General features: G+C 37.6%; 1 protein-coding gene, 1 non-coding gene and 4 pseudogenes across 5 annotated transcripts; 3 read left to right on the top strand and 3 right to left on the bottom strand.

The window, feature by feature from the left end:
- On the top strand, window positions 2,335-33,119 carry Vom2r-ps67 (vomeronasal 2 receptor, pseudogene 67; annotated as a pseudogene).
- Vmn2r116l-ps27 (vomeronasal 2, receptor 116 like, pseudogene 27) lies at window positions 96,239-120,537 on the top strand (annotated as a pseudogene).
- A 12,063-nt stretch (window positions 120,538-132,600) lies between these two features.
- Window positions 132,601-132,797, bottom strand: LOC120100443 (U2 spliceosomal RNA). Its single transcript, XR_005500196.1, has one exon. It is a non-coding gene; the product is annotated as a U2 spliceosomal RNA (small nuclear RNA).
- A 37,660-nt stretch (window positions 132,798-170,457) lies between these two features.
- On the bottom strand, window positions 170,458-293,376 carry Brcc3-ps2 (BRCA1/BRCA2-containing complex, subunit 3, pseudogene 2; annotated as a pseudogene).
- An 11,639-nt stretch (window positions 293,377-305,015) lies between these two features.
- On the bottom strand, window positions 305,016-305,755 carry Rps4x-ps10 (ribosomal protein S4, X-linked, pseudogene 10; annotated as a pseudogene).
- A 3,117-nt stretch (window positions 305,756-308,872) lies between these two features.
- Nox4 (NADPH oxidase 4) lies at window positions 308,873-486,617 on the top strand. Of its 4 annotated transcripts, XM_008759643.4 has the most exons (20): window positions 308,873-309,131; window positions 309,695-309,790; window positions 342,850-342,960; window positions 344,535-344,619; window positions 356,839-356,936; window positions 358,704-358,731; window positions 373,796-373,868; window positions 378,421-378,501; window positions 382,967-383,183; window positions 385,080-385,244; window positions 385,380-385,442; window positions 387,537-387,624; window positions 392,111-392,157; window positions 399,260-399,320; window positions 446,039-446,120; window positions 465,520-465,639; window positions 467,709-467,817; window positions 470,065-470,133; window positions 472,004-472,104; window positions 484,658-486,617. In XM_008759643.4, the coding sequence occupies exons 1-20, from the start codon at window positions 309,075-309,077 to the stop codon at window positions 484,776-484,778; spliced, it is 1,872 nt and encodes a 623-aa protein (XP_008757865.1). In that variant the 5' UTR covers window positions 308,873-309,074; the 3' UTR covers window positions 484,779-486,617.
- The last annotated feature ends 32,987 nt before the right edge of the window (window positions 486,618-519,604 follow it).

The following is a 519,604-nucleotide window of genomic DNA, read 5'->3' on the forward strand; positions in this document are numbered from 1 at the left end:
CCATTCTGATCACCCTGTACAAAACTTAAGTCCAAGAGGATCAAGGACTTCCACATCAAACCAGACACACTCAAACTAATAGAAGAAAAACTAGGGAAGCATCTGGAACACATGGGCACTGGAGAAAATTTCCTGAACAGAACACCAATGGCTTATGCTCTAAGATCAAGAATCGACAAATGGGATCTCATAAACCTGCAAAGCTTCTATAAGGCAAAGGACACTGCTGTTAGGACAAAAAGGCAACCAACAGATTGGGAAAAGATCTTTACCAATCCTACAACAGATAGAGGCCTTATATCCAAAATGTACAAAGAACTCACAAAGTTAGTTTCCAGAGAGATATAAATAACCCTATTAAAAATGGGGTACAAAGATAAACAGTGATTTCACAGCTGACGAATATCAAATGGCTGAAAGGATTCTAAAGAAATATTCAAAATGCTTCGTCATTAGGGAAATGCAAATTAAAACATCATTGAGATTCCACCACACACCAGTCAGAATGGCCAGTATCAAAACTCAGGTGACAACCCATGCTGTCAAGGATCTGGAGAAAGAGAAACACTCCTCCACTGTTGATGGGATTGCAAACTGGTAAAACCTCTCTGGAAAACAGTAGGAATGTTCCTCAGAAATTTTACATTGCATTATCTAAGGATCCAGCTAAACCCCTGATGGGTATATACCCAAAATATGCTCCAACATACAACAAAGACACGTGCTCCACTATGTTAATAGCAGCCTTATTTATAATAGCCAGAAGCTGGAAACTACACAGATGCCCTTCAACAAAGGAATGGATACAGAAAATTTGGTACATCTACACAATGGGGTACAACTCAGCTATTCATAGGCAAATGTAATGAACTAGAAAATATCATCCAGAATGAGGTAACCCAATCACAGAAAAGCACACGTGGTATGGACTCATTGATAAGTGGATATTAGGCCAAATGCTTGATTTGCCCAATATGCACAGATCACAGGAAACAAAATAAGGATGACCAAAATGCACATGCTTCACTACTTTAAAAGAGGAACAAAAATATCCATAGGAGGAAATAGGGAGGAAAAGTTTAGAGCAGAGATTGAAGGAATGGCCAATCAGAGCCTGTCCCACATCTGGCCCATATATATAGCTACCAACACTAGATAAGATGGATGAAGCTAAGATGTGCAGGCTGACAGGAACTGCATATCAATCTTTCCTGAGAGACACAGCCAGAACATGTCAAATAGAGGGGAATGCCAGCAGCAAACCACTGAACTTAGAATGGGACCCCTGTTGGAGGAATTAGAGAAAGGACTGAATGAGCTGAAGGGGCTTGCAACCTGATAAGCACAACAATGCCAACCAATTAGAGGTTCCATGGACTAAACCACTACGCAATGTCTATACATGGACTGACCCTGGGCTCCAACTGCATAGGTAGCATTGAATAGCCTTGTTGGGGCATCAGTGGAATGGTACACCCTTGGTCCTGCCAAGGTTGGACCCCAGTGTGGGGGTTGTTTTTGGGGGGCAGTAATGGAGGTAGGATGAGGAAGGGAGCATCCATGTAGAATGGGAGGTTGAGAGGTTAGGGGTCTGATGGCCAGGAAACCAAGAAAGAGAATAACATTTCATATGTAAATAAGAAATTACCAATTTAATAAAAATGGAAGAAAAAAAGAAAAAACTTATGAATAACATTAATTCCAAATTATGTATTTTCCATGACTCCCTTCTAATATAATTCAATTGAAAACAAATGCAAGAAACAACAATCAGACAGAAAGTAATCATATGACATTAATGTCTCCAAGTTTTGAAGATGCATAAAGATATTGCTTAATTTCCTTAATATTTTTATTACTGAGGTAAAATGGGTTCAGTTGAATTCACTAAAATAATTCCTAATAAAACTCAGTGAAGTAACCTATGTAATGAAAGTGAACTATTGAAAGTGAGTTCAGAAAACTGGTTTGATGAACTAGGCTCATGTGAAAATATTCCCAAAAGGAACTGTGTCTGAAAACTTTATGTCTACTTACATGAATATAATCATAATGGATAGATAGAATGATAATCATGACCAAAATTATTACTCCTATTTATCACCCGGCCACAGGATCTCAGATGCAGAGCCCCAGGCCAGAGAGTGGTTCAGAGTCCTCTTGGGGCAGACAGTTGACTTCAAAGTAAAATGCTGAGAAAAGTACCTGTGTTCTTTATTAGAAACTACAGTAATAAAAGGTGACACCTTTATGTGTGCCTGACAATTCAATATGGGAGATTCTGCCCACCTAATGGTTCATGCTGCGTTTTGCTCAGGCACCTATCTTGAGGACATGGCAAAGATATTCTTTTTGATTGTTGTCTTCTTGCTTCTGAAGCTTTCCTTTCTTTTTTGCCATTTGAGTGACCCCAGGTGCTTTTGGAGAATAAAAGACAAAGAAAATTATCAAGGAGATAAAGATATTGATTGTTTCTTTTCCATTTATACCGAGCATGGTTATGTGAAGAATGATTACTTCAGTGGGAATCTAGACAAGCAGTAAGTGCATCTTTCATTTATTCATAAATGCACACAAAGCAATCCAGGAACACTGAGTGATAGATAAGAACCTCTGTGATAAGATCCTCTGGCTCTCCTCCTCTAGGACAAAACTAAAAATTTTGTCATGTTACATAGTTGGGCATTTTCCTAATTATGGTGGTTTTATGCTGTTGCTTGTTTATTATCATGTGTAAATCACAATACAGTTAGATGATGAATGAATGAATCACATCATCATCCTTGCTCTTAGAGAGATTCTGATTATGACAATTTCCATCTTAAGGTTTCATGTGATGCTATTGTATAGAGCCTTCTTTGTGGCTAAGTGTCTGAGACATCTAGGGGTTAGGTTAGTTGGGACTGACTGTCTTCTATGGGGTTGTCTTCCTGCTCAGTTTCTTTCAGCCTTTCCCTAAATAAACCACTGGGACCCTAGAATTCAGTAAAATGGTTGGATATAAGTTTCTGCATTTGTCTCAGTCAACTCTTTGTTCAGCCTCTCAGAGGACAGGCATACTAGGCTCCTGTCCTGTAGCATTATTAATAGTGTCAGTTCTTGTGGCTTCCCTTGAGATGGATCCCAATTTGGGCAGGTCACCTCACCTCCTTTTCCTCAATCTCTTCTCGATTTTTGTAACTTCAATTCTTTTAGAAAAATTCCTGGGTCAGGATTTTTGACTATGGGATGGCAACCCCATCTGTCCATCCCATACCTTGTCTTTATACTGGAGGTGCACTCCACAAATTCTTTCCACCCACTGTTGGACATTTCTTCTAAGGACCCTGTATATTGCTTTTACTGTGTTTAGGTAAGGGCCTTGAATACGTGATCTCTTCAATATTTTTAACATGAAGAGGTATTGTGTTTTGTCAAATACCTTATCAGCATCTGAGATGATCATACCAATTTTTGAATTTGTTCTTATGGTGGACATTGCTAATGAATTTTCTTATACTGATCATTCCTTAAATCCCTGATGCTTTTTAAATTAACTCTCTTATAGTTCTAATAAGTGTTAGGCTTTCATCAAATGACAGCTATTTTTTTCTTTTCATGAAGAGGTACAGAGTAATCATAATAACTCAGAAAATGATTCAACTGACTATCTTTGAACAATTCATAAGTATTTTCCTATTTTTACCCACAGGTACTCAACTTTGTGTTACTTTGTTTTTTATAAGTGTATTACCTATTTGAGGATAGCATAGATTCATTATCTCTTTCAATCCCTTTGAATATTTCTTTTGGATTTATGCATTCCCCAATGCTACTATGTGCAATCTTAAAAAAAAATCTGGTCTAATTTGCACTGCAGATATACTCTAATATTTATATAACTACAGTTTAAGGTTTACTCATTCTTTCCAAATCAGCCTTTTTTTTTCATTCAGCATCTATTCATTGCCTATGTTATTCCATGTATTAATCATATTCTATGAATAATAGATGTGAAGTGTGTTATTTCTCATATGTGTTTATAGTGCATTTATATGGAATAAGATACTAATTTGTTAACAGAGCCTTCAAGTTTGAAAATTTAGAATGTCACTTCACTTTCATACCTAGGAGTAAAAGACAGGAAACACTCATCATTTATACTCTAGACTTTCCACAGATTAAAAAAAGTCCCACAACTAATAAGTAGACAATGAAGCAGCATACTAGAAAAAATGACATTGTTAAAGTGTATGATATGAAAAATTTAAATATATATTGCATTATAGCTAACTTAATTTAGATAGTTCTCTATTCAATGTAGGTTTTGCAGATATATAATGTATGATCCATGCATTCAAAATGTTAATGATATATATATATATATGTGTGTGTGTGTGTGTGTGTGTGTGTGTGTGTTGTGCATCTGTGTATCTGTGTGTATGTGTGTTTCTAATATCACAGTCAAGCTTAAAATACTGAGAAGATTGCTTTGAGAATCCTGAATGCTGTATCCTCAACTCTTATTTTTTTATCACCTCATACCTACCCTATTCCCCAAATCAATATTCTGTTACATACTTCTAAGTTTAATTTTAATATAATCGAGATTATATGCTTTGTGTCCTATTAATCATTTTTACTAAGCATTTTATTTTCCAAATCCATCTAAATTTACAGCATAAGTCAAATTTATGTTACCTTCATTGTTTATATAAAGTATATTTTAGTAAAATATACTGAAATTGTAAATTACCTACCCCAGCTCCTAAATGATTATTTACTAATTACCTTCCATATGGACCCACATCATTGCCTTCACCCATTAAAAGCTTGTCATATAAACAATAGTAATTAAATAGGATAAAACAAAACTTTCAGATAATGTATTCATTTAAACAAACTGAAAAGGAGCTCCTGCAAAAACAATAAAATATGTATGAGAAACACTTATACAAAAATAGAAATATGCATCTTTACAAACAAGAATCCCATAAAAATAAAAGTGCTGAAGCTGTAACATAAATGTAAAATCTGTACACTTCAAAAGTTAACCTCCTAAAAAGTATAATTAGAAAGAATTTCCAAAATGTCACTGAGTTTACTTGTGTTTTTCTTATACTTGATATTCAGTATTCCCTTGAAACTGTTTCACCAGTGAGTTTTGTATCACCAGTGGGGATACAAATTTTGTGTTGAGATTTCTTCACTATTATAGACATGGATGTGTTTTTAGCCTTCCCCATGAAGACCTAAGTTGGACCAGTACCATTACTCAAGATGGTTTCCTTATTCTAGTGCAGTTTTCTTGAATTTATTATCAAAAATATTTAAGTGTCCAAAGGGATGTGTTTATCTCTAGGTTTTCAGTTAAATAATACTGATCATCTCCCAACCACATCTGGCTAATTTTATTAATAGAGGTGTGAAGTACCAAGTGAGGTTAGAAACAGTCCTATCACTTATTTCATTATTTTGGATTATTTTAGCTACTCATTTTTTTAAAAAAATTCTAAATTGTAGTTTGTAAGCAAAAGTCAATGTTATTTGATACATTAAACCTCCATACATCAGCAATTGAAATGGATTAACTGGAATACTCAACTTACAAAGTTCATAACACTTTCTAGTACAGAATGGCAATTACCTTAAAAGGTATGACCCAATTTCAGGTATTTCTGAATGAAAGAAAAAAGCTCAGAGGGGTTGGGGATTTAGCTCAGTGTTAGAGTGCTAGCCTAGCAAGTGCAAGGCCCTGGGTTTGGTCCCCAGCTCCGAAAAAAAGAAAAAAAACGAAAAAAAAAAACTCAGGAAATAAGGGAATTAAACTACAAAAATATTCAAAATTTCTTATTTTTAATATTAAAAATAAGAAATGATACAGAACATAAATCTGTTAAGTCAATTCAATACAAGCTTCAGAGCTGCAAGTTATATGCAATTACATAAGTATTTACTGTAGTCACAAAGTGTTACAGAAAATTCAAAAAACTCCTGTACAACACATTGAATGACATATAATTTTTAAAGAAGATTATCAAACCGTTTAAAATGTATCAAAGCAGATAGATCACGTTAAAACATATTTAATAAAGGACAGTTGTTAAGTGAACATATTAGAAATAGAACATATCTGAACAAATTTAAACCAATAGAAACCAAGGCCTGTTATGTGATTGTCAATGATTGTAGAGAAAGAATAAATTAGTAAAACTGATGGGTACATCTGAAGTCAGAGAAATTCAATCCTCAAAGGGAAAAGTTGTAGTTATAACCAACTTTATATGACTCATTTTTGTACAGCCTCAAATAGAAAATGAAAAGACATGAACTGTACGGAATAAAGAAAAGGGTGTATGAGTTATTCTGGTATTTGCATCAACTATGAATTCTTTAGATTTTGCAATTGTGGACACAGACAAATTTGGCAACCTATACGTCAATCCTTTATGAGGGTCATGAAATAACTTAGTGCTTCAGTAAAGAAGTATAACACTCTAGATATCCGATAATTCTCACTTCTTTTCCACACATGTTTGGTGGTAGAATGACAAGGTAAAGGCATGGGTATATTCAATGTTGGCTAAGAAATCTTTTCTTATTCATGAATGAAACATAGATATTTTACCGTGTTCAAGAAGAACAATATGGAACTGTTGAAAATTACAAAATTAGGGAACTATGTAAATACAAAATTCATATTTTAAAAAGTTTATTAGATATTCAAAAGAAAAAATAGTGCCTAATTTCAGAATATTGTTAAAGATGAATTCAAAAGAAGAAGGCAACAGAAAAGTCTTTCAAGGCTAGTATATTTTACTTTGTTTTTAATTTATTTTTCGTGGGTATTTTATGTATTTACATTTCAAATAGTTCCTCCTTTCCCCCACTCCCATACCCCTCTACCCATCATCCAGCTCCTATGAGAATGCTTTCACTCCCACCCACCTCTAACCAAATCAAAACACTGATATTTTCCTGCACTGGGGAAATGAGCCTTCACAAGTCTAAGGCCTTCTCCTCCCATTGATACCAGCCTCTGCTAGATATTTGACTGGAGCTATCGGTCCCTTCATTGGTTGGTGGATTAGTCCCTGAAAGCTCTGATGGATCAGGTTGGTTGATATTGATGTTCTTTCTACTGGATTGCTAAACCCTTATGCTACTTAAGTCCTTTTACTAATTCCTCCATAGGGGTCCTAGTGCTCAGTCCAATGCTTAGCTGCAAACATTGTCATTTGTATCAGTAAAGCTCTGGCAGAGACTCTTAGGAGAAATCCCAATCACGCTCCTGTCAACAAACACTTTTTGGCATCAGCAATATTGACTATGTTTGGTGGCTGCATATGGGATGGATCCCTAGGTGGAGGAGTCTCTGGATGACCTTTTCTTCAGTGCATGCTCCACTCTTTGTCCCAGACTTCCTTTGATAAGAGTTTTGTTCTCCCTTGTAAGAAGGACTGAATCATCCACATTTTGTTCTTCCTTCTTCTATAGCTTTCATATGATTTGTGAAGTATTTCTGAGGTATTCCATGCTTTTGGGCTAATATTCACTTAGTGCATACCATATGTGTTCTTTTGTGACTGGATTACCTCACTCAGGAAGATATTTTCAAGTTCTATCCATTTGCAAAAGTTTCAAGTAGTCATTCTTTTTAATGCATGAATTACTATTGTGTAAACGTACCATATTTTCTGTATCCCTTTCATTGTCAAAGGACATCTGGATTCTTTCATGCTTCTGGCGATTATAAATAAGGATGCTATGAACATAGCAGAGCATGTGTCCTTGTTATATGTTAGAGCATCTTGTGGGTGTATAACCATGAGTGATATAGCTGGGTCCTCAGATAGTACTATGTCCAATTCTCCGAGGCACCTCCAGACTGATCACACCAACATTGGAAGAATGTTCTTCTTTCTCCAAATCCTCATCAGTATCTTTTTTCACCTTAGTTTTTATCTTAGTCATTCTGTCTGGTATGTGGTGGAATATCAGGTTTGTTTTGATAGCATTTCCCTGATTCTCTGGTGGAACTTTTGTAGTCATTTAAGTTACTATCCTATCATCTGCAAAAAGTGATAGTTTTGATTCTTCCTTTACAATTTTTACCACTTTGACTTTTTTTGTTATCTAATTGCACTGACTAGGACTTCAAATACTAGGGCTTTAATAGAATAGGTAGGGAGAGAGTGGGTAGCCTTGTCCAGTCCCTAATTTTAGTGAGATTGCTTCAAATTTCTCTCCCCTTAGTTTGATGTTGGCTTCTGATTTGCTGGATATTGCTTTAACTCTATTTTGGTATGAGCCTGATGAATTCCTGATCTTTCCAAGAGTTTTCACATGAAAGTGTGCTGTATTTTGTCAAATGCTTTCTAAGCATCTGCTTAAATGATCGTGTGCTTTTTGTCTTTGACTTTGTTTATGTAGGGGATTCCATTGTTGCTTTTTCTTTTTTTTCCCAGGGCAATAGGTTTATTAATGCATTTTATTTTCTTCATGTATTCTCTCAAATTACAAGAATGGATAGCATTAGATTGTGGCCATTAGGCTAAGACTTTAGACTGGATTCAAGCTGATGAGTAAGAACTCATCCCCAAAACTTAGAAAGAATCATTAATTTCAAAATAACTTACTGAAAACAATATACTTATATGCTATGATGTGAATGTAAAGTATGAGCAATATAATTAGTTGAATATCTGACAGGATGTGACCTGTCAAGTTGCTTTTTCATATAGTGAACAATGCTTGCATTGCTGGGATGAAGCCTACTTGATCATGGTCAATGATCATTTTGATGTGGTCTTAGATTCAATTTGCAAGTATTTTATTGAGTATTTTTTGCATTGATATTCATAAGAGAAATTAGTCTGAAGTTCTTTCGTCTTTGAGTCTTTTGGTGGTTTGGTATAAATGGAATTGTGGTTTCAATGAACAAATTAGGTAGTGTTCTTTCTGTTTCTATTTTGTGGAATTGTTTGAAGAGTATAGATATTAGGTCTTCATGAAGTCTGATAGAATTCTGTAGTAAACCCATCTTTTCCTGGACTCCTTTTGGTTGAGTGATTTTTAATAACTGCTGCTATTTCTTTAAAATTTATGGGACTGTTTATATGGTTGAATCTGATCCTGATTTAATTTTGGTACCTTGTATCTGTCTAGAAAATTGTCTCTATCTACCAGATTTTCCAGTTTTATTGAATATAGAGTTTTGAAGTAGGATTTGATGATTTTTTGAATTTCCTCAGATTCTGTTTTTATGTCTCTCTTTCATTTCTGATTTTGTTAATTTGGATACTCCCTCTGTGCTCTCTGGTTAGGCTTTTTAAGGTTTTATCTATGTTGTTGATTTTCTCAAAGAAAAAGCTCCTAGTTTTTTTGATTCTCTGTATAATTTTTTTGTTTGTTCCTACTTGGTTGGTTTCATCCCTGATTTTGATTATTTCCTGCCTACTGCTCCTCTTGGGTGTATTTGCTTCTTTTCCCTAGAGCATTCAGGTGTGCTGTCAAGCTGTTAGTGTATGCTGTCTCTAGCTTTTTGTGGAGGCACTCAGAGCTATGAGTTTTCCTATTAGCACTGTTTTCATAGTATCCCATAAGTTTAGTTATTCTCTATCTTAATTTTCATTGAATTCTAAAAAGTTAATAATTTCTTTCTGTATTTTAACCTTGACAAAGTTGTCATTGAGGAGATCATTTTTCAGCTTCCATTTGTACGTCTGTTTTCTGGGTTTTCGTATGTTTGTTTGTTTGTTTGTTTGTTTGTTTGTTTGGGCCTACCTTAGTCCATTGTGATCTAATAGAATGCAAAGGTTTGTTTAAATCTTCTCATATCTGTTGAGGCCTCATTTGTGACCAAATGTATGGTCAGTTTTGGAGAAGTTACCATGAGGTAGTGAGAAAAAGTTATATTCTTTTGTTTTAGGATAAAATGTTCTACAGATAATATAGTTAAACCAATTTGATTCATAACTCCTTTTAGTTTTTCTGTGTCTCTGTTTATTTTCTGTTTCAATGATTTGTCCATCTGAGAGTGTGGTGTTGAAGTCTCCCACTATTATTGTGTGAGGAGAATTGTTGCTTTGAACTTTAATAAAGTTTCATGTATAAATGTGTGTTCTCTTGTATTTGAAGCATAGATGTTCAGAATTTAGAGTTCATCTTGGTATATTTTTCTTTTGATGTGTATGAACTGTCCTTCCTTATCTTTTTTTATAGCTTTTGCTTGAAAGTCAATTTTGCTTGACATTAAAATGGCTCCTCCAGCTAATTTCTTTGAAACATTTTTTTTTTTATCTTTTGGAAATTTTTTTCCAGCTTTTTACTCTTAAGTAGTTTCTGTTTTTGCCACTGAAGTGTGTTTCCTATGTGCAGCAAAATGCTGTGTCTTCTTTACATATTCAGTCTCTTAGTCCATGTCACTTTATTTAGGAATTGAGTCCATTGGTATTAAGATATATTAAGGAATAGTAATTGCTGCTTCTGATTATTTCTTTTGTTAGTGGTGGAATTATGTTTGTGTGTCTCTCTTCTTCCTTTGGTGTCATTCCAAAAGAATGACTTTCTTGCATTTTAAAGGTGTATTTTCTCTCCTTGTGTTGGAATTTTCCATCTTTTATCTTTCTAGCACTGGACTTGTGTAACAATATTGTGCAAATTTGGTTTTGCCATAAAATATATTCATTTGTCTATCTATGGTAATTAACAGTTTTGCTGGGTATAGTAGCCTGGGCTGGCATTTCTATTCTCTTAGGGTCTGTACGACATCTGCCCACAGAATACTGATATGATTCTGATAGTCAGCCTTTAAATGTTACCTGATCTTTTCCCCTTATTGCTTTTAATATTCTTTCTTTGTTTTGTGCATTTGGTGTTTGACTCTTATGTGAGAGGAGGAAATTTTTTCTGGTCCAATCTGTTAGTGTTCTGTAGGCTTCATCTATGCTCATGAGCATCCCTTTAGGATAGGGAAGTTTTCTTCAATAAGATGGGTCAAGATATTCACTGCCCCTTTATTTGAGAATCTTCATTCTCTTCTATAATACTGTTTTGTTTGGTCTTCTCATTGTTTCCTGGATTTCCTGAAACCTTTGGGTAAGGAGCTTTTTTTGCTTTTTGCATTTTCCTTAATCTTAATGGTATCTTTCCTTGTCTTAATGGTATCTTTTACCCCCAAAATTCTTTCTTCAATCTCTTATATTCTATTTGTGATGTTTGCATCTATGATGCCTGATCTCTTTCCAAGTTTTACTTACTCCAGGGTTGTCTCCCTTTATGATTTCTTTATTGTTTCTATTTCTCCTTTTACATCAGGTATGGTTTTGTTTAATTCTGTCTCCATTTTGTTTCTGTTTTCCTGTAATTTTTTAAGATTTTTTTTCCTCTTTAAGGACTTCTACTTGTTTACCTGTGGTCTCCTGTATTTTTTAAGGCAATTATTTATGTACTTCTTAAAACTCTCTTTCATCATCGTGAAATGTGATTTTAAATGCAAATCCTGCTGTTCAAGTGTGTTATAATATCCAGTATTTTCTGTGATGGGAGAACTGGATACTGATGATGCCAAGTCATCTCGGTTTCTGTTGGTTAGGTCCCTGAGCTTGCCTCTTGTCATCTGGTACCTCTTGGTTTGTCTAACTTGAGCTTGCTCCTCCTCTTGGCCTATGTGCCTGTGAGCCTGAGTGTTAGGAGTGTGAATTTCCTGGGAGAAAACCTCTCTGCAGGCGTGTTTTGGGTTTCTAGGGCTGTGAAACACCCTTTACCCTGGGCAAAGATTGAAATTTTCCTATCCCTTGCTGCTCTTTGATTCTTGTGCCCATCATGCTCCAGTAAGGTTTCTCTTTGGGTAGAGTGAAGGGATAGTGGAGTCCAATCTATTAAGAGTGGGAGCACATCTGGCAGACCAACTCTCTCCATGCTGGTTATGGGTCTGAAGAGGTGTGAGACAGTTTTATCTTTGGGCGCAAAGGAGACTGAATGGGTCCTATCCCAGGCGGTCCTGAGGTTCCCATGCCCCATGTGCTCCAGGTGGGTCTTTCTTTGGATAGTAAGAGGAGATAAAATAGGGTCCTACCTGTGGGCTTAGGAGTGAGAGTGCTCCTGGAGCCCATCTCTCTGAGGGCAAATTTTTGGTTCAGTGGTCTGTGGGACAACCTTAGCTCTGGGTGCAGAAGGACTGCTTGTATATTTTAGATGGAAGACTCAAAAACAGATGTAATATAGTTCAATTCATCAAATAAAAAAAAACTTTAAGATTGTGAAACTATTTTACAGGTCTCACAAGAAGGAACTGTGTCAACATATGAATGTGTCATAAATAAATCGATAAAATCTTTGCTTAAACCACATTGTGTTTTATCTATGATTATCTTAATTAGAACACATACCCTACATGATTTTCTCTTCTATTTTCAGAATGAAATGTAGGACCATCCACTTGATTTCCTCAGTTCCATTTGTCATTAAATAAATCAATAGGGACATTCATATTTTACTCAACAATTCCCTACTAGTTAAGATTGATAACAATGTACAAAGAGTTTGGTCCTTGAAAAAAAGAAAAGAAATTTTTTCCTAATTACTACTGTAAAAATCATAAAATATATTTAATTGTACTTACAGGCCATATATGAATAACACCTATTCTTAACCCTGGATCACACATAAATATTTCAATGTTTTCAAGAAAATAAAATGGAATTTTGAAAATTGATGAATCCTATAAACATAAAATTCATCTTTAAAAACTTTATTAATAAATGAGAAGAAAAAGCCATAGTGTCTTATTTCAGAACAGAGTTGAAGAACATGTTAAAAGAAGGAGAAAACAGAAAACTCTGTAAATGCTTAATATATTTTCATATATTAGACAAAAGAATACAAAACTGAAATAATGAAGTTCAAATCATGAAATTAAAAAAATCTTTGAGATTATTATATTATTTTTCAGTTCTCACATCCTAATATATCACAATAAAAAACTGCGTCAACTTAAAATGGGCCATAAAAATACAATAATCTTTGCTTAACCCACATTTACTTTAATTTATGATTATCATAATTAGAACCCATATCCCCCATGATTGGTGTGCTCTGTTTTTAGGGTGACACGTAAGACCATCCATTTGATTTCCTCTGTTTATTTTGCCATTGAAGAAATCAATAGGAACATTCATATTTTACCCAACATTTCCCTGCTAGTTAAGACTGAATGTAACCTATTTGCGGATAATGTGGACACAGTTCGGTCCTTGAAAAAAAAGGAAATTATTCCTAATTACTACTGTAAACATCAGAGAAGATATTTAATTGTACTCACGGGACCTCCATGGTTAACATCTTACAAACTTGGACCATTCCTGTTCTTCTCCAGAACTCCAGAGGTAAGTCACATAATGTTACTTTTAATAAGGTATTATCTTACTGTATTCTGAGATTCTGAATACAAATGCTGAAAAAAAGGCAGGGAATTTTTCTATTCTGATCTATTAAACATAAAAGTTAGACATTTTATTTGGCAAACACAGCAATTTTATAACAAATGAGCAGCAGATACAACATAATGTGAAATGTTTTACCAGAAGACTTAGTTTACCTATATTTGAATAGGAATTCACAAGAAGTTGGATATGATTTTAATAATAAGAGAAAGAATTCACACTTTCTCACACTTCTAGCATGTACCCTAACACATTAGGTCTTAGATTGAGCTCTATGCATTCCATTTTCTTCATAGTGATACTTATGGTCAATTTCTTTCAGCTTTACTGTGGTTATTTTCATTTCCGAGCTGACCAGGAACAGTTTCCTCATCTCTACCAGATGTCACCCAAGGACACATCTCTCCCACTAGCCATGGTGTCCCTTGCAGTTCACTTCAGATGGAATTGGGTAGGAGTGATCATTACAGATGATGACCAAGGAATTCAATTCCTTTCGGAATTGAGAACAGGAGTAGAAAAAAGCACTGTCTGTGTAGCATTTGTCACTATTACCACAGATGATCGGATGTTATACTTTAAAATGATTCATAAATATTATCACCAAATCATCACGTCATCAGCAAAAGTTGTGATCGTCTATGGGGATAAAGAATCGCTTATACAATATAACTTCATGCTATGGAAATCTAAAAACGTTCAGAGACTCTGGGTCAGTGTGTCACAATTTGATATGATCACAATGATAGGAGAGTTCATGCTTCACTCCTTGCATGGGAGTATTATTTTTTCACATCAGCACTCTGAGATGTCTGGTTTTAAAAAATTTATTCAGACAGTGAACCCTTCTAACTATAGTAATGATATTTCCTTTGCTAAACTGTGGTGGACTTTCTTTAAATGTTCTTTGCCACCACCTAATTGTACAACACTGAAGAACTGTCCAAGCAAAATTCTATCTAAATGGTTTTTTGTATCACCACTTGGAATGTCCATGAGTGATATATGTTACAACTTATACAATGCTGTGTATGCTGTGGCCCACTCACTTCATGAGATGCTTCTGCAACATGTAGAAATATACTCAGACAATGATGGAAAGGTAGTAGAATTTAACTCCTGGAAGGTAATAATTCTTAACACTGCATGGCATATGTATCATACAGATAGCATTCATAAACAGAATTCTAAAGTAAAATAAATCTAAGTAAATAACCTTTACCCTAATTACACATATTTCTGGACTCAATCGCCACAAAATAGGCATATCATTTTAGTGTCAAAACTTATGTGATAGCCAACAATGTCACCCAAGTCTGCATTTTACAATTGTAGTCATAAAATTTTCATCTGACATTTCAATCATATATGCATCGTAACTTTATCATTTGAAATTTCTTTCTCATGAAATTAGTAAATGAAGTTAAGACAATTACTTGAGTTTTATTTGGTAAAATATATTCTAATGTATGTAATAAATACATCTCAAGTAATTTAAAATACATTTTTATATTTTGAACATTTGAGTATTTAGTTTTCCTATCTTAGGCTCAAATAATATTACTGCCAGAAGAAATGGACAATTTATTACTGCTCTCCAAACATAAAATTTATGTGTGCATGAGAGCATCAAATACAGTTAAAAATTGTATTTTTAAAGCATAGTGAAACTGTAAATGAATATAGAAGATACTTTGCTTTTTTAGTACTAAATTCTTCTGATAAAGGTTGATTTGGGGAGTGGATAATGGATATAAATAAAATTACATACCTTATAATTTCTGTATTAATATGTAAGCATAGTTGAAACTAAAATGACAAATATGTTTCAGATATTCTCTTTACTGAAGACCATACAATTTGTAAATCCTGCTGGAGACCTTGTGAACATGAACCAGAATATAAAACTGGGCACGGAGTATGACATTTTCTATGTCATGGATTTTAGAAAACAGGAAGGACTTAAAATGAAAATAGGAAGATTTTCTGGTCATTTTCCAAATGATCAACAACTGTTTATGTCTGATGAAATGATAGAGTGGGCAACAGATATCAAGCAGGTAATTTGGTCATGCTCTCATGCATTTGTTTCATAAGATAAAAATCAAAATATGTTCATAAATGTTTTATCAGTAAAAAACAAAACAATGTAATTTTACTTAATAACATGATACTTGTGTGTAGAAGGAGGTATTTTAGCAGGCTTTCTCTTGTGAATTGCTACAGCATTTGACACATATGTTAAACTGTTTATTTCTATAATGTATTCGATTTTCTTCAGACTCTAGTCTCCATATGTAGTGTGCCTTGCAGACCAGGACTCAGAAAATACTTTCAGGAGGGAAAGGCTGTCTGCTGTTTTGATTGTTACCCCTGCCCAGAAAACGAAATTTCCAACATGACAGGTAAGGGTATGTATAAACCTCTAGTGCATTGGGGCCCCTAGATATGGTCGCACACAACCAGGGCACAGGGGGTGCAGAGCAAAGGCAGAGGAAAGTGCACGTAGTTGCAATCTTTATTAATCCTTATATAAATATCAATATGCATTACTACAATTTCCATTTTGGCAAGATACCATGAGATCATTAATCGCACGATAGGAGGAACAACTGAGGCAAGACTAAACAAAGAAATATGACTAAACAAAAGTTTCTTCTCAAAATATTCACATACCAAATCACACTTATTATTATAAAAGTTTGCTCGCCATAACCAAGAGAGCATGAGAACCGCTTCCACAGAAACAGGACATAGCAGAACATAGTTTTAGGTCCAGTGAGAAAAACATTTTCTTCTCAAGGACGGCATTCCAGCCCTTACTTGCACCTGTCACGAGTCCTTACTTGACCCTTCCTGGGAGCTGTATCTCTATGCCTCCACAGTTCCTTCTTTTTTCTTTTGTTTTAAAAGTAACATTTTCCATAGCATAGCTAAATGTCCTGGAGGGATTTAAACATGTAAAAATAAAGCAACATGATACATAATGCACATAATATTATGGCAAAACAAGCTCCTCCTAAGCTATAGAAAATAATTTGAAGCCAAGCCTTGGGATCTAATCCTGTCAACTGATCAGTCAATAATTTAGTTATTTCTTCAGGGTTGTATCTTCTATCTGTTTACCAAAAGATGTATGAAAATCATATTTCAAGGCATTAATTATCTTTGTAGCACTTTCATTACCTTCTAAATAGGCTTGAATTAACTTCCAATCATGTTCTGTATCATTATTCATATATTCAGTAAAACAAAAAATAGTAGAATTCTAGCCACATATTTTTTTACTCCATCTTTATTAGATTGAGCATTTCTTATTTACATTTGAATTGTAACTCCCTTTCCCGGTTTCCAGGCCAACAGCCCGCCAACCCCTCCAACTCCCCTTGTATATGGGTGTTCCCCTCCCCATCCTCCCCCTATTAACACCTTCCCCCCATTATTGCCCTCTCCCCAACAATCACGTTCACTGGGGGTTCAGTCTTGGTAGGACCAAGGGCTTCCCCTTCCACTGGTGCTCTTACTAGTCTATTCATTGCTACCTATGCAGTTGACCCAGGGTCAGTCCATGTATAGTCTTTAGGTAGTGGCTTAGTCCCTGGAAGCTCTGGTTAGTTGGCATTGTTGTTCATATGGGGTCTCAAGACCCTTCAAGCTATTTCAGTCCTTTCTCTGATTCCTTCAACGGGGGTCCCGTTTTCAGTTTATGGCTTTGTTGCTGGCATTCACCTATGTATTTGCCATATTCTGGCTGTATCTCTCAGTAGAGATCCCCATCCGATACTTGTCAGCTTGCACTTCTTTGCTTCATCCATCTTATCTAGTTCATTGGCTGTATATGTATGGGCCTCATGTGGGGCATGCTCTGAATGGGCATTCGTTCAGCCTCTGTTCAAAACTTTGCCTCCTTATTCCATCCCAAGGCTATTCTTGTTCCTTTTTTTTATCTTTATTAACTTGAGTATTTCTTATTTACATTTCGATTGTTATTCCCTTTCCTAGTTTCTGGGCCAACATCCCCCTAATCCCTCCCCCTCCCCTTCTATATTGCTGTTCCCGTCCCCATCCTCCCCCCATTAATGCCCTCCCCTTAACAATCATGTTCATTGAGGGGTTCAGTCATGGCAGGACCAAGGTCTTCCCCTTCCACTGGTGCTCTCACTAGGCTATTCATTGTTATCTATGAGGTTGGAGCCCAGGGTCAGTCCACGCATTGTCTTTGGATAGTGGCTTAGTCCCTGGAAGCTCTGGTTGGTTGGCATTGTTGTTCATATGGGGTTTTGAGCCCCTTCAAGCTCTTCCAATCCTTTCTCTGATTCATTCAACGGGGGTCCCGTTCTCAGTTCAGTGGTTTGCTGCTGGCATTCGCCTATGTATTTGCTGTATTCTGGCTGTGTCTCTCAGGAGAGATCTACATCCGGTTCCTGTTGGCCTGCAGTTCTTTCCTTCATCCATCTTATCTAATTGGGTGGCTGTATAATTATGGGCCACATGTGGGGCAGGCTCTGAATGGGTGTTCCTTCTGCCTCTGTTTTAAACTTTGCTTCCCTCTTCCCTCCCAAGAGTATTCTTGTTCCCCTCTTAAAGAGGAAGTGAAGCATTCGCATTTTGGTCATCCCTCTTGAGTTTGATGTGTTCTGTGCATCTAGGGCAATTCAAGAATTTGAGCTAATAGCCACTTATCAATGAGTGCATACCATATGTGTTTTTCTGTGATTGGGTTACCTCACTCAGGATGATATTTTCTAGTTCCATCCATTTGCCTATGAATTTCATAAAGTCATTGTTTTTGATAGCTGATAAATATTCCATTGTGTAGATGTACCACATTTTCTGTATCCATTCCTCTGTTGAAGGGCACCTGGGTTCTTTCCAGCTTCTGGTTATTATAAATAAGGCTTCTATGAACATAGTGGAGCACGTGTCTTTGTTATATGTTGGGGCATCTTTTGGGTATATGCCCAATCACATATTAAATCCACATGTTTTTCTAAGATCTTTCGACCCAACTGTTCTACTGTTTGTTTTAAAACTTCTATTTGATGTTGAAGAATGTAGTATCAATTCTAGTTTTTTCTTTCCATAACTCATGTGAATCTTTATGCCAGTTTTCAAAAAATGCTTTGTCTGAATAGATGTTTTTAATGCCATACTGGAAACTACTGCCAAAATAGTGACAGTAATAAGGCTCAAAATAGTAGCTACAGTGACTCCAACCATTCTTATACTTCTCTTCACCAGATTATTAAAAAATTAAATAATCACATGACCTTGAGACCAGAGACATCACAAATTAACAGGTTTACATAAATATAATTTTTGCTAAATAATTATAATAGAATCTTGATTCATATTAAACTGAATAGATGAATTAATACATGAATACAAACTACAATTAATATAAGCAAATCCATTGGTAAAATTAAATCTACCTTTTAAAAACAAATATGGCTTAGGAGTACAAGTAGTAACTTTTTCTTTCTTAAATGTGGTAAAATTATACTGAGAAGCAAATTGAGCAGTCCCAGTAAAGCTTCCATTAGTAAACATAACTTCTTTTAATGCAGCAGCAGTCTTCCACAAATGAGTTTGAAGCACAGTAGGATCTTCCATAGAGGCCAGTCGATTATCAGCAATGCCACAATTACCCCATTCCATCAGCAAGGATCCATTAAGGTGTTCCTTCTCCCTCTGCTCATCCTGGTAACTTTAGACAAATCACAAGTGGTAACATTCCATTCTGAACACATATTAATACATTGACCATGAGGACCCAAATTTATTTGTTTGTCTTGAATAATTTTTCCAAACGTGCCAAGGCAATTCTTCCAAATGAATGGGCAATATTTTAAGCCTATATAAGTAAATTGATCACAAATAGGATATACTGACTCACTAACAAATGCAATGTTATTCCAATTTTGTTTTATAGACCAAGCTGTAAATGACTGCAAATGAGTCCTAGAGCCTGTAAACTTTTTTCCTGGTAATAGCCAATTTTGTTTGATAGCCCATTTGGAGGCATGGTCTCTGTATTAAACATAAAGACATCTTTGAGCCAGCATACATAAAATTATACAAAGCTCCATCATGCTTATTCAACAAAGTCAAATTTTTCCAAGGGGATGAAAAAGTGTTTGGAGTGGTGTATACCACCACAACTGTTTCCCCACAAGTAGCAGGGTCAAATAAAGGTGGATTAGGAATATAAGTCCAATAACTCACATTGGCCTCAGCAGAAGATACTGTGAGTGAAGAACACATTGTTAAAAGAAAATGCTCATCAGTAAAGGACTTTCCCGTACAAGACATTTTTTGTCCTTCAGTGGTTAATCACTTCACCTGACCCCATATAGGCAATGGGGTTGACACTGTACGTATCCTCCTCTGTTGTCGTTTATCAACCTTAAGGGCAGCCATGGCCCCAGTAACGGAGGACACCTCCTTCATCTCTGAAGGACTTCTATCAGGAGAAAATATAGCTGGTTTAATTGGATTCAAGCAGGGGTAGGGTGCAGTTCTTATCAGTTGGTGCTTGGATCCATCTCCCAGATAAACAGAGTTGTCTACGATCCTGTAACGAGACAAAACTGTATCCCTACCTAAATACAGTAATGTCCCTTTCTGCCATTCAGCATTTCGGACAGTTTTTATCCATATTGGCTATCCCATGCCTTCATGGGGAAATTCAATAAAGTGTCTATCTGCTCTTGATAAAATTTCACCTTGTGGTAAATTAAGAAAATTAATAACAAATAATGCTTTTGCCAATATAGCTCTGGATTAGTCTGCAAACTCCATTCAGGCTGTGTAAGGTCATCTCTTTTCCTCTTTTTTAATTTTATACTTTGTTGTTTCAGGGTATGGTGTACTCTTTCAACAAAAGCTTGTCCTTGTGAATTGTACTCTATACCAGTAATATGAACAATATGATATTGTTGACAAAATTGTTTAAATTTATATGAAATATATGTTGGTAAATTATCAGTATTAATTTTAAAGGGCAGTCCCATAACAGCAAAAGTTTCCAATAGATGCTGTATAACACGAGCAGTACATTCTCCCAGCAATGACGTACCCCATACAAATTTTGAAAAAGTATCTATGCTTACATGTATATATGAAAGGTGACTAAACTCAGAAACATGGGTTGCATCCATTTGCCATAATTCATTAGGTCTCATTCCTCTGGGATTAGTGCCAGATGGAATACATCTTATATGTAAAGGCTTACAAATAGGACAATTAGCAATAATATGTTTTACTTGAGAATAGGGAATCATATTTTATATGTAAATATCCTGCATTGGCATGATTATGACTATGTTCTTCTGGGGTAGCAAATGCCACTAATTGATCTACCGTATGATTGCCAAATGTTAAATGTCCTGACAATTTTGAATGTGATCTAATATGTCCAATAAATATTCTAGAGTTTCATAATAACATTAGTCCTTTAATATGTGAAAATAACATATTAAATATTGGCTTAGATGTAGAAATAACAGCAGGAACAATATTCTGTACTACTCTTACAACATAAGTTGAATCAGCTATAATATTTACATCATAAGTAAAATCCTACAATATATTAATTACTGCTAATAATTCATTTTGTTGTACTGACCCAAAAGAAGATTCTTGTACCCAAAATTTATCTTTGGTGTAATAAGCAGTCTTGGTTTTAGAGCCATCAGTAAACAAAGTAACAGCAGATGGGAATGGATCAATTGAAATTAGTGTATTTAACAACAATATTTTGATTTCTAAAGCCATCCCACAATTTACTATGGGGAAAATGAAATTCAATATTTCCAGTGTAAGAAATCATGCCTAATTGAAAAACTTCAGATATCTGCATTAAATATTCCACTTTATCTTTATTGATGGGAACAAAATAGCAGCACAATCATATCCGCACAATGTAACAGGTATTTGTCTGCGTTGTTGAACAATTAAAGCAATTTGTTCTTCATAAGTTGTTAATGTTTTATTAAATTTATGTTTAGTATATACCCATTTTAAAGGCAACTCATCTTTAGCTAAAACACCTGTAGGATATTGAAAAGCATTTAAAATATATTTTAATAACTCTACCTGGATCAATAAGTGCCAAAATAATGCATCTTTCCATTTTCAGGAAAGATATCCGTGCATGCCTTCACATAAGAATTAATATCTCCAGTCTACTTTCTAGGTAATAATGCTCTCTTACAGTCTTCAAAGCATTCTTAAAAGCAGGCATTTTCAGGAGTTGTCCTCTAGCTTCCTCTCCTACCACTATTCTTTCCAATATGAATATCATTATAAATAAAAACTTAATGTATGTTTCATATAAAGTTACTGCCTTTTAAAACCGACCAAATATCATCCTACATAATAAGTCTGTTGGGCCACACATTGAACTAATTCTGGCCTAATTATAGGAAAAGAAAAAGCAGGTAATTCATCATCATCAACATCTGAATCTTCTTTTTTCCCATCTTTATTAACTTGGGTATTTCTTATTTACATTTCAATTGTTATTCCATTTCCCTGTTTCTGAATGAACGTCCCACTAAGCCCTCCATTCCCCTTCTATATGGGTGTTCCCCACCCAAGCCTCCCCAAATTAATGCCCTCCCCCCCAACAATCTCATTCACTGGGGGTTCAGTCATGGCAGAACCAAGGGCTTCCCCTTCCACTGGTGCTCTTACTAGGTTATTCATTGCTACATATGCAGTAGGAGTCCAGGGTCAGTCCATGTATAGTCTTTGGGTAGTGACTTAGTCCCTGGAAGCTCTGGTTGGTTGGCATTGTTATTCATATGGGGTCTAGAGCCCCTTCAAGCTTTTCCAGTCCTTTCTCTGATTCCTTCAATGGGGGTCCCATTCTCAGTTCAGTGGGTTGCTGCTGGCATTCGCCTATGTATTTGCTGTATTGTGGCTTTGTCTCTCAGGAGAGATCTATACCCAGTTCCTGACGGCATGCACTTCTTTGCTTCATCCATCTTATCTAATTGGGTGGCTTTATATGTATGGGCCACTTTTTGTTCTAGAGCTTTTAGGTGTGCCATCAAGTCGTTGATATATGCTCTTTCCTGTTTCTTTCTGCAGGCACTCAGAGCTATGAGTTTTCCTCTTAGCACAACTTTCATTGTGTTCAATAAGTTTGGGTATGTTGTACTTTTATTTTCATTAAATTCTGAGAAGTCTTTAATTTCTTTATTTCTTCCTTGACCAGGTTAACATTGAGTAGAGCATTGTCCAACTTCCATGTATATGTGGATGTTCTTCTCTTATTGTTATTGAAGACCAGCTTCGCCCATGGTGGTCTGATAGGATGAATGGGATTATTTCTATCTTTCTGTGTCTGTTGAGGCCTGTTTTATGACCAATTATATGGTCAATTTTGGAGAAAGTACCATGACGTGGTGAGAAGAAGGTATATCCTTTTATTTTAGGATAGAATGTTCTACAAATATCTGTTAAGTCTATTTGGTTTATGACTTCTCTTAGTCTGTCTATGTCTCTGTTTAATTTCTGTTTCCGTGATCTGCCCATTGATGAGAGTGGGGTGTTGAAATCTCCTACTATTATTGTGTGAGGTGCAATGTGTGCTTTGAGTTTAGTAAGGTTTCTTTTATGTATGTATGTGCCCTTGTATTTGGAACATAGGTATTTAGGACTGAGAGTGCATCTTGGTGGATTTTTCCTTTGATGAATATGAAGTAGTCCTTCCTTATCTTTTTTGATGACTTTTGGTTGAAAATAGATTTTATTCAATAGTAGAATGGCTACTCCAGCTTTCTTTTTCAGACCATTTGCTTGGAAAGTTGATTTCCAGCCTTTTACTCTGAGGTAGTGTCTGTCTTTGTTCCTGAGGTGTGTTTCCCATAGGCTGCAAAATGTTGGGTCCTCATTACTTATCCAGTTTGTTAATCTGTGTTTTTTATTGGGGAATTGAGTCCATTGATGTTGAGAGATATTAAGGAATACTGATTTTTGCTTCCTATTATATTCATGTTTGGATGTGAGATTATGTTTGTGCTTGTCTTCTCTTTGTTTTGTTGCAAAACAATTAGTTTCTTGCTTTGTCTAGTGTGTAGCTTTCCTCCTTGTGTTGGGCTTTACCATTTATTATCCTTTGTAGGGCTGGATTTCTAGAAAGATACTGTGTAAATTTGGTTTTGTCATGGAATATCTTGGTTTCTCCATCTATGTCAATGAGAGATTTGCTGAATTCAGTAACCTGGGCTGGCATTTGAGTTCTCTTAGGGAATGTATGACATCTGTCCAGGATCTTCTGACTTTCACAGTCTCTGGTGAGAAGCCTAGTGTAATTCTGATAGGTCTGCCTTTATATGTTACTTGAACTTTTTCCCTTACTGCTTTTAATATTCTTTGTTTTTTGCATTTGCTGTTTTGACTATTATGCGACGGGAGGAGTTTGTTTCTGGTCCAATCTATTTGGAGTTCTATAGGCTTCTTGTATGTTTATGGGCATCTCTTTCTGTGGGTTAGGGAATTTTTTTCTATGACTTTGTTAAAGATATTTACTGGTCATTTGAGTTGGGAGTCTGCAATCTCTTCTATAACTATTATCCTTAGGTTGATCTTCTCATTGTGTCCTGTATTTCCTGTATGTTGTGGGTCAGTATTTTTTCCATTTTCCATTATCTTTGACAGTTGTGTAGATGATATCTATGGAATCTTCTGCTCCTGATATTCTCTCTTCTATCTCTTGCATTCTGTTGCTGATGCTTGTATCTATGGCTCCTTGTTTCTTCCTTTGGTTTTCTATATCTAGGGTTGTCTCACTTTGTGCTTTCTTTATTGCTTCTATTTCCATTTTTAATTTCTTCACCTGTTTGATTGTGTTTTCCTCTAATTCTTTCAGGGATTTTTGCATTTCCTCTCTATAGGCTTCTGCTTGTTTATTTGTGTTTTCCTGCATTTCTCTAGTGGAGTTCTTTATGTCTTTCTTGAAGTCCTCCATCATCATGACCAAATGTGCTTTAAAATCAAGTTCTTGCTTTTCTGGTGTGTTTGGATATTCAGTGTTTGCTTTGGTGGGAGAATTGGGCTCCGATGATGCCATGTAGTCTTGGTTTCTGTTGCTTGGTTTCCTGCACTTGCCTCTTGTCATCTCGTTGTTTCTGGTGTTACCGTGTTCTGCTATTACTGACAGTGGTCAGACCATCCTATAGGCCTGTGTGTCAGGAGTGCTGTAGACCTGTTGTCCTGTTCTCTTTCAGCCAGTTATGGGAACAGAGTGTTCTGCTTTCAGGAATGTAGTCCTTCCTGTCTACTGGTCTTCAGGTGTTCCTGTGGACATGTGTACTGAGTCCACCAGGAAGGTCACTTGGAGCAGAAAAGTTGGTTTACCTCTGGTCTCAGGCCTTGAGTCACTTCTCAAATCCCAGTTTCAGCTCTTTGTGAGGGCAGCAAACAGAAGGGCCTGCCCCACCTTTCCCCTGGGCCCCTATGCCCATGGGACCCAGATGGTGCTAGGCATTTTCCTCTAGCATCAGAAATGAGGGCAGAGAGTAGTCTCCTCTGGCTTACCAGGTGTGTCTGCCCCTCTGAAGGTCAAGCTCTCCCTCCCACGGGATTTGGGTTCAGGGAACTGTTTGACTGGGTTCCTTCAGATCTGGGCATTGTCTGGACCGCAGAGATGAGTGCCCCTATCTTCCTGTTCCCAGAGGCCCTATAAAATTTCCTATTGGGCCAGGGATGTGGGCAGGGGTGGGCAGTACTAGTGGTCGCTCCTGCCCTGCCGTCTCAGGAATGACCAACTGTCTGGGCAGTGAGCTCTCCTTCTCATGGGGTTTGGGAATAGGGCACTATGGGCCAGGATCAGCGAGTCAACATCTGAATCTTCTCATTAACATGTCATCCTCAGGAAATGATGTAGAAAAACTATTTCAGGCAGTAGTGCATATGGCAAAACTTTTACTTTTGTTTTTGTCTTAGAGAAGCTGTAGCTCCTTGTTTGGTATTTGTTATCATCCTGTCTTCATTCATGGCCTTGAACACAGTAAATATAACAGCCCACAAAGACCAGAAACTAACTGGAACCATTTTTCCCTGCCTGAAAGCCTTTTCCACATTAACTTTAACTTTATATCTCTCATATGCACATAGTTTTCATAAATCCGTAGTCGAAAGGAAAAGATAAATACAATTTTCAACAGTAATGCTGAGACTAGAAATAATATACTCTCTGTCTCTAGGACTGTATTTTTGCTTCATAATTCTAGAAGCAATGAAACAATATTTCTTCAGAGTTCTAAATTTTATGCTTTTCTTTTAGTGGTATTCTTCCAATTTATTAAAGATAGAGATACTTTTTATCTTTTGCTTTGTTAGTACCTACTGAGTTTTAAAACAATCACTACAAGTTAATTGATGTTATACTACGCTTTAGGTATAAGCTTTTGAATTGTGCTGTGATAAATCAATAGTACCATTGACAGTTTGTATTTTCAATTTTCATCTGGTAAACAGACGAATTTGGAGTCCAACATATGGCACTATGAATGACAGATTTTAAAAAAAGATTTGTATCTAATATGCAGAGAGATACCACAATTAAATAGGTATTGGCATCAATGGTCAAAATGATTTTTCAAAATAGTAGTTTATTAGGAAGTTGAAGAATAGCATTAACTGCTGTTGCAGGGGATATAAATAGTCAAGCAAATAATTAAATGTTAAAGAGCCAAGCAAGTATATAAATAGTTCCATATGATTTGCATTTGAGGATTATGAAGATGAAGTATTTATTTGAAAATTTACAATAACATTTTAATCATATTTCACTAAAAAACCAAGAGACTACAGTAAAAAGTGAAAACACGTAGAGTAAGATATAGAAGAGAAATTAATAAAAATTATTGATTCAAATGACATTATAGCACATGTATAAAAATAAAATAATATTCAAATTCATTGAATTTTGTGTTGGTTGAAAACAGGACATTAAATAAATTTTATTAAATTTGCCATGTCCTATACATTTTTTTTATTGTGCATAGAGTCTCCTCTCGTATATTACTCCAGACATGTTTCGAATCCCTCTACACTTCTTGGCTTACCATACATCCCTCTGTCTCAGAACCATTCCCCTTCTATTTTATGTTCAGGAAAGTGTGGGCCTCCAAAAGAAGATAGTCAAACAGGAAAAAAGAAGATAAGTCAAGACAAGGGTCATCATCAAGGACGGACAAGGCAACCCAATAGGAGAAAATGAGTTTCAAGGCTCAGTAAACTCTCAGAGATATACCTGCTCCCACTGTTAAGAGTTCCACAGAAACTCAAGCTAACAGATAGACCATGTATAGAGAGCACCTGGCGCAGACCTACTCAGGCTTCCTCCTAGATGCTTTAATTTTGGGTCTTTCCTGTGAGAGTCCTGCCTAGTTGAAATGGTAGAATATGAAATTGTGGGATGTGTTCTGCATTCCCTCTGTATTTCTGACTTTTTCCTACCCTCTTCTTCTGAAGGAGGGACATGATGAAGATGTCTAATTTAGTCATGAAACACAAGAAGGATGACCAAAATGCGAATGCTTCACTCCTTCTTTAAAAGGGGAACAAGTATACCCTTGGCAGGGAATAGCGAGGCAAAGTTTAGAACAGAGGCAGAAGGAACACCCATTCAGAGCCTGCCCCACATGTGGCCCATACATATACAGCCACGAAAGTAGATAAGATGGATAAGCAAAGAAATGCAGGCCAAGAGGAACCAGATGTAGATTTCTCCTGAGAGACACAGCCAGAATACAGCAAATACATAGGCGAATGCCAGCAGCAAACCACTGAACTGAGAATAGGACCCCCGTTGAAGGAATCAGAGAAAGGACTGGAAGAGCTTGAAGGGGCTCAAGACCCCTTATGAACAACAATGCCAACCAACCAGAACTTCTAGGGACTAAGCCACTACCCAAAGACTATACACGTGGACTGACCCTGGGCTCCAACCTCATAGGTAACAATGAATAGCCTAGTAAGAGCATCAGTGGAAGGGGAAGCCCTTGGTCCTGCCAAGACTGAACCCCCAGTGAAGGAGATTGTTGTGGGGAGGGTGGTAATGGGGGAAGGATGGGGAGGGGAAGCCCAAAATGAAGGGGAGGGGGAGAGGTTAGAGGGATGTTGGCCAGGAAACCTGGAAGGGGAATAACAATCGAAATGTAAATAAGAAACACCCAAGTTAATAAAGATGGGGGAAAAGAAAGAAAGAAAGAAAGAAAGAAAGAAAGAAAGAAAGAAAGAAAGAAAGAAAGAAATAGGGCCAGGCTGTGATGGTGCAAACCTTTAAAGTCACCACTCTGGAGGCTGGTGAACCTGAGTTCCAGACCAGTGTGGTCTAGGATGAGTTCCAGGATAGCTGGGGCTACATACAGAAACCCTGTCTCAATGCCGCCCCCATTCCCCACCAAAAGCCATAGTCTTTCAGCTGTGTTAGCTTCAAATTTAGGGAGTGGCAAACTTCACAATTTATTCACATGTAGGCATTCTATTAATCTTTTTTTGAAACAATAAAAATAAGTATTAAGCCTGCAAATTGTTGGGTGCGGCTACTACTAGCTTTATCAGCAAAGTTCCTACTTTCAAATCTTAATTCTCAATTTGATGATATTAGTATGGAGTCATCATGAAAGACATTTAGTGCCCTACAAGTTAGTTACACAATGTCCTCTCCCTTTCGTCTCTTCCCTTCCTCTTCTCTCCTCCCCCCTTCTGCTCTCCACTTCTCCTCTCCTGGAGGAAGTATGCCTTCAACAAACACATTACAGAGAAATACACGTTCAGTTTTGGAAACACTAAATCTACACTACTATTATTAAACTAAGTTACAGGTAGACAGATTGAAGCAAAGTTCTAAAACCCAATAAGGATACAACAGGAAACAATACTTTGTACATTTTTAAAGCAGTAAAAAACATTTTTTAAAATTGCATCATTTCTCCCTTAACTTTCCTCACTTCAAACACCCCGATTCATTACCCCTCCTTGCCCTCTTTCAAATTCATGTCCACTTTTTCCTTTGTTATTACATGCATATGTGTGTGTGTGCACATATATGTAGCAGTAGTTAATTAATCCTCCGTAATTACCCAGAGGCAGCAGCACAAGTCCCTCACTACCTGCTCCAACACGGGTATTTGTAAACAATTTGTAAATGACTGGTTAACTCCCAACAGATAAAATAAATGGAAGATTTCTTTGTGCAGTGCAATTATGGGATTTCCCTACCAAGTAAATAGACTTTTAGCATATCAGCAGAGACAAAGAATCAGTTATAATGCAGAAAAACAGAAATAAGTGGAGACGTATACTCACTAATATATCTTGACCAACATGCTGTTTTCCTTTTTCTTTATGGGGTCCTAAAACCAATTTTCCAGTAGAAAAAAAATGTTGTATGCAATGTTTTATAAACTTTCAAACCATGTTGCTCAACAAAAAAGTGGTATGTATCTCGTGGTCTTATAAGATCTAGGGGAAAATAATAATACGCAAACAAAACAATCACAAACTAGACATGTTTAGTGGCCTGTAACTTAGCATTTAGGAAACTGAGGTAGAAGAACTGCAAACTGTAAGTCCACCTGAGCTACACACAGGAACCCCTAATGCAATAGGAGAACTCAATGACACAGACGTGTTACTACTGTACACTGTCTGTTCTAATAGTCTATATATTAACACACAGGCAAGGTGAAGATCACTGGCTCTGGAACTTGAAGGCCAAAGGTCACATTCGGCCTGGACTAAAAGCTCTGTGATTCTTGACTATTTAATCTCTGTCTCTAAGCCTTAATTTCCTTCTTTTAAATGGTATTAAATCGATTCTGAGAACATCGAAGAGTTTATGCCTGGGGAAGGAAGAGTGACTGGTGTAAGCTAAGCACTGTAGTATTTCCCTTCCCTTAACACTAACGCTACAATTGTATTGGGGACACAATAGCGAGCTCTAGGTCTCTACAAAGCCTAACATGATCCAAATAAAAATGTGTCACCACAAAAAAAAAAGAATTCTGTTAGAATTTTCACGAGAATTGCATAATTGCAATGACTCAATAGGTTTCTTTTCTCAACATGGACTATTTTACAATTACTCCTACCAATGAATGAGCTTGGGAAATCTTCCCATTTTGGATATTTTCATCCATTTTTTTCAACTTTGAGAATACTTTTATGACCTGATCCCTTACATGTAAAACTGGCATTAAAATTGAAATGTATCACTAAATTCAGAGGAATTAATTTGTCACCAATAAGTTTCTTTTTTCTTTTGTGATTTTTGTTTACTGCATTACTTTTAGAAAAGAACAAATATTTATAATACAATAAGAATTACAGTACACTTAAACTATTCCTTAAAAATGATATATTAAAAATTCAACATCACTTATTCTTTTTTTCATTTTTACTAAATTGGGTATTTCATATTTACATTTGAAATGTTAATCCCTTTCCCTTGTTTCCTGTACATCAGTCCCCTAATCCTTCCTGCCTTTCTTCTTTAAGGATATTCCCCTCCCCATTTACCCACCGCCTCCCAGCAGTCTCCTACCCTGGGTGTCCAACCTTGGCAGAACCCAAGGCTTCCCCTTCCATTGGTGCCCCCAAAAGGTTATTCACTGCTACATATACAGTTGGAGCCCAGGATCAATCTATGTATAATCTTTGAGTAGTGGTTTAGTCCCTGGAAGCTCTGGTTGGTTGGCATTGTTGTTCTTACGGTGTTGCAAGCCTGTTTAGCTGTTTCAGTCTTTCTCTCATTCCTCCAATGGGGTTCCAGTTCTCAGTTGAGTCCTGTTTTCACCTCTGTATTTTAAATGTTCTGATTGTGTCTCTCAGGAGAGAGCTATATCGGGTTCCTGCAAGCATGCATGTCTTAGCTTCATCCATCTTATCTAGTTTGGATGGCTATATGTACATGGGCCACATATGGAGCAGACTCTGAATGGCCATTCTTTCAGTCTCTTCTCCAACCTTTGACTCTCTATCCCCTCCTATGGATATTTTTGTTTCCCTTTTAAAGAAAAAGGGAAGCATCTGCATTTTGGTCAGCCTTCTTGAGTTTCATGTGGTCTGTGCATTGCATCTTGGGTAATTCGAGCATTTGGGCTAATATCCACTTATCAATGAGGGCATACCATGTATGTTTATCTGTGATTGGGTTACCTCTTTAATCTATAGATTGCTTTTGGTTAGATGGCCATTTTTTTCTATGTTAATCCTAATATCGTATGAGCATAGGTGATCATTTCACCTTCAGAGGTCTGCCTCGGTTTTTCTCAGTAGTCAGAAGTTCTCATTGTACTGATATTTTTTGGGAAAGAGTTAGGCCAAGATATTTTGTATTATTTTTGGCTATCATAAAGGGTGAGATTTCCTTAATTTCTTTCTCAGACCGACGTTTGTATAAAGAAGGTTTCTGATTTGCTTGAGTTAATTTTTTATCTTGCCTCTTTGCTGAAGTTGTTCATCAACTGTTAGAGTTTTCTGATGAAATTTTGAGGGTCAATTATATGTAACAATATAGTTCAGATACCACTGTTTAGAAAAATCAAAAAGGAAATACAAAATGAACACAAATGTACATCTTTCAATGCAGAGACTCAGTACTTGAAAAGTGTATCACTATTCATTTTGATCTATTAGCTTAATTTGATTTTAAAAACTGAATAAACTTTTGTGTAATCTGTATGTATAAAAGTTGATGGAATCTCAAAAACCTCCACCTACTACAATCGGACAAGATTATTTTCGAGGCATTTTCCCATTTTCCATTATTTACTGCATGGTATTTTTTAGTTATTATAGAAATAGGAGTACTGCATATGAAATCTTACATAAGTAAGTAAAATTGGCAGATACCATGCCCTACCACAATTCACACATTGAATAATGAAACTGAATGTAATATTTTGAGAAATAGAAAAGTTAGGTGATTATTTTTCATGCTGTCTCTTCCTCCCTTGACATTTTCAGTCCTTTTTTATGATATACTTATTTTGAAGACTATAGTATGAGTATATTGTTTCTTTCCCTATCTTTCCTAAAAATAATCCATAAGACTCCTCATAAGTCTTTTTCGAATTTATGGAATTTTTATTAATTGCCCTTACACATACATACACAAACACACATACACATATGCACAAACACACACAATAATTGATATTTGTTTCTCAGGGGAAGACAATTTTACTCACTCTTTTATATTCCCTCATTATCTGTAAATATCTCAGATAGAAATTTACATGATGTGCCTTCTGTTCCCAATGTGTCATGATTTTGGTTTTGGTTTCTATCAGCTCAGGCTTAAGAAGCCGCTTATGGTGAAATATTTATGGGTACTATTTATGATCATTCTAAAAATTATACACTCATATAAAACTCTCTGCGCCACTAGCTCTTACACTTTTCAAACCATGTCTTTTGCAATTTTCTAGCCTTAATTAATATTGTAGATATATCCATTGGGCTGAATCCCAGAACTTTAAATTTTTATTGACTATGATTCTCTCTAACAATGTACTTTCAAATATAAGTATTCATAATGAATGGTAAAGATGATAATTGTTCGTATTGGTAAGAACAAATGTTTAGAAAAGAGTTTGAGATTAAATTGATAATTAGTATCCTATTTTATAAAGTTCCCATACCTATGACTGCGTCTAACAAAAGATGTAATTCTAAATGAATTAAGATTTTCTAAAGCATAAGTTTAGTGTACCTTGTGATTATTCTAGAAAAATTAAAACTGATACTTCCCTTTTTATACTAGACATGGATGATTGTGTGAAGTGTCCAGAGGATAAGTATGCCAACACAGATAAAACTAACTGTCTCAAAAAAGTTGTGACCTTTCTGGATTATGAAGACCCCTTGGGAATGACTCTGGCTGGTTTGGCTCTGTGGTTCTCTGCTCTTACAGCTATTGTACTCTGTGTCTTCTTGAAACACCGAGACAATCCCATAGTAAAAGCCAATAATGAAACTCTCAGCTATGTCCTGCTCATCTCCCTCATATTTTGTTTTATCTGTTCATTGCTGTACATTGGTCATCCTAGTATGGCCAGATGCATCCTGCAGCAGACCACATTTGCCATCGTTTTCAGTGTTGCTGCTTCTACTGTCTTGGCCAAGACAATTACTGTAGTTCTAGCATTTAAGATCACTCTTCCAGGAAGAAGACTCAGGTGGCTGCTGCTTTCAGGGGCACCTAATTACATCATTCCCATATGCACTATGATCCAAATGATTCTCTGTGGAATCTGGCTAGGAATTTCTCCTCCATTTGTTGATGCTGATCTACACATGGTACATGGACATATCATTATTGTTTGCAACAAAGGTTCAGTGATTGCTTTCTACTCTGTCCTAGGATACATGGGCTCACTTGCTCTATCAAGTTTCACTGTAGCTTTCTTAGCCAGGAATCTGCCTGACACATTCAATGAAGCCAAGCTCCTGACATTCAGCATGTTGGTATTCTGCAGTGTCTGGATCACCTTCCTCCCTGTCTACCACAGTACCAAAGGCAAGGCTATGGTTGTGGTGGAGGTCTTCTGTATCTTGACCTCCAGTGCAGGGTTGCTTCTTTGTATATTTGTCCCAAAGTGCTACATTATTCTGTTGAGACCACAAATAAATTCTTTTCATAATTTTAGTAAAATGCGTGCTAAAGCTACAAGTATCAACTGAATGTACCTCTTTAGTACACAAAACATAGACACATGTCCACCATACTGCTTTCTATGTACTATATCACCTTTTGAGTTTCTACTATTTAAAGAGGTATAAAACAAGCTATACCATAAAGATCTAATATATGAACTGGACATCATTCTATTGGATCAAACTTTGTAATAAAGCTTTTAACATTAAATCTACTGATATTTGAAAATTTTTACTTTGCTGTGCAAATTATTTCATTTGAATTCTATTTTCCAATAAAAATTGAGTATTATTTTTAGATTTCAAGAAAAAATATTATCATGTGGATTGGATATATAGATAGCATTTGAATACCTATGTATTGATCAAGTACTGCAAAGAAATCTATAAGATATAATTAAATAATATTCTATGTGGAGTGGCATTCCAGGAATTGATATGATAAGAATAACAAGATAAGATCAAAGGAGGATGCATAAATTTCATTCAGACTAGGAGAACGTTTAGAGCAATAAACTGCTATTGAGCCTGGATAACAGAATAACCCAGGCAGAAAGAAAACATTTTCCATAAGCAAATATACATAAATTCACATAAATTCACATAAATTCACATATATAGATACACACAGGCATATTTGTACATTGCTATTACCTTCGGTGGGGTTTCTCTTCATACATTGTTACATTTACATACATACACAAACATCCATAACTACATGTGCATTTGGAGCAAATTATTAAGCAAGATGGAAGAAAGAACTCACTCTTTGGAAGTTTGTGCTCCAAAATTCATTCCATAGAGAAAGAAAAATCTTGTACATACTTAATGCTAAATGAATTAAATACAGGTTTGTAATAAGAAAGCTTTGCTCCTTTTAAAAAACTAACACTGCGTGGTTATTAAGAATGGATACAGAAAATGTGGTATATCTACACAATGGAATATTTATCAGCTATCAAAAACAATGACTTTATGAAATTCGTAGGCAAATGGTTGGAACTGGAAAATATCATCCTGAGTGAGGTAACCCAATCACAGAAAAACACACACGATATGCACTCATTGATAAGTGGCTGTTAGCCCAAATGCCTGAATTACCCTAGATGCCTAGAACACATGAAACTCAAGACAGATGATCAAAATGTGAATGCTTCACTCCTTCTTTAAAAGGAGAACAAGAATACCCTTGGCAGGGAATGGAGAGGCAAAGATTAAAACAGACACAGAAGGAACACCCATTCAGAGCCTGCCCCACATGTGGCCCATACATATACAGCCACCCTATTAGACAAGATGGATGAAGCAAAGAAGTGCAGGCAGACAGGAGCCGGATGTAGATCGCTCCTGAGAGACACAGCCAGAATACAGCAAATACAGAGGTGAATGCCAGCAGCAAACCACTGAGCTGAGAACAGGACCCCCGTTGAAGGAATCAGAGAAAGAACTGGAAGAGCTTGAAGGGGCTCGAGACCCCATATGAACAACAATGCCAAGCAACCAGAGCTTCCAGGGACTAAGCCACTACCTAAAGACTATTCATGGACTGACCCTGGACTCTGAGTATCCTAGTAAGATCACCAGTGTAAGGGGAAGCCCTGGGTCCTACTAAGACTGAACCCCCAGTGAACGTGTTTGTTGGGGGGAGGGCGGCAATGGGGGGAGGATGGGGAGGGGAACACCCATAAATAAGGGGAGAGGGAGGGGTTAGGGGGATGTTTGCCCGGAAACCGGGAAAGGGAATAACACTCGAAATGTAAATAAGAAATACTCAAGTTAATAAAAAAAAAAAGAAGAAGAAGAAGAAGAAAGAAAGAAAGAAAGAAAGAAAGAAAGAAAGAAAGAAAGAAAGAAAAGAAAAGACCTGTTCTATCCCATGGTAAAGGTAAACCTGAATATCAGAAAGGAAACTAATAGTAGTCCTAGTGTAAAAGAGCTTAATAATCAATGGTGTATTTTTAGGAATTCTTAAAGAATCACCATAAAGAATTGCCAAGTCATCTATTTTTCTATATAGCAGTAATACAAGACAATATATCTTCACAGATCTGTAGAGAGCTGACCTAAAGGGTGGGAAAATACCTAGGGATTGTCATACATGCTTAATAATATCAAGAATAAGGATATTAATGGTAGGAGTATTTCCTCAACTGATTTTCACCTGGGCCTTGACAAAGGGAGCAAGTCTGTATGGCATTATTAAAACCTGAGGCAGATCATCTCAGGAACATCATCTGTTTGTTATTAGCTTGTCCTATAATGGCTCCTGAAAATGGTTTTAACATCTAGTTCAGGCATAAAAGGAAGAGGAGTAATACCTTTTGTAATTTGTACTGTTTCAGGGTCTCCCCTTGTCAACAGGTTAAAGGAAGGTAAGAAACTCCTAGCACTGAGAGGTATATTCTATAAAGTTATTATGGCTTCACAAATTGTCCTTTTTCACTATGTGGCCTAACTGGTGAAATTATTTTTAGGGGTTGGGGATTTAGCTCAGTGGTAGAGCAGTTGCTTAGCAAGCACAAGGCCCTGGGGTCAGTCCCCAGCTCTGGGAAAAAAAAGAATTTTTTATGTTTGTTTACATTTGCATAAAAAACTTAAGTATCTAAATATAAATTACTTGTGTTCTCCTGTCCTTTAGGTTTATAATTACTGAAGAGAAACTAAAACATTATTCTAGACCTCTAGTACTTTAGGTTATGTAATTATATAAGTATATATATAGGAGGGACCAGTAGTTTCAACATTGTCTATTGCAAATATAAAAAGTATAGTGCCCTTATCAAGAGAGTTTTCATAACTGATATAGTCTAGTTCATCAAGTAGTGAGTATTAATTTTTCATAAAAAAGAAAATCAATTATCTTCACCTTAATTTAGAGGTAGAGTAAGATGAACTATTCCATGCAGAGTGACACGGGTTGTTAGAAGACACAGGTTTTTTTAATTCCAGAATGAATTTGCAAATTGCTCTTTCAAACGATATGAATATAAGAGTTGGAATTTTGATGTGGAATTAATTGAATCTGTGGATTGCTTCTGGCAAGATGACCATTTTTACAATATTAAAGGTGCCAACCCATGAGCATGGGAAATCTTTCCATCTCCTGAGATATTCATTTTCTTTCTTCAGATACTTGAAGTTCTTGTCATAGAGATCTTTCACTTGCTTGGTTAAATTCACAGCAAGGTATTTTAAATTATTTGTGGCTATTGTGAAGGATGTCATGGATTAATTTCTTTCTGAGCCTGTCTATCCTTGGAGTCGATGAAGGCTCCTGATTTGTTTGAGTTAATTTTATATCCTGACATATTGCTGAAGTGGTTTATCATATTGCTGGTGAAATTTTTGTGTCACTTAAGTATACTCACACATCACCAGCAAATGGTGATATTTTGACTTCTTCGTTTCCAATGTGTATTCCTTTGAAGTCCTTTTGTTGCGTGATTGTTCTGGCTAGGATTTTGAGTACTATATTCAAAAAGTAGGGAGAAAGTGGACACTCTTGTCTCATTCCTGATTGTAGTGAAATTGCTTCAAGTTTCTCTCAATTTAGTTTGATGTTAGCTACTGGTTTGCCATATATTGCTTTTACTAATGTTTAGATATGGGCCTGATGAATTCCTGTCTTTCCAAGACTTTTAACATAAAGGGGTGTTGAATTTTATGGAATGCTTTCTCAACATCTAATGAGATGATCATGTGTTTTTTACTTCGAGTTTTTAAATAGAGTATTACGTTGATGAATTTCCATACATTGAACAAATTCTACATCCCTACTTGATCATGATGGATTATTTTGATGTGTTCTTGGATTCCATTTGTGAGAATTTTATTAAGTATTTTTACATGGATATTCATAAGAGAAATTTGTCTGAACATCTCTTCCTTTATTAGATCATTTGGTGGTTTAGGTATAAGCATAATTGTTGCTTCATAAAAGGAATTAAGTAGTGTTTCTTCTGTTTCTATTTTGTGGGACAGTTTGGTCAATATTGGAATTAGGTGTACTATGAAGTTCTGATAGAATTTTGTACTAAATTCATTTAAGCCTAGGCTTTTTTGTTTGTTTGTTTGTTTGCTTTGGTTGGGAGACTTTTAAACTGCTTCTATTTCTGTAGGAGTTATGGGATGGTTTAGATGGTTTAATTGATCCTGATTTAACTTTTGTACTTTATATTTGTCTAGAAAATTGTCCATTTCATACAAATTTTTCAGTTTTGTTGAGTATAGGCTTTGGTAGTTGAGCCTGATGATTTTTTGAATTTCCTCAGATGCTGTTGTTATGTTTCCCTATTCATTTCTGGTTTTGTTAATTTCGATAACGACTCTGTGACCTCTGGTTACTCTGGCTAAGGGTTTATCTATCTTGTCAATTTTCTAAAAGAACCAGCTCCTGGTTTTTGTTGATTCTTTATATAGTTCTTACTGTTTCTACTTCACTGATTTCAGCCCTTAGTTTGAATATTTCCTGCTGTCTATGCCTCTTGGGTAGTTTTGCTTCCCTATATTCTAGTGCTTTCAGGTGTGCTGTCAAGTGTTTAATGTATGCTCTTTCCTGTTTCTTTTTGGAGGCAATCAGAGCTGTGAGTTTTCCACATGAAACTTTCTGTCTCATAATTTTTATTATCTTGTGCCTTCATTTTCATTAAATTCTAAAACTTCTTTCATTTCTTTATTTATTTCTTCCTTAACCAAGTTATTATTGAGTAGAGCATGTTCAGCTTCCATGTGTATGAGGACTTTCAGTAGTTCTTGTCATTATTGAATACCAATATTAATCCATAGTGATCTGATATGATGCATGGGATTATTTCAATCTTCTATCTTTTAAGGCCTATTTGCAATTGATTATATGGTTAATTTTTGAGAAGGTAGCATGTGGTGCTGATAAGATGGTATACTTTTTTTTGTTTTAGTATGAAATGTTGTACAGACATCTGTTAAATCCATTTGGTTTATAATCCATTTAGTTTCTATGTGTCTCTGTTAATTTCTGTTTCCATCATCTGTCGGTTGATGAGAGTTGGGTGGTGAAGTCTCCTACTGATATTGTGTGAGTTGCAGTATGTTCTTTGAACTTTAGTAAGGTTTCTTTTATGAATGTGGGTGACCTTTCATTTAGAGCACATTTACTAAGTATTGAGGTTTCATCTTGGTGTATTTTTCCTACGATGAATATGAAGTGTCCTTCCTTAATGATTTGGATAACTTTTGGTTGAAAGTTGATTTTCTTCGATATTAGAATGGTTGCTCCGGCCTGATTCTTGGGACCATATTTTTGCAAAATTATTTTGCAGGCTTTTATTCTGAATTCTGTCTTTGTGACTGATGTGTGTTTTTGGTATGCAGAAAAATCCACGGTCCTCTTACTGTATCCTGTTACTCTATTTCTTTTGTTAGTGATTGAGTCCATTGATGTTGAGAGATATTAGGGACCAATGACTATTGTTTCCTGTTATTTTTGTTGCTAGATGTGGAATTATGTTTGTGTGGCTATATTCTTTTTGGTCAGTTATAATTAGATGACTTTCTTGCTCTTTCTCGGCTATAGTTTCCCTCCTATTTTTTTTTGAAATGGAAACTATTAAGGCCTCATATTATGGTTCAGTCATTGAATGATCAAAGGTCAAATATGAGGACTTCATGTATGGAATGCAGATTCACTAAATATATAGTAAAACATAATTTCAGCAAACCTAACATAAATGACTAATTTCAGCATGTGCATGAAAATGTATGTGAACACACCAAACGGATATAGGTGGGAAATTTTTTGGACAAAATGAAGATGAATCCAGTAACATGGAACCTTATTGAGCATACATATGTGCAAAGAATATCTGAGTTTATTTCTTCATTCAGGTAAATTTCAGACAAGTAAGGACCTTGGAAATACAAGAAAACCAAACAGCTATTATGTTACCAAAACAACATACACTTAAAAATACTCAAAATTTCTGAAATAATGTGCATCACCCAAGGAGCTCCAACACATATCTAGCAAGCTTTTATATATTATTGTCTGACTTCTAATATGATTATTAAGAGAGAGAAATGCGTGACCTAAAGGGTAGAGAATAAGAAACTACAGAGTATTTGAGAATGAAGGGATCATATTTAAAACATCTTTCTCAGGGCATAAGGATTGATTGCCATAATTTGAACAGAGAGAATAAAAGTGAGAGAAAAGGTAGGTGACTAGAAGGAAACATCAAGTTCTGAAGAGAGCAGAGCAGGTACAGACTTCAAGGGACTGAGGTAGTAAACACACCTTGTAAGCAAAAGAGATATTCCATAAAAATATGCAGATGAGAGATGGACACACAATTTCCCCCCTGGTATTGGTGAATGGAAATTTAGCTTCTAAAATAAATAATTTTTTAAAAAATATGTAAGCCCATACCATGAAAAGTTTACCATAATTCTTTAGAAGATCATTCCATAACAATTTAGCAGCAAAAAACTCTTGAAGGGTTTAAAAGACAAAGAGCACACAGTTGGATGGATAGTGAATGTAGGAATAATAGAATTAGAGAATGATGTGATTCTCATCAAAATGACTGTTAAATTGAAGACTATAAAAGAAATAAAAAGATGAATATGCAAATGGTTTTAGCACATGACATTCTTTTTTTTTTATTAACTTGAGTATTTCTTATATACATTTCGAGTGTTATTCCCTTTCCCGGTTTCCGGGCAAACATCCCCCTCCCCCCTCCCCTTCCTTATGGGTGTTCCCCTCCCAACCCTCCCCCCATTGCCGCCCTCCCCCCATAGACTAGTTCACTGGGGGTTCAGTCTTAGCAGGACCCAGGGCTTCCCCTTACACTGGTGCTCTTACTAGGATATTCATTGCTACCTATGAGGTCAGAGTCCAGGGTCAGTCCATGTATAGTCTTTACGTAGTGGCTTAGTCCCTGGAAGCTCTGGTTGCTTAGCATTGTTGTACTTTTGGGGTCTCGAGCCCCTTCAAGCTCTTCCAGTTCTTCCTCTGATTCCTTCAATAGGGGACCTATTCTCAGTTCAGTGGTTTGCTGCTGGGATTCGCCCCTGTATTTGCTGTATTCTGGCTGTGTCTCTCAGGAGAGATCTATATCCGGCTCCTGTCGGTCTGCACTTCTTTGCTTCATCAATCTTGTCTAATTGGGTGGCTGTATATGTATGGGCCACATGTGGGGCAGCTCTGAATGGGTGTTCCTTCAGTCTCTGTTTTAATCCTTGCCTCTCCCTTCCCTGCCAAGGGTATTCTTTTTCCTCATTTAAAGAAGGAGTGAAGCATTCACATTTTGATCATCCGTCTTGAGTTTCGTTTGTTCTAGGGATCTAGGGTAATTCAAGCATTTGGAATAATAGCCACTTATCAATGAGTGCATACCATGTATGTCTTTCTGTGATTGGGTTAGCTCACTCAGGATGATATTTTCCAGTTCCAACCATTTGCCTACGAATTTCATAAACTCGTTGTTTTTGATAGCTGAGTAATATTCCATTGTGTAGATGTACCACATTTTCTGTATCCATTCCTCTGTTGAAGGGCATCTGGGTTCTTTCCATTTTCTGGCTATTATAAATAAGGCTGCGATGAACATAGTGGAGCACGTGTCTCTTTTATATGTTGAGGCATCTTTTGGCTATATGCCCAAGAGAGGTATAGCTGGATCCTCAGGCAGTTCAATGTCCAATTTTCTGAGGAACCTCCAGACTGATTTCCAGAATGGTTTTACCAGTCTGCAATCCCACCAACAATGGAGGAGTGTTCCTCTTTCTCCACATCCTCGCCAGCATCTGCTGTCACCTGAGTTTTTGATCTTAGCCATTCTCACTGGTGTGAGGTGAAATCTCAGGGTCGTTTTGATTTGCATTTCCCTTATGACTAAAGATGTTGAACATTTCTTTAGGTGTTTCTCAGCCATTCGGGATTCCTCAGCTGTAAATTCTTTGTTTAACTCTGAACCCCATTTTTTAATAGGGTTATTTGTTTCCCTGCGGTCTAACTTCTTGAGTTCTTTGTATATTTTGGATATAAGGCCTCTATCTGTTGTAGGATTGGTAAAGATCTTTTCCCAATCTGTTGGTTGCCGTTTTGTCCTAACCACAGTGTCCTTTGCCTTACAGAAGCTTTGCAGTTTTAAGAGATCCCATTTGTCGATTCTTGATCTTAGAGCATAAGCCATTGGTGTTTTGTTCAGGAAATTTTTTCCAGTGCCCATGTGTTCCAGATGCTTCCCTAGTTTTTCTTCTATTAGTTTGAGTGTGTCTGGTTTGATGTGGAGGTCCTTGATCCACTTGGACTTAAGCTTTGTACAGGGTGATAAGCATGGATCGATCTGCATTCTTCTACATGTTGCCCTCCAGTTGAACCAGCACCATTTGCTGAAAATGCTATCTTTTTTCCATTGGATGGTTTTGGCTCCTTTGTCAAAAATCAAGTGACCATAGGTGTGTGGGTTCATTTCTGAGTCTTCAATTCTATTCCATTGGTCTATCTGTCTGTCTCTGTACCAATACCATGCAGTTTTTATCACTATTGCTCTGTAATACTGCTTGAGTTCAGGGATAGTGATTCCCCCTGAAGTCCTTTTATTGTTGAGGATAGCTTTAGCTATCCTGGGTTTTTTGTTATTCCAGATGAATTTGCAAATTGTTCTGTCTAACTCTTTGAAGAATTGGATTGGTATTTTGATGGGGATTGCATTGAATCTGTAGATTGCTTTTGGTAAAATGGCCATTTTTACTATATTAATCCTGCCAATCCATGAGCATGGGAGATCTTTCCATCTTCTGAGGTCTTCTTCAATTTCTTTCCTCAGTGCCTTGAAGTTCTTATTGTACAGATCTTTTACTTGCTTGGTTAAAGTCATACCGAGGTACTTTATATTATTTGGGTCTATTATGAAGGGTGTCGTTTCCCTAATTTCTTTCTTGGCTTGTTTCTCTTTTGTATAGAGGAAGGCAACTGATTTATTTGAGTTAATTTTATACCCAGCCACTTTGCTGAAGTTGTTTATCAGCTTTAGTAGTTCTCTGGTGGAACTTTTGGGATCACTTAAATATACTATCATGTCATCTGCAAATAGTGATATTTTGACCTCTTCTTTTCCGATCTGTATCCCCTTGATCTCCTTTTGTTGTCTGATTGCTCTGGCTAGAACTTCAAGAACTATATTGAATAAGTAGGGAGAGAGTGGGCAGCCTTGTCTAGTCCCTGATTTTAGTGGGATTGCTTCAAGTTTCTCTCCATTTAGTTTAATGTTAGCAACTGGTTTGCTGTATATGGCTTTTACTATGTTTATGTATGGGCCTTGAATTCCTATTCTTTCCAGGACTTTTATCATGAAGGGGTGTTGAATTTTGTCAAATGCTTTCTCAGCATCTAATGAAATGATCATGTTGTTCTGTTCTTTCAGTTTGTTTATATAATGGATCACGTTGATGGTTTTCCGTATATTAAACCATCCCTGCATGCCTGGGATGAAGCCTACTTGATCATGGTGGATGATTGTTTTGATGTGCTCTTGAATTCGGTTTGCCAGAATTTTATTGAATATTTTTGCATCGATATTCATAAGGGAAATTGGTCTGAAGTTCTCTTTCTTTGTTGTGTCTTTGTGTGGTTTAGGTATAAGAGTAATTGTGGCTTCGTAGAAGGAATTTGGTAGGGCTCCATCTGTTTCAATTTTGTGGAATAGTTTGGATAATATTGGTATGAGGTCTTCTATGAAGGTTTGATAGAATTCTGCACTAAACCCGTCTGGACCTGGGCTCTTTTTGGTTGGGAGACCTTTAATGACTGCTTCTATTTCCTTAGGAGTTATGGGGTTGTTTAACTGGTTTATCTGTTCCTAATTTAACTTCGATACCTGGTATCTGTCTAGGAAATTGTACATTTCCTGAAGATTTTCAAGTTTTGTTGAATATAGGTTTTTATAGTAAGATCTGATGATTTTTTGAATTTCCTCCGAATCTGTAGTTATGTCTCCCTTTTCATTTCTGATTTTGTTAATTTGGACGCACTCTCTGTGTCCTCTCGTTAGTCTGGCTAAGGGTTTATCTATCTTGTTGATTTTCTCAAAGAACCAACTTTTGGTTCTGTTGATTCTTTCTATGGTCCTTTTTGTTTCTACTTGGTTGATTTCAGCTCTGAGTTTGATTATTTCCTGCCTTCTACTCCTCCTGGGTGTATTTGCTTCTTTTTGTTCTAGAGCTTTTAGGTGTGCTGTCAAGCTGCTGACATATGCTCTTTCCTGTTTCTTTCTGCAGGCACTCAGCGCTATGAGTTTTCCTCTTAGCACAGCTTTCATTGTGTCCCATAAGTTTGAGTATGTTGTATCTTCATTTTCATTAAATTCTAAAAAGTTTTTAATTTCTTTCTTTATTTCTTCCTTGACCAGGTTATCATTGAGTAGAGCATTGTTCAATTTCCACGTATATGTGGGCATTCTTCCCTTATTGTTATTGAAGACCAGTTTTAGGCCGTGGTGTTCCGATAGCACGCATGGGATTATTTCTATCTTTCTGTACCTGTTGAGGCCCGTTTTTTGACCAATTATATGGTCAATTTTGGAGAAAGTACCATGAGGAGCTGAGAAGAAGGTATATCCTTTTGCTTTAGGATAGAATGTTCTATAAATATCCGTTAAGTCCATTTGGCTCATGACTTCTCTTAGTCTGTCGACATCACTGTTTAATTTCTGTTTCCATGATCTGTCCATTGATGAGAGTGGGGTGTTGAAATCTCCCACTATTATTGTGTGAGGTGCAATGTGTGTTTTGAGCTTTAGTAAGGTTTCTTTTACGTAAGCACATGACATTCTTGCCCATACAGTATAATTCAAAAATGGCAACATAAACTAAATCAACTGAAGGGCAATAAACATATATTTTTGAAAACGTATTCTTACAAATCATATTAATAATAAACATGATAACTGAGCTATATGCTCAGCTACATACAATGAGGTTATGTTCTGTCTTGTATGATAAACTTTGAATATTTTCCTTTACAGAGATAATTTGTGCTATGTAATATCTCTGTATATCCATCAGAAAAAATATCCATAAAGGAAATCACTAGAGAAGTTGACTATCAAAGAATGGAACTGACTTTAAGTTGTAAATCAAATTGAAAATAATCCAAGACACCTGTACATTGTAATGACACATTAGTATGGAAATCACTCTTCTATGTTAATATAATGAATTTTTATTTATTCACAATTCAGATGTTATTCCTTTCCTGATTTCCCATCCATAAACAACCCTGTCCCTTTCCCCACCCCCCTTCTTCTATGAGGGTATTTATTCCTCCACCTATTTACTCACCCCTTCCAGCCTCCCAATCCTGACATTCCCCTCCACTGGTGGGTTGAGCCTTAGCAGGACCAAGTGCTTCTCCTCCCTTTGGTTCATTACAAGTCCATCCTCTGATCTTCTGCTACATACCCAGCTAGAACCAAAGGTCTATTAATGTGTAATTTGTTTTAGCTGTTTCCCAAGTGTTTGCATTGTGGAGGAAAACATAGTAAACTTATAACACTTTTATTTGGAGGGTATTTTTACTTTGCAATACTCCTGAGAAATGCAAGAATGCATTGGCTTTAGCTCTAAATAAAACACAACAAATCTTATGGTACAGTTGGAAATTTCTCACATTTAGATACCTTCCTATAAATCAACACAATGTAACAATTTTAAGTGATTAAATCATAAGTTTACATACAAAGACTTGCAAATCATCATAAATGTCAGCATTACAATGATCATCATGTTCCTGTAGGAGAATATTGAATAAATAGTACTGAACTAATATTTACAGAGGAGATATTTTATTGCTAGAAAATGTCTTAAATGCTTTGATGTATGCAAATTTCTTTAATTTGGATGGTGACTTACTCCTTCAGACCTCTGGTTGTCATGTAATGTTCTTATGAGGTTAGAAACCCCTTCAGCTTCTTCAATTATTCCTCTAAATCCCCATTGGAGTTCTCATTTATATGGTTAGCTACAAGCATCAACCTTTATTTTTTTTCATTTCCTGGGAGAGCCTTGGAGGCTGAATATCACAACTAAGATTAATATACCTAGGAGTCACTTAAAACCATTCATATTATACTCTATGCATTCAGCTTGATAGTTAACCTAACTTTTGATGAACAATGTAATAAATAATTTGCTTGCCTTGGACTTCAAAGATAATCAGCTATTGTTAAAACCTTATGAATACAAAGAGCAGAAAGTCAGCTGACAAAAGCAACTACATGGCTCAGAGCAGAGGTAAGGTCAAATTTCCTGCTCAAAGTGGCCAGCCTGGTGGACTCAAGACACACAAAGGCAGAAGTCCCCTGGGACAGGGCACTTCCAGTTTCTGCCTGTGCCTGGAACTTCTCTGATCAATGCCCATAGCTCCATGCTCCCAAAACCCATGGGAGAAAATGCTAAACACTCAGAAGTGCAGGTAATCCTGAGACTGCAGGACAGGACTGACTTCCACTTCGGCCGACCATTGCACACATCCCTGGCCCAAGAGGAAACTGTATAGTGCCTCTGGAAAAAGGAATATAGGAGCAGTCAAGCTGCAGGAGCCCCGTGGTTCAGATAGACACCAGATCTGAACTGAACTAGTCAAACAGCTCCTTGCACCAAAATACCATGGGGATTAGGGTGGAGACATAGATGCTCAGAAGTGGAGACACTTCTGAGAAACCAATGGAGAATAATATCTGCCCATATATCCAATTCAAAAGGAAAACACCTTGTGCCTTCTTTGCTCCCTGCATAAAGGGACCTAGGAGAAGTAGGGTCAGGACCCTTCAAGTTGGTGCACTCACAGAGAGATGAAAGCCAGCCACAAGGTGCGACTACTCACCTAAGACCAGAATAAACAGGTCCAATAACTGGCTGAAAGAAAACAGGAAAACAGGTCTACAGGAGTGCTAACACACAGGCCCATAAGAGGGTCAAGCCAACATCAGAAACAGCAACACCACAGACAACCTGATGGCGAGAGGCAAGCGCAGGAATGCAAGAAACAGAAACCAAGAATACTTGGCATCAACAGAGTCCAACTCTCCCACCAAAGCAAACACTGAATATACAAACACACCGGAAAAGCAAGATCTTGATTTTAAATCACATTTGATCATGATGATGGAGGACTTCAAGAAACACATAAAGAATTCCCTTTGAGTAATGCAGGAAATCATAAGTAAACAAGTATAAGTCTATAGAGAGGAATCACAAAAATCCCTGAAAGAATTAAAGGATAACACAATCAAACAGGTGAAGAAATTAAAAATGGAAATAGGAACAATAAAGAAAGGACAAAGGGAGACAACCCTGGATATAGAAAACCAAAGGAAGAGAAAAGGAGCCGTAGATACAAACATCACCAACAGAATGAAAGAGATAGAAGAGAGAATCTCAGGAGCAAAAGACTTCATAGAAATTATCGACACAACTGTTAAAGATAATGAAAAATGGAAAAAAGCTACTGGTACAAAACATACAGGAAATTAAGGACACAATGAGAAGATCAAACCTAAGGATAATACGTATAGAAGAGAGTGAAGACTCTCAGCTCAAAGGACCAGTAAATATCTTCAAAAAATTCATAGAAGAAAACTTCCTGAATATAAAGAAAGAGATGCCCTTAAACATACAAGAAGCCTATAGAACTCCAAGTAGATTGAACCAGAAAGAAACTCCTTCCATCACGTGATAGTGAAAACACCAAATGCACAAAACAAAGAAAGAATATTGAGAGCAGCAAGGGAAAAAGGTCAAGTAACATATAAAGGCAGACCTGGCAGAATTACACCAGATTTCTCACCAGAGACTGAAAGTCAGAAGATCTTGGACAGATGTCGTACATACTGTATGAGAACATAAATCACAGCACAGGTTACTGTACCCAGCAAAAATCTCAATTAACATAGATGGAGAAACCAAGATATTCCATGACAAAACCAAATTTACACAATATTTTTCTACAAATCCAGCCCTACAAAGGATAATAAATGGTAAAGCCCAACATAAGGAGGCAAGCTGTAGCCTAGAAAAAGCAAGAAACTAATCATCTTGGCAACAAAACAAAGAGAAGAAAAGGACACAAACATAATTTCACATCCAAATATGAATATAACAGGAACTAACAATCACTATTATTTAATATCTTTCAACACCAATGGACTCAGTCCCCAATGAAAAGATACAGATTAACAAACTTGATATGCAATGAGGACCCTGCATTCTGGTGGCTAAAGGAAACACACCTCACAGACAAAGACAGACAATAACTCAGGAAAACAACTTTCCAAGCAAATGGTCTGAAGAAGCAAGCTGGAGTAGCCATTCTAATATCGAATAAAAGCAATTTTCAACCAAAAGTCATTAAAAAATATGAGGAAGGACACTTCATATTCATCAAAGGAAAAATCTACCAAGATGAACTCTCAATCCTAAATATCTATGCTCCAAACACAAGGGCACCTACATACAAAAAAGAAACCTTACTAAAGCTCAAAGCACATATTGTACCTCACACAGTAATAGTAGGAGATTTAAACACCCCACTCTCATGAATGGACAGATCATGGAAACAGAAATTAAACAAAGACACAGACAGACTAAGAGAATACATGAACCAAATGGACTTAACAGATATTTATAGAACATTCTATCCTAAAACAAAAGGATATACCTTGTTCTCATCACCTCATGGTACTTTCTCCAAAATTGACCATATAATCAGAAATAAAACAGGCCTCAACAGATACAAAAAGATAGAAATCAGCCCGTACGTCCTATCAAACCACCACGGGTAAATCTGGTCTTCAATAACAATAAGGGAAGAATGCCCACATATACATGAACATTGAACAATGCACTACTCAGTGATAACCTGGATAAGGAAGAAATAAAGAAATTAAAGACTTCTTAGAATTTAATGAAAATGAAGGTACAACACACCCAAACTTATGGAATACAATGAAAGCTGTGCTAAGAGGAAAACTAATAGCTCTGAGTGCCTACAGAATGAAACAGGAGAGAGCATATATCAGCAGCTTGACAGCACACCTACAAGCTCTAGAACAAAAAGAAGCAAATACACCCAGGAGGAGTAGAAGGCAGGAAATAATCAAACTCAGAGCTGAGGTCAACAAAATAGAAACAAAAAAGAGTATAAAAAGAATCAACAGAACCAAAAGCTGGATCTTTGAGAAAATTAACAAGATAGATAAACCCTTAGCAAGACTAAAAGTAAGGCACAGAGACTGACTGTGTCCAAATTAACAAAATCAGAAATGAAAAGGGACACATAACTACAGAATCAGAGGAAATTCAAAAATCATCAGATCCTACTACAAAAGCCTATATTAAACAAAACTTGAAAATCTGCAGGAAATGGACAATTTCCTAGACAGATACCGGATACCAAAATTAAATCAGGAACAGATAAAGCATTTAAACAATCCCATAACTCCTAAAGAAATAGAAGCAATCATTAAAAGTCTCCCAACCAAGAACCCAGGTCCAGCGGGTTTCATGCAGAATTCTATCAGATTTCACAGAAGACCTCCTACCAATACTATCCAAACTATTCCACAAAATTGTAACAGATAGAGCGCTACTGAATTCATTCCATGAAGCCACAATTACTCTTATACCTAAACCAAACAAAAACCCAACAAAGAAAGAGAATTTCTGACCAATATCCCTTATGAATATCGACACAAAAATACTCAATAAAATTCTTGCAAACGGAATCCAAGAGTACATCAAAACAATCATCCATCATGATCAAGTAGGCTTCATGCCAGGCATGAAGGAATGGTTTAATATATGGAAAACCATCAACATAATCCACTATATAAACAAACTGAAATATAAAAACCACATGATCATTTCATTAGATGCTGAGGAAGCATTTGACAATAATCAACAACCCTTCACGATAAAAGTCCTGGAAAGAATAGGAATTTAAGGCCCCAACCTAAACATAGTAAAAGCCATATACAGCAAACCAGTAGCAAATATTAATCTAAATGGAGAAAAAATTGAAGCAATCCCATTAAAATCAGGAAATAAGTAAGGTTGCCTACTCTCTCCCTACTTACTCAATATAGTTGTTGATGTTCTAGCCAGAGCAATCAAACAACAAGGAGATCAAAAGGATACAGTTTGGAAAAGAGCAAATCAAAATATCAGTATTTGCAGATGATATGAGAGCATATTTCATTGATCATAAAAGTTCCACCAGAGAAATACTAAGCCTGATAATCACCTTCAGCAATGTGTCTAGGTATATAATTAAATCAAATAAATCAGTAGCTTTCCTCCACACAAAAGAGAAACAAGCCAAGAAAGAAATCAGAGAAATGACAGCCTTCATAATAGTCACAAATAATATAAAATACCTCGGTATAACTCTAACCACTCAAGTGAAAGATCTGTATGATAAGATCTTCAACCTTCTGAAGAAAGAAATTGAAGAAGAACTCAGAAGATGGAAAGATCTCCCATGCTCATGGATTGGCAGGATGAATACAGTAAAAATGGCCATTTTGCCAAAAACGATCTACAGATTCAATGCAATCCCCATCAAAATACCAATCCAATTCTTCAGAGAGTTAGACAGAACAATTTGCAAATTCATCTGGAATAACAAAAAACCCAGGATAGCTAAAACTATCCTCAACAAAAAAAGGACTTCCATGGGAATCACTATCCCTGAACTCAAGTAGTATTACAGAGCAATAGTGATTAAAACTACATGGTATTGGTACAGAGACAGACAAACAGACCAGTGGAATAGAACTGAAGACTCAGTAATCCATTGGAAAAAAGATAGCATTTTCAACAAATGGTGATGGTTTAACTGGAGGTCAGCATGTAGAAGAATGCAAATCGATCCATGCTTATCACCCTGTACAAAGCTTATGTCCAAATGAATCAAGGACCTCCACATCAAACCAGATACACTCAAACTAATAGAAGAAAAATTGGGAAAGATTCTCAAACACCAGTGGAGAAAATTTCCTAATCAAAACACCAATAGCTTATGCTCTAAGATCAAGAATTAACAAATGGGATCTCATAAAACTGCAAAGCTTCTATAAGAACAAGTGTCCTAACACTGTTGTTAGGACAAAACAGCAACCAACAAATTGGGAAAAGATCTTTACCAATCCTACAACTCATAGAGGGCTTATATCCAAAATATACAAAGAACTCAAAAAGACTGCAGGGAGAAAAATAACCCTATTAAAAATGGGGTTGAAATCTAAACAAAGAATTCAGAGAGGAGGAATGCTGAATGGCTGAGAAAAACCTAAAGAAATGTTCAACATGTTTAGTCATAAGGGAAATGCAAATCAAAATAACCCTGAGATTCCACCTCTCACCAGTCAGAATGGCTAAGATCAAAAGCTCATATGACAGCAGATGCTGGCGAGGATGTGGAGAAAGAGGAACATGCCTCCATTGCTGGTGGGATTGCAGACTGGCACAACCATTCTGGAAATCAGTCTGGAGGTTCCTAAGAAAATTGGACATTGAACTACCTGAGGACCCAGCTATACCTCTCTTGGGCATATACCCAAAAGATGCCCCAGCATATAACAAAGACACATGCTCCACTATATTCATAGCAGTTTTATTTATAATAGCCAGAAGCTGGAAAGAACCCAGATGAACTTCAACAGAGGAATGGATACAGAAAATGTGGTACATATACTCAATGGAATACTAATCAGCTATCAAAGCAATGACTTTATGAAATTCATAGGCAAATGAATGGAATTGGGAAATATGATCCTGTGTGGGGTAACCCATTCACAGAAAATCCCCATGGGTCTGTTAATGTGTATATTTTTTGAGCTGTTTCCCTAGTGTTTGCATTGTGAAGGAAAACAGGCAATTTATATCATTTTTATTTGGAGGGTAGTTTCGGTTTGCAATGCTCCTGACAAATGCAAGGGTGCATTGGCCTTAGGTCCATATAAAACACAATCAAATCTTATCGTACAGTTGGAAATTTCTCACATTTAGACACCTTCTTAAAAAATCAACACACTGCAACAACTTTAAGTGATTAAATCTTAATAAGTTAAGACATAAAGACTTGCAAATCATCACCAATGTCAACATAACAATGATCATCATTTTCCTATAGGAGTATATAGAATAAATAGTACCAAACTAATATTTACAGAAGAGAAATTTTTGTTGCTAGAAAGTTCTTTAAATGATTTGATATATGAAAATTTCTTTAATTTGGATGGTGGTTTGCTCCTTCAGATCTCTGGTTGGTAGGTAATGTTCTTATGAGGTTGGAAACTCCTTCAACTCCTTCAATCCTTCCTCCAACTCCTCCAATGGGGACCCTCTTCTTATTTATATGGTTGGCTGTGAGCATCCACCTCTACTTTTTTTCTTGTTCTGGAAGAGCCTCTTGGGAGACTGAATATCACAACTAAGATTAATACACCTAGAAGTCACTTAAAACCATGCATATTATACTCTATGCATTCATCTTGATAGTTAACTTATGATAAACAATGTAATAAATAATTTGCTTGCCTTGGACTTCAAAAATAATCAGCTATTGTTAAAACCTTATGAATACAGAGAGCTGAAAGCCAGGCGCCAAGAGCATCTACATGCCTGAAAGCAGAGGTAAGGTCAACTTTCCTCTTCCAAGTGTCCTGCCTGATGTACTCAAAGCACACAAATACAGAATTCCCATGGGACTGGGCACTTCCAGTTTCTGACTGTGACTGGAACTTTTCTGATCCCTGCCCACAGCTCCCTGCTCCCAAATACTGTGCGAGAGACAGAGAGGTGAACACACAGAAGTGCGGGCAATCCCAAGACTGCAGGGCAGGGCAGATTGCCTCTTCTGCCCACCATTGACCACATCCCTGGCCCGAGAGGAAACTGCATAGTGCCTCTGGAAAAAGGAATATAGGAGCAGTCAAGCCGCAGGAGCCAAGTAGTCAGGATCTGCACCCAGATCTTAACTGAACCAGTCAAACAGCTCCTTGTACCCATATACCATAGGGGTTGTGGGGAGACCTAGACCCTCAGAAGTTCAGTACTCCTGAGAAACCAAAGGAGAATAATCTCTGCCTACATTCCTAACTCAGAAGGAAAACACCTTGCGCCTTCTTAGCCCTGTGTACACAGGGACCTAGGAGAAGTAGGGGCAGGACCATTCTAACTGCTGCACTCACAGAGAGATGAAAGCCAGCCACAAGGTGTGACTACTCGTCTGAATGCAGAATGCACTTGTCCCATAACTTGCTTAAAGAAAACAGGAAAACAGGTATACAGGCATGCTGACACAAAGGCCCACAGAAGGTTCAAGCAAACATCAGAAACAGCAACACCAGAGAAAACCTGATTTTGAGAGGCAAGCACAGAAACCCAAGCAACTGGAACCATGACTACTTAATATCATCAGAGCTTAGTTCTCCCATCAAAGCAAACACTGGATATCCAAACACACTGTGAAAAAAAGATCTAGATTTAAAATCACATTTTATGATGATGATGGAGGACTTTAAGAACATCAGAATTAACTCCGTTAAGGAAATACAGGCAACACAAGCAAACAGTTAGAAACCATGAAAGAGGAAACAAAAAAAAATCCCTTAAAGAACTACATGAAAACACAATTAGACAGGAGAAGGAAATAAACAAAACTGTCCAGGAGTTAAAAATGGAAATAGAATCAATAAAGAAAGCACAAAAGGAGACAACCTTGGGGATAGAAAACCTAGGAAAGACATCAGGAGTCATAGATGTGAGCATCACAAACAGGGTACAAGAGATAGAAGAGAGAATCTCAGGAGCAGAAGATACCACAGAAATCATCAAGACAACTGTCAAAGATAATGTAAAACGGAAAAAGTTCCTAGCTTAAAATACAGGAAATCCAGTACACAGTGAGAACTTCAAACCTAATGTAATAGGTATAGAAGAGAGTGAAGTCTCCCAACTTAAAGAGCCAGTAAGTATCTTTAAAAAAGTTATAGAAGAAAACTGTCCTAACCTAAAGAGAGTGATGCCCATAAATATGAAAGAAGCCTACAGAACTCCAAATAGATTGGACAAGAAAAGAAATTCTTCCCATCAGATAATAGTCAAAACACCAAATGCATAAAACAAAGAAAGAATATTAAATGCAGTAAGGGAGAGGGTCAAGTAACATATAAAGGCAGACATGTCAGAATTACACCAGACTTCTACCCAGAGATTATGAAAGCCAGAAGATCCTGGAGAGATGTCATATAGACATTAAGACAACACAAATGCCAGCCCAGGCTACTATATCCAGCAAAACTATCAATTAACTTTGAGGGAGAACAAGATATTCCATTACAAAACCAAATTTATACAATATCTTTCTACAAACCCAGCCCTACAAAGAATAATAAATGGAAAAGCCCAATACAAGGAGAGAAACTACACCCTAGAAAAAGGAAGAAAGTAATCTTTTTGCATAAAAACCAAAAGGAGAGTAGCACACAAACATAATGCCACCTCTAAATATGGAAAAAACAGGAAGCAACATTCACTATAGCTTTATATCTCTCAACATCAATGGACTCAATTCCCCAATAAAAAGACACAGATTAACAGACTGATTACAAAAAGAGGAAACAGAATTTTGCTTCCTACAGGAAACACACCTCAGAGACAAAAACAGATACTACCTCAGAGTAAAAGACTGGAAAACCACTTTCCAATCAAAGGAACCCAAGAAGCAAGCTGGAGTAGCCATTCTAATATCGAATAAAATCGACTTTCAAACAAGAGTCATCAAAAAAGTTAGGGAAATAACCTTCATATTCATCAAAGGAAAAATCCACCAAGAAGAACTCTCAATCCTAAATATCTATGTTCCAAATACAAGGGCACCTACATTGATAAAAGATACTATATTAAAGATCAAAGCACACATTGCACCTCAGAAAATAATAGTAGGAGATTTTAACACCCCATCTCATCATTGGACAAATCATGGAAATAGAAATTAAACAGAGACATAAAGAGACTAACAGAAGTTATGAACCATATGGACTTAACAGATATTTATAGAACATTTCATACTAAAAACAAACAACAAAAAAAGATATACCTTCTTCTCACCACCTCTTGGTACCAACTCCAAAATTGACCATATAATCAGGCACAAAATAGACCTCAACACATACAGAAAGATAGAAAAAATCCACTGCATTTTACCAGATCACCAAGGACTAAGACTGGTTTTCAATAACAACAATATGGAAAGAACACCCCCACATATATGGAAGTTGAACAATGCACTGTTCATTGATAACTTGGAAAATGAAGAAATAAAAAAATTAATTAAAGACTTCTTACAGTTTAATGAAAATTAAAGTACATCATACCCAAACTTATGGGACACAAAGAAAGTTGTTCTAATAAGACAACTCATAGCTCTGAGTGCCTGCAGAAAGAAACAAGAGAGAGCACGCATGAGTAGCTTGACAGCACACATGAATGCTCTAGAAAAAAGAAGCAAATACCCCCAAGAGGAGCAGAAGGCAGGAAATAATCAAATTCAGGAATGAAATCAAACATGTAGGAACAAACATACAAAAAATTATACAGAGAATCAGGAGCTTTTTTTTTTTAGAAAATCAACAAGATAGATAAAACCTTAACCAGGCTAACCAGAGAGCAGAGAGAGAGAGAGAGAGAGAGAGAGAGAGAGAGAGAGAGAGAGAGAGAGAGAGAGAGAGAGAGTATCCAAATTAACAAAATCAGAAATGAAAAGGGAGACATAACAACAGAATCTGAAGAAGTTAAAAATCATCAGATCTGACTTAAAAAGCCTATATTCAAGAAAACACGATTGTCTGGAGGAAATGAACAATTTTCTAGACAATAATCGTAGTTAAATCTGGAACAGAAAAAAAACATTTTAATAGGTCAGTAAAGCCTAAAGAAATAGAAGCAGTCATTAAAAGTCTCCCAACCAAAAAGAGGTAAGGACCAGATGAGTTTAGTAAAGAATCTATCAGAACTTCATAGAAGACCTCATTCCAATACTGTCCAAACTATTCCACAATATTAAAACAGACAGAGCACTACCAAATTCCTTCTATGAAGCCACAAATACTCTTATACCTAAACCACACAAAGAACCAAAAAATAAAAAAACTTCAGATCAATTTCCCTTATGAATGTTGACGCAAATATACTCAATAAAATTCTTGTGAATTGAATCCAAGAGCAAATCAAAATGATCATCCATCATGATCAAGTAGGCTTCATCCCAGGTATGAGAAGAGGGTTCAATATATGGAAAACCATCAACATAATCCACTATATAACCAAACTCAAAGAAAAAAAACACTCGATGATTTTTATTAGATGCAGAAGAAGCACTTGACAAAATTCAATGAACCTTCAGGATAAAAGTCCTGGAATGAACAGGAATTCAAGGCCCACACGTAAACATAGAAAAAGCCATATACATTAAACCAGTAGTTAACATTAAACTAAATGCAGAATAACTCGAAGCAATCCAACCTAAATCAGGGACTAGACATGTCTCCCCACTGTATCCATACTTATATAATATAGTTCTCAAAGTCCTAGCCAGAACAATCAGACAAAAAAGTAGGTCAAAAGGATAAAATTGGAAAGGAAGAGGTCAAAATATCACTATTTGCAGATGATATGATAGTATATTTAAGTGACCCAAAAGTTCCAAAACAGACCTACTAAGCCTGATAAACAATGTCAGCAAAGTGGCTGGGTATAAAATTAACTCAAACAAATCACGAGCCTTCCTCTAGACAAAAGTTAAACAGACTGAGAAAGAAACTATGGAAACAACACCCTTCATAATAGTCCCAAATAATATAAAATACTTTGGTGTAACTTTAAACAAGCAAGTAAAAGTTCTGTATGATAGAACTTCAAGTCATCAAAAAAAGAAATGGAATAAGATCTTAGAAGATGGAAAGATCTCCAATGCTCATGGATTGGCAGGATTAATATAGTAAAAATGGCCATTATACCAAAAGCTATCTACAGAATCAATGCAATCCCCATCAAAATTCCAATCCAATTCTTCACAGAGTAAAAACAAAAAATTTGCAAATCATCTGGAATAACAAGAAACCCAGGAGAGCTGAAATAATTCTCAACAATAAAAAAACTTCTGGGGGAAATCACCATTCCTGTCCTCAAGCAGTATTACAGAGCAATAGGGATAAAAACATTTATGGTATTGGTTCAGAGACAGTCGGGTTGTCCAGTGGAAAAGAGTTGAAGACCCAGAAATGAACCCACACACATATGCTCACTTCATTTTTCACAAAGGAGCCAAAACCATTAAATGGAAAAGAGATAGCATTTTCAACAAATGGTACTGGCTCAACTAGAGTCAGCATGTAGAGGAATGGAAATCAAACCATTCTTATCACCCTGTACAAAGCTTAAGTCCAAGTGGATCAAGGACCTCCACATCAAACCAGATGCATTCAAACTAATAAAAACTGGGGAAGATTTGCGATCACATGGGCACTGGAGAAAATTTCCTGATCAGAACACCAATGGCTTATGCTTTAAAATCAAGAATCGACAAGTGTGATCTTATAAAGCTACAAAACATATATATATATATATATATATATATATATATATATACATATATAGTCCTTTCCTAAGAGAACACAGCCAGAACTTTTTAAATACAGAGGGGAATGTCAGCAGCATACCACTGAACTGAGCATGGGAACCCTATTGGAGTACTTAGAGAAAGGACTGAATGAGCTGAAAGTGCCTGCAACCCCATAAGAACAACAATGCCAACAAATTGGAGCTTCCAGGGACTAAACCACTATCCACAGTCTATACATGCACTGACCCTGGACTCCAACTGCATAAGTAGCCGTGAATAGTCTTGTTGGGGCACCAGTGGAATGGCATGCCTTGGTCCTGCCAAGGTTGGACCCCCAGTGTAGGGATATGTTGGGGGTCGGTAATGGAGATTGGATGGGGAGGGGAATATCCATATAGAAGGGGAGGTGGAGAAGTTAGGAGGCTGATGGTCAGGAAACCAAGAACGGGAATAACATATAAAATGTAAATAAGAATTACCCAACTTAATAAAAATGGAAGTAAAAAAAGAAAAAAAATTGAATAACATTAATTCCAAATTATGTATTTTCCACGACTCTCTTCTAATATAATTCAATTCAATATAAATGCCAGAAGCAATAATGAGACAGAAAGTAATCGTATGACATTAATTCTACAAGTGTTGAAGATGAATAAAGATATTAAAGATATTGCTTACTTTCCTTAATCTTTTTATTACTGAGGTAAAATGGGTTCAGTTTAATTCATTAAAATAATTCCTTGTAAAACTCAGTGAAGTAACCTATGTAATGAAAGTGAATTATTGCAAATGAGTTCAGAAAACTGGTTTGATGAACTAGGCTTGTGTGAAAATATTCCCAAAAGGAATTGTGTCTAGAAACTTTAGGTCTACTTACATGAATGTAATCACAATGGATACATAGAATGATAATTATGACCAAAATTATTACCCCTATTTATCACCCGGCCACAGGATCTCAGATGCAGAGCCCCAGGCCAGAGAGTGCTTCAGAGTCCTCCTGGGGCAGACAGTTGACTTCAAAGTAAAATGCTGAGAAAAGTACCTGTGTTCTTTATTAGAAACTACAGTAATAAAAGGTGACACCTTTATGTGTGCCTGACAAATCGAAATGGGAGATTCTGCCCACCTAATGGTTCATGCTGCATTTTGCTCAAGCACATATCTTGATGACATGGCAAAGATATTCTTTTTGATTGTTGTCTTCTTGCTTCTGAAGGTTTCCTTTCTTTTTTGCCATTTGAGTGACCCCGGGTGCTTTTGGAGAATAAAAGATGAAGAAAATTATCAAGGAGATAAAGATATTGATTGTTTCTTTTCCATTTATACCGAGCATGGTTATGTGAAGAATGATTACTTCAGTGGGAATCTAGACAAGCAGTAAGTGCATTTTTCATTTATGCATAAATACACACAAAGCAATCCAGGAACACTGAGTGATAGATAAGAACCTCTGTGATAAGATCCTCTGGCTCTCCTCCTCTAGGACAAAACTAAAAATTTTGTCATGTTACATAGTTGGGCATTTTCCTTATTATGGTGGTTTTATGCTGTTGCTTGTTTATTACCATGTGTAAATCACAATACAGTTAGATGATGAATGAATGAATCACATCATCATCCTTGCTCTTAGAGATTCTGATTATGACAATTTCCATCTTAAGGTTTCATGTGATGCTATTGTATAGTGCCTTCTTTGTGGCTAAGTGTCTGAGACGTCTAGGGGTTAGGTTAGTTGGGACTGACTGTCTTCTATGGGGTTGTCTTCCTGCTCAGTTTGTTTCAGCCTTTCCCTAATTAAACCACTGGGACCCTAGAATTCAGTAAAATGGTTGGATGTAAGTTTCTACATTTGTCTCAATCAGCTCTTTGTCCAGCCTCTCAGAGGACAGACATACTAGACTCCTGTCTGTAAGTACACCATAGCATTAGTAATAGTGTCAGGCTTTGTAGCCTCCCTTGAGATGGATCCCAATTTGGGAAAGTCACCTCACCTCCTTATCCTCAATCTTTTCTCGATTTTTGTCACTGCAATTCTTTTAATAAAATTTCTGGGTCGGGGTTTTTGACTGTGGCATCGCAACCCCATCTGTCCATCTTATGCCCTGTCTTTATACTGTAGGTAGACTCAACAAATTCTTACTTCCCACTGTTGGACATTTCTTCTAAGGACCCTGTATATTGCTTTTATTGTGTTTAGGTAAGGGCCTTGGATACATGATCTCTTCAATATTTTTTTTATTAACTTGAGTATTTCTTATATACATTTCGAATATTATTCCCTTTCCCGGTTTCCGGGCAAACATCCCCTTCCCCCCTCCCCTTCCTTATGGGTGTTCCCCTCCCAACCCTCCCCCCATTGCCGCCCTCCCCCCATAGACTAGTTCACTGGGGGTTCAGTCTTAGCAGGACCCAGGGCTTCCCCTTCCACTGGTGCTCTTACTAGGATATTCATTGCTACCTATGGGGTCAGAGTCCAGGGTCAGTCCATGTATAGTCTTTAGGTAGTGGCTTAGTCCCTGGAAGCTCTGGTTGCTTGGCATTGTTGTACTTTTGGGGTCTCGAGCCCCTTCAAGCTCTTCCAGTTCTTTCTCTGATTCCTTCAACAGGGGACCTATTCTCAGTTCAGTGGTTTGCTGCTGGCATTCGCCTCTGTATTTGCTGTATTCTGGCTGTGTCTCTCAGGAGCAATCTACATCCAGCTCCTGTCGGTCTGCATTAATTTGCTTCATCTATCTTGTCTAATTGGGTGGCTGTATACGTATGGGCCACATGTGGGGCAGGCTCTGAATGGGTGTTCCTTCAGTCTCTGTTTTAATCTTTGCCTCTCCCTTCCCTGCCAAGGGTAATCTTTTTCCTCATTTAAAGAAGGAGTGAAGCATTCACATTTTGATCATCCGTCTTGAGTTTCGTTTGTTCTAGGGATCTAGGGTAATTCAAGCATTTGGGCTAATAGCCACTTATCAATGAGTGCATACCATGTATGTCTTTCTGTGATTCGGTTAGCTCACTCAGGATGATATTTTCCAGGTCCAACCATTTGCCTACGAATTTCATAAACTCGTTGTTTTTGATAGCTGAGTAATATACCATTGTGTAGATGTACCACATTTTCTGTATCCATTCCTCTGTTGAAGGGCATCTGGGTTCTTTCCATTTTCTGGCTATTATAAATAAGGCTGCGATGAACATAGTGGAGCACGTGTCTCTTTTATATGTTGAGGCATCTTTTGGCTATATGCCCAAGAGAGGTATAGCTGGATCCTCAGGCAGTTCAATGTACAATTTTCTGAGGAACCTCCAGACTGATTTCCAGAATGATTTTACCAGTCTGCAATCCCACCAACAATGGAGGAGTGTTCCTCTTTCCCCACATCCTCGCCAGCATCTGCTGTCACCTGAGTTTTTGATCTTAGCCATTCTCACTGGTGTGAGGTGAAATCTCAGGGTTGTTTTGATTTGCATTTCCCTTATGATTAAAGATGTTGAACATTTCTTTAGGTGTTTCTCAGCCATTCGGCATTCCTCAGCTGTGAATTCTTTGTTTAACTCTGAACCCCATTTTTTAATAGGGTTATTTGTTTCCCTGCGGTCTAACTTCTTGAGTTCTTTGTATATTTTGAAGATAAGGCCTCTATCTGTTGTAGGATTGGTAAAGATCTTTTCCCAATCTGTTGGTTGCCGTTTTGTCCTAACCACAGTGTCCTTTGCCTTACAGAAGCTTTGCAGTTTTATGAGATCCCATTTGTCGATTCTTGATCTTAGAGCATAAGCCATTGGTGTTTTGTTCAGGAAATTTTTTCCAGTGCCTATGTGTTCCAGATGCTTCCCTAGTTTTTCTTCTATTAGTTTGAGTGTGTCTGGTTTGATGTGGAGGTCCTTGATCCACTTGGACTTAAGCTTTGTACAGGGTGATAAGCATGGATCGATCTGCATTCTTCTACATGTTGCCCTCCAGTTGAACCAGCACCATTTGCTGAAAATGCTATCTTTTTTCCATTGGATGGTTTTGGCTCCTTTGTCAAAAATCAAGTGACAATAGGTGTGTGGGTTCATTTCTGGGTCTTCAATTCTATTCCATTGGTCTATCTGTCTGTCTCTGTACCAATACCATGCAGTTTTTAGCACTATTGCTCTGTAATACTGCTTGAGTTCAGGGATAGTGATTCCCCCTGAAGTCCTTTTATTGTTGAGGATAGCTTTAGCTATCCTGAGTTTTTTGTTATTCCAGATGAATTTGCAAATTGTTCTGTCTACCTCTTTGAAGAATTGGATTGGTATTTTGATGGGGATTGCATTGAATCTGTAGATTGCTTTTGGTAAAATGGCCATTTTTACTATATTAATCCTGCCAATCCATGAGCATGGGAGATCTTTCCATCTTCTGAGGTCTTCTTCAATTTCTTTCCTCAGTGTCTTGAAGTTCTTATTGTACAGATCTTTTACTTGCTTGGTTAAAGTCACACCGAGGTACTTTATATTATTTGGGTCTATTATGAAGGGTGTCGTTTCCCTAATTTCTTTCTCGGCTTGTTTCTCTTTTGTATAGAGGAAGGCAACTGATTTATTTGAGTTAATTTTATACCCAGCCACTTTGCTGAAGTTGTTTATCAGCTTTAGTAGTTCTCTGGTGGAACTTTTGGGATCACTTAAATATACTATCATGTCATCTGCAAATAGTGATATTTTGACCTCTTCTTTTCCGATCTGTATCCCCTTGATCTCCTTTTGTTGTCTGATTGCTCTGGCTAGAACTTCAAGAACTATATTGAATAAGTAGGGAGAGAGTGGGCAGCCTTGTCTAGTCCCTGATTTTAGTGGGATTGCTTCAAGTTTCTCTCCATTTAGTTTAATGTTAGCAACTGGTTTGCTGTATATGGCTTTTACTATGTTTATGTATGGGCCTTGAATTCCTATTCTTTCCAGGACTTTTATCATGAAGGGGTGTTGAATTTTGTCAAATGCTTTCTCAGCATCTAATGAAATGATCATGTGGTTCTGTTCTTTCAGTTTGTTTATATAATGGATCACGTTGATGTTTTTCCGTATATTAAACCATCCCTGCATGCCTGGGATGAAGCCTACTTGATCATGGTGGATGATTGTTTTGATGTGCTCTTGAATTCGGTTTGCCAGAATTATATTGAGTATTTTTGCATCGATATTCATAAGGGAAATTGGTCTGAAGTTCTCTTTCTTTGTTGTGTCTTTGTGTGGTTTAGGTATAAGAGTAATTGTGTCTTCGTAGAAGGAATTCGGTAGGACTCCATCTATTTCAGTTTTGTGGAATAGTTTGGATAATATTGGTATGAGGTCTTCTATGAAGGTTTGATAGAATTCTGCACTAAACCCGTCTGGACCTGGGCTCTTTTTGATTCGGAGACCTTTAATGACTGCTTCTATTTCCTTAGGAGTTATGGGGTTGTTTAACTGGTTTATCTGTTCCTGATTTAACTTCGATACCTGGTATCTGTCTAGGAAATTGTCCATTTCCTGAAGATTTTCAAATTTTGTTGAATATAGGTTTTTATAGTAAGATCTGATGATTTTTTGAATTTCCTCTGAATCTCTAGTTATGTCTCCCTTTTCATTTCTGATTTTGTTAATTTGGACCCACTCTCTGTGTCCTCTCGTTAGTCTGGCTAAGGGTTTATCTATCTTGTTGATTTTCTCAAAGAACAAACTTTTGGTTCTGTTGATTCTTTCTATGGTCCTTTTTGTTTCTACTTGGTTGATTTTAGCTCTGAGTTTGATTATTTCCTGCCTTCTACTCCTCCTGGGTGTATTTGCTTTTTTTTGTTCTAGAGCTTTTAGGTGTGCTGTCAAGCTGCTGACATATGCTCTTTCCTGTTTCTTTCTGCAGGCACTCAGCGCTATGAGTTTCCTCTTAGCACAGCTTTCATTGTGTCCCATAAGTTTGGGTATGTTGTATCTTCATTTTCATTAAATTCTAAAAAGTTTTTAATTTCTTTCTTTATTTCTTCCTTGACCAGGTTATCATTGAGTAGAGCATTGTTCAATATTCACGTATATGTGGGCAATCTTCCCTTATTGTTATTGAAGACCAGTTTTAGGCCGTGGCGGTCTGATAGCACGCATGGGATTATTTCTATCTTTGTGTACCTGTTGAGGCCCGTTTTTTGACCAATTATATGGTCAATTTTGGAGAAAGTACCATGAGGAGCTGAGAAGAAGGTATATCCTTTTGCTTTAGGATAGAATGTTCTATAAATATCCGTTAAGTCCATTTGGCTCATGACTTCTCTTAGTCTGTCGACATCACTGTTTAATTTCTGTTTCCATGATCTGTCCATTGATGAGAGTGGGGTGTTGAAATCTCCCACTATTATTGTGTGAGGTGCAATGTGTGTTTTGAGCTTTAGTAAGGTTTCTTTTACGTATGTAGGTGCCCTTGTATTTAGGGCAGAGATATTTAGGATTGAGAGTTCATCTTGGTGGATTTTTCCTTTCATGAATATGAAGTGTCCTTCCTTATCTTTCTTGATGACTTTTAGGTGGAAATTGATTTTATTTGATATTAGAATGGCTACTCCAGCTTGCTTCTTCTGACCGTTTGCTTGGAAAGTTGTTTTCCAGCCTTTCACTCTGAGGTAGTGTCTGTCTTTGTCTCTGAGGTGTGTTTCCTGTAGGCAGCAGAATGCAGGGTCCTCGTTGCATATCCAGTTTGTTAATCTATGTCTTTTTATTGGGGAGTTGAGGCCATTGATATTGAGAGATATTAAGGAATAGTGATTATTGTTTCCCTTTATATTCATATTTGGATGTGAGGTTATGTTTGTGTGCTTTCATTCTCTTTGTTTTGTTGCCAAGACGATTAGTTTCTTGCTTCTTCTAGGGTATAGCTTGCCTCCTTATGTTGGGCTTTACCATTTATTATCCTTTGTAGTGCTGGATTTGTAGAAAGATATTGTGTAAATTTGGTTTTGTCATGGAATATCTTGGATTCTCCATCAATGTTAATTGAGAGTTTTGCTGGATACAGTAACCTGGGCTGGCATTTGTGTTCTCCTAGGGTCTGTATAACATCAGTCCAGGATCTTCTGGCCTTCATAGTTTCTGGCGAGAAGTCGGGTGTGATTCTGATAGGTCTCCCTTTATATGTTACTTGACCTTTTTCCCTTACTGCTTTTAATATTCTTTCTTTATTTTGTGCGTTTGGTGTTTTGACAATTATGTGACGGGAGGTGTTTCTTTTCTGGTCCAATCTATTTGGAGTTCTGTAGGCTTCTTGTGTGCCTATGGGTATCTCTTTTTTTAGGTTAGGGAAGTTTTCTTCTATGATTTTGTTGAAGATATTTACTGGTCCTTTGAGCTGGGAGTCTTCACTCTCTTCTATACCTATTATCCTTAGGTTTGATCTTCTCATTGAGTCCTGGATTTCCTGTATGTTTTGGACCAGTAGCTTTTTCCGCTTTACATTATCTTTGACAGTTGAGTCAATGATTTCTATGGAATCTTCTGCTCCTGAGATTCTCTCTTCCATCTCTTGTATTCTGTTGGTGAAGCTTGTATCTACAGCTCCTTGTCTCTTCTTTTGGTTTTCTATATCCAGGGTTGTTTCCATGTGTTCTTTCTTTATTGCTTCTATTTCCATTTTTAATTCCTTCAACTGTTTGATTGTGTTTTCCTGGAATTCTTTCAGGGATTTTTGTGTCTCCTCTCTATGTGCTTCTACTTGTTTATTTATGTTTTCCTGGAATTCTTTCAGGGATTTTTGTGTCTCCTCTCTATGGGCTTCTACTTGTTTATTTATGTTTTCCTGGAATTCTTTCAGGGATTTTTGCGATTCCTCTCTGTAGGCTTCTACTTGTTTATTAATGTTTTCCTGTGTTTCCCTAAGTGTGTTCATGTCTTTCTTGAAGTCCTCCAGCCTCATGATCAAATATGATTTTGAAACTAGATCTTGCTTTTCTGGTGTGTTTGGATATTCCAAGTTTGTTTTTTTGGGAGAATTGGGCTCCGATGATGGCATGTGTCTTGGTTTCTGTTGCTTGGGTTCCTGCGCTTGCCTCTCGCCATCAGATTATCTCTAGTCTTACTTTGTTCTGCTATTTCTGACAGTGGCTAGACTGTCCTATAAGCCTGTGTGTCAGGAGTGCTGTAGACCTGTTTTCCTCTCTTTCAGTCAGTTATGGGGACAGAGTGTTCTGCTTTCAGGCGTGTAGTTTTTCCTCTCTACAGGTCTTCAGCTGTTCCTGTGGGCCTGTGTCTTGAGTTCACCAGGCAGCTTTCTTGCAGCAGAAAATTTGGTCTTACCTGTGGTCCCGAGGCTCAGGTTCGCTCGTGGGGTGCTGCCCAGGGGCTCTCTGCAGCAGCAGCAACCAGGAAGACCTGTGCCGCCCCTTCCGGGAGCTTCAGTGCACCAGGGTTCCAGATGGTCTTTGGCTTTTTCCTCTGGCGTCCGAGATGTGTGTGCAGGGAGCAGTCTCTTCTGGTTTCCCAGGCTTGTCTGCCTCTCTGAAGGTTTAGCTCTCCCTCCCACGGGATTTGGGTGCAGAGAACTGTTTATCCGGTCTGTTTCCTTCAGGGTCCAGAGGTGCTCTGGCAGGGGTCCTGCCGCTCCTGGGCCCTCCCCCACGGGAGCCCAGAGGCCTTATACAGTTTCCTCTTGGGCCAGGGATGTGGGCAGGGGTGAGCAGTGTTGGTGGTCTCTTCTGCTCTGCAGCCTCAGGAGTGCCCACCTTACCAGGCGGTTGGGTCTCTCTCTCACCGGGTCTGGGACTGTAATTTCTTTCTGAGCCCATTTATCATTTGTTTAATGGAGGGCCATATTTTTTGTTAATTTTATATCTAGCCACTTTGATGAAGATGTTCATCAGTTATAAGAGTTCTATGGTAGAACCTTTGAGGTAATTTATGTATAATATCATAGCACCCACAAATGGAAATTCTTTCACTTCTTCCTTTCCATTTTGTATGTACTTAATCTCTTTTAGTTGTCCTTTTTCACTGCTTAGAAAGTTATGCACTGTATTGCATAGATAGGAAGACAATGGTCGGCTATATATTGCCTCTCATTTTAGTAAAATTGCTGTAAATTTCTCTTCATTTAATTTTGTGGGGAGCAGGTGTGGTGGCAGTCCCAAGATGGTGCCTGGAACTGCAGCTAAGTCTCATGACTAGCATCTGATTTCCTCACACACCTGAAACTAGCCACGTCCATTGTGAGAGCTGCTCAGGCACACCATGATGCAAGATCAGGCTATGTGATGTGGACCTATGAACTGAGATTACGCAATCTGGACTGAGGAGGCAGAGTTGAGGAAGGATAAAAGGGAGTGTGCTTAGGGGATGATAGGGAGAGAGAAGAAAAGAAAAAAAAATTCCTGTTGCATGCTGTAAGGTTCCTGAATAAACTGCTTTGAGAAGAACACTGTGGTGTCGCTCCTTTGTGTGGGTCGGAGACAGAAGCGACAAGTGGTGGCCTGTACGAGGAACCTTCTCCTTTGTTCAGAATTCATCGCGGTCAGGGCAGCTAGCTGGTAAGTTCCCAGGTAAGTGGGATGAGAAAAGCTCTCGGATTTAGACTATAAGGTTCCTGGTTTTGGGACAAGTCAAAAACCTCTTGGATTGAGACTATAAATTTCCCGGTTTTGGAACAAGTCGCACCAAGCACAATGGGGAACTCAACCTCAGCTCAGACAGTTCGCCAAGCCCTCAAGAATTTGTTAAAAGTGAAAGGAGGGCTGGGGATTTAGCTCAGTGGTAGAGCGCTTACCTAGGAAGCGCAAGGCCCTGGGTTCGGTCCCCAGCTCCAAAAAAAAAGAGCCAAAAAAAAAAAAAAAGTGAAAGGAATTGGGCTAAAGAAAGAAATAGTAGAGAATTTTTTAAAAGCAGTGGACCAGGTAGCTCCATGGTTTCTGGTGACAGGACATCTTATGATGCCCAGTTGGAAAAAATTAGGGAAGGATTTGAGATTTGCCAAGGAGCAGGGGGTTTTACCAAAAGGAGTGCTGCCAGTGTGGAAATTAGAGAAAAATTGCATAGGGGATGAGGAAAGGTGTGGCACAGAGCTCCAAAAGGGAAATGATGAGCTAAATCAAGTTAGGGAGGAACGTTCTCAAAAATTAGAGACCGAAGGAAATTCTAGCGAGGGGGAAAATGTGAGAAGATGATCTGGAAAACATTGCTGACAGCTTAGAGAAAGTGAAACTAAAGGTAGAACCGTGGGCTCTGGGGCTGCCTCATCAGCCTCCGTACGCTCCGAGTGGGGCAGAGGGACTTAGCTTACACCTGGGAATCTGGAGAGTTTTTGCATTACTGCAGCCATTGTTACTGTTACAGCAGTTTCTGCCGCCACAGCCATTGCTGCGGCCATATCCCTTACCTCCGTAGTACAGACTGAGGCAGCTGTAAGTAATCTATCCACAGGTGTTGCAGAAGCTTTAGATGTTCAGGGTAATATTAATAGTCAGTTGAAAGTGGGAATTTTGCTGCTGTATCAAAGGGTCGATTTGCTCCAGCAACAAGCAGATATTATGATGGAGTTAATGCAATTGGGTTGTGAGTGGAAATATTCAGGACTGTATGTCACCTCCATACCATTTGTGAATGTCAATAGTGCTGCTCAGATATCCCGTAATATATCTCAGTATCTTACAGGAATTTGGTCTCAACACTTTGATGGACTAGTTCATGAATTGAGACTAGTTCAGGAATTGAGACAATCCATCATCTATATCAACTCCACTCGAGTGGACAGTCACTGTGGAAGTGGTGGGAAAGGGGAAGTTTAAAGGTGTCGGCCAGAGCTACTGGATCGCAAAGTCTGCTGCAGCACGAAGAGCCCTCCGCAGCCTCAAAGCTAACCAGCCTCTGGTCCTAACAGCTGAAGCTTCTGTGGCAAGGCAGTGGACCAGAACCATAGCAGCACACCACAAAGGATGATTCAAGCTGACACAGAGCATGTCCTTAGCTAGAGGACTGGCTGATTAGATTGCCACCGTTGCCTCATGGCTGAAAGAATGGGCTGGACTTGCTGGACTTGCCCTATGCCTGATTCTTACTAGCATCCTGGCCTTTTGGAGCATGTGCTGTATACAGTTTCATCAGCACAGAACTCAAGCCTTAATGATACAGGCTTTTGCAGCGGTGGAGATGGGACAGTCTCCTCAAGTGTGGCTTGGCTTGCTAGAGAAGTAGTCAATGGCAGGTAAGATTCCCTGGGCATGTCACCAACCTAAGACAGGGATCAAACCTAAGCTGTTTGTCTCCAGATGACGGGTAAGGAGCATTGATGCAGGGGGGCAACCTAAGACAGGCATTCTCTCTGCCAAAAACATAAAGAAGGGGGAGATGTGGGCAGCGGGTGTGGCAGCAGTCTCAAGATGGTACCCGGGACTGCAGCTAAGTCTCATGACTAGCACCTGACTTCCTCACACACCTGAAACTAGCCACATCCATTGTGAGAGCTGCTCAGGCACACCATGATGCAAGATCAGGCCTTGTGACATGGACCTATGAACTGAGATTATGCAGTCTGGACTGAGGAGGCAGAGTTGAGGGAGGATATAAGAGAGTGTGCTTAGGGGATGAGGGGGAGATAGAAGAAAAGAAAAGAAAGAGTCCTGCTTGCATGCTATAAGGTTCCTGAATAAACTGCTTTGAGAAGAACGCTGTAGTGTCACTCCTTTCTGTTGGTCGGAGACAGAAGCAACATAATTTGATATTGGATATTGGCTTGTGTGTTGCACTTATTCTTAGACATGTAGATTATTTCACTGTTCTCTCTAATACTTTTTTATTGGATGCTTTCTTTATATTTCAGATTTTATTCCCTGTTCCGGCTTCTCATCCATAAACCCTATGTCACACCCCTCTTCTCCTATGAGGTATTCCCACATCCAACCACCCACCACTTCCCACTGCCCTGCCCTGACATTCTCCTACACTGTGGGAGTCCAGCCTTCGTGGGACCAAAGGCTTCTCCTATTGGTGGATAACAAGGCCATCCTATGGTACATATGCAGCTGGAGTCATGTGTCTGTCCATATATATGCTTTCAATGGAGGTTTAGTCCCTAGGAGCTCTGGTTGAGTGGTATTGTTGTTCTTATGGTGTTGCAAACCCTTTTAGCTTCTTCAATTCTTTCTCTAAGCCCTCTAATGAGGACTCTATTCTCAGTTCAATGGTTAGCTGTCAGCATTTGCCTCTGTATTTGTCATTCTCAGGCACAGTTCCTCAGAAGACAGCTATATCAGGCTTCTTTCTCTGTAATACCTTTAACATGCCAAAGTCTTTTTTTTCTATTTTGTAATTTTTTACACTTCTAACTTAATCATCCTCCCAGTCTACCCTCTAACTGTTTCATATCCCATAGAAACTCCCTAATCTCTATAACAATGTCCCAATCCCTCAAGGCTCCACCCCACCAGACCTCTCTACTCCCTGGAGACTCAAGTCTCTTCTCTGACTGAGCCCAAACCCAGCAGCCCTCTGCTTTATATGTGTTGGAGACATCATATCAGTGGGTATACACAGCCAGGTTGGTGACACCATGTCTGAGAGATCTTGGAGAGTCCAGTTTAGTTGGCATTGCTGGACTTCTAATAGGATTACTCTCCTCCATTACTTGTTTCAGCTCTTCCCTAATTCAATCACAAGAGTCACCAGCTTCTCGAGATTGTTTGTGAGTAAATATATGCATCTGGTCTTTCCATTACTTGTTGGGTCTTTCAAAAGCAGTCATGACAGGCCCCTTTGTATGAGCACACCATAGTATACATAATAGTGGCAGGTCTTGGAGCTTCCCCTTGAACTGGATCCCAATTTGGGCCTTTTTCTTGACCTCCTATTTCTAAGGCTTTTCTCCATTATTTTCTCTGCAGTTCTTTCAGACAGGAACAATTCTGAGTCAGTGTTTTTGACTGTGGGATAGCAACCACATCCCTCCTCTTGATGCCCTGTGTTTCTACTGGAGGTGGATGCTACAAGTTTCCTCTCCCCACTGTAGGGCATTCATTCTGAATGTCTATCGCTAAAATGCAGTGGCTCCCACATTTGTGAAAGAAACATGCTAACGCTTAAATTACACACTGAAAAGCAGGCATTGATAGTGGGAGACTGTAATACCCCACACTAACCAATGAAAAGTAATCCAGAAAAATAGAGTAATAAAAAACTAACAAATATTGAGTGAAATGGAACTAAAACATATCTATAGAATGTTTCACACATTGATTTAAGTGCTTTTTGGGAATTTGAGAAGCCTTAGATGAGAATTCTCTGTTTCTGTCTATAACACATTTTTAATTGGGTAATTTGATTTTCTGGAGGCTAATTTCTTGAGTGGTTTGTATATTTTGGATATTAGCATTGTATCAGATGTAGAGTTACTGACAATATTCTCCCAATGCGTGCATTGCCATTTTATCTTATTGAGAGTGTTCTTTAACTTCCAGAAGTTTTTCATTTCCATTTGTCAATTGTTAATCTTACAGCCTGAGCCATTGGTGATATGTTCAAGAAATATTCCCCAGAAACTATGTATCTGGTTTTATGTAGAGGTCCTTGATCAAGGTGAACATGAGCTTCGAACAAGGTGATAATTCAGATCAAATTGCATTCTATTGCATGCAGACAATCAGCTAAACCAAGAATTTACTGAAGATGATTTCTTTTTTCCATTGTATGATTTTTGGTTCTTTGTCAAAGATCAAGGGTCTAAAGGTGTGTGAGTTTATTTCTTGGAACTTAAATCAATTCCATTGATTGATTTTTCTCTCTCTGTACTAATCAGTACCTTGCAGGTTTTTGTTTGTTTGTTTGTTTTTAAGTTTGGTTTTTTTTATTTCTTCTTTTTCTTTTTATTAAATTGAACATATTTCTTTATTTACATTTTAAATGTTATTCCCTTTTCCAGGACCATGTCCATAATCCCACAATCCTCTGCCTCTCCTTCTTCTATAAGGGTGTATCAATAACCACCACCTCCAACATTCCCTTGCACTGGGCGTCCAATCTTGGCAAAACCAAGGGACTTTCCTTCCACTGGTGCCCAACAAGACCATCCTCTTCTACATTTGCAGTTAGAGCCATGGATCACTCCATGTGTAGTCTTTGGGTAGTGGTTTAATCCCTGGAAGCTCTGATTGGTTGGGATTGTTGATCTTATGGGGTTGCAAACCCCTTCAGCGCTTTCAACTTTTCTCTAATATTTCTAATAGGGGTTCTATTCTCAGTTTAGTCATTTTCTGCTAGCATTAGCCTCTGTATTAGACATGCTCTGACTGTGTCTCTTAGGAAAGATCTATATCCGGTTCCTGCCAGCATGCACTTATTAGCTTCATCAATCTTATCTAGTTTTTCATGGTTGTATATATGTGGGCCACATGTGTGGCAGGCTCTAATGGCTGTTCCTTCAGTCTCTGTTCTAACCTTTGCCTCCATATCCCCTTCTATAGATATTATTTTTCTCCATTTTAAGGAGTAAACCATCCACATTTTGATCATATTTGTTCTTGAGCTTCATTTGGTCTTTGGATTGCATCGTGTGTAATTCAAGCTTTTGGGCAAATTCCACTTATCAGTAAGTGCATACCATGTGTATTTTTTCTTTAATTGGGTTACTGCACTCAGGATGGTATTTTCTAGTTCATTCCATTTGCCTATGAATTTCATGAAGTCATTGTTTTTGATATGTGAGTAATACTCCACTGTGTAGATGTACCCCATTTTCTGAATCCATTCCTCTGTTGAAGGACATCTGGATTCTTCCAATATCTGGCTATTATAAAGAAGGCATCTATGAACGTAATAGAGCATATGTCTTTGTTGTATGTTGGAGCATCTTTTGGGTATATGCCAAGGAGAGGTATAGCTGGGTCCTCAGTGAGTGGAATATCCAATTTTCTGAGGAACTTCCAGATTGATTTCCAGAGATGATGTATCAGTTTTCAATCCCACCAACAGTGGAGGAGTGTTCCTCTTTCTCCACATCACTATTGTTCATTAATACAGCTTGTGGTCATAGATAGTGATTTCTCCAGAAGTTCTTTTATTGTATGAGAATTGTATTTAATATTCCATTTTGTTGTTGTTGTTGTTGTTGTTGTTATTGTTTCTGTTGTTCTTCTCCTCCTCATCCTCCTCGTCCTCCTCATCTTCCTTGTCCTCCTTGTCCTCCTCTTCTTCCTCTTCCTCCTTCACCTCCTTCTTGTTCCATAAAAAGTTATGATTGCTCTTCCCATCTCTGTAAAGAATTGAGTTGAAGTTGTGATTAGGATTACAATGAATCTGTCAGAAGATTGCTTTTTGTAAGACATATGATGAACTTAAATAAATATACAACATGCTCAATCGTCAGAGAATTTCAAACTCAAGTGACACTGAGATTCCACCTTGCACAAATCATAATGGCTAATACCAGAAACATAGGCAACAGCCAATGCTACAGAGAATGTGGAAAAAGATGAACCATCCTGCATTCCATGTGGGATTGCTAACTGGTACAACCATTGTAGAAGTGAATCTGAAGTTTCCTCTGAAAATTGGAAATAGATCTACCTGAAGACTCAGCTATAACATTTCTGGATATAAACCCCAAAAAATATTGGACATGTACCATATCACAAGAACACATACTGTACTTTGTTCATAGCAGCCTTATTTCTAATAGCCGGAAGCTGGAAACAACACAAATGCTTCTCATCTGAAGAATGAATACAGAAAATGTGGTTTGCTTATACAACAGAATACAGAATACCCATAATAAACCCCACACACCCTAAAGTGTTATACAAGAAGGAAGTCTCAAGTGAAGATGATTTAATCTGACTTAGAAGTGGGAACAGCATAATCACAGGGGACAGAAAAGGGGAACAATATTGTAAGAAGAGGGCAGAGGAAGGGGAAAAGGAACAGGATCAGGTATGGAGAAGTCATAAGAGAAGCCAGATGACCAAGAGAATGAATGGAAACATTTGGCTGTAGGTGTTTGTGAGACAGACTGTAGAAAGTCTCAGAGACCTGGGATGAAAGAGGATCCCAAGATTCCTTGCAGATGAACCTATCCAATGTGAGTTGATAGAAACAGAAAAGATTGCCCCAGTAGTTAGACAGGGTCCCCACTGAAGAAATGGGGGCAACAATCTAACTTTAAAATTTTGTGGCCCTATTCCTATGTTCCTATTTAAATATAATACAGGAAAAAAGTGGAGCATATACTGAATGAAAGGGCCAGTAGTAACTGTCCCAACATGAGATCCATTCCATCAGTAGGCATCAATCGCTGACACTACTACTGATACTATTTTGTGCATGCAGACAGGAGCTTAGCATGGCTGTCCTCTGAGAGGTTCTACTACTGTCGACTGAAACTAATGCAGATATTTACATCCCATCTACCACAGGACTGAGGTCAGGCCCCACATGAAAGAGTTAGGGGAATGTTCAAAGAATATGAAGGCTATGGCAACCCCATAGGAAGACCTAATCCCTGGGAAGTTCCCTGAATCTAAACCATGAAGCAAAGAGCATACCTTGGCTGGTCCAAGGACCCAAATACATATATAGGAGATGGATATTTATCTGGATTTACTGGAAGAAAATGTGCCAATTCTTGTAGAGCCTTTATGCCCCAGAGAGGGAGATGCATGGAGCTGGGGAGCACCCTCTTTGAGGTGAAGGCAATTGAGTCAGGGTAAAGATCTCTGGGAGGGGCAAATGGAAAGTGGAACATTTGGCATGTCTATTAATAAAATATAATGAAAATTGGTTTTCTATAATAGATATATGAAAGACTATCATGACATTTCTCAATGAATACTACATTGTGAATCTTGGGTAGTATCTTATCGTAATTAATAAACCAGAAGAAAATAGGCATTATGAATTTTCATATATTGAATTAGAATACTGAAAGTCACATTTTCAACATTTCTATAATTTTGGTGGTATTTTTCATGTTATCACTTCTTTCTTTTACATTACTAATGATTTTTTTTGCTTCTTTTATTTTTGAGATCATTATACACTGGCATTATTTTTCATTACCACATTCTTCCTCCAAAATCTCCCAACCATCTTTTTTTGCTCTCTTATTAGTTGGGCCTCTCATAGGACAGCCATTCTAGGCTCCTGTCTATAAACACACCATAGCATCAATAATATTGTCAGGTCTTGGAACCTCCTCTTGAGATAGATCCAAATTTGAGCCGGTCACTGAATCACCTTTCCCACAGGCTCTTCTCCATATGTGTTCCTGCATTTCTTTTAGAGAGAAACATTTCTGGTTAAGAGTTTTTGACTGTAGGATAGCAACCCTAATTCTACATTGGATTCAATGTCTTTTTTTCATTCTTGATGTTTTATTTTTATTTTGTATTGGATTTTTTTTACTTACATTTCAAATGTTATATACCCTTTCCTGATTTCCCCTCTGCAGTGTCCCTATCCCTTCCTCCATTCCCCTGCCTCTATTAAAGGGTTCCCCCACCCACTCACTCACTCACTTACTCCCATCTCTCCACCTTGGTTTTCCCCTACATTGGGGACAATGACCCTTCACAGGGCCAAGGGCCTCTCCTCCCATTGATGCTGAGAAGGCCATACTTTGCTACATATGTGGCTAGAACCATGGTTCCCTCCATGTGTACTCTTAGTTGATGTTAGACACTACAATTCCCTCTACACAATGTGGGACATTTCATCCAATGACTTTGTATATTGCTTTAATTATGTTTAGGTATGGAACTTGAATTTTTGATCTCCCCAATACTTTTAATATAAAGGGATATTGAATTTTGTCAAATGTTTTTTCAACCCCTAACACGGTGATCACACTTTTGTGTTTGAATGTAATATTCTATAAATATCTGTTGGGATCATTTGGTTTTTTTTTTTTTGTTAATCAGCAACAGCATTTCTCAGCTTAATTTGTCTGCATGAGCTATTCATTAGTAGAGAGGGGTATGGAAGTATCCCACTATCATTGTGTGAGTTTCTCTATGATATTTTAGCTGAAGTAGTGTTTCTATTACAAAAGTGGATGTTCCTGTATTTAATGGGCAGATGGTAAAACCTGAAATTTCAGCTTTTTTGGTGTGATGAATTTTTCATCTCATAAATGTGAAGTGTCCTGGCCCACGTCTAGTTTTTTTGTAAGTCTATTTTTTTAGATAACATTAGATGCATACACCATTTGCATGGAATGTATTTTTGAACCCTTTGCTCTGAGGTAATTTTTCTTCTTGATATTGAACTGTGTGTGTTGTAGGCAGAAGAGGATGGTTCCTTATTTGACATGCAACCCAATAATCTGTGTCATCGAATAGTAGAATTGAGGCCATTGCATTGTAATTGAAAGGTATCAGTGCTACCTTTCAATTTCAACAGTGACCACAGATTTTAAATTTCTATAATTTTCATCTTTTTGTTTATGGTGATAGTGCTTTGGGTCGTGTGTGTGTGTCTGTGTTTTCCTTTTTTTTCCTTTTCTCCATCTTTATTAAATTAGTTATTTCGTATTTACATTTCAATTGTTATTACCTTTCCCGGTTTCCAAGTAAACATCACCCTAACCCCTTCCCATCCCCTTCTATATGGGTGTTCCCCTCCTTATCCTCCTCCCCTTACCATCCTTCCCCCAAAGCCTGTTCACTGGGGGTTCAGTCTTGCAGGACCAAGGGCTTCCCCTTCCACTGATGCTCTTAATAGGCTATTCATTGCTACCAATGCAGTTGGAGCCCAGGGTCAGTCCATGTATAGTCTTTGGGTAGTAGCTTAGTCCCTGGAAGCTCTGGTTGGTTGACATTGTTGTTCATATGGGGTATTGAGCCCCTTCAAGCTCTTTCAGTCATTTCTCTGATTCCTTCAATGGGTGTCCCATTCTCAGTTCAGTGGTTTGCTGCTGGCATTCGCCTATGTATTTTCATATTCTGTCTGTGTCTCTCAGGAGAGGTCTATATCCGGTTCCTGTCAGCCTGCACTTCTTTGCTTCATCCACCTTATCTAGTTTGGTGGCTGTATTTTGGTTTTGCTTGTGTGAGGTTAGTTTTGCTGAAATTTTTTATGTCTGTTTGTTAACAGCATTAATGTGTTTTTATTCTAGCATCTTCTGTGTGACAGAATTTCTAAATTGATATTGTTGAAATTTGAATTTACTCTAAAATATATTGATTTCTTCATCCAGAATATATAGCGAGCATTCCTATGAGGACATTTCCAGCAGAGTCTCTTGGAGTTGTTTCTGTCGCCATAGGAAATGAGTCAGAGAGGGGAAAGAATGAGTCAGGTGATGGTCAAGTGAATTTAACAAATCTGTGTCAGTAGCAATCAGGCAATTTCTATGACCCTGACTAAGATTCAAACATGTATTTCTTATATTGCCAGAGTTACAAATTGAGTCAAAATGAGAAGATACAAACAGAACAGATTAAATTCTCATTAAGATTCCGATAATTCAAATTTAAGTAGTCTAAACAATGTCTTCTCCAAAGCAAACACATTCAATATCAGACCACCAACTGTTATGTTGGCAATATTTGCAGTTTGAAAGCACTCAAGAAAAACAGGCAATATACAAACAAGTCTTTTACGAGAAGCAAACAATACTATCTAACTTAATATATGTCTTATCATCTATACTATAAACAAGAAAAGTGTAGTTTACATAATCTATCTAATTTACTGAATTTTCTTCCTTTACAAATGTACCCTGTACGACACTCTAAGAAATCTTAAATCTGTACCGTAATTTTCTGGTCAATCACATTTTTTTTCACTTTTCCCTTTGTGTGCTGCTCCAATTCTGGTCTTTGAGTTTGCTCATAGAGAGATTCTTCACAAAGATATTGGTACTTATGACCCATCTACTTATGTGCTTATCTGTGCTTAATGATATCTAAGATATAAGGTTGTTTTCCAAATAGTGGCATGATAAAAGTCATTTTGGATTTTCCTGAAACTATTTAGACATATTATATCTCCATCAGAAAAAGAAATGAAATGAATTATAATGCAGTAAGTCTCCAACAATACAACAGGACAAAAAACAAAATACAGAATTTGGAATAGAAAGAAAGTATTTATTGCAATCTCCTCAGATGTGCAGCAATTGTGTCAGGAAACTGTGCTTGCCTCATGACTCTCACCATTTCCAGGCGATATGGCTATGCCAAGGGTTATTGCAATTTTCCTGGGTAGAATAATATGGACTGGAATCTTTAGTCTTATAGAGTCTGTAGTACAGCCATGCAAGACACCTGGCATTCAAAACTCCTTTGAGAAATGTAGTCATAATATTTTTATATAGCATGAAAACTTATCTTTATGTTATCCAAATGCTGATTTCTCTACCCTCATATCTAATTAGAACCTCTACATGGCATTGTAATACTTATGTCAAGAATCTCCTGTCTCAAGGAGAAAGAAATGAGGTATGGCCACACAGATCCATAGAATATGACTTTTAAGGTTGTTTCATTATTAAAATATCATTTTTTAAAATATAACAGTATTACTCCTGGAAATACCTTAAATTCACTTCTAATATGATGAGCAATGAATGACATGGATTTGGAGATGACTTTAGTTATAGCAAGCTAGACATTGTGCAAATAAAAATACCCTAACTGTAGATGGAATGCTGTCCAAAATAGACAAAATATGAATGTAGGCAAAGTATTTTTCTCCATAATTCCTGTTTCAGAAATATGTCTAAAAGATATACTGGGCCAGAAAGTTGAAGATAGATGCTCTAACAATAGAAAGATATTTCACTGGAAATATTGATTCAAACATCTATGTCTTTCACTTCAGTAATTTCCATGCTTCTTGACTACACATCTTGCATAGTGAAATAATTATTCTTTCTCAGGTCCCTTGTGGGTTTCAAGAATAGATAATTACAATCTCATAATTAATCTTTAAGTTGTTCAGGATTTAACAAGTTTTGTTAAGGTCTAGATGATGCATTTAAGACTAAGAAATGTTTTATGTTAGTAATAAAAGTTATGATATAAAATGATTTTAATGACAAACTCCAAACTCCTCAAGATAGGATTGATAATATCATATATATATGTATATATATTATTCATAATTGTAATGATTGTATATAAATTCTTATTATGAAAAAGGAAGCATCATCAGGACAAAAAGAGGAAAGTGGAGGCATAATGTATTTATGTACTATATAAATTTATCCTTGAATGATTACAATTCTAATTTTTCTGCCCTCATATATTGTCTCTATCAGGATATTGCATTCTAATACTCCATTTAAGAATATCTTGTCTCAGATATGTATAAACATGCTTTCTATATATTCTGTAACTTATCAAAGAAAGCTGATCACACAATCGCTGGGCAGAAGAGATAGTAGGGTGAAACTGACCAGTGAAGGAAAACAGAGAAGGGAAGGTGGCTTAGAGTATGGATCTAAGATTAAGGGGTGAAATAGAAGGTTATGGAAACACATTTCAATCCCAAAATAAAACAGTGACAAATTTCAAGTATCTTGAGATTTGGGGTGGGAGGTAGCCAGATTAGTTTAGAGGATCAAGGGAAACTAATCAGGTACTGCTCTTAATGCTTTGGAAACCTCATTCCTCCATTTGATTACCTGTCTTTCTACTGGAGGTAGATTGTAGATCTTCCCTTCAACATTGTTAAATATTTTATTCCAGGATCCTGTATACTGCTTTTATTATGTTCATTTTGGGCCTTGAATTCCTTATCTCTCCAATGCTTTTAACAGGAAGAGGTATTGTATTTTTCATTTTATCAAATGTTTTTTCAACATCTAACAAGATGACATTTGTATAACTATGATATTCCATATAAATAAGAAAAATTTTAAAATATGTATAATTATATATATATATATCAGGTTATATATTCTAGTATATTCTTACATAATATTTACATATATGTATAATACAAATTTAGGTATCTAGATACAGATTATTTGCCTTGTTATTCTCTTTTGATCTGTAATTAATTAAGAGAGAAGCTAAAACATTTTCCTAGATGGCTATCACCTTGGGTTATATAATTATATAAGTCCCGACATAGGAGGAACTGGTAATTTCAACAAAGTCTATTGCAAATATAAAATGTCTAGTGCCCTTATCAAGGGCATTTTCATAACTTATATGTTTTGCTTCATCAAGGAGTGAGTATTCATTTTTCAAAAAAGAAAGAGAATCAAATATCCTCACCTTAACTTCCAGGTACATTAAGATGCTATATACCTTGAAGAGTAGCACAGGCTTTTAGAAGACATTATTTAGGGAAGTTCGTTTTCCCTGAAGATTTCTTTCTTCACCTGTTTAATTGTGCTTTCATGTACTAATTTAAGGAATATATTCATTCTTTAAAGGCTTTATCATCTTTAAAGGATTGGATTTAAGGACTTTTCTTGTGTTTCACATGTGTTAGAATATTCAAGACTTGGTGCAGTAGGATTGCAGTGCTCTAAATGTGTCTTATTGCACTTGTTTTGCTGACAGTTCTTTAGAGGGCCTTTAGCCATCTTAATGGCATTGATCCCTGGATGTCCTTGTTTTGTAGGTATTGGAAGGGACTTAGCTTCAGTGGTCCTTGTTTTGATTATTATGTTTGGCTGTATGGTTCCAGAGCATCATACCTAAATGATTTTGGATCCACAGGTATGGTTCTTTTAGAAGGGCTGATGACAGTGGCTAGAGGCATGGCATGAGAAAGGAGGTCTTCCTGTGCAAGCAGACTAGCCAGTGCTGCTTGTCATGCCCCAAATGACTTAGCAATGAGGGAAGATAAGTTTGGGAAGGGAAGTTAATCTTTGTAGTTCAGGATTCATGGGTCTTATGAAGACAGGCAGAGATGTTCTTGGGGGAGATTGGAGTTCCAAAGGAGATAACAGAATGCTCAGGGGGAAAGCCTACTGTTCTTATTGTATATAATTTGATGCATGAAAGTTAATGATTTTTCTTTTTATTGATTCTTTGTGAGTTTGACATCATGCAACCGTCACATTCATTTACCTATTCCTGCCTTTCTGCCCTTTATACTTGCAATGTCCCTCTGCAAACATAACACAAATAAACAAAGAACTTCAACAATACTAACAACAATAAAAGCATAAGAAACATATCATCATGAAAGGTGTATTACCTCATAGTGTGTCCCAAAGGATATCCCTTTCTCCACACATCTTTCCCTTACAAATGTTTAATACAATGAGTCAACAGTCTGGCCTTCGAATTCTGGTTTTTGTGAAACTACCAAAATGAATATTGACAAGGGCTACTTCATTTCATTGACATCCTGGAGCCCTGGATCAGCAAGACTGTAGCAGATCCGAAATCTTCTGTTGTTCTCAATACTTGATTTTCTCTGGACTTTGGAGTAGTAATATGATAATTGCAGTTCCAAGTACTAGCATGGTCTGTGATAGAACACAGGGCTATTGCTAGTTTTGTGGGGCAAGTTGTGGAGAAAAGGGGAGAAGGTTTTGCTGGAGACAGCTAGGGGGGCTATCAAGAAACATTTGTTTTTATGAATAGGGTCTTGCTTGGAGTTCAGTGTGCCCTCTGATAGAGTAGAATATTTCAACCAGAAGAGAGAGCCATTGCATATGAAACTAAGGAAGATGGTGCTGTTGGGAGAAACTTGGAAGATTTTGACCAATTGTTGGTGATCTCTGGACAGATATTTCTCGGTTATGAATATAGCCATTGCCTCAGCAAAGCAGAGGACATTTAATAGATTTCAGGTTCGCAAGATGAAGATGAAGAGAATATGTGATGATGAGAATAGCTTGGTAGGCTCCAAAATTAATAATATTTTTTATAAAATTTTATAATAGTGTCAAAAATTGCTAGTCCTATCACACTTCATTTAAAATATTTCCTCCATGTGTTGTGTATGCACATCTAACTTTTAGTATTTACAATGTAATGAACTCATGTTTGATATAATTTTTCTCATGTACCCTATTTTAGAATCTAACAACACATGAATCACTTCAGATGAGTGTACAATTTAGGGCAAAACTTGTGATTAGTTGTTTTTTTTCCCTCTATCTTTATTAAATTGGGAATTTCTTATTTACATTTCAATTGTTATTACCTTTCCCAGTTTCCAGGCCAATATCCCCCTAATACCTCCCCTGCCCCTTTTATATTGGTGTTCCCCTTCTCAGGCTCCCCCCATTACCGCCCTCCCCCCAACAATCATGTTCACTGGGGGTTCAGTCTTGCAGGACCAAGGCCTTCCCCTTCCACTGGTGCTCTTACGAGGCTTTCCATTGCTACCTATGCAGTTGGAGCTCAGGGTCAGTCCATTGGGCAAGATTTGGAGAAAAGGGGAGATGTTGGTCTGGAAACCGGGAAGGGGAATAACAATCAAAATGTAAATAAGAAATACTCAAGTTAATAAAGATAAAAAAATTGGGTACAGAGCTAAACAAAGAATTCGCACCAGAGGAATATGTATTGCTGAGAAGTACCTAAAGAAATGTTCAACATTTTTAGTCATCAGGGAAATTCAAATCAAAACAACCATAAGATTCCACCTCATACTAGTCAGAATGGCTAAAATCAAAAAGTCAGATGTCAACAGTTGCTGGTGAGGATGTGGAAAAAGAGGAACACTACTTCATAATTAGTGAAATTTTATTTTGGTACAACCACTGCCGTAATCAGTCACGAGGTTCCTCAGAAAATTGGGCATAGTACTACTTGAGGACCAAGAAATAACGACTCTTGGGCATACACCCAAATGATGCTCCAACATATAACAAAAAGGCATGTCCCTTATGTTCATAGCAGACGTATATATAATAGCCAGAAGCAGGGAAGAACCCAGATGTCCTTTAACAGAGGAATGGATACAGAAAATATAGTATATCTACTCAATGGAATATTACTCAGCTACCAAAAACAAGGAGTTCATGAAATTAATACGCAAATGGATAGAACTAGAAAATAACATCCTGAGTGAGGTAACCCAAACTCTCTCTCTCTCTCTCTCTCTCTCTCTCTCTCTCTCTCTCTCTCTCTCTCTCTCACACACACACACACACACACACACACACACATACACTCACACACACTCACGCACTCACACACACACAAACACACACCCCACACTGATACACACACATAAATATACACATACACTCATACACATACACTCACTCACACACACACACACACATACACACACACACACACACACACACACACACACACACACACAAATGTTATGCACTCCCTGGTAAATTGGTATTAGCTCAAAAGTTCAAATTACCCTAGAAACAATCCACAGAAACAGGACACTTGAAATTCAAGAATTCAAAGAGAGGGTGCTTCAGTCCTTCCTAAAAAGGGGAACAATAATATTCACAGGAAGAAATATGGAAACAAAGTTTGGAGCAGAACTTGAAGAAATGGCCATTCAGAGTCTGCCCCAACTAGGGATCCAGCACACATACATACAGACACCAAACTCAGATAATATTGCTGAGGTCAAGAAGTTCATGCTGACAGAAGCTTGATATAGCTACCTCCTGAGAAGCTCTGCCAGAGCATGACAAATACAGAGGCAAATGCTCACAGCAAACTGTTGAATTGAGAAGGGGTTTACCATTGGAGGAGTTAGAGAAGGATTGAAGGAACTGAAGGGGCTTAGAAACCCATAAAATTAAAAATACCAACCAGAGCTCCCAGGGACTAAACCACTACCCAAAGTGGATAGTCCCATGACTCAGCTCCATATGTAAGAGAAGATGGCCTTGTTGGGTACCAATGGGAGGAGAAGTCTTTGTTCCTGCCAAGGCTGGACCTCCCAGTTTAGTGGAATGTCAGGGTGGGAATGCAGTAAAGTATACATGGTTGGGTGGAGGAACACTATCATAGAAGGGGGAGGGCCTATGGGATAGGAATTTATGGACTGAAATCCAGAAAAGGGGATATCATTTGAAATGTAAATAAAAAAATCCAATAAAAAGGAAGGAAAAACAATGGGTTAAAGAAGCAATTCTTTTATAATCTCAAAATAAGAATTATTAAAATATATTTACTAAATCTTGAAAATTCAAATATTATTTTTATCATAATCCTATATTTTCATCTTTCTTCAATTGCTGCTGCCTTTGCATGCCTATAGATCTTTATATTATTTCTTTTAAACAATCAAGTTGTATCAATGTTACTCTATATACTTTATTCTAGTAACCTTGACACAAGAATATGTTTAAAGAAACTGAATATTCATGAAGTTATTGTTAAAAATGATTCTCAGCCATGAGTGGCTTTGTGTTTTATTCAAACTACAAGCTGTATTTTGTTTGGATTCTTCTGGAAAAGGTCTTGTGTGTAGCTGTCACACCACCTTGAGTTCATAGATATAACAGTCCAATTTCAGTGTAGAAATCTATGTCTGCCTTTATCGACTATCTGATATTATTTCATGATGATCACTGAGCCTTCTGCAGCAGTGTGATATTTAGGAGGCCAATTGGATATGAGTACTCACAAGAATTTTATTTGTTGCTCCATGACTGATTTTGAGTATATGTAATCTTAGCTATCACTGAAAAAGGAAATACAATTTCTAACAAATTTATAAGATTTCTGAAATTGCACATATGTATCTTTATGCTTTTGTGTCAAGTCTTTTATAGGATGAGATATCTCCCCAACCCCAAAGAATATTTTTACAGAAAAAGATTTTTCTAGGGATTTTAAATCTATGCAAGGTATATAGGCAATCATAATTGAGTTGGCAGAAACCTAAATAAAACTATGCAGAACTCTCTACATTAATGGTTCAATATGTTTAAAGAGATGACAGGGATTGTTCATTAAGTTTATATTTTTTTCCTCCATCTTTATTAAATTGTGGATTCCTTATTTAAATTTCAATTGTAATTCCCTTTCCTAGTTTCCAGACCAACATCCCCCTAACCCCCTCCCTTCCCTTGTATATGGGTGCTCCCCTGCCCATCCTTCCCCCATTACCACCCTTCCCTAATTTCTTTCTCCGCTTGTTTCTCTTTTCTGTAGAGAAAGGCTACTTATTTATTTGAGTTAATTTTATACTCAGCCACTTTTCTGAAGGTGTTTATCAGGTTTAGTAGTTCTCTGGTGGAACTTTTTGGATCACTTAAACATAAAATCATATTGTCTGCAAATAGTGATGTTTTGACTTCTTCCTATCCAATCTGTATCCCTTTGATCTCCTTCTGTTGTCTGATTGTTCTGGCTAGGACTTCTAGAACTATATTGAATAAGTAGGGAGAGAATGGGCAGCCTTGTCTATTCCCTGATTTTAGTGGGATTACTTCACGTTTCTCTCCATTTAGTTTAATATTAGCTACTGGTTTGCTGTATATGTTTTTTATTATGCTTAGGTATGGACCATGAATTCCCGTTCATTCCAGGACTTTTATCATGAAGTGGTGTTGAATTTTGTCAAATGCTGTCTCATCATCTAAGGAAATGCTCATGTGGTTTTTATCTTTAAGGTTGTTTATATAGTGGATTATGTTGATGGTTTTCTGTATATTAAACCATACCTGCATCCCTGGAATGAAGCCTACTTGATCAGAATAGATGATTGTTTTGATGTGCTCATGGATTCAGTTTGCAAGAATTTTATTGAGTATCTTTGCATCGATATTCATAAGAGAAATTGGTCTGAAGTTATCTTTCTTTATTGGATCTTTGTGTGGTTTAGGTATAAGAGTAATTATGGCTTCATAGAAGGAATTCAGTAGTGCTCCATCTCTTTCAATTTTGTGGAATAGTTTAAAGAGTATTGGTATGAAGTCTTCTATGAAAGTCTGATAGAATTCTGTACTGAACCCGTCTGAACCTGGGCTCTTTTTGTTTGGGAGACCTTTAATGACTGCTTCTATTTCTTTAAGAGTTATGGGGTTGGATAAATGGTTTATTTGTTCCTCATTTAACTTCAGTACCTGTTATCTCTCTAGGAAATTGTCCATTTCCTGCAGATTTTCAAGTTTTGTTGAATGTAGTCTTTTGTAGTAGGATCTGATGATTTTTTTAATTTCCTCTGGCTCTGTTGTTATGTCTTCCTTTGCATTTCTGAATTTGTTATTTTGGACACACTCTCTGTGTCCTCTGGTTAGTCTGGCTAAGGATTTATCTATCTTGTTGATTTTCTCAAAGAACCAGCTTTTGGTTCTGTTGATTCCTTGTATAGTCCTTTTTGTTTCTACTTGGTTGATTTCACCTCTGAGTTTTATTATTTACTGACTACTACTCCTCCTGGGTGTGCTTGCTTCTTTTTCTTCTAGAGATTTTAGGTGTGCTGTCAAGCTGCTGATATATGCTCTCTCCTTTTTCTTTCTGCAGGCACTCAGAGCCATGAGTTTTCCTCTTAGCACAGCTTTCATTGTGTCCCATAAGTTTGGGGATGTTGTAATTTCATTTTCATTAAATTCTAAGAAGTCTTTAATTTCTTTATTTCTTCCTTGTCCAGGTTATCATTGAGGACAGAATTGTTCAACTTCCATGTATATGTGGGCATTCTTTTCTTTTTGTTATTGAAGACCACCTTTAACCCATGATGGGTTGATAGGACACATTGGATTATTTCTATCTTTCTGTATCCATTGAGGCCTGTTTTATGGCCGATTATTTGGTCAATTATGAAGAAAGTACCTTGGGATGGTGTGAAGAAGGTATATCCTTTTGTTTTAGAATAGAATGTTCTATAAATATCTGTTAAATCCATTTGGCTCATAACTTCTCTTAGTCTGTATATGTCTTTGTTTAATTTCTGTTTCCATGATCTGTCCATTGATGAGAATTGGGTGTTGAAATCTCCTACTATTATTGTGTGAGGTGCAATGTGTGTTTTGAGCTTTAGTAAGGTTTCTTTTACGTATGTAGGTGCCCTTGTATTTGGGGCATAGATATTTAGGATTGAGAGTTCATCTTTGTGGATTTTAATTTGATGAATATGCATTGTCCTTCCTTATCTTTTTTGATGATTTTGGTTGAAAATCGATTTTATTCGATTTTAGAATGGGTACTCCATTTGCTTCTTCAGACCATTTGCTTGGAACGCTGTTTTCCAGCCTTTTACAATGAGGTAGTGTCTCTCTTTGTCTCTGAGGTGTGTTTCCTGTAGGCAGAAATATGTCAGGTCCTCATTGCGTATCCAGTTTGTTAATCTCTGTCTTTTTATTGGGGAGTTGAGACCATTGATGTTTAGTGATATTAAGGAATAGTGATTGTTCCTTTCTGTTATATTCATGTTTGTATGTGAGATTATGTTTGTGTGTTTGTCTTCTCTTTATTTTCTTGCAGAATGATTAGTTTCTTGCTTTTTGTAGGCTGTAGCATACCTTCTTGTGTTGGACTTTACCATTTATTATCCTTTGTAGAGCTGAATTTGTAGAAAGATATTGTGTAAATTTGGTTTTATCATGGAATATCTTGTTTTCTCCATCTATGTTAATTGAGAGTTTTGCAGGATACAGTAACCTGGGCTGGCATTTGTGTTCTCTTAGGGTCTGTTTGACATCTGTCCAGGATCTTCTGGCTTTCATAGTCTCTTGTGAGAAGTCTGGTGTGATTCTGATAGGTCTGCCTTTATATGTTACTTGACCTTTTTCCCTTACTGCTTTTAGTACTCTTTCTTTATTTTGTGCAGTTGGTGTTTTGATTATTATGTGATGGGAGGTGTTTCTTTTCTGGTCCAATCTATTTGGAGTTCTGTAGGCTTCTTGTATGTTTATGGGCATCTCTTTCTTTAGATTAGGGAAATTTTCTTCTATGATTTTGTTAAAGATATTTACTAGTCGTTTGAGTTGGGAGTCTTCACTCTCTTCTATACATATTATCCTTAGTTTTGATCTTCTCATTGAGTCCTGGATTTCCTGTATGTTTTGAACCAGTATCTTTTTCCTTTTTACATTATCTTTAACAGTTGTGTCGATGATTTCTATGGAATCTTCTGCTCCTTAGATTCTCTCTTCTATCTCTTTCATTCTGTTGGTGATGGTTGTGTCTACAGTTCCTTGTCACTTCCTTTGGTTTTCTATATCCAGGGTTCTCTCCCTTTGTGCTTTCTTTATTGCTCCTATTTCCATTTTTAATTCCTTTACCTGTTTGCTTGTGTTTTCCTGTAATTATTTCAGGGATTTTTGCATTTCCTCTCTATAGGCTTCTGCTTGTTTATTTGTGTTTTCCTGCATTTCTCTAAGGGAGTTTTTTTATGTCTTCCTTGAAGTCCTCCATCACCATGATCAAATGTGATTTAAAATATAGATCTTGCTTTTCTGTTGTGTTTGGGTATTCAGTGTTTGCTTTTGTGGGAGAATTGGCTCCAATGATGCCATGTAGTCTTGGTTTCTGTTGCTTGGGTTACTGTGCTTGCCTCTTGCTATCACATTGTCTCTGATGTTACCTTATCCTGCTGTTTCCGATGGTGGCTAGACCATCCTCTAGGCCTGTGTGTCAGGAGTGCTGTAGACCTGTTTTCCGGTTCTCTTTCAGCCAGTTTTGGGAGCAGAGTGTTCTGATTTCAGGTGTGTGGCTATTCCTGTCTACTGGTTTTCAGTTGTTCCTGTGGGCATGTGTCCTGAGTCTACCAGGCAGGTCACTTGGAGAATAAAAGTTGGTCTTACCTCTGGTCTCAGGCCTGGAGTCGCTTCTCAGAGCTGGGTTTCTGCCCATCTCAGGCCTGCCCTGCCTTTGCTCTGGACCCTTTGCATAGGGGGCCCAGATGGCACTTGACATTTTCCTCTAGAGTCAGAAATGTGAGCAGAGACTAGTCTCCGCAGACTTTCCAGGCATGGCTGCCCCTATGAAGGTCTAGCTCTCCCTCCCACAGGATTTGGGTGAAGGGAGCTGTTTGACTGGGACCCTTCAGATCTGGATGGTGTCTAGACCACAGCATTGAGTGCCCCTATCTTCTTGTTCTCAAAGGCCCTATACAGTTTCCTCTTGGTACTGGGATGTGGGCAAGAGTGGGCAATACTTGTGGTCTCTCCTGCCCTCCAATCTCAGCAGTGCCCATCTGTCTGGGTGATGCACTCTCTCCCACAGGGTTTGGAAGCAGACAGCTGAGGATGGAAATCAGAGAGATTCAGGCCCCAGATAGAAACCAGAAGCGCCTCGTTAAGTTTATTTTAGACTTATCATAGTAAAAATCATAACCAATCTCTGAGCACAGCATTCTTTCAAGTGTTGTTTTAAATTTAAAATACCTCAGCATATCTACTGAAACAGAATTCTCCCCTCACTATTTGCATGGCTCTAGGCTTAAATATTAAAATTAATTTCTTAAACAAAAAGGAAACTTTTAGGATCTCAGAAAATACATGTGCTAAAGGGGAGAGATTTGGAAACTACACAGTACTTGAGAATGAGGAGACCATATTTTATACATGTTCCCCAGGGCATAAGGAATTATTGCAGTAGTTTTAACAGACTTAATGTAAGTGCACAAAGTTGTAGAAGACCAGAAGAAAAAAACGTTCTGAATAAAGTGGAGCAGTTTCCAACACTCAAGGACTGAGGTAGCAAAGAGGAAAACTTGTAAGCCCAAGAGAGATTACATCCAAATTTAATATAAGAGATGAACACAAAATTGTCGCACTGGTATTGGTGAATGAGAGTTTTAGCTCCTGAAAGAGAAAAAGAATTTCTTTTAAACAAGAGCCCATTTACTTTGATACTGGCTGTTGGTTTATAGGAAATTGATTTTAGGTATGGGCCTTGAATTCCTGATTTCTAAAATACTTTTAACGTTAAGGCATGTTGCATTTTGTTGTATACTTTTTCAGCATGTAAGCAGATGATCATGTTATTTTTTCTTTTAGTTTGTTTATATAGTGGTTTATGTTAATGATTTTTTGGATATTGACGAAAACTTGCATCTCTGGAATCTACTTGGTCATGAAAAATGATGGTTTTGATGTGTTCTTTGATTCTATTTGCAAGAATTTTATTGAATTTTTTGCATCAATGTTCATAAGCGAAATTAGTCTGATCTGTTTTTTTTTTTGATTCCTTGTGTGGTTCACATATCAGAGTAATTGTGGGTTCATAGAATGAATTAGGATTTGTTCTATTTCTATTCTCATTTTTGATGTAATCCCGCTAAAATCAGGGACAAGTCAAGAATACATACTCTCCCATACCTATTCCACATAGTACTCAAAGTTCTAGCTAGAACAATAAGAAAATAAAAAAAATCAGGGGGATACAAATAGGAAAATTAGAAATAAATGTATCCCTATTTGCAGATGATAAGATAGCATACATAAGTGACCCCAAAAATTATCTCAGAAAAATTCTACACTGATAAACATCTTCAGCATAGTGGCTAGATATAAAATCAACTCAAAAAAATGAGTAGCATTCCCTTATACAAATGATACACAAGCTGGGAAACAAATTAGGGAAACAACTCCCTTGGCAATAGCCACTAATAATATAAAATATCTTGGAGTAACTCTAACCAAATATGTAAAAATTTGTATGACAACAATTTCAAGTTTCTCAAGAAAGAAATCAACGTTCTCAGAAAGTAGAAATATCTCCCATGCTCATGGATTGGCAGAAATAAGATAATAAAAGTGGCTATACTACCAAAAGCAATCTGTGGATTCAGTGCAATCCCCATCAAAATCCCAACAATTCTTCAAAAACTTGGAAAGAGCGATTCTCAAATTTATCTGGAAAAGCAAAAAACCCAGAATAGCAAAAACAATTCTTAACAATAAAAGAACTTACCATACTATAAAGCAATCGTGATAACAACTCCATGGTATTGATGCAGAGACAGATGCACTGAGCAGTGGAATAGCATTGAAGATCCAGAAAAAAACAACACACATTTATGGACACTTGATATTTGGAAAAGAAGTCAAAAATACACAATGGAAAAAGAAAGCATCTTCAATAAATTGTGCTGGTCTAACTGACGGTTTGTATGTAGAAAAATGAAAATAGATCCACATTTGTCACCTTGCACAAAGTTCAAGTCCAAGTGAACATGGACATCAACATAAAAGCATATACAATGAATCTAATAGAAGAGAAAGTGGGAAAGAGCCTTGAAGTCATTGACACTAGAGGAAATTTCCTAAATGGAATTCAAATGTCTCATGTTCTAAAATCAAGAAATGATAATTGGGATTACATGAACCTGGAAACCTTTTGTAAGGCAAAGGACATAGTCAATAGAACAAATCTGCAAACTACAAATTGGGAAAAAGTCTTCGCCAACACCAAATCTGATAGAGAGCTAATATCAAAAGAAGAAAAAATATGCATGTATATATGTATATATACATACACACACACACACACACACACATATATATATATATATATATATATATATATATATATATATATATATATATATATATATATCAAGCAGCTAACTACCAAAAAAAAAAAAAAAGCAACAACCCAACTAAACAGAGAATTCACAACAGAGGAATCATGAATGGCTGAGAGGCACTTAAAGAAATGTACAAAGTCTTAGAGGTCTGGGAAATGCAAATCAAAATGACCATAATATTCCACTTTATACAAATCAGAATGGTTAAGATCAAAACCTCAGGTGACATCACATGTTGGTAAAGATGTGGAAAAAGAGAAATACTCTTCCATGTTAGTGGGATTGCAAACTGATACAACCATGTGGGACCATGAAAGGAAGCCTGGTTCTTGGTTGAGCTAACTACAGGAACCCTGGTGACTCTGAAGAGAGAGTAGGCATTTCTTCTGACTTCTGGGAATCTGGAGATAACTCAGAAAATTGGAAATAGACCCCTGAGATCTCTCAGACGTTAGACTATGAACCAGGTAGCATACATCAGCTGATATGAGGCCCCCAAAACATATACAGGAGAGGACTGCCAGGTCTAGACTCTGTCACAAAAGGTACACCTGTCAAGACACTGGAGACCTCAGGAAGTAGGAATGTCTGGTCAGGTGGGGGTTAGGGAGAGGGGATATCCTCATTGAGACAGGGGTGGGAGGAGTTATGGGATGTGAAACAGTCAGAGGGTGGGCTGGGAGGGAGATAAAATCTAGACTGTAAAAATGAAGAAAATATTATATTAAATAGGGAGAAGTGAACAGCCTTGTCTAGTCCCTAATTTTAGTACTATAGCTTCAAGTTCCTCTCCATTTAGTTTGATGTTGGCTACTCATTTGCTGTATATTGCTTAAACTATGTTTAGGTGTGGACCTTGAATTTCTGATCTCTCCAAGACTGTTAACATGAAAGGGTATTGAATTTTGTCAAATATTTTTTGGTAACTACTGACATGATCATGTGTTTTTGTTTTTATTGAATTTGTTTAAGGAGTGAATTACTTTAATGGGTTTCCTTGTATTGTCCCACCCCTGTATCCCTGGGAAGGCTACTTGATCATGATGAATGATCATTTTAATGTGTTCTTGGACTCTGATTGCAAAAATTTTATTTTGTTTGCGTCAATATTCATAAGGAAATTGCTCTGAAGTTCTCTTGTTTGGGTCTTTGTGTGGCTTCATAGAATGAATCCGGTAGTGTTCCTTTTGTAGAATAATTTGAAGAGTATTGGTATTAGATCTTGTTTGAAAGGCTGATGGAATTCTGGTCCTGGTCAATTTTTGGTTTGGAGACTTTAAATAACTGCTTCTATTTCTATAGGAGTTATGGAACTGTTTAAATGGTTTACTGATCCTGATTAAACTTCGGTACCTGGTATCTGTCTAGAAAATTTTCCCTTTCATCCAGATTATCCAGTTATGTAGTGTATAGGCTTCTATAGTAGGGTTTGATTTTTTTTAATTTTCTTAGGTTCTGTTGTTATGTCTCCCTTTTTATTTCTGATTTTGCTAATTTGGATACTGTCACTGTTCCTCCTAGTTAGTATTGCTGAGAGTTTATCTATCTTGTTGATGTTCTCAACGAACCAGCTCCTGATTTTGTTGATTCTTTATATAGATCACTTTGTTTCTACTTGGTTGATTTCAGCCCTGCATTTACTACTACTGTCTACTCCTCTTGGGTATATTTGCCTCCTTTTGTTCTAGAGGTTTCAGGTGTGCTGTCATGCTGCTAGTATATGCTCACTCCCGTTTCTTTTTGGAGGCATCCAAAGCTATGAGTTTTCCTTTTAGCACTGCTTTCATTGCGTCCCATAATTTTTGTATGTGTACCTTCATTTCCATTAAATTCTAAAAAGTCTTTAATTTCTTTATTCCTTCCATGACCAAGTTATCATTGAGTACAGCATGGTTCAGCTTCCATGTGTATGTGGACTTTCTTTTATTTTTGGTGTTATTGAAGACCAGCCTTAATTCCCGGTGGTCTGAAAGGATGCATGGGATAATTTCAATCTTCTTCTATCTGTTTAGGCCCATTTTGTGACCAGTTTTATGGTCAATTTTGGAGAAGTTACCACGAGATTCTGAGAAGGTATATTCTTTTTTTATGATGAAATGTTCAATAGATATCTGTTATATCCATTTGGTTCATAACTTTTGTTAGTTTCACTATGTCTCTGTTTAGTTTCTGTATTCCATGATGTGTCCATTGATGAGAGTGGGGCACTGAAGACTCCCTCTAATATTGTAGGAGATGCAATGTGTGTGCTTTGAATTTTAGTAAAGTTTCCTTTATGAATATGTGTGTCCTTGCATTTATTTGGAGCATAAGTGTTCAGAATTGAGAGTTCATCTTTGATGAGGATGAAGTATTATTCCTTATCCTTTTTGATAACTTTTGCTTGAAAATTTATTTTATTTGATATTAGAATGTTTACTCCAGCTTGTTTCTTGGGACCATTTGCTTGGATATTTTTTTCAAGCCTTTAACTCTGAAGTAATGTCTGACCTCACTGAGGTGTGTTTCCTGTTTGCAGCAGAATCCTGGGATCTGTTTACATATATAACTTTTTGCTTTTATTGGGGAATTAAGCACATTGATGTTAAGAGAAATTAAGAAATAGTGATGCTTCCTATGATTCTGTTGTTAGAGCTGGAATTATGTTTGTGTGGCTATCTTCTTTTGAGTTAATTAAAAGAACATTCCTTTCTTGCATTTTCTAGGGTACAGTTTTCCTCCCTGTGTTAGATTATGCCATCTGTTATTCTAAGTCTGGATTTGGATAAAGATAATTTGCAAATTTGGTTTTGTCATGGAATATCTTGGTTTCTCCATCCATTTTAATTGATACTTTTACTGGGTATAGTATTCTGGGCTAGCATTTTAGTTCTTTTAGGGTCTGTATGTCATATGCCCAGGATCACCTGGCTTTCATAGTCTCTGTTGAGAAGTATGGTATAATTCTGGTAGATCTACCTTTATATGTTACTTCACTTTTCCCACTAGTGTTTTATTATTCTTTCTTTGTTTTGTGCACTTGGTGTTTTGTCTATTATCTGATGGGAAGAATGTCTTTTCAAGTCCAATCTATTTGAAGTTCCGTAAGCTTCTTATACATCTATGAAATCAATTAGTTTAGATTAGGAAATTTTTCTTTTATAATTTTTTGATGATATTTACTGGCACGTTAATATGGGAATCCTTGCTTTCATCTATACAGTTATCCTTAGGTTTGATATTTTCATTGTGTTCTGGATTTCATGTATGTTTTGGGTTAGGAGGCTGTTGCATATTGCATTTTCTTTGACTGTTGTGTCAATGTTTTCTATGATATATCCTGCCCTTGAGATTCTCTTTTCTATCTATTGATACTTGCATTTATGACTCCTGATCTCTTTCCCAGGTTTTCTATCTCCAGAGTTGTCTCCCTTTCTGATTTGTTTATTGTGTCTATTTCCATTTTTAGATCCTGGATGATTTGTTTAATTGCTTCTCCTCTTTGGTTGTATTTCCTTGTAATTCTTTAAGGGATTTTTGTGTTTCCTCTTTAAGGGCTTCTACCTGTTTACCTGTGTTTTCCTGTATTTCTTAAAAGGAATTATTTATGTCTTTCAAGTTCTCAAACATCAGCATGAGATGTGATTCTAAACCCTAATCTTGATTTTCTGGTGTTTTGTGGTATTCAAGTATTGCTTTGGTTGGGAGAATTGGGTTCTGAGGAGGACAAGTGGCCTTGGTTTCTGTTGCTTAGGTGCTTATACTTGCCTCTTGCCATTTGGTTATCTCTAGTATAAACTGCTCTGGTATGTCTCTAACTGTGGCTTTCCCGGGTTCTAAACCTGTGAGTCAGCACTCTTGGAAGACAAGCACTTTCAGGGCAGATTTATGTATGGAGAACTGTGGCACAAGTTGAGCTCCAGAAATTCTAGCTATAATAATTATACAACTAATGGAGGGCAAAGGGATATAAATTGGAAAGGAGGAAATTAAAATATCACTATTTGGAGATTATATGATAGTATAATTAAACGACCCCTAAAATTCCGGGTCCTATGTTTAATTTACTGAGAAATCTCCAGATTGATTTCCGAAGTGGTTGTAGCAGATTGCAATCCCACCAACAATGGAACAATGTTCCTCTTTCTCCACATCTGTGCAAGCATCACCTGTTACCTGAAATTTTAATCTTAGCCATTCTGACTGGTATGAGGAGGAGTCTCTGGGTTGTTTCGATTTGCAATTCCCTGATGGCTAAGATTGCTGAATATTTCTTTAGGTGCTTCTCAGACATACCAGTTTGCTCAATTGAGAATTATCTGTTTAGCTCTCTTCCTCATTTTAATAGGGTAATTTGGTTCTGCAGTATCCAACTTGCTTGCTTGAATTTCCCTTGTAATCAGCTTTGTTAACGACTTATGAATAATACTAATTCCTAATTTTGTATTCTTCCATGACACTGATCAAATATAATCCAATTCTTATTCATAAATGCAAGAAAAAAGAATCAAAGAGAACGTAGCTATATAAAATTAATGTCCCAATGATATTGTTGTTCTACCTATCAGATTTCAAACTCCTTCCGCTCCTTCTGTCTTTTCTCTTTTTCCCCCATTGGATTCTCCATGCTCAGTCAGATGAACACGTGCAAGCATCCTCATCTGTATCAGTAAGGCTCTGGCAGAGCCTCTCAAGACACATCCATATCAGGCTCCTGTCAGCAAGCACTTCTTGGCGTCAGCAATAGTGACAGGGTTTAGTGGATGTATCTGCCAGCTGGGCAGTCTCCGGATGTCCTTCCTTTCAGTCTCAGATCTTCTCTTTATTCCTGTATTTCATTTAGACAATAGCAACTCTAGATTTAAATTTTGAGAACGGTGGATGGTTTCATTCCCCAACTGGGGGCCTTCCTAATCTCTGGATATGGTCTCAACAAGTTCTCCCTCCCCTTGCTTGGGCATTTCAGCTGCTTTCATCTCTGTTGGGTCCTGTGAGGCTCTTGCTTTCTTAACATCTGGGACTTTCTGGATGCCACTGCCAGTTCTCCATCCCCAATTGATGCACACCTTTGCTCAACTTCCAGAACCTCGGTACAATTCCTCCATCTCAGGGAAGAATACCTGATTCTTCCCCACTTTCTACCCTCCCTCCACCTCCGTTACTTCCAGATCCTTCTCTCATTCTCTAGCTCCTGGGGAACATTTTGTTCCCACTTCTAAGAAGGACTGAAACATACACATTTTGGTTTCCCTTCTTCTTGAGATCCATGTTGTCTGTGAATGTATCTTGGCTATGCTGAGGTTTTGGGCTAATATCTATTTATCAATAAGTGCATACCATGTGTTTTCTTTTGCAACTTGGTTACTTCACTGAGAATGTTATTTTATAATTCCATCTTCTTGTCTAAGAATTTCATTATGTTATTGTTTTTAATATCAGTCTAGTACTCCATTGTTTAAATGTATCACAATTTCTGTATCCATTCCATTGTTGAAGGACATCTGGAATTTTTCCAACTTCTGGCTATTATAAAATTAGGCTGCTATGAAAATAGTGGGGCATGTGTCCTTGTTATATAATACTTTAAATGTGAGTACATAAAATATCCAACAAAAATTAAATTAAATTAAATTAATATCTACAGTGTTGAAGGTGCATAAACATATTTCTTAGTTTTATTAATCATATTATTATTGAAGTCAACTTGGTTCAGTAGTATTCATTGACATAATTCCTTATTAAATTCATTGCAATCACCTATATAATTAAAGTGAACTATTGCAAATGATTTCAGAAACTGGTTTGATGAGCTAGGCTTATGAAAGAAATATTCCCAAAAGGAATCATGTCTGGAATTTTTAGGTCTACTTACATGAATGGCAGAGAAGGATAATCATGACAAAAATTATTGCCCCTATTTTTCACCTGGACATAGGATCTCAGATGCAGAGCCCCAGGCCAGACAGTGCTTCAGAATCCTCCAGGGGCAAAATGTGAATTGAAAAGTAAATGCTGTAAGAAGTATATGTGTTCATTAATAGTACCTACAATGATAAAAAATGACACCTGGCAGTGTTCATGAAAATTTGATATGTGAGATTCTCCCTTCCGGACTCTTCATGCTGCATTCTGTTCAGGCATGTATTTTGGTGATATGGTAAAGATGATCTCTTTCATTGTTCTTTTCTTGATTCTAAATCTTTCCTCTCTTTTATGCCATTTGAGTGATCCCAGGTGCTTTTGGAGAATAAAAGACAAAGAAAATTATCTAGGAGATAAAGAAGCTGATTGTTTCTTTTCCATTTATACAAAGCATGGTTATGTGAAGAATAATGATTTCAGTGAGAATATAGACAAGCAGTAAGTGCATCTTTCTATTATACTTAAATGCATACTAAGCATTCCAGAGATGCTGAGTGATAAATAATATTCTCTCTTCCTTCTGGCTGTCCTTCTCTAGGATATAACAAAAATTCATTGTATGTTTCATTGCTGGTCATTTTCTTAATTTTGGTGGTTTTATGGTGAAATTTGTCATTTTTTAATCACAATTTGGTTAGATGCTGAATTAATGAATCACACTATTGACTTTGCTCTTAGATTCTCTTTAAAAAACAATTTCCATCTTATGTTTCCATGAGATCCTACTGTATACTGCCCGGTTTGTGGCAAAGTTTCTGAGACATCTAGGAGTCCAGGTAGTTGAGAATAAGTGTCTTCCTACGGTGTTGCCATCCTTTGCTTCTTCCAGTCTTTCCCTAGTTCAACTACAGGGGTTCCCGAACTCAGTCAAATGATTGGGTGTAAGTATCTTCAGCAGACTCATTCAAATGACTTTTTGGCCTCTCAGACGGCATCCATATAGACTCGTGTCTGTAAGCACACTGTAGGATCAGTAATAGTCTCAGGCATTAGAGCTTTCCTTGAGATGGATCCTAATTTAGACAAGTCATTGGACTTCTTTTTCCTCAACCTTTCTTTATTTTGTCACTGGAATTCTTTTAGAAATATTTCTGAGTCAGAGTTTTTGACTCTGGGATGCATCCATGTGATGCCCTGCCTTTCTGTCTACCCACTCTTGGATATTTCATCTAAGCATGCTGTATTTTACTTTGTTATGTTTCAGTATGGTCCTTGAATTCATGATCTCTTTAAAACTTTTAACAAGCAGAGGTATTTTATCTTGTCATATAATGTTTTCTGCACCTGCCTAGGATACTTTTTCAATTAACTCTCCTAAAGTACTAATAAGTATAAGACATGTATCATATGACAGTAATATTTTTCTTTCGAGATACAACTACAGAGTGATAACTCAGAGAATAATTCAAATGGCAGTCTTTAAACCATGCAGAAATATTTTCCTATTTTCACCCACAAGTTCTTTACCATGTATTACCTTTTTTTAGAAAAGAATATTTCCTATTTGAAGATAGTATAGAAATCATTACCATCTTGTTTAATCCCTTCCAATAATTCTTCCAGATTTATGCTTTCTTTCACATTACTATGTGCAACCTTTTAAAAATCCCATCAAGTATAATTTGTACTGGAGATATTCTCTTATATTGGCCTTACATTACATGACAGTCAACTATTAATAGGACACAGTTTTAAAGATTTACTGATTCTTTCTCATTCATCATTTTTCCTCATTTGACATCTATACATTATCTATAAGTAATGTATTAATCATATTCTATTCATAAATATGGAGTGTGTTGTTTCTCACATGTGTATATAGTGAGTTTATATGAAATAAGAAACTAATGACTAAATAGAGCCTTCGCATTTGAAAATTCAGAATGTCACTTCACATTCATGCTTAGAAGTAGGAGGCATTGTGGTGTATTGAAAGTGAACTATCTTTATACAGATTAAAAAAAAATCCAAAAATTGATAAAAAGACACTCATCAAGCAGATGAGAAAATGTGGCATCATTAATGATGGCAGAATGAAACCAACAATAATTTTAAAATATAAAGCATTAATAGTGTATATAAAAACCACTGATGATAAAATAATTTTACAGTAAAAGGTTAATGTAAATTAAAATATATGATTTGAAAAAACTTAAACACAAATTTTATTATAGCTATATTAATTTAGATAGTCATTTCTTTCAACTTAGGTTTTATAAATATATAATTTATTATCCATGTGTTTAAATTGTGTATTCAAAATATATAGATATGTGTGTGTCCAACGCCACAGTCAAGTTTAAATGACGTATTCTATTTCATTGGGAATCCTGAATGCTGTATCCTCAATTCTTATCTTTACATCACCATATACCTACCCTACCCTGAAATCTACTATTTGTTCCATACTTGTACATTTGAATTTTTAATATAATTGAGATTATATGCTTTATAAACTATTTTGCTTTTTTACTAAGCATACTATTTTCCAAGTCCATCTAAATTTATAGCATAAATCAAATTTATGTTCTTTCAATGTTTATATAAAATACATTTTAGTACAATATACACAATTGTGTATTTTATTCTCTCAACTCCTGTAAGATAATTTACTAATTACCTACCTATGCACCCACGTCATTACCTTCCCTCATTAAAAACTTGTCATATAAAGAATAGTATTAAAATAGCATAAAACAAAAAATTCAAATTATAAAAACTTCCAAAAAACAGAAAAGGAGTCCCTGCAAAATCAAATAAAAGGCATGGGTAACACACCTATTTACAAATAGGAAAACAGACATATGTATCTTTACACTCAAGAAGCACATAAAAAGAAAAGTTTGAAAGCTGTAACATAAACACACAAGGACTGTAAACTTCAACCTTCACTCTCCTGAAAAAATATGATACACAGAATTTCCAATGTGTCACTGCATTTATTTTATGTTTTTTTTCACATTCTTGGCATTCAGTATTAACTTCAAACTATCACCTGTGAATTTTTGTATCCCCAGTGGAGATACAAAGTTTACTCTTGAGATTTCTTCACTATTATAGACATGGGTTTATTTTTAATTCTTCACCATGAAACAATACAGTTGGGCCAGCACCATTATTCAAGACAATTTCATTCTTCTAATACAGTTTTCTGGACTTAAATATCAAAAAATATATCAAGTGTCCAAAGAGGTGTATTTATTTCTAGGTTTTCAGTTACATTCTATTGATCAACACCCACCCCGTTTTGGCCAATTTTATTAATAGAGTTATGTAGTACAAAGTGAAATCAGAACTGGTGATACTCCTACTAATTATTTCTTTATTTAGGATTGTTTAATTTTTAAAAAAATTCTAAAGGGAAGTTTGTAAAAAAAAAGTCTATATTATTTGCCATATTAACCTTCATACTTCAGCAACTGAAGTGAATTAATTAAAGAACTCAATTTTCAAATTGCATATCCGTCTCAATTAGATAATGATAATCACCATAGAAAGTATGGCACAATTTCAGATATTTCTGAATGAAGGGAAAATTCTAAGAAATAAGGGAACAAATTAGGAAAAAGATGATTAAAAATAAGGAAAAGTAAATAATAGAGAACATAAAACCATGAAGTCAATAAATGCCAGCTTTAGAGCCACAGTTTACGTACAGTTAAATAAATATTTACGTTAGTCACATAGTATTACAGAAAATACAGATGAGACAAAAGCAAAAAAGCTCATGTACTACACACTGAAATGATATGTAATTGTTAAATAAGATTATGAAAACTTACAAGAATATATCAAAATATATATGCAGTTAAAATATATTGAAAGAAGAGAAAAAGTGAACATATTAGAAACAGAATATATCAGGAAAATATTTACCTAATTAAACCCAAGGCCAGGTATGAAATAGCCAGTGATTGTAGAGAAAGAATGAATTAGTACAACATAAGGGTACATGTGAAGCAAGAGGAGCTCAATCCAAACAGTGAAATGCTATAGTTATAACGAATTTATATTGCTCAATTTTGTACAGCCTCAAATAGAACAACAACAACAAAAAAAAAAAAACAGACATAACTATGTGGAATGAAGAATAGTATCAGAATTATTACAGTATTTGCATTATTATAAATTCTTTAGACTTTTTTGATTGTTGATACAGACACATCTGGCTACTTTTGCATTACATTAGGAATGTTCATGACAATTTTTAGTGCTGATACTGAAAAGATATATAACATTCTAGATAGCAGATAATTCTCACTTTTTTCCCCATGTATGTTCACTATTAGAATTACAAGATGAAGGCATGGTCAGATTCAATTTTGGTTTAGAAATATTTTCTTATTCATGGATGACACATAGATATTTAACTGGGTATAAGAAAATAAGATGGAACTCTAGACAATTTCTTTTTTTTTAATTGTGTAAATTTTTTTATTAACTTGAGTATTTCTTATTTACATTTCGAGTGTTATTCCCTTTCCCAGTTTCCGGGCAAACATCCCCCTAATCCCTCCCCCTCCCCTTCTTTATGGGGGTTCCCCTCCCCATCCTCCCCCCATTGCCGCCCTCCCCCCAACAATCACATTCACTGGGGGTTCAGTCTTAGCAGGACCCAGGGCTTCCCCTTCCACTGGTGCTCTTACTAGGATATTCATTGCTACCTATGAGGTCAGAGTCCAGGGTCAGTCCATGTATAGTCTTTAGGTAGTGGCTTAGTCCCTGGAAGCTCTGGTTGCTTGGTATTGTTGTACATATGGAGTCTCGAGCTTTTCAAAAATTATTGAATCCTGTTAATATAAAATTAATATTTTAAAATTATTATTAAAATATCAAAAAAGCACACAGTATCTTATTTCAGAACACAGTTGAAGAAGAGATCAAAAGAAGAATATAACAAAATTTTTAAATATATATTAATATAATATATATATTAGGAAAACAATATATATGTTATATTGTTTTATATAATATAATATATATTAGGAATATAATATATATATTAGGAATATAATATAATATAATATATATTAGGAAAACAGTTCAAAACAAGTAATAAATTTCAATTCATCAAATTAAAAAAAAATAAGATTTTTAAATTGTTTTGCAGGTTTTGCATCCTAATACAGCAAATAAGGAACTGTGTCAATATATGAATAGGTCATAAAAATAAAAATCTTTGCTTAACCCACATTTATTTTTGTTCATGATTATCATAATTAGAACCCAGATCCCCCATGATTGGTGTGCTCTGTTCTCAGGGTGACAAGTAAGACTATCCACTTGATTTCCTCCATTTATTTTGCCATCGAAGAAATCAATAGGAACATTCATATTTTACCTAACATTTCCCTACTAGTTAAGATTGAATGTAACCTAATTGTGGATAATCTGAAAAGAGGTTGGTCCTTGAAAAAAAAAGGAAATTATTCCTAATTACTACTGTGAACATCAGAGAAGATATTTAATTGTACTTACGGGACCTCTGTGGATAACATCTTACAAACTTGGACCATTCCTGTTCTTCTCCAGAACTCCAGAGGTAAGTTAAGGAGGGATACATTTAATTAAATATTATTTTACCACAGTATTAGTTTCTGACTACCAAGGCTGACTAAAAGAATTTATTTATATCTACTCTAATCTATCAAACATAGAAGTTAGATCATTTCTTTGGCAAACACAACTTTAAGAAAATGGGCAGAAAATATAACACAATGTGAAACAATTTACCAGATAATTTAGTTTATTTGTACTTGTAAAGCAATAAACAAGAAGTTGCATATGATTTTAATAAGAAAATGAAGAGTTCCCACTTTCTCACACTTCTACCATGTGCTCTAGAATGGGCCCTATTCCATCCTCTTTACATTTTGTTTGTGATCAATATCTTTCAGCTCTACTGTGGTTATTTTCATCTCCTTTTGAGTGTTCAGGAACAGTTTCCTCATCGCTACCAGATGTCACCCAAGGACACATCTCTCCCACTAGCCATTGTGTCCCTTGCAGTTCACTTCAGATGGAATTGTGTGGGAGTGATCGTTACAGATGATGACCAAGCAATTCAATTCCTTTCTGAACTGAGAGCAGAAATGCAAAGAAAAACCGTCTGCTTAGAATTTGTCACAATTATCACATATAATCGGTTGTTATACCTTAAAATGTTTCATAAATATTATCACCAAATCATACTGTCATCATCAACAGTTGTGATCGTCTATGGGGATAAAGGATCTCCTGTACAATTTAATTTTCATTCTATGGAAATCTAAAAACGTTCAGAGACTCTGGGTCAGTGTGTCACAATTTGATATGATCACAATGATAGGAGAGTTCATGCTTCACTCCTTGCATGGGGCTCTTATTTTTTCACATCAGCACTCTGAGATGTCTGGTTTTAAACAATTTATGCAGACAGTGAATACTTCTAACTATAGCAATGATATTTCTTTTGCTAAACTGTGGTGGACTTTCTTTAAATGTTCTTTGCCACCACCTAATTGTACAACATTGAAGAATTGTCCAAGCAAAATCCTATCTAATTGGTTTTTTGTGCCACCACTTGGAATGTCTGTGTGTGAAACAGGCTACAACTTATACAATGCCGTGTATGCTGTCGCCCACACTCTTCATGAGATGCTTCTGCAACAAGTAGACACAAGCTCAGACAATGATGAAAAAGTAGTGGAATTTAGCTCCTGGAAGGTAATAATTCTGACACTGCATAGTATATATATCCTAGAGATGGCATTCATAAAGAGAATCATAAAGTCAAAATCCATGTAAAGAAAATCCTTGTAACTTGTATTCATTTTTTTCTTACTCTACAACTGTGGAAATGGCATATCTCATTAGTGTCATAATGTATGTGAGAGCCAACTATGGCACCCAAGTCATGAATTCATACTCTTAGTCATAAAATTTTATCTAATATTCAATGATATATGCTTCTCACAAATTTATCATTGAATTTTTTTCATGGAATTAGTAAATAAAATTAAGAAAATGACTTGAATTTTATTTGACTAAAAATTTCTAATTAATGTAATAAATACATCTCAAATAATTTCAAGTACTGTTTCCATATTTTGAACAATTGAGTGTATAGTTTACATATGTTATGGTAAAAATAACATTTTTGAGAGAAAAAAATGTTAATTTATCACTACTTTCCAAACATAAAATTCATGTGTGCATGTATTATGGCATCAAATCCAGTGAGAAAACAGTATTTGTAAAACATAGTGAAACTTTAAATGTATATGGACTTTATTTTTACTTTTCTGAATACTTCTCATAAAGGTGGATTTAGGAGTAGATAATGGATATGATGTTATACTTTCTGTCCTAATATGTATAGTTGAAACTAAAATGATAAATGCATTTTAGATGTTCTCTGTACTGAAGACCATACAATTTGTAAATCCTGCTGGAGACCTTGTGAACATGAACCAGAATAGAAAACTAGATACAGTGTATGACATTTTCTATATCATGGATTTTCTAAAACAGGAAGGATTTAAAATGAAAATAGGAAGATTTTCTGATCATTTTCCAAATGGCCAACAACTATTTATGTCTGATGAAATGATAGAGTGGGCTACAGATATCAAGCAGGTAATTTAGTTTTAATTTTATTGTTTTACAATAAGCAAAACTGCTTATAATATTGTCTATTTTGTTACACAATAAAATTTTTATCAATTCCTCTTTTTTTATTTTTTGGATATTATATGAATTTACATTTTAAATGTTATCCCCTTTCCACACCTCTCCCATTACTTCTTCCCTATCCCCATGCTTCTATGGGGATGCTTCCACTCTCCTCCACCCACTCCCACCTCAATACACTGGCATTTCCCTACATTTGGAAAAAGAGTCCTCACAAGACAAAGGGCTTTTCCTCCTATTGATCCTGGACAATGTTCTCCTCTGCAAAATATGTGGTGAGAGTCATGGGTCCCTTCATGTGTATCATTGGTTGTTGGTTTAGTCCCTGGGAGCACTGGTGGGCTCTATTTGGTTGATGTTGCTGTTTTTCCTATGGGATTGCAATCAACTTCAGCTACTTCAGTCTTTTCTTTAACTCCTCCATTGGGATTACCTTATTCAGTCCAATGGTTAGCTGCATGCATTCTAAACTGTATCAGCAGGGCTCTGTCAGAACCTCTCAGGAGACACCCATTTGTGCCTCCTGTCACTAAGCACTTCTTGGCATCAGCCATAATGACTGGGTTTGGTGGCTATATAGTGAATGAATCCCCAGGTGGGCAGTCTGTGGATGTCTTTGTATTCAGTCCCTACTCCACTCTATCTGCTTTGGGGTGATTATATGTCTAACCTCTGATTTCTGTGTTTGTCTTAGTTGAATGGGAGTTTTATTCTTTGTTTTATATTCTCTCTGGATGAGTGTGTGTGTTGAGTTTAGCCTGCTTTCCTGGTCAGCTTATGTGTTGTGTTCATGGGCAAGGCTTGACAGTGTTTGACGTTAAATTGGCAGCCAAGTGTGATGGTCTTTGAGATCCACAGAGGAATGGACAAGACTGAAATAAAGCTTGCTGAGGTTTTGTCATTTACTCTCTATTGTAATACTCAGAATTTATAATTCCCTGTGACCCAACACCAATTTATTGCTGATTGAGAAATAGATAATAGCTGGGTAGAAGAGACATGTGTAGTATTTAGATTTTCTAGGTTTGGGGTCAGAGAAAGGAAGAAAAGAAAATGTACAAGAGGAAGAAGGATATCTGAAATGGGATAGGTAATCCATAACAATATGACTTGAAATCTAGCCAATTTGACTTAAGAGTGTCCTGGATGAAACAGAGTAAATTGTAGGCAATAATTCAGAGATATAGATAGAAAAATAGATTCTTATACCATGAACAGTAACCAGCTACACAGATCTTGTGCTGATTTAAGGCTTATTGAAAATATAAAGTCTCTGTGTGTTTTTATCCAAGAATTCAGTAATATAAGGTGGGTTAGAAAACCCAGCCTTGAAATTAAGTACTTTTTACAACAGTAGCTGCCCTTGTAATTCTGATGCAAGACTATGGGAGACCCTGAGAATGTGTCAGAAATAATAGACAGGAACAGTCTACAGACAGCTGATCTTATGTTCTGTCATGTGTGTCCTGTTGAAAATAGGGGTTGTCATTCTTAAAGGTTTAAACTACAACATTTTTATAATACTTGATTATTTGTTGTCAGCTTCTCAGTCCCACTTGCCACAGTTCCTCATCTCATTCATCCACCCCCTTGCCTCCTAGGTATGACCCCAGACATCCCTGACATGTCCCTTCCCTGGGAACGCAAGTCTCTAGAGGACTAACTGCATGTTCTCTCACTGAGACCAGAACAGGCAGACTTATGCTATACATATGCCAGGGCCCTCTGAATGGCTTGTGTATGCTGCTAGTTCTTTTCTCAGTCTCTCTGACCTCCCTGAGGTCTCAGATAGTTGAGTCTGCTGGTCTTCCTATGGTGTCACTCTCCCTTAGAGGTTCTTCAATTCTTCCTTTAATTCAAACATACCAGGTCCTAATTCAGTCCAATATTTGCATATAAGTGACTGCCTGTGTTTCAGTCAGCAGCTGATAGAACCTCTCAAAAGACAGGCATGTCCGGTTCCTGTGTATAAGCACATAATTTCGTCAGTAATATAATGAGGGCTTGGTAACCCCATCCACCATGAGATGGATCCCATAGGGGTTGGTCATTGAACTGTCTTTACTTCACTCTCTTCTCCATTTTTTTTCTGCAGTACTTTTAGACAAGAATAATTCTGGGTCAGAAATTTTTACTGTAGGTTAGTAACTGTGTGCATACTTTTGAGGCCCTATCTATCTACTGAAGGTGGTCTCTCTGAATTCCCTCCCCGGTATTGGGAATTTTTGCTAAGGTGGACCCCAAAGAGCTCTGAGAGTCTCTCGCCTTCCAGGTCTCTAGTAGAGAGTCCTCCAGCCATGCCCCATAGGGTGCTTAGCTCCTTTCATATTGTTTGGAATGTGGGCTTCTCTCCTGCATACCCTATCTGATCCTGTTCACCCTTTAACCTTCAACTCCCCATTCCCACCAATTTCCCTCTCCAACTCTGATTCCCATGATTATTTCCTTCACCCTTCTTAATAAAATGGAATCATCCTGACTTGGACCTTTCTGCTTGTTGCACTTCTAAGCTCCGTAGGTTGCTTCCAAGGTATGTTGTACTTTTTGGCTAATATCCACTTATAAGTGAGTACATAACACATGTATTTTTTTCTATTTTACTTCACTAAGAATGATATTTTTTTTAGTTCCATGCATTTGTCTGCAAAATTCATGATGTCCTCAGTTTTAATAGCTAACAAGTATTCTATTGTGTAAATGAGACTCATTTTCTGTATCCATTAGTCCTTTGAGGAACATGTGGGTTGTTTGCAGCTCCTGGCTATTACAAATAAGACTGCTATGAACATTGTGGAGCACATTTCCTTGTGGTATGGTGTGGCATATTTTGGGTGTATGCCCAAGTGTGGTTTATCTGAGTCTTCAGGTAGTACTATTTCCAATTTTCTGTGGAACCACTAGATTGTTTTCCAGAGTGGTTGTACAAGTTTAGAATTCTACCAGCAATGGAAGAAGATTCTGATTTCTATACATTCTTGCCAACATGGAATGTCAGATTTTTCTTCCTAGCCATTCTGATTGGTTGAGGTAGAATCTCAGGATGAGGTTCATTTTTATTTGCATTTCTCTGATGACTAAGTACTCCTTCTAGGCCATTCAAGATTCTTCTGTTGTGGAACCTTTGTTTAGCTCTGTACTCCATTTTTAATTGAGTTATTTGATTCTTTGGAGGTTAGCTCCTTGAGTTCTTTATATTTTTGGATATTAGTCCTCTGTCAGATGGAGGGTTAGTGAAGATTTTTTTTCCAATAAGTGGGATGCCAATTTTTCCTATTGATGGTGTCTTTTGCCTTACTGAAGATTTTCAGTTTCATGAGGTCCCATTTATAAATGAACATAGAGTCTCTTGATCATAGAGCCTGAGCTGTTTGTGTTCTCTTCGGGAAATTTCCCCCTGTGCCAATGAGTTCAAGGCTCTTTCTAACTTTCTCATCTATTAGATTTAGTATATCTGGTTTAGGTTAAGGTCCTTGATATACTTTGACTCAAACTTTATGCAAGCTGATTAATATGGATCTATTTTGATTCTCTTAAATATAGACCATCAATTTGAACAGAACCATTTAATAAATGTGCTTCTCTTTTTCAATGTATTTTTTCACTTCTTTGTCAAAGATCAAGTGTCTATAGGTGTATAGGTTTACTTCTGAGTTTTCAATTTTATTCCATTGATCAGCCTGTCTGTCTCTGAACTAATACTAGGCAGTTTTATCACTATTACTCTGTAGCACACCCTGAGGTCAGGGGTGGTGATTTCCCCCAGATGTTCTTTTATGGTTCAGCATTATTTTTGCTGTCCTTTTCTTTTTCCATATGAAGTTGAAATTCTCTCCATGTTTGTGAAGAACTGTGTTAGAATTTCCAAACAGATTCCATTGCTCTTGTTAAGGAGGCCATTTTTACTATGTAAATCCTACAAATGCCTGAGTATAGAAGACGTTTACATCTTTAAGGACTTCTTCAATTTCTTTTTTTAGTTATTTGAATTTCTTGTCGTAGATCTATTTCACTTGTTTGGTAAGAGTTACATAAAAATATTTTATACCATTTGTGGCTATTTTGAAGAGTGTGCTGTTTTCTTAATTTCTTTCTAAGGATATTTTTCATTTGTATAAATGAAGGCTACTCATTTGCTGAGTTAATTTTATGTCTGACTACTTTGCTGATGTTGTTCATCAGCTGTAGGAGTTCTTTGGTGTAATTTTGGCGTCACTTATGTATACTATCATATCATTTGAAAATAGTGATACCATGAGTTCTTTTTTTTCCAACATAGAGAGGTTTAATGAGAGAAGAGGAGAGAAGAGGAAAGGCAGGCCATGAGCACATGGAGGGAAGGGGAGGAGGGGAAAGAAGGGACAGGGACAGAGGGGAAGAGAGCACAGAAGCAAGAGCAATGGTGGTCTTATTGCCCTAGCCAGAAATTTAAGTACTATGTTAAAAAATATTAAATAAAGTAGGCATATAACTTGATTATTTTTAAGTGAGTAAAATGTTAGAGTATTTGAATATTGCTATTCACCTATTGAGATAGCATTGTTAAGGAAAATCAAAAGGAAAATAAAAATGAATCCAAATGTAAATCTTTCAATGATGAGACTTCATACTCAAAAAGGAACACAATTTTTTAATTTGACCTATTATCTTAATTTGATTAACAAATCTGAATATACTATTGTGTAAACTACAAATATACGAGAAGAAGGAATCTCAAAAACCTCCAACTACTACAATCTGTCAAGATTATTTTTGAGGCATTAACCCTTACTTACAACATGGTATTATTTAATAAATACTACAGCCTTGGGAGTAATACATAGCCAAATCTTACATATACACAGTAAAACTGGCATATACTGTGCCCGACCACAACTCACACATTGAATCACAAAACTGAAGGTGATATTTTTGACAAGTAGAAAATGTGGACGAGAAAGAAATTAGGGAAACAACACCCTTCATGATAGTCCCAAATAATATAAAGTACCTCGGTGTGACTTTAACCAAGCAGGTAAAAGATCGGTACAATAAGAACTTCAAGCCTCTGAAGAAAGAAATTGAAGAAGACCTCAGAAGATGGAAAGATCTCCCATGCTCATGGATTGGCAGGATTAATATAGTAAAAATGGCCATTTTCCCAAAAGCGATCTACAGATTCAATGCAATCCCCATCAAAATAACAATCCAGTTCTTCAAAGAGTTAGACAGAACAATTTGCAAATTCATCTGGAATAACAAAAAACCCAGGATAGCTAAAACTATCCTCAACAATAAAAGGACTTCGGGGGGAATCACTATCCCTGAACTCAAGCAGTATTACAGAGCAAGAGTGATTAAAAACTGCAAGGTATTGGTACAGAGACAGACAGATAGACCAATGGAATAATATTGAAGACCCAGAAATGAACCCACACACCTATGGTCACTTGATTTTTGACAAAGGAGCCAAAACCATCCAATGGAAAAAAGATAGCATTTTCAGCAAATGGTGCTGGATCAACTGGAGGTCAAAATGTAGAAGAATGCAGATCGATCCATGCTTATCACCCTTTACAAAGCTTAAGCCCAAGTGGATCAAGGACCTCCACATCAAACCAGATACACTCAAACTAATAGAAAAACATTGGGGAAGGAACTCGAACAGATGGGCACTGGAGAAAATTTCCTGAACAAGACACCAATGGCTTATGCTCTAAGATCAAGAATCAGCAATTGGAAGTCCCACACCCGCGGATCCCGGCCCGCAGCAGCTCTCTGCCCCCAGACCCTGTGAGAGAGAGACCCAACCGCCTGGTCAGGTGGGCACTCCTGAGGCTGCAGAGCGGAAGAGACCACCAACACTGCTCACCACTGCCCACATCCCTGGCCAAAGAGGAAACTGAATAAGGCCTCTGGGCTCCCGTGGGGGAGGGCCCAGGAGCGGCAGGACCCCTGGGCCTGAGACACCACCAGAACCAGAAGGAAACAGACCGGATAAACAGTTCTCTGCACCCAAATCCCGTGGGAGGGAGAGCTGAACCTTCAGAGAGGCAGACAAGCCTGGGAAACCAGAAGAGACTGCTCTCTGCACACACATCTCGGACGCCAGAGGAAAAAGCCAAAGACCATCTGGAACCTTGGTGCACTGAAGCTCCCGGAAGGGGCGGCACAGGTCTTCCTGGTTGCTGCCGCTGCAGAGAGCCCCTGGGCAGCACCCCACGAGCGAACTTGAGCCCCGGGACCACAGGTAAGACCAACTTTTCTGCTGCAAGAAAGCTGCCTAGTGAGCTTGGGACACATGGAAGCAGAATTCCTGTAGAACCGGGCACGTTCTGTGTTTACTGGAAGTCCCACACCCGCGGATCCTGGCCCGCAGCAGCTCTCTGCCCCCAGACCCTGTGAGAGAAAGACCCAACCGCCTGGTCAGGTGGGCACTCCTGAGGCTGCAGAGCGGAAGAGACCACCAACACTGCTCACCCCTGCCCACATCCCTGGCCCAAGAGGAAACTGTATAAGGCCTCTGGGCTCCCGTGGGGGAGGGCCCAGGAGCGGCAGGACCCCTGCGCCTGAGACACCACCAGAACCAGAAGGAAAAAGACCAGATAAACAGTTCTCTGCCCCCAAATCCCGTGGGAGGGAGAGCTGAACCTTCAGAGAGGCAGACAAGCCTGGGAAACCAGAAGAGACTGCTCTCTGCACACACATCTCGGACGCCAGAGGAAAAAGCCAAAGACCATCTGGAACCCTGGTGCACTGAAGCTCTCTGAAACGGCGGCACAGGTCTTCCTGGTTGCTGCCGCTGCAGAGAGCCCGTGAGCAGCACCCCACGAGCGAACTTGAGCCTTGGGACCACAGGTAAGACCAACTTTTCTGCTGCAAGAAAGCTGCCTGGTGAACTCAAGACACAGGCCCACAGGAACAGCTGAAGACCTGTAGAGAGGAAAAAGCACACGCTGGAAAGCAGAACACTCTGTCCCCATAACTGACTGAAAGAGAGGAAAACAGGTCTAGAGCACTCCTGACACACAGGCTTATAGGACAGTCTAGCCACTGTCAGAAATAGCAGAACAAAGTAACACTAGAGATAATCTGATGGCGAGAGGCAAGCTCAGGAACCCAAGCAACAGAAACCAAGACTACATGGCACCATAGGAGCCCAATTCTCCCATCAAAACAAACATGGAATATCCAAATACACCAGAAAAGCAAGATCTAGTTCCAAAATCATTTTTGATCAGGATGCTGGAGGACTTCAAGAAAGACGTGAAGAACTCCCTTAGAGAACAAGTAGAAGCCTACAGAGAGGAATCGCAAAAATACCTGAAAGAATCGCAAAAATCCCTGAAAGAATTCCAGGAAAACATAAATAAACAAGTAGAAGCCCATAGAGAGGAGACACAAAAATCCCTGAAAGAATTCCAGGAAAACATAAATAAACAAGTAGAAGCCCATAGAGAGGAGACACAAAAATCCCTGAAAGAATTCCAGGAAAACACAATCAAACAGTTGAAGGAATAAAAAATGGAAATAGAAGCAATCAAGAAAGAACATATGGAAACAACCCTGGATATAGAAAACCAAAAGAAGAGACAAGGACTGTAGATACAAGCTTCACCAACAGAATACAAGAGATGGAAGAGAGAATCTCAGGAGCAGAAGATTCCATAGAAATCATTGACTCAACTGTCAAAGATAATGTAAAGCAGAAAAATCTACTGGTCCAAAACATACAGGAAATCCAGGACTCAATGAGAAGATCAAAGCTAACGATAATAGGTATAGAAGAGAGTGAAGACTCCCAGCTCAAAGGACCAGTAAATATCTTCAACAAAATCATAGAAGAAAACTTCCCTAACCTAAAAAAAGAGATACCCATAGACATACAAGAAGCCTACAGAACTCCAAATAGATTGGACCAGAAAAGAAACACCTCCCGTCACATAATTGTCAAAACACCAAACACACAAAATAAAGAAAGAATATTAAAAGCAGTAAGGGAAAAAGGTCAAGTAACATATAAAGGCAGACCTATCAGAATCACACCAGACTTCTCGCCAGAAACTATGAAGGCCAGAAGATCCTGGACTGATGTCATACAGACCCTAAGAGAACACAAATGCCAGCCCAGGTTACTGTATCCAGCAAAACTCTCAATTAACATAGATGGAGAAACCAAGATATTCCATGACAAAACCAAATTTACACAATATCTTTCTACAAATCCAGCATACAAAGGATAATAAATGGTAAAGCCCAACATAAGGAGGCAAGCTATACCCTAGAAGAAGCAAGAAACTAATAGTCTTGGCAACAAAACAAAGAGAATGAAAGCACACAAACATAACCTCACATCCAAATATGAATATAATGGGAAGCAATAATCACTATTCCTTAATATCTCTCAATATCAATGGCCTCAACTCCCCAATAAAAAGAAATAGATTAACAAACTGGATACGCAACGAGGACCCTGCATTCTGCTGCCTACAAGAAACACACCTCAGAGACAAAGACAGACACTATCTCAGAGTGAAAGGCTGGAAAACAACTTTCCAAGCAAATGGTCAGAAGAAGCAAGCTGGAGTAGCCATTCTAATATCAAATAAAATCAATTTCCAACTAAAAGTCATCAAAAAAGATAAGGAAGGACACTTCATATTCATCAAAGGAAAAATCCACCGAGATGAACTCTCAATCCTAAATATCAATGCCCCAATTACAAGGCCACCTACATACGTAAAAGAAACCTTACTAAAGCTCAAAACACACATTGCACCTCACACAATAATAGTGGGAGATTTCAACACCCCACTCTCATCAATGGACAGATCATGGAAACAGAAATTAAACAGTGATGTCGACAGACTAAGAGAAGTCATGAGCCAAATGGACTTAACGGATATTTATAGAACATTCTATCCTAAAGCAAAGGATATACCTTCTTCTCAGCTCCTCATGGTACTTTCTCCAAAATTGACCATATAATTGGTCAAAAAACGGGCCTCAACAGGTACAGAAAGATAGAAATAATCCCATGCGTGCTATCGGACCACCACGGCCTAAAACTGGTCTTCAATAACAATAAGGGAAGAATGCCCACATATTCGTGGAAATTGAACAATGCTCTACTCAATGATAACCTGGTCAAGGAAGAAATAAAGAAAGAAATTAAAAACTTTTTAGAATTTAATGAAAATGAAGATACAACATACCCAAACTTATGGGACACAATGAAAGCTGTGCTAAGAGGAAAACTCATAGCGCTGAGTGCCTGCAGAAAGAAACAGGAAAGAGCTTATGTCAGCAGCTTGACAGCACACCTAAAAGCTCTAGAACAAAAAGAAGCAAATACACCCAGGAGGAGTAGAAGGCAGGAAATAATCAAACTCAGAGCTGAAATCAACCAAGTAGAAACAAAAAGGACCATAGAAAGAATCAACAGAACCAAAAGTTGGTTCTTTGAGAAAATCAACAAGATAGATAAACCCTTAGCCAGACTAACGAGAGGACAGAGAGAGTGCGTCCAAATTAACAAAATCAGAAATGAAAAGGGAGACATAACAACAGATTCAGAGGAAATTCAAAAAATCTTCAGATCTTACTATAAAAACCTATATTCAACAAAACTTGAAAATCTTCAGGAAATGGACAATTTCCTAGAGAGATACCAGGTATCGAAGTTAAATCAGGAACAGATAAACCAGTTAAACAACCCCATAACTCCTAAGGAAATAGAAGCAGTCATTAAAGGTCTCCCAACCAAAAAGAGCCCAGGTCCAGACGGGTTTAGTGCAGAATTCTATCAAACCTTCATAGAAGACCTCATACCAATATTATCCAAACTATTCCACAAAATTGAAACAGATGGAGCACTACCGAATTCCTTCTACGAAGCCCCAATTACTCTTATACCTAAACCACACAAAGACCCAACAAAAAAAGAGAACTTCAGATCAATTTCCCTTATGAATATCGACGCAAAAATACTCAATAAAATTCTGGCAAACCGAAACCAAGAGCACATCAAAACAATCATCCACCATGATCAAGTAGGCTTCATCCCAGGCATGCAGGGATGGTTTAATATAAGGAAAACCATCAACGTGATCCATTATATAAACAAACTGAAAGAACAGAACCACATGATCATTTCATTAGATGCTGAGAAAGCATTTGACAAAATTCAACACCCCTTCTTGATAAAAGTCCTGGAAAGAATAGGAATTCAAGGCCCATACCTAAACATAGTAAAAGCCATATACAGCAAACCAGTTGCTAACCTTAAACTAAATGGAGAGAAACTTGAAGCAATCCAACTAAAATCAGGGACTAGACAAGGCTGCCCACTCTCTCCCTACTTATTCAATATAGTTCTTGAAGTTCTAGCCAGAGCAATCAGACAACAAAAGGAGATCAAGGGGATACAGATCGGAAGAGAAGAAGTCAAAATATCACTATTTGCAGATGACATGATAGTATATTTAAGTGATCCCAAAAGTTCCACCAGAGAACTACTAAAGCTGATAAACAATTTCAGGAAAGTGGCTGGGTATAAAATAAACTCAAATAAATCAGTTGCCTTCCTCTATACAAAAGAGAAACAAGCCGAGAAAGAAATTAGAGAAACGACACCCTTCATAATAGACCCAAATAATATAAAGTATCTCGGTGTGACTTTAACCAAGCAAGTAAAAGATCTGTACAATAAGAACTCCAAGACACTGAGGAAAGAAATTGAAGAAGACCTCAGAGGATGGAAAGATCTCCCATGCTCATGGATTGGCAGGATTAATATAGTAAAAATGGCCATTTTACCAAAAGCGATCTACAGATTCAATGCAATCCCCATCAAAATACCAATCCAATTCTTCAAAGAGTTAGACAGAACAATTTGCAAATTCATCTGGAATAACAAAAAACCCAGGATAGCTAAAGCTATCCTCAACAATAAAAGGACTTCAGGGGGAATCACTATCCCTGAACTCAAGCAGTATTACAGAGCAATAGTGATAAAAACTGCAAGGTATTGGTACAGAGACAGACAGATAGACCAATGGAATAGAATTGAAGACCCAGAAATGAACCCACACACTTATGGTCACTTGATTTTTGACAAAGGAGCCAAAACCATCCAATGGAAAAAAGATAGCATTTTCAGCAAATGGTGCTGGTTCAACTGGTAGGCAACAAGTAGAAGAATGCAGATCGATCCATGCTTATCACCCTGTACAAAGCTTAAGTCCAAGTGGATCAAGGACCTCCACATCAAAGCAGACACACTCAAACTAATAGAAGAAAAACTAGGGAAGCATCTGGAACACATGGGCACTGGAAAAAATTTCCTGAACAAAACACCAATGGCTTATGCTCTAAGATCAAGAATCGACAAATGGGATCTCATAAAACTGCAAAGCTTCTGTAAGGCAAAGGACACAGTGGTTAGGACAAAATGGCAATCAACAGATTGGGAAAAGATCTTTACCAATCCTACAACAGATAGAGGCCTTATATCCAAAATATACAAAGAACTCAAGAAGTTAAACCGCAGGGAAACAAATAACCCTATTAAAAAATGGGGTTCAGAGCTAAACAAAGAATTCACAGCTGAGGAATGCCGAATGGCTGAGAAACACCTAAAGAAATGTTCAACATCCTTAGTCATAAGGGAAATGCAAATCAAAACAACCCTGAGATTTCACCTCACACCAGTGAGAATGGCTAAGATCAAAAACTCAGGTGACAGCAGATGCTGGCGAGGATGTGGAGAAAGAGGAACACTCCTCCATTGTTGGTGGGATTGCAGACTGGTAAAACCATTCTGGAAATCAGTCTGGAGGTTCCTCAGAAAATTGGACATTGAACTGCCTGAGGATCCAGCTATACCTCTCTTTGGCATATACCCAAAAGATGCCTCAACATATAAAAGAGACACGTGCTCCACTATGTTCATCGCAGCCTTATTTATAATAGCCAGAAGCTGGAAATAACCCAGATGCCCTTCAACAGAGGAATGGATACAGAAAATGTGGTACATCTACACAATGGAATATTACTCAGCTATCAAAAACAACGAGTTTATGAAATTCGTAGTCAAATGGTTGGAACTGGAAAATATCATCCTGAGTGAGCTAACCCAATCACAGAAAGACATACATGGTATGCACTCATTGATAAGTGGCTTTTAGCCCAAATGCTTGAATTACCCTAGATCCCTAGAACAAACGAAACTCAAGATGGATGATCAAAATGTGAATGCTTCACTCCTTCTTTAAATGAGGAAAAAGAATACCCTTGGCAGGGAAGGGAGAGGCAAAGATTAAAACAGAGACTGAAGGAACACCCATTCGGAGCCTGCCCCACATGTGGCCCATACATATACAGCCATCCAATTAGACAAGATGGATGAAGCAAAGAAGTGCAGGCCGACAGGAGCCGGATGTAGATCGCTCCTGAGAGACACAGCCAGAATTCAGCAAATACAGAGGTGAATGCCAGCAGGAAACCACTGAACTGAAAATAGGTCCCCCGTTGAAGGAATCAGAGAAAGAACTGGAAGAGCTTGAAGGGGCTCGAGACCCCAAAAGTACAACAATGTCAAGCAACCAGAGCTTCCAGGGACTAAGCCACTACCTAAATACTATACATGGACTGACCCTGGACTCTGACCCCATAGGTAGCAATGAATATCCTAGTAAGAGCACCAGTGGAAGGGGAAGCCCTGGGTCCTGCTAAGACTGAACCCCCAATGAACTAGACTATGGGGGGAGGTCGGCAATGGGGGGAGGGTTGGGAGGGGAACACCCATAAGGAAGGGGAGGGGGGAGTGGGATGTTTGCCCGGAAACCAGGAAAGGGAATAACACTTGAAATGTATATAAGAAATACTCAAGTTAATAAAAAAAAAAAAAGAATCAGCAATTGGGATCTCATAAAACTGCAAAGCTTCTGTAAGGCAAAAGACTGTGTTTAGGACAAAATGGCAACCAACAGATTGGGAAAAGATCTTTACCAATCCTACAACAGATAGAGGCCTTATATCCAAAATATACAAAGAACTCAAGAAGTTAGACCACAGGGAGACAAATAACCCTATTAAAAATGGGGTTCAGAGCTGAACCAAAATTCACAGCTGAGGAATGTCAAATGGCTGAGAAACACCTAAAGAAATGTTCAACATCTTTAGTCATAAGGGAAATGCAAATCAAAGCAACCCTGAGATTTCACCTCACACCAGTGAGAATGGCTAAGATCAAAAACTCAGGTGACAGAAAATGCTGGCGAGGATGTGGAGAAAGAGGAACACTCCCCCATTGTTGGTGGGATTACAGACAGGTACAACCATTCTGGAAATAAGTCAGGAGGTCCTTCAGAAAATGGGACATTGAACTACCTGAGGACCCAGCTATACCTCTCTTGGGCATATACCCAAAAGATGCCACAACATATAAAAAAGACACATGCTCCACTATGTTCATTGCAGCCTTATTATTAATAGCCAGAAGCTGGAAATAACCCAGATGCCCTTCAACAGAGGAATGGATACAGAAAATGTGGTACATCTACACAATGGAATATTACTCAGCTATCAAAAACAATGACTTTATGAAATTCAGAGGCAAATGGAGGGAACTGGAAAATATCATCCTGAGTGAGGTAACCCAATCACAGAAAAACACACATGGTATGCACTCATTGATTAGTGGCTATTAGCCCAAATGCTTGAGTTATCCTAGATGCACAGAACACATGAAACTCAAGACAGATGATCAAAATACGAATGCTTCACTCCTTCTTTAAAACGTGAACAAGAAAACCCTTGGCAGGGATTAGGGAGGCAAAGATTAAAACAGAGGCAGAGGGAACACCCATTCAGAACCTGCCCCACATGTGGCCCATACATATACAGCCACCCAATTAGACAAGATGGATGAAGCAAAGAAGTACAGGCCGACAGGAACCGGATATAGGTCTCTCCTGAGAGACACAGCCAGAATACAGCAAATACATAGGTGAATGCCAGCATCAAACCACTGAACTGAGAATGGGACCCCCATTGAATAATCAGAGAAAGGACTGGAAGAACTGGAAAGGGCTTGAGACCCCATGTGAACAGCATTACCAACCAACCAGAATTTCTAGGGACTAAGCCACTACCCAAAGACTATACACGGACTGACTCTGGACTATAACCTCTTATGTAGCAATGAATAGCCTAGTAAGAGCACCAGTGGAAGGGGAAGCCCTTGTATCTGCTAAGACTGAACCCCCAGTGAATGTGATTGTTGGGAGGAGGGTGGTAATGGGGAAGGATGCGGAGGGGAACCCCCATAGAGAAGGGGAGGGGGAGGGGTTAGGGGGATGTTGACCCGGAAACTGAGATAGGGAATAACATTCGAAATGTAAATAAAAAATACTCAAGTTAATAAAGAAAAAACAGAAAAAAAAAGAAAATGTGAGTGATGATTTTTCTTGTTGTCTCTTCCTCTCTTGATATTATCAGTGCTTTTTAATGAAATATTTATTTTGGAGATTATAATATGATTTTATTGGATTACATTGTTTCCCTGTTTTTTCTATAAAAAAAAAAAAAAAAAAAAAACTTCCAAAGACCATTACTTACTCTTTTTGAAACTGATGGCATTTTTACAAAGTGGTCTTACACTTGCGCACATACACACACACATACACACACACACACACACACACACACACACACACACCAGACACTGACACACATATACATACTACACACACACCACACATACAGCAGACACAGACACACATATACACACTACACACACATATCTGCACGTGTGTGTGTGTGTGTGTGTGTGTGTGTGTGTGTGTACAAACCAATCATTCTGAATACTATTACTTGCATTTTTATGGGGAAGATCATTTTCTAATCAAATTATAATTAATTGCTGTAAGCTTCTCAGGTGAATACAATTTTACTCACTCTCCATATTCTTTTGTTATCTATAATTCTTTAAGATAGAATTTTGCATAGTGTTTCTTTGGTTTCCCAGGGTGTCATATTTTTTGTTTTTGTTTTTGGTCAGTCCAGGGTTATGAAGTCCTTTTTGGTGAGATGTTTATGGGTGTTACTTGTGACTTTCCTAGAAAATATACACTTATATAAAACTCTCTTTTCCTCTACCTCTCACACTTTCAGCCCTTTCTTTTGCAATTTTGTAGTTTTAACTGAGCAATTGATTTTGTAGATGCATGCATTAGACTGGACTGCCAAACTCCTAATTTTTACTGTTTATAGTTTTTCCTAACAATATCTGTCTCTTTCAAATGTAAGTTTCTAATAAATGGCAAAGACTATAAATATTTGTGTGTATAAGAAGTATATTTAAGGGGTTGGGGATTTAGCTCAGTGGTAGAGCGCTTGCCTAGCAAATGCAAGGCCCTGGGTTCGGTCCCCAGCTCCGAAAAAAAGAAAAAGAAAAAAAAAAGAAGTATATTTAAAACAGAGTTGGGGACTATAACAGTTTAGTAAAATTTGGCTTTAGCCATTTTCCAAGACATGGAGTGGTACAATTTATATGCCCAAATATCTACTAGAGACCACATGTATGATCACACATTTGCTAATACATGACATATTTCCTTTTAAGTGCTTCTTTGCATATACAAAATTATAAGTGAAAAACATCAGACTATATGAGTGATAAAACTAAGGCATATAATTGTGGAAACATAAACACTGTAGTTTTGCTTTAGAAAAATACAATAAGCATCTCGAGTTTATTATATAATTACAAACAAAGGCCTCAATAAAGATTAGGATCATTGGAAATTAGTACACCATCTTATAAAAATCCCATATTTAAGTCTGAATCTAACACAAGATCTTAGTCTAAGTTATTTTCTAAATCATAAGTTTATTGTATCTTGTGATTATTCAAGAAAAAATAAATCTGATAATACATCCATTCCTATAATAGACATGGATCAATGTGTGAAGTGTCCAGAGGATGAGTATGCCAACACAGATCAGACTAACTGCCTCAAAAAAGTTGTGACCTTTCTGGCTTATGAAGACATCATGGGAATGATTCTGGCTGGTTTGGCTCTCTGCTTTTCTGTTCTTACAGCTATTGTACTCTGTGTCTTCTTGAAACACCGAGACACTCCCATAGTCAAGGCTAATAATGAAACTCTAAGCTATGTCCTACTCATTTCCCTCATATTTTGTTTTATCTGTTCCTTGCTCTACATTGGTCATCCTAGTATTGCAAGCTGCATCCTGCAGCAGACAACATTTGCCATTGTGTTCACTGTGGCTGCCTCTACTGTCTTGGCAAAGACAATTACTGTAGTCCTAGCATTTAAGATCACTGTTCCAGGAAGAAGACTGAGGTGGCTGCTGCTTTCAGGGGCACCTAATTACATTATTCTCATGTGCACCATGATCCAAATGAGTCTCTGTGGAATCTGGCTGGGAATGTCTCCTCCATTTGTTGATGCTGATCTACACATGCTACATGGACACATCATCATCATTTGCAACAAAGGTTCAGTGATTGCCTTTTACTGTGTCCTGGGATACATGGGCTCACTTGCTCTATCAAGTTTCACTGTAGCTTTCTTGGCCAGGAATCTGCCTGACACATTCAATGAAGCCAAGCTCCTGACATTAAGCATGCTGGTGTTCTGCAGTGTCTGGATCACCTTCCTCCCTGTCTACCATAGCACTAAGGGCAAAGCTATGGTTGCTGTGGAGGTCTTCTGTATTTTGTCCTCCAGTGCAGGGATGCTTCTTTGCATATTTGTCCCAAAGTGCTACATTATTTTGTTGAGACCACAAATAAATTCTTTTCATGAGTTTAAGAAAATACATGTGAAAGCAAAAAGTATCAATTGTGTTTAACTGCTTATTTAGTACACCAAACATATCCAGAAGCTCAACATACTGCTTTCTATTTATTATATTCTTATGTGGGTTGCTACCCTTTAAAAATGTAGAAAACAAGCTGGACAATAAAGGTGCAACATATGACCTGGATATCAGTCTATTGGATGAAATGATGCAATCAGGAACTTTTATACTTTTGATGCTGGTATATTTTAACCATTGAAACATCTGATATATGAAAATTGTTATTTTGCTGTAGAAATATTATATTTGGTACATGTATTCCAGTACAAATTATATGTTATTTTTAGATTCCAGAAAAAATATTGCCATGTAAATTATATGTATAAAATGTATATTTTTGCAATATAAATAACATTTAATAACAAACCTTATATATTGATCTGGAACTGCAAAAAAATTCACAAAACATAATTAAATAATTTTCTATGTGATGTGGTATCCTACCACTAAAGATGATAAGAATAACAAGGAAAGTTCAAAGGAGGATGCTTGAATCTCATTCAGAAAAAAAGTAGAATGACTATTAAATGTGGGGAGTGGGAGGAAATTGGGTGGGAGAGGGAACGGGGTAGGGATCATGGGGGTCAGGTGTAGGGACAGCTAAGGAAATAGAGCCAGGTCAGTAAACCGAAAATTGCCATTAGTAGTGAAAGGAGGCATCTCAATGATGGGTAAGAGACCCAGATTTGGGGATGCTCCAAAGAATCTAGGAGGGAGATTTTAACTGAGAGTTCCAGCATAGAGTGATTGAAAGCCTAAAATGACCACCTGCTGTAGACAATCAGGATTCCCAGTAGACACCAAATTCAAAACCTTCTTTCCATAATTTGACCTACAGACCAAATCAAGAGCACAGAAAATGATTGATCAGAGAATGAGGAAATAAATAACCAATGACTGGGCCCACACATCCCATGGACAAGAAGAAATCCATGAATCTACTTAAGCTACTCCATTAATCTTGCAGTCAGGAACCTAGCATAATTATCCTCTGAGATGCTTCAGTCGGTGACTAAAAGAAACAGATGCAGAGAACTATAGCTAAAATTCTACATAGCTCAGTGTATTTCCTGAGAGAATTGTGGGTAGGATTGAGAGACCCAAGTGGGTCATATCAAACAACCTGGACCATTGGGACATCCAATGACTACACATGGTATGGACCTAAGCTGCCTATACAAATGTAGCAGAAGTGGTACTTGGAATTCATGTAAGTCTACAAACTCCTGGAGAAGGGGCTGTCCCTGACTGTTACCTGCCTGTGCAACCTGATCTAATGATTGGGTGCATTTTTGACCTCAGTAAAAGAAGGTGTACCTAGTCCTGATGTGATTTAATATCTCAATATGAGTTAGCACCTGAAGCAGGGGCAGGGGCAAGGGCAGAGGGAGGGGGAATGCTCCTCTTCTCATAAAAGAATTGGAAGGTAGAAAATGTGGAAGAGCCATGTGAGGTGAATAATCAAAGTGGAAACTATGAGAAGGATGTAAATTAATTAAATATAATAATGTAAAAAAGAATGATTCACCTGAACTTTTATATTCATGGAGAAAATTATGAAAATTAAAATTGAAGCAAAGAAGGAAAACTCAATAAACAACAATCCTGAACCTAAAAACAGATATCATAGAATTAAGTGCTTATTTTCTTTAAAATCTTTTAATATCAAAATAATATATTGCTTACTTGAAAGTTCTTTTAAAAAGAATAATACTGTTGTGAGATTACTATTTCATTTTTTAATATGAAGACCTCCTAAAATGAAGATATTTTTTGGCTTGTACCATAATGCTGTAGAAATCCTCAAGGTTAAGGATGTAAAAAGAACATATAATAAAACATTGTGTTAGTACCATATGCCTTTCAGGAATTATGTGTATATCTAAGACATAGGTTTCTATAAAACTTAGTCATAAAAACTTATTTATATGATAACAGAAGTCAATTGAGAAATATAAGATGGTTTATTGTACTAAGAATAACAGACTAGGTGATCCAACATACATAGAACAGCTAAAGAAGTCCCTTCACCATCAAGGCTTAGGAAAAGTCTTGATATAGGAGGCAGAAGAAATTAAGGGCGAGTGACTAAGGAAAGCTGTGAAAAGCTATCTTCATAATGTGATGTTGGACTTGAAGTTCTGACTACTAAACAAAATCTACACAAAATTAAAAAGGTAAAAATTCTAGCATACAGTCAGAAGACTGTTTTTAGGACCCCTCAGTATATTATAAGTTATATGTTGTAAATAATGTCTGTGGAAGGAAAACTTATTCTTTCTGAGTATGTTGTTTAGGGTGGGATCCTCCTAGTAAATGACCCTAAACCTATGCACAGTTTGACATCACTATTTGAACAAAGTGAGTTACCAAAAACCAAAGCCAAGAGGTTTGGAAAATGATGAGTTGAAATATGGCCAAAAGCTTTATGCAAATCTAGATGTGTTACATTAATTAAGTTTAAAATATTAAAAAAGAAACAAGTTTAAAATATTGTCTAAGCTATTTTTCTTTCATCAATATTTTAAAGGTGATTATTTTCAGATTCTTCATTGCAAATCTTCTTCACTACAAGGCTCCTTACATTTCAGATTTTTTATTTGTTTTTTGTTTGAGTGGAAAGTTTTATCTCAAATTACACTGTTATATTATACTCCACCCCCTTCCTCTGTTTCTCATACTTTCTCCCTCCCCTTCTTCAATTTCCCCTGAGCAATGGAGGGAATATTTTTAGATGTCCATGGTTAAGAAATAGGCCATCATGACCCAGTAACAAACATTTGATTTCATGGGCTTCATCATTCTTTATGAGTTGAGGCTTGAAATAACTACCACTGAGGTATAGATATAAGCAGTTTCACGGGCATATCATAAACTAGCAAAACTATCACAGTAGCTCCCATAGTCACAGGCTCTTGCTCTGCCTTAGACGAACAGACCCAAAACTCCCTTTTGGTAGATGGGTCTTAAATTTTATTTTACGAGTGTTGATCTTATCCATGTTAACTGGCCAACTATTATACAAGCTGGAAAAGGTTGCCTATTATATTTACAGTTTATCACGCAGGCTTATTCAAGCAAGAATGTGGGAAATAAGTTCCCAGCAGCATTCATGCATCTCCCTGCCTCCTGCTGTCAAGGTAAACATGATAGTTTTCAGTCTAGTCACAGCTTAATTTCCTCAAGTCTTACAAAGTATGTAATTGCAAGGTATGTAGGTATATGGTTTCCTTTGTTTTTGATTCTCCTGAGGGAAGGGAGGGGAAAGGACATTGGTGGAGGGTAAGATTTTTGTTTTGGAGATGTTTAGGGTTATAAAATAATAACTATATGTTCCCTTTTCTAAATCTAAGTTCCCTTGCTAATATATCTGACCTGCCTTCTGTGATTCTCTGAGGAAAGAAATATAGTCTCTGGCATTTAGTACCTCATCCTAAAACAGCAGGAGATTAAATAAAGGATTAATTGCTAGAGCCTTTTTTTTTGCCCTAATGTCTCTTGTTTGTCAATATAGGAGTAATTTTGTAGTAATAAACCTCTATTAGGCCAGCATAAGAGAACAACCCTCTTGAAAGGAAAATTTTACATAAAAGCCTATATAGATTCATTCACGAATCTTTATACATTTCTACTTATACCAGTTGGGTTAAGTTTTAAAATGAGCTCTAATCCTTATTGCATAAAGAAAAAGCTTCTACCTTTTAATGATAAATGAATTAAACCCAAGTTTGTAATAAGAACTCTTTGCCCATTTTAATAAGACTAATTCTAGTTTGTTGTTAAGAAAAGACCTGTTCTTTCCAATGGTAAGGAAAAGCCTGCTTGTTCCTTCTGCTCTCTTTGCAGCTTCTTTTTTTCTATTTTCCCTCTACATTCTACATATTATTCTCTTTGCTTTCTATGTTGCGTTATACTTTCTATGTTATTGAGCTCTGCATTAACGTTCTAATCTTGTTTTTTCTCCTACACTGGTGTCATAATAATGCTCTTACTCCCAATGCCCTCTTTTTAGCTATTGTGGTGCGTTTAGTTCTAAGTTTTTTACAAGTTTGGATCTGCGAGCAAAAGTTCTCATGTCCTGACTAAAAAAAATTATCTTCAGTTCTGTTATAAAAAATTCTGTTCAGATCTGTCTAAAAAGTTCTCACATCAGTAGTGATACTTCTCTTTGTCCTCAACACTTATACATCTTTCAGGATACATGATAACATGGTAAAAGTTTCATCACACTGTATAAGGCCTCTGGGAACAGGAAGACAGGAGCACTCAAGAGGCAGGTCCCCTGCAGTCCAGACACCGCCCAGACCTAAAGGGACAACAGCTCCCTGCACCCAAATCACATGAGAGGGAGAGCTAAACCTTCAGAGGGGCAGACACGCCTGGGAAGCCAGAAGATACTACACTTTACCCACATTTCTGACTCTAGAAAAAAACACCTAATGCCATCTGGGACCCCTGTGCACAGGGACCCAAGAAAAGACAGAGCAGTCCCTTCTGGTTGCTGCCCTCACGGAGAGCCAAAACAAAGGACCCAGGAGCAACTTCAGGCATGGGACCAGAGGTAAGACCAACCTTTCTGCTCCAAGTGACCTGCCTGGTGGACTCAGGACACACAGAGGCAAAATCCCTCCAGGACCGGACTCTTCCGATTTTTAGCTGGAGCCCAAACCTCGCTGTTCCCGGCCCACAGCTCCCTGCTCCCAAATCCTGTGGGTGAGAGAGCTCACCAACCATACAGGTGGGCACTCCTGAGACTGTAGCGTGGGAGAGACCACCAATACAGCCCACCCTTGCCCACATCCCTGGCCCAAGAGGAAACTGTATAGGGCCTCTGGGAACAGGAAGATAGGGGTGCTCAAGGGGCAGGTTCCCTGTGGTCCAGATACCACCCAGATCTGAAGGGACCTGGTTAACAGCTCCCTGCACCCAAAACCCGTGGGAGGGAGAGTTAAACCTTCAGTAGGTCAGACATGCATGGGAAGCCAGAAGAGACTGCACTCTGCCCAAAATTCTGACACGAGTGGAAAACACCAAGTGCTATCTGGACCCCCTGTGCACAGAGACCCAAGAAAAGGTGGGGCAGGCCCTTCTGGTTGCTGTCCTCACAGAGAGCTGAAACATAGACCCCAAGTAATTACTTCAGGCCTGAGACCAGAAGTAAGACCAAATTTCTGCTCCAAGTGACCTACCTGGTAGACTCAGGACACAAGACCACAGGAACAGCTGAAGACAAACAGACAGGAAAGACTACAAGCCTGAAATTGGCTGAAAGAAAACAGGAAAAGAGGTCTACAGCACTCCTGACACACAGGCCTGTAAGACGGTGTAGCCACTGTCAGAAATAGCAGAACAAGGTAACACCAGAGATAACCTGATGGCAAGAGACAAGCACAGGAATCCAAGCAACTGAAACCAAGATTACATGACATCACTGGAGCCCAATTCTCCCAACAAAGCAAACATTGAATATCAAAACACACCAGAAAAGCAAGATCTAGATTTTAAATCATATTTGGTCCTGATGATGGGGGACTTCAAGAAAGACATAAAGAACTCCCTTAGCGAAACAGAGGAAAATATAAATAAACAAGTAGAAGCCTATAGAGAGGAATCACAAAAATCCCTAAAGAATTACGTGAAAACACAATCAAACAGGTGAAGGAATTAAATATGTAAATAGAAGCAATAAAGAAAGAACACAGGGAAACAACCCTGGATATAGAAAACCAAAGGAAGAGACAAGGAGCCGTATATACAAGCATAACCAATAGAATACAAGAGAGAGAAGAGAGAATCTCAGGAGCAGAAGACTCCATAGAAATTATCAACACAACTATTAAAGATAATGTAAAGCGAAAAAAGCTACTACTCCAAAATATACAGGAAATTCAGTACAAAATGAGAAGATCAAACCTAAGGATAATAGGTATGGAAGAGAGTGAAGACTCCCAGCTCAAAGGAACAGTAATTATCTTCAACAAAATCATAGAAAAAAACCTCCATAACCTAAAGAAAGAGATGCCCATAAATATAAAAGAAGCCTACAGAACTCCAAAAATATTGGATCAGAAAAGAAACTCCTTCTGACACATAATAGTCTAAACACCAAATGCACAAAACAAAGAAAGAATATTAAAAGCAGTAAGGGAAAAAGGTCAAGTAACATATAAAGGAAGACCTATCAGAATTACACCAGACTTGTCACCAGAGACTATGAAAGCCAGGAGATCCTGGAAAGATGTCATACAGACCCTAAGAGAACACAAATGCCACCCCAGGTTACTGTATCCAGCAAAACTCTCAATTAACATAGATGAAGAAACCAAGATATTCCACGACAAAACCAAATTTACACAATATCTTTCTACAAATCCTGCCCTACAAAGGATAATAAATGATAAAGCCCAACATAAGGAAGCAACCTACACCCTAGAATAAGCAAGAAACTAATTGTCTTGCAACAAAACAAAGATAAAACAAGCACACAAACATAAGCTCACATCCAAAATGAATGTAACAGGAAGCAACAATCCCTATTCCTTAATATCTCTCAATATCAATGGACTCAATTCCCCAATCAAAAGACACAGATTAACAAACTGGATACGCAATGAGGACCCTGCATTCAGATGCCTACAGGAAACACACCTAAGAGAAAAAGACAGACAGTGCCTCAGAGTGAGAGACTGGAAAACAACTTTTCTGCCATGCCCAACCTCGACCAACAAGGAAGACACGACCAGAGGAGATCTTCTTCAAGCAGTTTTACTCAGGAACCTTGATACAATCTTCTGACCCCGGGGAACCCCCGCAGCACACTTAAATAGCTAGTGCTGGCCAATCCTAGCAAGCCACGTGGGTCTTGCAGATAGGCTGTCACTATGCAGAAGCTAGCAGGCAAGGCAGGCATAGCCAAATAAGGACTTGTTTACTACAAGGAGCGCTCACCGTTGGGAGGGTGGAAGGTGGAAACCAGCGCCATCTTTGAGGCGCAGTATGTCACAGCTCCCTACAGTTCCCCCTTTTTGTTTAATTAATCAAGCAGGCAAAGGCACCGCTGAGTGTGGCAACCCCCGCCCCCCGTCTTAGGATCATCCCTTCATTAAACCCGTCTCAGGACACCTTGTCGCCCACAAGGTTCCATGCCTTAGGTAGAAGGGAAGTTGCTAGTCACTGGGCAGGGTCATTCACACATACTCAGGGGCGAGGTGCAACTAGGTCTTCTGAATGACCATAAGCCAGGCTTGAGGGGACTGTCCTGCTTCAATGGCTGCAAATGCCTGTACCACCATAGCCACGTGCCACCTCTGAACAAACCTCATTCTACAGAGACACCACAGGCTCACTAGGGAAACTAGCAGCAAGAGTCCAGCTAGGGCTCCCATACCTGCCCACTCCCTCAGATGATTCATAGTAGCAGCAATCCAAAATGACAATCCCATAGCCACTCTAGCATCCACACGTGTGGAGTTCATGGTTACGATGGCTACACGTAGCTGATCCATTAAGAAATCGAATTCTCCCATCCAATTACCTAAAACATAACTTGACAAATGTTTGGACAAATTAGAGGAGTGGGATTAAAGGTCATGATGTATCGGCATGAGTCTCAGGAACACCGATAGTATCCCCCACCGGGGCTCCATTTGGACCAGCATTTGGGTCACACCAAGAAGTGTCAGCAACAGCAGGATCTTCATTCTTGTTGCACCTCCTGATCAGTCTTTCAGGGACCCATAATGGATCTTGCCAGTCCTGAGGAAACACACAAACAGACCTTCTTGCCCATGCCAACACGGGATCTGGCCCATGCCATAAGCCAGTGATCACATCTTTCCATTTCACATAACCTTTCAACGTGCCCGCCCGACACTGATGTCGGTCAGTGGCAGAAAGGCCATCATCATCCAAAATTAAAAAATTAAGAGTAAAAAGGGCTAAGGATATCTGTTCCTTAGGAGATCTGTCATGGCCTATTCCCCCTTTTTGTTTAATTACACATTCCTTTAATGTATGATGAGCTCGCTCAACAATACCTTGACCTTGGGGATTATAAGGTAGGCCATGGCTCAACTGCACATCCATCTGTTTACAAAAGGATTTGAAAGACTGGGCAGTGTATGCTGGACCATTATCAGTTTTTAAGTGTTGAGGCTTTCCCCAAGCAGCCCAGGCTTCTAGGCAGTGTCCAATAACATTGCATGCTTTTTCTCCATGCATAGGGATAGCATGAATGACACCTGAACAAGTATCCACAGAAACATGAATGTATTTTAGAGTCCCAAATCCAGATGTGTGAGTTACATCCATTTGCCAAAACTTTAGAGGCAGTAAGCCCCTGGGATTAACCCCTACACTAGGAGAGTGATGGAAAGTGATACACTGTTGACATCCTAAAACTATCTGTCGAGCATCTGCTCAAGACAGATGAAACTTCTGCTGTAAGGTTTTAGTAGGCACATGAAATTGTTGATGAAACTGTCGGGCTTGATCCAATGATGAGCTTAAGAAGATAAACTCCATTCGGGTACATCTATCCACAAGATCATTTCCCTCACTGAGAGGATCAGGCAAACCTGTATGAGCTCTAATATGTTGGACAAAAACTTGTGACCTCTTTTCCAGATCAATTCCTGAAGTTCCCTCAGCAGCTAGCATACCGTACTGCTAATTTTAATAGGGCCAGCCACTTCTAATATCTTAACTGCATTAACAACATATGATGAATCAGAGAGCAAATTAAAGGCAAAAGAACAATTTTTAAACACTTCCAGCACAATTTTGAGTTCAATTACTTGTGGAGAGCCAGGTTAATATTGACACAAAATTGGCTCTTGATGGTCAACCATATAGGCTCCACAGCCATTTTTGGATCCATCTGTAAAAATGTTTGGCGCCCCCTGTATAGGAACACTGGAGGTAACCTTAGGAAAGATCACGGGATGTTCCTTAAAGAAGGATAGCAAAGGGTGTTTTGTATAATGATTATCTATCTCTCCATGGAATCCACAGCGTAATATAGCCCAATCATCCACAGTACCACATAAGATCTTTATCTGCTGACCTTTATAGGGCACTATGGTCGAGGTTGTGGAAACACCAAAAAATTGTATGCACTGTTGGATCCCATTCAGGGCTAATCCTGCAAAGGCTGTAGGATAATACTCTACTGATCTAGCTGGAGAAGCTCTGGGATAAACCCAAAGCAGAGGGCCATCTTGCCACAACAATCCTGTGAGCTGCATGTAGGTGACTAGAATGCATAGCACAATGTCTGTACCCTCCTTCCATCAATGTAAACTGGAGCTTTGTAATCTTTTTTCAACCTTCTTTAAAGCTTCCCTTGCTTCATCAGTCAATTGTCTAGGAGAATCCAAGGCCGAATCTCCAACCAAAGTATTATACAATGGTTTTAATTCATAATTTGGTAATTTTAAATAACATCTGACCCAATTAATATCTCCTAGTAATTTTTGAAAATCATTAAGAGTCTTAAGATTATCTTTCCTCAATTCAACCTTCTGGGGGATAATGGTATAAAGACTTACTTTTGCTCCTAAATAATTTACAAGATTGCCCTTTTGTACCTTTTCCGGGGCAATAATCAATTCCCCTACCTTCTAGCAATTTAACTAAATTTCCATAGGAATAGCAATTGATATGTAAATAAGAAATACCCAAGTCAATAAAGATGGAGGGGAAAAAAAAAGAATCAACAGAAGTAGAAGTTGATTCTTCCTTAGCTGTAGAGGGTACAGAAACAGTATCCAAATTAGCTAAATCAGAAATGAAAAGAGAGACATAAGAACAGGAAAGGGAGAAAATTTTAAAAATTTTCAGATTCTACTAAAAATGCATTAGTTACCAAAACTGGACAATCTAGAGGAAATTGATGATTTTCTAGACAGATATAAGATAACAAAATTAAATCATGATCAGATAAACAAAATAGAAACAGTAGGAACACTACCTAATTAATTCTATGAAGCCACTTCTATGCTGATACCTAAACCACAAGAATCTGCCAAAAGGGAACTTCAGACCATGTTCCCTTATGAAAAATGATATTTAATAAAAAATATTTAATAAAATTCTAGCAAATCAAATGAAAGAGAGCAGGGAGGCAGGAGTGCATATGTGGGTGTGGGAGCACCCTCATAGAAGCAGGGAGAGGGAGGAATGGATAGAGGGTTTCTGGAGTGGAAACTGGAGAAGGGGCTAACACTTGAAATGTAAAAAAAAAAATAACACCGAATTTAAAGAAAACATAATCTGTCACTATATTCTGAAAAGCCTTTGACAAAATATAACAGCCTTTCATGGTAAAAAGTCTTGGAAACATCAGAAATGCAAGGCATATACCTAAAAATAAAATAGATACAAACTGGAAAGTAAGGAGTCAAGATATCACTATTTGAGGGGGATATGATCGTATACAAAAAGGACCCCCAAAATTCCACCAGAGAACTTCAGTTGATAAACAACATCAATGAAGTGCCTGGATATAAAATTAACTCATAAAAATTTTATCCTTCTCCTGTGTAAAAGATATTAATGGAAAAAGTGTCTTCACCATAGTCACAAATTTTATAATAAAATATGTTGGTGTGACTCTAACCAAGTAAGTGAAGGATCTTTATGACAAGAATGTCAAGTCTCTCAAGAAAAGAGAGAGATACAGAGACAGAGAGAGACAGAGAGAGAGATACAGAGAGAGAGAGAGAGAGAGAGAGAGAGAGAGAAGACCTCAGAAGATGAAAAGGTCTCCCATCCTCATTGATTGGTAGGTTTAACATAGAAAAAATGATCATCTTACCAAAAGCAATCTACAGATTCAATGCAATTCCCATCAAAATTCCAACACATCACTTCACAAAGATAGAAAGAGAAATTCTCAAACTCATAGGGAATAACAAATAACACAGGATAGCAAAAATAATTCTCAACAATAAAGGAACTTCTGGGGAAATCACCATTCTTGACTTCAATCCTCAATCTATACTTTAGAGCAATAGAGATAAAAACCTCATGATACTGGTACAGAGACAAGACAGGTAGATAAATGCAGTAGAACTGAAGACCCAAAAGCAAACACACACACACACACACACACACACACACACACACACACACACACACACACACACCCCTATGGTCACCTGATCTTTGACAAAAAAACATAGCTAAAACCACCAGGGTTGGGGGAAAGACAGCATTTTCAACAAATTGGCAGTTGACATGTATGTAGAAGAATGCAAATTAAACCATTCTTATCTCCTTGTACAAAATTCAAGTCCAAGTGGATTAAGGACCGCCACATAAAACTTGATACACTGAATCTAATGGAAGAAAAAAGCAGGGAAGGCACTTCAGCAGAGTGGAAATTTTCCTGAACAGAACTTGCAATGGCTCGGAATCTAAGATCAACAATTTACAAATGGGATCTAAAAAAATTGAAAAGCTTATTTAAGGCAAGGGACATTCCCAATAGGACAAAACAGCAACCCACAGATTGGGAAAAGATCTTTAACAATCCTATATCTGATAGAAGGCTAATATCCAAAATACACAAAGGGCTCCAGAAATTAGACCCTACAGAATCAAATAACCCTATTAAAAATGGGTTATGGAGCTAAACAAAGAATTTTCAAGTGAGGAATCTTGAAGAGCCAAGTAGCGCATAAAGAAAGCCTTCCACTACTCAAAGGACAAACAGGCTAAGAAAGAAATTGGGGGAATGACACCCTTCACAATAGTCACCAATAATATAAAATACCTCTGTGTCACTCTACTGAAGCAAGTAAAAGATCTGTATGACAAGAACTTCAAGTTTCTGAAGAACGAAATTGAAGAAGGTCTAAGAAGGTGGATAGATCTCACATGTTCATGGATTGGCAGGACTAATATTGTGAAAATGGCCATCTTGCCAAATGCAGTGTTGAGATTCAATGCAATTCCCATCAAAATTCCAATTCAATTCTTCATAGAGTTAGAAAAAGCAACTTGCAAATTCATTTAGAATAACAAAATTCACAGGATAGCGAAAACTATCTTCAATGATAAAAGAACTTCTGAGGAATCAGCATCCCTAACTTCAAACTATATTGCAGAGCAATGGAATAGATTTGATGACCCAGAATTCAACCCACACACTTATGGTCACTTGATCTTTGGCAAAGGAACTAAAACCATCTAGTAGAAAAAGATAGCATTTTCTACACTTGATCTTAGCCAAAAGGCCGAGAAGCGATGATAGCATTTTCAACAAATGGTGTTGGTTCAACTGGCAGTCACTATGTAGAAGAATGCAAATCGATCCATTCTTACTGCCCTATACAAGCTCAAGTCCAACTGAATCAAGAACCTCCACATCAAACCAGATACACTCAAACTAATAGATGCAAATATGGGGAAGAGACTCAAACACATGGGCACTGGGGAAATTTTCCTGAACAGAACACCAATGGTTTATGCTCTAATATCAAGAATTGACAAATGGGACTTCATAAAATTACAAAGCTTCTGTAAGGCAAAGGACACTGTCATTTGGACAAAACAGCAAGCAACAGATTGGAAAAAGATCTTTATGAATCATACACCTGACAGAGGATTACTATCTGATATACACAAATAAATCAAGAAGTTAGACTCCAGAGAATCAAATAACCCTATTTAAAATTGAGTTACAGAGCTAAACAAAGAATTCTCAACCGGAAAATATCAAATGGCTAAGAAGCACCTAAAGAAATGTTCAACATCCTTAGTCATCAGGGAAAAGCAAATCAATACAACCCTGAAATTCTACCTCATACCAGTTAGAATGGCTAAAATAAAAAACTCAGGTGACAACAGATGCTGGCCAGGCTGTGGAGAAAGAGGAACACTCCTCCATTGTTGGTCACACTGCAAGCTGGTACAACCACTCTGAAAATCAGTCTGGAGGTTCCTCAGAAAATTGGTCATAATACTACCTTAGGACCCAGCTATAGCATTCCTGGCATACATGCAAAAGATTCTAACAAGAACACATGCTCTACTATGTTCATACCAGCCTTATTTATAATAGCCAGAAGCTGGAAAGAACACAGATGTCCCTCAATAGAGGGATGGATATAAAAATGTGTTACATGTACACAATGGAGTACTACTCGACTACTAAAAACAATGACTTCATGAAATTCATATGGGTGGAACTAGAAAATATCATCCTGAGTGAGGTACCCTAATCACAAAAAGACACACATGGCATGCACTCACTGAAAAGTGGATATTAGCCCAGAAGCATGAATTACCCAAGATACAATCCACAGATCACATGATGCTCAAGAAGGATGACCAAAATGCAGATGCTTCAGCAGTCCTTCTTAAAGGGGAGAACAAAAATATTCATAGGAGGAAATACAGAGGCAAAGTTTGGAGCAAAGACTGAAGAAAAGTCATCCACAGACCACCCCACCTAGGGATGGAGCCCATAAACATTGATTCACTAAACCCAGACAATACTGTTGATGCCAAGAACTGCAATCTGACAGGAGCCTGATATAGCTATCTCCTGAGAGACTCCGCCAGAGCATGACAAATACAGAGGCAGATATTCGCAGTCAACCACTGAACTGAGAACGGGATCCCCAATGAAGGCATTAGAGAAAGGATTGAAGGAGCTGACAGGGTTTGCAACTCCAAAAGAACAACGATACCAACCACCAGAGCTCCCAGGAACTAAGCCACTACGCAAAGTGTACACATGGACAGACCCATGGCTCCAGCTGCATATGTAGCATAGGTTGGCCTTGCTGGGTATCAGTGGGAGGAAAAGCCCTTGATCCTGCAAAGGCTTGATGTCCTATTGTTGGCGAATGTCAGGGTGGAGAGGCAGGAAGAAGTTGGTGGGTGGATAGGGGAAGACTCATAGAAGCAGGGTAAGGCAGGATGAGCTAAGTTGTTCATGGACAGGAAACTGGAAAAGGGGATAATGTTTGAAATGTAAATATATATGTATATATATATATATATATATATATATATATATATATGTGGAAAAAGAAATGCAGAGAATTGCAAATCAAAATGACCCTGAAATTCTGCCTCATATCTATCGGAATGACTAAGATCAAAAACCCAGATGATAGCAAATCTTGGGAAGGATGTGGAAAAAGAGAAACATTCCTTTATTGCTGGTGGGATTGCAAGTTAGTACAGTCACTTTGGAAACTAGTCTGTCAGTTCCTCAGAAAATTGGAAATATTACTACCTGAAAACACAGTTATACCATGTGGGATGATGTCATTATGCAGGTAAAAGCAGGTACAAGATAGAACAAAGCCTGTCATTGGATGAGAAGAAAAGATGGGCGGGAGAAAAGTTTGAAGGAGACTGGAGGAAACTGGGAGAAGAAGCCGCCGAGAGAACATAGAGATGGATGTTAAGATATATGAAATACTCAAGTTAATAAAAAAATTAAAACTATGTTTAGGGTCAGACTTGGTGATCCACATTTGTAATCCCAGCACTAGAAAAGCTGAGGTAAGGAAAAAAAAAGATTCTACTCTGTACCTTTACAGGTTGTTATGAATGTTCTTAAGGGATGGATGTGTTGAAGGTGCTTTATGTTTAGATGGGCAATTATATCTTATCAATTAGATCAGAGGTTATTGTGTTGTGTGTTCTTTACTGTAGTGATTTAAGTTTAAGAGAGTGTGCGGCAGCTAGAGACAATGGGCCACCACGGTACAGGACCTAGTGGGGGTAAAAGACAGAATTTATTATAATTCTAAAACAACAATACCATTCCTGGACACATACCCAAAAGATACTCAAGCGTATAACAAGGACACATGCTCCACTATGTTTATAGCAACTTATTTATAGCAGCTGGAAACAACACTGGTGTCCCTCAAAGAAAAATGGATGCAGAAGGTGTGGTACATTTACACAATGACATACTATTTGGCTATTAAAAACAATGAATTCATGATAAACACAGGCAAATTGATGGAAATAGAAATTATCATCCTGAGTGAGGTGACCCAGACACAAAAGAACTCATATGTTATATACTCACAGAAAAATGGATATTGACCCAAAAGCTCAGAATACACATTATAGAACTCACAGACAATATTAAGCTTAAGAAGAAAGTAGACCAAAGTATGGATGCTTTAATAGTACTTTCCAGGGTGAACAAAATTGTTACAGGAGGTAGAGGGAGGGGTGTACTTGGGAGGGAGACAGGAGAGACAAGGAAAAAGGTGGGCCAGGATCTGTTATGGGAAGAGACAGGAAAGAGGTATAATGGTACAAATAATTAAATAGAAATATGTAGCAGTGGGGTATGGGGAACTTGGGGTAGCCTCTCGAAAGTCCCAGATGGCAGGGTATCAAAAGGTCCCAGGACTCTTCAGGGATGACATTAGCTGAAATAGCCAACAAAGTGAAGATAGAACCTCTCTCCTCCAGTTTAGATCACCTCCATTTAAGGGACAGGGCCACCCATCCATCTCAGAATGTTTTACCCAGAATTGTTCCTCTCTAAAAGAAATTCAGGAACAAAAATCAAGCACCAGAGATGGAAGAAAAGGCCACCCAGGACCTGTCCCACCTAGGATTCTATCCCAGACACCAAACCCTGACACTAGTACTGATGCCAAGAAGGGCTTACTGATAGGAGCCTAGTGTAGCTGTCCCTGAGAGACTCTGCCAGAACGTGACCAATAGAGATGCAGACACATCCAATCATTGCACTGAGCCTGAACACCCCAATGAAAGAGTTAGGGGGAGGACTAAAGGAGCTGAAGAGAATTGCAACCCTATATGAAGAACAACAATATTAGCCAACAGGAAAACCTGAATTTCCAAGGACTAAACCACCAACCAAAAACTATACATATGGAGGGACCCGTGGCTTCAGCTTCATACGTAGCAGTGGATGTCTTATGTGGAACCAGTGGCAGGAGAGGCCCTTCGTCCTTTGGAGGCGTGATGCCCAGTATTGGGGGATGCTAGGGCAGTGAAGCAGGAGTGTGTGGGTGGGGTGCAAAGGGGAAGGGGAATGGGGTGGAGAGTTTGCAGATAGAAAACTGGGAAGGGGAAAACATTTAAAATGTAAATAAAATAATCGATAAAAATAGATAGGAGAGGCATTTTTTTCATTTTTTTCTTTTTTTCTTTATTAACTTGAGTATTTCTTATTTACATTTCTATTGTTATTCCCTTTCCCGGTTTCCAAGCCAACATCCCCCTAACCCCTCCCCCTCCCCTTCTACATGAGTGTTCCCCTCCCCATCCTCCCCCCATTACCGCCCTATAGGTCAAAAATATTTCTCATTTTTGTTTTCCCTTTCATTCAGATTTATGCCCAGTGGCTCCCTTAGCCTGTATTTACAAGGTTTTGTCTTCTCAGTAACCTAGCTGACTTCTTAACCAGCTAGCATCTCTTCCTAAGCATATTTTTCACATATTTTAATTGTCATCCTGATAATGTAGTTTTAAAGTTTCTTCTAATAAATGCATTTTCCCAGGCATACCGTGAAATTCTGAATAAAGGTACCATAGTTCTCCTGTGGCTATAACTTTTTCTATCACATGGTAGACTCTCATAAATCTTTGTTGACTTGATACTGTGATTAAAGCTCAGAGTGCCAATTATTCAAAGGTTATTAAAATAAAGGAAATTACTATCAAACAATATCTTGCATGTTGTATGTAATATATATTAAAATATTATTAAATCCCCTTCCTGTTCTACATTAATTTTGGTGCAGAAATTTTCACATATACAAGTGTATAAGAATGTATTACTTCAGGCAAAGTTTGGAGTAAAGACTGAGGAATGGCCACTCAGAGCCTGCCCCACATGTGGCTCATATATATATATATATATATATATATATATATATATATATATATATATATATATATATACAGCCACCAAAACTAGATAAGATTGATGAAGCTAAGAAGCACATGCTGACAGGAACCAGATATAGATCTCTCCTGAGAGACACAGCCAGAGTATGTCAAATACAGAGGCGAATGCTATCAGCAAACCACTGAACTGAGAATGGGACCCCCGTTGGAGGAATTAGAGAAAGAATTGAAAAGGATGAAGGTGCTTGCAACCCCATAAGAACAACAATGCCAACAAACCAGAGCTACCAGGGACTAAACCACTATCCAAAGACTTTACGTGGACTGACCCAAGGCTTAAACTTTATATGTAGCAGAGGATGGCCTTGTTGGGCACCAATAGAAGGAGAAGCCTTTGGTCCTGCCAAGGTTGGACCCCCAGTGTAAGAAAATGGGGGAGGTGGGTGGGGAGGGGGGATGGATGAGGAGAGGAAAACCCTTATGGAATAAGGGGAGGGGGAGGGGTTAGAGGGCTTATGGACAGGAAACCAGGAAAGGGAATAACATTTGAAATGTAAATAGTAAAATATCCAATAAAAAAGTATTACTTCATATATTTTGTATTACCTGATGAAGACACTAGATGGCAATAGGAGACTATGGACAGTAGTGTTCCTTCTGTAAACAGGAAGGAAAGAAAGACCTGATATTAAAACATAGAGCCAAACTTTTTTCCTTGTAATCTAAAGATGGGTAAATGTAGCCCCTTATTTTAGGGTGCATTTTGTAGGAAATTTTGTAGTACTTTATTTTAGGTGGACAGTGTATGAAAAAAACACTGGAATTAGAATTAAAACTTGTGAGTTTTAGCTCCAGTTCTGCCATTTTCTAATTCTGTTCTATTTCTTCACCCTTCTGAACTTAGCATATCATGCAAAGGATGGCAGCACTCTATTTCTGTCTTCTCTAATAGTCTCCTCATAATGGTAGAAATGGTGACAACCTTCCCACAGAACTTAAACATCTTCTGTTCTTACATCTGGTGGCTCTGGTTCATTCACATGGTAAATAAGAAATCATTGCCAGATTCTGCCATTCAGGAGTGATGAGCTTAAGTGGACTCTAGGAGGATTTTCAGGAACCCATTGCACCCTGTTTTATTGTGAAAACTGACACACCCTTTCATTCTGATTGACCTTGAAACTGTAAAACCTTTTTGTGCTTTCTCATACTCCATAAATTGGTGGACACATTGCAAAAACAAAATAACAAAACAAACAACAAACAAAAAACATTTTCATTTACTGAATATGCCAATTAAAAAATTATTAACTTCCTTAGTTTTTATTTTTTTTTAATAAATACATTGAACATTAAGCAAAATTTCTTTGTCATATAAGCAACTGTCATTTAGGGTTTCAGTCTCATTGGGAAGTGAATTATTTATATCTGATATTTATGAGTATATAATCTGAATATTCTTTAAAAAAACTCAATCATCTACACTTCGAACCCAGCCACCTACCTAAAATATCCTCAACTTAATATTTTATTCATGTTTCTCCCAGCAGCCTGCAATCACAGTGTACTTGTAGTAGACTTAGATGTTTGTATGAATATTTCATTGATCCTTCTGGGCATATTTATGTAGGTTGATATCATTATGCAGGGGAAGGCAGGTACAGGATAGAACGAGGCCTGTCATTGGATGAGAAGGAAGGTAGGCAAGAGAAAAGTTTAGAGAAGGAGGGCACTGGAGGAGAGGCGAGAGCAGCCAAGAGAATATGGAGGCAGATGTTAAGATTTCTCTCTGCATATTTACAGGTTTTTATAAATATTCTTAACGGATGGATATGTACAAGATTTTGTGTGTCTAGATGGACAAACTATATCTTATCTAGGTGAGAAATTGTATCTTATCAACTGGATCAGAAGTTATTGTGTTGTATGTTCTTTTGTGTGTCAATTTAATTGAGTTCAAGGGTGTGTGTGGTGGCTGGACACACTAACCCACTACAGAATTGGGATGTGTATGTCTGGCATGGTGGCAACCTGACTTGGGAACTAGATGGGTAGAGAGATTGTTGCCAAGCTCAGAGAGCAGCCATTAGTTGCCATGTGGTCCTATGGTGTTGGCTATAATGTGGAATAAAAGAAACTTTTTAAAATTTTACTGCAATTTTAAGCATATTTATGCTTCAGTTCTTTACTTATGAGGTGTAGAGTTCCTTTTAAGTGGGGCTACTTTCACTCTTAGCAATTTGTGTGTGTGTGTGTGTGTGTGTGTGTGTGTGTGTGTGTGATTATTTTTCTCAAGGTTAAACTATAGGGCAATTATGGTTCACAATAACTCATTATTTAAAACCTTTATTATGCCAATACAAAAATGATATAGGCCAACATCATAAATATTTATGTAATAGTTCATTTATGAATTATATTCTGAGCATTTTTAGTGATTCTATAACTCTGACACTGAGACCACAAATAGCATGGAATATGCATAAAGGTACTGTAAACCTCCTTCTACAACAAACCTTATATAACAACCAGTGTGGTACAGTGTGTACAATATTCAATGGAAGAGTAGTCTAGAAGCAAGCTAAGCTGAACAGAGTTTGTATGACCCTTATATTGGATATGATAGCAAAAGATTAGGCAGATGGTTTGAATGGAAATATGAGAGACTTCTCTAGACAAAGGGTTTCATAGAGGTAAAGGAAAAGAAGGCTTTAAAGTATTTTAAAAAGTACTGGAAAACAGTCTATGGTTGATAATTGTGTGAGAGAGCTGGTTTGCTAGGAAGTAAGGAGGAAATAATATTAATCTATTGATTTCTCTAAAATTTGCCAATCATTTCACTTGATTCTGTTTTTTCCATGTATTTGGCTTTATTTGGTATTGAGTTCCAGTATCTCTTAGAGTATTTTGTAAGCCATGCAAATTATATAAATTATTCATTATCTATAATCTGTGACACATCATTGGTTTTTATATGACAGATTTTATATTCTGTAATACTGTGTTGCCTAGGCCATGCCTATTCCCCAAGGTCATTTTTGTATTTAGCAGCCAAATTAAATTTTTATATGGAAGAATGGAAGGAGGCAAACAATAATAAAAACATGAAGGCACAAGAAACAATTCTATCTTGTATATTTTTGTCTTATCTAGATCATGCCATTCCCAAAGGTTATGTTTGTGTTTGGCAACCAAATAAATTTTTATATGGAAAAACAGAAAAAGACAAAAAATGGATGGGAAACAGAGAGGAAGAAGAAACAAGTAGAAACACTGTGATCATTGTGTAAGGTAAACTTAGAAATGCTTGAGTATCTTTTTGGTTTAATTTTGTCTTTTGAGACAGTATTGCTATATACGCCTAGAAGTAATGATCCCCTTGCCACACATATGTTTGTTTCGGTAATATCTTTATGACACCATGCCCAAGGTTATCTGGGCAGTCTAAATTGGATGAAAATTTTAGAATAATTGCCATTTTCCTGAAGAAAAAATAACCTCCTATGCACATAAAATAAAATTCTTTAGCATATATGTGTGTGCACCCATGGTTTTCTTTATATGTGAAATATATGTATGATATGTATTTTCTGAAATGGATTTTCTGCTTTAATATAATAGTATGTGTACATATATACACACAGAGAATACTATATGCATGATATAAATTACTTTATGTGGTATGTAAAGGTAAAAAAACTTGCATAATAAATTTCTTACTGAGTATTTAATGTGAAAATCTGAAAATGTATGGCTTATGTAAAATATGGTCACATTACTTAGAAACTATAAATAATTTAACAGTTATACAGGGTCTTCATTGCCTCGCTCTCTCTGCCAAACAGCTTTTGCATTCAATTAAGGTTCTCTTGACGGGAAGCTTCAGAAATAACAACTGCCAAATATACATTTGTTATTCTGAAGAGGCAAAATGACAGTCAGGGTAAGTAAATGACCATGGATACAAGTTTGGCCACTTGGTGGCAGCAGAAGTGACCTTGAATAAAAATGCTTGTTTGTATCCAAGCTATTGGTTCTTTGTTAGCTAAATGAAGATGATAATAATCTGTTCTCTCTGTCGATGTAAAAAACAGGAGAATAAATTTGACTAAATTACATAGAATCTAAAGAGATTCATGCTTGACACATAAAAAGTCTTCTGTAAACAACTGTCATTGTTATGTCTAGAGAACTGAGTGAAAGACAATATGTCAATAGTTAGAAATAGTACGGTCTAGTACTTATTCCTGTATTTTCTTGCTCTGTGATCCGGGTCACATACATTTTTCTACTGACTCAAGAGAATTATATCTACTACATATACTATACTTGACAGGTGACATGTGTGTGCACACAAGCACATGTGTGACTGCTTACACACACACTCACAGAATCATAGAAACATATTTTCTCATAATCTTTAAAGGAAAACACCAAGTTACAGGCCCTTGAAGTTAGATATGTGTGCCTTGTTTTACCTGACACTACAACTGATGTTACTTGGATGATTTTAGTACTTTGAAAACAACATAAAATAGCAGTGTTCAAAGTACACTTTATGGGCTTAGGGAACATAAGCTTGAGAATCTAAGTGGAACCTTAGTCATTCTCGTGGCTTCTTACTGCGTGTCATATTCTTAAAGTTCAAGTAGGTTATCGTGGTTTTCATAAAATTCCAGACCAGTGGAATGCAAAGGCTCTTTGGCAGAAAGAGAAAGGCAATAAAGATCCTGTATAATTGCTTAGGCAATTATAGTTTCTAAAATTGCAATGTGACTATATTTTACACAAACTATATATTTTAAGTTTAATTTTCATAGACAACATTCAAGAAGAAATGTATTAGGCAAATATTACATCATATATTTTGTATTACTTGGAATAGTCAACCAGCTTACTCACTAGCCATAGAATATAAAAGGGACTAACAATAATCCAGTTTTCTTTGATTCTGGCTTTTGCTGTTATATAGGATATATAATCAATATTTCAATTTATGAACATCAAATCTTCCTTTTAATATAAACCTTCTAAACCATAGGGTTTTCAGAGAACACAGGGATAAGTTTAGAAATGTTGCAGAGTTTTAGAATACTTGCTTAGCATGTGCATAATACTATGTCTAAACCCCATTGTCAAGTCAATACTTTTTAAAAATTTTTATTAGATAAATCTCTTTACTTACATTTCAAATGGTATTCCTTTTCCCGGTTTACTGTCCATAAGCCCCCATCCCCACCCCCTTCTCCATATGTGTGTTCCCCCATACACCCTCAGTACTCCCACCCCGACATTCCTGAGCACTGGGCGTCCAACCTTGGCAGAACCAAAGCTTCCCCTTCCACTGTTGCCCCACGAAGGTTATTCTCTGCTACATATGCAGTTGTAGTCCTGGGTCAATCCATGTGTAGTCTTTCAGTAGTGGCTTAGTTCCTGGAAGCAAACATTTCATTAGATGCTGAGAAAGCATTTGACAAAATTCAGCACCCCTTCATGATAAACATCCTCGAAAGATCAGGAATTTAAGGCCCATATCTAAACCTAGTATAAGCAATATAGAGCAAACCAGTAGCTAACTTCAAACTAAATAGAGAGAAACTTGAAGCAATCTCACTAAAATCAGGGACTAGACAAGACTGCCCACTCTCTCCCTACTTATTCAATCTAGTACTCCAAATCCTGGCCAGAGCAATCAGAAAATGAAAGGAGTTCAAAGGGATACAAATTGGAATGGATGAAATCAAAATATCACTATTTGCAGATGATATGATAGTATACTTAAGTGACCCCAAAAGTTCCACCAGAGAACTACTTAACCTGATAAACAACTTCAGCAAAGTGCCGCGGTATAAAATTAACTCAAACAAATCAGTAGCCTTCCTCTACTCAAAGGATAAACAGGATGAGAAAGAAATTAGGAAAATGACACCCTACACAATAGTCCCAAATAATATAAAATATCTAGGTGTGACTTTAACCAAGCAAGTGAACGATCTGTATGACAAGAACTTCAAGTCTCTGAAGAAAGAAATTGAGGAAGATCTCAGAAGATGGAAAGATCTCCCATGCTCATGGACTGGCAGGATTATAAATATAGTAAAAACGGCCATTTTGCCAAAAGCAATCTACAGATTCAATGCAATCCCCATCAAAATTCCTACTCAATTCTTTATAGAGATGAAAAGACCAATTTGCAAATTCGTTTAGAATAACAAAAAACTCAGGATAGCAAAAACTATACTCAACAATAAAAGAAATTCTGGGGGAAATCATCATTCCTGATTTCAAGCAGTATTAAAGAGCAATAATCATAAAAACTGTATGGTTTTGTTACAGAGACAGGCAGATAGATCAGTGGAACAGAATTGAAGACCCAGAAATGAACCCACACACCTGTGGTCACTTGACCTTTGACAAAGGAGGTAAAACCATCCAATGGAAGAAACATAGCATTTTCAACAAAAGGTGCTGCTTCAACTTGAGGTCAGAATGTAGAAGAATGCAAATTGATCCATTTTTAATACCATGTACAAAGCTTAAGTCCAAGTGGATCAAGGACCTCCACATCAAACGAGATACACTCAAACTAATAGAAGTAAAAGTGGGAATGAGTCATAAACACATGGGCACTGGGGAAAATTTCCTGAACAAAACATCAATGGCTTATGCTTTAGGATCAGGAATCGACAAATAGGACCTCATAATACTGCAAAGCTTCTGTAAGGCAACGGACACTGTCATTAGGACAAAATGGCAACCAACAGATTGGGAAAAGATCTTTACCAATCCTACAACTGATAAAGGATTAATATACAAAATATACAAAGAACTCAAGAAGTTAGACTCCAGAGCGTCAAATAACCCCATTAAAAATGGGGTACAATGCAGAGAGCCCGTGGGCAGCACCCCGCGAGCAAACTTGAGCCTCGGGACCACAGGTAAGACCAACTTGTCTGCTGCAAGAGAGCTGCCTGGTGAGATCGGGACACACAGAGGCAGAGTTCATCTAGGGCACGTCCTGTGTTTGCCGGAGGTCCCACGCTCGTGGATCCCAGCTGGCAGCAGCTCTCTGCTCCCAGACCCCTTGGGAAAGAGGCCTCACCGCCTGGTCAGGTGGGCACTCCTGAGGCTGCAGAGCGGAAGACATCACCAACACTGCCCACCCCTGCCCACATCCCTGGCCCAAGAGGAAACTGTATAAGGCCTCTGGGCTCCCATGGGGGAGGGCCCAGGAGCGGCTGGAACCCTGCCTGAGACACCGCCAGAACCTGAAGGAAACAGACCAGATAAACAGTTCTCTGCACCCAAATCCCGTGGGAGGGAGAGCTAAACCCTCAGAGAGGCAGACAAGCCTGGGAAACCAGAAGAGACAGCTCCCTGCACACACATCTCGGACGCCAGAGGAAAAAGCCAAAGACCATCTGGAACCCTGGTGCACTGAAGCCCCCGGAAGGGGCGGCACAGGTCTTCCTGGTTGCTGCCGCTGCAGAGAGCCCGTGAGCAGCACCCCACGAGCGAACTTGAGCCTTGGGACCACAGGTAAGACCAACTTTTCTGCTGCAAGAAAGCTGCCTGGTGAACTCAAGACACAGGCCCACAGGAACAGCTGAAGACCTGTAGAGAGGAAAAAGCACACGCTGGAAAGCAGAACACTCTGTCCCCATAACTGACTGAAAGAGAGGAAAACAGGTCTACAGCACTCCTGACACACAGGCTTATAGGACAGTCTAGACACTGTCAGAAATAGCAGAACAAAGTAACACTAGAGATAATCTGATGGCGAGAGGCAAGCGCAGGAACCCAAGCAACAGAAACCAAGACTACATGGCATCATCGGAGCCCAATTCTCCCACCAAAACAAACTTGGAATATCCAAACACACCAGAAAAGCAAGATCTAGTTTCAAAATCATATTTGATCATGATGCTGTAGGACTTCAAGAAAGACGTGAAGAACTCCCTTATGGAAACACAGGAAAACATTAATAAACAAGTAGAAGCCTACAGAGAGGAATCACAAAAATCCCTGAAAGAATTCCAGGAAAACACAATCAAACAGTTGAAGGAATTAAAAATGGAAATAGAAGCAATCAAGAAAGAACACATGGAAACAACCCTGGATATAGAAAACCAAAAGAAGAGACAAGGAGCTGTAGATACAAGCTTCACCAACAGAATACAAGAGATGGAAGAGAGAATCTCAGGAGCAGAAGATTCCATAGAAATCATTGACTCAACTGTCAAAGATAATGTAAAGCGGAAAAAGCTACTGGTACAAAACATACAGGAAATCCAGGACTCAATGAGAAGATCAAACCTAAGGATAATAGGTATAGAAGAGAGTGAAGACTCCCAGCTCAAAGGACCAGTAAATATCTTCAACAAAATCATAGAAGAAAACTTCCCTAACCTAAAAAAAGAGATACCCATAGGCATACAAGAAGCCTACAGAACTCCAAATAGATTGGACCAGAAAAGGAACACATCCCGTCACAAAATAGTCAAAACACCAAACGCACAAAATAAAGAAAGAATATTAAAAGCAGTCAGGGAAAAAGGTCAAGTAACATATAAAGGCAGACCTATCAGAATCACACCAGACTTCTCGCCAGAAACTATGAAGGCCAGAAGATCCTGGACTGATGTCATACAGACCCTAAGAGAACACAAATGCCAGCCCAGGTTACTGTATCCTGGAAAACTCTCAATTAACATTGATGGAGAAACCAAGATATTCCATGACAAAACCAAATTTACACAATATCTTTCTAAAAATCCAGCACTACAAAGGATAATAAATGGTAAAGCCCAACATAAGGAGGCAAGCTATACCCTAGAAGAAGCAAGAAACTAATCGTCTTGGCAACAAAACAAAGAGAATGAAAGCACACAAACATAACCTCACATCCAAATATGAAGATAACAGGAAGCAATAATCACTATTCCTTAATATCTCTCAACATCAATGGCCTCAACTCCCCAATAGAAAGACATAGATTAACAAACTGGATACGCAACGAGGACCCTGCATTCTGCTGCCTACAGGAAACACACCTCAGAGACAAAGACAGACATTACCTCAGAGTGAAAGGCTGGAAAACAATTTTCCAAGCAAATGGTCAGAAGAAGCAAGCTGGAGTAACCATTCTAATATCAAATAAAATCAATTTCCAACTAAAAGTCATCAAAAAAGATAAGGAAGGACACTTCATATTCATCAAAGGAAAAATCCACCAAGATGAACTCTCAATCCTAAATATCTATGCCCCAAATACAAGGGCACCTACATATGTAAAAGAAACCTTACTAAAGCTCAAAACACACATTGCACCTCACACAATAATAGTGGGAGATTTCAACACCCCACTCTCATCAATGGACAGATCATGGAAACAGAAATTAAACAGAGATGTAGACAGACTAAGAGAAGTCATGAGTCAAATGGACTTAACGGATATTTATAGAACATTCTATCCTAAAGCAAAAGGATATACCTTCTTCTCAGCTCCTCATGGTACTTTCTCCAAAATTGACCATATAATTGGTCAAAAAACGGGCCTCAACAGGTACAGAAAGATAGCAATAATCCCATGTGTGCTATCGGACCACCACGGCCTAAAATTGGTCTTCAATAACAATCAAGGAAGAATGCCCACATATACTTGGAAATTGAACAATGCTCTACTCAATGATAACCTGGTCAAGGAAGAAATAAAGAAAGAAATTAAAAACTTTTTAGAATTTAATGAAAATGAAGGTACAACATACCCAAACTTATGGGACACAATGAAAGCTGTGCTAAGAGGAAAACTCATAGCGCTGAGTGCCTGCAGAAAGAAATAGGAAAGAGCATATGTCAGCAGCTTGACAGCACACCTAAAAGCTCTAGAACAAAAAGAAGCAAATACACCCAGGAGGAGTAGAAGGCAGGAAATAATCAAACTCAGAGCTGAAATCAACCAAGTAGAAACAAAAAGGACCATAGAAAGAATCAACAGAACCAAAAGTTGGTTCTTTGAGAAAATCAACAAGATAGATAAACACTTAGCCAGACTAATGAGAGGACCCAGAGAGTGCGTCCAAATTAACAAAATCAGAAATGAAAAGGGAGACATAACAACAGATTCAGAGGAAATTCAAAAAATCATCAGATCTTACTATAAAAACCTATATTCAACAAAACTTGAAAATCTTCAGGAAATGGACAATTTCCTAGACAGATACCAGGTACCGAAGTTAAATCAGGAACAGATAAACCAGTTAAACAACCCCATAACTCCTAAGGAAATAGAAGCAGTCATTAAAGGTCTCCCAACCAAAAAGAACCCAGGTCCAGACGGGTTTAGTGCAGAATTCTATCAAACCTTCATAGAAGACCTCATACCAATATTATCCAAACTATTCCACAAAATTGAAACAGATGGATCACTACCGAATAGCTTCTGCGAAGCCACAATTACTCTTATACCTAAACCACACAAAGACACAACAAAGAAAGAGAACTTCAGACCAATTTCCCTTATGAATATCGACGCAAAAATACTCAACAAAATTCTGGCAAACCGAATCCAAGAGCACATCAAAACAATCATCCACCATGACCAAGTAGGCTTCGTCCCAGGCATGCAGGGATGGTTTAATATACGGAAAACCATCAACGTGATCCATTATATAAACAAACTGAAAGAACAAAACCACATGATCATTTCATTAGACGCTGAGAAAGCATTTGACAAAATTCAACACCCCTTCATGATAAAAGTCCTGGAAAGAATAGGAATTCAAGGCCCATACCTGAACATAGTAAAAGCCATATACAGCAAACCAGTTGCTAACATTAAACTAAATGGAGAGAAACTTGAAGCAATCCCACTAAAATCAGGGACTAGACAAGGCTGCCCACTCTCTCCCTACTTATTCAATATAGTTCTTGAAATTCTAGCCAGAGCAATCAGACAACAAAAGGAGGTCAAGGGGATACAGATCGGAAAAGAAGAAGTCAAAATATCACTATTTGCAGATGATATGATAGTATATTTAAGTGATCCCAAAAGTTCCACCAGAGAACTACTAAAGCTGATAGACAACTTCAGCAAAGTGGCTGGGTATAAAATTAACTCAAATAAATAAGTTGCCTTCCTCTATACAAAAGAGACACAAGCCGATAAAGAAATTAGGGAAACGACACCCTTCATAATAGACCTAAATAATATAAAGTACCTCGGTGTGACTTTAACAAAGCAAGTAAAAGATCTGTACAATAAGAACTTCAAGACACTGAGGAAGGAAATTGAAGAAGACCTCAGAAGATGGAAAGATCTCCCATGCTCATGTATTGGCAGGATTAATATAGTAAAAATGGCCATTTTACCAAAAGCAATCTACAGATTCAATGCAATCCCCATCAAAATACCAATCCAATTCTTCAAAGAGTTAGACAGAACAATTTGCAAATTCATCTGGAATAACAAAAAACCCAGGATAGCTAAAGCTATCCTCAACAATAAAAGACTTCAGGGGGAATCACTGTCCCTGAAATCAAGCAGTATTACAGAGCAATAGTGATAAAAACTGCATGGTATTGGTACAGAGACAGACAGATAGACCAATGGAATAGAATTGAAGACCCAGAAATGAACCCACACACCTATGGTCACTTGATTTTTGACAAAGGAGCCAAAACCATCCAATGGAAAAAAGATAGCATTTTCAGCAAATGGTGCTGGTTCAACTGGAGGTCAACATGTAGAAGAATGCAGATCGATCCATGCTTATCACCCTGTACAAAGCTTAAGTCCAAGTGGATCAAGGACCTCCACATCAAACCAGACACACTCAAACTAATAGAAGAAAAACTAGGGAAGCATCTGGAACACATAGGCACTGGAAAAAATTTCCTAAACAAAACACCAATGGCTTACGCTCTAAGATCAAGAATCGAAAAATGGGATCTCATAAAACTGCAAAGCTTCTGTAAGGCAAAGGACACTGTGGTTAGGACAAAAAGGCAACCAACAGATTGGGAAAAGATCTTTACCAATCCTACAACAGATAGAGGCCTTATATCCAAAATATACAAAGAACTCAAGAAGTTAGACCGCAGGGAAACAAATAACCCTATTAAAAATGGGGTTCAGAGCTAAACAAAGAATTCACAGCTGAGGCATGCCAAATGGCTGAGAAACACCTAAAGAAATGTTCAACATCTTTAGTCATAAGGGAAATGCAAATCAAAACAACCCTGAGATTTCACCTCACACCAGTGAGAATGGCTATGATCAAAAACTCAGGGGACAACAGATGCTGGCGAGGATGTGGAGAAAGAGGAACACTCCTCCATTGTTGGTGGGATTGCAAACTGGTACAACCATTCTGGAAATCAGTCTGGAGGATCCTCAGAAAATTGGACATTGAAGTGCCTGAGGATCCAGCTATACCTCTCTTGGGCATATACCCAAAAGATGCCCCAACATATAAAAGAGACACGTGCTCCACTGTGTTCATTGCAGCCTTATTTATAATAGCCAGAAGCTGGAAAGAACCCAGATGCCCTTCAACAGAGGAATGGATACAGAAAATGTGGTACATCTACACAATGGAATATTACTCAGCTATCAAAAACAACAACTTTATGAAATTCGTAGGCAAATGTTTGGAACTGGAAAACATCATCCTGAGTGAGCTAACCCAATCACAGAAAGACATTCATGGTATGCACTCATTGATAAGTGGCTATTAGCCCAAATGCTTGAATTACCCTAGATGCCTAGAACAAATGAAACTCAAGACAGATGATCAAAATTTGAATGCTTCACTCCTTCTTTAAAAGGGGAACAAGAATACCATTGGCAGGGAAGAGAGAGGCAAAGATTAAAACAGAGACTGAAGGAACACCCATTCAGAGCCTGCCCCACATGTGGCCCATACATATACAGCCACCCAATTAGACAAGATGGATGAAGCAAAGAAGTGCAGACTGACAGGAGCTGGATGTAGTTCGCTCCTGAGAGACACAGCCAGAATACAGCAAATACAGAGGCGAATGCCAGCAGCAAACCACTGAACTGAGAATAGGACCCCCGTTGAAGGTATCAGAGAAAGAACTGGAAGAATTTGAAGGGGCTCGAGACCCCATATGTACAACAATGCTAAGCAACCAGAGCTTCCAGGGACTAAGCCACTACCTAAAGACTATACATGGACTGACCCTTGACTCTGACCTCATAGGTAGCAATGAATATCCCAGTAAGAGCACCAGTGGAAGGAGAAGCCCTGGGTCCTGCTAAGACTGAACCCCCAGTGAACTAGACTGGTGGGGGGAGGGCGGCAATGGGGGGAGGGTCGGGAGGGGAACACCCATAAGGAAGGGGAGGGGGGAGGGGGATGTTTGCCCGGATACCGGGAAAGGGAATAACACTCGAAATGTATATAAGAAATACTCGTTAATAATAAAAAAAAAACAAAAAAATGGGGTACAAGCTAGTCAATACTCTTTTCTAAAGTTATTTATTTTTTGATATTTATAATATGACTATATCATATCTACTTTACCTTTCTTCTCTCTATATCGTCTCAAACATTTTTCCTTGATGTCTATCACATCCCTAACCTTTTAAAAATTGATTTTTGTTAATATACATACTTTTTGAAATCACTTTTTCTTTATTTCATGAATTTCATTTATGTACACAATGAAACATGATCACATTCACTTCCCATTTCTTTCCTGCATCTCCTGAAATTACCTACAGCATGGCCTCCTCTCAGTTTTATATCTTTTTGTGTTTTATAATCTACTCAGTCTAATTAATGAATATGTATCACTGGGAAATATATCAGTGATCATACATACAAAAATGATACTCATAGCTACTATGGACAATCAATAGCTCCTGAGTAAGTGTGTGCCCTGAAGAACGCCATTGTTCTGGATATTCATGATAGAATTTTGACTGTGTTGATCTTATGCAAGTCTCTTACAGGTAACCTCAGCTGCTGTGAGCTCATATGTGAAATAATTATCTCAACTGTAGAAATCGGTATTTCATAACCCTTCATTTCATCATCTGGGTCTTTCATTCTTTCTGCCTCATATTTCAAAAATTTTTCTTGAGGCTTAAATCCAATACTCTCTTTTGGCTGTAAAAATTAAAGCCTAGATGTCTCAGAGATTTAAAGAAACTCTCATGACACTATGGAAATAGTGTTAATTATGATTATCTGTGCTCTTAAATGTAGATCAAAATCCTGAAGGTAGAACCATCCATTTTATTTTGGTTTTATCTATGCTATTTAAATAGAATATAAAGTTAATTAATTAGATAATTATCATGTTTATATTATATATTGTTACATATTAACTTCAATTGTTTATGAAATCATTCGATCACAGATTATGTAATGTTGCCGTACTTTTCACTTAATTTTTATTCAGAAATTCATGTGTCGAACTATATATTGAAATTCAAAGACATTATAATATTGTTATTATTTGGGAATTTTATACACATTTATATGTAGAGTAGTTTTAATCCAGCAATATGGCTTTTGGCAAGGAATCACACCAAACTCCTAAGTGATCTCACACGGATGACACACTTTAATCCCTTTGGCTGAAATACAGACATGCCCTCAGTACATACCTTTAATCCCAAACAATAAACAAAAAGTTAGTTTGTAGACAGAAGCAGCCACTTTTTACAGTAATGTTTAATTGAGTGGCAACCAAAGTAATGAAGAAGAGAAAGATTTGACACAATAAGTCAGAAATAAGATATACCAACACTCACAAGAACAGGAAAGATAGACTGGCTAAGTGTAGGAAAGATAGACTGGTTAAGTGCAGCTCAGAGTAAGTAGGGAATATAGGGCTGTTTAGTGAGTTAAGAATACATGCATTCAGGCACAGCAATGGAGTGCATGCAGTTAAGCTCACTGAGTGCACTGAAGGTAAGTTTGTGCAGTTCTTGGAGTTCAGTTTAATGTAGTTCAGTTGAGTTCAGTTCCATTTGGTTAGGTGAGTTCAGTCAGTGGAGTAGAGTTGAGTATGTTTGAGCTCATTTCAGAAGCAGTTTTTACCTGGACAGTTTTATAGAGACAGGTTGTAGAGAAAACAAGCTAGACACAGGAAATGAAAGAGCCAGAGAATTAGACGGGACAGAAGATTAGATCAAAATGTCAGAGTTAATTTGAGGCCAAGAAGAGCGAGTCAAGGAGGCCAAGAAAAGACAGTTTGAATCAGTTAGCTTGGAAAGGAATTTTAGACAGAATATCTAAGTTGATCCAACCAGCCAAAGTTCAGAAAAAATTAGGAAGGGTGAGCTTATTCAGCAATAAACTTCTAAGATGGTAATTACTTCAAGCAAATAAAAGTTCCACTTTACCTTAGGGATTTAATACTATAAACAGACACCATGTCCAAGGCAACTCTTAGAAGAACAACATGTAATGGGGGCTGGCTTACAAGTTCAGAGGATTGGTCAAAACATTATCATCAAAACAGGAGCATGACAGCTCCCAGGCAAGCATGACACAGGACAAACTAAGAGTTCAACATCTTGTTCCTAAAGCAAATAGAAGACTAGGCAGCTAGTACAAGGGTCATAAAGTCCAAACCCAGAGTGAAACAATCCCTCCAACAAAGCTATATGTACTCCAACAAGGCCAGACTCCCTAACAGCACCACTTCCTAGGCCAACTGTATTCAACCCACCACACATAAATAGGCTTGCAATGTGTTTTGACCAAATCTATTTTTATTCTCTCCCCTCCTATGCATCTTCTATCCACCTCACATCACTATTCCCTTCCATTTTCATACCTTTCACACCACAATAAATCCACTAAATGTTGTGTATGTATGCCATTTCTTTTGTGTATAGAAACCTTCTACTGAAACATGGGTGGCTTTTAAAGGGCTAGATCCCTGAAGAAATCTGACTTTCCTCTTTCAGCAAGCATCAACTGCCAATAGCCCCTCAGCTAGGCCTTGAGCTATATGATTGCCTGTCCCCTTCATGCTGAAACTTTTGTCTAGATTGATCTTATGTAATCTTGTCCATTCGGTCACAATGTTAGTTTATTTGTAAAATTTTCTTGTTGTGTCAGTGGGGTCCCACATACCCCCAAATATTAGAGGATATTGTTCTTGGTTACTCTGCAGTACTCCATTCAGACAGTAAAACATTACTGCTGAAAACACTGCGTAGTGCTGCAGGGTGATGAACTGTGAGAGAAAGCCTGGTAAGATGGAACTCAAGGCTGGAAGCTCAGAAAATTCTGAAGGGACAGTAGGAGCTTAGCCTGTTCCAGGCACCAGACCCCTGTCACATAGCTGCAGTCCCCTCATAGAGAGATTTGAGGCCATCAATCACATAAAGGCAACACCCCAAGTCCATCCACATGTAGATGAGGCATCCCTAACATCTCAGACAAAGACAATAGTAAAAGAGTCACAGTCAAGTAGGCTCAAAACAGAGTTCTCCATGCCAATGAGGTGCCTGGAGACACAGAGAGCATGGTCAGTAATGTTGTGGAATTAACTCCTACTTTATGGTTGAATTTAAGACTGTCTACATCATTGACCTCATGACTGGCACCATTGACAGGACCGACAACCCAAAGCTATGTAGTGATAGGTCTAGAACCTACTGTTGTTATTGTGTTAAAGGAAAAGCAACTCCCAAATATATAATGCCATACCCATTAATTAATAGAATTGCCACTCCTAATCAAAGAAGCTTGTTTTTTGCAATAGATGGCAATTAACACAGAGACCCATAACTGTTCTACCTGAAGAGGACAAGAGACAGTGAAATTCTCAACCTGAAATGGAGCATCTACGTCATACTCCTATCCACAGGGCTGAGGGATCACCACCAAAGACAGAGCAAAAAGGTTGTAAGAGCTAGGGGTGTTGAATAACTACCTGGAAGTAGTATTTTCTTGATGCAAAGGCTTATGAGGTTTATTAATTGTTCATGATAGGAGATGTTAGGATTTAAATGTGGATTTTTCTTACTCCAAGCTTATTCTAGAATATCAAAATATTTGCTTAGTAATGACAAACTAGAAAAATTGAAAGTCAGCTTTATAATCTTTTCTTTGTTGAGAAGCAGCATTGGTGATTTTTCTTCTCTTCTGTTAGACTAGATAGTATATAAATTTTCTGATTTTGAATTCCAGGCTTTAATTTGCAACATTTGTGATCCTTCAAGTTTGACAGCTGGATATTACAATCAGGAGGGTCAGGTTCCTTAAAGGATTTAGCACTGTCTAGGTTGCCCATACTCATAAAGACAACATTCACTGGACCCAGTAGGTTATAAGGGAAAAGTTAGAGGGGATATAAGAAGTTAGTGTGATCAAATACATTATATACATGTATAAAATTTTTAAAAATAGATTTTAACAATCCACAGTCAGTGTGTGGCAGCATCAGGACCAGAAATGTGGTCATTTTTAACTTCCTGTCAGAATTGCTATGCTACTGTTGCATCTGATTCCCTTAATAATGTAGTAGTTGATAATTTATTTCCACTTTAACTTTGGTATAATCCCACAGTGGGTTGCATGATTAAGTTCAGAAGAAAAAATTATTCATGATCAAGGTTTTAGACTGCCCTTTAAATTTTTTATTTCCTTATTATTTTCAAATTGAACGAAGTACAGCATTTGGCACATTGCTCATTCATTATGTTATTGATACTGCATGTTCTTTCCAAAATATTTGTTGTATTACATGCAAAATGACTCACTACAGAAAATCACAAGAAAACTTTCTTGTCCTATTGCAATCAAATTTACATATAGGAGAAACATGTGTATCTGATCACATTATGGATCCAAAACTGGCTAGTGAAACTCTGAGATCTTCTCTTTATTCTCAGTAACAAAAGTGACAATAATTGACCTAAAAATATTCAATTTATACTTGTTTCAGCAAAGCTCAATCCTTTGTATTAGCATTATGAGTTGAGTTGGAAAACATACACCGGATGATTTTTAGATTTAAATTGTCGACAGCTGAGAATTGTTTGGGAAAAACTCAAGGAAGAATCTATTTCTTCATAGGCATCAGCCAGGACAAGAAGGAAAAGCTAAAAGAAATGGAACCATAAGTCAGATTTGTCTTCAGAAAAGAAGGTTGAAGAATTACAGTACAGCTCTCAGGAGACAAAGCTCAGGTGAAGCTCTGGGCAGGAACAGTCATGCTGGGCATGGGTATCAAATGCTTCAACAGAGGAGAGTATTTCAAGAAAAATTATTCTGACTTGTTCTGACTGTACTTGTTCTTTGAAATTCTATGTCCTTCTGGATTCTTTGTGTATCGTTAAGTAGTAAACAGGTAGTTCAGGCTTCAGTCTTTTGTCATGGGAATGGCAATCCCCTTTGAAGTTGTAATATGTCATAGTACAATTGGTACAGGTGGAAAAAGTGTACCCGAGTTGGAAAATAAACACAGTGAAACTCTGTACTGCCTTAGGAAGACAGTCTGAAGACACTTTGTGAAATCTTACACAGTGAACTGTAACAGAAGATAAACACATAATCACTTTAATATAAGGAATAATTGCTTCCATAATTAAATTACTACTGTATAATTTATTGTAGCATATATCAGGAACAACTTCTTTTATATTAATAGGTTCTTTACTATCTTCCCTTTATTCAAATCATCTCCTTCCTTCAACACTAAGCTTTTCTCCATGAAGTGTTTTGTTGATGATACCAATGGTAATTAATTAGTCTCCTTTACCAGATCCATGGGACAAGTTTTACTTGCTGATGGTTTACTCTGCAAACTAGAGAGGTATTTAACTTTCTCTCATAACACAATTCGGTAAACTTTTATGATAGGTAGAATAAAAGCTCTCAAAGATATCTAAACTAATACCTAAATCTCCCAGAACTTCTGCTGTAGATTCACAGACATTCAAAAGAGTAGAATTATAGTACTCTTCAGAGCTACTATTGATGAAAGTCCTGATGTGTGTGCCATCCAAGAGAGTATACTTTGTCAAGGGAGCAATGAGCCCACACATATCAGATGAGGCTATTGCTGAGTTTATTCTGCAAAGCCTTTTCTCCTTGATGTGTGCTGCTTCACATCAAGTTAGGAACCCAATAGAATTTTTTGAAAGAAAACAATTTTTATACTTTAATTTTGTAATTACAAATAAACCATAAACTCTGTAAAAATCAAAAAGATCTCATGGAATGATCTGATGCATGTACACACTGTTTAATGTTTAAATCAGAGTAAGATGTTCCTAATAAACATCTTGCAAAGTGCCTCTAGACTCTACTTACCAAGGAGCACAAATGATGGTCATTTACAAATAGTTTGGTTGCTATATCTAAATGATAGGTGAAGTTTATTTTATCTAGCATTAAATAGATAATAGTTTACTTAGCATAAACTTTCAAAATATGAAGGATTATTTGAACCATGTTTCATGTACCTTTTTATACTTAAAAGTGTGTATTACAAACTTTATAAATTTTATATTTGGTTGGCAACTTAGAAGTATAGTTTATAGCATAAAATATATAATATGAAGTGACAACATTCTTGTATAATGTATGTAAAGTGTGTAATATTTAAATCAGTTTAAATATATCTATCCTTATGTTTATGATGAAGGATTATGTATCATGAATGACAGGGACAGAACAAGATGAGTATACATAACAAACTACATCAACTGTATGATTAATGAGAATATATTGGAAATTGTGTCATCCCTTTTCTTAATATTGCTCCTAATCTGCATGTCTGCACCTGTGCTGCCACTGGCTGGCTCTATGAATGAGTCAGCTGCTGAACTGAGTGCAGAGTGTGCTGACCTCCAGGAGAGGTCTTTGGTTGCCCACATTAAAATCACTGAACCTGTCTTTCTGGTCCATACTCATTATTATCAGATCTCCACTCTCCTGGTCTTCTGGTGCTTGTCCTATGATCTCTGTACCTCATGCATTCCAGGAATTTACTGGCTACTTGGTAGCTAGCCACCTGCTATTTTCCAGTGACCTTACATGCTCTCAAAATGTGCCATCCCTGAGAAAAACAGTCTCAGTCAAGAATCAAGAGAGGTTAGATAACAGCTTCCCCTGATCTCTTACCTGTAATCCTCTTCCTTATTATTTTCCTGGTTTCTGAGGCAGAGTACCCTTCAATTTTCTTCAAAATTTAGAGTTGCACTTTGAGTTCTGTTCAGACAGAGTTACTTTATTAGATAGGGTTTTGCCTGGTATACTACAGCTCAGTAGTACATTTTAATATATTCATTTAATATGGATGTTTCTTTTTACCTGCATTATTGCTATTTCATGCCACAACAATTAGGCTACGAATTGGAAGAACATTCTAAAACTCTCAGACTGTAGTCCAGCATTGGAACAGTGGATTGGCTGAATCACTGAAGAAGTATTGATAATGTATATGTTATTGATGCAATGAAGAGCAGTTAGTATGAGCAGGATGTAGAACACTCAGCCTTTAAGAACAGGTTAATGCCTAAATCCTCAGCTTCCAATCGTGTAGGCAGATATTTTTTGTCTTGGAACCAACACATCCCATAATAAGTTGTTTTACAACATACATGCAATATATGAGGAAGTCTAACTACCTGCTAGATTTCTAATGTCTTATAATATACCCCTACATTAGGTATGTTTTCATGAGCAAAATTATTTTCTCTGTATTTTTAATGTCCAAGCTTGGTTAGCACTATATATCACCATGAAAGCATCCTTAAAGCCTCTCTATGTTTCCCAGCTGACTAAAAGTTCTATTGTTTTTTATTTTCTTTGGAAGGTTCACTCTGTATGTGTGGATGTGTGTGCATATGTGTATATATACCTATATAGTCACCCAAGCACAAATAAATCCAGAGATAATGTTCTGAATCCTGCTTTACCCATCAGTAAAATAACTGTGATTCAGTGCCTGCTATGATTTGTTCATTATTTTTCACTTCGAGCACAATCTCTAGGCTCATTAAGTCGTTTTCTTTAACTGTCTGCCACTTACTACATGCAAGCTGTACTTTACCACAAGTCTCACCTGCTGTTAGCCCATTTCCCAATAAAGATCCTATGAAGGGGTTTCAAATACCATATATAAATTGAGTCCGTTTTCTTCACTGCCTCAATGAAATTCTGTCCCTTATGCTCTAATTTTTTTTCTGAAACAGATCTCTGTACTTAGATATGCAAGGAATCATGTTTACTGCTCCTGAGTACACATAGTGATATGGTAGAGTCCCAAGGATGCCAAATTGATATTCACTACTGTCCTCAAAGTTGGTAATTTGAAAAGGGGCTGTTTTTCTGCATGGTGATATAGATACTTCCCTTTTCCCTATGTTATTTGAATTTGATTCCATCTAAATATAAACATTTATGTTTGTATCTCATTATATTGCAGAGTACTTAGTGAACCAGTTTGTTCAGGTTTCTAGTCATACTGCCCATTTCTCTTACAACACAGAAAAAATGGGAACCTATTATGATAGTTTATATATGCTTGGCCCAGGAAGTTGCACTATTAGAAGGTATGGTCCTATTGGAATAGGTGTGTAACTGTGTCTGTGGGCTTTATGACCTTCTGATCCTAGCTGTCTGGCAGCCAGTATTCTGCAAGCAGGCTTCAGATGAAGATGTAAAACTCTCAGCTCCTTCACTGTTCCTGCCTAGATATGACTGTGTTCCCACCTTGATGATAATGAGCTCTGAACCTGTAAGCCATACCCATTTAAATGTTGTCCTTATAAGACTTGCCTTAGCCATGGTATCTGTTCACAGCAGTAAAATCCTAACTAAGAAGAAGTTGGTACCAGGGAGTGGAGTACTGCTGTGATAGGTCTGACCATGCTTTTGTTTAGAAGAATTTTGGATTTGCGGACTTTGGATTTGAAAAACAAGTTTTAAGTGGGGTTCAAGGAACCACCCTAGTAGAAATTTGGAAGACTTTGTATCTGAGAGTAAATTGAACTGGGCAGCCATGGTCCGAGAGGTTTCAGAGGGAAGAACTTCAATATGTGGTTTAGAGGCTGTTTTTGTCGTATATTGGTAAAGAATATGGTTGACCTTTGCCTTTGTCTGAAGAATCTGCCTGGGACTAAGGTGAAGAGATGCAGATTAATTGCTTTGACAAAGGAAGTCTCTGAAATGCCCTTCATAGACTTTTCTTTCCGGTTAAGTCTCATGAACAGCATTTTGAATAGCATAGCAAACATAGACAGGAAAAATATAAAATATATGGTTTGAGTATTAAAGTGGCACCAAGAAGTGAAACAGAGCTGTGTTCTAGGAGATAGCAGATTAAGGGGTTGGTACTGAGAGACAACTTCCTACCCAGGTAAATTTGGATCCAGGCAAGGTGGTACACACATTTAATCCCAGGGAATAAAGCCAAGCAGATCACTGAATTCAAGGCCAGCCTGAGACAGAGCAAATTCTACATGAAGAAAAACTCACATAGAGTTTTACACCTTTAATCTCAAAAGACAGGCATGAATGGAGCTCGCTGAGTTCAAGGTCAATCTACAAAGCAAGATTGAGGACAGACAGGCTTAGACAGTGAAGGAGTTGGAAAACAGAAAGCTAGAAGAAAGATAATAGGGAAAGGGCCCATGTTATAGCTCCTGCAAACAGCAGAACTCAGCACCTTTAGCAATGTGGCTCTTTGGAGTGAAAAATAGAAGGGACTATTGTGACAATTGGTGCTGGATAACTGGAGCTAAGAAATTAGTAGTGATTAATAAAAGACCAACGTTACTGAGGCGGTGTCTTCCATGAAGTATTTTCTGAGAGCATAATAAAGTTGTCCTCCAGAGATAGCCAAGATTGTACCTCATGCTGCAACTATACTTGGTAATGTTTAAGAGTCACCCAGGTGGTACTTATTTTGAAGCATGATGAGGTCATGAAAAACAGCTGAGGTTTGGCACTATAAGCCTCAACAGAAACAAGAAGATTGAAATAATTCCATGAATCTTATCAAATCACCAAGAACTAAGGCTAGACTTCAATAGCAACAAAAACAACAGAAAACCCACATAACCATGGAAAGTGAAAAACTCTCTGCTCAATGGTAACTCGACGATCAAAGAAAGAAAGAAGAAAGAAAGAAAGAAAGAAAGAAAGAAAGAAAGAGCAAATGAAAGAAAGAAAGAGCAAAAGAAAGAGCGAATGAACAAAAGAAAGAACGAACGAGAGAGAGAGAGAGAGAGAGAGAGAGAGAGAGAGAGAGAGAAATAAAGACAGACAGAAAGAAAGTAAATACATTCAAGAATTCAATGAAAATAAAGACAGAATACCCAAACTTCTGGGACATGATGAAAGCAGTGCTAAGAGGAGAATTCAGAGCAATAAGTGCCCTGGTAAAGAAACTGGAGAGATCCTACACTAGCAATTTCACAGCACACGAGAAAGCCCTAGAACAAAAGGAAGAAAACACACCCAAGAGGAGTAGACAGCAGGAAATAATCAAAATAAAGTCAGAAAGCAATCAATTAGAAACTAAGAGAATGATAAAAGCATCAATAAAACTACAAGCTTATGCTTTGAGAAAACTACCAAGCTAGATAAACCCCTAGACAAACTAAAGGGCACAGAGACAGTATCCAAATTATCAAAATCAGAAACCAAAAGGGAAACATAATAACAGAACCTGGGGAAATTTAGAAAAAAATCATCAGATCTTACTACACGGCCTTTACTCAACAAAACTGGATGGGTGTTTAGACAGATAACACATGCCAAAATTAAATCAAGAGGAAGTAAACTGTCTAAACAATCCCATGTGCCTGAAGAAAATTGAGAAATTTAACAATTTATTAAAATCACTCAGAAAAAAAAAAAGCTGGGACCAGATAGCTTTAGTACAGAAATCTACTACACCTTCAAAGAAGAGCTAATACCAACATTGCTCAAATGATTCCATACAATAGAAACAGAAGGAACACTACCTAATTCATTCTATAAAGCCACAGTTTCTTTTATTCACACTCTCAACAACGAAAGAGAATTTCAGGCCAATTTTGCTTATGAGCATTGATGCAAAGTACTCAATAAAATTGTATCAAATCTAATCCAAGAACACATCAAAACCACGATTCACCATTATCAAGTAGGTTTCATTCCAGGGATGCAGAGATAGTTCAATATACAAAAATCCATTAATGTAATCCTCTATATAAACGAAATCAAATTAAAAAATCACATGGTAATCTCATTGGATACTGAGAAAGTCTTTGACAAAATACAACAGCCCTTCATGTTAAAGGTATTAGAGAGATCAGGAATTCAAAGCCCTTACCTAAAAATAATGAAAGCAATATACAGCAAACCATCAGCCAATATCAACTTAAATGGAGAAATTCTTGAAGCAATCCCACTAAAATCAGAGACAAGACAAGGCTGCCCACTTTCCCCATATCTATTCAATATAGTACTTGAAGTTCTAGCTAGAGCAATAAGGCAACAGTAGGATATCAAAGGGATTCAAATTGGAAAAGAACTTAAGGTATCACTAAGTGTAGAAGATATGATAGAATAGATAAACTACCACAAAAATTTTACCAAAGAACTCCATTTTTTTCAAAATTATAAAAGTTTATTGACAATTTATTGGAAGACAACAATAAATATTTTATATGTAAATTTTACATTTCTGATTTGAGAAAAAAAATTCCTGCTTGAAATAGCAGAAATTGCACAATGCTAAGGCACTATAAATCATATGTTGGTATATATAAGATATCAATAGAGAATGAACTAGCCTAAGCATAGAAACTAGGCATTTGACAAGAGCATACAGTTTTTTTATTCTACTCTATGTCTGTATATTAATATTCATAGCTCTAGATTGGACATGTTTCCAAGAGGATGTCATCTCTACTGGACCTTCAAACCTCATACATAAAATACTTGTCCTAACAAAAACACTCTAAGGTACAGCTCAGTGACAGAACATTCTTCTGAAATGCATGAAGGTTCATTCATAAGCACTAGCGGAACAAACAACAAAAAATCAACAACAACAACAACAACAACAACAATGAAAACAAAACAAAATATTCCCAGATTCCCATTGTCCAATTCACCTTGGTTTGACAGGTATCTCATTATGAGGAAGTACATTTATATTCATAGAAAACTAATTACAGAAAAATGGAAGACTAAGTGAAGAATAGCTGAGCTATTCAAGCCAAGATATTTTAATTTCTATTTTTTCTTTTTTCTTTTTCTTTTTTTTATTAGATATATTTCTTTACTTATATTTCAGACGTTATTCCCCTTTCCGGTTTCCTGTCCATAAGCCCCCATTCCCTTCCCTCCCTCTCCCCCATTTATTCCCCCTATAAATCCCCCTTATACCCCCTCACATTCCCCTGCACTGGGGGTGCAACCTTGGCAGGACCAAGGTCTTCTATAGCTGATGAACTACTTCAGCCATGTCTCTGTGTATAAAATTAACTCAAACAAATCCATGCCCTTTGTTTATACAAATGATAGGCTGAGAAAAAGATTAGGGAAACAACAGCCTTCACAATAGCCCCAAATAGTATAAAATATCTTGGTGTACCTCTTACGAAGCAAGTGAAAGATCTGTAAGATAAGAACTTCACATCACTGAGAAAATAAGTCTAAGAAGACTTCAAATGATGGAAAGAGCTACCATGCACATGGATAGGTAGGAATAACATAGTAAAAATGGCTATCTTACCAAATGCAGTCTATAGATTCAATGCCGATGAGAAACTCCAACAAAATTGTTCCCAATCATGGAAAGAGCAATTCTTAACTTCACATAGAAAACAAATAAACAGGAGAGCCGGAACTATACATAACAATAAAAAAACTTTAGGAGGAAATCACCATCCCTGTCTTCAAGCTGTACTGCAGAGCAATACTGATAAAAACTGCAAGGTATAAGTAAAGAGATAGAAAGATCAATTAATGGAATAGAATCAAGGACCCAGAAATAAGTCCATACAGTTATGAACACTCGATCATAGACAAAAAAGCCAAAAACATTACAATGGAAAAAAGAAAGCACCTTTAATAAATGGTGCTGGTCTAACTGGTGATCTGTATAGAAAAATACAAAAATAGATTCATATTTATCACCTTGCACAAAAGTGAAGTCCAAGTGGATCAAGAACCACAACATAAAACCAGATACACTGAATTGAATTGAAGAGAAAGTGGAAAGAACTTTGAACTCATTGGCACAGGGGAAAATTTCCTTAACAGAATTCCAATGGTTCAGACTTTAAGATGAAATGGGACCTCATGAAATAGAAAAGCTTCTGGAAGGCAAACCATGCAGTCACCAATGACCAATAGGACCAATCAGCAACCTATAGATTGGAGAAAAAATATCTTCACTAACCTCACATCTATTAGATGGCTAATATCCATAATACATAAAGAATTCAAGAAGTTAACCCTCAGAAACAAAAAAAAAGTCAAAAATAGGGCAAGGAACTAAATAGAGGATTTACAACAGAGAAATCTCAAAGGGATGAGAAGCACTTAATGTTCAAAGTCCTTAGTGATCAGACCAAAGCAAATTAAAATAACCCAGAGATTTCACCTCACACCAATCAGAATGGCTAAGATCAAATACTCAGGTGACAGCACATGCTGGTAAGGATGTTGAGGAAAACTCCTCCATTGCTGGTGGAATTGAAAACTGGTACAACCACTCTGAAAATCAATCTGGAGGTTCCTCAGAAAATTGAAAATGGACCTACCTGAAGATCCAGCTATACCACTCTTGGGTGTATAGTCAAAAGATTCCCCACCATGCCACAGAAGCACGTGTTCCACTATGTTCACAGTGGCCTTATTTGTGATAGCCAGAAGCTAGAAACAACCCAGGTGTCCCACAATGGAAGAATGGATACAGTTAATGTACTGCATTTACACAGTGGAGTACTACTCAACTATTTAGAATGAGGACATCATGAGATTTGCAGGTAAATGGATGAAAATAAGAAAATATCATCCTGAGTGAGGTAACAGACTCAAAAGGATATACATGGTATGTATTCACTAATATGGGGATATAAGTCAAAAAGTACAAAACACCTAGGATAAAACCCACAGAACTTAAAATTTATCTGCAGAAAGGCCAAGTGAGGAGGTTTCAACTCCACTTAGAAAGAGGAAGGAAATAATCATGGGAGGCAGAGGGAGAGAGGAACCTGGGTAAGAGAGGGAAGGGGAAAGGGAAAAGAGGAAAAGGATCAGGTATTAGTGGAGGGAGAGGAGACATAAGAGCCAGCAGAATGAATGCGAATATGAGGCTGAGTATTTGATCTTAGCCAAATATAATTTATTACTTAGGGAGAAAAAAATTCCTACCTACATAGTAATTAAGGAACTGTTTCTCTCTTATTTGACTTTTGTAATTAAAGTTGAGGATGTGTTGTTCATAGACAGGCTTCCTTGGGGATGTTTTTATAGGAGTGATTATAAACTGTAAATTGATTCCCTATGTTTCGCTAGGAAATGAGAGAATTCCTTATTAATAAAAGTGTTAACTTTATTTATTTTCTTTCTTATCTTTTTAGAGCAGTATTAATAAATTTTATTTCTCAGTACACTGGGGTAAAAAGAATAGTTTTCCTCAATTGTTAATAATTGATTCCATCATATCCCAGTATCGTCATGGTACCTTCCTGAGATTTGATGGAAAACATGCCAGTATTTGTAGTCTCTCTCACACCATTGCTGTGAAACATCCTGATAAATTATGAGTCAATTACTCAGAATGCCAGATGTTCATGGCAGTAATTCTGATATGAAAATAGTCTGGTGTATTACTGAAATGGAAACTACTGTTTATCTATAGGCACCTGGTGTTGTTGTCTCAGGTGTTTCCTCAGCAGTTCCTTGGATGGGTTTAGTAAAATAATAACAACCTTGTCTTTGGAATATCCACTGCAAATAGAAAATTATTTTCTTCTTTCCCTCTGTTTTCAGAAATGCTTGATACACAGCAGCAAGGTCACTCAGAAAAGACAAGATAACTTAGAAATGACAATTTACAAAACAATACTGTGGTTTACATATAAATTACTATAATGAGTGATGGCATACAAACTGATATGAGTGTTGATGTGTTCAAATGCCAGAAGAATTCCATACAGCGTAAGTAGTCTAACATGGATTCTGCCTGATGTGTTTCCAGAGAAGATTGCAAATAAACTGGTTTCATTTTATTCTGAACTTATATGTCTCAGAAAGAAGACTAGTGGCTCATCCAGTGAAGCCTTATTTATCTGTTATGACCAAATGCTGCACAGACCACACTTACTGCTTTACTAATTTGGAATCAGTTCTCTCCCAGATTCTAGAAATAAAACTCTTGCCAGCATGCTTGTGTGGCAATTGTTTTTATCAATCAATCTCCCTGGAGAATTGTCATAATTGTATTAAGTGAGAAGGGAAGATCCATTTGCTGCAGATGGCACAATTCTATGAATGGAATCCTGGAATATATCAAAAGAAAAACAAGCTGAACAGAATCATACGCACACCACTCTGTTCGTAGCTGTGGGTACAGTTTGAACAGCTACTTCAAGCTCCTATTGCCTTCACTCCTGTGGGAAAACCCAGCTAAATGAGGTTGAAGCCCAGTATAACCAGATAGCCTCTGATCTTGGCACAAAGTGAGCGACTCCCTTGTTAGCAGGTTTTCTCCTTCACTGACATTGTCTGGTTCTAAATCCCCACACTCCCTTCTATCTGAGGAAAATCATGTAAATTCTCCATGTAAATAAAGTATCTAGATAGGCCTCAGGTTTTCAACCAATGAGCTTATTTTCCTGGGCATTTCTTCTTGAAAAAAGGTATTTAATCCCTGGTTCACTCTGAGTCAGGTGTACACTCTCACATTTGCCATCAAATAAAACACTTAGAATAAGCAAGGACAGCATAAATCTAGGAGAGAAGGCCTTCTCTCCTCCTTACTCTGGTCACTCACTGGGAACCAAACCAGGATCTAACTCACTCCTGGGCTCTGCTTTCCTCTTAATGCGTTCTGCATGGATACCCTGACAGGAAGTGTAACTGAGGGATCTTGTTCCCCAACTCGCAGCAGTACACAGAAGAGTAGGAACCACAGCAATTTTCCAAGATTCCAAAATTTCCCACAGGGAAAAACATTAACAACCCCATTACATACTGTGTTCTGCCTCTCCTGAGGACATGCAGGTAGCAGTCATCTTAAGCACCCCAGAGGCGAGGCAGACACACAGCCTGACATCCTCCACCACCGTGGCCTGCACCATAAGCTTTAAGCAATAATAAATCTTTCTCCTTTAAGTTGCTTTTGTTACATCAACAGACAAAAGTTAAAGATACTTTGGTAAATGTTGTGCAGTCTCTTCAAAGAGTTCAATGAACTAAGTGTGGGTAGAAGACAGATCCATTATAATATGTATGGTTGTACAGATGAATAAGTCTCATTACTTCTTTCTAACCATTCATAGGGGGTTGGGGATTTAGCTCAGTGTTAGAGCACTTGCCTAGCAAGCGCAAGGCCCTGGGTTCGTTCCTCAGCTCAAAAAAAAAAAAAAAAAAAAAAAAAAAAAAAAAGACAAAATGAATCTAACCATTCATAGAATCATGGTGCATGATGGTTCCTCCTCCTCCTCCTCCTCCTCCTCCTCCTCCTCCTCCTCCTTCTTCTTCCTCTCCTTCTCCTTCTCCTCCTCTTCCTCCTCCTCCTCCTCCTCACCCTCCTCCTCCTCCTCACCCTCCTCCTCGTTCTCTTTCACCTTAAGTAATTACAATTAGCAAAAATAGTCATCTCTTCCTATTACGTAAAGGTCAGGTATCTGGGAAAAGGCAAAAACAATGTAATTATTTTTAGGTAAACACCCTTATATCTACCTTGGAAATACCAAAGTCAGGAGGTGTTCAAACCATTTTATTCTTGTGTAGACTCTGGATTTACAGAATCTATAATATAGAGCTACACAATACTGTTCAGTATAGTATCCATGTGTGCGCAATCAACAAGCTCTGATCTCTAGATATATAAAATCATATTACCAAAATTAGATGAAACCATTGTGAAGAAGATGACAATGTACAAAATTCTGAACAAAGATCCATGAGGCTAACACGTTTGATCCAAATTAACAGGCTTTTGTTGTGGATGACTTCTTTTACCCATAGAGATATGAGTATATGGACTATATGAATGTTAGATTTCTTTAATCTGAAACTATTTGATGTCATAAACATTACAAAATGGGTAAAATATTGACCTTAAAGGTTTTTTCATATACCTTTTCCCACTCTTAAGCTGGTTTTCTTTTTCTCCTCTTCATTATTTTTGTCTTTAATGTATCCCTGTTGTCCTCATTTGCCCTGGTTGGTTATATTAAGCCTGTAATCAAAAGACAAACATCGTTTTCACACATGTGATTTTGTTTCCTGCGTTGAAACCAAAACAATAAGAATGAAACTTTTTTGGTGCTTTCTGTTGTGATAAAGTTTATTATGAGAACACATACTGAAATAAAACCTCAATGGTTCATATACAATTCTAATTTTTAGAAGAACATTTCTTTTGTATATCTCCTGGTCCAAGATAATCCTGTTCATATGAAATAGAACATTCTGTTGGTAAAAGACTACATTTGTAACCATTTGAATGGTATCACAGTTTTGTTTTGTTTGCTTGTTTTTTCTTGGTTTGGTTTGGTTTGGTTTGGTTTGGTTTGGTTTGGTTTGGTCTGGTTTAGTTTGGTTTGGTTTGGTTTTGTCTCTCTATGTAGTCTTACCTGTGCTGAAACACTGTGTAGACCTGACTGGCCTTGAACTCAGAGATCTGCCTGACTATACCCCCAAAATTAAAGGTAAGCATCACCATGCCTAGCCTTGTTTTCTGTTTTTGTGTTTTATTTATTTTTTACTAGATATGTTATTTATTTATATTTCAAATGTTCTCCCCTTTCCAAGTTTCCCCTCTGGAAACCCCCTATCCCATCTTCCCTCCCCCTGCTTCTATTGAGAGTGCTACCCTACCCACCCTGGCATTTCCCTACACTGAGGCATTGAGGCTTCCCAGGACCAAGGGCCTCTCCTCGCATTGATGCCAGATAATGCCATCCTCTGCTACATATGTGCCTGGAGCCATAGGTCCCTCCATGTGTGCTCTTTGGTTGGTGGTTTAGGTCCTAGGAGCTCTCAGGCTCTAGATGGTTGATATTGTTGTTCTTCCTATGGGTTGGGAGAATAAAACTTTTTAACAGCTGAAAGTTACCAGGACAAATCATATTTGATGTTTCCAGGACCTCTCTGAGAGAATCTCTCACTCATTCAGGGACTATATTTGGTATTGTTAAGTACATCTATATAGAAATTTTCTGCTTTTCATATAATAGAAAGTCAGTCTTCTAAAATACCAGCTTTTAATTTGCACATTTCTGATTTCAAGATGCCAGTCAGAAACTGTACCTTTTAAGGAGCATGGAACAGTCAGTTGTAGCAATTCTTCAACTGGGCGCACAACAAAGAAATTGACTAACTTAAATTCAACATCCTTAGAAGTTATAGTATGTATTTAACTTCCTAATTTCAACAATTACATAATGTAAAGGATATTTTGTAGTCTCCATTTTCACAGTTGTAAGAAATTGGAATAGCCATTCACCCGCTGCTTCTCCTCCTACCTTCATTAGATCAGAGGCTCCTAAACCATACAGTTTAGCTTCCATTCCCCCACAAATCTTCCTTGACTGTCGAGCCCTTGAACCAAATAAAGCTGGCATGAGCAGCTTGCTGTCCTAGGGAGACCTCCATTCTCCTACTATCTCTCCTCCCACCTTCATCAGACCTGAGGCCCCTAAACCATAGAGACCCCCAGGCCTGAAAAATACAATACAAGGATATCAATTCGAAGCCTGACACACCAGAACCATCAAGGTTCAACCTCTTCCCAATACTTTCTTAAACAAGAACATCCAGAGACCACACCATCAAGATGATTAAATGCTCTCAAAAGAAGATAACAAAAGCCAGGTCAATATGATGCCTCCAAAGTAGAGCTATACCACTACAGCATGTCCTGGATCTACTAACACAATAAGAAAATGACCTATAATCCACTCTTATTAAGATAATAGAACCCTAGAAATAGGAAGTGAATAACTCCCATAAAGAAATAAAGGAAAATACAATCAAACAGATAGAGATCTTTAAAGAAGAAATAAATATATCCCTCAAAGACGTACAGAAAAATACATTTAAATGGGTGAAGGAAATAAATAAAACTGTATAAGACCTGAAAGTCAAAATAGAAACTATAAAGAAAACACAAACTCAGGAAATCCTGGAGATGTAAAACTTAGTGACGAGAATGGGAACAACAGATGTAACCATCACCAACAGAGTACAGGAAATAGAAAAGAGAATGTCAGACATTAGAAGATACAATAGAAGAAATTGATACATAAGTTAAAGAAAATGTTAAATGTTAAAAACTCCAAAATGAACAATCCAAGAAATCTGGGAAACCATAAAAAATTTTTTACCTAAGAATAATTGGAATAGAAGAAGGTCTCTGCTCCAAGGCCAAGAAAATATTCTCAACAAAATCACTCAAGCTTTGAGTTGAATATTAAGTACTTAACTCCTAAATTCTTTTTCTTGAATAATCTTTTCTAAGTTTTCCATATTAAATTTAAATCCATGATACATTTGGAGGTACTTTTAGGATAGATTTTGTTGGCTTGGGGAGGTTCAATTTGTTGAAAAGACTGTCTTTTCTTCCTTGAATCACATTTGTACTTTTTCAAAATTAGTTAAGCATATAGGTTTATTTCTGAATTTTCATTCCTGTTGCATTGAATCATAGTATCATAGTATCTTCATTACTGTAACTTTATAATAAATCTTGAAGTTACATAATATAGGCCTTCCAACTTTATCCTTTGCAAAATTGATTTTTGTTTAGTAAATTGTACATGAGGTATTTTCACCTGCCCACAAATTTTTTTGTTGTTCTCCTGCTTTATTTTAGGGAAGATAGCTCCTCCATAAGCCCTTCCTTTTCTTGTTGCAACTCCTGTCAATGCTGCTGGTTTTGCTCCATTCTGTCCTCCAACCACTACAGTAGAGGTCCACTAACTGCTGACAACTGATTACACAAATTTTTGGTAAATATTGAGCTATTATGGATCTTGGTCACTGAGTCCAGACGTGTAAGGCTGCAAATCCTTCTATATGCATCCTGTTCTTTCTAACACAGGATCTTTGACAGCTCTACTGCAAATTCAAGGCATACTTTCGCAATATTGATCTGAAATACAATATGAATTGAGATTTCAAGTCTCTCATACTCTGAGCTTTTGGCGGCTTGTATGAATTGGAAGCAAGTACAGAGTACCCAGCCAGTCTTTGTGTTTTTGTCTTTCATGAAACAGGAAAAAAATAAGCCCTACAAAGCCTCGATCCATTATTTGGTGCATGGCTTATGTACAAACATCAACATGTGAAGTCAAAACAGATATATGAGTGTGGGAATGATACTAGCCAACAACTCTCATGGAATGACCTGTTAGTTGAGCCAACCTTTCTGCCTCTGTTGAGGCTCAGACAGCTGCTCTGGAGAAATTTTACACAGTGCTTTCTCTTGTTAGAATGCTGCAAGATGATGACAGAATGGATATGAACAACAGAACGGATATGAACAATTCTAATAGAATTTTACATTCAACTCAAAAGCACAATTTCACAAGAAATCAAAGTACATATTGGACTTCATCAAAATTGAAACTTTCTATCTTCAAAAAAGTTAAGAGGAAACCACATGATATCTGACTAGTGAAAATATATGCTTAAAACTCAAAAATAAACAATACCAGTAGAAAATGAAAAGAGACATAAACATTGTCACTACAGAGGATATAATTATGGGAATATATATTAATGTCATGGACTGGTATATACTTATTAAGATTGCTATAGAAAAAAGTAGTGAGAATACCAAATACTGCTGAGGATGCAAACTAGATTTCTTGTACACCAGTGACAGGAATGTAAAAATCTGGGTAGAAGATTTTGGGAAACGTTTTAAGTTGAATATTCAATGACATGACCCACCCAGTCACGCTGTCTTGGTACAGAACATTTTTACAAAATTTTTCATGACAGTTTTAGCTGTGATAGCTGCAAATTAGAAACAAGCCAAATTTTTGACAGTGAGTAAATAACTAAACCCATTCTTATAATGGAATACTATATGTAGTAGTATGCTAATATGATGAAATGGGCTATTATAGTAAATGAAAAAATGCTAGTCCTAAAAAAACACTTATTGTATGGTTGCATTTCTAGAGCATTTTTTTTTATTTTTTATTTGCTCCATCTTTACTAAATTGGTTATTTCTTATTTACATCTCAATTGTTATTTCCTTTCCCAGTTTCCAAGCAAACAACCGCCTAACCCCTCCCCACCCTTCTATATGGGTGTTCCCCTCCCCATCCTCCTCTCCTTACCACCCTCCCCCAAAAATCCAGCTCACTGGGGGGTTCAGTCTTGGCAGGACCAAGGGCTTCCCCTTCCAGTGGTGCCCTTACTAGGCTGTTCATTGCTACCTATGCAATTGGAGCCCAGGGTCAGTCCATGTATAGTCTTTGGGTAATGGCTTAGTCCCTGGAAGCTTTGGTTGGCTGGCATTGTTGTTCATATTGGGTTTCAAGCCCCTTAAAGCTCTTTCAGACCTTTCTCTGATTCCTTCAAAGGGAGTCCCGGTCTCAGTTCAGTGGTTTGCTGCTGGCATTCGCCTACGAATTTGCCTTATTCTGGCTGGGTCTCTCAGGAGAGATCTACATCCGGTTCCTGTCAGCCTGCACTTCTTTGCTTTATCCATCTTATCTAGTTTGGTGGTAGTATATGTATGGGCCACTGTGGAGCAGGCTCTGAATGGGCATTCCTTCAGCCTCTGTTCTAAACTTTGCCTCCCTGTTCCCTCCCAAGGGTATTATTGTTCCCCTTTTAAAGAAGGAGTGAAGCATTTGCATTTTGGTCATCCTTCTTAAGTTTCACATGTTATGTGCATTTAGGGTAATTCGAGCATTTGGGCTAATATCCACTTATCAATGATACATACCATGTGTGTTTTCTGTGATTGGGTTACCTCACTCGGGATGATATTTTCCAGTTCCATTCACTTGCCTATGAATTTCATAAAGTCATGGTTTTTGATAGCGGAGTAATATTCCATTGTGCAGATGTACCACATTTTCTGTATCCATTCATCTGTTGAAGGGCATCTGGGTGCTTTCCGGCTTCTGACTATTACAAAAAGGCTGCTATGGACATAGTGGAGCATGTGTCTTTCTTATATGTTGGAGCAACTTTTGGGTATATATGACAAAGAGAGGTGTATAGCTGGGTCCACAGGTAGTTCAATGTCCAATTCTCTGAGGAACCTCCAGACTGATTTCCAGAAAAGTTGTACCAGTCTGCAATCCCACCAACAATGGAGGAGTGTTCTTCTTTTTCCACATCCTCTCTAGCATCTGTTGTCCCTGGAGTTTTTGATTTTATCCATTCTAACATGTGTGATGTGGAATCTCAGGGTTGTTTTGATTTGCATTTCCCTTATGACTAAAGATGTTGAACATTTCTTTAGGTGCTTCTCAGCCACTCAGCATTCCTCAGCTGTGAATTCTTAGTTTAGCTCTGAACCCTATTTTTAATAGGGTACTTTGTCTCCTTGCCGTCTAACTTCGTGAGTTCTTTGTATATTTTGGATATAAGCCCTCTATCAGTTGTAGGATTGGTAAAGATCTTTTCCCAATCTATTGGTTACTGTTTTGTCCTAACAATAGTGTCCTTTGCCTTATAGAAGCTTTGTAGTCTTATGAGATCCCATTTGTCGATTCTTGATCTTAGAGCATAAGCCATTGGTGTTTTGTTCAGGAAATTTTCTCCAGTACCCATGTGTTCAAGAAATTTCCACCTTTTCCTTCCAATAGTTTGAGTGTATCTGGTTGGATGTGGATGTCCTTGATCCACTTTGACTTAAGCTTTATACAGGGTGATAAGAATGGATCGATCTGCATTCTTCTACATGCTGACCTCCAGTTGAACCAGCACCATTGGTAAAAATGCTATCTTTTTTCCATTGGATGGTTTTGGCTCCTTTGTCAAAAATAAAGTGACCATAGGTGTGTGGGTTCACTTCTGGGTCTTCATTTCTATTCCACTGCTCTGTCTGCCTGTCCCTGTACTAATACCATACAGTTTTTACTACTATTACTAGGTAATACTGCTTGAGATCAGGGATAGTAATTCCTCTGGAAGTCCTTTTATTGTTGAGGATAGTTTTAGCTATCCTGGGTTTATTGTTATTCCAGATGAATTTGCAAATTGTTCTGTCTAATTCTCTGAAGAATTGGATTAGAATTTTGATGGGGATTGCATTGAATCTGTAGATCGCTTTTGGTAAAATGGCCATTTTTACTATATCAATCCTGCCAATCAATGAGCAAGGGAGATCTTTCCATCTTCTGAGATTTTATTCAATTTCTTTCTTCAGAGTCTTGAAGTTCTTATCATACAGATCTTTCACTTGCTTTATTAAAGACACACCGAGATATTTTATATTATTTAGGACTATTATGAAGGGTGCCGTTTCCCTAATTTCTTTCTCGGCTTGTTTATCTTTTGTGTAGAGGAAGGCTACTAATTTATTTGAGTTAATTTTATACCCAGCTACTTTGTTGAAGATGTTTATCAGTTTTATTAGTTCTCTGGTGGAACTTTTGGGAACACTTAAATACACTATCATATCCTCTGCAACTAGTGATATTTTGACTTCATTCTTTCCAATCTCTATCCCTTTGATCTCCTTTTGTCATCTGATTTGTCTGGCTAGGACTCCAAGAGCTATATTGAATAAGTAGGGAGAGAGTGGGCAATCTTGACTAGTCCCTGATTTTAGTTGAGATTGCTTCAAGTTTCTCTCGATTTAGTTTAATATTAGCTACTGGTTTGCTGCATATGGCTTTTACTATGTTTAGGTATGGGACTTGAATTCCTATTCTTTCCAGGACTTTTCTCATGAAGTGTTGTTGAATTTTGTCAAACACATTTAATGAAATGATCATGTGGTTTTTATCTTTCAGTTTGTTATATTACGTTGATGGTTTTCCATATATTAAGCCATTTCTACATCCCTGGGACGAAGCCTTCTTGATCATGATGGATGATTGTTTTGAGGTGCTCTTGGATTCAGTTTGCAAGAATTTTTTTGAGTATTTTTGCATCGATATTCACACGGGAAATTGGTCTGAAGTTCTCTTTCTTTGTTGGGTCTTTGCATGGTTTAGGTATAAGAGTAATTGCGGCTTCATAGAAAGAATTTGGTAGCGCTCCATCTGTTTCAATTTTGGAAAATAGTTTAGATAGTATTGGTATGAGGTCTTCTATGAAGGTCTGATAGAATTCTGCAATGAACCCATCTGGACCTGGGTCTTCTTGGTTGGGAGAACTTTTATTACTGCTTCTCTTTCTTTAGGAGTTATGGGGTTGTTGCAATGGTTTATCTGTTCCTGATTTAACTTTGGTACCTGGTATCAATCTAGGAAATTTTGCATTTCCTCCAGACTTTCAAGTTTTGTTGAATAAAGGCCTTTGTAATAGGATCTGATATTTTTCGAATTTCCTCTGAATCTATAGTTATGTCTCCCTTTTCATTTCTGATTTTGTTAATTGGTACACACTCTGTGTCCTCTGGTTAGTCTGGCTAAGGGTTTATCTATATTGTTGATTTTCTCAAAGAAAGAAATTTGATTCTGTTGATTCTTTGTATGTTTTTTTTCCTCTCACTTGGTTGATTTCAGCTCTGAGTTTGATTATTTCCTGCCTTCTACTCCTCCTGACTGTATTTGCTGCTTTTTGTTCTAGAGCTTTTACATGTGCTCTCAAGCTGCTGATATATATTCTCTCCTGTTTCTTTCTGCAGGCACTCAGAGCTATGAGTTTTCCTCTTAGCACAGCTTTCATTGGGTCGCACAAGTTTGGGTTTTTTTTACCTTCATTTTCATTAAATCTAAGAAGTCTTTAATTTCTTTCTCTATTTCTTCCTTGACCGGGTTATCACTGAGTAGAGCATTGTTCAACTTCCATGCATATGTGGGCGTTCTTCCCTTATTGTTATTGAAGACCAGCTTTAGCCCGTGGTGGTCTGATAGGATGCATGGGATTATTTCTATCTTTCTGTATCTGTTGAGGCCTATTTTATGACAGATTATATGGTCAATTTTGGAGAAAGTACCATGAGGTGGTGAGAAGTAGGTATATCCTTTTGTTTTAGGATAGAATGTTCTATAAATATCTGTTAAATCCATTTGGTTCATGACTTCTCTTAGTCTGTCTATGTCTCTGTTTAATTTCTGTTTCCATGATCTGTTCATTGATGAAAGTGGGGTGTTGAAATAGTGTACTATTGGGACTGGGGATTTGGCTCAGTGGCAGAGCGCTTGCCTAGGAAGCGCAAGGCCCTGGGTTCGGTCCCCAGCTCCGAAAAAAAGAACCAAAAAAAAAAAAAAAAGAAAGAAATAGTGTACTATTATTGCGTGAGGTGCAATGTGTGCTTTGAGCTTTAGTAAGGTTTCTTTTATGTATGTAGGTGCCCTTATATTTGGAGCATAGATATTTAGGGTTGAGAGTTCATCTTGGTGGATTTTTTCTTTGATGAATATGAATATCCTTCTTTATCTTTTTTGATGACTTTTGGTTGAAAATCGATTTTATTCGATATTAGAATGCCTACTCGAGCTTGCTTCTTTGGACCATTGGCTTGGAATTTTTTTTTCAGCGTTTAACTCTGAGGTAGTGTCTGTCTTTGTCTCTGAGGTGTGTTTCCTGTAGGCAGCAGAATGCAGAGTCCTCATTGCGTATCCAGTTTGTTAATCTGTGTCTTTTATTGGGGAATTGAGTCCATTGATGTTGAGAGATATTAAGGAATAGTGTTTGTTGCTTCCTGTTATATTCATATTTGGATGTGAGATTATGTTTGTTTGCTTGTCTTCTCTTTGTTTTGTTGCAAGACTTGCTTTTTCTAGGGTGTAGCTTGCCTTCTTATGTTGGACTTTACCATTTATTATCCTTTGTAGGGCTGGATTTGTAGAAAGATATTGTATATTGTGAATGAGCCATATGTAGTGCCACATGCCTGCAATCTCAGTGCTCAGGAGTCTGAGGCAGGAAAATTACAGTTAGAGCCATTCTGAGGTATATAGTTCCCACTCATTTTGGCTACAGTATGAGACATTGCTTCAGAAAAAAAGGACAGAGAGGGTAAGTGATAAAAAAGAAAGCATAGGGGTGGGGATAAAATGATTTGAATATTCTTATAGGTCAATTATGAACACAAGTCTGTACTTCACTTTCTTGAGTAAAATGATATTATAATAGATGATCATCAAGTGTACTTTTAGCTCACTGTTCATACTTTAAAATGTTGATCATCAGAAAGAACAGTGCTGGGCTGAAGAGATGGCTCAGTGGCTAAGAGCACTAACTGCTCTTCCAGAGGTCCTGAGTTCAATTTCCAGCAACCACGTGGTGGCTTACAACTATCTGTAATGAGATCTGATGCCCTATTCTGGTATGTCTGAAGACAGCAACATTGTATTCACATACATAAAATACATAAATCTTTTAAAAGAGAAAAAAATCATAAAAGATAACTTTTCCAACCTAAAGAGATGCCTCTAAACACACATGTATCTTGCCGAACATCAATTTAGACTAGACAAAAAAGAAAATCCTCCTGGCACATAATAAACAAAACACACAATCTACACAAGAAAGAATATTAAAAGTGGCAAGGGAACATGGCCAGCTAACAGGCAAAGGCAGACCTACCAGAATTACACCCAACTTCTCAACATTGACTATAAAAGCTAGAACAGCCTAGACATATATATTGCAATCTATAAAAACACAACAGGTGTTAATCTAGACTACTATTTCAAGCAAAACTCTCAATCATGGTACAGGTAGAAAAAAAGATATTTCAAGACAAATTCAATGTCAAACCATATCTACCTACAAATCCAGCTTTACAAAAAATATCTTAAAAGAAAACTCCAATGCAAGGAGGATAACTACATCCAAAAAACACAGAAAATAAGTAATTCCTTTGCAATATAAACAAGGAAATCACCCAAACTAACAACACCTTCATCAAAGTAATGAGAAATAGCAATCACTGGTCACTAATATTTCTCAACATCAATAAATCCAATTCCCCAAAAAAAGACAGCCTAACAGAATGATACAAAACAGCATCCATCATTCTGTTGCATACAGGAAACACACCTCAGCGATAAAGATAAACAGTACCTCAGAGTAAAGATCTGGAAATAAAGTATTTCAAGCAAAATGACCCATTGAAGCAAACTGGAGTAGGCATCCTAATATATAATAAACTCAACTTTCAATCAAAAATTAGCCAAAGTCAACAGGAAAGGTCATTTCATAATTATCAAAAGAAAGATCCACCAAGATGATATCTCAATTCTGAACATCTATGCCCCAAACACAATGACACCCTTATTTGAAAAAAAAAAAAGCTAAAGCTTAAATCATGCATCAACACCAGCATATTAGTAATGGGAGACTTCAACCCCCTTAGCTTCACCAACTGATAAGACATCCAGAAAAAAAAAACTAAACAGAGAAATAATGAAACAGACATTATGAATCAAATGGACCTAACGAATAGACATCTATAAAATATTTCACCCTAACCCAACATGATACGTCATCTTCTCAGTACCTCATAAATTCTTCTCCAAAACTGACCATATAGTCAGTCATAAAGCAAGTCTTAACAGGTTCAAGAAATTTGAAATATCTGCATTTATGTTATCAACCACTATGGGTTAAAGCTGGCCTTCAACAACAGAAATACCAGAAAACATACACACTTACAGAATTGAACAAGTCTACTCAATGATCTCTGCGTAAAATAAAAATAAATAAATAAATAAATAAATAAATGAAAGACTTCACAGAATTCAGTGAAGATGAGGGCTCAATATACACAAATTTATGGAACACAGTGAAAGAAGTGCTAAGAGGAAAGTTCACAGCACTATGTGCCTTCAAAAAGAAATAGAAAAGTTCTCATACAAGCACTCCAGAAGTAATCATGAAATACTACATAGCTATTAAGAATAAAGAAAGCAGGAGTTTTGCAGGCAAATGGATGGAACTAGAAAATGCCATCCTGAGTGAGGTAACTCAGACCCAAAAGGATAATCATGGTATGTACAAACTAATAAGTGGATATTAGCCAAAAATGAACAGAATACCCAGGATATAATCCACAGAACTCAAGAAGGCTAACAAGCCAAAGCGCCCAAGTAAGACTATCTCGGTTCCACTTGGGAGGGAGAAAAAAGCAATCACAGGAGAAGGGAGGGGTGAGGGACATGGGTGAGAAAGGGTACAGGGAGGATAAGAGAGGAACAAGATCAGGTATTGGGGAGGTGGGAGGAACAAGACTGAGGACCAGCAGAAAGAAGACAACCTTCAGAGGTTGGGAGGTGGGGGACCCTCTGGAGTATGCCAGAGACATGGGAGGTGAGAGACTGTTAGGACTCAAAGGAATGAACCTTGAATGAGATACCCTACAGTGGGAAAAAGGAGCTTGTAGAGTCCACCTCCAGGAAAAAGACAGGGCACCAAGTGGGCTTGCTATCCCATGGTCAAAAACTCTGACTCAGAATTTTTCCTGTCAGAAAGAACTGCAGGGACAAAAATGGGAATGAGCCTGAGGAAAAGGACAGTGACAGTCCCAAGTTAAGATCCAGCTCAGGTGGAGGACCCAAGGCCTGGCACAATTACTGATGCTATGGTGTGCTTACAAATAGGGTCCTATCATAACTGACCCCTGAAAGGCCCAACAAGCAGTTGAAAGACTCAGATGCAAATACTTACACTGAACCAATGGGCAGAGGCATGTCACCCCTGTGTCTGAATTATGGAAAGACTGGAGGAGGTTGAGGAGGAGGGCGACCCTATAGAAAGACCAGCAGTCTCAACTAACGTGAACCCCAGAGACCTCTCAGACACTAAGCCACCATCAGACAGCATTTACCAAAAGATATGAGGCCCCCAATGAATATACAGCAGAGGACTACTGGATCTGCCCTCAATCAGAGAGGATGCACCTCACCCTCAGGAGACTTGGAGACCCTGGAAGGTGATGCTTGTGTGGGGTAGGTGAGGACATCCACTTGGAGAAGGGGAAAAGGAGGAGTGGGATGTGGAACAATTGAAGGATGGACCAGGAGGGAGATAAAGTCTGGACTGTAAAAAGGGTTAAAAAATGAAAAAAAAAATCAAACACACAAACAAAAAGTACACCTGAAAGCTCTAAGGTAGGCAAGCACACAAAAAAGGAGTAGAAGGAAGGAAATAAAGTCATGACTGAAATCAATCACTTAGAAACACGGTAAACAATATAAAGAATCAACAAAACCAAGAGCTAGTTCTTTGAGAAAATTAATATAAACAAACCCTTAGCCAAACTGAAAGGCAGATAGACAGCATCCAAATTAACAAGATCAGTAATGAAAAGGGAAACATAACAACTGACACTGAAGAAATTCAAAGAATCATTAGGTCTTAGTTCAAAAGAGGGTACTAAACAAAATTGGAAAACCTTTAAGAGATAGATGATTTTCTACACAGATAGCATTTAACAAAGTTAAATGAAGAATTCGTCAACAATTTCAACAGCACCACAATGCCTAAAGAAACAAGCAGTCATTAAACGTCTACACTCAGAAAAAGCCAAGAGACAGATGGTTTTCAAAGGAAAGCTAATACCAATACTCCTCAAACTATTCCACAAAAGAGAAAGAGAATACTGGAAAACTCATTCTATGAGGCCACAGTCACCCTGATATCTAAACTACCCAAAGCCTCAAAAAAGAAAGCAAACTTCAGACCAAAATCTCTTAAGAACATTGACACAAAAATACTGAATAAAATACTCACAAATAGAATCCAGGGAAACATCAAAGACATCATCTTTCAAGATAAGTAAACTTCATCCAGGGATGCAGAGATGGTTCAACGTATGAAAATCCATCAATGTAATCTGCCATAAAAACAAATTGAAAGAAAAGAATCACATGCTAATCTCATTAGATGTTGAAAAAAGTTCAATAAATTGTAACACTCATACATCTAAAATGTATTAGATAAATCAGTAATCCAGTTTACATACATAAACTTAAAGCAATATATAACAAGACAATAGCCAACATCAAACTAAATGGAGAGAACATAATGCATTTCCACTAAAATCAGGAACAAGACAAGACAGCCCACTCTCTCCCTATCTATTCAATGTAGTACTCAAACTCCTAGCCAGAGCAATTAGGCAACCAAAGGAGGTCAAAGAAATACAAATTGGAAAGGGAGAAGTCAAAATATCACTATTTGCAGATGATATAATAGTATACTTAAATGACAACAAAAGTTTCAACAAAGAACTCCTGAACCTGACTAACAATTTAGCAAAGTGGCTGGATACAAAATAAACTCAAAGAAATCATAGCTCTCCTTTTTACAAATCATAAGTGGGCAAAAAAAGAAATTAGGGAAACAACACCCATTATAATAGCCATGAATAATTTGAAATATCTTGGTGTAACTCTAACCACACAATTGAAAGATCTGCATGACAAGTGGTTCAGGCCCTGAAAAAAAAATTGAAGATAATATCAGATGGTGGAAATATCTCCTGTGCTTGTGAGTAGGAAGGACTGGCATAGTAAAAATGGCCATCATATGAAAAATAACCTGCAGATTGAATGTGATCTCTGTCAAAATTTCAGCACAATTTTTAATTGAATTTTAAAGAAAAATTCTCAACTTCATATGGGAAAAATTCCTAGATACTCAAAACAATTCTGAACAATAAAAGAATTTCAGGAGGAATCACTGTCCGTCATCTCCAGCTGTCCAAAAGGACAATTGTGATAATTCTCCCAAACAAAAAGAGCCCAGGTCCAGATGGGTTCAGTAAAGAATTCTATCAGAACTTCATTAAAGACCTCATACCAATACTATCCAAACTATTCCATGAAATTGAAACAGATGGAGCGCTATCGAATTCCTTCTATGAAGCCACAATTACTCTTATACCTAAACCACACAAAGACACAACAAAGAAAGAGAACTTCAGACCAATTTCCCTTATGAATATCGACACAAAAATACTCAATAAAAATCTTGCAATCTGAATCCAAGAACACATCAAAACAATCATCCATCATGATCAAGTAGGCTTATTCCAAAGTATGCAGGGATGATTTAATATACGGAAAACCATCAATGTAATCAACTATATAAACAAACTGAAAGATAAAAACCACATGATCACTTCATTAGATGCTAAGAAAGCATTTGATGAAATTCAACACCCCTTCATGATAAAAGTCATGAAAAGAACAGGAATTAAAGGCCCATACCAAAGCATAGTAAAAGTCATATACAGCAAACCAGTCGCTAACATTAAAATAGAGAGGAACTTGAAGCAATCCCACTAAAATCAGGGATTAGACAAGGCTGCCCACTCTCTCGCTACTTATTCAATACAGTTCTCAAAGTACTAACCAGAGCAATCAGACAACAAAAGGAGATCAAATGGATACAGATTGGAAAGGAAGAAGTCAAAATATCACTAGTTGCAGATAATATGATAGTATATTTAAGTGATCCCAAAAGTTCCACCAGAGAACTACTAAACCTAATAAACAACTTCAGCAAAGTGGCTGGGTATAAAATTAACTCAAATAAATCAGTAGCCTTCCTCCACACAAAAGAGAAACAAGCTGAGAAAGAAATTAGGGAAACAACACCCTTCATAATAGTCCCAAATAATATAAAATACCTCGGTGTGATTTTAACCAAGCAAGAGAATGATCTGTATGATAAGAACTTCAAACCTCTGAAGAAAGAAATTGAAAAAAATCTCAGAAGATGGATATATCTGCCATGCACATGAATTGGCAGGATTAATATAGTAAAAATGGACATTTTACCAGAAGCGATCTACAGATTCAATGTAATCCCCATCAAAATTCCAATACAATTCTTCCTGGAGTTAGAATAATTTGCAAGTTAATCTGGAATAACAAAAAGCCAAGGATAGCTAAAACTATCCTCAACAATAAAAGGACTTCCAGAGGAATCACTATCCCTGACCTCAAGCTGTGAAACAGAGCAATACTGATAAAAACTATATGGTATTGGTACAGAGACAGGCAGATATACCAGTGGAATAGAATTGAAGACCCAGAAATGAACCCACACACCTATGGGCACTTGATTTTTGACAAAGGAGCCAAAACCATCCAATGGAAAAAAGAGCATTTTCAGCAAATGGTGCTGGTTCAACAGGAGTTCAGCATGTAGGAGAATGTAGATCAATCCATTCTTATCACCCTGTTCAAAGTTTAAGTCCAAGTGGGTCAAGGACCTCCACATCAAACCAGATACACTCAAACTAAAAAAAGGAAAAGTGGGGAAGCAATTCGAACACATGGGCACTGGAGAAAATTTCCTGAACAAAACACCAATGGCTTATGCTCTAAGATCAAGAATAGACAAATGTGATCTCATAAAACTGCAAAGCTTCTGTAAGGCAAAGGACACTGTGGTTAGGACAAAACGGCAACCAACAGATTGGGAAAAGATCTTTACCAATCCTTCAACTGATAGAGGGCTTATATCCAAAATATCCAAAGAACTCACGATGTTAGACTGCAAGGAGACAAATAAACCTATTAAAAATGGGGTTCGGAGCTAAACTAAGAATTCACAGCTGAGGAATGCTGAATGGCTGAGAAGCATCTAAAGAAATGTTCAACATCTTTAGTCATAAGGAAAATGCAAATCAAAGCAACCCTGATATTCTACCTCACTACAGTGAGAATAGATAAGATCAAAAACTCAAGTGACAGCAAATGCTGTCTAGGATGTGGAGAAAGAGGAACCATCCTCCACTGTTGGTGGGATTGGAGATTGGTACAAACATTCTGGAAATCAGTCTGGAGGTTCCTCAGAAAATTGGACATTGAACTACCTGAGGACCCAGCTATAACCACTCTTGGTCATATACCAAAAGATGCCCCAACATATAACAAAGACACATGCTCCATTTATGTATCCATTCCTCTGTTGAAGGGATCTGGGTGCTTTCCAGAATCTGACTATGTTTATAGCAGCCTTATTTATAATAGTCAGATTCTGGAAAGCACCCAGATCCCTTCAACAGAGGAATGGATACATAAATGTGATACATCTACACAATGGAATATTACTCAGCTATCAAACAATGACGTTGTGAAATTGATAGGCAAGTGGATGGAACTGGAAAATATCATCCTGAGTGAAGTAACCCAATCACAGAAAAACACACATGGTATGTATCATTGATAAGTGGATATTAGCCCAAATGCTCGAATTACCCAAGATGCACAGAACACATGAAACTCAAGAAGGAAGACCAAAATGCGGACATTTCACTCCTTCTTTAAAAGGGGAACAAGAATACTCTTGGGAGGGGATAGGGAGGCATAGTTTATAACAGAGGCTGAAGGAACGCCCATTCAGAGCCTTCCCCACATGTGGCTCATACATATACTACCACCAAAATAGATAAAATGGATGAAGCAAAGAAGTGCAGGCTAACAGATACCGCATGTAGATCTCTCCTGACAGACACAGCCAGAATATAGCAAATACATAGGCGAATGTCAGCAGCAAACCACTGAACTGAGAACGGGACCCCCGTTGAAGGAATCAGAGAAAGGACTGAAAGAGCTAAAGGGGATTGAGACCACATATGAACAACGATGCCAACCAACCAGAGCTTCCAGGGACTAAGCCAGTACCCAAAGACTATACTTGAATTGATCCTGGGCTCCAACCTCATAGGTAGCAATGAATAGCCTTAGTAAGGGCACCAGTGGAAGGGGAAGCCCTTGGTCCTGCCAAGGCTGGACCCCCAGTGAACCAGATTCTTCAGGGGAGGGCAGTAATGGGGGGAGGATGGGAAGGGGAACACCCATATAGAAGGGAAGGGTAAGGAGTTAAGGGGATGTTGGCATGGAAACCGGGAAAGGGAATAACAACTGAAATGTAAATACTCAATACCCAATTTAAAAAAGATGGAAAAATATTTCACAGCATTTGTACAGAAATAGACACACTGATCAATGTAATCTAATCAAGGACACAGAAAATAAAACCACTCACCTAGGAACACTTGATTTTTGACACATAGGCTGGGCTTAGGACTCCAATACATATGTAGCAGATGTGCAGCTTGGTCGTCATGTCAGTCCAAAACCATACAATGGAAAAATGAAAATGTCTACAATAAATATTGCTAGACTTATTGGATGCAGTAGATGTAACAAGTAGAAAAATGAAAATAGATCCATATTAATCACCCTGCACAAAACTCAATTCCAAGTTGATCAAGGACCTCCATATTAAACCTGATATATCTAATGTCAAAGAAGAGAAAGTAGGAAATACCCTTGAAAGCACTTGCATGGGACACAATTTCCTGAACAGAACACAATGGCTCAAGCTCTAATATCAATTCTTGATAAATAGGACCTCATGAAACTGAAAAGCTTCTGTAAGGCAAAGGAAATTATTAATAGAATAAACCTGCAGTGCACAAATTAGGAAAAGATTATCACCAACCCTACATCTGACAAAGGACTAATATCCCAAATTTAACAAAGAACTCAAGAAGTTACACAACAACTTTAATAACCCAATTTAAAAAATGGGGTACAGAACTAAACAGAGACTTCTCAACAGAGGAATACTGGATTGCCAAGAAGCATTTAAAGACATGTTTAAAGTTTTTAGTCATCTGAGAAATGCAAATCAAAACAACTCAGAGGTTCCATCTCATACCCAACAGAATGGCTAAGATAAAAAACCTCAAGAGATAGAACATTCTGGCAAGGAGGTGGAACAAAGGGAATTCTTTTTCTTTGCTGGTGGGAGTCTAAACTTTAACAACAACTTTGGAAATTAATTTGGAGTTTTCTTAGAAAAGCAAAAACGGTTACACCTCAATACTTCTGGGCATATACCCAAAAGATGTTCTGACATCACACAAAGGCAATAGCTCAACTATGTTCATATCAGCTTTATTCTTCCATAATAGCCAGAAACTGGAACCAAGCTAGATATCCCTTAACTGAAGAATGGATAAAGATAATGTGGTACATCTGCACAATGGAATACTATTGAGCTACTAAAAACAAAGGCATCATGAATTTTGCAGGCAAATGGATAGAACTTGAGAATATCATCCTGAGTTAGTTAAACCCATCCCAGAAGGACATGCATGGTACATACTCACTTATACTTGGATATTAGCCATAAACTGCAGATATCAGGCTACATTCTACAAAAACCAAAGAAGCTAAAGAAGGAAAGCCCAAGGCAGGAAGCTTGATCTCACTTAGAAGAGGTTATAAAACAGTCATAAGAGGCAAATGGAGAGAGAAAACTAGGAGATAAATGGGGAGAGGAAGGAAATGGTCAGGAGGCATTAGGATCAGGTGTGTGGAAGGACAGGAAAGATGGCTAGAAGGCCATGAAAATGAATGAAAATCTGTAACTGACATGTGGGAGGAGGTGAGGCATATATTTAGGATGAGTCAGAGACCTGGATAAGGGGGGTACCCAAGAAACAATGGAGGTGACCTTAGCTGTGAACTCACTATATTTGGAGATATAGAACCTGAAGAGGTTACCTCCTATAGACAGGTAATAACCCCAGTGGAGCAATAAAAACACCAACCCACCCACAAAAATTACAACCTGAAATTTATTCTGCTGCAAGAAATGCAGGTACAGAGAATGGAACAGAGACTGAGGGAATGACCAATCAAAAACTGGCCCAACTTGAGACCCATCCAATGGGCAAGCACTAATCCCTAACACTATTAATGATGCTTTGTTATGTTTGCAGACAGGAGTGTGTTGTCCTCTGAGAGACTTCACCAAACAACTGACTCAGATACAGACACTCACAACAAAACAGTGGATGGATCTTGGAGACTCTGTTGGAGAAAGAATTTGTGAGCCCCAAAGGGGACAGAAACTTGACAGGAACACCAAAAGTCAACTAATCTGGAACCATTGGCCTCTCAAGATCTGAACCACCAACAACAAGAAAAAAAATGCATGGGCTGGACCTAGGACCCCAATACATATGTAGCAAATGTGCAGCTTGTTCTTCATGTAGATCCCAAACACCTGGAGTGGGGGCTGTCCCAAATGTTGTTGCCTGTACATGGGATATGTTCTTTTAGCTGTGCTTCCTTTTCTGGCCTCAGTGGGAGAGGAAACACCTAGCCTTAAAGAGACTTGAAGTGCTAGGGTGAGGGGATACCCAGAGAAAACCTTCACCCAAACAGAGGAAAAGGGGAGGGCTGATGGGGAGGGATTGTAGGAGGGAGTGACCAGGAAGGAGAGGTGAGCAGGATGTAAAATGAATAATAAAAAAATGAAATTAAAAAAATAGAAAACTCGTTCTGTAGCAAACATCTGGTAAATTTTAGATTTTTTCCTGAGGAAGCTATCACTGAGTGTTTGCAAACAACCATTTTAAAGAAGCAGTGATGTAATGTGGAAAAAAAGTATACTTCAAAAGACAGCACCTGAGTAATTGACACAATCCAGATGTGAAATGTATGATTTTGAAAAACAAAGGAGAGATTACTAGGAGATGAAATGTGTTTAGAAAGCTTCATGGATATGAGAGATCACCAGATATAACCCTGTGTCACAGATGTCTGTACCCAAATCCCACCCAGGGGTGCTGTCACACGTAAACCACCGCTATTGCTCCAATAGCTGGCAAGATGCAAAACATCCAGGCAATCCAGGAAACATCCAGGACCAAACCTAAACATTTTAGTTATAGAAGAGAGCAAAAATTTCCAAGTCAAAGGGCCAATACGTATCTTCTATTAAATAATAAAATAAAACTTTGCTAACCTAAAGAAAGAGGTTTTGATAAATATACAAGAAGCCTGTAGAACCCCAAATAGATTGGACAAGAAAAGAAATTTCTCCTGTCAGGGAATAATCAAAACAACAAATACACAAAACAAAGAAAGAATATTAAAAGCAGTAAGGGTAAAAGGTCAAGTAACATATACAGGTAGACCCATCAATATTATACGAGACATTTAAACAGAGACTATAAAAGCCAGAAGATCCTGGCCAGATGTCACACTGACACTAGGAGAACACAAAGTTTGGAGAAGAGACTAAAGAAAAGACCATCCAGAGACTGCCTGCCTGGGAATCCATCCCATATACAGACACAACCCAGACACTATATTGGATGCCAAGAAATACATGCTGATAGGAACCTGATATAGCTGTCTCCTGAGAGGCTCTGCCAGAGCCTGACAAATACAAATGTGGATGCTTGTAACTAACCATTGGACTGAGCACAGGGACCCCAATGGAGAAGTAAGGAAAAGGACTGAAAGAGCTAAAGAGGTTTGCAACCCCATAGGAAGAACAACATCAACTAACAGGATACGCTGAGCTCCCAGAGACTAAACACCAACCAATGAGTATACATGGAGGGATCCATGGCCCAAGCTTCCCATGAAGCAGAGGATGGTCTTATATGCCATCAGTGGAAGAAGAGGCCCTTGATGCCTCAGTGTAGGGGGAATATCAGGGGTTGAGGTGGGAGTGGGTGATTGGCTCAGGGAGCACTCTCATAGAAGCAGGGGGAGGAGGGATGGGATAGGGGGCTTTTGGAGGGAAAACCGGGAAAAGGGATAACATTTGAAATGGAAATAAATAAAATATCCAATAAAAAAAGAAAAGAAATGATAGATCACATTGAGCCTTGAAATAAGCAATTGCCATATCAGAACATTTTTGGAACTGAGAAATTACACAGGACAGAGGTAAAAATGTGATCTTGGAATAAGGAACTATCAGGAACATTAATGTGAATGACCAAATTATCACAGCAAGTCTCAGTGGTTACAGAGAATATGACTGTTTGAAAATAGTAAATGAACTAATAATGAGTTAATAACTATTAGCATTAAGAATGGTAAAAAGTATAATTTGTATACATACTATCTTTCAATTCCAAGAAAGTCTTAGCATGAGTTCATTATAGCAGATTTCACTGGTCACTGCATATGGAATTGAGAATCACATCATAAAGCAGAAATAAATAGCAGAATGGCCTGGAAGCATAGCAACACTAAGAAAATAATGTATTCTTTTGTGAGTTAATATTTTTACTCCAAATTTCTTTTATTTGGTCTTTGGAGATGTAACAATTAATATACTGTATCAAGAAGAAAAGAAAAAATAATATTTGTGGAAAGGAAGGAGGAAATTGATATTTTTAATTTTTTTTTTATATTTTAAAAAATTTTTCTTCCATTTTTATTAAATTGGGTATTTCTTATTTACATTTCAAATATTACTACCTTTTCTGGTTTCCAGTCCATCAGCCCCCTAACCCTTCCCTCTCCCCTCCTATATTGGTATTCCCCTCCCCATCTACCCACGCATTACATCCCCCCCAACAATTCCATACACTGGGGGTCCAGCCTTGGCAGGACCAAGGCCTTCCCCTTCCACTGGTGGCCCAAGAAGGCTATTCACTGCTACATATGCAGTTGGAGTCCTGGGTCAGTCCATGTATAGTCTTTGAGTAGTGGCTTAGTCCCTGGAAGCTCTCATTGGTTGGCATTGTTGTTCTTATGAGGTCTCAAGCCCCTTCAGCTCAGAAATTGGTATTTTTAAAGTACCTGAGGTAAGTCAGAGATGACAAAGTACTTGTTAATTGACAGATTTTTTTTAAACTTAATATTTACTCCAAGTTACGCTGATGTTTAGAAATACTTATCCCAAAGTAATAAAGTCATTAGAAGACCAAATTTTATTTCATATAAATATCATAAGTCCATGCTTTGTAAAACAAACAAAAACAATTTCTTATGAGAAAGCATTATATAAATAATAAATAAATAATATATTCTCTGATTAATATTAATATTTCAGTTTGTACTTCCTTATAGTCTAACATCCTGAATTTATTGGCCTAAAATAACTTTGATTTATCTTCCATTTTCATAATATTGGATTCACTGGGAACAGTTTTATAGTTATTTTGCTATATTGTATCAGATGTTAGCTAGGTATGTAGTCTTTGGGCTTTATCATTCAAACAATTCCTTCACATGAGTGCAGTTGAGTCCAGTTTCTGTCGTGCATCTTAGAAAGTGCTCATAAGAAGTCTCTCTCAAATTCCCATGTGGCATCATTATCAAAAGAAGACATGATTAAGTCATGGAATAAGGATCATGTTTATTTCACCTCCATTACCGTGCAATAATTTCAAGTAAGAATGTTTTACTTAATCCTCCTCTGCTTAAGACTGCATCCTACACAGGGTAAAAAGCTGTCTCACGCTGACCTGTCACAGGGAGGTGCAGTGCTGAAGAAGCAGGTTCACGCTATTAATTAGTTATTCATTGCATGATTGCACAGGAGCCTTATGACCCATCCAGACTTAGAATGGCACAATCATCAGTATTTCCATCTTTTCAAAATAGGAAACGCTTTTAGTCTAAAGTCCATGATTTCTGGACTATATTTCAGGATGCTGCTTTTCTGTTATAATTTTTTGGAAGCCACATTAAAAAAAATCTAATTATAATCCAAACAGTTTGTTTTCCTCTATGTTGACCATAAAGTGGCACTTATTATTCAATTTATATTTTTATCTTTGCTGTGATTATAAGTTTATTTGAAGAAGAAAAATAAAGCAGAGAGAATTTAAATTACTGTAGAAAAATGGAAATTTTTTTCTAAACATGAAATTTGATTTTTAGCCAAGTAAAGTAAAAGTATTTCATCAATACTGAGAAAATAATACTTATCATGTAAATTCATAACATAGGAGTAGAAGCACAATAGAAGAATATCAGAAACTCTCAGGAAAAGAGGTTGTGTAATAAACCTCAGGTCTTGTACCGTGTTGAGAAAAAAAATGAAGCTGCTAGTGGTTTTATTTCAGTATCTAATACTATCATGAGCACAGTGAAAATGTAGCCATCTGTTCTAGAGAGCCTTCAAACTCTAAAAATAATAAAAACCCCTTTACTCTGCATTTCTTCTGTTATGCCCTGGATACTTTTTCCTCCCTGATAAATCTCAGTATTTCCTTTAAGATCCAGATTCAGTATTGCTTAATTTAATAAGTATTTATATTAGCTGGTAACTCCCTGTTTGTTGCTATCCTATTAGCTTATACCTTTCTTTATTGTATATCACATAGTTGTGTCAAGATGCCATAAAGAAGCACCATCAAAATTATCCTTGAATAATCAGTGGCATTCTATTGCATACTGTATATTAGGATGTAACAACTCTGTATTCACTCTGATAACATTAATGCAAATTTAATTCATTCACATTCATGTCTCAACTGAAGATGATAATATTTACCCATTGGATTGTTTTCAGGATGAACATTATACAATGTCCCTGGATTAGTGTAATACCTGATAATAAACAGCCAATAAATTCTACCTCTTCCTATTATAGAGATTAAACTAAATAGAAAAAAAGTACAGATCAATAAAACATAGGGCTTTGAGAAAAATTAAGCCAAAGAAATAAAAGCTCAGCTAATTTAATGGAAATTTTGATAGAACAAAAGGAATGTGAGAATCCTAAGAAAGGAAACTTGTAATAAGAGAGTGGAATTCTGTTTATAGACTGTCGTCTGCTCTATTAGGTGCTGGAGAGCAATGTGGTCTGTCAAACATATCCAAGTTATGAACCCACCAAGTGTGTTAGGTAGAGAAAGTGGATCAGAAGTAAAGATAATCAAAATTGATGTTAATAAGGAATTATTAAATAGGACACTATAGAATTGTTTCAGTCAGACTTTAAATGATTGGCATGGATATTTCAGACCTCAAGTAAGCTGAATTTTAAGAGTAAGGGTGTAAATTAATCAATAGATTCTTCAAAATTATGCTCAGGAATGACCAGAATGTTGATTAAGTGTACTGGGTTAATGTAGGATAAGTGTGTTGTATATAAGAATTGAGGAGTAGTTAAATGGAATGTTATCTACTTTCTGGATGAAATTTTTGCTGTTATGAAAAAAGTGGGAGAGTGAGTAACTTTTATTCTAGAGCAGGGTTTGAAAACCTTGGCTCTGAAATGTTACAGCCTTGTTTGTAAATGAAGGTTTACAATTAAAACACATCTATAATTATTCATTAATATTATCTACTTCTGCATCTGTGCTTCGCTGGCACAGGTGATTGATTGCATCAGAGTGCATGGCTAATGTATTCTCCCATTTAGTCGCCAAGAACTATGTAACTGTATGGTGTTAAAAGAGAATATTCTGGAAATAATTTACCACAGATAATGGGTTTCAGAAATAAAGATGAACATAGAAGTATAAGAAATCAGGAAAAATAGGTTTCAGCAATGAAAGTGTACCAGAAGGTGCTGAAGGGAAGAAGCATGTCTTGGGGAAATAATTTCTAAACATTCTACCCAAGACCCAAGGGATTTTATGGCCTAAAGCTACATGAATAAACCCTCCATGTCAGATTCTATTACAGCCAGTGTAGGTGGAGTCTCAGATAATGCAAGAGATGTGAAAATGCAGTATTCAACTAGACAGCAATGAGGAATCTCTAATTAGAAAGAGAAGCCTCAAGCCCTCCAGGCATAGACAGAGGTCATTCAACCAGAAAGATCTTCACAATTGCTCTACTACGTCACAAGGATTAGTATACTACAAGGCAACTGAGTATGTGTGGAACCACATTGATTAAACACAAGCTCCTACTTCATCCTTCACTACAGTCTACATGGATTCTAGGTGGATTCTGCATATTTCTCTCTTTATACTTATGCACATGCTTACTCATATCCACACGGTGACCCACAACTAGAGGTAACTCTAGTTACAGGTGAGCCAACCCAATTCCATCTTCTGGCTTCATTATACATCAGACAAGTCCATAGTTTGCAATCATTCATGCAGACAGATATATACCCACATACACACTGAATTCAAAAATAAGTAAGAATTCTAAATATTTAAATATATAGACATAGAATAATATTTATGTAACTTAATATATCATATATATTTTATATGTTATTCCTTTCTTCACAATAAGAGGTTCCTACAGACTGCTTACAATTTTCTATTGTTGATGACATTCAAATATTATAAGCATTTTTTGGATTACATTGTCAAAATTAAGCATGATATTATCTGTACCACACATGTATTTGTTTATTTACCACATCACATAGGTCTGTCATTATATTTTAGTAGTAATTAATTATGTGGCAAAGTAAAATCTAAAAGTAGTCAATTAAATTATGATCTGAGATTGATAAAAGTCCATCAAATTTTTATATAAACAACCCAGAATATTTCAAGAAAAAAATTAAACCTGGAAGTAAAAATGCTCCAAGTACCTTAAAATGATGTATAAAGATTCCCACTTAATTTTTCCTTGGGAGTCTATAGAATTATAGAAGAGAAAATGCCATTAAAGTGTGATGACACATGATTAAAATAATTCTTTTTAAATGCTGATGGGAGCCAGCCAGGGAAGATCACACAAAGAAAGGAAAATGCTCATTTTAAAAACAAAACGGAGATGACCACTAATAGAAGAAATGGTACTTGGTTTGCATCATTGCTTCCATAATGACATTTTAAAGTGCATCAGAAGATGAAAGGTCACCTTCAGTTTTCACTGTTTTGACTGTCATTTAGACTAGGTGTAGATTGAGTCATATACTGACAAGAGGTCTCTACACATCAGTACTTGATTATACATCTTTTTTTACTTGAGACACTGTTCTGCACAAATCATAATAACAGGTTGTCCTATGCAAAGACACAGGATTGGTAAGAGATATACAATAGAGGTAACTAGCAACAAGAGGAGAAAGCAACAGCAGAGACACCACAGAGGCAGTGGTGATGGAGAAGTATCATTGCTGCCTAAAGGGAAAGTATTCTCTATGGAATAAAAATGGTATTTATTAATGGAGATGTAGCCCAGCATTGGAGTGCTTGCCTATTCTTTTTGAGGCCCTAAACTCAAATCTGTATAATCAAATTTCGTATAGTCTCCTAGAATCAATTGAAAGGTACTATATTGACACTAAATTTTATAAAAAGTACTCTTTTAAGAAATCATTAGGATAAATATTTTGTAGTAAGTAATTGGTAATTATAAGATTGCCAAGAAGTTAACTAAAAGTCCTGGAAGCAGTAAGAATCTTACTTAGTATATTATATAATACTTTTCAGTGAGGAAGAGGAATTGGCTTAGCTAATGTTTTATTTTTGAAGGTTAAGATCGCTGTTTTTATGCCATTCAGAACGAAATCTGCTCCTGACATCAAAGTCTCTTCCAGCATTGGCAGTCTGTTAGTTAATAACCACTAGGAATGTTATAAAGAGCTTGTGCAGCACAGAAGAAAAGATTTTTATCAGATGTCAGCCTGGCTACATCAGAAACCTTCTAAAACAACCATGTTTAAAATTTGGCTCACATATAGATTTTTGATAATTTTTTTCAAATTTGTAAAAGGATTACTCTGGCTGCCAATAATCAGAAAAAGAGAACTATTATTTTGCTGACATGAAGCATTTTTTTGTATTTAAAAGTTAGAGGATGCTTGAATATTATATTCAGTAAATATTTTATGTTAATCGTATATGGGTATAATTTGTAGTTGGCTGTGGCTGAACATTTTCCTACATATAAGAAAAAATTCTCAGTGTATAACCTGACAGGTGGTAAGAGAAATGCTAGTTCAAACCACAGCCTGAAGTGCCCAGGGAGGCATCCAAGCAATGGGGCTAGAAACAAATTTTAAAGGTAAACACATTCAAAATCCTAGGTCATAAACTTGAGAGAGACACCCATTGCTGAGCACCTACCAGCTTGTACATGCTTGCTGAATTTCATGCTTGAACTTCAATTCTCAACATCAAACTTGGAGAAAAACAAGCCACAGTCTCAGAGGAGCTCATACCAGGCACATGGAACAAACGCTGGAGAGAACAAAACAAAACCCAAAAAAAACAAACAAACAAACAAACAAACAAATCACTCCAAAGATCCAGTTGTCATGTAATAATGTATAGAGAACAGGAATGTAATTTTAAGTTAAAAATAATGAGAATGTGAAGAACAGAGAAACCCATTCACATTGCATTGAAGATACATATTGCTGCAGACACTGTGAAAATAGTACTGGGATTCATCAAAGCCTTAGAAGATAATGATGACCATTTAGTCCAGAGAACCCACTACAGTCTGACTGACCATCACTATTGAATAAAGAAATTGTGCTGTAGGAGTACAACAGAACATTAGCAATGTGGCTAAAATGAGAGGGCATGAAGCTAAAGAACCTAATTCAGACACAAAAGGACAGACACTGCAGGACCCTACCTCTGTGCTTGATTATTGTTTTGCTTTGCTTTGTTTTGGGAGGTTTTGGAGGGGGGGGTTGAGGTTTTTTTTTGTTTGTTGTTTTTGTTTTGTTTTGCTTGGCTTTGTTTTTATTTTTTGTTTTGTTTTCTTCTTTATTTGAAGTATCTCAGGCAGGCCTCTTACTCCCAATCACTATCTAGCCCAGTTTGGCTTTGAACTTCTGATTCTTTTGTCTCTACATTGTTTCCATGCAACTTACTAGAGTTCTCCATTATATTCTAGGATTGCAGTGACAAAGCTCTATAGATTGGATGTTTGTTTGTTTATTTTTGTGATTCTTAAGCATGATATATTCAAATATTGGGCCTCAAACGTCTAAGAAAATACTTTTCATTAATTATATTTATTTATTTGAGACAGAGTCTCACTTTGCTTCAAATCCTCATCTTAAAGTCCTGGGCTAACCTTGTTCCTGCCTAGGCTGGAAGCACTAGTGTCAGTACAGAGAGGCAGGAAGGGGTGTGTGGTCGGGTGGGGGAACATCCTCATACAAGAAGTGGGAGGGGAAGAGGATAAGGTCTATGGACAGGAAACTGGGAAAAGGGATAACATTTGAGATGTAAATTTAAAAAATCCAATAAAAATATAAAAAAGAATTAAAATCCTCACTGGGCCACCAACCAGGCTGTATATACCTGCTGATATAAGGCCCTCAACACATGTACAGCAGAGGACTGCTGGGTTTGGACTCAGAGACGATAAACCTAACCCTCAAGAGACTGAAGACTCTAGGGAGTGGGGAGGTCTGGTATGGTGGGAGTGGGGGATGGGGACACCCTCATGGAGATGGGGGGGGAGGTATGGGATGTGGAATAGTCAGAGGGTGGACCAGGAAGGGGATAAAATCTGAACAGTTAAAAACAGATAAAATAAATAAATAATAAAAAAAATTCCTGGACTAAAGTGGTCTCCTGCCCCATCCACCCAAACAGCCTGGACTACAGGCATATAGCACATTTGACATGATAATTTTATTTTAAATTACATTTATGTAACTTTTAATTACATAGAAATAGATTTGACAAATATACTCAAATTTTAAAGTTTTTATTTAAAATTATTAAAAATGACAATATAACAATGTTAGAACTTTTCATTTTATTGAAAATAGACTACATTCTCATACAATATTTCCTGATTATAGTTTCCCCTCCTTATACTCTTCCCAGTTCCTCCACACTTCCTCCTTCTCCAGATCCACTCTTCTTAATCTCATTAGAAAGGAAATAGCAATCAAACATAACAAAATAAAATGAGATGGAGAAACTATCATATTGAAGTTGGACAGAGCAACCCAATAGTAGAAAAGGAGTCCCAGAGTCAGGCAATAGTCAGAGACACACCATTCTCACAGTTGGGAATCCCATAAAAACTCTAAGCTCATAGCTATAATATATATGCAGAAGACCTGGTATAGACTCAGATAGGCCTTGCTAATTCAGACTTTGTGACCTGGCATGCACATTGCTTAGATCTCCTACTGTCCTCCATCTCCCTTGGCTGTTAATTTTTTTCTCATTCCTCTTCCATGGGTTTCTCTGAACTCCTAGGGGAGGGATGTGATTGAGACCCCTCATTTAAACCTTCTACCTAATGTCCAGTTGTGGATCTCTGCATCTGTTTGTATACGCTGCCAGAGGAAATCTCTGAGATGATGAATGGGTACAGATACTTTTTACTGTTTTACCCTAGATTTCCGGGCTAATCTCTGGTTCTCAGTTACCAAAGTAGTGTCAGACATTATTCCCTCTTGTGGAATCGGTCTAAGTCAAATCAAACATTGTTTGGCCATCCCCACATGTTCTCTGACACCATTGTTCTAGCTTATTTTTCAAGCAGGAGAGGTTGTAGATCAAGATGTTTAATGGCTGAGGTGGTGTTCACATTTCTCTTTAAGTAACCTACAGAAAACCTTCTCCCATCAAAAGGATTAGAACAGATGGGCGAAGGCTCCATATATGTATAAGTTCAACTTCTCTATTGAATATTCTGTCCTGGGTATTGTACTAGGCAATAGGGCTTCGTTGTTGGTTTACAGAGATCAACCCTTTGCAATAACAACAGGTTGTCTGGGAATTCCCATGGGACTCCCCTTGGCCAACAACTCAATTTTCCTGCTACTGGAAGTCTTATATGGTGACAAGAGATGGCCAGTTGAGACTCCCCCATTACCAGGAGACCTAAACAGGATAATTTTCATACATTCTAGGAAGATTCCAAGCACTAAGTTTCAACACCACCACTAAGTTCTCTCGAATTCCAGCCATGTCTTCCCCAACCCATACCTCTATCATTCCAACCCATATCCCTCAATACCATCATCACCTGCCCCCAGTCTGTCTTAAAAATCCCCTTTTCAGGGAGATCTATGTAACCGACACACACACACACACACACACACACACACACATACACACACACACATACACACACCCCTCCACTTTTTTATTTACCTCTAAGACTATAGATTATAGCTTGGCTATCATTTTCTTGAAGGCTAATATCCACTTAGAGGTGAATGCATAATAAGATTATTTTCTGGGTCTGTGTTAGCTCACAGTGGATGATCTTAATTTAGCTCTGTCCATTTGTAAACAAATTTATGATGTCATTTTTCATTTTATATTACTGAGTAATATTCTACTGTATAAATAGACCATATTTCCTTTATCTCTTCTTCTGTTGAGGTTGTTTCTAGTTTCTGGATAATATGAGTAAAACCACAGTCAGCATAGTTGAGTAAGTGTCTTTGTGGTTTAATGGAACATTCTTTGGGTATATGCCCCAGAGTGATATAGTTGGATCTTGAAGTAGGTCATCACAACTTTCAAAGGAACCACTATATTGATTTCCATACTGGCTGTATAATTTTGCATTTCCACCAGTAGAAGAGCTGTCCCCCTGATCGACAGCTTTCCAGCATGCTCTGTCAATTGCGGTCTTGATCTTAGCCATTCTGACAGGTACTAGATGGCATCTCAAAGTAGTTTTTGATTTGCATTTTCCTGATGCCTAAGGATGTTGTACATTTCTTTAAGAGTTTCCTAGCAATTTCTAAATGTCCTTCAGGCAGCCTACCTGTTTTTCTGGCAGGCATGGCCTGTGGGCTAGTAGGGAGTGCCTGCTGGAATCAGGGACGGGGATAAAGCTATGAAGTTGAAGGAGGGAGGTTAGGAGATGACAGACTATGAAGGCTACAGGATGTGTGGGCTTGGGGGAAGGAAGCTCGTTTTCTGTTGATGTCCTGGGGATAAGACTTAAGGATTGAATTTGGTGAGGTGATCAGAATTATGAGGTTCCTTAATTAGTTTTTCTGTTCAGTTTGTTTCCTTGTTCTGCTTAGGTAGTATATTCCCTGTGAATGTTTGCTGGTAGTGGAGCCTGAGATAAAGGAATGAGTTAGAAAAAGAAAGGATGGTGGAGGATGGGTCAGATAAGAAAGAAAGATCACAGTGGTTTTCCTGTTACAGAGCTGGGAATGAGGTGGAGGGTCTGTGTCTTAGGAGCAAAAGAAGAGGTGTAGGTTGATCTTGAGCCTATTTGTTGCCATTAAAGGAGTTCGGAACTTTTTGAATCCCAACATTTCTTCATTACTATTCTTATCTCAAAAATATCCTATGTACTCTGCTGTTCTCCTTCAATACATGGCCTTGCTTTCCAATTGCTATAGCGTGTGTGTGTGTGTGTGTGTGGATAGATAGATAGATAGATAGATAGATAGATAGATAGATAGATAGATAGATAGATAGATGATAGATAATAGATAAATATGTACATATGTATATCGAAATATAAACATAAACTTTGAGCCATTGTAATGTTACTTGTATGTATGTGTCCATTTGGCAGTAGACAGCCCATGCAGACTCATAGTCATAGGGACTAGAAGTCCAGTTTCTTCAATATCTACCCACCCATTCTCCACTGAATGAATAATATTTGGCCTTATTTTGCCTAGTCTCCATAGGACAAATCCCCATCTTTAATTGACATAACAATTCTCTCTTCTACTTTGAACTGAAATTTTTAAACTCTTGGAAATTTGACCCAACTCTCAAAAAGTTATCCTTTCAAAATTTCCATTATGTATTTGTAATTCTTTTTTATCTAAAGTACCATTTTTTTCATGTTGGTCATCAAACCATTGAAACCTACCTCTAATTCTATCCTCATGGAATTACTTAAGTCTTCAAAGGCAACTAATTTCACTTTCACTTGGACTGACATAATTCCATGTTTCATACTTATTCCTTGAGAATGTTGTACATACATTAGATTTGTACTCAAATTATCTTCATCCAACCCCTCCTTCTAAACCTTTACCTCCCAGGCATTTAGAAAAGAAACGAGATATCTGCTTGCTTTGTGTGACACTGTGCCTTTGTTAGGGCCAGTGTATAGTAAAACATTAAAAAAGAAATAATACCATAAGTATCTCAATATAACACAATGCCCTAAAGAATGTAAATTACCATGTTCCCATTGAGGATTTTATAAAGGTATTTTGCCCTAAAATAACATGCATGCACTTATCAGCTAACCAACTAAAATAATCTGTTGTTCTAATTTAGCTATCATTGAATATTTAAATCACATATTTCTTCAAATAGTAAAATAATTAAGAATAGTGTATTTTCTTTCTTGTGAGATGAAAACATGCATTCAGACTCTTACTTGAAAGTCCACTATCAAGATCATGCTCTTTCCCAGAGTTTGTTTATACTCCTTGGTGATATTTATCTAAGCTAGTGTCAACTTTCCTGCAATTTAAGTAAATTTTAATTATATAATTCTGTGGGAATTTTATTTTAAATACTACAGTTCATTTGCCTATCTTTTAAGAAGTCATTTATCTGACTTGTAAATATTTATTCACAGAACCAGTAACAAAAGAAATTGCTAGGCCTTCTAATTAATAGTTTCATTTTTAAGATTAGATTTTCACATAATAAGTCAGACTTTTTATGTACCCATGACTTACATATGACTACAAATAGACTCACCTGACAGTGAAGATTAACAATTAAAAGTCTACCTCTTATGAACTTGATTCATCTCTTTTAACCATAATATTTTATTCCTGGTCTTCAAATGCTCATGTCAAGGTCACAATGCAAAGTTCATGCAGTTTATAAATAAGAATCTCCAAAATCTTAACAATTATTTTTTTTTGAAATGGCCAAATTCCAGTGACACTTATGAGACTCAAGTTAAAGTTCTTTTTTTGTTTGCTTAGGTGTTTTTTCCCTCAATTAATTTATTTATTTACCTTACATCCGGATAGCAGCTTCTGTTTTCTCCTCTCTTTTCAGTCCCTCCCTCTCACCTTCCTTTACCCCATGCCTCCCTCCCTTTTTCTTCAGAAAAGGGGAGACTGCCCATGGATATCATTCCACCTTGGCCTATCAAGTTAAAGTAAGACTAGGGATATCGTCTCCTTTAGAGGCTAGAAAAGGCAGCACAATTAGGGGAAAGAGATCCAAATGAAGGTATCAGAGTCAGAGACAGCCCTTGCTTCTGCTGTTAGGAGTTCCATATGAAGGTCAAGCTGCACATCTGTTACATATGTGTAGGTCTATCTCATGCATGTTCTCTGGTTGGTGGTTCAGCCTCTGTGAACTCCTATGGACCCAAGTTAGTTGATTCTTCAAATTTTCTCGTGGTACATTGACTTCTCCAGCTCTTTCAATCCTTCCTACCCTTCTTCCACAAGATTCCCACAGCTTAGCCTAATGTTTGGCTATGGATTTCTACATCTGTTTCACCAGCTGTTGGCTGAACCCTCTAAGACAACAGCTATGCTAGTCTCCTGTCTTCAAGTAGAGTAGAATATCACTAATATATGCTCTGTCTCATAGCAAAGGTCTCAAGTTGTACCAGTCATTGATTTGGAATTTCCTCAATTTCCACTCCAACTTTATTTCTGCACATCTTCTAGGCAGAACAAATTGTGAGTCTAAGATTTAGTGGCTGGGTTGATTTCCCCATTCCTCCATTGGAAATCTTGCCTAGTTATAGAAGGCAGTGGTTTTAGTTTGTGTATCCCCTATGCTAGAAATCTTAGCTAGGGTTACCCTCATAGATTCCTAGGAGTTTCTCATTGTTTCAGGTTCTAGCTCATCCCAGAAATGCCCCTCTACCACTGATTCCAGTTCTCTCTACCAGTTCTCTCCTCCTATGTCCTACCCCACTTGATGCTTCCTGTTGCCCTTCTCACCCCATCCCCATCCCTATCCCTCCTGATCATCCCAGAAATCTATTTTGTCTCACCTCCTCAATAACATTCAATCATGTGCGTTTGAGCCCTTCTTGTTACTTAGATCCTTTAGATCTGTGGATTATAGATAACACGGTTATCCTTTACTTTATGGCTAATATCCACTTATGAGTACATACCATTTTTGTCTTTTTTGGTCTGGATTAACTAACTCAGGACAATATTTTCTAGTTCTATCTATTAGGTTGCAAATTTCACAATGTCATTTTTTAATAGCTGTGTAATATCCCATCCTATAAATGTACAACATTTTCTTTATCCATTCTTCAGTTGAGTGACATCTAGGTCATTTCCAGTTTCTAACTATTATGACCAAAGCTGCTATGAACATAGTTGGGCAAGTGTCCCTGTTGTATGTTGAAACATCTTTTAGCTGGATTTTGAGGCAAAACTGTTCCCAATGTTCTGAGAACCACGATTGTTTCACACAGTGATTGCACAAGTTTGCATTCCCACCAGCAATGGAGGAGTGTGCTTCTTACTTCACTTTCTTGCCAGCATGAGCTGTAGCTTGTGTAGTTGACGTTAGGCATTCTGACAGGTATAATACAGAATTGTTTGATTTGCATTTCACTGATGATGAAAGACAATGAGCATTTCTTTAAGGGCTTCTCTTCCATGGAGGTACTCTGTAGAGAATTCTCTGCTTAGATACTACCCCATTTTTAACTGTGATATTTGGGTTGCTGATGTCTAACATCTTGAGTTTTCTTTATATCCTGGATATCAGTCAGACATAGGGTTGGTAAAGATCTTTTCCCATTTTGTAGATTGCCATTTTGTCCTATTAACTGTGTCCTTTACCTTACAGGAGCCGGAATCTGACTGTGACATCTGTTACCCCATTGATCACCATGGTTGATTAAATTAATCAGACTGACCAGGCTGGTATCTTCTTCCTTCCTCACCTCTCTTTGTGTGTCCCACCTAAATCGCCATTCTCAGTGGAAGAGCATGGCATTCTCAAAATAAAAGTGTCTGGCCTTCGGTCAAGGAAATACAAGTTTAGCACTCCCTTGATTAAACATAAAAACAAGATCTCAAGATAAAATTAACTGTGCATCTGTGAAGTGGTGGCAAAAGACATTGATCCCAGACTCAGGAGGCAGAGGAAGGCAGATCTCTGTGAATTTAAGGTCTCCTGATCTTCAGAGCTAGGGCTACACAAAGAAACCTTATCCCCAAAAAGTGAAACAAAACAAAAATCTTAATTTTGATCTTCTATAAAAAATTAATAAGTCCAAAGCAAGACTGAATCCCAGCAGGAGAAACACTAAATCCTGTATTTACAGTCTGGCTATCCATTATCTGCAGAAGTTGGTGGTATTCTCTGGACTCAAATAACCGTGTTTAAACCTTCTTTTCTGCTGTCTGTGGTAAATATAGTATCTGTCTCAAGCTGGTTCCACTCAACAGATATCTCACAGTCCTGACATCACCCTTGGACAACATTCCAATCGCTTGTAGGCCTCACCTTGACAGCTTATACAATGGCCTGTCAGGCTGTTCTTACAGAAAGCACAAACCTGCTTGTCTTTGCCAGCTTCCAAGAACCTGGAACCAAGTCTCTATGACCTTGTAACTCTTACATTTTACATACATGTGAAAACAGAATCATGGACATGACACTAGAAATAATCCTTCCAAGTTCATAGTTCAGTCCTCATTTTCTACAACTATAGCGCTCTTTATGTGGCATGACAGTTGGCAGGCTAAATCTTGAAACAATTTTCAATGTTGTTTCCTAGTAGGGAACTTCTTCAGTGATACTTTTGATTTAGCTCTCTTGGTTCAAATAAATGTTTATTTTCACAAATTGAAGTTGTTAAAGGATGGGTTTAATTCACTGTGCACTCGACTTATGTTCCCACTAGGGAGCGTGATGCATCTATTTATTGGCAGTAATTACCCTAACAGTTCCTTCACTGTACTTGCCCTTCAGTCAGTTTTAAACTTACAGCTCTGTCCTTGATAAACTACATAGTCTGCATATATCTTTAACACACACACATGTATGTGTGTGTGTGCACAGGCATGCATACACACAAATGTGCGCATGCGTGCGTGCGCGCGCGCGCACACACACACACACACACACACACACACACAATTTCTTTCACTGTGAATATGTCTCAGAGCAATGAGAAATAACCTTTACACAGACTGATAACATTTGTCTGTACCAACTATTTTTCTTATGGCTTAACAAAATAACAGACAAAAATACATAAAGAAGTATTTATTTTGCTTTGCAGTTTCAGAGGTTAATATCTACTCTAGCTTGGAAGGCATAGTGCTGGGAACATGGGATGATGGCTCATTCTGTACTCACACTCCAATGGCAGAGAGTAAAATGAATGGTCATTTGGCTTCTTCTTCTTCTCCCTTTATATGCATTCTGGGCCAAAATCCATGGGATGGTGCTACCCACATTGTTCAGATGGCTAATCTTTCCTGTTCAGTTAATCTTCTCCAGTAATAGCTTCATGGCTTCACAGACATACCCCCAAAAGATAGCCCCAAGGTCATTTAAAATCAGTCAAGTAGATCAAAGAATCCATCTTTGAGATTGTTTGAAGATTTGGGGTCTTAACTACATAATCAGAAGTCTGATTCTCTTACCTTATTTATAATTTACAACTTGCATGAACACACATATCACAAAACTTCTGTCTGTTAGTTTATCTATTTTGGTGCTGTAGAAAATATTAATGGTAGAATATTGTAACTATACTTATTAATAATCATTCAGATAATTAATTTTAAAAATGAGAAAATGTGTAACATATAAAGAAATGCTATTAGGTTATCAAGCTTTGAAAAAAATCTATATTACAAAGTTATCTTACCTCTAGTTGTCCAAAGAAAATGTTGTAAAATGAAGATATTAAAGTCTTATCCAGCAAAGCTGTATAATTTGATAGACTTTCATTAAAATTATATTTTAAGCCATTTGCCTCAGAAACAGGCAATTTTATGGTTATAAAATTACACATACTTTTCTTAGGTGATTATATAATCCTTAGTAAAGTAAGATTTTCTGCAATGTTTTAAATATTCTATTAATAATTAAATTCATGTGTATTTGAGTTAATTCATAAATAATTTCATTTAAGTACTACTAAAGAGATTATGAGCTAATTAAAGAAGATCAGGCAAGTATAATGGCATCTTGAGAGCCAATTTTGTTCTACTGCATGAAAAAATTCATCTCTGCAGTTGTAATAAGCTGAATTTGAATTCCAGCAGGATGATTAACTAGCTATATAAATTTTGCAATTGATTTAATCCTTCTAGCTCTCAATTTCCTATGTAAAACTGAGATAATTCTTATCTTTATAGGCTATGTTATGAACTGTGAGAGATACTTTCAAAGGTCTAAATTCGCAATAAAAGATTAATAGTTACTCTTTCTTGGATTCTTTAATTCTTTGCTAAGCCCTTTCCAAACAAGCAACAAAATATGTGAACAGCTTAAGAAAATTGGTTCATATCTTACATTTTAAAAATCAAATTTCCCTGGGCATTCTGTGACTTAATCTTCTATATCTAAACACAGCTTATGCATCATGCCTAGAAATACAATAAAAATATATTACCAAACTAAAAACTTATGCTGATATTATTAAAATTGTAAGTATTTGGAGGATTATGCATGAATAAAATTAGTAATAAATCTTGTGTCATATTTTGCCATTGACTAAGCTCTTTAATGAAAAGCTTTTGAAGCAGACAGAGATATATTAATAACATACTACACATTTTAAAAATTGATACATATTATCTTGTGGAAAACCAGGTGGATGAAATGCATTTCGCAAAAGGTAATTATTGGTTTATCTTCCCAAAACTGAACAAGTGGGCAGAAAGAAAGGGTTATATTTAAACATTGGCTATCCATAGGCTAAATGCTGTGGGAGCTAGAAGGTCCATTAATGTGAATTTCCTTTGGATTATTTTTGTAAAGTCATCAGCTTTGACAAAGAACAGTTAGTGGATTGTCATAGGGATTCAATATTTTATAATACTTGAATTTTAAAGTGACAATGAGTATTGATAAAAGTAAAAGAAGGGGAAATTAAGTCAAGGGATTGGATATTTAGAAGAAGAAAAAAACAAAAAAGAAGATATAAAGGGAAGTTGAAAGATAGAAAGGGGAAGGGCAGCAGAAAGAAGGCAAGAGAGGGGAGAGAGAAAAGGAAAGGAGGGGAGGGAAGGAAGTAGCAAACAGATTGGAAAAGAGGAAGTGCAGTAAGGAATGACAGTTGTCCCCACCATCATCTTACTCTTGAATACAGAGATTTTGATTTCTGTGTGCTGGAAAACAGCTCCATGCCTACTCCCTGTAAAAGGTAATAAAATTAAGTTTTGTAGTATACATAGCAATCAAAATTAGGAGGGGGAGAGGTTAGGGAGATGTTTGCCTGAAAACTGGGAACATTTGAAATGTAAATAAGAAATACCCAATTTAATAAAGATGGAGAAAAAAATTACTCAACCCTTAAGTGAGTCATAACCTGCAATTGTGCTGAATTTCTTTCAATTTTAAAGAGATGTACTTTTTGAATTTTAGTTTTCATTTCATCCTCTCTTTAATCAAAGGAAAAAGAACTGGTTGCTTCCAATAAAACAAATATTCAGATATATGGTCTAAATGATTGATACTATGATAAAGAACTAAAATTATTTCTGCCTGGTCTTGACTTAATATGAAATTTAAGTTATAATAATATAAATTCTTACTAAAAATAATAGAAATTGAATTTCAACTCGATTAAAGAAACTAAATTTTCATATTTTGCTAGGCAAACCTTTAATGAATCCTTCATATACCAATGATGTCTTAAATTATTCGGACACAGTCATTAAAACATCTGTGGTATTCAGTACAATTTCTAAGTCCATAGACTTCTAAAGTAGCATATTTGTTTAAATATTTTTGTAAGATGTTTGAGCATGTGACTGATTTATTTAATAATATCCTAAAATAAAAAACTCAGGCAACAGCAGATACTGGCTAGGATGTGGAGAAAGAGTAACACTCCTCCATTGTTGGTGGGATTGCAGACTGGTACAACCATTCAGGAATTCAGTCTGGAGGTTCCTCAGAAAATTGGACATTGCACTACCTGAGGACCCAGCTATACCTATCTTGGGCATATACCCAAAAGATGCCACAACATATAAAAAAGACACGTGCTCCACTATGTTCATAGCTTATTTATAATAGCCAAAAGCTGGAAAGAACCCAAATGCCCTTCAACAGAGCAATGGATACAGAAAATGTGGTACATCTACACAATGTAATACTACTCTGCTATCAAAAACAATGACGTTGTGAAATTCATAGGCAAATGGATGGAACTGGAAAATACCATCCTGAGTGGGGTAACACAAACACAGAAAAACACAAATGGTATGCACTCATTGATAAGTGGATATTAGCCCAAATGCTCGACTTACCCTAGATGCACAGAACATGTGAAACTCAAGAAGGATGACCAAAATTTGAAGGCTTCACTCCTTCTTTAAAAGAGGAACAAGAATATCCTTGGGAGGGAATAGGGAGGCAAGGTTTAGAACAGAGACTGAACAAAGCCCAATGGGAGCTTGCCTCACATGTGACCCATACATATACAGACACCAAACTAGATAAGATGGATGAAGCAAAGAAGTTCAGGCTGACAGGAACTGGATGTAGATCTCTCCTGAGAGACACAGCCAGAATATGGCAAATACTTAGGCAAAGGCTGAGAATGGGACCCCCGTTGAAGGAATCAGAAAAAGGACTGAAAGAGCTAGAAGGAGCTTGAGAGCCCATATAAACAACAATGCCAACCAACCAGAGCTTCCAGGGACTAAGCCACTAGACAATGACTATACATGGACTGACCCTGGGCTCCAACCTCATAGGTAGCAATGAATAGACCAGTTAGGGCACCAGTGGAAAGGGAAGCCCTTGGTCCTGCCAAGACTGAAACTCCAGTGAATGGGATTGTTGGGGAGGAGGGTGGTAATGGGGTGAGGATGGGTCAGGGAACCCATATAGAAGGGGAAGGGGAGGAGTTAGGGGGATGTTTGCCTGGAAACTAGCAAAGGTAATAACAATTGAAATGTAAATAAGAAATACCAAATTTAGTAAAGATGGAAAAAAAATAATATCCACTTCTTACATACTAATGACATATATTCTTATATTGCATGAAAAGTAAAAGAATACTTAGAGTGCTCATTTAATTGATACAGAAACTTGTAAACAAAAAGTATATATAAATTCAATTTTTTAATATTATGATAATTATAAATTTCATATATTGAAAGAAGAGAAAAAGTGAACATATTAGAAACAGAATATATCAGGAAAATATTTACCAAATGAAACCCAAGGCCAGGTATGAGATAGCCAGTGATTGTAGAGAAAGAATGAATTAGTACAACATAAGGGTACATGTAAAGCAAGAGAAGCTCAATTCAAACAGGGAAATGCTGTAGTTATAACGAATCTTATATTGCTCAATTTTGTACAGCCTCAATAGAAAAAAAAACAGACATAACTATGTGGAGTGAAAAATAGTGTCAGAATTATTATGGTATTTGCATTATCTATGAATTCTTTAGACTTTTTTGATTGTTGACACAGACAAATTTGGCTACTTTCTCATTACATTAGGAATGCTCATGACAATTTTTAGTGCTGATACTGAAAAGATATATAACATTTTAGAGAGCAGATAATTCTCACTTTTTTCCCATATATGTTCAGAATTAGAATTACAATATGAGTTTTTAGCTGAATTCCCAACCTCACTGATCCCTGCCCACAGCTCACTGCTCCCAAATCCCGTAGGAAAGAGAGCTCACTGCCCAGACAGGTAGGCACTCCTGAGACTGCAGAGCAGAAGAGACCACCAATACTGCCCACCCCTGCCCACATCCCTGATGCAAGAGGAAACTGTACATGGCCTCTGAGAACCGGAAGATATGGGCACTGGAGCTGCAGGTCCCCTGCACTCCAAACACCGCCCGGACCTGAAGGGACCGGATCAACAGTTCTCTGCACCACAATCCCATGGGAGGGAGAGCTAAAACTTCAGAAGGGTAGACACACCTGGGAAGTCAGAAGAGACTACACTCTGCCCACATTTATGACTCCGGAGGAAAACACCTAACGCCATCTGGGACCCCAGTGCACGGGGCTCCCTGAAAAGGTGGCAAAGGCCCTCCTGGTTGCTGCCCTCACACAGAGATCAAAAGCAACACCCCATGAGCAAACTTGAGCCACGGGACCACCGGTAAGACTAATTTTCTGCTCTAAGTGACGTGCCTAGTGAACTCAGGACACAGGCCCACAAGAACAGATGAAGAGCAGTAGACAGGAAAAACTACACACCCGAAAGCAGAACACTCTGTTCCCATAACTGGCTGAAAGAAAACAGGAAAACATGTCTACAGCACTCCTGACACACAGGCCTATAGGACACTCTAGCCACTGTCAGAAATAGCAGAACAAAGTAACACCAGAGATAATCTGATAGCGAGAGGCAAGCACAGGAACCCAAGCAACAGAAAAATAGACTAACATAGACATAGATTAACAAACTGGATATGCAATGAGGACCCTGCATTCTGCTGCCTACAGGAAACACACCTCAGAGATAAAGACAGACACTACCTCAGAGTGAAAGGCTGGAAAAAAAATTTCCAAGCAGATGGTCAGAAGAAGCAAGCAGGAGTAGTCTTTCTAAAAACAAATAGAATGGATTTTCAACTAAAAGTAATCAAAAAAGATAAGGAAGGATACTTCATATTCATCAAAGGAAAAATCCACCAAGATGAACTTTCAATCCTAAATATCTATGCCCCAAATACAAGGGCACCTACATACATAAAAGAAACCTTACTAAAGCTCAAAACACACATTGCACCTCACACAATAATAGTAGGAGATTTCAAAATCTCACTCTCATCAATGGGCAGGTCATGGAAACAGAAATTAAACAGAGACTTAGACAGACTAAGAGAAGTCATGAACCAAATGGAATTAACAGATATTTATAGAACATTCTATCCTAAAGCAAAAGGATATACATTCTTCTCAGCACCTCCTGGTACTTTCTCTAAAACTGACCATGTAATTTGTCATAAAACAGACCTCAACAGATACAGAAAGATAGAAATAAACATATTCGTCCTATCAGATCACCATGGGATAAAGCTGGTCTTCAGTAACAATAAGGGAAGAACACCCACATATACATGGAAGTTAACAATGCTCTACTCAATGATAACCTAGTCAAGGAAGAAATAAAGAAATTAAGAACTTTTTAGAATTTAATGAAAATGAAGGTACAACATACCCAAACTTATGGGACACAATGAAAGCTGTGCTAAGAGGAAAACTCATAGCTCTGAGTGCCTGCAGAAAGAAACAGGAGAGAGAATATGTCAGCAGGTTGACAGCACACCTAAAAGCTCTAGAACAACGAAAAAAAAGAAGAAAAAAAAGCAAATAGACCCAAGAGGAGTAGAAGGCAGGAAATAATCAAACTCAGAGCGGAAATCAACCAAGTAGAAACAAAAAGGATCATACCAAGAATCAACAGAACCAAACATTGGTTCTTTGAGAAAATCAACAAGATAGATAAACCCATAGCCAGACTAATGAGAGGACACAGAGAGTGTGTACAAATTAACAAAATCAGAAATGAAAAGGGAGACATAACTACAGAATCAGGGGAAATTCAAAAAATCATAAGATCCTACTACAAGAGCCTATATTCAACAAAACTTGAAAATCTGCAGGAAATGGACAATTACCTAGACATATACCAGGCACCGAAGTTAAATCAGGAATAGATAAAACAGTTAAACAACCCCATAACTCCTAACAAAATAGAAGCAGTCATTAAAGGTCTCCCAACCAAAAAGAGTCTAGGTCCAGAGGGGTTTAGTGCAGCATTCTATCAAACCTTCATAGAAGACCTCATACCAATACTATCCAAACTATTCCACAAAATTGAAACAGATGGATCACTACCGAATTCCTTCTATGAAGCCACAATTACTCTTATACCTAAAACACACAAAGACCCAACAAAGAAAGAGAACTTCAGACCAATTTACGTTATGAATATCGACGCAAAAATACTCAATAAAATTCTGGCAAACCGAATCCAAGAGCACATCAAAACAATCATCCACCATGATCAAGTAGGCTTCATCCCAGGCATGCAGGGATGGTTTAATATACGGAAAACCATCAACGTGATCCATTATATAAACAAACTGAAAGAACAAATCCACATGATCATTTCATTAGATGCTGAGAAAGCATTTGACAAAATTCAACACCCCTTCATGATAAAAGTCCTGGAAAGAATAGGAATTCAAGGCCCATACCTAAACAGAGTAAAAGCCATTTACAGCAAACGAGTTGCTAACATTAAACTAAATGGAGAGAAACTTGAAGCAATCCCACTAAAATCAGGGACTAGACGAGACTGCCCACTCTCTCCCTACTTATTCAATATAGTTCTTGAAGTTCTAGCCAGAGCAATCAGACAACAAAAGGAGGTCAAGGGGATACAGATCAGAAAAGAAGAAGTCAAAATATCACTCTTTGCAGATGACATGATAGTTTTTTTAAGTGATCCATAAAGTGCCACCAGAGAAGTACTAAAGATGATAAACAACTGCAGCAAAGTGGCTGGGTATAAAATTAACTCAAATAAATCAGTAGCTTTCCTCTACACTAAGAGAAACAAGCCGAGAAAGAAATTAGGGAAACGACACCCTTCATAATAGACCCAAATAATATAAAGTACCTCGGTGTGACTTTAACCAAGCAAGTAAAATATTTGTACAATAAGAACTTCAAGCCTCTGAAGAAAGGAATTGAAGAAGACTTCGGAAGATGGAAAGATATCCCTTGCTCATGGATTGGCAGGATTAATATAGTAAAAATGGCCATTTTACCAAAAGCGATCTACAGATTCAATGCAATCCCCATCAAAATACCAATCGAATTCTTCAAAGAGTTAGACAGAACAATTTGCAAATTAATCTGGAATAACAAAAACCCAGGATAGCTAAAACTATCCTCAACAATAAAAAGACTTCAGGGGGAATCACTATCCCTGAACTCAAGCAGTATTACAGAGCAATAGTGATAAAAACTGCATGGTATTCGTACAGAGACAGACAGATAGACCAATGGAACAGAATTGAAGACCCAGAAATGAACCCACAGACCGATGGGCACTTGATTTTTGACAAAGGAGCCAAAACCATCCAATTGAAAAAAGATAGCATTTTCAGCAAATGGTGCTGGTTCAACTGGAGGGCAACATGCAGAAGAATGCAGATCGATCCATGCCTATCACCCTGTACAAAGCTTAAGTCCAAGTGGATCAAGGACCTCCACATCAAACCAGACACACTCAAACTAATAGAAGAAAAACTAAGGAAGCATCTGGAACACATGGGCACTGGAAAAAATTTCCTGAAGAAAACACCAATGGCTTATGCTCTAAGATCAAGAATCGACAAATGGGATCTCATAAAACTGCAAAGCTTCTGTAAGGCAAAGGACACTGTGGTTAGGACAAAACGGCAACCAACAGATTGGGAAAAGATCTTTACCAATCCTACAACAGATAGAGGCCTTATATCCAAAATATACAAAGAACTCAAGAAGTTAGACCGCAAGCAGACAAATAACCCTTTTAAAATTGGGGTTCAGAGCTAAACAAAGAATTCACAGCTGCAGAATGCCGAATGGCTGAGAAACACCTACAGAAATGTTCAACATCTTTAGTCATAAGGGAAATGCAAATCAAAACAACCCTGAGATTTCACCTCACACCAGTGAGAATGGCTAAGATCAATAACTCAGGTGACAGCAGATGCTGGTGTGGATGCGGAGAAAGAGGAACACTCCTCCATTGTTGGTGGGATTGCAGACTGGGAAAACCATTCTGGAAATCAGTCTGGAGGTTCCTCAGAAAATTGGACATTGAACTGCCTGAGGATACAGCTATACCTCTCTTGGTCATATACCCAAAAGATGACTCAACATATAAAAAAGACACGTGCTCCACTATGTTCATCGCAGCCTTATTTATAATAGCCAGAAAATGGAAAGAACCCAGATGCCCTTCAACAGAGGAATGGATACAGAAAATGTGGTACATTTACACAATGGAATATTACTCAGCTATCAAAAACAACGGCTTTATGAAATTCGTAGGCAAATGTTTGGAACTGAAAAATATCATCCTGAGTGAGCTAACCCAATCACAGAAAGACATACATGGTATGCACTCATTGATAAGTGGCTATTAGTCCAAATGCTTGAATTACCCTAGATGCCTAGAACAAATGAAAGTCAAGACGAATGATCAAAATGTGAATGCTTCACTCCTTCTTTAAAAGGGGAACAAGAATAGCCTTGGCAGGTAAGAGAGAGGCAAAGATTAACACAGAGTCTGAAGGAACACCCATTCAGAGCCTGCCCCACATGTGGCCCGTACATATACAGCCACCCAATTAGACAAGATGGATGAAGCAAAGAAGTGCAGACCGTCAGGAGCCGGATGTAGATCGCTCCTGAAAGACAGAGCCAGAATACAGCAAATACAGAGGTGAATGCCAGCAGCAAACCACTGAACTGAGAATAGGACCCCTGTTGAAGGAATCACAGAAAGAAGTGGAAGAGCTTGAAGGGGCTTGAGACCCCATATGTACAACAATGCCAAGCAACCAGAGCTTCCAGGGATTAAGCCACTACCTAAAGACTATACATGGACTGACCCTGGACTCTGACGTCATAGGTAGCAATTAATATCCTAGTAAGAGCACCAGTGGAAGGGGAAGCCCTGGATCCTGCTAAGACTGAACCCCCAGTGAACTAGACTGTTGGGGGGAGGGCGGCTATGGGAGGGTTGGGAGGGGACCACCTATAAGGAAGGGGAGGGAGGAGGGGGATGTTTGCCCGGACACCGGGAAAGGGAGTAACACTAGAAATGTATATAAGAAATACTCAAATTAATAAAAAAAATAAAAAAAAATACTCAATAACATTCTGGCAAACCAAATCCAAGAGCACATCAAAACAATCATCCATCATGATCAAGTAGGCTTCATCCCAGGCATACAGGGATTGTTTAATATATGGAAAACCATCAATATGATCCATTATATAAACAAACTGAAAGAACAAAACCACATGATCATTTCATTATATGCTGAGAAAGCATTTCTCAAAATTCAACACCCCTTCATGGTAAAAGTCCTGGAAAGAATAGGAATTCAAGGCCCATACCTAAACATAGTAAAAGCCATATACAGCAAACCAGTTGCTAACATTAAACTAAATGGAGAGAAACTTGAAGCAATCCCACTAAAATCAGGGACTAGTCAAGGCAGCCCACTCTCTCCCTACTTATTCAATATAGTTCTTGATGTTCTAGCCAGAGTAATCAGACAAAAAAAGGGAGCTCAAGGGATTCAGATTGGAAAAGAAGAAGCCAAAATATCACTATTTACAGATGATATGATATATATTTAAGTGATACGAAAAGTTCCACCAGAACACTACTAAAGCTGATGAACAACTTCAGCAAAGTGGCTGGGTATAAAATTAACTCAAATAAATCAGTAGCCTTCCTCTACACAAAAGAAAAACAAGCCGAGAAAGAAATTAGGGAAACAACACCCTTCATAATAGACCCAAATAATATAAAGTATCGCAGTGTGACTTTAACCAAGCAAGTAAAAGATTTGTACAATAAGAACTTCAAGCCTCTGAAGAAAGGAATTGAAGAAGACTTCGGAAGATGGAAAGATCTCCCACGCTCATGGATTGGCAGGATTAATATAGTAAAAATGGCCATTTTACCAAAAGCGATCTACAGATTCAATGCAATCCCCATCAAAATACCAATCCAATTCTTCAAAGAGTTAGACAGAGCAATTTACAAATTCATCTGGAATAACAAAAAATCCAGGATAGCTAAAACTATCCTCAACAATAAAAAGACTTCAGGGGGAATCACTATCCCTGAACTCAAGCAGTATTACAGAGCAATAGTGATAAAAACTGCATGGTATTCGTACAGAGACAGACAGATAGACCAATGGAACAGAATTGAAGACCCAGAAATGAACCCACACACCTATGGTCACTTGATTTTTGACAAAGGAGCCAAAACCATCCAATGGAAAAAAGATAGCATTTTCAGCAAATGGTGCTGGCTCAACTGGAGGGCAACATGTAGAAGAATGCAGATCGATCCATGCCTATCACCCTGTACAAAGCTTAAGTCCAAGTGGATCAAGGACCTCCACATCAAACCAGACACACTCAAACTAATAGAAGAAAAACTAAGGAAGCATCTGGAACACATGGGCACTGGAAAAAATTTCCTGAAGAAAACACCAGTGGCTTATGCTCTAAGATCAAGAATCGACAAATGGGATCTCATAAAACTGCAAAGCTTCTGTAAGGCAAAGGACACTGTGGTTAGGACAAAACGGCAACCAACAGATTGGGAAAAGATCTTTACCAATCCTACAACAGATAGAGGCCTTATATCCAAAATATACAAAGAACTCAAGAAGTTAGACCGCAGGGAGACAAATAACCCTTTTAAAATTGCGGTTCAGAGCTAAACAAAGAATTCACAGCTGCAGAATGCCGAATGGCTGAGAAACACCTACAGAAATGTTCAATATCTTTAGTCATAAGGGAAATCAAAACAACCCTGAGATTTCGCCTCACACCAGTGAGAATGGCTAAGATCAAAAATTCAGGTGACAGCAAATGCTGGCGAGGATGTGGAGAAAGAGGAACACTCCTCCATGCTTGGTGGGATTGCAGACTGGTACAACCATTCTGGAAATCATTCTGGAGTTTCCTCAGAAATTTCGACATTGAACTACCTGAGGACCCTGCTATACCACTCTTGGTCATATACCCAAAAGATGACTCAACATATAAAAGAGACACATGATCCAGTATGTTCATAGCAGCCTTATTCATAATAGCCAGAAGCTGCAAAGAACCCAGATGCCCTTCAACAGAGGAATGGATACAGAAAATGTGGTACATCTACACAATTGAATATTACTCAGCTATCAAAAACAATGACTTTATGAAATTCATAGGGAAATGGATGGAACTGGAAAATATCATCCTGAGTAAGGTAACCCAATCACAGAAAAATACACATGGTATGTACTCATTGATAAGTGGCTATTAGTCCAAATGCTTGAATTGTCCTAGATGCACAGAACACATCAAACTCAAGACAGATAATCAAAATGAGAATGTTTCACTCCTTCTTTGAAAAGGGAAGAAGAATACCCTTGGCAAGGAATAGGGAGGCAAAGATTAAAACAGAGGCTGAAGGAACACCCATTCAGAGCCTGTCCCACATGTGGCCCATACATATACAGACACCCGATTAGACAAGGTGGATGAAGCAAAGTAGTGCAGGCTGACAGGAACTGGATGTAGATCTCTCCTGAGAGACACAGCCAGAATATGGCAAATACATAGGTGAATGCCAGTGGCAAACCACGGAATGGGACCCCCATTGAAGGAATCAGAGAAAGGACTGAAAGAGCTTAAAGGGGCTTGAGACCCCATATGAACAACAATGCCAATCAACAAGAGCTTCCAGGGTCTAAGCCACTACCCAAAGACTATACATGGACTGACCCTGGGCTCCAACCTCATAGGTAGCAATGAGTAGCCTAGTAAGGGCACCAGTGGAAGGGGAAGCCCTTGTTCCTGCTAATACTGAACCCCCAGTGGACGTGATTGTTGGGGGGAGGGTGGTAATGGGGGAAGGAGGGGGATGGGAACACCCATATAGAAGGGGAGGGGAGTTAGGGGGATGTTGGCCTGGAATGTGGGAAAGGGAATAACAATCGAAATGTAAATAAGAAATACTAAGTTAATAAAGAAAAAAAAGAAATACTCAATTTAATAAAGATGGGGGAAAAAAGAAAATATCATCCTGAGTGAGGTAACCCAATCACAAAAGATCATACATGATATGCACTCACATATAAGTGGATTTTAGCCCAAAAGCCTAGAATACCCAAGATACAATCCACAGACCGCATGAAGTTCATGAAGCAGAAAAAAGTGTGGATGCTTCAGTCCTTCTTAGAAGGGGGAACCAAAATACTCACAGGGGCAAATATGGAGACAAAGTCTAGAGCAGAGACTGAAGGAAAAGTCATCCAGAGACTTTCCCACCTGGGAGATGTATCCTATTTACAAACACCAAACCTTCTTGCAGATGCCAAGAAGTGCATATGGACAGGAGATTGATATAGCTGTCTCCTAAAAGACTCTGTCAGAGCCAAACAAATAGAGCAGATGCTCACACCCAACCATTGACCTGAGAATGGGGTTCCCAGTGGAGGAGTTAGAGAAAGGACTGAAGTAGCTGAAGGCATTTGCAACCCCATAAGAAGAACAATATCAACCAAGAAACCCCCCCCAGAACTTCCATGGACTAAACTGCCATCCCAAGAGTACACAGGGATGAACCTATGGCTCCACCATCATATGTAGCAGAGGATGGCCTTATCACCATCAATGGGAAGAGAGACTCTTGGTTCTGTCTAGGCTTGATACCCAGTGTAGAGCAATGTCAGGGAGGGAAGGTAGGAGGGAGTGGGTGGTTGATGAAAGAAACACCGTCATAGAAGCAGGGTGAGGGGGATGGGATAATGGGTTTCTGGAAGGGAAAGTGGGAAGGAGAATAACATTTTAAAATGTAAATAAAAAATTATCCAATAAAGGAAAAAGAGGTTTTGGAAAAAAAGGGGGGCATGATATAGTTGTAGAGACAGAGTCATAAAACAGTAAATAAAAGATGAAGGGTTCACAAAATTTGCACACAATTATGTCATAAGCTTAGAATGGGAGGTGTAGGCTACTCTGTTATAGGTACAAAAAGGCTTCTGAAGAAATATTAGACATAGATTCTTGACAAAGTTTGAGTACATTATAATGAATTATGTAAGATTTCTTAAGCATCTTAGCTCACAGTACATGTCATAAATAAACAGGTCTATATGGAATGAAACAAGCATATTTCAGTAGCTACATAGAAAAGAGAGACCGAAACAATACAAAAAACTGGTTAGAGTAAAGGGAATAATCTGAAAACTCCAATGTTTAGAACATAATAAATTTCTTAAAAGTAGAATTCATTGAGCTTCTCTGAAGACCATCCTCTACTTGGTCTTCCATTATCCACTGCTACTCGTGTCAGGAAAGCATCTTTCCCTATAGGCTTTGGGCACACAAGCAATATCCCTTCCAATAGCTTGCCTTTTGCAGAATTTAGATAATTTGCAACTATCAATTTTTACTAAATATTAAGCACTGGCCTATTAATCCAACATACATGTGGGCCTTTGAGTCATATTCAAAGTTATGTGTTGAATTGGGAGGTCTTTATTACCACAAAAATACCTAATCAAACAAAACACCCTGAGATTCTTTTACCTTTCCAATCATTTCCACATGAAAGTTTCAGTGGAAACTCATGAAAACAAATGAAAAATTACACATGAAAGATGAGGAAGCAACGGAGGAGTTCTATCGGCAGAACACTAATATAATTTTTCTTGGCACTTGTCATGATTTCAGTTGGATAGATGAAATCCAGACAGTCTATCCTGTTCTGCTGGAACACGGAGATCCATCACAAGTACTGTACAGATCTGAGTATTCCATTTGCTTCCACCTATTGACATCAGTCATGTGAACAAATTATGGATATCCATGACAGTGTAGACAGCAATGGGAACAAAATGAGTTTGAAGAAAGTGAATAATTAATGAAGCTAATTTCAGGATTCAAATGTGAGCCTATTAAAGGTATAGTGTCTGGTACTGATAGTGGCATGAAATGGAGAAGAGAGGAAAGTAGAGATGAGGAAAGGGAAAGGCAGGAGAGGAGAAAGGAGAAGGAAGGAAAAGACAGAAGCAAATTCTGAGGTCTTTTGAGCAGTTGAGTCTTGATCACAGTTCAAAATCCAGCTGTTATGGAGTGATCAAGTCTTGGTTAACTTATAAGACTTTGTCTCAAAACAGAAAATAAAAGAGAGGATTGAGATATGGCTCAAATCTAGAATATTTGTCCATGTTGTGCCAGGTACGGGAATCAATTTCTAGAAATGAAAAAAGAACGGTGGACAGGAATCAAGAATAATTGGGACAAGAAAAAAGGAAGAAGAGGAAAAGGGGGAAGTGATATGAATAAAGGGGCAACAAAGGACTTCACTGGAACTTACTAAAATAGTACATTCTTTAATAAGTGATGTGTAGGAAAAATAAGAAGACTGTGGTAGCTGTTCTTATGCCAGTAACTTGATTTTATCATTGAGAGTTAGCTTCTAAGTCCTCTCCATTGGTTATAACAATTTTATATTTCACTTCATCTCTGAACATGCATGTGTAACATAGGCTAAATCTCCCTACAATTTCAATTTTTCCTTCATTCATTCTGAGGTCCTTAAATTCCGTATCTGCTTTCTTATCTTCAAGGATTTTTTTCTCAAAAATTCTTATTTAGGATGGTCCTTCTTTACCCCATGTTATAAAGCTAATCATTCATTTAACCTATAGTAAAACTATTCAGCATGTAGAAAATGATTATAACAACATCTTAACTAGTGCTGTGTCTATAACGGATATTATTCTAGTATTTGCAGAGTTTGTAATAACCCAGCTCAACCACTCCAATTGCTGTTTTGTGAAACGAAACAAATGCTCTTCACCCTAGAATATTTGGATTTGTTTCCTCTGACAGAGATGGTTTCCGTTCAGATATTTTTGTGAGGCTCTCACTTTTCCTCTCCAAATTACCTTGTTCCTAACCACCCTGAGGAAATTGACAAAAACACCCTGCTAACCCTCCTGCCCCTCACACCTGTTCTGATTTTCTCTATTGTATTTGCTGTTGCCTGTTATTCCATGTTTTTAATTGTTTCTGGTCAGTGTCTTCCAGTAACTTTCAAGTTCTATGAAAGCAAGGACATTATCTTTGATATTGTGTACCTCCAGAAACCATGACAGTGGCAGGTAGCACATGACAGGTGAGAAGGTATTTACTGGGAGAATGAATGAGTGGTTTTACTGTGAAGTATACAACAAAGATCTCTATATCCTTTGAACTAAGGTGTGGAGGAATCAAAATGCTTAATAGTGTTGAGTAACAATATGCTTTGCATAACATCAACAGTAATCATTATCACTATGTTTGGTTGCATTTTATGGTGCTTTGACATATAGACTTATTCTAGTTTTCTATCTTAATTAGCATTATGGACAGTTACTTACATAGATTACTCTGTCATGCTGCAAGCTAACAGGTAGAGAAATTCTTTCTGACAAGATAATAATGATCATAATGTCAGTTTTGATCAATTTACTCAGAATGGCACTCAATTTGCTATGTATCCATTCATTTCTTTCATTCTTTATGAAATGAAGCATCTTTTCATCCTCTTGAGTTAGTTAAAAATTATTGTTATAAATTATATATTCACAATGCATAATCCTTTCTAAAAATACTCATAAGCAAGGAAAAATATAAAGATGGTGGTATGCCTCCTAGAGTTGATGTGTTAAGGAAGAAGAGAAGGAAAAAGGGAGAAAGATGAAGGGAGCAGCAGGCAGAGAAAGCATCAATAGTAGAGATCTAGTTTCATGAACCCTATAAGGCATATTAGTTTTTCGATTGTCTATCAGAGCCATGAGATCACAGAAATTGAGTCTTGGTCATTTAGTCTACTAAATCACACATGAATCATACCCAGGTCTTTGTCTAAATAATGCATTTCACAGGAAGATGTCAGTCAGTGGATTGGTGCCCATGCTAGTTCCTAACTGAACCCCTAGGGTATAGGGCCTCATTTTCTCAGGAACACAATGATACCTGAACAGATTGAGAACTTCACTGTGGGACTGCTGATACTGGTTTAATAGAACAAGCCCATCATCAGTTCACACCAGAACTAGCACATATCAATGCATTAGAGTAAATTTAAATTTTTTTCAGAAATAACTGGTAAATGCAGCAATTATTTTAAAATTAAAGTAAATTATATAAATTTTGATTAATTAAATGTAACATAAAGGACATACATTCTCAAGCCTGTATCATTTCTTGCTGAATATATTATATTTGCCTATTATATGTCTAACTTTTAAACTTTTTCTTCTGTCATTTGAAAAACAGGAAAGAAAAGAAAAAATTATTTTCATGATGGTCCCAAAATCCAAGTGACATCACTTTAGCAGTTTGAAATAGAACACAATAGAAATATTTATAACAAAGATCAGCTGCCATTAAAAATCAGGCCATATTTTTCCCTAAAGGAAACCAGCTGTTAAATATGTACCAGACAGAAGTATTTACCTCCTGCACTTCAATTATATCTCATTTTTATTTAATTTTTTATTAATCATTCTATTCACTTTTATTTCAAATAATATCCCCCTTCCTGGTTATTCCTCCACCAACTCCCCCATTCCCCTTTGCCTCTATGAGGGTGCTCCTCCACCCACGCACCCACTCCAGCCTCACCACTCTAGAGTCTTCTTACACTGGGGCATCAAACTTCCATAGGACCAAGGGCCTCCATTCCCACTGACGTCAGATAAGGCCATCCTCTGCTACATATGTACCTGGAGCCATGGATTTCTCCACATATACTCTTTGGTTAGTGGTTTGGGCTCTGGAAACTATGGGTAGTCCAGTTACTTGATATTGTTCTTCCTTTGGGGTTGCAATCCCTTTGTGCCCCTTTAGTCCTTCCCCTAACTCTTCCACTGTGAGCTCAGCCTGATGGTTGTTTGTGAGTATCTGCATCTGTATTGGTCAGATACTGGGAGAACTTCTCAGAGAACTGCAATACCAGATTCCTGCCAGCAAGCACTTCTTGGCAACAGCGACAGTGTCGGCCTTAGTGTCTACAAATGGGATGGATCCCTAGGTGAAGTGGTCTCTGTATGGCCTATCCTTTAGTCTCTGTTTCATTTTTTCATCCCTGTCTTTCCTTTGGACAGGAACAATTCTGTGTTGAAAATTTAGGAATGGGTAGGTGTCCTCATCCTTCAACTGGAGTCCTGGCCTATGTACTGGAGGTGGTCTCTACAGGTTCTATAACCTATTTGTTTCGTATTTCAGCTAAAGTCATTCATCTTAAGTCCTCAGAGACTCTTGCTGCCTTGGCATCTGAGACTTTCTAGTGGCCACCCCCAGTTCCTCAACCCCCATTGATACATATTCTATTCAATATCTGGACCCTCTGTACTTCTCTTCTGTCCCTTCAATACCTGATCCTGCACTACTTTTAACTTTCTCTTTCTCTCTCCTTCCCACATCCTTTCCCTCCTCTACTTCATGTGATTATTTTCCTCCCCTTTCTATGTAGGATTGAAGCATCCATACTTTGGTCTTCCTTCTTCTTAAGCTCCATATGGTTTTTGGGTGGTATCATGGGTATTCTGAGCTTTTGGGCTAATATTCACTTATCAGTGAATACATATCATATGTATTCTTTTATGTATGTATCACCACATTCAGGATGATATTGTCTAGTTCCATCCACTTGCATGTAAATTTCATGAAGTCATTATTTTTAATAGCTGAGTAGTATTCCACTGTATAAATGTACCACATTTTCTGTATCCATATTTCTGTTGAAGAATATCTGGTTTGTTTCTAGCTCCTGACTATTATAAATAAGGCTACTATAAAAGTAGTAGGGCATATGTCCTTGTTATATGTCAAAGCATCGTGTGGGCATATAACCATGAGTGGTATAGCTGGGTCCTCAGGTAGTACTATGTCCAATTTTCCCAGGAACATCCAGACTGATTTCCAGAATGGTTGTACCAGCTTGCAATCATACCAAAAATGGAGGAGTGTTCCTATTTCTCCACATCCTTGCCAGCATCTGCTGTCACCTGAGTTTTTGATCTTAACCATTTTGACTGGTGTGAGGTGGAATCTCAGGATTGCTTTGATTTGCATTTCCCTGATGACTAAGGACTGTGAACATTGCTTTAAGTGCTTCTCTGCCATTCGATATTCCTCAGTTGAGAATTCTTTCTTTAGCTCTTTACACCATTTTTTGGTTATTTTACACATTTACATTTCATAAGTTATCCCCTCTCCAGGTTACCCCTCTGGAACCCCCCTATCCAATCCTCCTCCCCCTGCTTCTTTGAGGGTGCTTCCCACCCACCCACCCACTCACATATCACTGTCCTGGCATTCCCCTACACTGGGGAATCAAACCTTCACAGGACCAAGGACCTTGCCTCACCTTGATGGCAGATAATGCCATCCTTTGCTACATATGTGGCTAGAGCCATGGATCCCTACAGGTGTACTTTTTGATTGATGGTAAGTCCCTGGGAGATCAGGGGTCTGGTTGGATACAGAAAATGTGCTACATTTGCACAATAGATTACTACTCAGCTATTAAAAACAATGGCATTGTGAAATTCTTATGCAAATTTGTGGAATTAAAAAATATCATTCTGAATAAGGTAACCCAATCACAAAAGAACACATAGGGTATGCACTCACTGATAAGTGAATATTAGCCCCAAAGCTCAAACTACTCAAGATATAATTCACACAGTATATTAAGCTCAAGAAAAGGGAAGACCATCAGTTCTTAGAAGAGGGAACAAAATACTCACAGGAGGTACAGTATAGGAGAGATTTGGAAGGAAGAGAGGAGGAGGCAAAAGCAGGAGCAGGAGGGTGGGGAGGAGGACCAGGTATGGGATGAGACAAGGATGATATGCAGAGAGACAGGAATTTGAACACAGGTGTATAGCAATGGATGGTGGAGAACTAGGAGTAGGCAACAGCAAGTCCCAGATGCCAGGAAAGCAAGAGGCTCACAGGACCCAACAGTGGGTGATCAGATTAGCTGAAATGCCCAACAAAGGGGAGGGAGGCCCCAGGTAGGGGTACTGGGCCACCCACTCATCTCCAAATTTTCAAACCAGAATGGGCCCTGTCTAAAGGAAATACAGGAACAAAGTATGGACCAGAGACTGAAGGAAAGTCCATACAGAGACTGCCGCACCCCACCAAACCCAGTCACTATTTCTGATGCCAAGAAGTACTTGCTGCCAGGAGCCTGTAAAAGCTGTCTCTTGAGAGTCTATGCCAGAGCTTGACCAATACAGAGTTGGATGCTCACAGATAACCATTAGACTTAGCACGGAGACTCCATTGAAGGAGTTAGAGAAAGGCGTGAAGGAGTGTGTCTGATTTTATGTGGAGTTCCTTGGACTTGATCTTTGTACAAGGAAATAAGGGATCAATTGCAGTCTTCTACTTGCTGACTGTCAGTTGAACAAGGATCATTTGTTAAAAACGCTGTCTTTTTTCCTTTGGACTGTTTTAGCTCCTAGGTCAAAGATCAAGTGACCATGTGGGTCTTGTACCCCATTTTTATAGGGTTATTTGATTTTTTGGAGTTTAACTTCTTGAGTTCTTTGTATATTTCAGATATTAGCTATCCATGGGATGTAGGGTTGGTAAAAAATCTTTGCCTAATCTATAGTTTGCTGCTTTGTCCTATTGACAGTTTCCTTTGCCTTACAGATGCTTTTCAATTTTATGAGGTTCCATTTGTCAATTGTTGATCTTAGGGCATGAGGCACTGGTATTCTCTTCATGAAAATTTCCCCTGTGACAATGTGTTATAGGCTCTTTTCCACTTCCTCTTCTATTAGATTCAATGTATCTGGTTTTATATGAAGGTCCTTGGTCCACCTGGAATTGATTTTTTTGTACAAGGAGACAAGAATCCACTCACTTGCATTTTTCTACATGCTGACTACCAGTTGAACCAGAGCCATTTGTGCATCATAAAAACCATTTAAACATTCCCATAGCTCCTAATAGAAATAGTCATTAGAAATGCCCCAACCAAAAAATGAATCAGGGCCATATAGTTTTACTGCAGAATTCTATAAGATCTTCAACAAAGACTTAATTCCAATACTTCTCAAACTATTCCACAGAATAGAAACAGAAGAAATACTATCCAATTCTTTCTATGAAGTCAAAATTATGCTAATACCTCAATTGCACAAAGTTCCAACAAAGAAATAGAACTTCAGACCAATTTCCTTTATGAATATCAGTCGAAAATAGTCATTTTATTTCGTAAGGGCAATATTCCACAGTGAAGATCATTATTCTTTTTTTCTGATTCCATTTTGTCCCTTGTAGGTCTGATACTGTGATTATGTAGTTATTTATTTAATTGCAGTTATTTCTCTTGTTTTTTTATTTTGTAACTATTATTTAATTTCTACCTTCTCTTTCCTCTAAATCCTCCTCATATACAGCTCCTGCATGCTTTCATATTGGTGACCTCTTTTTTCATTAACTATTGGGTGTGTGTGTGTGTGTGTGTGTGTGTGTGTGTGTGTGTGTGTGTAAATATATCAATTTATACAAAGAATTTCTGAGAGACTCTTTAGGGACAATTTCGTAAAGAGCTGCATGGGGTGAATATGGGCTAAGCAAGAACATTAAAATAAAAAAAAAATGCCTTCTCAAAAATATTACCCTGCCGGCCCGCAGCAGCTCTCTGCTCCCAGACCCGGTGAGAGAGACCCAACCGCCTGGTCAGGTGGGCACTCCTGAGGCTGCAGAGCAGAAGAGACCACCAACACTGCTCACCCCTGCCCACATCCCTGGCCCAAGAGGAAACTGTATAAGGCCTCTGGGCTCCCGTGGGGGAGGGCCCAGGAGCGGCAGGACACCTGCCTGAGACACCACCGGAACCTGAAAGAAACAGACCGGATAAACAGTTCTCTGCACCCAAATCCCGTGGGAGGGAGAGCTAAACCTTCAGAGAGGCAGACAAGCCTGGGAAACCAGAAGAGACTGCTCCCTGCACACACATCTCGGACGCCAGAGGAAAAAGCCAAAGACCATCTGGAACCCTGGTGCACTGAAGCTCCCGGAAGGGGCGGCACAGGTCTTCCTGGATGCTGCCGCTGCAGAGAGCCCGTGGGCAGCACCCCACGAGCGAACCTGAGCCTCGGGACCACAGGTAAGACCAAATTTTCTGCTGCAAGAAAGCTGCCTGGTGAACTCAAGACACAGGCCCACAGGAACAGCTGAGACATGTAGAGAGGAAAAAATACACGCCCGAAAGCAGAACACACTGTCCCCATAATTGACTGAAAGAGAGGAAAACAGGTCTACAGCACTCCTGACACACAGGCTTATAGGACAGTCTAGCCACTGTCAGAAATAGCAGAACAAAGTAACACTAGAGATAATCTGATGGCGAGAGGCAAGCGCAGGAACCCAAGCAACAGAAACCAAGACTACATGCCATCATCGGAGCCCAATTCTCCCACCAAAACAAACATGGAATATCCAAACACACCAGAAAAGCAAGATCTAGTTTCAAAATCATATTTGATCATGATGCTGGAGGACTTCAAGAAAGACATGAACACACTTAGGGAAACACAGGAAAACATTAATAAACAAGTAGAAGCCTACAGAGAGGAACCGCAAAAATCCCTGAAAGAATTCCAGGAAAACACAATCAAACAGTTGAAGGAATTAAAAATGGAAAAAGAAGCAATCAAGAAAGAACACATGGAAACAACCCTGGATATAGAAAACCAAAAGAAGAGACAAGGAGCTGTAGATACAAGCTTCACCAACAGAATACAAGAGATGGAAGAGAGAATCTCAGGAGCAGAAGATTCCATAGAAATCATTGACTCAACTCTCAAAGATAATGTAAAGCGGAAAAAGCTACTGGTCCAAAACATACAGGAAATCCAGGACTCAATGAGAAGATCAAACCTAAGGATAATAGGTATAGAAGAGAGTGAAGACTCCCAGCTCAAAGGACCAGTAAATATCTTCAACAAAATCATAGAAGAAAACTTCCCTAACCTAAAAAAAGAGATACCCATAGACATACAAGAAGCTTACAGAACTCCAAATAGATTGGACCAGAAAAGAAACACCTCCCGTCACATAATTGTCAAAACACCAAACGCACAAAATAAAGAAAGAATATTAAAAGCAGTAAGGGAAAAAGGTCAAGTAACATATAAAGGGAGACCTATCAGAATCACACCAGACTTCTCGCCAGAAACTATGAAGGCCAGAAGATCCTGGACTGATGTCATACAGACACTAAAAGAACACAAATGCCAGGAAAGGTTACTGTATCCAGCAAAACTCTCAATTAACATTGATGGAGAAACCAAGATATTCCATGACAAAACCAAATTCACACAATATCTTTCTACAAATCCAGCACTACAAAGGATAATAAATGGTAAAGCCCAACATAAGGAGGCAAGCTATACCCTAGAAGAAGCAAGAAACTAATCGTCTTGGCAACAAAACAAAGAGAATGAAAGCACACAAACATAACCTCACATCCAAATATGAATATAAAGGGAAACAATAATCACTATTCCTTAATATCTCTCAATATCAATGGCCTCAACTCCCCAATAAAAAGACATAGATTAACAAACTGGATACGCAACGAGGACCCAGCATTCTGCTGCCTATAGGAAACACACCTCAGAGACAAAGACAGACACTACCTCAGAGTGAAAGGCTGGAAAACAACTTTCCAAGCAAATGGTCAGAAGAAGCAAGCTGGAGTAGCCATTCTAATATCAAATAAAATCAATTTCCAACTAAAACTCATCAAAAAAGATAAGGAAGGACACTTCATATTCATCAAAGGAAAAATCCACCAAGATGAACTCTCAATCCTAAATATCTATGCCCCAAATACAAGGGCACCTACATATGTAACAGAAACCTTACTAAAGCTCAAAACACACATTGCACCTCACACAATAATAGTGGGAGATTTCAACACCCCACTCTCATCAATGGACAGATCATGGAAACAGAAATTAAACAGTGATGTCGACAGACTAAGAGAAGTCATGAGCCAAATGGACTTAACGGATATTCATAGAACATTCTATCCTAAAGCAAAAGGATATACCTTCTTCTCAGCTCCTCATGGTACTTTCTCCAAAATTGACCATATAATTGGTCAAAAAACGGGCCTCATCAGGTACAGAAAGATAGAAATAATCCCATGCGTGCTATCGGACCACCACGGCCTAAAACTGTTCTTCAATAACAAGAAGGGAAGAATGCCCACATATACGTGGAAATTGAACAATGCTCTACTCAATGATAACCTGGTCAAGGAAGAAATAAAGAAAGAAATTAAAAACTTTTTAGAATTTAATGAAAATGAAGATACAACATACTCAAACTTATGGGACACAATGAAAGCTGTGCTAAGAGGAAAACTCATAGCGCTGAGTGCCTGCAGAAAGAAACAGGAAAGAGCATATGTCAGCAGCTTGACAGCACACCTAAAAGCTCTAGAACAAAAAGAAGCAAATACACCCAGGAGGAGCAGAAGGCAGGAAATAATCAAACTCAGAGCTGAAATCAACCAAGTAGAAACAAAAAGGACCATAGAAAGAATCAACAGAACCAAAAGTTGGTTCTTTGAGAAAATCAACAAGATAGATAAACCCTTAGCCAGACTAACGAGAGGACACAGAGAGTGCGTCCAAATTAACAAAATCAGAAATGAAAAGGGAGACATAACTACAGATTCAGAGGAAATTCAAAAAATCATCAGATCTTACTATAAAAACCTATATTCAACAAAATTTGAAAATCTTCAGGAAATGGACAATTTCCTAGACAGATACCAGGTATCGAACTTAAATCAGGAACAGATAAACCAGTTAAACAACCCCATAACTCCTAAGGAAATAGAAGCAGTCATGAAAGGTCTCCCAACCAAAAAGAGTCCAGGTCCAGACGGGTTTAGTGCAGAATTCTATCAAACCTTCATAGAAGACCTCATACCAATATTATCCAAACTATTCCACAAAATTGAAACAGATGGAGCCCTACCGAATTCCTTCTACGAAGCCACAATTACTCTTATACCTAAACCACACAAAGAAACAACAAAGAAAGAGAACTTCAGACCAATTTCCCTTATGAATATCGACGCAAAAATACTCAATAAAATTCTGGCAAACCGAATTCAAGAGCACATCAAAACAATCATCCACCATGATCAAGTAGGCTTCATCCCAGGCATGCAGGGATGGTTTAATATACGGAAAACCATCAACGTGATCCATTATATAAACAAACTGAAAGAACAGAACCACATGATCATTTCATTAGATGCTGAGAAAGCATTTGACAAAATTCAACACCCCTTCATGATAAAAGTCCTGGAAAGAATAGGAATTCAAGGCCCATACCTAAACAGAGTAAAAGCCATATGCAGCAAACCAGTTGCTAACATTAAATAATGGAGAGAAACTTGAAGCAATCCCACTAAAATCAGGGACTAGACAAGGCTGCCCACTCTCTCCTACTTATTCAATATAGTTCTTGAAGTTCTAGCCAGAGCAATCAGACAACAAAAGGAGATCAAGGGGATACAGATCGGAAAAGAAGAGGTCAAAATATCACTATTTGCAGATGACATGATAGTATATTTAAGTGATCCCAAAAGTTCCACCAGAGAACTACTAAAGCTGATAAACAACTTCAGCAAAGTGGCTGGGTATAAAATTAACTCAAATAAATCAGTTGCCTTCCTCTATACAAAAGAGAAACAAGCCGAGAAAAAATTAGGGAAACGACACCCTTCATAATAGACCCAAATAATATAAAGTACCTCGGTGTGACTTTAACCAAGCAAGTAAAAGATCTGTACAATAAGAACTTCAAGACACTGAGGAAAGAAATTGAAGAAGACCTCAGAAGATGGAAAGATCTCCCATGCTCATGGATTGGCAGGATTAATATAGTAAAAATGGCCATTTTACCAAAAGCAATCTACAGATTCAATGCAATCCCCATCAAAATACCAATCCAATTCTTCAAAGAGTTAGACAGAACAATTTGCAAATTCATCTGGAATAACAAAAAACCCAGGATAGCTAAAGCTATCCTCAACAATAAAAGAACTTCAGGGGGAATCACTATCCCTGAACTCAAGCAGTATTACAGAGCAATAGTGATAAAAACTGCATGGTATTGGTACAGAGACAGACAGATAGACCAATGGAATAGAATTGAAGACCCAGAAATGAACCCACACACCTATGGTCACTTGATTTTTGACAAAGGAGCCAAAACCATCCAATGGAAAAAAGATAGCATTTTCAGCAAATGGTGCTGGTTCAACTGGAGGGCAACATGTAGAAGAATGCAGATCGATCCATGCTTATCACCCTGTACAAAGCTTAAGTCCAAGTGGATCAAGGACCTCCACATCAAACCAGACACACTCAAACTAATAGAAGAAAAACTAGGGAAGCATCTGGAACACATGGGCACTGGAAAAAATTTCCTGAAGAAAACACCAGTGGCTTATGCTCTAAGATCAAGAATCGACAAATGGGATCTCATAAAACTGCAAAGCTTCTGTAAGGCAAAGGACACTGTGGTTAGGACAAAACGGCAACCAACAGATTGGGAAAAGATCTTTACCAATCCTACAACAGATAGAGGCCTTATATCCAAAATATACAAAGAACTCAAGAAGTTAGACCGCAGGGAAACAAATAACCCTATTAAAAAATGTGGTTCAGAGCTAAACAAAGAATTCACAGCTGAGGAATGCCGAATGGCTGAGAAACACCTAAAGAAATGTTCAACATCTTTAGTCATAAGGGAAATGCAAATCAAAACAACCCTGAGATTTCACCTCACACCAGTGCGATTGGCTAAGATCAAAAACTCTGGTGACAGCAGATGCTGGCGAGGATGTGGAGAAAGAGGAACACTCCTCCATTGTTGGTGGGATTGCAGACTGGTAAAACCATTCTGGAAATCAGTCTGGAGGTTCCTCAGAAAATTGGACATTGAACTGCCTGAGGATCCAGCTATACCTCTCTTGGGCATACACCCAAAAGATGCCTCAACATATAAAAGAGACATGTGCTCCACTATGTTCATCGCAGCCTTATATATAATAGCCAGAAAATGGAAAGAACCCAGATGCCCTTCAAGAGAGGAATGGATACAGAAAATGTGGGACATCTACACAATGGAATATTACTCAGCTATCAAAAACAACGAGTTTATGAAGTTCGTAGGCAAATGGTTGGAACTGGAAAATATCATCCTGAGTGAGCTAACCCAATCACAGAAAGACATACATGGTATGCACTCATTGATAAGTGGCTATTAGCCCAAATGCTTGAATTACCCTAGATCCCTAGAACAAACGAAACTCAAGACGGATGATCAAAATGTGAATGCTTCACTCCTTCTTTAAATGAGGAAAAAGAATACCCTTGGCAGGGAAGGGAGAGGCAAAGATTAAAACAGAGACTGAAGGAACACCCATTCAGAGCCTGCCCCACATGTGGCCCATACATATACAGCCACCCAATTAGACAAGATGGATGAAGCAAAGAAGTGCAGACCGACAGGAGCCGGATGTAGATTGCTCCTGAGAGACACAGCCAGAATACAGCAAATACAGAGGCGAATGCCAGCAGCAAACCACTGAACTGAGAATAGGTCCCCTATTGAAGGAATCAGAGAAAGAACTGGAAGAGCTTGAAGGGGCTCGAGACCCCAAAAGTACAACAATGCCAAGCAACCAGAGCTTCCAGGGACTAAGCCACTACCTAAAGACTATACATGGACTGACCCTGGACTCTGACCCCATAGGTAGCAATGAATATCCTAGTAAGAGCACCAGTGGAAGGGGAAGCCCTGGGTCCTGCTAAGACTGAACCCCCAGTGAACTAGTCTATGGGGGGAGGGCGGCAATGGGGGGAGGGTTGGGAGGGGAACACCCATAAGGAAGGGGAGGGGGGAGGGGGATGTTTGCCCGGAAACCGGGAAAGGGAATAACACTCGAAATGTATATAAGAAATACTCAAGTTAATAAAAAAAAATAAAAGAAATAATAAAGAAGAAAAAAAAAGGAAAAAAATATTACCCTGACTTGATGTACAGTACAATAAAAACTATTTGTTATGGGATAGAGGAAGTAGGCATTATTGATGGCTTCCAGGCTACAAATAATTATCTCTATGTGGGCAGTAACACCTGTAGTAAGAACACATTTATTCCAACATGAGATTTAGTTACCAAAGATTCAGACTTAGAATGGACAATGCAATACAAAGCAAAGAGTGAGGTTTTGAAAACTGATATAATGAGTGGTGGCAATTAACCACAAATTAATCCACTAGCCTTCACTGTCCACCCAAACTCTCCACAATTTGGTTTCCTTAATCTCTTAAATATGAGCATCTATATAAAATTGATCAGGTTGATATGGCTGTCACTAATCTTTAGGGAAGGTTTCTTAATGATTTTTTAAATTATTATATAAAGTTGTACAATGATATTTTCATGCAAATACATAGTACACAGAATATATTGAGCATAAATTTCCCAGTCTCCATCTATTCTCTCTCCCACTTTATTCCCTAGGAGCTTTGGCCCTACTTTCAAGTTATCTGCTCATAAATGATTTTATGTATCTAAAAAGTTAAGGCCTATCAAATGGCAGAAATCATATTTCCTTTCTTTAACTGACTTAATTTGCTTAATAGGTTATGTCCTTACATTGGAAACTTTTGTCAACTAGTAACATTCACTCACTTCTACCTAATGTATTCCTTGTACCTAAGGAACAACTGGACAGAAATTTTTTTAAAAAATAATGTTTCCATTCAGAGAATGAAGAATTGTCGCTTATGGCTACACACTTAGGCTATAAGATTACTTACTTCCAGGACTTGGAGTGTTGGCTCAGTCATGAAAAGCAATGGCTGCCCTTTCAAAGAATCAGCTTTGATTTCCAGCAGACACTGTAACTCCAGTTTCAGGGAATTGGACACCCTCTCCTATCTTCTACAGACACTAGGTAAGAATAAAAGTGGTGTTCAGACATGCATGTAAACAATGTCCAAACTTATAACACAAATAAAATAAAATAAACTTAGTTCCAAATACAGAGAGCAAGATCCATGACTAGTTTGGATGCTAGCACTGAGGAAAAGAATAAATAGAATTTACATTAAATCCCTGAAACCTTTCTGAAACAGAACCTACCAGAAATGTCAGTTTCAGAAATTTAAACTCTACATTCTTTAGCTTTCCCCTATCTTTCCCAGGCCATGTGAAGTAGAATTCCCTTGAGTTTAGAAAAGATAAGGTCAATTGTTTCACCCTCAAGTCTTTTTGCTTTTATTCCTAATTTACAGAATTGAGATCTTACCCTGCTTTCATTGGCCATTCCCCCATGAATGCTGTTACTCCATTGGGACAGAATGAAACCACTATCACAATTTTGAGTCAAAATTGAAACAAGCTTTATGTAAATACTAGCCAGGATGATAGACTCTGGTCAGGCCCATTCTGGGAATGTCAGAAAATAGTTAGGAGTCACATTTTTCAAAGGCTTATTTATAAAGTCACACCCACAAAGATATGTTTCCCACTAGGTCCAATCAAGGGCAACCATATATCCTGACATACTTCCTGCCTGCATACTTCGCACTACATCCAATCACGGGGAAAGCATACATCCTGATGTATTTGCTGCTCCCATCTACATGTGATCAAGCATATTTGGTACAGTTGAGTCAAACAAATTTTCTAAGGAAGCAAAAGCACATGTGCTTTGTTATCTCCCATAAACAATAGCCTCCATCATCTCAGGAGGTATCTATCCTTGCGTAAGGAGTTCACAAGTAAGAGGCATTTTTGTTTTATGGATCCCTAGGCACAGTAATTAAAACATAAGACATAATTTTGGCTCTCACACTCCTACACAAGAGTTGTAGTTTCCTTTCAGCGTTTTTACTGGATACTGAGAAAGAGTTTTGGAAACATAAAATGTCTCTCCAACTTTTTAAGGGTCAATCAACCTGGTCAGTCTCAAAAATATACAAGACAGAGAGGGTGTGGGACTCAGTCATACAGACACACAGACAGACAGAGAGGGAGAGGGAGAGGGAGAGAGGGAGAGGGAGAGGGAGAGGGAGAGGGAGAGGGAGAGAGAGAGAGAGAGAGAGAGAGAGAGAGAGAGAGAGAGAGAGAGGTTGAGTTTCTTGTACCTTTCAAATTATGTATCTGGCAGTTGCTTATGTAGATTTGACAGAAGGAAAGCAAAGGATCAGAGAACATGATAAGTATTTATTGGATATGATTTATTTCTCAGTAATGTGCCAGTGATGTGGCAGGAATTGAAAACAAGAAGTCTTCCAGGAGAGATTTTTTAGAGATGTAATTAATTGACCTGGCTTGCATTTTCTCTTTCCCAGAGAAGCAGTTGTCAGCTAAGTGCTTCCAGCACAGCCCTGGCAGTAATTATTATTCAAGTTCATTCTGCAGAGTCATCTTCACTTAAGAATTCTACCATTCACCACTAAAAACATTCATGGGCAACACTTTCCTTTACTCACATATCCTGGCAAAATTAAGAAGAAAATGTAGCTGGCAATTATGTTAGATGTTTATTTTCAGAAATAAATTTCCTCCTTTTAGTCATATTGGGCTTAGGGTTCTTTTTCAATTCCATCTTTGTTAGTGACATGAAAAGCTGTTATGTTAAATGTTCCAGCATAAGCAAGTCATTATTCCATAGTGAACTATAGAGAGCTCCTGGTTGTCATGGCAATGTGACTGCACATATGAAGTCAGTATTGTGGACATCACATTTTCGTTAAAATGCCATGCACATTTGCATGAACTCTTGCCCAGACCATTTTGGCTGCGGTTGCTCTTATCTGTCACATTCCATCCCTATGCACGCGGATTTCCTATTGTGAGTACAGTTTGCCAGAGTTCACTGCAACTATTATTGATCTGTCTCAGGTTGATGTTGAACAGCATTCAAAGGTAACATATAAAATAGAGAGCTACGTAATTAACCCTGCCAATTATTCTCAATTTGAAGTGAGGTAACCCTCCCACAACCTCTCACAGGTAATTTGATTTGTGTTTATTTCCCTCCAAAAATAACTTCCCCCTAGATTTTTAATGTTTCATTGCTCCTGAAAACCCTGGCTTTGGGCGAAGTAAGTATATGAGGACCCGAGTTTATATACCCATCACCTTGTTCTACACACTTGTAATCCAAGTCCCAAGGTTGAAGGGCCAAGCCCTGGTGTCCAAACTGCCCAGTCAGTCAGTCATGTCCAGGCTTACTGAAACACCTTGTCTCAAAAAATTGCACTGAAATATGAAAATGTTCGCTTATGGTTTACATTCACAATTTCACACAGACATTCCCAAGTACAAGAATATGTACACACATATACACGTAAAAGATATGGAGTCTAAGTTTTCCATACTTTCCTTTTGTTCCCTTTGACTTAACAGTATGCTTATTTTCACTGATCTGTTTGAGTTTTTTGTTTGAGCCAGTTGATAGAAATACATGTATTTAAGCTTGGTGGCTCTCACAGAACACAGGCATAAAGGTAGAGAATTGTCAAATTGAAGACTTGGATATGTAGCAAGACTCTCAATATTTTTCATCATGAATATATCATGTCATAGAGTGGAAGACTCAAGGATTCATTGGTTAAAATATGTCTTGAATGACTACCTTGTTCTTGACCAAGTGGCATAAATTATCTTTACAAAGCATTGTTATGCATTATTTATTTGTTGACTCTTCTATATTGTAAATTATATTATCTTATTTTTGTTTCCATGTCACTGCATAAACATTTTTTTCTTTGATTTAAGAAATTAACTAAATGAACCAAGCACTAGTAACTCTCTCAGCATTTAATATGTAGGTTATAATGTCATGGACTCTGTCAACATATGTAGGAATTTTTGTTGACTAAAAGAAGGTATGGATAAGATCATGATGAAGACAGAGAGAGAGAGAGAGAGAGAGATGGAGACAAAGATGGAGACAGAGACAGACAGAGAAACACAGAGACAGACAGAGAGACTCCAGGATCAATTACTAGTTGTGCACACACAGTGCCTCACTGGACCTTTGCATATGGCTCTGATGCTCATCTTTAGTCTTAGTGTGTCTTTTCCATCACAAATTTCATCTGAACATCTGCAGGATGCACATCTCTCAAAATTCTATCCAAGGCCACTTTTTTATGAAGTCTTTTATGCAAGTGATAGAAAATACAATGGTAATAAACAACAATAAAGTACTTTTTATACAAATGTGGAGGTAAATTCCAAGAGAAATGTACAAAATGGAAATATCCACCTCTTTGGAAAAGTCTAAAGGTTAGGAAGTATTAGTTAAGCTGAAAAATCATAATTTACTACTGTAGACCATGTATTATATATTACCTGTTTATGTTTATTTCTTTTTTATTATTTACTTATTTATATCCCAAATGCTGCCCCTTCCCAGTCCCACCTACACAGAGCCTCTCCTCTCCATCTCCCTTCCTCTTCTGAGAGATATCCCCAGATCTTGGCACACCAAGTTTCTGTCAGATTAGGCACATACTCTAACAGTAAGGCCAAACACTGCAGCCATGAAAACTAACCTGCCTGTCTGCTACACATATATCACAGCCCTCATTTCAGCCCATGTATGTTCTCTGGTAGGTGGCTCAGATACTGAGAGCTACCAGGGAGCGAGGTTGTTAATTCTTTTCATATTCCTATGCAGTTTCCACCTACTTCTAGGCTTTCAGTCCTTCCCCCAACTGTTCCATAATTGTTCCCCGTCTCCATCTGTTTAGCTATGGGTTTCTGCATCTGTTTTAGTCTGCTACTTGGTAGAACCTCTCAGAAGACAGTTATGTTAGAATCCTGTCTGCAAGCATAACAGAGTATCATTGATAATATCAGAGATTGGTGCTTGTTCATGGGATAAGTTTCTATTTGGGTCAGTTTTTCATTGGTCCACCCTTTAGTCTCTACTCAAATTCTGCATTTCTTTTAGTCAGGAAAAAAATTTAGGTTGCAAGTTTGGTGGGTGGGTTGGTTTCTTAACCCCCAATGGGGTTCCTGCCTGGATACAGGAGAGAGGATTTTCAAATTATATGTTCACACTGTTAGTCATTTTGGCTAAGGTCACCCCCACTGACTCTGGGAAGCCATCCTTATCCCAGGTCTCTGGGACTTCCTAGAAATTATCACTGCCCCACCCTCAGGAGCTGCAGGTTTCTGCTAATTCGCCTTGCCCTCTGAACCTCTCTGCCCTCTCTTCCCTTACCTGATCCTGCCTCTCCATTCTCCTCTCCTTCCATCTCATACACAGTTCCCTCATTCCCTCCGCCTCCTATGACTAATGTATTTCCCAAGTAAATGAGATTCAATCATCCTTGCTTGGTCTTTCCTTCTTTTATAACTTCTTTGGTTCTGTCAAAGTATTCTTTACTTTATTTGGCTAATATCCACTTATCAGTGGGTACATGCCATGCATGTCCTTTGTCTCGGTGACTTCATTCAGGATATCTTCTAATTCTATTCATTTGCATGCAAAATTCATGATATCCTTGTTTTTAATAGCTGAATAGTATTCCGTTTTGTAAGTGAACTGCATTTTCTGTATCTATTTTTCAATTGAAGGAATTCTGATTTGTTCCCAGTTTCTGGCTATTATTAATAAAGCTTCTATGAGCACAGAGGAGCATGTGTCCATGTGGTATGGTGAAGCATGTTTTCGATGTATGTCCAGGAGTTGTATAGCTGGTTCTTCAGGTATAACTATTTCCAATTTCCCAAAGAACCATCAAATTGATTCCCAGAACAGTTATACCTATTTGCAATACTACCAGCAATGGAAGAGTGTTCCTCTTGCTACACATCCTTGCCAGAATCTGCTGTCACTAGAGATTTTGATCTTAGCCATTCTGATTAGTATAAGGTGGAATCTCAGGGTCATTTTGCTTTGCATTTCACTGATGACTAAGGATGTTGAGCATTTCTTTAAGCGGTTCTCAGTCTTTCGAGATTCCACTGTTGAGAATTCTCTATTGAGCTATGTACCTCCTTTTTAATTGAGTTGTTAGATTTGTTATATTTTAACTCCTTGAGTTCTTTATATACTTTAGATATAGGCCCCCTGTCAGAGGTAGGTTTAACAAGGATATTTTCCCAATCTGTAGGCTGCTCTTTATTTTTTTTAATTAAAAAAAATTTCTTTTACATTCGAGATTTTATTCCCGTCCTGGTCCACCTTCCAGCTATAGCATACCCCATACCTCTTCCTACCAGCACCCCCATCGCCATAAGGATGTCCCCAACCCTGTTCTGTTAACAGTGTCCTTTACAGAAGATTTTCACTTTCATGGTGTCCCGTTTATTAATCGTTGATCTTAATGCCTATGGTATTGGTGTTTGGTTCAGGAAGGAGTCTTCTATATAAATATGTTCAAAGCAATTTCTCGTTTTCTCTTCTCTTAGGCTTAGTATATAGTATTTTATGTTGATCTAGGACCTTGATACAAATGAACTTGAGTTTTGTGCAGGGTGATAAAAGCAGATCGATTTTCCATTTTTCTGCATGTTGAGCTAGCATCATTTATTGAAGATGCTTTCTTATGGTTTTGGCTTCTTTGGTGAAAATCATAGGTGTCAATGGGTGCGTGGGTTTACTTTAGGTTTTTTGATTCTATTCCATTGATCAAGCTGTCTGTTTCTGAACCAATAAAAGCAGGTTTTATCACTATTTATTTTAAGTACAGCTTCAAGGGCATGTTTGACGGATAATTCCTACTGAGGTCCTTTTATTTTAGGATTGTTTGGCTAACCTTGTGTTGTTTTTTTGTTTTGTTGGTTGGTTTGGTTTGGTAATTGTTTTTCCATATGAAGTTAAGAATTGCTCCTTCAAGTTCTGAAAAAAATGTGTTGGAATTTTTATGGCAATTTCATTAAATCTGTATATTGCAGTTGTCAAAATTGTCATTTTCACTGGCCCATTCATGAGTGTGGGAAATCTTTCCATCTTCTGATATCTTCTTCAATTTCTTTCTTCAAGAACTTGAAGTTCTTTTCATACAGATCTTTAATATGGTTGCATATATATTATTTGTTGCTACTGTAAATGGTATTGTTTCACTAATTTCTTTCTCGGCCTATTTATCACAATGTTTATAATGGGCTATTCCCTTTTGGCTATAACAAATAAGAGAATTTTTGTTTCTATCTTTGCAATCTTCTGTTGGTATGTCCAATTTATAAGCCTGCATGTTTCCCGGGATAACTATGAATGCATTTCAGCCCACTTGTTTAATTATAAGATCAAGCTGTGATATAAAAATTTAACAGCCCTGCTTGAAGGACTCCCTGCCTTATCAATCTCCATTTTCATTGAAGTGTTCATTACATGCAAACTTTTTGTTTCTTTCTCTGGTGTATTTTTTGAAAGTATCTAAGATAGACATTTTTATCTTCAATATTTCTTGTAACTTACTGATATAATTATCCTAGTAAAAATAGTTTAGTTTGTAATTTGGTTCTCTTGCTCAGATTAAAATTGTAGAGTAGAACCCTGTGTTGCATAGGCAGCATGGAATAGAAGTAACAGGCTATTGGCATGTTTTGCTCTCAGGTAAAATAGGTTAGAATCTATTTATTTGAGATGAAAACCAAGCAGGATGATTATAAAATTTCTTACTGCTATTTTAATTTTAACTGAAAGGATGACTTTGGTACATTACCTTCTGACTTGTTGGCATTGGTTCAGAATTGAAATCAGTACTATAAATATGTAAGTCGATAATTTCACTGCCTTAGTGATGAACATTCAGCAGTAAACACTTGGTAGAAAAAGTGTATCCTACTAGTTGAAGTTCTTTCTGTTAGCATAATCATTAGTATTTTGTCTTAGTCAAGGTGGTATTTCTTTCCAACTGCTCCAAGTAAGTTTGACGACATATTTGGATTGTTTCCAATAAAGACAGAATTAAGTCAAATGACTAAAGTTAAAAACATTTGAATAGTTACTAAATACTCTATATTTGCTCTAGGAAATGGAAGAATACAAATAGATATAAACAGGGCATTGTACTTTCTATTCAATTGATAATACAAATGGTAAATCAATTTAGTGGGCCTATCTTGGCTCCCCAGAGAATCTGCCAGAGCCTGACAAATAGAGAGGTCCATAGTTGCAGCCAACCATTGGTCTGATAACAGGATTTCCAATGGAGGAGTTAGAGAAAGAATTGAGGTATCTGAGGGGATTTGCAAGCCATAGGAAGAACAACAATATCAAACAACCAGACACCGCAGAGCTCCCAGGGACTAAACCACCAAAGAGTACACATGGAGCAACCCATGGCTCCAGCCACATATGTAGCAGAAGATGGACCTTGTCAGGCATCAGTGGGAGAAGAGACCCTTGGTCCTGTGAAGTCTTGATGCCCCAGTGTAGGGGAATGCCAAGATGGGGTGGTGGGATAGAGTGGGTGGGTGGGGGATCACCTTGGAGGCAGGGGGTGGGAATATAGGATGGGGGTTCTGGAGGGGAAACTGGAGAAAAGGATAGCATTTGAAATGTAAATAAAGAGAATATCTAGGAAAAAAAGAAAGACTAGTTAAGACATCTCAGGCCAATAAACAGAAAGTCCAAAACTAAAATGAATTGTATGTTTTACAGTTGTTGGCACGTGATGTTTCATAGAACAACAAATACTATAGGTTATTTCCAATGATCTTGCTTCCTTCACATATAAGCTTGATGGTAAGAACCAACTGGTAAATAGAACACAAACCTAGCCATATAACATGGAAAAATAAAGCTAAAATGTAGAGAAAAGAAGATCCTGGAAACTTCATCTCTACTGCCTAAGCTTTCAGAGTGCTTAAATGGACTACATACACTAATAAAGTACAAATTAAACATAAGACTTACCCACCTGTAAACCCTGTGAGCTACAAAATGATATACCTGGTAAGATACACCCATTGGTGCAATAGTTGCAAGAATGTTATGAAAGTATACAACTACTTTCTGATTGTATTTAAGGCCCTCTACACATGATGAAACTCATGCCTGGCATCTTTGTAGGACCAAGAACTTCTGACCAGAGAGCCTTTAGGTTCTATATAAGGACCTATTACTTCTGAATAATCTTCTAAATGATCACTGTAATCCTAATAGTAAATATAATCCTAATGGGGTTGGACATATGTCTTAACAGGGAAGAGCACTAGTTCTGGTAGAAAACCCACATTTTGTTCCAACCACCAACATGGTGACTCACAACCATCTGTGACTCTAATTTCAGGGAGAACCCTTTTTTAAACTCAGAGGATGCCAGGTACAAATATGATACATTTACATATGTACATATACCTTCATACATATATACTTATATACATGCATGCCTACATGCAGAAATCACATTCATACACATAAAATAACACCTAACAAAATCAGTATCATTATTTTTAAACCTAGCCTTACTGGTTATCATTATTACCCATAAAATAAAAGTGCATCTCTCAGTCTTCATCATGAAGACTAAAAGTATGTTGTTGTTAACATAGAGAACCACAGTGGGTAAAGATGCTGATAATAAGAGACTGAGGAATTCTCAGACCTAAATGAGGCAAATGAGGTGTCTATATCAGTCTCTCATGCTCAGAACTCATAAATTATTGATAATACTGAAAGATTATCAGAGACAAAGGTAATGGACGAATGCAAAAAAACTGTTTTATGAACTCAAGATGGTAGTTTAATATACAGACTCACAATAATTGTGACAGCATGCAGAAGACCTGTGAAAGTTTAAGCCTGATAAAATATAGCATGGAGAAGGAAAATGGGGATAAAGTAATAAATACCCTTATCTGAGGAGCTATTGGCAATTAATAGCTGCTGGCAAAATTAAAGTCAGTGATCTTTAAGGTTATAACCTCTGTAGGTAGTTCACAATCCAGTGGATGGCCACACCTCTATTGATTGGTCACACATCCATCATCTGGGCAGCACAAGTTAAAGTTAATTAAAGTTGCTGTGTTTAAGTTAGGTAAGAGGTACACAGAGTTGGGTAGACAGGCAATTGAGTCAATCCTAGAAGTTGGGAGATGGGAAAATATGATTAAAATACATTATAAAAAATTCTCAATCAATTAATGCAAAAGACCTGTGACAGTCTGAGTGTCAGACAATAAGACAATCATCGTCAAGGACAATGAAAAGAATAAAGTTAAACTTCAGACAATTCACAGGAACTTAGTAGCATTTTCTCCAAAGGTTAAATCAAAATGAAATACTAATGACCAGTGTGTGTTTTCATTTCACAGCATATCTGTGATGGTCAGAGAACATCATACAGAAGTCATGTTTTCCTTCTACCATCACCATGTGGGCCCCAAACTGTTTTCAGGGTCAGTGACAAACACCTTTACCAGTTAACTCATCTGTCTGGCCTATTATTCAGCATTTTAATAAGAAAGGTGTGGAAGAAAAATGTAGACAGCATCAACATAGAAAAGGTGGTAATTATATTAAGTAGTTACAGTGATAGTGTGTATGTGTGTCTTTTTGTAAAAAAAAGCAGTAAAGTAGCAAGTAAAATACTTTTGCTATGGATTGGGTTAAAAACATATATGCTTTAAGAATGCATGCAAGTGTTTCACATAAGCCTATTACAAAGCATAAGAACAAGATTCATCACCAAATCAGGAGATGATAATCTGAGGAAGAACTGATTAATGCTATAAGAGAGCAAAAATGAAGTGTGAGTGAGTGGTATTGGTTGTAGAAACCTTTAACTTGTAAAACAAAACAAAACAAAAACAAAAACAAAAAACCAAAGGGGAACTACAAAGCATAGATTTGGCACAGCACTATTTATCATTATATGAATAAAAAGAATAATAAGAATAGTGCATTATTATTAATTATATCAATACAGTAACATTACTTCATGATGTCTTGTTATTAATAACTTTTATAAAACTAATCATCAAAAGAAATTCAGACAATTTCTAAGTAGAAATTGCAATCAAGAATAAAAGTGTGGCTTCAACTCTTTCTCATCTCTGTAGAAGGTAAAATAGATACATTTACATTTTATTATTCTTATTTTTTCTAATTAAAAAATTTTAAACAAGGTTAAGTATTTCCTCCATAGAAGTAACATAAATACATTTATATTTATTTTACTTATCTTTTTCCTAATTGGAAGATAATTAGTAAGTTTGGGGCACTTGAAAATTCAAGGAGATTTTTTTTCACCTGTCAGGCGGAAAAAGGCCCTTTGATTTTGTTGGCAGGGTACATCTGGAGATAAGTTTTATGGCTTCTCCAGCTGGTGTCTGCAGATTGCAACCACAGCAGTGACTTCCAATCTGCAGTTCAAAGTGACAGATTGCATCTTACCCACTTTTGCATAAAACACCAGATTTTAGTGAAGGTTCTTAAAGTTTTCAAATGACTATCACCAAGTATGTACTAGGGAGTGTGGGAAAGGAAAATAGGAAGATGTGGACGGGTGGACAGAGAAATCCAATGCCCTCCTGAGAGGGAAGGCCTCCCTTCTTAGCCCTCCCATCAGTCTACTCCCTTACTGCCTGACCCATGGTTTCTGGTCTTCCTTATGTGCTTTAGCCCTAAGTTTCTATTTAATGTTATATGTCTCAATTCCTAGGTCACTCCATGTTATTATAACAAAGAGCTGCACACTGTGTGGCTAAAAAAAAAGAATAAAAATTTACTCCTCACTGTTCTGGAAACTATAACTGTAAGATCAGGGTGCTGGCAAGATTGTAAGGACTGTTTCCAAATGCTGTGTCCTCATATGGCCTGAAGACATAGTTTGCTTCTAAATCTTTTCTAAGGATAGCCATCCCCATCATGGAGGTTCAAACCTTACCGCTTAATTTCCTCCACAATTCTCTACTTTGAAATATCATTGAATTGAGATTAGTGCTCCAATACCTCAGTGTGAGGTAGAGATAAACTCTTGGTATAACTTTTTATTTTCCTAATTTTCTCTGTAATTATTCCACTTTTCCTACAGAAAATAAACACTAATTCTCTCCCTCTTTTATTTTTTACAAACGATCAACATTAGAGGTTCACTTTAATAAAATTATTCTTTTTGTTGAATGTTTTCTTTATTTACATCGCAAATGTTACCTTCTTTCCAGTTTCCCCTTCAGAATCCCTTCATCCCATCAGCCAACCCCCTGCCTCCATGAAGGTACTCACCAACCAAAACACCCAATTCCTCATGCCTTCCAGCCCTGGCATTTCCCTACATTGGGGTATTGAGCCTCCACAGGACCAGAGGCCTCTCCTGCAATTGATGCCCTGCAAGGCCTATCCTCTGCTACATATGCTTCTGGAGCCCTTGGTACTCTTTTGTTGCTGGTTTAGTCCGTGGGGTGTCTAGTTGGTTGATATAGTTCTTCCTATGAGGTTGAAAACACCCTCAGCTAACTCAGTCCTTTAACTACTCCATTGGGGAACACTTTCTCAATCCAACGGTTGGCTGCGAGCATTTGCCTCTGTATTTGTCAGGCTCTGGCAGAGCCTCTAAGAAGACAGCTATATCAGGCTCCTTTCAGCAAGGACTTCTACCCAATAGTGACTGGATTTTGGGGACTGCATATGGGATGGTTCCCCATATCTGGCAGTATCTGGATGGCTTTTCCTTCATTCTCTGCTTCACACTTTGTCTCCATATTTCTTCCTGTGAATATTTTGTTCCCTGTTGTAAGAAGTACTGAAGCATTCACCCTTTTGTCTTTCTTCTTAGTGAGCTTCATATGGTCTGTAATTGTATCTTGGGAATTCTGAACTTTTGGGCTAATATCCACTTATCAGTGAGTACATATCATACGTGTTCTTTTGTGATTGGGTTAACTCACTCAGAATGATATTACCGAATTCCATCTATTTGCCTATGAGTTTCATGTTTTTAATAGCTGTAAAGGTATGATATTTTCTGTATCCATTCCTCTGTTGACAGACATCAGAGTTATTTCCAGCTTCTGGCTATTATAAATAAGGTTGCTATTAACATAGTGAAGTACGTGTCCTCATTATATATTGAAGAATCTTTTGGGTATATGCCCAGGAGTGGTACAGTTGGGTCATCAGATAATACTATGTCCAATTTTCTGAAGAACCATCAGACTTTTCTCCAGGGTGTTTTTACCACCTTGCAATCCCACTAAAATTGGAAGAGTGTTTCTCTTTCTCCACATCCTTGCCAGCCAGCATCTGTTTTCACCTGAGTTTTTCTTTTTTTTTTTTTTTTCTTTTTCGGAGCTGGGGACCGAACCCAGGGCCTTGCGATTGCTAGGCAAGTGCTCTACCGCTGAGCTAAATCCCCAACCCTCACCTGAGTTTTTGATCTTAGCCATTATGATTGGTATAAGGTAGAATCGCAAGGTTGTTTAGATTTACATTTCACTGATCACTAAAGATATTTAATATTTCCTTAGGCTCTTACCAGCTATTCCATATTCCTCAGTTGAGAATTCTTCGTTTAGCTCTCTACCCCATTTTTAATAGGGTTATTTGATTCTCTGGAGTCTAATTTCTTGAGTTCTTTGTTTATATTGTATATAAGCCCTCTATCAGATGTAGGATTGATAAGGACATTGAATATCCAAACATACCAGAAAACCAAGATCTAGATTTAAAAGCACATTTGATCATGATGATGGAGGACTTTAAGAAAGATATAAATAACTCCCTTAGGGAAATGCAGGAAAACACAAATAAATAAGCAGATGCCTATAAAGAGGAAATGCAAAAATCTCTGAAAGAATTACAGGAAATCACAATCAAACAGTTGAAGGAATTGAAAATGGAAATAGAAGCAATAAAGAAAGCACAAAGGAAGACAACCCTGGATATAGAAAACCAAAGGAAGAGACAAGGAGCCACAGATACAAGCATCACAAACAGAATACAAGAGATAGAAGAGAGAATCTCAGGGGCAGAAGATTCCATAGAAATCATTGACACAACTTTCAAAGATAATGCAAAACGGAAAAAGATACTGGCCCAAAATATACAGGAAATCCGGGACACAAAGAGAAGATCAAACATAAGGGTAATAGGTATAGAAGAGAGTAAAGACTCCCAATTCAAAGGACCAGTAAATATCTTCAAAAAAATCATAGAATAAAACTTCCCTAACCTAAAGAAAGAGATACCCATAAAAATACAAGACGCCTACAGAACTACACATAGATTGGACCAGAAAAGAAACTCCCCCCACCACATAATAGTCAAAACCCCAAATGCACAAAACAAAGAAAGAATATTAAAAGCAGTAAGGGAAAAAGGTCAAGTAACATATAAAGGCAGACCTATCAGAATTGCACCAAACTTCTCAACAGAGACTATGAAAGCCAGAAGATCCTCGATGTCATACAGACCTTAAGAGAACACAAATTCCAGCCCAGGTTACTTATTCAGCAAAGCTCTCAATTAACATAGATCGAGAAACCAAGATATTCCATGACAAAACCAAATTTACACAATATCTTTCTACAAACCCAGTCCTAAAAGGGATAATAAATGATAAACCCCAACACGAGGAGGCAAGATGCACCCTAGAAAAAGCAAGAAACTAATCATTTTGCAACAAAGAGAAGACAAGCACGAACATAATCTCACATCTAAACACGAATATAACAGGAAGCAACAATCACTATTCCTTAATATCTCTCAACATCAGTGGACTCAATTCCCCAATAAAAAGACACAGATTAACGAACAGGATACACAATGAGGACCCAACATTTTGCTGCCTGAAGGAAACACACCTCAGAGACGAAGACAGACACTACCTCAGAGGAAAAGGCTGGGAAACAACTTCCCAAGCAAATAGTCTGAAGAAGCTAGCTAGAGTAGCCATTCTAATATCAAATAAAATTAATTTTCAACCAAAAGTCATAAAAAAGATAAGGAAGGACATTTCATATTCATCTAAGAAAAATCCACCAAGATGAACTCTCAATCCTAAATGTATATGCTACAAATTCAAGGGCACCTACATACATAAAAGAAACCGTACTGAAGCTCAAAGCACACATTGCACCTCACACAATAATAGTAGGATATTTCAACCCTCCACTCTCATCGATGGACAGATCATGGAACAGAAATTAAACTGAGAAATACACACACTAAGAGAAGTCATGAACCAAATGAATTTAACAGATATTTATAGAACATTTTATCCTAAAACCAAAGAATATACCTTCTTCTCACCACCTGATGGTACTTTCTCCAAAACTGACCATATAATCAGTCATAAAAAAGGCCTCAACAGATACAGAAAGATAGAAATAATCCCATGCATCCTATCAGATGACCACATAAAAAAGCTGGTCTTCAATAAGACTAAGGAAAGAATGTCCACATATGCATGGAAGTTGAATAATGCTCTACTCAATGATAACCTTGTCAAGGAAGAAATAAAGAAAGAAATTAAAAACTTCTTAGAATTTAATGAAAGTGAAGGTACAACATACCCAAACTTATGGGACACAATGAAAGCTGTGCTAAGAGGAAAACTCATAGCTCTGGGTGCCTGCAGAAAGAAACAGGAGAGAGTATATATCAGCAGGTTGACAGCACAACTAAAAGCTCTAGAACAAAAAGAAGCAAGCACACCCAGGAGAAAAAGAAGGTAAGAAATAATCAAACTCAGAGCTGAAATCAACCGAGTAGAAACTAAAAGGACTATACAAAGAATCAACAGAACCATAAGCTGGTTCTTTGAGAAGATCAACAAGATAGAGAAACCCTAACCAGACTAACCAGAGGACACAGAGAGTGTGTCCAAATTAACAAAATCAGAAATGAAAAGGGAGAGATAACAACAGAGCCAGAGGAAGTTACAAAAATCATCAGATCCTACTACAAAAGCCTATATTCAATAAAACTTGAAAATCTGGAGGAAATGGACAGTTTCCTAGAAAGATACCAGATACCCAGGTTAAATCAGGAACAAGTACACCATTTAAACAACCCCATAACTCCTAAAGAAATAGAAGCAGTCATTAAAGGCTCCAAACCAAAAAGAGCCTAGGTACAGATGGGTTCAGTGCAGAATTCTATAAGACATTCATAGATGACCTCATACCAATACTATCCAAACTATTACACAAAATTGAAACATATGGAGCACTCCCGAATTCCTTCTATGAAGCCCCAATTACTCTTATACCTAAACCACACAAAGACTCAACAAAGAAAGAGAAATTCAGACCAATTTCCCTTATGAATATCGACACAAAAATATTCAATAAAATTCTAGCAAACTGAATCCAAGAGCACATCAAAACAATCATCCATCATGATCAAGTAGGCTTCATTCCAGGGATGAATGGATGGTTTAATATACGGAAAACCATCAATGTAATCTACCACGTAAACAAACTGAAAGATAAAAGCCATATGATCATTTCATTAAATGCTGAGAAAGCATCTGACAAAATTCAACACCCTCCATGATAAAAGTCCTGGAAAGTACAGGAATTCAAGTCCCATACCTAAACATTGTAAAGCCATATACAGGAAAGCAGTAGGTAATATTAAACTAAATGGAGAGAAACTTGAAGCAATCCCACTAAAATCAGGGACTAGACAAGGCTGCCCACTCTCTCCCTACTTGTTCAATATAGTTCTCGAAATCCTAGCCAAAGCAATCAGACAACAAAAGGAGATCAAAGGGATACAGATTGGAAAGGAAATAGTCAAAATATCACTATTTGCAGATGATATGATTGTATATATAAGTGATCCCAAAAGTTCCACTAGAGAACTACTAAACCTGATAAACACCTTCAGCAAAGTGGCTGGGTATAAAATTAACTCAAATAAGTCAGTAGCCTTCCTTTACACAAAAGAGAAACAAGCTGAGAAAGAAATTAAGGAAACGACACCCTTCAAAATAGTGCCAAATGATATAAAATACCTCGGTGCGACTTTAACCAAGCAAGTGAAAGATCTGTATGATAAGAATTTCAAGCCTCTGAAGAAAGAAAGTGAAGAAGATCTCAGAAGATGGAAAGATCTCCCATACTCATGGATTGGCAGGATTAATATACTAAAAATGGCCATTTTACCAAAAGCAATCTACAGATACAATGAAATCCCCATCAAAATTCCAACCCAATTCATCATAGAGTTAGACAGAACAATTTGCAAATTTTATCTGGAATAACGAAAAACCCAGGATACCTAAAACTATCCTCAACAATAAAAGGACTTCTGGGGGAATCACTATCCCTGAACTCAAGCAGTATTACAGAGCAATAGTGATTAAAACAGCATGGTATTAGTACAGAGACAGACAGACCAGTGGAATAGAATTGAAGACCCAGAAATGAACCCACACACCTATGGTCACTTGATTTTTGACAAAGGAACCAAAACCAGCCAATGAAAAAATTATAGCACTTTCAGTAAATGGTGCTGGTTCAAGTGGAGGTCACCATGTAGAAGAATGCAGATCGATCCATGCTTATCACCCTGTACAAAGCTTAAGTCCAAGTGGATCAAGGACTTCCACATCAAACCAGATACACTCACACTAATAGAAGAAAAACTAGGGCAGCATCTCGAACACATGGGCACTGGAAAAAATTTCCTGAACAAAACACCAATGGCTTATTCCCTAAGATCAAGAATCAACAAATGGGATTTCAGAAAACTACAAAGCTTCTGTAAGGCAAAGGACACTGTTGTTAGGACAAATTGGCAACCAACAGATTCGGAAAAGACCTTTACCAATCCTACAACTGATAGAGGGCTTATATCCAAAATATACAAAGAACTCAAGGAGTTAGACTGCAGGGAGACAAATAACCCTATCAAAAATGGGGTTCAGAGCTAAACAAGGAATTCACAGCTGACGAATGCCGAATGGCTGAGAAACACCTAAAGAAATGTTCAACATCTTTAGTCCTAAGGGAAATGCAAATCAAAACAACGCTGAGATTCCACCTCACACCAGTCTGAATAGCTAAGTTCAAAAACTCAGATGGCAACAGATGCTGGCAAGGATGTGGAGAAAGAGAAACACTCCTCCATTGTTGGTGGGATTGCAGACTGGTACAACCATTCTGGAAATCAGACTGGAGATTCCTCAGATAATTGGACATTGACCTACCTGAGGACCCAGCTATACCTCTCTTGGGTATATACCCAAAAGATGCCCCAACATATAACAAAGACACATGCTCCACTATGTTCACAGCAGCATATTTATAATAGCCAGAAGCTGGAAAGAACACAGATGCCCTTCAACAGAGGAATGGATACAGAAAATGTGGTGTATCTACACAATGGAATACTACTCAACTATCCAAAACAATGACTTTATGAAATTCATAGGCAAATGGAGGGAACTGGAAAATATCATCCTGAGTGAGGTAACCCAATCACAGCAAAACATACATGGTATGCTCTCATTGATAAGTGGCTATTAGCCCAAATGCTCGAATTACCTAGATGTACAGAACACATGAAACTCAAGAAGGATGACCAAAATGGGAATGCTTCACTTCTTATTTAAAGGGGCACAAGAATACCCTTGGGAGGAAATAGGGAGGCAGAAGGAACACCCATTCACAGCCTGCCCCACATGCGGCCCATACATACACAACCACCAAACTAGATAAAATCGATGAAGCAAATAAGTGCAGGCTGACAGGAACCAGATGTAGATCTCTCCTGAGAGACACAGCCAGAATACAGCAATTACATAGCCAAATGTCAGCAGAAACCACTGAACTGAGAACGGGACCCCCATTGAAGGAATCAGGGAAAGGACTGGAAGAGCTTGAAGGGGCTCGAGATCCCATATGAACAACAATGCCAACCAACCAGAGTTTCCAGGGACTAAGCCACTATCCAAAGACTATACATGGACTGACCCTGAGCTCCAACCGCATAGGTAACAATGAATAGCCTAGTAAGAGCACCAGTGGAAGGGAAGCCCTTGTTCCTGTCAAGACTAAAGCTACAGTGAACGTGATTGTTGAGGGGAGGGCGGTAATGGGGGGAGGATGGGGAGGGGAACACCCATATAGAAGGGGGTAAGGGTTAGGAGGATGTTGATCTGGAAACTGGGAAATGGAATAACACTCGAAATGTAAATAAGAAACCCAAGTTAATAAAGACGGAGGGGAGAGAGAGAGAGAGAGAGAGAGAGAGAGAGAGAGAGAGAGAGAGAGAGAGAGAGAGAGAGAGAGAGAGAGAGAGAGAGAGGGAGAAGAAAGTCAGATAGAATTCTGCACTACACACATCTTGTTCTGGGCCTTTTGGTTATTGTTGTTAGGAGACTTTTAATGACTGCTTCTATTTCTTTAAGGGTTATGAGATGTTTTAGATGGATTATCTGATCTTGATTTAACTTTGGTACCTGTTGTCTGTCTACGAAATTTTCCATTTCCTCCAGGTTTTCCAGTTTTGTTGAGAATAGGCTTTTATTGTAGGATCTGAAAGTTTTTTAAATTTCCTCAGTTTCTCTTGTTATGCCTCTCTTTTCATTTCTGATTTTGTGAATTTGTATACTAGCTCTATGTCCTCTGGTTAGTCTTGCTATGGGTTTATCTAGCTTGTTGATTTTGTCAAAGAACCAGCTCCTGGTTTTTTTGATTTATTGTGTAGTTCTTTTTGTTTCTACTTGGTTGATTTCAGCACTGAGTTTGACTATTTCCTGCAGTCTATTCCTCTTGTGTGTATTTGCTTCTTTTTCTTCTAGAGCTTTCATGTGTGCTGATAAGCTGATGTTGTATATGCTCTACAGTTTATTTTTGGAGGCACTCAGAGCTATGAGTTTTCCTCTTAGCATTGCTTTCATTGTATTCCATAAGTTTGGTATGTTTTGCCTTCATTTTCATTAAATTATGGAAGTCTTTAATTTCTTTACTTCTTCCTTGACCAAGTCATCACTGAGTAGAGCTTTGTTCAACTTCTGTATGTATGTGGGCTTTCTATTGTTTTGTTGTTATTAAAGACCAGTCTTAGTCCATGGTGGTCTGATAGGATGCATAGGATTATTTCAATCTTCTTGTATCTGTGGAGGCCTGTTTTTTGCCCAATTATATGGTCAATTCTGGAGAAGGCACCATGAGGTGCTGAGAAAGTACATTCTTTTGTTTTAGGATGAAATTTTCAATAGATATCTGTTAAATCCACTTGGCTCATAACTTCTGCTAGTTTCTCTGTGTCTCTGTTTAGTTTCTGTTCCTATGATCTGTCCATTGATGAGAGTGAAGTGTTGAAGTATCCTACTGTTATTGTATGAAGTTCTGTGTCTGCTTTAAGCTTTAGCAAAGCTTCTTTTATGAATGTGGATTCCCTTGCATTTGGAGAATAGATGTTCAGAATTGAAACTTTATCTTGGTAGATGTTTCCTTTGATGAGTATAAAGTGTCTTTCCTTGTCCTTTTTGATAAGTTTTGATTGAAAGTTGGTTTTATTTGATATTATAATGGCTACTCCAGCTTGTTTCTTGGGATCATTTGCTTGGAAAATTATTTTTCCAGGCTTTTACTCTGAGGTAGTGTCTGCCTTTGACACTGAATTAAGTTTCTTTAGTGCAGCAAAGTCATGGGTTCTGTTTACATATCCAGTCAGTTAGTATCTCTTCTTATTGGGGAATTGAGTCCATTGATGTTAAGAGATATTAACAAAAAGTGATTGTTGCTTTCTGTTATTTTTGTTATTACAGGTGGCTATTTTCTTTTGTCCTTGTTGAAAGAAGATTACTTTTTTGCTGTTTCTAGGGTGAAGTCCTCCTTGTGTTGGAGTTTTCCATCTATTATCCTTTGTTGGGCTGGGTTTGTGTGAAGATATTGTATATATTTGCTTTTGTCATGAAATATCTAGGTTTCTCCATCTATGGTAATTGAGATTTTGCTGGATATAGTGGCCAGGATTGGTGTTTGTGTTCTCTTAGGGTCTGCATGACATCTGCCCATGATCTTCTGGCTTTCATAGTCTCTGGTAAGAAATCTGGTGTTATTCTGATAGGTGTTCCTTTATATGTTACTTGACCTTTTCCCCTTACTGCTTTTAATATTCTTTCTTTTTTTATGTGCATTTGGTGTTTTGATTATTATGTGACAAAAGGAGTTTCTTTTCTGCTCCAGTCTGGAGTTCTGTAGGCTTCTTGTGTGTTAATGGGCACTTTTTTCTTTAGGTTAGGGAAGTTTTCTATAATTTTGCTGAAGATATTTACTGGCCCTTTAAGTTGGGAATCTTTCCTCTCTTCTATATGTATTATCTTTGTGTTTGATCTTCTCATTTTTATCCTGAATTTCCTGGATCTTTTGTGTTAGGAGTTTTTTGCATTCTACATTTTAATTGACTGTTGTGTTAATGATTTCTATGGTATCTTCTGCACCTGAGAGTTTTCTATCTCTTGTATTCTGTTTGTGATGCTTGCATCTATGACTCTTGATCTCTTTCTTAGGTATTCTATCTCCAAGGATGTCTCCACTTGTGATTTCTTTATTGTTTCTATTTCCATTTTTAGATACTGGATGGTTTTGTTCAATGCCTTCACTGGTTTGGTTGGCTTTCCCTGTAATCATTTAAGGGATATTTGTGTTTCATCTGTTTTTTTTTTTATGTGGGGCAGGCTCTGAATGGGTGTTCATTCAGTCTCTGTTTTAATCTTTGCCTCTCTCTTCCTTGCCAAGGGTATTCTTGTTCCCCCTATAGAGAGGAGTGAAGCATTCACATTTTGATCTACCGTCTTGAGTTTCATTTGTTCTAGGCATCTAGGGTAATTCAAGCATTTGGGCTAATAGCCACTTATCAGTGAGTGCATACCATGTATGTCTTTCTGTGATTGGGTTAGCTCACTCAGGACGATATTTGTCAGTTCTAACCATTTGCCTACGAATTTCATAAAGCCGTTGTTTTTGATAGCTGAGTAATATTCCATTGTGTAGATGTACCACATTTTCTGTATCCATTCCTCTGTTGAAGGACATCTGGGTTCTTTCCAGCTTCTGGCTATTATAAATAAGGCTGCGATGAACATAATGGAGCACGTGTCTTTTTTATATGTTGGGGCATCTTTTGGGTATATGCACAAGAGAGGTATAGCTAGATCCTCAGGCAGTTCAATGTCCAATTTTCTGAGGAACCTCCAGACTGATTTCCAGAATGGTCGTACCAGTCTGCAATCCCACCAACAATGGAGGAGTGTTCCTCTTTCTCCACATCCTCACCAGCACCTGCTGTCACCTGAGTTTTTCATCTTAGCCATTCTCACTGGTGTGAGGTGAAATCTCAGGGTTGTTTTGATTTGCATTTCCCTTATCACTAAAGATGTTGAACATTTCTTTAGGTATTTCTCAGCCATTCAGCATTCTTCAGCTGTGAATTCTTTGTTTAGCACTGAACCCCAATTTTTAATAGGGTTATTTGTCTCCCTGCAGTCTAACTTCTTGAGTTCTTTGTATATTTTGGATATAAGGCCTCTATCTGTTGTAGGATTGGTAAAGATCTTTCCCAATCTGTTCGTTGCCGATTTGTCCTAACCACAGTGTCCTTTGCCTTACAGAAGCTTTGCAGTTTTATGAGATCCCATTTGTCGATTCTTGATCTTAGAGCATAAGCCATTGGTGTTTTGTTCAGGAAATTTTATCCAGTGCCCATGTGTTCCAGATGCTTCCCTAGTTTTTCTTCTATTAGTTTGAGTGTGTCTGGTTTGATGTGGAGGTCCTTGATCCACTTGGACTTAAGCTTTGTACAGGGTGATAAGCATGGATCAATCTGCATTCTTCTACATGTTGACCTCCAGTTGAACCAGCACCATTTGCTGAAAATGCTATCTTTTTTCCATTGGATGGTTTTGGCTCCTTTGTCAAAAATCAAGTGACCATAGGTGTGTGGGTTCATTTCTGGGTCTTCAATTCTATTCCATTGGTCTATCTGTCTGTCTCTGTACCAATACCATGCAGTTTTTATCACTATTGCTCTGTAATACTGCTTGAGTTCAGGGATAGTGATTCTCCCTGAAGTCCTTTTATTGTTGAGGATAGTTTAAGCTATCCTGGGTTTTTTGTTATTCCAGATGAATTTGCAAATTGTTCTGTCTAACTCTTTGAAGAATTGGATTGGTATTTTGATGGGGATTGCATTGAATCTGTAGATCGCTTTTGGTAAAATGGCCATTTTTACTATATTAATCCTGCCAATCCATGAGCATGGGAGATCTTTCCATCTTCTGAGGTCTTCTTCAATTTCTTTCTTCAGTGTCTTGAAGTTCTTATTGTACAGATCTTTTACTTGCTTGGGTAAAGTCACACCGAGGTACTTTATATTATTTGGGTCTATTATGAAGGGTGTCGTTTCCCTAATTTCTTTCTCGACTTGTTTCTCTTTTGTGTAGAGGAAGGCTACTGATTTATTTGAGTTAATTTTATACCCAGCCACTTTGCTGAAGTTGTTTATCAGCTTTAGTAGTTCTCTAGTGGAACTTTTGGGATCACTTAAATAAACTATCATATACTCTGCAAATAGTGATATTTTGACTTCTTCTTTTCTGATCTGTATCCCCTTGATCTCCTTTTGTTGTCTGATTGCTCTGGCTAGAACTTCAAGAACTATATTGAATAAGTAGGGAGAGAGTGGGCAGCCTTGTCTAGTCCCTGATTTTAGTGGGATTGCTTCAAGTTTCTCTCCATTTAGTTTAATGTTAGCAACTGGTTTGCTTTATATGGCTTTTACTATGTTTAGGTATGGGCCTTGAATTCCTATTCTTTCCAGGTCTTTTATCATGAAGGGGTGTTGAATTTTGTCAAATGCTTTCTCAGCATCTAATGAAATGATCATGTGGTTTTGTTCTTTCAGTTTGTTTATATAATGGATCACGTTGATGGTTTTCCGTATATTAAACCATCCCTGCATGCCTGGGATGAAGCCTACTTGATCGTGGTGGATGATTGTTTTGATGTGCTCTTGGATTCGGTTTGCCAGAATTTTATTGAGTATTTTTGCATCGATATTCATAATGGAAATTGGTCTGAAGTTCTCTTTCTTTGTTGGGTCTTTGTGTGGTTTAGGTATAAGAGTAATTGTGGCTTCATAGAAGGAATTCAGGAGGGATCCATCTGTTTCAATTTTGTGGAATAGTTTGGATAATATTGGTATGAGGTCTTCTATGAAGGTTTGATAGAATTCTGCACTAAACCCGTCTGGACTTGGGCTCTTTTTGGTTGGGAGACCTTTAATGACTGCTTCTATTTCCTTAGGAGTTATGGGGTTGTTTAACTGGTTTATCTGTTCCTAATTTAACTTCGGTTCCTGGTATCTGTCTAGGAAATTTTCCATTTCCTGTAGATTTTCAAGTTTTGTTGAATATAGGCTTTGATAGTAAGGTCTGATGATGTTTTGAATTTCCTCTGAATCTGTAGTTATGTCTCCCATTTCATTTCTGATTTTGTTAATTTGGACACACTCTCTTGGTCCTCTCGTTAGTCTGGCTAAGGGTTTATCTATCTTGTTGATTTTCTCAAAGAACCAACTTTTGGTTCTGTTGATTCTTTCTATGGTCCTTTTTGTTTCTACTTGGTTGATTTCAGCTCTGAGTTTGATTATTTCCTGCCTTCTACTCCTCCTGGGTGTATTTGCTTCTTTTTGCTCTAGAGCTTTTAGGTGTGCTGTCAAGCTGCTGACATATGCTCTTTCCTGTTTCTTTCTGCAGGCACTCAGCGTTATGAGTTTTCCTCTTAGCACAGCTTTCATTGTGTCCCATAAGTTTGGGTATGTTGTACCTTCATTTTCATTAAATTCTAAAAAGTCTTTACTTTCTTTCTTTATTTCTTCCTTGACTAGGTTATCATTCAGTAGAGCATTGTTCAATTTCCACTTATATGTGGGCATTCTTCCCTTATTTTTATTGAAGACCAGTTTTAGGCCGTGGTGGTCTGATAGCACGCATGTTATTATTTTTATCTTTCTGTACCTGTTGAGGCCCGTTTTTTGACCCACTGTATGGTCAATTTTGGAGAATGTACCATGAGGAGCTGAGAAGAAGGTATATCCTTTTGCTTTAGGATAGAATGTTCTATGAATATCCGTTAAGTCCATTTGGCTCATGACTTCTCTTAGTCTGACTACGTCTCTGTTTAATTTCTGTTTCCATGATCTGTCCATTGATGAGAGTGGGGTGTTGAAATCTCCTATTATTTTGTGAGGTGCAATGTGTGTTTTGAGCTTTAGTAAGGTTTCTCTTACGTATGTAGGTGCCCTTGTATTTGGGGCATAGATATTTATGATTGAGAGTTCATCTTGGTGGATTTTTCCTTTGATGAATATGAAGTGTCCTTCCTTATCTTTTTTGATGACTTTTAACTGAAAATTGATTTTCTTTGATATTAGAATGTCTACTCCAGCTTGCTTCTTCTGACCATTTGCTTGGAAAGTTGTTTTCCAGCCTTTCACTTTGAGGTAGTGTCTGTCTTTGTCTCTGAGGTGTGTTTCCTGTAGGCAGCAGATTGCAGGGTCCTCGTTGCGTATCCAGTTTGTTAATCTAGGTCTTTTTATTGGGGAGTTGAGGCCATTGATATTGAGAGATATTAAGGAATAGTGATTATTGCTTCCTGTTATATTTATATTTGGATGTGAGGTTATGTTTGTGTGCTTTTCTTCTCTTTGTTTTGTTGCCAAGGTGATTAGTTTCTTGCTTCTTCTAGGGTATAGCTTGCCTCCTTATGTTGGGCTTTACCCTTTATTATCCTTTGTAGTGCTGGATTTGTAGAAAGATATTGTGTAAATTTGGTTTTGTCATGGAATATCTTGGTTTCTCCATCTAAGTTAATTGAGAGTTTTGCAGGATACATTAACCTGGGCTGGCATTTGTGTTCTCTTAGGGTCTGTATGACATCTGTCCAGGATCTTCTGGCCTTCATAGTTTCTGGCGAAAAGTCTGGTGTGATTCTGATAGGTCTGCCTTTATATGTTTCTTGACCTCTTTCCCTTACTACTTTTAATATTCTTTCTTTATTTTGTGCGTTTGGTGTTTTGACTATTATGTGACGGGAGGTGTTTCTTTTCTGGTCCAATCTATTTGGAGTTCTGTAGGTTTCTTGTATGCTGATGGGTATCTCTTTTTTTAGGTTAGGGAATTTTCTTCTATGATTTTGTTGAAGATATTTACTGGTCCTTTGAGCTGGGAGTCTTCACTCTCTTCTATACCTATTAACCTTAGGTTTGATCTTCTCATTGAGTCCTGGATTTCCTGTATGTTTTGGACCAGTAGCTTTTTCCGCTTTACATTATCTTTGACAGTTGAGTCAATGATTTCTATGGAATCTTCTGCTCCCGAGATTCTCTCTTCCATCTCTTGTATTCTGTTGTTGAAGCTTGTATCTACAGCTCCTTGTCTCTTCTTTTGGTTTTCTATATCCAGGGTTGTTTCTATGTGTTCTTTCTTGACTGCTTCTATTTCCATTTTTAATTCCTTCAACTGTTTGATTGTGTTTTCCTGGAATTCTTTCAGGGATTTTTACGATTCCTCTCTGTAGGCTTCTACTTGTTTATCAATGTTTTCCTGTGCTTCTCTAAGGTAGTTCTTCACGTCTTTCTTTTAGTCCTCCAGCATCATGATCAAATATGATTTTGAAACTAGATCTTGCTTTTCTGGTGTGTTTGGATATTCCATGTTTATTTTGGTGGGAGAATAGGGCTCCGATGATGCCATATAGTCTTGGTTTCTGTTGCTTGGGTTCCTGTGCTTGCCTCTCGCCATCAGATTATCTCTAGTGTTATTTTGTTCTGCTATTTCTCACAGTGTCTAAACTGTCCTATAAGCCTGTGTGTCAGGAGTGCTGTAGACCTGTTTTCCTGTTTTCTTTCAGCCAGTTATGGGGACAGAGTGTTCTGCTTTCGGGTGTGTAGTTTTTCTTCTCTACAGGTCTTCAGCTGTTCCTGTGGGCCTGTGTCTTGAGTTCACCAGGCAGGTCACTTGCAGCAGAAAAGTTGGTCTTACCTGTGGTCCCGAGGCTCAAGTTTGCTCGCGGGGTGCTGCCCACGTGCTCTCTGTGGCGGCAGCAACCAGGAAGATCTGCCCTGCCCTTTCCGGGAGCTTCCGTGCACCAGGGTTCCAGATGGCGTTTGGTGTTTTCCTCTGGCGTCCGAGATGTGTGTGCAGAGTGCAGTCTCTTCTGGTTTCCCAGGCGTGTCTGCCTCTCTGAAGGTTTAGCTCTCCCTCCCACAGGATTTGGGTGCAGAGAACTGTTTATCCGGTCTGTTTCCTTCAGGTTCCGGAGGTGTCTCAGGCGCAGGGGTCCTGCCGCTCCTAGGCCCTCCCCCACGGGAACCCAGAGGCCTTATCCAGTTTCCTCTTGGGCCAGGGATGTGGGCAGGGGTGGGCAGTGTTGGTGGTCTCCTCCGCTCTGCAGCCTCAGGAGTGCCCACCTGGCCAGGCGGTGAGGTCTCTCTCCCACTGAGTTTCGTGTTTCATCTTTAAGGGCTTCTACCTGTTTACCTGTTTTCTCCTTTATTTCTTTAAGGGAATTATTTATGTCCTTCCTAATGTCCTCTAACATCATCATGAGATGTGATTTTAAATTGAAATCTTGCATTTCTGGTGTGATAGGATATCGAGGACTTGCTGTAGTGGGAATATTCATTTCTGATGGTGCCAAGTAGCCTTGGTTTCTATTGCTTATGTTCTTTAGCTTGTCTGTGGCCATCTGGTTATCTCTAGTCTTACGTTCCCTTGTTGTCTCTGACTGTAGCCTGTCCCTGTAATCTTGGTTGTGTCAGAACTCCTCTGAGTCCAGCTGTCTCCGTGATCCTATGATTCTGGGATCCTGTCATCCTGAGATGCTGGTTGTGTCTGATCTCCTGGGACTGGAGCTTCCTCTATTATCCTGTGATCCTGTAATCTTTGATATGTCAGAGTACCTTTGAGTCTGGATGTGTTAGAGCACCTAACCAGGCTTTCCCTGTGTCTTGTGGTACTTGGTCTGGAGCCAGTGCCCATGGTCTGCTCAGGACACTGGTTCATATTAGAAAGAACCTGTGCCCCTAGCTGGGCTGGCACTCCTGTATCCCTGGATCCTGGGGAACACAGTTACTCATGGTGTTGGTGTGGGTATTCGGGCAGATGTTGTGGCCTCTCCTGAGATCCTGGGTGTTACAGAGCACCTGGAAATCTGCCTCCATCTGGGTGTTTTAGAAGTGGGTGCAGAGCCAGTGTCCCCAAGTCTACTTGGGCACTCATTCAAACTGGAAGGAACCCATGCCACTGGCTGGGGGTGGGTTCCTCAGTCCCTGTATCTGGGGTCCCAGTTACTTCGGGTAGGGTTCCTGTGTCCCTAGATCCAGAGGTCCCAGCTACTTCGGGTGTTTGGGTGGGTGTTGGGGTACATGTTATGGCCTCCTCACCTCTGATCCTGATCATGTTAGAGCATCTGGGAGTAAGGATTCTTCGGAGTGTTGTAGGAGTGGGTGTGGAGTCAGCACACAAGGTCTGCTCAGGGTACTGGTTCAGATTGGAAGGTCATAAAATTATTCTTGCTCCTCAATGGAATCCATGCCTCTATCTACAAGTCCATCTAGTATGGAATGAATTTAGTAAGAATGTACCTCAGGTTCTCCACCCTACAGATGAAGGTTTGTGGAGAAATACTGAACAGCTTATGTGACATGCTCTATCTAAATTATACCTCACATGATTATCAACCATAGTTAGGGGGATTTACACAATGTATAAAACTGCTGCAGTAAAATTTTAAAAAGCTTTCTTTTAACTCACACTAGTGCTGGCACTGTTGTGCCACATGACATCTGTTAGATATTTTCATCTCAGTCAACAAACCTTCTCATCCGCTAAACTCCATCCCATATCGCACTGTTGATGGCTACTTTCTAAGCCTGGCAATAATCTCTCTACCAATCTAGTTCCCATGGCAGGTTGCCACCATGCCAGACATATACATCCCAATTCTATGGCCTCCCAGTATGTCCAGCCATCACACACTCTCTTAAACTCAATAAAATTGACACATGAAAGAACATACAACACATTAACCTCTGATCCAATTGATAAGATATAATTTGTTCATCTAGATATACAAAGCCCTGTACACATCTATCCCTTAAGATTAATAATAGCAATCTGTAGATGTGCAGAGAGAAATCTTAACATCCACTGCCATGTTCTCTCTCTGCTGCTCCTCAGTCTCCTCCTCCTCTAAAACTTTTCTCCCACCCATACTTTCTTCTGGTCCTGTGACAGGCCCTGTTCTATCCTGTACCTGCCTTAACCTGCATAATGACATCATCCTACATAAAGCCATCTCTATTATCAGTTAATGTAGAACTTTTTTCATGGGTTCTCTATAGAGTTTGTTTGATTTTTTTTAGTTGTTTTAGTTGTTTTTATTTTTAGTTGTTTTAAGTTGCTTAACTGATCTCTATTTGTGATCAAGTCCAGCAACCATGATCATAGACAACATGCCTTCTTATCACTTAAGATGTGTGTTAATCATATGAAGATCATATTGAAATGCAGATTCTAATTCAATAGTGATATTTGACATTGTGTTAGCAGATATGTGCAGATATGAATTTTATTGTCCAGTGACCATATTTCAAATACCAAAACCTAGCTAGAACAGTGAACATTAACCTGATAAATATGATAAGTAGATCATCTAATTTATTGTCATATGCAAGGGAGTGCTGACTAATCAAACCAAATCCAGAAGATGCTATATTCAACAAGTACATGTTGAAAGAGAAATAACATATATATCAGGAAATTTACTTCTTTTGATTAGTACAAAATTCAATTAACTAAAGTAATAGTATTCATTGAATCTTTGTGGTTCTTTGACATTGTGATTTTGTACATGTTTTATGGATACAAAACTGATGACATTGAAAGATTTCTGAACTAAGAAACTCTCAGATTCTGATCATAGATCTGGAACCATACTAGATTATGCTTTCTAGTGTTTCCCTCATTTTAAATCATCCTAAAAGTAGAGTAAAGCTTCAAAGCCCATCTGAACATTATGTTTTAAATATGACGAAGAGCCATCTGGAAACATAAGGTTAAAACAATATGCAAAAGTGAGAAGACAAGCAAACTAGAGTATGGTAAATCTGACCACCAATTGAGTAAGATCAATTTTAGTGGATATTTAGGGAAAGGTTGAGAGATGACACTGTAAGATGGAGAAGTGCCTCATTAATGATATTGAATATATATTAAATGTTTATTCCATTGTATTACTTAAACATCATAACAAATCCAAAACCTATAGATACTAATAAGAATTCCAAATGAACTAGTTTAGAAACTATGAGAAATTTGAAAGATTAACAATGTGACTTAGTTTGTAGACCTAGCAAATGATAGAGCATCTCTGTGCAGAGTCTTCTCCTCTCCAAGACACAAACTTGAGTAAAGACTCAAAGACAATTTTAAGGACATGAAGAAAAATTATACCTGTAACACAAAGTATAGCAAGCATGGCAAGATCAAATGTCTCAAGACACCTAGTAGTACTCTTCCTGTGAATCACTGTAATTTCATATACTTTCTGATAGCATATATAAACTAGGAGTGTGTCACTGCTACGTTTAACACATTGAAAGTAATAGACTTGGGCTTTTACCAAATGAGTATTAAGGTGACATCCAGGTTATGTTAAAGTCATATTGTAAGTGTTTGATAAATCTTATCGTGAAGAGAGCATATTTCTTTGCCTAGATGGAAGCGAGAGAGGTTAGAGACTATGATGTTAATCTATAATTGTAAATTCACAAGACTGGTTTTATAAAGCCTTTGGAAAAGTGGAGCTGTTATACTGGCAAAATCTGACCCTCAGTTTTCATCATGGTAATGAAGTAATGAGAAAAGATGAACTGAAAGTGATAAAAAGCTTTTACAAACTGTTACTATCCAAATATGTTCCTTGATTAAGCCATTTCAAGTTGAAGAGATATAGTAGTGACATATCTGCAGATTTAGTGTGAAAAAAATTTGTTGTGTATCTATTTTGTCCATTGCTGAGACTTAAACACAATCCTTATACAGGCCATACTTTAGTTATATTTCCAGACTCAAATTTCTCTATTATTAATATTTGAAGTTATTAAAAGCTTACTATAGGCAGTTTATTCAAAATCATTGTAAATTTCTTCATATAATTTATTTCTTAAATAATGTGTTGAACATATATTGTGTTACTCTACAGGTTTTATTTTTCTATTTCTTTGAGAGGGTTTATCCTATGTTGCCAAAACTAGCCTTAAATCCCAAAGATTAAGGAATCACACTCTTGAATAGTTTGAATTATAGACACTTATTCTTTCACTTTGCCAGAAATATTGCTTTAAAATTTCTGAAATGATAGTTTCCAAGGATTCTTATTTGAGTTACAAAACTGGAAACTTTCACAAATTAAAATCTGAAAAGGTAATGTTTTAGTGCTATCACTGAAATATTGACTAATTTAAATGCAGAGTAGAATCTTTCAAATATTTCTACTGGGCAGAAACAAGCCTCATTTCCATAACCATGGTTAAAACAGGAAGACATGTTCAGGAATGAACACCTTGTATCTGATGAGTTGACCTTTCAATGAAAAACCATCAGAAGCAGTACTTGTTCTGAGGTGACTGTCAAGTTATATGCAGAGAGAAATAGAACAAAAGTCAAGATTGTTTGAGCTGCACACTACCCTTGTTACAGATCAAGACTGCAAGAGAACAGCTTGCTAGTCAATTTAACTATATTCAGGAACCTTGCAAAACAAATCTTTCTCAAAAGTTACTGAACATTTTTTATTGGTCAGTTACTTGGGTTCATACATTTTTTTTATTTTTATTGGATATTTTTTATTTACATTTCCCCCCTATCCCATGCCCCTCCCCTTCTTCTATAAGGGTGTTCCCATCCCCAGCTACCCCACCCCCTAGCTGCCTTCCCTGACTTTCCCCTACACTGTGGGGGCCAACCTTGGGAGAACCAAGAACTTCTCCTTCCATTGGTGCCCAACAATGAAAGTCTTCATCTGCTACATATGCTGTTGGAACCATGGGTCAATCCATGTATAGTCTTTGGGTAGTGGTTTAGTCCCTGGGAGATCTGATTGGTTGGCATTGCTGTTCTTATGGGTTTGCAAGCCCCTCTAACTCTTTCAATCCTTTCTCTAATTCCTCCATCGGAGGTCCCGTTCTCAGTTCAGTGATTTGCTGCTAGGATTTACCTCAGTATTTGACATGCTCTGGCCGTGTCTCTCAGGAGACATCTATGTCTGATTTCTGTCAGCATGCATAGCTTCTTCATCAATCTTATCTAGTATTGGTGGATATATATATATATATGTATATATATATATATATATATATATATATATATATATATATATATATGCCACATGTGCCCCTTTTAAGAAGGAGTGAAGCATTCACTCTTTTGTCATCCTTCTTGAGCTTCATGTGGTCTGTGGATTGTATCTTGTGTGATTCAAGCTTTTGGGCTACCATCCACTTATCAGTCAGTGCATACCATGTGTGTTTTTCTGTTATTGGGTTACCTCACACAGGATGATATCTTTCTAGTTCAATCCATTTGCCTATGAAAATAAACATTTCAAGTGTATAATTCTTGGGATTTTTGGTGCATGTGGCAATTGAGTAGTCCTCTGAATGGCTTTTATGTCAACTTGTTAGAAGCTTAAGTCAGTAAAAGCCTTCTGAACTCACAAAAATAAAAAAATTAATTGAAAATCAAAACACTGTGAGGTCATTTCTGGTAGTGACAAGCTTTGGTGCATTGTATATCTCCCTGTAATTCGTCCTCTAAACACCATCCAGTGACACCTGAAACATCTCACTTCAGAATCTTCACTATTGTATGTCATGAGTTGCACTGATTTTATTTCACCAACACTCCTGCTCTCATAGACTGAGAATAGTTCCATTACAGAGCATAAAGACATTCAATGTTTTGACCATTATTCCTCAGCATTTATTAAATTATTATATATTTAAACTATACTTTTGGACTTTTTAAAGAATTATTCTACTTCTATAAGTGTGTGTGTGTGTGTGTGTGTGTGTGTGTGTGTGTGTGCACGCTTCTTATGTGCAAGTGCCAACAGAGGTCAGAATACGAGACTGGATCCTTTGGAGTTGGAATTACAGAAATATATGAGACAATTCAAATGAATATTTAATTTTTAAAATTTCTATTCAGTGTTTAAGAGAAGTGTCTGCTCTTAACAATGACCCAAGTTCAGTTCTCAGCAATAAGAAGGCAGATCAAAACCACCATTATTATTCAAGAGAACCCAACATCTCCTTAGTACTCATTCAGGTTACTCTATTCATATAGTGATGATAAATTTGCTTAGTCACACAAATATACACATAAATAAGTAAATAAATTAACCTTGACAAATTGCAAACTTAGTTACAAAATAAATTAGTTGAAAATTACTGACTTAATTTCATTAAAGAGAAAGAGAGCACAGAGGAGTGAATCAAAGTTTTGAAGAAAGAAATGTAATAATAATCTCAAAGAATGGATGGAGCACCCAACCTACTCAAAACTTTAACCCAGAATTTTTCCTCTCTAAAGGAAATATGGGGTCAAAGAGTGGAGCAGAGACTGAAGGAAAGGCCATCAAGAAGAAGGAAGACCAAAATGTGGATGGTTCAGTCCTTCTTAGAAGGAGAAAGAAAACACTCACACTCATGGGAGGAAATACAGGAACAAAGGGTGGAATAGGGACTGAAGGAAAGGCCTTCAAGGACTGCCCCACCTAGGGATCCATCCTATATGCAGCCACCAAACCCAGTCACTATTGATGGTTCTAAGAAGTGCTTGCTGACAGGAGCTTTATATGGATGTCTCCTGAGAGGCTCCACCAGATGAGGATACTTGCAGCTTACGATCAGACTCAGCACAGGGACCCCAATGGAGGAGTTACAGAAAGGACTGAAGGAGCTGAAGGCGTTTTCAACCCCATAAGACAAAAACAATATTAACCAACCAGAACCCCGAAAGCTCCCATGGACTAAACCACCAACTAAAGAGTACACATGGAGGGACTTATGGCTCCAGCCACAGAAGTAGCCAAGGATGGTATTGAGTGGCATCAATAAGGGAAGCCCTTGGTCCTATGAAGGCTTGATACCCCAGTGTAGGGGAATACCAGGGTGGTAAGGAGGGAGGGGTAGGTAGGAGGGGGAGCATCCTCATAGAAGCAGAAGGAGAGGGAATGGGGAAAGGGGATAACATTTGAAATGTAAATATTTAAAATATCCAATAAAATGTTAAAAAGAAAATTGTATTAAATGAATTTTTATTTGATTGGAAATTTCTGAAAAGATTCTATATATATTTCTTCCATTTTGTACTATATACATATTTATGCAAAGTGTATAACAATTTAAAATTGCAATAGAGACTCAGTCTTTCATTCAGCTATGGTACTTTTATTCCTAGTTCATTTCATTCCAAATGACAGCATCCTCCTTTGAGGACTTCAAGAAAGACGTGAAGAACTCCCTTAGAGAAACACAGGAAAACATTAATAAACAAGTAGAAGCCTACAGAGAGGAATCACAAAAATCCCTGAAAGAATTACAGGAAAACACAATCAAACAGTTGAAGGAATTAAAAATGGAAATAGAAGCAATCAAGAAAGAACACATGGAAACAACACTGGATATAGAAAACCTAAAGAAGAGACAAGGAGCTGTAGATACGAGCTACACCAACAGAATACAAGAGATGGAAGAGAGAATTTCAGGAGCAGAAGATTCCATAGAAATCATTGACTCAACTGTCAAAGATAATGTAAAGCAGAAAAAGCTACTGGTCCAAAACATACAGGAAATCCAGGACTCAACGAGAAGATCAAACCTAAGAATAATAGTATAGAAGAGAGTGAAGACTCCCAGCTCAAAGGACCAGTAAATATCTTCAACAAAATCATAGAAGAAAACTTCCCTAACCTAAAAAAAAAGAGATACACATAGGCATACAAGAAGCCTACAGAACTCCAAATAGATTGGACCAGAAAAGAAACACCTCCCGTCACATAATAGTCAAAACACCAAACGCACAAAATAAAGAAAGAATATTAAAAGCAGTAAGGGAAAAAGGTCAAGTAACATTTAAAGGCAGACCTATCAGAATCACACCAGACTTTTCGCCAGAAACTATGAAGGCCAGAAGATCCTGGACAGATGTCATACAGACCCTAAGAGAACACAAATGCCAGCCCAGGTTACTGTATCCAGCAAAACTCTCAATTAACATAAATAGAGAAACCAAGATATTCCATGACAAAACCAAAATTATGCAATATCTTTATACAAATCCAGCACTGCAAAGGATAATAAATGGTAAAGCCCAACATAAGGAGGCAAGCTATACCCTAGAAGAAGCAAGAAACTAATCATCTTGGCAACAAAACAAAGAGAAGAAAAGCACACAAACATAACCTCATATCCAAATATGAATATAACAGGAAGCAATGATCACTATTCCTTAATATCTCTCAAAATCAATGGCCTCAACTCCCCAATAAAAACACCTAGATTAACAAACTGGATACGCAACGAGGACCCTGCATTCTGCTGCCTACAGGAAACACACCTCAGAGACAAAGACAGACACTACCTCAGAGTGAAAGGCTGGAAAACAGCTTTCCAAGCAAATGGTCAAAAGAAGCAAGCTGGAGTAGCCATTCTAATATCAAATAAAATCAATTTCCAACTAAAAGTCATCAAAAAAGATAAGGAAGGACACTTCATATTCATCAAAGGAAAAATCCACCAAGATGAACTCTCAATCTTAAATATCTATGCCACAAATACAAGGGCACCTACATACGTAAAAGAAACCTTACTAAAGCTCAAAACACACATTGCACCTCACACAATAATAGTAGGAGACTTCAACACCCCACTCTCAGCAATGGACAGATCATGGAAACAGAAATTAAACAGAGACGTAGACAGACTAAGAGAAGTCATGAGCCAAATGGACTTAACAGATATTTATAGAACATTCTATCCTAAAGCAAAAGGATATACCTTCTTCTCAGCTCCTCATGGTACTTTCTCCAAAATTGACCATATAATTGGTCAAAAAACGGGCCTCAACAGGTACAGAAAGATAGAAATAATCCGATGCGTGCTATCGGACCACCACAGCGTAAAACTGGTCTTCAATAACAATAAGGGAAGAATGCCCACATATACGTGGAAATTGAACAATGCTCTACTAAATGATCACCTGGTCAAAGAAGAAATAAAGAAAGAAAGTAAAGACTTTTTAGAATTTAATGAAAATGAAGGTACAACATACCCAAACTTATGGGACACAATGAAAGCTGTGCTAAGAGGAAAACTCATAGCGCTGAGTGCCTGCAGAAAGAAACAGGAAAGAGCATATGTCAGCAGCTTGACAGCACATCTAAAATCTCTAGAACAAAAAGAAGCAAATACACCCAGGAGGAGTATAAGGCAGGAAATAATCAAACTCAGAGCTGAAATCAACCAGGTAGAAACAAAAAGGACCATAGAAAGAACAAAACAATCATCGACCATGATCAAGTAGGCTTCATCCCAGGCATGCAGGGATGGTTTAATATACGGAAAACCATCAACGTGATCCATTATATAAACAAACTGAAAGAACAAAACCACATGATCATTTCATTAGATGCTGAGAAAGCATTTGACAAAATTCAACACCCCTTCATGATAAAAGTCCTGGAAAGAATAGGAATTCAAGGCCCATACCTAAACAGAGTAAAAGCCATATGCAGCAAACCAGTTGCTAACATTAAATAATGGAGAGAAACTTGAAGCAATCCCACTAAAATCAGGGACTAGACAAGGCTGCCCACTCTCTCCCTACTTATTCAATATAGTTCTTGAAGTTCTAGCCAGAGCAATCAGACAACAAAAGGAGGTCAAGGGGATACAGATCGGAAAAGAAGAAGTCAAAATATCACTATTTGCAGATGATATGATAGTATATTTAAGTGATCCAAAAAGTTCCACCAGAGAACTACTAAAGCTGATAAACAACTTCAGCAAAGTGGCTGGGTATAAAATTAACTCAAATAAATTAGTAGCCTTCCTCTACACAAAAGAGAAACAAGTCGAGAAAGAAATTAGGGAAATGACACCCTTCATAATAGACCCAAATAATATAAGTACCTCGGTGTGATTTTAAGAAAGCAAGTAAAAGATCTGTACAATAAGAACTTCAAGACACTGAAGAAAGAAATTGAAGAAGACCTCAGAAGATGGAAAGATCTCCCATGCTCATGGATTGGCAGGATTAATATAGTAAAATTGGCCATTTTACCAAAAGCGATCTACAGATTCAATGCAATCCCCATCAAAATACCAATCCAATTCTTCAAAGAGTTAGACAGAACAATTTGCAAATTCATCTGGAATAACAAAAAACCCAGGATAGCTAAAACTATCCTCAACAATAAAAGGACTTCAGGGGGAATCACTATCCCTGAACTCAAGCAGTATTACAGAGCAATAGTGATAAAAACTGCATGGTATTGGTACAGATACAGACAGACCAGTGGAATAGAATTGAAGAGCCAGAAATGAACCCACATACCTATGGTCACTTGATTTTTGACAAAGGAGCCAAATCCATCAAATGGAAAAAAGATAGCATTTTCAGCAAATGGTGCTGGTTCAACTGGAGGTCAACATGTAGAAGAATGCAGATCGATCCATGCTTATCACCCTGTACAAAGCTTAAGTCCAAGTGGATCACGGACCTCCACATCAAACCAGATACACTCAAACTAATAGAAGAAAAACTAGGGAAGCATCTGGAACACATGGGCACTGGAAAAAATTTCCTGAACAAAACACCAATGGCTTATGCTCTAAGATCAAGAATCGACAAATGGGATCTCATAAAACTCCAAAGCATCTGTAAGGCAATGGACACTGTGGTTAGGACAAAACGGCAACGAACAGATTGGGAAAAGATCTTTACCAATCCTACAACAGATAGAGGCCTTATATCCAAAATATACTAAGAGCTCAAGAAGTTAGACCGCAGGTAGACAAATAACCTTATAAAAATGGGGTTCAGAGGTAAACAAAGAATTCACAGCTGAAGAATGCCGAATGGCTGAGAAACACCTAAAGAAATGTTCAACATCTTTAGTGATAAGGGAAATGCAAATCAAAACAACCCTGAGATTTCACCTCACACTAGTGAGAATGGCTAAGATCAAAAACTCAGGGGACAGCAGATGCTGGAGAGCATGCGGAGAAAGAGGAACTCTGCTCCATTGTTGGTGGGATTGCAGACTGGTACAACCATTCTGGAAATCAGTCTGGAGGTTCCTCAGAAAATTGGACATTGAACTGCCTGAGGATCCAGCTATACCTCTCTTGGGAATATACCCAAAAGATGCCCCAACATATAAAAAAGACACGTGCTCCACTATGTTCATTGCAGCCTTATTTATAATAGCCAGAGGCTGGAAAGAACCCGGATGCCCTTCAACAGACGAATGGATACAGAAAAGTGGTACATCTACACAAAGGAATATTACTCAGCTATCAAAAACAATGACTTTATGAAATTCGTTGGCAAATGGTCGGAACTGGAAAAATATCATCCTGAGTGAGGTAACCCAATCACAGAAAAACACACATGGTATCCACTCATTGATAAGTGGCTATTAGCCCAAATGCTTGAATTACCCTAGATGCCTAGAACAAATGAAACTCAAGACGGATGATCAAAATGTGAATGCTTCACTCCTTCTTTAAAAGGGGAACAAGAATACCCTTGGCAGGGAATATAGAGGCAAAGATTAAAACAGACACAGAAGGAACACCCATTCAGAGCCTGCCCCACATGTGGCCCATACATATACAGCCATCCAATTAGACAAGATGGATGAAGCAAAGAAGTGCAGGCTGACAGGAGCTGGATATAGATCGCTCCTGAGAGACACAGCCAGAATACAGCAAACACAGAGGCAAATGCCAGCATCAAACCACTGAACTAGCTTGAAGGGGCTCGAGACCCCATATGTACAACAACGCCAAGCAACCAGAGCTTCCAGGGACTAAGCCACTACCTAAAGACTATACATGGACTGACCCTGGACTCTGACCTCATAGGTAGCAATGAATATCCTAGTAAGAGCACCAGTGGATGGGGAAGCCCTGGGTCCTGCTAAGACTGAACCCCCAGTGAACTAGATTGTTGGGGGGAGGGCAGCAATGGGGGGAGGATGGGGAGGGGAGCACCCATAAAGAATGGGAGGGGGAGGGGGATGTTTGCCCATAAACCGGGAAAGGGAATAACACTTGAAATATATATAAGAAATACTCAAGTTAATAAAAAAAAAAGAAGGTAATGATGAGTCTATAACTAAAGGCAAAAGGCAAGCACTCAGCTTCCTATTGGGAAACAGTAATGATACTCAAAAGTAGGCATATAGTTTAGGTTAGTGATTTCTTTAAAAAGACTCTCATAATTGTTATTATAATTTCGTTATAACAGTAAGTTACATACATTTGTGTGTGTGTGTGTATGTGTGTGTGTTTGTGTGTGTGTGTGTGTGTTTGTGTGTGTGTTCTTATAATTAACTCCTAATATGTGAGTTGGAATAAAGACCTTTGAAGAAAGGGCAGGTAAACTTGAAGGAAAATCTACAGAGACATCTTGGTAAAATGCTTACTGCACTAGCCCGAGAATCATCCTTAGCATTGTTGTAATAAGAAGACATGGTAGGACTGGACTCACATAAACAGATAGAACCCTGGGCCGCAGATCTCAGAGACAGACACTTTCACAAAAATTACAGGTGGACAGCTACTGGAGAACCACATTCAAGTTTGAGCCCTGGGCTACACACACACACACACACACACACACCTCAAGGGAAACTGAGAATAAATATCACTTGTTGTCTGCAGTACTTGTGCTATAAGTTCATTGCTATGGAGATTTCAAGGCTGGGACAAGAGTTCCAACAAAACTTTTCCTGGAACTTGAGATAAAGAGCTAGCTTTGGAAAAGCCTGCTGTTACACATCTTTAATCAAAACATTTTGGACATTGAGGAAGAAAAATCACGAGTTCTAAGCCAATTTGAGCTAAATAGTGAGCTCTAGTCCAGGTTGTTTCAATCAAAGTAGTAAGAATGAAGGAAGGAGAGAAGGAGAGAGAAGAGAGAGGGATGAAAGGAGGAAAAGAGGAAGGTTCTAAGCAGAGTGTAAGAACCAGAGGTGATGAAAGTGTGTAAAGAAATACTGTCATTCAGTCACAAAAGGACTCATGCTCACATGAGACCATAGAAACCATAACAGGATTTACAAGTCCTACATAAGCTCAAACCAGACAGTACCATAATTGGGGGCGTGGGGTGGGAAGAGATAGTGACATATGCTCTCTTCTCTGATCAAGAAATTGCATGCAATGTATACGTATGGCAAAGACAAAATGAAATTCCTCCAATGCTGTTGCTCTGGGTGTATTACACACTTCAGGACATGCTTCGTATCCATCAGTAGTTGACTGCGACAAAATAAACTCAATGGTACTTCATAAACACTTTGATTAATTTTGCTTTGTTTTGGCTTTTTGGTATTGTTGATCTTTAGAATGTTTATTTTGATTTCTGTTTGAACAGATTATTTTGTTTTACTGTATGTGCGTTTCTTGTTTTATCTTTTATTTTTTGTTTTCATAGTTTGTTTGAAGGAGAGATAAGTGTTGACTAGGTAGAGAACAGTGGAGGATTTTTGAAGAACTGGGGTGGGGAAACAATCTAATACAGTATATGAAAAATTGTTTTCAGTAAAAATGCAAAATAATAAAGCATATGTACTGGCTAGTATTTTCTTTGTCAACTTGACACAAGCTACAGTCATCAAAGTAGGGTGCTTCAACTAAGAAAATGCTTCTATTATATCCAGCTTTAAGACATTTTCTTAATTAGTAGTTGATGAGAGAGGGCCCAACCCACTGTAGGTGATGTCATCTATAGGTTCTTGGTTCCTGATTCTATAACAAAGCAAGCTGAGCATGTCTGATGAGCAAGCCAGTACAATCAGCAGCATTCTTTTAGAGCCTCTCAATCAGCTCCTTCCTCCTGGTTCTTGCCCTGCTTTACTTCCTGCCTAATTTCCATTGATGGTTAATTGTGATGTGGAAGTGTATGAGTGTTAGCTTAATATACCCTTTCCTCCCCTAGTTGCTTTGCTCATAGTGTTTCGGCACAGTAATAGAACCCTAAGAGAGTATCTCAAAAAAAAAAAAAAAAAAGAGGAAAGAAAGAAAGAAAGAAAGAAAGAAAGAAAGAAAGAAAGAAAGAAAGAAAGAAAGAAAGAAAGTTTGCTCAGCATGGAGATGAAGATTAAGTAATTGTTGCAAATTCTGAAATTCTGAAGAAAATAGACACAGTTGTTTTAAAATGTCCCAGTTCATGGAAACCATGCTGAGCAAACAAATGAGGCAGATTTGGGAAGGTTTTCTGCAAGTTTCAGGAAACTAAGAGTTGGTTGCTTTTGTCTTCATGACTTTCAGCTGGAAATCAGGCTGAGTTCATGCCAAGTTACATGGTAAACTTGTAAACAAAACCAGCAGAGGAGCTGGAGGAAAAGAAGAAACGTATGCCAAGTATTGTTACAGCTAGGCTTTGGTTTTAAATAGGATGAGAAAGAGAAAACAGACGTTCTAAAAGTACATAGTTTGTTTAGGGAGTCACACAAAGGAACGTGGTTTTAGTAGAGATTTGAGTCAGAGATAATGATAAACACAATGTATGAAAAAAATAACCTGTATGCAACAGATTCCTCCATGTCATATGTATCTGTAGTCAGTGTTAGAAACATGAACCAGGTATGAGTATAGCAGAAAATGGAACAGAATTTTACAGACCCCAGGATATATGAGTTTGTTTGACAGAATTGCAAAACTCTGTAGTGTAGATAAACATCAGGTGGGTAATAGGATTATATAGAACAAAAATAGTTTTACCTTTGTAGGTATTATTAGTAGATAAGCCTTAGGAGTGTGTTAGGCATTTCTTGTTACTTTGATGAATTACCTGACAAAAGAAATTTAGGGATAGTGGAATTTATTTTGGCTTAAAGGGAAGATATATAGTCCATCTTACCATGGGATAATAGTTGCTCTTATGATGATGCTTACATAAGTTAAATCAAGATCAGGTAAGCATTTAAATATTCCTACAATCCCCAAGGAAACAGAAGCAGTCATTAGAAGACCCCCTCACCAAAAGAAGTCCAGGGCCAGATGGTTTACACACCAAACTCTAACAGACTTCAAAGAGAAAACAGAAGGAACATTGCCAAACTCACTCTATCAGGTCAGTCACCCTAATACCTAAACTACACAAAAACTCAACAAAGAAAGAGAATTTCAGACCAATTTCCATTATAAATATTGATACAAAAATATTCAACAAAATACTCACAAACTGAATCCAAGAGAAAAATCAGTAGCACTCCTTTATATAAATGATAAATGGGCCAAGATCAAAATCTCAAGTAACAGCACAAACTGCCTAGGATGTGGAGCAAGGGGGAACTCTCCTGCATTGCTAGTGAGAGTGCAAGCTGGTATAAGCACTCTGGAAAACAATTTGGCAGTTTCTCAGTAAACACAGAAGAGTTCTACCTCAAGAACTAGGTATACTATTCCTGGGCATATCCCCCCAATATATCCCACTATACCACACTTTCTCAGCTTGTTCATCTCACTGTTATTCATTATAGCCAGAAACTGGAAACAACCTAGATGTCCCTCAACTGAAGAATGAAAAAAGAAAATATGGTACATCTACACAATGGACTACTATTCCAGTATTAAAAACAAAGACATCATGAATTTTGCAGGCAAATGGAGGGAACTTGAGACTATCATTCTGAGTAAGGTAATCCAGACTCAAAAAGGCATGCATGTAAGTACTCACTTACAAGAGGATATTAGCTATGAAATACAGGATACCTACCCAATACTCCACAGATCCAAAGAAACTAAACAACAAGGAAGGCCCAAGTGAGTATGCTTGAATCTCACTTAGAAGGAGGAATAAAATAATTGCAGGTGGTGGCTAGAGGAAGGGAACTGTGTGAGAGAGGGGTTAAGAAGGAGAATATGGGGTGTATCAGGTGTGGGGAGAGATGGGGTAGATGGATAGATGGCCATGAGAGTGCATGGAAATATGCAGCTGTTGAGGTGAGGGTGGGGGACATGCCAGAGATCTGGGATAAGTGATATCCACAAGAATCAATGGGGGTGACCTTAGCTGAGACTCACAGTAGTGGGCATACAGAACCTAAATAGGCTACCTACTATAGCAAGGCAGGAAACCCAGTGCAGCAATAGGAATGACAACCCTCCTCAAAACTTTTAATGCTAAACTTGTACAACCTACAAGACAGGCAAGGTCAGTGGGTGGAGCTGAGTCTTCGGGAATGGCCAAGCGATAACTTGCCCACTAGAATCCCGTCTCACGGGAAAACATCAGTCTCCAACACTATTAATGATACTCTTATGTTTGCAGACAGGAGCCTACCTAGCCTGGCTGTCCTCTGAGAGGCTCTACCTAGCAACTGACTCAGAGAGATGGAGAGAACCACAGCCAAACATTGGATGGAGCTTAGGAACTCTTAGGGAAGAGTTGGGGAAAGGATTGAGGGTCCTAAAGGGGATAAAATCTCCACAGGAAGACCAACAGAGTCAACTAACCTGGACAAATGGGTGCTCTCTGAGACTGAACCACAAATCAACGAGCATACATGGACTAGACTTCATATATATATATATATATATATATATATATATATATATATATATATATATATGGATGGAACTAGTAAAGGAAAACAGATAGGAAGGGAGATGTGGGTGGTTATGATAAGCTATTCCCCTAACATTTGCTAATTTTTTTGTCTGGTTCCTTAGATGGGGATGTGGAAAAAGATTGCATCCCCATTCCTTAGTGGCTTAGCTGATGCTGTTCTTTGGCCAGGAGTAAAAATTATATGTTCTTTTGTTTCCCTTCCCATAGAATGTATTTATACAGGTTCAATGATGACTCAATAAGTAAAAGAGTTGACAACCTGAGCTTCACCTCTAGGACATATATTGAAGAAAGATATATCTGAATCCCACGATTTGTCCTTTAACTTCTACATGCCCACACACAAAGTAAGCAAATACAATGTTGTGGGACATAAGACTATGCCAGAAAGTTTGGGAAGGTAGAGCAGGTCAAGGCCTGGAGACTCGGTGGGCACAGACCTGAGGCTTAGGTGACTCCCAGATACCTGCCAGATTCCTGACTTGGAACATGTATCATATTTCCCACATAAAAGAGACATGACCATAGTCACATAGTGCCAAAACAGAGTTCTTCATGCTAATGAGGTACCTAGAGGTCTGGAGGGCTTAGCCAGTAAGTTTTTTTTCCCTGACATTCCTCACTACAAAAGGTATTTAATCTCTGGCCCACCTTCAGAAGTGTGGTATAGATTCACACATATATTTTCCATAATAACAATAAACTCTTTGGAACCTTGATCTGATTCTTTTAACCATGTGGGGAGCCATGAAGGAGGCCTACATCTACAGAGACGCAGCCTCGTCTCCCATAGACGGCCTCTCTGTGCTCCCAGCTACAACTACCACCAAGCCTGCCTCAGCCAAGCTAAGTACAATCCCTGCTGGGACAAGCCAGAGCTCTCCCCGCCATCCCACTCACCCACCCGGGCTAGACACTGTACCCAGTCTGTGAGCCCTGACTCGGTTCTTGGCTCTTCTGTAACTACCAGCTACACCTGGAGTTACAAGAGTCTGAGAACCCCATGGCCCCAGACTCATTGCAGGCCTGGATACCTTCAAACGAGCTCCAGCTTTCCATGTCTCAGACTGTGTTTTCCCACCCCACAGTGATGTCTCTGCTCTTCCCTACAGCCCAGCACCTACCCTGGTGGTGACATGGGATAAGCACAGTCAAACTCTCACATTCTGCATCCCCATGCCCAGTGGTGGAGTGGGTTCAGGACAACAAATCTACACAATGTAATTATAAAAAAATTATGTAGTTATGTCTTTGATAAAGAAAAAATATAAGAAAAAATTTTAAAAGTTTATTCCAAATCTACTAAGGTAAGAAATTTTTGTAATGAATTCTAAGTTACTATTCAATTTACAAAACTACCCTGTGAATTCAATGTATTCAAACTGGAAACGAGTTATAACCCAGTATCTTACTTAATGAATTATCTCTCAGAATTGACAGTATTCCTGTGTACAAACACATATTATGGGATCAAGCTCCTGCATAAATTATAGAAACTGACCAAACCAAAACAATAGAAAAGGCCCATGAGGAAAAACCAGAACCGGCCAGCTTTTGAAACTTCAACATTCACCTTAATTCAATCTCCAAAAAATTCCAGGAAGCCCTGCAAGCTGTGAGAGTATTTAAGCGAAGGGAATTTGAAAGACCTTAGACACTCCAAGATGATCCCCATTTCTAACAGTATTCTGAGTAACTCAGGAAGTTGCACTAAGTGATAGAGATAAGGGCCTGGTAAGGATCTTCAGAGAATCCAGAATCCAGGCCACCAAGATGGAGTAAATACCAAACAGGATCCTATGAGTAGGAGTGTGGCTGTTGATGAACCATGCTACCTGTGATGTGTGTTTCTGAGAGAGAATGGCTGTAAACTAGAAGACAGGGAAGGTAGAGAAGAAAACAAGAACAAAAGTGAAAAAGCAAGGCTGTGAATTGTGAGATTCCAGGTAGAGAGGGAAAAAAATATAAAAAGTCTGTAGTCATTCAAGCTTTATTTTCAATGCAAGACTTTATGTCTGTAATCATTTGGAGTTCATTACTAGCATGCAAGTTATGTCTCCCACCAAAAGAGCTTTATTTTAGTCAGCTCAAATTTTCATTCATTTCTCAGCTCCCTACACTAATGGATAAAGATGCCTAGACAATGAGAACATAGCCCACACTTCTGCAGTCCTCTCATCTCCCAAGATCAATGGGTAAGGGATCTTTAGACCAAAGCTTTCAGCCCAAACTTCTGAAGTCACCTCATAGCCCCTGATGCTACAGATAAGGGGTGTAAGGGTCCTGAGCCTACTGGCCACAGTTCCACAATTGCCCTAGCTCCAGACACTGACAGTTCCACAGACCATCAGCCACTAAATCTTACTTCTACTCAACTAATGTCAGTTTTATAAGTCCAAGTCCAGAAAGAAGTAAACACAACACAAAAAAATCCAAGAATATATTATTCCTCCAAAACATAGCCACGTGATAATGACTCCAACCAGAATGTCTTAAAAGAATTTCCAGATCAAAAAATATCAAAGGAATGATTGTAATTATGTTTAAACAACTCAAAATGATCAGCCCAAATGACGAAAAGAGGATTCAATGAAAACATAAATTGTTAAAGGCTAATCTGAAATGATAACAAAAGTGAAAAACTCAATAAGTAAAAAAAAAATTCAGTGGAAAGCCTCACAAAAAGAATGTACCATATGAAAAACAGAATAAATGATGAAATCCAAAGTAGAAGAGATGGATCACTCACTGAAGGTCATTACTAAATTCAAAAAAATCCATGGATGTAACATATAATAGCTTTGGAATACCTAAATGGGACATCTATATTAAACATCACCTCTATCTAACATGGATCATGGAATAGCATGGGAAAAGAGGCAAAAATAATAGAAGAGAGTTAGGATGAAGCAGAATACTACAAAATATTGTCTTCTGACCATGACATCGTTATAGCTCACAGTAATTCACAGCATCTGTAGATATGTGCATAGGATCTACACAATGTCAAGCCAACTTAGATCCCAGACTAGACACGGTAAGGGCTCTCCAGGCCATACTGAGGAACCTAGTAGGCAGGTGAGAGTTGGTGAGAGAATGAGAATTATTCCTTTCAAGAAAATGACTGCTGGTAGGTTTTCTGCTTTAGTGAATGGCCCCACATCCACGCACATGTAAGAATCACTAACTGAAAATCATATACATACATGAATGTCTGTGTATATAATATATATATATGTATACATATATATATATATGAAATACATAGATTAGTGGGGGATATGTGGAGGAATTAAGGTTAAAATGTGGCAATTGTAATCATATTTCATCATATAGGTATGAAATTTTCAAAACAAAAAATTAGCAAAAGAAAAGGTCTTTATTTAAACTGCACCAAGACATCCAGACTACAGCTAGGAATCTACCTAAACATTTGCCTCTCAAATCAGCTAATAAATACGTTCAGCACACAAAAACTAACACTAAACAAAGGAAAAACCAAACAAAACAAGGCTTAGGCTAGCAAGAGGGTTTGAGGGTAAGGGAGCTTGCTACACAAGCATGAGGATGTCAATTAGAATATCTGGGGCCCATAAAAATATTCTGAGATGTGTGAAGATATGAGGATCACTGAGGATTGTTGTCTGCCAGGCTAGCAGAAAATTCTTTTAGAGATTCTACCAAAAAAAGAATAAAGAAGAAATTGATAAAGATACCTAACATCTTCCTTTGGCCTTTGTATGTATTCATGATCACACAAACACAAACACACATAAATTCACATATAATGCAGAAACACACACACACACACACACACACACACCATAATAATGAAAAAAGAACAAGGTCTTTGAGTGTGTCCACAGCAGAAGCTACACTGCTTAATATTCTGAAAAGTTCTTCATCTTTATTCTAACCACAGAGATATGCCATGGTGAGTGAGAATGTCCCCTACACCACTGGGGAAGTGTGAAAGCATTCAAACAAATGAGAGACTGTGAATAAGGAATACGGTCAAATTGGAATTAGCCTGTTATGAGAAGTCCCTTCTCTTTGACTACCCAATAGAGTTGGGCAACTGCAAAAGATGCAGGTACCCTGAGGTAACATGACTATTATAAGGGTTTCTATACTAGAGAAAGTATGTGCATGGTAGGGAGGTAGATTGAGAAGGAGTCGAGGTGATCCAGATAGATTCAGCCTGTATGCCGATGATACATGACTAAATTATTTTTTTTATTTCAAAATGAGAAATTTTTATTTGAAAATTTCATACATGTACTCAATATATCTATACCATATCCACTCTTATTCCCTTAATCCAAAGGCCCAAATAATCTCCCTCCCAACTTCATGACGCCCCTTTATTTTTTTTTTTATTAACTTGAGTATTTCTTATTTACATTTCGAGTGTTATTCCCTTTCCCGGTTTACGGGCCAACATCTCCCTAACCCCTCCCCCTCCCCTTCTTTATGGGTGTTCCCCTCCCCTTCCTCCCCCCATTGCCGCCCTCCCCCCAACAATCACATTCACTGGGGGTTCAGTCTTAGTAGGACCCAGGGCTTCCCCTTACACTGGTGATCTTACTAGGATATTCAATGCTACCTATGAGGTCAGAGTCCAGCGTCAGTCCATGTATAATCTTTAGGTAGTGGCTTAGTCCCTGGAAGCTCTGGTTGCTTGGCATTGTTGTTCATATGGGGTCTCGAGCCCCTTCAAGCTTTCCAGTTCTTTCTCTGATTCCTTCAACGGGGGTCCTGTTCTCAGTTCAGTGGTTTGCTGCTGGCATTTGCCTCTGTATTTGCTGTATTCTGGCAGTGTCTCTCAGGAGAGATCTACATCCAGCTCCTGTCGGCCTGCACTTCTTTGCTTCATCCATCTTGTCTAATTGGGTGGCTGTATATGTATGGGCCACATGTGGGGTAGGCTCTGAATGGGTGTTCCTCCTGTCTCTGTTTTAATCTTTGCCTCTCTATTCCCTGCCAAGGGTATTCTTGTTCCCCTTTTAAAGAAGGAGTGAAGCATTCACATTTTGATCATCCGTCTTGAGTTTCATTTGTTCTAGGCATCTAGGGTAATTCAAGCATTTGGGCTAATAGCCACTTATCAATGAGTGCATACCATGTGTGTTTTTCTGTGATTGGGTTACCTCAGTCAGGATGATATTTTCCAGTTCCAACTATTTGCCTATGAATTTCATAAAGTCATTGTTTTTGATAGCTGAGTAATATTCCATTGTGTAGATGTACCACATTTTCTGTATCCATTCGTCTGTTGAAGGGCATCTGGGTTCTTTCCAGCTTCTGGCTATTATAAATAAGGCTGCTATGAACATAGTGGAGCATGTGTCTTTGTTATATGTTGGGGCATCTTTTGGGTATATGCCCAAGAGAGGTATAGCTTGGTCCTCAGGTAGTTCAATATCCAATTTTCTGAGGAACCTCCAGACTGATTTCCAGAATGGTTGTACCAGTCTGCAATCCCACCAACAATGGAGGAGTGTTCCTCTTTCTCCACATCCTCGCCAGCATTTGCTGTCCCCTGAGTTTTTGATCTTAGCCATTCTCACTGGTGTGAGGTGAAAACTCAGGGTTGTTTTGATTTGCATTTCCCTTATGACTAAAGATGTTGAACATTTCTTTAGGTGTTTCACATGACTGAATTATAAGACTTGGTTTCTGTAGCAACTAGAACTTTCAGGTATATCATCTTAGTCTACTACAGGCAGACATAAAGACAGGGCTCTACTTCAAGTTCATTAAAATAATTCACATTTGCTGTTAATGGTAAGGAAATCTCTCAAATCATAATAGCCTTACCTAAAATAGATTTAAATTTTATATCTCACTCACAATAGCCTCAGACATATCTAATTGTTTTCCAAGCAGGTTATTCCAAATAGTAGTTCATGAAATGTGACCTTAGAAATTTTATTTTAAATTATACTCCAAGTTAAAGGATCATATCTTATGCTGTCTTCGAACTTAGATTTTTGCCGGGGATGGTGGTGTACTCTTTAATCCCAGCACCCAGAAGGTAATGCCAGGCAGATCCTTCAGTCCTTGGCTACAGAGTGAGTTCCAGGACAGTCAGGGGTCACACACACACACACACACACACACACACACACACACACACACACACACACAGAGAGAGAGAGAGAGAGAGAGAGAGAGAGAGAGAGAGGCCTTAAAATAGTGTCTCAAAAACAGAAAATACACAAAAATTTCTACCAGTTATTCCACCTATTCTGTTTTGACAGACAATTGCTAGATTTATATCACCAAAACATGAATCGTTCTCAAAGGGACTACTCTAGTGTATACTTATGGTAGTCAAATGCTTGAGCAAAAAGACAAGTGTTTAAAAAAAGAGGGAGAAAGAATAGACAAAAAGGTGAATAAAACTTTTATATGGAAAACTAAAGTATTGAAATGTATACCACTTGTTCTTAGTAGCAATCAAACAGTGAAGTCTAAACTGTGGCGAGAAAGCCAAACTGTAACATACTGTCTGTCTATGTGTCAGATTGCATTCAGAATAAACATCTGTATGCTGAGAAACTTCCATCTAAAAGAAAAGAAAGTGGAGAAACTGAGCAGGAAAATCAGGATAAGGAGGAGGGTAATAATTATAAGTAACTAACCAAGGTCTCTTAGGCAGGTACATTCCAGGATTTGAATGCATACCTGTTAGAGACAAATCATCTGTTGCTTTTGAGATGTACTTACCTACAATTTCTGGCTTCTTAAAATCACTGTTGCCTAAAAAAGAAGTCACAGAATGTGGATTAACTTGAATATGTAGGTAAACACTGTATATATTTAAAGTTCTCATGGAGAGTAATTCTGAGTTAGAAGTCTCCATTTATAAAAAAAAAAGGCACAATTCCCTTGAAATCAACTATTCTATGAGGTCAGCAAAATTTTGTTTGTTTATCCTTTTGATGAATATCAACTCTGGCATCTTTGATGCTAGGATTCTTCTTTGCACATAGAGAAAGCCAGCTGGAGCTAACAAGCAAGCTGAAGCAAAACAGGATAGTATATTATAAAGAAACAAGAGAGTGCCGTGAGTTCAGCAGAGAAAATGTATTTGAGTCCTTAGAAGACCGAAAGTAGTTTCTGAGACGAGAAATTGTAGCAAACTTAGACAGAAACCTCTTCTCAGGACACATTTCCTTTCCGTTACTACCCAATCCACAGTGTTATCCCAATAACCATTTGTTATTTCTTTCAAATAGCCACAGAAATGACTACAGAGGTTTGTGATTTGCCCATAGTTCTACTAATCAATGCCACAAAAGGAAAGAAATGGTACAATTTAGCTAATAAACTGAACCTTGTTCTGGAAACCGAAAAAAATTTACAACCACATAGCTGTTACGGTCATATGAGTTATTCACATGCTCTTTATGTCTACTGTATAATGAAGTATTTAATGTTGTGTCACATATGAGCATTTCACCCTGGATCTTTTAGTATGAAGCAAACATAATTACAACACCTATTAACCTGTGAAAAACAATTCAAATAAACCTCAAAACATCAGACTTGCAGAAGAAATGAACTACTCAGTGAGAGGTGTAGATGTTGTAGAGGGATGGAGTTTGTTTAAGCTGATTCATAGGTCTATATGAACTAAGGGGTTCTGCAAGGTACCTATCCTACTGACAATACCTGAACTTGGTAGCTGAAAGTAGCATGAAATTTGGAGTCAACCAGATCTCTGTTTAGTTATGTCTTATCAACCATGTGGCTTTACTGAGATTATTTCACACGAACGTGAAGTAGTTAGATTCATTATTTCTATTTGTAGTACGATAAGGCTCGACAATATCCTGCAGAACCAGTGTATTATGTATGACACATACGGGTATCTCCAACTCTTACTTTCCCTATTTCTTTGATACTTATGTGTTCTCTCAGGGCACAGAATGCTCTAGTCAAAATGCAGCACTAACTAATTTCAAAAGCCTGTGAACAGAGAGCTATTAACTAGACATTTCTTCACAAGGACCAGTTGTTTTGTACATTGTATCCAGTTTGATAAATATCTCTGATTTATTTACTGAGAAAAGAAAGTTTTCCAGTGTGTCATTGAACAACCAAAAACATTCTCTTTCTGAGACAGAATTTTTGAGTTTATCTACTTCTTGTGACCACGTGTTCTCTTATATTTTTAAGTGATGAGTGGTTGATTTTTTCTCTCTTGTTCTTTGGATAATTTCTTCAAGAATCAGTTGAGTGTATGAGCATTTCAGGATACAAGCTGGAATTAAAATCAAATGAAGGATTCACATACCCTATTTGTAAATTTTAGTGGTGTCCTGGCATTTACAATCTGCTTTAAGGTTTTCACCCCCTTTCATGTCTATTGTTTGGTTGGTTAGTGGGCATGGCATAACTGCACCAGTAGATCTGTCATCTTGTTCTCATCTGCACATCCTCCTGTACCCACACTCTATTTTTAGACAACTTTATTACTACTGCAAATGAAATGCTTTTAAATTCTCTGCTTCTGTCCTAACAATGTCTCATCATGGCTATATTAGAAATAAACATATTTTAAAAAAATAAATGAAAAGGAAAAAGCCTTGACATGACATCATGAGTCATGGAATTTCCAAAGAGGCCACTGAATTCATTTTCTGTCGGCCTCCTACTAATGGATATGCAGACGACCGTACAGAATACTTTGCCTCCCTAGTGAGACTCCCTGGATGAAAACTAAATTTTCACTTTTAAATAGTTATTAATTAGAGATAGCGTCTGGGTTGTGGAATGGGGCGTGTGCACTCTTCTTTCAGCTCTAAGAACCCATCTGACACAGATCAATGCAGACTGTGTGTATGCTGTCTCACTATTTTAGTTCAAAGGTGTATCTGTTCTGTTGTGTTTAGATGGTCTTGCTTTGTGTCTTCCATCCCCTTTGGTTGTTATACTCTTTTGCCTCCTCTTCCTCAGGGTTCCTTGAGCCCTGAGGGAAGAAAAGTGATGAAATAATCCTTTGAAATCTGAGTTTTGCAAGGTCTCTCACTCTCTGCATTTTGTCTGACTTTGGTCTCTGTATTTTTTTTTCTTTTTTTCGGAGCTGGGGACCGAACCCATGTCCTTGCACTTGCTAGGCAAGCGCTCTACCACTGAGCTAAATCCCCAACCCCTTGTATTTTTTTTTTCTATCTGCTGCAGGAGGAAGTCTCTCTGATGATGGCTGAATAAGGCACTGATCTATGGGTATAGTTGTCACTGATTGTCATTTTAATTCTGCATTCCTTTAGCAGTAAGGTAATGTTTGGTGTACATATAGATCTCTTGGCTATGTAATCTCGGACTGTTGGTCACCCAAACAATGTCAGGTAAGGTTCCATTTTGCAGGCTTTGCTTTCATTCATATTAGGTGTTGGCTCTCTCTCACAAGCATGGTGCCAACATGGTACTGGTACAATGCAGTCGGAACTCCTTTGTAGAGTAAAGGGTCTGTAGTTAAGTTGTTGTTCACTTTTGTTCTTGGCTAGCATGATAAATCCCTCATAGCATGATTAATCCAAACTTAAAATTTTGCTCCGATTTTAGGAAATATATAGGCTTTATGCAGTTAATCGGTATTTCACTTTGTTAAAAAAAATCCTATCATAAAACAATATGAACTTCATTTTTTCCAAATGATACGCTTATTTGGACAGAATTTTTACCCTACATTATTCAGTCTCTTAACACATCAGTATGTAATCACTCAGAACACAAACAGCACTTTTTGATTTTAAGCTCTTTTGGTGCTCTTGCTTTTTCAGCTGACCGCTTTGCTTATATTTGGAAAAATCGAGTCATAAACAAATTCTTAATTTCTAAAATATGTCACTATAAAGTCTTAGTGGGTTTTTGTATAACAGAACTTTTACTGGGGGGACACAACACACACATATACTCATCCTAGGTAGAGAACCCACAATACACCAAAACACAGATGCTACCAAAGTCGTTGGGCGAACAAATGAATTTCATTAGAATCACTTACTGGAATTTGGATGAGAGGTTACTTATAGGAGCAGAAATGACTCAGAGACATCACAGAAACCTACCTCAGCATGGGTGACAGTTCACAAAGCTAGGAACTTAGAGTACATTGCACAGTCTGCAGGCAGCTCAAGAGATTCTAAAGAGTCCATTCCAGGTGCCTCAATGAGTCAACGTCTTCCAGTCAATGGAATGTTTCCACTTCTTTTGGCAGCTGGTCTGATCTCAGGGTCTTATTTGAAGCTTGGATTGTCTGGGAATCTTCACTGCAGCTCAGCTTCCTTACATCTGAACAGATCTATTTGATTTGGCAGGTAGGGAACTAGTAAATCTGGTCATTTTCAGGGACATCCTAAAGCTATTTTAAGTTGTTTACCTTTTTGCTTAGGGAGCTTCCTGCCGGATAGAATGTATTGATCTCAGAGGAAGCCTTTCCACAACATGCCGAGATACATGTATTATTATTTTAAGTGAAATTTGCAGTCAAACTTTCCACGGAATACAGGAAGTTAAGATGACTCACAGATGAAATTCTTCCCATGGGCATGGAAACATGCATGGCTACACATGACCTTTCAAAGACTTTCAGGAGTACTCCCAAAGATTCCAATTAGATAAGTTACTTATTACCAAGCACTAATTAAGAAAATGCCTACAGTCAGATGTTATGGAAGGATTTTCTCAGTTGAGATTTCCTCCTTTCAGAGAATTCTGCCCCATATCACATTGATATAAAACTATCCAGCACAATAGTCAAACCTAAAGAAGCATAGACTAAAATGGTAATTGCCAGGAATATAAAGTTTGAGGTGGGGGTTGGGGATTTAGCTCAGTGGTAGAGCGCTTGCCTAGGAAGCGCAAGGCCCTGGGTTCGGTCCCCAGCTCCGAAAAAAAGAACCAAAAAAATAAATAAATAAATAAATAAAGTTTGAGGTGAGGAAATTTTAATTTATTGATAAATTGATAGAAAGTTTGTTATATTATATGAGTAAGTCATAGAGATGTATGAAAAATACAATAATAAATTACTATATTATGATCTTAATATGCCTTATGAGCACTTTTTTAAAACAAAACAAAAGAACAGAAAAAACCCTTGGGTATGATGAATATCTATTACTTAATTGTGACATTTTATGAGTTCCACATGTGTTAATGAGTTCATCAAATTGTATATATTAGATATATGTAGTTTTATGTATCAGCAATATACCAGTAAATTTGGTAAAAGATTTAAGTGTTGATTTATTCAAAGGGATATAATAGAATGCAATAAATTTACATGATATGAATCCAATTTATTTTAAATTTCTCTGTTGAAGCCATCAGCAATGTAAATACAATAATATAATAATGGTATTTGTAATATCCAAACAGAGGAGACTGATGATCTTCATGAGAAGTGTCTTCTTTCATTATGTTTGTGATGTAGAAATTCTTTTGGTCTGAAGAGCAATTGGGCTTGTTCAGAAAAAAACATGAGCTGTGAGTGGACCATATGGAAAATCTGAAGTTTCTTTCCTTTAATTTTATTTTGCTTAGATGAATGACAGCTTTTGAAAATCAAAATTTTAGAAATTCATTCAAGTAGTCCTGAGCCCTTAACTATGGCTTAATGAAGCATTTATAAAAGTTTTCTACTTTGGTTTTAGGTAGTGTCTATATTCAGTGTAGAGAGAGAACCTGGGATATCTTCTGATACATAGGCACTTGTGTTCAGAACTTATCTCTGACACTACACAGTTTGTTAGCAACTAGGCAGTGGGAAAAATTCCAGCCTTCAATAATGATCCTGGCTTATAAAATTTCCAACAGTAAAAAATAAACATCTCAGTACTACCCACAAATGTGTGCAATCTATGAAAGTTGATCTTAACAGGCTTGGTGGTACAAATGATACAGGCTTGCAGCCTTAGCATCCTAGAGGCTGAAGTAGGAGGATGAGGAATTTGAAGTAAGCCTCCATTACATTGTAAGTTCTTGTCCCAGCTCTCTTTCTCTACTTAAAAGTCTGTTTCACAGAAGCAGAAAGTAGAAAACTGGCTGACAGGAAAGGAGGCAAATGAATAAAATGGTGGGAGAGAGGACAGACACTCAGTGAAAGGATACCAAGTTTCATCTGGACTAGAGTTCACTTTGGATGATGACCTTAGAAAAAACACACGGATGGCTTCAAATTTCTGAAAGGCCTGGTGTGTGTGTGTGTGTGTGTGTGTGTGTGTGTGTGTGTGTGTGTGTGTGTGTGTGTGTATGTGTGTTTCAAGGAGTCACACACATGTAGATAAGTAATGTACCCCTTAAACTTGATACACTTTTAATTTCTGATACATAGGCACTTGTGTTCAGAACTTATCTCTGAACATGATACACTTTTAATTTTCTTCCCTCAAAAGTATGACAACTTGATGAGGTGATGGGTATATTATCAAGCTTGATTCCATCTTTATAAAAAATGTCACACACATAAAATAAACATATGCAGTTACTATTAAAAGCTACATGATGAGCAAAGGAATACAGCAGCATAGTTATATATAACAGGGCACAAGTCATTGCACTTTTAAGTGGCGTGGTATCTAAAATATCATAAATGCCTGGGACTGGGCAAAGCTGCAGCAGAAGAACTTTGTTAAATTTAGGAAGATGTAATCTTCAGTTTTCACAGAAGCCCCTGTGTTAGCTTTGGAAAGGACAAAGTTCCACCCTGGAATAGTCTGTTACAAACTGGCAGTTTCTGGATCAAAGTCAATATTTCTCAAGTGATATGCATATGGTGAAAGAAAGCTGGGAACATATTGCCTTTAAAATTGAAAAATACTCTTTTATCAGAAAAATCACAAGTATTTTATGTTGATAGGTAAAAAGATCTGTCACCTTTTTATTTTCTTAGATTTTTTTCTTAAAAAGTTGATGTTCTTTAGAAAGTATAATCACTATACACAAGTATGTTGTCTGATTCATTACAAAATTGTGTGCACTTGCTCGTAATCAAAATATTGCCTTTCAGCAGGGTATACTATCACACTGCTAATGTCAGAACTCAGAAGGCTGAATCAGGATCTATGAATTTGAGCAACTGAAGGAAATGAGTGCCCCCTTTCACCCAGTGTCTCTGTCTCTCTCTGTCTCTCTGTCTCTCTCTCTCTCTCGCTGTGTGTGTGTTTGTATGTGTGTGTCTCTCTGTGTGTGTGTGTGTGTGTGTGTGTGTGTGTGTGTGTGTGTGTGTGTGTGTGTCTGTGTATTGAATTTGGCATCTGCAATATCTGCAACCAACAGGTATGGAGGCCTCCTGGAGGAAGTCACCTGTGTTGCAGTAAAGAATGCATAGGGAATGCCTTGGGATGGTAGAAATGGAATTGGAATATATAGAGATCTCATATCTGGTCCAGAATCCTTCAAATAGGCAGTACTGGATTCCTATGATATTGTTGTGTTCATTGTAAGTCGTACAAGCAAATAATCTCTAACAAGTCCTGTTGAAATAAGAGAAAAACCCTTTCCCCAACACAATGATTTTTAGAATTTTATTCCAAGGCTAACATATTCTTAAGGTGTGTAAGTCGATTTAATTTTTAAAATCCAGCATGTGTTAGTAGTCGTGTTGCCTGTCTCATGGACGTTTAAGAATTTTAAAATCAATAATGCATCACTTATCCCACATGTTTAGAGTAGCTGATAAAGGAAAACGTATGTAACCTGTGTGTAGAAGCCTGGAGCGGTCTAGTTAAGTGGCAAAATTTTGGGGGGAGTGGTGGTGTTTCTTGGTAACCTTTTAAAATTACATTTTCATTGTTTTGCCTTCTAAAAATCATGGTTATGCTCTATGTCTTTACTCCTAAAGGAACTCTATTGTAATATTACCTTTGAAAACCCTTTTTAAAACCCTAGAAACTTTATAAATTAAAGCTCTGAAATTGATTTTGTGTCCATGGAGGAAATATGTTTAGACATTGTTAACTATGAGGATGTGCATATGTGGTTATTAGAAAACTCCATGTGTTATAGAAAGATAACATGATGGCAATATATAATATTTTTAGAATAACCAGTAATAGTTTTATCTATGCAAAATAAACTGGACTACAATAAATGGTCTTACCTCTATTACATTAATAGAATACTAAATAATAAAAACAAAATAAAACAGGGAAAGACACATCTCCCTATTAATTGTTGAACTGATTTCTTATCAAAAGGTTGTATGAGATAAGTTGGTAGGTAAAAAAGAAATTACTAAAATGACTTTCACCTACTTTGCTAGCTTTAATGTGTTTACTGGAAAATATACAATTATATATAGTTTACATCTTATTTCTATTAAATGACACTAATTAAAAACACAGATCTTTAATTAGATTGATTGGTATCAAAAGCAGCCCATTTATGACAACACACACTAAATTTCTCAAGAGCAATAAAAAGTAAATTAGAGTTTTGGCAGTCTTTAACAATCACAATTCCGTATTTTTATTAGTTTAATAATTATAGATTACATTCAAAGAAAAGGTAAACATGTGAACTACTTGGTTCATTTTACATGAACCTTAGTAATTTTAGTTCCAAAGGGTAAAACGTTAGTTTTATATTAACCAAAGCATCGTGATCAAATTAACTTGAATACTATTCAGTCTTTTTTAAAATGATTTTGTGCTAAAGGTATGAACATTCTCTAATTTGACTGCAAATCCTGAAAGGGGGGGGGGGGTTCCTCTGTCCAGAAAACTGGATGTAAATAAATTTAGTGCAATGTAAAACATCGAGACTTGTTGCTCTCTTGCTCTAAAAGGAGCTACAATAATATTTTTAAATCATTGATGTTTAGCCTTTCTAATGTTGTTAACTTTTAAAAATTTGAAAAGTAGTACAAAGTCTCCCAATTGTGTTTTTGTAATGTGAAAATAAAGTACCTTTTAGTAGTAAAGGCATAGAGTATAACCATAATTTTTTATTATTCATTTCATTTGTTTATATTTGAAATGATATCCCCCTACCCAGTTACCCCACCACCGACCCTCCCACCCCATCCCACCTCTCTCCCCTCTCCTTTGCCTCTATGAGGGTACTTCTCTACCTACCCACACACTCCTGCTCACTGCTCTAGCATTCCCCTATGGTGAGGCATCAAGCTTCCACAGTAACAAGGGTCTCCCCTTTCATTGACATCAAGTAAGTCACATCCTCTGAGGCATATGTATCTGTAACCATGGCTTCCTCCATGTATACTCTTTGGTTGGTGATTTAATCACCATCAACTCTGGGGATTCCAGTTAGTTGATATTGTTCATCTCATGGGTTTGCAAACCCCTTCAGCTCTGTCAATTCCTCTTCTAGCTCTTCTATTAGAGTCCCTGGGCTCAGTCTGATGGTTGTCTATAAGCATCTGCATTTGTATTGGTCAGGTGCTGGTAGAACCTCTCAGGGAACAGCTATACCAGACTCCTGTTAGCAACACAACCAACCATTTTAGGAGGCAAAACACTCAAAATACAACTGAGTTCTGGATCCTCAATGATCCATAATTTCTTTTCCACCAGAGCCAATTTTCTTTTAGCCTCAGCTGAATTTTTTCTTTGATTATTTAAGTCCAAATCACCTCATAAGGTTTAAGATAAAGTTTTTCTCTTTGAATGGTTAATCCCATAATGAACTGTAGTCAGTTAGTCAATATTTTCCATGAAAGGAAAATTGACAATAAGTTATTTCTGTTTTTTAGGGGGAAAAATTAAAATTCAAAAACAGCAAAAAAACAAACACAAAAAAGAAAGTTAGAAAGAAAACAAAGGAAGAAGAAAAAAAATCTAAGTTTTATCTAAGTTTTGGGTGAGGACCAGCTGCATTGTTCTAAGTTATATCATCTTTAACAGCAAAACTCTCACCATCATTCTTATTCAGTTTTTGCTGCCCTGTGATGGTTACCCTTAGCTGATAAGCTGCTGAGCAGCAAGAATGAGTAGTCTGTCTACAGAGTTTAATTTGGCAGATCTTTTCCACACCAGTGCCATGCGTGCCTGGCCTAGGTATGAGCCTATATTGTTCTTGTCAGCCACCAGCTTCAGCCATTTCTTTGACTCTTCGTTTTGCATATTATGGTGCCTCTGCTATGCAGAAGAACCCAGAGAAACCTAGCAGTGCAAGACTGCTTTGCAAAAGCTCCTCCTCCCTCTGAGTCAGGACCTTTTGACCTCATTCTCACAGGGCCTGGTAGGTGGGAGAGAAGGGAGCAGCTTCTTTGGAGAAGTGGCATAACTCTTTTTTGCTTTGTTTAACCCCTGAAAAGTATTCTGAAAAGGGACAGAAAGGCCCAAAGCCAGCAGAGGCACTTCTAACTATAACACTCTGCTACCTCGGCTGCTTTCTGAGGCCCAGAGGAAAACACTTTAAAGTGGCTATCTGAGTTTGGGGGATCCAGCCCCAATGGAGAAGGGTGACATTAATTATAAATGCCTAGAAATCTAGACTTCTGGTGGAGCCATGAATAGAGGGTAGAGCTAGCCTGGAGATTTATTGGCATTTTTCTGCTTTGAGCTGGGGGAGGAAACCAAGGAGCCATGTTGCATTTCCAGTTTTCTTAAAAGGTTCTTGAAGAGTGCAACTTTCATGGTAGGAAAAACAACTTGGCCTGGCAGTCAGTCCACTTTTGTAGTGCAGGGTGATTGGGCAAGGGGTGAGAAAGCAGATGCTGCTGACGTTCATGTGACTTTTTGGTTAGTTACATTATGTGGTAGTTTGATTATGTTTGGCCCAGGAAGTGGCACTATTTGGAGATGTAGCCTTCTTAGAGTAGGTGTGGCTTTTAAGTGTGTCACTGTGGGCTTTAAGACCTTTCTGCTAGCTGCCTAGAAGCCAGTCTTCTTTCTTCCTTTGGATGAAGATGTAGAACTCTCAGCTCCTTTAGTACCATGTCTGCCTGGAAGCTATCATGCTCCTGCCCTGATAATAATAGACAGGACCTCTGAACCTGTTAGCAAGCCCCAATTAAATGCTGTCCTTTATAAGAGTTGCCTTGGTCATGGTGTCTCTTCACAGAAGTAAAACCCTAACTAAGACAGGAGATATTTAAAGGGCCCATATTTCCTAATCTGAGGGTATTTATTTATTTACTCATTTATTTATCTATTTTAATCTGATGAGGTATTTCAATGATAGAAAAGAAAAAGAAATGTTCCATCCAATGAAGAACTTCCTGCAGTCTTAGGACTGTCAGGGAATTCTGCAATGACCCCAAGATGTCAGCCTGCCTGCAGATTTAAGAGTTCCAGCAACTACTCTTAAGTGGTAGTTACCGGAGGCTGCATAATCATCTTTCTTCCTTCCTTCCTTCCTTCCTTTCTTTCTTTCTTTCTTTCTTTCTTTCTTTCTTTCTTTCTTTCTTCCTTCCTTCCTTCCTTCCTTCCTTCCTTCCTCCCTCCCTCTCCCTCCCTCCCTCCCTCCCTCCCTCCCTCCCTTCTTTCCTTTCTTCCTTTCTTTCTTTTAAGAAAACAAAAGGTAGTTAGGGCTGTTAGTGTTCAGGCAGAGGTTTAGTTATCTCCTGCCAACACCAGAGATCACCCTAGCCAGAAGGCTTCCATTATCTTTCCAACCTATCTGAAACTGAAACAATGGCATAAACTGAAAGCAAAGGAGGGAAAGATAGGCTCCCAGCCCTCAGAATGTGGACACTGAAGGTCCTTTGGGCTGATGCCAACTACTGGGGAGCACTCACCCATCCCTGCTCTTCCAGAAGTTCTGTTGATTCCCTGTGTCAGCTGCCAACAGTTTTGCTTGTGCCCTTGGGGTATCCAGGAACCCATTCACACTGGGGCAGGGCTGGATGGAATGAAGCTTATCTAGGCAGAAAGATTTGGAATGAAGTTTATCTGGGCAGAAAGATTTGCACAATCTCAGATGACTTGAGTGCCTTCTCCAAGAGGTTTTCAGTGGAAGCAGCTTTCCTTTATTGGGGATAACAGGGCTATATTGACCTTGAGAAGTGGATGGGGGATTCAGGGTGATTGTGCATTTATTTGCTAACACCAAGGTTCTGGCACTAGCATAAAGAAAAATTCTAAGGTGCTTACTGGACATGTTCTTATAGGGAAAGAGGAAGTTAAACCTGTAACTTGACCACCCGGCTTCATGACTACCTCAGGGGCTGTAGAGATAGGGAACTTTCATGGTTTGAATATGATTGGCCCAGGGAGTAGCACTATTTGGAAGTGTGGCCTTGTTGAAATAGGTGTGTCACTATGTCACATGCACCAGAGCATATAGGCCTTGAGCAAGGATGCAAAAATCCTAACTCCTGCCATTTCAGTAGAAGATTTTCAGGGTTTGGACACATCTTGACCTCATTCTTGCTCTCGATCGGGTTCCCCAAGCATGGACTCCCTGGTTCTGGCTCCCACATTAGCCTAACACAGTGAGAATTTTCAAAGCCTAGGCTAATCTTTCTGGCTTAGACAGAGAGCCAAGGGTGGAATCTCATGGTACCCTTTCCATACCTTTCTATTACACTATGGTATAATTTCCTTGAAGCAGTCCACAGATTCCAAGAAAACAATCCTGAAGTTGTTTCTTGGTTAAGTTCTCTCCACATTCCCATGATTGCTATTATCAACATTATGTATATTTATTTACCTTCAAGGTCATGTACAATTTGTAAGGTCTCATAGTATCTGTACATAGACAATGTTTATTCTCAGGTAGAGTAACATCAGAACAGGTCACTTGTGTAAAACTGGAGACACTGAAATACTATATTTCCTCCAAAGTTTGTAGTTGTGTGCCTTTAGGCCGAGTATTGAATCTCATTAAATGTAAAATATCCTACCAATCTGTGTGATGGATATATTGTCTCTGCAGATGTGGTGCAAGAGGTAGTATAGGTTCTTTTGCAAGTACTCCTAGAAGTTATTTTGAAGCCTTGAAAAGATCTTGTGTACTCTCCACTATAATGTCATATTTGTTTCACAAATATTACTCATTTGCCTTGTATATAGTTATTGGAGGAGTCTGAAATTTTTCCACATCTAATGCAATCTAAGGCAAACCCAGCATGAGACAGAAGGATTTGTCATATCTGTCATCCCAGAAAATTGCTGCCCATCAAGGACTTTTACAAATGGTTCTTGGAAAGCAGAAAGTTGGGAGTCCCAGACTAACCTCCGACAGTGTTTCATATTGCCCTTTTTTCTTAGGAAGCCAACTTTTATTCCAGATGGAGTTTTTAAATAATTGTTGTAATGTTTTACAGACACTATTATACTGGTAATCAAGATATATTGTTTCCTTTTTGCTTCCATTGTCATCTACTCATGCAATTCTGTTGGGAAAAAAGTAATTAGATTTGTTAAGAATAATTTGTTCTTTACCAATATAGTCTGCTTATTGTGTCTGATTCCACCTTTCTTAAGGAACAAAATGATGGCATCATCAATTAAAATAAAATGAAATCCAGTAAGTCCTCAGTGACACTGTGATCTCAAGTAGAGCTGAGAGGATCTTCATTTATTTTTGAGATTATAATTAAAACACTTTTTGTTTTTCCTAAATCCTCTCATATAACACTCCTTCCTCTTTTTCAAATTATAGCCTTTTAGATAGCTTCCAACTCTCCCACTTCCTTTCAGACCCTTCCCAGCCCAATGTCCCACCTCAATCTCAAATTGATGGTCTGCTTTTTACTCTTCCTTGGTCTTTCTGTGTGGGACACTGTGGTATAGAAATCCTCTGACATTCTACACAATGGTTCTAGTAACAATCCATATTTGGTTGTTTCAGGAGCTTGGCAATTAGATCAGTCTTCAGATCCCAGTTTTTCACAGTTTAAAATGTAGTTAATAGTTTCTAAGTTAAAAGCCCCATGAATAATTCTACCCCCAGGCTCTATTTTATAACCCACAACTCTGCCTGTTTTCCCAGAGGCCACACAAGCACCAGGGATGCCAGACAGGAGCCTAGCATAACCTTTATCAGAAAGGTTTCACCCAGCAATTGATGTAAGCAAATGAAAAGATCCAGAGCTAAGCATTAGATGGAGATTGGGGAATCCCCTGGAAGAAGGGGAGAAAGGATGGTAGGAGCCAGGGGGGGTCAAGGACATCACAATAAAACATGCGGAGTTAGTTAAACTAGGCCCATAGGGTCCCACAGAGACTAAACCTACAACCAGGGAGTATGCATGGGACTGACCTATGTCCTCTTCACATATGTAACATTTCTGCAGTTTTGTCTTTCTAGGTGTCTTTTGTGTTCCCTAACAGCAGGAACAGATTGTCTCTGACACTTTTTCTTGTCTGAACCTTTCTCATTACTATGTCACCTCTTCTAGTGTCAATTGGAGAAGATGCCCCCAGTCTTATTGCAACTTGGTATGCCAAGGTTGGTTCATCTCTATGGGAGGTCTCTACTTTCCTGAGAAGAAAGGAAGAAAGAGTGGTTGGGGGTTGCAAGGCAGGTAGTAGAGAAGTGCTTAGAGAAGAGGAGGGAGGAGAAAGTAAAGTCGGGATGCTAAGTTAATTAATTAATGAAAAAAGAAAATCCCTGTGAACATTAGACATATACAAGGAGAAGAAACTCACACCATCCTTTCAAGACTGTCTTCTCAAAGATGTGACCCTAGGGAATCCAATAATTCAGAGCATGTCATTAGTCAAATGGCTATGTCTTATCTCAGTGACGACAATCTGGCTCAGTCCTGAGAACATTACTAATTCTGTAGTTGGCTTGACTTGAATATTTTGTAGAATATTTATTTTTCTCGACATGAAAAATCTTAGAGAAGCTAAGAAATCTTTTTTTTCACAGAGACTGATGAGTAAAATTCCCATCAAACACATTAGCAAAATCTACTTTGAACAGAATGTTCACTTCTGAACTCTCTTGTCTGTCCAGGAATTAGCTGAAGAGCAATACTTACCTAAAAGCTACCACTCACTTACTTGACCAGTCATATCTCCTATACAGACATGCCTGTTTTGGGACTTTTTAACAGGCCATTTCTAAGTCTATTTGTTCAACATGATGACAGTTTAGGATATATAACCTATAAGACAGCAGAATACCAAGGTACTTTCAAATAAAGTATCATGATAGTCAGGAAAATGTCAATGTGCTCCCCAATAGTTTTGGCATTATGTTATTTTCCCATCAACTTGAGCTTCTAGAATGAATAGAGTCTAAAAAGCAGAGTCTTTAGAATCAAAATAAATCTCCCTACATAAACTGCAAAGACAAAAACAACGTTAGAATTTGTTTAGCAGAGAATGATTAACTATTTGGACTTTACTTCCTATCTGTTTTCATGTTTTGACCTTTGAATTAAACTGTGATTTTTCTGAAAATTCATTTTTTCTTAAAGACATATCACTGCTTTCCTTGGGAATGAAACCATGCCCTCAAGAAACATCTCTATCAAATGCGAGTTAATGTTTTCTACACAAATAATAGTGCTGGCATTTTGCAATCTGAGATAAAAGTTGTAAGTGAAAAAATGGCTATAAGTAAACAGAATACATAGAAAACAAGAAATATTTCAAGTGGCATGACCTCATCCATTTTTGCATAGTACTGTCAGCTGCTACTGAGGCTACACCTTCACCAATGGCCTTCCCTTGCCTCTCATTATGCCAAGCCTCCATGACCCCTTTATACCTTCAAAACCAATACCACCTTGGTGATTTTTATGTATTAAGAAATCCAGCTGTGGCAGAAGGTACAACCTTGACTGTTTCTGGAACACAGCTTCTTTGTGATCTCAGAAAAACACTTCCCAGAAGATTTCACCTCAATAATGCTGTTCTTTTCTTAACCACCACTGATTTCTTAGCTCAAGCTAAGCAGTATCGATTGTCTCAGTAGTCCCTTCTATTCTTGACTTTAAAGCCAGATCTACATGGCCAAAGTTGCCTAGTTCTGCTGTTTGCTGGGGCTGGAACATGGTCCCCCTGCCCTATTATATTATCATCAGTTTCTGTTTTCCAACTCCTTCAATGCCTAAGTTTGGCTCTCCTGGAATTAACTCTGTAGATTGACCTTGAACTCAGAGATCTGCAAGGTTCTGTCTCCTGAACCTTAGGATTAAAGGTGTATACCACTACACCCACACTTAAGCTTTTCTTCACCTAAAACGGGCCTTGAACTCAGATCTGCTTGTTTTTGTCTCCTGGAATTAAAGGTGTATACAGTCATATCTGTGCCAAAGCTTTTCAAGGCCACTATTGCTCAATATCCAGACAAAAAGCCTGTGTTTTCCAGACTCAAGATCTGAATCTCAAGTGTGCCCTCCATTTCTGGATTGTAGCTCATTTTAGATTAAAAGTTTTAATGAAACAATAACCAGGTCATAATAATGCTTCTTTAATTGCAAAATTATATATTTACCTTGGTAGGATCTTGCTTAATTCCATTTAATATCTTTGAACACAGGATTTAAGTTCATTCCACATCCTAGGACTCCTTTAATCTTTGAACCATACATTTTATATTTTTCCTTTCTATGCTTGTACTTTTCATTAAAGTGCTCTTCATAATAGTGGAGTTTAGTAACCACATAACATAAGTTATACCAAGCTCTTTTGAGATTTCCTTTGTCAAAACAATACAAATTTCTTTACCTTAGCCTTAGGCAGATTTTTCAGACAATCACAAACAGCAAAACAAAACAAACAAAAAATAAAACAACAACAACAACAACAACAACAAAAAACAAAAACTCACACCACATTCTTCACCAAAATATCACAAAATCAGTCTCTAGGCCACATATTAAAAGTCTTCTCTGAAACCTCTTGAGCTAGGTCCCCACAGTTCAAAAGCACTCAGGGACACAGTCTACCATGTTTCTAACTAGCAAGCTCCATTAAGTCCCATTTAAAACATTCCACTGCTTTGCTGGTTTACAAAGTCCCAGAAAACACATTCCTCAAAGAAAAGCATAGTCAGACCTATTATAGCAATACCCTACTACCAGTTCCAACTTCTATCTTAGGGTTTTACTACTGTGAAAAGACACCATGACCAAGGCAACTCTTATAAAGGACAGCATTTAATTGGGGCTGGCTTACAGGTTCACTTCATTAGTATCAAGGTGGAAGTATGGCAGTGTCCAGGAAGGCATGATGTAGGAGATGCTGAGCGTTCTACATCTCATTATAGAGGCAGCAGGAGTAGACTGGCTCTCATATGGCTAGGAGGAGGGTCACCAAGCCCACCCCCCCATAGTGACACATTTCCTACAACAAGGATATTCCAAAAGGGTCACACTTCCTGATAGTGCCACTCCCTGGGCCAAACATACTCAAAGCACTGCCCTTGTACTTTATGTTATTCTGTTGAATATCTTGGGCACCATTTTGAAAGTTAATTCATGAGTAATGGTGAAAGACCCCCGGAGTTGGGAGACCCTCACTCAAGTCTCGGGATGACGCGATCCCCCAAGAACTCAAACAAGATGGTCCTTGTCGTAATCACATGAGGTTAATCGATAGCAACCAGTGCACTGGGGTCGAGACTCATATCCCAGGCAGGGGCAGTGGAGTTCGACCCCGAGAGGCTGGGAGAAGAGGTATTTAAAGGGAGAAACCACAGCCCGAGGGGACAGGGATGGCGTCATTGGTAAGTGTGTAGAATACCAGTGAAAAATTCACAAAGAAAAACTCTCTGTTTTCAAGATTGTTTCCTAGGAGAAGCTGTCTCCTGCTTCTCAGATTGTTTAACTTCATGATCTGCTAGTTCCTAGGAGAAGTTGCTTCCTGTTTCTCAAGATTGTTCTCTAAGATTTATGGTCAGCTAGTTTCTGGGAGAAAGCTGTTGAGCTGGCCAATGTAATTACCCATTCTATGGACCTAGGAGAGGCTTCTTGGAACATAGAATTCTGGGGCCTAACCTCATTTTTTTTTTCCTGCTCTAAACTTTGTGTCTAGGGCGGCAACTTTAAAACTTTTACCTTTCAATGGTACCTATATCCATAGCTGTATCATTATCAAGCCATAGTTTTATCATGTTTCTGGTATCCATTAAAATATATACATGGATTGCCAACAGTGTGCCTACTGTGTAGCACTCCTATTGGCCATACTTCTTTTTTTTTTTTTTTTACACTCCAGATTTTGTTCCCCTCCCAGGTCCAACCGTTCCACTTTCCATACCTCCCCACACCCTCACCCCACCAGACCTCTAAACTTCCTGAGACCTCCAGTCTTTTGAGGGTTTTGTGCATCTTCTCTGACTGAACCCAGACCCAGGAGTCCTCTGCCTTGTATGAGTTGGGGGACTCATCTCAGCTGGTGAACACTGCCTGGATGGAAATCCAGTGTCTGAGAGATCTCAGGGGTCTCGGTTAATTAGACTGCTGGTCCTCCTGCAACATTCTCCTCCTACTCAGCTTCCCCCATCTTTTCCTTAATTCAACCAGAGTGGGTTTTGTACTTAGAATCACCCAGCTTCAGGATCTGCTTGATAGTTTCCCAGCATTATACCTCTGCTTGGTAGGTTCTTAACATTTCTGTAGTTCTAAGTCTGAGGCAGGAAGATCACAGAATCTGACATTTTAAAGTAATGTTTATGTATATTTCACTAGATCTTACAAATGGTGGCCAGTGGCTTTCGGGTAATTCCATATGTTTGAAAGACTTTCTGATAATGGTGGGATTGCATTAAATCTGTAGATTGCTTTCAGTAAGATGGCCATTATTTCTATATTAATCCTGCCAATCCATGAGCATAGGAGATTTTTTCAGTTTTTGAGATCTTTTTCGATTTCTTTCTTTGGAGACTTGAAGTTCTTGTCATACAGAACTAACTTACTGGGTTAGAGTCACACCTATGTATTTTTATATTATTTGTGACTATTGTTAAGGGTGTTGTTTCCAGAATTTCTTTCTCAACCTGTTTATCCTTTGAGTAGAAGAAGGCTACTGATATGTTTGACTTAATCTTATATCCACTTTTCTGTAGTCATTTATCAGGTTTACTAGATCTCTGGTGGAATTTTTGGGTCACTTAAACATACTATTATATCATCTGCAAATAGTGATATTTTAACTTCTTCCTTTCCTATTTGTGTCCCTTTGACCTCCTTTTGTTGTCTAATTGCTATGGCTAGGACTTACAATACTATATTGAATAGATAGGGAGAGAGTGGGCAGCCATGTCTAATCCCTGATTTTCGTGGGATTGCTTCAAGTTTCTCTCCATTTAGTTTAGTGTTAGCTACTGGTTTGCTGTATATGGCTTTTACTATGTTTAGGTATGGGTCTTGGATTCCTGATCTTTACTAGACTTTTCACATGAAGGGGTCTTGAATTTTGTCAAGTGCTTTCTCAGCATCTAATGAGATGATCATTTTTTTTCTTAGAGTTTGTTTATATAGCAGATTACTTTGATGGATTTCTATATACTGAACCATCCTGCATCTCTGGGATGAAGCCTACTTGATCATGATGGATGATCATTTGATGTGTTCTTGGACTCAGTTTGCAAGATTTTATTGAGTATTTTTGCATAGACATCCATAAGAGAAATTGGTCTGAAGTTCTCTTTCTTTGTTTGGTCTTTGTGTGGTTTAGGTATAAGCATAATTTGGCTTCATAGAAAGAATTGGATAGTACTCAGTCTGTTTCTATTTTGTGGAATAGTTTGGACAGTATTAGTATGAGGTCATCTATGAAGGTCTGATAGAATTTGACATTAAACCCATCTGATCCTGGCTTCTATTGGTTGGGAGAATTTTATTTCTTTAGGAAATAGTTTTATTTCTTTAGGAGTTATTGGACAGTTTAGATGGTTTATCTGATTCTGATTTAACTTTGGTACCTGGTATCTGTCTAGAAAATTGTCCATTTCCTCTAGATTTTCCAGTTTTGTTGAGTATAGGTTTTTGTAGTAGGATCTGATGATTTTATTTTTTAATTTCTTCACTTTCTGTTGTGTCTCCCTTTTCTTTTCAGATTTTGTTAATTGAATACTGTCTCTGTGCCCTCTGGTTAGTCTGGTTAAGGGTTTATTTATTCTGTTGATTTTCTCAAAGAACCAGATCCTTGTTTTAACAAAACTATTCATTGTATAGTTCTTTTTGCTTCTACTTGGCTGATTTCAGTCCTAAGTTTGATTATTTCCTGTTGTCTACTCCTCTTGGGTGTATTTGCTTCTTTTTGTTCTTGAGTTTTTGTTCTTTGTTCTGCTTATGTATGCTCTTTCCAGTTTCTTTTTAGAGGCACTCTAAACTATGATTTTTTTTTCCTCTTAGCACTGCTTTTATTGTGTCCCATAAGTTTGGGTATGCTGTGTCTTCATTTTCATTAAATTCTAAAAAGTCTTTAATATCTTCCTTTATTTCTCCTTGACCAAGTTATCATAGAGTGTTGTTCAGCTTCCATGCATATGTGGTATTTGTATTAATGTCATTTTGTTGTTATTGAAGAACAGCCTTAGTCTGTGGTGATCTGATAGGATACATGGCATTATTTCTATCATCTTGTATCTGTTGAGACCTATTTTGAGACTGATTATATGGTCAGTTTTTGAGAAGGTACCATGAGGTGCTGAGAAGTTAGATTCTCTTATGATGAAATATTCTATAGCTATCTGTTAAATCCATTTGGTTCATATCTTCTGTTAGTTTCACTGTGTCTCTGTTTAGTCTCTGTTTCCATGATCTGTCCATTGATAAGAGTGCGGTGTTGAAGTCTCCAGCTATTATCGTGTGAGGTACAATTCGTGCTTTGTGCTTTAGTAAGCTTTCTTTATGAATGTGTGTACCCTTGCATTTAGAGCATAGATATTCAGAATTGAGTATTTATTGTGGTGGATTTTTCCTTGGAGTTGTAGGAAGTGTCCTTCTTTATCTTTTTTGACAACTTTCGTTTGAAAGTCGATTTCATTCAGTATTAGAATAGCTACATCAGCATTTTTCTTGGGACCATTTGCTTAAAAAATTTTTCCCAGCCTTTTATTCTGAGAAAGTGGCTGTGTTTGTCATTGAGGTGTGCTTCCTATATGTACCAAAATGTTGGGTCCCATTTGCCATCCAATTTGTTAGTCTATGTCTTTTTATTGAGGAATTGAGTCTATTGATATTGAGAGATATTAGAAACCAATGATTGTTGATTCTTATCATTTTTGTTGTTAAGGGTGAAATTATGTTTGTGTAGTTATATTTTTTTCTGTTTGTTTCAAGAAGACTACTTTCTTGCTTTTTCTATGGTGTAGTTTTCTTCCTTGTGTTAGAGTTTTCCATCTATTATCCTTTAGAGAGTTGGATTTTTAGAAAGATATTGTTTAAATTTAGTTTTCTCATGGACTATCTTTGTTTCACCTACTGTGATAATTGAGAGATTTCCTGGATATAGTAGCCTGGGCTGGCATTTGTGTTCTCTTAGGGTCTGTATGTCATCTGGCCAGGATCTTCTAGCTTTCATTGTTGAGAAGTCTTGTGTAATTCTGATAGGTTTGCCTTTATATGTTACTTGACCGTTTTCCCTTACTGCTTTTAATATTCTTTCTTTCTTTTGTGCATTTAGTGTTTTGACTATTATGTGACAAGAAGAATTTCTTTTCTGGTCCCATCTATTGGGAGTTCTATAGGCTTCTTGTATGTTTATGGACATCTCTTTCTTTAGGTTAAGGAAGTTTTCTTCTCTAATTTTGTTGAAGATATTTACTGGCCTTTTAAGTTGTGAATATTTGCTCTCTTCTATACCTATGATCCTTAGGTTTGATCTTCTCATTGTGTCCTGGATTTCCTGGATGTTTTGAGTTAGGACCTTTTTGCATTTTGCATTTTCTTTGATGGTTGTGCCAATGTTTTCTATAGTATCTTCTGCTCCTCAGATTCTCTCTTTTATCTCTTTTATTCTTTTGGTGATGCTTGCATCTGTGACTCCTGATATCTTTCCTAGGTTTTCTATCTTCAGGGATGTCTCCTTTTGTAATTTCTTTATTGTTTCTATTTTTATTTTTAGATTCTGTATGGTTTTGTTCAACTCCTTCATCTTTTTGCTTGTGTTTTTCTGTAATTCTTTAAGGGATTTTTGTGTTTTTTCTTTAAGGGTTTCTACCTGTATACCTGTGTTATCCTTTATTTCTTTGAGGGAGTTCTTTATGTCCTTCTTAAAGTCCTCTAACATGGTCATGAGATGTAATTTTAAATCAGAATCTTCCTTTTCAGGTGTGTTGGTTTATCCAGGACTTGCTGTGGTAGGATAATTTGGTTCTGATGCTGCCAAGTGGCCTTTGTTCCTGTTGCTTAGATTCTTGCACTTGCTTCTTGAGATCTGGTTATCTCTGGTGTTAGCTGGTCTTGCTGTTTCTGATAGTGGCTTTACCTTTCTGTAAGCTTGTGAGTTAGTACTCCTGGGAGATCAGCTCTCTCCTGGCATATTTTGGTACCAAGAGCCTGTGGTACAGGCTCAGTTCTGGGCACACATGGAAAATCAAGGATTCTGTCCCAGATTAATCCTAGGTTCCTATGTCCTGAAGTCTCAGGTCAGATTCCTCTTGGTCCAGGTATTTGTACAGAAGTGGTAGTCTCACCTGTGCTCTTAGTTATATCAGAACTCCTGGGAGACCAGCTCTCTTCCGGAGGGATCTGAGTACACAGGGCTGTGGCACACGGTCAGCTCTGGTTTCAGAGGGAAACCAGAAGGATCCTTTTTAAAAAAATTATATGTGTCTATGAATTCCAGAAGTTTGGACAAGTCTTTTGTAAAAATCAATTGTAAACAAAACTATATTATTCAGTTTTAGTCAAGAAATTTTGATTGGATAATTACTTTTCCTGGAATTCTTAACTTGCCCTCACATTGTAGGACTTGTTTTTCAGCATAGTGTCTGGTCCTCTAGGGTATGAGAACTTCTCCAACATCTCTGGTTCCTTGAGGAGCAGCCCTAGCCATGTGAGTGCACAGAACACATTCCTGAGAGGCTTAGTCATATGGTGGTCTGCACTTGTTTTTGTATAGAAATGACAGTGAGTCACTGTCTGGAATGTGTCCCCACTCTTCACACGGGAAGCCTCTAGGGAACTTTTCACTGGTTTTCTGATGGGCATTCTTCCTCCAAAAGGGTTCTGGGGACAAGGTAAAGTTTCCTGCTCCTTTACTCTGTCAGTTCAAAGGTTGTGAATTTTCTGTCAGTTAAACAGTACCTAGCTTGGTCTTTTCTATGTTTTCCCTTTTTTGTTTCTTGGAATAAATATCTTCCTTTTGAGCTTAAATACTATTGTATCTTGGCAATAAGACCTTTACTAGCAAAAACAGTAAAGTACATATTATTGCCTGCTGTTAATCATATTTCTAATATTTAATGTATTGAGTCTTAAAAGAAATTCTATTTAGAGGTACTATACTATCCCTTAAAGTGGATTTCTTTAAATGTAAAAATCTAAGGCTGACATTTTTAGTCCAAAAAAATAAAATGAAAAATGAAATGAAATGTAAAAGAGAAAATTAACATCAATTAATTTAAGTACAATGTGAACTAAGTAATGGTCATCCCTAAGTAATGGACATGATATCCTTAGAGACTATGAATGCTATTTTGTAAAGAAAAAATGCTTTAGTAGGTATGACTAAAGTAAGGATGTTTTTGTTTGTTTGTTTGGTTTCATCATGTTGTTTAATCTACCACATTGCATAGAAAGGCTTGTATACAAATACAAATACTTGAATACAAATACTTTTCTAGCAAGTATCCTAAAGACCACTTCACCCACTGCTGTTTGGCCTCTAGCTCTTTTCTCTTTCTTCAGCAATGGTGAGGCAGATTTCTTTTGGGGGGGGGAGAGATCCATGATTTGTTGCTGTTGACAATAATAAAATTGTTGGAAAGCTGAGTGGGAAAACTGTTGTTATTGGCATCTTTCACATGAACCACACCCAAAAGCTTCTCTCTGTTAATGATCATACCATTCATTCCCAGGTTACCACCTCCAGTCTCCATACACAGAATTCCAGTTGATGAAGTCTGTTATGTCGCCAGTCTCCAAACCAATCTGTCATTCCCCTTGATGAGAGTAGAAGGGTAGTAAATTGTATAAGCATGATGGGTCACTTGATCTGGGATTCCTTTTGTGCCAACAAAAATCTTTCTCTTTTCCCAACTTGTACTTGGCCTTCTTAGGTATAATATGATGAATAGAAAGCCACCCTTGGTGTCAGATCAGACAGAAGTTCTCTCCAGTCTTGTCAATGCTGGTGATATCCATAAACCCAGAATAGTAGATTATATTGGTCCTGACTTTTCCATCAGTCTTAGTGAAGAACTCCATGCAAATCTTTATATGCTTCATCTTCAGTAAAGGCATACTTAGGTCTGTTCCTTAGGAAAATGAACAGAGGCTGAAATTCCATCAGCTTGTGATAACCTGTGTATGTACAAAAGCAATAAACGTACCAGTCAATTTCTCGAACATCCAATTTTCTGGAGCTGCTATACTCTTCAGATGTTTCTTGGAATCATGAGCCATTGCTGCAATAGGAATGAAAAGGCACCCCTAAATTAAGGATCTTGACATGAACTGAGCCCTAGCCACAATCACAGAGTATCTTTAGGGGACAAAAAATGATAGCAGAAAGATTGGAGAGTAAGATGACCATGGAGCCACAGACAAAGGCTAGGTACAAACAAGTCAAAGACTACTTTTAGCTACCAGAATGACAAGGAGCAGTTCTCCTCTTGGCACCTCAATTGAGGGTCCTGTCACCATCTCAGTCTTGACTGGGTAGCACTGACTACAGGCCTCTGGCCTTCAGGTGTGTTAGAAAACATATTCTGATTGTTTGAAATGGAGCATTTGGTAGTGACTTGTAATGGCAGCAGGAAATGAATGCAAGTGTCCACTCATCACACATGCCTCTTGTAACATGTAAGATAGGTGATAACCACTTGGAGGTATATTTCCCTATTCATTCTTGAGTGATTGCTGATTACCAAGATGAACAAAACCTTTTCTTCCTTAACTAGGAAGTTAAGCTTGAGGATATGTATTTTAAGAGAGACACAGCTGAACATATGATATGAATATCATGAATCTTGCATTCCTTGGATTAAATCGTTTGTTGAGTAAACATTTCATATGTCCATTGACTATGCCAAGATTTATGCAAACACCTGTATTAAAACTAAACACGACAGGGTGTTTATTTTTTTACAAAGCCTAGTTTATTAGGAGAAATAAACACATGCCCGAATAAATCTAATCATGTGGAAAATGCAATAATGATCTTGCAAACAGGGCATTGTGTATCCCAAAGGTCACATGACTAGATGAGTCTGTGTGTTTTAGAGAGCATGCTGTTTAGTGAATGCTTCGTGCCTCTCTGCTTAGACAGAAATGAGTATAGTAAGGATGGATAAATAAAAAATATTCCCCATTTATTTCCTTCCCACTGAGGACATTGGACGATGGCTTCTGTGTTAATCAAGGAGGATATAATAAATCAAGAACATTTATTAAGCCAGGTTTGCTGGATATACCTGTAACACCAACATTTAGGAAGCTGAGACAGGAAGATTGCAACAAATTACAGTCCTGCCAGAGCCACATAGTGTCTGCTACTTGTGGGTTGGATCCCCAGGTGGGGCAGTCTCTGGATGGCCTTTCCTTCATTCTCTGCTCTGCTCTTCGTCCCTGTGTTTTCTCTAGACAAGAGCAATTATGGATTAAAATTTTAGATATGGGTGTGTGGCCCCATCCCTCACCTGGGGGGCCATGCCTAACCGTTAGATATGGTCTCAACAGGTTCTTCCTCCCCTTTGTGGGGTATTTCAACTAATGTCATCCCTGTGGGGTCCTGGGAGGCTCTTGCTTTCCTGGCATCTGGAACTTTCTGGAAGCTATGCTCAGTTCCCATCCCCCGTTGACACACACCTCTGTTCAATTTCCTGACCCTTCCATTCCTTGCCAAAACCTCTCTCTCTGTTTTCCCAGGGGATACTTTCTCTCTTTTCTTTGCAGGGGTCTTTGCAGGTTCAGGCTCTAGGTTTGGAGGAGCAAACCTCTCAGAGGCAAATGTCCTGCCCAACTTTCACTTGGGAGCCTTGTCTCCTGAAGCATTCCCTGTAGCCTCTCTTTTTGGGCAAGGCAATGGAAAGGAAGATTAAGGGTTCAGTTTGAGGATGCAGTGATCTCTGGCTATGGATATTCAGTGTTGACACTCCTGGGGGTTTCCATGTATGACTTTCCTGGTTTACACATAACAAGTATGGTTAGGTATAAATAAGGTCTATTAACTGGCAATAAAATCTTAGTATTACTTACACATAATATGTAGACAGCTATACTTTGTGAAGTGTTCTTGATTCACTCATGCTTGAGAAAGATAACACATTGAAATGAGAGGACAGAAAGAAATGTGTGCGGCAGTCAACTAGGATATGATATAGATTAGTTCCAGTTTTTCAAACTGAAGACTGAAATCATATACAATTTCTTAAATTAACTTAGATAAGGACATTGCATGAAGTTAGTACAGCATGATTTATTAAATTTTAGTTCCATTAATTAAACTGTTAGTTCCATTGCCATGGTGATTAAATTTATTTCATTTTATAAGAAAAATCTTGGATGTCACGAGATTAGGTTAAGCATATCAACTGCTTTTTTTGTTACCTATTACATACATTAATAAAGTCACTAACATCGATTAAGTTCTGCTACAGACATTAGTTCATACGATTACCTGTTTAATTAATTAACTATGCCCATTGCACACCCCTCACCTTTAATGGACTTCTGGTACAAGTTTAAGAAATTTTAACGAGTTCACTTTGCAATTAGCAGCATAAAGTGCACATTCCTAGAGGGAAGTGCACATTCCTAGGAGCTTCAAAAACTCTGGAAAAGGACATCATTGTTAACTTTTTGTCTGCCTGGTTTGTTTGCAGCAAAATAAAGAAAGTTTTCTCTTAAGACAGGATCAGGTGGGGCAGCTGATAGAGAAGCTGGAAGTAAACACTGGCTGTGAGGTGGTACTTGTTTGTAGACAGAGGACTGGAGGGTTAGGGGATGGGGGGGCTAAGACACAAAAGGCTACTTCCGGCTCAAATTTCTTTTACCAAGTTTCTTTCAGGTGAACTCACCCTTCCTTCCTTCCTTCCTTCCTTCCTTCCTTCCTTCCTTCCTTCCTTCCTTCCTTCCTTCCTTCCTTCCTTCCTTTCCTTCCTTCCTTCCTTCCTTCTTTCCTTCCTTCCTTCTTTCTTTCCTTTTTCCTTCCTTCCTTCCTTTCTTCCTTCCTTCCTTCCTTCCTTTCCTTCCTTTCCTTCCTTCCTTCTTCTTTTTTTGTTTTTGTTTTTGTTTTTTGTGTTTTTTTTTTTTGGTGGCGGAGGGGGCGGAGGGGTGTGTGTGTGGTGGTGGTGGCTAACCATTCTAAAGGAAGTATGGTGTGTGCGCCCCGGGATGCAAAGAGCGTCCCCCTCTTCCGATTCTCATCCTCACATCTGGGGGTTGTCTGCAGCTGGGCAGGCCCGGTTGGAGGCTGCAGGGGACGCCTCCACCTTCCCACCCGGGACATCCTGAACGGCGGCCACAACAACAGGCTCGCGCGAGACAAAGGGGCTGGCGCGGGGCGGCGCGCAGGGCCAGGGGGCGTGGGGAGGCAAGGGAGCAGCTCGGTGGGAGCCAGGGCGGAGATCTCCTGCCTGGCCTCTAGACTCGGCCCAGCCTTTGACCCTCGGTCCCCCGCCACTGCTCTGCTGGCGGCTACCCGGGAACCGGTGCCCCGGCCACAGCTCGCTCCTTTCCGTCCCAAGCACCGAGCGGAGCGCAGCACCCCCGCGCCGGCGGTATGGCGCTGTCCTGGAGGAGCTGGCTGGCCAACGAAGGGGTTAAACACCTCTGTCTGGTAGGATGTGGGCCTGGCGGTCTGTCTGTCTGTGCTGCAGCGAGTTTGATTCATTCTCAGAACGTGCGCTGGTGGGATGAGAGGATTGGAAGTTTGGGGGGTTTGTTTCGGACTTTCTCACCTAACCATAACTTTATGCATTCCTCGAAATATCTTCCTACTCAACGCAAGAGAACTTGACTACAGATTGCTGATGAGCGGGTGTGGAGGAAAGGGGAGCTAAGGCAGCTTTTCAAACACTCACTTCCTATGCTCTTCCAATTGCTTCCTTTTATTGGGCATCTCATAAGCCATGGTGATACCACTAATTTCTTAATCTCAATTTGCACTGGAGCTGGGGAAGTAAGGTATCAGTAACTCATTAAGTGATCTATTTACCACCAACTTTTATTTCAGTGCAGGGTCTTGGTGAGGCCAGGTGAGTGGGTTTTCCACTGATTGAGCATGCTTTCTGTAAATGCTGAGGTTGCACATACAGAGCTGAGTTTTGTGAGTGGCTTCTATCAGATGATTATGTTTCTTTTGTAATTTTTGTTTTCTCTCTCTTTCTTTCACTGGTCTAGCTTGTTTGGCTGTCCCTAAATGTCCTGCTTTTCTGGAAAACCTTCCTGCTGTACAACCAAGGGCCAGAATACTACTACATCCACCAGATGTTGGGCGTAAGTGAATATGGGATGACCTGACGGAGTGGGTTTAAGGCAACCGACTGCTACAGAACTTTGTCAGTACACCCATTTCTCATAGTAATATTTGCTTCAAACTTAACAAACGTGTGTTTCTCTCAACAGTTTGGATCTTTAAGGACCAAGGGTAGCATTTGCTAAAGTGAGCTAAATGAACCTGTCACACCTGGCTATTAGTGCCTGAGGTTTTTTTTTTTTTTTTTTTTTTTTTTTTTGCAAGCTGCACCAGAGAGCCCTGAAGAATTTGCTTCTCCCAGAGGACCAGCTGATGACAGGCTGTTAGTCTACACTTATCAAGGCTCTCCGCCTTCCCACAAGTCTGTCCAGAGGATGTCAGCACTGGTTTTCTTTTAGTGACAGTTCTCACAAAGTGAGCTGTTATTTATTTCTGAGTAGTCTTGGCTGGTTGCCATAGCTTATTGGCTGGGTCTGGTTCTGGTCTGAGGACAGTATCGAACAAAGTCTGCCCTGGTTTATTTCATGTTGATATTTCTCTTCGTTCTGTTTTTCATCTTATCTTCTAATTCTATGTCCACCTCACTAGATCCTGTAAGTGTCAGGGTACTCCAGTACTTTGTACAAGGAGACTGAATTCTGCTAAGCAACCACAGAAAGTATAAAATGTGTTATACAATCTTAGGACACCCGAGCAAGCACATTTATCATAACTGGAGAGGAAAACACATTCTAAAGAGGACACTTATTGCTTTGTTTTTTCATAAATTTGTAACTATTTAAAATCACTTCAGCTGAATTCAGTGAAACTAGCTTCAGTTTCATGGTTGAAATACATAGGTTTATCTTTTAGGCTTAATACTCTGCGTAGTGATTAGGACATATCAAATCTGCAGTAAGCTGCAGCTGAATTAATTGTTTTAAAACAGATTACTGTGTTTAAGCTCTTGGTTCTTTTTAACATTTAATACCACTAATTTTAACTAATGGGATCAGAAACATTGTTTTAGAAAAGAAAAGAGACCCCCTTACTGAAGATTCTGGAATTAACATATTTGTCTCTTTTGTCCATCCAACTTTTGTCTAGTTATTTAGGACTATTCTTCAAATTGCTTTCTAAATAGACCCAGAGAATAAAATATTTACTATTTTTCAAGTGCCTTACACTCTGATGCAAAACAGCAACAAAACCACACAAGCATGCAAAACCAATCAAATAATTGTAGTTTAATAAACAAATAAAGAAAAATTTCTCTGAGTTACCTAGCTCTAAATTCTCTTTCCTGAAAACTCAGTCTCAAAGTAAATTAATAAGTTAGAAGTTTCTTAATATGAGGTTCATTTTACTTAATACATAACTCGCCAAACAACTCGTAAAAATCACTTGAGAATTACCCTGGCAGAATTTGTTCTGGATCAAGGTGCTTGTGTTACTACTATACAAATCTAAGAATTGTGTAAAAGCCCATAACTCAGCTTTGGAGTTTGACTCTTAACGTAAGAGAGACATTTCTTTTTTAAAGCAAGCTAAGCTATTTATGTTAGACTCCAACAAGGTAGTTTTTAAGTACTTGGATGCTGTGTAACTTGCCGACAGATAAGATTAAGCTGGTGTGCACTGGCCAGTACACAGAGGAACAGACATCGTCAGACCAGTTCTAAAGACATTTTAAAATGTGCCCCATGTTCCTACCTTCATTCTGCATTAGTGCTTTTGATCAAATGACGCTACAAAACAGAGAAGTCCAAGAACTGTGGATGCATGCATGGCAGGGACTGGTTATGTGAATGAAAGGCTCAGCTGGGTGATGTGGAGAAAAGCAACAACAGGCAGACTGATGAAGAGAGGCCACTATACCTTAGCTTTCTTGCACACTCGTGACTAATGACAGTGAGTGGACCAACATTTCAGCCAGACTCCTTGAAAAAAGGAGTGGCCTTTCTTGTCACTTCTCACTTTCTGAAGATTACTTGTTATGAGTTCTGTAGTATTAACTTACCTAAGTCTTTGCAATAGATATTTCAGTCTAAATATTGGTGTTTAATGGACAAAGCCTTCCATCCTTAGCTTTACTATTGACTTTGTAAAGGAGGATTTAATGTGGTTTTTGTTGACAGTCATCCCCAGATTATCTTTCTAGTCTTAATAAGGATTGTGTTAAGGTTTCTCAGGGAGTGAATTTACAGTTTGTTCTCCATAACAAGTATGGCACAATGATGAGATATAATTAATTTTAAAATATACGTTTTGGTCTCCATGTTTTCTATCTTTTGCCTATCACTTGTTTAATAACCTTAAAGCTGTTCAGATTGAACAGTTTCACCATGACAGGGATGTAGAAACGATGAGGGCTACACAGATATTGTGATGTTTTAAGTCACTTTCAGGTAAACTTTAGATTAAAAGACAATAGCAACAACAATATCGTGGGATTCCTAGAAGTCAATTTACTTTACTGTAAAACACAAATGGAAGGTGGAAGATGATACTTGCCCCACAAATATGAGGAGGTCCTGAGTTCAAATGCCCAGCAGGCACATAAAAAGTAGGGAATGACCATGAGCTCCTATAACTTCATTGCTGTGGGAGGCAGAGACAGTGGGACTTGGGACTTGGTGTTAGTCTAGCTCCAGGCCAGTGAGAGACCCTGATTCAAGGGAGTGAGAGTGATAGAGCCAGACACTAGGTGTCTTCTGGTATCTCCATCCATGTATGAGCTCATGTACTCAAACACAAGTGTATGTACATACCACACTCAGGGGCATACATATATACATATACCGAAAAGGGGGGGAAGCACGAAAGGAAATAATACATTTGTTCTGCAAACATTTTGATAATAGCATTAAGTACTCATATTGCTGTCATTGATGTATGAGATGTAATAACCTAGTTTTCTGGTACTCGCAAGCTGGAAGGAGCCACTGAGTGTGTCTTAATCCCAGAAAGATGTAGCTATCCGGAGGGATTACTTATTAGTCATTGTTTGAAATCCCTACTTTATATTCAAGCCAATTATCTATGGAAGATATACAGAGTATGCCGGGCATTTTACACATTGCTTCAGCTTCGACCTAGTTTTCAAAAGCTCTATGCTAGCCCATCTCAGGTATGTAACCTGTTGGTTAACATCCTCCTCATCAGTGTTGCTCAATAAAAATATGGTGCAAGACAAAGTAAAAAGCTACATTAAATTCATTAAAAAATACCTTTAGCCAAATAAATGTGAAGTGCCATTCTTTTGATATGTAGCCATGATAAAACAAACAAACAAACAAAAAAACCCCCCAAAAAACAAAGTGATATTTGACAGTTTGTCATACAAACTAATTGTAATTCAGTATGCTACACTCATTTACATTATAAGATTCTGTTCACTCAGTAAAATGCTGTTAGACATAGTATTGAGATTTTTATGACGCTTACAGCTAGAAAGCTGATTCACATACCTAAATGCTCTACACATACGTAAAGTTTGTCTGATAACACAAATCAATGTCAGCTTTTACATTTAAATGTTAAGAGTCAGGTGCCTGTGGCATTTGTCGATTTTTCCTGGTGGTCTCAGCTATTTAAGGAACTGTATTAGGTGGATTGCTTGAACTCTAGTAGCATGAAAATAGGACCCTGCTTCAAGAATTTAAAAAAGAAATTTAAGTAATAAGCAAAAATCCAAAAGTTCAGTCTCTTGGTAATCCTAGACACAGTTCATTCATCACATCACCAGGTATGGCACGTAGCTCGTTTTGGGCATTTCAAGTAAGGGCCTTGGAGATAGAATATTCTTGTCTTGATAGCCAGGTAACCTTAGCATTCAACCAGTCAATCGATGAGCTCACTTATATATGCCTCTGTGACCAGTGAAATGGCTCATCAGGAAAGGAGGTCAAGGTACTGCTACCAAACCGGATAAACTGAGTCAGTTCCCAGGACTCAAATGCTGGAAGGAGTGAACTTACTTTCCCAAGTTATCTTTTAATCTACACACACACACACACACACACACACACACACACACACACACACACACACACGATAAATGTTAATGAAAAAAGCAGGACAAAAACTTCAACTAGATCTGAACTTCGGTGGCCTTGTAGTTACTTTCCACTGGACATTGAATGGGAAGGTGTGGAATGTAATCATTGAACTGGACCATAAAACAAACAAACAACAAACAAACAAACAAACAGAAACTAAACCAAAACAAGAAACCTTGGAGTTCTGCTTCATGATCTGAATTTGTTGGTGGGAACTTATTAGAACTTTGGGAAAACTAATTTTCAACACTGGAATATTTGTTTTTATTGCCAGATGGGTATTTTTTTAGAGGTTGAAAATCTTTTGACAACAGAGAAAATTATATCTGACACACTGGAAGGTTAAGAAAAGGTGAGATTAATTTGTTTTGATAGAGTTCTTATGATTGTTAGTCTCTGGACAGGTCTGATACAGACAGAGGCAGCATGGTCACGGCTGTTTATGCTCAAGTTAATGTGCTAATCAGATCCTGTACTCCTCAGGAGATGTTTAATTGTGACATGCTGTGTGGCTTGGAATCTTAACATGGGTCAAGGGAAAACAAAGTATGGGTGAAAGCCAAGATAAACATTGAAACAAACTAATACGTAAAATCCCCTTTACCCATTTCCCATTGGAACTTTTTAAATAAAGGATTCTGTGGAATATTAAAGATGAAATCTGTTTCCATTTATTTGTTTTAAGGAAGGTGAAATGTGGTTACTCATTTTTCAACATTAATGATTACCAATGTGTTGTGAGCCGCCTTGAGAAAATTAGTTTTCTATTTTCTATGGATAAAAAGTCATTGTTTGCAGTGTTAGAATTCACAAACACAATTTGACCCAATTTTTGTTTGTGTGTGTGTGTGTGTGTGTGTGTGTGTGTAAGGAGTGAACTTACTTTCCCAAGTTATCTTTTAATCTACACACACACACACACACACACACACACACACACACACACACACACACACCTCAAAGGTTTTGAAAGGTCAAAAAGGTCTGCACACGTATCTCCATGCTATGGTCCTTGTCTAATACACCTGAGCTCTGGCCTCTATCACCTGCAAAAGATGCTATTTAATTGGCATAAATATTTTAATGTGAGCCAAGCATATATCTTTTAGTAATAGATCAAGTTGTCTTGGTCTTCTACCTTATTTTCTGTATAATTTTCATGTAAAGTATTGTTCTCTTGCTGCCATGATGGGAACTTATATTTTCTCCTTTTCCTTTTCTCATATGTATATATATGTATGTGTATATATATTGTATATGCTATATATATGCGGCAGTGATGTTGTTTTTCTGTTCCTTTGGGAAGTCAAGATTTTCACATTGTTGAAAAAAGTTGTGAGTCTTTGAATGCTTTTTAAATTTCTACTGATATACAAGCAAGGCATTTCTAAAGAGCACCTCCTGATTCCTAGGGCTATAACAGCATTTACAGAAGCGGGTATCTGCCTGCTCCTGGTGGAGTGGTATTCAGATGAATTGCTGTGGGATTTCAAGTCAGTTTTACTTCACAGCTTTGATTCTGCTGAGGCAGAATATACTTTCTTTGAATTTCAAAGAGTGCTTAATAATTAACTTTTCCTTTTTATTGTACGAAATATAAAAGTCAGTGTCTAGACTTAGCCACGCATGGATTGAGCTTTTAAGTCACAGATACTTTCAGCCAAGTGTTTTTGTTGATGTTGAAGTGGGAAAACCTCGTTATTGACGACTGAGGTCATACAATGCAATCCTATATTATATTACATTAAAAACAATCACATATTCTTTATCTGGTCATACTAGGTAGCAAAGGCATATATTTTTAGAATTGGGAGTTTTCATTTTTTTCTTTTTGTGAGGCTGAATGGCTTCAGACAGTTACTGTGTAGCACAGACACAGACTGGCTATAACCAGGTATCCTTCCTCTGAGTACAATGATTACAGCTCTGTACAGTGGTCTAGTGTGCATTTGCATACCTTTTTGTAGATTTCCTCTTTTACTTTCCAAAAGAGAAAATTAAGGTTCACGTGGTCCGTTTACTATTGCTCATTGAATCAATGGCCCTATCACAATTTACTCTATTGAGTCTCAGGCCAATCTTATCCTCCTGGAATGAATAGCTCTTTATTAATTGGACTCTTGAGATGACAAAACAGGTAATGGCTATACAAACCAGGTGACTGGAACACATGCAAAGGATGAATCCCTGATTCCATGTTGTGGCACATTCCCTTCTCTCTCTCTCTCTCTCTCTCTCTCTCTCTCACACACACACACACACACACACACACACACACACACACACACACACACACACGTACATAAACCCAATATTGATAGACAGAATTAAAGGAAAATAACACATTAAAGTTCACAGTGTTATGGATCAGTACCTTTTCATTTTATATGAAAGGATACTTGAAGACAGATGACGATGTAAGAAGTTAAGGAAGTTTAGTGACTTGCCTTCAGGGTGAAATATATTTTCAGCATCGTGATTATTTTTGATTCCTCTTACACTGCTAAAGAAGCATGAGGTATTTTACTTAAATTTTCTAATTCCTCATAGCATTAATTTAGGGCTCACCAGCTTCTTTTTGATATATCAACTGCATCATTCCCTTTTATAAATATACAAAGTGGCAATAAATTGTAAGCTGAGATGGATCTTAGCCTTTTATCAAATCTGCTTTTTTCATTTTGCTACAGAAATAGTAATATCTATAACACTGCATAATTGAAGATGAGGCATCTACACCATAACTACATTATAGCTTTGTATCGATTAACATTTAAATTAAATCATGAATTAGAGGTTTTCAGTTTTTGTTTTGAAGCCAAGAAACCGAGTTCTAGAGACTCTTTAACTTGCTAGTCATGCTGTCAGACTGTAACCGTGTTCCTCACAGCTGAACTTTTATACTTCTGTTTTGTTTGCTGACAAATATAAACTGACTATATTTATTTTTCCAAAATATCATTTTGAAATATGTATGTAGGTGGAATGAGCTATTTAACATATAATTTATATTACTTTATCATTTTTGAGGCCAGAACTGAAGTCTTAGCTTCAGTTCAAGAGTATTAGAGTCTTAGCAGTGTTCAAGAATATGATGGTAGGCTACTAGAGTCACCATAACATCCAATATCGCTTGAACTTCATGAAATTTTCAATTAATTCCCAAATAACTGAACACATGTCCCGACCTTACCTACTGCCTCCACCCTGGGAATCACCATTCTGTTCTTTGCTGTGTGAATGCATCTTCTAGAACCCGCTTATCAGTGAGATCGTGCGGTGTTCGTATTCTTGGTCTGACTTGTTTCATTTAACACACTAATCTCCAGGGACGCCCATTATGTTATTCAAGTGAAAGGATTTGCTATTTATCTTGTTTAAACACAGCCTTTTGTTTGATATTTTGTTTATCTCTTTATCTACTGACAAAAGTTGCCTTCTTTGTTTTTGTGCTCAGGGCTTTTACGTACACCAGTATCAGGGTGGACAATATGGAACTGCCGTTTTTGTGAGTTAGTGACCATCAAATGTCAACCATTTTGTACAGTGCAATCTGTAACAATGCTGTCATTTGTTGATCAGACACAGTGTTGTACTTTCCAACAATTAGGGAAAATAGAAGTTCCCAACATAATAAAATTTGGAAAACTTAGGTTCACAGTGGTTAGATAAATTCTACAGATTGTGCTACAACATGGAACTCTTACACACACACACACACACACACAATATATATATGTTCAAAATATATGTTTTAAATATATATAAATTAAAAATTTATATATTATATAAATTATATAATATGGACATATATTTGTATATCACAATATAAAATATGTAGAATGTAAGTGTATGTATATATAACTGTACATTTATAATTATTTAATTATATAATAAATTATATAATGTACAATTTATATTATATAATATATGGTACAAGTCGGGAAGACAATTTACAGGAGTGGAATTTTTTTTCTACTGTCTTATGCATATATCTCAGGGATAAAACTGATGCCTCAAGGTCTGGCAGTGATTGTATCTGCTGAGCTCTCTTGAAGGCCTACATTCTCTTTTTAGCTGAGGTTCATACACATCCTCTTACAATGGTCCAGAATAAGATTGTTTGGATGTGTATTTATATTTGTTATTATACATTTATATTTGTCAATAGGCACTTGACCAAAAGCAAGCAAGAATATAATATTATTATGAAATAAATTTAAATTTATTTATTTTATTTTTGGATGTATAATTTGCCCCTCTTTATGTTCTGTATCACTCACATGCCTGGTATCTTTTAAGATCTGAAGAAACCACTGAATTCCCTGGGACTGGAGTCATGGAAGGTTGCAAACCATCATGTGGTTGTTAGGAAGCAAACCTGGGTCTATTGGAAGGGGAGCAAGTGTTCTTAAACAGAGTCATCTTTCCAGTTCTCCTTGCGACTGTTATTTTGAATAATGTTCTTATATGATCCTTATACTTTCTTCAAGTCCTTAAAGGAATCAAATGAATACTCTGTGGGGAGTTTTATCAGTATTTCATTTTGATATCTTAACTGTCACGGAATGTGATTTCAGAGAATTGACTTTGTGAATTCCCAGGGACTATTTTTAGTTTGAATGCACCAGAGGCCAATAATGGTACTAGTGGTTGTGAATATAGTAGTCGTTTAGTCCAAAGATGCTTTCCTTTGAGAATTAGTCAGTCTGGGAAAATGTGAGGGAGGCTAGTACTATTGTGATGTGTCACAAAGACCAAAAGAGTTGCTATAGTCTGTTAATGTCATCTGATGGTTATACTTAGCACTTTCTTTGTGTCGTCAGAGCAAAGCTGAATGTGAACAGCCAATCTTCTAACTTCAGGTCCAATTTCCTTTGTGTTCATTATGCTAACTATTGTGTTTGTCTTTTTTTTCTTTTTCTTTTTTTTTTTTTTTTTTTGGAGCTGGGGACCGAACCCAGGGCCTTGCACTTGCTAGGCAAACGCTCTACCACTGAGCTAAATCCCCAACCCCTATTGTGTTTGTCATAGAAATAATTTTTAAAACTGCAGGACTAAACCTGGAGAGGAAATCATTTTGTAATTTCTTGTTATAGAGACCAAACGTTTTATCATTTTTTGCAGATGAGTTTGAATCATGGTCCAGACATTAATATGCATTTAGGATTTGGATAAACTAATGTTATTTGAAATGAGATTTAAGTTCTGGGGGCTGGAGAGATGGCTCAGTGGTTAAGAGCACTGACTGCTCTTCCAGAGGTCCTGAATTCAATTTCCCAGCAAGCACATGGTGGCTCACAACAATAATGGAGTCCTATGCCCTCTTCTGGCATATCTTAAGTGACAGTGTACTTACTTAAGTTCTGAAGATTCAATGAGAAAAGGCAGATGAAATGCTTAGTATCTGGTACCTAAGTTCTTAGAAAATACATAAAATACTATATTTATATATTAGTATAGAGTGTGTGTATTATACTTACTATATTTAAACATGAAATATTTGGTATTGGTAATAATGCTGTAGATGCCATTCAATAGTAATAGTGTGGATTATTTATGTTTATGAATATACATGCTAAAGGGAATTTAGTGACGTAGAGAAGGAATTTGCTGAGCATCCAGCACATGGCCTGTAGGGCAGATTGTTTTGTCCTTTTTTTTCATTGTTATAGCACTTACAGGATGCTTAGTCACTAGATACTAAAAAATGAGGCTGTATGTTTGCGGCTTAGCTGGAACATTTGGATCTGAGTCATTTGATTGACCTCGGGTTCTTTCCTGCTTCTTGAAGAGGAGAGAAATATGTGTTGTTGTTGTTGTTGTTGTTGTTGTTGTTGGTGGTGGTGGTGGTGGTGGTGGTGGTGGTGGTAGTTTGGATTTCTGTTTGTGTTGTTGTTGGTGTTGTCACTGTCACAAAGTTGGTAGGGACTTGACTGATTGTTGAGTAGAATTTCTGTTTGTTGAAGATTTTTTCATTTAGGTGTCATTAAGAATGACTGTTATTAATATTAACTGAAAGTTGTTTTTTTTAACAATTAAACAGGAGAAATAGTAGCCATTTTATGAGATTGTTCTATTTCTTTAAAAGAAGTTAAAATAAGAGAGTAATACTCTTTGAAGCCTCCTCATTGACTAGACATTTGCCTATATTACTATTACATTTTTCCAAAGACCCAAATATTCTTCAAGGCAAATCCTAATTATAAGAGGAAGCTAAGGAATAGAATTTAAACACGAAACCCATTGTGTTATTTTTAAAAGCATGAAAATGTAATTTCCTTTCCTGTATTCTCTTCCTTTACAACCATACATAGTAATTCATGTTACTACGTGGTTTCCAGGAAAACACAAATATGTTCTAGCCATATCCATGTTACACTGAGAATTAAGACTTGAAAGTCAATTTTTCGGGGAACTGAACACACCACAGATGTGAAAGATGTTATGTACAGTTTGTGACTCTCAACATCCAACAACTTCTAAGGGTACTGCCATGTGCTGTGCCATAACTCCCTTGAAGAAACATTTGCAGAATGATAAGAGTAGAGTTATCCTTCATGATGAAAAAATGAAGCAGTTAACTTTCAATGTCAAACACATCTTCTATTTGAAGAAGTGATTACTGAAGTATGATTATGAATGTCTGTGACATGTTTATGTAATAATAACCTTGTTTAGTAGCAAGTTACTTGAATAGGCAGAGTTCAGCATCTTAAGCCTACTTCACTTTATCATTTCATATACATTGAAGTTTGTGCTGTGGTAAATTTTAATAGTGTGATGGAATTTTTCTTATAAAAATAACTTTCTTTCCATTACTGATAGTGGAAGCAGTGGAAGAATCGATGGAGTGAAAAGAATATATAGATTTTGATCAAACTAGTTTGTTGTATACATTTTTAGCAGTTAGAAAGCTAAATTTCAGAATACTTATTATCTGCGATAAACTAATTAAACATTGTTTTACATGGTCAAATTTGTTTCTATGGACTTAGAAATTCCTAGGGGTTTGCAGATGCAGAATATATCAAGATTATTAGAAGTAACATAAACTAAAAGCAAAATAAAATGAGTTATATACTCAGAGTATAATATTTCATGTACCTGAGATTAAAAATAAATTTTAAAATTAAGATTTGTTTAAGCCTCTTACTTCCTCTATGTTCCCTCTTGCTCTCTATCTTCTTGTGCTCTCTTTTGTCCCAGTCCCTTCTCTCCCCACCCTGCCCCCCCTTTACCTCCACGTGCCTATGGCCAGCCTTTTCTCTCTTCTTCTACTCTTCTGTCATTAAACCTCTCCACATTGGGAAAAAAAAACAAGATTTGTTTAAAGAAAAATTTATGATGATGCCTTTTTTATCATATAACCACACTCCCCTTTCCCAGTAATATGATTTTCAATTTCATGACTTCAAATTACAAATAACCACATTTAATATAATTAGAAAGCTCATTTCAGTTGCAAGAAACAGACTGCCAGTTACTCAAGCAGTTTCCATTTCTTCCATGCTATGCTTTTGTATTTCCTTGTTCACCTACCTCCTGGGTATGCTCTGCCTATGCGCCTTCTCACCACGCCATCCCAATTTCAAGCTGAATGATGGTGCCCTAGGGAAAGAGAGAATATGAAAGTAAAAAGGAGCAGTTATAGAAATGGATGAGTTATGACGATGAGGCAGCCTTTACTACTGCTGTTAGTTTTTGGTCATGTTACTCTATAAGTTTCATGGGGATTTTGAGCTTTGTCAGATATTTTTGATTTGAGAAGCAGGAGCTTCCAATTCCATTTTCAAAGTAGATCATAGTGAACAAAGTGAAAATACCTTTCCTTTTTTTCCATAGTTCAGAGTATCTAAGGATAACACCTGGCAAACATCATTGGTGGTCTATAGTAATGGATTTCAACTGATGAGAAATGACTCCCTTAGATCCCAAGGATGTAGGCTTCCAATAGGAAGGTCCATTCTTAATTGGAGAGATGGTGTTTGCTATTGGGAGTTGTCTGCCTTCCACTTGTTACATCTCACTCTGCTTTTCTGTAGGTTTGGAGGCAGACCTCGGCTGTAGAACCTTTCACTGAAGTAACTGTTCAGATATTTAGTCCATATATTTTTGAGTGTAAGAGAGAAAATGAAATTTTTTGAAGAATTTAGTTTCTGATTGACTGGATCCACCGTTTTAAAAATTTACTTGAATAATACTGGACTATCGTATTTGAATATGTCAAAGATAAGGAGAAAATGGATTTCAGATGGAAGATTTTAGATTATAAAATTTAATTTGTTGAAGTCTTTTTTACATCCATTTTAATTTCCATTGAAACCAAGTATTGGCCATTAAACTTTTCTAAGCATGTTGTGACCCTTAGCTTAAGTGTCAAATTAACTATAAAAGTCAGGAATATCCATGGAAATGATATGATATTAAATAAAGATAACACATTTTATGGGCAACTGATCAACTTATAATCTTCAAATTATAGTTTATATAATTTATTAAAATTTCAAGGTCTTGTTTCTCAATTTCAAGTTGAAAACATGGGTGTTTACTTTGGCTTTTAATTTTAGAATGAATGTTGGGAAATTTTGAAAATAGTTTAATGGTGTAGAATGAGGCATTGGTATGGTTGTTTTGAATGAAGTGTGTTAGGGAGGTCAAGACATGCAGTGGTCGTAGTCCAATGTGCTATCCCCATTCTGTGGGAAAAGCCAGGCCTAGCTTAGCTTTCAAGTCAACCATGCTCAGCAAAGTCAGTTATATGCACAACCACCACCCCCAACCTTGTTCCATTCCCTTCTGTGGAAGAAAATGCAGCAGTGCAGTGTAACAAGATTCTCTAGCTCTTGAAACTTTGTTGTACTAGAAAGTAGTAAAAATTTAGGGGTGAGCATAAACAGCAAAAGCAAAAAGATGATAAGAAGAGATGATTCATTTCAGCAATACCTTTCAACTAAAGAAGTAAAGCCACTTTATGGGTTTACTGGATGTATAATTATTCCTTGAAGCCAAGTGAAGACAGTTTTCAATGCTCTTTAAATTCTTCAGTTCTAGATTCTGGAAGCCAGTGACCTGAATTGAGGCCATTGGTGTTACTTGAGATACAGATTTTATTGCTTTGTGGCTGGTGATCTCTTCCGTTAATAACACTCTCTGTAGAAGTTCATGGATATGCTTTCAGTCAATCTTGAATTCTGTTCATGTTGAATATTAACTTTCCCAGACAGACACAGTCTAGAAGTAAATTGCTATTGCCCTAGGGGATTTGACACATGAAAGACAAGCTAGACATAACCTGACAGAAATAGCAAGTTCTGGTATTGTTTTCTTCTCTATAAAGAAAGAAGCTACAAGCACTTACATAATAGCTACATCTTCCATTGACTTCTTTTACACTTTTATAAGGAAAAGCTACCATTTGCCATGAAAATGAAAAAAAATTTCTTTTTAGAAAGGATTAAAAGAAATATAGTAGCATGTAACACAGGAAAGATTTAGGTTGGCAATAAGGAAATCTGGATGCTGAGTTGGATAGGCTCTAACTGGTTAGTTACATTTTCATTTTTATGAGAAAACAACTCCTCAGCCTTTTATATTTCTTTAATTACAGTATGTGCCTGAATAGTTTATTTGTATGTATATGTTATGAACATTACAGTGTATGTGCCAAAGCTAGAAAGTAAAATAAGGTGTTTTCTTCTATTTCTCCCCACCATAGTTTTTAAGGTATGGTCTCTTATCCAACCCGCAGCTCAGTTATTGGCTAAAAGGTATGGCCAGTGAATACCAGGGTCTGCCAGTCTCTTCACACCAGAACTAGGGATACAGAGAGGACTCACTACATCCAGTGTTTCCTAATACCCTAGGCAAGGAACTTAGGTCTTTATGCTTCTGTGGTAGGTACTTACCAGACATCTTTTTTCCAGTCTGTTCCATCAACTTTCCCTCTGAATGTTATTACTTCTTTTGGAAACTTTCTTTTCCTTAGGCACTGTTTAAACTGAGAAGAGGAGTGAACTGGAGTATAAAATTATATGAGAGTTAAAAGTTCTAAGCCAGCTTATGAAGGGAAGTGTGTTAGGATTATTTGGATTCAGTTAAAGCTTATTACAGCAAGAACTATTTCCACTGACTACAAAGTATAAGTGTTTTAATGTTTGGTTGCTATGATCTTCCCTCCTTCCATTCTCTACCTTCTCTTTCCTCCTTTCCACTCTCCCATTTTTCTTCTTTTCATCTACTTTCTCTCCTCTCAACTCCTTATCTTTTTCTTCCATCTTTAATAGTGCGGGAATCAAGCTTATGGATTGACATGAATTAAGCAAATATCCCACTATTCAGCTAATTCTTATTTTGTTTTTGGTATGTGTGTGTTGCATACATGTTGTGGGTATGCCTTCCCGTGTATATATGTGTGGGAACTACAGGGAGACATTGTATGTCTTCAGTATCACCCTTCACTCTATTTTTGAGGCAAGATTTCTCACTGAACCTGTAGCACACCAATTGGCTTGAGTGGCTGGACATTGGCCCTCCAGGATTCCCCTGTCTCTTATTAGTGATGGGTTCTGGGGATCTAAACTCAGTTATTCATACTTAGGTAGGAAGAGTTTTATGGAGGGGGCCATCTCGCTAACCCTTTAGTACATATTTTCTTCTCAATTTGTCTTCCTGGTATGGAACATCTATTGTGTTATAAATTTATGTCCTTATAATGATTTATTTATTATACAAACTAAATAATGAAGCCATTTACATTAGGAATAAATAATTGATTTATAGTCACGAGAGCCATAGTGTCACAGACATTTTAGATTATGATTACAAATAAACCAAATAAAAAATAACAAATACCTCCAAAACTTTGAACATTGTATAATAAGTTTCTTTATGGTGTTGTCTATTATCTGGATTTGTTTGATGACCACAATTATTTTTGCCACCCATTCCTCAAAGCATGGTTTTTTAAACCAGTGAGTACCTATTATAAATGAATGTCTTTGTTAATGACCATGCATTTTTGAAATTACCAAAAGTAAGAGGCAGTTCTGGCTTTGACTTTACTTGTACTGACACTTGATAATGTAGGGAAATGTGAATTATCAAAGATAAAATGCTCTGACATAGAGCTAAACATATCTTGGGGTGGAAAGAAATCACTGAGAAATGTTGTAGGCTTGTCAGAATATCAGAAAAGGGGAGAAAAGATGTAGAGGGTGCAGTGAGGCGTTTGGTCTAATAGGTCCTCACAGAAGAAGTAAGCCTTGAGCTGGTGTTAGAAGGCTGTTATAGTTTGTCTGCTTGTCATAGCGGCTGCATAAGATCAATTTGTGTTGCAGAAGAGATAGAAACAGTGTGAGCTGGAGATAGGGAAGCAAGTTTTGAAGTGATAATGTGGTCTAATTTAAGAGTGCATCTGGGAACTAATCTGCACCATGTATGAAAATATAGCCTCATGGCCTCATGGCAGCATCAATTTGGCTTCTTAAAACCAACAGTAATATAAATTGAGACAAAAATGACTTGGACCAACTGACTTCTATAGACTCACAAGAGTTCTTGGTTGCTGTCAGTGGTTTCTTCAAATTAGGCTTTGCTCAGTTCCAGAGTAAGTCTGATTTGCTAGAAACTGGAGAATAGAAGAGGACTGACTACTTTTGGGTGTTAAGATAGAGCAGTTCTGAATTCTGATCCTACATCGAACTAGATTTCTTGAATAATTGCTTTTAGTTATCCCTTTATTTTTTCCTAATAGAAGAATGTTTAAGGACCATTCGTTTTTTCACTGTCTAATAGTTGCTTAGAACTTCCTTTGAATTTATTAGATATATATGAGCAAATAAAACTTACCTTAATAACTGTAGTGGACACCCTACCAGATAGAGCAGAAAATGGTAAGACTGAAAGAATAGAGGGCTAGAGGGGTCCTTGTTGTTAGGTACCACTACAGTAAGTTCTATGATATTCAGTTAATCCTATATATTCCCTTGTGATATACGTAGTATTATCTCTTTGTTGTTTCCTTCAGTTTCCTTGTGAGAATAATGAGATTGAAATAGAATAAGTAAATTCCCTAAATTCCCACAGCTAGTAATTGGACTTCAAACTTAAATTTGCCTGGCTTCAGAATGCACTTTAAACAACAGCAACAGCATAACTAACTGTGTCTTGAGGGGTCCAGCACAAAATTGTTGTTGCTGTTGTTATTTTTGAGTATGTGTTTATGTGAGATATATATATATCATAGATATATGTATATAATCATACACACACTTGTGTGTGTGCATGTTTTGTGGTGGGTGGTATAGGCACATGTGTGTGTATAATATATGTATGTGTGAATTATGGATGTTTGTGTTTGGGTGTTTACATGTGGGTATGAATGTGCATACACTCTAATGTAAATGTGAAGGATGTGGGCAAGGTGATGTGTTTCTTTTAGCCTTGTTCTCTCGAGACAGATTTCTCATTGCACCTAGACCTAGGCAGGTATCAATTAAGCTGTCATTCTTCAGATTTGACTCCTGCAGTTCTGGAGTTGTAGACACAACTTTTCTGACTTTTTATAAGGGTCTAGGACACTGCACTTAGCTAACACTATTACTCACTGAGCTATCTCTCTTGCTTGTCACCCATCATGAGATACATATATAAAAAAAAATCTAGGATTTTAGAAAGTAAACTGAAGGAATGTTTATTTCAAAGTAGTCCACCAGCTCATTAGGTGTTTCCATCCAGAGTCAGATTTTTAAATTCTTGTAAAGGCTTACATGTAATGATAGGAAAATGTATGGATTGAGTAAGAGCAGATGAATGGGTAAAGCAGTATGTGCTTTGGAGGAATACTACAGAAGGTGTCGAAGTTCCTCTTCTCCTCTGTGCTATGATTTATAGTTAGGAAGGTGATTTACATGATGGAAATTTGTTTCCCATTTGTGTTTCTCAATAAAATATCAGTGCTTAAATATAAACAGAAAGATGAGCAGATGACTTGCCAGTCTGTGAAGAGCTGTGGCTTTAAAATGTGTAAGAACTTGGCATTCACTTGGTTTCATTAAAATATGTCCATGGGAAAGAAAACTAAATCAAAATTAACCTTACAGGGTTAAAAACAAAAAATGGATTTTGACAAATAATCCAAATCACAAATCCAAATACCAAATCACAATAAAATGTGTTTCATGAAACTCTGAGGGATTTTTATTTTTATTATTTCTAAAACTGGCTGATTGTTGGCTCACCAAGAGGAAGCTACAAAAGTGACCAGATATACCAGCTTACTGTTAATACTCCCTACGCCTTTTAAAAGGCCTTTGGATAACAGATTTGCATAGTCTTTTATTTGTAGAGTGTCACATTTCTCCAAATTATGGAGAGAATTCCTAGTTGAGAGAAAAATGTTCATTTGAAATTAGTTTAACAGAAAGGGTACCTGGTGTGTTCTTCTCTAGTCAGCTAATTCACAGATTTTTTTTTAATTGAAGTCTTTTAATAGGTTGCCAGGAATTCAGATGGAGAAGCAAAACCCACACATGTGAAGCTTTAAATCTGGGCAAAGTTAAGAAGGAAAGCAGAATGGTGGATTCCCAGTCAATCTTAGTGAGCTGCGGGAGGAGCAAATTCTGTACCCATTCTCTTTTCCTCATTTTTCTTTCTAGTATAGAAAAGAAGGGTTATTACATCATAGAGGTTCCCAGGAATCACATTTATGTATCGTGAACTCAAGGACAACCATTCTTGAGTATAATTGTCCTATGATATGGGATCTTCGGATGACAGCTGGCAGTAAAGTCTATGGTGATCTTCCGTGCCATCCTCTGCAACAGTTAAGGATTTGTTTAACAGAGATGCTTTGGGAAGTGTCTTAGATGATAAGCAACACTTACAATTATTGCAAGAGTGATAGAGGCCACCAACTCCGTTCAACATGAGAAAACAAGATCAGTCCAGGAAATTATCCCCTTCTCAGTCCCTCTTATCTTCTGTTTTAGATATCCATTTCAGGAAATTGTTCTCCAGTGCAGCTGTGTGGGCGGAAGTTTCCAGGAAACAGATTTCATCTCCTCATAAAGAAAATAAAACAGGGTTGACAGTGGACAGACTGCTGTCTCTGGAGGAATTCCAACAGGATGTTTCCTATTGGATATAGCCTGTCAGAGGAGAGACAGACCTTAGGTTGTATGGAAAGAGATGAGGTCCTTGTAGTTTCTAAAGAAAAAGTATGGTGACAATACAGCAAAGGGAGAAAGACCCCTTAAGCAAGCTTAATGCGCATAAAAGTTATTGGAACCTCTCTAGATATCACCATGGAGGATACTCAGAACAGAAGAGAGGTTAAAAAGAGAGCTTCCATATAATCTAGTGGTGTCATTCCTCAGTCAATATCTGAAGGGAATTAACTTAGCATATGGCAAAGATACCTACATATCCATGTATAGATGCTGTAATCCCAACAATCAATTATGGACTTAGCTTAATGGCCATTAAAATATGACTGGATACCGTAGTACAGAATACAGATGTTTATTCCGTTTATTTATAAAAAACAGAATAAAGGTAGGCCATCTGCAGTGAGTGAAATTGGAGATCCTTCTGCTAAGCAAAGTCAGATCTTGAGAGAAAAAAATCTGTAATTTTCTCTCATATGTGGGATATTGGTTTATTTTTTAAGTAGAAACAGACAAGTATAACAAGAACAGTTATGGAAGAAGAGTAGGAAGCTGGGTAGTGGGGGTTGGTATGTATGTATTCAAGTATCACCATTATCTTTTGCTTGGTGCAATCAGTGCATGATAATGATAAAAATAGAGCATATGGGGTAGCATTAGATTCACAAGCACACAGATTGCCAGGAGCACATAGGCTTATGGAAAAGACCAGAGAGAAAATGATTCACTAAAAGCAATGTTTTAGTAGGCAGAGCCCATCACTTGGTAGTGTGATCATGTATCTTTAAGAATTTTGCCATTTGTAATTACTAAAAATCTGTCTTGTAAAATATTTAGTATATAGGGAAATTTATATGTGAGATACTTAGGTGTTTCAATCTGCCTAGCATTAGAAACATTAAATATCCAATGATATGTAAACATTCAAAGGAATACATTTAATCCATTATCATATATATAATAAAAGTAATATAATTAAGGGATATTTAATATCTCAGGTGAAATAGCATATTTCACATATTTAAGAATTCTTAAACATATTTAAGAATGACATTTGTTTAGGTAGAGTCAGGTATTCGAATGTAAAATACAACTAAGGGTTATTTTACTATAAATACATCCCCCCCCATTTCTCCCATTCACTTTTAAGAAACTAAGATTAACTTTCTTTCTGCATATTGGACAAAATAAATTAAGATTAACAGTTAACAGTTCAAAAGATTATATCTGAAAGATATACAATTCAGTTTGTTATGTATATAAATTATGAAATATTAAGTCAAGCCAATTAAAATATCTACCAACTCAATAAAAAGAATCTATTTTTAGTAAATAGAGTAGCAAAATAATTCACTGATAAATCCTGGTTAGTACTGATTCCCTTTAACATGCTTGCCGCTTTACAAGACTGTCCTTGGGGCTAACGAAATTTCAGTTCTGTTATTAACTATATGAAGTAACATAAGTGATAAGCTTCCCTCTCTGATTTCCTTATAGTCTGTTCTTTGAGCATAGTCATCATTAAACACCAGTCCCTTTAGTGCCCACATCTCTGCCTCAAACACACTTGCTCTATGCTATGTTCTGAATGTATGTACCCTCTCCCCTTTCACCATCATGATGATTGCTTTAAAAGGCAAGGCCTTTGTTGATGAGGTGAATAGGCCATTAGGTTAGAGCCTATGAGACAGACTAATTTACACTGTGAAAGAAGAAACAATGCATGGCTATGAGGAAGTCATTCTTACCTGACACCAAATTTGCCTTAATCATGACCTGTGAGATTAAAATGTTTGTTGTTCATAGAATGTTGAACTTATAGCTGTCATCCAGTGTCAACAATGGACTAAGTTACTCTGAACTGACCTTGGGATAAAGGCAAATTTTAACTGAGCCGTGGTAATTTTACTCAGGACGTTGAGGTGTTAGGAGCTTATATTAACTTAACCTGTACTACATAGTTGTAGACAAGCCTAGGCTGTATAGATACCCGAAAACAACAAAACAAACAAAACCAGAGGAAAAGAAAGACTATTCTTATTTAATATAATTTGCATAATCTAGCATGATTTTCCCCAGCTGCTTCTCAAGCTTCATTTTGTCCAGCCCACTATCCTAATGCAAATCCATTGGCCAACTTTAAAAACAAAATTCTGTGTACATGTGTGCGGGGATGCGAGTTTATATAACCATGAAAGCCAGAAATAGGTGTTGGATCCTTTGGAACTGGAGTTATATGAGGTGGTGAACCACCATGTGGTTGGTAGGAACTGAACTCAAGTTCTCAACAAAACTGAACCATCTCTCCAGGCTCACTTCAGGACTGGCTTAGGCTTGTATACACTGTGCTCCCATTTGCCATGCACCATTATTCATTCCATTCTTATATGAGATATGCTTCATTTATAGGTTACTTTGGTTTCCACATAAGATTTCAGCATTTTGTTTAATCAAGAAAAGCTTAGTGATCTGCCATTTAGATCTAATTTATGTGTTACATGCACACATACTCTATCTTTCTCTTGTATGGTGTTTGTTACTGTTAAAGTCCACCTTTCCTTATGTGACAATTTGATTAATATCTGCATCCCCTACTACAAATATAAGCACCCTAAAAGGCAAAAGTACTCTCTATTTTAGTTTACAAGCTGTGCATAGGAGTGTGTAGCACTGTAAATATGTGATGAATGAATAATACAAGTGGAGCAGATAGTATTTCCTGTAGGCATGGAGAGAAGAACAGTTAGAGAAATAATATGAGACAGTGGTCCTAAGGCTCTGTTAATTATATATTACTGCCTGCATTTTCAGCCATTTTTCATGTTTCACAAAACCCTAAAATCTAGGATTATTTGATTACCATGTTATGTATTTCATATTATTTATGTTAAATTTATATTATTTATTTCATATAGCTAATATTTATAATAGTATATTAGATTAGCTTTATAGGCTGTTAAATGGCTACAGATTTAAGCTGTGAGGTCCTCTCTTTGAAAACTCAGGGACTTGTACCCATATGTTCTTTTGTACCATTTTGTAATTGGGCAGGGCTGATTTGGACTTGTTTAATAACACAGCATAAAGAGGGTGACATAAAAAGCAGATGTTGGTTTCTTGTTGCTATTGAGTCTGGGAAATCCAGGAACAAGCTTCCATTGTGTCTGGGGAGGCATTTTCAGGACTTGCAAATGTCTGCTTTAAGGGTTCATTTTAACATGGTGATGAAAACCATGGAAATAAACAGACATGCAGACAGATGTGGAACATGAGCTAGTCTTTCCTTCTCTCGGAGTTCTAATTCTATCCTGGGTGTCTGACTCCTTTAAGCTATTATTTTCTAATATGCTGAAGAATTTCAGCCTAAGAACTTATGCTTCAAGAAATAAACTGGGTTGGGGAGAGGAAGAGCAAACAGTCTATAACAAGAATTTATGCCTACCTACTCATTTAAATGTATTTGTAATCTTTAAATTACATCACAACAGGAATTCTCAGTTAATTATCTATCCCAGGAACTTTGGAGCAAACCATGAACTATGAAAATCACACTGCCCTCTAGTGACAGCTGTCTTCTTCAGATGTGGGAGCTCTAGAGTCATCTCAGGATGTGGATGAAGCCCTGGGTCCTGCTAAGACTGAACCCCCAGTGAACTAGACTATGGGGGGGAGGGCGGCAATGGGGGGAGGGTGGGGAGGGGAACACCCATAAGGAAGGGGAGGGGGGAGGGGGATGTTTGCCCGGAAACCAGGAAAGGGAATAACACTCGAAATGTATATAAGAAATACTCAAGTTAATAAAAAAAAAAAAATAGAAGAAAAAAAAAAAGAGTGACGAAATAAAAATAAGTAGACTTAGCAAACATACCAGTGTAGAATGTTACTCAAGGGACACGAGATGTTTTCCTATAATACCATTTTTAAACTATTTGTCTCCATTCTCTTCATTCTCTCCACTGTTTCTGAATGTATGTGTTTTGTACTCTGGGAATTGATGGGAAAGTTTTGTTTTAGGGCTTTTTCTTTTTTAAAGTGTATTCAGGAAGCATATTGAGGAAATGAATCACTGGTAGAATTTCCAGTTGGATTTTGCATCACAGAAAGGAAAAGAATTCCAAAATAAACTCTATACTTCCCAAAGGAACCTTTAAAGTCACTTTGATTTCAATTACTGTGTGATTTAATGTAAACACAATAATTAAACACTTCCAGACATGCAATGACTAGTAATGAAGAATATTTAAATAAAATATTGAACCTCAAAGGAAATAAAGATAATTTATTTGTATTTTTAAATCCTGAACTTTTATGTTGAATTAGATTTTAGTTTACACATTTCAAGAGATGCCTTGATATATTAATACTGTAGATAAAATAGAGTCCCTTGGGTTAAAATTTTCTTATCATATTCTGATGCCAGACTAAAAGAAGTAACAGGACATTTTTTTGAAGTCCTAGATAAACAACAAACCCATCTCTCTGTAGTTATAAACACACTTCTGACTAAGGTGAGAAAATTGTATGTAATGTCTTCATTAACCAGTTCAGAGAAAATGATGTTTACTGTCTATGTAAGTATACTTGCTGAACTGAATCCCTAAGGTATTCTGACTCCTGACATGGATTAGTCTGGTGAACATATTATTTACCTTTTATCTTTTAAGGAAAATTATTGCTTTTTAAACAAACACTACTTATCTCATCTATTCTTTGGGAACAATAATTCATACGTTAACAACAACCTTATGTTGGTAGAGTTGATATTTTGCTAAGCACTAATATGGGCCTCTTGGGGGCAAAGAGTGTAAAGTCTTTACTTTAGTGTAAAGTCAAGAAACACATTCACTTTGTACATATGTCTTAGTATTCTTTAAGCAGGTTCATTTGGTGACCATTCCTGGAAAAATTTACAGATGGGACCTTATCATTTATTCTTACAGGTAGTACTTGCCAGAGTATAATTTAATTCAGTATCTGAAAACTGATTCGTCAACACCAGAGAATACTGAGTTTCCAAAATATATGTTAGGCAATGTGATTGTAAGGTTGTATGAATAAGACAAACGTTACCTATGATGGAAATCCATTACTGATCTTGAAAATAATGTCCCTGTTATGGACATCAGCACTTTATTAAGTTCTTTCTACATTGCGGGTAATGAATTAAGTTCTTCCTATAATTTCCTTGGTTTATTGTGTTTTATATTGTTAGATTTTGTTGCTGGTGTTGTTGTCAGGGGTGGTATTAAAGCAGGGCTTCACTGTACAACATAAGCTGGCTTGAAACATTTATGTATCTCTTACTTTTCTTAAATTTGCTACCTTCTTACCTCTGCCTCTTAAGTATTTTGGTTATAGCCATTCAACACCATTCCTAGCTGCTTCTTTATTTTAAACACACAGAATCTATTCACTGTTGATCCTCAGTTCTTGGAACATTGTAATACTTTAGTCATGGTTCTAATTAATGTTTTTATGCTTACTAAAATTCTGATAGAATTGCATGGGCGCTCTTACAGTCACAGTGTTTTACATCTGTACCCTTTTGAGTCCTTTATAATAAACCTGTATGTTCCTTTTATCTTACAAGAGATTCCCATTGCCATGAGGTTTGGGTTCCTTGTTAGTCTACTATTGAAATAAAATACTAATGTTTCATATACTCACGATATGATTTTTAAGATTAATTTCAAGCATTTAATGTGTTAGAAGTGCTCACATGTACAAAATGTCTATATCTATGCTCATCAGTACAGTTAGTTGTATATGCACACACACACACACACACACACACTTATTAGTGAGTATATACCTTGCAACTCCTTTTGGCTCTGAGTTACCCCTCTCAGGATGATATTTTCTGGTTTCATCCATTTGCTTACAACACTCATGATGTTCTCCACCCCCCCTTTTATTGGATATTTTAGTTATTTTACATTTCAAATGTTATTCCCTTTCCTCCCTCTCTCATCCTGCCTTCCCCTTCCCCCTGCTTCTATAAAGATGTTGTCACTCCCATCTACCACTCCCACCTACCCATTCCCACCTCAATACCCTGGCATTTCACTAAAATAGGGAAAAGAGCCTTCACAGGACCAAGGGTTTCTCTCCTATTGATGCCAGACAATGCCATCCACTGCTACATAACAGTATTTTATTGTGTTAATGAACCACATTTTCTGTATCTATTCTTCCATTGGGGGGACATCTAGGTTGATCAGGTGATAACCTGATTTTTTCTTTGCCAATTTGTATCCCCCTTAATCTCCTTTTCTTGTCTTATTGCTCTAGCCAAACTTTGAGTACTATATTGAAGAGATACAGGGTATTGCACATCCTTGTCTTATCCCTGATTTTAGTGGGATTGCTTCAGTGTTCTCTCCATTTAATTTGATATTTGCTGTTGGTTTGATCTTTATTCCTTTTATTATGTTTAGATATAAGCCTTGAATTTTTGATCTCACCAATATTTTTAATATTAAGGTGTATTTTGTCAAATGCTTTTTCAGCATCTAATGTGATGATCATGTGATTTTTTTTTAGTTTGTTTATATAGTGGATTGTGTTAATGGATTTTCATGTATTGAACCAATCTTGCACCCCTTAGATGAAGGCTCCTTGATTGTGGTGAATGATGGATTTGATATGTTCTTGGTTTTGGTTTGGTAGAATTTTTTGAGTATTTTTGTATGCCTATTCATGAGGGAAATTGGTCTGAAGTTCTTTTACTTTGTTGGGTTTCTGTGTGCTTTAGGTATCAGAGTAATTGTGACCTCACAAAATGAATTAGTTCTAGTTACTTCTGTTTCTATTTTATGGAGTAGTTTGAGGAGTGTTGGTATTAGCTCTTCTTTGAATGTCGGGTAGAATTCTTCACTAAAGCCAACTGGCCCTTTACTTTTTTGGTTAGGAGGTTTTTAAATGATTTTTTCTATTTCCTTAGGGAATATGGGTTGTTTAGATAGTTTACTTTTTTCTTGGTTTACCTTTGGTACATAGTATCTGTCTAGAAAATCATCCCTTTTATCTGGATTTTCTGGTTTTATGAGTATAGACTTTTGTAGAAGGATCTGATGATTTTTTTTCTGTTTTCTCAGTTTCTGTTGTCCCTTTTCAGATTTTGTTAATTTGGGTACACTGTGTCCATTATTAGTCTAAGTGTTTATATATCTTGTTGATTTTCTCAAAGAACCAGCTTTTGATTTTGTTGATTCTTTGTATCTTCTCTTTGTTTCTATTTGGTTGATTTCAGGCCCGAGTTTAACTATTTCCTGCCTTCTACTCTTGGGTGTATTTGATTCTTCAGGTGTATTGTTAAGTTGCTAGTGAAGAATATCTCCCATTTCTTAAGGAGGGGCACTTAGTGCTATGAATTTTCTGCTTGGCACTGCTTTCATTGTGCCCTATAGTTGGGTATACTATATTATCATATTCATTGAATTCCAGGAAGTCTTTAATTTTGTTTTTTCTTATTTCTTCCCTGACCAAGTTATCATTGAGTAGATTTGTTCAGTTTTCATGGGTACGTGTTTTTTTGTTTTGTTTTGTTTTTGTTGTTGTTGTTGTTAAAAATCTAGATTTAGTCCATGTTAATCTGATAGGATGCATGGGATTATTTCAATCTCTTTGTATCTATTGATTCTAGTTTTGTGACTGACTATATGGTCAATTTTGCAGAAGGTACCTTGAGGTGTTGAGAAGAAGGTATATTCTTATGTTTAAGGCTGAAATATCATATATATATATATATATATATATATAATCTGTTAAATCCATTTGGATCATAACTTCTATTAGTTTCACTCCATCTTTGTTAAGTTTTTGTTTCAATGAGTTGTCTGTTGGTGAGAGTGGGGTGTTCAAGCCTCCCACTGTTATTTTGTGGGCTTCAATGTATGTGTTGAAATTTAGTAAAGATTCTTTTATGAATGTGGGTGCCCTTGCATTTAAGGCATAGATGTTCAGGAAGAGACTTTCTCTTGTTGGAGTTCCCTTTGATGAATATGAAGTGTCCTTCTTCATCTCATTTAATAATTTTTAGCTGAATGTCTATTTTATGGGATATTAGAATGGCAACTCCAACTAATTTCTTGGGACCATTTGCTTGGAAGTGTTTTTCCAAGCCTTTTGCTCTGAGGTAGTTACGGTCTTTGTTATTGAGGTGTGTTTCTTATATGCAACAAAATGCTGGATCCTGCTTGTGTATCCAGTTTGTTAGCTTATGTCTTTTTAATTGGATAATTTAGTCTTTTGATATCGAGAGGTAAGGCAGGTAATTGTTAGTTACTCTTATGTTTATTGTGGTAGGTGGTGTTATGTTTATGTGATTCTCACCTTTTGTTTTTGTTGTGATATGATTAATTTCTTGTTTTTTTCTTTGCATTGCATTGCATCCTCCTTGCATTGGAATTTTCCTTCCAAAATCCTCTGTAGGGCTGGATTGGTAGATAGATATTGTTTAAATTTGATTTTGCTCTGGGATATTTTGGGTTCTCCTTTTATGATGATCAAGAGTTTTCCCCTTATTGTAGTATCCTCAACTGGCATTTGTGTTCTCTTAGGTTCTACATGAACTCTGTCCATTCTCTTCTGGCTTTTTCGGATCTCTGTTAAAAAGTCTGATGTAATTCAAGGTCTGCTTTTATACGTTACTTGACCTTTTTTATTTTGTGCATTTAGTGTTTTGATTATTATGTGACAAGAGAATTTTCTTTTCTGGTTCAACCTATATCATTCTATAGTCTTCTTGTACATTTATGGCTATCTCTTTATGTTGGGGAAATTTTCTCCTGTGATTTTGTTGAAGACGTTTCGGATTCTTTTTTTAAGCTGGGAATCTGTGCTCTCTTGTATTCCTATTATTCATAAATTTGGTCTTTTATTTGTGTCCTGGATGTTTTGGTTTAGAAAGTTTTTATGTTTTGAATTTTCTTTGACCATTACGTCCATATTTTCTAAGGTATCTTCTATGTCTGAAATTCCCTCTTCTATCTCTTGTATTCTGTTTTTGATGCTTGCATATGTAGTTTCTGACCTCTTTCTGAGGTTTTGCATTTCCTTTTCCAAGGTTCTTGAAACTGAATATAGATATGAGTCCTTTGAAAAAGCAGCAAGTGCTTTTATCTGCTGAGCAATATTTCCAGTCTATATTTTGTGTTTTGTTTTTCAGAATCTTAGTGCTGTTTTGTGTCTTTAAAAATATGTTTTGATAATTGCATTACATAGCACTATATTTTCAAAAACTGTACCCATCCTCACCTCTCGAACTCCTATTTTGCTCTCTACTCCTTATATTTCATTCTTATTACCTCTTCCACAATTATTGTCTCTAACAAATATATACAATCTACTGTGTCCTTTTACTGTTCTTTGTATACACATGCATTAGTGCTGGCTACTAGCATTGGATAACATATTGAGGGTTCTTTCCTGAAAAAGACTGATTCTTCTTTTTTCTCTAGTCAGTGACTGACTTTAGCTCTTCATCTAGTGGTGGGCCTTGTGAATTTCCTCCAGCTATGTTGACCTGTATGTAACCTTGTATAGTCATTTTCACATCTTATTTAGGCATCCATGTTACTGTGATTCAATTGGTGCAGCATCCTTTTCAGTTTGAAAAGACATCTCACATCTGGAATTCTAGTTCTTGCAAAATCTTAATATTCCCTTTTCTGTGATGTTCCTGCAAGGTTAGGTGTGTTGTAATTATACAATTTGTAGGTGGGCAGCCCATGACTTCTTACACTGCATTTGTCCCTTATGTTTTTCTGTAAAAACTTCATCTTCTTCACAAATAAACCTCTTTAATAAGGGGTGAGGAGGACTTGTGTTAAACTTTTGATTATTTTATGCTTAGAACTTTTGCTCAATAATACTAATTATAACCATACCAGCATTGACATTAGTGAATTCAAATTGTTTAAGTAAGGGATTTATGTGGTTTTTGTTGCTAAGTTCTAAGTTATAGTCTTGATAAAATGAATTTTATTTTCCCCATATTTTAACATACAAACTCGTTTCATAACTCATTTCTGGAGTTATTTAAAATTTGGTTATAGCCAGTTAAGAAACAATATGAATAGATATTTTATAATAAGTCTTTATCCAATATTTGCACCCTGAATATTAATCCTAATAACATGATGACATTCAAAACATTGTGCATATGCGGAATCAATTAAATTTTGCTTTTACAGAGTACTGTCATTCTGTTAGGGCTTAGCACCAAATTCTTTTTTTATTGGATATTTTATGTATTTATATTTCTTTTCCCCCTCTTGCATAACCTCTCCGCCAGCTTCTGTGAAGATGCTCTCACTATACTCCCGCCTCAATACCCTGGCATTCCCCTACACTAGGGAAACAAGCCTTCACAGTACCAAGGGCTTCTCCTTCTACATATGTGGCTTCTCATTCTCATTCCAGACAATGCCATCCTCTTCTACATATGTGGCTGGAGCCATGGTTCCCTACATGTGTACTCATTGGTTGGTGGTTTAGTCCCTGAGAGCTCTGATGGGGTCTGGTTTGTTGATACTTTTGTTCTTCCTATGGGTTGCAAACCCCTTCAGCTACTTCAGTCCTTTCTCTAACTCCCCCATTGGGGTCCCCACGCTCAGTCCAATGGTTAGCTGCAAGCATCTTTATCTGTATCAGTAAGGCTCTGGAAGAGCCTCTCAGGAAACATCCATATCAGGCTCCTGTCAGCAAGTGCTTCTTGGCATCAGCAAATAGGACCTGGGTTTGGTGGTTGCATATGGGATGAATTATTCACAGGTGGGGCAGTCTCTGGATGACCTTTTCTTCAGTCCCTTCTCTACTATTTGTCCCTGTATTTCCTCCAGTGAGTATTATGTTTTCAATTCTGAGAAGGACTGAAGCCCCATTGTAGTCTTCCTTCTTCTTAAGCTTCATATGGTCTGTGAATTGTTTCTTGGGTATTCTGAGCTTTTGGGCTAATATCCACTTATCAATGAGTGCATACGATGTGTGTCCCAAAGACCAGATCTTGCTTTTGAGAAACAACATGGGTGTGAAGAAGTAGTAGATGGGAGCAAGTCAGTGTCTGTAACTGTGGAGAGCCAGGAAAAATCAGTTATTGTACAGATATTTTTCTCTATGAATGCCTTTGTGAAAATCAAAGCAATGCAGGGAAACTTCAAGTTTGCTGTCTAGTCACACACACACATATATTTATGAGTGTACTAACTGAAGAGGAGGTGGAGCTGGCAAGAAATGCAGTGGTGACTCATAACCCAAGAATGCAGTGAAACACACAGTCTTGATGGTAGATGAAATTCAAGATCTTGGCTTGGCTAGTGAGTTGTGCTGGTAAATGAGACATGATGTATGTGGCTCGTGGGAACTATTAGTTCTAGCTTATTCCATTTCAAGATGGCCTTTGATGACTTTTTTCCCCCATGTTTTTAACAGGAGATGAAAAAAACATAGTCTGAATAAAGAATTTACTTTCTACAATTTCTGTGGTTTTGGGCAAGCTATATCACTTATTTAAATCTCTGAATAAATCACCTTCAAAATTTGTAGAATAGTTTCTTCCTTACAAAGGTTTAAAATCATCTTTTATTCATTGAAGTACATAATATACATCAGATTATGAGGCATTGCCCACAACTGCTGTTCTACATACTATATTAGCTTTAAAGAGGTGAGTTTGTTGTCACCTCTTGATTTATGTGTATTTGCAATTACCTCTTTTATATTTCTAATCAAAATTAAGTTTTGAGCTAAACTTTATAATACATTGGGGCACACACATTGCATAAATTATAATAATGTAATAATTGCCTTCATTTCCTGCCTTATAAACAGTAACTCTTAGCTAACCAGCTTAAAACTGTAGTCCTCAACCCAGTTTGCATGTTTGAATCATTTGGAAATTGTATATTTTGATTTTACCACAAGACACTGACCTGAGAATTCTTGGGTGGGTAGCTCTCCTTTTGTTAACAGCTCATCATGTAACGGGTGGCAGAGCCTGCCTTATAGTGTAGATCTGAGTATCATCATAAAAATCTGTTCCCAAGCAGCTAAATGCAGAATTATCTTAAAGCATTTTAGAAATGTTGTGGTCTTAGGGAGATCTATACTATGAGAAACAGAACACAAAGGAAGTCAAAGAGACAACATGTCATGGATTGAATGGAGCAAGAAAAGTGTTTTGGAAATCCCATTTCCACCACCAATTAGTCAATTCTTTTTTTGGTGGCGGTGGTCGTGGTAGGGGTGTCTTTTGTTTTTATTCAGAACAAAACTACATACATATTGTGAGTCCATGAAAAGATGTGGATACAAACCCTGGTAAGTGGAAGAATGAATTTGAAAACAAGGAACAGTTTCATCAATAGTTAACATTTTATTCGCATTTAAAGTTTCACAAATATCTCAGTGATAGCAACAAAGGGAATTTGTTTGTCTTGTTTTTTGAAAGGGTCTCATTTGCAGCCCAGGCTGACATAGTACTCACAACCTTCTATCATCCACTTCTACTGAATAATACGACACCTACTTTAAACCTTTTGTTTTAAGTCATTTATCTTAAAAAGTAGACTTCTCCACACCTCATGAAGCTAGACAAATTATGACTTTATAACCTGTGGCCATGAAGTACATGTGAGTACCTAAGCTCTTCAGTGGAGACCGAGTAGTACACATTAGCATGAATCTGAAGAGAGTCACTTCCTTCGTAGCCATGCTTGTGGACTATCTTGCCATTGACCCAGGAGAAATTCTCCCCAGCATTTGGTCATGTGTCACTATCACTATCCCGAGGAAAAACACTAATTAAAGCTTCTGTCCTCTTGTTGGCTTGTTAGAGAGCAAGCTCAGGACAGACCCCTGAGCACTGAGCCTAAGATGGGGTTAGACCTTCTCGGATTATGCCCCAGTGACTTTCTCTGTCTCTAGAAAAGACAGGGCTCTTCTCTTTCACACTGAGTTCCATCCAGAGAGCTGGTTCAGAACCCTTCTAAACAAATCACAACATTTCCTGACATGCCCTTGTGACTTTCTCTAGTACAACTATAGTATTTGCATCTCAGGCCTCTCTAATGGTTAAGAGCAGGAACAAGGACAATCTTATGGAAAGAGCTGTTCAGAGGGAAGACTTATTTAGGGCAGTTGTCTAAAATAAGTTACTTCTGTTTTCCAGTGGTCAGTCAACAAAGTATTTACAGTCTGCTATTTCCTTTTGTGCTTTATTTAAAGCCAAGGGTTAAGAGGAAGCATATACAATGGTTAATAGAACAGGTGCTTGAGGCAGAGTTCTTAGGTTGGTATCTTAGTTCTGCAACTTCCAAGCTGCTGCTGGTGGACGTTGTTGTTTTTGTTGTTGTATAAAATCTTTATATCAGAAAGACACATTGTTTTCCCATACAGAAGAGATCTTAACAGTAATTACTTCCCTATGTTTCAGGAGTGGGTAAATATAAAATAAATATAAAGTGATCAATCTGTGCACGGCCAGGAAAGAGACAAGTGTGTTCACTAATGTCTATAGGATTTATTCTATATAATTCTTTATTCAAGCATGAAAAACATATTTTAACAGTGGTCAAATGGAAATGGGTTTCTTAAAAAAAACACTAAAGCAAAACACACTAGTATAACAACATATATATTTAAAGAAGTGGATCGGGTTGGGGATTTAGCTCAGTGGTAGAGCACTTGCCTAGCAAGTGCAACGCCCTGGGTTTGGTCCCCAGCTCCGAAAAAAGAAAAAAAAGAAAAAAAAAAAGAAAAAAAAAGAAAAGAAGTGGATCACAGTTTTCATAGACATGGTCTTATGCCAAATTGCTAATTTACAACAACATTATGAACCGAGTATGCTTATTGAAGTGAGCCATACACACTCAGAATAAACCTGATGTTTTTACATTTGGAATCTAAGAATAGTTCAATCCACAGAATCATAGAATAGAATGATGATTTCCAGGAGCTTGCAGTAGTGGCTCAGGAAGGAAAAATACTAGTTAAAGTATACATGGGAGAAACAAGTTCAGCTGACCAATTAAACAGTATGGCAATCATAAATCAGTAACATATTGTGCGTTTTACAATACTGAAAATAGTGGAATTGTAAGAGACCTACCTACCTCAGTGCCAAGAAATGGTTAAGCAGGAAGCGATATAATTCTTTGTTTGTCTGGTTTGATTATTGTACACTGTGTGTTCTTATAAATACTTCATGTTTTACCTAATGAATATGTAATTTGTAATTTTTAAAAATAATATACGATTTAGAAAGAAATGATAGGAAAGAGTGTTGAAAACATGGTAGAAGAATGCAAAAGCAATGGAAGTGCTAGTAACATTGGAATATTCCCAATCCTCAGGCCAGGGAAGCAAGCAAGAGGAAAAAAGTTTAAGGTGACGCTGTAAGAGGAATGAAACTATTGGGTGAAGAACTTTGAGACAAGTGTGTGAGAATGAGTAGGCTGGGCTGAAATGGAGAAAATATCAGAGAGAGAGAGAGAAAGAAGTGAAGTTTCTTTGAGAACTCTTCCGAGCTCATGAGTGAATACAGATTCCTGTGCAACTTGACTGTAGAGGTGTAGAACAGATTTGATGAGCTCTAAGCTTCTTCCAGCTAGGATAGTATAAGAAACCAACCCTGAAATGGAAAATATTAAGGTGATTACATCAATAGCAAAACGGAGAAAAATCAGTTTTAAGGGCATTGGGAGCAGAAAGAAATTGTCCTGGAGCTTTAGTGAGATGAAAGAAACTCTGCAGCGTTCTTGAAGGAGTTGGCGTCCACCATGGACATTAGCAAGGAGGGTGACAACTTCAGATCAAGGCTGCTTTTCCTTTCTACTCGACTCTGTTTTGACCCTCGCCTTATTTGTTCAGCTAGGATTGTGTTTGAGCAGAGCTTCTGCATCTGTCCTGAACCTCAACTGCAGCCTGATCCTTTTACCCATGTGCCGCACAGTCCTGGCTTACCTTCGCGGATCACAGAAGGTACAGAACAAACATCTTCTTCATGAATTTCTATGGCAAGATCTAGTGTAATAATCACATATTAGTGGTTCTGTTTTTATGAACTGGTTTTATTTTTGACTATCTCTTCTCTGTGGTGGTAAGGAACATGTTACCTGTAAAGTGGTCAGAAAACTCTTCTGTAAACTAGACAAGGGGAATCATACACATCATCCATCATGCTTTCAGGTACTGTGTTCAGTACTATCGTGACTCCTAACAACAACTCAGATATTACTGGTTCAATTTAAGCTTGAGAACCTGAGGTATAGAAAGTATGGCGCAACCAAGATCAGATATAAATGAGTGACAGAACTAAAGTTAATTCCAGTTCTTAGAGCTTCTCTACTGTATCAGACCTCATTGAGATCAGTATTTTATTTAGAAAACCCAGGTAAGAAAACCAGAGTAGTGCGTTCTTTAGTATTGTACAGAATGATGGCTAGTGTTTGCAGTTTCCCATTGTTCAACACACATGACTTGTGAGCTATGCAAAAGGCTGAAGTAGATGACTATATTGAATAGTATTATCTCAAATGTTGTTGTTGTTGTTGTTGTTGTTGTTGTTGTTGTTGTTGTTGTAAAATGAGAGGGACAAGAATGAAGACTCCTTTGCCATTAAAAACACTATACATTTTTTTGTCTTTGATTAGTCCTTTCTACAAGTGTGAGCATCCACATGTTTGTATATATGTTTTGTTTTTTTTTTTACTAAAATAATTAGGGGTGCATGGATAGATAACTATGTTTTTAAAGTTTTAGTGATCTTTGACGTGTGTAATGCTGATTTACTGTAGCAAACCTTGTCGGTTTTTTATTCAGGTAATTATATGTGAAAACACTTCATTTTGCAGTCATTTATGGACATAGCATACCCTAGGTTGCCTACTATTGTTAAATGCTAGGATTTGATCTCTGACTGGCCATTGCCTTGGCATGAAGAGAAGGACTGTAAGTGCCGGAGAGTGAAAAGTTCCCTCCTAGGTTTCTCAGTAGGTAATAGGTCTTAAAGAGTTGTTGCCCAGTATAAAGCACAGATTTTCAAAGATCTTGACATTTTTTTACATGATCAAGCAGGTATTTAAAACTACAGATGCCACTGGTCTAATTTTAAAATAACCTTATTTTTTAGCAGCACAAAGGATATCACATATTCTACCAAATTTAAACTTTTGAAAAAAAAATCACATACACTAATTTATCAGAAAGTTTCCTCTGACTGTGTTCTGACAGAACAAGTGCTTATGGCAGTTGGGGACAAATGTCAGCATAGATATTTATATACAATGACATTTTATAGGATCACAGTGTAGTTTCTAACTTTTTAATCTAACAGTTTATGTCTTCCAGTATTTTTTTTCAAATCATAGCATACCTTTTCATATTTATTTGCATGGCTTCAGTGACTAATTTGCCATGATTCTCTCACTTTTGACTAGTAGACTTGTGTTATATTTCCAATACTTTTCATAATATGAGCAATGCTGTAGTGAAACAATTTGTACATATTTTGACTGGTTGTATTATTTTTACCCTATTAATTAACTTTTATTTAGGTCCCTAGCAGGAGAACAAGAAGATTGTTGGACAAAAGCAAGACTCTACATATCACCTGTGGCATAACTATTTGTATTTTCTCAGGTGAGAGAACTGAAAAGCATTATTTTACTAGAATTTTTTATTTTACCAAGGTAGAAATACTTGGTTTTATTGTTTTTTATGTGTTTACCTATAATGTTCTTATTTGCTGATTTTCTACTTCTCTGTGTTAGTGCCTCTTTTGTAAGCACTAGAAGAGAGTTGTGGGGGGAATTACAGAACATAGGTGTTTCTTTTGGCGTTTTGCATTAGGTTTTCCAAATGCTAGATCTAAGTTCATAGTGATTTTATTGTAATAGTACATAATTTCATTTGTAAAGTTTAAAATAAGGAAACTTAGTCCAGATTTAAAGGTAAGATTGTATTGCATAAAGTAAAATTTAGAAATGTGAAATTTTCATTTTAAAATATGATTCTAGGCCAAGATGTATTTAATAAGTATTATTTATACTGATAATTGTATAGAAGAATAGACTTTAAATCTATGTAATTCTATCTTGACTTTTTGAGTTCTATGGACTGTGTCTTGGGTATTCTGTCCTATTTTTTTTGGCTAATATCCACTTATTAGTGAGAATATACCATGCATGTACTTTTGGGTATGAGTTACCTCACTCAGGATGATGATTTTCTAGTTCCATCCATTTGCCTGCAAAATTCAGGATGTCCTCTTTCTTAATAGTTGAGTAGTATTCCATTGTGTAAATGAATCACAATTTCTATATTCATTCTTCTGCCATGGGACATCTGGGTTGTTTCCAGCTTCTGGCTATCACAAATAAGTCCACTTTGAACTTAGAGGAACATGTGCCCCTGTGGCATGGTGGAGCATCTTTTGAGTAAAGGCCCAACATGGTGTAGAGCTGAGTCTTCAGGTAGATCTATTTCTAATTTTCTGAGGAACCTCCAGACTGATTTCCAGAATGGTTGTACCAGTCTGCAATCCCACCAAGAATGGAGGAGTGTTCCTCTTTCTCCACATCCTCGCCAGCATCTGCTGTCACCTGAGTTTTTGATCTTAGCCATTCTGACTGGTGTGAGGTGGAATCTCAGGGTTGTTTTGATGTGCATTTCTTTGATCACTAAGGATTTTGAACATTTCTTTAGGTGCTTCTCAGCCATTCGAGATCCTCTGTTGTGAATTCTAGGTTTAGTTCTGTACCCCATCTTTTGTTTGGGTTTTTTTGGGTGTTTTGGTTGTTAACTTCTTAATTTCTTTATATATTTTGGATATTAGTCCTCTATTGGATGTGGAGTTAGTGAAGATGCCAATCTGTAAGATGCCAATTTGTCTTATTGACTATGTCCTTATCTTACAGAAGCTTTCCAGTTTTATGAGGTCCCATATATCAATTCTTGATCTTAGAGCATGAGCCATTGGAGTTCTCTTTAGGAAATTTCTCCTGTGCCAATGAGTTCAAGGCTCTTTCCCACTTTCTCTTCTATTAGATTCAGTGTATCTGGTTTTATGTTGAGGTCCTTGATCCTCCACTTAACCTTTGTGCATGGTGACAAATATGGATATATTTCATTTTTCTACTTACAGACATCCAGTTAGACCAGCACCATTTATTGAAGATGCTTTCTTTTTTCCATTGTATGTTTTTGGCTTCTTTGTCAAAGATTAAGTGTGTGTCAGTGTGTGGTTTTATTTCTGGGTCTTGAATTATATTCCACTGATCAACCTGTGTACCAATGCCATGCAGTTTTTATCACTATTGCTCTATAGGAGAGCTTGAGGTCAGGGATGCTGATTCTCCCAGTTGTTCTTTTGTTGTTAAAATTTGTTTTTGTTATTCTGGGTTTTTTGCCTTTCTAGATGAATTTGAGAATTGCTCTTTCCATATGTGAAGAATTGTGTTGGGATTTTGCATTGAGTCTATAGATTGCCTTTGGTAGGATGGCCATTTTTATTGTTAATTCTGCCAATCCATGGGCATGCAAGATTCTTCATTTTCTGAGATCTGTAATTTCTTTGAGAGACTTGAAGTTCTTATCATAAAGACATTTCACTTGTGTGGTTAGAATTAACCCAAGATATTTTATATTGTCTGTGGCTATTGCGAAGGGAGTGTTTCCCTACTTTCTTTCTCAGCTGTTTATCATTTATATAAAGGAAGACTATTGATTTATTTGACTTACTGTTATTTTTGAGTATTTTTATTGGATATATTTCTTTATTTACATTTCAAATGTTATTTCCTTTCCCGGTTTTCTGTCCATAAGCACTCTATCCCCGCCATTGACCCACTTCTTACTGCCCGTTCCTAACATTCCCCTGCACTGGGGGGGAGGGGGGGTCCAACCTTAGCAGGACCAAGGACTTCCCCTTCCACTGGTGCTATTCTCTGCTACATATGCAGTTGGAGCCCTGGGTCAGTCCATGTATAGTCTTTGGGTAGTGGTTTAGTCCCTGGAAGCTCTGATTGGTTGGCATTGTTGTTCTTTTGGGGTTGCAAGTACCTTTAGCTCTTTCTATTTTTTCTCTAATTTCCCCGAAGGGGGTCCAGTTCTGGAGTCAGTGGTTTGCTGCTGGTATTCACCTCTGTATTTGACATGCTCTGGTTGTGTCTCTCAGGAGAGATTTATATCTGGCCCCTTTCAGCATGGACTTTTTAGCTTTATCAGTCTTATCTAGTTTTGGTGGCTGGGTCCTCAGGTAATGGAATGTCCAATTTTCTGAGGAACCTCCATATTGATTTTCAGAGTGGTTGTACCAGTTTGTAGTCCCACCAAGAATGGAGGAGTGTTCTTCTTTCTCCACATCCTTGCTAGCATCTGCTGCACCTGAGTTTTTCATCTTAGCCATTCTGGTTGGTGTGAGGTGGAATCTCAGGATTAATTTGAGTTGCATTTCCCTGATGACTAAGAATGTTGAATATTTCTTTAGGTGCTTCTCGGCCATTCGATATGCCTCAGCTGAGAATGTTTTGTTTATCTCTGTACCCCATTTTTAATAGGGTTATTTGGCTCTCTGGAGTCTAACTGCTTGAATTCTTTGTATATTTTGGACATAAGTCCTCTATCAGTAGTAGGATTGGTAAAGATCTTTTCCCAATATGTTGTTGCTGTTTTGTCATAATGACAGTGACCTTTGCCTTACAGAAGCTTTGCAGTTTTATGAAGTCCCATTTGTCGATTCTTGATCTTAGAGCATAAGCCATTGGTGTTTTGTTCAGGAAATTTTCCCCAGTGCCCATGTGTTTGAGACCCTTCCCCACTGGATTGATGTGGAGGTCATTGATCCACTTGGACTTAGACCTTGTACAGGGTGATAAGAATAAATTGATTTACATTCTTCTATATGCTGATCTCCAGTTGAACCAGCACCATTTGTTGGAAATGCTATCTTTTTTCCATTGGATGTTTTTAGCTCCTTTGTCAAAGATCAAGTGACCATAGGTGTGTGGGTTCATTTCTGGGTCTTCAATTCTATTCCACTGGTTTTTCTGCCTGTCTCTGTATCAATACCATACAGTTTTTGTGACTATTTCTCTGTAATACTACTTGAGGTCAGGGATGGTGATTCCCCCAGAAGTTTGTTTATCGTTGAGTATAGTTTTAGTTATCCTTGGTTTTTTGTTATTCCAAATGAATTCGCAAATTGCTCTTTCTATCTCTACAAAGTATTGAGTAGGAATTTTGATGGGGATTGCATTGACTCTGTAGATTGCTTTTGGCAAAATGGCCATCTTTACTATATTAATTCTGCCAATCCATGAGCATGGTAGATCTTTCTATCTTCTGAGATTTTCCTCAATTTCTTTCTTCAGAGACTTGAAGTTCTTGTCATATAGATCTTTCACTTGCTTGGTTAAATTCACACCAAGATATTTTATATTATTGGGAATATTGTGAAGGGTGTCATTTCCCTAATTTCTTTCTCATACTGTTTATCCTTTGAGTAGAGGAAGGCTACTAATTTGTTTAAGTTAAGTTTATACCCAGACACTTTGCTGTAGTTGTATATCAGGGTTAGTATTTCTCTGGTGGATCTTTTGTGGTCAGTTAAGTATACTATCATATCATCTGCAAATAGTGATATTTTGACTTCTTCCCTTCCAATTTGAATCCGTTTGACCTCCTTTTGTTGCCTGATTGCTCTGGTTAGGACGTTGAGTACTATACTGAATAAGTAGGGAGAGAATGAGCAGCCTTGTCTAGTCCCTGATTTTAGTGGGATTGCTTCAGGTTTCTCTCCATTTAGTTTGATGTGAGCTACTGGTTTGCTGTATATTGCTTTTACTATGTTTAGGGATGGGCCATGAATTTCTGAACTTCCCAGGACTTTTATCATCAAAGAGTGTTGAATTTTGTCAGATGCTTTCTCAGAATCTAATGAAATGAGTGTGTGGTTTCTATCTTTGAGGTTGTTTATATAGTGAATTACATTGATGGATTTTCGTATATTAAACCATCCGTGCATGATTGACTTTATTTTATATCTTACCATTTGCTGAAGTTGTTTATCAGTTGAAGAAGTTCTCTGGTAGAATATTTGGGGTCGCTTTTGTATATTATCATGTCATCTGCAAATTCCTATACCTTTACTTCTTTTTTGCCAATTTGTATCCCCTTGATCTGTTTTGTTGTCTTATTGTTCTAGTTAGCATTCCAAGTACTATATTGAACAGATATGCAGAGAGTGAGTATCCTTGTCCTCGATATTGTGGGATTATTCATAGTCTCTCTACATTTAAATTTACATTGGCCATTGGTTTGCAGTAATTGCTTTTATTATGTCTAGTATGGGTCGTGATTTTCTGAATGTTTACATGAAGGGGTGTTGTATTTTGTGACATTCTTTTTCTTCATCTAAGAAAATGACCATATGATCTTTTACTTTGAGTTTGTTTATATGATAGATTATGTTAATGAATTTTTGTGTATTAAACCAACCTTGCATCCCAGGGATGAAGCCTTCTTGATCATGATGAATGATGGTTTTGATATGTTCTTGGATTCAGTTTGCAGAATTTTATTGAGTATTTTTGCATCTATATTCATGAACAAGTTTGGTTTGAAGTTTTGTTTTTTGGTAGGTTCCTTGTATGGTTTACATATCAGTGTTATTGTGACTACATAGAATGAATTAGGTAGTGTTCCTTCTGTTGATATTTTATGGAAAATTTTAATGAATATTGGTATCAGGTCTTCTTTGAAGGTCCAGTAGAATTCTGAAATAAATCCATCTAGCTGTGAGCTTTCTTTGGTTGGGAGGTTTTTAATGACTTCTCCTATTTCCTTATGGGATATGGACCTGTTTAGAAATTTTACCTCCTTTTGATTTAACTTTGGTATGTGGAATCTGTCTAGAAAACTATCCATTTCATCAGGGTGTTCCAGTTTTGTTGGTATAAGCTTTGTAGTAGGATCTGATAATTTTTTTAATTTTCTTCATTTCTGTTGTTATATCTTACTTTCATTTCTGATTTCGTTAATTTTGATACTGCCTCTAGGCCCTTTAGTTATTTTGACTAGGGGTTTATCTATCTTGTTGATTCATTCAAAAACCACCTTTTGGTTTTGCTGATTCTTTTTATTGCTCTTTGTTTCTATTTGGTTGATTTCAGCACTAACTTTGACTATTTCCTACCTTCTACTCCCCTTGGTGAGTTTGCTTCTTTTTTTTCTAGAGATTTCAGGTGTGCTGTTAAGTTGCTAGTGTAAGATCTCTCCAGTTTCTTTAACTGTGTACTTAGTGCTTTGAATTTTCCTCTTAGCACTGCTTTCATTGTGTCTCATAAGTTTTGGTATGGTGTGTCAACTATTTCGTAAAATTCTAGAAAGTCTTTAAATTCTTTCTTTATTTCATCCCTGACCAAATTGTCATTCAGTTGAAAGTTGTTCAGTTTCCACATATATGTGGCTTTTCTGTTGCTTTTGCTATAATAAAGACCATATTTAGGTTATGGTAGTCTGATAGAATGCATGGGATTATTTCAATCTTCTTATATTGGTTGAATATTGTTTTGTGACCAATTATATTGTCGATTTTGGAGAAGGTACCATGAGGTACTGAAAAGGAGGAATATTATTTTGGTTTGGGGTAAAATGTTCTGGATATATCTGTTAAATCCATTTGGTTCATAACCTCTATTAGTTTCACTGTATCTGTTTAGTTTCTATTTTAATGATCTGTCCAATGATGAGAATAAGGTTTTGAAGTCTCCCACTGTTACTGTGTGAATTTCAATGTCTGTTTTGAGCTTTACTAAAGTTTCTTTTATGAATGTGGGTGCCCTTGCATTTGGGGCATAGATGTTCAGAATTGAGTCTTTCTCTTGCTGTAATTTTCCCTTTGATGTATATGAAGTGTCCTTCCTCTTCACACTTGATAACTTTTGGTTGAAAGTCTATTTTATTGGATATTAGTTATCTCCAGCTTCTTTCTTGGGACCATTTGCTTAGAAAACCTTTTTCTATCCTTTTACTCTGAGATTATGGCTGTCTTTGTTATTGAGGTGTGTTTCTTGTGTGCAGCAAAATGCTGGATCTTGTTTGCATATCTAATCTGTTAGCTTATATCTTTTTATAGGTGAGTTGAGTTCATTAATATTGGGAGATATTACCCTGAGATTCCACCTCACACCAGTCAGAATGGCTAAGATAAAAAACTCAAGTGATAGCAGATGCTGGCGAGGATGTGGAGAAAGAGGAACACTCCTCCATTGTTGGTAGGATTGCAAACTGGTATGACCACTCTGGAAATCATTCTCGAGGTTCCTCAGAAAATTGGACATTACACTACCTGAAGACCGAGCCATACCCAAAAGATGACATATACCCAAAAGATGCTCCAATATATAACAAAGACACATGCTCCACTATGTTCATAGCAGCCTTATTTATAATAGCCAGAAGCTGGAAAGAACACAGATGCCCTTCATCAGAGGAATGGATTCAAATATGTGTTACATCTACACAATGGAGTACTACTCAGCTATCAAAAACAATGACTTCATGAAATTCATAGGGAAATGGAATGAACTGGAAAATATCATCCTGAGTGAGGTTACTCAATCACAGAAAAACACACTTGGTATGCACTCATTGATAAGTGGATATTAGCCAAAGAGCACAAATTAACCAAGATGCAATCTACACACCACAGGACGCTCAAGAAAAAGGGTGACCAAAATGCAGATGCTCCCACTCCTTCTTACAAGGGGAAAATATTCATAGGAAGGTATAGGGAAGCAAAGTTCAGAGCAGCGACTCAAGGAATGGCCATTCAGAGCTTGACACACATGTGGCTCATATATATATATGCAGCCACCAAAACTAGATAAGATTGATGAAGCTAAAAAATGCACGTGGAAAGGGACTGGATATAGATCTTTTCTGAGAGACACATCCAGAGCAGATCTAATACAGAGGTCAATGCTAGCAGCAAACCACAGAACTGAGAATAAGACCCCTTGGGGGGAATTAGAAGAAGTTTTGAAAGAGTTGAAGGAGCTTACAACCCCATAAAAACAACAATGCCAACCAACCAGAGCTTCTAGGAACTAAACCACTACTGAAAGACTATACATAGACTGACCCAGGGCTCCAACTGCATGTGTAGCAGAGAATAGCCTTGTTGGGGCATCAGTGGAAGGGAAAGCCCTTGGTCTTGCCAATGCAGGAGAATATGGGGAAGGGCAATAAAGGGGATGTATAAGGGGAATGCCCGTATAGGGGAGGGTGTGGGGAGGGAATGGGGCTTATGGACAGGAAACTGGGAAGGGGCATAACCTTTGAAATGTAAGTAAAGACATATGTAATAAAAATTAAAAAATATTGGGAAATATTAAAGAGAGCTCACTGTTGGTTCCTGTTACATTTGCTTTTGTAGGTAGCTTTAGGGCCTTGTGGTTTTCTTCTTTTGGCTTTATTGTGAGATGCATAATATCTTGTCTTTTCTTTGGTGGAGGTATCTTCCTTGTATTGGATTTTTCCTTTTAGGATCCTCTGTAGAGCTGGATTGGTCAATAGATACTGTTTGAATTTGGATTTGTCCTGGAATATTTTGCTTTCTTCATCTGTGTTGATTGAAAGTTTTGCTGCGTATAGTAGTCTGGGGTGGCATTTGTGTTCTCTTCGTCTACATGACCTCTGACCAGACTCTTTTGGCTTTCATAGTCTGTGTTGTAACTTTGATAGGTCTGCCTTTGTATGTTACTTGATCCTTTTCCCTTGCACCTTTTAGTATTCTTTCTTTGCTCTGTGAGTTTAGTGTTTTGACTATTGTATGACAAGAGGATTTTCTTTTCTGATCCCATTTGTTTGTTGTTCTGTAGGCTCCTTGTACCTTCATGGCCATCTCTTTCTTTTGGTTGGGGAAGTTTTCTTCTATGGTTTTCTTGAAGACGTTTTCAGGTTCTTAGATCTGGGAATCTAAATTTTTCTCGATTCTTATTATTCTTAGATTTGCTCTTTATATTGTGTCCTGAATTTCCTGGATGTTTTGGGTTAGGAGTTTTTATGTTTTGAATTTTCTTTGACCATTGTGTCAATCTCTTTTACAGTATCTTCTACACCTGAGATTCTCTCTTCTATTGCCTGTATTCCTTTGGTGATACATCTGTAATTCCTGTCTTCTTTCCTAGGTTTTCCATTTCCTGGTTTGCATCCATCTTTATTGTTTCTACTTTCACTTTTAGGTCTTGGACTGCTTTATGCAATTCCTTCATCTGTTTGTTTGTGTTTTCCTGTATTCCTTTAAGTGATTTTTTTGTTTCCTCTTTAAATGTTTATGATGTTCCTCATAGAATCAGAGGCTGTAACCCTACAAATCATATGCCAGTAAGAAGAAAGAAAAACACACCGAAGTGCCAAAGCAGTCTTGAGCAAAAAGGACAAAGATGGAGTCATTATGCTTTCTAACTTCAATTTTGATTATTTTATTACAAATGTATAATTAAGTACAAAATTTAGTACAATTTAGTATAAAGGTGAAAGTATAGAAGTATAATAATCAAAGAAATTAATACAGGGCTAGAAAGATAATTTAATGGTTAAAACAACTTCTGCTCCTCCAGAGGACAAAGTTGTGTTTCCAGTACCCACATTGAATGTGTTGCTTGTGTTGCTTGTCACTCTAGCTGGAAGGAATCCAACACCATCTTCTGGCCTCTGCAGAAACTTTCACACATGTGATATATGTACACATAACCACAAGCCTATACACATACACGGAAACACAGAGATAAATATTTTAAAAAAGAAAGAACATAATTTTGGCATATAAAAAAGGCTTATAGGATCTTAGAAATTACTCAATAAGTAAAAGAACTTGTCATGTAGGCCTCTTGACCTGAGTTTGAGTCCCAGAATCCATACAAAGAGCCACATGTACCAGTATAGATTGGTCATCCATGAACACTTACAACAAGATCAGAGACAGCAGAATGACTGGAAGCATACAACGAGGGCTATCTAGCTAGGCTAGATTATGCTGAAAGTAGAAACAAAACTTGCCTCAGGAAAGTAGAAGGTAAGAACTGACTCTTCAACATTTCCCTTGAACCTCTTCATATATGCTATGGCATATAGGTAATACAAACAAGAAATTTTGTTATTTAATTTAAAAAAAGACAAAAAGAGAGAAGAGACAGAGTTGTGTGTCCAGAAATAATCCCATGTAGCTGTAGTGCTGTGATTCTCTACACAGGTGCCAAAGTCATAGTAGATAAATTGGAGCTTTGCCATGAAATTGTGCCCAGCAAATTGTGTCTTCACAGGCAGGAAGTCATAACTCTCACGCTAAAGAAAAATCAACATAAAAGTAATTCAATGATTTAAGTGTTAGATAAAAAGATATTGGGGTTAATCAAGATGGCTAAGCATTTGAGAATGCTGCTCAGTTATTACATCAAATCACAAATGCTAACAACTCCAGTTCAAAGGGATGTAGAACAACCCTTTGGCTTTCATCAGTACGTATTCACACACACAATTGTACATGCACTGATACAGATACATACAATTCTGGGTCAGAAATTTTGAAGGTAGGTAGGTGGGCCCATCTCTCCACTGGGAGCTCTATCAACTTGAGGTGGTCTCTTCAGGTCCATCTCCCTACTATTGGGCATTTCATCCCAACCGAGTCCTGGGAGCCTCTCACCTTCTAAGTCTTTCAGCCTTGCTAGAGATTGTGTTGAGTTTTTTTATGGGCTTAATACTCAGTTGCTTCTGGACCATTTATTGAAACCCTACATTTCTCTTCCCTTTGTTGTCTGCTCTTTGTAAAAATCACTAGTAGATTATATTTCCTCTGAGAAGATTGTTGGGTTCTGTATTTCATTCTTCTGTTTGTATATTCTTCTGACAGAAGCACACTCTCTTGAGTACTGTAACTTTATGGCAGTATTTGAATATACCTGATATTAATGATCTGTTTTTGATACTCAACATGTTAGCCTGAATTATAATTCATTAAACTAAACTTTTATGTTATCTGACATTCTGAGCCTCTCTTGCCTTTATTGTTCTTTTTGGGTAATTAATAGTACTTGGTGTTTCTGTATTTTATAGTCTACGTTTTGCACATTGTAAGATTTTCTATTTTTCAGGCCATCCTATCCTTTGAAACAAGCTTCATATATTATTTTAACTTGTAATGTTAGTTAACAACTATAGAGCACTTATATATTTCATTATGGTTTTCATGATTTTACAGATAAATTGAAAACTAGTAGATAGGTTTTAGGGCTAAGGCTACAGGAGTATCTGTTTTTTCTCTCTCTTTTTTATTGGTTATTTTATTTATTTACAATTCAAAAGTTATCCCCCTTCCCAGTTTCCCTTCCAGAAGCCCCAAATTCCCTCCTCCCTGTCCTTGCCTCTGTGAGAGTGCTCCCCCACCTGCCCACCCACTCCTAACTCAGCCCTCAGCAGCTAGCATTCCCCTATCCTGAGTCATCAAGCCTCCACAGGACCAAGGAACTCCCCTCCCAGTCATGCCAGATAAGGCAGTTTTCTGCTATATATCCTACTGGAGGCATGGCACCCTCTATGTACTCTTTGGTTGGTGGTTTAGTCCCTGGGTGCTTTGGGGTGACTGGTTGGTTGATATTGTTGTTCTTCCTATGATGTTGTAAACCCCTTCAGACTAGATATTCTACCTCATACCAGTCAGAATGGCTAAGAACAAAAACTCAGGTGACAGCAGATGCTAGTGAGGATTTGGAGAAAGGGGGATACTCCTCTAATGCTGGTGGGATTGCAAGCTGGTACAACCACTCTAGAAATCAGTCTGGCAGCTCCTCACAAACTTGGAAATAGTTCTGAGGACCCAGATATACCACTCCTGGGCATATACCCAAATGATGCTTCTCATATAACAAGGACACATGCTCCACTATGATCACAACAGCCTTGTTTATAATCGACAGAAGCTGGAAACAGGATTGTCTTTAATAAATGTGTTATCATAGAATGTTAATGTATACCTCATTTAATCTTAAAAAAAAGCAGATTAGAAAAGGAGGGGATTTTTGAGGCCTAGTTGAACAAATTTGCTCCCTCATTGCCTCTCAAGATAATTTCCATTTCTGGATATGACAAAATGTGTTATCTCAAACTTCTAGTTATTCTCTGGCACATGCATCATTTATATGAGCTCAGAGTAAGCTGAGCACTTTGTTGGAAGTGCCTTTATAGGTTGGTTGGTTGTCAAGTAGTAATCACTATTTTCCTGAGTTTTTCTTCCATGAAGTGCCTCTCAACCCTTTACTGTTGAGTTTAGAAAATTATCTATTGATTGTGAAAGATTTCTTCTGGTTAAAAGCCTTTCAGAAGGCTGCAATTTGGACTGGATGACAGTCGAGTACATAAGATAGAGTAGGTTAGAGCTAAGGGAAAGATGAACTGTGTGGAATACAAAGATGTTCAGGAATCAGTAAGCAATTTATTGAATAAATGAATGTGCTGAGAGATGCAAAATGTAAGTGTGTGTGTGTGTGTGTGTGTGTGTGTGTGTGTGTGTGTGTGTGTGTGTTTGTAAGAGGATGCATTCATTGAGTGAGAATCTTCTCTAGATCTTGTCCTGAATTACTATGGTTATTTTATTCTAGTTTTTGAAAACTTAGTAAACTATCTATATTCAGGTGACTTTTATTTTGTGTTTTAGAATGATTTCAATTCAATATTTTATTTCCCATGTAACTGTTGCAGTTCTATTTTTAATATGTAATTGTTCAGGAGAACAAATGACTTCTAGTCAAGGAGGATATGTGGAAACCCCACTGATTTGTACCTGGTGTGGTTCTGTAGGTGTGCATGTAGCTGCCCACTTGGTGAACGCCCTGAACTTCTCAGTGAACTATAGTGAACATTTCCTTGCACTGAATGCAGCAAGATACCAGAATGAGGTGGGTGGTCTCTGCCTTTCCATTTTCCCTTCACTTGTCATTAGATAACTAATGAGGGTCTGTGAGTTTTACAAAAAATCTGTACCTTTCTGCTCCTTTGAGTGCTTTTAAAAGGCAGTTGTCAAGTTGAGTTTTATTCCCTTTCAATAGAAATTGCAGGTAATTGCTATTCTATAGTTTCTCCTGCTGAAAATGGGAGTTTTCAGTGTCTCCTTTTCATATCCTGCAATGTTCAGAAGGTTGCCACTCAGGTTTGACTCCCAGCAGCTTTTTTTCTAATTCCTGCCATTTAGTTGAGAGTGTCGACAGTGCCAATCTCAGGAGAAAAAATACTTTAATAACTCACTTACTGTGCTTGGGTGGAAAAGGGCACTGCTGTAGGCTGATTATTTGTCGATAATAAATAATGAATTTGTTTGATTTAAAAAGGTAATGTTGTTTTATGATTTCTTTATTTCCATGAGATAGATGACTTTCAGTGAATTTACGATTATATGCTATCTAACATAGGGGCAATATTCTTCCATATGATCTTTTATATGTTCATGAAGTGAAATTATATATGCTAAGCCAGAGTCAGATGCTCAGCACATGTATAGCGTTGGCCAGGTCTCTGTTGCTTAGTACTTTTACATTGTCTTCTGATAGTTGTTATTTCCCAAAGTCATGGCTGTACCCAAGCCAAACTGCTGCCTTTCTGACCTTTTCTTGTGAATGGCAGTGATGTAAACTGTCATTAGAAGATCCTTTTATCCCAGACTCCATTTTTTTCTTCTACATAGCACTAGGACTTTCACAGCTAATACTGCTTTAATCATTTGGTTGTCTTCCTAAAATGAAACAAATGACAAATCAAATTGTAAAACGGCATGCTTCAAATCATTTTTGATAAATCTCTTGCCTCTAGTATCATCTATAGATATCAATATGATATGACTAGTCTGATTCGGGCCTGGGCATTCCTATTTTTAAAAAGGATCACTAGGTGATTACATACTACACAAAACATTGAAGTTCACTGGAGAATCTAGCTTCTTCGCTTCTCAGTGACAGCTCTCCACATGTTGTGATTTCAGACTGAATTCTGTTTCTCACATCTCCACTTGCTCTCCCTGGACCGTTCCCCAGCCTTATTGTCATATTAGCAATGGTTGCTTGTTTCCAGTCCCTAATCCAGTTTCCTTTGCATAGCATTTCCTTTTATGCTCCCCTTTCTATAATGCATCCTTTTTTAATACCTATAATAGGTTTCATACTATTCATGTTTAGTGGTCCTATATTTGACTATGTTGGTTGTTTTTGTGTTAAAAAGTTCCTTTTGAGCATTGAATACAGTATGTTTAAAAGCTATCTCGGTTGTAAAGACAGGATGATAATGATTTATAAATTTATGATGTGCTGGGCAACATAATGAGACATATATTCCAAATAATATATGTTATATACAATACATACTTAATTTTGCATTATAGCTTAAACTAGTGTATCTCAAAATTGTTGAATAACCACTACCATCAGATCCAGCCTGTGATCAGATCATTAACTAGGGCTTCTAACTTAGCCAATGCTCTCCTTTTCTATGTTGGAAAGTCTTGCTTTTTATAATGCAAAAAATCCTGAGACTTAATTAATTGAGCCTGTCATTTGTACTGGATGAGTGGTGCCATAATTTCTCATACACGGCAACACAACTGACAAACTTCTTGCATAGGTTTATGTCACTAGCATTTTATTTTTCAGTCAAATATTTTTCTTATCTTTTCTCAGGATCCCAGAAAGCTTCTCTTCACAACTGGTAAGTCATTACTCATTGTTTTTTCAACAAGGAATGAAACAAAGTCTTTGAAAATAAACATAGTCAAATTACACATCAATTGATACATGCTAAATTACAACATTCTATAATTGATATTAGTAGTTTGGGTATGATGCTATAATGGTAGTGGGACAAGAAAACCAATAGTTTGAGTTTTAGATAATTAAAGAAAAACAATAATTGGAAACATTGGTTTGTAGTACAGTTTTTGGCACACTCTTCCAAATGAAAACACTATAATCCCCCCGCCTCGTGAAGGCCTGCTTATGACTATTGTCAGTATTGTGGCAGGTCATAGACTGCTCTCAAAGTTTAGGGGAAAAATACTGGACAATTGGTATTAGTGTAATTCTAGTACTTGAATCATCTTAAAGTGATATGGGAAACATGATTTTAAAACACATGAATGGGAAGTTATTAAAATCAGTTTTGTTTTTGGGCTATGTTGTTTTTACATTTACATTTAATTGTTCCCTTTTGAGAATGTTTATTTGAGCTCTCTTGTTTTTACTTTTTGCTCTTGCCCTCTTCCCCTTTGTTTCTTCTCTCACCATTCCCCTCTCCTCTTCCTTGCATGTGCTCATGGCTGGCCTTTACTCCTCTCATCTTGACTCTGGTTCATCTCTCTCCCTTGTCTTGTCCTTCCATTAAACCTCTCCATGTGGAAACGTGAAAATAAAAAAATGTTCATTTGAAAGGTCAGTCTGGATTTTTCTGTTGTAAAGACACATCTTTACAATTCAAAAATTAACCCTAATGCTGGAGAAAGTGGCACTGTGAGGATGCTTTCATCATGTAGGCCAAGTATGAGGGTGATTGGGACATCGGGACAATCTGTGATAAAATGATTAGCAGTGATTAACTACTAAGAATATAATGTGCACAGTAACTGGGGCATCTTACCCTATTGTCTGCATTGCCTTTATTTTGCACTAGTTATATGTAAAGAAAGTAATGTAATTTACATCTTAATCCTTCTATATCAGCGTCATAAAGTGTTTTTGTTATAATGACAAAAATATTGTATTTATCATGTTGAAGTATTTCACAGTTCTGTCTTCAGGAACATAAGTTAGTTTTACTTAGCAGTTTGTTCATCAATAACACTTTTTGATTTCAATTTTAGTAACTGGATGAAAAATAAAAGCAAAAAAAGTATCAAAATAAAACATTATGTACAAATAAATGCATTTTGGATTAATGTGAACTAAATCAAGATAAGGAACAGAGCTGTGTGTTAAGAATATTTTCTATAGACCTGGAGAGATTGTTTAGAGGTTAATAGAACTGGCTGTGCTCCCAAAGGTCCTGAGTTCAATTGGCAGCAACTATATGATTGCTCATAATCACCTATAATGAGATCTGGTGCCCTCTTCTGGCCTATAAGGCATATATGCAGACAGAATGTTTACTACATAAAATAAATCTTAAAACAAATGTTGCATGGCCTCTTTAAAAAAAACATGTTTTTAAATTAATGTTTTCTACTAAAGAAAGTTTAATGAAAGAATGCCTTGAGATTCTTAACATTCTTCAAATTTATAATTTTAAAGATGTAAAATATATTGATTTAAATATTACATCAAGTCAATGTACCATAATTAATGCTTCTGAATAAGTAGGAGATATCTACACCCAGGGTAAAACTGCATCATCTTATGTTAACTTCAAGTTCCCAAGAGGACTAGTAGAGACTATATTCCGAAGCTACATTTTTTCTTTTTTTTATTAGATTTTTAAAAAATTTTCATTTCCAATGTTATCACCTTTCCTAGTTTCCAGTCCATAAGCTCCCTATCACAATCCCTTCACCCTTCTTCTATGAGGCTGTTACCCCATACATCCTACCCCTTTCCCACCTCCCAACCCTGACATTCCTCTATAGTAGGGGTCGAATCTTGGGAGGACCAAGGCCTTCTTCTCCCACTGGTGCCCAACAAAGCCATCCTCTGCTACTTATTCATCATTTTTTCCAAACTTTTTTTTATTATATATATTTCTTTACTTACATTTCAAATGTTATTCCTTTTCCCAGTTTCCTGTCCATAAGCCCCCATTCCCTCCCCCTCCCTCATACGGGTATTCCCACATCCGTCCCCCTTACTGTCCCCCATATTTCCCTGCACTGGGGGTCCAAGCTTGGTAGGAACAGGGTTTCCCTTTCCACTGGTGCCCTAAAAGGCTATTCTCTGCTACATATGCAGTTGGAGCCATGGGTCAGTACATGTATAGTCTTTGGATAGTGGTTTAGTCCCTGGAAGCTCTAGTTGGTTGGCATTGTTATTCTTATGGGGTTGCAAGTTCCTTCAACTCTTTCAATCCTTCCTCTAATTCCCCCCAACGGGGTCCTGTTCTCAGTTCAGTGGTTTGCTGCTAGCATTGACCTCTGTATTGGACATGCTCTGGTTGTGTCTCTCAGGAGAGATCTATATCCAGTCCCTTTCAGCATGCATTTTTTAGCTTCATCAATCTTATCTAGTTTTGGTGGTTGTATATAGATGAGCCACATGTGGGGCAGACTCTGAATGGCCATTCCTTGAGTCACTGTTCTAAACTTTGCTTCCATATCCCCTCCTATGGATATTTTTTCCCCTTTAAGAAGGAGTGGGAGTATCTGCATTTTGGTCATCCTTCTTCTTGAGTGTCCTGTGGTCTATGGATTGCATCTTGGGTAATTTGAATTTTGGGGCTAAAATCCACTTATCAATGAGTGCATACCAAGTATGTTTTTCTGTGATTGAGTTACCTCACTCAGGATGATATTTTCTAGTTCATTCCATTTGCCCATGAATTTCATGAAGTCATTATTTGTGATAGCTGAGTAGTACTCCTTTATGCAGATGTACCACATTTTCTGTATCCATTCCTCTGTTGAAGGGCATCTGGGTTCTTTCCAGCTTCTCGCTATTATAAATAAGGCTGCTATGAACATAGTGGCGCATGTGTCTTTGTTCTACGTAGGAGCATCTTTTGGGTATATGCCCAGGAGAGGTATAGCTGAGTCCTCAGGTAGTATAATGTCCAATTTTCTGAGGAACCTCCAGACTGATTTCCAGAGTGGTTGTACCAGTCTGCAGTCACACCAACAATGGAGAAATGTTCCTCTTTCTCCATATCCTCACCAGCATCTTCTGTCGCCTGAGTATTTTTATCTTAACCATTCTGACTGGTGTGAGGTGGAATCCTCAGGGTTCTTTTGATTTACATTTCCCTGATGACTAAGGATATTGAACGTTTCTCTGGGTGCTTTTTGGCCATTTGATATTCCTCAACTGAGAATGTTTTGTTTAACTCTGTACCTCATTTTTTAATAGGATTATTTGGCTCTCTGGAGTCTAACTTCTTGAGTTATTTGTATATTTTTGGATATTAGCTCTCTATTAGAGGTAGGATTGGTAAAGATCTTTTTCCAATTGGTTGCCATTTTGTCCTAATGACAGTGTCTTTTGCCTTATAGAAGCTTTGCAGTTTTATGAGGTCCCATTTGTCGATTCTTGATTTTAGAGCATAAGCCGTTGGTGTTTTGTTCAGGAAATTTTTCCCACTGCCCATGTGTTCGAGACTCTTCCCCACTTTTCTTCTATTAGTTTGAGTGTATCTGGTTTGATGTGGATGTCCTTGATCCACTTGGACTTGAGCTTTGTCCACGGTGATAAGAATGGATCGATTTGCATTCTTCTACATGCTGACCACAAGTTGAACCAGCACCATTTGCTGAAAATGTTATCTTCTTCCATTGGATGGTTTTAGCTCCTTTGTCAAAGATCAAGTGACTATAGGTGTGTGGGTTCATTTCTGGGTCTTCCATTCTGTTCCACTGATCTATCTGCCCATATCTGCACCAATACCATGCAGTTTTTATGACTATTGCTCTGTAATACTACTTGAGGTCAGGGATGGTGATTCCCTCAGAAGTTTGTTTATTGTTGAGGATAGTTTTAGCTATCCTTGTTTTTTTGTTATTCCAAATGAATTTGCAAATTGCTCTTTCTATCTCTATAAAGAATTGAGTAGGAATTTTGATGGGTATTACCTTGAATCTGTGGATTGCTTTTGGCAAAATGGCCATCTTTACTATATTAATCCTGCCAATCCATGAGCATGGGAGATCTTTTCATCTTCTGAGATGTTCCTCAATTTCTTTCTTCAGAGACTTGAAGTTCTTGTCATACAGATCTTTCACTTGCTTGCTAAAAGTCACAGCAAGATATTTTATATTATTTGAGACTATTGTGAAGGGTGTCATTTCCCTAATTTCTTTCTCAGACTCTTTATCCTTTGAGTAGAGGAAGTCTACTGATTTTTTTTTAGTTAATTTTATACCCCAACCCTTTGCTGAAGGTGTTTATCAGGTTAAGTAGTTCTCTCGTGGACCTTTTGGGGTCAATTATGTACACTATCATATCCTCTGCAAATAGTGGTATTTTGATTTCTTCCCTTCCAATTTGTATCCCTTTGACCTCCTTTTATTGTCTGATTGCTCTGGCTAAGACTTCAAGTACTAAATTTAATAAGTTGGGAGAGAGTGAGCAGCTTTGTCCCAGTCCCAGATTTTACTGGGATTGCTTTAAGTTTCTCTCCATTTAGTTTGATGTTAGCTACTCGTTTGCTGTATATTGCTTTTACTATGTTTAGATATGGGCCTTGAATACCTGATCTTTCTAGGACTTTTATCCTGAAGGGGTGTTGAATTTTGTCAAAAGCTTTCTCAGCATCTAATTAAATGATCATGTGTTTCTTATCTTTGAGATTGTTTATATAGTAGATTACATTCATGGATTTCCATATATTAAACTATCCCTGCATCCCTAGTATGAGTCCTACTTGATCATGTTGGATGATTGTTTTGATGTGTTCTTGGATTCAGTTTGCAAAAATTTTATTGAGTATATTTTCATCAATATTTATAAGGGAAATTGGTCTGAAGTTCTCTTTCTTTGTTGGGTCTTTGTGTGGTTTCAATATAAGAGTAATTGTGGCTTCTTATAAGTTATTTGGTAGTGCTCCACCTGCCATGTGTACTCTTTGGATGGTATTTTAGTTCCTGGGAGCTCTGGTTGGTTGGTATTGTTTTTTTTTTTTGTTTGTTTGTTTGTTTGTTTTTGTTTTTTTGGTTTTTTTTGGTATTGTTTTCTTATGGTATTGCAAACCCCTTCAGCTCCTTCAATCCTTTCTCTTACTCCTCAAGTAGGAACTCCATTCTCAGTTCAATTCAGTGGTTGGCTGTGAGAGTCCGTATCTGTATTTGTCATGCTCTGTCAGAGCCTCTCAGGAGATAGCTATATCAGGCTCCTGTCAGCATGCACCTCTTGTCATCAGCAATATCCTCTGGGTTTGGTGGCTGCATGTATATGGGCAGTTACTGGATGGACTTTCAATCTCTGCTCCAATCTTTGTCTCTGTATTTCCTCCTTTGAATAATATTGTTCCCCCTTCTAAGAAGGAAGCATTTTGGTCATCCTTCTTGAGCTTTTTGTGGTCTATGGATTATACCTTTGGTAATCTGAGCTTTTGGACTAATTTCATATTGCAGTGAGTACACACCATGTTTGTGTGTATTTTTTTTTTTTTTTTGGTTTGGTTGGTTGGTTGCTTGGTTTTTTCTTCTTCTTCGTGATTGGGTTATGTTCTAAGGAATAGTGCCTAGGTAAAGCAACAGTCTTTGAGATGGGATTTACACATTGTAAGGTTGTTCTAATGTAGACAATATTATTGTTGGTTCTTTTCCTGTACTATAGTCTGTTTTTAATCTCCCATTGTCTTCTTTCTTGGTGCCTAATTATTTCCTAATGTTTTAAGAAATTATTTCTTAAAACTGAAGGCCATAAAAATACAATATAGTAATTAGACTTACTATTTAGGAAATGATAAGATTATTGAAAGTAGGAGTTTATACAATAAATTTAATAATTTTGTGTATATATGCATCCCTCTAAAAAGGCTTGTATACTAAAATTTTCTTAATTCAATAATACATTCCATGATGAGAATAAAATACTTGACATTTAATTAGAATAAGAAAAATGTGCATAAACAAACACAATTATGTTTTTAATTAAGTTAAAAGAAGTAGTATAATGAGTGTAATATGATGTTTCTGACTGCATTGTGCAAGGGAACAAATGTGGCTTAGAGTCATTCACACAGAGCAGTGTATTACAAATGTGTATTGTGAAGGTTACTAATTAGCTAATTTTATATGAATAGAAATAAATAAGAAGACACTTGCCAATTTTCTTTCTTCTAAAAATAAAAATATATATTTGGCTTTATTTTTGAAAGAATCAAGTACTTTTAGAAGAATAATTGTAATTTTTATAGGTAAATGTAACTTTGCCCAGTGCAACTGTTTTAATTTTAGTCTGTTTTTCCTGTGTCTTAGAAATTTTATCCATAAATGGCTAATAAATTAGATCTTAACTTAGTAGTTAAACAAGAGTGCACTAGGGACGATTCAACGTTTCAGGGATGATTCAATATTTATTACTTAGAGTCTTCTATGTTGTAATTTCCTATGTTGTTTAACCTGCCTTGATCTACCACAACACCAAGAAATCTCTTTAGACCAGCAGAATTTTAAATAATACATCTAATTATACACTTTGAATGCCAACCAACAATTAATTCAGCGCAGAAAACCACTTGCTTATATGTTTAATTTGATGCAGGCATCCACACAACTATCCCCATAACAAGATACCCAGCTTTTGCCTGTTTACTTGCACAAAGGAGAACCTGGGGTTATATTGATGGGGTCTCGGCCCTTACCTTTTCAGTAATTTCATTTACAACAGGTAATGTGTTTTGACTAGGACTGATTCCAAGGATTGCACATTTTGGGCAAACACTCTGTAACTAAGCTTCATATTCAGACTGAGCTATATGGACTCTTAATTATTTGACAGACTGATTCCTGTAAATGCATGTTCAATTTATAGTAGCCAAGAAATTGAACTAACCAAGTAGAATAGCTAAAAACAGTGCAATACACATGTGTGATCAAATTTTATCAATGAAGAAAAATGAAATCATGACATTTACAGAAAACAGATGGAACTGGAAGTTATATTAAGCAAAATAAGCCAGAGCCAAAAAGCCTTTGTGTTTTCTCCTACAGTAAATTTCTACTTTAATTTTTATATGTATGCATGCATGTGTGTGTGCTTGTACATGTATAGGGGTGTGTGTGTGTGTGTGTGTGTGTGTGTGTGTGTGTGTGTGTCTGTAGGTGTGGATATAGATCAGGAAACCAAATATGAAGTCATGGGGAGAGGATTGGAATCCTAAAGGGTGGCATGTGGAAAAACATGTTGTATGCTGGGTTAAAAGAAACAGTGATAATATTTTGAATATATATATAAAAAAGCAACAAATTTTATGTAAAAAGATATTTCAACAAAAGAATTAACAAGTCATTGAATTTATTACTTGTGGTACGCAGACAAAATTCAGCAAGATTTGGTTTTGCCAAAGGAACAACTACAAGACTGTAATGTCAGACCATTGTGAACATTGGGTGGTCTTGGGCTTCTCTTTCATCTTCCAATGACAGGAGTCAAACCAGTTATGTTCTATGCCACCTACATCTCTGTCTCTCTGTCTGTCTCCTTTCCTCTCTTCCTCTTTTGTTTTCTCCCTCCTTCCATTTCTTTACAAGTTTATCCTACATATTTTTTATGTTCTATAGATGGGGTGGAGATAGAGGTTTTTACAGAATCTTCCATGTCCGTCCCTCTCAACTGTCTGTCTGCAGTCATAGATATTACTGCCAGTGTAGTTTATTTGCTGTTTATGGTCTGTGGGATCATGGATCATGGGTTTCCACATGATGGTTTTTTGCACAGATCATGAGCAAAGCTTCTGGTTGTAATAGGACCATGCAAGAAATTCTCTAGTGAATGTGATGAAATATTTGAGTGCAGTGAATTTTTTATTCTAGCTCTTCTAAGATGTCTTATTATACTAAGGTGACTTGTGACTCTTCAGGGAATGCATATGACTCCTGAATAATCAGAAAAATGTTTATATAATCTACTAGGACAACTGTAGCTATAGTCCAAAAATACTCATTTGTTTAGGCTTCCTTCCATTAAGGTGGTTTGTAGACAGACATTCAATGACCAATTGCGGCAGGTTCAGAATTTTACAGGAAACCTTCATGCCTAAAAAATTAATATAGGCACAGTGAAATTATTGGAATTGTCCCTCTGCTCACAAACTTTATAGTATGTACCAACTATAGGTTTTAACATTAAATATGGTTTTTCAGGCTCAAGTAAAGTCTTTATTGTTTGTTTTTCAAATATTTTTATACTTAGCTAAAATTTACTAAATCACACATAAATAGAAAACACATTATTGGATTGGCTTAAATATGCATATATGTTAGCCTTGACCAAAATCAAGACTTCTAATATTTCCATTACTCTGCTCTCAGATATTATATATTTTAATAATTCCTCTTGTATTCTGTCCTTTCTTATGACTCAGCTAGTTTTTCTTTTCCCCCAACGTAATATTTCTTAGACTCTTTGGGGATTTAATATCAGAAACCCCTATCACATTCCTTTCCCCGCCCTATCCAATCCCACCTTGAGATTTACTCTACAGCAACAGCAACAACAACAACAAAAGTTCAATTTATGTGATCTGAATACTCACTGGTTGGTCATAGTCAAACTCTAAGTGTCCTTCCCCCTAAATAGAGTAATAGAGTTGAGTCCTCCCCATCCCACATCCCTGCTGGTAGTCATCTACTGTGGCCATAGGATCCTTTGTTTGTTTGTTTTTCTTTTTTGGTGTTGGGTTTTTTTCTCTTCCATGGCTTCCTGCCCGGGCTATTACTATCTATCTATCTATCTATCTATCTATCTATCTATCTATCTATCTATCTATCTCTCTATCATTTTTCAGGAGTGGGATGGAATACAGTGGAGTGGAGATAGAAGTTGCAGAATCTTCCATGTCCTGCCCTCTCAACTGTCTGTCCGCAGTCATAGATATCACTGCCAATGCAGTTCATCTGCTCTTTACAGTCCATGGGAGCATGGATCATGGGTTTCCACATGATGGTTTCTGGCATCAGCACAGACCACAAACAAAGATTCTGGTTGTAGTAGGACCACAGACCCAGGTAAGGTCCCCTAGTGTAGCTGGGAACATGGATGTTAACATGCCATCCCATCACAGCATAGAACACATCCTATCTTAGGTGTTTACTGCTGTGAACAGGCACCATGACCAAGGCAACTCTTATAAATCACAACATTTAATTGGGGCTGGTTTATAGGTACAGAGGTTCTGTCCATTATCATCAAGGTGGGAACTTGGCAGACATAGAGCTGGAGGAGCTGAGAGTTCCAACTCTTGTTCTGAAGACAGCTAGGAGAAGACTAGCTTCTGGGTAGCTTGGATGAGGGTCTTAATTCCCAATCCCAAAGTGGCACACCTATTCATCAAGACCACACCCACTTCAACAAAGCCACACCTCCAAATAGTGCCACTTCCTGGGCTATGTATACTCAAAGCAACACATTGGCATTTGGTGCTAACATGGGCCACAGACCTGGCTTCAGAAAGTCCTGAGACCCAGACATGGCTCTCAGCTGCCTCACAGGTATGGATATCACTGTGGCCTCAGGTTGCAGCATTGCTGATAGACATCAACATGCTTTAAGGTTACAGGACAGACCATGAATTCATATGACTTTCCAGAGTAACACAGGCCATGCACATCAACACAGACCCTGTGAAATATGACCGCAGACCCAGACATGGCTCTCTGTGGTAGAATGGACTCAAACATCATCATGAACAGAGGTGGTAGCACAGGCCACTCACGTTAGCATGGTCCTCAGGGCCCGCATGGCCCACAGACACCACCGTGGACTCAGGCATCTGCAGAGGCTATGAACATCTGCATGTCATCAGGTGATCACCAACACAATTCTTAGACATCGACCCAAAGCCTGGCCACATTAGGGCTACTATCACACTTAGGGCCCTCAGACGACACGGTAGTTCTGCAAGCTACAATCAAGAAAGTGAATCTTTTCTCATCTTGAGCCTCCATCAATCCCCAGAGATAGGATTATCTCACAGATGGGCAGCTTGTTCCTGGGCAAAATCTGCATGTACTAAAGCTCTGGCATGCTTCATGACATCCCATAGACCTTACATGATCCTCCATCAACGTCAGCCCCCGTGCTTTCTTACCAGTTCTACAACTCTCCCCAGCGCTCTCACCACCACTCCATCAAGTTAGGGCTTTTTTTTTTTTTTTGCCCTGCCTGACCCTGCTGGCTAACACCAGCATGCATTCACAGTTGCTTTTCTTTCATTCTTTTTAAAAATTAGATATCTTATTTATTTATATTTCAAATGGTATTCCATTTCCTAGTTTCCCCTGTGCAAATCCCCTATGTAATCCCCCTCCCTCTGTTTCTATGAGGGTGCTCTCCCACTGAACCACCCATTCCTACCTCACCACCCTGGCATTCTACTACACTGGGTCCTTGAGTCTTCACAGGACAAAGGACCTCTCTTCCCATTGATGCCAGATAAGGCCATCTTCTGCTACATATGCATGTGTACACGTTGGTTGGTGGTTTAGATTCTGGTCTGGTGGGTGATATTGTTCTTCCTACAAACCCCCTCAGCTCCTTCAGTCCTTTGCCTAACTCCTCTGTTGGAGTTCCTCTGCTCAGTTCAATGGTTGGCTGCAACCATCCACATCTGTATTTGTCAGGCTCTAGCAAAGCCTCTTGGAGACAGCTATATCATGTTCCTGTCATCAAGCACTTCATGGCATCCACAGTAGTGAGTGGGTTTGCTGTCTGCAAATGGGATGGATCCCCAGGTGGGATCCCTTTGGATAGCCTTTCCTTCATTCTCTGCTCCACACTTTGTCCCCATATTTCCTTTAGACAAGAGCACTTCTGGGTTAAAAATTTGCAGATGAGGGGATGACCTCCTCCCCCAACTGTGGCCTTACTTAACCTTTGGATATGGTCTCTACAGGTTCTCCCTACACTTTCTTTGTTGGGCATTTCAGCTAATCTCATACCCCTTGGATCCTAGGAGTGTCTTGCATTCCTGGCATCTTGGAATTTCTGGTGGCTACTCCCAGTTCACCATCTCCCACTGCTACACACCTCTGTTCAATTTCCTGACCTATATACCGTTCCCGTCTCCTCCCTTACCTGATTCTGCCCTCTTTACCGCCTCCCCACCCCAATTCCTACGGAGTCCCTTTCCCCCTCATATTAGTATTTTGGTCCCCCTTCTGGGAATGAATGAAGCAGCCACACTTTGGTCTTCCTTATTCTTTAACTTCATATGGTCTGTGAGTTGTACTATGGGTATTATGAGCTTTATGCCTAATATCCACTTATCAGTGAGTACATACCATGTATGTTCTTTTGGGACTGGGTAACTTCACTCAGGATGATATTTTCTAGTTCCATCCATTTGCCTAAGAATTACATGAAGTCATTGTTTTTAATAGCTGATTAGTGCTCCATTGTGTAAATGTACCACATTTTCTGTATCCTTTCCTCTGTTGAGCGACATCTGAGTTCTTTTCAGCTTCTGGCTATTATACATAAGGCTGCTATGAACATAGTGCAGCATGTATCCTTGTTACATGTTGGAGCATCATTTGGGTATATGCTGAGGAGTGGTACAGCTGTATCCTCAGGTAGTACTATGTCCACTTTTCTGAGGAACCACCAGACTGATTTTCAGAGTGCTTGTACCAGCTTGCAATCCCACTAACAGTGGAGGAGTGTTCCTCTTTCCCCACATCCTCACCAGCATCTGCTATTACCTTAGTTTTTGTTCTTAGCCATTCTGACTGGTGTGAGGTAGAATCTCAGGGTCATTTTGATTTGTACTTCTCTGCTCACTAAGGATACTGAACACTTATTTAGGTGCTTCTTGGACATTCAATATGCCTCAGTTGAAAATTCTTTGTACCCAATTTTTTAACAGGGTTATTTGGTTCTCTGGAGTCAAACTTCTTTGTACATATTGAGTTCTTTGTATATATTGAGTTCTTCATATAGAGAGAGTATTAGCATTCTGTCAGATGTAAGATTTGTAAAGATCTTTTCAGAATCTGTTGGTTGCTGTTTTGTCCTATTGACAGTATCCTTTGCCTTACAGAAGCTTTTAAATTTTATGAGGTCCCATTTGTTGATTGTTCATCTTAGAGCATAAGCCATTGGTGTTCTGTTCAGGAAATTTTCCACCTTGCCCATATGTTCTAGGATCTTCCTCACTTTCTCTTCTATTAGATGTAAACAATGTCAACAAGTGGCTGGATATAAAATTACCTCAAACACATTAGTAGGCTTCCTTTAATCAAAGGATATATAGGTTGAGAAATAAATTAGGGAAACTATACCTTTCACAATAGTCCTGAATAATATAAAGTAACTTGGTGTGACCCTAACCAAGCAAGTGAAAGATCTAAATTACAAGAACATCAAGTCTCTGAATAAAGAAATTGGAGAAGATCTCAGAAAATGAAAGATCTCCCATGCTCATGGATTGGCAAGATTAATATAGTAAAAATGACCATCTTTCCAAAAGCAATCTACATATTCAATGCAATCCCCATTAAAATTCCAACTCAATTCTTCACAGAGTTAGAAAAAGCAATTTTCAAATTCATTTGGAATAACCAAATACCCAGGATAGCGAAAACTATTCTGAACAATAAAAGAACTTCTGGGGGAATCACCATCCTTGACCTCCAGCAGTATTACAGAGCAATAATGATAAAAAACTGCATGGTATTGGTACAGAGGCAGGCAGGTAGATCAATGGAATAGAATTGAAGACCTATTGAAGAATAGAATAGAACGAACATACACTCCTATGGTCCTTTGATCTTTGACAGAGGAGCTAAAACCATCCAGTGGAAAAATGAGAGCATGTTCAGCTAATGTTGCTGGTTCGACTAGTGGTCAGCATATAGAAGAATGCACATGGATCCATTCTTATCTCCTTGTACAAAGCTCAAGTCCAAGTGAATCAAGGACCTCCACATAAAATCAGATAAACAGTTGCTTTTCTAACTACAAGATAACATGAAAATTCTATATTTTCATTAGCACATTTCTAATTTTTACAAGGTGAATAACTCATCTGCTTTTACCTAATCTAGTACTTTAGGGGAATCATCTATGTTGATGCTTAATATATCAATATTTCCTACTTTATTTGTTTTTTTTACTTTTATATATGTATAACCATACAATTGTTGCCTGTCAATGTTAATGTATGTGTATTCCATGACCATTAAAAACAGCTATGAATATTCTGAAAAGAGTATTTGTGTTGCTATATGCTTGTTTCTTTGAGTAACTACTCTGGAGCCAGACCATGCTGTAGGTATGCTGCTTTTCAGTAGTTTATTGTCTGTCGTTAGGTGTGAAGTGGATTTATTTCTTCCCATGTGGTTGGGAAGCAATCACTTACCTAGAGGAAATGGAAAAGGTGCTGTGAAGTAAATACTATAAGGAAAAGTACCCAGAAGACATAATTTGTATTAGGAGTATCTGGCAAGGGAATGATTCCTGATAACACTGAGTCTATGTAAAGTACAATTTGTTTTCTATCGTAGTGAGTATTCTGATATTATTATTGCCCAGTTGCTCTAATCACTTAGCACTCTGAACAATACACACAAGTACTGTCTTTACACTGATCCAGGACTGGTTGTTTCTTTAGTGGTTTCTTGTCAGTGAAAGCCTTATTGTTCCATAGGTGATGCCTGAACAGAGAAGTGGGAAGTTTATACAGTTCTCCAAATAGAATTTGTTGAATAATTTTTCTTTTGGCCCAATTTCAGAGTCCCTCAGATTGAGAATTTAGGTTTGATTAATATCTCTATCTATCTATCTATCTATCTATCTATCTATCTATCTATCTATCTATCTATCTGCGGCAGGGTGTGGTAGTGAATACCTTTAATTCCCACACTCAATAGGTAGAGACAAGCAGATTTCTGTGCGTTTGAGGTCAACCTGATCAAACCAAGTTCAAGGACTGTCAGAGCTGCTATTATTCTCTCTCTCTCTCTCTCTCTCTCTCTCTCTCTCTCTCTCTCTGTATAGTAATTAATTTTATAGTAATGACATAGTAAGGGGTCTATTTACATTCTAACTTAGATATCATATATCAGCTCTTCATTCTGGAATAGCCTAATGCTAAATTTTTAGCTGTAAAAATTATCATTAATTTAAACATCTTTAGCTTTTCTTTTTATTTAAATAAATTTTATACTATATCAGACCACTTGTTCTATATTTTGTAACTAGTGTGTGTGTGTGTGTGTGTGTGTGTGTGTGTGTGTGTGTGTGTGTTTATGGCACAGTATTTGTATATGCATGCATTTATGTGGGGGGATGTGGTTGTGTGTGACACAGTTTTTGTGTATTGGAGTAGGTCAGAGGACAACTTGCCGGACTTGCTTTTCTCCTTTTACCATGTGAAATATGGGGATGAAATTCAAGTTCTCATGCTTGTTGGCAAACGCCTTTCCCTGCTGAGCTATCTTCTCTTAGACCCTAGAATGTTTTTGATGTGAAGAGCAAGTCCATCTACAAGCTTTCTTCAGATACCACAGAAAGGGAATATTGTAGATGATAGGAAAGAAAGATTACAAAAGCTAGATGGCCAAGATAGGGTCTTCTATATATAACAGAGAAAGTGCCCCCCTAGAAACCTCAACAATATGACTGCTTGAACAAGCCCTCCATGCTTTCAGCATTAGGAATAGAGCATTTGCAATGCAAGAATAGACTCCTCTACTCCAGGAACAAAGGAACCTGCCTGTTCTGAAAGCATGAATACTTCAGGCTGTGCTAATTTTCTTAACAGTTTGTTTGAGGGGGTGTATACATACACAAGAGAAATAAAAATTGAATTTGCTTTTCACTGAATAGTGTTCTACACTTTAGACTCCAAGGTGATAATTTTTGAACTTTCTTCCAGTATGAATTAAGTGAAAATGTACTTGTAAATGTTCTTACAGTTCCGGGCCTGACAGGTGTCTGCATGGTGGTGGTATTGTTCCTCATGGTTACAGCTTCTACCTATGCAATAAGGTAAGGGTCAGGCTGAGACCATTTTATTGTTCACCTGTCCAGGTTGTCCTGATTTTCTTCCACTTATTTTCACTTTCCTACAAATGAGAAAAGACTTGAATGACTAAAGTATTTAGCCAGTACATGTAATGAGTGGGTTATTCTGGGTTGCCACAGCTGAAATAAAAACATTCCAATATTTCATTTACATTTTTAAAGATTTATGTATATATTTTATGTGTATGAGTACACTCTAGTTGTCTTCAGACACACCAGAAGAGGGCATCAGATTCCATTATTAATGGTTGTGAGCCATCATGTGGTTGCTGGGAATTCAATTCAGGACCTCAGTGGTCTTAACAGTTGAGCTATTTCTCCAGTCTGTCATTTACCTTTTTTAAAAATTACATTTTATTTGTCATAAGGAATAATGTATGGAAATTTCTAGTGAGTACCAAGGGAAGTGGAATATTTCAGAATCTTTTATAGAAAACATTGTTAAGTATGGGCTGGAGTTTTAAGTGTACCCACAGACTTTAAGAGGAATATATGCCTTAAAGAAAATATTTTACACGTGATTACCTGATGATAGTTTTTATTTTGACTATAATATAAAATAGTGTTCTAAATAAAGCCTCAGAAACAAAATTGACTCATGCTTAAATATTTAACAACACTTCAATTCCTACTGATTTGTTTAATTAAAATCTTTTGATGAGGCTAGGGATATGACACAGTTGGGAAATTGCTTGTGCACAAGAATGGTGTTCTACATACAAATCCATAGAATCAATGTGAAAGTCAGGCATCTTGCACATCTGCCATCCTATCACTAGGATGGAGACACCTAGAGACAGATAGATAGATGGGTACATGTGATATTCTGGACAGACAGTCGAGGCAAATTATAAAGCTTAAGGTTCAGTCAGAGACCCTAACTCAAAAGAAATAAAAAGATTCAGAAAGATAAAGACATTCAACCTCAGCTTCTAGGTATATGTGTGAATGTGTATAGATAGATAAATAAATAAATAGTAAGTAAAAGTAGAAGTGTTAGATTTGCCAATAGCATTTTCATGTCTTGTTTTCTGGTGAACACATTCCATTTCAGAATAGAAGTATCTCACTTATAGGATTAAACTTTTTGCTTGAAGAAAACAAACGAGACCAAAAACAAAAAAAAAAACTTATGAATTCTTATAATTTATAATTTTTTAGTTATTTTCTTGGCCAAGAAATGAAAAAGAGTGAAGAAATAAGTCTTCATATGCTTTGAAAATATTTGGAAAATAGTATTTTCAAATGATTCTATTGGTATATTTCTACAAACATTTACTCATAAATAAACCCACTTTCAATTGCTACAAAAGATTAGTGCTGTTGTTCTATGCTCTGTGCCATACCACCAGGAAATTTTAAACATTTTCCATGTTAAATACATTTTATTTTTCTCTTTACTGATGACAGAATCTATCACCATGCATATATTATTTTTCAAGAACCCTAAATGTTGATTTCTGGGGTTAACTTATGGTTCTGAATAGTAAATTCTGAAACAAGTGCCAAATCTGTGTGTTTTCACACATTTTCAACTCTGTCCAAAGGACAGAGGACATACTTTTAGATATAAAATAGTTATCTCAAACAGTAAGTATATTTTTAAGCTTCTTATAAAAACTATAAATTATAAAATCTAAGTTTTGGGGAATGGTTCAATTCTGTGGTTGGGTTTAAAATTAGTAAACTTATTTTTTTTTAGAGAGCATTACACAGTGTATTGAAACTAACAATTATGTAGAATTTGACCCAGAAATAAAACCAAATTAGATATTTACAAATCCATATTATAAATATTTCAGTGACATTGTCTATGAAAGCAAATGCTTTAAAATGAGTAAATGGAAAATCATTGAGTATTATTTATACGAGCATTTTTAAACGTTGTTAATGCTTTATAATAGAGTTATTCATAAAGCTCTTACAAATATCTGCTCTCTACTTCTAATTTTTAATAAGTAAACATTTGCCCAAACACATGAAATAAAATAATGTGTGTACTTTTTACAGATAATTAATAACTGATATTTATCATTCTAATTTTGGTCCTCCCCCAGAGCAATAATGCTATCCTGGTTAGGGTTTATAGTGCTGTGAGAAAACACTAGGACTAAAAGCAACCAGAGGCAGAAAGGGCTTGTTTCAGCTTCTAATTCTCAGGTGACATACTTCAGCACTGAGCGAAATCAGGGCAGGAACTCACAGAAGGAACCAGGAGGCAGGTACTTAAATAGCAGCTGTGGAGGAGTGCTACTTGCTAGCTTGTTTTCCTATCCTTATTTCTAATGTAACTAGTACCAGCCCAACACTGATACTGCCCACAGTAGGATGTGCTCCTCTGCATTAATCAAGAAAATGGACCCCACAGACCGGCCTACAGGCCATCTGCTGCAGACCATCCTCAATTAAGATTTATTTTCCCAGGTAACTCTAGCTTCTATTGTAAACTAGCTAGAACAATTTATCCTCTTGTCAACTTGACACTTCAATATATTACACACTAGATTACTTCTCTTTTTTCTTTATTCCCAAGATCTCATCGTGACATCCATATCTCAATAGAAAACATGTATCAACTTTTAAAAGTCCTAGTCTCTAAAATTCAGTCTTTTTAAAATATTCAGTCTCTAAATTCCAAAGTCTCTTAATTGTATTCTTCCATAAAGTCAAAAATAAGCTACATACTTATTTAAAAATGAAGAGCTTGTGTACCATACAAATTAGATTAAAACAAAACCAAAGTTGAACATTGTCAATCTCTGTGTGAGACTTCTTGGACTCATGCTTTTCTGGACCTCTAAGGGCCTAGGCAGCTCCATTTCTCTGGTTTACATTTACAGTACATATAGCTTGTCTTATAGGCTTAGGCTAGCTTCCAAACCTCCTTCAACATTTTCACACATTGCTACTAGCATCTGCAAAATACTGGAATTTCTCCTGCAACTGGGCTGCACCTTGACCAGTACCTTTCCTGGGCTCTAATTAGGGACTCTGATATTACCTCTGATGATTCCAAGTCTTAGCTTCTTCTCATGACTCCTTCAATCCTGGAGATTCTGCTGTTATTTTCATCACCAGTGGGTTCTTCTGGCCTCTCACAGTGCCAAGCCCTCCATGACTCCTTCATGCTTTCAAGATTAATATTACCAGGGAAACTCTTACACATCCCCAAATTCAGCTTCCAGCCTAAACTTCACCACCTCTGAGTTCTGGCCTTGAGGAAACATTTCCCAGAAGTTTTCTTTTCAGTAATGTTCTCTTCCTAATCAAGGCCAGTTCTTTATATCTTTGTGACCAGAACTGTATATTATTTTTTGAATAAACTATTATTTATTGGATATTTTATTCATTTACATTTCAAATATTATGCCTCTTACTGTTTTCCCTCTGGAAACAACCTATTCCATCATCCCTTCCTCCCCCTGCTTCTATGAGGATGCTCCCCCACCACCCACCCACTCTAGCCTCTCTATCCAGGACCAAGGGCTGTATATTCTTAATCTAACATATTGAGCATCACAGAGAGAGTCTTTAAGACATTCTTAACTTCCCTCTGAAACTTCAGGCCAGGTTACCATTATCTGCACTAACTCTGACATTCTCTTCTAATTTCCCACAATAGCTCAATATACTCTGAACATTCAGTAGTTTCCTATTCCAATGTTCTACTATTTCCACAACACCCTCAATCCCAGAAAATGTTCAGGTCTCACCCACATATCCCATTCCTGATACTAATTTATGTTTTAGAAAGTTTTTCTATTGCTGTGATGAAATAGCACAATCAAAAATGACTTTGGGAAAAAGGGATTTATTTTGGCTTCCAATTCTACATTAGACTATGTTGTAAAAAAAAAAAGTCAGGGCAGAAACTCAAGGCAGAAAGTTGAAAGCAGTAACTGGAACAGAAGGAAGAATGCTGACTTTCGATGATAATTTAATCTTTTTCCATTCGAGGTTTAGTTTTTTGAACTTTTTAAAAAAACATCCTTTGAAGTTAGAACATAAGTTTGAAAATTTTGTTTTTGACAAATCAAAAGTAAAAGAAAAAAAAGAGCTGATAATTGTGGTACTTGCCACCAACTGGGGTGTTAAAATCCAGCACTCAGGATTAACTCAGAGGCAGGTGGATCTCTGTGAGTTCAAGGGTAAGCTGGTCTGTAGAGTTCCATAGAGAATCCCTCTCAAAAAACAAGCAAAGAAAAACAAAATGCTATTAAAAGACAGAAACATTATAAATCAAACTACACGATGGTGTGTGTGTGTGTGTGTGTGTGTGTGTGTGTGTGTGTGTGTGCGCGCGCGTGCGCGCGCACGCGCGCCAATGGCTTTCAAATTATATTATTCATGAGTGTTCTTAGTACACCTGGTATAGTAAGTTGACAGCCTGACATCAATAGATGAATTTTAGACAACTGATATTTCAGTGTTCTTCAAATATGTGTATTTTCAAAGTGCATGTTTCTTTCATGTATGAATGTAAAGTTGGACTGATGCAAACTGATTTATTTTTCAGAGTTTCTAATTATGATATCTTCTGGTATACTCACAACCTCTTCTTTGTCTTCTACATGCTGCTGCTGCTGCATGTTTCGGGGTAAGTAAAACTGTCTCAACTACAATCTATATTCTCATCTCACACATCTGAAGGGAAACATTTGTGGGGAGTGTGATTCTCTGCATTAGTCAGCATTTTGTTAGCACCCAGGGCTCACAAGGGATACCTTAGCTTCGATCATTATCCCATCTAAAAGAACTGTTACCTGGGTCTCAGGATGACATTTTAGTTTAATCACTGTCTTCTAGTCTAGATAGTCTTCGACAATAATGAATCCAATTAGGTAGGAATATAACTAGCATGCTCCCATTGATCTCACCTCAAGTTTCTCTAGGGAAAAAGAATTTAGAGAAACAGACCCATCGTTCTTTCTTCAGATTGTTTTATAAAGCAATTGTCAAGGTATTAAGCAATATATATATAAATTATTTACTTATATCTGTGTACATGTCAAAATTCCTTCTCTCCTCAGTTTTGGTGACCATCAGTAATATCAGGGATATTAATCACCTTTGTTCCAGTTGGTAACCCAGTTAGAAAACAGAAACTTAAGGCATCAGAAACTTGGTCTCCCATAATTATCATGGGCTCTGGCTAGTCATTCCAGCTCATAGGGAGAACTTTGATAGATGGAACTAGGAACTGTTCATTCCCTGTGCTTGAGGTACATTCTGTGGAGCCTTGGGCTACAACAAAAGCCCTGGGTACTGTGAATTTGCTGAGCATTTTCTTCTGGAAAGCAGCTGTTCCACCAACACACTATGAGATCTTTTTTAACTGGTTAGTTTCTAGTTTCTAGTACTTTTGTAAATGGCTAGTTTGCAAGTTCAGAACTGTGGTTAGTCATGGAGTATACATTGAATCAGCAGATTCTACTCAAATTATCAGTAATTTATAATGATTGCCAAATATATATTCAAACATTTTCTGAGATGAAGTAATCAGGACTTTATGAAGGTAATATTTTGAAAGCTCCATGTGGGAATCTAAAGTTGAGAAAGATTTAGCAACTTGGCAAAATTTACTTAACTTGTATAAACTTGATTTAGACATAGACATTTTAAAATTCCTTTATTATTGCTAGGTCACACACACACACACACACACACACAAACACACACACACAGAGGGGGGGAGAGAGAGAGAGGGAGGGAGAGAGAGAGAGAGAGAGAGAGAGAGAGAGACATTTTTGAGAGCTTCTCATTCTACTGTAATATTCTTTAAAGTTTATCTGGCCTTACTTGGAACTGTAACTTATTTTTCATCATTTCTTTGTTTAGTTCCCTTTGTCCCACTCCCTACTTCTTCCCTGTCTATTAGAAAAGAGAAATGTGTCCGCATTTACTAACATAACAAAGTACTCAGTTTTTTGCTTTTATGCTTTATTAAATCAGAACTCTGTAATGAAAATTCCTTTGGAATTCAAAATAGTAACCTTTTTTGTTTTGATGCTTTTTTTTCCTTTTGAAGATAGGGTTTCCTGTAGTCCTGTAGTCCTGGCTGTCTCAGAACTTGCTCTGAATACCAGGCTGCCATTCAATTCACAGAGGTCCATCTGCCTCTACCTCCCTAGTGCTGAAATCAAAGATGTTCATCCTTAGTAACTGACTAAAAGTTGTTACTTTAGAGGAGGAGATATTAAGATTTTTTCCATTCTTTTGTAAGAAACAGAGCTGTTTAAACTTACCTCTTTTTCAGAACAAATATCATAGGTATATGGTAATTTTAATATATTATATAACCAACTGAATAGCTACAAAAGAATTAAATATATTAAATCTATTTTATAACTTAATAATGAAATGAATTTACTATAATACTGAAGTAAATGTCATTGCATATATTAAAAATAATAAGCATTATATATTATGTAGTTTTTTAATTGAACTTTTTTTTTGAAGATTTATTTATTTTATGTAATGAGTACACTGTCACTCTCTTCAGACACACCAGAAGAGGGCATCAGATGCCATTACAGATGGTTGTGAACCATCAAGTAGTTGCTGGCAATTGAACTCAGGACCTCTGGAAAACAGTGCTAAGCCATCTCTCTAGCTCAGACTTTATAATTTTTACTAAAATATCATAGACTGTTTCTGAGAAGAAGAAAATGACTACTGGTAAATTTTGCAACTTTTCTATTCTTTTTAATTAACAAGTGTCTATATGTAGTTAAATCATTTTAAATTTTTTATGCCTTAAATGCAATTGAAACTAATCTTTGTTCTTGAAACTCCTACATAATGTCATCCTACAGTCTGTTGTTTAAGGTGAACATGGGGTTGTTCGAAGCAACTTCAGGAATACATGTTAACATTTCTACTTAATAGTCTACTGTAGGCTTCATAGGAACAATGCCTACTTGCTGGGCACCCGTTGCCCTGCCCATCATTGTGCTGAATACTTAAGGAGCAATCTACTGTGTGATCACAGCCTCACAAGATATAATTGATCTGAGGTAAAAAATCAATAGAGAGCTGTAGATGGTATCTTCTAATACAAGTATCATTTATTTACAGGAATTCTAGCAATTCAGGGAATAGATGATTTCACATTGAATAGAAACTTTAGAAAAGATTTGGCTTCAAAGACAAAGTGATTAGATTTTTTTTGGCTTATTTTTCTGCTTACATAGATTTTACAGGAAAAGGGCCGATTACTTCATGGGATTTTGTAAGGTTTTGTTTAGCCATAGAATTTTCAAATATATTATGAATTGGCTCCCTTTTCCTAATGCCCAATAACTTTCATATTTTAAGTTTCACTACATATTTAAGTTACTGATACGTATTGTTTATGTTTATGAATAGTGATATGGATTTTGATACACATATACATTCTCAATTGATTAAATCAGGTTTTCCAAAGTCCATCACATATTCACCTCAAATGTATATCTGGCTTCTGAATCTCTGTATCTTTATGGAACAAATGCCAAATTATAAAAATACTCATTCTGATGTGGCAAAACCTTCATTCCCATTTACTTTCTCTTTCTTGAGATCACAAATTCGTTTCATTACAACTTTAACCCAGGGATTTAAAAGTCTATAATTCCATATTTCATCCCTATTTTATTTCCATTTATATCTTATGTGTCAATTTTCAAAACACATCACCATTTCAATTTTTCTCATTGGACATATAAATTAATATTGACTAAATGTTTATCTTCTTCTCTATGTGTAGTGTGTGTGTGTGTGCATGTGTGTGTAGTGTCTGTGTGTGTGTAGTGTCTGTGTGTATATGTGTCTGTGTGTGTGTCTGTGTGTGTATGTGTCTGTGTGTGTGTGTCTGTGTGTGTGTATGTGTCTGTGTGTGTGTATGTGTCTGTGTGTGTGTCTGTGTGTGTGTGTCTGTGTGTGTGTATGTGTCTGTGTGTGTGTACTGTGTGTGTGTGCATGTGTGTGCGTGTGTGTGTGTGTGTGTTGTACTGGGGGTTATCCCCCAGACTTGAAGAATTTACTCTCTCACTGAGCTGTCTCAGCAGCCCACTAATATTTGTTTTATCAAGTTTTCCCAGGAAGCCTATGGTTGCTTTTTATTCATTTCATGGCTTGCCAGAGAATACAGTGGCACAACTGAGGACCAGTGAGTTGGCTCAGTGAGTAAAGGCGCAAGGTGTCAGGGGTGACAACCTGAGTTTGTTCTCCAGAATCCACGCTGGGGATAAAAAATACTAAATTTTGTCAATTGTCCTATAACCTCCTCATGATATTTATATATATACATATATATATATACATATATATATATGTGCATGCATATGTGCATGTGTACATGGGCGCACACACACACACACACACACAAATAAAAATGTAGGAAAGAAGGAAGGGAGGAAGGAAGGGAGGAAGGAAGGTAGGAAGGAAGGAAGGAAAGAAGAAATGAAAGAAAGAACGAACTCAGGAATCAGAATATAGTAAGGTAATACACAGTGCGACACCATTGTAAAGAGTCCTCATTTTAAGCTTTTTATGTGGCTGTATTTACAAAGAGATTGAAAAGCAAACAGCTTTGGGACATGGTGGATATGTAAAAATTGTTTTCATATGAGCAACACACTTTTGATGCCTGGTATTTTCATTTACTATTCCTCCATGAATGATGATGTCTGTTTTATCTAGTCTTATCTTGATCAGTTATGATCCCTGTGTTTTTTTCTTTAAACTTGAAGATGTATAGCACAGAAGTTATTGTCACGTGTTTATTGAAGTGACAATTTGTAAGTTGATTTATGAATGCCTAAAGGAAGTTAAACTTGCCAATTCAAAATACATCAAGAAACTAGAATATGTTTTCTTCTACCTGAGAGCCATGGAATTTGTTTGGAAAACTAAACAGTTTTACTCTACATATTTCTTCTGAATTGATCACACACAAATACTTTGTATAAAATGCTGTGTAAAGTCAACAAGAAGAAAGAAACAATTGCTTCTCTTTACCCATTCCATCTTTTGACTGAGTCTCTTTTCCATCTCCCTGTTTTTATCCAATTTAACTTTAGTGGCTTGTTGAAGTATCAAACCAATTTAGACACTCACCCTCCTGGCTGTATCAGTCTTAACCGGACCCCATCTCAGAATATGTCCATAGCAGACTACGTCTCAGAACATTTTCATGGATCTTTGCCTGGAGGGTTTTCAAAATTAGAAGATCATTACCAGAAAACACTGGTGAAGATTTGCCTGGAAGAACCCAAGTTCCAAGCTCATTTCCCACAGGTCAGATTAATTTTGTGTCTGAGATCTGCCAAGTCTGTGGTTTCATGTGACTGTCTGACATTGCATTCCAACATGTCTCTGAACTTGTGTTTCCAGGTACCAGGGAATATTTCAGGATGTTTAGACAGCAGATTACTATATTTGTGTGTGTATGTGTGTGTGTGTGTGTGTGTGTGTGTGTGTGTGTGTGTATGACAGATTTATAATACTCAAAGGCAAAAGATATACATAAAAAATATCTAATTATACAGTTGTACTTCAGTACATTCTTCCTAGTGGTTGCTTTCAGAGAGACCACAAATATTTATTCTAAAGCTATTAAGACACACAGTTTAAATTAAAAACCTGTAAATAAATCCTATTAATTGTTATAATATACCATTACAATATGACATTATAAATAATAAATGGTGAAGTTGATTAGTTAAATGTTTACTATAATCTTCTTGGCACTATGCCAGACTGCTCTGTATGCAGGCTTCTTTTAGTACCCACAATTAACCTTTGAAGCAATCACACAATTATCTGATCAAGACATTGAGTTTAAACATGTAACCTGATGAAAGTTTGTAACGAGTGGTGGACAAGAAGTGTGTAGATGTAGGTCTTTAGCTGAAATACTGCTCTTGGAAAGCTCTTCAACTACTCGACAAATACTTCAGTAACTTCCTCCCTACCTCATGTCTACCCTTGTCTGAGGTAACTGCCAATGTCTAGCTGAAGCCCACTATTCTGCATATGAAACAGAGGAAGGGAAATTCTACTTTAAAGAGAGAAGATAGAGAAGCATCAAAGCTAGAATAAATTTTTAAATGACTTTGGAAATACCTGGTCAGTTTTCTGAGTGTCATATGGTGATGGATATTATGTAAGGAAAATATGGCAAGTTCCATTGTCCTGATGTGGATCTTAATCATCTAGAAGTAACTGACCCACAGTCCCAATGTCACTTCATTGTAGAACTTATCCCATCCTGCCTGTCTTCAGAGTGTCATGTTTATTGTCACAGTCTACAGACCAGAAGCTAACTGCCTTCACTGAATGAACAGTGTCTGTTAAAACTCTGTAAAGAAGTTTTCTGCAAAAGCCCATTAAAATACGACTGAAGGTCCCATGAGCTAGCAGACACCTGTAAACCTATATAATTAAGGGTTGGAGGCAGGAGACTATCAAGTCCTAAAGCAAATTGTACTGGCACAATGAAGCTTTGTCTCAGGTAAACACCAGAGCAAACATCTTTATCAATACATTGCAATTCAGTTGACTGCTTTAAAAAGAAGAGGCTACAGTGGGCAGTCACAGTGGAAAGATTGTTCTCATAGGCATCAAAACTGTCACTTCTTAGAAAAGTGTAATTTTGAACTTAGTATATTATTAAAAACTTGTAATACAAACATGCTCTCTGCATCCTATTTTCAAAGGTCCCTTCAGAGCGTCATGTCCATTGTCTTTCATTTGACGTCATGCATATAATAAACCTGATCTATGTCTGTACATCTACGTTATATTCATTAACAATCTATGGCATTGCTTTTACTAAACCTTGGGATTATTTTATTTTTCTAAATAATCGTCAGATAAGTATGATGCATTAACTTCTCTTTATTATGCAGAGAGTTCTAGTATGTCCCCATCCCAAACTTCAGTGTGAAGATGATTGTAGGAAGAAATGTTTACATAGTAATTGTAGTTTTCACTAGCATATAGATTTGAGATTAGGGCCCCATATTATTTTTTCTTTTATAATTTCATTTTGATTGAATAAATTGCTGAGAGCTTTAGCCATATTGTCTTTACCAATACCTTACTATTTAACATATAAATTGAAGTATTATTGCTCAATTCTTAATTCAGTCATGCATTACATGAAGCATACTTTTGAAAAACTTCCCTTAGACCTGGATTTGGATTTCTGGACCTTTGTGCCTATACTGTGCTGAGAGACTTTACCGATGCATCCGGAGCAACAAACCTGTCACCATTATCTCAGTAATCAATCATCCCTCAGATGTCATGGAACTCCGTATGATCAAAGAAAACTTTAAAGCAAGACCTGGCCAGGTGAGCTGGTTGTTAGTGACTTTGAAAATATCCCTTATCCTTAGGAAATTTTTGAAAGTTAGTAGACAGATTTATTGGAATAGTTATATTGCTCTTTTGATCATTTAAAACATTATCTGTTTGTTGCTTTTTTAGTATATTATTCTACATTGTCCCAGTGTATCAGCATTAGAAAACCACCCATTTACTCTCACAATGGTAAGACCTACATTTCTTGAATTTTAAAAACATTTTAGATTGCAGAACATCTTTGTGTATGTGTATGTATGTGTGCACATGGACATATGTATTTGCTTATCCCTGTGTATATACATGTCTGTGAAGACACATATGTGTGTCTGTACATACACATATCTAAATATATGTGTCTATGTGAGTCACATGTGTGTATTTGTGTGTGTTTTACTTCTTTCTCAAAGTATTATATAACCATAGTTCCTTCATGTTTTAGCTTTTCTTTTTCAAACAAATATAATTTTCTATTCAGAGACTTTGTAAGTATTGGTTTTCCATTATTTTAGGATTCCTGACTATTCAGTACATAATGTGCTTATTTAAAACTTATTAAAGTTTACTGCTTTAAAGCATGGAACATTTTTAATTTCACTTCTCTATATATGAGTAATGGGCTTGGGAATGTTGGCTGGTAGAGTCCTTTCCTAGGATGCATGAGACCCTGCCAGGTTCTGTCCTTAGAACCCTGTACACTGTGCACTATGTGTGGGAATCAAATATGCCCAGTTTTCACTAAAGAGTTGGAATAAGGAAGGAGGGATACTGTGGGTGATGTAGAAGGATTAAAAATACAGATAGTGGTAGGAGAAGATGAAACACAATTTAGCTGGTAACTTTATATTTGAGGAAAACAAAGTTGGATAAATAAAATTTGACAAATAACATAGATGACTGCATAATACTATCACGAAATATGCTTAAACCTGCATAGTAGAATCATAAAATATTTTAGCCCAATACATGCTAAAATTTTACATCATATACTTAGAGCAAATTACCATAGATCAAAAATGAATGCATATTTCATTCCAGCATACATGTATTTTGACCTTGCATACCGATATTGCCTTTCCTTTCACAGCCCCCATTCGTTCCTCCTGAACTCTTACGTAACATATACATATGATTTTATATTCTGGGTAAAATCTAGGATTTAAGTTTGAGAGAAATATCCAATATGCTTCTTCCTGCATCTGAGTGCTTAATCTGCTGAGCTCTGGCTGGTCATCTTGTTGTAGTGTAGGTGAGGCATTACATCATACAGGTGACATTACATCATACAGGTGACATTACATCATACAGGTGAGTATACAGTGAGCTTGTGATCTCAACCTGCTTCCAAAGTAGAAGGTGTACAAGCCTATGGCAGGTTTTACAAGTTAGATTTCTCATGATTCAAAAACATAAGATAAAATAGGATTTTTATTTTTCATTTTCATCTTCTTTTCTCCATAATTTGACATAGATAATTCCAGATCTTTTTTCATTTACTTCGGCGTATGCAAATTCCTGGGATTTGCTCTTTGGATTATATGCTTTTCTTACTACTCACTTCATTCAAAACTATACCATGAACATTTCTGTCCTACTACTGTGTATGTGCCTTGTTCTTTTCAATGCCTATGTAATATTCTATGCTTAGGAAATGCTGTTTGTTTAATATTCCCATAAGTACTGATGCTTAGTTCTCATTCTTATTTCTCTGATAAAGATAAGAATAAAGTCCATACCCCTAATGTATATGCAAAAAGTAAATTTAAACACATTAAGGAGACAAAAAGAAAAATCAATCATATTAAATTGTTATGTTTGGGTTTAGGATTGTGGGAGTGACTCTTAAATTACATGTATTTAGATTTAAAATCCACAACCAATGGGTGTGCTGTTTTACTTTTTGGGACATTTGGCTCTCTATGTACTATGACGATTAAATCAGTTCTCAATAATAATAGATTTGTAGGAGTTGAGCGAGCTGCAAGTACAGCATAAAACATAATCACGTAAGTACAGAAAGTATCAGGTGTGTATATAACACCATTGTGACCCTAATTTTCAGTTTGAGTTTATGCCCTGAAATCACCTGAATAAACACAGTTTTGCCAAATCATTCTATACTTAAAGAATAAAAGAACCAAGAAGCTTGTATCAACTTGTTAGAATAAAATCAGAGGCCATATTTTAAACAGGTTTTCTGAAGATAAAAAATGATGCTTTTTTCCTTATTTACTTCACATTTTGTGTTTTGTCTACCTCAGTGAATCTTGTGTATCTAGTGAGATAATGAGCTCTGTTTGGGTCTGTCAGAAAAGATGGCAGCTCTGGCCCGGCACAGTATACATACACACTTCCATTCTGTGTGGTGATGGTGACAGTTACTCTGAATACTCTTTCATCTGCTGCGATACAGGCTTTGACTACTTTGAAAGGCAAACATTTGCCTTGAGGAATAGCGAATACTCAGCTACTCACATGGAATGAAAAATTGGGCTCTTAGAGTCCTCAGGACACAGTTCTTACCAGAAATCAGGTTGCTTGTCATGCCCATTAGTCCTCTGGAGCTTCTCAGGTTTCACCAGGATGGAAAGGTATGTGGTTAACAAATATTTGACTGTAGCAAAAATAAAATTACATCTAAATCATGTCTGCTTCTGAGAGTTTTAAGGTACATTTTCATTTCTCAGCTTTCACACATGCATAAACATGAAGCTCTTATCAGAAAAAAGTAGAGGTTAACAAGAGAGAAAACGCACAAGTAGCTTTATAAAGTTTACAAGATCAGATGTACTGTTTATAATCTTTATAAATTTCCTTCAGAATATCTGAGAATTTATTTTTAAAATTTGTTTGATCAACATAGTATTAAACCGAGAACATAGATAATAAGAAATGAAGCAATTTATTGGATGCCAATTACAAAGTTTGGAGAGTATTTTTTTTTCATAAAAAGATTCTCCAATTTGTTCCAAATGGAGAAAAGAGCATAACATTCCACTAAGCATCAATTGGCTTCAGGAAAAAAAAAGTTATCCCACCTTTTAGAATTAGTACTTTACTAAAAAGTTTTATGTTGTCTCAAAAATAATAACAAGACTTTCCCCCTGACATACAAAGAATGGAGGCTTTTAGGTCAAACATCTCACTTCTCTACAGCTTCTTTCTCAAGCCAAAATGAGAAACACACACACACACACACACACACACACAAATCAGAGTTCATAAACCTGAAGAGTCTTCAGCTTGCCCATGACCTTGAGTCAGCTGCATTTTAAAATATAATTCAGATCAGCATTCCTCTGAGATAGCTCAGTATGTTGTATTTATAATATTGAACCCAAAATATATTCCTGAAGCTTTTGCTCTTTAAGAAACTAGTCTTGTTTCTATATTTTGGGAGTCCTAGATTTGGGGATGTTTATTCTATAATTTCATTTACATAAATTTTCAATGCCTATAGTTTTAATCTCAGCCCTATGATTGATGATGTTTATTTTCATGATAGCACTCAGAGTACTGGGAAATTGTGGTTAGGCCTTTTTATTTATTACATTCCTGTATTGATGTTTGAATGCTTCAAATTTTCTACTTTGATTTTCTTCCTTCACCTTCATTCGCTCTTCTACTTGGTTGAGACTGTTGTGAAGTTTTCATTAATTTTTTAAAATTTTATTCACTTGATATTTCACTGCCAGAATTTCTGTTTTCACTTTCCCCCAATTTAACTATCTTACTGAATTTGTCTGCCATGATGTATACTTCCTCATATATAGTGACAATTTTCTCATCTGCCCTCTGGCTTACTATTCTATGTTGTCGGCTTTCTAGTCCAGGTCTTCTGTTGTTTTCCTTTCTTCTTGTCTCTGCTTATTTCAATTATTTCTGTGGCCAATGAACACTGTCATAAGTAATTTTTTTACATATTTCTCATTGTAGCATCTTTGAATTCATAATTAGCATGGTATGATGTTTCATAGGAGGCATGTATCCTTGTTTCTTTGTGTCATTTGTGTCCTTTCGTTGCCATTTAGTATCAATTGTTTGGAAATCTCTTCCATTTGGTTTTAGGGATCTTCTCAATGATCAACATATTATTTTGTCTAAAAAAATTAGTGCGTGTGTGTGTGTGTGTGTGTGTGTGTGTGTGTGTGTGTGTGTGTGTGTGTGTAAAACCTCTGTATGGATATGAACATATGTATGTAGGCGCCTGCAAAAACCAGATGATTTTGAGCCACCTCATATTGGTGCTGGGAACTGAGCACTGGTCTTCTGCCTATATAACCAGTGCTCTTAAATAAGAACCATCTTTGTAGCATAGCAGCCTATTCTGGAGAGTTCAGTCCCTAGTACATTCAGAAAGGAAAGAAAAAAAAAAACAGTTGTAATAGCAACTCAGTTCAAGCAGTATGTTGAAACATACTTAAAATTAATTAGCTTTCCCTAATCCATAATAGAATCTATTACCCACAGTGCAACAATAAGAAATAAATAAATAAGGCAAATATTATATACAGCATGCTACGAAATTCAAAGAATTAGGATAAATGTAAGGGTAACCGAGGAGCTGAGATTGAAGAAAATGTAGGAGAAACAAGGTTAAATAAAGGAAAAACAGAATATTTGAGGTTTTTGAAGAGAAGAAAAATACAATAAAATAGCACGATATGAAAGAATTTGTAAAGAAAATTAGATAAATGTAAAAAGAAAAAATGGGGGGAAGGTTGGAGAGATTGGTCAGTGGCTGTTATTCCAGGGGTCCCTAGTGCAATTCCTAGCTATCATATGGTTGGTCACACCTGCAATGGGATATAATTTTCTATTATAGTGTGAACAAAGACAAAACACTCAGATACATAAAATAAATGAATCTTTTTTAAAAAATAGAAAAGAAAAAAAAATAGAGCATAAATCTTCAAAAATTAAGATCAAGAGAGATAATGCATGATGTTGAATTGTTGGGAATTGTATTAAGGACAGCATCTCATAAGGCTTGACAGACAAGAAGGTATCTAGAATTTGAACAGTATGATAGAATAACAGAAGAGATCTCAAAATGGCTGACAAGAGCTCTTCAGATGAGGTGTTATTTCACAGTTGTCTTGATATCAAGGGCCCAAAGCTTTTATCTCCCAGTCGACTTGTCCTTGAATTTTAGATGCCTCCAAGGCAAAGAACTTGGATGAACATGGAATTTTGAGTGAATATCAGTTTCTGGGGAAAGTCCCAGTAGAAAGCCAGTTATAGGTAGCCATCTCCACTGCTGGAAGGCTTTCTGAGTGTTTTGGTTGTAAATTTTGAGAAGAACTGGAAGGTGAAGGATCTGAAACTACAACATGTCAATAACAAATTTCATCTCAAAGTAGTATTTTTTGCAAAGGAATTTTTTAGAACTTGAAATTAAACATATAAATCTAATTTACAAATATATTTAAGTTTCAAAATCTCCTGTCCAAGTTAGATTTTAAGAACAAAAAATGTAAATTGTTGGGGCTGGGGATTTAGCTCAGTGGTAGAGTGCATACCTAGGAAGCGCAAGGCCCTGAGTTCGGTCCCCAGCTCTGAAAAAAAGAACCAAAAAAAAATGTAAATTGTTAAACGGACAAAAGTCATTAAACAGTGTAATTGATGATAAAAGCTAGAACCAGAACAAAATTTTCATGATATTTTTTCCCTTTAGACATTTATTGATTTAATAGGTAAATAGAATTTACACTTTGTTCCTATGATACTCAGTGTTCTATAATGATCAAATGTTTCATTTCTTTTTTCCAAAAGCACGAATCATGTTGCTTGTTTTCCAATTTAAAAAACAAAATTAAAATTGAGTTTTAAAAAGGCAAGACTTAAGAAAGCATAAGATGTTATATTTATTACAAAATTCAGTATCTCTTAATTTTTCACTGTTATAGATGTTTTTGTCCCTCGAATATTTCCATAAATTCTCGATTATAGGAATAATGCACAATCTTTCTTGTCAGAATTAACTTGTTGAAGCTTGTGTAAATACCTCCATGTCCTTCTAGTATTATTTTTGCTCAGAAATAAGTATGCTTTTCTGACATCTGTAGTTTCAGTTGTGTGATTCATTATTTTGAAGCTTGAATAACTCAATTTCGTATTTGTTTCCATGAGTCAGAATCTAGTGGTTCTCCTGTTTTTGTCTGCACTTTCACATAGCATGACTGCTGTTTCATTATTTTTAGGTTTCTGGGTTTTAATGTCTCACTTACTCTAGAGAGGTGTTGTTTTTATTTTTGTTTTTTTAGATTTAAAGAGAACAAGACAAATGTTTACAGTTGCTATCTATTAAATTTTATGTTATTAAATGTAAGTAGTAATTCTTTGTCAACTTTTTGATCTTTGGTCTTGATCCCTTCTACTTAGCTCTTAAAACTTGCCTTATTCTTATTTTTCACAGATCTTTCGCTCTAGAAGGAGGAGAAGGTAGATTGCCAGGCAGGATCTGTCATTATGTATTCTAGGCACAGTGCTGAAAACCACACACAGTGATTAGTATCCACACAACCCAACAAAATGTTTGAGGTTTCTGAGAACTAAACATCACCTAACTCCTGTACTCTGGCTGTCTTCCAGGAGGAAAGCAATGTTTCCTCAGAGGCTAATGAGAGCCTCTGTGAGAAATGCGAGCTAAATAAAGCAGCATGCTCAGAACAAATAGACTGGTTAATCGTAATTCGATTTATTCAATCAATAGTTTTTGATATTTCTTTGACTTCCTGGTTTCAAGGAGAAAATGATGAAGACACCCCGTTCCTGACTCATCCCTTCTGACTAGTGCTGCAGCTCATCAGATTTCCCTCTTTTTCTCTGTTACTTAACCTTGGATTTGGCCACAGCAGCAAGACATGACTATGCTTCCAAGATTCACCATGCCCTCTTACTGGTAGATGCAGTGAGCAGCTCCCCATGAACAACGGTCCTTATGGATCAGCACTTTTTTCATGCTGTTGTTCAATTTATTGAAACACTTTTTTTTATAGTTTTGGTTTTTGTTCCAAGACATCTGTTTATCTGGCTTTGCTCACTTTTTTGACACTTTTGATTCAGTCTTGTTTCTTTTAATTCTCTTTAAATTCCCAAGAGCTCCAAATGCCAAAAGTTACTATTATCAGTTACCTAAACCTCTATTACTTTGCTGTGCACATTACTCTGGGGACCCACCTGTGATTCCAGATCTGAAATTCCAATTCATGTCAGTAAGTGTTTCTCAGACACTTAGGGCATTTCCCCTTTTCCTTGTTTGACTCTGGCTACATTAACAGAAGCAAGGAGAGTAGTTAGGAGTCAGTTCCATCCAATGTAGGTAGGATGACAACTTTGATCATGGTGGTGACCCTGGACATGATAAGAAGTGTCAACTCCTGAATCCGTTCCAAAGTTTGAATGGTCAAGACTGGTTTTTCTCCTGCAATTAGATTATAAATGTGTAGAATTAAGGGTTCATACCTATGTTTCTTGCCTCATGAGTTAAGAGTTCTAGTAACTAAAAGAGGAAAGCCTGGATTAGGGTCCAGGTTGTGAATCTCAGTTTCAATCATATGATTTGGACATAACATGCAGTGTGCTTACATTTTTTATTCAATATTGAGTGGTATTTTGCTCTTTGCTTTCACTGTCCCATAGGTCCAGAATCAGAACCCTGTGTGTTTTGCTTCTGCTTGCCTTTGAGTTCGTGGAGGGGTACTTGTCATATTTTAGTCAGGCTAAAGTAAATCTTGGGAGAGAAAAGCTCACATACAAATATAGATAGGAACTTTTAGACATGTTTTGACCTCTAGCTCTTGCTCTCCCTGCTTCTGAGAGCTAAATTCTCCCGAGTTCTGATGAAAGATGGAACTTGATTTCCTGGTGCTCCCTTCTTATACACAGGAGGGTTTTAGCTTCAGATATTTCCTCGGTCATTTTCACACCACCATCTCACTATATTCTTTCAAATATTTGTCAAATATTTTCTTCTGTTTTCATTAATTATTTTACTTATTTACATCCTGAATGAGCTTGCGCAGTCTGGTCCGAGGCCCGTGGCAATTATTTTCCAATTGTGCATATTACTTGCTTTTTTCCTCAGCCTTTTCATTTGAATCTTTTGTAACCTTAAGCTGGTCATTTTCGTGTTTGTTTTCATATTACACGTCTTTAATTACTTATTTTATTTTAGATGTAGGAATGTTTTGCCTACATGGATGTTTGTGAACTACATGAGAGCCTGGTACCCATAAAGGTCAGAAAAGGTGCCTCAGATTCCCTAAATTGGAGTTCCAGATGGTTGTGAGCTACCATGTCTGTTGGGAACTGAACCCACATCCTCTGAGTGAGCCGCAAGGGTTTTTAAACACTAGGCCAGCTCTCCAATGTGTTAGTATAAGGAACAAAAGATAAAACTGGGCTTTTCATCTATGTTATCAAAATCATCAACTTACATATTTTGTGTTTAATAATGAGTATAAATATATGTATATGCACTGTTTTATTCTATTTGTGTTCAAGTAGACAGTAACAGTTTATATGTATAAAAATATTTATCTCACCATGTTGCATTCATGTGCAGGACTCAGTGCTCTTACCTCACCGTCCTTTCTCATGCTTTTTGAATATTCCTCATTTGGGAAATTATATGAACTCCTATCACAGTATCTGGAATATTTCAAAACTCCAATAAATTTGTGTTTAAAAGATGAATAAGTCGTGGAAGAAAGACATACATGTGAAGTCCTTGTTTTTGTCTCAGGTCCATTCTTTAATAATTTAATCAAGTGATATTTCATTCACTAATGGTTTTTCACCTTCCATCATGCATGTATGTATAATATACTATACTTTTTAGAATATGTAACAGTGATTTTTTAAAACTAGATCTTATTTTCTAAATATTTTTAACCTATTCATGTGGACAAGGTACACAAAATGGGGACCCAAAAGCTACACAAGCACTTTTAGGTTCAGAGATGTGAAGAATTTTATTGACAAATAAAATTAGGCTCTTCTTATGAAAAGAAAGCTTTGACATAAGTCTCAAAGAGTTGCCAAGAGTTAACAGCAGACTGGAAAAGAATTTGTTACAAATGAGGAGACTCTAAGTAATTTGGGGGCAGAGATGTTTTAGATATTGATAGTTTGTTTTATTGAATTAAAATGGATTAAACTAAATCATACAATATATAGAGATGGATATAGTGGGAAGAACTGATTTTGACCTTTGAACATAAGAAACAAAGAATTTGCATGTTATTGAGTCACCTTTTCATCATTGTGACAGAATTCCAAAGAAGTCAACTTAAGCAAACGCTTTTTATTTTGGTTCACCGTACCAGAGGTCATGGTCGGCTGACATGTCTGTGGTATATACGGCACCAAGGTATAAGAACATGGAAAAACAGAATGTTCATCTTCCCATACAGAGAATGTATGAAAGGAAGGTGTGGGCACAGAGCATAGCCTTTAGCATTAAATCTCCAGAGCTCTAATTTCTTTCTCTTGGCCTGTGTACCTATAACTCATATGCTGTACAGTCATCAGTGAAATACCCAATTGATTAAGTTACTGCCCTCCTTATTCAGTTACCTCAGTAGCCTCACCAGCATGGAATCAAGACTTCAGTCAATACGAAGATGCTGTCCCATACAGCACAACCAATATGAGATTTCTGTGCTCAGACAGTTTCCTTTGGTGGATTTCCTTTGGAAAGTTATTTGAAAGGGCTTAAAAGTTGATTGAACCTGGTAGCAAGACTAATATGTGATATTACTGTGATATTTGGTCCCTACTCTGGAAGAAGCTTGGTTCCATGTCCCGATATATGAGAATCAAAAGAATGTAATTTGAGAAGTAAGGTAAAAACAATTTCAGCTAAATTACATCTAGAATGAACTGCCTAGATGATAGTGAAAGAAGTGAGAGATTGGAGCTAGAAAGTAAAAAGGGGTCACAGAGATCACAAAAATGATTAAAGAACATCCTTTTGATTATTTTGTGATCTGTGATCATTTTTCTGATTTAAAAAGTTAGGTTACACATAACTTTAGATAATAAATTGAAATACAAATTTCAATTATTTTCTTTATTTCAAGTCTCATGAATTAAAAACATATTGCATTATTTCTTAAATTTTTGATGTTTAATATACACATATATAATGAAATTATATTATATCCCTTAAACAGATATACTTTAATATTTATTGACACTGATATATAAACATTAGTAAATTATTCATACTTAAAATTTAATACCTATCAAACAAATATGAAAAAGCCTTTTGCAGGATCTAATGAGATGATCACATGTTTTGTTTTTCTTTCTCCATTTGTTTCTGTGGTCCATATGTTGGACCATCCCAGTTTTCCTAGGTTGGCCTACTTGATCATGGTAGATGATATATTTGTTCTTAGGTGTGGCTTGTATTTTGTTGAATATTTTTGCATCAATATTCAGAAGAGCAACTAGTATGAATTTCTTTGTTGAGACTGTGTTATTTAGTTATCAAGGGACTGTGGCCTCATAGAATAAGGTTGGCAATGTTCTGCTGCTGCTATTTTTTGGAATAGTTTGAGAAGTGTTTGTGTTAGCTTCTCTTTGAAAGGTCTGGCAGATCTCTGTGCTAAATCCACCTGGCCATGGGCCTTTTTTATTTTTATTTTTTGATTGGAAGACTTTTAACTGCTTCTATTTCCATAGGGGTTATAGATCTATTTAAATTGTTTACTTAATTTTGACTTAATTTTGGTAGGTGGTATCTATCAAGAAAATTGTCCAATCCATTTAGGTTTTTCAACTTTGTGGCATATGGGTTTTTAAGTTTAGCCTAATGGTTCTTTGGATTTCCTCAGTGTCTGTTGTTATAACCTCCGTTTCAATTCCAATTTTATTAATTGGATACTGTCTCTCTTTTAATTAGTTTGGCAAAGGTTTGGTCTATCTTGTTGACTTTCTCAAAGAAATACCTCTTGGTTTTGTTGATCCTTTGTATTGTTCCCTTTGTTTCTATTTCATTGATTTCAGGCCCTGGTTTAATTATTTCCTGTTTTCTATTCCTCTTGGATATTTACTTCTTTGTATTCTAGAGCTTTCAGGTGTACTTAAATTGTTGGTATGAAGACATCTTCAATTTCTTTTTGAAGGCACTCAGTGATAGGAACTTTCCTCCTAGCATTGCTTTCATTATGCTCCATAAGTTTTGGTATATTATGCATTCATCTTCACTATACTTCCTTCTTTATTTCTTCCTTAACTCCAAAGTCATTCAGTAGGGAGTTGTTCAGTTTCCATGATTGTAGGCTTTCTGTTGTTTCTGCTTTTGAAATCCACCATGTGGTAAATTTTGGAGATTTCCTGAGGTCTTTGTTTTGGGTGAAATGTTCTGTAGATATCTGTTAGGTACATTTGATTAACAACACTGTCATTTTCATTGTTCCTCTGTTTAGTTGCTGTTTGAATAATCTGTCTATTGGTAAGAGTGGGATGTTAAAGTCCTCCACTATTAATGTCGGGTTTGCTTTAGTAATGTTTCTTTTATAAATGCGGGTACTCTTGCATTTGATGCATAGATATTGAGAATTGAGATATCATCTTGGTGGATTTTTTCCTTTTATGTGTATGAAGTGTCTTTTCCATCTCGTTTGATTAATTTTGGTCCAATGTCTATTTAGAAATTAGAAATTAGGTGTTAGAACAACTCCTTCACCCTACTTTTGTCTGTTTACTTGGAAAATCTTTTTCCAGCCTTTTACTGTGAGGTAATGTTTATCTTCACTGCTGTTTTTCTTCTAGTATCTTTTGTAGGGTTGGATTTGTGAATAGATATTGTTTAAATTTGGTTTTGTCTTGGAATATCTTGTTTCTGTCACCTATGGTGATTGAATGCTGGTTGGGTATAATAATCTGACCTGGCAGCTGTTCTTCCTTAGAGTCTGCAAGACAGATGGCTAGGCCCTTCTGTCTTTTAGAGTCTCTTTTTATAATGTATGAGTAATTTTGATAATTCGACCTTTATATGTCACTTGGCCTTTTTTCCCTTGCAGCTTTTAATATTCTTTTGTTGTTGTCGTTGTTTTGTAGGCTTAGTGTTTTGAATATTGTGCAGTAGGAGGATTTCCTTTTTTTGATCCAATCTATTTGGTGTGCTGTAAACTTCTTTTATATGTATAGCTATCTCTTTCTTTAGGTTTTGGGAATTTTCTTCTATGATTTTGTGGAAAATACTTTCTGGGCATTCGAGCTGGAATCTTCTTTTATTCCTATTATTCTTAGTTTTGGTCTTTTCACAGTGTCATAGATTTCCTAGATATTTTGTGTCAGGAACATTTTAGATTTAACATTCTCTTTGACTGATTTATCAATTTCTTATGTCCTATCATCTAAGCTTGAGCCCGAGATTCTCTCTTCCATCTCTTCTATTCTGTTGGTGATGTTTGTGTCTATAATCCCTGTTCTCTTTCTTAGGTTTTTTATCCCAAGGATTCTTTAAGCTTATGTTTTCTTTATTGCTTCTCTTTCCATTTTCAAGTCTTGGACATTCTTATTCATTTCCTTTACATGTTTGATTGTTTTCTTGTATTTCTTTAAGGGGTTTATTCATTTTCTTTTTAAAGACCTCTATCATCTTCATAAGATTAGATTAAGGTAATTTTTTTTTTGCTTCAGATGTTTTAGGATATCCAGGGCTTCTTGTCATAGGATAGCTGGGCTCTAGTGGTACAATATTACCATGGGTCTTGTTGTTTGTGTTCTTGTGCTGCCTTTTAGCCATCTAGTTATTGCTAGTGCCAGTGAGCTTCCAGGAAATAAGGCAGATTTGTGGACCAGAAAATGAAGTAAAGGGTTCAAGGCAGCTTGCTGCTGCTTGGTGTGCCTGAAGGGGACCGGACAAGCAAGGAACCTGGGGCAGGGATCCTACTTGGGTGTCTTCCCTGCTGATAGGCCTGTGGGAATTCAGGCAGAACAGTGTAGGACAATAAAACCTTGCCAGGAAGTTTAGTAAGGTAGAGTGGGTCTGAGACTCCAGAGACTAGGTGGGCACATACCTGAGACTTAGGCAACTGCCTATGTTCTGCCAGGTTCATGGCCTGGAATACATGCCACACTCCCTACATTAGGAAATGTGGCCTGTGGTCATTTAGACCCAGAACAGAGTTCTCCATACTAATGAGGCACCTAGAGTCCCTGAGGTCTTAGCCAATAAGCTTCCCTTCCTATGCATCCTCCCTGCAAAAAGTATTTAATTTCGGTTTCAACCTGAGAACTTGATAGGTTATGGTATGCATCCATTTTTCACCCTGAAGAGTCAATAAACAGTTTAGAACCATGGACTGTTTCTTTAGTCTACCACCATATGAGGTACATGTGGAAAGACTTCATCTACAGAGCCACAACCTAATTCTCTGGTAAAAGGCCTCTCTATGCTCCAGGCCTAATTGAAGGCCCCTAACCAGCTGAGCTTTCACACATCTCAAACTGTGCTTTCCCACTCTTGAGCAGTGCCTCGGTGCTTCTCTAAAGCCCAGCACCCACTTGGAGGCTGTGTGGTATAAGCACAGTCAAACTCTCCAGATTTTACCTCCTGAGTGACCTTGCCTTGAGGCAGGTTGAACATGTACCAACAGAGTAGTGGGACAGAAAATGGAGCTTAGGAGGCTGGGTGAAATTCATACTGCTGGCTGTGCCACAGTGTGGCTGTTAGGCAGAGGATTAGGAGTAGAGGGGTTTCACCTTGATGTCCCTGGTACTTCAGACCTGACAGAATGCAGGCCAGAAAGTACTCAACAGATATCACTCTATTAATTTTTATTTGCATATTTTTGTTTTATATGCATATTTATGGGTCTTTAGAGAAACTCAAATGCCCTGTTGATCAATGACATTGCTTTATCTATCATATACATTTTATCTTGTTCTTTATCATTAGTTGTTGATCTGAGGTTTTAATCACATTGTATTCTTCTAATATATAACAATCAATCTGAATTAATGCTAGTATTTATTTTTTTCAGTGTCCTACTGAAACCAAAGCAACATTTGGTGTCCACTTTAAAGTAGTAGGAGACTGGACAGGTATGTACAACTTAATAGTTTTAAATTCTTGAAAAGATGTAATATAACAAAATGTAACAACACAATTAATAGGGAAATGTATATAGATATTAAGAAGTTCATGTTTTCTTTGTTTATTTAGTTTCAGTGTCTAATTTTCTATAATAATTGTTTATGAAATAAGGATAATATACATACCAGTAATTATTAATAATGCATTATTTATGGAGATTATATCATAGGTTTCTTAATGTCAGTTGTACTGCCAGAAGGTAGGAATGCTTAAATCTAGTTCTTGAAAGCATGACTTTAAAGTTCATGGTGGTATTGACTTTCAAAATAATCTATTTAGGTGAGTGAGACTGTTAAGAAAGATGAGATGCTTGCTGTCAAGCTTGATAACCCAATGTTGAGACTCAGAAACGACATTCTGGAAGGGAAGACTCACCTTCCTCAAGCTCTCCTCTGAATTACACACACATTGCAATTCTGCATTACACACACACACACACACACACACACACACACACACACACACACTCATGCACGCACACACCAAGTAAAAGTTTAAATAAACACTTTGGATTGAGAACAAACAACTCTCAACTTTGAATGACCTTGATGTGTATCTATAACACCAAAACATTTTTAGAATAGCAGTTACTTTTAATATCAGGTCTTTAGACATCTTTTTAATAAAAGCTTTATAATCTTTGAGAGATACTTTATATAAAATACCAAACAATTAAAATAACATGATTTGTTATTATATGCTTTGGATGCACACAATGGATAATAAATGTACACTCAATTAATATTGGCATGTTGGTTCTTTAGAGTGCTGTCAAAAGAAAAGAATGAAAGTATAAGAAAGAACAAAAACACATTAAAATATATTTACAATTTAATAATTTAAAAAGATCTCCTTTAGAGTAGATTCAGTGAAGTCTAGACAGAATAAGAAAATTCATAGAGAAGAATTTTTGAAATTTAGACATTGAGCAAATATAGGAAGATATAAGAAAAACGGAAAATTAAAAAAAATAAAAAAAAAGAAAAATGAAAAATTAACAGGAAATTCTACCTCAAATCAGGGAAAGTGGTGATCAGGAATCAAATGAAGAAGAACCAAGACACCTAAATGAATCAAAAAACAAAAAACAAACAAACAAACAAAAAACAAATAATATATTCCAATAAAAATTTGCAAACAAACTCAAAGGAAAAACCACATGATCATCTCATTAGATGCTGAGAAAGAATTTCACAAAATTCAATACCCCTACATGGTAAAAGTCTTGGAAAGATCAGGAATTCAAGGTCCATACCTAAATATAGTAAAAGGAATATGTAGCAAACCATTAGCCAACATCAAACTAAATGGAGAGAAACTTGAAGCAATCCCACTAAATCAGGGACTAGACAAGTCTGCCCACTCTCTCCCGATCTATTCAGTGTAGAACTCAAAGTCCTAGCCAAAGCAATTAGGCAAGCAAAGGAGGGCAAAGGGACACAAATTGGAAAGGAAGAAATCAAAGTATTACTATATGCATACAATATGACTTAGCAAAGTGGATGGATATAAATTAACTTCAAAATAAAAATCAGTAGCCTTCCTCTACTCAAAAGATAAAGAGGCTGAGAAAGAAATTAGGGAAACAACACCCTTCACAATAGCCACAAATAACATAAAATACCTAGGTGTAACTCCAACCAAGCAAGAGAAAGAGCTGTATGATAAGAACTTCAAGTCTCTGAAGAAAGAAATTAAGAAGATCTCAAAAGATGGAAAGGCCTACCATGCTCATGGATTGGCAGAATTAATATAGTAAAAAAAAAGCCATTTTGCCAAAATTCCAATTCAATTCTTCATAGAGTTAGAAAGAGCAATTTGCAATGTCGTTTGGAATAACAAAAAACTCAGGATAGTGAAAACTATCCTTAACAATAAAAGACCTGGGAGAATCACCATCCCTGACTTCAAGCTGTATTACAGAGCAATAGTGTTAAAAACTGCATGGTATTGGTACAGAGACAGGCAGGTAGATCAATGGAATAGAATTAAAGACCCAGAAATTAACCCACATACCTATGGTCACTTGATCTTTGACAAAGGAGTTAAAACCATCGAGTGGAAAGAAGATAGCATTTTCAACAAATGGTATTGGTTCAACTGGAGGTCAGCATGTTGAAGAATGCAAATTTATTCATTCTTATCACCCTATACAAAGCTCAAGTCCAATTGGATCAAGGACCTTCACATAAGTCAAGATACACTCAAACTCATAACTCTATGAACTAAAAATGGGGAAGAGCCTTCAACACAAGGGTACTGGGGAAAATTTCCTGAACAAAACACAAATGGCTTATGCTCTAAGATCAAGAATCAACAAATGGATCTCATAAAACTGCAAAGCTTTTGTAAAGCAAAAGACACTGTCATTGGGACAAAACGGCAACCAACAGATTGGAAAAAGATCTTTACCACTCCTACATCTGATAGACGGCTAATATCCAAAACATACAAAGAACTCAAGAAGTTAGACTCCAGAGAGCCAAATAATGATATTGAAAAATAGGGTACAGAGCTAATAAAGAATTCTCAGGTGAAAAATACTGAATGGCTGAGAAATTCCTAAAAAAATAAATGTTCAACATCGTTAGTCTTTAGGGAAATGCAAATGAAAACATCACTGAGATTTCACCTCATATCAGAATGGCTAAGACCAAAAACTCAGGTGACAACAGATGCTGGCTAAGATGTTGAGAAGGAGAAACACTCCTCCATTGTTGGTGGAATTGCAAGCTGGTACAGCTACTCTGGAAATCAGTGTGGAGGTTCCTTAGAAAATTGGACATAATTCTACCTGAGTATCCAGCTATACCACTCCTCAGCATATACCCAAAGATACTCCAACATACAACAAAGACACACACTCTACTATGTTCATAGCAGCCTTATTTATAATAAGGCCAGAAGCTTCAAAGGACCCATATGCTCTTCAACACAGGAATGGAAAAAGAAAATGTGGTATATCTACACAATGGAGTACTACTCAGCTATCAAAAACAATGACTTCAGGAATTCATAGGCTAATGGATGGAACTGGAAAATATCATCGTGAGTGAGGTAACCCAATTACAAAAAAACACACACAGTATGTACTCCCTGATAAGTGGATAATAGCCAAAAGCTTGAATTACCCAACATACAATCTACAGACCACATGAAGCTCAAGAAGAAGGGCGACCAAAATGTGGATGCTTCACTCCTTCTTAAAAAGGGGAGCAAAGATATTCATAGGAGGAGATATGGAGACAAAGTTTGGAGCAGAGACTGAAGGAAAGGCCATTCAGAGCCTGCCCCACCTAGGGATCGTGTGTGTGTGTGTGTGTGTGTGTGTGTGTGTGTGTACACACACACACATATATATATACATATACATACATACATATACACACGTATACATACGTATACACACACACATATATACATATATATATATATATATATATATATATATATATATATATATCCACCAAACTTAGACAATATAGATGAAGCCACGAAGTGCATGTTTACAGGAGCCTGATATAGCTGTCTCCTGAGTTGCTCAGCCAAAGCATGAAAATTACAGAGTCAAATGCTAAACCAAACCATTGAACTAAGAACAGGGTCCCAACTGAAGGAGTTAGAGAAAGGAGTTAGAGAAAGTTAGAGCTGAGGGGCTTGCAATCCCATAAGAACAACAATAACCAACCAACCAGAGCTCACAGGGACTAAATCACCAGCCAAAGAATGAACATGAACAGATCCATGGCTCCAGCTGCATGTGTAGCATAAGATGGACTTGTTGGGCACTAATGGGAGGAGAAGCCCTTTGTCCTGTCAAGGCTGGAACCCACCCCCCAATATAGGGGAATGTTAGGGTGGGGAGGCAGGAAATGGTGATTGTTTGGGAGGGGAACACCCTTATAGAGGAAGGGGACAGGGATGGGATAGGGCACTTATGGATGGGAAACCAAGAAAGGGAATGACATTTGAAATGTAAATAAAAAATATCCAAAAAAACCCCAATTTTTTTGGATTCAGCTTAGCAAAAGATTGGATGAAATCACACAATTCTGGAGAATTTGGTGAACCTTTTTGAAGGAAGTGAACCTCTCTTGTGAACATATCTCATTAGTGAATTGCTAGTTCAATCTATTATTAGCAAATGAAGACATATTCTCAAAAGCAGAGGGGAAGCAATCAGGGCCTATGTATTAAACCTGGGAAAAGTCACTGTAAACAAAAGTTAAGAAATTTTTTGTTGTGTTGGAAGAAAGAAAATATTTTAGAATCAAAGAAAGAGATTTTTGGGTAATGATCGAATATTCAGGAATGTGAAGGAATGTTATGAATAAATTTTTTTTGTATTTAAAGGCATTAAACATTGAAGTTGAGAGTTGAAAAATGAGGAATATATGCTATGTACAACTTAATGGGAAAAAAAGCCCAAATCAGTTTACAAAGATTGATTTAAAAAAGATTGAGAAGTAATAACCTTCTTGGAGTCACAAAATTTAATCTTAATTAGATAATATTTGTGCATTGGCATTCAAAAAAGATCACAACAGTCCATCTATAGATAAATATTCATGTATCATAGAAAGGTTACTTCTTCTTATATAGCAGAAACAGTTGAAAAATGAATTAGTTTTTACACTGTCTGGGAAATGAAGAATGGGGGAAATTCTTTTCCAGTAAGAATTTTAATATAGCAGAAATTAAATTCACCAGTGAATAATAATTGATAGAAATCTGGATAAAAAGGAAAAAAATAAAAGTATAAGGGAAAGGAAAAGCTTTTTGTTGGTTCGTGATTATCATGTATGATTTTTCCCCCTCAGAGTCATTTTTGATCACAAGTAGCTCCTTAAAAAATAATTACTTCAATATTTATTTTAGTTACCTCCACTAGGAGCAGGTAATATGTCCATTTTGCCCTCCTCTTAAAATTGTACTATTATATTGAGAGAGATGCAAAATCATTCTATTCAGAGAGTTCAGTTCTGTCTAGAATTACAATATTCTTCACATAGTAAAGGTAAACATGAATGTAGAGAAGCCCTATATAATTTTGTCACTCACTGACATAATATTTCAAAAGGAGATTTAGATTTCAGGAAAATGAGAACAGTCTCCTGCGATCAGAAATCACTAAGTTTCCTCCAAATTTAAAAGTATGAACAGAATACTATGTCTAGCAGTGCCAAAGAAGAGCTTAATAAAATTTGAGCATTAGAACCTTTTTTTGCGGAGGTGATTAGGGGTACTTTCTTTTTTTATTGGATTTTTTTATTTACATTTCAAATGTTTTCCCCCTTTTCAGTTTGCTGTCCATAAACCCCCTATCCCATTCCCCATCCCCCATCTTCTATGAGGGTGTTCCCTCACCTAACAACTTACACTTCCTGCCTCCCCTACACTGTGTGGTTGACCCTTGGCAGAACCAAAGGCTTCTCTTCCCATTGGTGCCCAATAAAGCCATCATTTGCTACTTATATGCAGCCAGAGCCATGGATCTGTCCAAGTGTATTCTTTGGATGGTGGTTTAGTCCCTGGAAGTTCTGGGTGGTTGGTATTGTTGCTCTTTTGGGGTTGCAAACCCCTTCAGCTCCTTCAATCCTTTCTTTAACTCCTCCAATGGGGCCCACCCCATTCTCAGTTAAATGCTTTACTGCTAGCATTTGCCTCTGTATTTGTAATGCTCTTGCAGAGCCTCTCAGGCGAAAGCTAGGAAACTTTTTTCAGTGATACGGTTCATTCATTTGTGTGCTTGTGTGTTTATGTGCATGGGTACCTGTGTGTGTGTGTGTGTGTGTGTGTGTGTGTGTGTGTGTGTGTGTGTGTGTGTGCGCGCGCGCGCGCGCATGCGCACGTGAATGTGTGTGTATGTAGATGCATGTATTCCATAGTGTGCATGTCAAGATCAGAATGCTACTTTTGAGAATAAGTTCTTATCTTCCACAGTATTTGAGGATAGCTGTGTTTGGAGATCCAATCACTTTTACCTGCTAAGCAATCTCTTCAGCCTGTTTTGGCTTTTTAACTGTGATTTTGTTTTTGTGAAGTTTGCTTTACCATGGTGGTGAACAGGTAATAAAAAAAGATTTAGGAATGTTCTATATTAATCCTTTCAAGAGTAATATACCGTGCACAAAGATGTAAATGAAATGACCACATAGTTCTGGAGGAAGACTTGCCTAGTTTCATACTTGACTGCATTTTCTTTAGAATTGCATGTCTTGAATATATGAGTGACAAATTAAATGTAGAGGAATATGCAAGATAGGTTTTGTCCGTCTTGCAATGATGATAATAAAGATAGTAAAAAAAATTGAATTAGTATTGTATTTCTCTCCTACAATTAATCATATTTCTATTTCATAGAGTTATTATGATATTACTTAACTATACTTCTGTCTAAAATATCTTATCTATGCCAGATATGATTATTCACATTTTGCATTTACTCTATATTTTTAGTAGTTTAAATTGCTGATTATTTAAAAGATTTTTTTAAATTTTACTACTAAAGAGTTATATGTACAGTATCCAAACACAATTATTCTAAATTTTTGTTGTGAACAAATTCAACAGCCAATGTATAGGTAATCCTAAATAGACATAAAATAGAGGAGCCATTATATGTGTCACATAAAGGCTTTTTATTGATCCTTGGTTCTGATATTTTTGTTTTGTCCATTGTAATTTGCAGTGATCATTAGATATGGTTAACTGCTAGAATTTAAATTGAAAATTAAGTAAAAACACTGTGGATTTGCTTTGATAACATAAATTCACCCTAATCACAGTGTAACGAATATTAAATGCAACTTTTATCAAATACATCCACAAAATACTTGATTATTGTATGTCTGTGGCAGTCTATAAAGCATGAATGCTTTGGCTACTATACATCTGATTTTTTCATGGGAAGTTGAAGATAGGATATTTGTCATATATGTTAAATACTTTTAAATTTTAGAGCATTTCTTATATGATATGACATTTCCTTATAAGGCATGGCAACACTAAATTACATTAATTTATGGCTACAACATATTTAGGGAAATTCTATAACTTGTCATATAGTAGAAATGATTTTGAATGCCTGCTTTGCTTTTTATTCAAGTAGTTTTTAATAAATTTACAGTACTGTGGTATCATCAACAATGTTTTTTTTACTTACATTTCTTTCTACGTTTCATACAATGCATATAATGCATTGTTCTTTCACCTTATTGCCCTCTTTCATCCCTATCTTTCCTATGAAAACCTTTCTTTCCGACAAACTATTTTCCTTTTTCCTTTTCTTTTTTTTATTAACTTGAGTATTTCTTATATACATTTCAAGTGTTATTCCCTTTCCCGGTTTCCGGGCAAACATCCCCCTCCCCCCTCCCCTTCCTTATGGGTGTTCCCCTCCCAACCCTCCCCCCATTGCCGCCCTCCCCCCATAGTCTAGTTCACTGGGGGTTCAGTCTTAGCAGGACCCAGGGCTTCCCCTTCCACTGGTGCTCTTACTAGGATATTCATTGCTACCTATGGGGTCAGAGTCCAGGGTCAGTCCATGTATAGTCTTTAGGTAGTGGCTTAGTCCCTGGAAGCTCTGGTTGCTTGACATTGTTGTACTTTTGGGGTCTCGAGCCGCTTCAAGATCTTCCAGTTCTTTCTCTGATTCCTTCAACGGGGGACCTATTCTCAGTTCAGTGGTTTGCTACTGGCATTCGCCTCTGTATTTGCTGTATTCTGGCTGTGTCTCTCAGGAGCGATCTACATCCGGCTCCTGTCGGTCTGCACTTCTTTGCTTCATCCATCTTGTCTAATTGGGTGGCTGTATATGTATGGGCCACCTGTGGGGCAGGCTCTGAATGGGTGTTCCTTCAGTCTCTGTTTTAATCTTTGCCTCTCCCTTCCCTGCCAAGGGTATTCTTTTCCCTCATTTAAAGAAGGAGTGAAGCATTCACATTTTGATCATCCGTCTTGAGTTTCCTTTGTTCTAGGGATCTAGGGTAATTCAAGCATTTGGGCTAATAGCCACTTATCAATGAGTGCATACCATGTATGTCTTTCTGTGAGTGGGTTAGCTCACTCAGGATGATATTTTCCAGTTCCAACCATTTGCCTACGAATTTCATAAACTCGTTGTTTTTGATAGCTGAGTAATATTCCATTGTGTAGATGTACCACATTTTCTGTATCCATTCCTCTGTTGAAGGGCATCTGGGTTCTTTCCATTTTCTGGCTATTATAAATAAGGCTGCGATGAACATAGTGGAGCACGTGTCTCTTTTATATGTTGAGGCATCTTTTGGGTATATGCCCAAGAGAGGTATGGCTGGATCCTCAGGCAGTTCAATGTCCAATTTTCTGAGGAACCTCCAGACTGATTTCCAGAATGGTTTTACCAGTCTGCAATCCCACCAACAATGGAGGAGTGTTCCTCTTTCTCCACATCCTCGCCAGCATCTGCTGTCACCTGAGTTTTTGATCTTAGCCATTCTCACTGGTGTGAGGTGAAATCTCAGGGTTGTTTTGATTTGCATTTCCCTTATGACTAAAGATGTTGAACATTTCTTTAGGTGTTTCTCAGCCATTCGGCATTCCTCAGCTGTGAATTCTTTGTTCAGCTCTGAACCCCATTTTTTAATAGGGTTATTTGTTTCCCTGCGGTCTAACTTCTTGAGTTCTTTGTATATTTTGGATATAAGGCCTCTATCTGTTATAGGATTGGTAAAGATCTTTTCCCAATCTGTTGGTTGTCGTTTTGTCCTAACCACAGTGTCCTTTGCCTTACAGAAGCTTTGCAGTTTTATGAGATCCCATTTGTCGATTCTTGATCTTAGAGCATAAGCCATTGGTGTTTTGTTCAGGAAATTTTTTCCAGTGCCCATGTGTTCCAGATGCTTCCCTAGTTTTTCTTCTATTAGTTTGAGTGTGTCTGCTTTGATGTGGAGGTCCTTGATCCACTTGGACTTAAGCTTTGTACAGCGTGATAAGCATGGATCGATCTGCATTCTTCTACATGTTGCCCTCCAGTTGAACCAGCACCATTTGCTGAAAATGCTATCTTTTTTCCATTGGATGGTTTTGGCTCCTTTGTCAAAAATCAAGTGACCATAGGTGTGTGGGTTCATTTCTGGGTCTTCAATTCTATTCCATTGGTCTATCTGTCTGTCTCTGTACCAATACCATGCAGTTTTTATCACTATTGCTCTGTAATACTGCTTGAGTTCAGGGATAGTGATTCCCCCTGAAGTCCTCTTATTGTTGAGGATAGCTTTAGCTATCCTGGGTTTTTTGTTATTCCAGATGAATTTGCAAATTGTTCTGTCTAACTCTTTGAAGAATTGGATTGGTATTTTGATGGGGATTGCATTGAATCTGTAGATTGCTTTTGGTAAAATGGCCATTTTTACTATATTAATCCTGCCAATCCATGAGCATGGGAGATCTTTCCATCTTCTGAGGTCTTCTTCAATTTCTTTCCTCAGTGTCTTGAAGTTCTTATTGTACAGATCTTTTACTTGCTTGGTTAAAGTCACACCGAGGTACTTTATATTATTTGGGTCTATTATGAAGGGTGTCGTTTCCCTAATTTCTTTCTCGGCTTGTTTCTCTTTTGTATAGAGGAAGGCAACTGATTTATTTGAGTTAATTTTATACCCAGCCACTTTGCTGAAGTTGTTTATCAGCTTTAGTAGTTCTCTGGTGGAACTTTTGGGATCACTTAAATATACTATCATGTCATCTGCAAATAGTGATATTTTGACCTCTTCTTTTCCGATCTGTATCCCCTTGATCTCCTTTTGTTGTCTGATTGCTCTGGCTAGAACTTCAAGAACTATATTGAATAAGTAGCGAGAGAGTGGGCAGCCTTGTCTAGTCCCTGATTTTAGTGGGATTGCTTCAAGTTTCTCTCCATTTAGTTTAATGTTAGCAACTGGTTTGCTGTATATGGCTTTTACTATGTTTAGGTATGGGCCTTGAATTCCTATTCTTTCCAGGACTTTTATCATGAAGGGGTGTTGAATTTTGTCAAATGCTTTCTCAGCATCTAATGAAATGATCATATGGTTCTGTTCTTTCAGTTTGTTTATATAATGGATCACGTTGATGGTTTTCCGTATATTAAACCATCCCTGCATGCCTGGGATGAAGCCTACTTGATCATGGTGGATGATTGTTTTGATGTGCTCTTGAATTCGGTTTGCCAGAATTTTACTGAGTATTTTTGCGTCGATATTCATAAGGGAAATTGGTCTGAAGTTCTCTTTCTTTGTTGTGTCTTTGTGTGGTTTAGGTATAAGAGTAATTGTGGCTTCATAGAAGGAATTCGGTAGGGCTCCATCTGTTTCAATTTTGTGGAATAGTTTGGATAATATTGGTATAAGGTCTTCTATGAAGGTTTGATAGAATTCTGCACTAAACCCGTCTGGACCTGGGCTCTTTTTGGTTGGGAGACCTTTAATGACTGCTTCTATTTCCTTAGGAGTTATGGGGTTGTTTAACTGGTTTATCTGTTCCTGATTTAACTTCGATACCTGGTATCTGTCTAGGAAATTGTCCATTTCCTGAAGATTTTCAAGTTTTGTTGAATATAGGTTTTTATAGTAAGATCTGATGATTTTTTGAATTTCCTCTGAATCTGTAGTTATGTCTCCCTTTTCATTTCTGATTTTGTTAATTTGGACGCACTCTCTGTGTCCTCTCGTTAGTCTGGCTAAGGGTTTATCTATCTTGTTGATTTTCTCAAAGAACCAACTTTTGGTTCTGTTGATTCTTTCTATGGTCCTTTTTGTTTCTACTTGGTTGATTTCAGCTCTGAGTTTGATTATTTCCTGCCTTCTACTCCTCCTGGGTGTATTTGCTTCTTTTTGTTCTAGAGCTTTTAGGTGTGCTGTCAAGCTGCTGACATATGCTCTTTCCTGTTTCTTTCTGCAGGCACTCAGCGCTATGAGTTTTCCTCTTAGCACAGCTTTCATTGTGTCCCATAAGTTTGGGTATGTTGTACCTTCATTTTCATTAAATTCTAAAAAGTTTTTAATTTCTTTCTTTATTTCTTCCTTGACCAGGTTATCATTGAGTAGAGCATTGTTCAATTTCCACGTATATGTGGGCATTCTTCCCTTATTGTTATTGAAGACCAGTTTTAGGCCGTGGTGGTCCGATAGCACGCATGGGATTATTTCTATCTTTCTGTACCTGTTGAGGCCCGTTTTTTGACCAATTATATGGTCAATTTTGGAGAAAGTACCATGAGGAGCTGAGAAGAAGGTATATCCTTTTGCTTTAGGATAGAATGTTCTATAAATATCCGTTAAGTCCATTTGGCTCATGACTTCTCTTAGTCTGTCTACATCTCTGTTTAATTTCTGTTTCCATGATCTGTCCATTGATGAGAGTGGGGTGTTGAAATCTCCCACTATTATTGTGTGAGGTGCAATGTGTGTTTTGAGCTTTAGTAAGGTTTCTTTTACATATGTAGGTGCCCTTGTATTTGGGGCATAGATATTTAGGATTGAGAGTTCATCTTGGTGGATTTTTCCTTTGATGAATATGAAGTGTCCTTCCTTATCTTTTTTGATGACTTTTAGTTGAAAATTGATTTTATTTGATATTAGAATGGCTACTCCAGCTTGCTTCTTCTGACCATTTGCTTGGAAAATTGTTTTCCAGCCTTTCACTCTGAGGTAATGTCTGTCTTTGTCTCTGAGGTGTGTTTCCTGTAGGCAGCAGAATGCAGGGTCCTCGTTGCGTATCCAGTTTGTTAATCTATGTCTTTTTATTGGGGAGTTGAGGCCATTGATATTGAGAGATATTAAGGAATAGTGATTATTGCTTCCCGTTATATTCATATTTGGAAGTGAGGTTATGTTTGTGTGCTTTCATTCTCTTTGTTTTGTTGCCAAGATGATTAGTTTCTTGCTTCTAGGGTATAGCTTGCCTCCTTATGTTGGGCTTTACCCTTTATTATCCTTTGTAGTGCTGGACTTGTACAAAGATATTGTGTAAATTTGGTTTTGTCATGGAATATCTTGGTTTCTCCATCAATGTTAATTGAGAGTTTTGCAGGATACAGTAACCTGGGCTGGCATTTGTGTTCTCTTAGGGTCTGTATGACATCTGTCCAGGATCTTCTGGCCTTCATAGTTTCTGGCGAAAAGTCTGGTGTGATTCTGATAGGTCTGCCTTTATATGTTACTTGACCTTTTTCCCTTACTGCTTTTAATATTCTTTCTTTATTTTGTGCGTTTGGTGTTTTGACTATTATGTGACGGGAGGTGTTTCTTTTCTGGTCCAATCTATTTGGAGTTCTGTAGGCTTCTTGTATGCCTATGGGTATCTCTTTTTTTAGGTTAGGGAAGTTTTCTTCTATGATTTTGTTGAAGATATTTACTGGTCCTTTGAGCTGGGAGTCTTCACTCTCTTCTATACCTATTATCCTTAGGTTTGATCTTCTCAGTGAGTCCTGGATTTCCTGTATGTTTTGGACCAGTAGCTTTTTCCGCTTTACATTATCTTTGACAGTTGAGTCAATGATTTCTATGGAATCTTCTGCTCCCGAGATTCTCTCTTCCATCTCTTGAATTCTGTTGGTGAAGCTTGTATCTACAGCTCCTTGTCTTTTCTTTTGATTTTCTATGTCCAGGGTTGTTTCCATGTGTTCTTTCTTGATTGCTTCTATTTCCATTTTTAATTCCTTCAACTGTTTGATTGTGTTTTCCTGGAATTCTTTCAGGGATTTTTGCGATTCCTCTCTGTAGGCTTCTACTTGTTCTCTAAGGAAGTTCTTTATGTCTTTCTTGAAGTCCTCCAGCATCATGATCAAATATGATTTTGAAACTAGGTCTTGCTTTTCTGGTGTGTTTGGATATTCCGTGTTTGCTTTGGTGGGAGAATTGGGCTCCGATGATGCCATGTAGTCTTGGTTTCTGTTGCTTGGGTTCCTGCGCTTGCCTCTCGCCATCAGATTATGTCTAGTGTTACTTTGTTCTGCTATTTCTGACAGTGGCTAGACTGTCCTATAACCTGTGTGTCAGGAGTGCTGTAGACCTGTTTTCCTGTTTTCTTTCAGCCAGTTATGGGGACATAGTGTTCTGCTTTCGGGCGTGTAGTTTTTCCTCTCTACAGGTCTTCAGCTGTTCCTGTGGGCCTGTGTCTTGAGTTCACCAGGCAGGTTTCTTGCAGGGGAAAAGTTGGTCCTACCTGTGGTTCCAAGGCTCAAGTTTGCTCGTGGGGTACTGCCTAAGTCCTCTCCGCTGTGGCAGCAACCGGGAAAATCTGTGCCGCTCCTTCCGGGAGCCTCTGTGCACCAGGGTTTCAGATGACGTTTGGTGTTTTCCTCTGGCGCCTGGATGTGCACAGAGTGCAGTTTCTTCTGGTTTCCCAGGCGTGTCCGCCTCTCTGAAGGTTCAGCTCTCCCTCCCACGGGATTTGGGTGCAGAGAACTGTTTATCCGGTCTGTTTCCTTCAGGTTCCGGCAGTGTCTCAGGCGCAGGGGTCCTGCCGCTCCCGGGCCCTCCCCTACGGGAACCCAGAGGCCTTATACAGTTGCCTCTTGGGCCAGGGATGTGGGCAGGGGTGGGCAGTGTTGGTGGTCTCCTCCGCTCTGCAGCCTCAGGAGTGCCCACCTGATCAGGCGGTGAGGTCTCTCTCCCACGGGGTTTGGGAGCAGGGAGCTGCTGCGGTCCGGGATCCGCCGGTGTGGGACTTCCGGTAAACACAGGAAGTGCCCGGCCTTAGAGGAATTTTGCCTCTGTGTGTCCTGAGTTCACCAGGCAGGTTTCTTGCAGGGGAAAAGTTGGTCCTACCTGCAGTTCCAAGGCTCAAGTTTGCTCGTGGGGTACTGCCTAAGTCCTCTCCGCTGTGGCAGCAACCGGGAAGATCTGCGTCGCTCTTTCCAGGAGCCTCCGTGCACCAGGGTTCCAGATGGCGTTCGGTGTTTTCCTCTGGCGCCTGGATGTGCACAGAGTGCAGTCTCTTCTGGTTTCCCAGGCGTGTCCGCCTCTCTGAAGGTTCAGCTCTCCCTCCCACGGGATTTGGGTGCAGAGAACTGTTTATCCGGTCTGTTTCCTTCAGGTTCCGGCAGTGTCTCAGGCGCAGGGGTCCTGCCGCTCCCGGGCCCTCCCCTACGGGAACCCAGAGGCCTTATACAGTTGCCTCTTGGGCCAGGGATGTGGGCAGGGGTGGGCAGTGTTGGTGGTCTCCTCCGCTCTGCAGCCTCAGGAGTGCCCACCTGATCAGGCGGTGAGGTCTCTCTCCCACGGGGTTTGGGAGCAGAGAGCTGCTGCGGTCCGGGATCCGCCGGTGTGGGACTTCCGGTAAACACAGGAAGTGCCTGGCCTTAGAGGAATTTTGCCTCTGTGTGTCCTGAGTTCACCAGGCAGGTTTCTTGCAGGGGAAAAGTTGGTCCTACCTGCAGTTCCAAGGCTCAAGTTTGCTCGTGGGGTACTGCCTAAGTCCTCTCCGCTGTGGCAGCAACCGGGAAGATCTGCGTCACTCTTTCCAGGAGCCTCCGTGCACCAGGGTTCCAGATGGCGTTCGGTGTTTTCCTCTGGCGCCTGGATGTGCACAGAGTGCAGTCTCTTCTGGTTTCCCAGGCGTGTCCGCCTCTCTGAAGGTTCAGCTCTCCCTCCCACGGGATTTGGGTGCAGAGAACTGTTTATCTGGTCTGTTTCCTTCACGTTCCGGCAGTGTCTCAGGCGCAGGGGTCCTGCCGCTCCCGGGCCCTCCCCTACGGGAACCCAGAGGCCTTATACAGTTGCCTCTTGGGCCAGGGATGTGGGCAGGGGTGGGCAGTGTTGGTGGTCTCCTCCGCTCTGCAGCCTCAGGAGTGCCCACCTGATCAGGCGGTGAGGTCTCTCTCCCACGGGGTTTGGGAGCAGGGAGCTGCTGCGGTCCGGGATCCGCCGGTGTGGGACTTCCGGTAAACACAGGAAGTGCCCGGCCTTAGAGGAATTTTGCCTCTGTGTGTCCTGAGTTCACCAGGCAGGTTTCTTGCAGGGGAAAAGTTGGTCCTACCTGCAGTTCCAAGGCTCAAGTTTGCTCGTGGGGTACTGCCTAAGTCCTCTCCGCTGTGGCAGCAACCGGGAAGATCTGCGTCGCTCTTTCCAGGAGCCTCCGTGCACCAGGGTTCCAGATGGCGTTCGGTGTTTTCCTCTGGCGCCTGGATGTGCACAGAGTGCAGTCTCTTCTGGTTTCCCAGGCGTGTCCGCCTCTCTGAAGGTTCAGCTCTCCCTCCCACGGGATTTGGGTGCAGAGAACTGTTTATCCGGTCTGTTTCCTTCAGGTTCCGGCAGTGTCTCAGGCGCAGGGGTCCTGCCGCTCCCGGGCCCTCCCCTACGGGAACCCAGAGGCCTTATACAGTTGCCTCTTGGGCCAGGGATGTGGGCAGGGGTGGGCAGTGTTGGTGGTCTCCTCCGCTCTGCAGCCTCAGGAGTGCCCACCTGATCAGGCGGTGAGGTCTCTCTCCCACGGGGTTTGGGAGCAGAGAGCTGCTGCGGTCCGGGATCCGCCGGTGTGGGACTTCCGGTAAACACAGGAAGTGCCTGGCCTTAGAGGAATTTTGCCTCTGTGTGTCCTGAGTTCACCAGGCAGGTTTCTTGCAGGGGAAAAGTTGGTCCTACCTGCAGTTCCAAGGCTCAAGTTTGCTCGTGGGGTACTGCCTAAGTCCTCTCCGCTGTGGCAGCAACCGGGAAGATCTGCGTCACTCTTTCCAGGAGCCTCCGTGCACCAGGGTTCCAGATGGCGTTCGGTGTTTTCCTCTGGCGCCTGGATGTGCACAGAGTGCAGTCTCTTCTGGTTTCCCAGGCGTGTCCGCCTCTCTGAAGGTTCAGCTCTCCCTCCCACGGGATTTGGGTGCAGAGAACTGTTTATCTGGTCTGTTTCCTTCACGTTCCGGCAGTGTCTCAGGCGCAGGGGTCCTGCCGCTCCCGGGCCCTCCCCTACGGGAACCCAGAGGCCTTATACAGTTGCCTCTTGGGCCAGGGATGTGGGCAGGGGTGGGCAGTGTTGGTGGTCTCCTCCGCTCTGCAGCCTCAGGAGTGCCCACCTGATCAGGCGGTGAGGTCTCTCTCCCACGGGGTTTGGGAGCAGGGAGCTGCTGCGGTCCGGGATCCGCCGGTGTGGGACTTCCGGTAAACACAGGAAGTGCCCGGCCTTAGAGGAATTTTGCCTCTGTGTGTCCTGAGTTCACCAGGCAGGTTTCTTGCAGGGGAAAAGTTGGTCCTACCTGCAGTTCCAAGGCTCAAGTTTGCTCGTGGGGTACTGCCTAAGTCCTCTCCGCTGTGGCAGCAACCGGGAAGATCTGCGTCGCTCTTTCCAGGAGCCTCCGTGCACCAGGGTTCCAGATGGCGTTCGGTGTTTTCCTCTGGCGCCTGGATGTGCACAGAGTGCAGTCTCTTCTGGTTTCCCAGGCGTGTCCGCCTCTCTGAAGGTTCAGCTCTCCCTCCCACGGGATTTGGGTGCAGAGAACTGTTTATCCGGTCTGTTTCCTTCAGGTTCCGGCAGTGTCTCAGGCGCAGGGGTCCTGCCGCTCCCGGGCCCTCCCCTACGGGAACCCAGAGGCCTTATACAGTTGCCTCTTGGGCCAGGGATGTGGGCAGGGGTGGGCAGTGTTGGTGGTCTCCTCCGCTCTGCAGCCTCAGGAGTGCCCACCTGATCAGGCGGTGAGGTCTCTCTCCCACGGGGTTTGGGAGCAGGGAGCTGCTGCGGTCCGGGATCCGCCCCTATTTTCCTACATTAAAGTCTTCTTTTTGTGTGTGACTCAATGAATCTAATTCCAGTTGATTGCATGAGGATGGCAGAGGCTTATTAGAGCATGAGGAACTCATCAGTAAGCCTACCACTGAAGAAAGTGATGTTACGTCCCCTAGCAGCCATTAACGGCTAATAGATCTTTATGGAAGGATGGGTTTTTTAGTTACTGCAAAATGACTAGTAAACCTGAATGCTGCTACAGAATATCAGTGTAAACGCTATGCAAAGGCAATAGCTAAAATTAATTGCAGAGCGAATTATTTGTACATCTCAATTTTTTCTGGGTGTTAGGTGTTTATTTATTCCATGTGCATACAATACAAAAATTAATCTAAGTTTATAATAAAAATCATTATCTGCTGCTCCCAGCAAATATTAACACTGAGAATATTTTCTAGGATTGCTGTTGCTATGACAATTAAATTCCTCAGATAGCCACCAATAAAACATAATTTTTAATCAATTGGTTATTGTGGCTAATAAACATGCATCAAACATCTACTCTAGGCTGTAGGAGGATGAGATGTTAGTGTTACAGGCAGGTCACAGGTATGGCTTTCAAGTCTGTCTGAATGATTTTTCATAGGTCCTAATTAGCTATACCCAGTGGTTGTCAGGTTGTGCTTATTTAAAGGGAATGAGTTTAAGAGGAAGGAAAACAATTTTGAGAATCCTGAGCTTTTTAGGAAAATGATAAAACTCTTGAGGGAATGGACCTCTACCATAATTTCTGTGGTTCATTGATGGTGGTTATCTCCTGCCATATGGCTGATTAATTCTATTATCCTCAGTTACATCCTATGTCCATCAGACTCTGCAGTGGTTGCCAACTGAGCTTGCCAGGATCCACCAGGAAAAAGAATCACTGGGTATGGCAGCTGTAGCCTTATAAATGTGTTAGTGAAACAAGAGGACTTGATACAGAATTGAAATTGTGCCAGTTGTTTGTCCATCTCTGTCCATCTTCTTAGGTTATTGGATACATTGCCGGTGAGCATCAGTATCTTGGGAGTAATCTTGCTTTCTGAGCAATAGTATTTAGCAGTGTGCTTTAATTACTCAGTGAGCCACGGTGTAATCACATGTGGCATCATTCAGGTTCCTGTCCCATTTCCTTCTTATACAGGAGGTGCTTTCCTGTAACTCCAGCGTTTTTTACTCTACATTCATTTGTTATTTATTCTCTGGTCTATTTCATATGTAGGTGTATGTTATCACATGTCCATTGGAGAGTATGTGAAGAGGTCAGAGGCCAACTTGCCAGAGTCAGTTTGCTCTTTCTTCCAGGTCCATGCTCAGGTTATCAGTTTGATCACAATCTCTTTTACATGCTGAGCCATTGTGTCACTCTGCTTTACTATAATTTTCTTTCTTCCTTTTTAGCATTTACTTTGTTCTTATTTATTGATTTATTTATTAACAAAATTTCATTCATGAATACTCTATGTAATTTCCACCCTACAATTTCCCTTTCAATCTCTTTCTGTGTCTTTCCTGACTCTATCAAATTTGTGACCTTGTCTTCCATGATGATGATGATGATGATGATGATGATGATGATGATGCAGCATGTATTTTTGTAGGTATAGATGTATGTGTGCATTTTCATATACATGGTTTTATATATAGATGTATAGATTTATGTGCTTATATGTCTGTGTACACATAAATACTCAAAACATTTATCTTGCTGAGTTGACTTAGTGCTCTCACTCTAGTATATACATTTAGGGTTGACTCCTTGGTATTGGCTAAAATATCAGGACCTTATGCCTGGAGAAGCCTGAACATAAACAAAGCTTTTGGGGTTAAGGAGATAAAATGCAGTTCATGGGACTTATAATGTGTTTTTCCATAATGAGATACATTTTTGGCTTAGTTCCAGACATAGTTAAGAACAATATCCCTTCCGTTTACAAAGTAGTTATAATCCTAAAAATTTAATTTGCAAATTAAAGTGATTCAAACTTTTAATTTTTTATAATTCTAAATGATTTTTCAATTTTTATGTATGTTCAATGAATTTAACATATTTGCATGATATGATATTTTCCACATTGCTGAATATCCAATGTTCCTTATCCCTCCCTTTTAATTTCTGATAACCATTTTGAGAAAAAAATTGTTTTTAACAATTGCACTGAACTTACCCTAAGAAGTGCCACTGTCTCACATCTGAAAGAGTTCCAAGTTAAAGTAGAACTCACTGGAGAACTGAACTCAGGCATTGCAACATGTTATGTTCAGCAGTGGTGACTAAAAAGCACTACCCACTAGACTAGAAGAGAATAAATATCATTTCCTTAGAAACCACAAGGGTTCATCAGTTGTAAAAGACGCTTCTAAGAAATCTTGTAAAATAAAATTTGAGGTAGTAATTTCAGAAAGTTTGGTTTTTAGAGAATGCTTGAAATAAAAGCTACATTGAAGTAGCTTCGTGAGGCCATAATTTAAAAAGCAGATACACGTCCTGAGAGATACTGGAGTTACCCCAGTTCAACCTAAGTTTGGAGCTTTTCTTCTCAGTTATTTATCTAATGAAATCAAGTAGGATCACAGTTGGATGTTTATTCTACAGAGGATAACACATGTCATCACAGTTACATGAAGCCTTCCCCATAATTTATATGCTGAGACTTAATTGCCAATGTGATCACTACAATTGGTAGACCTGTTATAAGAGCTGCTGGGAGTTAAGTTTACCCCTTTTAAGTCTTTATTCATGTCCTGGCATAGCAGAGAGATACCATCTTGGAAACAGATTAAGCACCAAATGCGGTGCCACAATGTTCAAATTTCTGTAAGAAATAAGTTTTTGTTAATGATTTAGTCAATCTGAAATTTTTTTTTTTATTAACTTGAGTATTTCTTATATACATTTCGAGTGTTATTCCCTTTCCCGGTTTCCGGGAAAACATCCCCCTCCCCCCTCCCCTTCCTTATGGGTGTTCCCCTCCCAACCCTCCCCCCATTGCCGCCCTCCCCCCATAGACTAGTTCACTGGGGGTTCAGTCTTAGCAGGACCCAGGGCTTCCCCTTCCACTGGTGCTCTTACTAGGATATTCATTGCTACCTATGGGGTCAGAGTCCAGGGTCAGTCCATGTATAGTCTTTAGGTAGTGGCTTAGTCCCTGGAAGCTCTGGTTGCTTGACATTGTTGTACTTTTGGGGTCTCAAGCCCCTTCAAGCTCCTGAAATGTTTTAAATACATGTTTTAGGAGTGTATACATTTTTTTAAGGCTTGTGTCTTAAACAATTGTCAGAACACAGCTGTATATGTTTTAAATGAAGTTCTTATTTTAAATGAAGTTAAGAAATATAAGTTAGTGTTAGAATGGTTTACAGACAAGGCAACTAGCTATATCAGGAATATATATTTTTATATTGTGTAACTGTATTGTAATACTTGCACACATAGGTATACTTCTGAGAGTGATGTGGATAACCAGAATGAAGTATAGGGGGCAAGATATGTACTGCTAGAGAGACAGAAATTTACAATTTTGGAGTCAAAGTTCCTACCATGAGATTTGACCCAATATGTACGTGACCAATTTGAAATTTTCCTAAGGCAACCTACATGATTCTTGCTTTATAAAAGGGAGAGGGGTGATTTAGTAGATTTGGCAGAAAAAAATAGTATTTTTGTTTTGGTTCCTCCTGTTTCTAATGAAAATAAATGGTAGGATTAACACTAAGAATGAGGATGGGGAAGGTGTTTAATAGAGTTTAGGAGAAGGAAGATAAAATGGTAAATTGATGAGTGAATCCTGGTGCCTCTTCTACTGTGCCAAGTAGTCTTCTGAGATGTGTGTTTCTAAATTTGAAAACAGTAATTCAGAATAATTGTGATTTCTTTTCAGTTATGGTTCACTGTTGCAAATTAGCAGTTGAGCAGGTGGTAAATTGGATTTTAATTGACATCAGTCCATTTCTGAAAAAAATGTATTATATCTGCCACCTTGAATTCATTCTTTATATAATGGTTTAGAAGCTTCAAAACATCAATCAAATTAAGGGACTTTTCTTGTTTAAAACTCTGTAATAAACTCCTGGTGCTTCTATGGTGAAGGTGAAATTAACTCTAACATGTCCTAGAATGACCTTGTTAATTAATGGTCTATTTATGGGCGAAGGCATCATGACCAAGGCAACTTATAAAAGAAAGCATTTAAGGGCTTGCTTACAGATTCAGACAGTTGTGCCGTGATCGTAATGGAGGGAGGCAGACAGGCATGGCACTGGAGCACTGAGTGAAAGCTTTATATGCTGATCTGCAGGTGTTAGCCAGAGCAAGAAACACAGTGGGGCTGGAAAGGTCTTTTGAAAAATCAAAGGCCAATCCCAGTGACATACCTTCTGCAAAAGGGCCACAACTCCTCCAACAAGGGTACACCTTCTAATTTCCCAAATAGTTCATCAACTGAGGAGTAAGCATGCAAATATAAGAACCTACAGTTGCCATTTTAATTCAGACTACCACTGACATTAAAGCTCTGGCCCTCTTTACCTTCTATGTTTTACTTTGATTAATTTTTATGCCCATTAGCAGCACTGCCTTTTATTCCTTTAATTTTTCTTGTTCTCTCCCAAAATATAACCTACACCTAGAGAACTCACCATTATCCTGCCTGATCCCTACTCCAACAAACATGCCTTTAATGTTTTTAGATCACAGCTTATGATGCAAATCCTCTTAGAAATCCATATACACCTCAGTATGGGTTGTGGGGTTTCTTTTGTTTGTTTTTGTTTTTGTTTTTTATTAACTTGAGTATTTCTTTCTTTTTTTTTTATTAACTTGAGTATTTCTTATATACATTTCGAGTGTTATTCCCTTTCCTGGTATCCGAGCAAACATCCCCCTCCCCCCTCCTCTTCCTTATGGGTGTTCCCCTCCCAACCCTCCCCCCATTGCCGCCCTCCCCCCACCAGTCTAGTTCACTGGGGGTTCAGTCTTAGCAGGACCCAGGGCTTCTCCTTCCACTGGTGCTCTTACTAGGATATTCATTGCTACCTATGAGGTCAGAGTCCAGGGTCAGTCCATGTATAGTCTTTAGGTAGTGGCTTAGTCCCTGGAAGCTCTGGTTGCTTGGCATTGTTGTTCATAAGGGGTCTCGAGCCCCTTCAAGCTCTTCCAGTTCTTTCTCTGATTCCTTCAACGGGGGTCCTATTCTCAGTTCAGTGGTTTGCTGCTGGCATTCGCCTCTGTATTTGCTGTATTCTGGCTGTGTCTCTCAGGAGCAATCTACATCCGGCTCCTGTCGGTCTGCACTTCTTTGCTTCATCCATCTTGTCTAATTGGGTGGCTGTATATGTATGGGCCACATGTGGGGCAGGCTCTGAATGGGTGTTCCTTCAGTCTCTGTTTTAATCTTTGCCTCTCTCTTCCCTGCCAAGGGTATTCTTGTTCCCCTTTTATAGAAGGAGTGAAGCATTCACATTTTGATCATCCGTCTTGAGTTTCCTTTGTTCTAGGGATCTAGGGTAATTCAAGCATTTGGGCTAATAGCCACTTATCAATGAGTGCATACCATGTATGTCTTTCTGTGAGTGGGTTAGCTCACTCAGGATGATGTTTTCCAGTTCCAACCATTTGCCTACGAATTTCATAAAGTCGTTGTTTTTGATAGCTGAGTAATATTCCATTGTGTAGATGTACCACATTTTCTGTATCGATTCCTCTGTTGAAGGGCATCTGGGTTCTTTCCAGCTTCTGGCTATTATAAATAAGGCTGCAATGAACATAGTGGAGCACGTGTCTTTTTTATATGCTGGGGCATCTTTTGGGTATATGCCCAAGAGAGGTGTAGCTGGATCCTCAGGCAGTTCAATGTCCAATTTTCTGAGGATCCTCCAGACTGATTTCCAGAATGGTTGTACCAGTTTGCAATCCCACCAGCAATGGAGGAGTGTTCCTCTTTCTCCACATCCTCGCCAGCATCTGTTGTCCCCTGAGTTTTTGATCATAGCCATTCTCACTGGTGTGAGGTGAAATCTCAGGGTTGTTTTGATTTGCATTTCCCTTATAACTAAAGATGTTGAACATTTCTTTAGGTGTTTCTCAGCCATTTGCCATTCCTCAGCTGTGAATTCTTTGTTTAACTCTGAACCCCATTTTTTAATAGGGTTATTTGTTTCCCTGCGGTCTAACTTCTTGAGTTCTTTGTATATTTTGGATATAAGGCCTCTATCCGTTGTAGGATTGGTAAAGATCTTTTCCCAATCTGTTGGTTGCCATTTTGTCCTAACCACAGTGTCCTTTGCCTTACAGAAGCATTGCAGTTTTATGAGATCCCATTTGTTGATTCTTGATCTTAGAGCATAAGCCATTGGTGTTTTGTTCAGGAAATTTTTTCCAGTGCCCATGTGTTCCAGATGCTTCCCTAGTTTTTCTTCTATTAGTTTGAGTGTGTCTGGTTTGATGTGGAGGTCCTTGATCCACTTGGACTTAAGCTTTGTACAGGGTGATAAGCATGGATCGATCTGCATTCTTCTACATGTTGACCTCCAGTTGAACCAGCACCATTTGCTGAAAATGCTATCTTTTTTCCATTGGATGGTTTTGGCTCCTTTGTCAAAAATCAAGTGACCATAGGTGTGTGGGTTCATTTCTGGGTCTTCAATTCTATTCCATTGGTCTATCTGTCTGTCTCTGTACCAATACCATGCAGTTTTTATCACTATTGCTCTGTAATACTGCTTGAGTTCAGGGATAGTGATTCCCCCTGAAGTCCTTTTATTGTTGAGGATAGCTTTAGCTATCCTGGGTTTTTTGTTATTCCAGATGAATTTGCAAATTGTTCTGTCTAACTCTTTGAAGAATTGGATTGGTATTTTGATGGGGATTGCATTGAATCTGTAGATTGCTTTTGATAAAATGGCCATTTTTACTATATTAATCCTGCCAATACATGAGCATGGGAGATCTTTCCATCTTATGAGGACTTCTTCAATTTCCTTCTTCAGTGTCTTGAAGTTCTTATTGTACAGATCTTTTACTTCCTTTGTTAAAGTCACACCGAGGTACTTTATATTATTTGGGTCTATTATGAAGGGTGTCGTTTCCCTAATTTCTTTCTCGGCTTGTTTCTCTTTTGTATAGAGGAAGGCAACTGATTTGTTTGAATTAATTTTATACCCAGCCACTTTGCTGAAGTTGTCTATCAGCTTTAGTAGTTCTCTGGTGGAACGTTTGGGATCACTTAAATATACTATCATATCATCTGCAAATAGTGATATTTTGACTTCTTCTTTTCCGATCTGTATCCCCATGACCTCCTTTTGTTGTCTGATTGCTCTGGCTAGAACTTCAAGAACTATATTGAATAAGTAGGGAGAGAGTGGGCAGCCTTGTCTAGTCCCTGATTTTAGTGGGATTGCTTCAAGTTTCTCTCCATTTAGTTTAATGTTAGCAACTGGTTTGCTGTATATGGCTTCTACTATGTTTAGGTATGGGCCTTGAATTCCTATTCTTTCCAGGACTTTTATCATGAAGGGGTGTTGAATTTTGTCAAATGCTTTCTCAGCGTCTAATGAAATGATCATGTGGTTCTGTTCTTTCAGTTTGTTTATATAATGGATCACGTTGATGGTTTTCCGTATATTAAACCATCCCTGCATGCCTGGGATGAAGCCTACTTGATCATGGTGGATGATTGTTTTGATGTGCTCTTGGATTCGGTTTGCCAGAATTTTGTTGAGTATTTTTGCGTCGATATTCACAAGGGAAATTGGTCTGAAGTTCTCTTTCTTTGTTGTGTCTTTGTGTGGTTTAGGTATAAGAGTAATTGTGGCTTCGTAGAAGGTATTCGGTAGTGCTCCATCTGTTTCAATTTTGTGGAATAGTTTGGATAATATTGGTATGAGGTCTTCTATGAAGGTTTGATAGAATTCTGCACTAAACCCGTCTGGACCTGGGCTCTTTTTGTTTGGGAGACTTTTAATGACTGCTTCTATTTCCTTAGGAGTTATGGGGTTGTTTAACTGGTTTATCTGTTCCTGATTTAACTTCGATACCTGGTATCTGTCTAGGAAATTGTACATTTCCTGAAGATTTTCAAGTTTTGTTGAATATAGGTTTTTATAGTAAGATCTGATGATTTTTTGAATTTCCTCTGAATCTCTTGTTATGTCTCCCTTTTCATTTCTGATTTTGTTAATTTGGATACACTCTCTGTGTCCTCTCGTTAGTCTGTCTAAGGGTTTATCTATCTTGTTGATTTTCTCAAAGAACCAACTTTTGGTTCTGTTGATTCTTTCTATGGTCCTTTTTGTTTCTACTTGGTTGATTTCAGCTCTGAGTTTGATTATTTCCTGCCTTCTACTCCTCCTGGGTGTATTTGCTTCTTTTCGTTCAACAGCTTTTAGGTGTGCTGTCAAGCTGCTGACATATGCTCTTTCTTGTTTCTTTCTGCAGGCACTCAGCGCTATGAGTTTTCCTCTTAGCACAGCTTTCATTGTGTCCCATAAGTTTGGGTATGTTGTACCTCATTTTCATTAAATTCTAATAAGTTTTTAATTTCTTTCTTTATTTCTTCCTTGACAAGGTTATCATTGAGTAGAGCATTTTTCAATTTCCACGTATATGTGGGCATTCTTCCCTTATTGTTATTGAAGACCAGTTTTAGGCCGTGGTGGTCCGATAGCACGCATGGGATTATTTCTATTTTCTTTAACTGTTGAGGCCCGTTTTTTGACCAATTATATGGTCAATTTTGGAGAAAGTACCATGAGGAGCTGAGAAGAAGGTATATCCTTTTGCTTTAGGATAGAATGTTCTATAAATATCCATTAATTCCATTTGGCTCATGACTTCTCTTAGTCTGTCTACATCTCTGTTTAATTTCTGATTCCATCATCTGTCCATTGATGAGAGTGGGGTGTTGAAATCTCCCACTATTATTGTGTGAGGTGCAATGTGTGTTTTGAGCTTTAGTAAGGTTTCTTTTACATATGTAGGTGCCCTTGTATTTGGGGCATGGATATTTAGGATTGAGAGTTCATCTTGGTGGATTTTTCCTTTAATGAATATGAAGTGTCCTTCCTTATCTTTTTTGATGACTTTTAGTAGGAAATTGATTTTATTTGATATTAGAATGGCTACTCCGGCTTGCTTCTTCTGACCATTTGCTTGGAAAATTGTTTTCCAGCCTTTCACTCTGAGGTAATGTCTGTCTTTGTCTCTGAGGTATGTTTCCTGTAGGCAGCAGAATGCAGGGTCCTCGTTGCGTATCCAGTTTGTTAATCTATGTCTTTTTATTGGGGAGTTGAGGCCATTGATGTTGAGAGATATTAAGGAATAGTGATTATTGCTTCACGTTATATTCATATTTGGATGTGAGGTTATCTTTGTGTGCTTTCATTCTCTTTGTTTTGTTGCCAAGACGATTAGTTTCTTGTTTCTTCTAGGGTATAGCTTGCCTCCGTATGTTGGGCTTTACCATTTATTATCCTTTGTAGTGCTGGATTTGTAGAAAGATATTGTGTAAATTTGGTTTTGTCATGGAATATCTTGGTTTCTCCGTCTATGTGAATTGAGAGTTTTGCAGGATACAGTAACCTGGGCTGGCATTTGTGTTCTCTTAGGGTTTGTATGACATCAGTCCAGGATCTTCTGGCCTTCATAGTTTCTGGCAAGAAATCTGGTGTGATTCTGATAGGTCTGCCTTTATATGTTACTTGACTTTTTCCCTTACTGCTTTTAATATTCTTTCTTTATTTTGTGCATTTGGTGTTTAACTATTATGTGACGGGAGGTGTTTCTTTTCTGGTCCAATCTATTTGGAGTTCTGTAGGCTTCTTGTATGCCTATGGGTATCTCTTTTTTTAGGTTAGGGAAGTTTTCTTCTATGATTTTGTTGAAGATATTTACTGGTCCTTTGAGCTGGGAGTCTTCACTCTCTTCTATACCTGTTATCCTTAGGTTTGATCTTCTCATTGAGTCCTGGATTTCCTGTATGTTTTGGACCAGTAGCTTTTTCCGCTTTACATTATCTTTGACAGCTGAGTCAATGATTTCTATGGAATCTTCTGCTCCTGAGATTCTCTCTTCCATCTCTTGTATTTTGTTGGTGAAGCTTGTATCTACAGCTCCTTGTCTCTTCTTTTGGTTTTCTATATCCAGGGTTGTTTCCATGTGTTCTTTCTTGATTGCTTCTATTTCCTTTTTTAATTCCTTCAACTGTTTGATTGTGTTTTCCTGGAATTCTTTCAGGGATTTTTGCAATTCCTCTCTGTAGGCTTCTACTTGTTCTCTAAGGGAGTTCTTCACGTCTTTCTTGAAGTCCTCCAGCATCATGATCAAATATGATTTTGAAACTAGATCTTGCTTTTCTGGTGTGTTTGGATATTCCATGTTTGTTTTGGTGGGAGAATTGGGCTCCGATGATGCCATGTAGTCTTCGTTTCTGTTGCTTGTGTTCTTGCGCTTGCCTCTCGCCATCAGATTATCTCTAGTGTTACTTTGTTCTGCTATTTCTGACAGTGGCTAGACTGTCCTATATGCCTGTGTCAGGAGTGCTGTAGACCTGTTTTCCTCTCTTTCAGTCAGTTATGGGGACAGAGTGTTCTACTTTCAGGCGTGTAGTTTTTCCTCTCTACAGGTCTTCAGCTGTTCCTGTGGGCCTGTGTCTTGAGTTCACCAGGCAGCTTTCTTGCAGCAGAAAAGTTGGTCTTACCTGTGGTCCCGAGGCTCAAGTTCGCTCGTGAGGTGCTTCCCACGGGCTCTCTGCAGTGGCAGCAACCAGGAAGACCTGTGCCGCCCCTTCCGGGAGCTTCAGTGCACCATGGTTCCAGATGGCATTTGGTGTTTTCCTCTGGCGTCCGAGATGTGTGCACAGAGAGCAGTCTCTTCCAGTTTCCCAGGCTTGTCCTCTTCTCTGAAGGTTTAGCTCTCCCTCCCACGGGATTTGGGTGCAGAGAACTGTTTATCCGGTCTGTTTCCTTCAGGTTCCAGCAGTGTCTCAGGCAGGGGTCCTGCTGCTCTTGGGCCCTCCCCCACGGGAGCCCAGAGGCCTTATACAGTTCTTCTTGGGCCAGGGATGTGGGCAAGGATGAGCAGTGTTGGTGGTCTCTTCCGCTGTGCAGCCTCAGGAGTGCCCACCTGACCAGGCGCTGAGGTCTCTTTCCCAAGGGGTCTGGGAGCAGAGAGCTGCTGCGGGCCGGGATCCGCGGGCGTGGGACTTCCAGCAAACACAGGACGTTCCCGGTCCTAGATGAACTCTGCCTCTGTGTGTCCGGATCTCACCAGGCAGTTCTCTTGCAGCAGACAAGTTGGTCTTACCTGTGGTCCCGAGGCTCAAGTTTGCTCGCGGGGTGCTGCCCAAGGGCTCTCTGCCAACTAGAGTATTTCTTATATGCATTTCGAGTGTTATTCCCTTTCCCGGTTTCCGGGCAAACATTCCCTCCCCCCTCCCCTTCTTTATGGGTGTTCCCCTCCCCATCCTCCCCCCCCTTGTCGCCCTCCTCCAACAATCTAGTTCACTGGGGGTTCAGTCTTAGCAGGACCCAGGGCTTCCCCTTCCACTGGTGCTCTTACTAGGATATTCATTGCTACCTATGAGGTCAGAGTCCAGGGCCACTCCATGTATAGTCTTTAGATAGTGGCTTAGTCCCTGGAAGGTCTGGTTGCTTGCATTGTTGTACATATGGGGTCTCGAGCCCCTTCAAACTCTTCCAGTTCTTTCTCTGATTCCTTCAACGGGAGTCCTATTATCAATTCAGTGGTTTGCTGCTGGCATACGCCTCTGTGTTTGCTGTATTCTGGCTGTGTCTCTCAGGAGAGATCTACATCCTGCTCCTGTCGGCCTGCACTTCTTTGCTTCATCAATCTTGTCTAATTGGATGGCTGTATATGCATGGGCCACATGTGGGGCAGGCTCTGAATGGGTGTTCCTTCTGTGTCTGTTTTAATCTGTGCCTCTCTATTCCCTGCCAAGGGTATTCTTGTTCCCCTTTTAAAGAAGGAGTGAAGCATTCACATTTTGATCATCCGTCTTGAGTTTCATTTGTTCTAGGCATCTAGGGTAATTCAAGCATTTGGGCTAATAGCCACTTATCAATGAGTGCATACCATGTGTGTTTTTCTGTGACTGTGTTACCTCACTCAGGATGATATTTTCCAGTTCCGACGATTTGCCTACGAATTTCATAGAGTCATTGTTTTTGATAGCTGAGTAATATTCCATTGTGTAGATGTACCACATTTGCTGTATCCATTCCTCTGTTGAAGGGCATCTGGGTTCTTTCCAGCTTCTGGCTATTATAAATAAGGCTGCGATGAACATAGTCGAGCACGTGACGTTTTTATATGTTGGGGCATCTTTTGGGTATATACCCAAGAGAGGTATAGCTGGATCCTCAGGCAGTTCAATGTCCAATTTTCTGAGGATCCTCCAGACTGATTTCCAGAATGGTTGTAACAGTCTGCAATCCCACCAACAGTGGAGGAGTGTTCCTCTTTCTCCACATCCTCGCCAGCATCTGCTGTCACCTGAGTTTTTGATCTTAGCCATTCTCACTGATGTGAGGTGAAATCTCAGGGTTGTTTTGATTTGCATTTCCCTTATGACTAAAGATGTTGAACATTTCTTTAAGTGTTTCTTAGCCATTCGGCATTCCTCAGCTGTGAATTCTTTGTTTAGCTCTGAACCCCATTTTTTAAAAGGGTTATTTGTCTCCCTGCGGTCTAACTTCTTGAGTTCTTTGTATATTTTGGATATAAGGCCTCTATCTGTTGTAGGATTGGTAAAGATCTTTTCCCAATCTGTTGGTTGCCGTTTTGTCCTAACCACAGTGTCCTTTGCCTTACAGAAGCTTTGCAGTTTTATGAGATCCCATTTGTCGATTCTTGATCTTAGAGCATAAGCCATTGGTGTTTTGTTCACGAAATTTTTTCCAGTGCCCATGTGTTCGAGATGCTGCCCTAGTTTTTCTTCTATTAGTTTGAGTGTGTCTGGTTTGATGTGGAGGTCCTTGATCCACTTGGACTTAAGCTTTGTACAGGGTGATAAGCATGGATCGATCTGCATTCTTGTACATGTTGACCTCCAGTTGAACCAGCACCATTTGCTGAAAATGCTATCTTTTTTCCATTTGATGTTTTTGGCTCCTTTGTCAAAATCAAGTGCCCATAGGTGTGTGGGTTCATTTCTGGGTCTTCAATTCTATTCCATTGGTCTATCTGTCTGTCTCTGTACCAATACCATGCAGTTTTTATCACTATTGCTCTGTAATATTGCTTGAGTTCAGGGATAGTGATTCCCCCTGAAGTCCTTTTATTGTTGAGGATAGCTTTAGCTATCCTGGGTTTTTTCTTACTCCAGATGAATTTGCAAATTGTTCTGTCTAACTCTTTGAAGAATTGGATTGGTATTTTGATGGGGATTGCATTGAATCTGTAGATTACTTTTGGTAAAATGGCCATTTTTACTATATTAATCCTGCCAATACATGAGCATGGGAGATCTTTCCATCTTCTGAGGACTTCTTCCATTTATTTCTTCAGAGTCTTGAAGTTATTATTGTACAAATCTTTTACTTGCTTGGTTAAAGTGAAACCGAGGTACTTTATATTATTTGGGTCTATTATGAAGGGTGTCGTTTCTCTAATTTCTTTCTCGGCTTGTTTCTCTTTTGTGTAGAGGAAGGCTACTGATTTATTTGAGTTAATTTTATACCCAGCCACTTTGCTGAAGGTGTTTATCAGGTTTTGTAGTTCTCTGGTGGAACTTTTGGGATCACTTAAAATATACTATCATATCGTCTGCAAATAGTGATATTTTGACTTCTTCTTTTCTGATCTGTATCCCCTTGACCTCCTTTTGTTGTCTGATTGCTCTGGCTAGGACTTCAAGAACTATATTGAATAAGTAGGGAGAGAGTGGGCAGCCTTGTCTAGTCCCTGATTTTAGTGGGATTTCTTCACGTTTCTCTCCATTTAGTTTAATGTTAGCAACTGGTTTGCTGTATATGGCTTTTACTATGTTTAGGTATGGGCCTTGAATTCCTATTCTTTCCAGGACTTTTATCATGAAGGGGTGTTGAATTTTGTCAAATGCTTTCTCAGCATCTAATGAAATGATCATGCGGTTTTTATCTTTCAGTTTGTTAAATTACGTTGATGGTTTTCCGTATATTAAACCATCCCTGCATGCCTGGGATGAAGCCTACTTGATCATGGTGGATGATTGTTTTGATGTGCTCTTGGATTCGGGTTGCTAGAATTTTATTGAGTATTTTTGCGTCGGTATTCATAAGGGAAATTGGTCTGAAGTTCTCTTTCTTTGTTGGGTCTTTGTGTGGTTTAGGTATAAGAGTAATTGTGGCTTCATAGATAGAATTCTATAGTGCTCCATCTGTTTCAATTTTGTGGAATAGTTTGGATAATATTGGTACGAGGTCTTCTATGAAGGTCTGATAGAATTCTGCATTAAACCCGTCTGGACCTGGCCTCTTTTTGGTTGGGAAACCTTTAATGACTGCTCCTATTTCCTTAGGAGTTATGTGGTTGTTTATCTGGTTTATCTGTTCCTGATTTAACTTCAGTACCTGGTATCTGTCTAGGAAATTGTTCATTTCCTGCAGATTTTCAAGTTTTGTTGAATATAGGCTTTTATAGTAAAATCTGATGATTTTTTGAAGTTCCTCTGAATCTGTAGTTATGTCTCCCTTTTCATTTCTGATTTTGTTAATTTGGATACACTCTCTGTGTCCTCTCGTTATTCTGGCTAAGGGTTTATCTATCTTGTTGATTTTCTCAAAGAACCAACCTTTGGTTCTGTTGATTCTTTTATAGTCCTCTTTGTTTCTACTTGGTTGATTTCAGCTCTTAGTTTGATTATTTCCTGTCTTCTACTCCTCCTGGGTGTATTTGCTTCTTTTTGTTCTAGAGCTTTTAGGTGTGCTGTCAAGCTGCTGACATATGCTCTTTCCTGTTTCTTTCTGCAGGCACTCAGCACTATGAGTTTTCTTCTTAGCACAGCTTTCATTGTGTCCCATAAGTTTTTGTATGTTGTACCTTCATTTTCATTAAATTCTAAAAAATCTTTAATTTCTTTCTTTATTTCTTCCTTGACCAGGTTATCATTGAGTAGAGCATTTTTCAATTTCCACGTATATGTGGGCATTCTTCCCTTATTTTTATTGAAGACCAGTTTTAGGCCGTGGTGGTCCGATAGCACGCATGGGATCATTTCTATCTTTCTTTACCTGTTGAGGCCCGTTTTTTGACCAATTATATGGTCAATTTTGGAGAAAGTAAGTACCATGAGGAGCTGAGAAGAAGGTATATCCTTTTGCTTTAGGATAGAATGTTCTACAAATATCTGTTAAGTCCATTTGGCTCATGACTTCTCTTAGTCTGTCTACGTCTCTGTTTAATTTCTGTTTCCATGATCTGTCCATTGATGAGAGTGGGGTGTTGAAGTCTCCTACTATTATTGTGTGAGGTGCAATGTGTGTTTTGAGCTTTAGTAATGTTTCTTTTACGTATGTTGGTACCCTTGTATTTGGGGCATAGTTATTTAGGATTGAGAGTTCATCTTTGTGGATTTTTCCTTTGATGAATATGAAGTGTCCTTCCTTATCTTTTTTGATGAATTTTAGTTGAAAATTGCTTTTTTTTTGATATTAGAATGGCTACTCCAGCTTGCTTCTTCTAACCATTTGCTTGGAAAGTTGTTTTCCAGCCTTTCACTCTGAGGTAGTATCTCTCTTTGTCTCTGAGGTGTGTTTCCTGTAGGCAGCAGAATGCAGGGTCCTCGTTGAGTATCCAGTTCGTTAATCTGTGTCTTTTTATTGGGGAGTTGAGGCCATTGATGTTGAGAGTTATTAAGGAATAGTGATTATTGCTTCCTGTTATATTCATATTTGGATGTGAGGTTGTGTTTGTGTGCTTTTCTGCTCTTTGTTTTGTTGCCAAGACGATTAGTTTCTTGTTACGTCTAGGGTATAGCTTGCCTCCTTATGTTGGGCTTTACCATTTATTATTCTTTGTAGTGCTGGATTTGTAGAAAGATATTGTGTAAATTTGGTTTTGTCATGGAATATCTTGGTTTCTCCATCAATGTTAATTGAGAGTTTTGCTGGATACAGTAACCTGGGCTGGCATTTGTGTTCTCTTAGGGTCTGTATGACATCTGTCCAGGATCTTCTGGCTTTCATAGTTTCTAGCGAAAAGTCTGGTGTAATTCTGATAGGTCTGCCTTTTATGTTACTTGACCTTTTTCTCTTACTGCTTTTAATATTCTTTCTTTATTTTGTGCGTTTGGTGTTTGACTATTATGTGACGGGTTGTGTTTCTTTTCTGGTCCAATCTATTTGGAGTTCTGTAGGCTTCTTGTATGCCTATGGGTATCTCTTTTTTTAGGTTAGGGAAGTTTTCTTCTATGATTTTGTTGAAGATATTTACTGGTCCTTTGAGCTGGGAGTCTTCACTCTCTTCTATACCTATTATCTTTAAGTTTGATCTTCTCATTGAGTCCTGGATTTCCTGTATGTTTTGGACCAGTAGCTTTTTCCGCTTTACATTATCTTTGACAGTTGAGTCAATGATTTCTATGGAATCTTCTGCTCCTGAGATTCTCTCTTCCATCTCTTGTATTCTGTTGGTGAAGCTCGTATCTACAGCTCCTTGTCTCGTCTTTTGGTTTTCTATATCCAGGGTTGTTTCCATGTGTTCTTTCTTGATTGCTTCTATTTCCATTTTTAATTCCTTCAACTCTTTGATTGTGTTTTCCTGGAATTATTTCAGGGATTTTTGTGACTCCTCTGTATGGGCTTCTACTTGTTTATTTATATTTTCCTGGAATTCTTTCAGGGATTTTTGTGACTCCTCTCTATGGGCTTCTACTTGTTTATTTACGATTTCCTGGAATTCTTTCTGGGATTTTTGTAATTCCTCTCTGTAGGCTTCTATTTGTTCTCTAAGGGAGTTCTTCACATCTTTCTTGAAGTCTCCAGCATCATGATCAAATATGATTTTGAAACTAGATCCTGCTTTTCTGGTGTGTTTGGATATTCCGTGTTTGCTTTGGTGGGAGAATTGGGCTCCGATGAAGCCATGTAGTCTTGGTTTCTGTTGCTTGGGTTCCTGTGCTTGCCTCTCGCCATCAGATTATCTCTAGTGTTACTTTGTTCTGCTATTTCTGACCGTGGCTAGACTGTCCTATAAGCCTGTGTGTCAGGAGTGCTGTAGACCTGTTTTCCTGTTTTCTTTCAGCCAGTTATGGGGACAGAGTGTTCTGCTTTCGGGTGTGTAGTTTTTCCTCTCTACAGGCCTTCAGCTGTTCCTGTGGGCCTGTGTCTGGTGTTCACCAGGCAGGTCACTTGCAGCAGAAAAGTTGGTCTTACCTGTGGTCCCGAGGCTCACGTTTGCTCATGGGGTGTTGCTTATGAGCTCTCAGTGAGGGCACCAACCATGAGGACCTGCGCTGCCGTTTCCGGGAGCCTCCGTGCACCAGGGTTCCAGATGGCATTTGGTGTTTTCCTCTGGCGTCAGAGATGTGTGCAGAGTGCAGTCTCTTCTCATGGGTTGTGTTTTTATGTAGGCTAACATCACACATCCTTAGCCCTTGTTTTCATTGGCAATGGTATCACTCAAGCGTCTTCATAGTAAGCAAGTGAATCTACCAATAAAGGGAACTCAGAATCTTGTTAGGGTTTTTATTTTTATTTTTTTTCTTTTACCTGTCACTGTACTTAGGTGACTGAGGAGGCACATGTTCCTAGGAAATGTAAATATTTCTTGATGGAAATGAAAACAGAAAAGAATAAAAGGCATATGGAAACCCATAAGCAATAATAATCATGGGGTCCAATACAAAAACAGAGATAGCATGAGCCTTCCATAACAGATGGTGGGAAGAAAGCTTTACAACAGACTTGGGACGTTTTCTGGGCCAAAGTTGGTGTTAGATATAAATATGACTGTCTTACATAGGATAGCATTTCAGGGAGAGATAGCTTGAATAGCTCATAGAATGCACTGCTGTTGGGAGATCAGGAGAGATAAATTTCCAGAAGCAAGGGCATGAGAGGACTATAGGGATTGCTGTAACCTAGTCTCCTAGAGGTGCTGGGGAAATATTACAGAAATTCAGTTTGGAATTGAAAACAAATTTGTTTTTATATGAGGTATCCTGACATTTTTCTGCAAGATGAAAATAAGGTAGGTCAGGTTAGAAACAAAACCAACAAATTAAATATTTCTACTACTACTAAGTAAGCAAAAGAATTTAATCTCATGTTCTAAGATGAATATTATCTAAACGAGCATAAATTGCTAGCTATCTTTATGAACGTTATGGTTTTGGAGGGGTAGTAGGAGAGGTAGTAGAGTTTGCTACAAACTTCTATGTAACTGATGAGGAATAAGCAAAGAGAAACAGTAAACAAAAAGAGGTATGTACTAATGGGCCCTGTTGCTGAAGTTTTTCTGTTTTCAACACTTCTCCAAACTCTGCAAGTGTTTAAATTCCTGTGATCAGCAATGGGAATAAGAGGGAAATACAGAGTGATTGCATGCATGTGTTGAGGGAAGATGTGTAGGTCAGGAAGATATGAGCTAAGAATGCCTATGATTTGTGTTGTGAAAAACTGTTTACAGTTTCAAAGGAGGTTGAGTGAAAACTTTTAAAGATAGATCAGTTCATTTAATGAAATACCACACATGTCTGTTAACATGATCAACCATTCAATAAATATGAATAGTTCAACTATATTTCATAGCCTCAGAAACCAAAAAATTTTGGTAATAGGGAAAAGGGAAAATATGCTATATGCATCACGCACACACACACACACACACACACACACACACAAACACACAAACACACACACACACACACACACACACACACACACACACTCACACTTGGTTCTTGCTGACAGAAGCCTGCTGACAGGAGCCTAGTATAGCTGTCCCCTGAGAGACTCTACCAGAGCCTGAGCAATACAGATGTGGATGCATGGAGCCAACCATCCAACCATTGAACTGAACAAAAGGGACCCCAATGGAGGAGTTAGGGGAAGAAATGAAAGTGCTGAAGGGGTTTTCAACACCATAGGAAGAACAACAATATCAACCAGCCAGAACCCCTAGAGCTCCCAGGAACTAAACCACCAACCAAAGAGTACACATGGAGGTACCCATGGCTCCAGCTGCATATGAGGCAAAGGATGGCATTGTCTGGTACTGATGGGAGGGTAGCCCATTGGTCCTATGGTGGTTCAATGCCCCAGTATAGGGGAATGGTCAGTGAGGCAGGAACATACGGGTGATTAGAGGAGTACCCTTATAGAAGCAGGTGGGAGGGGAAATGGGATAGGGGGTTTGCAGAGGGAAACCGGGGAGGGGGCTAACATTTGAAATGTAAATCAATAAAATAACCAATAAATAAAAGATTCTTAAGGTTGTGGAAATAACACAATCATGGTATCAACTTCATTTGGGCTAAGATGGCTCAGCATTTAAGAGCACTTGTTTTTTCTGAAGATCCAGATTTGATTCCCAGAGCCCAAACGGCGCTTTACACCCATCTGTAAGTGCAGTTCTAATCAATCAAACATACTTTCTAGATCTGCAGGACAGGCAACAGCTATTCAGGTGGTGCACAGGCATATATGCAGGCAAAACACTCATATGCTTAAAATAAAAATAATAACTTAAAGAGTTACAGAAAAGAAAATCTATAGACTTAAAACAATCAAGTTTGACTTGTATATACCTTCAGATATAGAAGCCTTTGATGTAACAGCACATAAAAGCCTGAGCAAAGTTAAAAAATAAATAATCAGCAACTTTTCTAGATTAGTAAAAAAAAAAGATCTATGTGCTAGGACAGGTCCCCTCTCGTGCAAATCTGTATAGTAGGATGCAAGGAGTACCTGACACAGGCACTCATCAGCAGGACTTCACGGTCCCAGAAGAAAGATACGCACTGTCATTGGTTAACAGAGACTCCATGTGGACAAGCCTCAGCCCAAACCACTCTCCAGTGGGTTCATGTTTTTGGGAAATTGTTGTCTGTGAGATTTATATGGTCTTCCCTATAAAACTTAAGGGAACAATCTGAGACTTTGGGCAACGGATGGGAAAAAATTAAATTCTTTTCAAAGAACTGTGCATATACAGTCATCCAATTAGACAAGATGGATGGAGCAAAGAAGTGCAGACCGACAGGAGCCGGATGTAGATCGCTCCTGAGAGACACAGCCAGAATACAGCAAATACAGAGGCGAATGCCAGCAGCAAACCACTGAACTGAGAATAGGACCCCCGTTGAAGGAATCAGAGAAAGAACTGGAAGAGCTTGAAGGGGCTCGAGACCCCATATGTACAACAATGTCAAGCAACCAGAGCTTCCAGGGACTAAGCCACTACCTAAAGACTATACATGGACTGACCCTGGACTCTGACCCAATAGGTAGCAATGAATGTCCTAGTAAGAGCACCAGTGGAAGGGGAAGCCCTGGGTCCTGCTAAGACTGAACCCCCAGTGAACTAGACTGTTGGGGGGAGGGCGGCAAGGGGGGAGGGGAACGCCCATAACGAAGGGGAGGGGGGAGTGGGATGTTTGCCCGGAAACCGGGAAAGGAAATAACACTCGAAATGTATATAAGAAATACTCAAGTTAATAAAAAATAAAAAAAAAAAAGAACTGAGCATTCTTCTCTCCAGTCCCTTGTCTTCAGGAGAAATTATTTTTCACCAATGCCTAGCCTGACTGGAACTTACGAATCATAACTTACCTGAGAAGTGAGAAACTTTACTCCAGCCTTTTCCAGCCCGCTCTCTCTCTCCTTCTCCAGCTAAGGTGGCAGGAAAGAAGAAGCACGTCTTAAATTCAGTGTCCAGGCCCAAGCTCACTGGCGCACCAAGAATGAATCAAAGGCAGTAGCTTGCACTCCTTTCATCCAGTTTGTACACCTCCCTTCCTGAAGAGCCATGGCCTGCTGCTTCTTTCATCCCGTGCATCAGTGCCTGGATGTTTGGTTTTGTGAGATTAAAACTTTTATCTTGCAAGTGACAGAATGCCACAGAATATACAAAGCTAGTATCCAAACTAGATACAGATCAGCCCTAATGTTAGAATTACATAACTAGAAAAAGCTAAAAAATAAATAAAATGGTAACATTTTTTAAAGGAAAAAGTAGACTCATTGATAAAGTGGATACATGTCTATGGCCAGAGAAACACTGAAAAGAACAGAGTAAAGATAAACACATGCTCACTAGACAATGATCTTGTGTCAGTGAGGCTGAAGTTTATACCTATAGATGTTGAGTAGAGACCTTTTAGCTTTTCAGAAAAACTTTTGAAAGCTAAGCCAGCGAAACTGGACTGCTTTTTCTCTTTTATGGAAGATAAAAAAAATCTCTACTCCACTTCCTAATTCAATGTGTGTGTATAATCCTTCTCCAACAACTGTGGGCTCAGGAAGTTCAGTGAAAGTATTTTTATTGTTCAGTGTGATCAGCCTTCTCAAAGAGTGAAGGTCTGAGTTAGCCCTTAAATCTTGGTCAGGACTTGATGAAAGAAAACAAGAGGTCCTGGCAGCAGAGAAGCAGATGAAGGGGGAAATCAGAGGTTTAAGGGAGAGTGTTTTGTCTTCTGGAACAGCCGAGGATTATTTACTTGTAACCTTTCTCTGATGCACCATTCTATATGCTTCATCTTTGGCTGACTTAAGAATACGGAAGACTCACTGCTGGGTTGATTTTAATAGATTTCAAAAGGCTATGTATTGTACGATATTGCTTTTCATAGCTGAAGTTTAAGTGAGCATACTTTAAAAACACGCATACACAAAAACCTTGTATTTTCTTTGAGTCCGGAACAAAATTGCCTTTTTTTCCTTTTGAATATGAGCGTAGGTGGTATTAGAATTTGTGCTGAAAGCAGAAACTGAATTAGTATCAAGCTGAGCCTTGATCACTCTGAGGTGTTTCTTTTGTTCGGTGCCAACACTGTTTAAAAATGCATTTGCTGTGACAATTGTTAAGTACAGCTTTTTCCTTTAAAGGTGGATTGTGTTAGAGAAAACTTAGTAGCAATAATGTGTTTATCCAAGACAGCCTCTGATATTTGCTTTTGCTTCGCCTTAACCTGTGTTTCCTTCCTTTCCTTCCTCAGTGCTTTTGTTGTTACAGCATAGGTTCCACAGCAATAAAAGAGAATTTATATTTTAGGAGGATGCCAGTTATAGACAGTGAATCATTGATGTGTTTAGAGGTCAAGAAGTCTGTTTATACTTTTCAAAAGTGGATTTCAGTTTTTAAAAATGGTATGTTTAATAAGTAGGAAGCAGAATAATGGGTGTCAAGGGAATAGAATTTTATCACTGCTTCCCTTAAAAGTACAAGAGCCCATTGAAATGGTTTTTTTTTCTTTTTCTAACACATTGTCTCCCTTCTGACATGCAATGCTTGAATATAGCAGGTGTAGACCCATGTACATGTTATGTCTGTTGTTCTCTAATATATAATCCTTAAACAATGGAAAAAGAAGGGAGGAAAGATAAGCTAGCAGCATGTCTCTCTCTAAGGAAAACAGTGGAAACAAACAAACCAAAAACCCTAGACCAAGATGTTTGGTTTGCTTTGCTCTGTTTGATTGCTCTCTATCTCTTGCAGGCCAGCTGGTATGTGCTTAGCCATGTCCTGTCTGAATTTTTAGTTTCTTCACCTACAACATCCAGATTTGAGGAAATTGTTTCTAACCATTTTCTTGGTTATGTCAAACTATAAATCTTCTCAGAGAAGTAAAATATGGACAAATAATTCAAATCTGTATAAATTAACAAAGAAGGTAGACACAGTTTTGTACAGGTGAGAGTCCCTGAAAGGAATGTATTATAGGAGAGATGATCAGGACAGGGGGATTGTTACACCTCTGCCCATGTGCAGCTGGTATAACTCATTTATTTGTTCTTGTTGTAAACACAATGTGTTTATGTTGTCTTCTGAAAAATATGAGTAGAAAATTGTTTTGTGTACCTGTACATAAGACAGAATAAAGGTTTTTTTGTATTGCTTTCATATTGCTTTTAATATTTGTGGGAAGGAAGTCCTAGGGAACCCAAATAAACAGCTGTCACTTTTCTTTTTAAATTGTTATCTATTTTCTTTTAAGTTATTTTACAGAAGTTTTGGCTATATAAGAAGATATTCTTGCTCTGTGTCTGGTTTTGTTGATGAAACCAAAGTAGTCTAATTTGAATAGCTTGAATACTGTTCTAAAAGCAATACCTTAGAAATAAAGTATTGTCACTCAACACTAGTTACTATGGTAATGAAAAATGTTATTTGATTTAAGCAAACTTTTCAGAAAAGGGAATGTATGTTTTATCTCTTTTCTGTTGACATGACTGTCTCTGTGTCTGCCCTTTAATTCCATTGTTGGAAGTAATTTGTTTTGCTATGATTAATGTTTATATTTCTTTTCCTAAGAAAACAAATCTTAAAGATATGAAAACCACAAATTTTTGAGTCACTACAAATAATGCTCCTCTTTCCCTTTTAAAGTAATTTTATAATTTCATTTAAAACATCCTTAAGGAGCATCTATAAAGATTTGCAATTTTTTCTGGTTTAAGCATTTTTTTCATTAAGAAGAATTGCCTTAATGAGAATGTATTTTATTCACAGCACATGGCAAATAATAACTACTCAATGCATGTTTTGTTAAGCCAGGAAAAAAACTTATAAAATGAAGTAAAACTGTTAACTTCCCTACATGTTGATCTTATGCCCAATTCTAAATTGCCTTCATTAGAAATTGTTGGTCTTTATTGATGTGGGAGAAAAAGAAAAATGTTATCAAATATATTTAGATTCTCTCTCTCTCTTTCTCTCCCCCCCCCCCTCTCTCTCTCTCTCTCTCTCTCACACACACACACACACACGCACACACACACACGCACTTGCAAGTACTGGCTTGTTTTTTTTAAATTACCAGCATGTTCATCAATGTTTGAAATTTTGTCTCACAAACAAAAATTATACAGTTATCTTTGTATAACTTGATAACTGGTGTCTTTCTATAATATCTGTGAATCTTATAATTTACCTTTAACTCGATTAGACATGTTGTAGCATGGGAATCTAGCTCTCCTTTTGGTATTCTTAGTCTGACCAATAGGAGAATTAAGAAAGGACTTAAATGGATGTTCAAGGACGCTAGGGTATATAGAATGATTGGGATCATGTTATAAAAGTATACAAAACTTCATTGTGCCACCCATTATGCCATATCAAATGTCGTATCTGTCCCAAGAAATCTGTGTCTGAGTGAACTTTAAGAGTGAGTACCAGATTGTGCAATCAAGAAGTGTTTAAGACATCTGGACCATGGTAAATGGTTCATTTTAGACCTTGATCTTGCTTACTGGCAATGTGTTTCCACTTAATACTCCCAATACAAATTTCACGGAGACTCTTGCAGAACAAAGTGGTGGCCAGACAGTCTTTTGCAAGCTGTATTTCAAAAAAGCTGATGCTGAGGTTTTGTTCATTGAATGTAACATGCTTATTAGGGATCACTACTTTAAGTGGAGGAACGAAGAGTTGTTGGGTCGAGGAAGAAGTTGAACAGCTGTTATACTGTCTCAATCTAATGCAGATATATGGGCAATAAGATTTAGAGTAAATATTGATAATTTGAGCTACTGGAGTAGTGCTAAAAGATCCATTCCTTGTCCACTTGTTGTTATGAGCCGTTCTGGGGGGAAATCATAACGGTTACACATAAAGCCAATTTAGAAGGAAATTAAAGCTCTCAATATCTGTTTAACTGCACTCTTCAGAGCTGAGCAACAAAATCTTTGAAGAGGAATATGAGGATAATGTCTCTACCAACAGCATCATAACTAGTTTATTTTCTTTACTTTCTCATCATTTAATCAAAAGATAGAAACCTGAGATGAATACTATATTAATCAGGATGTCAGGAGACAGGCATAAATCACGCTGTCCAAAGCGAAGACTCAGTGATTCATACTCTTCTACTTACTTTGGAAATTAAGACTAAAAATTTAAAGTAGGTTAAGAACCCATGATTTCTTAATGAGCTTAGGATGCTTTCTTTATTCCTTTTTATAAGGAAGGTTTTATCTTTATTTAGATTTATTTAATAAAATAATTGTATATAGTCAAAGTGTACAACATGACATTTTGTATATACTGTGAAATGACTACCCAGACCAATCTAATGCATATATTTCCATATAGCAATGTTATTTTGTCTCTGTATTCATGATACTACTGAAGATATACTTTCCTGCTAGATATCATTTCTGTTATAATCTTTGGCTTTTAAGTATGCACAGAGAAATGTTTGTTTGTGTTATAATATAATTTTAGTTTTCATTATAAAATCATTATAAAATACTAGATATCATAGTATAAAAAACAGAAAGAGAATATTGTGTTTCTTGATATACATATATACATATATATATACATATTTCTATATATACATAGATAGATAATAAATTAATAGATAGATGATAGATAAGTAGATAGATGTGTAGATAGATAGATGATAGGTGATACACTAATAAATGATTAATATATTATGGATGGACAAATAGACATTAGATGATATATATATTTATAGATGTAGATGATTGATCAGTGATAGATGAGAGATTGATAAATGATTAATAGTTGATAGATAAATAGATGCTAGATAGATGATAGATGAAAGAGAGATGATAAATAGATACATAGATAGAAGATAGGTGATACATTTATACATACATATATACATATACATGTACATATATACATAATAGGTAGATACACAGAAAGTGATGGTGATGATGATGATTATGATGACAGACTGATTGAAAGATCTGAAAATGGAATTATTTTGAACTAACCTACACCACTGGTCTAGGTAATCCAATAACTGCTGTCTGAAGACTACAGGAGTGAATCAAGAAGTTACCCAATCCAGGAAGCTCAGCTGTCTTAATTTAGGGCTAACACTCCCTGGAAAGTTGTATTGCTGATGGTATACCAAAAGGGCAAAGAAATTGGAGCGTTGTGTCAGCAGCAAAACTTGAACCAACTCAGGAAGAAATGGCTCACAAGCTGTTTAAACACCGCTTTCCTGTGACTTCTTTTACAGCAGGCTGCCAGCTTCTTGGAAAGTACCACTAGGATTTCACTCTCCAGCCATTCATCCCCCGCCACACCCTCTAATTTTCTCACATAGTCCTCTCTCCAGATGACCCCTGAAGCACAGAGCAATAGTTCAGCAATCCTAAATATATCTCAGTGCAGCCCAGCTGATCACAAAGACCGAAGGTCATATCTCTATATTCACATAGCACTTTGTGTTTTATAAAATGAATATAAGATCTCGTAAGAATCATGGTACAATCATTTTTACTATTTCATTTTATATGGTCCAGAGCTAGTTTCTGTTTCCTTGGCAACACATCTTCTAAAACTACTTGTTATATCCTCTGTTTATTTTTCCCTTTTTTAAAATTGTGTTTTGTTGTTCATTTTTAAGATGGAAACTCACTGTGTAACCATGGATGTCTCTTACTGGCAATTTTCTTGCCTCAAGCTCTAAAGTGTTACAATAGAAATACGCCCCATCATGCCTGCTTATTCCAGTTATCGTTATAACTGGTAAGGTCACGTGTGTCATGGGAAACTTCAATGTCCTTTAAGGATTTGACTTGGGCACTTTTTGAAAAGAACAACTAGAAAATTAGGTACAATATATATATTTAAAGAAAGAGGAACCATTTTATGTATTAATAAAAATGAAAGAAATGCCTCATTTTGTGGCAAGACTATCACCCTGAGAGATATTTTACATCACTGTTTTCCTTGCTTATGAGCATGAAGTATTCAAAGTACAACATTCATTTATGTATTGGAGATAATGTTGAGGCAGACAGGAAGTAAAATAGGCCTCCTATTGAAACACAATAATTTGAAATTCTGTAAATCTGTCTGACAGGGCCCCTCCAACAAGCAAGTTTCTCCCCAGGATGTTACTGAGGAGACTAATTAAGTTCTGTGATCAAGAGGCACTTAAGGTTATAAAGGAATAGCATTCATTAGTGTCAATTTTTTTCATAAATTACTTCATCTTCCTCTTTGTAGTAATAGGCAGATTTCATCCTCACAACACGAAGAGGTTCCCATGTTTTCTTTGTCATGACGTATATCCATGTTGTGGTTAGTATACTTCACATTCCCGATATTTGGAAGATTGATCATTTTCCCCCAAAGGTGACATGAAACTGGGTCATAGCAAATGTATCAAAAAGAAAATCATGCTAAATTGTGAAAAATTATTTTTCGCATTTTGTTCTTGAATAACTAGCTATTTTTTATAATAAATTATTGTCTATGTTGCACACATTAATGTAATTATATATAGGATGTCCTCTAGGCCTGTGTTGTTGATTGAGTTTGAGAAAAATAAAAAGAAGGTGGAAGTCTATAATAGCTTGTGTCAATTAAGGAATCCCCTACTGGTGCGAAATCACATCCAGACATCTCTACCTCATTAGTCAGCTCATCACAGCATTACTGCAGCAAATCCCTTGGTTCTTGTCAGTGGCTTTAACATCTTCCTTGAAGATGCCCTGTGAAAGGCCTGAGCACTAATGTTGGAAAAATGCTGTTTTCTACAGAAATTATGTGACATCTGAGAAACATTCGGTTTGGCCTTCGCTGCACTAGGAGTAGCCTTTTAAACTTCTTTCTCAGCAAATGAAATACCAAATTGTGTTTTCTTCAGAACCATATGAAGAATGGGATGGCATCTGAATAATTGATGGCAGGAATCTGAGAGGCTGAATCCTACACACAACTGGTCTTTATTTTCATAAAGAACAAACAAATATAAACTCAATAATCTGTAATAGAAAAAGCCTAACTGATCACATTTAGGGACTTATTCATATAATAATAAACACATTTGAAGAAGACAAAATTGCAAAGTACTGCATAGTTCTTGTATCTGTGAACTTTTCTTAACAGGCATGCATGACAGCTTAAGAAGTTTTGAAAATGTTCACTCACTGTCCTTCACATTTGCTATGTTTATATGTATATATACTATTATTTTACTATATTATACTCAGACTTTTCACCCTGGGTTTGTAATGAAGAAGTTTTGGGGCACATATAAAAAGAAGCAAACTTATCACTGCGAAATAATGTATGAAAACAGAATAATATATATTAGGAATTCACCTGTTTGCCTTGCTTTAAGCAAGATTGGAAATCATTCTCGAAATTTCAATTTATACTTTTAGCTCCCAAGGATGTCTGCTATATATTTTGTACAAAACATTCTTTTACATAAAGTTCTTAATTTCTTTTGAGCATAAGTTTTATTTATAGGGTCTACTTTAGAACAGGACTAAGTGGCTAAAATTATTGTAAACTTAAAGGTAAGATCATGTATCATCAAAAATAGAGACCATTGGAAAGGGCGGAAAAGGGCATGTGTAGGAGGCTTTGGAGGTGAAAGCCTTGAGGTAAAAGCCTCCTATGTAGGGGGAAGAGAACTCTAGATAGTGTAATTATAATCATAAAAAATAATTTTGAAAGAAAACATTCAAATTTCAAAAATAGTTGATATTCATTTCATTGGAACAAATGCTGACTTCATAGATTAAAAATAACAGTGCAACAGATGTTGATATTATTTAATTTTTCAAAAATGTGAATTCAAATTAAGGAGGAAATACAAATGGAGAAAATATGTGCCACAGCTTTGAAATTCCACACTTTAGAATAGAACAAGAAAACCTCACAACATTCTTGGATGCTGCTGCATTTTCTCTAGCTATGGTCTAAAGACTGAGTGACCAAAACAAAATTAGTGTGGAAGTCAGTGAAATGATTCTGATTCCGTCTGTGAAAGTAGATTGTATGCCTTGTATTCAGTAATACTTCATGGCCATTTCACTTGGGTACATGACCTACTCTCTTCACATGATACCTCAACTCATTTATTTAGTCACCATGATAATACAATTAGAACATTTAAAACATTAACATGTGTTCATTCATCATAATATAGTTAATGTATATGAAATATTAACAATTTCTCATGTGGTGTTTTTGCTTCTCTTTTATTAAATTGTTCTACCTCTTCTTTGAAGGTAACATGAAATGTAATTGACAGCATCGTTTCTATTTTCATAGCCGTGTTTGGATTTATATGTACTTTGCTCAACCAATGCAGTCCTTCATTGCTTTTTATCACAAGGAAATGATATTTGGAGAATTTCCACCCTCAAGTGTATATTGACGGGTCTGTTCCTAGTTATATTTGAAAGAATTTGGTTTCACTTTAATTTGTAGGTGTTCTATTATATAGATAAAGCACAGGTTGTCAATGCTCATGTTTATGAAAAATTTAGATATTTCTGTTTGTTTGTTTTTAAAATGTTGCTATTGGTACATTGGTACTTGTTATCTAAGTCACATGTGAATGTTGTTGCAGGGCATAGAATGGAAAAAATTGGCAACAGTCAGTGCAAAGTTCAAATATCAAGGAGCACTGTCAATCACTTTCCCATCTCTGATCTGCATTATCAGTGGCATACAACAATATGTTTGGTCTTTACATTGACCTTGCATCACTAATTTGGCAAATGCCTTCCATGATACACAAGAGCTATGAATTATATATTTTTGCAACTCATGTTGTCCAAATTAATGACACTGTTCAACTCTTAGTATTTAATGTCATATAATTGTTTTTAGATCTCAGTGATTATTACAAGCCCATAAAAAGAATATACATTTTAAAATATTTTCAGTGACTATATTATTTTTTCATAAAATGTATGCAGACTCTAGGGAAAACAACAAATCCTATTTTGACATTACTCACGTAATTTATTTTTTTCACAGTTTATATTTTATTTCTTTTGACAGAAAGATTCCGAGATTTACTACTGCCTCCATCAAGCCAAGATTCTGAGATTCTGCCCTTCATTCAATCTAGAAACTACCCCAAGTAAGTAAGAGGAGTTTGGGGGGATCGAGAAGGGAAGGATCAAATGCTGGCAAAATGCCGGGAAGGTGAAATGTCATTGTTGTTTGGAATTTTTTTTACAAATCTTGAGTAACCTAGCATAACTAACCAGGATCTCATGTATAGTGTGTGATCATTGCCACTTTACCAAGGGGCCTGAAAACAGATCTCTGCTTCTAAGCACAATAGCCGTGAGTGGGCAGCTGGTTCTCTATGCAGGAAACGAACCTCTTATATCATCAATGTGTAGCTCCTTATCTCATCCTCTATTTTCTATTTAAATTTAAGATGAAGTATTTACATAGAGATTATCCTCTTAGCTTTCTAATATATTTTTTTTTTGCCGATTCATTGGTATAAACCATTTTTTAGTTAAAAGTATGACATGACAGAAAAGCAAATTATCTGTCGCATATTGCAAAGGATAATACTTACAGAGCATACCATAGTCAAGCATAAACTCACTATATTCTAACCAATCTATGCTATGGGATTTGGGCTGGACTCTAAGTAGGTTTCATGGTTTCCTTTAATCTTTAGCATTCTCTGAACAAGAGAAATCTAACAAATATTAGAGAATATAATAATGTGACATTCAGGTAAAAGTACTCATGAAATAGGGAAAACTGACTCATTAATGCAGATATATTTATATGTGTGTGTGTGTGTGTGTGTGTGAGAGAGAGAGAGAGAGAGAGAGAGAGAGGCAGACAGACAGACAGACAGACAGAAACACACAGAAATATTAAGGGAAAGTCATTCAAAAATCATTTTCTTATACATCTGGGGATCATTGTTCTAAAATATAACAAAGTTACTTAATCACATTCTTAAATTCATGAACTCTCATATGACCCATTGCCCAAAACGGGGACATCCATTCTCTTTTCAGATTCAAGTGTAGACATTGCTCTCTGAATATTCTCAGACTGTAAATAAATGAGAACAAAATGGGTGACTTAAAGGAAAGTACGCTTAGTGCAAACAGGTATGGATTTAGAGGTTGGCGGACTGAAGCAGGAGTACCAAGCTTGATCGCTCACTCTCTGCTCATGTCGCCATAGTTATGTCTGAAAAGATGGTTAATGATATGTCTGGAAAATGTTTATTTATAATGCTATCTTTATAAAAAGATCTCAGATATGCAAAAATGTTTGAGGGCATTTGACATGACTTAAACTAGATGGTAAATTGGACAATCAAGTCCCCAAATATGAGCCTGTAGTTATGGAAGGTTTAGTATGTGTACAAATACTTGAGAAAGTACAGGAAGAACTTCTGACTACTTTATTTTCACAAGGATTAAGTTCTATGAGCAGTAGCATCTAGCATCCACTGCTTATAAAGAGGAATATTATTTATGACAGAAGTCAGAATTGTTATTTGGCTTCACTATCAAAGAACAACCTTAATTGTTTGGACAGCAAAATCTGTGTCTCAATGCACTCTCCGTTCCAACTGACTGCCTAAAAGTGCCTTCAAAGGATAATACTGAGTAATAACTCTCCAGTCCCCAGATAACCTTCCCAGGTTTCATCTCTTTGCTGGATAATCTTCCTTTCTCTACTCTGTATTCAGAGTTCTATTTCTAGAAATTATCATTCACTCTTGAGTAATTTTTTGTTCAATTATGTGAAGTGCATTTTGAGCCAAATTTTTATTATCATAAATAGTAATAAAGTAACAGTAACATACAGAACATCTTTATATGTCAGAGATTTTAGTATGTGTGAGGTTTTTTGTTTATTTGTTTGCTCTTTTGTTTTGGGTTTTTTGTTTTGTTTTGTTTTGACTTTAAGTTTTTGATTTTCATGGTGTTTCAGGACCGGTTTCTCTGTGTTTCCCTAGCTTTCCTGGAACTCACTCTGTAGACTTAAACTCAAAGATTCACGAGACTTGAGCCATCCCACCTTTAATACTATTTGTTAAATGCTTTAAATACCTCGTGATTTAAGTGAACACTTCCATTTAACTTTTCTCATTTCCATAATATTAGTACTATTTATTTGTATTTTATACTATTTGTGGCTATTGTCAAGAGTGTTGTTTCCCTAATTTCTTTCTCTGCCCTTTGATAGTAGGTGTAAAGGAAGACTACTGATGCCTTTGAGTTAATTATTTTTCCAGCCACTTTGCCAAAGTTGTTCATCAACTGTAGGAGTTCTCTGGTAAAATTTTGAGTCACTAATGCATATTATCATATCATCTGCAAATAACGATACCCTGACACCTTCCTTTCCGTTTGTGCTCCTTGATCTCCTTTTGTTGTCTTATTGCTCTAGCTAGAACTTCAAGTACTATACTGAGTAGATAGGAAGAAATTTGGCACCCTTATTTTGTCCCTGATTTTAGTAGGAGTACTTCAAGTTACTCTCCATTTAATATGATTTTTGTCTATTGCCTTGATCTGTATTATTTAATCATGTTTAGGTATGTGCCCTGTATCCTCAGTTTTCTAATACCTTTAATGTGAAGGGGTGTTGTATTCTTTCAAAGGCTTTTTCAGCATATCATGAAATGATATGTAAATTTCTAAAATTACATTGATGGCTTTTCATATATTGAACGAAATCTGCATTCCTCAGTTGAAGCCTACTTGATCATGGTGAATGATGGTTTTGATGTGTTCTTGGATTCTGTTTGTGAGAATTTTACTGAGTATTATTCCATTGATATTTGTAAGTGAAATAGATTCGAAGTTCTCTTTCTTTGTAGATTCTCTGTGTGGTTTAGGTATCAGGGTACATGTGACCTCATAGAATGAATTAGGTAGTGTTCCTTCTGTTTCTATTTTGTGGAATAGTTTGAGGAACATTGGTATTTTTCTTCTTTGGAAGTCTAACTATAATTCTGCACTAAAATCATCTGCCCCTGGACTGTTTTTTGGTTGGGAGACTGTTAATGACTGCCTCTAATTTTTTAGGGGTCATGGGATTATTTAAATAGTTAACCTGATCTTGATTTAATTTTGGTAAGTGGTATTTGTATAAAAAATTATTCATTTCAGTTAGATTGTTTACTTTTATGTAGTATAGATTTTGGAAGTAAAACCTAATGATTTTTTTTAATTACCGCAGTTTCTATTTTTATGTTCCTCTTTTCATGATTTTGTTAACTTGGAATTGTCTCTGTGCCCTTCAGTTTAGCTAAGGTTTTATTTATCTTGTTGATTTTTCCCAGCTCTTGATTTTGTTGATTCGTTGTATCTTTCTCTTTGTTTCTAACAGATTGAATTAAGCCTTGAGTTTGACTGTTTCCTGCCGTCAACTCCTCTTAGTTGTGTTTGCTTCTTTTTGTTCTAGCGCTTTCAGGTGTGATGTTAAGTTGCTACTGTAGAATCTCTCAATTTCTTTTTAAAGGCACTGTTTTGAATTTTCCTCTTAGTACTGCTTTCATGGTGTCCCAAAAGTTTGGGGGTATGTTGTGCTTTCCTTTTCATTGATTTGTAGAAAGTCTTTTATTTATTTCTTCCCTGACCAACTGATCATCAAGTAGAGAGTTGTTCATTTTCCATGAGTATGTGGGATTTCTGTTGTTTCTTTTGTTGCTGAAGTCCATCCTTAATCTGTGGTGATCTGATAGAGTATAGAGAGTTATTTCAATCTCCTTGTATCTGTTGAAAGATTATTTTGTGTCTAATTATATGATCAGTTTTGGAGAAGGTTCTGTGAAGTGCTAAGAAGAAGGTCTCTTCTGTTTTAGAGTGAAATGTTCTATATATGTTAAATCCATTTGGTTCATCAACTCTGCTTGTTTCATTGTTGTTTTGATGACCTGTCTATGGGGAAGAATGGAGTGTTGAAGTCTCCCACTGTTATTGTGTAAGTACAATGGGTGATACACATTTAGTTGTTTTCTTTGAAGAATGTGGGTGCCCTTGCACCCAGGTCTTGGTAGATTATAAAGTCACTTTCCCCATATCATTTGATAAGTTTGGTTGAGAATCTATTATATTAAATATTACAATGGCTACCCCAACTTGTTTCTTGGGTCAATTTGATTGGAAAACCTTTTTCCAGCCCTTGACCCCGAGGTAGTGCCTATGTTTGTTGTTGAGGTGTGTTTCTTGTATGTATGGGAATGACAGATTCAGTCTTCTTAGCCTGTGTTTTTTTATTAATGAGTTAAGTCCATTGATGTTGAGAGATATTAGTAAGCAATGATTGTAAGTTCCTGTTATTTTGTTGTTGGAGGTGTTACCATGTATGTGTGAATCTCCTCTTTTGGTTATACTATGGTATGATTAATATCCTATGTTTTCTTGGTTGTAGTGTCCCTTGTTGTTTTGGAGTTTTCCTTCTAGAATCCTATGAAGGGCTGGACTATTGGAAAGATATTTAAATGTCACTTAGGCATAGGATATCTTTGTTTCTCCAACTTTGGTGATTGAGATTTTTATGAGGCATAGTAGTCTGAGCAAGAACCTGTGTTCTCTTGGGGTCTGCCAGACATCTGTCAAGGATCTTCTGGCTTTCAGAGTCTCTGATGAGAAGTCAGTATAATTCTGATAGGTAGGCCTTTCTATGCTACTTGGCCTTTTTCCCTTGCAGCTTTTTTTTCTTTTATTGGATATTTTTAAATTTACATTTCAAATGTTATTCCCTTTCCATGTTTCCCGGCATAAGCCCCCTATCCCATCCCTCTTTCCTTCTTCTATAAGGGTATTCCCCTCCATATCCACCCCCTTCCAACTCCTCAGACATTCCCCTACAATGGGGATTCCAGCCAAGGCAGGACCAAGAGTTTCTTCCATTGGTGCCCAACAAGTCCATCCTACCATATGCAGCTGGATCCATGGGTCAGTCCATGTACAGTCATTGGGTGGAAGCTCTGGTTGGTTGACTTTGTTATTCTTATGGGGTTGCAAGTCCCTTCAGCTCATTCAGTCCTTTCTCTAATTACTCCAACTGGGATCCCATTCTCAGTTCAATAGTTTCCTGCTAGCATTCGCCTCTGTATTTGACATGCTCTGACTGTGCCTCTCAGGAGACATCTATACCCAGTTCCTGTCAGCATGCACATCTTAGCTTCATCAATCCATCAATCTTATCTTGTTTTGTGACTATATATATATGCTGTATACCCATGGGAGGCGGGGGTTGAGGATGGCCTTTCCTTCAGTCTGTGCTCCAACTGCCTCTATATACCCTCCTATAAATATTTTTGTTCCCCTTTTTAAGAAGGAATGAAACTTCCACATTTTGGTCATCCTTGAACTTCATGTGGTCTGTGGATTGTATCTTGGGTAATTTGAGCTTTGGGGCTAATATCCACTTATCAGTGAGTGCATACCATGTGTATTTTTCTGTGATTAGGTGATATTTTCTAGTTCCATTCATTTGCCCATGAATTTCATGAAGTCATAATTTTTAATAGCTAAGTAATTTTCCATTGTGTAAATGGACAACATTTTCTGTATCTATTCCTCTGTTGAGGGATATCTGATTTTTTTGCAGCTTCTGTCTATTATCATTAAAGCTGCTGTGAACATAGTGGAGCATGAGTCCTTGTTATATTTTGGAGCATCTTTTGGGTATATACCCAGAAGTGTTATACCTGGGTCCTCAGTACTAGGTCCACTTTTTCTGAGGAACTTCTGGTCTAATTTCCAGAATTGTTGTACCAGCTTGCAATCCCACCAACAATGGAAGAGTGTTCTTTCTCCACATCCACACCAGCATCTGTTGTCATCTGAGTTTTTGATCTTAGCCATTCTGACTGGTGTGAGATAGAATCTCAGGGTTGTTTTGATTTGCATTGCCCTGAGGATATTGAACATTTTCTTAGGTAATTCTCAGCCATTTGATATTCCTGAGCTGAGAATTCTTTGTTTAACTCTGTACCCCAATTTTTAATAGGGTTATTTGTTCTTTGGAGTCTAACTCCTTGAGTTCTTTGTATATTTTGGATACTATCCCTCTATCAGATGTAGGATTAGTGGACACCTTTTCCCAATGTGTTGGTTGCCGTTTTGTCCTAATGACAGTGTCCTTTGCTGCAAATGTTTGCAGTTTTATGAGGTCCCATTTCTCAGTTCTTAATCTTAGAACATAAGCCACTGGTGTTCTTTTCATGAAAATTTCCCCAGTGCCCATGTGTTTGAGGCTCTTCCCCACTTTTTCCTCAGTTAGTTTGAGTGTACCTGGTTTTGTGTGGAGGTCCTTGATCCACTTGGCCTTGGGATTTATACAGGGCAATAAGAATGGATTGAATTTTCTTCTATGTCTTTAAAAGATTTGTTTCTTCTTCTTTTTTTTTTTTTATTAACTTGAGTATTTCTTATATACATTTCAAGTGTTATTCCCTTTCCCGGTTTCCGGGCAAAATCCCCCTCCCCCCTCCCCTTCCTTATGGGTGTTCCCCTCCCAACCCTCCCCCCATTGCCACCCTCCCCCCATAGTCTAGTTCACTGGGGGTTCAGTCTTAGCAGGACCCAGGGCTTCCCCTTCCACTGGTGCTCTTACTAGGATATTCATTGCTACCTATGGGGTCAGAGTCCAGGGTCAGTCCATATATAGTCTTTAGGTAGTGGCTTAGTCCCTGGAAGCTCTGGTTGCTTGACATTGTTGTACTTTTGGGGTCTCGAGCCCCTTCAAGCTCTTCCAGTTCTTTCTCTGATTACTTCAACGGGAGACCTATTCTCAGCTCATTGGTTTGCTGCTGGCATTCGCCTCTGTATTTGCTGTATTCTGGCTGTGTCTCTCAGGAGAGATCTACATCTGGCTCCTGTCGGTCTGCACTTCTTTGCTTCATCCATCTTGTCCAATTGGGTGGCTGTATATGTATGGGCCACCTGTGGGGCAGGCTCTGAATGGGTGTTCCTTCAGTCTCTGTTTTAATCTTTGCCTCTCCCTTCCCAGCCAAGGGTATTCTTTTTCCTCATTTAAAGAAGGAGTGAAGCATTCACATTTTGATCATCCGTCTTGAGTTTCGTTTGTTCTAGGGATCTAGGGTAATTCAAGCATTTGGGCTAATAGCCACTTATCAATGAGTGCATACCATGTATGTCTTTCTGTGATTGGGTTAGCTCACTCAGGATGATATTTTCCAGTTCCAACCATTTGCCTACGAATTTCATAGACTCGTTGTTTTTGATAGCTGAGTAATATTCCATTGTGTAGATGTACCACATTTTCTGTATCCATTCCTCTGTTGAAGGGCATCTCGGTTCTTTCCATTTTCTGGCTATTATAAATAAGGCTGCGATGAACATAGTGGAGCACGTGTCTCTTTTATATGTTGAGGCATCTTTTGGGTATATGCCCAAGAGAGGTATAGCTGGATCCTCAGGCAGTTCAATGCCCAATTTTCTGAGGAAACTACAGACTGATTTCCAGAATGGTTTTACCAGTCTGCAATCCCACCAACAATGGAGGAGTGTTCCTCTTTCTCCACATCCTCGCCAGCATGTGCTGTCACCTGAGTTTTTGATCTTAGCCATTCTCACTGGTGTGAGGTGAAATCTCAGGGTTGTTTTGATTTGCATTTCCCTTATGACTAAAGATGTTGAACATTTCTTTAGGTGTTTCTCAGCCATTCGGCATTCCTCAGCTGTGAATTCTTTGTTTAGCTCTGAACCCCATTTTTTAATAGGGTTATTTGTTTCCCTGCAGTCTAACTTCTTGAGTTCTTTGTATATTTTGGATATAAGGCCTCTATCTGTTGTAGGATTGGTAAAGATCTTTTCCCAATCTGTTAGTTGCCGTTTTGTCCTAACCACCGTGTCCTTTGCCTTACAGAAGCTTTGCAGTTTTATGAGATCCCATTTGTCGATTCTTGATCTTAGAGCATAAGCCATTGGTGTTTTGTTCAGGAAATTTTTTCCAGTGCCCATGTGTTCCAGATGCTTCCCTAGTTTTTCTTCTATTAGTTTGAGTGTGTCTGGTTTGATGTGGAGGTCCTTGATCCACTTGGACTTAAGCTTTGTACAGGGTGATAAGCATGGATCGATCTGCATTCTTCTACATGTTGCCCTCCAGTTGAACCAGCACCATTTGCTGAAAATGCTATCTTTTTTCCATTGGATGGTTTTGGCTCCTTTGTCAAAAATCAAGTGACCATAGGTGTGTGGGTTCATTTCTGGGTCTTCAATTCTATTCCATTGGTCTATCTGTCTGTCTCTGTACCAATACCATGCAGTTTTTATCACTATTGCTCTGTAATACTGCTTGAGTTCAGGGATAGTGATTCCCCCTGAAGTCCTTTTATTGTTGAGGATAGCTTTAGCTATCCTGGGTTTTTTGTTATTCCAGATGAATTTGCATATTGTTCTGTCTAACTCTTTGAAGAATTGGATTGGTATTTTGATGGGGATTGCATTGAATCTGTAGATTGCTTTTGGTAAAATGGCCATTTTTACTATATTAATCCTGCCAATCCATGAGCATGGGAGATCTTTCCATCTTCTGAGGTCTTCTTCAATTTCTTTCCTCAGTGTCTTGAAGTTCTTATTGTACAGATCTTTTACTTGCTTGGTTAAAGTCACACCGAGGTACTTTATATTATTTGGGTCTATTATGAAGGGTGTCGTTTCCCTAATTTCTTTCTCGGCTTGTTTCTCTTTTGTATAGAGGAAGGCAACTGATTTATTTGAGTTAATTTTATACCCAGCCACTTTGCTGAAGTTGTTTATCAGCTTTAGTAGTTCTCTGGTGGAACTTTTGGGATCACTTAAATATACTATCATGTCATCTGCAAATAGTGATATTTTGACTTCTTCTTTTCCGATCTGTATCCCCTTGATCTCCTTTTGTTGTCTGATTGCTCTGGCTAGAACTTCAAGAACTATATTGAATAAGTAGGGAGAGAGTGGGCAGCCTTGTCTAGTCCCTGATTTTAGTGGGATTGCTTCAAGTTTCTCTCCATTTAGTTTAATGTTAGCAACTGGTTTGCTGTATATGGCTTTTACTATGTTTAGGTATGGGCCTTGAATTCCTATTCTTTCCAGGACTTTTATCATGAAGGGGTGTTGAATTTTGTCAAATGCTTTCTCAGCATCTAATGAAATGATCATGTGGTTCTGTTCTTTCAGTTTGTTTATATGATGGATCACGTTGATGGTTTTCCGTATATTAAACCATCCCTGCATGCCTGGGATGAAGTCTACTTGATCATGGTGGATGATTGTTTTGATGTGCTCTTGAATTCGGTTTGCCAGAATTTTATTGAGTATTTTTGCGTCGATATTCATAAGGGAAATTGGTCTGAAGTTCTCTTTCTTTGTTGTGTCTTTGTGTGGTTTAGGTATAAGAGTAATTGTGACTTCGTAGAAGGAATTCGGTAGTGCTCCATCTGTTTCAATTTTGTGGAATAGTTTGGATAATATTGGTATGAGGTCTTCTATGAAGGTTTGATAGAATTCTGCACTAAACCCGTCTGGACCTGGGCTCTTTTTGGTTGGAAGACCTTTAATGACTGCTTCTATTTCCTTAGGAGTTATGGGGTTGTTTAACTGGTTTATCTGTTCCTGATTTAACTTCGATACCTGGTATCTGTCTAGGAAATTGTCCATTTCCTGAAGATTTTCAAATTTTGTTGAATATAGGTTTTTATAGTAAGATCTGATGATTTTTTGAATTTCCTCTGAATCTGTAGTTATGTCTCCCTTTTCATTTCTAATTTTGTTAATTTGGACGCACTCTCTGTGTCCTCTCGTTAGTCTGGCTAAGGTTTTATCTATCTTGTTGATTTTCTCAAAGAACCAACTTTTGGTTCTGTTGATTCTTTCTATGGTCCTTTTTGTTTCTACTTGGTTGATTTCAGCTCTGAGTTTGATTATTTCCTGCCTTCTACTCCTCCTGGGTGTATTTGCTTCTTTTTGTTCTAGAGCTTTTAGGTGTGCTGTCAAGCTGCTGACATATGCTCTTTCTTGTTTCTTTCTGCAGGCACTCAGCGCTATGAGTTTTCCTCTTAGCACAGCTTTCATTGTGTCCCATAAGTTTGGGTATGTTGTATCTTCATTTTCATTAAATTCTAAAAAGTTTTTAATTTCTTTCTTTATTTCTTCCTTGACCAGGTTATCATTGAGTAGAGCATTGTTCAATTTCCACGTATATGTGGGCATTCTTCCCTTATTGTTATTGAAGACCAGTTTTAGGCCGTGGTGGTCCGATAGCATGCATGGGATTATCTCTATCTTTCTGTACCTGTTGAGGCCTGTTTTTTGACCAATTATATGGTCAATTTTGGAGAAAGTACCATGAGGAGCTGAGAAGAAGGTATATCCTTTTGCTTTAGGATAGAATGTTCTATAAATATCCGTTAAGTCCATTTGGCTCATGACTTCTCTTAGTCTGTCGACATCACTGTTTAATTTCTGTTTCCATGATCTGTCCATTGATGAGAGTGGGGTGTTGAAGTCTCCCACTATTATTGTGTGAGGTGCAATGTGTGTTTTGAGCTTTAGTAAGGTTTCTTTTACGTATGTAGGTGCCCTTGTATTTGGGGCATAGATATTTAGGATTGAGAGTTCATCTTGGTGGATTTTTCCTTTGATGAATATGAAGTGTCCTTCCTTATCTTTTTTGATGACTTTTAGTTGGAAATTGATTTTATTTGATATTAGAATGGCTACTCCAGCTTGCTTCTTCTGACCATTTGCTTGGAAAGTTGTTTTCCAGCCTTTCACTCTGAGGTAGTGTCTGTCTTTGTCTCTGAGGTGTGTTTCCTGTAGGCAGCAGAATGCAGGGTCCTCATTGCGTATCCAGTTTGTTAATCTATGTCTTTTTATTGGGGAGTTGAGGCCATTGATATTGAGAGATATTAAGGAATAGTGATTATTGCTTCCCTTTATATTCATATTTGGATGTGAGGTTATGTTTGTGTGCTTTCATTCTCTTTGTTTTGTTGCCAAGACGATTAGTTTCTTGCTTCTTCTAGGGTATAGCTTGCCTCCTTATGTTGGGCTTTACCATTTATTATCCTTTGTAGTGCTGGATTTGTAGAAAGATATTGTGTAAATTTGGTTTTGTCATGGAATATCTTGGTTTCTCCATCAATGTTAATTGAGAGTTTTGCTGGATACAGTAACCTGGGCTGGCATTTGTGTTCTCTTAGGGTCTGTATGACATCAGTCCAGGATCTTCTGGCCTTCATAGTTTCTGGCGAGAAGTCTGGTGTGATTCTGATAGGTCTCCCTTTATATGTTACTTGACCTTTTTCCCTTACTGCTTTTAATATTCTTTCTTTATTTTGTGCGTTTGGTGTTTTGACAATTATGTGACGGGAGGTGTTTCTTTTCTGGTCCAATCTATTTGGAGTTCTGTAGGCTTCTTGTATGTCTATGGGTATCTCTTTTTTTAGGTTAGGGAAGTTTTCTTCTATGATTTTGTTGAAGATATTTACTGGTCCTTTGAGCTGGGAGTCTTCACTCTCTTCTATACCTATTATCCTTAGGTTTGATCTTCTCATTGAGTCCTGGATTTCCTGTATGTTTTGGACCAGTAGCTTTTTCCGCTTTACATTATCTTTGACAGTTGAGTCAATGATTTCTATGGAATCTTCTGCTCCTGAGATTCTCTCTTCCATCTCTTGAATTCTGTTGGTGAGGCTTGTATCTACAGCTCCTTGTCTCTTCTTTTGGTTTTCTATATCCAGGGTTGTTTCCATGTGTTCTTTCTTGATTGCTTCTATTTCCATTTTTAATTCCTTCAACTGTTTGATTGTGTTTTCCTGGAATTCTTTCAGGGATTTTTGCGATTCCTCTCTGTAGGCTTTTACTTGTTTATTAATGTTTTCCTGTGCTTCCCTAAGTGTGTTCATGTCTTTCTTGAAGTCCTCCAGCATCATGATCAAATATGATTTTGTAACTAGATCTTGCTTTTCTGGTGTGTTTGGATATTCCATGTTTGTTTTGGTGGGAGAATTGGGCTCCGATGATGGCATGTAGTCTTGGTTTCTGTTGCTTGGGTTCCTGCGCTTGCCTCTCGCCATTAGATTATCTCTAGTGTTACTTTGTTCTGCTATTTCTGACAGTGGCTATACTGTCCTATAAGCCTGTGTGACAGGAGTGCTGTAGACCTGTTTTCCTCTCTTTCAGTCAGTTATGGGGACAGAGTGTTCTGCTTTCTGGCGTGTAGTTTTTCCTCTCTACAGGTCTTCAGCTGTTCCTGTGGGCCTGTGTCTTGAGTTCACCAGGCAGCTTTCTTGCAGCAGAAAATTTGGTCTTACCTGTGGTCCCGAGGCTCAGGTTCGCTCGTGGGGTGCTGCCCACGGGCTCTCTGCAGCGGCAGCCGATTTGTTTCTTCTTTAAGAGCTTCTATCCATTGGATATTGTTTTGTTTTCTGTATTTCTTAATTCTTTTTTTTTTTTTTTTTTTTTTTTGGAGCTGAGGACCGAAACCAGGGCCTTGCGCTTGCTAGGCAAATGCTCAACCACTGAGCTAAATCCCCAACCCCTGTTTTCTGTATTTTTTAAAAAGAATTATTTATATCCTCTTCAAAGGCCTCTATCTTCTTCATGAGATGATTATGGTCACAGTTTTGTTTCTCTTGTGTATTAGGATATTCAGGGCTTCCTGTAGTAGGGGACCTGGTTTCTGATGGTGCTATATTGCATTGGCTTTTGTTAATTATGTTCTTGAATTTGCTTTTGCCATCTGATTGACTCTGATGTTGTTTATCCTTATTGTCCTGCATTGAAGCCGACCACAATGAGGTGGAGCTGTATGTCCAGGATTTAGAGATTTAGAGCAGGCCTTCTGGGAGGAAGACTTGGTGGGATCCCAGCATGGGTTGGATGTAGGGAAGGGTATTTCACCTTTGAACCAGGTCAGAGCAGGCTTCCTAGGAGGCAGGTTGGGCTGTGGGAAGGGGGTGGGGGAAAGAGCTGATCTGTTGCTATGAGAGAAGATGTGGACTGGAAGCACCCTACATAGTTTTAATCCAAATGCTGTATAGGCCTCCAGGACTTCCCATGATCACTGTATATTAACTAACTACCCGCAGTACTGCAGCTCTAGTGGGGTTATCAGAGTCGCCAGGGATACTGTTAAGAGTTTCATATCTTAGTCTTTATCCAGGCATACCAACTTTGAATAGAGAGTCCAGGGGTTGGGACCCAGTGTGTGTGTTTTAATAAACCTTTCAAGAAATTCTGATGCACATATTAGCTTGCAACCCATTAAAGCAAAACAGGTTTTGAAAACTATGTCAGGCTCTAATGCTCCCCTATCACTTTTTATGGCTTTTACTGATGTAGTTATCTCCTGAATAGTCTAAGCTGCAATATCATCTTCTCCGGGGGAGTAGTTACTCATTATTATTTTTCTCCCAGGTGAAAAAGAAATTGCTGCCTGATAGATGATCTATGACTATATGCCCTTTATTTCCCTAACCAAAATAAGTAGTGATTGACAGGCACAGTTAATGTCTGATTAAGGAAAGAAGTACTGGAGACAAATTTAAAAAGAATTAAGGAATTATCTTTTATTTAAATAGAAAGTGTGGTCTTTGGAAAAATCACTTGATGTTTTGGAGTTTAAGTTCTCATTGCAATAAAATGAAAATTTATTTTCCCTACTTTAAGTTATTCTGTGATTGTAGAGTGGAGGTGTGTATAGAATAATCAGTACAGCTTCTGTACCAGAATAAATTTTGATTAAACAGTTTTTAATACTCTGTTTTTAGTCTCTATTGTAAAACTTAAATATTTATTGATTTTCTTAATTTTTTTAGAAAGAAGGCCTCAAAATTATTGCAACTTCAGTGCCAAGGAATCTTCTGTCCTTGTCTGGCCTCCAAGGACACCTACATATACGTGGCATACACATGGACAAAAACCTCAACATGCACACACACACACACACACACACACACACACACACATGCAAACACACGTGTGCAATAAAAATTTAAATATTTAAATAATCTTTAAAAGTATGTATTTAAGAAGCATGAAATAGTTATATACATATGGATTCCCTTTCTCCCCAGAGGTTATTGGCTACCAGCTTGAGGGGAGAAAGGAGGCAAAGCTGTAGAGGTAGAGCATGAATGTTTGGATGGATGACTGAGTATGGACAGAATGACCTCTGAAGACCACTTCAGGGAGAGGATTCTGGTTTATTGTTTCAGGGATAGAGTATATAAGGGCCTTCAAGGGGTATAGGTGGAAAGGCCAATTGGTCATAACATCAAGTGAAGGCTTTAATATAGCACCTAATTATCATGCAATCTTCAGTAGGTGTGTGCTGAGTTAAACAGCCTTCCACAGGCTCTGTACAAGGTCACTTTCAGACAAGGTCACCAAAGGCCAGCCGCTTGTGTTTAAGGACACTCTCCAGACAAAGACTGCCAGAGATGGGAAGCTCTGATGACAAAGGGACAAAGAGAATCCTCCATTTTGTGCTGAGCTCAGACGCCATCAGTTCATGAGGAACTGCTACCTTAATAGCAAGGTTCCCCAAAATATACAGATCCTAATTACTTGTCATTAGTAATAATTCCATGATGTTTTTAAATATATAATACTTAGTGTATAAATTTATATATGTTCTCTCTCTCTCTCTCTCTCTCTCTCTCTCTCTCTCTCTCTCTCTCTCTCTCTTTCTCTCTCATGTTTTTGTATACATTACCCAGTATCAGGAAATTTATTATACTAGTGACACAAAGTGGACTGAGAAAAATCACATTACTTAAATGAAACATTAAACAATAATCATCTGAAGGGATGCACTTGCATGTGGCAACAAAGTCTTAACAACTAGTGAGGTGGTAGGAAATGGATGATGTTGGTTACAATTGTAATTTCCATCTTACAGAGTGACTAGATCACAAGGTATGATACCTAGCAATTATAGCTGTGATATAACCTATATACAAATATTTTTTCTGTTTCAACAACTACCAAGATGGTTTCAATGTAGCTCCTCAGTGTCTGACGTTATATAGTCAAAGCAGTAGAAGGAAACAGAGCAAAGAATATGGAAACCATGGCTTCCTCTAGGCAGTCCTCTGCAGCCTAGATGAGAGCTCTTTGATGTAACTAAACTGAACTGAGTCTCGTGTCTTTCACCATTCAGAGGAGTGTAAATAGTGTGGTTAAATAGGTTGCTTTCTTGTTTTGTCTTAAATGTGTAGATCTCATGCCATTGCCCCAAGTTTCGAGTGTTTGTTTTATAGATGTTTTTTAAAAAGTAAACAAATTTAAAGATCATTTTGTAATGCATTTTTAAAAATGTATTTACCATAGCATACAATTTTTTAATTTTTCTTACGATATTCTATGAACTCATTTTTATGAAATACTGTCATAGTTATTACCTACTTTTAAAATATTAATAAGGGCATTTCCCTACTATTACAGTTAACTTTCTCCTCAGGTTGTTAGTAGAAATACAACTTTGTTTGTTAAACAATCTGATTTAGAATAGCAACAAGTGCCTGGACAGAAGATTTTTAATAACTATTGACCCTATTTTGTCATTCTTATAATTGGATTAATTTACAGTTGATTAATTTCTTCATTAAAAAAACTTCAAAAGACAGGATAATCAAGTCCATCTTATCTAACAACTAAACCAACTGAGAAAATATGAATGCAAATTATCCTAAGGGGAAAAATATTAAAATATAGAAAATGATTATGTAGTTTGCAAGGGGTAAGCCTTGCAAAGGCATGACTTCTCAGGTATGCTGTCTTTCATCATAGAAATTTTATCATGTATCTAAAATATCTATTAAAAATATGCCCATATTCCCATTGAAGTTTGAAGAAGTGAACAATTGTATGTACTCTCTATAGTTTTGCCACTACTACTCATAAATGAAAGTCATTAAATTTGCACATTATTAAGTTAATGTGCAAAAAATATCTAAGTTATTTTATTTTTTCTTTATACTTTTCATAAAAAACTAGGCCTTGTCAGTTAACCACTCATTAGTTATATTGTTATAATCCTCTCCCTTCACCATTAATTGGGTATCCTCTGACTATTGCATAACCCATACCTCCTCTCCCCCTCTCCACAAGGATGTCTCCACCCCAACCCTATCAGACCTCCCCATTCCCAGGGGGCCCAAGTCTCTTGGGGGGTTAGGTGCACTGACTGAGTCCAGACAAGGCAGTCCTCTGCTGTACATGTGTTATGGGCGTCATATCAGCTGGTGTATTCTGCCTGGTTGGTAGTTCAATGTCTGACACATCTCAGAGATCCAGGTTTCTTGAAATTCCTGGTCTTCCTATGGGGTCGCCCTCACCTCAGCTTCTTCCAACTTTTCCCTAATTCAACCACAGGGGTCCATGGCTTCTGTACATTGGTTAGGTGTGAGCATCTGCATTTGACTCTTTGAGTGGCCTGCTCAGGGGACAGCCATGCTAGGTTCCTGTCTGTAAGCATACCATAGCATCAGTAATAATGTCAGGGCTTGGGGCCTCCTTCTGAGCTGGATCCCAATTTGCGCCTGTCACTGGACCTCCTTTTCCTCAGGATCTTCTCCATTTTTGTTCCTGCAGTACTTTCAAACAGGAACAATTCTGGGTCAGAGTTTTTAACCGTGGAATATCAATCTAATCCCTCCACTTAATGCCTTATCTTTTTACTGGAGGTAGACTCTGCAAGTTCCCTCTCCCCACTCTAAGGTCCCTCCCTTTAAGTTCTGAGAGTCTCTTATCTCCCAGGTCTCTGGTACATTCTAAAGGGTCCCCTACCTCCTACTTTCCTAGGTTGCCTGTTTCAATTCTTTCTGCTGTCTCTCGGGGCTTAAAGGCTTCTAAATATAGTCACGGTAACAAAATAAATAGTAGTAGTAATAAAATAATAAATAATAAGCATTTGAGTTATACATGACCAAGTTGCTTTAAATATTTCATAGTAGATTCAGGTTTCAAAATATTACATGAGACCTCATTTATATGTCTGTCTTTATTATTAAATGTATCAATTCATAACAATTTAACAAAGGTGTCAAATGAAAAGCAGCTGATTCTCAGAGATCCCTCAGAACAAATCCATGCTATCCCTATCTTGTTTTGCGCTCTGTCCACTTCTCTGTGCTGTACTTTGTCCCAGTGGCATAATATAGATACACTGATATCATAAGTAAAGTATCTCTGATGTTTGTGTTGCATTCTCCAATTTCTACCAGGTTTTCTCTGTGTCCTCTAATCTTGTCTCTTTTATACTTGAAGTAAATGGAGTTTAGAGAGGTCATGTAGCTCATCTGTGATCTCATTCCTAGTAAATGGCTGGAACTCCAAGTTCCAGTGTTCTTGTTCAAAGTTATTACAAAACACCAGAGAACAGCTATGTGGAGAGGGAGAAGCACATGTTGTTTTGGAGGGAGATAATTAGCAAATGGGTATTTTTCATGATTCCTCTCATGTGTTGATGAAATAAAATAAAATTTATTGGTGAAGATTACAAAGAAGGTTTCTTAAAATATTTCATTCAATTTATTTTTTCTCTAACTTATTGTATGTGGCTTTCAGATGAACATACAAAAATTTATAGGGTAGAACTCAACTCATCGTTGGTCTTGAATCACACAAAGAACATATACATAGATTCTGATTGTTGACTAAATAAAAACCATGAGTTACAAAGACAGAATTAAAATTATATATTTAATTATATAAAGTAAATAGTAGAATGTTTTTCATATTTAAAATACTACATTAGGAATATTAATTTTTTCTTTAAGTAAAAACTTATTTTCCCTTCCTGTAGTGGATACAGTATTTTCCAAAAGCAATCTTTGCAAGTTTTCTCTCTAGATAATATGCATGCATTACCTAGGCTGGCCTAAATTTTGTCAATGTAAGCAGTTAACCTTGAAATAGCAACCCATGGTTCAGTGTGGCAAAACACTAAGGGAATTTGTTTCCTGCATATGTAGCATCTTCTGTGGGTGCAGTGAATCTCTAGAATGACATTATTCAAGCAACAATGCAGAAATTCAGTCTGTTTCCCATTTCTGGGTCAACACATGGTTTTTAGTTACCAATGATGGGAAATGACATTTGCATGTCCAAGACATGGCAAATTGCTTGTATTTGGAACCCAGTAAATAGAACTATTCATATGACCCAATACGATCTCAAATACCTATAAAAGAAAGTCACTTGTGAAAAAGTGAAAAAAGTATAAGCAGTGTCTAAATATCATGAAGTTCTGCATTCAAAGAAATGCTTATTAATGGATTTATTCAGTAGACATTTAACAGATGCTTAATCATTAACTCCACAAGTATATGGTCTTACCTGGTCTTCTATTTAAGTGGACACCAAACATAAATGACATGTAGACACACTATAAAGATGTTTGAAGACATATAATGGAATAAAAGTTATAAAACAGGTTACATACATAGGGTCTATCTTTCCTACCAATGTGTCTAAAATGACACAAATGGTATATGTATGGGCATTCTACAGTAATCACAGTTATCTCTTTTGATCATAAAATGGACATTTTTCAGACTTCATGGATTTAGAAGGAAAGATAAAGTACAAGAGAGCCACAGCATCCAAGTGAGACGGCTTCTTACATCTGCCAAAATTGCCACACAGTCAAAACAGATGAATGGAATCTGGGAAATGTGGTGTTTTGGCTAGACATTTGCTTCCCTCAATAAAATTAATGTTCTGTTACTAATAAAAGAAGGGAAGGTATCAAGTGGACAATTCACAATTTTTGTTTGTGGTTCAAGGTAGTTGTACCACACACACACACACACACACACACATACACACACACACACACACACACATTTAGACAAGCACACACACATTTAGACAAGCATACACAGAGCAAGAACAACTTCCTTTTTGATTTCTTTTGTAGTACTTATACTTACTAATTTAATTAGGGAAAGACATTGGATTCTTCTTCTTCTTCTTCTTCTTCTTCTTCTTCTTCTTCTTCTTCTTCTTCTTCTTCTTCTTCTTCTTCTTCTTTCCTCCTCCTCCTTCTCCTCTTCCTCCTTCTCCTCTTCCTCCTTCTCCTCCTCTTCCTCCTCTTCCTCCTTCTCCTCTTCCTTCTCCTTCTCATTCTTCCTGTGATATTCTATTTCATAGTTAATATGAGACTAAATATGTCTGCCAGAGCATTCACTACTGAAGGATACACTATTCTATTTCAATTATTTAATCAAAAAGTATTTTCATTTTGTCAGTTATCACAATGAACTATAATCAAATTTTAACATGTTGTTATCTCTATAATTTCCTAAACTTTTAGTTAACTTAGAAATGAGAGAATACTCATGTTTCACTATCAATATCTTAAAACAAATTGCTTATTCCTTATGACTTATGACTTATGACTAAGAAAGAATTAGTCATCAGGCCATCACAAAGCATAGAATTTGGATTCAGCACAAATGTTACATGCTATCGAAAAGTAACTTCTCATCTTTTCAACTTTGTCTACCTTCTTTATAGGTTATACATCGATGGCCCATTTGGAAGTCCATTTGAGGAGTCACTGAACTATGAAGTTAGTCTGTGTGTGGCTGGAGGCATTGGGGTCACTCCGTTTGCATCGATACTAAACACTCTACTGTATGTCAATTTGATGAATCTTATTACTCCAAATAGAGAAATATTAAAATATATCTAGTTTACATGTAAAATAATCCTTTACAGAGTTTTCCCACACCCTGTTCCTAAAATTCCATATCCTAAATGGCAAATAAAATAATTCAATAGTTCTTAGTATATGATCTGTAGCTCCTAGCATCCTCCTTATAAAACCAAACCCACCTTATTTTCCTTTCAGTATTTACTTGCTCTGAGCCTTCTTTTCTTGACCTCCTCAGAGTGATGTCACTGTTCATTTATTTGATCAACAAGTATTTTGGAGTGTGCTTGTGCCAATTAATCTTTGAGTTATTGAAAATAAAACAATGAATAAAAAACAAACTATACTGTTAGAAACTTCACATTCAATTGGGGAAAGTGAAAATGAAGTAGTAAGAAATTTATAAGATGGAGTATATCTGAAAAATAAAGAAGATAAAGAGAAGATCTCCGTGGATCAGATATTATTTTAGTAGAGGGAGGTAAAAAGGAACAGATTATAAAGACTTTAAATGGCATCTTCTGAATGACACATAACCATTGCAATCATGCTTCCTCTGTGTCTGCAGGAAAATGAGCACATCAGTTTTTAGGTATAGATGAAAAAGGGGCTCTGGTCATCCTATCCTTCATTGGCAAAGTTTATGCTATTGATAAACTCAGGGATAGGGCGAACCATTGCTCACTGGTGATCTCATTAGGCTCCAATGATTAGTTCAACCCTGTGATCATAAATGGCCCTGGGTATATTAAATGGGTCACAGATCAACCCAAAATTCATAATTATGGGAAAGGAACTAACAGAGAGGTAGCATGGTGGGTTTATAGTGATGGAAGGAGAGAAGACGGGATTTGGGAGAGAGTAATCAGAATGCATTATATTTGAAAGAAATTAGTAAAACAAAAAGTTATAAGTACAAAAAGGTAAATAGATTATAAAAACAAATGTCTGGAATGATTGTAATTATTTGTTCAGGGAATACTTTTATGAGAAGATGATGAACATATCATCACCTCATTCCTTCATTATTAACAAATTTGCAACAGACTGAAGAAAAGAAATGTCAAAGATGAGATTGCCCAACTGGGAAATAGTCTCAGCATTTTCATTCCAGGATTGTAAACTTAAGTTCATTCATCACCATAAAACACAAACAAAATGACAGCAAGATGGTGCTCCCAGATTTCTTCCATTCTCTTCCCAACAAGACAAAGTCACATTAAAATGTGTAAGGGGATATCTAAAAGGAAGAAGAGATAAAACTTTCCTTTGGCTTAGTTGGGAGAATCATGAGCTCAAGATAAGGTAGAGTCTTGTCTCAAAAATAAAAAAAAGAAATGAATGATATTTTGAATATTTTATTTCATTTTCTAGTATTATACTAAAAATGATTTGAGGACATATTAGAGACTCTTACAAAAATAAGCAAGTTGCAATCCAGAAATCATTTGTTTCAGACAACATATTACAAGTTATTTTGATACTTGCTATTATTAAAAAAGGAACATTTTCTTAACCTCAAGTCTACCTCATAGTCATAAGTAGGCATCCAGACTTGGAATTGTTAGTGGCTGGAATGTATTACATAGTGTGTGGTTGTGAAATCTTTTTTCAATGATTATTAAGAAAAGGATAAACAACCAAGTTTCTGGAATGGTTATAACTAAATGTGAGGGCAAGGCTGAATGACTTTTTGATCCCTGCACAATGACACAGTTCACTGAAACAGAGAACTTAGAGAACTTGTTTTTCTGAGATTCATGAGCAACGTTCTTCTGATCCAAGAGTTTAGTGTTTGGTCTGGAAGTTGGAACAGGTGATGTGTATAATCTGACAAATATAACAATCTGTGACATCTTAGTCACTACATTATGTAACATATCTGTTTGAGAGTTAAGGTAAATGTTGGCATGGGAGTGGCTAAGTTGGGATCTGTTTGTTTATTTTTTTAATTGGTTGTTTATGAATGAAAAACAAATGTTCATGAATACGTAGATTTTGTATTGTTTATCCAATTCCAGTTACAACTTCATTACATTGATTTTTACAGGGATGACTGGAAACCATACAAGCTAAGAAGACTGTATTTTATCTGGGTCTGCAGAGACATCCAATCATTCCAGTGGTTTGCAGACTTGCTCTATGTGCTGCATAACAAGGTAATATTGGGATGGTTATTATTTTTAGCTTTATAATTTCTTGAACAACATTTATTTGTATATTTTAAAAGCAAGTGATTGCTCACTATATATAGAACAAAGGGTTCTTAATCTAAAACCAGAGGTAACATCCAATAAAAATGAATGCACATCTTTTCAGATGTGAGTTTGTTAATATATGTCTTCTCTGGCATATTTTAACAGGTGTTTCTGCATTTTAACATAGAATAACATAGATGCACATGACTAGAGATAATAAGAAAAGCCAAAGTGATCATCACAGGCAGGACAGCATCTTCTAACCTCTTTTATAATAAATTGCCCTCATAGTCTTATTTATATAATCAGCAGGTTTCTTGATCCACTATACAGTTTTAAAAATCAAAAAGGTTCGCAGACTAGTTCACTAGGAATGTAAAATCTGCTATTACTTCACCTACCAAGTGTGTGTCACTAGAATTATTGTAACTTCTAACATATTATTTATATTTCTCTTCAAATTACTTTAAAGGTTATTGCTACATCTCAAATATTTTTTCTCTGAGCAAGAATAGAATCAGTTCATTGTCTCTACTGATATAGAGAATTCCTGGGCTCACTGTATCTGATTTACTTATCAATTCCTTAATATGGTCTACTTTGCATCTGTACACAGTGCTCAGTGATTGCTCCCTTGCTTCCTTAAAACATTTTTCTTCCTGGAGGCTAAGTGTGTAATCATCCTGCAAATAACCTTAACTGTCTCCTGAGAATTAGGATCTGTCTTAGGATCTAAAGATATATTAGGTAACAAAATAAAAACACTTTTTTTATACTCTCCCTTGCAGTCAGAGTAACATAGAAAACTAAACCACTGTATAGGCAGCACGTCTGATTCTGAGATCTCAATTTGGGCCAAAAAGAAAAGGAAAGTAGAAATATATCAATGTGTCCAACAGAGGGGCTGTTTACTTAAAGAGTGTGTTCAGGAATGTCCACCAAGCCATGTGCTGTTGGGATGTCTTGAGTGTATTGATTAGTCAAATGTCTTGGATGCAAATTCAAGTCAGGTTACCTAATGCCACAAGTTCCCTGATGCAGCCATATGTTGAGTGCAATGGTAGAAGAAGAGGGAGGTATGTAGCACAAGAAAAACTAAAATGCAACTGGAGAGTGGTATGCATGTGTGTGCATGTACGTTGAATGCATGCATGTGTGTAGTATTCTTGCCAGGGTAGACTGCAGAAGGCTTGTAGACTTTATATTTTTAAAAAAGAGACATATGTATACCTAGAATTATTGAAATTATGGACTTGAACAAAGATAATTCTACAAGAATTATTTACAGCATTCCCAAATACTCAAACACCTCATATATATCTGATGGACAAAACAAAATACTGTGTATTTATATAATAAAATCATTTAATATGAAGAGAATTCTGATACATGCTAAAATTTAATTGAACCTTAGAAATACTATGCTAATTAAAGTGATGGAAGTAAGCCAAATATGAAGTGACAACTACTTTATGGCACCATTTATAAAAGAGACTTGGAGTAGTTCACTTTGTAGTTCGTTAGTTGTTAATGTTTAGCAATAGTTTCTGGGTGAAAGAGGGAAAGGAAAGCTTTCGGTTTACTTTATCTAGATTTCTTCTTGGCAGGTGTACTTCTAGTCTCGTGGACTTTTATTCGAGGAAAATCCATAGTGAATGAATAGAATGCCAGATGGCATATCTACTTTTTATGCTTTGGATTTATTTTACTATCATGAATATCCTATATCACTACTGTCCTTTTTAAAATGAAAATTGTGTTTATTGATGAGGGAAGCCATGGGTTAAAATTTAGGGCATCTTAGAGGTTGTTTGTAAGAAACTAAGAGGAGGAATACCTTGCTTAGCATGATTTACTATGTATCTTTAGATTTGGGTGACTGCTTCTATTATCAAAACCGTCATCACTAAATTTCACCAGAGCAAGTTATTTTGAGAGAATAACTGTCTGTCTGTTTATCACTTATCATCTCTCGGCCTACTTTATCAAAACCGTCATCACTAAATTTCACCAGAGCAAGTTATTTTGAGAGAATAACTATCTGTCTGTTTATCACTTATCATCTCTCGGCCTACTTTTATTTTATTAGGAGTATTTGCTATGATAAGCCAAAGTTTTTACTGCATTATAGAATCACATATGCTAGGTACAAACTCTGAATATTTACAAAGAATTTAAATGAGGCTTTTCATTTTTATGTTCCCTCAGTTTTGGCAAGAAAACAGACCTGACTTTGTGAACATCCAGCTGTACCTCAGTCAAACAGATGGGATACAGGTATGTGGCTGGATATTATTGTTAATTAAATGAGCCTCTTGATAATGGAAGATTTACTGTAAGAGCTGTGCTGGAAGAAAATTTCTACATGGGGTTTTAGCAGAAATGTCCTAGAGGAAAGTCTCTATTGGGATACATCCAGGAAACTCATAGCTCGTCCTTGATGTCAATTCTGTTGTGCCTTTCAGTTCTCCTCTCAGCATGCTGAAGTAAACGTCCTGATTCCATTTTTCTCCTTTGGGGTTGTTTCAAATTTCATGTCTCTAGGGAGACATCAAGTAATAAATGAACAACCTTGTGATCTTTCTTCCGTAGAGGGAAGGTTTTCTGAGATGAGAAAAGATACAGTCATACACAATTAAGCATTCCATCCCACAGGAATCTAACATAGAAACAATAAGAGCCATCATGCCTTATTTACTATAAGAGAGACTAAGCTGAGAATTTTCCCATACATCATTTTGGATAATCTCAGTTAATTTGAGCAATGCATATTATTACATTCTATATTATAATGGGAATCAAACTAACGTTTAGAAATATCAAATAGTTGCATAATGTGATGAATATTTGTGCAAATGTTTTTCCAGATTTTTTTAAAAGTCTGTGTGTGTCTGTGTTTTTGTGCACACAAGTATATGTGTACACTTCCTACAGAGCTGAAAGTTATTCTTAAATTCCTCACCTCCTTTGAGACAAGATGTTTATCCAAAAACCCACCGATTAGGCCAGACTGCCCAGCCAGTGAGCCCCAAACACCCAACATCTCACCTCATAACTGTCACTACAAGTGCACATTGTCTTATTCAGCATTTGTACATAGCTTCCAGGGATTGTGCTCAAGCCCTCAAACTTACAAGGCAAGAGTTTCAGTGAATAAGCCCCTAGACGTTTAGTATTCTTTTTCTTCATCTCTTTTTATTATTCAGATAAAATATGAATGCTTATCAGGTACCTAAAAACTGTTCTAATCAGTTTCCGAAGGTTTTAGTTAATAGGCTATTGTTTTTATTTCATTTTACCACAGCTGTAAAGCAGGAAAATCTATTTTTTCTGATAAAATTGTAACTAGGTTATGTATGATATATATATACAATCTAATGATAAAGTAAGGACAGATAAATTATATCTGGTATTGAGTCTGCTTAACTGAAAGTCAAGCACTTTCTCTGATCCTTATTTCCCTCTGACTGTTCACTGTCAATTAAGAACTTTCTCTTCGATCTGATGCCCTCTTCTTGTGTGTCCGAAGACAGCTACAGTGTACTCCTATACAATAAATAAATAAAATCTTTAAAAAAAAAGAACTTTCTCTTCTCCTTATTTCCCTCTGACTGTTCACTGTCAATTAAGAACAAGTGTTTATTCTTTGCAAGGATGAGCCCATTACCAGTCACCAGATGATTGGGTACAGACTTTGACATCAGGTGTCTTGGGAGATCATATCTAGAGTTTTACCCCAAATTTGTGATGACAATTTTTGCTAATCTACTCATATAATATCTTAGTTTGACAACTGTACTTAGGTACAAACATATGTCAATGGCATTTAGTTTTGAGCCCACTTAGTAGTATGTGATGAACTGGAATGTGTTCTTCATCTTATATTGAAATTTTTAAAGAATGAAGCCAATAACTAAAACCAAGACAAGTCATCAGTTTGTGAAAATGACATTCAAAAGAATACTGAATTTTGAAGGGAAAGAAAATAAAAGTGACACTTTGTAGTGGTTGTACTTCATAGAATTCCATTTTGCTATTTATGTCACAATAATTTGGAAGGAGATGCTATCTCAGCTGAAATCTTATAAGAGAAACGTGGTATTTATCCAAAGCTGCATCTTATAAAATATGTCCTTTCTTTTTACAGAAGATAATTGGAGAAAAATACCACACATTGAATTCTAGACTTTTTATTGGGCGTCCTCGGTGGAAGCTTTTATTTGATGAAATAGCAAAATGTAACAGAGGGTAAGTTAACATATGGCTGAAGACCGAATCAAAATATCCCTGGGCCATCTTGTGATATGTTTGAAGATGAATTGCCACTATGTTTGCCACAAAGTCTTTTGAACACTAATTTTCAATCAATAAATGAAGTAAACTAGTTATCACTCTAAAAACCTGGAATACAGAATAACTTAAAAATGAATTAGACATAGTTAAGTATTTGTGAATTAGAGTCACTCACCTACTTTTGAAACTGTGTACTTGCTTTACCATTGATATTTGTTTATCTATCTATGTATTAATAGGAGGGGGAGTGGGAGTCGAGATAGGGTTTCTGTGTGTAGGCCTGACTGTCCTGGAATACTTTCTGAAGACCAACATTACCTCAAACACAGAGATCGTCTGCCTGCCAAGTGCTAGTATTAAAGGCATGCGTTACCACCACTTAGATTAACATCGATATTTATTTTCATGGTATATATCAGACAATCAACATGAAAGATTTTCAGTGTCAAATTGGGTAAATAAAGTAATGTCACCAGTGCTTCTAGCAATAGTCACGTTCAAAAGTTATTTCTAATTTTGTTAATCATTCCATTCATTTATATCTCAAGTGATATCCCACTTCCCCGTTATCCCTCCACAAAGCCTCATCCCACATCTGCCCTTTCCTCCCTCCTCTTTGCCTCCGTGAGGGTGCTCCCCCACCCAACCATCCTTTCCTACCCCACCACTCCAGCATCCCCCACACTGGGGCATCAAACCTTCACAGGACCAAGGGCCTCCCCTCCCACTGATGTCAAACAAGTCCATCTCTGCTACATATGTATCTAAACCAGTGGATCCCTCCCTGTACATTCCTTGGTTGGTTGTCTAATCCCTGGGGACACTGGTTGGTTCAGCCAGCCAATGTTGTTCTTCCTATGGGGTTGCAATTCCTGCCTGCTCTTCTAGTCCTTCTGCCTGCTCCTCCACCAGGGTCCCTGAGCTCAGTCTGATGGTTGGCTCCAAGCACGTACATCTGTATTGGTCAGTTGCTTGCTGAAACTCCCAAAGAACAATCACACCAGGTTCCTGCCAGCAAGTGCCTCTTAGCAACTGAAACAATATCTGGTTTGGTGTCTGTAGCCAGGATAGATCCCTGGATGGGGTGGTCCCTGGATGGCCCTCCCTTCAGTCTCTGCTCCAGTTTTGTCCCTGTTCTTCCCTTGGACAGGAACATTTCTCGGTTAAAAACTTTCAGATGGGTATGTGACCCCATCCCTCTATTGCAGCCTATGCCTGTCTACTGGAGATGGTCTCTACAGGTTCTATCTTCCCTTTTCTGCACATTTCGGCTAAAGTCATCCCCTTTGGGTATTGGGAGCATCTCATTTCTCTGGCATCTGGGAACCCTCTAGTGGCTGTCTCCTCTTCCTCATCCCCCACTGCTACATATTTTTATTAGATTTTCTGACTTTCTACATCTTCCCATCCCCTCCGGCACCTGATATTGCCCCTTTTTTCCTCCCCTTCCCCTCTCTCACCCAGAAACCCATTCCCTCCACCGTCCTTGATCATCCTCTAACCCCCTTAATGCAGAACTGAAGCATTCACACCTTGGTTTTCCTGCCTCATGAGCACCATGTGGTCTGTGGGTTGTATTGTGGGCATTGTGAGCTTTTGGGATAATATCCACTCATCAGTGAGTACGTACTATGTGTGTTCTTTTGTGTCTGGGTTACCTCATTCAGGATAATATCTTCTAATTTTATCCATTTGCCAGCGAATTTCACAATGCCATTGTTTTTAATAGCTGAGTAGCACTCCATTGTGTAAATAATATCACATTTTCTGTATCCATTCTTCCATTGAGAGGCATCTGGGTTGATTCCAGCTTCTGGCTATTATAAATAAGGCCGCTATGAACATAGTAGAGCACGTGTCCTTGTTATATGTTGCAGCATCTTTTTAGGTATATGCCCAGGAGAGGTATAGCTGGGTAGATCTATTTCCAATTTTCTGAGGAACCGCCAGATTGATTCCTGGAGTGGTTATTCTAGCTTGCAATCCCACCAACAATGGAGGAGTATTCCTCTTTCTCCACATCCTCACCGGCATCTGCTGTCACCTGAGTTTTTAATCTTAGCCATTTTTTCTGATGTGAGATGGAATCTCAGGGTTGTTTTGATCTGCATTTCCCTGATGCCTAAAGATCTTGAACGTTTCTTTAGTTCCTTCTTGACGACTCAAGATTCCTCAGTTGAGAATTTCTTTGTTTAGTTTTGTACACCTTTTTTTTTTCTTTTTTTTTTTTTTTGATTTTTTTTTTTTATTAACTTGAGTATTTCTTATATACATTTCGAGTGTTATTCCCTTTCCCGGTTTCCGGGCAAACATCCCCCTCCCCCCTCCCCTTCCTTATGGGTGTTCCCCTCCCAACCCTCCCCCCATTGCCGCCCTCCCCCCATAGACTAGTTCACTGGAGGTTCAGTCTTAGCAGGACCCAGGGCTTCCCCTTCCACTGGTGCTCTTACTAGGATATTCATTGCTACCTATGGGGTCAGAGTCCAGGGTCAGTCCATGTATAGTCTTTAGGTAGTGGCTTAGTCCCTGGAAGCTCTGGTTGCTTGGCATTGTTGTACTTTTGGGGTCTCGAGCCCCTTCAAGCTCTTCCAGTTCTTTCTCTGATTCCTTCAATAGGGGACCTATTCTCAGTTCAGTGGTTTGCTGCTGGCATTCGCCTCTATATTTGCTGTATTCTGGCTGTGTCTCTCAGGAGCGATCTACATCCGGCTCCTGTCGGTCTGCACTTCTTTGCTTCATCCATCTTGTGTAATTGGGTGGCTGTATATGTATGGGCCACATGTGGGGCAGGCTCTGAATGGGTGTTCCTTCAGTCTCTGTTTTGTACACCTTTTTAATAGAGTTATTTGGTTCTCTAGAGTCTAACTTCTTGAGTTCTTTGATTTCATTTGATATTAGCCCTCTATCAGATGTCAGGTTGGTAAAAGTCTTTTAACAATCTGTAGGTTACCGCTTTGTCCTATTGACAGTATCCTTTGCCTTACAGCAGCTTTTCTATTTTAGGAGATTCCACTCGTCAATAGTTGATCTTAGAGCCTGAGTCATTGGTGTTCTGTTTTAAGTTTATAACCTGAGTTTAATTTTCCGATGTTTTATAAGTTGCAATTTAAATATTGTAAATATAGATATTTTAAAATGAATTGCTTTAAACATATACACCGGAATAGAAATATCGTAGTTGCTTGGTTGTTAAAATGGTGCCTGAAGAAGCTCTTATTTACTAACTGGAAATTGTACATCATTTCCCCTTAAACTTGAATTGCTATTCCACTAACCCCTTGAATTCTCTTAGAATCCAATATATTTTTACACCTGAAAAGGTATACTTTGATTCTTAAATTTATCTTTCTTCTCTATCAGCATGCACATAAATTATAAGTTTGCTTTCAAATATTTTATGAGTACCTTATTCACCAGTTAATATTTTAACATGACTGTGTTTACCATTCAGTTACTAGTGTGGGATAGATTTGTTTGAAGATATGTATCATTGGGGAGGTTCATCACTGTGAAAGCATCATGTAGCACGTACTTAGATATTATTGTACAGGGTTCGCATTGCAGTCTATTTCTTTATACCAACTTCACCACAAACTCATTTTTAATGTGCTGTACTTAAGTATTAATGACAGGTACAGCATCATTAAGTAAGGGGAATTTTTAGTTCTATTTTTGTAAGACTCAACCCAAGAGACTCCCATGAATGAGACATGAGACTGGAGACCGCTGTAATGGCATGAGGAATTTTTTATGTCCAGCTAGAGGTCAGCCAACCTCTCGAGGAGAAGCAAATCCCAATCAATCCGTAAAGTACAGTTTTATACATTTCATAAAGGGCGAGATAGAGATTGGGCATACAGGGGCATTGGTGAGAGTTTGGCTACAAACCAGGGCAGTGCCAGGGTCCTTGAAATGCATTCCTTTAGACAATGTTAAGACAGTCCTACTGTGAAGACAGGGCTCCTGGTAATCTCAGAGACTGCCCTAGACTGTATTGCTGCACTCCCTCCTGGATGGGAGGAACTGTCTGAGGCTGGTTTACTCCCTATGGATGGGAGGAGCTGTCTGAGGCTGGTTTAATCCCTCATGGATGGGAGGAGCTGTCTGAGGTGGAAAAATACTAGCCCTCACATTTTCATGTTATGGAACCATAATCATATGTGTTCTTAATCTTTGATGCAAATGTCATTATGTGGTTCATGAATGCAGTTGAATAATTTATAATTTTAAAAATACATTTCAATATATACAGAGGATACTTAAATGTATAAACATGCTTAAAACATCTGTCAGATCTCCAAATCTCTATATATGTCAATATATACATGTGCTTATTTAAATAGAGATACAATGCAGTCCAGTTTTCCTAATGATATAAAGAATAATACAATATAAGGTAAAGTTATTCATAAGAAAAAATAATCTAGCCAAGAGTGGTAGTAAACCAGACATGTCTAAGCCTGCTTCTCTTATATAGTAAACCTTTTCTTTTTAAGTAAGTTGATGGATTACAGTATCAAATAACAAATGTGTAATATAGTAAATATATAAGCCTATTAGCAAGATCATCATTTATCATTAAGTATTATGTATCATGAAAAAATAATTTTTCATTAGCAAGAACTTTATAGTTCTGGTTTTTTGTTTTGTTTTGTTTTTATGTTATGGGGCCACAATGAGGTGTGATAAATATTTGGTTGAAATTTCATTATGTACTGTATGAATGTAGTTGAAAATTTTATAATTTTAAAAATTTGTTTTGATATACATAGACAGTATTAATTCTAAATGTATAGGCCAGCTTGTAGAAAGATGAGTTTTAAAGAGGTTCTCCAACCCATAAATTCATGAACAATCAAATGCCTTGAAAAGACCACTAACTTACTGTGGCCTCTAATTGCTCCCTCAGAAAATTTCATTCAGAAGATTAAATTGAAGTCAAAAGAGCCAAATGTAAAGACTTAAAGCTACCCGTGTGGTTCAAGTTGAGGCATGTTTGAAATTACTTCAGTTGCATTCTTTTTTCTTTGATAAAGTACTTTTCTAATGGACAGAGAATGATTATTTACTTCAAAACAGTGATACTTTCTAAAATTCCATTTCCTAGTAATGATGAAAAGAAATCTCAGTCCAGTTTTGGACATATTCTTTTCTCCCGTCTCTGGCATTAGATGTGATAAATTTGTCCTATTGATCTGCGCCTTGGTGTAGATACCACAGAGACATTCAACACTGCTATATACTGAATTCTGAGAACAGGAATCTCTTTTGTTTTCCATACCTCATGGATGAAAATTTCATCAGTTTCCTGAGTGCAAATCTAAATCCACACCCCAGTGCTCTGGCTCTCTTATAACAAATCAGGTCAGGATTATTAGCTCCTTCCATTAGTTTGTGAGAATTACTAATTGTCATAAAGTTTATACTTCATACTGATAATCTGTTTATTTGTTTATTTGTTCCTTTCTTATGAGACTGGTATAGGAGTGAATGTTCACCATCTACTGTTGATCCTCTGTACTGCCCCTTGCTGTGTGCATTTACTCTGCGACATGGTTGTGAAATTAATTCTTTGTGTTTTAATTATTTATATTTTATAAAACATACTTGGGAAAGAATGGGTTGATATCCTAACAATTATTAATTAGAACACTGAATACTACATCAATAGAAGACTTCACTTAAAACATTTGGTTAACCTCATGCATATAAGTCACTGAAACAATAGACTAAAGAGACGACTAACACATACATTGAGTTTTAACACTGTATGTTGGATGAACATGATTTTTTTTATTTTCAGAAAAGGTTAATGTATTAAGACAGTGGCATCCATATTGTATATGATATAGATTGCATGTCTAGATTCTATATCGCAGAGGTGGCTGCTGTTTTTTGTCATAAATTCTTAAAAAAATTTCAAGAACCTGTGTAAATGCCTTTGTGCTGATTGTCTGTTGGCAACTTTGATACTTAGTATGGTCATCTGGGAAGAAGGAACCTCAGGTGAGTAAATGCCCCATAATACTGGCCCACAGGAGAGTCTGTGGAAACATTTTCTTGACTGGTGATTGATATGTCCAGCCTCTGTGGGCAGTGCCACCCCTGGGCAGATGGTACTGGGATGTAGAAACAGCAAGCCCTTGAGAGCAGTCCAGTAAGCAGTGGATTCTGCTTCAGTTTCTGCCTACAGTCTGGCCTGTAGTTTCTGTCCCAATATCTCTTCTTGATGGGCTACAAGCTGTAAGGTGAAATCAATCTTTTACTCCCGAAATTGCTTTTGCTCATTATGTTTCTCATTGCAATAAAAAATAGTGTATAAATTCATAGATATACAAACAAGAAACATAAGCTTTAATTTTTTAAGCAAAAAATATATTGACCCTACAGTAGATAATTATTGATTTTTAAAAAGTATTTTCAAATGTTTTTTAATCAGCTTTTGATGATACTCTTATGTTTTGATCATGGACAATTTTTATATAATCTTATAAAATTTTCTATGACACAACTTTGTATTCACTTTATTACATTTTTCATTATTATACAGGTTGTGAAAAAGTTAATTTTCATATGATTTTTCCTTTGTTCTTGACATATTTAGAGTTATTCTAATCAGCTTCCAAATATGCAGATATTTTTCAATTATATTTTGATACTTCTACAGATTTGTTTGAAAATCTTCTGATTAAGCTTTAAACTGGAGAGTAGCACACCCTGTCAAACAATTTTATATATAAATATTTAAAAACTATTTTTTTTCTTCTACTGAAAATAAATATTTTTTCATATAGCATTCTGGTTATAGTTTGTTTCTTTTCCTTCCCATATAATCCACCACCCTTTTCGGTCTCTCATTAAAAAAACAAACAGGCTTCTAAGGTATAATAATTAATATAATACGACATGACATGATAAAACAAAGACAAACAGATTAGAATAAAACAAAATAAGCAGAAGGAAAGCACACAAGGTAAGTCACAAGGAAAAGGCGTAGATGACGAGACAGTTTTTGAAATACTCAGGAATCCCCTAAAAAAATGCTTAACTGGAAGCCATAGTACATATGCAAATGACTTGTAAAGTAAAATTTAAAAACAGTAATAAATTTTAAAAAAAATAAAAATCCCTAATGTGGCATTAGGAGACAAAGAACCTCCAAAACTGCTATTGAAATTATTTTTATTTATTTATTTATTTATTTATTTATTTATTTATTTATTTATTTATTTTGGCCATCTACTCCTGGACATGCAGACTACCTTCAAGATTCCCCAGTGAGACACCCTTAGAGAAAATTAAAATTTCATGTGCAACTTCTATTTAAGGATGGGGACATGTGTCTACTTATTTCAGATCTAAGACCCCTAATATGCTTAGGAAGAAGCTTCTCTGATGATGGCCAAGCAAAGCTCTGATCTGTGAATATAACAGAATGTCATTGGGAGCCATTTTATCGATACATCCCTTTAGCAAGATAGTAGTAGTATTTGGTTTTCCCCCTTCTTCCTAAACAAGTTCCTAGTCACTCAGAGAACATCAGCTATGGGTTTCATCTTATGGATCGGGCTTTAAGTTAAATCCAGCATTGCTTGGTTACTGCCACAAACTTTGCACCACAATTGCTCTAGTTTGACCTGCAAGGAGGACTCCACTGTAGATGGCATGGTGTTTTATTTCTCTTTTGGTAACATCCAGCATACCATCTGCGTCCTAAGGTAACTAACCCTTAGGAATGAAGGTTCTAGGTAGGCACCAGACCAACTTCACTGTATTCAGTGGGTTGTATAGGTCAAGCAATGGGGTCATACCATCAGTTTGTGAAGATCAGCCTTTAGTCCTAACAATAGCCTGGGTTGTTCTGACCTTCCAATGGGATCCCTTTGAGCAACAACTCTATTACATATAACCCAATCCTGCTACTTGAAGCTTCATTTGGTGACGAGGAAAATCCAGGTGTCCTTCTATCTCCCATATTATTTTGTGATTTTATTTAGATCTCCGTGTGTGTGTTTGTGTGTGTGTGTGTGTGTGTGTGTGTGTGTGTGTGTGTGTGTGTGTGTGTGAAGCTTCTCCTGTACTAGGTTTCCACACTACCACTTAACTGCTCCTTAATTTTAGCTGCTCTTCCATTTTTCTTTCCTTGTGCTCTTCTCTCATTCCACTTATTAGCTAGAGAGTTTGTAAACTTTATAAGACAGGGGTGAGCATGAAAAAGTTAGTTTATTTACTAGTATGTTTAAGATAGGCAAAGCAATTAGGAATGACTGATTCTGTCTGTGAATTCACTTGATATTGGAGTAAGAAAACTTACATTTCCACTTTGTGTATCTGGATTGTCAATTTGACAGTGTTTAGAATTATCATAGAAATAAATCTCTGGATGTTTGTGTGAGGGTTTTTACAGAGATGATTACCTAATGTGGAATAAACACTGTGAAAATATCACCATTCCATTAGCTGCTGTCTCAGAATCAACAAAAAGGAGAATGGAGAGGCTCAACCACATTCATTGCTCCCTAATCCTTGATTATGGGTGTGATAGTATTAACCGCCGCATGCTCTTACAGTTACGCCTTTTCTACCAGAATAGACTACACCCACAATCTATCCAGGGAAAAAGAAAAAGTCTGTTGAAAAATAATACTCACTTCTTAAAACTTATTGAGATCAGTTTCACTGACCAGGATATGGTCTATCTAATATACTCATTTGAAATGATTTTTTAATTAACTATTGTTGACTGGCTGAGTAATAAATAACAGATGACAATAGTTTTAATTAGTTAATGGTAGTGTTCAAAATTTTAGTATACTTATGGTCTTCTTGTTTACTTTTCTCAATGTGTGGAAATCAACTATAGTTTTGGGTCTATGGGTCCTTGAAATGCCATATATATATATATATGATTTCAAGTACATTAAAACTTTAACTGTGTTGATTTTGAATTTCATAGAGATATGGTGGCTTTGAGCTTATCAGTTTAATCCTAGCATGTTTATGTGTTCATCATTTTGTCATCTTCTATGTTGCTTTGGATTCATTATTTTTATGAGTATTTTCTCCAGTTGTCATGCCTTCCGAAATAACAGCTTTGGACAGTTGGTTCCCAACCTTTTTTTTCTCTCTAAGCATAAGTGGTTAACAAACAAAAGAAAGAAAGAAAGAAAGAAAGAAAGAAAGAAAGAAAGAAAGAAAGAAAGAAAGAAAGAAAGAAGGAAAGAAGGAAGGAAGGAAGGAAGGAAAGAAAGAAAGAAAGAAAGAAAGAAAGAAAGAAAGAAAGAAAGAAAGAAGGAAAGAAAGAAAGAAAAGAAAGAAAGAAGTTCTTGAGCCCATTCTCAACTCCCCAGTATTGAAGCTCTTGGATCTGTAGAGCTGTGTGAAGGTCATATAGGAATTGTAATGAAGTCAAAATTGGAGGAATTCTTTTCTAGATCTGTACTACAGTTTATCATTTTTTATTCATTATTTTATTTATTCATATCACAAATGTTTCCCCCCTTCCACTCCTCCCAGAATTCTTTACCCTATCCCCCCTACCTTAGCCTCTGAGAGGGTGCTACCTGCACCCTCGGTTGACACTCTTGGTCTTTCTATGGGACTGCAATCCCTATCAGATTCTTCTTTCCTTCCCCTAACTCTTCCACAGAGGTCCCCAACCTCAGTCCAACGGTTGATTGTGGCATCTGTTTCAGTCTGTTCCTGGTAGAGCCTCTCAGTTGACAATTACAGCTAACCAGAATGCCACCTTGATAACACTTTGCCTCTTCATGAATTTTTATGAGCTTCCTTGTAATAGTGTTTTACTTTCAGTAAATTCAGTTTTTGTTAGAAAACTTTTGATTCTGTTTTCACTTTCAAAGACATTTCTGTATAGATAGAGCTTATTACACAATAGTTTACATTTTGCTTTGTTAGCACTTTCAGATATCTGTCACTCTACTACACCCTGACATGTTTGAGGCACATGCCTATTAGCTTCACATTTCTTCTTCCCTTTATCATGCATAATATATAGATTTTATCCCTTTCTAGGCACCTCTCAAGTTTTCTCTTTGTTATACCCTTTCAATATTTTCTTGAAGTTCAGGAGATGTTTTTTGTTTGTTTGGTCTCTTTAACCAATGATACTTTTTTAGTTTCCCACACTGTTCTTTGTCATACCGATTGTTGCCAGGCTGAAAGAAATGGTAAATGTAGGTTTGGTTTGTTTTCTTGATTTTTTTCCCAAGAGAGTATAGTATGTGTTCAGTTTCTGAAACACCTTGTTCACACATCTTTGGGATGATAGATAGATAGATAGATAGATAGATAGATAGATAGATAGATAGATAGATAGATAGATAGATGATAGATAGATGATAAAATATCTGAGAGTTTTATGAATATATAAAGTATATTTTGAGCACAGTTTCCTTCAGCTCCCCCTACCTTCCCTCAGATTCCCTTTCCCCACACTTCCCAACTTCACATCAGTTTAAAACAACCAAATTCAGTTTGTGCTGTCTTCATACAAATGCGTAGGATGGTTGACCTACCAAGAGTCAGACCCTTAAAAAACTGACTCTCTCCTTAGCATCCATCAACCGTCCATAACTCCTCAGTTCAGGGTGGTGGCTCTTGAACCCTACCTCCATGCTGCAATGCTGATTTTCCTGATCTTGCGTAGGTCTTGCACAGACAAACACAGCTGTCATCATGAGTGTTAACAGTCTTACTATGTTCAGAGATTTTCATCACAGTCCTCCCTATACGCTGGTACTTAAAAATCACCCCTTCTTCCATCACAGTGCCTGAGCCTTTAGTAGAAGTTGTGTTATAAGATGCCCCATATGCGGAAGAATATTCCACGGATACTAATTTTCTGCACTTTGACCAGTTGTAAGTTTCTACATTAACTTAGTGCAACATTTTCTGCTGAGTTTTCAGATCTGAACTGATTTTGGGTATAAAGATATCAATTTAGTGGATTGATTAGTACTATGTTCATGTAGCAGAATAATAGTAGTGGATTCACCCCTAGAGCCTGTTAGCTTCCCTGCCATGTCTTCTTACCCGGATGTATAGTATAAGGTATGTATTCCTCCTGTGAAGTAGGTCTTAAACACAATCAGACAGCAGTTGGTTACACATATCTCACCACTTAGTCCTTATTGTAGCTCTCAGTATTCAGAGCTCAGTAAGACTCTTGATAACATCTATGTCCAACAGCCTACATGGAATCATTTTTGACTGTGAAAGATATCTATGCAGGAGAAAGCTTCCTCATCACAGAGCAACTTGACTCTTCTATGTCCTGTGATGAAAGTGTATAGTATATTCGGTAATGCTGTCTTGAGTATCAAATTCTGGTGGGAAGCCAAGGACAATGACAATAACATTCATTACACCCTGTACAATACCTCAGAAAAGCTGCCCACGCCTGATTCTAAGCTTTTTATTTGTCATCCTGTGACTTCTTGGAGATGCATGATCCCTTGTATACAGTAAAAGCAATTAACTTTTACATTAATGTGTGTGTGGGTATGTGGGTGAAGTACATATAATAGTAGGTTTGTCATAATTGCAGGGATGCAGATCAAAGTCAGGATTTTATGAATGCTGGGAAACAGCACTTACCCTGAGGTGTACCTGAAGCTTTCTTTCTTCTCTAATGGAAGAAGATATCTATATTTTACCATCATGACTGTAAAGAAATGTTGTTTTCATGATTCTCCTTTCATTTTTGAAGAGAAAAGCCTTAATAAAAATGTTTCGCCTGGTTGTATGAGTTTATATAAATTCTGGTCTTTGTCTTCTGCTCTCAATTTTGTTGAAGTAATATGAGCAGACTGCATTTGTCTTCACTGGGATAAGAATTCAACATTTGTTATCGTAAAGGAAGTCAGTGCTTATCGGTAAACCTTGGAGGAAAATCAATTTGAAATACTTAATTCTTGGTATTTATTTTTCCTATTTGTTAAAAATACATGTTTTTGCTTACTGACAGAAGTTTTATATTATATTATAATCAAAGCCTACTTGTCCTTTCCCATGAACCCTGCAGTGCATAAACTAAAGAAGTATATATAGATGCATGTGTCGGGGGATGCTTGCAGGTGCATAAAAATGGTTTCCAATTGGTAATCTCTTTCTCTCTCTCTCTCTCTCTCTCTCTCTCTCTCTCTCTCTCTCTCTCTCAACTCAATGCAAAATCCTTAGAACAATATTTATAAAATTCCAATTAATTATGTGGCATTTATTCATTCTCTCTCTCTTAGTGTGGTTACCAGTGGCATATGGGGATAATACAAAACACACTGCATAATTTCTAGCAGTCAGTTTATGCTTTTAGTTACATTCTTTCTGAATTCAACTGTGAGTATCATAATTGGAGAATTGTTTTAAAATGTAAAGCAGCAAGAAATTAAGTTTGCAAATACCTTAAACCCATGTTCATACAGTTCTCTGCTTGTCATGTTCTGCCAAATTTTGTACCTGATTTCCATTTCTTCTCTTCTCTTTCCAGGAAAACAGTTGGAGTTTTCTGCTGTGGACCCAGTTCTATTTCCAAGACTCTTCATAATTTGAGTAACCGGAACAACTCATATGGGACAAAATTTGAATACAATAAAGAATCTTTCAGCTAAAACCTTAGGAGACTACTGGGACTCTAAAAAAGGAACAAGTGCAATTTCTAAGACTTAGAGACTCGGCTGAATCAGACAGCTATGCTATGCCAAAGAATATCAAAGTTTTGCTATTTATGATTATTTAAAATGAGAATTCAAAAAGTATGGCAAAAATGACATGGTTAATCTGCAAGCCAAAGGGGCCCTGAAGAATATTTGATGTGGTGACTCACATATTGATGGGCAAATTAAAAGAATGCTGTTAGATGCACACTGTTGATTTTTATGGGAAATTCAAGAACTCTCTAATGAGGAGCTGAACTCACTCACTCTGAAGCTGATAGCCACAGCCCTCTTTAAATTGTTTTCAGTCGAACAGGTTCAAAGATTGAACAAAATTAAAAATTCATTGAAACTCAGACTCCATTTTCTACCTTCTGAATAAGTGGAGTAGCTTTAATTTAGATGGGCTCCAGGCAAACACTTGGAGGTTGAAACTGTAGCACAAAACTTTATATCAATACGGGTAGTTCATGTCTGCTGCTTCACTACTGACTCTCATGCCGCCCTGTAGCGTTCCTAGTCTACATGCTCTCAAGTCTTATGCCCCTGTGGATGTCTCACTGACTTTCGTATTTTTGCATCTTACCTTCTGTGTAGGAAAATCTGCTCCCCCTCAGCCAACCTTTGACACAATGAAACAATAGAACTGTTTGATGACAAATTTGTTCAACTTAGTGCTATGGCGTAGTAATGAAAACTGAGAGCAGAGCCCCTTAAGGTGCTGTTTTAAGTTTATGCTTAGACACCAAAGAGCTTTGTATCTTGCACGGAACACGGAAGCACAGGACCTCTCTCCACTGACTCCCTTTGTTTTCAGACAAGAGATATGGAATTCATGTACCTGAAATGGTACCCTGCTTTGCTTTCTACAAAAGTAGAACTTCAAATTTTAGTTTAGAATCACTAATATTATTTTTCACCGTTTGAAACCATGGTGAGTTATTAGTTTTAAGTTCCCTGTTCATGTGATCCAATCAGTGTATGACCTCTCACTATTTAATATTCCCGAATCAGAAGGAAAATCTACATTGCTAACTTAATAAAGAAGATATTCATACAGTTTATCCACTTTAGTTTGGTAGATAACTATTAATGCTATCAAATAGAACAGATTGCTGAAATTCATACCTTGCCTGATTCTTGTTAATCTTTTGTGCATCACATGATAACGATAAATGCCATTATTATTTGGCTTTCATGTGATTCACCGATAAATAGTCAAGCACACTACAACATCTAGCACCAACGACCACATTTATATTTAGATACACATATTGTTCTTTTATCCTTGGAACACTTTCTTATCCCTCCTACGGGCAACGTGCAATGCTCCTGTAGATAAAACTGTGGAGACAAATAAACTACGACATCTTTGCAATACTGTCTAGATGAAAAGGCTTTTCACAAAACACATATGGCAAAGAACTCATAAAAAAGAAACTTGAGTTGGTCCAAGCTTAATGTGCAATACTGACTTCTTACTGATTATAACGTATTCATATGACTGACTATGAGAATCCATCAGATTTCGGTAATTCAGGTCAAACTTTTAAAAAACAAAGATGATATTTCAGACTTGCTTGCTAGGTGGAGTGAACTTCCTTGCCTAGTCTAAATTCTGGCACATGTTCAAGCATCTGCTTGTTAAACATGGTTTATGTTAGAACAGGAATAAGTTAAAGCTTTCTCACACATAGAGAAGACAGCTTTCCTTTGAAAGATTGTATGGTGGCAGATTTTTCTGTGTAAGCCCTAAATCGCTAATTTTGATGGCAATAAATACTAAAATTAAAATGGTGTCCATGGAATTTTTATAAATTTAGCCATGCAACAGATAAATCAACAATCTCGAGGAGAGGGTTGTTGGTTTATGAAAAAAGAAAAATGATTGAAGAAGTACCATCTAACCACACACTGGCCTGATAACCTTAGGAAATGGGGTTCTATCGTTGTTAATGTCATAGTCTGGTCATGTGAATGTGCCAAGTTGCCTCTCACACTGGCCTTAAGATTTTTCAGTTGAGCTTGGTGAGTATTGTTAAAATAGTATTACATCTTCAATTGTTTTGAAACAAAGTCTCATGTAGAATAAATCATCCCCAAACTTGTTATGTAGCCAAGATCCTTGAGCTTCATTTCCTCCTGTCTCTTGTTTCCCAATTTCTAGAATTACAAGATGCACATATGCAAATATTAATTATTTTATGTAATCTATCTTTTTGAGAAAGTAATGCAATCGTGTTATGATATATAGCATTCTGGATATAATTTGGGGAGACAAGCATTCTCAAACAGCAAGATCATATATTAAGAATCTGTAGAGGACATAATTTCCACTATAGGTCTCCCTGTGTATTCCTTTTTATTTAAGAAATTATCATTAATTTATAGGATGTTACTAACAAATTTATTTTATAGATAGAATCTAATTTATATGCTTCTAAGCAAAGAATTCAGTAAAACTTCAAACCAGTTTTTAAGTTGCTTCTCACATAGGAAAGGAGAAGACTGTTTTACATATATCTAATACCAAAAAGCTCAGAATATATATACATATATATTATGTAAATATACACAGATACACATATTATATATAATGTATGTATATATGCATATACCTGTATATACATGCCATGATAGATAGATAGATAGATAGATAGATAGATAGATAGATAGATAGATAGATACTTAGATAATAGGCCATATACATATGATGTGTTTGTGTGTGTGTGTGTGTGTGTGTGTGTGTGTGTGTGTGTGTGTGAATGCATACCACATGTCACATGTGTGCCTTTTGACTGTGGATACAGAAGGAATCAGATTCCATGAATGTGTGTGTATATGTATCTATGTATGTATACAGAATGAGAGATGAGAGAGAGAGAGAGAGAGAGAGAGAGAGAGAAAGAGAGAGAGGGAATCTATATTTATCCATAAGTTTAAGGATTAGATCTCTTCAAGATTAATGTCATATAAGAAAGAAATGCTACATAATTCTTCATTTATTGACAATATGACTATGAAACCACAGGCACTCTTAAACACAGTGGACAAACTATATGATGAAATGTTTTCTGCACACTGTGTGATTACGACTTACCCAATCAGTGATTGCTTGAAGCACTTACTGAAAAAAAGTAATGGATTTAGATTAAAGGCGACTACTAGAGACTCATTAGAGAAAAAAGGTGACATTGTAATCACTAGATAGATATTTTGTTACATTGATGCTAAATAATGTTCATTATATTAAAAATATTTTTATTCTATTTTTTTTACTTATTCACTTTGCATCTTACTCATTGGTTCCTCCCAGTCACACCCTCACGCAATCCTTCTCCTTCCCCCTCCCTTTTTCCTCTTTGCAGGTGGGGGTCCACCTGAGTATCCCACATCCTGGCATTGCAAGTCTCTGTGAGGCTAGATGCTATCTCTCCCACTGAAGGTAGACAAGGCAGGATACGTTGAAGAACATATCCCACATACAGGCAACAGCTTTTGGGATAGCCCCCACTCCAGTTGTTCAGGATCCACATGAATACCATGTTGCAATCTTCTACACAAGTACTGGGAAGCCTATGTCCAGCCTGTGTATGTTCTTTGGTTTGTGGTTCAGACTCTGAGAGCCCCAAGTGTCCAGGTGAATTGATTCTGTTGGTCTTCCTGTGGAGTCCTATCCCCTTCAAGGCCAGCAATTCTTCCTTCTATTCTACCATTAGAACCCCAATCCTCCCTCATCTACTATTTGACTATGGGTGTCTGTACCTGTCCGAGTTAGCTTCTGGGTGAAGTCTCTCAGAGGACAGCATATTCCTGTTTGCAAGTATAACAGAACATCATTAATAGTGTCAGGTATTGGTGTATGCCCATGGAATGGGTCTTAAGTTGGGTGGGTTATTGTTTGACCATTCCCTCAGTCTCTGTTCCTTCCCTCTTGCCTGCATAAATTTTGCATTGAAAGGTATTTTTTGTCAGGGTTGGTGTTTCTATCACTCTCCTGGGGTTCCTGCCTGGCTAAAGGAGGTGGCCTCTTCAGATTCCATATCCCCAATGTAGTGCATGCATCACAGCTTAGGTCACCTCCACTGATTCTGGGGTACCCTCCCTCTTATCCTAGGTCTCTGTTCCATAATAGAGATGCTCCACAAATCCATACCCCTGTCAGTTGTACATATCCATTCATTTTCATGACCATCAGGCCATATCTCCTGTCTTTGTCCCCACTGATCCTGAACCACTATTCCCCTCCCTACATCCTCTCTCTACCAGTTCCTTCTATCACAAATAGCACTGCTATGAACATAGTTGAGAAAGTGTCATTATGCTATGTTGAAACATCTGCTGTGGCTATGCCAAGAAGTAGTATAGCAGAGTCTTGAGAAAGAACTCTTCTTAGTTTTCTGAGAAACTGTGAAATTAGTTTCCAAACTGCTTGCACGAATTTGTACTCCCACCAGCAGTGAAGCACCATTCCCCTTGCTCCCTATCCTGATTAGGATGTGCCATATCATGTTTTTTGCCTTAGCCATTCTGATGTGTGTAAGGTGGAAACTCCATGTTATTTAGATTTGCATTTCCCTGGTGACTAAGGACTTTGAACATTTCTCTACGTGTGCCTTGGCCATGTGAGATTCTTCTATTGTTAATTCACTGTTTAGTTCGGTAACCCACTTTTTAATTGGGTTATTTGAGTTGTTTGTGTCTAACATCTGAGTTATTTGTAAATTTTGGATATTAGCCCTCTGTCAGATGTAAGGTTGATGAAGATACTTTTCCAATCTATAGGGTAACGTGGCCTTTACCTTGCAGTCTCATGCTATTTATTAATTGTTTGTCTTAGAGTCTGAGCCATTGGTGTTATGTTCAGGAAATTGTCTCCTGTTCCAAAGTATTGAAGGACATTTCTTATTTTTTTTATGAGATTTAGTGTATTTTGAGGTCCTTCACTCACTTGGACTTTTATGCAGGGTGATGAATATGGATCTATTTTCATTTTTCTACATGTAGACATTCAGTTAGATCAGCATCATTTGTTGAAGATGCTTTCTTCTTTCCATTGTATGGTTTTGGCTTCTTTAATCAAAAATCGAGTGTTCATAGATCAGTGAGTTTATTTTTGAGTCTTCAATTTGATTCCATTGATCAACCTGTCTGTTTCTGTATTAATGACATGCACATTTTTACCCCTGTTGTTCTGAAGTACAACTTGAGATCAGGGATGTTGATTCCTTCTGCAGTTCTTCTGTTGTTCAGAATTGTTGTGGCTATCCTGGGTTTTTTGTTTTTCCATATGAAGTTGAGAATTGCTCTTTCAAAGTGTAGAAAAAATGCATTTGAAACTTGATGAGGATTATGTTGAATCTATAGATTGCTTCTGATAAGATGGACATTTTCACTATGTAAATCCTACCTATCATGAGCATGGGAGATCTTTCTATCTTCTGAGATCTTCTATAATTCCTTTCTTCATTGACTTGAAGTTCTTTTTATACAGATCTCTCACATGCTTGGTTACATTTACACTAAGAAGTTTTATATTATTGGTGGGTATTGTAAAAGTTTCCTAATTTCTTTCTCTGCCCATTTATCAAAAAGGAGAGCTACTGATTTCTTTGAGTTAATTTTATATCCAACCAATTTGCTGAAAGTGTTTTTCAACTGTAGGAAATCTCTGGTAAAATTTTTGGGGTTGCTTATGTATATCATCTGCAATTCCAATACTTTGACTTTTTCTTTCTAGTTTGTATCCTCTTAATCTCCTTTATTTGTCTTACTGCTCTGGCTAGAACTTCAAGAACTATATCGAATAGACAGGGAGAGAGTGGTTAGTCTTGTCTTGTCCTTGATTTTAGTAAAATTGCTTCGTGTTTCTCTCCATATAGCTTGATGTCAGCTAATGGCTTTCTGTATATTGCTTTGACTATGTTTAGATATGTGTCATATATTCCTGATTTCTCTACATGAAGGGTTGTTGGATTTCATCATAAGTTTTTTTCAGCATCTAATGAGATGATCATTTAATTTTTTCTTTCAATTTGTTTATATGGTAGATTAACTTGATCGATTTTTAAATATTGAACCATTCCTGCATCCCTTGGATGAAGCCCACTTGATCCTGATGGATGATATCCTTAATGTATCTCTAGATATTTTATTGAGTATTTTTGCCTTGATTTTTATAAGAGAAATCAGAGTGAAGTTTTCTTTCTTTGTTGAGTGTTTGTGTGGCTTAGGTGTGATGATGACTGTGGCCTCGTAGAATGAGTTTGGCAATGTTCCTTCTGTTTCTATTTTGTGGACTAGTTTGAGGAGTACTGGTATTAGCTATTCTGGTAGAATTGTGCACAAAACCATCTGGCATTGGGGTTTGGGGGTAGGGTTGTTTTTATTTTTGTTTATTTTTTTTAATTTGGGAGACTTTTAATGACTACTCTTTCTTTAGAGGTTATAGGGCTGTTTAAGTAGATTATCTGATCTTGATTTCAATTTAATAAGTGCCCCATCTGTCTAGAAAAGCATTCATTTTGACAAGGTTTTCCAATTTAGTGAAGTACAGGTTTTGAAGTAAGACATAACAATTCTCTGAATTTCTTCAGTGTCTGTTCTTAATGTCTCTCTTTCATTTCTGATTCTGTTGATTTGAATACTGTTAAGGTTTTTCAGTTAAGGTTTATCTTGTATATTTTCTCCAAGAACTCCAAGATTTTGTTGTTTCTTTGTATTGTTTTGTTTCTATCTGATTTATTTCAGCCCTGATTTTGATTATTTCTTCCCTTCCACTCCTCTTTTGTGTGCTTCCTTCTTCTCTTTCCAGTATTTTTTATTGGTTGTCCTGTTTATTTACATTTCAAATATTATCTACTTCCCAGTTTTCCTTCTGAAAAGACCTCATTGCACTCCCTCCCCTGCCTCCAGGAGGGTGCTCACTTACCCACCCACTCCTGCCTCACTGCCCCATCATTACCCTATACTGGGGTTCAAGCCTTCAGAAGATGCAGTACTTCCCCTCCTATTGATGCCAGACAAGGTCATCCTCTATTACATATGCAACTGGAGCCATAAGTCTATCCATGTGTATTCTTTTGTTGGTGATTCCTTCATTTTCTTGTTGTTGTTGTTGTTGTTGCTGCTGCTGCTGTTGCTGTTGCTGTTGCTGTTGTTGCTGCTGCTGTTGTTGTTGTTGTTGTTGTTGTTGTTGTTGTTGTTGCTGCTGCTGCTGCTTTTCCTACAGCTTTCAGGTATACTTTTAAATTGATGGTATGAGAACTTTATGATCCCATTACAGAAGCATTTAGTTAGTGCTATGAACTTGCTTCTTAGTACTGCTTTCATTGTGTCCCATAAATTAGGGTTTTGTGTGCTTTCATTGTCATTGAATTCTAGAAAGTCTTTAATTTTCTTTTTTTTCTTTCCTGACCAAAGGGTCATTGAGTAGAGAGTTGTTGAATTTTCATGAGTGTGTAGGCTTTCCAGTGTTTCCACTGTTGAAGTCAAGCTTTATTTTATTCCAAGTTGTTTGGATAAAATACAAAAAGTTATTTCAGTTATTTTGCTTTATTTTTTAAACTAATTAATTAATTTATTTTTATACTCCAGATTTTATTTCCCTACTGGTTCACCCACCGACTGTCCCACATTCCATACATATCCCCCCCCCACTAACTCCACAAGGATATCCCAACCCCACCCATCCCACCAAACCTCTGAACTTCCTGGGGCCTCGAGTCGCTTGTGGGTTAGGTTCTTCTTCTCTGATTGAACCCAGACCCAGGAGTTCTCTGCTATATATGTGTTGGAGGCCTCATCTCAGCTGGTACATGCAGCCTGGTTGGTGATCCAGTGTCTGAGAGATCTTGGGGGTCCAGGATAATTGAGACTGCTGGTCCTCCTACAGGGTTGCCCTCCTCCTCAGCTTCCTTTAGCTTTTCCCTAATTCAACTATAGGCTCTAGCAGCTTCTGTTCATTGACTGAGTGTACATATCTGCATCTGACTGTTTCAGCTGCTTGTTGGGTCTTTTGGAGTGCAGTCATGATAGGTGCCTTTCTGTGACTGCCCCAGAGCCTCAGTAATGGTGTCAGGTCTGGGGGCCTCCCTTGAGCTGGATCCCACTTTCTGCCTGTCACTGGAGTCTTGAACTCATTGGCACAAGAGGAAATTTCCAAAACTGAACTCCAATGCCTTATGCTCTAAGATCAAAAATTGATAGAAGGAACCTCATGAAACTGGAAACCTATAAGGCAAAGGACATGGTCAATAAGATAAATCGTCATTCTACAGAATGGGAAAAAATCTTCACTAGCCCCACATCTGATAGAGAGCTAATATCCAAAATATATAAAGAACTGAAGAAGCTAACCACCAAAAAACCAAACAAACCAATCAAAAAATGAGGTATAGAACAAAACGCAGGATTCACAACAGAGGAATCTCGAATGGCAGAGAAGCACCTAAAGAAATATTCAAAGTCCTTAGTGATCAGAGAAATGGAAATCAAAATGACAGTAAGATTCCACTTTACACCAGTCAGAATAGCTAAAATCAAAACCTCAGATGACAACACATGTTGGCGAGGATGTGGAGAAAGAAGAACACTCCTTCATTGCTGGTGGGATTGCAAACTGTTACAACCAATCTGGAAATCAATTTGGAGGTTCCTCAGAAAATTGGAAATAGATATACCTAAAGACCCAGCAATACCACTCTTGGGAAAATACCCAAAACATGCCCCACCATGCCACAGGGGCACATGTTCCACTATGTTCATAGCGGCCTTATTTATGATAGCCAGAAGCTGGAAACAACCCAGATGTCCCAAGGCAGAAGAATGGATCCAGAGAATGTGATTCATTTACACAATGGAATACTACTCAGTTATTTTGTATCTATTGAGACTTTGTTTGTGACTTTGTGGTCAATTTTGTAGAAAGATCCATGAGGTGCTGACAAGAATGTGTATTCTTTTATGTTTAGGTAAAATGTTTGATGGAGGTCTAAAAAGTCCATTTGACTCATAATATCAGTTAGCTTTCATTATTTCAGAATTGGGTCCTGAAGTCTCCTGCTCTCAGTGTGTGGTATTCTATGTGTGATTTAAGCTTTAGCAATATTTCTTTTACAAATGTAGGCGCCATTGTGTTTGGAGCATAGATGTTCAGAATTGAGATATCAGCTTTGTAGATTTTCCTGTGATGAATATGAAGTGTCCTTCCCAATCTCTTTTAATTAATTTTGGTTAAAAGGCTTCTTTATTGGATATTAGAATGGTTATTCTAGCATGCTTCTTTGATCTGTTTACTTGGAAATTTTTTTCCAGTCCTTTATTCTAAGGTAATGTCTATCTTTATTGCTGAAATATGTTTCCTGTTAGCAACATAATGATGGATCCTGTTTTAGCATCTATTCTGGTACCCTGTGTCTTTTTGTTGGCTCCATTGACATTGACAGATAAAAAAAGACAAGTAATTCTTTTTGCCCATTATGTTGATGTTGGTTGGGTTAGTGTGTGTGTGTGTGTGTGTGTGTGTGTGTGTGTGTGTGTGTACGTGAGTGCTTTCTTCATTTTTGTTGGTATGGAATTACTTATTTTCCTGTGTTTCTTAGATTTGTTGTTATGCTTCTTGAGAAGACCTTTTCATGCTAGTGTTTTCTGTAGGGCTGGATTATCTATCTAGGGAGATATATTGTTTGAATTTGGATTTGTATTGAATTATCTTATTTTCTCCCTCTATGTTGATTACAAGTTTTGATATAGTTGTCTAAGATGTCACATTTTATTTTTCAAGGTTGTTTGATATCTGTCCAGGACCTTCTAGCTTCTAGAATCTTTGTTGAGAAGTTGGGTATAATTTTGATAAGTCTGCCTTTGGACATTACTTGTCCTTTTTTCCTTGCTGCTTGTAACTTAACTGATTACAGACTAAAGTAAGGTTACCTCTAAAATCCAACTTAGTGAACCAATGAGTTTTATTGGGGTTTTTTATAGGAATATTAGTGAATGGATACTCTCCTACTTCACCTATCATGGATGATGCCTTCCCATACCTAGAAACCTGAAAATTCAGATCTTACTGCACAACTTGCAGAGAACTTGACAGGATGAAGAGTGTCTTTTGTACACATCTTACTTGGTATGGGCTTTATCCATGAAGCTCTGCCTTTTCCAGATGACTTGGTTTCTATCAGTGACTCCACTCAGCTGGTTTGAGTCTGAGATTTTTGTCTGCCAGAAATCTCTTACAATTTATATATGCTTTCAGATGAAGAAACCAAGTATATCTGTTCTGTGTCCGTGACTTCCTGAAGCCTTTCCATTACTTTCTAAACTTAAGGAATGATGCAGTATTTAACCTCCCTTTAGAACAGTCTGAGTTCTGAAGAGTTTGCCTCCAAAAAGAAATGCTTCATCTAAGAGGAAATGGCTATACAAGAGACAATATGGACATGAGTGCAGAATCATACAATGGGGAATTGCTCATTTTTAAAAGACTATACCATCCTTTCATGGCTATACACAGCAGTAGATGAAAACAGAAGCAGATACCCACAAGAAAACATTAGACAGAGCGTAAGGACACCTAAGGAAGAGTTGAGGGTAAGATTAAAGGCCCAGAAATAGATGGAAACTACACAGGAAGACCAACATAGTCAACAAACCTGGACACCTGGGAGATCTCTTCCAGAGAAATAGATGTGAGATAGGTGACCCATTTAAGAATGAGCATTCCTCACATCCCTGGCCCAAGAGGAAACTGTGTAGGGCCTCTGGGTTCCCCTGGGGGAGGGCCCAGGAGCAGCAGGACCCCTGCGCCTGGGACGCCGCCGGAGACTGAAGGAAACAGACCGGATGGACAGTTCTCTGCACCCAAATCCTGTGGGAGGGAGAGCTAAACCTTCAGAGAGGCAGACACTCCTGGGAAACCAGAGGAGACTGCACTCTGCGCACATCCAGACGCCAGAGGAAAACAACAAACGCCATCTGGAACCCTGGTGCACGGAGGCTCCCGGAAAGAGCGGCGCAGATCTTCCCTGTTGCTGCCGCCGCGGAGAGGACTTAGGCAGTACCCCACGAGCAAACTTGAGCCTTGGAACCACAGGTAGGACCAACTTTTCCCCTGCAAGAGACCTGCCTGGTGAACTCCAGACACAGGCCCACAGGAACAGCTAAAGACCTGTAGATAGGAAAAACTACATGCCAGAAAGCAGAACACTCTGTCCCATAACTGGCAGAAAGAAAACAGGAAAACAGGTCTACAGCACTTCTGACACACAGGCTTATAGGACAGTCTAGCCACTGTCAGAAATAGCAGAACAAAGTTACACTAGAGATAATCTGATGGCGAGAGGCAAGCCCAGGAACCCAAGCAATAGAAACCAAGACTACATGGCATCATCGGAGCCCAATTCTCCCACCAAAATAAACATGGAATATCCAAACACACCAGAAAAGCAAGATCTAGTTTCAAAATCATATTTGATCATGATGCTGGAGGACTTCAAGAAAGACGTGAAGAACTCCCTTAGAGAACAAGTAGAAGCCTACAGAGAGGAATCGAAAAAATGCATGAAAGAATTCCAGGAAAACATAAATAAACAAGTAGAAAACCATAGAGAGGAGACAAAAAAATCCCTGAAAGAATTCCAGGAAAACACAATCAAACAGTTGAAGGAATTAAAAATGGAAATAGAAGCAATCAAGAAAGAACACATGCAAACAACCCTGGTTATAGAAAATCAAAAGAAGAGACAAGGAGCTGTAGATACAAGCTTCACCAACAGAATACAAGAGATGGAAGAGAGAATCTCGGGAGCAGAAGATTCCATAGAAATCATTGACTCAACTGTCAAGGATAATGTAAAGCAGAAAAGCTATTGGTCCAAAACATACAGGAAATCCAGGGCTCAATGAGAAGATCAAACCTAAGGATAATAGGTATAGAAGAGAGTGAAGACTCCCAGCTCAAAGGACCAGTAAATATCTTCAACAAAATCATAGAAGAAAACTTCCCTAACCTAAAAAAAGAGATACCCATAGGCATACAAGAAGCCTACAGAACTCCAAATAGATTGGACCAGAAAAGAAACACCTCCCGTCACATAATAGTCAAAACACCAAACGCACAAAATAAAGAAAGAATATTAAAAGCAGTAAGGGAAAAAGGTCAAGTAACATATAAAGGCAGACCTATCAGAATCACACCAGACTTTTCGCCAGAAACTATGAAGGCCAGAAGATCCTGGAAAGATGTCATACAGACCCTAAGAGAACACAAATGCCAGCCCAGGTTACTGTATCCTGCAAAACTCTCAATCAACATAGATGGAGAAACCAAGATATTCCATGACAAAACCAAATTGACACAATATCTTTCTACAAATCCAGCACTACAAAGGATAATAAAGGGTAAAGCCCAACATAAGGAGGCAAGCTATACCCTAGAGGAAGCAAGAAACTAATCGTCTTGGCAACAAAACAAAGAGAAGAAAAGCACACAAACATAACCTCATATCCAAATATGAATATAACAGGAAGCAATAATCACTATTCCTTAATATCTCTCAACATCAATGGCCTCAACTCCCCAATAAAAAGACATAGATTAACAAACTGGATACGCAACGAGGACCCTGCATTCTGCTGCCTACAGGAAACACACCTCAGAGACAAAGACAGACACTACCTCAGAGTGAAAGGCTGGAAAACAACTTTCCAAGCAAATGGTCAGAAGAAGCAAGCTGGAGTAGCCATTCTAATATCAAATAAAATCAATTTTCAATTAAAAGTCATCAAAAAAGATAAGGAAGGACACTTCATATTCATCAAAGGAATAATCCACCAAGATGAACTCTCAATCCTAAATATCTATGCCCCAAATACAAGGGCACCTACATACGTAAAAGAAACCTTACTAAAGCTCAAAACACACATTGCAACTCACACAATAATAGTGGGAGAATTCAACACCCGACTCTCATCAATGGACAGATCATGGAAACAGAAATTAAACAGAGACGTAGACAGACTAAGAGAAGTCATGAGCCAAATGGACCTAACAGATATTTATAGAACATTCTATCCTAAAGCAAAAGGATATACCTTCTTCTCAGCTCCTCATGGTACTTTCTCCAAAATTGACCATATAGTTGGTCAAAAAACGGGCCTCAACAGGTACAGAAAGATAGAAATAATAACATGCGTGCTATCAGACCACCACGGCCTAAAACTGGTCTTCAATAACAATAAGGGATAATGCCCACATATACGTGGAAATTGAACAATGCTCTACTCAATGATAACCTAGTCAAGGAAGAAATAAAGAAAGAAATTAAAAACTTTTTAGAATTTAATGAAAATGAAGGTACAACATACCCAAACTTATGGGACACAATGAAAGCTGTGCTAAGAGGAAAACTCATAGCGCTGAGTGCCTGCAGAAAGAAACAGGAAAGAGCATATGTCAGCAGCTTGACAGCACACCTAAGAGCTCTAGAGCAAAAAGAAGCAAATACACCCAGGAGGAGAATAAGGCAGGAAATAATCAAACTCAAAGCTGAAATCAACCAAGTAGAAACAAAAAGGACCATAGAGAGAATCAACAGAACCAAAAGTTGGTTCATTGAGAAAATCAACAAGATAGATAAACCCTTAGCCAGACTAACGAGAGGACCCAGAGTGTGTGTCCAAATTAACAAAATCAGAAATGAAAAGGGAAGCATAACTACAGATTCAGAGGAAATTCAAAAAATCATCAGATCTTACTATAAAAGCCTATATTCAACAAAACTTGAAAATCTACAGGAAATGGACAATTTCCTAGACAAATACCAGGTACTGAAGTTAAATCAGGAACAGATAAACCAGTTAAACAACCCCATAACTCCTAAGGAAATAGAAGCAGTCATTAAAGGTCTCCCAACCAAAAAGAGTTCAGGTCCAGACGGGTTTAGTGCAGAATTCTATCAGACCTTCATAGAAGACTTCATACCAATATTATCCAAACTATTCCACAAAATTGAAACAGATGGAGCACTACCGAATTCCTTCTACGAAGTCACAATTACTCTTATACCTAAACCACACAAAGACCCAACAAAGAGAGAGAACTTCAGACCAATTTCCCTTATGAATATCGCCGCAAAAATACTCAATAAAATTCTGGCAAACCGAATCCAAGAGCACATCAAAACAATCATCCACCATGATCAAGTAGGCTTCATCCCAGGAATGCAGGGATGTTTTAATATACGGAAAACCATCAACGTGATCCATTATATAAACAAATGGAAAGAACAAAACCACATGATCATTTCATTAGATGCTGAGAAAGCATTTGACAAAATTCAACACCCCTTCATGATAAAAGTCCTGGAAAGAATAGGAATTCAAGGCCCATATCTAAACATAGTAAAAGCCATATACAGCAAACCAGTTGCTAACATTAAACTAAATGGAGAGAAACTTGAAGCAATCCCACTAAAATCAGGGACTAGACAAGGCTGCCCACTCTCTCCCTACTTATTCAATATAGTTCTTGAAGTTCTAGCCAGAGCAATCAGACAACAAAAGGAGGTCAAGGGGATACAGATCGGAAAAGAAGAAGTCAAAATATCCCTATTTTCAGATGATATGATAGTCTATTTAAGTGATCCCAAAAGTTCCACCAGAGAACTACTGAAGCTGATAAACAACTTCAGCAAAGTGGCTGGGTATAAAATTAACTCAAATAAATCAGTAGCCTTCCTCTACACAAAAGAGAAACAAGCCGAGAAAGAAATTAGGGAAACGACACCCTTCATAATAGACCCAAATAATATAAAGTACCTCGGTGTGACTTTAACCAAGCAAGTAAAAGATCTGTACAATAAGAACTTCAAGACACTGAAGAAAGAAATTGAAGAAGACCTCAGAAGATGGAGAGATCTCCCATGCTCATGGATTGGCAGGATTAATATAGTAAACATGGCCATTTTACCAAAAGCGATCTTCAAATTCAATGCTATCCCCATCAAAATACCAATCCAATTCTTCAAAGAGTTAGACAGAACAATTTGCAAATTCATGTGGAATAACAAAAAACCCAGGATAGCTAAAATTATCCTCAACAATAAAAGGACTTCAGGGGGAATCACTATCCCTAAACTCAAGCAGTATTACAGAGCAATAGTGATAAAAACTGCATGGTATTGGTACAGAGACAGACAGATAGACCAATGGAATAGAACTGAAGACCCAGAAATGAACCCACATACCTATGGTCACTTGATTTTTGACAAAGGAGCCAAAACCATCAAATGGAAAAAGGATAGCATTTTCAGCAAATGGTGCTGGTTCAACTGGAGGTCAACATATAGAAGAATGCAGATTGATCCATGCTTATCACCCTGTACAAAGCTTAAGTCCAAGTGGATCAAGGACCTCCACATCAAACCTGACACACTCAAACTAATAGAAGAAAAACTAGGGAAGCATCTGGAACACATGGGCACTGGAAAAAATTTCCTGAACAAAACACCAATGGCATATGCTCTAAGATCAAGAATCGACAAATGGGATCTCATAAAACTGCAAAGCTTCTGTAAGGCAAAGGACACTGTGGTTAGGACAAATAGGCATCCAACAGATTGGGAAAAGATCTTTACCAATCCTACAACAGATAGAGGCCTTATATCCAAAATATACAAAGAACTCAAGAAGTTAGACCGCAGGGAGACAAATAACCTTATTAAAAAATGGGGTTCAGAGCTAAACAAAGAATTCACAGCTGAGGAATGCCAAATGGCTGAGAAACACCTAAAGAAATGTTCAACATCTTTATTCATAAGGGAAATGCAAATCAAAACAACCCTGAGATTTCACCTCACACCAGTGAGAATGGCTAAGATCAAAAACTCAGGTGACAGCAGATGCTGGCGAGGATGCGGAGAAAGAGGAACACTCCTCCATTGTTGGTGGGATTGCAGACTGGTACAACCATTCTGGAAATCAGTCTGGAGGTTCCTCAGAAAATTGGACATTGAACTGCCTGATGATCCAGCTATACCTCTCTTGGGCATATACCCAAAAGATGCCCCAACATATAAAAAAGACACGTGCTCCACTATGTTCATCGCAGCCTTATTTATAATAGCGAGAAGCTGGAAAGAACCCAGATGCCCTTCAACAGAGGAATGGATACAGGAAATGTGGTACATCTACACAATGGAATATTACTCAGCTATAAAAAACAACGGCCTTATGAAATTCGTAGGCAAATGGTTGGAACTGGAAAATATCATCCTGAGTGAGCTAACCCAATCACAGAAAGACATACATGGTATGCACTCACTGATAAGTGGCTATTAGCCCAAATGCTTGAATTACCCTAGATGCATAGAACAAATGAAACTCAAGACGGATGATCAAAATGTGAATGCTTCACTCCTTCTTTAAAAGGGGAACAAGAATACCCTTGGCAGGGAAGAGAGAGGCAAAGATTAAAACAGAGACTGAAGGAACTCCCATTCAGAGCCTGCCCCACATGTGGCCCATACATATACAGCCACCCAATTAGACAAGATGGATGAAGTAAAGAAGTGCAGACGGACAGGAGCCGGATGTAGATTGCTCCTGAGAGACACAGCCAGAATACAGCAAATACCGAGGCGAATGCCTGCAGCAAACCACTGAACTGAGAATAGGACCCTCGTTGAAGGAATCAGAGAAAGAACTGGAAGAGCTTGAAGGGGCTCGAGACCCCATATGTACAACAATGCCAAGCAACCAGAGCTTCCAGGGACTAAGCCACTACCTAAAGACTATACATGGACTGACCCTGGACTCTGACCCCATAGGTAGCAATGAATATCCTAGTAAGAGCACCAGTGGAAGGGGAAGCCCTGGGTCCTGCTAAGACTGAACCCCCAGTGAACTAGACTGTGGGGGGGAGGTCGGCAATGGGGGAATGGTTGGGAGGGGAACACCCATAAGGAAGGGGAGGGGGGAGGGGGATGTTTGCCCGGAAACAAAAGAATTATTATTAAGTATTAAATAAATTTTTAAAAAAAGTTAAAAAAAAAGAATGAGCATTCCACAGATTATTATTTTAGTCGCTTTTCCCAGGAGGTAAACCTTGGAAGCCCCATGATCTTACTTCCATATGCAGAACCCATCTAGACACAAATCCCAAAATTCTGAGATTGCCTTACCAGGGTAACAGAAAAAAATGACTCCCAAAAAGTTTCGTTCTGACCTCCACAAGTAGAGCACAATATTCTTGTGCCAATCTCTTCCTTCCCCCTCTTAAATAAGAAATAAAAATAACCATTGCTATTTATGATAAAGTTCATATTTTCTATATTCAGTTATGATACAGTACTATAAAATGCTGAAGATAGAACTCTCCTTTTGTACTTAAAGAAATGATGCCCAAAAAGAATGTGACATATTTTAAGATATTCATTTATAGCAAATTCAGTTTTTAGAAATCTACTGACAGGCTCGTTCCATGTCTGTATAAAATATACATCCAACTGAATAGCAAGCCCTGTTATCTTGAATCTTTCTATAAATACCCTGTTTCATTTAGTATAGAGAATAAGGTCTCATTACTTTCAGGTGGACAAGGAGGACAGACACATTTTCTGATCCAAACTTTATTCTTTGTGTGTTATATTTTGTCTACTGTATTTTCTATTGTATTTTTTCTATTTCTATAGATCAGTATTTAACTTTGGTGCAAAGGTAAATGCTAAATGGTAATTCTCCATATCTTTTTTTTTTTTTTTTGGTTCTTTTTTTCGGAGCTGGGGACCGAACCCAGGGCCTTGCGCTTCCTAGGTAAGCGCTCTACCACTGAGCTAAATCCCCAGCCCCAATTCTCCATATCTTAATGTTGAAAAATGCAAAGTAAAATTTTTGAGAGATCTTAATATTTAATATTTTCATTTTAAATGTAAGTACATAGTTTCAAATCATAACTTTACCAGCTTTCTAGGCTGCAAAACTTTTCTTGATGTGACGATGTGATTATTTTCCTGTCTTCCCATGACTATGACTTGCTGCTTGCTCATCAAGGCCAGCCTTTGTAAACTAATGAGAAAAGACATTCATGAACTAAAACATAATTGATTCAACATCACTGAACAGTAAGAATCTTTGTTCTGCTAAATATAAATTTATTTTCCATTGTCCCATATTTTACTCCACTGTGTGTTATTTTCAACAACAATATTTTAAAAAGCTGTGAGACTAGATTTCCTAAAGAAAAGCAGAAAGTTCTGATAAATCACAAAGGAGAGTCAATTAAAGGGAGAAACAACTGGTGTAGTTTTTAAATTTAGCATAAATTCCATAATATGTTGGAATAGATATTTTCATTTAAATGTGGGATGCTAATGTAGATACTTAATAATTGGTCAGGTCAAGAACATTCTCATAAGAACAATGTTAGAAATGAAGGAAGAATTACAAGAAACTATTTAAAAACATCAAGACAATTGTGCTTGTGTTTGTGTTACAGAAAATGCACAAAGAGTGGGATGATGGAATGTGATTTTGACCTGTTTTGTTTATTAAAAACCTTTCCATATTTTTGTCCACATTAGTATTTAACAGAACCTTTGTCGTTTTACAGAATTGTGTCTGGTTATCTAAGAAATAGCAATTTGATGAGTTGTTTGAACTAGAAAAAGAACTGAGTACATTTTCTAATATAATATTAAATAAAGGAAGGGTGCCACCCATTGCTTTAGTTGAAAACCATGCAGTAAAACTGTCATTACAACATCCTATTTCACAGTTATTACTGAATGAAAAGCTCAACAAATGTAGACACTAATAAACCCATTCTCTATTGTGTTACTGTAAATTTGTTTGCTTATGCTGACACATTCATTTGAACACTGTTATCAAGTTATATTAACTATATAATTTTAGTAATGAGAACTATGCATAGTATTCAACATAGAGACTTTGTTCATAAACTTATAAATTTGGCTTGGTAGAGCATGACAAATACAGATGCTGATGCTCCCAACCAACCATTGAACTGAAAACGGGGTTCTCAATGGAGGAGTTAGAGAAAGGATTGAAGGAGCTGACCACATTTGCAACCCCATAAGAACAACAATGCTAACCAACCAGAGTTCCCAGGGACTAAACCACCAGCCGAAAAGTGCAGATGAACAGACCCATGGCTCCAGCTGCACATGTAGCAGAGGATGGCCTTGTAGGGCATCTATGGGAGGAGAAGCCCTTAGTTTTCCCAAGGCTCGATTCCCCAGTGTAGAGGAATGTCAGGGTGGGGAGGGGGGAGGCAGGAAGGGGTGAATGGGTGGGTGGGGGGACACCCTCATAGAAGAAGGGGAAGGGCAGATGAGATAGGGGGATTATTGACAGGAAACTGGGAAAGGTGATAATATTTGAAATGTAAATAAAGAAATATCCAATAAAAAATATGGCTTGGTGAACACTTTAACTAAAAAAAAAACAGGTGGTCTTTTTGTTTGTTTGCTTGTTTGTTTGTTGTTGTTTTTAACTTCAACTGGGTCCTGAATGTAAAGTATCTTCTTGTAGCTATGTAATATGTGGCAGAAGTATTATAAACCTAGTTCAGTAGAGTACTAGCTCTTAAGTCCAACTGACATCTTGGACACATCTGCTACTTGCGTGGATACTTTATACCTTTCTTTAACACATATGGTTATCTGCTTCGTGATTTCCATTACCAAATATTTTATTTTCTTGTAGTTATAATTTGCTTTTAAATAAATTTCGATTTATTTAAGAAGTAAAACCATTTTGCTGCCCATATAATCTTAGATGCATGGCCTTTTTTAAATACATTGTATTCCATGCAGAAATGGCCACACCTATATAGAAAACTAACTTTTCTCCTGGTAACCTCATTAGCTAAGGATGAAACTTAATGCCAAGCGGCCTTCACCATGCTGAGATCTTTGTCTGGCTTGAGCTTATTTAGGTCTTGTGTGCACTACCAATAATTGCTGAATGTTCCTATATGCCATTTCCATGAGGAGTCTGGAAAATGCGATTGTCATTTAGTCACCCTTCTCCTCTGAGTTTTACAATCTTTCACATCTTCTTCTCAGCATTGGAAGGAGAAAATGTGAAAAAGTGTGTGTCAATGAAATGTCTTAGCAAACTAAAAGTCTATTACTTATAACTGAAATAATTCTAGAAGGAGTATACAATATGTTGTTGCTTTTCTTTCGGAAAAAAAAAAACTCTCATCAAAGATTCTTTGCACTACTTGTTTCCAAAGCCATACTGCTTTTTAGACTTTAATATTTAAATTGTATATGTAAGATCACAAAGGATGACCTACAGACAATGGGAGGAACCACATGGTCATAGCAGGTAAAGGACAAAAAATGAAATGGAGGATTATTGCTAGAGAAACAGGATGAGAAGTGTTTAAAAAAATGTCACTTTGTCTATTAACATCTCTTGTATTTATCTATTACTAGGAAGTATATTGGGTATGTTGGACAAGAATTGAGATAAACATCAGCTCTGGTATTGTTATTATTTAATCACAATGGAGAAACTTTGCACAACACCATGACGAAGCTTGAAAGTGTCTAGGCATCTTTACAACTGATCTTAAGAAAAGCATATTTGAATGAAAATGAAATGCAGCGAGCTTATGTAATGACATTTTCCAAACTTCATAGTGTGGAGTGGTTACCTTTCAGTTGAAGAAAGCAATGCCTACTTTTACCAAAACATGATGTGTATTCTGCCTCACTTAATGCTATAAGAGCTTTTGTAGAAGAGTGAATCAATACTGGGGAAAAAAATTAAACTCCCTCAATTGTCAACTAATTTTGTATCTGGGGCAAGAAATCACCTAGAATTTCTAGCAGAGGATAATTTGTTTTTGTTACTGTTTTGCACCTCAAAGAAAAACTAAATAATCAGAATAGTTATACATGTAAAGAAGGAAAGAAATTACTATTGAAGAAATGTTCTGAGAGCTGGAGAAGTAGCTCAACCTTATATATAGGCTAGGCTTACAACCAAAATAAATTTATTTAAGCCACTCTCTGAATGGTTATGCTTTCCATCTTAACACTGACACCTTACTTTCTATATGATAAGTAATTGGGAACTGTAGATTCTCATCATTAATATGTATGTGCTGAGTCTAAGACTTTAGTTTTATGTGAGGTGATTTTATTTTATTATGCTCAATTCTTACATTTGTTCCAAAATAAAAACACTAAATATTTATGAAATTTAGAAAGTCAAACCTAAGTAAATTTTAGGCCAAGAAAAAACGATATGTAATCTATTCCTTATAAAATCTACATGTAATTTTATATTTGATCGTTGTCATTTTTAGCTTGATGAAATGTTAACATAATGCCCAACTTCACATTCTGGTAATCACTCCTGATTCCAGTTCACCTCAACCTGATTGTTTCAAATGTGTCCTATCTACAAAATGAAGAATAATAGAGTACCTCCAGGTTTGTCTGATATTTGGATAGGTGGAAAAGGAGACATTTGCATCAGTTTGCCTGCTATCATCTGAAAATTGATTTACCTATCAGTAAGTTGAAAGCCAGAATTTTCTCTATAAATAATTCTCTTTTGTTTTCCTGTGTTGGCTGTCAATTTCAAGAGAATCTGTAATTCACCATTAGCTGAATAAGTAAAATGCTTTAATATTCATCAATATAATAGCCAATAGATCTTAAAATGTACCTCATGTTGTACACAAAGTTAAAATAGGATGATGGCTTTATTTAAGCAGAGTGAAGAGAGTTGCATCAGAATAAAAGACTTTACATTATTTATATTCCTAAAAAAAAGTTCTTCACATTACAGAATTACTTTTTATATGCTACTTTAAAATCTATTTCTGAGTTAAATTAGAATGTGCTGTGTTCCAATTTTCAGAATATTTTAATAGTGATGACAAGATTGTAGGGTTTAAGCAGGTTATTACAATATATGGTTTTGAAATTTTTCAAATCAATTCCTACCTTGTAGCAATCCTTCAAGCCATTTAATTTCCAAGAATCTGCTTCCTTAAAATGATGCCTTGCCCTTCTTTTCACAATGCTGTCATACAATCTGTAATGAGCATTTCAGTAGGTCAAGTTCAAATGCATTTAGAAGACAAGATCATCAGTTATGTGCATACATTCTTCATCCACATTATCTGCTTTGTGTCAAAAGGGGTCATGAGTACATGCATTAATAGCATCAGTGTTGTAAAATTGCCCAGTAGGAAGAACACAGAAGATAATTGGGAAAATGTTTTTGCAGTGTGTGTGTGTGTGTGTGTGTGTGTGTGTGTGTGTGTGTGTGTGTGTAACTCAAAGAGCTTTTGATCCAAATCGCAGTATTGAAGATTAATGTTCTCAAAATGCTTTTTTCTATTCATATTGTTTACTCTGTTTTGAAAGTAATATAATTAATTATTTATATATAATTAATTTCTTAAGTTGTCTGTGGGTTGTAGGTAGCAGGGATCATGTTTACTGCCTTCTTGTGAGTGTGTGACCCTCAGGGAGGTAGGAATGGCCACCATGGAAGTGGAAAAAAACAAAAGTGCTCTATAAAAGGTATGTTTTTACTTAGAGCAATGGCTGACTATGACAGATCTTAAAGTTATTTACATTCATCTTGATGAAGCAATTTCTGAAATTAAAAATTCTGTTTATTCTGATAAACATTTGTTGAGAAATTTCCAAACAAATTCAGATATCAAGAAGCTTGCTTCCCTCTGTGCCTGCGTTTCTCCTATTGTGGTATTAGTAGCAGATTCTCATTTAGTCTTTCAAATGTCTTAATGAAATATTGGGAGGTGAGACTAAAATGTGGGACAGTTCCTGGCTTTGGTCTTCTAAAACAGCTTGAAGTAAAATGTCTGTAATAGATCACAGTGTGGGTTTTGTTAGACTTAGAATTTGAAGTCAAATAACTGTAACTCGCAAATTCCACTTGGTACTAACAGGAAAGATAATTGAACAAGAAAGAGCACGTGAAGGTTTAGGAGCCACAGCCACATCCTGGAAGTAAAGCAGTTATTAAAACTGCACTATGACATCTTCTCTTTTCAGTCAGTGCCAACTGTCTTCATTTAAGGCTCTCAAACACAGTGTGGTCAGTGGTTTTCTCAAAGTTTTAAAGTATGTTTCCTAGGATCCCAGGACATATGCCACACTTGATATGTACCTGCTTATATCATAGAATTTACATAGGCCCTGTTTGTTTTATTACCCAGTTAGATTTTTATTTGCCATACAGGTCACAATGTGACATACTTGTTATCTGTTCAGCACACACTATCTTTCCAAGACAAGGTACTTATGTACTCATGGCTGTTCCCTGTCCCAAAAGAAACAACATAACGGGATATATATATATATATATATATATATATATATATATATATGGGAGAATTTATTTGCATGACTGGAATAGAGGCTATTAAAAATTAGGTATTTACACTGTATTAAATATGTAAGGTCTTATATACGTGGGTTTGATTACAAAAACTAATAAAGTATTCTCTAAATTAAAAAAAATTAGGTATTTTCTTCATTTACATTTCAAATTTTATCTCCTTTCCCAGTTTCCCCTCTGGAAACCCCATATCGCCTCTACCCACCCCTTGCTTCTGTAAGAGTGCTCACTTATTCCATCCCACTTATTCCGTCTTGCCTCCCCACCCTGACATCCACATACACTGCAGCATTGAGCCTTCACAGGACCAAGGTCCTATCCAACCATTGATGCCCAACAAGGCCATGCTCTGCTTCATATGTGGCTGGAGCCATGAGTACTCCTTTGTTGGTAGTTTAGAGCCTGGGAGCTTTGAGTGGTCTGGTTGGTTAATATTGTTGTACTTTCTATGGGATTGCAAGCCCCATCAGCTACTTCAGTTCTTTCTCTAACTCCTCCACTGAGGACCCCAGTTCTTAGTCTGACGGGGGGCTGTAAACATCTATTTCTGTATTTCTCAGGCTCTGGAATAACCTCTCAGGAGAAAGCTATATCAGGCTCCTATCAGCGTGCACTTCTTGGCATCCCAATACTGTCTGGGTTTGGTGACTGTATGTGGGATGAATCCCCAGGTAGGCAGTCTCTGAATGGCCTTTCCTTCAGTCTCTGCTCGACACTATGTCTCCTTATTTCTTCCTGTGAGTATTTTGTTCCTTCTTCTATGAAAGACTGAAGCATCCACAATTTCGTCTTTCTTCTTCATGAGCTTCATGTGGTCTGTAATTATATCATGGGTATTCTGAGCATTTGATAATATGCTCATATCCACTTATCAGTGAGTACATACCATGTGTATTCTTTGAAGATTGAGTTACCTCACTCATGATATTTTTTATTTCCATCCACTTGCCTAAGAATTCCATGAAGTCATTGTTTTTAATAGCTGAGAAGTACTCCATTGAGTAAATTACCACATTTTCTGTATCCATTCCTTTGTTGAAGGACATCTGGGTTCTTTCCAGCTTCTGGATATTATAAATAAGGATGTTATGAACATAGTGGAACATGTGTTCTTCTTATATGCTGAAGCATCTTTTGGGTATATGCCCAGGAGTGGTATAGCTGGGTCCTCAGGTAGTACCATGTCTCCTTTTTGGAGGAACCTTCAGACTGATTTCCGGAGGGGGTTATACCAGCTTGTAATCCGACAAGCAATGAAGAACTGTTCCTGTTTCTCTACATTCTTGCCACCATCTGTTCTCACCTGAAATTTTGATCTTAGCCTTCTGACTGGTGTGAGATAGAATCTCAGGATTGTTTTGATTTGCATTTCTCAAATGACTAAGTATGTTGAAATTTTCTTTAGTTCCTTCTTAGCCGTTTGGTAGTCCTCAGTCCTTTTTTTAGCTCTGTACCCCATTTTTAATGGGATAATTTGATCCTCTGTAGTCTAACTTTTTGAGTTTTTTGTATATAATGCACATTAGCCCTCTATCACATGTAGACTTGGTAAAGATCTTTTCCCAATCTGTGGGTTGCTATTTTGTCCTAATGAAAGTGTCCCTTGCCTTACAGAAGCTTTGCAATTTTACAAAGTTCCATTTGTTTGTTCTTGATTTTAGAGCACAAGCTATTGGTGTTCCGTTCAGGAAAATTTCCCCTGTGCGTACATGTTCAAGGCTCTTCCCTTTTTCTCTTTAATTCATTTCACTGTTTCGTGTTTTATGTGGAGGTTTTTGATCAACTTTGGATGTGAGCTTTGTAAAGAAGATAAGTATGGGTCAATTTGCATTCTTCTATATATTGACCTCCAGTTGAACCAGCACCATTTGTTGAAAATACCGTCTCGATTGAATAGTTTTAGTTCCTTTGTCAAAGATTAAGTGATCACGTGTGGGTTTATTTCTGTGTCTTCAATTCTATTCCTATGATCTACCTGCCTGTCTCTGTACCAATACCATACAGTTTTTATCACTATTGCTCTATAATACAGCTTAAGGTCAGGGCCAGTGATTCCTCCAGATGTTCTTTTATTGTTGAGGATTGGTTTCACTATCCTGGGATTTTTGTTATTCAAAATGAATTTATAAGTTGCTATTTCTAACTATATGAAGAATTGAGTTGGAATTTTGATGGGAATTTCATTGAATCTGCAGATAGCTTCTGGCAAGATGGCTATATGTACTATATTAATCCTGCTAATCCATGAGTGTGTGAGATCTTTCTATCTTCTGAGATCTTGTTTGATTTCTCTCTTCAGAGACTTGAAATCTTGTCATACAGATCTTTCACTTGCTTGGTTAGAGGGTCACACCAAGGTATTTTATAATATTTGTAGATACTGTGAAGGGTGTCATTTCCCTAATTTCTTTCTCAGCCTGTTTATCCTTTGAGTAGAGGAAGGCTACTGATTTGAGTTAAATTTATGTCCAGCTACTTTGCTGAGGTTGTTTATGGACTCTAGGAGTTCTCTGGTGGAATTTGGGGGGTCACTTAAGTATATTATCATATCATCTGCAAATAGTCATATTTTGACTTCTTCCTTTCCAATTTGTATCCCATTGAACATCTTTTTGTTGTCTAATTGCTCTTGCTAGGACTTCAAGTTCTATACTGAATAGGTATGGAGAGAGTGGGCAACCTTGACATGACTTGATTTTAGTGGGATTTCTTCAAGTTTCTCTCCATTTACATTGTTGTTGGCTACTGGTTCTGGTTTGCTGTACATTGCTTTCACTATGTTTTAGGTGTGGGCCTTGAATTCCTGACCTTTCCAAGACTTTTATCAAGAAGGGGGTTTGAAATTTATCAATTGCTTTCTCAGCATCTAATGAAAAGGTCATGTGTTTTTTTCCTTTGAGTTTGATTATATAGTGGACTAAGTTGATGGATTTCTGTATATTGAACCATCATTGCATCCCTTGGATGAAGTCTACTTGATCATGGTGAATGATCATTTTGATATGTTCTTGGGTTCTGTTTATGAGAATTTTATAGAGTATTTTTGGATCAATATGCATGAGTGAAATTGGTCTTAAGTTCTCTTCCTTTGTATGGTCTTTGTGTTGTGTAGGTATAACTGTACTTGTGGTTTTAAAGAATAAATTGTTCCTTCTGTTTCTAACTTGTGGAATAGTTTGAAGAGTATTCTTATTAGGTCGTCTTTGAAGGTCTGATAGAATTCTACACTAAACCCATCTATTACTGGGCTTTTTTTTTTTTTTTTTGGTTGGGAGACTTTTAATGACTGTAAGAGTTATGGGGCTGTTTAGATGGTTTATTTGATCCTGATTTAACTTTGCTACCTGGTATCTGTCTGGAAAATTGTCCATTTCATTCAGATTTTCCAGTTTAGTTGAGTAAAGGCTTTTGTAGTAGGATCTGATGATTTTTTTGAATTTCCTAAGTTTCTGTTGTTACTTCTCCCTTTTCATTTCTGATTTTGTTAATTTAAATACTGTCTCTCTGCCTTCTGTTCTTGCTGGCTAAGGTTTTCTCTATCTTGTTGATTTTCTCGAAGAACCAACTCCTGCTTTTGTTGATCCCTTGTATAGGTTTTTTGTTGTTTTCGTTGATGTTGTTATTATTTGTTTCTACTTGGTTGATTTCAGCTCTGAGTTTGATTATTTCCTTCAGTCTACTCCTCCATGGTGAACTTGCTTCTTTTTTTTTTCTAGAGCTTTCAGGTGTGCTGTCAAGTTGCTAGTATATGCTCTCTCCAGTTTCTTTTTGAAGGCACTCTGAGATACGTGTTTTCATCTTAACACTGTTTTCATCGCATCCCATAAGTTTGGGTATATTATGCCTTCCTTTTCATTAAATTCTAAAAAGTCTTTCATTTCTTTCTTTATTTCTTCCTTGACCCACTTGTCATTGAGTAGAGTCTTGTTCAACTTCCATACATATGTGGGCATTCTTTTGTTTTCTTTTTGTTTTTGTTTTTTTTTTTTTGTTTTTCTTTTTTGTTTTTTTGATATTGAGGATTAGTCCATGGTCATCTGATAGAATGCCTTGGGGTTATTTCAAATTCCCTTGTATCTATTGAGGCCTGCCTGTTTTGTGGTCAATGTTTGGGAAGGTACTATGAGGTGCTGAGAAGAAGGTATGTTCTTTTGTTTTAGAATGAAATGCTCTATATGGGTCTATTAAAACCATTTGGTTCATAACTTCTGTTAGTTCCACTGTATCTCTGTTTAGTTTCTGTTTTAATGATCTGTCCAGTGATGAGAATGGTGTGTTGAAGTCTCTCACTGTTATTTTGTGAGGTGCAATATGTGTTTTGCACTTCAGAAAAGTTTCTTTTATGTATGTGGGTATTCTTGCATTTGGAGGATGGATATTCAGAATTAAAAATTCGTGTTGATACATTTTGTTTTTTCTTTGAAGAGTATGAAGTGTTCTTTGTAATTCTTTTTGAGAACTTTTGGTTGAAAGTTGGTTTTAATCGATATTAGAATGGTTACTCCAGCTTGTTTCTTGGAATCATTTGCTTAGAAACTGTTTTTTCAGCCTTTTACTCTGATGTAGTGTCTATTTTTGTCACGGAGGCACATTTGCTGTATGCAGCAAAATGCTGGGTCCTTTTACATATTCAGTCAATTTATCTATGTCTTTTTATTGAAGAATTGAGTCCATTGGTGTTAAGAGATATTAAGGAGTAGCGATTGTTGTTTCTTGTTATTTTTTGTTGTTAGAGGTGAAATTATGTTTGTGTGACTATCTTCTTTGGGACTTGTTGCAAGAAGATTACTTTCTTGATTTTTCTATGGTGTAGTTTCCCTCCTTATGTTGGTGTATTCCTTTCATTATCTTTTTTTAGGGATGGATTTCTATAAATATATTGCACAATTTTAATTTTGTCATGGAATATATTTGTTTCTCCAATTATGTTAATTGAAAGTTTTGTTGGGTATAGTAGTCTAGTTTGACATTTGTGTTCTCTTAGAGTCTATAAGATATCTGCCCAGGATTTCTGGCTTTTATAGTCTCTGTTGAGAAGTCTGGTGTAATTTGATAGGTCTGCCTTTCCATGTTATTTCATCTTTCCCCCTTAAAGCTTTTAACATTCTTTGTTTTGTGCATTTGGTGTTTTAATTATTATTCAGCGTATGGAGTTTCTTTTCTGGTTCAATCTGTTTGGGGTTGTGTAGGCTTCTTGTATGTTCATGGGCATCTCTTTCTTTAGAAAGTTTTCTTCTATAATCTTGTGAAGATATTTACTGGTCCTTTAAGTTGGGAACCTTCACTCCCTTCTACACCTTTTATCCTTAGGTTTTATCTTCTCCTTGTGTCCTGGATTTTCTGGATGTTTTGGGTTAGAAGCTTTTCAGTTTTGCATTTTCTCTGACTGTTGTGTCAATGTTTTCTACGGTATCTTCTGTACCTGAGATTCTCTCTTCTATCTCTTGTATTCTGTTCGTGATGCTTGCATCTGTGACTTCTTATCCCTTTCCTAGGTTTTTCTATCTCCAGGGTTGTCTGCCCTTGTGCTTTCTTTATTCTTTCTGCTTACATATTTAAATCCTGTATGTTTTTGTTCAATTTTTTTTTACCTGTTTGGTTGTGTTTTCATGTAATTCTTTAAGGGATTTTTATGTTTCCTACTTAAGGTCTTGTACCTGCTTACCTATGCTTTCCTGTATTTCTTTAAGGGAATTATTTCTGTCCTTCCTAAAGTCCTCTATGCTCATTGTGAGATGTGACTTTGAATTTTCTTTTCCAGATTGATTGGATATCAGGAACTTGCTGTAGTGGAAGAACTGGGTTCTGATGACGCCAAGTAGAGCTAGTTTCATTTTCTTATGCTTTTGTGCTTGTCTCTCACCATCTGTTTATCTCTTGTGCTACCTGTCCTTGCTGTCTCTGACTGGAACCTGTCCCTTCTGATATCCTGGATGTGTCAAAGCTCCTTGGAGACAAGGTGCCTCTGGGACCTGAAATCCTGGTGTAACCAAGCTCCTAAATTCCTGTTATGTTAGAATTCCTGGGATTCAAGCTTTTTTAGAATTTTGCAAGAGTGGGTAGATACCCAGAACCCAGGGTTTGCTCTGGGAACAGGTGCAAGCTGGAAGGAACCTGTGCCTCTGGCTGGGTGGGATTTGGATTTTCCTGTTTCTTATGGGGGTCCCAGTTATATTGAGTGTATAGAAAGATGTTGTGACCTCAACCGTGATCTTGAGTGTATTAGAGCTCTAGTGCTTCTGGTTGTGTCTGGTCTCCTGGGAGTCAAGCTTCCCTTGTGATCCTGTGATCTTATGTCCCTGGGCATTTCAGAGTCCCTTTGAGCTGGAATCCTTTTGGATGTTGTAAGACTGGATGCAGAGTCAGCACCCCAGGGCTGCTCCAGTCCAGGTTCAGACCCGAAGGAACCTGTGGCACTGGTTGGGCAGAGATTCCTGCATCCCTGAGTCCTGGGCAACAGAGTTACTCCAGGTGTTGGGGTAGATGTTGTGGCCTCTCCTGTGATCCAGTACATTTCAGAGCACCTGCAATTGGGCTCTCTCTGGGTGTGGTAGGTGAGAATCCAGACCCAGCATGCAAGGTCTGCTCAAGGCACAGGTTCAGAATGGAAGGGACCCATGCCTCTGGATTGGCAGAGGTTCCTGCATCCCTGGATTCTTGGGGATCCTGTTACTCTGGCTGTTGGGGCTGTTGTTTTGGCCTCCTCACCTGTGATCCTGGGATTGAGCACCTGAGAGTTGAGCTTCCTCTGTATGTTGTGGGACTGTTGAGCCAGTTCCCACGGTCTGCTCCAGCATAATGGCTTTTACCATTCCAATATTTGTCAGCCTGAGGCAGGAGGTTTACTGTACTGAGTTAGATCTAGATGCAGAGAGAGAGAGAGAGAGAGAGAGAGAGAGAGAGAGAGAGAGAGAGAGAGAGAAGAAGGAGAAGGAGAAGGAGAAGGAGGAGGAGGAGGAGGAGGAGGAGGAGGAGGAGGAGGAGGAGGAGGAGAAGGAGAAGGAGAAGAAGAAGAAGAAGAAGAAGAAGAAGAAGAAGAAGAAGAAGAAGAAGAAGAAGAAGAAGAAGAAGAAGAAGAAGAAGAAGAAGAAGAAGAAGAAGCTGAAAGAAATGAAAAGGAATATTATAGCTGAGTCTCAGGAAATTTCCAATTTTCTGAGGAACATGCAAATTCATTTCTAGAGTGGCAATCCCAACAGCAATGGAGGAGTGTTTCTCTTGATCCACATCCTTGCCAACATGTGCTGTCACCTGAGTTTTTGATCTTAGCCATTTTGATTGGGGTAAGATGGAATCTCAAGGTTGTTTTGATTTTCATTTCTCTGATCACTAAGAACTTTGAACATTTCTTTAAGTGTTTCTTGGCCATTCGAGCTTCCTACATTGTGAATTCTCTGTTTAGTAGCTCTAACACTCCTGACCCTATGCCCAAAAGATGCCCCACTATGCCACAGGCATGTTCATAGCAGCTTTATTTGTGATAACCAGAAGCTGTAAACAACCGAGGTATCTGACAATGGAAGAATGGATACAGAAAATGTGGTTCGTTTACACAATGGAATACTATTCAGCTAATAAGAACGAGGATATCATGAGTTTTGTAGGCAAATGGATGGAACTACAAAATATCATCCTGAGTGAGATATCTCAGACCCAAAAAGATATACATAGTATATACTCACTAATTAGTGGATATTAGCAACAACAACAACAAAAAATACCCAGGATACAATCCACAGAACCTAAGAAGGTAAACAAGACAAAGGTCCAAAGTGATCATGCCTCAATCCCATTTGGGATGGAAAAGAAAGCAGAGGGCAGATGGAGGGAGGGACCTGGGTGCTGAAAGAGAGGGGGAGGGGAAAAGGGAAACATGATCAGGTTTTGGGAGATGGAGTGAGGCGTAATGGAGTGAATCTAAGAGGGTCAACCGAATAAATAGAAATATGCAACCTCAGTAGGTGGGAGGTAGGGGGACCCTCTAGAATGTATCAGAGACCTGGAAGGTGAGAGAATCTCAGGATTCAAAGAGAGAGACCTTAGATAAAATTCCCAACAGTGGGGAGAGGGAATTTGTAGAATCCACCTCCAGTAGAAAGACAGGCTACCAAGTGAAGGGATGGTATTTCCATCACACAGTCAAAAACTCTGATTCAGATTTGTTCTTGTTTAAAAGAACTCTCAGGACAAAAATGGAGAAGAGATTGAGGGAAAGTAGGTCTGGTGACCTGCCCAAATTGGCACCCATTTCAAGGGGAAGCTCCAAGGCCTGACACTATTTCAGATGCTATGATGTACTTAAAGGCAGAAGCCTAGCATGGCTGTCCTCTGAGAGACCCAATAAGCAGCTGAAAAAATCATATACAGATTCTTACACCCAACCAATAGACTGAATTCAGGGACCCCTGTGATTGAATTAGGGAAAGGCTGGAAGAAATTGAGGAGGAAGGCAATCCCATAGGAAGACCAGCAGTCTTAACTAACTTGAACTCCAGAGATCTATCCAATATTGAGCCATCAATCAGGTAGCATACACTGACTTGTCTGAGGCCCTGACAAATGTACAGCAGAGGACTTCCTGCCCTGGTCTCAGTGAAAGATGCACTTAACACTTAAGAGAATTGAGGACCCAGGGATTAGGAAGGCCTGGCGGTGTGTGTTGGAACATCTTCTTTGAAACGCCAGGGAGGGGGATTTGGGAGAGTTGGGGGTCATGGAGAAGAGTAATGGGATGAGGAACTGTCAGAAGGCAGAACTTGAGGGGGATAATAACTGGACTGTAAAATAAGATAACTTAAAAAAAGAAGAGGAAAGGAATGGATAGAAAGAGGCAGGGGGAGGTAGAAGGAGGAAGAATAAGGAGGAGGAAGAAAGAGAAATGCAGATTTAACAAATGTCAATTTTCATTCGTTTTAGTTGTATTATATGAAGTTGCTCTACACCGTTTGAATTAATGAAACCTATACCATTCCATCTAGTTAGGTTCTTCTGAGCATCTGTGACTTTTTTTCAGTCAACAATTGATATTTGTTTTTCTAGATAAAAACACACACAAATATCTACTATGTACAATATTTAAAGGATAGAAAGATACCTCCACGGTTAAGATCACAACCTAAATTTGATACCCAGACCCACTATGATTAAAGAAAAGAACCAATTTTTCCAAATAGTTCTTTGTCTGGTACATACAAATCATGTCATAAAAATGCCCCCACATACACACACAGTATATTTACATAAATAAATATAATAGAGATTTAAATATATAACTTAATTGATTAGCATTGAGCTGTTGACCAACAGTACTATAGGTCACACTTAAACAAATGTTAGCTATTATTTTCCTCCAAAGCCCTAAAGACAGCCTGTTCTTTTATTTAATTTGCTTTTTTGTTATGCGACAGTTTCATTGATAAATGTAAAGAATTTTAATCATTTCATCCCTTATTTTTCTCTCTCATGCATCTTCCACTCCTGCTAAAGCCATTGAATTCCCAACAAGTGCTCCTCTTACTTTTATGCCTTCCTCTTGTGTGTGACTAACTTAGTATAATTATAGTTGCTAACACAAACATGGGTGGAAGACAGAACAGGAGCACCTTATCAATGGCTATACCACTGAAGAAAATGACATTCTGTTTTATAACAGCTATAAACTAGTCCCTCAGAGAAGGAGAGTCTCATAGGCCACTCCCATCCATGATGAAATGTCTACATATCCATGTTTGTGCAGCTTTTGTATAGGTAACGATAGCTTGGGTGACTTCATGTAGGTAATAGCTGTGTCATTTCTAGAAGAATTATATATGCTATATACCCCTCTGCCCTCTGGTTTTTACATTCTTTCCACACACTCTTTTACTGATCTTGCTTAAGCATCAGAAATAGGGAGATAGATCCTGTTTAAGGCTGAGCATTTTACCATCACATATTCTTAACACTTTTACTGGTTATGATGGTTACCAATGGTGGTAAGAAATGTGCCTGGTATATAAACTGGAGTATTTAAAGGAGCACTTAATGCCATGGATCAATGTGGTCAATGGTGGTACAGTTAACTGTTCCAAAAAATTCGTTCTTTTTCTATTGTCTTACCATGTCCTCCATCCCATCATACTCCATCTTTCTCCCAATACTTCCTTTACCTCAGAGGACTGGCTATACACAAGGTAAACAAAATGCACTCTGTCATCTACTTTAAATTACACTGTGATGACTCCTAGTGGCCAATACAGAAACATTGGGGATTGGTTCTAATGCTTTGTCTTAATTTGGCTTCCAAAATCACACAGGACTCTGCATATTCAGACACTGAGGGTACCTGTTTCCAGTTGGTTTTTTGATTAGTCAATAAAGAACCAATAGCCAATGGCTGGGTGGGGTAAAAGAGGCAGTTCTTTTAGGATTTCCAGGCAAGAAACATAGGGAGAAATTCCACCATGAGGGGGCATAGAACAAATGTCTGATGACAGGAAAGCAGAGAGATCAAAATTAAGACCCATCACCATGTAAGAGTCAGAGAAGCAGCCCCAGGGTCCAGTGCCCACCTTGAGACTGGGGCAACAAAGATAAAATGTAGATTTAAAAGAGGGGAGTGTGTGCTAGGAGCGGGAAGGTTTGGAAGTGGCCAATCATCAAAATTGAGCTGACGTGTGTGTGTGTGTGTGTGTGTGTGTGTGTGTGTGTGTGTGTGTGTGTGTGTCTGTCTGTCTGTCTGTCTGTCTGTCTGTCTGTCTGTCTTTCATTCATGTGGCCCACAAGGAACTCAAAGCTGATTAACGATTCACTACTACACTCTCACCTGACATGATAGTTACTATTCCAACATGGGTGCTTACAACATGGGTGCTTATCCTGGAACTGTCAGATTACTGTCAACATGAAGCAGGATAATGTCTTTGTATCTATAATTATTTCTTTCTATGTGTCTATTTTTCTTGAATTAGTGCCCTTATGGATCTATAGAATTCCAGTAATTTTACATGATGAGACAAACGTTGAATTTAAAATCATACTAGCCAATGAAAAAAATCCATTTCTACCAATTTGAACTAAAAAAGCTTGTACAATTTCATTTTCTCTATCTCTCTCTGTCTCTGCTGTCTTTGTTTCTGTATATCTGTCTCTGTCTCTTTCTATGTATGTTGTATGTATGTATGTTTGCATGCATGTATACATGCGAAGGAAGTGCCTTCTTTGTTAATTTCTACTTATTCACTGGAGACAGAGCTTCTCTCTGAAGCTGGAACTAGTCAGACAGACAGAAACTCAAGTGATTTTATTTTTGTCTCTATCACACTTCCTGTGTGTATCACACTGAGGTTACAGGTGAGCATGTAACCATGGCCATATTTTGCATA

Source organism: Rattus norvegicus, chromosome 1 (assembly GCF_036323735.1).
Source record: "Rattus norvegicus strain BN/NHsdMcwi chromosome 1, GRCr8, whole genome shotgun sequence".
Classification (NCBI taxonomy): Eukaryota; Metazoa; Chordata; class Mammalia; order Rodentia; family Muridae; genus Rattus; species Rattus norvegicus.

What these genes read in the sequence shown, in the direction of transcription:
- Nox4 (XM_008759643.4), top strand. Translation starts at nt 309,075, where the DNA reads ATGGCGCTGTCCTGGAGGAGCTGGCTGGCCAACGAAGGGGTTAAACAC. An exon ending in ACCTTCGCGGATCACAGAAG is followed by an intron (nt 342,961 to 344,534) that starts GTACAGAACAAA and finishes ACTTTTATTTAG; the next exon opens with GTCCCTAGCAGGAGAACAAG. An exon ending in CAGCAAGATACCAGAATGAG is followed by an intron (nt 356,937 to 358,703) that starts GTGGGTGGTCTC and finishes ATCTTTTCTCAG; the next exon opens with GATCCCAGAAAGCTTCTCTT.